Consider the following 576,716-nt stretch of genomic DNA (forward strand, 5'->3'; position numbering starts at 1 on the left):
GTGAGGTCACAACTAATAGGTACAAGATTTCTTTTTGAGGTCATGATAATACTGTAAAATCAGAAAGTGGCAAAGGTTGCACAACTCTGAATGTACTAAGGGATGAATTTTATGGTATGTAAATTATATGTCAATAAGGCTGTCATTTAAATATTTTTGTACAAATATACGTATATAAATCACCATAAAAGCACAGAAAAGAAAGACCGGAGAGAGTACTGCACTCTGAAGTCATCATATTAAAGTAGAGAAACCAGATGGGAGTTACAAGCAATAACAATTTAATCATATGAAAGAAAACCAAAGGTGTGGCCAACTAGCAACTAAATAAACATACCAAAACATCCTACCCACCCCAGTGACACAAGAGCCAAACCCATAGAAGAAAAATGTTAAGAAACTTGGAATGAAAATTTACAGACTAAGAGAACAAAAGTCATCATCAAGGTAAATCTTTTTTTAAGGTATTTAAAAAAATGTTTTTGGAAGAGAGCCCTGATTATAAAGGAAACGTTCTTTGCTTCTCACTTTAAAGATATAGCAAAAAAAAGGGGGGGAATATACTATATCAAAACATAGATAGTGCAGTGCTTGGCAAATAGATGATACAATAAATATTTGTTTAATGACTGAAAGAATATAATTCCTTTTTTTCCTGCTGAATCACCAGAAGGCATGAGTCTCAAATCCTTTAACTTAAATAAAAAGTAAATATTTAGAATTTAAAATGTATAGCTGAAGACCTCAAAAAAGAAAAAGCAAGGATGGACAGAGGTATACAGCATCTTCAAGTTTTATTTCTTTAAAATATCTAAACCAAGTATGTCAGAATTTTAAGATTAAAGTAGGATGGTGGGTTCATGAGTGTTAATTATACTATTCTCCACATATTCCGTGTGCTTTTAGATTTTCACTATATTAAAAGAACTAAAAAGCAAAAAGCACAGTACAGTAGACTGCCATAGCTATAGTTTATCTTTTCCAGGGCACTCCACTGTACGGCATTCTCCTGGTGATATAGAGCTCACTAAAATGTCCCCATTTCTTTATACTCTTTATACTTTTTAATATGACTTTGTATCTCCTCCAACAAGAGATGGTTCCCTACCCCATGAAGTTCAGCCGGCTTTGGGATTTGCTTTGGCCAAAAGAATATGGCAAAAATGACAGTGTGTGAATTCCACACCTAGACCTCAAGAGGCCTTGTTTGCTTCAGCTTGTTCTCTTGAAAGCCTTTTACCACCATGTGAGCAAGCCAACATGAGCTGACTAGAGAATGAGACTCTCTGAAGGAAAAAGACCACTTGTCCCAGTGGAAGCCACCTGGACCAGCCCATGGCCAACAACCCCTAAGTCTGTGAGAGAAGCCAGTTGCGATCAGCAGAGCTGCTCATTTGCGCCACAGCTGACTACACAGACATAATGACCCGGCCGAGACCAAAACTATTGCCCAGCTGGCCTGTAACCTCATAAGCAGTAAGAAATGCTTAATATTTCATGTTACTGAGGTTTTGTGGTGCTTTCTAACACTGCACGTGCTGGTTTGGGATCCCCTGCAATCAATCACTGCAATAGAATTAGAGGTGCATAAATGTATTAGAGAGTAACACCTGTGAAAAGAACAGGGGAGATAGAAGGACGGGACAAGGAGAAGCGTCATATCGCTATGCAGGCCTGACAAAGCCCCTGCTGGTCCAGGACAGTAATGGCTAGGCCCTTGCTCAGTCACTGGCTGAGGCCGCTTGAAAGCTGAGGCAGACACTGAGAAGCCACCAACAAGAGGCTGTCGGCTTACCACTTCTTCATATCTGGGCAGCAAGAGCGTTCTTGAAGGGCGTGGCCCCTCTCTGTGTCTGCCATTGTTCAGTCCTTGCACCCTGCAAATCCACTGCTCCATACGCATCCAGGGAGCAGCTCAGGGTAAGCTCCATCACTGTACATGGTTTTAGGGCCAGCACTAGCTGTCCTAGCCTCTCTTCTCTACTCTCTCCATTCTAAATTCCTCTTGCCCTCAGCTACCACCTCTGCTGGTCTTGGTGGCTTACCTGGTGGTATAACCCAAACTTTCATTATCAGAGTGTCTTAGCCCCCAGTAATCATGTCCTTCTCAGGCTCGGGTTGCTTCACTTCTCTGTTCACAATTACAATTGATCAAAGGAGAACCAAGAACAAAGAAGGTGACCAAGTGGCTCATCTGAGTTCTGAACGTATGCCTCCCTGTTTGCATTGTGTAGAATTAGCCTTACCTCCCATTGTTGATCAGAGTTAATTATCCGTGCCAGGATGGTCACTAGTCTCACCTGCCGATCCCTGACCACAAGGGGCTCAAAGCGCCCGGATGGCAGCCATAGTTTGTAATTCAATTGGACCCTCGCTATATCCTCTGGTGAAAGCACGGCTCTATCAACAACCAGAACCTCTAACCCTGTAGACCCCAAGAAGATCACTGGGGATGAAGGTAAGTGAGACTGCTCCTGCTTCTGCCACCTCATTTACAGATCCACATATCCTTCTGATTGGAGACACAGCACCATGAAAAGAAAAATCTTTGGTCTAATGTGTATACTGCATTCTGGAAGGTTAAGCCCCCTCTTCACAGGGGTTTTGCCTCCAACTTTGCACTTCAGCGATGGCCTCTTCCCTTATGGGAATACATATACACATACACATACATATATATATGAAACTAGAGGTAAGAAGTGTAATGTATAATAGCTTTGTAAAATAAGTACCATTGCATCCATCAAAAACAAATCCATAAAGCACGTGAGCATAAAATCCAAATCTCTCAAAGTCACATTCACGGAACAAGTGATTATTATTAGTCCCACTCTTCCAATAAAAACGAAGCCTATATTGCAAAATCAAGACCAGGGCTCTCAGGAGCCATAGCTTCAGGTTCAAAACATAATAAAATACATGGACGTGTCAAAAATGAGAGTTCATTTCCTGACAGAAGGACATTTTTATTCAAACTCTTGACACCTCTGAAACAGAGAAATGTTAGTGGTTTATGTACAGTGACCTAGAGCTTCTAATATTCTTTGGCCAAGTCAAATTTTAATCCTTTTCCTTTGCCACTTCTTTCTCTTTATTCCTGCCTACATTTTAACTTTTCAAAAATTTTCTTCTTTCCCTCCTCCCTCCTTCTTTCTTCCTGTTTGTCCATATCTCTTTCACTGTATTTCTCGTTGGCACTTTCTTTGGTTTTCTTTTCTTTTTTTTTTTTTTTAAGATTTTATTTATTTATTTGACAGAGATAGAGACAGCCAGCGAGAGAGGGAACACAAGCAGGGGGAGTGGGAGAGGAAGAAGCAGGCTCATAGCGGAGGAGCCTGATGTGGGGCTCGATCCCAGAACGCCAGGATCACGCCCTGAGCCAAAGGCAGATGCTTAACCGCTGTGCCACCCAGGCGCCCCACTTTCTTTGGTTTTCTTAACTGCCATGCGCCTCAGTTTCCTCATCTGTACAATAGGGATAATAATAGTGGCTCTCTCACAAGGGAGTTGTGAAGATGAGGAGTTAATATATTAGTTTGTTGGGGTTGCCATGATAAAGTAGCACAAACTGAGTGGCTTAAACAACAGACATTTATTGTCTCACTGTTTTGGAGTCCAGAAGTCTGAGATGAATGTGTTGGAAGGGCCATACCCTTTCTGAAGGTTCTAGAGAACGATGTGTTCCAGCCCTCTCCCCTTGCCTCAGGTAGTTCCTTGGCTTCTGACTGCATAACTCCAGTCTTCACATGGTGGTCTCCCTGTACATATCTCTGTGTCTAAATTTCCCCTTTTTATAAGGACACTAGTCTTATTGGATTAGAGGCTCACCCTACACCAGTATGACCTCATCTTAACTATATTTGCAGCTACTCTATGTCCAAACAATGTCACATTCTGAGGTAGTGGGACTTTAACACAGAAATTGGAATGCGGGAGGGACCAATTCAGCTCATAACACATATGTAAAGAACTTAGAACAGTTCCTGGCACATAAAAGGTACTACGTGAATATGTGCTATTTATTGAGTGCATACTATGTGTGGAGCACTGTGCTACATACTGAGGATGTAACATTAAGCAGACACCGGTCTATTCCTCAAGGAGCTCATAGTTTGATAAGATCCAAGGTAGAGATTATATGGGGTGACTATCATCCCAGTTTGCTCATCAATGCCTGGGAGCTGGAGGGTGGAAGGGGGTTCCTGGGACATAGGACTTTCAATGCAAACTCCCGGAAAGTTCAGGGCAAATCAGGCCAAGTTATTCACTCTGGAGGTAAGCAAGAGGTATAGGATCTAAGAGGGAAATAAGAGAGGTATAGTGGCAGGAACTGCTTGTTTCCCCCAATATCTGTTATCTCCTTGGCATTTGGTCATCACGAATAAAGACTGCATTGTTCAGTGTTCCATGACACTAGGCATGGCCATGTGACTAAATTCTTGCCAACAGGAAATGGTGTGTACAACTTCACAGAAATGTTTTAAAGGGAAGGGGCATGCCCTTCTTCACCTCTTTCTTCTATTGGCTAGAATTTGAGTATGATGGTTGAAATTGGAGCAGCCATCTTTAATCACAAGATAGAAACCAAATATTAATCTAGGAGCCTGGACCTCTGGTGATTATGGAGAAGGCATACCTATCAGACCCCATACATCTAGACTTCATTTATGTGAGAAATAAACTACCTTTTAATGCTATGATTATTTTGGGTTTTCTGTCATACAGTTAATTATATTCAATATACTACACATATTAACCTCTGTCTTAAATAGTCATGAGAGGAGCTAAGAGGGAAAGAGTTCTGCACAGAAGAAAGGCTGTATCTCATATCTGATAAAGGATTAGTATTCAAAATAAAAAAACTTTTAAAACTGAACACCCCAAAAAACAAATAATCCAATTAAAAGTGGACAGAAGACATGAATAAACATTTTTCCAAAGAAAACATACAGATGGCCAGCAGATATATGAAAAGATGCTCAACATCACTTATCATCAGGGAAATACAAATCAAAACTACAATGAGATATCACTTCACACCTCTCAGAATGGCTAAAATTAACAACACAGGAAACAACAGCTGTTGGTGAGGATGTGGAAATGAGGAACCCGCTTACACTGTTGGTGGGAATGCACACTGTTTAAGCCACTCTGGAAAACAGTAAGGAGGTTCCTCAAAAAGTTAAAAATAGAGCTACCCTACGATCCAATAATTGCACTAAGTATTTACCCAAAGGACACAAAAATACTGATTTGAAGGGACACATGCACCCCGATCTTTATAGCAGCATTATCAACAATAGCCAAATTATGAAAAGAACCCAAATGTCCATCGACTGATGAATGGATAAAGAAGAAGTGGTATATATATACAATGGAATATTACTCAGCCATCAAAAAGAATGAAATCTTGCCATTTGCAGTGACATGGGTGGAAGTAAAGAGTAGTATGCTAGGGCGCCTGGGTGGCTCAGTTGGTTAAGTGTCTGCCTTTGGCTCAGGTCATGACCCCAGGGTCCTGGGATCAAGTTCCACATTGGGCTCCCTGCTTGGTGGGGAGTCTGCTTCTCCCTCTGCCCCTCCCTCCCACTCATGCTCACTCTGTCTCAAAAATCAATAAAATCTTTTTAAAAAATAGGATGCTAAGTGAAATAAGTCACTCAGAGAAAGACAAACATCATGTGATTTCACTTGTATGTGGAATTTAAGAAACAAAACAGATGGATGTATGGGGAACAAAAGAGGCAAACCAGGAAACAGACTCTTAACTATAGAGAACAAACTGAGGGTTGCTGGATGGAAGGTGGTTTGGGGGATGGGTGAAATAGGTGATGGGATTAAGGAGGGCACTTGTAGTGATGAGCCCTGGGTGTTGTATGTAAGGGATGAATCAATAAATTCCACTCCTGAAACTAATATTACCCTGTATGTTAAGTAACTAGAATTTAAACAAAAACAAGGGGAAAAAAAGCAAAAAGGTCATATTTAAAGGCTTTAAAGCAAGAGAGTCTGGAATAACTTCAGATTTCACAAGGGTGGACTAAATAATCAGGAAAAGACCTATTATACAATACCCCTACAGTTCTTTCCCAATTCTAATGTGTGTGGGTTTTCTTACACTATCAAACAGCTCTTGGACACCACCTGGGTGTCCTATAATTCAACTCAGTTCTGTCACTATCTACTAAGGAATAGCATTGGACTAGAGGTTTCAATGACTTCTCCTCAGGTTTAATTAATTTGCTAGACTAGCAGCCATAGTTGTTATGGAATAGGTTAGATCGAACTCAGAGAAATCTTTTCCTTGCTAGATTACCAGTTTATTATAAAAGGATATAACTCAGGAACAGCCAGATGGAAGAGATGCATAGAATAGGGTATGGGGAAAGGGCATGGAGCTTACATGTCCTCTCTGATCATGTCACTCTCTCCAAATCTCCATGTGTTCATCAACCTGGAAGACCTCCAAACCCAGTCCTTTTGGGTTTTTGTGGAAGCTTCATTACAAAGGGATGATTGCTTAAATCACTGACTGTTGGCAACTGATTTAACCTCCAGCCCTTCTCCCCTCCCTGGAGGTCAGTGAAAAGACTGAAAGTTTCAGCCCTATAATCATCTGGTTGACTTTACTGGCAACCAACCTTTATCCTTTGGTGTCCTCCAAAAGACATCTCATTAACATAACAAAAGATAACTCTTCCTCTCTCTTCACAGGAAATTCCAAAGGTTTTAGGGGCTCTTTGCCAGGAGGAAGACCAAATCTATATTTATTATAAATTATAGTATCATTCCCCTAATAAAGTAAGGGAAATCTCCCAGGGCTAAAAATGAAGAAGGACCTATGACCAGAGTGTTAATAATAGCTGACACACATACAGTACTATTCTAAGTGTTTTAAATATATCTTAACTTACTTAATCCTAACAACAACCTTACTAAGTAGATACTATTTTGTTAAAAAGAAACAACAGGTCTAAAATGGAGTCACTTGTACTAAGCCCCATGCTAAGTCTTTGTGCGAACCAAGAGTTAATACCTAACCTAATTGCAGTTTCAGCCTCTCCCATGAATGTCTTAACCAGTCAGTCTGGAATTTCCTGGTCAGCACTACTGAGGCAATCTACCTGATAGACTCCTTCCATTCCCTAAAAGAAGGCGACCTTGCCTAAAATATCCACTCTTCTTCTCCTTTTGCATATAAAAGCCTCCCATCTTGTACAGGTCTGTGGAACTCCTTTCTATTTGCTAAATGGAATGCTGTCCAATTCATGAATCATTGAAATGGGTCGGTTAGATCTTTAAATTCACACAGTTGAATTTTTTTTAAACAGATTTTGTGGTGGAGATGGAATCCAAAATGAACTTCCAGTAGCATTCAGAGACAATAAGAAACAGGAATGGTACCCACAAATCCTTTTGAGTTCTGTCCGTCTCACCATTTCTAAGGGCCATGAGTAAGTTTCTCTTAGTTCTGAGTTCTGCTGTCTTTGCATCAAGCTCTGGATCTAACTGGCTTTCTGGTCACTTTCACTTTGGGAGCTGCTGGTAGTTCAGGTTGCAGTTATCATGTAATTAATGGAAACTCTTAGCCCTTGATTCTGTCCCAAGATCCAGGTGGGAACTGCTGGTGGGAGTTCACAGTTCTGCATTTATGTGGAGCCCCCCTGGTCCACAGTCCCCATTTGTTGAGGTATGCTGGTTCAATCCTTCCCCCGTTCCAACTTCCAAGGTGGGAATTGTTGTTGTTGCACATGGGGTCTTCTGTCAGCAAGAATGAATTAACATCTCTTCGTTACTGCTGATATATTAAGGTACACATGTTTGTCTTGTCTGGTGTAGATAAAGGCTATTTCTAGTGGGAATCTTGGAAGCAGCCACAAAATGGGCAGACACAAACCAAGCATTTAAAAGCTGTGAAAGTGCTTTCCACCTAATCCAAAGACTCATGCGTTAGGATAAGTTGGTTATGGTATAGGTTAGATTGACACTGGGTCATTCACAACCTTGAGAAAATTTCCATGCAATGATGTACACTGTATAACATCAAACAATTTCCAACCCAGTGCCACATCCTTATCAAGTATTATATCCAAGAGACCCAAAGGCTTAGATAGATTAAGATAGGTAGATCCTTAAACTCCAAATAATCAAGTGTGCCACTTTCCTACACACCTGGTTGTTTCATGTCTAAGAACTATACGGTCTTCAAAGCTCTAAATATCTACAAAAGTGGCAAAATCTTACTAAAAACAATACAGAATTACAATGGCCATTATGGGGAATATTCCAATTAGACAAGAGCATTAATTTAAGAAGTACAGTAGAAAGCAAGGGTTCCCAAAGTAAACGAACAGAAATACCTATTTTAAATGGTATGCAGAAGCTTCAAAACGAGTTTATGATTCCAAAATAACTTCATTAAAAGATTTGTTACAAAAGGCAAATGAAAAATTAAAGACACAAGAGGTACCTAGAACAAGATGATAAGTCTGACTGATGTGACTTCTACTGAATCCCTCTATCCTTCCTTCTCTGAGTACTCATGCTTCATTAACTCTTTGAACTGACTTCCCACTCTGAAGAGGCTATTGAACAGCTACCTTTAATAATAAAACTACTTGAGGTTATAGGAGATCCTCCTAAGATATTTTCCACTCCTTGATCAAATACCCAAGTAAGGGCCATGGTTAAAGGATTTCCTAAGCCCAGGGAGGACCCCCAAAAGTTTTCTGAAGAATTTGGAGTTATTATCCAGACCTATGACCCTGGAGTGTCAGATCTTTATCAGTTTCTGCACATGCTAGGGGAACCTGGTGGAGCCCAGAAATGGATGCAGGAAGCAGGATGGTATAACCTGAAGGATGATACCTGAGATCCAAGACATTCAACATGGTTCCCTCATGGACCAGAAAAAGCTCATAAAATAGCAACTGATCTTTAAAAGTCATTGCTAGAGTCTTCCCTGCTCACATTGATTGGTCTATTATTCAAACACAAAAACAAAGGAAGATGATGAATCTGTGGGAGACTTTATTTTTTATTTATTCATTTTTTAAAAAGATTTTATTTATTTGACAGAGAGAGAGAGAGAGAGAGAACACAAGCAGGGGGAGTGGGAGTGGGAGAAGCAGGCTCCCCGCACAGCAGGGACCCCAATGTAGAGCTCTATCCCAGGACCCTGGGATCATGACCTGAGCAGAAGGCAGATACTTTACCAACTGAGCCACCCAGGCGCCCCTGTGGCAAACTTGAAAGCTCATCTGGAAGCTCTCTTCCTGTGGTACTCCAGGTTCCATACAATACATGAGGTCACCCAATGTGCTCTAGCTGCTCTGTTCGTAGATGGGTTATCTCCTGAGATTAGTGGATTGATAAAAAAGCAGAAAGTAGGATGAGAGGTTAACAGTTTGAGTGAACCTGTGACACAGTTGAGTACTTTGAAAGGACTTTGGAACAAGACTAAAGTCCACCAAGCTACTGGCCTTACAGATAGAACTGCTCCAACACTATGCACTTAAAGTAACACTTGGACTCCCCTCCCCCGCCACTCACTGCACACATATAAGGGTCCACCATCAAAATGATGGCCTAAGGGTCAATGTTTCATTTGCAATCAACTGGGGAAAAAGTGTCTCCAAGACTCTTACACAAATTCTTCAACATCAACTCAAATGAAGTAGCTCTGTAGTCAGAAGGTGATAATCAGAAGTTGATTGAAGTTGCAACCCAAATCTTTGAGGTATTAAAAGCAACTGTCCCTACCTTATAAATCTTTACAAAATTGGAAAAACAACTTAGATTCAAGTTCTTTTATAACTAGTGAGTTTTGTACTGATTCATGGCAGTAATTCTAAAATGAAAGCTGCAAGGCCTCTGTATCTCTCTCTCTCTCTATATATATACATATATGTAAACTGTAGATGTATGGAAATTTTCTACCTCTGGATGGTATTGCCAAAATTAATTTTTATAAGAGCTGTATTTAATTGGCTTAAAGACAATTAAGTGCTTATATAAATTAAATTCTCAGAAATATAATGGAAACTAACCCAAATGAATTTCAAGTTCACATGACCTGGGAAAATATTTGGTATTAAAGCTAATTTAAGGTTTATTGATTTAATTGCAACAGATATGCCTTCAGAGTTATTAACATTAAAAATAATAGAGACACACAACTTTAATTCTACCTAGGCTACTAAAGGTCAAATGAGTTCATGTTATCTCATACAAATTTGTCAAAAAGAAAATAGCTGGGGATTATAAATGATTTTGTCTAATGTCTCATCAAATTTTTAGTAGGACAGAGTTTTTAGGTGAGCTTTTAAGACCGTTTCCCCAGATCTTTTTGGTGACTTGAAACCTTAAGTTTTTGCTAACTTATGTTAAAATGACAAGTTAAGTTAAATTCGTGGAATGTCCAGATCTTTGTGTTTATCTATTTTCGAATAAGATAAAATACCGAAACATTAATTATTGAACATAGGTTTATTCATTTTTTGCTTCCTTTTATAGAAGAACTCAAGGTATTTGCATCTATTAGTAAACATGTTCTGTGCCCTGCTGAAAAATTTACTATGAGAAACCATATGTTCCTAGAAATTACAAAAGGTATTTATAAATTTGCAAATCCAGAACATTAATGTGAAAGACAGTCCACAACTGTTTACTTCTTTATTTTTACTAGGAATAAAGTTTTTAAGGGTTAAGAATTCTAATATATGTAACTAAAACTACTAGAAATAAGGGAAGCATCTCTGCAAGGAAAGTAGGATGTGAGTTTTCAGTAAAAGAAAGTATGAGGAATGGAAATGTATTTTTATTGAGGAAAAAGAAGGTAATTTTGTTCTAAAGAGAGGCTGGAAATTTCAGAATGGGAAAGAGGAAAACAGGACAAAACTGTAGAGCGTTGATGGAAAACAGAATTTTGAGAAAGGAATTTTATATGGGTTCAAGCTGTAAAGACTGCATGAATTTGTTACAAGTATTTTAAAAATAAGCTATAATAGGGGTGCCTGGGTGGCTCAGTTGATTAAGTGTCTGCCTTCAGCTCAGGTCATGATCCCAGGGTCCTGGGATGGAGCCCCACATCGGGCTCCCTGCTCAGCAGGGAGCCTGCTTCTCTCTCTCCCTCTGCCCCTCCCTGCCACTCGTGCTCTCTCTCTCTCACTTGCTCTCTCAAATAAATAAATAAAATCTTTAAAAAAAATAAAAATAAAAAGATTTGTTCTCTCTCCTTATAAAAAGGAAGACGTTAAACTGCTTAGACATATTTACCATGTTAAATTATAGGGGAAGCATTGTCAAATAAGAAGTAATACTAAGCATTCTTTATATTGTATTTATGTAAGTCTATGGTATAAGTGTCCCAAAAATTGTATGGAACTCCTAGAAATCTGAATATGTCCTGGCAAAATGATATCAATCATAATTCCAGTTACTATTATAAAATATTGTGTCACAAAAATAAACAAATTTCATACTTAACTCCATTATAGTAAACTCTCATCAGATCTTTAATAATGGGAATTTTTAAGTCTTTTGTCAGTTACAGAGAATTATTGTTTTAGTCTGATGCTTTGCAAAGGTAGAGGTTTATCTTCAAGAAGATTCATGGAAAGGACTCTGGCAAACACAGGTTTCTGATAACTTTATGATCATAAAATTGAACTGGGAAAGAATTTCCAGAACTAATGGAAAAAACTGGACTCAAGCAGAACAAGAGTAGGTAAGATGGAACTGAGTGAACTGAGGAATATGATTATAATTTTTATGACTTCTTGTTTGAAACAGCTCTGGTTAATGTTTTGTTTTTCCAGATTTGAGGAAACGTTAAGCTATCCATGACTTACAGCAATTTGGTAAAGTGTACTATTGTAAATGAAGATGAAACATTTATTTTTTTCTCCATACCTGCTCCCTTCAGAATTCAGAAACTCCTGAGCATTCTTTTTGTGGGAAAACTGTTAGTTATTTACACAAATTCAGTAAGAATCTAAACTCCTTATAAAGGGACACGCTTGGAAACATTAGTTATATTACCAAAGTTTTGACTGGAATGTCAAATTTGAGATAGAAGTGCATAGACTTAGATATGACCAGACAGTTTTAAGGAACTAAAGTTGACTTTACAGATCCAATAAAGCCCCTTGGAAAAATAGACCTGATACCTTCCTTGCAAGGTTCCAACAAAGCAGGCTTAAAAAGTGCTCATATGGGGCCGTGGTCCTAGGAGCCTCATGGGGTGGCACTGTTACTCACAGTCAGGTAGTGGCAAAGTGCTGAGCACACAATGTGCCTTAGTAGCCACAGTGGGACCACTCCCACCATCACACCCCCTGAGCTGGTGCAGCCACCCTCACTGCCTCTCTGTTCTTCCTCACTTCTCTCACACCATGGCTGACCAGCCGATGGAAGAGCAAATTGCTGAGTTCAAGGAAACTTTCTCCCTTTTAGGCAAAGTTGGTGATGGCATCATCACAACAAAAGTACTTGGAATTGTCATGAGGTCACTGGAACAGAACCCAACAGAAGCAAAACTGCAGGATATGACCAACAAGGCAGATGCTAATGGTAATGGCACCATTGATTTCCCAGAATTTTTGACTGTGATGGCTAGAAAAATGAAAGATACAAACAATAAAGAAAAAATTCACAAGGCATTCTGAGTCTTTGACAAAAATGGCAATGGTTACATCAGCACAGTGGAACTATGTCATGTCATGACAAGCTTAGGAGAAAAACTAACAGATGAAGGAGTAGATGAAATGATCAAAGAAACAGATACTGATGGAGGTGGACAAGTCAACTATGAAGAACTTATACAGATGATGACTGCAAAATGAAGACCTATTTTCAACTCCTATTTCCCCCCTCTAGAAGAATCAAATTGAATCTTTTACTTACCTCTTACAAAAAAAAAAGTTCATTTACTCATTCTGTTTCTGTCTAGGAAAGAAAAAGTGCTTGTATGGTCAATCACTACTCTTGCTGCACTTATGTCAATGATCACAGCAAGTTCAATGCAAACAAGCTAACTTAACTGTGATTATCTCTGGAAAAAAAAGAAATGTTAGATTCTAATCCTGTTAGTTGTTTTTGAGGTTTTGATTTATACCTGCAAATTGAACTGGATCCTGAATCTTTTTTTTTTTTTTTTTTTTTTAATGTAGACTCCATGCCCAGCGTGGAGCCCAATGCGGGCCTCAAACTCACAACCCTGAGGTCAAGACCTGAGCTGAGATCAAGAGTTGGACTCTTGGGTGCCTGGGTGGCTCAGTCGTTAAGCATCTGCCTTCGGCTCACAGGGCATGATTCTGGAGTCCTGGGATTGAGGCCCGCATTGGGCTCCTCCACTGGGAGCCTGCTTCTTCCTCTCCCACTCCCCCTGCTTGTGTTCCCTCTCTCGCTGGCTGTCTCTCTCTCTCTGTCAAATAAATAAATAAAATCTTAAAAAAAAAAAGAGAGAGAGAGAGAGAGAGTCAGACTCTTAACTGATTGAGCCACCAGGTACCCCTGGATCCTAAATTCTAGTTTCCTCAGATATTTGGCTACAACTCTCCAAACTAAGATATCCAATTTTCTCTCACTCTTCTGATTTGGAATCACTAAGAACAAAGACTGCCCTTGAATTTCCTCGCAAGAGAGTATTTTAGGTCCTCCTCACTACCCAGATGGTAGCCAAACTTTAGGGACTTGGGCATACATCTCACAGCTGAAGAAGGCTCTATCTAACATTTTGTTGTGTGCAGACACTGGAGACCTTTAAATCAAATTGACTAGGAAAAGCAATAGCTCACATTGGTATAGACTGTTTGTGCCCAAGACACTGGATCAAGACTTCATATTTTAACTAAACATGAAACTCTTTCTTCTTCCCTTTTTTTCCTTTACTCTGGAACTGGCCTGGAAAGATAATGCCATCGTCTATATCTCCCAGGCCATTGCTAAGGGAGCAATCCTTCAAACTATTGGATTTGTCATCAAGAATTCTGGCCTGTCCATGATGCTACTGACTCCCTCACCCATTTCCCTGTCTCTAGTTAAGAACCCTAAACCCAGGAAAACTTGTGTCTAGGTTCTAGGCAAAAAAAGAAGAAGAAGGAGGAGGAGGAGAAGAAGAAGAAATAAGAAAGAAAGAAAGAAAGAAAGAAAGAAAGAAAGAAAGAAAGAAAGAAAGAAAGAAAGAAAGAAGAGAAGAGAAAAGGAAAAAAAGAAGAGGAAAAAAAAAAGGTGGGGGGGGGGGACACAAAGTAACCAGAATAAAACTGCCTGTGTGGTCTACAGGACCTTAAACTTTTATTGGCCTCAATAACTGTCACTTTTCCAGGCCTGACTCACAGATTCTAATGGGAATTATCAGGAGGCATTCATGATTCAGGATTGGCTTCCTTTGTCAGGGCCCTACATCCCTGGTCAATAGTGAGTACAAATGAGACTATGATCAGGAATTTCTCCTTAACTCTCGAAATATTACAGAATCTCCTGTAATATTAGTTACAGTAGTTGCCCAACAAAAATCCTTTGACTCTCTGGACAAAATTGTTTTTGCTAATAGGTTAGCCCTTGATTATCTTTTAGTTGAGCAAGGGGATGTCTGTGCTATTGCCAACATGACCTGCCACACCTGGATTAATACTTCAGGGGAAAGCTGAAACTCAGTTACATTAAGATCACTGAGCAAATCACTTGGCTTCAAAAGGTGTCTCCTTCAATGGGGTCTTTCTTTGACTTATTTGATTTTCATTGATTTGGGTCTTAGAGACCATGGCTTTGAAGTGTACTCCAGATGATGGGAATTATCCTGCTTATGATAATCATAGAAATCTCCTTGGTGCATGTACTCTCTTAAGACCTTTAAATATATGTTTGCAGCCACTAAGCAAATGATCTCCCTAAGACTGGAACATCAGAAAAGGAACAAAGAGAATGACCAACTTAAAAGTTGTGAACCAGAAGGCATGGCCTGTGAATTATCACAGTGATTCAGCCAAAACATCACAACTCATGAATACTACACACAGAATCAACATAGACTCCAAGAACTTCAGAATGATAGCTAAGAGTGGTGCTAGTGCCTTAAATTTGGAACATATCTCTCAGTTAAACTGAGAGCTGGATCAAAAGGGGTTAATTGTTAAAAAGGACAGGAAAGCCACAAATGGAGTCACTGTGCTAAGCCCCATGTCAGCAAATGAAGATTTAATGCCTAACCTACTAGGCCTCTCCCAGAAATGTAATGTTAACCAGTCAGTCTGGAATTTCCTGGTCAGGACTAGTGAGTTAATCCACCTGCTAGACCCTTTTGTCCCCTAAAGGAAGTTCACCTTACCTGAAACAATCCACTCTCTTTCCCCTTCTGCCTATAAAAGCTTTCTGTTTTGGACTGCTCCTTGGAGCTCCTTTTTATTTGTTAGACAGGATGCTGCCTGATTCATGGATCATTGAATAAAGTCAGTTCGATCTTTAAATTTACTCAGTTGAATTTTGTTTTTAACAATTTGGATTCTCATTTTACAGATAAGGAAGCTAAGTCACATAAAGGTTATAGAAGACACAAGGTACATGGTAGGAGGTACATGGATGTCAAGCCAGAATCCCAGAAAAGAGAAAACACTTGAGGAAAGGCAACTTTTGAAAAGGTAATGACTGAATATTATCCAGAATTATAAAAATCATGAATCTTCAGATTAATGAAGCACACCAAATCCCAAGTAGATCTCTAAACCAATACTAATACAAAAAATAATAGCTAACATTTATTGAGTACTTAAGAGTTAGGCCCTATTCTAAGTGAATTGTATACTTTTTTATTAATATTCACAACAACCTTACGAGATAGGCCCTGCCCTTATCCCCAGTTTGCAGATAAGAAAACTGAGACAGGTCAAGTAACCCTCCTAAGATCACAGAGCCTGCAAATGGTCGAAGCCAGGATTGCAACTCAACTATTTGATTCTGAAGAATACACTTTTCACACCAAGAAGAGAAAAAGTTTTAATATTACTTTATGCCCTACATCTTAATATTACACCTTAATGATCGTACATCTTAATAGTCTATGCTCTCACGACAAAGTGTGGTCCATGGACTAGTGGCATCAGCATTACATGACACCATGTTTAAATACAGAATATCAGCTCCGCTCTAGACCTACTGAATCAGAAGCTGCATTTTAATAAGACCCCCAGGTGATTCACATACAAAGCTTGAGAAGTACTCGTCTGTGTATTCACAAGCCCAATCCTCTTGCAATATATTAACAAAAGTGTCTAACTTTAACCCTTTGATGCAATTGCTTGTAGTTTTCTGGTATTTTACTGCAAACTCCTCCAAAGTAGAGACTGTGTCTGCCTTGACTATGACTGTGTCCTTAGTGCCTGACATCAAGCTGGGCACCTAGTACATTCCCAATCACCAGTTTGGTTAGATAAGTAAATAAATATTGGCAAAAAATGGATAGTTTTTTATGGGAACAAGAAAATATGGTATTGAAATGGCCTCTGTTTCTTTGCTTTTGTCTAAGTTACCTTTTAAAAATATACCAGATTAGTTGATATTGGTAATGATTTCAAATTGTTCTGAGTTGAAATTCAATTCTGTTTCTTCTGTTATATTAAAATCAATGCTAAACATAGTATTAAAATAATCAGGCAGAAATTAATTTTCATTTTTCCCCCCAGAAGAGTACGAATAACATTCAGCCCTTTCAGTTTAAAGTATATGACGACTTTGGGGCACCTGGGTGGCTCAGTTAAACATCTGCCTTCAGCTCAGATCATGATCCCAGGGTCCTGGGATCAAGTTCTGCATCAGGCTCCCTGCTCAGCGGGGAGTCTGCTTCTCCTTCTCCCTCTGCCCCTGCCCTCTGCTTGTGCTCTCTCTCATGCACTCTCTCTTTTGAATAAATAAATGAAATCTTTAAAAAAATAAAGTATATGGTGATTGCAAGAGTATAATAGAAATCAAAGGTAAATTTTCTCATTTCTACTTCTCAAATGAAGAAGCCATATGATGATAAAAAGAAATGCTCCCACATGTAAGCATTCCAACCATCTAGAGGAGAGAGCAGATGGGTTTTCTGTGAAGACTTGGACTCGGTCAATTTCATTTCCTGAAGTTGCTCTTCAAATTGGTGTTTATTTACAAAACACATTATGTATTGAATCTTGATTTACTGTGATTCCCTCTAATTTTGCTTTCAGAAAACAAACAGTTTTGCTTTTCTTTGCTTATGTTGCATCTCCATAGCAATTGTCAGAACTTCTCCTCAGCAACAAACCCACCACATTGACCTCAGCAAGACCAAAAATGTCTTACACAGAGCTTGTCTTATTTTGTATACTCCAAAGGGAATGTTCTGCTTCAGCAGTTCTTAGAGCTAAATATCATGAGCAAATTAGTGGGACTGACATATTTTATGAACTTCAGTATTTGGAAGCCCTTCATAGCCTGTGACCAGCCTCTACTGCCCACTGCCCCCCTCTCCACCGTCTATGCTCTATCACTCTCAACTTGTCACTGTCCCCAGTACACACTTCTCTTTAAGGTCTCTACCTTGGGATATGATGTTACTTCTGCCGGGACTATGGAGAAAGCAAGAATGTAGAAAGAACATGGGCTTTAAAGAAACTCAGATTCTTTTTTTTTTTTAAGATTTTATTTATTTATTTGAGAGAGAGAGTGAGAGAGAGAGAGCACATATGAACAGGTCAGGGCAGGTAGAGGAGAGAGAGAGGGAGAAGCAGACTCCCTCCTGAGAAGGGAGCCTGGTGAAGGGCTCGATCCCAGGACCCTGGGATCATGACCTGAGCCAAAGGCAGACACTTAACTAACTCAGCCACCCAGGAGCTCCTCAGATTCATTTTTTCATTCTGTGATTTGAGCAAGTTAATTAACTACTCTGAACTATTTATTGATTGGAAAAATAAGTGATAACAATATATAGGGGTTAGGGTTGTTTTAAGAACTAAGTGAAATAACGGTAATAATAGTTAACATTAATGACCACTGGGATGCCTGGGTGGCCCAGTCGGTTAAGCGTTTGCCTTTAGCTCAGGTCATGATCCCAGGGCTCTGGAATCGAGTCCCGCATCATGCTCCCTGCTCAGAGGGGCGTCTGCTACTCCCTCAGCCTGCTGCTCCCCCTGCTTGTGCTTGCTCTGACAAATAAACAAATAAAATCTTTAAAAAAAAACATTTAATGAGCACTTATTATGTGACATTATTGTGCCAAGTGCCTGTATTATGTGAATTAATTTTTTAAAACATTTTATTTACTTATTTGAGAGAGAGTGAGAGTGAGAGCACAAGCAGGGGCAGCTGCAGGCAGAAGGAGAAACAGGCTCCCCACAGAGCAAGAAGCCCAATGTGGGACTTGATCCCAGAACCCTGGGATCATGACCTTCGCTGAAGGTAGATGCTTAACCCACTGAGCCACCCAGGCATCCCAAAGAGATACTTTTCCATACAACGTGACATGCATAGGTATGCATAGAGGAAGCGCATCTAACCCAGCCTGGGGAGGACAAGTGGCTAGGGTGGGGCAGTCTTACTAGAGGAAGTTATGCCTGAATTGAGTCTTGAAAATAAGCAGATATTAAGCAGACAAGGAAGAGAGGAGTGTGTAAGAAGAGACCTCCAGGCATGATCAAAATACAGAGGAGTGAATACAATATTCAGGGAATTGTAAGTAGTTGAATATTGCTGCGGACAAGAGAAAATGGCTGTAGGGACCACAGGTGAAACTGGCAAAGTAGGGAGAGGTGAAATTAAAAAGAGCATTTGTGTGCAATGCTAAGGGATCCACTGAGGGGCACCAGGGATCCCCAGAAGGATGTTAAGCAACAGACCGGGTAGCCACGAGGAAGATTGAGAAGGGCCTATCTTTTAGACTCAGCTCCTTCTCCTTATCATGCCCTTAGTCCCTGTGCGGCGATGCTCCTACCACTTAGACAGTTTGTTTCCTGGAAAGGCTCTAGGTGTTGGCAGCAGGTGAAGATTTGAAAGTGAAGATTTTGACAGCCAAATGGAGATGATGTGGGGCATGAAATGGAAACAGAGAAGATGGATGTTTCCTCAGGCTGCTCATGACCCATTGAGGCTGCTTTTCTACAACACAGACGCTTTCCACTTCAATCTACTACTCATTGGCTCAATCTTCAGGATACCATCTCCAAAATCCCTGGAGAGGAAGTAATTGAAATATTTAAGGAATACCACTATCATTGGTTTTTTTCCCTCATATTTTATCAACCACCATATGTGGTTAATATAAAAACTGAGCAGCGGGGCATCGGGCTGGCTCCGTTGGAAGAGCATGAGACGCTTGATCTCAGGGTTGTGAGTTCAAACTCCACGCTGGGTGTAGAGATTACTTAAATAAATAAATAAAGACTTAAAAAAAAAAAAAAAACATAAAACCCCAACAACTGAACAGCAAGCAGAAGCCCAGATGTGTAGGAAAAAGGCGTGAAGGCATTATTAGATGATCTCAAAGATAAGCTGAACAGAATTTCTAGCCCATAGTCTGGCTTCAGCTTCCATGAAGTATATAAAAGACATTCTGGAGAAATCAGTGGACAAGGTCATGAGTGAGATCTGGGAAACATACAACTTAATAAATTGGGACCACTGGCAAGTGGCCGACGTATAGGACATCTGGCAAGACTCTCCTGGGGGTCGCGGGTGGGGCAGAAGGTTGCTCTTTATTTTTTGCTTCTAAGTCCACCAGAGCGCATTTCCAGTTCTGGAGTAGGTCAAACCAGAAAGCTTCTGTGAGGTTCAATGAGTGTCCACAGTTTCTCTGGGCTGTAGTAGGTCATAGTGGGGTGGGGGGACAGATGGGCAGAACAGAAACTCCATCAAAACATGGATAAGGCAAAGCAAATACAAAAATCAACCTGGATCAGGCTCATTCAAGTATTCCATTCTCAGATTTTAAAAAGCGGAATGAAAGCAGTTGACATCTTAATGATAACCTCTTTCAGTGCATCTTCTCTCTGGAGCTGCAGGGCTTCAGTTTGCAGTTGCTGTCATCTACATCTGGAACACAGCTGGTGCACCAGCACCTTGAGCACTCGCGTCACCTCTTTCCTTACTTGGGTATAGTTTCCTATAATCCATACCTTCTTCTTTCTTGGTGTATACTCTTTCTCTTTTTGATTTATCATGTCCTCCCTCCCTTAGCTTCTTAAGAAAATGTGCATGGAAGGTAAGGTTTTCGAGAATTTTTCTTCCTTTTCTTTTCTTTCTTTTGCAAGCACAAAGCCGTTTATTAAAGCAAAAGTACACTCTCAGGATGTGAGAGCTGGCAGGTTCCACAAGGTGGAACCAGCCCCATTATTCTTGATGGACAGTTTGGGTATAGAATTCTAAGTAGGAAATAATTTTCCTTCAGAATTTGGAGGCATTGTTCTATTGTTCTCAGAATTCAGGGTTCAGCATTGCTGTTAAGAAGCCTGAAGTCATTCTGATTCCTTCTCCTTTGTATATGGTTTTTCTGTTCAAAAGTTTAGAGAATTTTGCCTTTGTAAAAATATTGTTGGTATGTGTCTGTTGCCATTCATTGAGCTGGGTCTTTGGTGGGCCCCTTCAATCTGGCAATTTAGGTCCTTCGGTTATCTTTCACCTTAGAGGATTTCCTCCTTTGTTTGGTAATCCTAGTTTCTCCTTCATATTTAAGGGTGGGATAGCAAAAAGCTGATGAGAAGCTGGGAAAACCTACTGACCATGAATATTGCTCAAAGGTAATACGAGTAGGATCTTTGTTGGGGACTTCTACCCTCACCCCATCCCACCCCATATCACTATTTTTAAGGATTTTTTTCCCCCTTGGTCTAGTCATCTTCCTTAGAGAAGGCTTCTTCCATCTTATGCCTCTACCCTCACCCCATCCCACCCCATATCACTATTTTTAAGGATTTTTTTTCCCCCTTGGTCTAGTCATCTTCCTTAGAGAAGGCTTCTTCCATCTTATGCCTGAAAGGTAAGGCTTGACTTCCAGCGTATGAAGAATTGGGAGAGGATGTGAGCATTTAGTATGCCTACATTAATTAATTTCGGTTTTCTTACTAGAGTCTCCAGCTCGTAGAACTATGGATGAGAAGTGGTACACCTCCACTTCAGTTAGGGGAGCGGGAGAGGCTGTCACCCAGTAGAAACAGTCAGCGAGAGGATATAAAAGTGGAACTACTTCTCAAGTAGCTTCCAACCCCCAAGTGAGACAAGAATCTAAAGGGACCCTGGGAAAAACTGCTTTTTTCAGTCATTTTGTATGTTCTCTTTTTTTGCTAGGACCTACAGCTCCCCCTTACACATGCCTTATTGAACAGATAATGCATGTGCTCCTTGTAAAGGTCAAGGATTTAATGATTTCTTTGGGGTCTTCCAGCACAATAGATAGCATCTAAAGAGTGACTGTGTAGGGTCATCAGGAATGTGTTTTTGAAGACCACCGGCTCATCAAGGCCCCTGGCTCCAGGGCATAAGTGACTTATGGAGGGCACGTAAACAACACTCATCTTTGTACCTGGATTGCTGAGAAGATAGGTGAACCAAACCAGAATCCTCAATAAAAGCCCCAGGCCCCAAATAAAGAGGAGACTTCCTCTTCTTTCTTTCCCAAGTCTCCCAGATTCTCTGTCTGCATCTACATTCTCTCTATGTCTTCAATGGTTTCTTTTTTTTTTTTTTAAGATTTTTTTTTTTTTTTAATTTTTAAGTAATCTCTACACCCAGTGCAAGGCTTGAATTTACAACTCTGAGACCGAGATCATGCTCTACTGACCGAGCCAGCCAGGTGCTCTTCTCTCTGGGTCTTCAGTAAACTCTGCTGTCACCTCCTCTCTGCTCATGTTTAATTTCTACCCTGCATGAAGTCTAGGACCCTCTTGGCTGGTCCTGTGGGACCTCCTCTGGGTCCTCCAATCCAGCCAGCCTGCAGCACAACCATTTTCCTTGTTTCAGTCCTCCTACATCTTCACTCCATATCCAGAGGATTTTGCAATGCCACTAAGTTAGCATTTGGTTTTGTCAAGTCTGCCAAGCCCTTTATCACTGCTTTCTAGCTTCCAGAATTCTGTTGCTTTTGCTTCTTCTCCCTCTCTCCCCATCCTTATGAGTTTTAGTGGAGTTCTGGAAGGAGTTAGATTAGATACGTCTGTCCAATCTATCATTTCTACCTGGAATTGACTGTCAAACATTCTAAAAAACTAAGATTCATTTGTCTAACAAATATTGAGTGCCTACAATATTTTGGGCACGTTGATAAGTGCTGGAGATGAACTATGAATTTATTTTCCATCATGACGATTGACGCTCTAAGGTCATGGTTTGAGAAGAAAAGGTCCCTTTCCTTGCCCTGAAGTCAGAATTTTGTTTTATGACGATTACTCTATGCTGGGTTTACTTGGTCAACTTCATAACTGATTCTGATTTTCTTTTTTTAAGATTTATTTATTTATTTGAGAGAGAGCGAGAGAGAGAGCACGCTCATGCACAAGCAGAGGGAGCAGCAAATGGGGATGGTGGGGAAAGCATCCCAAGCAGACTCTACATGGAGCACAGAGCCCGCGGTAGGTCTCAATCCCACAACCCCAAGATCACGACCTGAGCCAAAACTAAGAGTCGGATGCTTAACCCACTGAGCCACCCAGGAATACCCTGTAACTGATTTTTATCTGAAACTACATTCTAGAATCCTTGGATCATTTCTGATGTGATCCACCCATTCCCCCTCCCCCACCCTAGCTATCAGAATTTCTGAGTGTCTATAGGTTAATTGCCCTAATGCTTAATTCCAAGACTGTATGTGATGTCAGAGCTGATTTGCCTTAAAGACCAAAGTTCATCTTGAATACTGCCTGGGCAAAGATCAGGTGCTGATTGAAGGACGGGTGTGCAGTTATTTTAACAGAATCCTTACATGCCCTCCATTGTGTCTCTGTTCCTGGTGGGAATTTATTCTAGATCTGTCTTCAAGTTTGGCAATAAGTTTGATGATTACAATGGTAGAAGGATGCTGGGAGGGAGGCATGACATTTATCGAGTGCCTACTATGCGCAGGCAGTGGCCTTGGAACTTCACATTTACTAACTCATTTAATTTAATGTTAGTCTGTAATAAATCAATGAGCATGGCACAACCCTCCCGGAACAAAGCAAATTAATGCAAACACTTGTCATTTCTTTTCAGTCTCCTCACTCAGACTTCCTACTCCTGTTCTATATTTCTGTGTTCTATTTTACAAAATCTCTTGAAATCACACATATTTACACAAATCACACTCCTATGAGGGTGTGGGTATGTTGATAACTTTTGTCCACCTCATTTTTTTATTTCCGAGAGATGAACTGAGTACATCTAGCAGCCCAGCCCAGTGCTTTGATGGCAGGTGGGACCCCCCCATGGAACAGGAAGAGGCCCCATTGGGACCAATCCCCATGAGCTCGACAGGTAGCTACTGTTTTTGCCTGACATGCCTGTGTCTACACATGAAAGATTTTATTTGAGAAACCTTTCTTTTGGTCCCCAAACTTTGTCCTGACACTGAAAGGATGCATAGCCTTGTTTGAATGGATTGTGTCATTTGATATTTCTGGCCCTGCTTACTGATCAGAGTTCAGGATGAATTGGAAAGGAAAGAAAATGATCTCTGCTTGTTACTGGTATCTTACACTGACAAGGAACTGAAAGATCTCTAGACTTCTTAATCTTGTGCCTCGAGTTAGGAAAATCACACATTTAGGACAGCTATAAGTAATAATGATATTAACAATAACACCTTATTTTTGCATAGTTCTCAGGGGTTACAAAGCATTGTTACATGTACTAGTTCCTCTAATTAGCCTTGAATTTGGTTTTCTTTAATTTATTACTGTGTAATTCATATATCACTTTGTAAATGTATTAATGACTAACACAATAAACATGTTTTATCAACCAGCAATTTCCTAATCTCAATTTAAAGGTATAGTTTTTATACCTTTATATCCCTCTTCTCACAATAATAGCACCTGAAAAAATCTGTAGAACAAGGCCTGTGGCAAACAAGCTCTTTGAACTTTAAAGGCTGTACCTTAAAACAGAATCGTAAAATCTCAGGGAGGAAAGAGAGGCTGAAGGTCAGCAGATTTAACCCCTGTCTAATCCTGTTCTACATTCAAATATCCTCCCCTGAGTGGGGAGGGCTTTGTTCTCTGCAGAAAACATTTTGCATTTCCTAGATAGAGGATTGCTTCTGGGGCGGGAGGGCAATTTACTGCGGGAGCTGGGTGAATAGGAGGCCGTGGATGCCTGGAAAAAGAGGAGAGAACGCTGAGAAATAAGAACTGCCTTGGGGGGGAAGACAGAAGACACTGACCCTCAGCAGCAGCCAAGCACAGTTGGCATTGTGCGATACACAGAGAGAAAAATGGACTTCACCCTTATGGCGTTTACCTCAGGGTGCAGGAGGAAGAGCCTTTTACATGAAGCAGTTAAATGAGGGTGTGCCAGTGAGTCACCCCTTGAACTCGGAGAAGTTGACTAATAAAATAAAGGCAAATATGATGACACTGGATGCAAATACTTCTAAGGGACCAAACAACTAGTAAGCCAGGTGCTATTCATCTAGAGCAGAACTGGAGATTTCACTCACCCAAGCAACGAATTCAGTAGCCAGTCAGAGGGGGTTGCAAGTTAAGACCCCAAAAGTAGGTCTGAGTGGGACTTGGGCTCCTAATCCCATTCTAAGGAGACACCCAAATTCAGCATGCAGAGAAGTTCCCAGTTGGGGAGAGGGCCTCACTGGGGCCTGGAAGTTCCGTAGCCAGGACTGCCCACTACCCTTTGCTGTGAGTGCGCCCTTAACATCAACCTTCTGCGTGATACTTGGTGTTGAAGGGGCATCTCCTCTGTGAAGCTCCCCTGAACATGGTCCCCCACCTTCCAGGTAGAGTTAACCACTCCTTCCTCCTGTTCCCCGAAACTAGATTTGTGTCTTGGCAGGTGTGGAGCCAAAAGACACAACCAAGCCAAAGAATGGGAAAAGGAAGGGTTTTACCTGCAGCAAGTAAAGGGGAACACCAGGGATGTTTCCCAAAACAGTGTCTCCCCAGTAGCAAAATCAGGGAAGTTTTAAGGTAAGCGTGCATATGTACTCATGAAGGGGCTTGTGCAATGGGGAATACAGCATGGAATTGGGGCAAAGGTCCTCTTAAGATGACTTAGTTCAGATCAAAGTCACCAGGGCTGGCAAGAGTCAATATCATCAAATTCAAGTAAGGGACAGGTGGGGCTAGGTAGGGAGAGATAGGTAGGGGGCCAGGGGATCAGCTCCCAGAATTCAAAATGTGGGAGATGAAAGGAAACCAAAGATAAGGGAATAAACCAGACCATCCAGTCCCAGGTGTCAGAGGTGGGGTCTTGTTATAACAGCTACTTGTGACCGTAAAAAGGAAGTAAGCCATCGAAGGGGTTATCACTAGTCCTTAGTCAATGGTACTAGCAATAGAGATGTTAAAAAGATTTAAGTTCCCTGGTTAGCTGTCTATAAAAGACCATCCCTAAAAGCCCTCAGTGGCAACCCTATCGGGACCCTTCACACTTCTGAGGGCTGTTTCTGTATCCTTGTTTAATAAACTTACATGGCTTTACTTACTCACTCTCCTTTGTCCACGAGATTCATTCTTCGACTCCGTGAGACAAGAACCTCGCATTCCCCCATCAAATTCTCTGGCCACTGTGGGTCTACTATCTGACTGCCCAAAGGGGTTTTGATCCTGCAGAGATAACTCAAGAGTGTGGAGCAAGTCAATCTCCACTTTTGAATACGACTAGTTTCTCTCCTGGCCTGATAGTGGCTGCTTATTCTTCCATTCTTTCCCAAGATGGCTGAGGGCCTAAAATGACTTTCCTTATGTCGAGAAAGCTACGTTTTTCGGGCGGTGGGGGGGAGGCTCACTCTTATCTTACGAGATCCTCCCTTGAGATATTTCATTCCTCATTCTTGAGGGGTCACGGGCAGAGGTCAGGCTTCTGTAACGGCTTCCTGCTGAGATTGGGTGTTGTGGTCTCCCTAGTTAAAGAAGTGAATTCTTCTCCGGCTGCCCAAGCTAGATAAGCTTTTATTATCCCCTGGAGTGTTCCTTAAAGATTGTTTAAAGGACAATTTGAAGTTGAATTTGTTACAGTCAGGAAGTGACAAAGTTCACCAGCGGTTTGGAGACGCAGGGGTCAAACCATGAGTACCTCCTTCCTGGTACTTCAGGGATTTAACTCGCCCTGGTTAACCGGATTTTCTGCAGAGGCGCCGGAGAGCTGACAGTAGTTCACAGCTGTAGTCTGTTTGGTCCCCTTCTTTGTTGCCCGAGACAGGTTCAGCTGCCTTTTTCACTCTGGAATGGTGGACCCGAGGCCTTACTCCCCGCAAGGTAAAGGAAGAGCGGGTGGTTAGTGAGACTAAAGGCCCGTTCCGTAAGGGCTGTGGTTGGTCGGAGGGGGTACCTGTTTTCTGTGTCTTTAGATACACCCAGGTTCCTGGTTCGTAAGGATGGCTTTCTCTTTCTGTGGGGGCTGGGAAGCTTAGGTTGGCAGGTGGCCCAGTCCAGCCACAGCTTTCCCTACCTGTATTTCATGTTCCATAGTGTTTCCTGTTTCCAGGTCGGCTTCAGGCCCCGCCCATGGGCCCCAAGTAGACGCGGATACAGAACACCCATCCCCGGGAAAGGATCCCCAGGCGCACATCATTGCAAAAGGACTGAGTTTTAACTTCCCTTTGGGGGCTGCCCTCACGCGAGTTAAAGCTATGGGCAGCAGCTTTAGCCATTTTCCTATGTTTCTCGGCATAATTTGGCCAATGTCGTTTTTATGGTCTGGTTAGTTTGCTCTGTTTTTCCTGAGGACTAGGGCCTCCAGATAGCAGTTTCTGTTTTATACCTAAGGAGCGAGCTAATGTTACCGTCACTTTGGAGGTAAAGGCTGGTCCATTGTCACTTTGAACTGTTGGGATAGCCCCAAACTTGGGTTAATACTGTGTAGAAGGGCTTTAACTAGTTCCGTTTTTGTTGTTTTTAAGATTTTATATATTTATTTGACAGAGAGAGAGTCAGCGAGAGAGGGAACACAAACGGGGGGGGGTTGGGAGAGGGAGAAGCAGGCTTCCCGCTGAGCAGGGAGCCTGATGTGGGGCTCGATCCCAGAACGCTGGCATCATGACCTGAGCCAAAGGCAGATGCTCAACGACTGAGCCACCCAGGTGCCCCCTGTTTTTTTCCGTTTTGCAATGAAAAGCTTCAGTCCAGCCGGTGAAAGTGTCAGCTTGGACCAGGAGATTTTTTTTTTTTAATATTTTATTTATTTGAGAGAGAGGGAGAGAGAGCGTGCGCATGCTCGCGAACGTGAGTAGGGGGTGGGGAGGGGTAGAGGGAGAGAATCTCCAGCAGACTCCTTGCTTAGTGCAGATCTCAACACGGGACTCGAACCCTGTGACCCACGAGATGACCTGAGCCAGAACCAAGAGTCCTATGCTCAACTGGCTGAGCCACCCCAGAGCCCCAGGGTCAGGAGATTCTTGAAGTCGTCTGATGCGAGAGGCATCACAGTAAAAATCTATTTGTCAATCCTCCCCCAGCTGGGTGCCCCCAGGTTCAACAGCCCTTCTTAGTGGTGGGGCAGAAGGCCTGGTGTTCGCTTTGTTTTTTCGGCACTATGCATAGTAGCTGATGACTTTTTCAATTAGGTGTCTTAACCTGTGTGTGCTAATTATTCACATCAGCCAGTTGCACATTGTCTCTTTTCCATCATGAGTGGAGTCATGGGTGCTCTTAACAACTGCCCATCCCAGACTTAGAGGCATCCATATTTTGCTGGCCTTATTGATCAACCAGGCTTTTGAGACTGAAGTCCTCTTGTAGCCCTTTGATCGTGTCTCTCATAGGTCCTCAGGGGAGTAGTCTGGTCTAAAACTACATGGAGAACCGAGGGAATAGTGGGAATTCTAAGGCTTCCCTCTCTCAGGCTGCACTTTTGGCAGCCGGGTCTACCAGGCTCTTGACCTTGGCCTCTTCATTTTCTCCCTTTTGGTGTCTCCGCAGTGAATCACAGCTATTTCCTTGTGTTGTGCATGACTTCTAAGAGACAGCGAATGTCTTTGCTATGTTTGATTTCTTTATTAGCAGCTGAGAGTAGACCTTACTCTTTCCAGATAGCCCCATGAGCGTGTATTACCGAGAAGGCATACTTTGAATCAAGGTATATAGTAACAGCCTTTTCTTCCCCTCGCTCTAAGGCTCGGATCAGCCTTCTGAGCTGAAACTCCTGGGGACAGGCTTTTGGCTTCTGTCTCTTAATGCAGGGAGACCACAGCATATCCAGCCTTACGTTTGCTTCTCTCCAAAATCTGCTTTCCCCACAAACCATACTCCATCAGCATTAGGTGAAAGTTCACTTTTTAGGCCTTTTCTACTGGAATATACCACATCAGTGGTTTTATTACGGTTAATGGGCAAGTGGCTCCTAGCAGGACAGCAGCAAAATGGCAGGATTCAAAGCTTGATATGACTTGATACACAGCCTGGAGTATCTAGCATTAGGGCTTGAAATTGGCTTAGTTTGCCATCTGTTAGTCAATTATGGCCCTTGGCATTCAGAATTTGTCTCACTTGATGAGGGAGGGGCCCATACTGTTACAGGGTGCCCCAGAGTACGTTTTTCGGCCCTTTTTATTAATAAGCAAGTAGCTGCCGCCCCTGCAGGTATGGTGGCCATCTAACTAGTCTGTTAGGACTCTCCTCATATGTCCCCACATTTGAGTGAGGACTCCCGAGGCTAGTCCCCGCCTCTCATGGATGGATGGATGGTTCCAGTGGTTTTGAGAGGTCAGGAGGGCCCAAAGCAGGGCACTAAGTAGTAGTACTTTTAGTTTTTAAAAGGCTTGATCATTTTGGCTGTCCCACTCAAAAGGGTCGGTTTCCAGTCCCTGCAGTTCTTCATGAAGGGGCTTTGCAATTAAACCAAAGTTGGGAATCCATATCCAGCAAAGTCCCACCATTCACAAAACAAACAAACAAACAAACAAACAAACAAACAAACAAACAAAAAACCTCCACTGCTTTTGAGTGCTGGTATATGGCTTGCTTTGTGTGCTCTGGGGGGGGGGGGGTCTCTGTCCTTCAGAGATCAAGCATCCTAAGTATCTGACCTCTGTCTTAGGTATCTGGACCTTTTTCTCTGAGACTTTATATCCCTTTTCTGCTAGACAGTTTAGAACCTCTAATGTATTTTGATCTGAGTCCTCCTCCATTGAGCGGCTATAAGAATGTCATCAACATACTGGGGGACTGTTCCCCTTTCTAAATGTAATCCTCTCAAATCTTGATTCAAAACCTCTCCAAAATAGTGGGAGAACTTTTAAACCCTTGGGGCGGAACAGTCTAGCAATATTGCTGCCTTTTTTTTTTTTTAAAGATTTTATTTATTTATTTGTCAGAGAGAGCACAAGCAGGGGGAGTGGCAGGCAGAAGGAGAAGCAGGCTTCCCAATGAGCAAGGGGCCTGATGTAGGACTCGATTCCAGGACTCTGGGATCATGACCTGAGCCGAAGGCAGGTGCTTAAACTGACTAAACCACCCAGGTGTCCCAGTACTGCTGCTTCTGATACAAGTGGGGATCTTCCCATTCAAAAGCAAATGGTTCTTTTGAGCCCTCATCTAGGGGTATAGAGAAAAAGGCATCTTTAAGGTCCAGAATGATATAAATCCTGTTTTCACTCGAGGTGAGCGAGCAGAGTATAGGGGTTTGGGACCAAGAATGGATATCCTGTGTAGCCTCATTTATTGCCATAAGACCTTGGACAAATCAATATTCCTCTGTTCCTGTTTTGTTTTGTTTTTTAATAGGTAATTTTGGGGTGTTACAGGGAGGTTGGCAGGGTCTTATCAAGCCTTGGTTTAGCAATCTATTATGAGTTCTGTTTCCTTCTTTGCCTTCAGTCTAAGGGGGTATTGTTTTACTTTTGGCCAGTAATCCATTGAATTTCTTAAAACCTTTATAGGTTGGGCATTCACAGCTCAGCCTATTTTCTCTCCTGCCTAAACTTCTGGCCTCACTTGATCAAGTACGCGGGCAGGAATAGGTTCTAGCACAGAGGGATCCTCGGTAAGGCGTGCTGGAAGTGTAGCCCCCTGTGATTTGGGCACCTTTACCCCAACTCTGCATTGGTTGGGATGCATAGTGGCTCCCAACTTGGCCAGCCTCTTTTTCCCTGACAGAGGGATCACACATTCGGGACCACACAAGGAGGGTTTTCAAGTTTTTTTGAACCTATTTCACAGGTCAGAGGCTCAAAAAATTTTCTTGTATTTCCCTTTCCTGACACCCCCTTGATATTGCATTCTCCCTTGAGGAGGGGCCCCTTTTGGGTCGTCAGCAGTGGGAATGTAGCACCAGTAACCAGCAAAAATTCAGTCGGCTCTCCCATTGTATCTAAAGTGACCCAGTGCTCCTCGGGGGCCAGAGGGATGGTGCTTTGAGGAGCCAAATGGGGAGATCCCAGGTCCTATCGATATTCTTTGTCATTCGCCAGGAATTGAAAGGAAGAGGGTTTAGCTTGGGTCTTTCCTATCTGGGGACAGTCAGGGTATCTCCTCTTCCAGTGTCCCTCCCTTTTACAGTATGCGTATTGGTTGGGCCCCAGCTTTGCTGGTGGCTTGTGTGTCCCACGTTTGGGGTAGGGAACACTCACTCATGGTGTCTTCTTATTTTCTTTTCCTGGGTCACCTGGGCTGATCTGCAGTGCCACTGCCCACAAAGCAGCCTATTTCTTCATCTTCCTGTCGTCTTTTTATTCCTCTGCCACATTCCGGTTTTTGAAGACCCCAAAGTCCGCCTCAACCAGTTGGGAGGTGGGGGTGTTAGGTCCTACTGCAGTCTTTGGAAGTTTGCAGTAAATATCTGGAGCACTCTGAGATAAGAGGTGGGTGTTCACTACCATAGCATTTCCTGGGTCCTCAGAGTCTAGGGTGGTATATTGCCTAAGGCATTCACTAACTCTTTCCAAAAAGGCAGATGGATTTTCATCCTTCCCTTGTTCTGTGTTCCTTACCGTGCCTCAGTCGACTGGCCGAGCCACTGCAGCCTTCATATCTTTGAGGAGCAGGTACTTCTAATGTTCCAGCTTTTCTCTGACCCCCAGGCAGTTGGGTCCCAGTGAGGGGCAGTGGTTGGCACTGACTGCTCAGCAGGTCTCCAAACAACACTGCCTGGCTGGGTGGCATGCTGCTTGTCTGCTTCCTGCCTAGCTTTGAGCAAGGCAGTTGCCTTCTCTTCCCCTGTAAGCAGGGTAGTTAATAGGCTTTGAATGTCTCACTAAATGGGGTTATGGTTCATTAAAATAGTGTTCATCAGGTTAACAAACCCCTCTGGGTCAGCCCTGAGTCCTTGAGTATTTTGCTTCCAACCGTACAGGTTGGAGGTAGAGAAGGATGGGTGCGTGCATAACGATCAGATTTCCTCCTGGGACCTGCCTCAAAGGGCATACGTTCTGAGTCTGATAAGAATGACCACTTCTAGGGGCGCCTGGGTGGCACAGTCATTAAGCGTCTGCCTTGGGCTCAGGGCGTGATCCCAGCGTTCTGGGATCGAGCCCTACATCAGGCTCTTCCGCTGGGAGCCTGCTTCTTCCTTTCCCACTTCCCCTGCTTGTGTTCCCTCTCTCACTGGCTGTCTCTGTCAAATAAATAAATAAAATCTTAAAAAAAAAAAAAAAAAGAATGACCACTCCTAGTACTGGTGGGGCTGAGCATTGGGAGCCCATCATTAGGTTCTCCTTTTCCTAAGTAAGATGGAGGTGGTTTAGATGGGTAGGAGAGTAAACACGGAGTGGATCCAGCAGTGACTTGGGATCTGGAGGGGATGGACTTGCAGGTGCGGCTGAGGGCTGGGAACCTGTTCCAAATCCCCAGGGCAAGGGGAGCTCTGAGGGGTCTTCAGGGGGTTCCTCCCAAACTGGGAGCATGATCTTATTCCCTGGGCTAGATAGTTGAATATACTTAAGCCCATATTTCTTCTGCAATTCCTTACTTAGGCAGAGGGCCATAAAGCATTGTACATAAGGGATCTCATCCATTTTTCTTCCTTTCTACAAAGTGGGTTTAATTGGAGTATGGTACTGTAATTTAACAAGACATTTTCTGGCCATTTTTCCTGGTCTTCTAGCTGATTGTGGCCAAGCAGTACTACAAAAGAAAACAAATTGTTTTTTCATCATTGGGGTAGACCCGAAAAGCTTCTAATGACTCAGGATGCACCTTAATGGGATACTGAGGGGATCAATGTCCGATTCCCCATATCCTTAGATCTCTGTTAAAGATTTGTCTCTAACTGCCAAGAGGTCTGCAATAAGGGTTAGTAGAGACACAAGTTTGGCTATTCTTAGCTCACTGAAAATTTGCTTCTCTAGAGAGTTGGTAAGTAAGCTCTTTGAATTGATAATTTAAAAGTGGGCATTCACGTTGCTCAAGTATACTGAACTGCCACCTCTCTACAGACAATTTCTAGACAAATAATCTCCAGAGCCTGAGATTTATCTCATTGAGACCTTCAACAATCAGGCATCCCTGATCAGCTTCCAGGACTTGGGAAGACAAGGCTGTCTTACGATCCCTCAGATTCTCCAGATGTACCAGACCGGAAAGCTGTGCAGACCCTGAGCCCTTCCTGTACCCACTTGAGATAGGGGCAGAGACCTGACGTCAATTTGTGGGGTCCTTGCCACTCACGTTTCTGAAGGGACTCTAAATGTCTGGAGTGGTGGCTGAAACCGTTCAGTGAGTCTAAGTGCACAGATCTGACAAATCAGGCTTTTAAGAGAGATTCTCTTATGACCTTCCCTGCAGGTTCCCTAACAACACAGATGAGTTCTCACAGCTGAACTCCCACTGCCACGGCCCACTGCGTTGCCCGTGGGAGCTGGAGAAACTCAAAGGGGTTAGGCAAGCGGTCTCATCTGGGTCGCCAAATTTGTTACCCAAAACTGAGTTCACCTCTTGGCAGGTGTGGAGCCAAAAGACACAACCAAGCCAAAGAATGGGAAAAGGAAGGGTTTTACCTGCAGCAAGTAAAGGAGAACACCAGGGATCTTTCCCAAAGCAGTGTCTCCCCAACAACAAAATCAGGAAAGTTTTAAGCCAGGGGTTCATATGTACTCATGAAGGGACTTGTGCATTGGGGAATACAGCATGGAATTGGGGTAAAGGTCTTCTTAAGGTGACTGTGAAGATCAAAGTCACCAGGGTGGCAAGGGTCAGCATCATCAATTCTCTGGCTCCTGTGGGCCTGGTATCTGAGTGTTCAAAGGGGTTTCAATCCTGCAGAGAGAGCTCAAGAGCGTACATCATGTCAGTCTTCACTTTTGAATATGATTGTGTTCTCTCCTGGCCTGATAGTGGTTGCCATTCTTTCCCAAGATGGCTGGGGGCCTAAAATGACTTTTCTTATGTTGAGAAAGCTGTGTCTGTCTTTGTTTATCGGGGGACCCCTAATTCTTTCTGCATACACCCATCTCCACATTATTGGTACATACCTCCCTTATGGACCAATAGTACCACACACTATTTGTAGCGCTCAGTCTACACGTCTCCCTTACCATATTGGAAGACAAGGAGCCATTCTTTGACATTTTTGTGTTCTCAGAGCCTCTGCCCAGTGGGCGGCACTCAGCGGATGCCCTGTCAATATTTGAGTGACAGAAGGAGCGAGTGAATGACTGAAGGAATGAATGACTGGATAAAGATTGAATAAATGAAAGGGTACGTGCAGACTTAATACAAGCAAAGACTTCAACAGAGTGTACCCAGGGCACAATGGCAAGAACGACCTGCGTGGAGCATGTATGGGAAAAGCCGAAAGAAAAGGGGCTAATAGAGTTAGGCCAGGTAATGGGGGACCTTGAGTGGCAAGAAACATTCATCTGTTTATTAATTTTATTCGACAAAAATGTGCTGTAAACTCTTTCGGGTAGAGTGGGTAATAGCCTAAGGGATTGCACAGTTGAGGGGGAAGGCTGCCCTCCCAAGAGCTACACTGAAAGGCAGACAGGGGAAGAGTGGTCATAACGAAGGAGCCTAGGATTTCAGGGATCAGTAAGTTACTTCTCGTTGTGCTGATGGAAAGCATCTGAGCTGGCCTTCAGGGTACGAGGACCAGCAGAAGGCAGGACGTCAGCAAGGAAGCAGAGATGGGACTATGCAGGCATGGAGGGGAAGCCAAGAATGGCTCCCCCAGGCTGAAGCAAATTGGGAGACAGACAAAAGGTGGAAGACGAAGACGTAAGGAGAGTTTGGGTGAGGTTGTGTAGGGCGTTTGTTAGGCTAAGGGGATTATAGTTGATTCCAGAGTTGCTGAGGAATGTGTGGAGACTTGCTGCTGTGTTTAGGGTAGGGCTAATTACCATGAGTACAGGGAACAGTCAGCCCAGCCCTGGATAAAAAGCCCAGGCAAATCTTTTTGACAGGCCTACCTGAGGTTTTGAAATTTTTTCACTCTATGATTAAGTGTCAAATGCTGAGATCGTTTCTGAGTTTTATACAGAAAGCTGGTTTGTACAAGCACGCCCTGAATGCCCCCCTTAATCACTATCTTGAGAATATAGAGATCCTGTCCTCCCTCTGTGTTCACATCAAGCAGGGTATGTAGAAAAAACATGTTATTCAGCATTGGAGGCCAGGGGCTCCAGGGGAGGCCAAGCCGGAGCATCTCCTTGGTAACGAAGAATGTCTGGATGGCAGGCCCTGGTCTCCTTGGAATGCGGGCCATTCAGGGAGGGAGAGGCTCCGGAGAGCTGCTGGGTTAGTTGCTACACTGTAAAAGCTCAGTGCGTGTACGTCCCAGCGCGGATGCTTTGTCCCGTCTGCCGCTCCTGGACTCCCCGTACGTAAGTTTCCCAGTAAAACTATGTCTCCCTTGCTGTCACTGCGTCATTTCTTTGGTCCCGTCAGCCACCCTTGGCTTAGAGTCTGCTGGGGTGCAGCCCCACGGTTGGTGAGCCAGCCAGGAGGCCAGAGAAACTGTGAGCACCGAGATGTCAGAAAGGGAAAAAGGGAAATCTGCGGGGGGACGTCTGAGTTGATCCTCAGCCCTTGTGTGGGGAGTGATGGCTCATGCAGGCCTCTTAAATAAGTTCCCTCGACTTAAGAAAGAGGCGTCTGAGGGACGCTTGGGTCGCTCAGTCAGTTGAGTGCCTGACTCTTGGTTTTGGTTCAGGTCATGATCTCGGGATCGCGAGATCAAGCTCCCAGTCGGCTCCGTGCTCAGCGAGGGAGTCCGCCTGAGATTCCCTGCCTCTCCGTCTCCCTCTGCCCCTCCCCCTGCTCTCCGTCTCCCTCTGCCCCTCCCCCTGCTCTCTGTCTCAAGTAAATAAATAAATAAATTCAGGGCCCTGGCTTACCGGTCAAGTACTTGGGGGTTATCTGGCCGGGTAAGACAGAAGTTGGTCCTGCGGCGGTCATTGATCAAATACAGGCATAGCCATGGCCCGCCATCCCAAAGCAGTTGCAGACTTCCCTCCGTCTCTTAGGGTATTGGCATCCTTTTATCCCTCACCAGGTTTAGTTGCTTTGGCCCTTTATGGACTGGTGAAAAAGGGAGCCCATGGGACTGGTCCTCAAAGGAAAGCAAAGATTCGAACAAGCCAAGGTAGCTGTTAAACAGATCCAAGCCTTGGGCGTTCTTATCCAGGGATAAGCGTGTGAACTGGAGGCCGCCAGTTACGGAGAAGGGTTTGGGTGGCGCTGTGGCAATTCCACAATTACGGAAAGGAGCTGAGACGTGACCTAGTGTTTTAGAACAACAGCTGTGTGTTACTTACCATGCCTTACAGCAGGTAGAAGACAGGACCACTAAAGGGATCCCGGTAACTATTCCCACTGAGTATCCCACAGCGGGATGGCTAAAGGGTACATTCCAAAAGCCCAAGTCAGGCAGTGCCCAGACCCAAGCTTTAGTCAAATGGCATGCTTACTTGGAACAACGTGTTACTAGACACACAGCCCCCTTAGTGGGAGCCGCACTCCATTCTTGGCCCCGTAACTTACATTACTGCTGAAGAACAGCCATTAACTGAGGCAACAGAGCCACCACAGCTGCCATCCTGCGTGCAGGAAGGAGACAGACCCATGCCAGAGCGTGCCTGGTATGCTGATGGCTCAGCAAGGGCCAGACCCTGCACCTGGATGGTCATTGCCATCCAACCCTCAACTGGAACTATCTGGATAGACGGGCACCGGACTCAGAGGTCAATGGGCTAAGCTCCGAGCAACATGAATGGTGCTGCTCCAGGCGCCTGACCCCATGGTTGCACGCAGATAGCTGGACAGTCTACAGAGGATTGACCATGTGGCTTCTCCAGCGGGAGGCCCAGGGCTGGATGGTGGCGGGGCAGCCACTCTGGGGCAATGGCACGTAGAAGGACATACTTTAGTGCATACAAGATATGGGCATCACTGTTTACCATGTAGACGCACACACGGCTTGCACCCCACCTGGTAAGCAACAGGCTCATGAGTTGGCCCACATCTGCCTCCTGGAAGTTTTCGCAACCTAGTTACACAAGAAGATGGGACACAGAGGACAACAGACCTTGTGGGCCACTGCTAAGAGCTGGGGCTAACTGCGGCATTACAAAGACATTGTAACCGTCTGCTAACAATGCTCAACCCGTGCCGAGGAACAACCACGACCTCTGCCAAGAGACACTGGACAGACAGCACCGGAGTGGCACCCCATTCAGAGATGGCAGACTGACTACATCGGTCCCCTGCCCCTCTCTGATGACTGCTGTTGCACTTTGATGTGTACCGACACTTACTCAGGGCCCCTGCAAGTCTACCCCAGTAAGCGTGCTGCACAAAAGGCTACCATCCTCGGTCTGGAATAGTCGTGTGCTGCCTATGGGTACCACTGACATTGACAGCGACCAAGGTTCCCACTTTACAGGACATGAAGTGCAAGAGTGGGCCAACACTCAAGACATCCACTGGCATTTCCATCTACCATACCATCCCACTGTACCTGGACCGACAGAACGCGTGAATGGACTGCTGAAACAGTTGGGACAAGAAATCCATTCACTGGCCCTTTGGACAAGCTGCCTGTTAATAGGACATTAAATGAACAGGTATATTCCAGTCAGTCCAGTGTCTGCACTCTACTCCCTCAAGGACCTTACTTCACCCTTAGAATACAAGTAGACAGCATGCAGGAGGGATGTTTTCTGCTGTAGGTAGAGGCACAAAGTAACCTTTTATTGTCCTTGCCACAAGATCCATCTACAGGGAACATATAATTAAATGGCTCTGGAAATGGCAAAGAAGTCCACGATGGTTCAGGTTTTTGGCCTGATGGGGAATAGGAATAGAACAGGACCTAATCATCACCCCATCTCTTCGTCCCACTCCACTGAAGACAATGAAGGTACACAACCCCAGGCCTCTCACCGAAGAAAAAAAAAAAAAGGACACTATCACATTTGCCTGTGGAGCATTGTTATACCCCCACTATCCTTTTCAGATTTGCCCCACTGTGTAACAGAGGGGAGGCCAGCGATTGGTTACTATACACCTGGAGCCAAATCGCAGTCGGGTGGTGTGATCCCAGAGCAACACCACCTCCTGCATTTTGTTAGATCCTGCGTGGGAAACCCATTCCCCCATTGGGCCCTGACCACGGCTTCTATACGGAATAAGACCAGCTGTTGGGTATGTAGTGAATTCCCCCATCAGTGACTGCGGGCCTCCTCTGGCAAATCTGAATTGCCAACCTTGGAACTTGGAAATGCTTCTACACTTGGTATAACACCTCCTTGCTCCTACCTAGACTGACACATGTTCCCCAGGTATCCAGGCTCCCCCTCCCAAAAGACATAAAGAGGAAACATTTCCAATTGATATGAGAGCAGATGAAAAAGACTCTGCCAATGATAATACACCATTTGGGATGGCCTGGGATAGTTAACTGCAACCCAGGTACAAACTATGGGAGTAGCGCCATCATGCATAGGGCAGGAAAACAGGACCGTAAATGCTACAGGTTATAACGTGGGGTGGATAGCCACACAACAATGCAGTCACACCATACTGATTACTGCTGACACCTGGCTAAGGAGACAGAAGGTGCCTTTCCTTCTCCATGGGAATGGCTATGGGCATGGGGTACCCATGGCTAGCTCTACTTACTCTATAACCAAACTGACCCTGCACCTGGGGGCACCTCAGTGCACCAGGCTATATACCCACCTGCTTACAGGACGAACCTATCAACTGGGATGTGGTCAGGCCCCGACATAGAACCAAAAGAACATCTTGGTGGTTGTATCCCCTCTCCATTTTCTCCCCTTTTGTGGCCACTATCAGTATAGATGACAGGTAGAGGCCCTAGCCAAACACACAGCTGCCCCCTTTAATTCTATCTGTAAGGCAGTGACCCTCCTTACTGAAGAGAGTTCCCAAATAAGACTGGTAGCTCAGCAAAATAGAGTGGCTCTTGACGTGTTAACTGCAGCACAAGGAGGGACACGTAATCTCATCAAGACAGAACGTTGTGTGTATATACTGGTTATTCCCACAACATTTCCCAAGCCAGAGCTAGTTTAAAAACATGCATTAAATGTATTGATTCCCTGACTACTGACCCTGATAATGCCCAGTTAAATCACTTGCCTTCTTTCTGGCAAAGTGTTTTCTATAGTTTCTTGGGCATTTGCGTTTTCCTATTATTTGGATGCTGTGGCTTTTACTGTTGCTGTGGGATTTGGTTGCAATGCACCTTGCCATACTGGCCCCAGGATATCTTATAGAGAATGTAGAGGCCATTCAGGGTATCCTGGAATGGAGAGTATGGTACGTGCTGGAAGGCTGGCTTGTACAAGCACACCCTGAATGGCCCCATTAACCACTATCTTGAGAATATGCACATCCCATCCTTCCTCTATGTTCCTGTCAAGTAGGATATATAGAAAAAACATGTTGTTCAGTCTTCAAGGTCAGGGACTTCAGTGGTGGGCAAACTGCAGAGTCTCCTTGGTAATGAAGAATATCTGGGGGTACCTGGCTGGCTTAGTTGGTAGAGCATGAGAATCGTGATCTCGGGGTTGTAAATTTGACTTCCACGTTAGGTGTAGAGATTACTGAAAAAATAAAAAATTAAAATTAAAGAAAGAATGTCTGGATGTCAGGCCTCGATCTCCTTGGAACACTGGTCAAACAAAGAGGGAAAAGGCTCCAGAGAGTTGCTAGGCTAGTTGCTACATGATAAAAGTTTGCTGTATGTATATCCCAGCAGCAAATGCTTTGTCTTCTCTGTTGCTCCTGGACTCCATGTGCGTAAGTTTCTCCAATAAAGCTATGTCTCACTTGCTGCCTCTGGGTCATTTCTTTGGTCTTGCTGGGCCATCATCCATCCTTGGCTTAGAGTCTGTGGGGGTGTGGCCACACAGCTGGTAACCCATTCTTCACATGCTACCCTTCATTGCACCAGATACTGTCATTATCATTGCTTAGTGTTCTGAGGCAGACCTCAGCTGAGACAGAGAACCACAAACTGGGAACATGGTAGGTTCTTCCTCTCCTAGTTATAATGTACTTGATCATGGAGTCCATGAAGTTGCTAGCAAAAGTACTATGGAAATTTTCAGTTTGAGTTAAAAGTGTCTTAAACTTTTGAAGTCTTTAGTTACTGCTGGCCATGTATGGCTGTATTCAACCAAGGGGAAAATATTTAATTTTCTACAGTGTTGGAACAAAACCCAGGTGTATTTTTTAGGATTCTATTGGTTATAAGTGACAGAATGCCAAAAGCATCTTAGTCAAGCATTAGCTTTATTGGATAGATACTGGAGTAGCTCACAGAGCTGGGGAAAAAAAGGGCAGAATAAACAAAGGATTCTGAGAAGGTGGCAGAGTGGGATAGGAAACACCAGGAATCTGTCTCCCCATCCAGAAAACAATTGTGTCAGTAAGATCTGTCTGATGTAACTATTTTGGAACTTTGGAACTCTGGAGTCTATTGAAGCCTTAGATACTTGGATGGTAAATTGTGGTCAATTTCAGCTCATTGCACACTGACAGCTAGCTACCTGTCCTCCACCTCCAGTCCCATGGCAGGCGGCTGTGCATGTGTTTTTGGAGCAGTTTGCACATGGCCTGTGGGAGCCAGGGAGGGTAAAAAGGACCTTGTCCTCCAAACATCAGTGATCTGTGCTCTAATTGCTGATGCTGCTTCTGATCTTAGAGATGTAGACAAAGAGGCAGGCAACCGGTGTTTTGGACATCCCCTCATGTTTTAAGCCCCTCTCGCTCCAACTGAAGTGACTTCTAGGGAATTTAAAGGGCTGGTGCCCTGCCCTCCTTCATTTTCCTTTTTCTTTTCTTTTTTTCTCTTTTAGGAGCTAGACGTTAAAAACTAGAACATTCAAAAACAACAACTTATGTGAGAGAAATTTGAAAGCCAATGCACACACAGGGAAGGGGCTAGGCTCAGAAAAGACCTGAGAAGACTTTAAATTTACACCTTAGGCTGATCCTTAGCACAGAGATAGCATACAACAATCAAAAAAACAGCAAACCCTGGGGAAGGAAGAGGATTTGATTTCCAGAGTTAACACATTATTAATTCATATGTCCAATTTTCAGTAACAAGAAAAAAAATCACAAGTCATACAAAGAAAGAGGAAAGTATGGCCCATTTAAAGGAAAGAAAGAAATCAACAGAAATTGTTCCTGACAAAGACCTGATGGCAGATCCATGAGACAAAGATTTCAAAACAACTGCTATAAAGATGCTCAAAGAACTAAAAAAAAAAAAAAAAAGTATAGAGAAAGTTAAGAAAAGGATGTATGAACAAAATGGATATAAAATAAAGAGATAGAAAAGCTAAAAAGAAACCAAAATGAAATTCTGTAATGGAAAAGTACAACAACTGAATAAAAAAAATGACTAGAGTCATTCAAAGGCAGATTTGAGCAGGCAGAAGAATCAGTGAACTTGAAGATAGGGCAATGGAAATTATTGTGTCTGAGGAACAGAAAGAAAAAAGATTGAGAAAAATGAATAGAGCTGAAGGGACCTGTGGGGCCCCATCAAGCAGACCAATGTACACATTATGAGACCCTCAGAAAGAGAGAGGGGGAGATCTTGAGAGAGGAAAAGGGTCAGAGAGAATATTTGAAGAAATAATAACTGAAAACTTCCCAAATTTGATGAAAGACATGAACATAAACATCTAAGCAACTCAATGAACTCCAAGATGAACTCAGAAAGACACACCAACACACATTATACCAAACTTTTCCAAGACAGAGACAAAGAAAAATCTTGAAAGCAGCAAGAAAAGTTGTTACTCACATTAAGGGATCCTCAGGTTATCAGAAGATTTCTCATTAAAAACTTTGGAGAAGGGGCACCTGGTAGCTCAGTTGTTTGAGTGGCTGGCCCTTGGTTTTGGCTCAGGTTGTGATCTCAGGGTTGTGAGATTGAAACCTGTGTCGGGCTGTGCACTCAGCGGGGAATCTGCTTGAGATTCTCTCTCCCTCTCCCTCTGGCCCCCAACTCATGTGCGTGCATGCACACATGCGTGCTCTCTCTTGCTCTCTTTCAAATTAATAAATCTTATGGAAAAAAAAGAACTTTGGAAGCTAGAAGGTAGTGAGCTAATATATTCAAAGTACTAAAAGGAAAAAATGTCAATCAAGAATCCTTTATCTGGCAAAACCATCCTTTGAAAGTGAAGGAGAAATAAAGACATTCCCCAGATAAATAAAAACTGAGGGAATTAATTACCACAAGACCTGCCCTGCAAGAAATGCTAAAGGGAGTCCTGTACGTTGAAATGAAAGGACACTAGACAGCAATATGAAGCTGTACGAAGAATTAAAGAGCTCAGGAAAGGTAAATATATGGATAATTATAAAAGCTAGCATAATTTTAACAATAGTTTTTAATTTCACTTTTGGTTTTCTATATAATTTAAGAGGTTAACAGATATAATAAAATTATTAGTCTAAAAACCAGTATTATTATAATTTTGATTTCTATTTTTTTAAAGATTTTATTTATTTATTTGACAGAGAGAGAGACAGCCAGTGAGAGAGGGAACACAAGCAGGGGAAGTGGGAGAGGAAGAAGCAGGCTCCCAGCAGAGGAGCCTGATGTGGGGCTCGATCCCATAACGCCGGGATCATGCCCTGAGCCGAAGGCAGATGCCTAACGACTGAGCCACCCAGGCGCCCCTATAATTTTGGTTTCTAACTTCATATTTCCTTTCTATATAATTGAAGAGACTATTTATTTATTTATTTATTTAAATATTTTATTTATTTGAGAGAGAGCAAGAGAGAGTGAGCACAAGTGGGGTGAGAAGCAGAGGAAGAAGCAGATTCCTTGCTGAGCAGGGAGCCTGACGTGGGGCTCAATCCCAGGACCCTGGGATCATGACCTGAGCCAAAGGCAGATGCTTAATTAACTGAGCCACCCAGGTGCCCTGAGACTAATGCATTTAAAAGAACTATTAGTTTATGTTTTAGGGCAGACAGTGTATAAAGATGTGATTTTGTGACATCAGTAGCTAAAAGAGTGGGGATAAAGCTGTAAAGGAGCAGAATTTTTTGTATGTTGTTGAAGTTAAGCTAACGGAAATTCAAATTAGAGTGTTCTAACTTTAGGGTGTTATGTAATCCTCATGGTAACCACAAAGAAAACAGCTATAGAATATACATAAAATGAAGAAAGAATTGGAATATTTTACTACAAAAAATAAACTAAGCGCAAAAGAAAAAAGTAATGTAGGAAACGAGGGACAAAGAAAACCAATAAGTTTGAAAACAAAGAGCAAAATGACATCAGTCCCTTATCAGTAATTACTTTACATGTAAATGGATTAAGTTTTCCAATCCAGACAGAGATTGAGAGATTAATGAAACATAATCAGTAAAACCAACTAACCAAACAAACATACACATGATAAACTGTATGTTATCTACAAAAGACTCACTTTAGGAGAAAATATTTGCAAATCATATATCGAATGAAGAGTTAATATCTAGAATATATAAAGAATTCCTACAACTTAACAAATATAACAAAAAATAAACAATGATTCAAAAATGGCAAAGGACTTGAATAGACGTTTCTTCAAAAAAGATATACAAATGGCCAAAAAGCACATGGAAAGATGTTCAACATCACTAGTCCTTAGGGAAATGCAAAGCAAACTACTATGAGAAACCACCTCACACCTGTTAGTTTGACTATAAAAAAAACAAGGAAATAACAGTGTTTCAAGGATGTGGAGAAATTATAATCCTTGTGCACTAATAGTTGGTGGGAATTTAAAATGGTACAACTGCTATGGAAAACAGTATGGTTGTTCCTCAAAAAATTAGGAATAGAATTGCCGTTTAATCCAGCAATTCCACTTCTGAGTATATAAGTGAACTTCTGAGTATATAAAAGAACTGAAAGCATGGTTTCAAAGAAATACTTGTATACCCATGTTCATAGCAACATTTTCCACAATAGACAAGGGTGGAAATAACCTAAGTGTCCTTCAACAGATGAATGGATAAGCAAAATGTGGTATGTACGGTCAGTGGAATATTATTCAGCCTTAAAAAGGAAGGAAAGTCTGACATATGTACAACATGGACAAACCTTGAGGACATTATGCTAAGTGAAATAAGCCAGTCACAAAAAGACAAGTACTGTCTATTTCCACTTACATGAAGTATATACAGTAGTCCAAAATCATAGAGACAGAAAGTAGAATGATGCTTGTCTGGGGCTACGAGGCAGGAAGGAATGGGGAGGTACTGTTTCATGGGTATAGAGTTTTAGTTCTACAAGATAAAGGAGTTCAGGAGGTGGATAGTAGTGATGGTAGCACAGCATTATGATGGTGTTTAATACCAGTGAATTGTACACTTAAAAGTGGTTTAGATGATAAATTATATGTTGTGTGTATTTTGCCATAATAGAAACAATTCAGGAAGAAAAAAAGGAATGAATTACTGACATGTGCTACAACATGGATGAACCTGAAAACACTTTGCCAAGTGAAATAATCCAGTCACTAAAGGACAAATATTATATGATTCCACTTACATGAAGTACTTAAGTAGTCAAATTCATAGAGACAGTAGAATAGAGGCTACCTGGGGCTAGGGGGAGAGGTGGGAATGGGGAGGTGTTTAATGGGTACAGAGTTTCAGTTGGGGAAGATGAAAAATTTCTGGAGATGGATGGTGGTGATGGTTGCACAACAGTGTGAATTAATACCATTCAACTGCACACTTAAAAATTTTATGTTACGTATGTTTTGTTCACACCACTCTCTAGGCATGAGTCCAGTAGCAGCTCCAAACTAAGAGACTTAACTTAGGTCATCTTCTGCTCCCAAATTATGGGAGAGAGGGGAGAGTCCCTGCTAGAGAATCTTATTCCTTTGAATGCCTGCCTGCTACCTCTGGTATCCTCGCAGGACAGCCCTTGCCTCGGTTGGGGAGGCAGACCTGAAAACAATTTTAAAATGATGTGAGAAAAGAGTAAAAATGTCTGGAAAAGGCAAAATCCACGTAGCCAGAGAGCAAACTGGTGGTTGCCAGGGACTGGGGGAGGAGGAATGGGCAGTGAGTGTTAATGGGGATGGGATGTCTTTTTGGAGTGAAAGACATGTTCTAAAGTTATATACTGGTGAAGGTTGTACAATCTTTTTTTTTTTTTTTTTAAGATTTATTTATTTATTTTAGAGAGCATGCATGCACACGTATGGGGAAGGGGCAAAGGCAGATGGCGGGGTGGGGGAGAGAGAATCCCCAAGCAGACTCCCTGCTGAGTGAGGAGCTCAATGCGGGGCTCAATCCCAGGACCCTGAGATTATGACCTGAGCTGAAATCAAGAGGCAGACACGCCAAACCAACTGAGCCACTCAGGTGCCCCAATTGTACAGTCTTCTGAATGTATTAAAAACCATTGAAATGTATGCTTTAAATGGGTGAATTTTATGATATCTGAATTATCTCTCAATAAAGCTATTTAAAAAAAATTAAAACTAAAATAAAAAGTAAAGCTAGAACCAAGCACAACTCTGGGTTCTTGGAGATTATAATGGGTCTCAAGGCTGCCAGGAGTCACTATTTACCCTTCTCTCCTTTACCCTGTTGGGGGGGAATATGGTTTCTGACAGCTTGAAATTCATACCCTTCCTGCGTGTTCCCCAACAGGCAAGACTGAGCTTCCTCCCCAAAGCTTCAGTAGAAAATTCTGGGTAGAGGCTTGGAATGACTGATTCATGTGTGCATCTTGGCCTATCACTGAAATGGAGTGGGTGATAGGTTGGGGATGATCAACCCAGCATGGGATACAATGATTCCCCTGGGGTCAGGGGGCCTGGGGCTATTTCCAGAAAGTGTTGAATAGCACAGGACAAAGACAACAGCTGCTAAGCAAAGGCAAAAATTTTCATGTAGATGTTCATTTGACTTTGGCTAGAACTCTGAGGATTTCCTGATGGAAGCTCCAAGAGCTTAAATATATGATTGTGTTCCACTTTAATGCTTATGAATTAACTCTATCCGTACACTACAGTGCACCTTAATTATGTCTTAATTACTTCTGGGTCACTGGCACATAGTCTAAGTCCTTCAACATGTTTAATTTAAAAGGTGTTCCTTTTTATCTCTAATATATTTTTCTTGAAAGATATCTGTTTCATGTCCTTAACTCAGAAATAGAAATTTCAGTATCTAGAGACTAGGCTTATGCTTTAAAAGCACCCACAGTAGATCTGTGTTTGTTCCCTTGGAGACGAGGTAGTGACTTGGTCATGACTCATCAGCTGCTAAAACATAGCGGTCCGATCAGTGTCTGAACTTGGAGTGGGAGCACTGGTGTCACTCCTGCTGTGACAGGGCTGAAGCAGGCGTGGGGGGAGGATTTAATTGTTCTTTTGTAAACATCCAACACTACTTAGAATTGTATCTCCAAAATTCTGATGTTGAAGTCCTTGCCTCCAGTACCTCAGATGTGACCTTATTTGGAGAGAGGGTCTTTACAGATGTAATCAAGTTAATGAGATCATTAGGTCAAATCTGGAGACGAACATTCCCACAGGGAGAGCACCATGTGAAGTCGAAGGCAGAGATCAGGGTGATGGTTCTACATGTGAAGGAACATGAAATGTTCCCAACAAACCACCAGAAACTAGGGGACAGATACAGAACGGGTTCTTCCCCACAGCCCAGAGAGAGAAGAAACTCTGCCAGCGCCTTGGTCTCAGACTTCTAGTCTCCAGGACTGCGAGACAATGAATTTGTTGTTTTAGCCATCTAGGTTGTGGTCCTTTGTTATGGTAGACCTAACGAACTAATACAGATCCTTGTAACAATGGTGTAAATTTACCCATCATCCCCAGGGTTGGAGAACACATCTTTCCCCTTGTCTCCTTGGCCTAGAAGTGTGCCTCTCTCAGCCCAGTTTAGGCTATGCATCTTTACCTCCTCCAGCCTTACCCCCCTCCTATCTCACCTTCCAATCCTAATCCCCTTTTGCTTCGCCTGTGATCCCACTATTCCCAGCCTCTCTGACATCTGTTCTGGATCCTCCCCCATTACCAACCCCCACTGTAACCCCACTGTGTCACATCCTTATAGATCAAAGTCTGATTTGGAAGTCATCCTATTCCTGGTGTGGGCTGAATGAAAGTTTTCTAACACAGTCCCAGAAAGTACTTGAAGTGTTCCTTGAAGGAGCAGTGATAGGGGGACATCCCCAAAGCCACAATGGGCGAGATTTAACCCCAAGTAAGCGAGGACTTCACATCACAGCCACTATCACCGCTTGACAAAAACCACAGTGGGCCCACCAAAGCAATCCCTCTGGGAATTTGGATAATTTACTTCTTCTCCTGGCTTTGATTTTCTTATTATGGGAGTAAACACAATGGTTAAAACATAGGACCTGAGGTCAGAAAGATCCGGGTTCTGGAGGTAGCTCTGACGTGTTCTGGTTGTGTGACCTTGGGGCAGCGCCTTAACTCCTGCACGCTTCATCTGGATAAGAGGAATACTCATTTATATATCCAGGGGTGGCTACGTGGATTAAATAAGATAATAATAATTATTGAAAGTTTTTGAAAGCTAGCACTTATATACGTGATACCATGCTACATGAACCACCTCGTTTAAAAATGCCTTCAAGAATCTAGGCATACAGTAAAAACTTCTAGTATGGCAGAATGGGAGAGGTAGGCAACCTGTGGAAACGTTTTTTTCTCTCTTATTCAGATGTTTCGAGTAAAAGCCTAGTATATCAAATATACTTGACTAAGAAGGACAAATTACAACAAATTCAAGGGTCTATTCAATTTTTTAATAGTCTAATTATGTTGTATTTTATATTTCTTGAAATAAAAATGAGTCTCTGTTGGAAATATTTCAGTTCTAATCATTTTTTTTATCTGTTGTACTTTGTAGTGGATTGTGCCTCCGTATGTACAGTGCATCAAGACCTGAATTCAAACAATCCACCCAACATTGCTCTACCTCAGTGCTTCTCAACCAGGGACAATTTTTCCCACTAGGAAACATTTGGCCATGTCTGGAGACATTTTTGGTTGTCAGATAGGACAGACTCTCACAACAGAGTATTATCAAGCCTGAAATATTGAGGTTGAGAAATCCTTCCTCCTCCCCCCACCCTCTCTCTCTCTATATATAACGTATTTTTATAAAACAAATATATAAAAAGGATTTATATATAACATATATAACAATTATATAGAGATTTTGAAATATATACATGACACGCAAATGTACAGTCATCAAAGGAACAGGGTGAAAGGAGCTGCATAGTAAAAAAGAACTTTTCCAAAGAAAATGCTGATGGGGAGGGGAGGTGGTGGGGTTGAACTGTGTGTCGGAAGAGTCTGTCCGTGGAGGCTGGAGATGCTCAGGACACCAAGCTTCTGAGCAAGTCAGCCAACTTTCCAATCCATCTGCCAAGAGCGTAGCCCAGTTCTGCCTCCGCCGAGTGACCCATCTGTGAGCCTTGGCTCCTGGAGACAAAAGTGTTGCTATCTCTTGGTAGAGCTGGGCACAAGTGCAGAGCAATGCACACTAGCATTTTTGTTAGGAGTTGGCAAGTTCACAATTAGCCCAATTGTTTCAGAAAGTGTGCGAGTGCACTATTGCTTCATGTCATTAATGTCTGCAGTGTGCTAAGAATAAAAGGATGGCTGGGGGAGGGGCACATACGTTTTAATTATTCAAATACATGCAGAATTATACAGCCTTAAAGACTCCATTTCTGAAGCTCCTTCCTGCATCGACACAATGCATTAGATTCTACCAAGTACACAGAACAACTGCCTTGCTTTGAATCAGAAATTGAAAAGAGGTCCATTAATTCTTTTGGGCTACCAGGTGATCATTTGGTCATTTCGGTTGTGGGGGGAAAAAAAGAAGAAAAAAGAAAGAAAGAAAAAGAAAAAATCAGAAACAATAAGATTGGACTGGTAAAATTCTCTTGGTCTACTCCACCATCTCTTTTTTTTTTTTTTTTTTTTTTTTTTACATTGCATCAGCTCCAAGGCTGTCTCCCATTTTAAGTCCTACAGTTTGAGCAGCCATGTTTATCAACTGCCATTATCATTGCTTTCTCCTCCTCCTCCTTCTCTTCCTCTTTCTTCTTCCTCTTCTTCTTGTTCTTGTTCTTATTTTTCTTCTTCTTTTAGCTAAAATAAATATTTGGGGCCCTGCTGTCCCAATATCAAAAGACTCACTTTGTGACAGGTTAAACTCTTACATCTCAAGGAAGGATAATAATGTCAGGCCACCAAGATGCTATTTTGTGTTGGGTTTCCAGGTCAAACAGTGAATCGAAGTGGAATGCTGCTCAGTTCTATGTGTAGTAACCAGCAAATATTTAACAAATGACTACTGGTACTCAGCATGGTGTTAGGTGCCATGAGACGTAAATATATGTTATAGATCTATAAATATAAAAGTAATTATAAATACATAAATGAGAAATAATAAGATTTTTTTACTTGAGTGGGTCAGAGGTAGTATTTATGGTTAAGGGAGTAGATCAAAAGCCTATTCTCTAGCAGCCAGTTAATAGAGTTTCAAGCTTTCAGGATTATAATCTAGTTAGGGAGATGAATTACATTGATAATAGAGAATTAACGATCGCTAAATAGTTCAGTCTTAATTATCAGTGCAGTGTAAGTTTATAAAAGGAGAAACGATTGGCTTGAGTAAATGGTTTACTCTGTAAAGCAATTAGAAATAAGATGGGATGAATAATTCATATTATAGAAAACTAGTTAAGCTAAGGAGACTGAAGTGATATCACACACACACACACACACACACACACACACACACACACTGAAACAACTCCTCTGAACAAGGGATGACAATCAGTCAAGAGCTATAATATGGGCACTGTGTCAGGTACTGGGGGCACCAAGTGCCCAGTGTCTAGTTCTTGCTTTGATGGACTCACAAAAAAGCATTTTAGGGAATTGGTTTAGTTGCAGTCCATAGGACAGGCAGGAATGAGAGTCTAGAGTCGAAGAGACCAGCTGTGGGGTGCCTGGGTGGCACAGTTTGTTGAACATCCCACTCTTCACCTCAGCACAGGTCTTGATCTTGGAGTTGTGTGTTCAGGACCCATGTTGGGCTCCACAAGCGTGCAGCCTCCTTAAAAAGACAGAGCGAGAGAGAGAGAGAGAGAGAGAAAGAGAGAGAGACCAAGTATAAGGGTGCGTAGGGAGATGACGGAGGCCTGGGCTGGTGTGGTGGTCTTCAAGAGAGCAGATAAAAATGAGTCTGGAAGGCACTAAAGTACTTGGAACCTGGAAAACAGATTTGAAACAGAGGGAAGCAACAGGGAAGGCAAGGCCATAGGAACAATGGCAGTGCCATCAACTGAAATAGGACATTTGCAAAGGCAGCCAAATTGGAATAGTGGAGATAAGAGTTTTTGAAGATATTGAAAGTGAGGTAGTGTCAGCATGTACATATCGAAATAAATAGTAGGAAGAGGGAACTATGGACTGCTGCAAGATAAGAATGAATGAATTCTACAAGAACTGAAGAGAGAGAGAGACAGAGACAGAGGGGGTGGGGACCAGAGTCTTGGGTGCGTCCTCTTCAGAGTTAGGAGTTGGAAGGGAGGAGAGAAGAACCAAAAGTAGTTGAAAAGGTCAAGAAGAATTAGGGAAATGTAGCGTCACTGACTCTAAGGGAGGAAAGAATTTGAAGGAGTGGGTTGCCAGGGTGGTTAAATGCCACCAAGAGGCCGAAGAGAATGAAAACCAAGATAAAGCCATTCATTGTATAAGACTGCACTCTGTAAAACAGGCTGTGGGTTTTTTGTTCTAAAATTAAATGAAGAGCGCCTGGGTGGCTCAGGCAGTTGAGCATCTGACTTCAGCTCAGGTCATGATCTCACGGTCCTGGGATGGAGTCCCGCATTGGGCTCCACGCTCAGTGGGGAGTTTACTTCTCCCTCTCCCTCTGTCTTTCCCCCTCTTGTGCTCTCTTTCTCTCTCAAACAAACAAAATCTTTTAAAATGTTAAATAAAAATGATCAGATATTTATTAGCTCCGAAACAAAACATACATGCGAATGAACAATTTCTAAGATTCAGTGACCCACAGGGCTGAGGTAACAGCACATTATAATCACGTAGCACTTTTGTTTTCAAAGTACCTTCAAATACATTATTTCAGCTGATCTTTTACAACATTCCTGGGATGATTATAGCTTAAAAGGAGTCAAATTTCTTGTTTTTATCATTTACTTGCTCAATTACAGTATGCATTTGTACAGCTATCAATACTTCTAACAATAAATAACTATCCAGGACTTGGCTGGCAGAAAATGAAAGATGATGAACATAATGATGACACCCAGACTAATGGTACCCGACATTTATGTGCATAAAGAGATTTCACCAATGTGATTTCATTTTGCCTTTAACAGCTCTGTGAAATAAGTCTCGTTATCTCCATTTTATTTGTGCGTGCATCTTTAAAAGACTCACAGCAGAAACAAGTACAGGCGTACTTGTCTCATTGCACTTCACTTTCCTGGGCCTCAAAGACAGTGCAGTTTTTACAAATTGAAGGTCTGCGGCAAGCCTGCATTGCACAAGTCCATTGGCATCATTTTTCTAGCTGTGTTTGCTCACTTTGTGTTTCTATGTCCCATTTGGATAATTCTTGCAATATTTCAAATGTTTTCATCAGTGTTATATTTATCATGGTGGTCGGTGATCAGCGATCTTTGATGTTACTGCTGCAAGTGTTATGAGTGCCACAAACTGCACCATGTACAGTGGTGAACTTAATAAATGTGTGTGTTCTGACTGCTCCACTGACTGGCAGTTCCCCCATCTCTCTTTCTCTCCTCGGGGCTCCCTATTCCCTGATGCAGAACAATATTGAAATTAGGCCAATTAATAATCTTACAATATGGCCTCCAAGTGTTAGGTGAAAAGGAGGAGTTGCATATCTTTCATTTTCAGTCAAAGGCTAGAAATGATTAAGCTTAGTGAGACAGGCACATCAAAAGCCGAGATAGACTGAAACTGAGGCCTCTTGTGCCAACCAGTTAGCCAAGTCATGAGTGCAAAGGAAAAGTTCTTAAAGGATGATGAAAAGTGCTACTCCAGTGAACACACGAACGATAAGAAAGTCAAACAGTTTTATTGCTGATACGGAGAAAGATGGAGTGGTCTGGATAGAAGATCAAACCAGCTACAACATTCCCTTAAGCCAAAGGCTAATCCAGAGCAAGGCCCTCAGTCTCCTCCATACTGTGAGGGCTGAGAGGTGTGGAAGCTGCAGAAAAAGATTTGGAAGCTAGCAGAGATTGAGTCATGAGGGTTAAGGGTAGAAGCCATCTCTGTAACGTCAAAGTGCAGGGTGAAGCAGCAAGCGCTGATGGAGAAGCTGCAGCGAGTTCTCCAGAAGATCCAGCTCAGATCATTCATGAAGGCGGCTACACTGAACAACAGATTTTCAACAGAGATGAAACAGACTTCTATTGGAAGAAGATGCCATCTAAGAATTGCATAGTTAGAGAGGAGAAGTCAATGTCTGGCTTCAAAGCTTCAAAGGACAGGCTGACTCCCTTGTTGGGGGCAAATGCAGCTGGTGACTTTAAGTTGAAGCCAAAGTTCATTTACCATTCCCCGGATCCTAGGACCCTTAAGCATTATGGTAAACCTATTCTGCCTCTGCTTTATAAAAGAAATAACAAAGCCTGGATGACAGCACATCTGTTTACAACATGATTTACTGAATATTTTAAGCCCACTGTTGAGCCCTACTGCTTGGAGAAGAATATTTGTTTCAAAATATTACTGGTCACTGACAAAGCGCCTGCCACCCAAGAGCTCTGATGGACAAGAGTAATGTTGTTGTCATGCCTGCAACACCACATCCATTCTGTGCCCGTGGATCAAGGAGTAATTTTGACTTTCAAGTCTCATTATTTAAGAAATACGCTGCATAAGGCTACAGCAACCATAAGTAGTAATTCCTCTGATGGATCTGAGCAAAGTAAATTGAAAAACTTTTAAAAGGATTCAGCATTCTACATACCATTAAGAACATCTGTAATTCATGGGAAGAGGTCAGAATATCAACATAAAACAGGAGTTTGGAAGAGGTTGATTCTAACCCTCACGGATGACTTTGAGGAGTTCAGGATTTCTGTGGAGGAAGTAATTGCAGATGTGGTGGGAAGAGCAAGAGAAGCAGAATTAGAAGTGGAGCCTGAAGATGGGACGGAATTGCTGTAACTCATGGTAAAACTTGAACAGATGAGTTGATTTTATGGATGAGCAAAGCAAGTGGTTTCTTGAGATGGAATCTATCCCTGGTGAACATGCTGTGAAGATTGAAACAACAAAAGATTTAGAATGTTATATAAACTTCGTTGATAAAGCAGGGGCAGGGTTTGAGAGAATTGACTCCAATTTTGAAAGAAGTCCTACTGTGGGTAAAATACTATCAAATGGCATCACGTGCTACAGACATATCATTCGTGAAAGGAAGAGTCAATCAATGTGACCAACTTCATTGTTGTCTCATTTTAAGAAATTGCCCCAGACACCCTCACCTTCAACCACCATGCTGGTCAGCAGCTATTCACATCAAGGCCGGACCCTCCCCCAGCAGAAAGATTATGACTCAATGAAAGCTCAGATGATGGTTAGCATGTTTTCAGCAGTCAAGTATTTTTAAATTAAAGGATGTACCTCAGCAGCAATGTCCACAATAGCCAAACTGTGGAAGGAGCCGAGTTGCCCTTCAACCGACGAATGGATAAAGATGTGGTTCTTATATACGATGGAATATTACTCAGCCATCAGAAAGGATGAATACCCCCCATTTGCATCGACATGGATGGGACTGGAGGGGATTATGCCAAGTAAATAAGTAGAGAAAGATAATTATCATATGGTTTCACTCATATGTGGAACATAAGGAATAGCACGGAGGATCATAGGGGAAGGGAGGGAAAACTGAAGGGGGAGAAATCAGAGAGGGAGACAAACTATGAGAGACTATGGGCTCTGGGAAACAATCTGAGGGTTTCAGAGGGGAGGGGGTGGGGGGATGGGGTAGCCAGGTGATGGGTATTAAGGAAGGCACATGTTGCAATGAGCAGTGGGTGTTATATGCAACTAATGAATCACTGAACACTAAAAAAATAAATAAAATATGTACCTCATTTTTTTAGACATTACGCTAGTGTGCACTTAATAGACTATGGTATAGTGTAAACATCACTTTGACATGTGCTGGGAAACCAAAAACTTCATTTGACTCGCTTTATTGTGATACTCACTTGATTGCAGTGGCTTGGAACGAAACACTCAATATCTCCAAAGTATGCCTGTACGTTGAACGTGGCTTACCTAGACAAAATAAGTGGGCTTTTCATGTTTAATCAACTTAAGCTCTGCTGAGAACAATGAAGGAAATCTTATCAGAGAACGAGAAAAGAAAACTATATCAGGACACATCAATTGATGTATCCTCTTTCCATAAGTAGACAAAGTATAAAGATGCTTATCTCATTTAAAAGTCTCATAAATTTCTATTAGTTAGAAATGTTTTGATTGCAAATGACAAAACTCACCTCAAAGTCATCTAGGGAAAAAGTTGTGGCAGGGGATTTATTGGCTCAGTAATCGATAAGTCCAAGGGTAGAAGTTCAGTCTTAAGGTTCAGATGTGAATGAGTCCAAATTAAATTTAAGCTGAAAAAGAGCAAATATAGAGCTTGGAGGGGCTGTGTATGCATGTACCACGTGTGTGTGTGTGTGTGTGTGTGTGTGTGTGTGTGCGCGCATGTTGAGGGTAGGGGTGGGGTGGGGTACTGGATGAAAATCAGTACCTATCTCAACTGCAAGAATTTGGAGTGGGGAAAGGGTGGTTCTCCAGAGGAAAACCAAGTGCTCAGGGTGCCTGGGTGGGTCAGTTGGTTAAGCATCTGCCTCTGCCTGGGGTCCTGATCCTGGAGTCCTGGGATGGAGCCCAGCCTCAGGCTCTCTGCCCAGCTGAAGCCTGCTTCTCCCTCTGCCTCTCCCTCCTACTTGTGCGTGCTCTCTCTAACTCTCTCTCTCTCTTTCTTTCTCTCATTCATTCTCGCTCTATCTCAAATAAATAAAATCTTTAAAGCAACAACAACAACAACAACAACGACAACGTGCTCCTAGCAGCAGAAGAATGGATATTGGGCAGGCAAAACCAGCAAATCTCTAAAATTACTTCTGTCTTCATATCGTGTTCCATAAACTCACTTGAAATTCTCACCATTATTTCTCATTGTTTAAGATTTTAAGACCTCAGGAGTTTGGTACAGATACTCTGAGGCAAAGTTTCTCAATGCTAGCTACACATGGGGGTGGCCAAAAAATGCTTTTAAAATACACACATCTGAGCCTAACCTTTCCAATGAAGTCCAACATCTCGAACTGTGTCCATGCAGCAAGTGGTTGGAAGGAATAACACACACCGGGCAAAGTTAATAGCAGTAGATATCAGTTCCTCATCCCATATCTCCCCCCCTCTTTTTTCCACCTAAGCTATCAGTGAGGACTCTTGGACAGAGTAGGCACCCCCAATATTAGTAGAATTGAATATGGTAGAACCGAATGGAGAGGATACACTGTACTATCCGCTCTCATCCTGTGAGTGCTCAAACACCCTCTAGGCCAGTAGGGGAGGAATTACTGTGCAGAGCTGGTGGGGGCTCCAGGCACCAACCAACAAGCAGTCCCGTCGTAGGGAATCAAAAGGAATCTACATTTTATGGGGAGATTGAGAAGTCAGGTTGAGAGAGGGGATTTGGGGTTTGCTAGGGATGTGTAAAGCCCAGTAAGCAAAAGGAAGCCTCCCCTATTTGGGGACTTGAGAGTAGTTCATTTCGGCTGGAGGATAATGCCTAAGGGCAGGGTGATCAGGGCTGAAGCTGGAGAAAAAAGAGCAGGGAAGGAAGTGCTAAGTTTATTTTTATTCAGGTGCTCAGGGCTCTAAAGAAGTGTTTATTACAGACCCAAATCCCACGCATTGTATCATTTGAGCTCGGGAATGTTCTAGTTGTGAGTTGAACAAAACAATTGCAGTTTTAAATTGCATTTAAAAAATCAGCTCAGAAATGAATCCAAATGGCCTCTTTAAAACCCCTACGATTTGGCGCTCCCGTGCTGCAGTGCCGCGGCTCCGCCACAGGGGTGCAGTGCAGCTCAGCGGACAGTAGGAACTGGGGGCGGACGGGTGCCTGGCCTGGGGGGCGGGGCTCCAGGGAATCCCTCCCCAAAGCAGCAAACGTGGTTCTCCCTGAACTAGGTGGAGCACACTCCACTTCTACTCCTCCTAGCTTCCTCTACCATCCGTTGCCCTCCTCCTGCCAGTAAACAAACCGCCCCCCCAAAAAAAGGACCCTTGTCATAAATAATGTGTGTAGAGCAGAAAAATATTTGTAGATTGATGGTCTGTACAGTGCTTGCGTACATGTTCCACATCTCAGTAAACAGTGGGCTTGCCTTGTAAAACGAAACAAAACGAAACAAAACTGGAAATAACCCAATGTCCAATGATCAGGGATTGACTAAATAACTTATGGTATATTCATACAAATAAATACAATGCAGCCGTTAAAAGATAGAAATTATAATGAGAAAATTTTGAGTGAAAAAAAGCAAAATCTAAACAATATATGGTGAGATCCTAGTTTTTATTTTTTAAATATTTATTTATTTATTTGAGAGAGAGAGAGAAACAAGAGAGTGCATGAGAAAGCAAGCAGGAGCGGGGCGGGGCGGGGGAGGGGGGGTGTGCACAGAGGGAAAGGAAGAAGCAGGCTCCCTGCTGAGCAGAGAGCCCTTCCTGGGGCTGGATCCCAGGACTCCAGGATCATGACCTGAGCTGAAGGCAGTGAGATCCTAGTTTTACGAAAGGGTTTATATAATATATATTAACATAGAATAAACCCCTGGAAGTTATCTGTGATCATCTCTTTATGGTAGAATTACTGTTGATTTTTATTTCTTCTTTATAGTGTTCTACATTTTACAAAATAATGAATATACTTTTATACTTGGAAGAAAACTAATGAAGGAAATTCCAAAACAAATAAGTAAATATCCATCCCACCATATAGAAAAGAATGAGCAATTTCATAACTTTATTACAATTACATGAGGCTATGGTGGCTTGTGGGACTGATTCCATGACTGCATAGGAACACCATCTTCCACTGATACAGACCAGGGACTAAGAAGCATACTCACAAGTCCTTGGAAGAACAATGAAATACAAGAACATATTAGGAATGATTATAGATAATTGTTATTTTCTTCTGAATACTTTCCTGTGTTTTCAAATTTTCTATAGAAACATGTACCGATTTTATTTAAAAATATAAAACATAAAAGCAGGTACAGACTGACTACAAAACAAAAACCAAACACAATGAAATGAATGGGAAGGGAAAAAACAAAGATTTGAACATCTTAGAGTTCCTCCTTCTTCAGTTTGAAACAGGATTTAACTTGTCAGATGTAATTTGAAGTACACATCACTTTTTCATGCTAAACATGACTATTTTGATAAATATATCTTTCTAAAGAAATTTCAAAAATTTGAAACTATAAAAACCATTTTAAAATCACAAAAGTGTTATGCATTTTTTGGTGTGAAAAATAATGGGTATCTGTAAACCGGTAGTTTCTTCACTAAGAACTGTCAATATTTTGTTATATAGTCTTTCAGATGTAGAAACATATTTTTAAATAAAGCAGGAACCTATTGTTTTGTAACATGCTAAATTCAAATAATCATATATACTATACTTTTCTCCATGTCATTAAATACATATACATGATTTTTAATGGCTGGGATACGTACTTATTTTAACATTAAGTATGTGCCATAATTTATTCAGGTGGTCTCTAATCATTAAATATCTGTTAATTTTCTACCTTTTAGCTACTAGGAATAATGATGATTTTACTATCTTTGTTCTTGGGTGCGTTTGATGGTTTTTATTTTTTTTTCGTAGAAATCGCTACAACGGAATTGTTGGGTCAAAGACTTCATGCTAGATGATACACAAAAAGGGTGCTTCAATTTGCACTCCCCTCAGTAGTATCTATTTTGAATATTATAGTGTCATAATGAGTCTTAAAATTAGGTAGGGTTAGTGATTCCAAATTTGCTTCTCTTTTTCAAGACTGTTTTGGCTATTACGGGTCTTTTGCATTTCCATGTGAATTTTAGAATCACTTGTCAGTTTCCACAAAAAAAACCCAAAACCAAAACCAAACAAAAAAGAAAATCAAAACAATGGGTTTTTTTTTTTTAAAGATTTTATTTATTTATGTGACAGAGAGACAGCCAGCGAGAGAGGGAACACAGCAGGGGGAGTGGGAGAGGAAGAAGCAGGCTCCTAGCGGAGGATCCCGATGTCGGGCTCGATCCCTTAACGCCGGGATCACGCCCTGAGCCAAAGCAGACGCTTAACGACTGCGCTAACCAGGCGCCCCAAAACAATGGGGTTTTGATTGAGATGGCACTGAATTTAGAAATCAGTTTGGGAGAACTGACAACATGATTTACTTAATTGTAAATTTATTTAAGATAGTTTTTAAAATTAATAGACTTCTTGGTGCAGTGTTAACTATACAGGAAAATTGATGGGAAAGTACAGAGAGTTCCCACATACCCTCTTCATCCCCCCATTTCCCATATTATTTACATCACTTGAGTTATTGTGGTACATTTGTTATAATCGTTGAACCAATATTTATACATTATTATTAACTAAAGTCTATAGTTTGTGGTTCAGAGGAGTCATCCTTTGTGTGGTATATTCCATGGGTTTTAACAATAATGACATTATATCCACCGTTACAGAATCATACAGATTGGTTTCATACTATTGCTTTTGTATATTGATCTTGTATCCTACAACCTTGCTAAGCTCACTTGTTCTAGTGGTTTTCGTATACATTATATTGGATTTTATACATAGACAATAATTTTGTCTGAAAATAAGAACTATTTTTACTTCTTCCTTACCAGAACTTCTAGTACAATGTTGAAAAGAAGTGTTGATCCATGCCTGGCTCCTGATCTTAGGGGGTAATGCGTTCAATCTGTCACAGTTAAGTATGATGTTAGCTGTAGATTTTTCATGGATACCCTTTATAAGGTTGAGGAAATCCCCTGGTTTGCTGAGAAAATGGATGTTAGATTTTGTCAAATGCCTTTCTGTGCCTACTCAGATGATCATGTGATTTGTCTTTTTTAGTTTAAGAGGGGTGAATTACATTGATTCATTTTCTAATGATGCTTTGTCTTCTTACACTATATACAAAATATATGCCTTAACAAACTCAAATGGATATTTTAGTAATAGTAAACAGCTATTGAATGCTTACTATGTGCTTGGCATTATTCTAAATGCTTTAAATCTATTAATTACTCATAACAACCCCAGGAAGTAGGTGCCAGTATTATCTAACTTCACAGCTGAGAATCTAAGTAGTTAAGAAATTTGCTTCAAGGTCACACAACTTAGTGTCTGGCTGAGCCAGGATTTGAACCCAGGCTGTCTGAGACTGGAACATATTTTTTTCTAACATTACACATACTCCCAGAAACAGAGACCATACCATCTTGGCTTAGTTCAGAACCGAGTATAATGGTGGTACATTCAAACATCTAACAAAGTAACACTATGGGAATGAGAGAAAAGGGTGCAGTGAAGGTGGAGTCTAATCTGCATTTGGCTTGCTTCCACCAAGCACGGAAGCCACATTTATCTAAAATACCTCAAAACACCTGTTCCAGCCATGTTCACAGGCATTTATATTTATATCACTAAAAGCATGAGCCTCCATATGAAATTTGGAAGAAGAATATGACTTCTCAACACTTTATTTTAGATTAAAAACAGGATTTGGAATCAGGTTGAGTTCTGTTCTAAGCACATGAAAAATAGATACTAAAACTTTAATGGTAGTTTTTAATCCCTCCTCCCCACTAAAACTCTTTTTTGTTCTCTTTTTATTTTTTATATTTTTTCTTCCAAATTTTAATTTAAATTCTAGTTAGTTAACATATTGGTTTCAGGAGTAGAATTTAGTGATTCATCACTTACATATAACACCCAGTGCTCATCATAACAAGTGCCCTCCTTAATAGCCATCACCCTTTTAGCCCTTCCCCCATTCACCTTCCTCCATCAGCTCTCAGTTTTTTCTCTATCTTTAAGAGTCTCTGATGGTTTGCCTCCCCTTCTCTCCTTCTCTATTTTTCACCTTCCCACATGTTCATCTATTTTGTTTCCTGAATTCCATATATGAGTGAAATCATATGGTATTTGTCTTTCTGTGACTGACTTATTTTTCTTAGTATAATACACTCTAGTTCCATCCATGTTGCTGCAAATGGCAAGATTTCATTCTTTTTGATGGCTGAGTAATATTCCAGTGTGTGTGTGTGTGTGTGTGTGTGTGTGTGTGTGTGTGTGTGTACATACCACTTCTTCTTTATCCATTCATCAGTTGATGGAAACTTGGGCTCCTTCTATATTTTGGCTATTGTTGATAATGTTGCTATATACATCAGGGTGCATGTACCCCTTCGAATCTGTATTATTATTTCCTTTGGGTAAATACCTGTTAGTGCAATTGCTGGGTGATAGGGTAGTTCTATTTTGAACTTCCATACTGTTTTCCAGAGTGGCTGCACTGGTTTGCATTCCCACCAACAGTGCAAGAGGGTTCCCCTTTCTCTACATACTCACCAACACCTGCTCTTTCTTGTGTTGTTGATTTTAGCCATTCTGACAGTTGTGAGGTGATTATCTCATTGTGTGTTTTTTTTTTTTTTTTTTAAGATTTCATTTATTTGACACAGAGAGAGACAGCCAGCGAGAGAGGGAACACAGGCAGGGGGAGTGGGAGAGGAAGAAGCAGGCTCCCAGCAGAGGAGCCTCATGCGGGGCTCGATCCCAGCACTCTGGGATCACGCCCTGAGCTGAAGGCAGATGCTTAATGACTGAGCCACCCAGCCCCCTCATTGTGGTTTTGATTTGTGTTTCCCTGATGATGAGTGATGTTGAGCATCTTTTCATGTGTCTGTTACCCATCTGTATGGCTTCTTTGGAAAAATGTCTCTTCATGCCTTCTGCCCATTTTTTAACTGGATTATTTAGTTTTTGGGTGTTGACTTAATCATTTCTTTATAGATTTTAGAGACTAGCCCTTTATCAGATATGTCATTTGCAAATATCTTCTCCCATTCGGAAGACTGCCTTTTAGTTTTGTTGATTGTTTCCTTTGCTGTGCAGAAGCTTTTTATCTTGAAGTCCCAACAGTTCATTTTTGCTTTTGTTTCCCTTGCTTCTGGCAATGTGTCTAGTAAGAAGTTGCTACAGCCGAGGTCAAAGAGGTTGCTGCCTGCATTCTCCTCCAGGATTTTGATAGTTTTCTCTCTCACATTTATGTCTTTCATCCATTTTGCATTTATTATTGTTTATGGTGCAAGAAAGTGGTCCAGTTCCATTCTTCTGCATGTGGCTGTCCAGTTTTCCCAACACCATTTGTTGAAGAGGCTGTCTATTTTCCATTGGGTATTTTTTCCTGCTTTGTTGAAGATTAGTTGACAATATAGTTGTGGATCCATTTCTGGGTTTTCTATTCTGTTTCATTTTTGTGCCAGTACCATACAGCTTTCTAATATAGCTTGAAATCTGGAATTATAATGCTTCCCACTTGGCCTATCTTTTTTAGGATTGCTTTGGCTATTTGGGGTCTTTTGTGGTCCCATACAAATTTTAGGATTTTTTTGTTCTAACTCTGTGAAAAAATTCTGGTGGTATTTTGATCGGGATTGCGTTAAATGTGTAAATTGCTTTGGGTAGTATAGACATTTTAACAATGTTTGTTCTTCCAATCCATGGGCATGGCATTTCCCCTACCCCCCTTTTCTTTGTGTCCTCTTTAATTTCTTTCGTAAGTGTTCTATAGTTTTCAGAGTATAGATCTTTTACCTCTTTGGTTAGGTTTATTCCTACATAGCTTATTGTTTTTGATGCAACTGCAAATGGGATCGATTCCTTGATTTCTTTTCCTGCTACTTTATTATTGATGTATAGAAACGCAACAGTGGGGCGCCTGGGTGGCTCAGTCGTTGAGCATCTGCCTTTGGCTCAGGGCGTGATCCCGAGGTCCAGGGATCGAGCCCCACATCAGGCTCCTCTGCTGGGAGCCTGCTTCTCCCTCTCCCGCTCCCCCTGCTTGTGTTCCCTCTCTTGCTGGCTGTCTCTCTCTCCCTGTCAAATAAATAAATAAAATCTTAAAAAAAAAAAAAAGAATACTCTAAAAAAAAGAGAAAGAAATGCAACAGATTTTCATACATTTATTTTCTATCCTGTGACTTTGCTGAATTAATATATTATTTCTAGCAATTTTTTGGTGGAGTCTTTTGGTTTTTCTACAGAGTATCATATCGTTTCCAAATAGTGAAAATTTGACTTCTTTCTTGCCAATTTAGATGCCTTTTGTTTCTTTTTGTTGTCTGATTACTGAGGCTATGACTTCCAGTGCTATGTGAAATAGTAATGGTGAGAGTGGACATCCCATGTCTTGTTTCTTGTTCCTCTCAGTTTTTCCCCATTGAGGATGATATCAGCTGTGGGTCTTTTGTATATGACTTTAATGCTTTTGAGGTATGTTCCCTCTATACCTACTTTGTTAAGGGTTTTTATCAAGAATGGATGCTGTATTTTGTCAAATGCTTTTTTCTGCATCTATTGAGAGGATCACACAGTCCTTATCCTTTCTTTTGTTAATGTGGTATATCACACTGATTGATTTGTGGATGGATACTGAACCACCCCTGCAGCCCATGAATAAATCCCACTTGATCATGGTGAATAATCCTTTTAATGTACTGCTAGATTCAATTTGCTAGTATCTTGTTGAGAATTTTTGCATACAAGTTCATCAGGGATATCAGCCTATCATTCTTTTTAGTGGCCTTTGTGTGGTTTTGGAATCAAGATAATGCTGGCCTCAAAGGATAAGTTTGGAAGTTTTCCCTCCATTTCTATTTTTAGGAGAAGTTTGAGAAGAATATATATTAACTCTTCTTTAAATGTCTGGTAGAATTCCCCTGAGAAGCCATCTTGCCCTGGACTTTTGTTTGTTGGGACATTTTTTATTACTGATCCGATTTCTTTGCTGGTTATGGGTTTGTCCAAATTTTCTATTTCTTCCTGTTTCAGTTTTGGTAGTTTGTATGTTCCTAGGGATTTGTCCATTTCTTCCAGATTGCCCAGTTTGTTGACATACAATTTTTCATAATATTCTCCTATAATTGTTTGTATTTCTGTGGTGTTGGCTGTGATCTATCTGCTTTCATTCATGGTTTTATTTATTTCAGTCCTTTCTCTTTTCTTTTTGATAAGTCTGGCTAGAGGTTTATCAATTTTGTTAATTCTTTCAAAGAACCAGCTCTTAGTTTCATTGATCTGTTCAACTGCTTTATTTTGTTTGTTTCCGTATTATTTACTTCTGCTCTAATCTTTATTATTTCCTTCTTCTGCTGGCTTTAGGCTTTATTTGCTGTTCCTTTTCTAGCTTTTAAGATGTAAGGTTAGGCTGTGTATTTGTGACTTTTCTTGCTCCTTTAGGTAGGCCTATATTGCAATATACTTCCCTCTTACGGCCTCCTTTGCTGTCTCCCAAAGGTTTTGGACTGTTGTGTTTTCATTTTCATTTGCTTCCATGTATTTTAAAATTTCTTCTTTAATTTCCGGGTTAACCCATTCATTCTTTAGTAGGATGTTCTTTAATCTCCATGTATTTGTGGTCTTCCCCAATTTTTTCTTGTGGTTGACTTCAAGTTTCATAGTGTTATGATCTGAAAATATGCATAGTATGATCTCAATCTTTTTGTACTTGTTGACGGCTGATTTGTGACCCAGTATGTAATCTATTCTGGAGAATGTTCCATGTGCACTCGAAATGAATGTGTATTACGCTGCTTTAGGATGAGATGTTCTGAATGTATCTGTTAAGTCCATCTGGTCCAGTGTGTCATTCAAAGACATTATTTCCTTGTTGATCTGCTGAGATCATCTGTTCATTGCTGTAAGTGGGGTATTAAAATTCCCAACTATTATTGTATGATTATCAATGAGTTTCTTTAATTTTGTTATTAATTGATTTATATATTTGGGTGCTTCCAAGTTGGGGGCATAAGTATTTAAAAATTGTTAGATCTTCTTGATGGATAGACCCCTTACTTATGATATAATGTCCTCTTCATCTCTTGTTAACAGTCTTTGGGTTAAAATCTAGTTTGTCTGATATAAATATGGCTACTCTGGCTTTCTTTTGGCATCCATTAGTATGATAGGAGGTTTTCCATCCCCTCACTCTCAACCTACAGGTGTCTTTAGTTCTAAAATGAATCTCTTGTAGGCAGTATATAGATGGGTCTTATTTCTTTTGTTCATTCTGATACCCTATGTCTTGATTGGAGCATTTAGTCCATTTATATTTAGAGTGATTATTGAAAGATATGGATTTAACGCCTATTAATTACCTATGAAGTTGGTGTTTCTGTTGATGTTCTCTGTTCTTTCTAGTCTTTGTTGCTTTTGGTCTTTTTTTCCCCACTCAAAGAGTCCCCTTTAATATTTCTTGCGGGGATGGTTTAGTGGTCACAAACTCCTTTAGTTTTGTTTGTACTGGAAACTCTGATCTTTCCTTCTATTCTGAATGACAGCCTCACTGGATAAAGTAGTCTTGGCTGCATATTTTTCCCATTCAGCACTTTAAATATAGCAAGCCACTGTCTTCTAGGGTGTCAAGTTTCTGTGGACAGATTTGCTGCAAACATGATCTATCTTCTTTTGTAGGTTAATGATTTTTTTCCCTTGCTGCTTTCGGGATTCTTTCCTTGTCGTTGTATATTGTGAATTTGACTATGAAGTCTTGCTGATGGCCAGCTTCTGTTGAATTTAATGGGAGTTCTCTGTGATTCTTGGATTTCGATGTTTGTTTCCTTCCACAGTTTAGGGAAGTTTTCAGCTATAATTTGCTCAAATAAACCTCTGTTCCTTTTTCTTTCTTTTCTTCTTCTGGTACATCTAGGATATGAATGTTATTATGCTTTAAGGAGTTGCTGAGTTCCCTATGTCTACATTTGTGATCCAATATCTTTCTTTCCTTTTCTTACAGTTTTGTTATTTTCCACAATTTTATCTTCTATGTCACTGATTTCTTTGTCCATCCTCATTATCATTGCATCCATTTGGTTTTGCATCTCAGTTACAGCATTTTTTATTTTGGTCTTCATAGTTTTTAGTTCTTTTACCTCTGCAGTAAGGGATTCTCTAGTGTCTTCAATGTTTTTCTCAAGCCCAGCTAGTATCATGATTATTGTTTTAAATTCTGGTTCAACTTTTACTTATATCTGTATTGATTAAATCTCTGGCCATGAATTCTTCCTGTTCTTTCTTTTGGGGTGAATTCTTCCAACTTGTCACTATTTCTGGGTCACTTGTGTATGTGTGTGTGTGTGTGTGTATGTATTAGGAAAGCCAGTTGTATTCTTGCTCCTGACAATGATGGCTATATTAAGAAGGGGTTAAAAAAAGAGAGAGAGAGAGAAGTTAGATCCTATTTCCCCTAGAATTGAAGCTTTGAAGCACTTTATGATCGATAGACTTGGTACATGTGAGCAGGGGGTTGTGCTGGTCTTCTGGGAGAAGGGCCTGTTGCTCTGATTCTCAGGTGGACTTGCCCTAGTGGAGATGTACCTACAGGGTGCAGGGGGGTGGGGCTTTGTGTAAGCAGATCCAGCCTTCACTGGGTGGTGCTATTTTGGTCTCTGAAGTCAGGCTGTGCTGATGGGGTGGGGGAATGGCATCGACTAACTCTCTTATCCCCGGAGTGGGTAGCTTGCACCCAGTGCTCTTCAGGAAGCCCTCACAGAAGAGCAAACAATCACCTCTCTTGTGTCCCCAGCTTCTGCCAGATCTCTGTCTTCACCCTTCCTGCCTCTGAGCCGTCCATCTGGCAGGCAGCACAGCATTCTTGTGTTTTATCTCAGGTGTGTGGCTGGGTCTCAAGACTCCAAATTTTAGAGTTCTTCATAGTGCGGATCTGTGCTGATCCTCTGGGGGAGGGGGTGGTCTTGTGGCACTGTGGCCAGTGCCATCTTGTCCCAGAAATTGGTTGCGCAATGATGCAGCTGGGAGTTTATGGTAAAGTTCAGCTAAAAGCTGGTACCAAAGTTTGCTGCCCTCAGCCAGGGTCTTTGTTCCTGTGCTAAGGAACAGGGCAGTATGCTGGCACTGCCAGAGGAGCCATGCTGGCACTCCCAAATGCACTCCAAGCAGGGGATCTTCTCCCTGTGCAACCCAGGGGATCCTCAGACCACACTGCCCACTCCTGGGTCTCCACCCTCCTTCCCTACCAGAACATTGCCAAGCCCACCAGGTACAAACTGGGGGATGATATGGACCTTTGGACTCTGCCCCACTGTTTATAAAAACTTGCAGTATTCAGGCCCTCTCCTCTTCCCAGTCAATGGTTTTGGGGAAAGAGTTTTTCTTGTGGAATTCCCCGTGTGCGCTTTCACTCCTTCTCTCTCTTTCTTTCTCTACTACCCCCCTCTCTGTGATTAGGGCTCCATCCCCCTTGCAGCACCAGGTTATTAGAAATGCAAAAGTTAAGGCCTACCCCAAACCTAAAGGATCATTTTAACAAAATCCCAGGTGATTTCTAAATACATTAAAGTTTAAAAAGCAGAGTGGAACCACCTGATGAGCATCATTTCCCTAGAAAACTTCCTGTATCAGGAGGTATGTACAAAAATGTTCAGTCTAGAGATGCTAAACATTTTGTAAAGCACTGTACTTCTAATTGAAAATCAGTAACTTAAAACATTTCTGAAAAGCAAAGCTGACATCCAGTGGGATATAGAGTCAAATGGTAAATGAACACAAGTCCAAAAAAATTGTTTGCGCCCCTCAAAACATTCTTGCCTATAGTCAATTACCTAGATCTCTAAGTCAATATCTTGCTTTTTTTGTTTAAACAGGCTTGTGTTGGGTATCAGGTACATGCAATGAAAAAGCTGTAGGAAGAGAGAGTCAGGCCACACTATGAAGTACAGATACTCCCAATGAGGGGTCTATAAATGGGCGACTGAAGTGCCAAGAGGTTGACCCTTTCAGCCCTTGGGGTAAACATGGAGCCTGAGATGACCAGAGACCCCAGGTGATCAACTCTGGCCTCAATCAACTTTGCTCATTCACCCTAGTGTGCTAGTGATCGTCTCTGTGTTTGCCGTGGTGAAAAAATACTGGAAATTATTGTTGGCAATTGGTTGATTGGTTTGTTTTATTTTAGACTGTAGTAAATGTACATAACATTAAATTGCCATCTTAACCCCTTTTAAATGTATAGCTCAGTAGTGTTAAGTACATTCACATTGTCATGAACCTGATGTCCAGAACTCTTTTCATCTTGCAAAATTAAACCGTAGATGAGTTCAATAACATTCTCCCATTCCCCTCCCTCCAGCTCCTGACAACCACCATTCTACTTTCTGTCTCCATGAATTTGATGACTGTAGGTACCTCATATGAGTGGACTCACACAAGAGTTGTCTTTTGTGACTGGCTTATTTCAGTTAGCATAATGTCTTTGAGATTCGTCCATATTGTAGCATGTGTCAGAACTAATACAAATTATTTTTTTAAAGGAAGGATTAAAGCTTCCCGCCTAAAAAATAAGCAGCATCCTTGTGTGAGCAGAACTTATCTGTTTGGAAGACACAGATTAAGATGAACTCTGTGCCTGATACGATGCATTTCCCAAGGGGGAAATTTACCTTGCTTGTTTTCACTGAACCCAGGAGTCTCCAAATTGATACAATAGTAAGTAATCATTTTTTTTATAAGAAACTTCAGTCTTATAGTTCTATTCCACTCAAGTAGAAATTTCCTGATAGTTTCAGTGAAAGAGCCTGCAAAAACAGCTTAACCAGAAGGCTGTCAGGTGTCCAATTTATCCTGCTCACTGGTTTCTGTATTTGATAGGACATGGTAACTGTATGAATCAAAACTGGATGACCCAAAATACAGAAGAGGGTTTGATTCAAAATTCGAGTTCCTTCGTTTGGTGCACTTTGTTTCTGACAACTTGCAACCTTACCCTTTCAAAGTTTGAATTGCATTAATTTTCACCCATTTCCCCTTTCGTCATTAAGAGAATAGACTTTTTCTCAAGTAAGTATTCACAGTTAATTCATATGTCTCTAGAACCTTACAGACAGTTACCTGTGAATATTAATGAGGTGGTCTTGAAGTGTTGGTTTGTTCATTTTTTTTCCTTGGTTGATTGGCTGGTTGGTTGGTACTGTGCTGTACAGTGGCAGGATAAGGGAATGCACTTCTTTGGAAAGGTATATTCTTCCCATTGGCTTAGTCTTTATCTTTAAGATCTTGTATGTTTATTCTTCTTCCCAGTCATATAATACATTAAAAGTATCTACCATGGATGAAAAAAGTTTTAAGAAATAGTTTGCTTAACTATTCACTAAGGTATTACCAGTTATTAGGAAAAAAAAAAAAAAAACCTAAATAGAATTCAATGCTCCAAAAGCACTTACTGTGATTCCTGCCATCAGTTTTGGAAACTTATAATTATTTTATCATTTACAAAATAATTAAACTTGATAGATTTCAGTGTGCATTAGAGCATATTTGATTCAAACCATAATAAGAGATACAGCTTTACATTTGCAGCTCTGAGTGGGTATTTTAACTTTCGTCCCTAATGTTCATTAATTACTGTAATTTTTGGTAACTTTCCTTTCATTTAAACATTTCCTAAAGTTCTGGAACTTGTAAAGGCAAGAGATTAAGAAAAAATCTTTCCCAATATAAATTTTTAAAATAGTCCTACCCAGAATCTTAATATGTAATGACTCATCATTAAGCTAGAAATTTTAACTTATTAAATATAATTGGTAAAGTTACCAAATTAAGCATTTCATGATGCTGTTTTCCCAAGTTTCATTATTCGGCTGCTTCTAAATCTTTTGTGAAAGCAGAAGTACAGTGTAAGCCCAAACTATATTTAAGCTTTTGTACAGCACAGGAAACAAGGCAGCAGAGCTGTACATCGTATAGTGTTTTCACCCAGCAAGCAATGAGGACTTATCAGGAATTCTCAAAATAATTTCCAGACATTTCTCGCTGAGCTCATTGCTGTTCAAAAATATGTAGCATCCCCCAAATGTATAGTAAGAATTTTCGGACCCCCAAGAAAGGGTCCAAAATGCCCTCAAAAATGAAAAACACAAAACTTAACAGTAGTTTTCAAGGCAGAGAAGGAGAAGGATCCCTGGAAAATGGGGAATGAGCAAGGGAAGCCCTGTGATTGCTTCAGCTTCCTGTGATGGAAGACGTTCTAGGCCATAGTGAGGAGGGAACAGAAGGCAAGCTGAGGACAGCAGAAGCTGACACCCCCCCCCCCCATGGGACCTGTGTGACATTCCTCCTGCACTCCTGGCTGCCCTAAAACTAAGGAAAGAAAAAACATCCTGCAAGAGGTGAGTTGCCCTCAGTTTACAAATGTCTTAGCAATTTACAAGAACAAAGCACTTCTATCAATAACCTAGCTTCTGGGGATCCCTGAACGGCTCAGTCAGTTAAGTGTCTGCCTTAGGCTCAGGTCATGAGCCCAGGGTCCCGGGATCCTGGGATCCTGGGATTGAGCCCCATGTCAGGCTCCTTGCTCAGTGGGAAGCCTGCTTCTCCCTCTGCCTGCCTCTCCCACCGCTTGTGTGTGTTCTCTCTTTCTCTCCGACGAATAAATATTTAAAATCTTAAAAAATAATAATAACCTAGCTTCCAGAAGGAAATGTAGATACAATTAAATGTCCTTAAAACCTGCAGCCCATTGACAAATACTTGAGGCAGGCCGACTGTAATGTTCTTCCAGGAAGCTCCCAACTATCTCCCTGTTAATGCCCTCCTAGAGGGAAAAACAACCTTAACTTGACAATGGCAAGGCCTCCAGTATCCTGTGAGTCTTCTTTAACGTATGAAAATCCTTTTGAAAACCTCCTTTTTCCTTACCTCCCCCAACCCCATAGAATATAATCAGCCATCCCTCACAACCCAGTGCAGCAGCTCTTTCTGCCCGTGGGTCCTGTCCCTGTGCTTTAATAAACCACCATTTTGCACCAAAGATGTCTCAAGAATTCTTTTTTGGTCATCAGCTCCAGACCTCACTCCACGAACCTCACCTATATTCCAAAACCCCATCAATAGGGCAGGGAGCAAGAATACAGGCAGAATTCAGTGAACTCCCTGAGCTGGGATGGAGCTGAGAGTCCAAAGTAACAAAAATGGTTAGCGTCCATAGGATGGAGTACCAGAGAAGAAAGCTGCACAGAGAGACAACGCTGGAGAGAAACAGAGTGTTCAGCAGGGTATTGATAATTGCATGTATGTGAGGAAACTTGGACACAATTATTTCAAAGGCACAAATTACCAAAGCTCACTCAAGAAGAATTAGCTCAATACCCCATATATTCATTAACAAAATTGAATATGTAAAGAACCTTCCCCAAAAGAAAACTCCAGGCCCAGATGCTTGACTTGTAAATGCTATGACACAATCAAGGAAGAAATAAACCAATTACAAACTTCCCAGAAATTTTAAGAGGAGGAAATACTTTCTGATTCATTCCATCAGGGTAGCGTTCCCCTGACACCAAAACTAGACAAACACGTTACAAGAAAACTGTAGGTCAGTATCACTCATTAGCGTAGATCCAAAAAATTCTATACAAAAGCCAACAATATATAAAAAGGCTTATACATCATGACTAAGCAGTCTTTACCCTGGGGAATGCAGAGGATACTGTTTTTCATAATAAATGTGAATTTGTCCCAGGATAAATTGTGGTGTTTCCATACAATTATACTATTCAATAGTTTAGATCAGGAGTTCTCACTTCAGTGTGCATCTGAATTACCGGAGGGTTTGTTAAACAGTGGATTGCTGGGCTCCACCCCTCTGAGTTTCTGATTGATTGGGTGAGGTGCAAAGCACTAGAATTTGCATTTCAATAAGTTCCCAAGCTCATGCTGCTGGTCCGGGACCACACTCTCAGAACCACTAGTGTGTGTGTGTGTGTGTGGGGGGGGGGGTTAAATCTTGGCACTATTGACATTCTAGACCAGAAAATTCTTTCTTTTGGGGAGCTGTCCTGTGCATTGTGGAGTGTTTAGCAACATCTCTGGCCTCTACCCACTTGATGTCAGTACCACTTCTTTCTCATTTCACATTGTGACAACCAAAAATATCTCCAGATATTGCCAAATGTCCCTTAGGGAGGCAAAATTGCCTCCTGCTGAGAACCACTGGTTTAGAAGAATGAACTATATATGAGCCAATCTTAAAAATACAGTTTATCTTTAAAATAGCAGGCTGCAAAAAAGACATACAGACAGTACCCATTAATGTAAAATTTAGAAACATGCAATGTATTTTTATAGATACAAATGTATGTACTAAAATTATAAAAAATATGGAATGGAAGGACAAGCAAAATCGTGAAAATGGTTGATGGGGAGAGAGGAAGGGCCATGAGCCTGGGGTTGGATGTTCTATCCATAATGTTGGAGTGTAGTGTTTTATTATTCAGATATTTTTAAAAATCAGGAACTCATTTGACAACCTAATCATTTTTGTGAATTGTGAGTAATAGGTATATGGAAATTTATTATACTATTCTCTGTATTTTCCCATATTTAGAGCATTTTTCCCCCAAATTAAACAGAACAAATATCTAGTAAGTAAAGGGGCCATTCACATTACCATTTGTATTACTCATGTACTGATTGGAAGTGCTGGTTTTAGGGTCAGAAAAGCTAGAGTTCAAATCTTAATCCTGCCAACGATGAGTTTATGACTTCTCCAAACCTCAGTTTTCCTATTTTTAAAGTAGAGATGATGATGGTACAATTTTTGTTATAAGCATTGGATGAAATAATGCATTTACTGTGGGAAGGCAGGTCCTGCGAGAAGTAGGATTAAAGATGCAAGGAGTACTTTTTAGATTTGCCCCTGTGAGAGATGATAGAGAAGGAGCTGGAAAGGGCAGGGGGAGCCATCAGACCACAATGCCGGTCTGACCATCAGTGAGGTAGAGAAAGAAGGCAGGTTGGCTGGAAGTGTCCTAGACTACCATGCAAGCTATGTAAGCTTGGCAAGGCCGCTGGGGAGACCTCAAGCCACTGAGTTGCCTGTCAGAGGAGTGGGGTATCCCCAGGACTGGGCTTGCCTTTGTATCTCTATCAATGCTCAGGCACAGGCTGGAAGCAGCCCAGGGGAAGCTTGGCCCGAACAGGATCTAGTTCCCAGGCCAGTAGATTGATGTGGTCGGAGGTCTGAGAGGAGCATCTGAGCTGCCACAAGTGGGTAGCATTGTACTGAGCACATGGTGAGCACTCAGTCAGTGTTGGGTGCTGTTAACAACAGGACTAGTATATGAATAACCATAATACTGTTTTGAGTTTGCCTTGTACTCAGAACATAAATGAGCACCTTTCCCACGGTTGGTTTATCCATTCATCAGGCAATAGACGTTTTGGTTCCTTCCTCTTGACTATTGTGAATAATGCTGCTATGAACATAGGTGTACAAATATCTTTTCTAGGTCCTATTTTCAATTTTGGGGGGTATATACCTGAAAGTAGAATTACTAGATCCTATGGCAATTCTATTTTTAAAATTTTAAGGAAATACCACACTGCTTTCCATAGCAGCTGCACCATTTTACATTCCCACCAACGGGATTCCAGTTATCCCATATGCTCACCAGCATTCTTTTTCTTTTTAAAAAATAATAGCCATCCTAATGAGTGTGAGGTGGTATGTCATTGTGGTTTTGATTTGCAGTTCCCTAATGATGAGTGATGTTGACCATCTTTTCATGTGCTTGCTGGCTGCTTGTGTATCTTGGGAGAAATGTTTAATCGAGACTTCTGCCCATTTCTTTTTTATTTTAAAGATTTAAAAATTTTATTTATTTATTTGAGAGAGAGCGAGTGCACGTGTAGGGGGAGAGGGAGAGGGAGAAGCAGACCGACACTGGGCTTGATCCCAGGACCCCAGGATCATGACCTGAGTCCAAGGCAGACACTTAACTAACTGAGCCACCCACGCACCCAGACCTCTGCCCATTTTTAAATTAGGTTATTTGTTTCTTTGTTGTTGGATTGTAGGAATTCTTTTTTCAATTCTGGATATTAACCCCTTATCAGATACATGATTTGCAAGTATTTCCTCCCACTCCATAGATTGTGTTCTTTGATGCACAAAAGTTTTAATTTGATGTAGTCCAATTTGTTGCCTGTGCTTTTGATGTCATATCCAAGATGTCACTGCCAAATCCACTGTCATGACGCTTTTTCCCTACGCGTTCTTTTTAAGAGTTTTATACTCAGCTCTTATGTTTAGGTCTTTGATCCATTTTGAGTTAGTTTTTGTGTAGCCACTGAGGGTTTTTGAACAAAATGGAGTGATGCAAAATGGTCATGAACTAAGGATTTAGCAACCAATAGTAATCATTGGGTGCCTCACTCACATCCTCAGGTTCTATGTCTACTTTAACCACACCGAATGTGATCCTTGATCAACTTAGGGCCTTGATCAAGTTGATCAACTTTGATCAACGATCCTCAAACTTAACTGCCCTGGAATTGCCTGGAGAGACTCTAAATACTGATATCTGGTTTCCAACCTCAGAGATTTTTGTTTAATTGGTCTGAGACACAGTGTGGGCATTCATTGGTATTTAAAACAGCTCCCTGGGTGATTCTAATATGCAACCAAGGATGCAAAGCACTGGGCTAGAGAGATTTCCACTGTTACAAAATAAGCACAGTTCACTGCATGATGATCATTGTTTATTTGCTTTACTTACTATAGTAAAAGACAGCTTGTAGGTTTAAGAAAAGGGGAAGAAACAAGCATTCCAATATCTAAAAATGTATTGCTTTCCCCAATATTTAGTGATTATTAGAGAGAATCCAACTTCAAGGACTGATACTTTTTTTAAAAAGGTTTATTTATTTGTGAGAGAGAGAGAGAGTGAGTGTATGCACAAGTCGGGGGGGGGTAGATGGAGGGGGAGAAAGACAGAACCCTCAAGCAGACTCTCTGCTGAGCAGGGAGCCTGATGCGGGGCTCAATCCCAGGACCCTGAGATCATGACCTGAGCTGAAGTCAGGAGTCAAACGCTCAAGCCCCCCAGGCATCCCAGGATGGATACATTTTTAAAGAGCTCTTAAATGGTCAACTGTCTATGCTTTTATTTTTAAGATAAAATAATGGCAATTTGATAAATAATGGCGATTATTTTATCTTAATGGCATTGTATTCTAACTCCTTGAAACACAGTCAAAAGGAAAAATACTTGCAAATGGAATATGCTGAAGAACTGTAAACAAGCCTAGAATTAAAAAATGTAACTTTATACTGCAGAACTGAATATCCAGGCTACAGACAAGGCCCTTTATTTATTTTTTCTAAAGCTCCTTAGCTTTGTAAAGTTCAGTGTTTATCAATAATATTTTCACAAATATTGTTTCTCAGAAACAATTAGAAATTGAAATTCATTGTCAAAACCTGTGGACCATGGAGAATCCTGAAGGGGATTATGGAGCAGTAGAGGATAAAGAGGAATAAGAGCTGAGTGTTTTATGTCACAGAGCTAGGTGCCGATGACTGAGATAGAGAACAGCAAACATAATATGCGTAGATCAGGAATTATTTTGATAACAGGGTGTCATACATACCCTTTTTAATGCCAGGTCTTATAGCTCTCACTTTGAAAAATCATAGAGAAGCTGCGGATGGCCAAATCCCAAGGCTACTTAAAATTAGAGGAATGTAAATTAGGTATGATGAAGAGTTGCCCTTTAAATATGTTCCCCCTGTGTTTTGTACCAGTTCTCAAACTTTACTATGCATCAGAATCACCTGACAGGACTGGTAAAGCGTACATCCTGGGGCCCTAACCCGGAAGTTCCTGATTGGTAGGTTTAGGATGGGAGGGAAGATAAAGCATTTCCGGTTCTAAGAAGTTCACAGGTGATACTGATGCTGGTGTGGGAGAGGCCAATGCACACTGGTGGAAACATTGCTCTATGCTGGGCAGAGGGATCTCCTATTAGTCCTTATTCTTGAGTTTTCAGCACATTGATCGAACCGATTTTTGTGTTCATGGAAGGACTGCTTAAAGAAATGGTTTTTCTTGAACATGGTTTCAATCTGATACCTGCTTTTATTTTTCAACTGAATAAAAAGTCCTACTGAGAAATTCCTAGGACTCACGTATTTAGAGGTGTGGCTGTGTTCTCATGGGAGGCCCCCTAATCCTTCATATGGATCCATTTGATTTATATACAATAATCCCTTTGCTAACGACAACAGTGAATTTTACAGTCCTGGCACCTCCCCAAATTTTGGATGATTAGAGTTGCAAATTCAGTGGGAATTTAGGCAGAGAGGGTGTGCTATAGTCTGAATGTGTCCCTCCAAAAGTCTTATGTTGAAACCTAACCCTTAAGGTAATGGTGTTGGAAGTGGGGCCTTTGCAAGGTGATTAGGTCATGAGGGTGGGGCCCTCATGAACGGGATCAGTGCTCTTATAAAAGACCCTGAGCAAGCTCCTTGGCCCTTCCAGCACATGAGGATGCAATGAGTGCAACCCAGAAGAAGTCCTTGGCACCTGACCTCAGACTTCTGGCCTTCAGAACCCTGAGAAATAGATTTCTGTTGTTCATAAACCACAAGTCTGTGGTATTTTGTTAAGACAGCCTGAATGGGCAAAGATAGAAGCCAATTTTATTAGGATAACCTATGGATTTCAATTATTCATGCACTTCTGTCTTATGAATAATCATGAGTTCACCGCGGCTATACTTTCCTGTTGAATTTTTCCTTTCTAAAAGTTCCACACAGCCTCTTAATTATAATCTCTCACTGCTTACTCGGAGAAAGCTCTTGAAATTGGCTGTAAGTTTCCTAGGTATCTGAGAGTTTATTGTGTTATTTTGTTAGGCTAGGACCGAAGGTAAAGCATCCAGTGTGAAATGTACATAATGGGGCATGAAGAGAACACGGTTTTTGAGAAATGTAAAACAGAAATGGCAACCATTCTTCAGACTGTAATGATAGACAAAAGAATGTAAGAACAAAAGGAATAGATGTCTTGGAAAATGCCAAGTTTTCATTTCTATTTTTAAGAAAGAGGTTTATCACTGACCAGTTAGAGCGGGTGACTCGTATGAATGAGGAGAAAAAAAATCAGATGTCATGAAAACTTGAAGAATATGTTAAAAAAAATTGGACCAATTCATATCAGGATGGGCTAAAAGCAGGGAACCTTTACAAGATATTCATGGACCTAAGAATCTTCTTCCCTCAATGAGAAAGGGCAGGGCTTTGTGACTGTCAGGTAAGAAGTGTGACAATAAAATGAGATACTCTGCACATCACACATAAAAACCCATCTTACGAGTTTATAGATTTACATAAATTCAGCCCAAGACATAAAGATAATTCCTAATGGGCATTCCTAACCTATATGAGCTCTTGCAAAGCTGTTTATTTTATTTTTACTCTTCTTCTTTTTTTTTTTTTTTGAAGATTTTACTTATTTATTTGACACAGAGAGAGAGAGACAGTGACAGAGGGAACACAAGTAGGGGGAGCAGCAGAGGAAGAGGGAAAAGAAGGCTTCCCACGGAGCAGGGAGCCTGATGCGGGGCTTGATCATGACCTGATCTGAAGGGAGACACTTAACAACTGAGCCACCCAGGCGCCCCAGTTTTTAATCTTTTTTAAAAAAAGATTTTATTTTTTTATTTTTGCGAGAGAGAGAGAAAGAGAGAGAGAGCAGGAGTTTGGGGGGGGAGGGCAGAGGAAGAAGCGGATTCCCTGCTGAGCAGGGAGCCCAACATACCACTGAATTCCAGAACCCTGGGATCATGAACGGAGCTGAAGGCAGATGCTTAACTGACTGAGCCACCCGGGTGCCCATCTTACTCCTTTTTGATTCAGCTGTTCTAGTTCCCATTCCTGGAATATAACTTTCCAGCTCTATGTCATTGTTTTTTCTTTTGTTTTCTTTTGTTTTTTGTTTTTTAAAGATTTTATTTATTTATTTGACAGAGAGGCAGCGAGAGAGGGAACACAAGCAGGGGGAGTGGGAGAGGAAGAAGCAGGCTCCCAGCAGAGGAGCCCGATGGGGGGCCCGATTCCAAAACCCTGGGATCACGCCCTGAGCTGAAGGCAGACGCTTAACGACTGAGCCACCCAGGCGCCCCACTCTATGTCATTGTTGATACTCTTCTCTTCATAGGAAATATTTTCTTTATCAATCTTGACTTATTGAAAATCTACAAAACTCCATCAAGGTTTTGACCAAATACCATTAAATTTTTTTAATTGAGGTATAATTGAGATACAACATTACATTAGTTTCAGAAGTACAGGGTAATCATTCAATGTTTGTATATATTGTGAAATAATCACTTCAATAAGTCTAGTTAACATCCATCACCATATACAGTTACCAAATTTTTTTTCTTGTCACGAGAACTTTTCAGGTCTATTCTCTTAGCAACTTTCAAAAATGCAATACGGTATTATTAACTATAGTCACCACACCATCCCCATGACTTGTTTTGTAACTGGAAGTTTGTAGCTTTTTCCCCCTTTCTCTGTATAGACGAGCTTTGGTTTGTTTAGATTTCATGTATAAGTGAGATGATAAGGTATTTATCTTTCTCTGTCTGATTTACTTCTCTTAGCATAATGCCCTCAAGGTCCATCCATGTTGTGACAAACGGCAAGAATTCCTTTTTTTTTTAATGGCTGAACAATAATTTATTGTGGGTATATACTGCATTTTGTCTATTCATTCACTGACACACACTTTGGTTGCTTCTGTATCTTTGCTATTGTAAATAATGCTGCAATGAACATGGGAGTGCAGATTATTTCTTTGCGATCCTGTTTTCATTTCCTTCAGATATATACCCAGAAGTGGAATTGCTGGATTATATAGTAGTTCAATATGTATATATAGATATATACATATATAGTGTGTGTGTATATATATATATTATTATTTTTTTAAAGTAGGCTTCATACTGGGTGTGGTACTTGAACTCACAATCCTGAGATCAAGACCAGAGCTGAAATCAAGAGTCGATGCTTCACCAACTGAGCCACCCGGGCACCCCTATTTTTAATTTTTGAAGAATCTCCATACTGTTTACTATATTGACGGAACCAATTTACATTCCCACCAATAATGCACAAGGGTTCCCTTTATTCCATTTCCACACCAACACTTGCTATTTCTTGTCTTTTTGATAATAACCATTCTAACACGTGTGAGGTAATATCTTGTGGCTTTGATTTGCATTTCTCTGATGAATGATGTTGAGCACCTTTTCATATACTATTGGCCATCTGGATGTCTTTTCAGAAAAAATGTTTATTCAGATTCTCTGTCCATTTTTTAATCAGATTTATTTATTTTATTTTTTTGCTATTGAGTTGTACGAGTTCTTTATGTATTTTGGATATCAGCCCCTTATCAGATATGATTTGCAAATATTTTCTCCCATTCAATAGGTTGCCTTTTCATTTCGTTGATGGTTTCCTTTGCTGTGGAGAAGCTTTTTAGTTTGATTTGTCCCACTTGTTTATCTTTGCTTTTGTTGCTTTTGCTTTTGGTGTCTTCCAAAAAATCATCACCAGGATGGATGTTGAGGAGCCTACTGCCCATGTTTTCTTCCAGGAGTTTTATGGTTTCAGGTCTTGCAGTCAAGTCTTTAATCCATTTTGAGTTAATTTTTGTGTATGGTGTAAGATAGTGGTCCAATTTCATTCTCTTGCATGTGGCCATCCAGTTTTCCCTGCACCATTTATTGAAGTGACTGTCATCTCCCCATTGTATATGCTTGCCTCCTTTGATGTAAGTTAATTGACCATATATACATGGGTTTATTTCTGGACTCTCCATTCCATTTCACTGACCCATGTGTCTTATTTTTTTTGCCAATATCATTCTGTTTTAATTATTATAGCTTTGTTATTTGGTTTGAAATCAGGGAGCTTGATGCCTCCAGCTTTCTTCTTTGTAAGTTTGTTTTGGTTATTTGGAGTCTTTAGTGGTTCCTTACAAATTTTAGGATTGTTTGTTCTATTTCTGCAAAACATGACATTGGTATTTTGGTAGGAATTGCATTGAATCTGTAGATTTCTTTGGGTAGTATGATCATTTTAACATTAATTCTTCCAATCCATGAGCACAGAGTATCTTTCCTTTTATTTGTGTCTTCTTCAATTTTTAAAATCTTTGTCTTATTCAGTGTATAGTTCTTTCACCTGTTTGGTTAAATTTATTCCTAGTTCTGTTATTCTTTCTAATGCAATTGTAAATGGGATTATTTTATTTATTTTTTTTGATAGTTAATTATTAGTGAGTAGAACTGCAACAAATTTTTTTATATTGAATTTTGTATCGTACAACTTCACTGAATTTGTTTGTTCTATCAGGTTTTTGGTGGAGTCTTTAGAGTTTTCTATGTATATAATACCGTGTCATCTGCAAATAGTGACAGTTTTACTTCTTCCTTTTCATTTGGATGTATTTTATTTCTTTTTGTTGCTTAATTGGTCTAGCTAGGATTCCCAATCCTATGTTTCATAAAAGTAATGGGAGTAGGCATCCTTGTCTTGTTCCTGATCTTAAAGAAAAAGCTTTCAGCTTTTCACCATTGAGTATGATATTAACTGTGGGCTTCATATACGAACTTTATTATGTTGAGATATATTCCCTTTGAACCCACTTTATTGAGAGTTTTTATCATGAGTGGATGTTGAATTTTGTCAAGTGCTTTTTCTGTATTTATTGAGACAATTATATGATTTTTGTCCTTCATTGTGTTAATGTGGTGTATCACATTAATTGATCTGTGGTTTTTGAAACAAACTTGCATCCTTGGGATAAACCCAACTTGATCATGGAGTATGATCCTTTTAATGTATTGTCGAATTTGGTCTGCTAATATTTTGTTGATGATCTTTGTATCTACGTGCATCAGGGATATCGGCTTGTGACTTTTTTGTGGCATCCTTGTTGCTTATGCTAGTCACATAAAATGAGTTTGGAGGTATTCCCTCCTCTTCTAGTTTTTTGGAAGAATTTAAGGAGGATTGGTTTTAATTCTTTAAATGTTTGAAGAAATCACCCACAAAGCTGTCTAGTTCTGGACTTTAGTTTGTTAGGAGATTTTTTTTTTTATTAGTGATTCAATCTCTTTACTAGTAATCAGTCTGTCCAGATTTTCTATTTCTTCCTGATTCATTCTTGGTAGCTTGTATGTTTCTAGAAATTTAGCTGTTTCTTGTAGGTTGTCCAATTTTTGGCACATATTGGTTTATAATCTCTTATAATCCTTTGTATTTCTGTGGTATTAGTTGTAACGTCTCTTCTTTCACTTTTGATTTTGAATCCTTATTTTTTTTTCTTGATGACTCTAGCTAAAGGTTTGTCAATTTTGTTTTTCATTTTAAAGAGCCAGCTCTTAGTTTTGTTGAATTTTTTCTATTGTCTTTTTAGTGTCTATTTCATTTATACCACTCTGATCTTTGTTATTTCCTTCCTTCTACTAACTTTGGGTTTTGTTGTTGTTCTTTTTCTAGTTCCTTGAGGTGTAAAGTTAGGTTTTTTGAATTTTTGTTGTTTCTTGGTATAGACATTTATCGCTATGAATTTTGTTTTAGAACTGCTTTTGCTGCATCCCATAAGTTTTGGTGTGCTGTATTTCTGTTGTCATTGTTTCAAAGTATTTTTTTATTTCTCTTTTGATTTCTTTGACCAATTGGTTGTTCAGTAGCATGTTGCTTGATCTCCATATATATATGCATATTTTCCTCTTTTCTTCTTGTAATTCATTTCTAGTTTCATGCCATTGCAATCAGAGGAGATGCTTGACATTATTTCAATATTCTTAAATTTGAGACTTGTTTTGTGGCCTTGCATATGATCTATCCTGGAGGATGTTCCATGTGTACTTGAGAAGAATGTGTATTCTATCACCTTTAGATGGAATGTTCTGTATCTGTCTATTAAGTCTATGTGGTCTAATGTGTCATTTAAGGTTGATATCTCCTTATTGATTTTCTGTTGGATGATCTAGTCATTGATGAAACTAGGGTGCTAAAGTTCTCTACTAATATTGAATTACTGTCTGTTGTTCCCTTTATGTGTATTTATATTTGCTTTATATATTTAGGTGCTCCTATGTCAGATGCATAAATATTTACAGAATTTATATACTTTTTTTTATTTTTAAAGATTAAAAAATTTTTTTTTTGAGAGAGAGAGAGAGAAAGAACACAAGCAGGGGGAGAGGCAGAGGGAGAGGGAGAAGCAGGCTTACCCCTGAGCTGGGAGCCTGACGAGGGGCTCCATCCCAGGACCCTGAGACCATGACCTGAGCTGAAGGCAGACACTTAACCAACTGAAACAGCCAGGGACCACCAAAATTTATATATGTTGTTTGATTAATCCCTTTATCATAATTTAATGTCCTTCTTTGCTTCTTATTACAGCCTTTGTTTTAAAGTCTGTTTTGTCTGACATTAAGTATAGCTGCCCCAGATATCTTTTGGTTTCCACTTGCATGGAATATCTTTTTCTATCCCTTCACTTTCAGTCGGTGTGTGCCCTTACATCAGAAATGAGCCTCTTAACAGGCTATATATACACGGGTCTTTTTTTTTTTTTTAAGATTTTATTTATTTATTTGAGAGAGAGAGAGACAGCCAGTGAGAGAGGGAACACAAGCAGGGGGAGTGGGAGAGGAAGAAGCAGGCTCCCAGCGGAGGAGCCTGATGTGGGGCTCGATCCCAGGACTCCAGGATCACGCCCTGAGCTGAAGGCAGACGCTTAACAACTGAGCCACCCAGGTGCCCCACAGGTTTTGTTTTTTTATTCATTCAGCCATTCTATGTCTTTGGATTGGAAAATTTAGTCCGTTTACATTTGAAGTAATTATTAAGAGGTATGTACTTATTGCCATTTTGTTACTTGTTTTTTTGGCTGTTTTGTAGTTCCTTTATTTTCTTCCTTTGTGATTTGATGATTTTCTGCAATGGTATGCTTAGATTCCTTTGTCATTATCTTTTATCTACTATAGTTTTTGCTTTGTGATTACCATGATGCTTACATATAACAACTTGGTTTCATAAATCTCTTTTAAGTTGATAACAATTTAAGTGTAGATGAATCCTAAAGGTTTACACCTACCCTATGTTTTATGTTTTTGAGGTCACATTTTATATCTTTTTATCTTATGTATCCCCTAACTAATTATTATAGATATATTTTTACTACTTTTGCCTTTTATTTTTATTTATTTTTTTAAAGATTTTATTTATTTATTTATTTATTTATTTATTTATTTATTTATTTATTTGATAGAGAGAGAGAGAGCATGAGAGTGAGAGCACACAACCAGGGAGAAGAGCAGGCAAAGGGAGAGGGAAAAGCAGACTCCCTGAGGAGGAGGGATCCTGATGCCGGGCTCCACAGCAGGACCCTTGAATCATGACCTGAGCGGAAGCCAGACGCTTAACCGACTGAGCCACCCAGGAGCCCCTACTTTTGCCATTTAACCTTCATACTAGCTTATAAGTGATGATCCATAAACTTAACAGTGCTAGATTATTCTGAATTTTACATATATTTGCCTTTACCTTTACCAGTGAGGGTTATACCTTCATATATTTTCCTTTTACTAATTAGGACCCTTTTGTTTCAGCTTAAAGAAGTCCTTTTAACATTTCTCAGGAGACCTGTCTAGTGGTGATGAATTCCTTTAGTTTTTACTGTCTGGAAAACTGTATACCCTTTAATTCTGAATGAAAACTTTGCTGGGTTGAGTATTCTTGATTGTAAGTTTTTTTTCTTTCAACTCTTTGAATATATTGTGCCACTCCCTTTCCTACAACGTTTCTGCTGAAAAATCTGCTGATAGTCGTAATGAGGTTCCCTTGTAAATAACAAGGTGTTCCTCTCTTGCTGCTTTTAAGATTCTCTCCTTGTTTTTAACATTTGACATTTTTTAAATTAAGTTTTTAATTTTAATTCCAGTATAGTTAACATAGACTGTTATATTAGTTTCAGATGTATGATATAGTGATTCAACAATCCTGTACATGACTCAATGCTCTTCATGATAAGTGTACTCTTTAATCTCCATCCCCTATTTCACTCATCCCTCCTGCCCACCACCCCTCTGGTAACCATCACTTTGTTCTCTATAGTTAAGAGAACTATTTGGTTTCTCTCTCTCTTTTTCTTCCTTTGCTTTTTTGTTTCTTTTTAAAATTCTGCATATGAGTGAAATCATATGACATTTGTCTTTCTCTGACTTATTTTACTTAGCATTGTGCTCTCTAGCTCCATCTGTGTTGTTGCAAATGGCAAGATTTCATTCTCTTTTATGGCTGAATAATATTCCATTGTATATGTGTGTGTGTGTGTGTATACACATCTTCTTTATCCATTCATCAATTGATGGCCACATGGGCTGCTTCCATAATTTGGCTATTGTAAATAATGCTTCAAAATAAACAGAAGGGTACATGTATCCCTTTGAATTAGTGTTTTTTTTTGGGGGGGTAATTATTCAGTAATGCAATTACTAGATCATAGAGTAGCTCTGTTTTTTAACTTTTTGAGGAACCTCCATACTATCTTCCACAGTGGCTGCATTAGTTTGCATTCCTACCAACAATGCAAGAGGGTTCCTTTTTTTTCCCACATCCTTGCCAACGCCTGTTGTTTCTTGTGTTGCTAATTTTAGCCATTGTAATAGGTGTGAGGTGGTATCTCCTCATGGTTTGGATTTGTATTTCCCTGATGATGAATGATGTTAAGTATCTTTTCATGTGTCTGTTAGCCATCTGGGTGTCTTCTTTGGACAAATGTCTGTTCATGTCTATTTCCCATTTCTTTTTATTTTTTTTAAGATTATTTATTTATTTTAGAGAGAGAGAGAGCGTGCACAAGCAGGGTGAGGGGGCAGAGGGAGAAGCAGACTCCCCGCCAAGCGGGGAGCCTGATGTGGGACTTGATTCCAGGACTCTGAGATCATGACCTGAGCTGAAGGCAGACATCCAACCAACTGAGGCACCCAGGTGCCACTTCTGCCCATTTCTTAACTGGATTATTTGTTTTTTGGGTGTTGAGTTGTCACAGTTCTTTATAGATTTTGGATGCTAACCCGTTATTGGATATGTCATCTGCAAATATTGAAAGTTTTACGTATTCCTTACCAATTTGGATGCTTTTTATTTCTTTTTGTTGTCTAATCACTGTGGTTAGGACTTCTACTTTGAATAAAAGTGATGAGAATGGACATCCTTGTCTTGTTCCTGACCTTAAGGGAAAAGCTCCTAGTTTTTCCCCATTAAGTATGATGTTAGCTGTGGGTTTTTCATATATGGCCTTTATTATTTTGAAGCATGTTCCCTCTAGACCATCATGAATGGATGTTATACTTTGTTGAATGATTTTCTGCATCTGTTGAAATGATCATATGGTTTTTATCCTTTCTCTTATTGGTGTGAGATATCACACTGATTGTTTTACAAATATTGAATGTATTTGTAAAATACAAATAAATCCCAGGAATAAATCCCACTTTATTGTGGTAGATGGTTTTTTAAATGTATTGTTGAACTTAGTTTGCTAGTATTTGTTGAGGATTTGTGCATCTATGTTTATCAGAGATACTGACCTGTAGTTCTCTCTCTTTCTCTCTCTCTCTCTCTTTTTTTTTTTTTGTAGTGTTTTATCTGGTTTTGGTATCAGGGTGCTATTGGCCTCATAGAATGAATTTGGAAGTTTTTTCTTTTTTCTCTTCTATTTTTTGGAATAGTTTGAGAAGAATAGTTATTACTAACTTTTCTTTCAATGTTTGGTAAAATTCACCTGTGAAGCCATCTGGTCCTGGAGTTTATTTGTTGAGAGTTTCAATTTCATTGCTGGTAATCAGTCTGTTCAAATCTTCTATTCCTTCTTCAGTTATTGTAGGTTATATGTTTCTAGGAATTCAGCCATTTCTTCCAGGTTATCTTATTTGTTGGCATGTAATTTTTCATGGTATTCTCTTACAATTGTTTGTATTTCTGTGACAGTGGTTTTTATTTCTTTCATTTGTGATTTTGTTGAATCTTTTTTTTTTTTGAGTCTGGCTAGGGTTAATCAATTTTGTTGATCTTTTCAAAGAATCGGCTCCTGGTTTTCATTAATCTGTTTTATTTTTTTAGTTTCTATATCTTTTATTTCTGCTCTAGTCTTTATTATTTCCTTCCTTCTGCTGGGTTTGAGTTTTGTTTTTCTTTGTTTAGCTCCATTATGTGAGAGGATAGGTTGTTTATTTGAGATTTTTCTTGCTTTTTGAGGTAGGCCTATGTTGCTATAAACTTCTCTCTTAGAACATCAACAAAGATGCATCTTTGCTGCATCTTAAAGATTTTGGACCATTGTGTTTTCATTTTCATCTGTTTCCATGTAATTTTTTATTTCTTCTTTGATTTTTTTTTTTTGGTTGACCCATTCATTGTTTAGTAGCATATTATTTATAACCTCCATGTATTTGTGCTCTTTCCAGAAAAGATGCATGGTATGACTTTAATCTTTTTTAATTTGTTGAGACTTATTTTGTGACCTAATATGTGATCCATGTGTACTTGAAAAGAATGTGTATTCTGCTGTTTTAGGACGGAATGTTCTGAATATATCTGTGAAGTCCATCTGGTCCAGTGTGTCATTCAAAGTCATGGTTTCCTTGTTGATTTTCTGTTTGAATAATCTGTCCGTTGATGTAAGTGGGGTGTTAAAGTCCCTACTATTATTGTATTACTATCAATTATTTTTTTATGTTTGTTATTAACTATTTTTTTTAATTTGGGTGTTCCCATGTTATGTGCATAAATATTTACAATTGTTATATCCTCTTGTTGGATTGTCCCCTTTATTATTATATAGTGTCCTTCTTTGTCTTTTGTTGTAGTCTTTGTTTTAAAGTCTATTTGTCTGATGTAAGTAGTGCAACCCCAGGATTTATTTATTTATTTATTTATTTATTTATTTATTTATTGTGTTTTTGTTTTTGTTTTTTGAGAGAGAGGGCACAAGTGTGTGTGTGTGAGTAGGACAGAGGGGTGAGGGGGAGAAATCTTAAGCAAACTCTGCACTGAGTGCAGAGCCTGATGTGAAGCTCAGTCTCACAATCCTGAGATCATGACCTGAGCCAAAATCAAGAGTTAGATGCTTAACTGACTGAGCCACCCAGGCACCTCTCCACCTTATTTTTTGGACAACCATTTGTATGATAAGTGTTTCTCCATCTCCTCACTATCAATCTGCAGGTGTCTTTAGATTTGAAATGAGTCTCTTGTAGGCAGCATATAGACAAGTCTTGTTTTTTATCTGCTTGTTACCCTATATCTTTTGATTGAAGTGTTTAGTCCATTTGCATTCAAAGTAATTATTGATAGATATGTATTTATTGCCACTGTGTTACTTGTTTTGTAGTTTTTCTCTCATCCTTGCTCTTTTTCATGAGTTGTTGGCCTTCTTTAGTAATATACTTGGATTCCTTTCTCTTTATTCTTTGCATATCTATTTTTGATTTGTTGTTACCGTTAGATTTGTGTATATACCATATTGTGGATATAGCAGTGTATCTTAAATTCATGGTTGCTTAAGTTTGAACCCATTCTTTACTCCTCCTGCCCCTTTTAGATATATGGTGTTATATTTTACATGCTTTTATTTTATGAATCCTTTGTTTGCTTTTTTTTTTTTCTACAGAGGTACTTATTTTTACTGCTTTTGTGTTCTTTACTTTTATATTCTCACTTAAGGCATTTCCTGTCCCCTCAAAGAGTCCCCCTTAGTATGTCTTGGGCTGGTTTAGTCATCATGAACTCCTTTAGTTTTTTTTGTCTGAGAAACTCTTCATCTCCCCTTCTATTCTGAATGACAGCCTTGCTGGATAGAATATTCTTGGCATCAAATTTTTCCATCCTGGATCTGGGTATCCATTTCCTTCCCCAGATTAGGGAAGTTTTCAGCTATTATTTCTTCAAGTAAATTTTCTGCCCACTTTTTTCTTGTTCTGGGATTCCTATAATACAAATGTTATTGTGCTTGCTGGAGTCACTGAGTCCCTAAGTCTATTCTCAATTTGCATAATTTGTTTTCCTTTCATTTGCTCAGCTTGGTAACTTTCCACTACTCTGTCTTCCAGGTCATTAATTCTTTCCTCTGCTTCATCTAGCCTGGTATTTATTCTATCAAGTGTCTTTTTAAATTTTATTTATTATGTTCTTCATCTGTGATTGATTCTTTTTTCCTCTTTGTTAAGTTTCTCACTGTCCTCCACTCTTAAGTCCAGTGAGTATCATAATGATCAGTACTTTAAATTCTCTATCAGGCATATTAATGTCCATTTCGCTTAGGTCTCTTGCTGTGGTTTAATCCTATTCTTTCATTTGGGACATATTTCTCTGTCTCCTCATTTTGTCTAACTCTTTGTGTCTGTTTCTGTGTGTTAGGAATGTCAGCTATGTCTTTTGCTGCTGACAGTAATGGCCTTATGAAGAAGAGATCCTGTAATACCCTGCAGTGCAGTGTCCCCTATTCCCCAGGGCCTAGTGCTTTAAGGATTGTCTCCTCTGTGTGTTGTGTGTGTTCTGCTATTGAGTCCTGGCTTTTTTTCCTTCAGTCCAGTTGTTTGCAGAGGCTTTCTTTGCCTTTTGTGGGCAGCATTTGGTCCCCAGCAGGGCTGGGGAATGATTTAACAGGATGTGCACTGGTCTGCTTGTGAAATGAAACTTGCCACCACCAATGCTGGAACTGAGGTCCCACAAAGCACACAAATTGGGAGATGAGGTGTTGATGGGGTTTGTGCTGGTCTTCTTGTGGAGCGGACCTGAAGCGCTGGGATGGAGGCAAGTGTAACTGGGAAGGGCAGATCTGCCAAAGTGTATGTGGGGTGGTTTGGTGTAAGCAAGTTAGGTAACAAGTGTCAGCACTGTGCGGGTACCTGTAGGTGGCCCTGTGTTTATGCTGGAGGTTGGGATAGGGAAATGGCATGTGCCAGCTCCTTTGGTCCTGGTGGGGTCTTTGCGTGATACCAGCTTCTCCAGGCCACACTCTGAGATGTGTTAATCACTCTCCCTCCTGTTGGCCCTGGCATTTTTCAAACTGCTGGTTCTATGCTGTATCTGCATGGGCTGTTGGGCTTTGTCTTTAAGAAGGGGGACTCAGCTTCCTAATGACCTCTGTCTCTCCCAGAGTCAAACCCATGGACTTAAAAAATTCCACGCTTCCAGTCCTGCTGGTTGTAAGAACTCATGACATTTGACCCCTCTCACTTTTAGAGCCAAATACTATGGGGATTCATCTTCTCTGTGCAAGCTCCCCAGTGTGAAAGTCTGTTTTTCTCCCTTTTCCATACCACCAGCTCCCCTCCCACTATGGACAGCCAAGGTCCATTTGGCTCCTAAACTGCATCTTCACCCTTCATCCTCTTCAGTGTGGCCTCTTCTCTATCTTTAGTCTTCAGATCATTGTCTGGATTATTTACACTGATGTGAGTGTTATCTAGTTTTATCTGTGGGATGAGGTGAGCTTCGAGCTCTCCTAGTCTGCCATCCTCGCAGCTTCTCTAACTTTTGACATTTTAGTTACAGTATGTTTTGGTGTGGATTTTTTTTTGGGTTCATCATTTTTGGAACTCTGGGATTCCTGGATCTGAATGTCTGTTTCCCTCCCTAGGTTATGGAATTTTTCATCCATTATTTTTCAGACAGGTTTTCTGCCCTATTTTGTCTCTTCTTCTTTTGAGACTTCTGTAATGCAAATGTTGTCTCATGAGTCCCCAAGCTATCTTCAGTTTTTTTCACTCTTTCTTTTTGTTGCTCTTATGGGGTGTGAGTTCCACTCTTCAAGCTCACTGTTCCTTTCTGCTCCTTCATCTAATTTGCTGTTGAATCCCTCCAGTGCATTTTCCAGTTTGGTTATTGTATTTTTCAGCTCTGTGGCTTCTTTTTGGTAGTTCTGTATTTTCTACCTTTGTTGAAGTTTTTATTATGTTAATTCATTTTTTACGTGTGTTCAGTGAGACTCTTCATGACCATTATTTTGAACTCTTTATCAAGTAAATCACTTATCTCTATTTCCTTAAGGACTGTTTTTGGAGGTTTTATCTTGTTCTTCAATTTGGAACACATTCCTCTGTATCTTCACTTTTTTTTTTTTTTTTTTTTGACTCTGTGTTGGTTTCTATGGATTAGATAAAACAGCCACCTCTCCCAGCCTTGGAGGAATGACCTTGTGTGGGAGATGAAACTTATTGTTCAACCTTGCCCCAGCTCTAGGTTGTTTCTCAAAGCTTTGTGGTTACATAAGCAGCCAATTTTATTTTTAGTGCCTCCCAGTAGTTGAGGGTATGCCAAGAATTGTCAGTTTCACAAAGGGAGAGGATCTCAATCAGCACCTAGGTTAGACCAATTGGAAGCCAGGCCTTCAGGCAGCAGCTTTTAAAGTATGCAAACATATATAGTCCCATGGGACTGCGAGCATTAAGTCCCAGTGGTTATTAGAACCAGGTGATCTAGAGGGTCCACTGGTGACAGCTACAAAAATTGGGGTACTAGAGGAGGGTACATGCTCCTTTCCAGGAGATACTGGGGAATTGGAGTGAGGCAGAAGAAGAGTGCAGATGATGCATGCCAGCCTCTATCTCCAGAGAGTACTCTAGCAGGTTCCTTGGTGTGTATTAAATTAGATGCCTATATTTCAGACCGGTGTTTAAGAGAAATAAGCATTGTTCACCTAAAGGCTGGGCTCCTCTAAATCAACTGCCTCTGCATTGGTCCCTGTGATGGGTGAGTTTGAGTGTGTGAGCTCTTTGAAAGCTGTTTCTCAGTTCTCTATAACCTTGTTGGTCTTGTGGACATGAACCCTATTGGTTTTCAAAGCTAGACATTTTGGGGGGCTTGTCACTCAGCTGCAGGTGTTGAACACTGGCATGCCCGATGTGGAGGCTACTGGGTAGCCTCAGGGAGAAGCTCCAGGTTTTGATTGCCCTCCTGATTTTGCATCTGTGTGTCAGGAGTAGCATTTGATGAGATTGTCTCAGCCACTCCTACCCACTTTAATGTGTGTTTTGCCCCCTCATTTCTCTGATATGTAGGATTTGCTCAGCTAGTTTGTGTTTTTTTGTTTTTGTTTTTTTCCCCAGAGGAAATTGTTCCATATGTAGCTGTTGATTTGGTGTACTCATGGCAGGAGGTGAGGTCAGGATCTTCCCACATTACCATCTTGAGCTAGAACTTTCAAGTACCATTCTATTAGAAGTTTCTAGGCAGCCCCAGCTAAAGGTAATTCCCTTAAAAAATATATCCTATAATCTAATCATGTTATACCTTGTCTACAGTGATTAGCATAGACGGTTTATTTTCTTTCCTGGATTACTGTGGTGAGATGGTGTTAGGTTCATTTTTATGGCTCTCTCTAGGACTAATAGCAGGTTTGGAGTTTGGTAGGTTCTTAATGTGTGCACGATATTGAAGGGAAGGAAGGAAATAAGTGTATGTGTATACACACACACCTGGAGTATTCCTTATCCTTAAGATATGTATACGTACTTACATAAATATATTTGCAGTAATGTTTCATGCATTAAACCAAAGACTTCTGGTTCTAGATAAGATAGTGAACTGAGCATGACTGCTGACTCTTTTCATGCACTACCATTCTGGAAATGCCAGAAAGGAGATATCTATAACCATCTAGAATCTAAGGAAAAGTTTTCAACCTAACGATGGACACCAACCAAAAATCTATAATAACCATCATACTTAGCAAAATTTTAGGTGCTGTATTACTTAGGATGTGTTCCCTATATGTAAAATAAACCAAAACAAAAGTGCCAGACACACAACGAATTGGCTTTTTCTCATAGCAGGGAGTCCAGAGATGGGCAGTACAGCTCTGGTACATGTCCTCACAAAGCTTCAGTGTTTAGAACCCTTCTAGCTTTCTGATCATCTTTTCACACATCAAGCTTTTCCCCCTCATCCTCTCAAGGTGACTTTTGCTTCTTAGGTAACCATGATCTAGGCAGGAAGAAGGGAGTGGAGAGAAGGGCAAAGAGATGTGGAACCTAGCCATCTGGGCTTTCTGAAAGCTCACACAGGGACACAGTCTATCATCCTATTGGCTTGACTGTTACACGACCACCTCCAGTTGCAAGGACAGCTGCACTTCTGTCTCTATAAACAAAATTGGGTTCTGGTAGAAAGGAAAAAATAGAGACTTGAAATTGGGTAGGCTGTTAGTATCATCTGCTTTATATTGTGTTTAGGTTTGAGAACAACATCATGATCTCCACTGTAAGCACTACCTTTCAAGTTAGTAGGTGATGTCTTGGCCATTGTAAAAAGATAACTATAAATGTGACTGTAACTCTGTCAGTTCTGCTAAAATCTACAAAAACGGTATCTAGTTTATTAAATCACTTGTTAAACAATACTAGGTAGCTTACTGAGCCTATGAAGTTGGCAACAGATACAAATTTGGAACTATGTAACCCAGAACTGTGCCCAGATCACACTGCAGACCTGCCGTTGTGGACACACCACTGTCGCCACTACTTGGCAGAGACATGGCAGTGCGTACCGTCAACCCTACCAAGCTGAGCACTGGGTACTTGTGCAAGAATCTCTGCCACAACCCAATTTCTGTTTTCTCTCTTTCAGAATGACTCTGCACGGTGCTTTCTTCTTTACCTCATTAATGTCCCTTTCAAAATCTCTGTTTTCTCTGTACAAGAGTCTGACAAAAGCAAGTTTCCATCCTTTATTTTGGGAGTTGGGGACTTAAAAGGAGAGAAACATTTCATAATGCCCAGGGAGGATGATTAGAGATGCTAGATAACTGGAAAGACTGATTAATACATTACAACATATTATAACATATCACTTGCAGATGTTGATAATTTATATAAATCCTCTTCAAATTCAACCAACCTTTAGAACCAAAGAGTCCCGTAAGACAACCAGATGCATGATCAATATATAAAAATAAATTTCAGGGCATCTGGATGGCTCAGTCAGTCAAGGAACAGCTTTTAGCTCAGGTCATGATCCTGGAGTCCTGGGATCGAGTCCTGCCTCAGGCTCCCTGCTCAGTGGGGAGTCTGCTTCTCCCTCTGACCCTACGGCCTCTTGTGCTTTCTCTCTCTCTCAAATAAATAAATAAAATCTTAAAAAAAATAAATTTCATACCTCCATACCAACAATGACCAATTAGAAATTTTAATAGAAAATATTTTAATTGCAATGAAACCATATGATATACAGAAATTGAGCTATTAAAAAATACAAAGTGATTATGGAAAAAATTATACGACTCCACTAAAGGATATTTTAAAAATACCTGAAAAATGAAGCAAACTATCCTGCTAATAGATGGGATGTATTAACATTTTGCAGATTTAATTCCTCAAAAATTAATGTATATATGCAGTATAATTAAAAAGAATCCCAGAAGGATTTTGGAGGTAAATCAATAAAGTGATTTTAAAATGTATTTGGTGAATATCTAACAGCAGTTTTGAAAAATAAGCCAAAGTAATTGAAACAGTGTCACAGGATCAAATCTTTAAGCCAAGAGGTCAGGGTAAAATGTCAAGAAACAGACCTGTGAATATATAGGAATTTGCTATAAAGAAATAAAATCAATAAAGAAATATTGGATTATTCAGTAAATGGTACTGAGAAAATGAGCTCACTATAAGGAGAAAAATACAATCAGATCCCTATCTTATCTAAAAATAAACTCCAAATGTATTATAAAAGATGAAATATAAAATTGAAGAAGAAAATACAGGAGAATATCAGGAAAGGAAAAGATTTTTTTAGTAAGAGTTCCAGGTTGACTCCTCCAGGAAATAGATCCTAAGACAGAGATTTGCATTTGGGGAGGCTTTTGGGGTGTGGTCTCAGGCTCACCACCTATGGAGGAGCCACGAAAGTAGGCTCCTGCTAAGTGAGAAGTTGAACCGTGGTTGCCTTCGCTTGATCCCATGGGGAACTCCAGAAGTGGGACAGTTCGTCTGATTTGGGCTGAGTGTAACCAACCTCTATTCCTTGCATACCAGTCACTGTCCCCAGGAAGTGGGCATGACCTTGGGTGAGATAGCTAGTCAGGGGCAATGCCAGAGTTTTTCACCTTTTCCTCTTGGCAATTGTGAATAATGCTGCTATGAACGTGGGTGTGTAAATATCTCTTCAAGATCCTGCCTTCAATTCTTTTGGCTCTATATGAGAAGTGGGATTGCTGGATCAGATGGTAATTATATTTTTAACTTTTTGAGGAAGTAGCTGTACCAATTTGCATTCCCACCAACAGTGCACAGGGATTCCCCTTTCTCTCCACGTCCTCACCAACACTTATTTTCTGGTGTGTGTGTGTGTGTCTTTTGTTTCGTTTTTGATAGTGGGTGTCCTAATGTGTGTGTCCTCTTGTAGTTTTGATTTGCATTTTTTAATACAACTAGTTTTTTTAAAAGTAAAATTTATTGTCTTATAATCATAAAAGCAACACATATTTATTGTAGAAAATTGGGAAAACAGAAAATTATAATGAAGAAAATATTTCTTAGAGTCCTGGTACTTCGAGATAATCCGTGTTAATGATTTAGTTTGTGTTTTTCAATCTTTTATCTGTCCGTATTTACACATGGGTTATGCTGGCCCATACTGGCCCCTTGGGTAATTCAGAAAAAGTCATCCTGTTTTCTAGGTGACTGCAGCCCTGTACCAGGGTGGGAGATTGATAAGCATCACACAGCTAGATTTCAGATCTCACTTGCCCCGAGGGCAGGCACCCTGTGCAGTGAACAAATTGTAAAACCAGATGTTGTCGTTCTGAACGTACACATGGGTTTTATTTTATATTTTTTTATGAAGCTGAGATCTTACTATGTGGTAGACTGTTTGGATAGAATGGAATTTATTTTAGTTTATTCCTATTTGATGAATTGTGTCTCAAATTTTGATATTATAAACGCTTGCTGGTATGGTAATGCTTGTACATAAATATTCACTTTTAGAATTATTTCCTTATGATAAATTCCTAAAAATTGCCTTGAAAATTACATCTGAGTGCTTATGAGGTGCACTACATTGTGCTCAGAGAGATACGTAATCCTCATCGCAAACCAGTGACATGAAGGTACTATGATTCTTTTTAGAGGGAAAACTGAGGCACAATAAGCAAGGAAGTGACTTAGTTACTCGATCCAGGTCACACGTCTGGGAAGAGGCAGAGCTGCGATTTCAACACACTTCTATCAGCTGCATCTGCTCCAGAGCCTAAGCCATTAACATGTTACAAGGGATCCACTTTAAAGGAGAAGACAGGTGGATTTGAGGGGAGTTTTTACAATAAATAAGACTCATCAGTGGAATAGACCTTGACCACTTGAAAATTTCCACAGGAGATGAGACCATTCAAAAGCAATGGCTTATTATTATTATTATTATTAATGTATTTGTTAGAAGAATTTCTTGACAGAATGATTAATATTTGAACAAGACACATATTGTTCATTTCTAAGCTCTTTTTAAGAGAAGCAACTTCAGACGATAATTTAAATTTAGATTTAATCTGACTAAAAATGATAATGCCTTTGTGCCCTTTTTAGTTTAGATTCCAAAGTATCTGGATCAATGAAGGGATCGTTTTAACATTCTCATCTCAGACTGCTCACTTCCCTATGTTGCACTTGAACTTCTGTTTTTGTTAAACAGAGGTGTTAGCCTTTGTTCATGTCCTCACAGAGATGTTAAGATGTTAAGATATAGTCCCATGAGCTCTGTGAAAGAAGAGTGTTTCCAAGTACTAATGAGATACTGCTCTTCTTTTTTTCATGTAATCACGGATTTTGATATTTTAAATATTTTTGGGGAAATATATAATGCAATTTATAATATGATTACACTTTTAAAAATATTTTATTTATTTATTAATTTGACAGAGAGCACTAGCGGGGGAGCAGCAGGCAGAGGGAGAGGGAGAAGCAGGCCCCCTGTTGAACAGTGAGTCAGATGCGGGACTCCATCTCAGAACCTTGGGATCATGACCCGAGCTGAAGGCAGACTCTTAACCGACTGATCCACCTAGGTGCCCCAAAATACAATTATGTTTTTAAGCAGGAATAAAGGAAGTAAGGAAAGAAGGGAGTCTTGTGCAGCTCTTCTTTGTTAAAGAAATCCAATATGAATGCTTAGACATACCTTATATAATAAGCTAAAGAGGGTCAGAATAAATAAGACAGATAATGAGAAATACAGTCTAGAAAAGGTTGACATTATATTACTAAAAATGCATTCACAACCATTGTACTTTCTTTCTTTCTTTTTTAGTAGGCTCCACACCCAGTGTGGAACCCATCACGGACTTGAACTCGTGACAGTGAGATGGAGACCTGAGCCAAGGTCAAGGGTCGGATCCTGAGCTGACTGAGCCACCCAGGCACCCCCAATGTGCTTATTTCTAACTTCTGCTTAATTAATCATTTTAACTTCTAAAGTAGTAGAGTTCCAGTCGATGGCTGTTTACTGGATCCATCATGTTAAAAATGCATTGCTTCAAACTAGGACTCTTTTATATATTGCCAGTGGGAGTGTAAATTGCTATAACCACCTTGGAAAACTTGGGCAGTATCCACTAGATCTCATTATATACACAGCCTATTATCCCCCAAGAGAACGTGACACTTGCTTATGGCAGAAAATGTGGAAATAGAAAAAAGAACAAAGAGAATAAAAAAGGGTCATCCTAATATAGAGATAACAAGTAACATTTTTAAGGAGAATCCTACTTTAGGGGCGCCTGGGTGGCACAGCGGTTAAGCGTCTGCCTTTGGCTCAGGGCGTGATCCCGGCGTTATGGGATCGAGCCCCACATCAGGCTCCTCCGCTATGAGCCTGCTTCTTCCTCTCCCACTCCCCCTGCTTGTGTTCCCTCTCTCGCTGGCTGTCTCTATCTCTGTCAAATAAATAAATAAAATCTTTAAAAAAAAAAAAGGAGAATCCTACTTTAATAACTGTTCTGTAGTAGGCTTATTTTATATAATAATGCGAACACTTTTTCGATTAATAGATATTCTTCAATATTTAAAAAAAGTCTGTTGTAATATTATAACATGGCTTCACCATAATATCTAGTGCTTATCATAATTCTGTCTTGTTGGACACTTAGGATATTTCTTTTCTTTTTTTTTTTTTAAAGATTTATTTATTTATTTATTTATTTATTCGACAGAGATAGAGACAGCCAGCGAGAGAGGGAACACAAGCAGGAGGAGTGGGAGAGGAAGAAGCAGGCTCATAGTGGAGGAGCCTGATGTGGGGCTCGATCCCATAACGCCGGGATCACGCCCTGAGCCGAAGGCAGATGCTTAACCACTGTGCCACCCAGGCGCCCCAGGATATTTCTTTTTAGTACATTCTTATACATAAAGTTTTAGCAAATATTTGAATACTAGAATAAATTCCTACAAGTAAAATTTCTGGTTTGAAAAGCATAAACATTTTGAATATTTAGATACACATTTCTAAAAATTACTGTAACTTCCTTCAGCCTGGTGTGATACTGTCCAACATCCAACAATATTATTTTTATAATTTTTCTAATCTTGCCAAATTTATAAATAAAAAATAATTGTTTTTCATTCTAGCTTTAACTGGTATAGTTGGACTTTAAAAATACACTGGCCATTTGTGTTTTCTTAAATTTCATTTTTTAGAATTCTCTGTTCTTTTGACTTTTTGTACTGTTACATCTCATTTAAAGTAATTTTTTTTATAAAGGAGGAACAACAAAAATTCTTTGTTTATTACATATGCTGTATTTTTTTTCTGCTTTATTACAAACTTTTCACATTTTTTAAAAAAGATTTTATTTATTTATTTGACAGAGAGAGAGGCAGCAAGAGAGGGAACACAAGCAGGGGGAGTGGGAGAGGGAGAAGCAGTCTTCCTGCTGAGTAGGGAGCCCGATGAGGGGCTCGATCCCAGGACGCTGGGATCGTGACCTGAGCCCAAGGCAGACACTTAATGACTGAGCCACCCAGGCGCCGCCAAACTTTTCATATTTCAAACTCCTTTCCCAAACTAGTAAACTCTGATACTTTAGTTTGTCTCCTTGAGGAAGTAGAACTCAGGAGAAACTATTATAACATGGATTGTATTAGACATGTTTGTTAGATTTCATTTCTTATGTTTTTTTCCTCCAATGGCCATCATGTTCTAACTTTTTTAATTGAAATAAATTGAAATAGAATATTACATTAGTTTCAGGTGTATAACATAGTGATTTGATGTTTATATATTGTGGAAATAATCACCATAATAAGTCTAGTTATCATCTATCACCATGCAAAGTTAATACAATATTATTGATTGTATTTTTCCTGCTGTACAATATTTTCCTATGTCTTATTTATTTTATAACTGGGTGTTTGTACCTCTTGTTCCCTTTCATCCATTTTGTCCCCCACCTCTATGCCCTGCTCTTCTATCAACCATCAGTCTATTCTCTGTATCCATGAGTTTGACTTTTTTTTTTTTAGATTTTATTTATTTGAGAGAGAGAGAACACAAGTGGGGAGGGACAGAGGGGAGGGAGAAAGAATCTGAAGCAGACTCTGCACTGAGCATGGAGCCCAACACCGAGCTCAGTCCCACCACTGCGAGATCATGACCTGAGCTGAAACCAAGAGCCAGAGGCTTAACCAACTGAGCCACCCAGATGCCCCTGTTTTGTTTTGTTTTGTTTTGTTTTGTTTTGTAAAATTCCACATGTAAGTGAAATCGTACGGTATTTTCATTTCTCTGACTTATTTCACATAGTATAATACTCTCACACTTCATCTATGTTGTTGCAAATGGCAATATTTCATTCTTCTTTATGGCTCAATAATATTCCATTGTTTTAATATTTTTATTTCATGTTCTTTCTTTCCTGTTTTCTTTTTCCTCTCCTTTACTTTTAGTAAGGACTTATTTCCTCTAAAACAATGACTCTGTTTCATCCCCAGAGGGCACAGTGGATACGTAAGAAATTCATACATGTAGAGAGGGAATTAACATTCTTAACTGCTTGCCACTGATCAGGTGCTGTGCTAGACACCTCACTGCATTAATTCATGTTATCCTTAAAACAACCCTAATGAAGTAGGTATTTTCTTCATTTACAAACTGAGGGAGTTGAGGATTGTTCGAATTATATGTCCTTTCCTGTCTTCCCTTTGGCCTTCTTGATTTTTACCCTCAACCTGCTTTTTTTGAAATCTTCTCCTTTGCTCAGGTAATTCCATCCTTCCAGCTGCTCAGGCCAAAAACCTCAGAGCCTTCCTTGTTTTCTTTCCTTCATACGTCACATTCAGTCTGTGAGGGGTCCCTGTCAGTTTATCTCCTCCACCCCTATCTTCCTGGTGAAAGTCACTATCCTCTTGCTCTTGGATTATTTCAGTACCCTTCTAATTGGTCTCTGTTACCCACTACTGTCTATACTCAGCCTAGCAGTCAAAGTGATCCTATGTGTCAGAAGATATCACTTTTCTACCCTAAAGCCTCCAGTGGCCCCCAGCTCTCTCAGAGTAAAAGCCTCACCCGAACTGTAACATCCTGACCTCTGCCCCGTCTTTACCTTTTCCATTCTGCCACCCTGGTCTCTTAGCTGTTCCTAGCGCACTCAGGCATATTCCTGCCTCAGGGCTTTTGTACTTGCTGTGCATTCTGCCTTGAAAGTTGCCTGTCCGGATATCTTGCTCTTTAACCACCTTCAGGCCTGAGCTCAATGTCACCTCCTCTGGAGGTGTTCCTTGATCACCTTATTTAAAAAAGCACCTGTCACACTCCTTATGCCTCCTCCCTGCCTAATTTTTCTCCCTAATGTTTCTAATCATTTGGCAGTCCACACGTTTATCATCTATCTCTCCCATCTGGAAGGTAAACTCCATGAGGGCTAGAATTTTTATGTGTTCGTTCTCCCCGGTGACCCCAACACCTAGAAGAATGCCTAGCACACCAAAAGCACTACTAACTAGCGGTTGAAGAATTGCAATCATTAGAGCAGGCCAAGGTGACCTGAACTTCTCTTTTCTACTTTTTAGCTCTCTTGTCCTTCCCCAGCTTTTACTTAAGGGACAGTTGTCTGCCCTTGCTACAGGTGAAAGGCTGGCGAATCCTGAGAGGAATCGCAGCAAGCGCAACCCTCGCTCGCTGCCGTCCAGGAACCACAGCAGGGGTGGTAGACTGCCTTAGAAGAAGTGTGAAATCAGTATCATCCCATTACCATGGTCGCAAGAGAGAATGTGAAACCAGATACACCTGATTTTGGTTCTCTCCGGATGCGATTCATTGACAATGACGGGAGGAAGATGCTTCCTCCAAAGGAGAGTTTGGTAAGGTGCCAGCAGGATGGCGCCGAGGTGGAAAATTCTCCACATCCGCCTTTGTAAGCCCTGGTGTGGCCCAACCTGCTCAGGTTTGGGCTTACCTCAAGTTTCAACCACGCCAACCACAGGGCTCTGAAAATGCCAAGAAGGCCTCTACCCAAGAATTTGATTCCTCCTCCTGGATTTAAAGTCCAGAAAGCAAAGCGTTGACTATGCTGCCCAAGCACGCAGGGGGTGTGGGAGATGGAGGAATGGGGAGGGAAGGCGGCCCTTCCCAGTTTGGCAATGGGCACAGACTCAAGCGTCTAATGAAGGGCAGCTGGCAAAGGAGGGGCCAGGCAGTCCGGAGTGGAGGTCCGGGCTCCGGGAAGGCTGTTGAGACCGGGGCAGTGCCAAAGACCAACCCTTCCTCCCACCCCAGCCCTGCCCGGGGGGGGGGGGGGGGGGCGGGGGGGTGCGAAATAGATTCTGAAACTGCTGTCCCATTTTCAGGGGAGTCCTGAGTTGGAGATGGTTCTTTTTTTGCTGTAGAGCTGTCGAAGTTAAGAAGCCCTCATTTTGGGGGGGGTGGGGTGGTTGACAGTGAACATGTGCCACGCACATATAAACTCACAAACAACTGCAACAACACTGGTTCATCTTAAAAAAAAAAAAAGCAATAGCTGCTTCCCCCCCCCACCTCTATCGCTCCCCCAAATGCTGACACATTAAATCTGCCCAGGGCAAACCTCCCCCTGCCCACTTCAGTAGAATATGCCAGTAGAGTAACAGGCGAAAGGTTCCATCGCTTGATTCAGCTCTCTTGGGGCCGTATTAGCATTTTAAAATTCAAACCTCAGGGACAAAAATAAAGGCTTCAGTGAATGAAATTGGAGTGGGGAGAGGGCGCCGCTGGCAGCCGTCAAACGCCTGGAAAGCGAGAAATCGAAAACGTCCGTGACGGGCGGAGTTGGGACTTCCTCCGCAGGACCTGAGAAACGAGCCCTCTGGCCGGTTCTTAAGTGCTGATTTATTTTCTCGTTTGGTGGGGGGTATGAGCGCGGCTGTGCGTGATGGGATGCAGTTCCGGCTAAAGACGAGCCCCCAAAGGCGGGGTGTCCTTCACACCGCCCGGGTTAAGTTTCGGTGGAAAGTTTCCCTCCGAGGCTCCTCCCCCTTCACCCTGGAAACCAGTGCCAGGCGGCCTCGCGGCGGAGCCCGAGCCCCCGCGCACCTGGCGGCTGCGCGTCCCGGGGGCCGGGGCGGAGGCGGGGCTGGCGGCGGCCGGGGCGGGCCCGGGTGCGCGCTCCCCTGGGCCGCCCGGCAGGTTGGGCCCCGCCCCGCCCCGGCTCGCCCCGCCCGCGCTCCAGAGCAGAGTTGAGAGGGGGGAGTGGTGGCGAGCCCCGGATCCGCACGGCACAGCTCAGCCACCCGGTGACGCACGGTCGAAAAGTTGCGCTCAAACCTTCTCCCTCCTCCTACTTTCTTCCTAGGGCCTGGCTGTTTGTGGAGTTGGAACCGGGCGGGGAGGAGCCGACTCCCCACACCACCCGGTGCCCGGCGAGGGTGGCGGCTCGGGGGCCCGCGTCCCCAGGACGGCGGCACAAACTTTCCCGGCTGTTCGGGGATACTTGTCCGGAGAGTCCCGCACTTGGAGGGAGGAGGAGCCGGATCCGCGGACAGGTACGTGGCATGCTGCTCTGAGCTTTGCGCTTGAGGGATTCTTTTATTTTAGGGGCTTAAGAGAGGGGGAGAGCAGACGGGTCCTTTTCCTCACATTCCCCGCCGACTGGGCTGGAGGAGCAGGTATTGGCATGGGGGTTGAGCTGGGAATATCCCGAACAAGATCGCTGCGTCCGGCCGCAGCACGGCGGGGAGGAGGTGGCTGCCGGAGCTGCGGGACCGGGCGTTACTCGGTGACTGACCCCGGGGGAGAGAGAGCCAGCTTGTTTTGACGGAGAAAGATGTCATCGGGGCTCTCTACCTCTTTCCTTAGTCCCTGAGGCCAGGGAGCGGGGGTCCTACGGGAGGAACGGGCAGAGGCGGAGAGATCTAGGGGCTCAGTTTTCCTCTCCAAGCCACCTCGCTTGAACAGGAGACGGAGGTGGTGCCACTCTGGGGTTTGCAGTGTAAGGACAGACTTGTTGGGTGGCTGTTGCTCAATTTCATAAGGTCTCTAATGAAACTGCGTTCAAGTCGTGGTGGTTGTTATTGATGGTGTGCCTCCGTGTCTGTCGGTCTCTCCCCCGCCCTGACTTCAACAAAGCTTCCTTGTTAACCCTGTTTTTGCTGGGGAATGGAACTAGCTGCCGTCCTGTTTCAAGCCCGGCCAGAGAGAGGTGTTGGTAGCAGCTGCAGTCTTGTTTGCTTGGAACTTTGGGAATCACGTGAGCTTTGTTTCACCTACCTGAATCCATCGTTCTTAACTGATCCAGCTTCCACCATTCAGTGAGTGCTGCAGCCTCCGCCCTCCAGGGACGGGGAAATATCCCGGTTGGAGGAGGGAGCCCCAAACGGGGGAGAGACAGCCCTGAGGAGTAATAGTAAGCCGCCCGATTGGGCCCACCCGCAGGCTTCTCTGGAAGGGCTCTGCTATCAAATTCATCTTATTAGGAAGTCATCTGCTCTCTGCTAATAGCCACAGCAGCCCTGATGAAATTATGTAGGTCATTGAAAAATAATTCCTGCTTAATCACCTTTATCCTGTTGATTAATGAGAGAAAAGATTTCCTCTCCTTAATGTACCATGCCTCTTGGCAGGGTCACCTGCCTGGTCTCAAGTTCACTTGTACACCTGGCACTAGACAGGCTGTTGTCCCTGCCCAAACCTAGCATACCCCAGCTGAAGTCTACATTTGGACAACATTAGTGGTCACCTCTGGACAGATATTATGCAGGAGATCCAGTCCATAAATTTTAATGCTGCATAGTTGTTGGCTTTAGATAACTTTTTAGATAATTAAAAGCTGGTTTCCTTTAGCTGCAGTTAATCCCTTTCCACAGAGCTCATAAGAATTGTGCCCCTGCTTGTCTTGAAATGCATTAAGTTTGGGGTCCCATTTTTCGTTTGTCCTGCAGCTTTAGGAACAGGATTAAATTGTGTGGGGTGGGTGAAAAGAGCAAAAGAAACCGAATCTCAGTGAACTAGATTCAGAGAAGTTTACAGTGGTCTCATAATTAAGGCCCAACTGCCCAGCTAGCTTCCTTCTTGCCTCTACACAGAGACACTATAGGTTGTATTACTTGTGATGTAGGCCTTCGAAGACTAGAAATCAAAGGACTGTTCGGAGTAATGCCTCACTGGACAGTTCTGCATGATAATATCCCAAATTTGGCTCTGAACACTCTCTACAAAGTTCACAGGAAGCCAGTAGATAATGTCTGCAAATCAGAAAGCAGACGTGCAAACAAATTATGTAGAAATAGGTACAAATTAGAAGAAACAAGAGTTGCCTGAGGAGTGACTTTTGAAATTTTGTTCTTGTATTACTTAAAATTTTGATAAGGAAGCTGCTTCTCCCTGCAAATATAAAACAGAAGTGCTTTCTCAGATCCATGCTTCGGTGCTTGATCTTTATACCGTGTACACGTTTCCTAGGGCAATACATGGGTCCACTGAAGAACTGGGCGCTCAGACTCTGGCCTTGCAACACGATTTCTGTCTACTTCACTCTCTGTCTCAGCGACTTCCAGCTCTTAGCCTTAGTAGAGGAACGGTGCTCGAGTGACCAGTAATGTCAGGGATTTCATCTAGAGGGATCTGATCTCTCAGCAACCTTCCTGTAGTGCTTCAGGACCAGCAAAGTGCTTTGACATGCACTGTATTCGTGCTTTGTGATTTAACTGTTTTGTAGGGAGTGCTGTTACATTTAGACTACATAGGAGGAAAACGGATAAGATTCAGAGAAAATAAGGAACTTTTAGGTACATACTTCTGTCAACCTTTTAAAAGGAAAAGGCTAACAAAAAGGAAAAGGTAAATAATTCAGCCTGCAAAATTGAGTTGATTCAGGAGTGGCAGAGGAATTGCAATCAGGGACCGGCAAACGATGAAGTACTGTAGGCAATTGGGGAGAACAGAGGAACAGTGCGTCCTTTTATAGAGGAAAGGAGGAAGTTGGGAGGGGTTTGTTTTGACCAAAAGTTCTTTGGAGGACAAAAGAGAGTCCTAAGTGGTGGCGGCTTGTCACTGGCTGCGGGCGAGGACAGCCTGCTGTTGCTGGGCTGAGAGGAAATCTTCCTTCTGGATTGTGCAAGCTGCGACCATGAGTGGTATGGGTGTCAGAGCCCTCCTTTTGTGGCTTCCCAAACTGCAACTTTGAGTTAGGTTTCTTTAACACATTTTCACATTTCCCTCTTCTGGTCAAGATCTTTCTTGAAGAGCATCCCTGATCAAGAATTGGGTCATCTGTTCCTTATTAGAAACACTTCTAGCCCTTGATGTGAGGAAGGACCTTTCCTGGGTGTCATGTCCCATGTCAAGGGAAGTGCCCAGATTAGAAACTGTTGAGGCCACATTTGAGTCTCAAGGGAGGGTAGAAAGGAGAGCTCTCAGGCATTTCCCATCTAAAGTCTCTATCTTGTCAAGGTTGTAAACATTGAAGATAATCTCGATGCATTGAGTCAGCATCACTTTACTGGGCACCGTTGTTTCTACAAAGGTTTGACAGGCATCAGGTATAAAGCTTAAAAATGATGATATACAATAAGATGAGAGGAGCAAAATAATGACCCCAGTTCGTGTGATAGTCCTAAACCAGGAGCCTACAGCTGAAGGTAGCTAGCCAGAGAGATCAAAGGCCCATGGATCGTCATGTGGAATTTGTTGTAGCCAATATGCTTGTTCCTTAATTTTATGTATTTATTCGGAGGAATTTATTCATGTGCATCAGGTGCTTGCTATCACATTTGTATGTCATTGGTGCGAGTGCGCGCAATAGGGATAAGTGCCCTTCCAAAAGAGGCAAATCCGGAGTCCTATATACTTCCTGGGAGTTCCTGGTGAAGGCAGAGGTGAAGGTTTAATGGGGAAGACCAATGAAAGGCTTCAGATTTATTGTGGATGTGCAGAGGCAGTTAGAAATTCGAGTAAGCATTGGCCTCCAGTCTGCCAGCGATGTAAACATTCATAGGCCCATTGCGAGGCCCCTTCTCCCCAAAGGTACAGTCAGGTGGTGCATATAGGGTTCGTGCTAGGGTTTGATTGTTAATAGTGCTGTTAATTGGGATTATTCAATTGGTCCTTTCAAGCCAAGGTTTCAGTGGTGTTTGAGGAATAATTAGGGAGAAGTCCTCTTGTTCTGTGGACTTTGTTCTCGAAGGCCACATAGAGAGGGGGTGTTCTGCTAGAGCAAGCAGACCTAAGGTAGCAGTGAGAACGGGCAACCATATGGGCGGATTAGGTACAATTAGTTGTATTGAGAGTTAGGCCAGGGGAGAGAGCAAAGCAAGGTACAGGAAACCCTGGTTGTAGAAATTTGACTTAGTGACAGATATCCAGAGAGGTGCAGGTGGAGTTCGGGGTTGCAGTGGAGATGAAGAAGGTTGCTGTGAGGAAGACTGCAGGGTCAGGACTGTATAGGCAGATCCAACAAATCTGAACATCCAGAAAGGTTTCCCTCTTTCGTGAGGAATTGGGAACTGCGAAAGAAGGCATTGTCTCTTCAGGATAGAGAAGGAGAAAATGGAGTAAGAAAAAGAAAGAGTAGGGGAGGAGGGTGAGGGACTGGGATAGGCCGGTGATGGGTATTAAGGAGGGCACATATTGGAGCACTGGGTGTTATATGCAAATAATGAATCATGGAACACTACATCAAAAACTAGGGATATACTGTATGGTGACTAACATAACATAATAAAAAATTATTATAATAAAAAAAAAGAAAGAGAAAGAACATTGGCCTGATCCCATCATCTCGGGGAAAGCTGTCTGCTTCGGCTGTTGGCTCCTTCAGTTCCTGGAAATTTTCCGTTTGAGGTCAGCCACTTGGTGTACAGGTCCAGTCAGGTTTGGGGGCTTTCTTTATATGAGACACCTGGATCCAGGAGTCTACTCCTTGCATTTGGGCTGCACAAGGATTGGACAGTAACACTTGACCAGGGCCTTTCCAGTGTGGTTGAAGAGTCTCTTTGGAGCGTCTTTTCCAATGAAGAAAATTCCCAGGTTGCAGGGTGTGGTGCTGGAGATCTTCATCTCCTGGGAATGCACTGTGAAAAGATTGCTCTACCACAGCGTGATTATTTTCAAGGGATGTAATTAGACATTTGCAATACTGAAGTGTATTTCCTTTTATTAGGTGCAGGTAAAAAGAGGTGGAATCTAGATTTATGGGGCACCCAGTAAATATCTCAAAGGGTGAGAGTTTATGAGTTCCAAAGAGGATGGATCTGAGATTTAGGAGGACCAACCACCAAGGTATTTGGAGAGTTTCCACAAATTTTGCTGGTTGAGTTTTGATGAGGTCGTTGGTTCATTTGACTCGTCCTGAGGACTGAGGATGATAAACACAGCGAAAATGCTGTAAAACTGGCCAAGCAGCACACTGACTTGCCAGAATATTTGGCCAGTAAAATGGGTTCCCTGGTTGCTATGGAGATCAGGAGGGGTTCCCTATGTATGGGTGATCTTTTCCTGTAGGATTTTAGCTCCTGAAGAGGTAGTAGTTGGTCTACCTGGAAAGGTGTTGACCCAGTGGAAAAGCATGCAAATCATTACCAAAACCTGTTTATATCCGTGAGATGGAAGTAGCTGAATAAAGTCCATTTGCCAAACCTTGAATGGTTCATTAGGCAATATAAAGTGCCCAGGAGCTGTGTAGACCGGTTTCCCAGGATTTTATTTTGGGCAGGTGGAGCAGGTTAAGTAGGCATTTTCTGAAGCCTTCTTAATATTTCCCTACCACTATTGATTCATAAACATTATCATTTTATCTATAGGTCAATGGTTTAATGCATGTACAACAGTCAAAAGTGGGAATTTTGTTTGGTAGGACCGGCTTCTTATTTGGTCCAAACCAGAGGTTTCTCGTCGTATCCTACCAACAACCATCTGACTGCCAATATTGTCTTTTGTTTCTGGTGCTGATTGTTGGGTGTCTCTAGTCAGTTTCTCCACATTATCATCTGGAGGTGAGTTCCTTTGGACCATGACAGAGGTGTGACTTTTGGACCTTTGAAGGGCAGCATATTTTGCAGAAATGTCAGCAAGGTGATTTCCTTTAACTTTCTGAGAGTCAAGCTCAGAATGCTCTGGGATCGTAGTAATAGCCAAAGCAGCAGGTGAGATGGGCATCCAATCTTTTCTGGGGGAAAAAATGGTCTGTTTTTAATTTTGTCTCTGCTGGAATTAAGGAAGCCACATTGTTGCCATGACATTTCAAAGTCGTGGGCCACTCCAAAGGTCTATCTACGGTCGGTATAAATGTTGGCAGTTTTGCCATTGGCTAGGCTACAGGCCCTCGTGTGTATAGTTTGTCCCATTGGGCTGAAGTAGCCAAAGTTAAAAGTCCCACTTTAGTTACTTCAAAAGAAGTTGATAATGCATGTTCAGCGTGATATTTACCATCTTCATTTTTCTCATAAGAACGATCAGTGAACCATGAGGAGTCACGGTTATTCAAAGGAGTTTTCTGTAAGTCATCACAGGGGGTCAGAGGGTGATCTGTTGGTATTGAACAGTCCTGGGGGGGTTTCATCAGTGAAGGAGGGGAAAAGAGTAGCAGGGCTAAGGTTATTACGGTGAATTATGACAGTGATCTAAGGGGCACTCGACAGGAGCATTTCGTAGGAAGTGAGACAACTCACTAAGGGAGGTTACGACGAGAGTTAAGAGTTCAACTGCTTGTGGCACAAAGATGGTTAAAGGGGATCCCATGACAATTTCCTCAGTGGCCTTCACAAGAAGGGCAGTAGCAGGCCTAGCTCTGAGGCATGGGGATTACCCACAGGCCAGGATCTAGTTGTTGGTTGTAATATCCTATGGGCCGGTGGTGATCCCCATGCCTTTGGGTAAGGCTCCAAGGGCACTTCCTTCTTCTTCATATACAAAAAGCAAGAAAGGGAGTTGATAATTGGGGTGTCCAAAGGCAGGTTTTTGTTTTTTAAACTTTAGGATTTAAAAACTCATCCAGTCTTTCAGATGATAGGGTCAGGTGTAGTAGTTTTTAACAAGGTGTATATGGGTTGGGCCATCGGGGACACGTTTGGGATCCGGTTGCTGCAGTAGCTTGCCAGTATAAGCAAGCTTGCAGCTGATGTTTGATTCTGGGCTTTGGGAAGTTCAGGGTGCCACAAAGCCTGTCTGGCTCTAGAGGCAGTCTTTGTTCTGAGACTAGATCTTCTGAATATCATACTTGAGTTTGTATAAATTATAATTTTTTCTTAGAGAATTGATGTCCCTTTTTGGCCAAGAGTTTTAGCAAAGGGATGCTATCTTCTTGTGAGGAGGCTTGGGAAGGGGAGCAGAGAAGTAAGTCATTCACATATTGTATTAAAGTGGAGACTCCAGGGACCTTAATATCATCTAGGTCAGTCCTTAAAGCTTTTAAGAAATACGAGCTCTCAGTGAAACCCTGGGGCATTGCTATCCAGGTGTTTTGCTGTCCTTCCCAAGTAACGGGGGAAGGTATTGACTTGTTTTATCCACTGGGGTATTAGAAAAAGCACTACATATTTTAATCAGTAAAATTTGCTCTCAGTAGGGATGGAGGCTAATAAAGTGTGGGGGTTGGGGACAACAGGTGACAACGTGGCTCAGAGGTCATGGACAAGCTTCCATTGTGGCCATTTTCTTCCTTCCCAGGCAAAATAGGAGTGTTGCGGGGACTGGTGTGAGGGATAATGAGACCCTGGGCCTTACAGTCTCTATTACTGAGTTAATGCCTTGAAGGCTCTCTTTATTTATGTGGTATTGGTTAATTCAGGGGAGAGGTTTTGGGGGATCAGTTTGAATCTTAATAGGAGATACACTGTGGATTCTGTCAATATTAGTAGAGGATTTTGACCATAAGGAGGATGGTAGCTGATCTAATAGGGACAGATAATTAATGTCATGGTATTAGCTGCAATGCTGCTAGGGATGGAGCAAATAAAAGATGATAAAGGGTCATTTGATTCACTTAGTTGGCTATTTTGGTTGCTGTTTACAAATTCTAGAATTGTTTCCCTTTTCAGGAGAAAGAAATTCCTGCACCATCTTTTTCTAAGAAATCTTGGCTCAAAAAATGAGTAGTGGTGGGGGGGACTAAGGAGAAAAGGGTGGCTCTTAAGGAGAAAAGGGTCTCTTAAAGGGTCTAAGCCAAAGGGTTAGGTGTAGAGAGAGGAATCTGTTGAGGTTTATTAGAGACCCCCACTCTCTGAACTGCTTTAGTACTTGGAGGTGGGGGCTATTTAATGGGATGAGCACTGAGAATGTAGCTCTGGTGTCAGTAAGGACAGAGAAAGATTCATTCCTAATCTGGAGAATGGTTTCTCCAAGTCAATGGAGGGGAAGGATTGGTAAAAGCCCTTAGAGTTCCTTGGAGTCTGTCATTTGGGATTAGGAGGACACTGGTAAGGATGGTTGGAAGGCTGAGGGCACCTGGAACATTTAAGTTTGTAGCAGTCTTTCTTCCAGTGTCCCGGCTTTTTGAAATAATGGTAGCGATCAGGAAGCTTTTCGTTTTGTTTAGAGGCCTCCATTTCTTGGGGTTAAAAATTAAGGATTTCCATGGTCTTTCTTTTTAGTTGAATCATCTTGGGCAGGAGAGCTGGTTTGCTAAATTAACTAAGTCTGGAGTCGACATAGGTTCCCTTTTCATCCTTGTCTTTTTAGCGGAAGAGATATATTGCGATTCAGCCCATTAATGAATGGAGTTAAAGCCTGCCCGAATGGATTTAACATCCAAAGGAAGATCAGAGTTTTCCTTAAAAAAAAAATTTCGAGCTGGCTATAGTAATCATGTGTGGGCTCATTGGACTTCTGGGTACAAGCCTGAATCTTATTCCAATTGACTGACTTTGGGAAAGTCCTAGAAATTTGCTAAATGAAGTAGTTTGGTTATTCCCTGAGCCTGAGCATGAAATTAGGCAGTGGGGTTTCTCTGTCCCCAGGTTGTAATTCTAAAGACTCTTGGGGATCATTCCACTTGGCGGTTTCATCCAGTGTTGGGCCTGGCCTTCACTGACAAGCATATGGCCTAGCTGATGTAAGTCAGAGAAGCCGGGTTGGTAAGTTTGAATGACCATATGAAATTCCTCAGCAAATCTGTGGGGATCCTTAGTTACTTTGGGAAAATCTTTGACCATGGCTTTTAGTTCCGCTTTAGTCCGGGGAACATAAGAAATTAAGTGCTTCACATTTGGTTCCTCACAGGGTCTGATTTTAAATCAGATTTTAATAGGTTTGTGGGAAGAGGTGGGGAGAGGATTGGAGAAATAGGGAAGTGGTGAGGGGATTGGAATGAGGAAAGTAGAGGATATAGAGGAGATTAGGACAGTACAGAGGGAAAGGGGAAGCTGGCATTGGAGACAAAGAGGACAGGGGAGGAGAAAAAGGCCTCAGAAGCCTTCTTGTCTTCTTTTGATTGTTAGTTCACCTCAGTTAATTTAGAAGTGGTATTTTGTAAAAAGGCAATTTTAGAATCTTGGATATGTTTAGAAGCCTCCAGGTACCAACTAAAATAGGAATCCCATTCAGTCTGTTTAATTTTAGACCTGCAGTCTTCTAATTGGCTGTGAAAAAAGCAGGTAAGGGGAGGTTGAAAGTTCCTCATAATGGCCACTGGAGATCTAAATTATCTTTGGACAAATTATATTTGGACTTGTCCAAATGCTCATGGGGGGCAGAACCATAGTTTTTGAACATAAAACCAATCAGGGTCACAGAAGGAGGACCTCTTGAGAGATTTAGAGGATTGGGATTCCATACTTCAAAACCAGAGGTTCAGGGACCCCCTGGGTGGTTCAGTCAGTTAAGTGGCCGACTCTTGGTTTTGGCTCAGGTCCTGATCTGATGGGTTGTGGGATGGAGACTGGCATCGGGCTCTGCCCTCAGTGGGGAGTCTGCTTGAAAGATTCTCTCCTCTGCTCCTCCCCCTACTCTCCCTCTCCCTCACTCTTTCTCTCTCTCAAATAAATAAATCTTAAAAACAAAATAAAACAAAACCAGAGGTTCAGGAAACAAATGAGTACTCACCAAAAAGATGATGACTTTAAGAAAACAGATCATGAGTAAAGTCAGAGAGATTAACCAAAAGAAGGGAGCTTGAATCCAAGAGGAGACATACTGAATCGAAAGGAAGAAGACAACTCATGGAGGTGGAGAGTACAAGGGGGTTGTGTGGGTTCCACACACGATTCTGGGGGTCATTAGTTTCTCAGGGATTCCTCTTCTTCAGTTCCCACTTCTGACACCATGAAATGTCAACCTTTTAAAAGAAAAAAGGTAAACTATTCAGCCAGCAAAATTGAGCTTATTTGGGAATACAGAAAAATTGCAATTTGGGACAAGCAAACTATGGTGAACCACAGGCAGGTCCAGAGAACAAAGGAGGAAAGCATCCTTTTATTTATTTTTTATTTTTTATTTTTTTTTTAAGGGGGTGGTGGGATAGAAGGGGAGAGAGAGAGAGAATCTTAAGCAGGTTCCATGCTTAGCGTGGAGCCTACTCGGGGCTTGATCTCCCAACCCTGAGATCATGACCTGAACTGAAATTAAGAGTTGGGTGCTCAACTGACTGAGACATCTAGGTACCCCCAGGGCGTCCTTTTATAGAGGAAAGGAGGAAGTTGGGAGGGGTTTTGTTTTGAGTAAAAGTTCTTTGGAGGAAAATGAGAGTTTAAAGTAGTGGTGACTTTCCATTGGCTACAGGCAAGGGCAGTTTGCCTTTGCTGGGCTGAGAGGAAGCTGTCCTTCTTCTGGACTACCCAAGCTGTGACCACGAACGGTACATGTATCAGAGCTCTCCTTTCATGGCTTCCCAACAACAATTTTGAGTTAGGTTTCCTTAACTCATTTTCATACTTTCTTCCTCAGACCCAAATCCAGGATTTCTAATACAGAGGCCAAGCTTTTAATTTTTTGCCTGCTACATTTTGTGAAGTGTTTGGATGTGAAATGAGATCTTATTTATTAACCAAAACATGACCTCATTGGGAACAGGACAGTATGTAAATATGTACACACATATATGTGTATGTAATTTTTATATTGTTTGCATCTCAACAGTGTGGCTGGGCCTAGGGACGTGGGGTAGGTGAATAAAAGCCCCAATAGGTTGAGAAAAGAACTTTTGATAATGTCTAAAATTGAAAAAGAAATCAGGAAATACTAATATAAGTGCGTGATTTACAAATGTGGAAGTAATTGCCAGAAGAAACACCTTCAAGTGTTGAAGGAGCTACTTTTGGGGAGTGGAATTCAGGAGTGGAGAGGAGCCACACAGGAGTCTACTGTTTTTGGCTATGTACCTTATGACTTTGAAGTTCCTTATGTTCTATGATGTGTGCCGGTATATAATTAAAAAAAAAAATCCTTTGGCCAGGTTAATATAAAGGTGTGTTTTCAGAATTTTAGGGCTGAAAGGACTGTAGAGATTGTTTATGCCCAGTTTTTTCATTTTGCAGGTGAGGAAATTGAGGTACGGGAGTTCAAATGTTTGTCAAGGTCCCATGACTGTGAGAACAGACCTCTCCTAGTGCAAGTTCATACCCCTCTCCAGGCAGGTGGAAAATTTCCTCATGCTTGTCATTTCTCAGTTACCTTTTTAGGCAATTCTCTTTTCCGTTTTTATCTAGTTTTTACAACGTTTGAATAGGTTATGGAACCGTGGATTCAAGAGTAGTTTTCTCTAACTCCTCATATTTCCATTATGAAGACGCTTCAAATATCTTTAGAGTCTGCAAATTCTGTACCCTTTTTGTTAATTCTGTAATAATTTTTAATTAGGACTAGAGATACTTAATGCAGCTGGTCTACAACTGTTTAGGAATCCAGTTGAATTTGATTAATACTGGAATTTGGGCTAAACTTTTATCCTGAGAAGCTGTGATGAACAGGAGATGCTCAGAGGGCTTTTCCAGTATCTATGTGTGTTGCTTAATTTTGTAGTTCTAAGAATAAGGATATAACTTTTCTAAAAGAAAGGGAGAGATGGATGTTACTTTATTTTATTTTTATTTTTAAAGATTTTATTTTATTTATTTGACAGAGAGACTGAGCACACAAGCAGGGGAAGTGGCAGACAGAGGCAGAGGGAGAAGCAGACTCCCTGCTGAGCAGGGAGTCCGCTGTGGGGCTCGATCCCAGTACCCTAAGACCATGACCTGAGCCGAAGGCAGATGCTTAAGCAACTGAGCCACCCGGGCCCCCCAGTGGATGTTATTTTAGAGCAATTATAGAAAAGTTTTGGGGCATCTGGGTGGCGCATTTGGTTGAATGTCTGACTCTTGGTTTCAGCTCAGGTCGTGATCTCAGACTCATGAGATCGAGCCCCGTGTGGGGCTCCGCACGCTGAGCTTGGAGTCTGCTTCAGATTCTCTCTCCCTCTGCCCCTCCTGCTCATGCGCTCTCTAAAATAAATAAATCTTAAAAAATTTTTTTTAACACCCTACATTTTCTCTTTATCCTAAGTTCTCCTACTTCCCCTCGAAGTATATCAGTATAAAACTTTTTCTGATTATACACATAATACATATTAACATTCAAACATATCAACATTCAAACATTATAGAAATATGTCATGTTGAAATATAAAGTGCACTGTAATCTTATATTCTGGAGAAACTGCCATATGGTTTTTCCTCAAAATTTATCTTCATATTAAAATATTATTGTGATAATCAGTACATGAGTATTACTAAACAACTTTCAACTTGGTTTTTATTTTTAGCTTAACAGATCTTAAGAGTGTTTCCATGACTGTACATACAGAGCATTCTGACTGTATAATATTACATCACAGGTTATTTAAACAGTTTCCTATTGTTGGAAATTTGGGTTGTTTCCCATTTTTCTATATTAAGAACAGTGCTTTAGAGAACATTCTTAAAGTACGCCTGAGTGTTTTTTGTAGGAAAGTTTTGTGAAAGTCAAAGACAAGAAAATATTAAATTTCTCTAATTTATACTTCCTGTAATAGGTTCCTCTATTTAAAATTATATTAGTACTTTTTTTCTTAATGTGTAAGACTGAAGATGGAAATGATCAATACGTGATCAGACACTGATGAGTCATAGTAGCAAGGGCTCTGAGCTTTTAGGTATATCTTGCCTCATTTCCTCACATTTCAGGTTCTTTTTGGTTTTAATATTTTCCCCAAGAGAAGATAGGAATTGATAACAGCTATAAAAATACCCTGCAGTTGGTGGATGAACTGCTAATTAGTTTTTATGGAGCATAGGTTTTTTTTTTTTCCCCAAACATTTTCTTAAGAACATTATTCTAGGACATGCCTTTAAGGAGTTCAGAGGATCCACTAGGTTTTGCAGACTGGAGTGAGTATCTTTTAGCTCTTCTTGTGTTGTTAAAGTTTACCTTTGTCGAAATATTGGTAATGGGTCAATTTTAAGATCTTTAGGTTTATAGAAAGTGCCAGGAATGGATTTTACTTTTCTGTGTGTGATAAATGTGAAATAAAATACTTTGGCTAAATTTCATGACTCAGGGTCATTGAAGCAGGAACATTTCAGGAATTCCTGTGGCAGAGTTTTTATTGACTATCTTAGAGAACAGGTTAATATTTTCATTGAGTCCAAGCTTTGTTCATAACCATTAAGTTAGAGGATTACGTGTCATTCCTCAAAACGAGTGTCTTCTGTTTGTTTTGTGTTCATGGAACTTGTATTTGGAGTTCATCCATTTTAGGATTTTCTTTGTAATATATCAAAATGAGTATAGAAAAAGTATATCTCTGTATATACACACATATATACACATACGTGTATTCACATGTAAGTATATAGTGATATAAGTTGTATTTTAAAAATGCCTTTAGAAGGTCTGTTAGCATGAATATTTTGTGAATCTTCAAAATGAAAATGTCTGTCCATATTTGTTCTATCAGAGGAAATGTTTCTTGATATTTTTTATGAAAAATTTTCTTAATAGAACTATTTCTTAGGACACGGAGTACTTTATAGTTTGTGTTTGCTCTTGTTTGATCTTTTCGTGGGAAGATGCAGCCTGTCTAATGTATTCTTGATTATCGTCTATTCTGTAACATGAAGTCAGTTTTTTAAGTTGAGTGTTTAAAATCTCTCCTATTTGTATATATTACAAAATGTTGACATTATGCTTATTTTAAGCAAGACGGAGTCATTTAAATGCATCTGAAAATATCAGACAACGGGACTTTTGTTGGCCGTGATGTGCTTCAGGAAACACTATTTACCTGAGTTGTATTCAACACTTAATGGTTAATGCAATTTCTTATCAGCTTGATTAAGTTTGACCGTCCCCGAATTTCCTTCTGGTACTTCTCCGCTGTGTGACTGTTTAGGACCTTGCATGTCCCATTGAAAGGCAGACCCTGGAGTTGCTGCGGGTGAATCTGCTCGTGACTTGTGTTTAGGTGTCTGCCGCCTGCTTGTGTTGCTGCCTGCCTTTTTTCCCCTTACAGTAATCCTACCTCTTGATCATGGTCTAGGGTTAGTTTGTCACTGAGGAGTGGTCATTCCTTCGCAGTGAATCACAAAATGAGTAGGTTTGATGAGGCTTCCTGACTCAAAACTGCTGTCCTCGGAGCTTGTCAGTAGAGGCACGCCTGGGGCAAACTCCCAGCTTGGCTCTCTTCCTTGCATGGATAATTTATAAATCTGCATCCTCCTGGTTGACCTTTGGGACCTTAGGCTTCTCCGGTTCCTGTTGGAGAGGTCTATATTTGGATCCAGACGTCAAATTAAACTATAGGGTGGCTCTTAAGAGTAACTCTGCATCTTCGTCACCTAGCAGAGGCCCTCAGAGCTAATAGAATTCTCTACGTGTTTATTTGTTGATTTACCTCTTAGGCCAGTTATAATACTTTTTGTCTTGTTTTTGTTTCCAGTTTTTCTCTCTCTAATCCATTTTCGTGCCGTAGTCAGTTTGATTTTATAAAGTACAGCTTTGCCCGTGTCGCTGATCGTGGTCCTTGTAGTCTACTTGCAGTGACTCAACTCAAAGTGGGATGATTCATTTTATGTGCCAATTTGACTGGGCCACGGGGTGCCCGGATATTTGGTCAAACAGTATTCTGGGTATATCTGTGAGGGCGTTTCTGGATGAGATTAACATTTGAGGTGGACTGAGTAAAATAGGTTGCCTTTGTCATCGTGGGTGGGTCTCATTCAATCTGTCGAAGACCTGAATTGAACAAAAAGACCGAGTAAGGAAGAATTCACACTCTTTGCCTGACTGTCTTCGAGCTAGGCCATCAATCTTCTCTGCCTTTAGCCTTAAACTGTGATTGTGAGACTTCTCAGCCTTCATAATTGTGTGAACCAATTCCTTGTAATAAGTATCTCTGGTGAGTGTGTGTATAAAATCTTCTATTGGTTCAGTTTCTCCAGAGAATACTGAGTGGTACGCAAGGCATCCATGTGTGATCTGGTGCCCCGTGCAGATCCTGTGCTCCGGTTGCCATGCTGGTCTGTTTTCATTCCTGAGCACGTCCTACCTCTTCTTTTTTGTCCTGCTCTGCTGGGAGTAACCCTTCCTCTTTCTAGTTATTTCAGTGATGTGCGTTCTTCAAAGCCCAGTTCAGAGCCTGTGTCCTCCATTAAGCCTTTCTTGGTTATCTTTTGCTAGCAATTTCCTGGCAGGTGAATCTCTGGACTGAAATTTTACAAACTTAGTCACTTGACACCTTGTAATGTTATCTTTTATACATTTGACCTTCTTCTAGATTATAAATTCCTTTAGGATCCGGACCAAGCTCTGTACTTCCAAATCCTCCACTGTTCTTGATGTTATCTTTCACTTAGGTGGCTGGTGAATGTTTACTTGTTTTTTTTTAAAACAAGTCTCCAAGATCTACTTAGGGAAGGAAAGGCCACTGTGGGGCGTGCATGCCAACACTCTGTCTTGAGCCCACGGAAGAAATGTGTAATTCATTTTCCCTAGGACCCAGAAGTCTTTATCAGTGCAGTGCTGCGGGGAGACTCTGCCAGGTGTTTGGGGTTGTTACCAGAAATGAAACCTATAGACCATCCTTGATCTAGAGCCAACTTTTCCTAAGAACAAAACTGAGTCCTAAAGTCCTGTTGTTAGCCCATTCCTGAGGTGCTGGTTTGCAGCTACTCTCACTGTCCTCTGCTTTGGTCTTTTGTAATTCTGTTTGCTCTGCTTCCGGCTAAGTCTTTTTATATCTTCCTCCGTAAGTATGCTATGTAGCACATTTTTGTCGATAGTTTTGAACAAGGGGGAAGGAGAAGAAATATGAAAATGAGCTATATGTTCCTTGGCAATTTGGATTTATCAAATTTTATGCAAATTTTATTCATGCAGAGTATGGTTTTTCTCATTTTTTTCCTACAGTTGGGTATAGTTTTTGAGGAACACCATTCGAAATCTGACCTCCTTCTGTTCTTTGGCTCATCTTTAAGCTCAAAATATTGGAAACCCTCCATACTGTCCATCCTCCTTAGCCTGATCTCCCGCATGTCTCTTTTAACATACTAGAATTTACTTATTTATTATGTGTATTGTTTATTGACTTTCTCCCTGAGTAAGAATATAGAGCTCCTTGAAGTACAGGGATCTTTGGCTATGTTAGTATTGTCTTTCTTTGGCCATATATCCCAAGTCATAGACCCATGCCTGACATTGAAGACGTATTTGTTGAAATGAGTGGGAGTTTGCTAATTTGGACCTCTTTGCTGCCCACCATTTCTTGCTTTGTTGTTTAGCCTTTCTCTTGTATCCTCTGAAAGGTCTCCCCTCTTTTCTTCCTGTTACTGAAGATCACTTCTGTCCAGACCAGGTTCTTTCAAAGCATACAGCTACCTATTCCTCAGATCTGTGCCTTTGTAATAGTCAGGTCATAACAGAAGGAATTTATAGTCCCTTGGCTGTTCATGGTTTACAAAGCACTTTTACATATATGATTTCATTTTCATGTATGATTACATATATGGGATATTCTTGAGTCTGTGACAGTTTTGCGTTCTTGAGGGGCTTTCACCAAGTATACAAGTTAGCAAAATCTTGTCTTACCGGGAGGTGCGTTCTTTGGTGTCTGCCCGGCATACCTTCCCTTAGCTGTGTTGTTGCAAAATTATATGGGAGGAGTGTGCCTCTTTGGTGTCTTCTGGCCTTTTAGTTTGGGACAGTCATTCTATTCCCCAGAAGAGTGCCTATGTGGTGTAAGGTCCTCAAGGCAAGTGATAAAAATGAGAAAGGGTAAAAAGAAACAGACAACCACCAACATACATTTATGGGAATCTTTTCAATGGAAGATGCTTGGCTAGATGTTGAAAGACTGTTGCCTCGAAGGTAATTTGCTAGCAAGAGCTACAGGTGCACCTGCCCAGCAGAAATTAGGAGACATAAGCATGGAGCTGAGAACGTTGGCCTGAAGGATGCAGATCACGTAGGGATGAGAAGTGGTGACTTTCAGATTCTCCACCAGTAAGTTGCCTTTACTGTCTTGGCCTCTCTGCATCCGAGCTGTGAAGATGAAAGAAACCATTTTCTTCCCAAAGGCCTTCTGTTCTTGCCTCCAAGCCATGGGAGTGCTCGATAACTATTAGCGTCTAATGATGACACAGGAATATTCCTCTGAGCAATTGGAGAGCTGTAGGCGTGTCACACATTGACAGGTGCTCACAAATCTCTTTTTGCTGTTCTGAAATATCACTGCCAGGGGAGTTGTATACAACTTGTTCTGACAGAGTGGTCTTAAATAGTCATTCCTTTTACCAATTACTTTCAGAGAAATGCCAGCATTTAGTCTACAGGCTGCCAGTAGCAATTTTGGCGAAATTGTATTATAACTTTTTCAAGATACTTATTTTCAGGTAGCTCGTTTATTTACACGTTAATATGTTAATGTTATTGTTAATGATGGAGGAAAATGCACTTTGAGGTTAGTGGAAACTCAGGGGTTAAGTGGAGGTCTGTGATCATTTATACTGTTTGGTAAGTTCAGTAGTAAGGACTTATTGTGGGAGGCAGGATGGCAGGTTAAGTCCAAATCTGGTTCGAATCCCTGCTCTGCCGTTTAGTAAATGTGTGACTTTGGAAAGTTATTTTCCTTTGATGAACCTTAGCATCCTCATCATTAAGTAGAGATAAGAATGCCAATCCCAGGGGGTTTCTGTGAGGGTTAAATAAAATAACAGCTGTGAAGTGTTCAACATGGAAGTAAAAATCAATGCATGGTAATCGTTATGTACTGAGGCTCTATTAGCACCATTCTAGGGACTGTTGGGGGTGGTCAAGAGGCGTGTAAAATATATGTCTGCAAGGTTACAAAAGATGGCAACAGATATGTAATTGACATAAAAAATCGGGACAGTAGGTAATGAAGTGTTATTTGTAAAGAAAGTACAATAAGAAACAAGGCAGAGGTCACTGTGGTCAGTCTTTAAGAATCATGGTGGGTGGGGATTGTCTCGGGATTTCTTTGTTCATAAATTATAAAAATTAAACTGTATAGAAGGGGAGTTTATTGGCTCACATGGCCAAAGTATGGGACAAGTGAGGTGAGTCTCAGGGAAGCCAAAACTGGAAACTCCTGTACCACCAAGACTCTCTGTCTCTTATCTCTCCTTCTCTCCAGGTCAGTTCCCTCCACATGGCTGGGGCATGGCTGGGGCATGGCTGGGGCATGGCTGGGGCATGGCTGCCAGCAAGCCAAAGATCACCTAGAAAAGGGGCCTGACCTTTTCCCGTAGTCCAAATCTCAGAATCCCAGGAATGGCTCTGGTTGATCTCTCTTGGGTGATGTCTTTGTCCTTATGGCCAGGGGCACAAATTATCTGGTAATTGGCAGCCCCATCTAGAAATCACATAGTTGGGGTGGGGAAGAGGAACACTTTCCTAAAAAGGACTGTGCTTTTCTCAGAAGAAAGGAGGGGTGCTGGATAGCCAGAGCAGGAGGTGTTTTTACTCCTGGAGGGGAAGAGGACAGCTTTCGTGGGTCGCAGGGAGAGAGACAGGTATGAAGAACACTAAACCAAAGGCATAGACTGTGGAATGAGAAGACAATTTGTATTAGTGAAATAGAATAAAGTAGACTCAGAATGAATGGTTTGAAGTGGTTAGTTAAGGAGTTTGGAATGATCTGATAGGGCATAAATCCTAAGAACTGACATCAAATTGACGTGTTCTATTGGATCCTGGCTTTTATGTAAAAATAGGTTTATATTGTAGGCCAAGTATTTGAATTGGTAACTTGAGAACTAAGTTGAATGCAGTTGGAAAGTTACACTCAATGAATATAGACAAAGTGGTCTTTGTAGTCAAACACTTTGTTGTGTTTGTCCTGGCACTGCCTTAAAAATGAGATGCTATCAAGCATTTATAGTACCCTTCCTGAAATAAAAGCCAGAAAGCTGTATTTCAGAGTAATCAAATAGTTTGAAAAATATTGTGTTTTTAGAAGAATTCTAGCTAATAAATGCAGAAGGAATGATACAAATAAAATATAACCATTTTGTTACCCCTAATGAAATGATGGATTAGGGAATGGTCACCAGTGACTAGGGGTCAAAGGCTGATGGCAAGCTGTATAATTGATGGATTAGGCTGATAACCCCCGAACCGACGGATCAATCTTAATGTTAACAAAAAGAGAAGTAAGTAGATACTATAGGCCTCTTAATTTGATGTGATAGGAAATATACAGAACCAGTCATGAAGTTTCTTGTTAAAAAAAACAAAAAACTTAATGTAATTCTGGTCAAACCTTTATATCTAACTACTAGTTTATAAGAAGCACAGGAAAAAGAGAGCCATGCAAAACAATACCATGGAGAGATAATCAGCTGAATCCAGAATGTAAAAGTTTCTGTAGGACAAATTACTGCTTGTTTGATTAAATAAATGACAAGAAAAACAAAGAGGGAAGAGAAACTGTCATTAGAGGACTTGAGATACATATCCATTATGTTTGGATCTTGATTTGGATAAATTAACTATGAAGTTAAAATTTATAAATAGAAAATTATGAGACAGTTTGGTCAATTTAAGCTCTGGATATTGGATAAATCAAAGGACTTTTTAAAAAGAAATAATAGCAGCGCCTAGGTGGGTCAGTTGAGTGTCCGACTCTTGATTTCCGCCTGGGTCATGATCTCGGTCCCAAGATCGTGCCAAGCCCTGCGTTGGGCTACGGGCTTAGTGTGGAGTCTGCTTGTCCCTCTCCCTCCCTCCTTGTTCTTCCCCTTGTTTGTCCATGAGTGCACACTCTCTCTCAACTAAAAAAAAAAAGAAAAAAGGAATAATAGTGGTATTATTACTTTAAAGAGTCCTCATTTCTTAAAGATGCATACTAAGTTTTTTTCAGTTTATATGGTTTGGTATTCCTATGGCCACCTTAGCAAATCACCACCTACCGGGTGGATTAAACTAGAGAAATTTATCCTCTCTAGTCATGGGGGCCAGAATTCTAAACTGAGGGTGTTGGCTGACCTGGTTCCTCTGCGATTCCGGGGGCGGCTTCCTGTGTCTTCGGGCTTCTGGTAGCTCTCCTTGGCTTGTGGCTGCACCCCTACGCATACTCTCCCATGCCCTTCTCTGTATACATCTGTGTCTGATCTCTCTCTGCCTCTTGTGAGAACACGTGATTGCATTTAGAGCCTCCTTGGGTAAATGAAGATGAATTCCTCCTTAAAGTCCTGGATTACAGTCACACCTTTTACTATGTAAGGTAGTATTCATAGCTTCTGGGGATTAGGAAGCCATCTCTCTTTGGAGGCCATTTATTCTGCTTACCCTAGATATGGTACATGAGATTCACTTTCACTTTCAGACAACCCAGTGGAGGCAAGGAGTGCAAGTGAGAGATGGTGATCAGCTGAATTAGGATTGGCCATACATTGTTAATTTTTAAGCTGAGTGATGGCAGTTCATTATACTGTTCTCTCTACTTTGTATGTGTTTGAAGATTGCCGTAAAAACAAGAAAGGTAAACTCTCAGAGCAGGATTCCTTAGTAATCAGTTACTCTCAGCATCCGGACAGTAGATCACAACCTCAGATGAACACAAACCTCAATTTTTTTCTGTTAATGAAAATTAGGTGTGAGAGTTCTAATGTCCCGGTTACCCCTGCAACTTTTCACTACCTTTTTAGACATTCCTTTGTGCTTCCCAAGAAAAATGAAGGATGAATGAAAATCTGTTTACTTGGAATCAGAAATTGTAAGATGACCCGAGGTTTAGCTAAGTCCTTTTTCTCTTCTGTACTAAAATCCCGGTGATTGTGTGAAGTGGCATGGTTGTCTGTGAAGACTCATGGGCAGAGTAATTTATTGTATTATGACGTCTTTCCCAAGCAGATGAAATTATAAAAGGGGTAGCCTTTTTATGATAGAACCTAACTTTCGCCTCGGTTTTCATGTGATCATAAAATGTCTTAGTGACCCACAGCTTGGCCTATAGAGTACATTCCCTGGCTTTGCTCTGTAGCAATTAATATTTTTCTGTGAATTACTCTTTTAGGTAGTACTACAGTGTTATAAGTCTTGAGAAATCTAGTCTATTTTATTGTTCTCTCCCACCCCATACTGAGATTTTTCATGATTGTTCCTCCTCACCCTTGTGCCAGAAAAATTTCAAATTTTATGTTTAAAAATAACCACATGACAGGCATCTGGGTGGCTCAGTCAGTTAAGTGTGTGCCTTGGGCTTGGGTCAGGATCCCAGGGTCCTGGGATTGAGTCCCTTGGGGCTTCCTGCTCAGTGGGGAGTCTGCTTCTCCCTCTCCCTCTGCCCCTCCCTCCTGCTTGTGCGCTCTCTCTCTCTCTCAAATAAATAAAGTCTTAAAAAAACAAAACCCAACCACACGATGATGTAGAGTGCAGCATTTCTCAGGGAGCTATGGTGGCATATCAAAAATACAATATTTCTCAAAACACCGCTGTCTGCTCAATTCAGCTTTAAGTGTATGTGCTATAAATGATAATGAGTTAGGATGCTGTTGTAGACTATTCAAGTTACTTTACATATACTTGAGTACCTTAATGATTTTTTTTTTAGGAAACAAAAACAAATTCACATGCAGAATTTCTGACTTCAGTCGCCAAAAGGAGCATGTTTAGCAGTGCATTTAGCCTGTAGAAGTCAGTTTATTGACATACCGTGGTTTTATATTCTTTCCTCGGTGTTTTTCATATTGAATTTGTTCCTTCCCAAGTTAAAAGCTGCATTTTAAAGGGTTGGTATAAACTCTAGTTGCAAAATCTCAGAATTAGACTGTATTTTTTTAGCTCATGGAATTAGAACTTAGCTGGTACGTTTGTTGTTGATATACGAGACTACTAAAACCCAGCTCCTTCTTTTACGTTCGTTCTGAGCTGCAGTACAAATTGGTCTGTATAAGTCAGACAAGAAAACATGTGGCCAAAATTAGACTTTTTGTGGTATATGTGTTCAGATAGTCTAGAAGGCTGACTACAGTTCGAACTTATTATATTGCTATGACGTTGTCTCCAGGCTTACAGGAAAGCTGTATTTCTTTGGAGGGTGTGGGCTGGAGGTGGCTTATTGTAGTAACATAGATATAAAAACGACTCTTGCATGTGGGTAAAGTCATTGGTGAAAGAATAGATTTAAATCCCTGCAAGCCTCTTGGGCATTCTAGTTGCTTACTGAATGGTTTATTATAAAACTTGCTGGTGATTATGAAATTTCTCAGCCATTCCGTCCTTTAAGAGTTGTAGAATCACCCAATTTATGTAGCCTGCAATAAAGGAGGAGTGGTGTATGGAAATAATCAAGATAGTGGTTTACATTTCACTTGATATGGTATCATGATAAATGTTCTGCATGTTTTAGTGTGTGCTTGTGTGCAGGGAGGAAATATCTACTCAGTAATATTCTTTGTGAAATAGATTCTCTTATTGACATAATTTTTCAGGAACCCATATTTTTACATCCAATGAGATATTTCTTAAGTTTTGTTTTTTTCTTTGCTACTTTTTCTTCTTCATTTAAAAGAAGACAAACTATGATGTAGAAAGCTGATGGAAACAGAATCCTAGCATTTGTATGATGCTTTTTGGTTTGCAAATATTTGACAAATAAGGAACCCTTAGGCAAAACCAAAGCATTATCTTTGACTAAATCACAGACAGAGAATACGATCCAATCCTTTATCGAGTTGATATCCTTGGTATCTCTCAAGTCTGTTCATTTCTTTCATCTGCGTTAACTCTACCCTCTCTTCTAGGTGATTACAGTAGTTTCTAAACTGGTCTTCCTGCTTCTACCCTGTCTACTCCTCAGTTGCTTCCTCATTCTAGTCTTGGTGATTGTGTGTATGTGTGTGTGTGTATGTATACATATGTGTATATGTGTATACATGCGTATACACATATACACACATACATCTATATGTATATATATATATTTATTTAAAACTTTATTTATTTTGAGAGAGAATGAGGGAGAGCATGTGGGGGGAGGGGTAAAGGGAGAGGGAGAGAGAGTCCTAAGCAGACTCTGTGCTGAGTGTGGAGCCTGACATGGGGCTCGATCTCTTGACCTTGAGATCAAGACTTGAGCTGAAACCAAGAGTCGGATGCTTAACTGTTGGCTCCACCCAGGTGCTCCTGGCCTTAGTGATATTTAAACAATGTGGATTTCATGGTGTCATTTTCCTTCCCACATCGTTCCTCCCATTTTAGGAGGCTTAGGGCTTCTCATTAAGGTAAAGATCCTGTGTGTGCCAGGCTCTGAAGGGTCCAGCCTGACTACCTGCCAGCCTATCCCACACCTCTCTCACCTTTCTCTCATTAGCTCCCAATACTTTAGCACCACTGTGTTTCTTTCAGTTCTTAATGTGCTCATACTCTTTTAAAAAGCCACAGAGTCTTTGCACATGCTGTTCACTACTCAGAATGCTGTTCCTCCCCACCCCTACCATCTTCATACGTCTCCCTATCAGTCGCCTTTGCTTAATTAGTTAACTCCTGTTTATTTTCAGCTCCAATCTTCTTTCCTCGGGGAAGCCTCTTTAGATGAGTTGGGTCTCATTGTTATAATGAACCTTTTTTACATCACCATGAATCTTTTTTCCCCCCATTGGACTTACTGGTTATAATTTATATGCTTATGTAAATTGTCTTTGTAAGGGCAGGCAGTGGGCCTGTTTTTGCTCACCATTATATCCCTAGGAGCACAGTACCTAGCACATATTAGGTGTACCATAAATATTTGTTGAATGAATGAAAAACATGAAAAAATGGTATCAGACATAGCTGTTTCCTAATTGATTAAGCACATTCACAGTGTCAGTACCAAAGACATTGTAAGAAGTGAAATGTGCCTCTCAAAGAGGTCATCTGGGGAGGTTGCCTGCTTACTCCGTAGCTGCTGCTGTTGGAAAAGAATTCTAGAACAATTTAAGAATTGTTTTTAGAGGGAGTTTACAAGCCAGTTAAAAACATTTACCCTTTCGATTAAAAATATCCAGCCTGATGGGGCGCCTGGGTAGTTTAGTTGGTTACGTCTGACTCTTGATTTCGGCTTAGGTCGTGATCTCAGGGTCCAGCCCCGTGTCAGGCTCTATGCTCTGCCCCTCCCACCCACTCTAGAATAAATCAATAAATCTTAAAAAAAAAAAATAGTCAGCTTTATGTTTCTAAATGTACTTAAAACTTACAGATACCAATTCTACTTTCAAAGAACCAAATTTGCCACAGTTAAAAATTTCAAAAGGATGTTGTATACATGGAGGCAGCCTTAAAAGAGCTGTTCCTGAAGTATGTTGAGCATTGGCGGGCGTTTTTGTAATCAGCGTGTAGTCTTTGAAGGGGCTAATATTCCCGTGGATGTGTGGGTTCTGCTCTGTTTCCGTTAAAATCTTTCATGAAGTCACTCTTCATGTTGAAAGGACGTTTCACATTTGCTTCTGGCCACGAGGCAGAGAGGGACGCATTTTACTTAAGTCATTCACTCATCTTTGTGCTTTTCATCCTCCACGGGGCAAAATGAGTCCTGCAAAATTTGTTTTTTACCAGAAAGGAATGTAATAGGGGATTGAGTTAACTCTTCTAAAGTGCTTTAAATGCCTTAGATGTTGAGTTCTGCGTCTTGCGAAAGTCCCTGTTAGTATGAAAGATCACAGAACTGGGACCATATTCTTCCACTGGAAAGTATCTGGGATTCTTGCCAAGTTCTATTCGAGATTATTTATTCAGTACTTCTGTTGATTTAGTCTGCAGCACTTAACCTCTCTTGTGCTAGGGATTGCCCTTTTACCTTCTGATTTTGGACAGAAGTTGTGTGTATTCCCTTTCCCTGATAGCTTAAATCAGCATTGATCTTGAGCAGAAAAAACTGAACTAAAATGAACCCACATCTGTCTATGCCGTTTAGTCTCCGGGAATGCTTGGGGATATACCGAACCGATAACTGCGGCTACAGAGGTGCGTCTTGGAGCAGGACATTTGTCACTGCTCCATTCAGGTCACCATTAGCTCTGGACTTTTCACTTGTTCACCTTTGGGAAAATGCACTCAACTCGGCACGATCTGGAAGGTTGCAGAATGGTAAGCAGCTCTGTAAGCTAACAGTTCGGTGGCAAGTTTTAGTTGCGTGGCCGGTAACAAAAGTTCTGTTGACCTTTGATTCTCAGGTGTTCTTGCTTGCTCCCAGACAACAGAGATTCGGCTTTCTTTAGCTTTTTGTTTGGTTTACTACTTGCCAATAAAGGCTCACATTTTCATACTGGTTCAATGCGGACTGTATTTACTTGTGCAAATGTATTTTTGGTGCCTCCTTATGGAAATACATCTTTTTTTTTTTTTTTTAAAGATTTTATTTATTTATTCGACAGAGATAGAGTCAGCCAGCGAGAGAGGGAACACAAGCAGGGGGAGTGGGAGAGGAAGAAGCAGTCTCATAGCAGAGGAGCCCGATGTGGGGCTCGATCCCATAACGCTGGGATCACGCCCTGAGCCGAAGGCAGATGCTTAACCGCTGTGCCACCCAGGTGCCCTGGAAATACATCTTCTGTGCTGAGCAATAATATCAAGATTTGTGGGAGAATTAGCGTTTTGGATTTGGCCTTTTAAAAAGTGGTTCCATGGTAAATATCTTTTCTGGTAGGCCACTGCTGCTTGTTCAACAAAGCTCTTCGAGAAAGACCTTTCGGTGTTGGTGCAGAAGACTCCCCCTGTTTTCTGTCTGTGAATCTCCGTGATATCTGTCTGTGACTGAGTCCTAACCTCGTACCTGAATCGTTGACATTTATCGGTGTGAGCCCTGGCCAACCACTCCCTGCCTCTCAGTGGAATTACTGTCCCTCAGAGGGATCTGAATGCCATTGACTGCATTTTGACTGGGATGTATTTACTTCAGCATTAAGCCCTTTATTATTTTTAGTTTCTGTAAATCATCCAACCTTAAGCTGGGGTCATGTCATTATGTAATGTATTTAATGGGTACAGGTCTTTTTTTAAGATTTTATTTATTTATTTGACATAGAGAGCACAAGCAGGGGGAGCAGCAGAGGGAGAGGGAGAAGCAGACTCCCTGCTGAACAGGGAGCCTGATGTGGGGCTCGATCCCAGCACCCTGGGATCATGACCTGAGCCGAAGGCAGATACTTAACCGACTGAGCCACCCAGGTGCCCCTAAATGGGTACGGTTCTTATGCTCATCACTTACCTGATTGTTTTGCTGTTTTTTATGGGGTAGGGGCATTAAGGGAAAGAGACGTGCTCTTCTGTGCAAGGTAGTGCTGTCCTGGGACATTGTGTCGCCATAGCTCCAGAAAGTCTTAGGAATGATGGCGATCTTGTGCTCAGGTCACCTGGGCTCACTGGGCGAGCACCGAAGCACCGTGAGGTCATGAAAACTTAATGGAGAATTAATACCTTGTACACGTATTCTCCTGCTATTTTACAGAATGATCTACTCAAGTTCAGACAACGTATATTAAAATATGCTAACATGAGTTAAACAATGTAAAACTGGTAAAGAAGGGGTCATAAAGGACTTAGAACTGATGGTTCATTTAGTTGTGAAGCAAACAGGCTGCCTTTCCTGACAGGTTTCCTGATCTTTCAGAGGGGAAGGCGAAGTGAGGAGAGTGGGAGAAAGTATGGAGGAAGGGTGGAGGAAAGTGAGGCAAGTGTGGAGAAAGGGTAGCTCCAAGCCGCGCAGGGCATCGGCGCCAGAGCTGGGCTGCCAACCCATACCGCTCAGCCAGCTCCGCTGGTGATTTGAACCGCCCTCAGAACTTCCTTTCTTCTGGCAGGAAGGCATCCTGTGGCATAAGAAAAAAATACAGACTCCTCTTACTGACAAGACAAGACGAAATCAGATCGAGAAGATAAATTAATAAATTACTTGGGCTTTTATTGAACCAGCAATGCAATTTAATAGAAGTTTATCAAGGGCCTAACTTGTGTAAAGCACTGTGCCAGGAGCTAGAGAGGATATCAAGATCACCGACCGTCAGAGCCTGTAAAATACATACAAAAATAACTTACACAAGACAGAATTCATTCACCCAGCAGACGTTACTCTGGCACCTGTGGTACGCCAGGACTGGGCTAGCCACTAAGAATCATGCACTCTTTATCGATCAGGCAAAGCTTTTGGTCCCCTGCTATGTGCCAGGCACTGTTCTAGATGCTGGGAACACAGGTGAGAACAAAGCAGGTGAGGTCTGTCTTCTCCCTGAGTGTACTTTCCAGTGGGAGGGGAGTAGACCATAAATAAGCAAGAAGAGACCTGCAGAGCGTGAAGATAGGGTGGTGTGCAGAGAGTAGCTGGGTGGCTGCATTAGATTGCAAAGATAAGTTTGATCCTTGGCCCGGAGGAGACAGACCTATAAACAGCCAACTACGGGATGATTCAGTGTGTGCCGTGACTGCTGTGTGAGCAAAACGCTGTGGGTGCCACCGGCTGTGAAGGCCTTGCATGTCGTCACCAGAGGGCTGAGGGGTTACTATGAGCAGTGTGCTGACAGGACCAGCGGTGTGTTGAGGGTGGTGGTGGTGGAGCAGGCTGAAGGATCGGCCAGCCAGGGAAGACGCCGATCATAGGAAGTGACCATTCCTGTGAGGAATGATGGCCCTAGCCAAGTGCCGGGGGAAGGGGAGAGGAGGAAGTGTTCCTTCTCCCTGAGACAGTGAGGGAAGGCTTCCTGAGTGAGGTGACACGTGAACTTCATCTTTACATATGCAGAGGTGAAGGGAAGGGCACTCATGGTTACATTACCGTGAACAAAAGTGGAAAGATCCAGCTTATTTAGGGAGTGGTTAGACTTAGGGGCTGGCTGGGGCATAGGCTCTGTGGGAGGGAGGGAGCTATTAGGCTTGATATCCCGGGTTGCTCAGGTAAGCAGAGGGACATAATCACAGCTTTAGGAATATTATTCTTGCAAGTAGTGTGTCAGAGCAATTGTAATTATCACTGAGTGATGATTCAGGAGGTTGATGCGATGACCTTGAGCTAACGGTGATGTGACCAGGGATGGTGGTCCCTTGGGGCTGGCTTAGGGATAGTGGGGCCATTGCACAGGTAGGAATAGTAAGGCAGACTACTGGTCAGATGTGGGAGGTTGGGGTAGAGAAGGAAAAACATTGATTTCAAGAATGTAAGGGAGGAAAAAATGAAACAAGACAAAACCAGAGAGGGAGACAAACCGTAAGAGACTCTTAATCATAGGAAACAAACTGAGGGTTGCTGGAGGGGAGGAGGGTGAGGGGATAGGGTGGCTGGGTGGTAGACACTGGGGAGGGTATGTGTTGTGGTGAGCGCTGGGTATTATAAAAGACTGATGAATCACAGACCTGTACCCCTGAAACAAATAATATATTATGTGTTAATAATAATAAAAAAAAGCATGTAAGATGACTAAGGAGATAGGATTTCTATACAAATGAGGGATGGCAGAAGGAAAATGTGTTTGAGAGACAGATTACTTAGATTAGTTTGGGATTTGTGGAGTTAATGTGCCTGTGGGACCTTGAGGGAACAGTGTCAGATAAGGAAGTGAAGATAAGATTTTAGCTCTGGGTTAGGATATGTAGATTGGGGTGATAATTAAGGAGCTCCAGTTGTAAGGATAGATGACATTGGCCTGTGACTGACTTGTTCAAAGAGAGAAAGGAGGTGAGGATGGAAACGTAGAAACACAATAATTCTGGCTGTTGATTTTTATTTTTGTTCTTGTACTTAGTGCTGATAATCTCTTAAACTACATTGTTGAATTTTAGCCCTGCACTCCCAGCTCAATCCACTGTGTTGCTTGAAAAATTGTGCTCCTGGGCAATTTTATCTGGACTCCTTTGTAGAATTCAGTTTCAATCGGGAACAACATTAAAAAAAAAAAAAAAAAAAGAACAACCCAGCTTTGGGACCCCATTTGTTGTTGGGATGATATTGGGGCATTTTTACATCCTATCTATTGGTGTCTCCTAGAGCATTTCTTTCATAGTAAGTAATAGGAAACATCTTTGCTTCCCTGGAGGAGTGCAAATATTTGTTCCTCATGGAAAATCATATAACTGGGCACGTATACCTTTTCATGTTGGCCGTCAGGAAGCACAGAATCAAATTCTCTGCTCAACTGTGGTAACTGTATAGGATCCTATGGTCTTCATTTTTAAGTTCTATTCTAATATCTCTTCTCCCTGCCATAGTCTTCATTTTTTTCTCTAATTTATAGTTTCCATTGTCATAATTTTTAGTTTTCTTAGTATGTGCGTTTTTCGTAAGTCACCTCAAATTCTTTGCGGGATGAGATGAGGGCTCGATAAATAATGCCCCTATGCTGTTTACTCTTGAATGAGATGTACTGAGAACGTTATAGATCAGTCTATAAATGCAAAGATTCATCCCATTTTAAGTTCGTATGTTCTTTGTTCTCTGTGAACGTTATCTCTCTTGATAATTTTTAGGCAAATGGTACATAACCACAGATTGCAGAATCAAATGAAATATGAAGTAACAGTGAGAGCCAAGTTCATGAGTAAATATTTGCACATTGACCCTACCCTCTCTGCCTCTTCTTCATGAGTTATTCATTCTCAGGTGTATGAATATTTGCAATAAGAATTGGAATTTTTTGTCAGTCACTCATAAATTTTAATATTTGGTCCATGTGGAATCTTGGAGTTGATGTTAATAATGGCCGAGGACTAATCACTGGAATTTGAACTAATGTGGTCTAGTAATGCTTTTATTTCTAATCAATTTATGTAAACTCTGCTGCAGAAGACTGTGTAATGTTTGTGGGTTGTTCAGTATTGGGCAGTGAATAGATCACTGGTTAGGTTACAGGAATTGACCTCTTATTGACCAATCATTCCTAGATTCTGTTGTCTAAGAAAGATCTTTTCCATTCTATGCAAGGAGACTTTCGCTTTCAGTGGCCACATCGGGAACTACACGTGCTTTTAGCAAAACTCTTGTTAAATTAAAATAGCCAAGTATAGGGACATCTATTATTATTGGATTTATTCTTCAGTAGAAATCTTCCCCTAATTTTAAACTTGAGAAAGTATTATCCTCCCCTCAAACTACTTTGTTAGTTCTTATAAAGTGGGAAGACACTGTGCTGATATAAATTTAAGTGGTACAGAAAACTTTGTAGAGCCAAATGAATATCAAATGAGATATTTTTAGGAACTTTCTTTTAAAGATCATAATTCCTGATAAATCTCACTTTTGTTCGTTTCACACTGCTGACCTACTTTCTATATATGTGAAGTATCAATTGTTGATATCAAAATATCTTTGTGATTCAACTTGTATAAGGAAAAATGAATTTAGTTATATAATACAGTGGCACTTACTTACTTAAACCCCATCTCATTCCACAAAAAAGAAATGCAGTTATTCTAAATGCGGCCATAATGCTGCAGTATCTTCTCTGAACGCCACGGGTGTGGAGTTGGCAGTCATGGTAGAGCTGAGGCCTGCTCTTCCACCTCCTGTCTGTGTTGAATTTCTTGGTTTTCATTAGAGCGTCTCAGCCCTACTCAAACTTATTATTTATTGTAAAAAAAAATAATATATGTATATATATGTATATCCTTAGCATTTTTATTACATTTAACAGAATCTTCTATCAGGAACTATAGGTTGAATTTCTTTCTGATCTCAGTATCAAAAAATAGTTGTTCTGTCTCTGTGCAGCTGGTTTATTTTTACCCTGTGGACACTGAATATTATAACCGATCATGTTTCCCGCTATGTGTTGGCTGCTGCTAAGCTTGGAGTCCCTGCCTGCCTCCTTTTCTTCTCCCTCCTCCTCAAATGTCTAGAACACCTGTCTTCTGACTCTTGATTCTACCTTATTGCCATAGTCATTGGTACACTTATCTTTTCCTACTAGTTTAAAAATTGTTCGGAGACAAGAATTCTGCTACTTTTCATTATATTCTTTCCATGGCTATACACAGGGCCTTGCACACATTTGGCTCTCAAATAATGGCTGAATTGAGCATTAGTAGGTCATTCAAAAATAGCTCCATGTTGGGCCCTCCGTGGTGATAAGGACAAGGAAAAAGAAATAGGCAGGATGCCAGGGAAGGTTTTGAAATGTGCTGAGGGTCAGAGGGATTGTATGTTTGAAAATATGGCACAATGAAATGTGATGCTCTTGAGGACGAGAGAAGAATGTTGACTACTGGAACCAACATAGGCTACTTTCCTCATTGTGTCATATCTAAATATACTGCTGTATCACAATTGGGAGCCTGGCCTCTCCCAGCTTTGCTCCAGTAAGAGAGATCAATTCTCCCCTCTCACAGAAAAAAGGTAAGGGGAGAGTTAGGAGAGGAGCACTCTAATCAGGGCGGGTTGAGAAGTTGCTTTGAGATCTGTGCGTATAAATACTGTCGTTATTATTCCTGCTGTGTAGTGCAGATTGCATCACCTCTAGAATAGTGGTAATAAAGTGGTTGTGAGCTGTAGCCAACGACCCGTGCATTCTACTATTATTCTATATGATTAAATTCCAGTATAACACAAGAATGTGGAGTGAATGATAATAGTATGGGGCACATGGTCAAAAGTCTTTTATGGGAAAGTCCATTGGAATGAAAATGAACCTAGTTAACTGGAGGCAAAAGATTGTCAACTTTAGACACATAGTTGGTAGCACTTTCTTTTATAGTTAAATATACAAAATCTATATTTGGTGTGTTGAGAAGGGGAACCTTTGTTTTTTTTTTTAACTTAAAAAGATGTTATATTTTATCAGTTATTGGTAAGCGTCATGATTCTAATAGTAAAACTGTAAATATCAGAGTCTTAGAAAAATTCTAACCAGAGAAGGAACTTTTTTCATTGTATTTTTCATTCCCTTGCTCTCCTCTGAAAACTAAACTGTAAGATTTGTTCAATAAAAACGAAAAACAAACACACAAAGAAACCCCTTGCCTTACCAGAATTTCATTTTTATCATTACTTAATTAATTTATTTTTTTCCAGAATTCCATATTTAAAAAACTGCTTACGGTCTAGAATGAGTGTCTTTGAACGAGTATGTGGTTGAAAACAAACCTCAGGGACCCTTTATTGAGTTAATAACTACCAGTTATTTAGCATGATAGTGGTATGTTATTTAGTTTCAAATTTTCTTCTAAAGCATGTTTTCTACAGATGAATCTTACTGGCATTTTTGAACTACAAATATGTTTTAATTCTGCTAGGGCCAAATGAAAACTCGAGACCCTACTTTTTAAAGTAATGATAAAGCTTATGCTCTGTGAGGCTATGCGTAAATAATTAGAAGGGGGTAGCATGGCGTTAAGGCACCGAGTCTGCCTGCCTCATTGTGTGGTTCTGTTTATTTTTCATGACAAGGAGTTAGAGGAGCTTCTGGCACGAAGTAAGTGCTATAAAGTGCTTGCTGTTTTCTATTATTGCTGTTATACGGCAAAACCATATACTTATGTAATTAGAAAAATATTTTTCATTGCTTCCGGTAAGGTTTGAAGCTCTTTTGAAGTGACCAGAAGGGCTTCTGTTGTTAAAAGTTACAAAAAAACCTGTAGAGTTCTGGAATCCCTCCTCGGCTCCCAGTCCTCTTTCTCTCCAAGGCGACTTTACCTAAACTCCGTGGGTCTCCATTTCCTCATCTGGAAGATGACAGCTCCATGGTGGTGGGTCTCTGATGTCTCTTCAAGCCCACAGCAGTTCTGTGATTCTTTGATCTTACCTTCTGTTTAAACAAGAAGCTTGAGGTTATTTATGTCCATATCCTTGATCTGGAACGGCAGAATTTTAGGAGTAGAAGGGGCTATAACCAAATAGTCCACTCTTTGGGGAACTCATCCGTTTTCTTAGCTTCAAACGATGGTGGGTTTTTTTTGTTTTTGTTTTTGTTTTTTTTTTTGGTAGATGAGTACCAATCTTTATTTTTCCTCTTATATCTTTCTTCCAAAGCAGTTTTTACATACTGTATAATGTATGTACTATGTTTGTTGTTTGTCTCTACCTTCCTGCTTGAATGTAAGCTTCACAAGGGCAGGGATCTTTGTCTTTTATTGTTCACATGTCTGGCACATCGTTAAGTGCCAGGTAGGGGCTCCGTAAATACTGTTGGGCAAATGAATGAGTCTTCAGTTGCCTAGTGGACATTCCTATTAATGGGTCACTTCTCATTCTCTTCTAAAACAACTCTCTTTCATGATTTTATTTCCAGTAGTGACACTAGTTTCATGTTACCAAGAGCAAAATCCTAAAGGAATTGGCCGCCACACCTGAGACAGAGCAAATTAGATGATTTTCAAGGGGATTCAGTCAGTCCCCGGCATCAGGGATCTTGGTACAGAAATAGTGATAGTTCATTTTCACTCAAGGTAGGTGGTCCTGAATCTTCTCAAACAGAACCTTTTGAGCCAGAACTAGAAGTTACTGCCTTACTGTCCAGGAAATTACGTAAGGTTCCCCAAACTTATGACTAAAATCACAGCTTCTGCTGGGTTCATATTCCTGATGTGCTTCCTTTGTCATGCTAGTTCTGTTGGCAATTCCTTGATGCTTCTTAACAAAGTCCCAGCTCTGCAGCCGGCATCCGGTGAAACCCCTCAGAGCTTTCAGTTCCGTCTCACAGTAGTGCCCCGGTCTGTTCTCTGCTCTGCTGAGGCTCAACCTTTCGTGTCTCCTAAAGCATTCCACTCTTTCTTTAAAGCCCTCTGTTCACACCGTGCTCTCATCCATCATGTGGTGGGTTTCCCTCCTCCTTCACCTATCCCAGTTACCTTTCTTAATCCACCAGGGAGACTTTCAGCCCTTACTTACATGAAACCATCTGTATCATGTTTTTGGGCTCCCAAATGCTGCATTATTCTTAAATATTCCATTTGCATATTTGTTGCTTTCCCCTCTTTATAATAACCTTTTTGAGGAAAGGGGCCAACAGAGTAATGAACTTGGGGGTGAGGGAATGAGTCACAAAACATAGCTAAAGCAAAACCTGCTAAGCTGTGGTGCAAAACTGACGTAACGTAAATGTATTTACTAGCTTGTGAAGAAGTTTTCCAGGGCTTTCGAAAGTGCTAAGATCAAGTTCTTTCCTTTTTTTGGGGGGGAGCATTAAATGTCCCTTTTAAAAATCAAATGATGGTGAGGGCACCTGAGTGGCTCAGTCCGTTAAATGTCCGGCTCTTGATTTCAGCTCAGGTCTCGATCTCAGGGTCGTGGGTTCAGGCCCCACGTTGGGCTCCATGCTGGGTGTGGAGCCTACTTAAAAAATCAGATGTTGGTGGTAATATTTAGTCATAGTAATGGCTTCAATGAATTACCCTTATTTTGAAAAGTAGAAAACTAGCAGTTGTATTGATGGAATATGTGAGTCTCTGTGTATGTGTGTGTCTTGTGTCTGTGTCTGTGTGTATATGTGATTTTACTGATTTCTGAGATCAGAAGGTCTGGGAAAGACAAAGTTTGGTAACTGTTCATCATGGGAGCAGACACACTCCATCCTTGCACCTTCACCTGTGGCCATCCTGTCCCTGCTCAGTTGCACAGTATTCGTTTTTCAGGGTCTCAGACATTGGCTTCAGATTTTTATGCTGTGGTTTGACTCTGGTTATCCAGGGAATGCGTGAAAGTTACCTTCCAAATACGCAAAAGGGTTCCATTCCATTTTCGCAACTTCAAGGAGTATTTTTTTCTTGTTCAATGCATCTTAATCTAGACAATGGCATTCCTTGCCCTTTCTAAGGAAATCAGCTTTATTCATGTCATCAAAAGAGGAATTTTGCATGGCTTTCTAATTTTTCAGACCAATTGAAAAACTCCGTGAGGATACAAAAGACATTAATTTGTTCATTTTCTTTCCAAATCTTGAGCCATTTGTTCTCTTGTTCCATATTGTAAGACAAGTTAACATTCTCCTCCTTTTCCCAATTGTTCTGCAGTTTCGAATTTTCATTGAATACACTGTATGTTTACTCTTGGATTTTGACATTTTAATTATTGGGAGTATTTGATCACATATAATCTTAATAATGTTCAACAGTACCACACAGCTCACATTTGTGGAGGATGCTGACAGAATGACAGGCAGTGGGAGCCAATATTGTCTTCTGCACAGATGATTGGTGAACGGAAAGGCAGGGTGTTCCCATGTTAGAGCAGACATAATGTGGTATCTCTTGGTTACTGTGCAGTTCCAGATAATAGATACCTACTGTTTTACTCAGAGTTTTATTGGTTGCAAAGAACAGCAGCCCACTCAGTTAACTTAAATACAATTTTTAAAAACCTCAAAATGTAGGATTTAACAGCCAATCTCAGTGATACCAGTGGACCCATTAGGGACTATGGCATGGGATAAAAAGTCAAGAATCATGGGCATATTGCCTCTTCTGTTGTTCTGTCTTTTTCTGCTTCTCTATTCCCTTCTCTTTTATGTGGGCCAATATATTCATACCTACTACCGCTGACATGACCTTTGGTTTTAGGCCCATGTTACAGCCTGTATTTTTCCTAAGTCAGATTCTCAAAAGGGACAATTTGATTGAACCGATGGATCGAACCGATGGATCGATTTCTCCTGGACCAGGTAGCTGTGCTGGGTTCAGTGACCTGTTGGGGTTGGGGTCTGGGAAGACTTAGTTGGATATTGTATCTCCTGCTTTGCTTCTTTGTTTCTAATCGATTATTTTCTCTTTTCTGTTGTCTTTTCGTTACACATGTTGAGAGAATTCCTCATTTTTATCTTACAGTACCTTCGCTGAATTTTTATTTTGGTAATCATATTATCAAAATTATTTAAAATGTTCTTTATTAGGGGCACCTTTATTAGGGGTGGCATCTGACTCTTGATTTCGGCTCAGGTCATGATCTCAGGGTCAGAGATTGAGGCCCGCGTTGGGCTCTGTGCTCAGTAGGGAGTCTGCTTGAGATTCTTTCCCTTGCCCTCTGCCCCCCACCTTATAATAAATAAATCTTAAAAAAAGTTCCTTATTCTCTAATCATTTTATTTTGTGTTTCGTTCTTGTTTAATGGTTATAGTATCTTCTTGGAATCTTTACGTTGAATTAAAGTGATGTCCCTTGGAAGTGCTCTTCGGTTTCCCTGAATTAACTATTTCTTTTCAGTGTCAGGTTTTTTCCCCCTAATGTTACTGATTTTCCTTGTAGGCTCGGTTGCCTTTTCATAATTAAGAATGAAAGACTGGGAGAGTTTGCTTTTATTATTTTGAAAAGATCCGTATGTCGAGTTCCTTCCCCCTACGCTGTACTGCTCCCCTAAGTAGCAATTCTGAATAGAGTTGGGGGGCGGGGGCTAAGCGGTGACCTGGCAGCTTTGCTTCTTCCAAAAATGCCCTGAGGGGGAGGATTTACTCTGAGGGACCAAAATTCACGTCGGAAGCCTTCAGGAAAGCCTCTCTCACTCCCCGCTGTCACAACTGGTTCAGTTCCTTTAAAGATGAGCCCCAGATGTTTGGTCTGCCATTACACTTGGCCATGCTACCTGGAGGCGCAGTGAGAGAGTGAGGGAGGTGTGTGGTCGTGCGAACTGTCATCGCGTCATCCCCGTATTTCCTGCTCTGTGTCATCCTCCTCGCTCTGTGATACGTGTTGTCTCTGAGCCTGGAGTCTCCCCGGGATTCTGTGGAGCAGATTGTCTCCTTGGTGGCCCCTGGGTAGCTGCTTTCCCCTCATGCTCCATCTGTCAGCACATTCCCATTTCCTGTTTTCTAGAGTTTGTTGAAATCTCTTGTACATTTGACGTTCTCTTCCAGCAGACTGTTTTTAATCTGGAATTCTTCGGTTTTGTTTTCTGAAGCTTTTGCTTCATTAGGAATTCAGGAGGGGCAGCCAGGCCGTCAACCATTTTGAAACTGAAGGCTTACCAGGTTGTCTATTCAAAAAAAAAAAATAGCATTTGGTTTTTGGCTCTTATTTTACTTTTTAAAACGAGAGATATATCATACATATGCACATACATATAAAAGAGTATATATATCCGCGTATATATGATTTAAATAAAAATAATAAAATGAATATTGGTGCTTCCCAGAGAGCTTAAGAAATGGAATGTTATACTTTTAGTACTTGGGAAACTCTTATGTGTCCTTCCTTGATTGCGTCTTCTTCATTCCCTCTGCCTTCTGTGGTAACCATTCTTTAATTTTTAGTTATTGTCTTGCTTTTTTTTTTTTTTAAAGGACTTGCCTTATGTGTGTTTATCTCTAAACAATATATTTAATTTTAGCTGCTTTTGTTCTTTGTAAAAATGGAGTCCTATAACATGTATTCTTCTGTACCTTGTCACTTTACCCAAGATTCTGTTTTTGAGACTCATCCATGTTTATTCATGAAGCTAATATTTTATTTACTGCAGTATAGAATTGCATCATAAGCATACACCATATTGGGGTGCCTGGGTGGCTCAGTCAGTTAAGTGTCCGACTCTTGGTTTCAGCTCAGATCATGATCTCAGGGTCGTGGGATCGAGCCCCAGGCTCTGCACTTAGTGGGGAGTCAGCTTGAGATTGTCTCTCTCCCTCTCTGTCTGCCCCCCAATTCCCAACTCACATGCTCTCTCTCTGTCTCTAATAAAAATAAAATCTTAATTAAATATGGTATATTCTTTTTTAAAAATCTTTTCTATTGCTGAGGGACATTTGTGTTGTTTAACTTTTTGCAATCATGAGAAAGATTGGTATGAACATAGTTCCTGTTGTATATATGCCAGAGTTTCTCTAATGTATAAGCCTAGGAATGGAATTGCCGCGTCACAGAGATTACGCATGTTTAGTTTTATTAGGTGATGATGACTGTTTGCCAGTGGTTGTATTGGGATGTGTGACATTGCCTGTGGCTCCATAACACTTGTGTAATCAGATTTAAAAAATTTTTTGCCTGTTTGGTAGGTGTGAAACCTTATTGTGTGTTTTAAAAATTGAGATGTAATTTATGTGTAGTATAATTTACATTATTATGAATTTAATTTTCATTTTCTTATTATTAATGAGGCTAAAGATATTTTTTCACATGGCTCTTACTTTCTCATGCTTTCTCTTCTATGAAAGGTTGCTATGTTTTTCCAGTGAGTCTTCTCTTATTGACTGGTGAGTGTTCCTTCTAGATCCTGGGTATATAAGTGTGTGTGTGTGTGTGTGTATCTGTGTGTCTATATATCTATAATATGTGATGAGATTTATTTTGGTAGGCAGAATCCATTGCCAGGAGGAGGAGGAAGTGCTCATGTCCAGTAGTCAGTTTTTGCCTGTATGATTATGGCATTCTCTCTTTCTCTTTCTCGTTGTGATTACTCTTGGATAAAACTGGAAAGTGAATTTTGGCACTTTAAACATTTTGGAATCCTTTTGCCTTGTCTCCTCCTGATCTGGCTGACATTCAGTGACTCAGAACGTTTTCTTTGGAGTGCACACTGTTGCCGTTGGAGGACGAAGCTGCGGATGCTGCCCGCCGACAGATGTGTTTCAACGGTGTCATACCGCAGGCTGGCCCGCGCGCGGCCGGCAGGGGATTTGGGCCGTGAATGCCCATCCAGATCTTAATGTGAGAGCTCTGGTATCTTTCTGGACTCTGTGGTTAACGCATTTCAGAAATTTTCTGAAATTTAATGGAAAATTAAGTTAGGCTTGATATAAAACGATAGCATTAATTACTACCCAGTCTTTTCTCCATTTAACAGTGTACCCTGAGGTTAGCTTAAGGGACATTTTCTCTTAAGTGGTGATATATCTATAAATAAAAACTTTATGAAATGGTGAACATGGTACGTTTTATGTGTATTTCACCATAATGTTAATTAGAAAAAAACCCCAGGCTGGAAAAAAGAACTTTTGGGAAACTTAGGGCTGTAATAAAAATGCAAGGATGATGCTGGAAAGTAATGTATCTGATATAGTGATACCACTATATGGTAACTAGCAGTACCTCTCTCTCTCTTTTTTTTAAGTTTTTACTTATTTATTTGACAGAGAGAGACAGCCAGCGAGAGAGGGAACACAGGCAGGAGGAGTGGGAGAGGAAGCAGCAGGCTCCCAGCTGAGGAGCCTGATGTGGGGCTCGCGTGGGATCATGCCCTGAGCCGAAGGCAGATGCTTAACGACTGAGCCACCCAGGCGCCCCCAGCAATACCTCTCTTACATAAGGTGCTTATTCTTTGCCATGGCTGTTCTTTTAAGAAGGTTTACTCTTTTTTTTTTTTTTTTTGAGTTTTTGTAAATTTTGGAATGAATTTTTAAGGATTGACTTTTATTTGTCTTCGTTGATAATACTAGCTATCCTTTCCCCTCTGCTGCAGGCTCGTGGGCCTTCTTTCATTTCCTATAATCGCCGTCCTTTTCCTTCCTCTGGGCCTTCCCACAGGCTGTTCTTTTCTCTAAGCCTGCTCCAGTATATCTTATTAGTATTATTTTTTAAATATGGTAATATATGCATGTTATTGGCTGAATGCCCTCTCCCCAAATTTGTATGTCAAAGTCCTAACCTTCAGTACCTCAGAATGTGACCTTATTTGGAGACAGGGTCTTTCAGAAGTAATTAAGTTAAAATGAGACCATTAGGGTGGGCCCTAATCCACTATGACTGGTGCCCTGGTAAGAAGAGGAAATTTGGACACAGACTGTCATGGAAGGAAAACCACGTGAAGATGCAGGGAGAAGATGGCCACCAACAAGCCAAGGAGAGAGGCCTCAGAAGACCCCAACCCTGCTGACACCTTGATCTTTCACTTGAAGCTTCCAGAATTGTGAGAAAATAAATTTCTGTTGTTTAAGCCACCTAGTCTGGGGAACTTGGTTATGGTAGCCCTAGCAGGCTACTGTGACACATAACATAAATTTTAGCATTTTTACCATTTAAAAATGTACAGTTCAGTGGCATTAATTACATTCATGTTGTTGTGTAACCATCACTACCACCTATTTCAGAACTTCTGTCATCTTGCAAAACTGAAACTCTATACCCCATTCTGTCTTTCCCCCATTTCCCACCATTCTATTTTCTGTCTCGATGAATTTGACCTCATATACATGAAAGCCTACAGTATTTGTTTTCTTTTGTGGCTGATTTATTTTACTTCACATAATATCGTAAGCTTCATCCAAGTTGTGGCATGTGTCAGAATTTCCTTCCTTTTAATGACGGAATATTCCAGTGTGTGTATATATATATATGTTGTATATATATATATAGTGTATATATATATGTAGTGTGTATACATAACACACACACCCACCACAGTTTGTTTACTGATTCATCCATCGATGGACATTTGGGTTGCTTCTACCTTTTGGCTATTGTGAATAATGCTGCTATGAACACTGATGTACAAATACCTCTTTAAGATCCTGCTTTCAGTTCTTTTGGGTATATATCTAGATTGCTGGGATTGCTGGATCGTATAGTAGTTCTATTAATTAATGCTTAATATTTTGAGGAAGCACCATACTGGTTTCCATAGCAGCTGCACCATTTTACATTCCCACCAGCAGTGCACAGGGGTCCACTTTCTCCCCATCCTTGTCAACGCTTGTTATTTTTGTTATTTATTTATTTATTGATTGATTGATTGATTGATTGGATAGTAGAGATGGTATTTCTGGGTATTGAGGCTTTCAGGTATAATGTAGTGCCCTTTTGATTTTGTGGTAGGAAGATAGTGATAAACTATGGCCTTTTAATTATCACTATGTTAAATAAAAAAAACTTGATTCTCCAAGGGCTGTGATGTGGCATTTATATGCCTCTTGATTCAGGCGTATCCTCTTGGAGGCTCCCCAGGAAGCATTGGAGTTATGGGTGTGCAAGACTGACAGCTATTTTTTGCCCTGTTTGGGCCAAGAACTTTGCTGCTGTAGGTAACTTTGGGGCTGCTTGTGTAAATCAGGATCAGCCATGCCAAAACGCAGGCATTTCTCACTGCAAAGACTGTGAAATAGCTCTTTTGCAGAACTGAAAAGGCTGGTAAGTCTGTTTTTCTCCCCATACCCAAACCCCAGGAAATTTTCATTTTCCTGAGTGTTTACAGCTGTGTTTGTTTAAAACACTCATCTACCTAACAATCCCAGTCCAGCAAGGAAAGTGGCGTTAGGCAAATTAGACCTCAGAAAACTCCAGCAAGGGTGGTGGTAGAACACAAGAAGGCCGAGCGATGTGCTGATGCTTCCTGAATGGCAGTTTTGAAATCACAGAAGAGTGATGTTTGACCATAAATGTTGCATTACCACTGCCTGAGAGATGAGAGTCAAAGGGGTTGAGTTGGAATATTTATAAACACATCCTTTAGCTTTAGTTTGTGTGTAAAAGTGGAAAATTTTATGTGGCTTTTATCGTTAAATTGTGAGGATTTTCCTTCACTCCGACAGCAATTCTTGGTGGCTTACAGTGGCAAAACAAAAACTATTCTTTCCCCGTGGTTTGGGTGGTTTGGGACAGACGAAGCCAGCCAGTCTCCCTGGGAGCTCAAATCCCGGGCCCATCCTGCCCCTTGCTGTCCTGATCTCCAGTCTGTATAGATGATACTTTGACTCAGCTCAGGTTACCAATTCCAAATTCACGGTGTTAAGGTTAATGGGAGCTTCCTGGTACCTAGTAAAATTAATTTTACGTATACAACTCCTATTTTTCTTTGCACATTTGTACACCCACTGGTTTGAGAATTCACAGTAAATATAATTAAAGCTATTGAAGCCCAAGAATATAAGGATGTTTCCTCTATGATTAGCCAGGCTTCAGCGTCACTGTGATAATGGCGCTTTGTCTAAGAACCCAGAAAACTCTGCCAGCGCTTCACAGCCGTTGTCAAAGCACCGCTGTCACGGGAGGCGGGCAGGTCATCCCCCAGAAGGGATCGGCCGCTCTTGCCTCTTGCTGCTTGCCGATGGAGTTCTCTGTGGAACAGTAAAGCTGGATTAGGAGTCCACAGCTAACAGCACATGGCTTTCCTTAGGCACGACACAGGAGCTGGAGTGGATTTCATTGCTCTCTTGAGCCGTGGCACCCCCGGGGCTGTTCTCTTACTTTGGGACTTCAGGGCTGACTCGGGGAAGCCACTTCTTCCTCCTGTGCTGTGCGTGTTTTCTGAAAGCCTTCCCGTCAGTCGTCCTGATCTCAGGCAGCGGGACCACATCTCCATCTTCGTCGTGACCCCTAAGACAGCGCTGCTTCTAAAGGCAAAGAAGCGGAAGGCTGGGTTTCCTTCACTGTTAGATTAATGGATTGATGAGTTATTTCGTGTATGTTTAACAAATAGCTATCAGAAGTCTGCTGTGTTGAGAGAGCCGTGTTCAACTCAGTATACTGAGGTCTAAAGAACAAATGTAAAATGTAGTTCCTATTGAAAGTAGCCTGGAGTATAAGATAGAAACGCTGAGCGCCTAGAGAACCAGCCAGCTGGCCGCAGGAAGGAACAGGGCATCGTGTGGTACAGAGCGTAAATGCTGTGGAACTGTGGGGAGGAGAGTTGGTCATGAAGCCTCTCGGAAGAGGAAATGAAGGCAAAGCAAATGAGGGCTACTGGGGGGAGAGCTGCTTTTTGCATACTGACTCTTGACTCCTTCAGGAACGTGGCCCTTTAGAAAATACATCCTGATCCTCAGTAGTAGTGAGGTGTGGTATTGTCAACATATATAAACAAACACTTTTCATCTGACAATGAAAGGAGTAATTTTTTTGTAGAGCAGAAGACTTGGAAAACACACACATACATACAAAAACACAACACCCTGTATAGTCCAGTCCTCCAGAAATAATCACTGTTAACATTGTGGAATATGGGGGCGCCTGGGTGGCTCAGTCGTTAAGCGTCTGCCTTTGGCTCAGGTTGTGATCCCGGGGTCCTGGGATCAAGCCCCGCATCAGGCTCCTTCCTCTGCTGGGAGCCTACTTCTCTGTCTCTCACTCTCCCTGCTTGTGTTCCCTCTCTCTCTGGCTGTCATTTTCTCTGTCAAATAAATAAATAAATAAAATCTTTAAAAAAAAAAAACCAGCATTGTGGAATATGCCTTCTCTTTTTTTTTCCTATGTAAATTACTTTAATTATATTTACTTTGGATTCTCAGACCAGAGGGTGTGCACATTCCATAAAGAATAAATATGAGTTGGATTCATGCAGGATCATTGTGTTTGTTATTGTGATGGTGATTTTGACTTTGTCTACCTTTTATTTTGTCGTTATTTTGAAAATTTCTTGCAAACCTTGAAAGAAGCCCATATGTTTTCATTTTAGAGTTGAGTAGCCTGGGGGTTAGGGAGTACCAACCCGTGGCACAATCAAGAATCTATGTATAACTTGACTCCCCCAGAACTTAGCTAGTAATAGCCTGCTGTTGACCAGAAGCCTTATCAGTAATATAAACATTTGATTAATACATGTTTTGTATGTTATACGCATTATACACTGTAGTCTTACAATACAATAAGCTAGAGATAAGAAAAGGTTATTAAGAAAATCATAAGAGAAAATACATTTACAGTCCTATTAAAAAATCTGTATAAATGGACCTGTGCAATTCAAACCCGTCTTGTTCAAAGGCCAGTTGTATTTTGAAACAAATGATCTTGCTTTAAATAGAATGTTTTCAATGGGTAGCCTCTTGGGAATGATAGGAGATAAGAGATTTTTTTAAATAAAGAGAATTATGGTTATTTAATTTTATATCAATAAATCTCTCATATCTTTACAGTCTTATAGTGTTTAATTTTTTTTGTGCTTTGTACCGTGTATTTTTTTCTAGAAATGATGTATGTTATTAAGAAGGTAGGTGTTACTGATTATATCTTTTCATCATTATTGGAAAATCTTTGTGGGCTAAGTTAGTAAGAAAAGAAAAATATTAAATGTCGGGCAACTTAACTTTTTGATATGTACAAAGCTATGGGTGAATTTAAGCCCTTGACTTCTGACAGGTGCATTTGGAACAAGAAATTGCATGGGTAATAGCCTTCTGCACTTAGGGAAGAGCCTGGCTTTTGATGTGTGTTTTCTGATCTGCTGGTATTATGTTTGCTCTGTCCATTTTGTTCCAGACCAGCAAAGCTAACAGTGGGATCCTGTGTTTTAGAAGAACCTCCATGTTTTGGAAGTTGTTACTGCCCCTAAAACTACAAAACAGAATTTATTCCTCTTTTCCTGCCTGTCACCTGTGTGCCTTTAGACTGATGGAGAGGTCCTCACCTTTTTGGAAATTGGTGGCTGCTTGCTATGATTTTTAAAAAGGCATTGTTTTTAGTAGAATGTCTAGCTACCCTAGGTCTGTAACATTTTTGTTTAAAAAAAAATTCCTGTGTACCTCTGAGACCTTTACTTTGGGGAGGGAGGGTTGGGTTATCACAAACTTAGGGGCCAGACAGGTGTTTAATGACAATATAAGATTCTAAGGGGGAGTGATAAGGACTGTGACAGACTGGAGAATGCTTACCTCTCCAAAGGTAATAAATAAACAAAAGCAAAATATATTGTGACATCCAGACAAAGTTCAACTGTGGCCTGAAGCTTACGATTTTATGCCAGTTATCCCTGTAGTAATAACAGTAGTAGCGTACTAATATAATGATAAACATAGCTAGCATATTTTGACAGCTTGCTCTGTGCCAGCCATTATCTCATTCTGTCTTCACAGTAAAGGTCCATGCTGTTATTATCCCCATCTTAGGGATAAAACTGAAACTAAGAGAGGTTATTTGCCCACGTCACAGAGATGGTAAGTAGCAGAGTCAAAGCCAGGTTTGCGTGGCTCTGGATTGTGGGCCTTGTGATGCTTTGGTTTTAGGCCACAAAACTTGGAATTACATTGGGTAGGAAGAAGATTGTCAGTGGTTAAGGCACTCAAAGTTAAGCTGCAGGCTTGCTTTGTGGCCTTGGAGGAAACTGGCAGGCCTGGGATAAAGGGCAGTGTTCTAGGTCCTAGAAGAAGACGAAAAAGCCAGATCCGGTCTGCTGTGGTGTGGACAGGCTCTAGAAAAGGCTTTACTAAGTGCCTGGGGAGTTGATTACCTTCCTAGGGGATAAAGTAATAGTTCTGTGAGGTGGAGAAGATGGGTGTGGGGTTGGAATGCGTGCAGCATAGAGGAGTGGAAAATCAGACGGAATGGAAGTTTGGTAGTAGCTTGTAATGTAGCTTTTGGCGGAGGAGAGTTAGGTCCACTGGGACGTTTTGTACCGTTGGCTTAACTGTGTATGAGGGACTATCTAGAGCTGTAGAATAAAGAACGAAAATGGATGGGGTCTGAGATTTAATGCAGGGTTTCTGGTTACAGTACATTTTAAAAGCAAATGAGGTTGTCGCCCCGGAGGTAGGGGAGTGGGGGTGGGGGGCGGGGACAGACTCCCTGCCAGGTGTCCTGTTCAGTTAGCTCAGCAGGGCCCCACTCACGCTTCCCCAGTGGCTTTTCTGGGGCATAGCGGATCTGTATCAGGATCACTGGCATTTCCCATGATATTTAGTAGAAAGAGAGCAATAAAGAAAGCCTTCTGACAAACCTTTGGTTGCTGAATTAACCAGCACGATCAGAATATTCGGCTGTGTACACAGCACCTTTAAACAAACAAGTCACTGACTTGTTGCCCATTGTAGCTCTCAAAGCCTCTCTGTCTAAGTGACTTTAACTCAAGGAAATGAAAAAGCAAGCCAAACTCTTTCCAACCGGCGGCATGTGAACACGAACCCTAGCAAACACAGCAGCCTCTGTGAGGGGCCTGTCTGCATACACCTCACAGAGCCCTCAAGAGAATTAAAAAGGTATATATATACACACACACAAATGAAAGGACTGTGTCGTGACTTTATTTCCTGAAACGTGTGAACATACCGCAAAAATAAATGAGAAGGTAAGATTGATCAATGGAGATTGCGTCCTGCAAACTCCCCAAGACTTTTAAATAGATACTGAATGAAGCAGGAGGAAGCAAACTTAGTCGCAAGAAACCTAATACTGCTAGGAGAAGGGGGGGGGCAGGGGTGGGGCCAAAAAGAGAGCTTGAGTGGGTCTAGGGAAGCCCTTCTGTTGAATCATGTCCCTGGTTTAAAGTGATCGCTTTCCTAGAAGCAACAAGAAAAACTGGTCCAGTTTGTTTTTAGAGTTGGACGAAAATACTCATGTAAGCAGCCTTTGCAGCCTTTCCACCTGGAATATCATTTCGGAATGTGGCCAGATCTCAAGTGATTTATGTTCAGTAAACAAGATTATCTTCAGCTTCCTATCGTGAAAGAGCAAATGGTTTGGGGTTTAGTTGCTGCTTTTCAGCCTTGTTTAATTGCTTGTTCAAGGTAACACTGCATTAATCTCCGTTATGTATCTCTAGTGTCAGGTTTAAGACAGTACTTCCTGAAGCCAGAAACCAGAACGGTGGTTGAAGCTAGAATGGCTTAAAGTATTAAGACCCTTGTTGTGGAGCTACCAAAACTAGAGCCGTTGCTTTAGGGTGGCGGTGGTGGGGTGAAGGTGAAGAAGGTGCGACATTCAGCTCTTTTCATTTTTTGTATTACAGGACAGATGCTCATAATTTTATGGACAGGTGAAGTAAAGGGAATCTCAAGTCAACCATTTTGAATGCTTGGGATTTTTCATGTTTTAAGAATTTACTTTTTCCCCTGCTATGGGAACCCATTTTTTATCGAAATTGTGCATGTCTAATGGAAAATAGCATTTCTTTTTGATGTCTGAGGATACATTCTTGTGAAAATATGTTTTTAAAAATGTATATAAAGATTTTAATGCATTTTTCAAATGTGTATAAAGATTTTAATGTATTACATTTAATTAAAATTAAAAAAAAGATTATTTATTTGAGGGGGGAAGGGGCAGAGGGAGAGGGAGAGTCCCAAGCAGACTTCACGCTGAGCACGGAGCCTGGAGCGGGGCTTGATCTCACGACCTCGAGATCTTAACCCGAGCTGAAGCCAAGAGTCAGGCGTTCAACTGACTGTGGCACCCAGGTGCCCCTTAATGTATTACATTTAAATGAAATAGTTTTTATAGGTCCCCTGTTATTCTTCTGATTATTAGGTTTAAATATTTGTGTGAGAGAGGTATAAGCACTTTAGCAAAGAAATGATCATTTTGTTCTGCAAGACAGAAAAATATATTCAGTGCGTAAAGTTGAAGAAAACGGTGTATTATATATTTCATATTTACTGTGGATAAAAATAGTTACATGTAGTTAGTAAGTTTTCTGCTATAGTAATCTCCCCCACACCTCTTCCTAAATCTTGAATTGAAGGTCTCTTCCTAAACTAGTATCTTAATATTTTGAGTTTCATACCTTGCACACAGTGCAAACCAAGCAAAAGATGAAATGTGTAGAGGTCACTCTGCCTTTCAGATTTTATCAGCTATTTTGAATCTAATTCTTAAACTGTTCATGATGCCTTGGCAGCGAGCCATGCACTTGTCATTTTCTCTCATTAGAGTTAAGTCTAGCCCTGTCAAGAGAAGGTTTACTAGTCTTTTAATTGCCTGCTTAAAATTTCTCATTTCCAACATCAGCAGAAGAATTTAAGATGGTGGTAAGTGTGGGCTGAGGTCAAACGTTCTGAGCAGATCACAAGTTCACTGCAGGAGGGACATGCAGAGAGGAATGATTTCAGGCTGTCACTGGGGAGTGACAGGTGGCTGGGGCACATTCGTGTCTAGACGAAGGGAACAGAGCTTAAATTGCGTAGTGGTATGAAAATGTATATGGTGTTTATTTGACCAGTATAAACATTTTTTGGGGGTACATTTTTGGATTGAAATGTGCCACCTATTCTTGCGGGGAGCCAGGGGCTAAGTATCAGAGGATTGGAAGGTTGACAATAAACATGAAGATGAGGTGGAATCTCTAAGGGACGAAGAGACAGGGACGTGCAGTGAGCTAAACATGAGAAGATGAAGGAGGGGAAATGAGTGAGACAGGGAGCCTGCTGAGGGAGGACAGCAGCAGAATCTACAGTATGACAAACAGAGGAAGAAAGGCTACAGGGAAGGTGAGGGGAAGAGGCTGGAGGAGAGTGCTTTGTTTCCCGGAGACAGCATTTGTTATTGCCTGGAATAAGGGAATACCTGGGCCTGTGGGAACTGGAGAGGACCAGCCTTCCCAGCACTTGTCAGCCTTTGTGGAGGCTGCTGGGGAGGCTCTGAGGTGTGGTGGGTGTGGCACCCATTCTTCCCATTGTGGGAGGACAACAGAAATGGAAAAAATGTGGAGGACTGTGTTAGTCTCCAGATCTATGTCTGGAGCCATGAGTTTGTGTGACCTTGAAGGCCGTGGAAGGCTTTAGCAGTTGGGACTACGTAATGGATTGGATAGTCTAGTTGGGTCAAATCAGAGTAGCCTGGTAGGCCCATCTCTTTTTCTGGAAGCATTTCTCGTCTGGAGCACTTTGGGAATGGGATTTCTCTGTAAAAATGTATGAGGGTAGGACTGACCGTGAAGAACTTTGGATATATGTCATTAGAATCTTTTCTTGCTTTCTCCAGTCCTCTTCTTGGGATATACCATGGGTTCATAGTGTTCCCTGACAGGCCCAATTTGTTGCACATCTGTTTCATATTCTGGATCTTGCTTGATTTTCTTCTCACCTGCCAGAACTTTGTTCACTCTGGTATCTCTGGTCTCTCACCGGAACTAATTTGGTAAAAACATTCATTCTCTTGGGTAGGGATAATGTTTGCATTCAAAAGGAAGATTCACAGTGTGTTGACTCGAAGAAACGAAGAAACGAAGAAACGGTGGCATTTTGGGTGTGCCTTTGGGTAAATACTAAGATGGTGATATCACAGTGAAGCCATTATATGCATATTTTACTCACGGGAGTTAAACGAATGCACTTGGCTGAAAGAAAAAAAAAGAGGTCAAGAAACGACAATTGAAATACAACGAGTATAAGTTCTAGGGTGAACATTAGATGAGAGACAGGAGCCTGCTGTTTTAGGGGAGATTTCATTTCCTCTCAAAGAGAGAGCAATTGGGTTTAAGCACATGGCTTGTAAAATGCCGGCCGAGGACTTCATCTGGTGTTTACCTGAAGAAGTGTAAACCTGAAAGAAGTGTTTACCTGAAGTCTTTCCTTAGAGGGCAGGAAAAACTGGTTGTCTTGGACTTAGGATTGTACAGCATAGTATTGGATTTTATGAGGAATTACAGGGAATTTTCAAGGTTAGTTTTGATTGTAATTGCTGGCTTGAGTTTGACTTTGGACTCAAACCGGGTTCTCTGTGCAATTAGGTATGACTTTACTGTATTGGTTGGCTGAGGGTAGGTCTTTCAGGGTCCCTGTGAGCTCCTTTAGATTTGGGACTGTGTAACATTCATCATTGCTAGAGGAGCTCAGAAAACATTTTTTATTGAATGAAATAATGAATGCGCAGTCCCTTTGCCTGATGCTGTCTCCCCGCCCTCACCCCCACCCTGCCGTGGTCCCTAGAACAGATACGAACGGGGACATTCTGGCTCCTTTGGTTTAGAAGAGATGAGTGTTCCTGAGTGGTTTAGATTTTCTGTTGAAATTAGTTTACAAGTTACTGACCTATTGAGACAATCCTTTCTTCCTACGTCTAGCTGCTGTCTGTCCTAGCCAAAGAAGGTAGCAAAGGGGAATTGGTTGAAAGTAGGTTGATGGTGTGTGTTTGAGATCCTTGTATCTTTGAAGATGCTCTTACTATCTTTCTTTTTAATGGTGAACCCACATCATCTGTTCCATGACAGGGCACCCTAGTCATTATAGAGTACTTTGGCTTCCCAGGAATGGATGGCTCCTCACTTAGGAGGTTCCATTTCCTCATTTGCCCCTAAGAGGTGATTTTGAACACTGGAATTATGGATGACTTACAAGTTGAAGCGTAATCAAAGGTATGTTGTCCACCTCCCCCAAACCACCATCCCCACATCCACTCGTGTCCTGTTCTGTCTTGTCAGCTGTGGTCCACCTGCGGACTGCAGTGATGAGCCTAGTACTTTATGCATAACTTGCCTGGTAGCTTACCGTGTGTGTCATGAAGAAAAGTTTTGCTAGTTTAGTAGGTGGCTTTGTTGGTAATAATCCTGAGTATGTGGCATCTTGCTCTGTGTCTCACCATGGTACTTAACTGGAAAGACCCTGGTTTCTACAAGGTGTCTGCTTGACAGGGCAAGTTTAAGTAGAGATCATTACCACTGGAGTTTGTCTGTTTTTTATATTCCATTTACAGAAGTTCACATGGCTGCCCTCAGTGAGTTTAGAAGCTCCTGTGTATGACTTCCAGACCTTCACACCAGACGCAAATGTGATCTGACTGCAACCACTCATGCCTTTGCTATTTTTAGCATTTTTGTCAGCCTTCTGGGCCAGTTTTATATTTCTATTTTTATAATGTGCCAATTAACCTTTGATTGTTGTATTTAGTAGAATTATAGAAATGGAGGGACTCTTAGAGGTAATCAAATCCAGTGTTCTTTAAACTTTTCTTTACCTCAAAGGGACCATAAAACCACTAATAAATGTAATTTATGGTAATATGTATATCATAGAAAACCTGCACTTCAAGTTCAGAGGGGGACTGAAATGGGAGGCCAGAAGCCTCTTTGATTTCTCTCCTCCCTTCCTTCCCAGCCCTTGCGGCGTATGGATATAACATCTGGGGCTCTGTGGGGCTCAGTTTGAAAACCACAGCTCTGGAGGTAATGGGTGTTTTGCTAAGTCTTCAATATTCCTAGCACCAGTGTGCCATTTATTGCTTCCTGAGGGTACAGTTTTAACACAGAACGGCTCAAAGTTCTTCCTCTGCAGAAAGTAGTGTGAATTACTTACAGACACTCACCAGTCATCGAGAAGCTTATTGTACGTCGCTCGGCCCACTCCATGTGCCCCCTTAGATAGCATGGGAAAGAAGGCGACTTTAGTGATGGAGTGGTCCTGGTTCTTCCATTTGATGACAAGTAGGACATATGCATGAGACTGTGACTGTGCTTAAAAGAGGTTGGGATGTCCTATGTGGGATAGGCTCTCACTGTGTAGATCAGTGATTCTCAAAGTGTGGTCCCCTGGACCAGCAGTGGCAGCGGCAGCCCCTATAACTTGTTAGAATGCAAATTCTTGGCCTCTGGCCCAGGCCTGCCCAATCAGAAACTTTGAAGATGGAGCCCAGAGGTTGGTATTTCACAAGGTTTCTGGGTGATTCTGCTCTAAGGGTGAAGCCTGTGAACCACTGCGGTTGAACTGTGACGGTGCCAGGGATGGCATGGGGATTTTAACACCTAGCACTCTTCTTGCTTTGCTGTGGACATTTGATGTTTTCTCCATCTTACACGAAGTCCTCAGCAACTTTACCTGCAAAACAAATACCCTAGTTCTGGTTTCCAATTAGATTACCACCCCTTGGGGCGCCTGGGTAGCGCAGTCGTTGGGCGTCTGCCTTCGGCTCAGGGCGTGATGCCGGCGTTGCGGGATCGAGTCCCACATCGGGCTCCTCGGCTGGGAGCCTGCTTCTTCCTCTCCCACTCCCCCTGCTTGTGTTCCCTCTCTCGCTGTCTGTCTGTCTGTCACATAAATAAATAAAATCTTAAAAAAAAAAAAAGATTACCACCCCTTGGTAACTTTTACGTGGAAACTTACGTGGAAGCAGCCACTAGGTGTGTGTGAACGCTATGTTGTAGGTGCTAGGAAACTTTCTTGTTTATGAAACGAAGTGATCTTCTGCTGGACCAACCAGGGCCTCATTCATTTGGATGCTACTGAGGTCACTCAGGCATCTTAGCCTCAAGTGTCCGGTGAGGGTCTGTGGGAGGATTCCCAATGCAGCACTTCAGCCTTCGCATTGCAAACCTGTTCCTTTTCTCTTGTGTCTTTCTTATGAACTAGGCAGTCATTCGAAAGCCGGCAGCTGGGGATTCCTAATGTGAGACCCAAGAACCACTCCGATAGCAGAAAAGTAAAATTTGCTTTTATGTATGGATGTGATTTTTGGTGACTAGAGGGTCTATAGCTTTCCTCAGATTCTGGAAAGGATCTGTGTACCCCCCTGCTCCCCTCCAAAAAGCTGATTAACTATTGCTTTAGCTGCTTTGGGTTAATAGTTTTAAGAAGTCGTCACAAGATTTGCAGCCATTTGAGGCGGAAGAGCTCTCAGGGGGATTGCTAATCCTAGTGTAGCCTGCCTTGTGGTCTCCTCAAGTGTTACTGTGTCCATTAAGCGGAGTTAAGACTGGTTCTTTACTTGTGCAATCACGGTCTGTCTCTGGGCGTGAGGCAGGTTGCATACTAATTCTATAGTTTCAGGTATAGTTTCTTTAAAAAGTTTGAGCCTGTGAGGTATATAGAATAGGAAGATATTATCCCCGTTTACAGTTGACCCTGAGGCTTAGAGAAAAGCATGAAGTTATCACGAGGTTTACCCGTCAGCTCCCGGCATTGGACACGCCCACTGGCTCGTGCTCCAGTTACTTCTGTTTGCTCTTGGATGATGCCTAGACTAGTCTCAAAAGCTCATTGTGGATAAAAGACTGGTTGTGTCAGTGCACCTAAAATTGTTATTCTTTCTCTAAAATAAACGGATCATGTTAAAATTGTGGATTTCTTTTTTGCTGTTCCTTATTTTTAAAGAAAAATTTTATAGATCTCCTCTCCCCACTTCACAGTCAAATGCAAGCTGTCCCCAGCCCCTCTTCTGTTTGCCTTCATAAAGATCATAGGAAAATCCCACCTGATCCTGTCTTTTTAGCATGTTGGGTCAGGAGAGGGCAAGTCTTAGGCAGCTGGTAGCGTCACCTCCTTTGCATTAGATTGTTCTCTGGGTTTCAAAGACTGGTGACCTTGTAACTCACATTACACAGCCTTAAAATTCATAAAAGTTTGCTGTGGAAGAGTAGCAAATGCAAGATAAATTGAGAAGGTTAGGGGAAAACTGTGCTAAGAGCTTCTCATAAATGAATTCTCATCCTAAAAGCACAGCGATTTCTGCAAGTGACAAATTAACTTGAGATTGCGCTTTGCATTTTTAAGTAATGTGTGGTAGGGTCATTCCATTTGTGTTTAAGCTAGAGGTCAGTGCCTCACTTTTTCCACTTGTGCTTTTTGTCTAATAGTGAAGAAAAGAGAGCTGTGTATGTGGATATTTAATTTACTTTTATTTTGTAAGTGCATTGTGTCTGTGGTTCAGTCAGTAATGAGATTCTGTGTGTTGAGGCAGGCTGGCGTGTAAAAGGTGTCTGTACCCAGGGCTTAGGGCCAGCGCATTTTCGAAAAGGAATATTTGTGCTTTGAAAACTTATAAAGATTCTTGTTCTGACTTGAATTACTCTTTCACTCCAGTAGGGTCACTGCAAAGGACATCAAGATGTCAGTAATTTCAGTTTCCTGCCACTGGGTGGGTAGAAAAGGTGTGAGTGAGTGGGGTGGTGGTTCTTTCTGTCAAAGTCAGAGTTTTGAGTATGACCATTAACTTTAAGTAGGTGACTCCCTGTTTCTATCAGGCATGTGCGTATTAATGTCATTTAGACTTTCACTTTGAGCTAGTGACTCCATATTTCTATCACAAATATGCATATTAATGTCATTTAGACCTTTTGTCATTTAATATCTGTATTGATTTTAGGGTTTATACATGTGCAATTTGTTGAACAGTAGTGTGAACACAGAGAGGAGGGTTCCTGCCTGGCATTCTTACGGTCTGTCTAGTGAGACCTGATTGATCATGGAAAGTTCTTCATTCTTCAAGTCACTGATGTCAGTAGTAGGGGTTTAGACTCGGTAATTAATACTAATATCTTTGCCCTCTGCATCTTTTTATTGAGGTTTTCATTTTCCTTCTTTGGTCTGTGGCCACATTGCATTTTTTGCTCCAGGATCTTATTTTGTTGGGCAGAGACAGTGGGCATGATGTTAGCTGATTGCCTCAGATGCTGGCTGGTGTAGACTTCACTTTTCAAAGTCGGAGTGCCAGTACTCCAAGATCACCTTTTTTACTTGAATGAGATTTGTTGGTGTCTTGACCTCAGGGGACTTTATTGGGCGCAGATGCAGAGAAGAGAGATGAGGGGCGGGTGCGAGGTTCAGGAGCTCCAGGGCCATGTTCCAAATAGGTGAACTTGACATTTCTTGGAAGAAGCAGAGTAGATTGAGATACTTCAGGATAGGAGGGAGCCTGAAGCAAAGCAGGCCTAGATCTAGATTTCCCTGGATTACCTTTTACCACAGATTCTTGTAAGAAAAACAAACCAGCCAACCCAGGCCCCTGAATCTGTGCTTCCTACAGCGGAAACTAGTATCACAGAATCTGTTTGCGTGGACATAAGGAAGGCAAATCCGTTTCAGCAGCATGTCAGTCACCTGACCCAGAAACCATGTATGACTTGATGGGTATTTTGAGGTTGTGTATTCACCTGTCTGGACAGTTAAGGAGTCTGGACATATGGAAGGTTAGGAAATAACTTGTGTGATGTTAAAAGCTTACTGTTTATTGTAAAACATATTACATTTACGTTAGAGTCCAGTGACTTAGGTTTTGACTTCAAAATAGCTTTGCCTTAGTAACAAATACTATACGATTTCACTGCTGTGGAATTTAAGAAACAAATGAGCAAAGGAAAGGAAGAGACAAAGCAAGAAAAAGACCCTTACCTACAGAGAACGCACTGATGGTTCCAGAGGGGAGGTGGGGGGATGGGTTAAGCAGGTGAGGGGGATTAAGGAGGGCACTTGTGATGAGCAGCGGTGTTGTATGGAAGTGTGCAATCACTGTATTGTACTCCGGAAACGAATACACTGTATTACAATACTGGAAATAAAATTTAGAAAACTAGCTTTGCCTTAATAATTGAAACAAGGCTTTTCCTTGCCAGTTGGCTTTTAATGTGTGTTTGAGGCCATGATCTTTTTGGTATTGTTTTCATAGAGAGAAAATGTACATAATACAAACGCCGTGAATATTTTTTGTCAAGAGAACTTAAGAAAGGTTAATTGATTCAACACTTTGTTCATTTATTTGAATTCAGTGGCTGATAGGCCAGGAGGATATAAAGCTAGGTCCTTGCCTTCAAGGAGATCACAGCCTCCTAAGGGGATGAAAACATAAACAAATATTAAGAGAGGCACGTACAAGGTGCCCTGGGGCTGTGAAGGATGTTTATTGCATTTTCCTTCCATGTTTTCTGGTAGGGATTTCATATGAAGGTTAGAATTTTGTCAGCTTTTTCATACTTCTGAATATTTTTTGCTTCTAAGACTCCAAGAAAGAAGTGTGAGTGGTGATGCCCCGTGTTGGTCTGTTTCTAAGAATTATAAAGCATGCCCTTGATATAACTTGATATAAAAGTTGATATAGAAAAGATATTGTCGAATGCTGGAGTGTAAACTGAGATTCTGCCAAGCTTATCTTTCCTGTAAGAAAACTCCAGATCTGTTTGCTTATTTAAGCCAGTCCTATATTATATATATTTCTGTCTTTATGGTATGTTTCAGCCACATCTGCTCCCCAAACGCCAAGCCAGAAAGAGTCTATTCCTGTCTTCTTTTCTTTGAAGTTTCCTGAAACTTTATATCTCTTACTCTTTTTTTTTTTTTTTTTTTGTTAACTGAAATCTCTTGCATGTTTGCAAATGGTAACAGCAGTGCCTTTTCCTTTTATACCTGTCAATGGGGGATTAAGTGGATAATACTTAACAAAGATCTCTAGAATTCTTAGAGAAAGGACTAAATAAAATGAAATAGTATTATGCAAGGTGAATAAATTATTTTCTCGTATTAAGCTGAGTTTTATTAAGGTGAATTTTTCTCAGTGCTAATCTGTCTCTCTTCTTTAATTTAACACTCTGGCTTCTCTTTTTATAGTTAATGCTTTTAGACTCCCTCACTTCCGTATTCTAAGGCATTTCTGAAGTGGCACAATTGTCATTTTTTCCTTAATTTTATAAAGTACAGTATCTTTTAAATGTTACTTTAAAAAATTCTTTCATGCCTCTTCCTTGGCCCATGAAATATAAAAATTGACTTCAGTTGACTTCACTTTCATAATTTTATTTCATTAAAATCTTGCAACATGTTGGTCAAGTGCTATCATATAATTTTCATAGCTAAATTTTAAACCTTAACCAGAGTTGTATTTTACTTCTCTCTCTGTGAATTGCTTAAAGGGCAAACTTACCTGGTTACACTTTTCAGTTTTACAGAAAGGTCCTTTTCCTCCTTTCAGTATCTGGACAGCTGAGAAAGGCAAGGGAACACTCAACAGACTGGTTGAAGAGAGGAGAAATTTGTCCAGTGCCCTGGAATTTGCTTCCTCCCTGGTGTGAAAGCTTGTTTTTGTGGCCTACAAAGTGACGTTGTGTAGAAATGTGAAGGACAGGTGTTTACTCTGGCCTTGACCAAGGTGAGAGTTCGAGGTGGGAGATTGGAGCTCCGTGTCGGAGGTGGTTTGGAATTTGACCAGTCTGCCAGTTTTGTTAGCTCTCATTGAAGCCAGGATGGAATGGAGGAGCTGTCATTTCACAACTCATAATATAGCTCTACAATCTTCTTCCTTTTGCTTGATGTATTTTAAGCAGTTGAATACATTTTCCATAAATTTTACTGCCTTCCATTTATCTTTGAATAGAAGCCAATGAGAGAAATATTTAGGAGGTTATGAGCAACAATAGAACGAACTGTTAGAAAAGTTCTTTTGTGGCATTCCCCAAGTGTGTGCTGGTGGAAAAATGATTGTAATTTGATAGGGAAATGTTGGAAGATGATTTTATTTACTATTTAGAAATACCATAAATGAGCCTTGCTTTTTAAATTCACAGGTTCAAAACATTTAGTTAGGCCTCACTAGCTCAATCTTTGCTCATTATGCTTTACATTGATGGAATTAAATGGGACACATCGTGATGTTGGATCAGCTCCACGGTTCTAAAATACAGAGTTTGATTGAATTCTGAAAAAAATTAAAGACACTGTTTAATATCAGAAATGGAGATTGGTGAGATTTTGTTTTTGGCCTGAAGTTGGTTCAAGAAAGTGTCCCAGTGATAGAAGAGGGAACGAACATGAAGAATACCTACCTGTAAATTGCCTTAAAACCAAAAAGGATTCTTAGACTTTGAAAGAGCAAGTCATTTTTCAAAGCCACGTCCTGGGTGCCTGTCCTGGCTGTAAAATGGCTAGTGTGTAGGGTGAGTGCATGTCTAGTTCTTATATCTGTTAGCACCAGTAGTAAACGCGTGTTTCATGGCGTTTACCAGTAGTAAACACATGTTTCATGAAGCATCCTCTTTGATCTTCTGGATATCCAAGGACATATGTGGGGGTGGGTCAGCGTTTTGGGATGCTTGCTGCATGAGGTTCATGGGTATTGAGAGAGGAGAGCTGCCCCAATAAAATGCCCATAATTTTCTTTTCCTCTTTTTTTAAAATTTAAATTCAGTTGATGAACATATTATTAGTTTCAGAAGTAGAGTTCATTGATTCATCAGTTGCATATAACACCCAGTGCTCATTACATCCCGGACCCTTCTTAATGTCCATCACCACCCCTGTCCCCTCCAGCAACCCTCAGTTTGTTTCCTTTGGTTAAGAGTCTCTTATGGTTTGTCTCTGTCTCTGATTTCATCTTGTTTTATTTTTCCCTCCTTCTTCTATGATCCTCTGTTTTGTTTCTTAAATTCCACATATGAGTGAAATCATATAATAATTGTTTCTCTGATCGACTTATTTCACTTAGCATAATACCTTCTAGTTCCATCCACATTGTTGCAAATGGCAAGATTTCATTTTTTTGATGGCTGAGTAATATTCCTTTGTATATTGTATATATATATACACTTCTTTATCCATTCATCTGTTGATGGACTTCTGGGCTTTTTCCATAGTTTGCCTATTGTGGACATTGCTGCTATAAACATTGGGGTGCAGGTGCCCCTTTGGGTCACCATATCTTTGGGGTAAATACCCAGTAGTGCACTTGCTGGGTTGTAGGGGAGCTCTATTTTTAAGTTTTTGAGGAACCTTCATACTGTTTTCCAGAATGGCTGTACCAGCTTTTGTTCCCACAAGCAATAGAAGAGGTTCTCCTTTCTCTGCCCATAATTTTTAAGGAATTCTCTGGAGGCCATCTTCTGATTCTTTTGCTTATCTTATACAAGGACCATCTACAGTTTTCCTCTCACTTTCAGTGGAGTCAGTAACTTGTGATTTAGTGTTCATAAGATTATATGAGCATTTTCTGTGGCCTAAAATCATCTGTCATTTATTTTAGTGGTTAGGGGTAGGGAATTGAAAGTTAGACTTGGGCTTCAGGCGCAGCTTGGCCACGGTATGATTTTAGTTACATGATCTCTCTGAGCTTTAGTTTCCTGTCTATAAAATGGGTATTCATGGGGAGCCTGGTTGGCTCAGTCCGTGGAGCTTACTACTCTTGATCTCTGGGTCATGAGTTTGGGCCCCACGTTGGGTATAGAGATTACTTAAAAAAAAAAAGGTATTCATTCATTCATGTGTTCATTCATTCGTTTGTTCAGTGGTTATTAAGTAATTTCTGTGTGTCAGGCCTGTTCTTGGTGCTGGGAAGTAAGCAGTGATCAAAGCAGATAAAACCCTGCATTTGTGGAGCTTATATTCTACAGGGAGAAATGCAATATAAATAGATAGAAATGAAATGTATTTTAGATAGAAACAATTGCACCAAGGAAAAATGAAAAATTGGGGTTGAATGACACGATTCGAAGGTGGTTTCTTTCTATGTGGGGCAGATAGGGAAGGCCCCTGTACTGAGGTGACGTGGAAGCAGAGACATAAATGGAGAGAGGAATGATACATGAAGGTATCTAGAGAGAGGGGATCTCAGGGAACAGCAAGTCTGGCAGGTGCTGCCCCAGCCCTGAGGTGAGAGCAAGCAGTGCGTGTTTGAGGAGCAGTGGGGAAGACAGCAGGAGTCCAGCGAGTGAGGGCTAGAGCAGCCATGATGGTAATACCCACCTTGTCAGGTTGCCTACAGAACTGAGTGAGAAAACACATTCAGTATGTACTTTGCACATGTTAAAAGAATAATATACCATAGCATGTGAGGATTGTTTTAGGAATGCAAGAAGGATCCAGTAGTATGACGTTCATTATCTTATTAAATGTCAGTAACAAAAATCATATTTTTATGGAAAAGCCATCTGATAAAATTCAGTATAATTTTTGATCTAAAACCCCTCAAAATAGAGTAGGAAGATATCCTTAGCGAAATAAGTTATGTCCGTCTCAAATCAAAAACCATGGGGAGAACATCCCCATGGAAGTCAGGAACGCAATAGGAATGCCCACTATTTTCAGTGTTTATTAATGGTGTTTTGGAATCACAAGTCAAGATAGTTGGACAAGAGAAAGAAAATAAAGTTATAAAGGTATAAAACCCAGAAAGGTAATAAATATTATTTATAAATGATAGGAATATATGACTAGAATAAAAACTAATTATATAGATAATATATAAATGTGTCTGGATACCAAGATAATATGTCAATATTTATAGCTTTCATATACACCAGCAATGACTAATTTGAAGATATAGTGGAAGAAAAGACCGTTAGCATTAAAAGGATAAACTACCCAAGAATAAACTTAAGAAATATATACGATGTATATGAAGGCACTTAGTGCTCCTGAGGGAAACAGAAAAGACATGAAGAGGCCTGTCCCGTTCTTGGATATAAAGGTGACAGTTCTCCTTAAATTAATGTGTGTGTTTGATGTAGTTTCAGTGAAAATTATAGCAGGATTTTTTTTTTTTTTTTTGTGGGTGTTACTAAACAAGCTTATTCTATGTTCACATGAAAAAATAAGCACGAATAGCTAGGACAGTTCTGAAAAAGACATTAAAACATATTGTAAGGTGGGGCGCCTAGGTGGCTCAGTTGGTTAAGCGTCCAACTCTTGGTCTTAGCTCAGGTCTTGATCTCAGGGTGGTGAGTTCAAGCCCCGAGAACCTACTTAAAAACAAAACAAAACAAAACACATTGTAAGTCTACAATAATTGAAACACTGGTATTATAAAATACCGTATTTAGCATATGATAAAGATGGCCTTTCAGATTAATTGGGGAAAGATGCTATGTTCAATAAATAGTAGTGGGATAAGCAGGTAGTCATCGGGGGTGAAAAAGCTATTCAGAGCAGTACCTCAAATGTTAAGCCAAAAGCTATGTAAAACAAATTAAAAAAAAAAGTTCTGGAAGACAGCATGAGAAATTTTATCATCTTTGAGTACATAGGGCCTTTCTATGTAAGACAGAAAACTGAAAAGCCATAAAGGATTGAAAACTTGATCATATTACCACCCCCCCAAAAAAAAACTAACTGAAAAAATCATGCATAAGGAAAGTCAGAGAACAAGAAAATTGGGAAAAATGTTTGCTTTTCATATCACAAAGGGGGACTAATTTTTCTAATAAAGAGCTCCTACAAATCCGTAAGAAAAAGTCCAGCCTTTCAGTAGACAAATGGACAAAGGAATCAAATAGTCTTCTCGAAGGGAAATGACAGTGGCTTCTACACATATGAGAAGATGCTTAATCCACTCATTAAAGGAGATGTGTGTGTGACAACTCTGTGGAAGTATCATTTACCACTATTAGATGGAATTATAACCTACACTGTAGAGAGTGTGAATGCAACACAGTGGCCTCTTCAGTGGGCCATTTGGCAAAAGCCTGTATCCTTTGAGTAGGAACTTCGGTTCTAAAAATTTATCCTAGATGTGAATACGTTCTCCGAGATATACTATATATTCGTGTGTACTATGAATGTATCTTACATGTACATACATATTACATGCATGAGAAAACGATTTATGTACAAGATAATTATTGTAGGAGAGTTTATAATGGTTAAAGATCGGAAACAGCCGAAATACTCATCCTTGGCACCTGCATACATTGTTACATCTGTAGGTTAGAAACCATGCAGTCATAAAAAATACCAGTGACTTTCTTTATGTATTGTTTTGCAAAAATTGCCAGTATATGTTTGGTGAAAAATGTAAGGTATAGAACAGTGTATATGTTTATTTGTGTTAAGGTGTTTTGTTTGTTTATGAATAGATGCAGCCTTTGGGGAGTGTAATTTGAATTTGAATATACCCCTACCCCTTCTCCAAAAAAATTGCATTTAGCACAATGTCTTGCGCTTATTAGCACTTAATACACATTGTTGATGGTGGTGATTTTCATTATAGTTACAGGGTTCCTTTATCTCATGAGTTGATTTTTGACAGTTGGGTCTGGAAGAGGAAGCCCATCTTGCTATAAATGTTGCCTACTGAGGGTCATACTCATGTTGTTCATCAAAAATGCTGTATGTGCTTCCTGCAGTATGTTTCTTGGAGGGTGTCAGTACAAGCTCTGCAAACCAAAGATGTCAAATAAAGTTGGGGAGTGTTGCATTACAACTAAGCAGGCTTCTTTCCTGCAGGTTTTCTTAGAGCTTAATACGCATAGCATAATATGCTTTGTGAATATTCAAGAGGGATATTTAGAATGCCATTTATTTGAATGCGGAACTTGAAACGTCAATGGTTACTACTTTTTTTTTTTCTTTAAGAAACGTCTTTTGCGTAGTTGTCACTTTAGGAAACAGCACTTCAATACTTGGATTTTGGTTTTGTTCACCTTCATTATTCATTTTAATAAACTTGTAGTTTTGATTCATTTCCAAGATGCCTGTCATCTCTCCCTGCCTGCTTTTCCTCTTCGGTGATACGCTGCAACTCACTAATTTGTTTCCAGGTTGAGACCTGCCCGAAGTCATCCAACTTACGCTGGGTTTCTGGGGTAAAGAGTCGACTCTATAAAACTAATGCAAAATCTCAGGGATTGATTGAATGGAAATTGAAAATTGAAGCTTGATTTGATTCAGCTTTTCCCAAAGCTTTAAAAGTTTTGCTGTTTGGGGAAAGGAATAAAATCAACTTAATGGGTAGAATAGTTGAGGAATTGTGAGCTTAACGTGAAGAAGGTAGCATCACTGTGGGTCAGAAGATAGGGGATCTCCACTGTCTTCACATTTTCCAGCTGGTCACTCTTCAGTAGGGCCCTTAGCCTCTTGGGTTTCATTTTAATCATTATGAAATTCAGGGATTGCGTTTAAGTGCATCTATTTTAAGGCTGTTGTTATATGCTTAATGGAATCAGTGAAGATTGTAGGACCATGTAGAATATTTTCTTCTACGTTACAGTTTCCACATGTGAATACAATCTATCTCAGGTCAGCTCTTTTGGAGAATGAAATTACTCAATAATTAGCTCATAGTCAGTTGCATGTGTTTGAATGAACTTGTTGAACTTTTTGAGACTTCTGTTTTGATTGATTGATTTAATTACCCTGCAGGAAAGCACTTGATTGTAACAGAGGTCAATTAATATAGTGCTCTGGATAAATCCACACCTCCTGTGTAAACCCCCACATCTGTTTTACTGATTATAGGGAGAAATTTATGATGTGGATATTAATTATCCTCCCCCCCGCATGTTCATTTGATGGTTTTGCTGTGCTTTTTGTGTATTCCTGTCTATTAGCAGGTTTCTGAACTCAGCACAGCAGAGGTCTAAATTCATTGAATTTATGCCATCTGGAAGTGAGGTTTAAATTTTGTTCTTTTGTTGAAATTAGGAATGTGACATAGCTGTTACACAGAAGGAGTGTGAGCCTGAATTTGATTTTATTATATGGAGGTAGGACATTTTGTTAGAAGAATCTTGCCCGAGCAGAGATTTGAGTGTGACTGAGTTGTTAACTGCCAACTACCCCCCCATCCCCCACTTTTAAGCAGGAGAAATATTTTGTTTTTAAGTGAGATGACAACCAAGAGAGTTATCAAGACCCAGTGAATTTTAAAAGAGTCCTTTCAATTTACCTGAGTTCTGTTTAACCCTGCTTTCCATGTCATTCTGTGCATTGCTGTCAAAGGACTCCGCTTCCTTTGAAGTCCCAAAGTGTTGCTGTCGGGGAATCATGATGGTAAAATGGAAGTGGTTCTTATTAAAGCCCTTACCGATACACAGCGATGCCTTATTACCTAAGTAAAAGCATATGTGTGAGTGCCTAAAAATGTTGAGTGTAAGAGGAGGATTTATGATAATGGACACTAAGATGGGAGAAGTATTTCTCATGAATTAGAGATGCCCTTTCATAATTCAGCAGTCACAGAATGAAGAAAGGCTCGAAATCACCTGAAAAGCATCTGGAAGCAATGTGTAATTCTTAAGAGGCAGTAGAAGAGCCTGTATCTCTCCAGTACATGATGATAAAACTGTTCACATGGGATTATGGAAAAAGTAGCATTCTGTTCCTTGTAAAACCTCTTGTGATTAAATGCCCGAGATTTGATAATGAATTTAACTGTGATGTCCCAGATGCTTAATAAATGATTAATTGATTAGATTGAAGAAGGCAGATTTGAAGGTACTGAAGGATTTTTTTTTTTTTTTTGAGAAAGAGAGATTGTGCTCCCCAGCCAGGGGGAGGGGCAGAGGGAGAGGGAGTGAGAGAAAATCTTAAACAGGCTTCATGCCCAGTTTGGAGCCTGACGTGGCGCTGATCTCACGACCCTGAAATCATGACCCCAGCCCCAATTAAGAGTTGGATGCTCAAGCACTGAGCCACCCATGCACCCCGAAATTTTGGTATTTTTAAACAACAAAAATTCAACTGAATAAATTTGAAGATCAAATTGGCCTTATTTCAACTGATTTATGAATTGGGCAGGATCCCATCTAGCAACAGAAAGGAGCTTCACAGAGCTATAGAAGAAGAAAGATTTTTAAAGGCAGAAAGGGGGCAGAAAAAGGAAATTATTAGCAAAAAATGCATTGTTTCAAGCAAGGTTGTCTTTCTAAGGGAGATGGAAGGGGTCTATTAGATGGATTATCTTGCTAGTGCTGTTCAGCTAATTCCATGTTGGCTGGTTAAAGGTTACATTCCTGGGGGGATGGTGGGTGGTTGAAATCCAGTTAGGTTAGGTATTGAGTCTTGGTTTGCTGACATAGGATTTAGCACAAGTGACTCCATTTTGGACCTGCTGTCTTCTTTTTAGGGATATGAAGAATTTGTTTATTTGCATGTAAAATGTTGCCTTTTATTCTTCATGTCTGTTATTCATTCTTCTTGTGCCTGGTCTCTACCATCACTGTGCCCAGTTTTAAAGGTTTAGGTCACATTGAGGTCGCCCTACCTTGACCCCCCCCCCCCATTTTTTTTTCCCTTTCATGAAACATTTGTTACAAGAAAGGGTATTACATTCTAAGCCTTTGAGGCATCTGTAGGTCAAACACACACACACACACACACACACACACACACACACTCACTCCCCCACCCACAATCTCTGACAGTGACTTCTAGGAAGCCATCTTTTAATATATTGGTCTGTTGCAGAAAAATTATTGCATTAATGAGTGGCTCATCCTTGTTACACAGAGATTTTGAAAAGATGTATTTGTTATACTAGACTCTGACTTGAATCACTCACCTTAACCCATCTAAGTTGGGGAAATAGTTTTTCTAATACCTAGAACTATATTGAAACAAATTTCATCTTATTTCTTGCTTTTGCATAAGTAGTTGTGATCATATGTAATTACAGCGTTGTACTCTGCTTTTTTTTATATGATAAATGGCATTTTCCATTTTATTATAAACTCATAAAAGTTTTTGATGGCTGACAAAATCATGTCTAAGTAAATTATGTTACGTCAAATTTACTTAACACTTTCCCAGTTATTGGGCATTTAAATGGTTTCCATGCTTTAAATTTAAGTGTGTATGTATGTGTGTGTGTGTGTGTATATATATATATATTTTTTTTCATTTTAATTCCATTATAGCTATCATACAGTGTTATATTAGTTTCAGGTATACAATGTAGTGATTCAACATGTCCATATAACACTGGCTGCTCATCAGGACAAGTGCCCTCCTTAATCCCCATTGGTGTGGTTTGAAGTGGTCGTGGGGGCACCTGGGTGGCTCAGTCGGCTGAGTGTCCGACTCTTGGTTTCCACGCAGGTCGTGATCTTGGGATCTTAGGATCAGGCCCCACGTCGACTCCAAGCTCAGCAGGGGGAATTTGCTTGGGATTCTCCCTCTCCTTGTCCCTTTGCCCCTCCCCTCGCTCTCTCTCTCTAAAATAAATGAATCAATCTTTAAAAAAAATGAAATGGTGGGGTTCATAGCCAACAGCCAAGAAAGAATTCTTTAGACATCTCTGGTGCAAAAGGTAGTTTTATTAAAGCATTGAGAGGACTTTTTGCTTATAATTTCCTTTATGAGAAAGGTAAGTGCAGTCTGAGGAGAACCCACTCGGTACACCACAAATGGTAGTGAAGGAGACGAGAGGCAAACTAGAGACTCTTAGACTGGGTTTTGTAGTTTATTAATGGTTGCAGGACATTTTTTTGTTCCTTTCTATAGATCTTGGAAGTCGTCTTCTGGGAGTTTCCAGCAGTGCCGAGTGTTGGAGAAATCTTTTCTGTCCCTTGGATACAGTGAAGAGAACAAATACAGCTCAGCAGTAGGCTACTGAAGACAGCAATCGTAGGTAATGTCTTATTACTATTGATACGAGTTTAGTAATTCCAACAACATGCTTTAAAAAAGCCTGTTTGAGCTCACACGTCCACGTCCATATTATATTGTTCAAAACAGTTTTTTTGAGAGGCTGTCCTCTACCCAAAACATCAGAATTTATTTATTTACTTTTTGCAATGGCGTCTTGATCCTCTGGTGGTATTCTCTGTGGTGGCAAATCTCAACCCTGTCGGGGTGTATTTGGGAAGTTGTCTAAACTCCTTTAGTGCTAGGGTGATGAATCTGGGGGGCTCTCATTTTGATCAACAACCAGAAGGTGCGATAATATAGTGAAAACCATTTCCTTTCTGTAATTTGTGTGTTTGAAGGCTTACAGACTGTATTGAAAGTTAATTCTAAGAAGAGGTGACTCTAGGTTTCAAACAATGGTAGTGTTGTTAAAATAAGCGATAGGGTTTGTAAGCTTACAGAGAAGCATGTGCTATTTATTTGACTATGTAAATGTTGGTATTCTTTCTTATTAAAATCAATCAATCAATCTGTCAGCATTGTAGAAAGGGCTCCTGTGCTGATGAGGTTAAACAAGATGAGATCTAAACTTCCTTATAAGGTATACCCCTGAGCCAGTGTAATTTGCATCTTACTGGTGGTGTGTTTTGCATTGTTACTCCAAGTGTTATTAGAGTGCTTGTTAAAAATACACATTAAAAATTCAAATTATTAGGTCCCTATCTAGCAAGTCAGAATCAGAATGGGAGTGGGAAGGGTTTGGGAATCTGCATTTTATGAGAGCGTTTGAAACCCCCAGTGCAGTAAGGTCATATTTCTGTCCCATCTTTGTATTTTTGTATGTAAAGGTGTTGCATCGTTATTTCCTTGATTTTTGCATTAAATAAAACAGCACAGGGATATGTTCTCAAGTAGCTTATTATTAGATCAAGTTGAGAATGTAATTGAATTAAAACTGTACTTTAACTTTATGTCTAAATTCAAAATGGATATATTTTTTTCCTTAGATGCAAATGGATAAATCTGTTTTTCACATCTAGATGCCAAACACTAACTTTTATGAAACATCTGCTCTTCAGATTTGCTAGTAAGTTGTACCTCAGGTTTCTTACTCAAACGTGGGTGGTCAAGAGGAGTGGATAAGCATTGGAGGCCCCTGGAGTCTGTGCTACACTCACTCAGCATCCAGCCCAGTGTCCCCCCCCCCCCCTTTTTAAAGATGTATAGATTTTTTATTTTACAGAGAGAGCGTGTGCACATGTGGAGGGAGCGGGGGGGGGGGCGGGGAGGAGGGGGAGATGGAGAGAGAGAATCTCAAGCACACTCCCCACTGGGCACAGAGCCCGACCCCCCCTGGGGGCTTGTTGTAGGTCTTGATCTCATGACCCCAAGAACGTGACCTGAGCCAAAATCAAGAGTTGGATGCTCAACTGATTGAACCACCCAGGGGCCCCAGCCCAGCATTTTTCAGTAAATACTGTGAGGAAAGTTTTGCTGTGTAATTTATGGTTCAAACAGAAAGAATACTGCGATTTTGTGAAGCTCTTTGAACCCCTCAAATGAAAGGGAGTATTAATGTGAAATGAAATAGTAGCCTTTGATAACAAAGTTATTTTCATTACCATGCACATTCTTTAGTAATGGTTTGTGTAAATTTATTAATTTTTGGGAATACAAGCCTTGTGTATAAAGTGTTATTTTTTAGGTATTTTCAAGTGTGCAGATTATACCTTTGCTTTAATAGATATGTACAACTATAACATTCTGTGCATGTTAATATTGAGAGATAATATACTTTATGTAAACTAAAAATGTGACTATAGATTTTTAAGTAAAGGCTATTAACTTGAGATGCTTCTTAAAATATTTATTAGTATGAAGTATTCTATTAAGTTTATACTTAAAAATGGTGTTAAATTGCACAAGGTAAAATTTACCGTTTTAACCATTTTTAAGTATATAGTTCAGTATTATCAAGTATATTCACAGTGTTGTGCAACCAGTCTCCAGAATGTTTTCATCTTGCAAAACTGAAACTGTACTGAACAACAACTCCCCATTTCCCCCTTCCCTCAGCCCCTGGCAACCATCATTCTACTTTCTGTCTCTGTGGATTTAACTGTTCTAGATCCCTCATGTATGTGGACTCCTGCAGTATCTGTCTTTTTGTTACCGGCTTGTTGCACTTAGAATTACATTTGTCCATGTTGTAGCGTGTGTCAGCATTTTCCTCACTTTTTAAGGCTGAATACTATTCCAACACATTTTCTTTATCTCATTTTGTTGATGGACTTTCGAGTTGCTTCAACTTTTTGGCTGTGGCAAATAATGCTGCCTGTACATCATAATAAATATGGTGTATAAATACGTTTGCGTTCCCGCTTTCCGTTATTTTGGCTGTGTATATCTAGAAGTGGAATTGCTGGGTCAAATGGTACTTCCATGTTTGACTTTTTGAAGCCCTGTCTCTCCTCATCTTCACCAACACTGGGTTTTTGTTGTTGTTGTTGTTGTTTTGTTTTGTTTTTTTTTTGATAGCAGCCATCCTGACGGGTATGAATGAGGTGGTATCTTGCGGTTTTGATTTTCATTTCCCTAATTATTAGCGATGTTAAAGATTTTTCATGTGCTTGTTGGCCATATGTGTACCTTTTTAGAAGAAATATTTAGTCAAGTCCTTTGTACATTTTTTAATCGGGTCATATGTCTTTTTGTTGTTAATTTGTAGTTTTTTTTTTTTTAGCATATTCTGATGTTAGCCCTTTATCATATACATGGCTCGCACCTATTTTCTCCCTTTTTGTGGGCTGCCCTTTCACTCTGTCCTTTGATGCACCGAAGTTTTAAAATTTGACATAGTTCAATATGTCTATTTTCACTTTTGTTGCCTGTGCAAATCAATGTCATGAATCTTTCCCCCTGTGTTTTCTCCTAAGAGATTTATAGTTTTAGCTGTTATTTTAGGTCTTTGATCCATTTTGAGTTAATTTTTGTAAATGGTGTAAAGTAAGGGTCCAACTTCGTTCCTTTGTGTGTGAGTATCTGGTTTCCCAACACTCCTTGTTGAAGCCAACTTTATACTTTTTTATTTTAAAGATTTTATTTATTTTAGAGAGAGAGCGAGCAGGTGAGCATGGGGGGGGGGGAGATGCAGAAGCAGACTCCCCACTGAGCAGGGAGCCCAACACGGGGCTTGATCCCAGGACCCTGAGATCATGGCCTGAGCCGAAGGCAGATGCGCCCCAGCGAAGTTTATACTTTTAAAGACAGTTTAGGTAAAGGAAAAGAAAAGCAGAAGATCATAAATGGCTGTGTTGTATCTACATAGGAATTTCCAGAAAGTCCTCTGTTTGTAATTGGGAAGGTATTTCAGAAACAAAAGGGTATTGCATAGATTTGAAGCCCACTTTATCCCAAGACTTAATAAATGTAGGTTGGCATAGAGCCTGTGTTTAAATTTTATGTTTGTTAATTGGTGGGCAGTGACTTCTTATATTTGGGCTTTCATTATGGTAAACTCTGAGTTTTGGTGTTTAGGTATGGGGGTGTGTGGTGTGTCTGTGACCTGTTAGAGTTAACTCTGGCCAATGAAGGGTCCTCTAATGTTTTAGGGAGCTTTAGTTTCAACTAAACACAAACAGAAACAAACTTTTCATGGTAACGACTAACCAGTAATGAATCCTGGGGGAAAACCTTTAGCCAGCTCAAACCATTCACCTGTCTGTGTAGCAGAAGTTATTCGGAACCTATTTTTGCCTCTTGGCTGTAAAAAGCAGTATGTGTGTTGACAGAATGATATTTACACTGGTTTTGAAAAGGTCAAAAACCAGATATTGTACCCTTAGAAGTGAGGTTATTTTTGGGAGGTGAGGAGGGTATTGGGCACCGAGTGGGAAAGATGTAAAATCAAGTATATGTGACTGGGAGGAGAGCCTGGGCAAGGGGAAACAGCTTAGGTGGGTGTAGGCATCACACGGATAACAAAAGGATCGAACCCTGAGGTGTATTACTTTCTTCGGAGGAAACGATTGCAGATACTAAAGGTAGCACAGCAAGTACCACAAATGGAAAATGGGTTTGAAAGGAGTTGGAGACGATGTGATAGAAATTGTGTCTGATGGGCCTGAGGAGATGCTGTCAGTGGAATTCATCTGGTACGGATTTTGGATGTGTTCTCAGAACGGCGAGACAAATAGCAGGCAGATCGAGGCAATTACAGATATCCTGAGCTGTTGAGAGAATTACGTATTTGAATATAGTATTTCAGGGTTAAGGCTTGTCTGCATGAGAAAAGAGTAGCAGTTAGAGTAGCGCTAGAATGCTGTCTTTCTGAGGTAATACCGGATGTCTGAGTCATGCAGGATTGGGGCGGTGAGTGAAGAATGTTTCTCTGTGGCTCCCATGGCTTTGTGTGGGACCAGTGGGAAACCATTTTCAAAAGTGGTTTTGAATAAAAAAAAAATCTTCAGGATTGGTTTGGGGCTAGATTTCCTGAGTAACTAAAACAGAAAGATACTTAAGATGACTTCTGACAGATAATCAGACCAGCTATCTGATGTTATCATTCTGAAATGTCTTCATTCTGCATGTACCTTTTCATAATTTATAGATTTTAAAATCATGATCTATCTTTACTTTCTTTTGTGGATTTGGTCTTTTTATTTATTCAACTATTTTTGTTTCTTCACATGTTCCATGACCCTTGTAATTTCATTCTAGCTTAGTTTGGATCTTCTCTGTATGTGTCTTGCAATTTACCAGAATGGCTTAGAATAAATGTATGTAATTTATGTTTGGTCATGTTTTCTATTTCATTTCAACATCATTCCTGAAACACATTGGTTTTTCTCGGTCTTTAAGGGTTCAGGGCTGCATTAAATTGATGTACACGGAGAAAAGTCTCTAATGACTCTGTTGCAGACCAGAGGTTGTCAAAGCGTGGTCCCCAGGTGAGCAGCAGCTGCCTCACCTGGACACTTGTTAGACATGTAAATTCTTGGGTTGAATCAGAAACTCTGAAGGTAAATATCTGAGAACTCAAATATTTATATTTAACAAAACCTCCTGATGATTCTGATGCATATTAAAGTTTGAGAATTGCTCTAGACGCTCTCATTAGCTATGTGCTGTTGTCCAAGCCATTCACAGTCTTAAGCCCTTGGTCCCCTGATCGGGTAAATCAAGGGTTCTCAAATATTAGTGTGCACATGAATTATCTGGTGAGCTTATTTTAAAAATTTCAGAAAGCAGTAAAATTTTTCTAACCTCATACCCTGAGGTGCTGATTCAGTAGGTCTTGGATGACCCCATGATCTGCTTTTTAGCAAGTTCTCGTATCTGCGATCTGAACCAGTGGATGTCTATGAGTTTCCTTCACTTCCTAAAGTGATATGATTTAAAATGGCTTTTTTTGGGGGGGTGTTCAGTAATTGAAAGCTTGGGGGCCAGAACTTTTTTTTTTTTTTTTTTTTTTTAAGATTTTATATATTTATTTGAGAGAGCGAGTGAGCACGGTAGCATGAACGGGGGAAGGGGCAGAGGGAAAGGGAGAAGCAGATTCCTTGCTGATCAGGGAGCCTGATGACATGAGACTCAATCCCAGGACGCTGAGATTATGACCTGAGCCAAAGGCAGATGCTTAACCCACTGAGCCACCCTGGCGCCCTCGCCAGAACTTTACTTGTGAAATGCAGTTTGGATTATTTTTCATTGAAAAATACGTTCTGACTTCTTTCCTTGAAAAATCTTACTCTTTCTTGCCTACTTAGATTACGCTATGAGATTTTTCGAGGCTTATCCTCATTGGTAAGGCAGTTTGCTCACTGAAAGAGCTTTCTCACTCCTGTAAACATGGAGATTTTATTATGTGGTTCTTCTAGGTAATTTATAAAAATAATAAATAAACTTTAAACACTGGCCATCAGGGATTACTGCATTTTATTGAGATCTTTTTGTCCCTACCCCTTATTTCTAATCTCTGAGTTTATTCCCTGTGTGTGATACATTCCCGTCATCTGACTTTTGAAGGAGTTCAGATCAAGCCTCCCTAAAATGTGCCACTTTGGCATGTGGATTACTTTGAGCTGAATTCAGTCAAGGCCCAAAAGACTCAGGAAGAGCTTTTACCTCCCCCTTGGCTGCCTAAGAGAATTTATATAGAGGGCTTGGTCTAGGAAGAGAACTATCACGGGAGATAACTACAAGGGTATGGTCTAGGTGTGGTAAGCTGGGGGGGAGGCCTGGAGATCAAGTTCCTTTCTGTGTCCTACTGTCTCTGCATGGCATGGAAAACATTTGTTTACCAAACATGAGCTCTTCCCATCTTTCTATAAATTGTCTTTCTCCCCTTCAGAGTCTAAGACTTCCAGCCCCTTCTCCTTAGCTCAGGATGGTATATAAGCCTCAATTGGCCAACTGACTGTAGGTCACATATTTTATGGGGCTTCTGAATGTATGTAATGAAATTTGTTTTTCTCCTGTTAATCGGTCTTGCATCAATTTAATTATTAGACCAGCCAAAAGGACCTAGAAGGGTAGAGGAAAAATTTCTGTTTCCCTCCAGTGCCATTCATATTTTTGTTTCTTCCATTTTTATGGTACAACCTTGTTAGAATTATTTTTTGTGAGTCTTCCTCTTGTCTCAGTGGCTGGTCCTTCTCAGTCTTTTTTCCTTTGTTCTTTGAGTATCGGTGTTCCCTAGGGACTGTGAATTCTTTCCTTTCCTCCACATCTCACTCATATGCTCTCTCCTCAGGGCCCACTTCTGCGTGCCCACCAGGCCTTGCTCAAATGTCCCCTTTATACCACCCTTTCCAGAGTAGAACCTGGCTCTCAGAACTCCCCTCTTGGCTTTAGTCCCGTACAGTCAGCTGCCTGCTCGACATCCCACGGGCAGATCAGGTTAAAATATCCAAAATGGAGCTCCTCTTTCTACGCCCTTGAAATCTGTGCCTCCTCTCATGGTCCCTGTCTTGGTGAATGGCATCACCATCAGCCTTAATGTAGCTAACAGTTATCTAGCATTTCCTACATGCCAGGCATTGTTCTAAGGACTTTCTGTAACTCTCACAAAATCCTTTGAGGTAGATTCTATTGTTATTCCCATTAAGGAATGTGGGAACCCAAGCACGGGGGCTTAAGTAGCTTCCCCAAGGTCACAGAACTGTTAATTGGTGGAGATGGAATCCCAGAGCATGTGGTCTTCATCCTTGTGCTCTGCTGCCTTCCTCTCAGTAGCCCAGCCATCTAGGATGACCCTTTGCTTCCCCCTCTTTCCCCCTGCGTGTCTGCTCAGTCCTCTGGAGCCCGCTTACAAAATCTCTCTCAGAAGCACACATCCACTTCTCTGTTTTCTGTTGTAAGTATTCTGGTCCTGGCCTCCATCATCTCTCACCCCTGCTCTCATATATTATAACCCGTGTCCTCTTTCCATCCTTTTCTTTATATTATTGCCCGAGTATTATTCTTCCTTGTAGTCATCTGGTTATGACACTCTCTGCACTCACCAGCCTAACCTCTCCATGGTCAGTCAGCTAGTGTTGGGTGAATCGTCTTCTACTCCACTTCACTGTTGAGTAAGCCCCACCAGTCCTGAGGAAAGGATGTTCCAGACATTTGATGAATCTCACTGTAGGGCAGAAAGCTGGAAAGGTGCGGGTAGTATCTGGGTGGTATCTGACATATTGAAAGTTAGAGAATAAAAGACAAATGATATCTCTGTTTTTGCCTCTCTCGGTCCTTAATTTCTCTTTATAGCAATACACGAACAATAAAAAACTCAGAGGCTCGTCTGGCACAGAAAGGGTTGGCGTCGGTAATTTGGGCAGTTCCTAGGCAGAGGGCTCTCTCCGTTTCCACTCCAGTTCTGTGCTCTAGCATAGTAGACTGTTTGCACTCCCTACAGTATGTCATGTTCCCTCTTCTTCTTCTGGGCCTTTGCATATGCCCTTCCCTTCACCTGGAATACTCTTCCCTCACTGCCTCATTTGCCTGGTTAACACTACCATTTCCATTTTCAGGTCTCAACTTAAATTTCAGATCACCTGGAAAGCCACCTCTGATGCCATTATCTTTCAATAATTTGGGTTAAATGCTTTTTATTATCTGCTCCCGTAGCATACCATTCTTTCCCTACCATGTGCCTCATCAAACTGTGCTTTAATTGTCTGTTCAGTTGCTTCTTTTAGATGGTAAGATATATTATTTATTTCTGTGTTTCCACTGCCCAGTATAGTTCTTCAGTAGATATTGATTATATGAAAGAGTAAACAAGTATTTAAATGAGCTAATTGATTTCTGCCAATTCCATCTGCATCTTACCTTTTAAAAATAACTCTAGAAGTTGATATATCAGTTAGGGTTGGGTTCACCCATAAGTAAGTACCAGAATCAATGCCTCAGACAAATTAGGGAATTATTTTTCTTCCACATAAAATAAGTCTAGCCCTAGGCTATCCAGGCTCAGTAGAGTGGTTTCTTGATTATGAGGGACCCAGGTCTGTCTGTCTTTCTGTTTCACTCTCTTGGGTGTGATCCTTGCCTCTATGTTCCCATCTGGTATCAGAAGTCTAGCCATCTCTAGGTCCTCATTCTAGGAAAGAAGAGAAAGGTCAAAATGCAAGAGGGAGCTTGCAGCAGTCTGCCTTTTGTTCCCACCCCTTGGTGAGGGGCTTTCCTGAAAGGCCTTCCACGGATTTACCCTTATACTCATTGGTCAGATGGTATCACGGTATCACCTCTGGCTGCAAGGGAAGCTAGGAGATGCAGTTTTTGCCTTAGATGTTGGCTGCTTACTATAAAATTGGGATTCTGTTAATAGGAAAGGTGGGAAGGGGTGCCTTGTGGCTCAGTGAGTTAAGCATTGGACTCTTGATTTCAGCTCAGGTCATATCTCAGGGTTGTGAGACTGAGCCCTGCGTGGGGCTCCTCACTCAGTGCAGTGCCTGCTTGTCCCTCTCCCTCCTCCTCTATCCATTCCCCTCTGCCCCTCTCCTGCGTGTGTGCACTCTGTCTCTCTCTCTCAAATAAATAAATAAGATCTTTAAAAAAATAAGGAAGGAGAGAATCAGCAGTCTTTTGGAATATTTTGTGAGGCTTAATTACAGGTATGTAAAACAAATCTAAACTAATATATTTTTTTTCGTGGGTATTTGTACTTATTGATTTGAGAGTATATACCTTCTTAAAGTCTCATTGAGATATGTCCCAATCTTCTGAACATGGGAGAAGAACATTTAAGCAAAAGATTTGGCAAGAGATATTAAGAAGTAAGGAATTTCTATCTTTAATCTCCTTCTCTTTACTTTTCTATAAATCTAAAATCTAAATTATATAAATTGGATAATTTTGATAATTTAATGATGTGAGAAAATTCTTAGGATATAATTTTAAAGGGAAAGAGCAGAAATCAAGATTAGATCCCAAGTCTTTAAATTCTTTTAAAAAATTCCAATTTTAACAGTTGTCATTTATTGCACTATAAGGATGTGCCATATATATTTAATCCTTCTCTATTATTAAACACAACTTGTTCTAATTTTTCACTATTAGAAATATTCTTTGATGAGAGACTTAGGACATTTGTAATAATTCTGTTTAGATTCCTGGTAGATTTATAGAAGAATGAACAGAAGAGATTAAAGATGTGGATCCTTTATTTGTTGATATGTGTTGCCAGTTCTTTTGCCAAATGTGTACATATACACTTACGCTTCTGATTTTGTAGAATTTATGGAATTATTAGAAAGTATAGGATAAAGACTAGGAAGATATTAAAACCTTTTTTTTTTTTAAAGATTTTATTTATTTCTTTGAGAGAGAGAGAGAGAGATAGCAAGAGGGAGAGCATGAGTGGCAGGGAGAGGCAGAAGCAGGCTCCCCACTGAGCTGGGAGCCTGACGTGGGGCTCCATCCCAAGACCCTGAGATCCTGACCTGAGTCAAAAGCAGACACTTAACCAACTGAGCTATTCAGGTGTCCAGGTATTAAAGCTTTAAAAGTAGTTTATCTCTTGTGCTTCGAGTGATTTTTATTATCTTCATTTTCTATACTTTCTTTGCAGTGACTATATATTGCTTTTATGACTTAAAAAGGAATTCAGTTGAATATAAAGAACATGCCTTCTATTTTGATGATCAGCTGCTGCTTTACTATTTGGGGTCTCAGCATCAAAGGTGAAGTTATATTTTGATGTTTTAATCAAAGAAGAGTAAACAGTGGCAGAAGTATCTTATAGACTTTGTAATTTTACATGTTAGCCATACTTTCCTAAATTTGTTTAGAGATCCTTTCTCTACTCTTCCTAATAATTTAGACCTCACATAATACAAGTGAGTAAATGGAAATAACAGGAGTTGCTGGGTCTTTTTATTTTCCCCAGTGGCTTTTGTTGTAGCTGTTAGAAACAAAAACACCCCAAAACTTAAATTCTCACATTCAGTAGCAGGATTAGAGTATAACCCGTGTGTAGTCCTAGGGTCCTTTTGAACTTGTCATCATTTCCAGGGCAATTCTATTAATATATGAGTATATATTTGTTTCTAGAGGCAAAAAATGAAGATTATGGAGCATATGGGTTCATGTAAGTGATCCTTAAGTAAGACAAGGTGTCCCAGTGACCTCTGTAGCCAGGAACAGATTAATTTAAAGGTGCCTTCCAGAATGTTAGAGGAGAGGGTGTATGAAAAACATGTTAAATATAAACCAAAGTAGTGTCAGTTAAAAAGCAACAAAAACGAACTTCTAAATCAACACTATATAGTTGGGGATTTGGGGACCTAGGGATGGGAACGTGAAGGTTAGATTATGTTTGGCCAGGAAAGGGCAGACTTGTGGGAATGTTTTTTGGGTAGTTTTCTACAGGCTGTTGAGAATGAGCATACTTTTCTAATATAAAAACATTCTGTGGACTGCTGCAAGATTTTGCCCCAATTCTGTTTTCCATCAATTGAGAATATGATATTGATAGAGTGTTATGAAGACTCTATAAGTATTATACTATCTGTATACTGTCTATATGTTTTTGAAAAGATGGTAGTTTGGCAAGTAGAGTTTGGCAAGCCATGGCCCATGGACCAAATCTGGCCTGCTGCGTGGTTTTTTTATTTTTTGTTTTTGTTTTTAAATAATCTACCTGCTGAGAATAGTTTATGGATTTTTAAATGGTTGGAAAAAAAAAAAAAAGACAGGGGGCTCCTGGGTGGCTCAGTTGGTTAAGCATCTGACTCTTGATTTCAGCTCAGGTCATAATCTCAGGGTTGTGAGATCCAGCCTCACGTGGGTCTCCATGCTGGGCATGGATCCTGCTTAAGATTCTCTCTCTGACTCTCCCTCTGCTCCCCCCAACTCATGCACACTCTTTCTCTCTAAAACACCGAAACCAAAACCAGGAATAAGTATAGAGAGCATACAGTCGAACCATGAACAACATATGGAGTTAGGGGGACAGACCTCCCTGCTTAGTAGAAAATCTGTGGGTAACTTTTGACTCTCTAAAACCTTTACTACTAATAGTTGACCAGAAGCCTTACTGATCACATAAACAGATGATTAGCACACATTTTGTATGTTCTATATATTATATACTGTGTTCTTAAAGTTAGACAAAAGAGAATGTTATTAAGAAAATCAAGGAAAATACAGTTATAGTGCCGTATTTATTGGGGAAAAAAGCACATATAAGTTGACCCATGTAGTTCAAATCTGTGTTGTTCAAGGATCAACTGTGTATGTATCCTGCAAAGCCTAAAGATTTATTTATTTATATTTACTGTAAATTTTCAACCCTTGGTCTAAAGTAGTAGTTTTCAACCAGAGGCAGTTTTGCCACCAGGGAACATTTGGCAATGTCTCAAGACATTTTTGGTGGCCACAACCGTGGGGGGGGGGGTGCAGATGCTATTGGCAGTTAGTGGGTAGAGGCCAGAGATATTGCTAAACATCCTACAATGCATGGAATGGCCCCTCAAGACGAAGAATTGACTGATCCAAAATGTGGACAAAGACACTGTCCTTGCCCAAACTTTAGTTAAGCTCCTCTGAGTCTTCTTGTTGACTGGGTCTCACCCTTGGCTCCCATCCTGTTTTTGGCCTTCCTAACTCACTTTTGGCAAGAATTCTGCTGAGCCAGTTTAGTGAAAATTCCCTTGTTCTTCATATCTGATCACCCTGGCTTGCATTCAGCAAGAATCCTGTTAGATCAGTTTAGTAAGAATCCTCCATCCTTGCTGACTTGTCTTAGTCATTTTCCGTCTGCCGACTCCCTCACTCTGCTTGTTGGTTGACAGAAATTGCCGGTAGTCTTTTCTGTATTTGGAGTTGACCCTGATTTCTCTCCTCTCTTTCTATAGTCTTGACACCTATTGTAATAGTCCTGAGTAAAATCTTCCTTACTGGTTTGACAAGTGTCAGAATATTTTCACTTTAGCAATGTCAGTAGTTTTGAGGTTTAGAAATCCTGGGCTATAGTAATGTTTGGTACATGCATGAATTCAGGGACCACCTCTGTGGAATGAATGCAGCAAGCTCCATTTCCCTTGGGGTTCCCGTTTTCTAGGGAGGAAGGACCAGCCAACACAAACACACACTTAGGGAATAGTCGTTTCAGGACTTGGAGGAGTCCGGGTGTAAAGATATATTACCACAACTACATTTCCAGGGTAGAGGAGGTTCCGTGTGGATAGGCGTGGCCATGATGTTTGGCCTTGGCTCTAGTCCCTGGGTATCCTTAAGAATGAAATAAGGTTGACTCTGTCTAGGGGTATTTCATTATTTACCTCTCTTTGTCTCCAGTATTTTTCTACACATTGGCATCTTCCTTAAAAGAGAGAACCTTGGAATCTTCAACTCAAAGTAAAATGCTAAAAGGCCAATGTAGGAACTTGTTAAAACACGTTTAGATGGTTATTAAGCAATAAATAGAAGTGATTACTGTATCTTTCCTGGCTCTCATTTAGAAGTGTGGATGAAGAGAACAAGTGTGCGCAGAAGGTCTGGAGATGCCTTTCTGTATTTTGGGGTAGAAGTTGAGAAGCTTAGAAATCTTCATTGGTGAGTGAGAGGCAAGAGAAAGTGAAAGACAAAAGCTGTAACTTGACAAGATCTTAACTATGTGTGTCCCAGGCTCCCTTTTCTTTGGCCTGCTTGTTCCCGAAGACTTGGAGCCCTGGGACCTGTTCAATCCATGTGGCGTTGCTGCCTTCTCTGGGCTGAAACCGTGGATCCTGTGGTTTACCTACTGGTCTGAGCTTCTCTCTTTCCCACATGAAGCCAATCCTGCCCAGTACAAGTCCAGCCTGCTCAACTGAACCCTTCTAGCGGATGGTTCAGATTATCTGTATCTCTCATTTTCTTTTCTTCTTCTTTTTTTTTTAAATGTTTTTTTATTATATTATGTTAGTCACCATACAGTACATCCCTGGTTTCTGATGCAAAGTTCGATGATTCATTAGTTGCGTATAACACCTAGTGCACCATGCAATACGTGCCCTCCTTACTACCCATCACCAGTCTATCCCATTTCCCCACCCCCCTCCCCTCTGAAGCCCTCAGTTTGTTTCCCAGAGTCCATAGTCTCTCATGCTTCTCATTTTCTTTAACAACCTCATTTTCCTTGACCACGTTATTGCTGACTGGGTTCTGATATATGACTTCATAAAATAAACATAGTTATAAAATGGCCACAAAGCCCTGATGCACGCTGATTAGAACCTCTCTCTGCATTTCCCCCCATTCTCCACCCGGATTCTCATCCCCCCTCCCATTTTCTTCTGGAAACCTTTCATTCTGATGATTGGAAGTCACAGAGCAGACCCTGCTCCTGTTTATAGGTCTTCCGCGGTTGTCTGGGAGAATCTTCCCTTAGAGACGTTGCGGATACTATTAGGACATTATTAGAGACTGTTTTAATGACTTGGGATTGCCCACACAGAAGATGTCCAGAAGGACATGGGGAAACTGTAACGTTTGTGCAGAGAGAGGAGGGGAGCACGTAGAGATCGCTCATTTGCAGCCTAGCGGACTTTGCGGCCCCTTTTTGTTTTCTGGGCCCCAAGAGGACCATTTTAATGTACTAGCAACTCAGTAAAAGAAGGCAACGATCAGGGAAGTAATGAGGCGGAACCTCCTAATTTACTATTTGTTATTCAAAAAATCTTTTTTTCCCCCGGACTAGATCAAGATCAGCTATTCTCTTCAAATAAAATCCGTCCATTAAAAAAATTTAATCTGCTAATCTCTCCTGAGAAATACTGTGTAATCTAAACCGAAGCATACGGATTTTGGAGCCTGCCTGCCTGGGTTCGAATCCTGCCTCTGGTCCTTGTCACCTGGGGCAAGCTACTTCACCTCTCTCTGCCTCAGTTTCCTCAGCTGTAAGACAGGGAAAATAATAGTATGCCTACCCCTCAGCTTGTTGTAAGGACCATTCAGACATATCTTGTTTAACTGTGCTTCGTTTTATTGCTCTTCACAGATAACTGTGTTATTTACAAATTGAAGGTTTGCGGCAACCCTGCCATCAAGCTAGTCTGTCCGCACCAACTTTTCCAGTGGCATCTGCTTACTTCACGTCTCTGTGCCCCATTTTGGTAATTCTCATGTCAAGCTTCTTCATTATTATATTTGTTATGATGATCTGGGATCAGCAATTATGACTCACTGGAAGCTCAGATGATGGTTAGCATTTTTTATCAAGGAAGTATTTTTAAATTAAGATGGGTACATTGATTCTTTTGGACGTAATGCTGTTGCACACTTAACAGACTACAGTATAGCGTAAACATAACTTTTATATGCACCGGGAAACCAAAAAGTTCATTTGACTCGCTTTATTGTGACATTAACTTTAATGCAGTGGTTTGGAACCGGACCCACGATATTTCGGAGGAATGCCTTTATTAGTTTATGTGTAAGGCACTTAAAACAGTGCAGACCACATTGGAAGTGCTATTGAAACCTTCGCTATTATTAGTAGTGTTTATTGTAGTCTTGGAGTTATGACCTAATCTAGTCAGATATATTTTTAGGGAATTCAGAGGCATGTGTTCAGACATTTCCAGAAAGAAAAGTCTAAGCGTTCTTCTTTGAAATACCTTAAATCAGAGAAACTTAAACAGTTGGCAGTGTTAAAGTGTATATTTTTCAAGTAAGGAACTCCCCATAGACATAGTAGTATATAGCTTTTATGTTTGAGGTATCTTTAGCTGGCCAAAGTTGCCGAGGTACTGAAAAGTCCTCCTGCTGCCCCCTGGGTATCTGGGACGGATGTTGGTTAAAATGGCACTTGGCTAAGTAAGTATCACTGTGCAAATATTGATTTTCTGAAGAGCATAGGAATGAAGATGCATAGGGAGTTTAGTTTCGGAGGGGATAGCAGAATATGTGGAATTTAAATTTGGGTTATAGTAGCAATAATATAGGCAGTAGAAACATCCAGATTTAGGGCATTGACAGAATATATTGGCCATTTATGGAAGGGGCAATTTTTCCTTCATTTTGTTCAGGAGATGTGAGTTCAGAAGATTATAGACATTTTTTATAAGTATAGTTATTTTGTTTAGATGCACAGAAACATTCACACATGAGATTTGCTTTCCTAAAACACCAAAGGAAATTCCTGAGCTTTATCTTTGCATTTTTTGGCACTAGCTTCAATTTTTTAAATATATGTTTACAACCAAGTACACACTGTGTTAATATGTGTTGTACACATATATAAAAGGATGTAATTATGGTAGAAAACAAATTTAGGGAAGAGTTATAGATTTTTTTTCCCAAATGAAAACATATCTCCTTCTCTGAAAATGGTTTTCTTTAGGCATCCCAGGAAATCTGAGCAGCATTCTGCCAGTTGTTTTTTTTTTTTTTTTTGGAGGATGAAACAGATGCTCCATTGATCCCCGATATGGTTATTTATGTGGCTGGTTTTCTACACGAAGGGAAAAAAGTTTGATTAATTACCATTAACTGTGACATATCCCGTGGGTAATGAATTTCTTTTGTGTGTGTCTGTTTTCCCCCTGTTTCGAATACGTTGGTGGCTATGTAATAGGTTCCGGTAAAGCAGGCTGCCAGCACACTTAGTGGAAAATAAATGCAGCTCTTCAGAGGCGTAGGATGGCAGTGTTGTCAAGTACTTAGCTGGTGCTGGGACATGTGGTGCCTGCCACTGTCTGTAGGACCCAAATCCTTAAGTCATTTTCCTGGGCGTTTGTTGAGGGTGTGCAGGGGCCTGTGCATGCTTGAGGTGCCTCCGGAGGCTTGGAGCTGCAGTCTGTTGCCCTGAACACCAGCGTGAATTTGAAGCCGGGCCAAGATCGGACCTATGGCTCTGATCCTGGGAACTCCTCTTGTTGACTCTTGGCGCTCGGGTTGTCGTTTTGGCCGTTCTTTAAATGAGTGCTTTCTGGTTTGAAGTAACAGTATCATTTGACGTGGTTTTGCACATTTTTTTCGCCATTCGATTTAATACCATACCGGCGATAGGCAGGTGTCAATGATGATAAAGTAAGATTCAGTGATCTCCCAGTGACATTAAATGGCATGTGACAGACTGAATCTCAGACCCAGGCCTTTTGAGCCCGGGCCTGTTGCTCATCCTTCTGTCCCACATGCTATTTTATAGATTGTTGAATTGGACTTGCTAATATTTTCTTGAACATTTTTGTATCTATGTCGGTTAGAGATGTTGGTCTGCAGTTTTCCTTTCTTGTGATGTCTTTGTCTGGTTTTTACTACTACGGTAATGCTGGCTTCATAGAATGGGTTAAGGAAGAATTCTCTACTTTTATCTTCTCTATAAGAGATTATAGAGAATTGATATACCTTCTCCCTTAAATGTTTGGTGAACCTGGTGAACCCGTCTGGGCCTGGTGTATCTGTTTTGGAAGATTATTGATTCAATTTCTTTAATGGATAGAGACCTATTCAGACGATCTATTTCTCTTTGTATGAGTTTGGTTAGATTGTGTCTTTCAAGATCTTGGTCCATTTCATCTAGGTTATCAAATCTGTGGGCCTAGTTCACAGTATTCCTTTATTATTATTAATGTTCATGGGATCAGCAGTGATGGTCCCTCTTTCATTTCTAATATTAATAATCTGTGTCCTCTTTCTTTTTTTCTTAATCTGGCTAAGAGTTCCACTGTTTTTGAGATGTTAGTAAGGAACCAGCTTTTGATTTCATTAATTTTCTCTGTTGATTTTCTGTTTTCAATTTCATAGATTTGTGCTCTAATTTTTATTATTTTTTCCTTCTGCCTACTTGGATGTAATTTGCTTTTCTTGGGGTATCTGGGTGATAATAATTTACTTTTCTTGGGGTACCTGGGCAGCTCGGTCAATTAAGGATCTGACTTCTGCTTGGGTCATGACCTCAGGATCCTGGGATGGAGCCCAACATGGCATCCTGCTCAGCGGGGAGCCTGCTTCTCCCTCTCCCTCTGCTCCTCCCCTTTGCTCATGCTGTCTCTCGCTCCCTCAAATAAATAACAAATCTTTAAAAAAATTTAATTTGCTTTTCTTTTTCTGTTTTTTTTTTAAGGTAGAGGTGTATATTACTGATTTTAGATCTTTCTTTTTTTCCCTAATATACGCATTTGATGCTATAAATTTTTCTCGAAGTACTGCTTTTGTTGCATCTCACAGATTTTGATAAGTTGGATTTTATTTTTATTTACTTTAAAGTATTTTAAAAATTTCTCTTGATATTTCTTCTTTGACTCATGTGTTATTTATTTATTTATTTATTTATTTTATTAATAATGATTTTTTATTATATTATGTTAGTCACCATACAGTACATCCCCGGTTTTCGATGTAAGGCTCGATGATTCATTAGTTGTGTATAACACCCAGTGCACCATGCAATATGTGCCCTCCTTACTACCCATCACCGGTCTATCCCATTCCCCCACCCCCCTCCCCTCTGTAGCCCTCAGTTTGTTTCTCATAGTCCATAGTCTCTCATGTTTCATTCCCCCTTCTGATTACCCCCCCTTTCTTTATCCCTTTCTTCCCCTACTGATCATCCTAGTTCTTATGTTCCATAGATGAGAGAAATCATATGATAGTTGTCTTTCTCTGCTTGACTTATTTCACTAAGCATTATCTCCTCCAGTGCCGTCCATGTTGTAGCAAATGTTGAGAACTCATTCTTTCTGATTGCTGAGTAATATTCCATTGTATATATGGACCACAACTTCTTAATCCAGTCATCTGTTGCAGGGCATCTCGGCTCCTTCCACGATTTAGCTATTGTGGACATTGCTGCTATGAACATTGGGGTGCATATGGCCCTTCTCTTCACTACGTCTGTCTCTTTGGGGTAAACACCCAGTAGTGCAATGGCTGGATCATAGGGTAGCTCAATTTTTAACTTTTTAAGGGACCTCCACACGGTTTTCCAGAGTGGCTGTACCAACTTGCATTCCCACCAACAATGTAGGAGGGATCCCCTTTCTCCACATCCTCTCCAACAATTGTTGTTTCTTGCCTTGTCTATTTTTGCCATTCTAACTGGCGTAAGGTGGTATCTCAGTGTGGTTTTGATTTGAATTTCCTTGATGGCTAATGATTTTGAACATTTTTTCATGTGTCTGTTAGCCATTTGTATGTCTTCATTGGAAAAGTGTCTGTTCATATCTTCTGCCCATTTTTTGATTTGTTTATTTGTTTCTCGTGTATTGAGTTTGAGAAGTTCTTTGTAGATCTTGGATACCAGTCCTTTATCTGTAGTGTCATTTGCAAATATATTCTCCCATTCCGTGGGCTGCCTCTTAGTTTTTCTGACTGTTTCCTTGGATGTGCAGAAACTTTTAATCTTGATGAAGTCCCATAAATTCATTTTGTCTTTTGTTTCTCTTGCCTTTGGGGATGTGTCATGAAAAAGGTTGCTTTGGCTGATGTCGTAGAGGTTGCTGCCTATGTTCTCCTCTAGAATTTTGATGGATTCCTGTCTCACATCGAGGTCTTTCATCCATTTGGAGTTTATTTTTGTGTATGGTGTGAGATAGTGGTCAAGTTTCATTCTTTTGCATGTAGCTGTCCAATTTTCCCAGCACCATTTATTGAAGAGACTGTCTTTTTCCCACCGGATGTTTTTTCCTGCTTTATCAAATATTAGTTGCCCAAAGAGCTGAGGGTCCATTTCTGGGCTCTCTATTCTGTTCCATTGGTCTATGTGTCTGTTTTTGTGCCAGTACCATGCTGTCTTTGTGATCACAGCTTTGTAGTACAGCTCGAAATCTGGCATTGTGATGCCCCCAGCTTTGTTTTTCCTTTTCAACAGTTCCTTGGAGATTCGGGGTCTTTTCTGGTTCCATACAAATTTAAGGACTATTTGTTCCAGTTCTTTGAAAAACGTTCTCGGTATTTTGATCGGGATAGCATTGAAAGTGTAGATTGCTCTGGGTAGCATGGACATTTTAACTATGTTAATTCTTCCGATCCATGAGCATGGAATATCTTTCCATCTTTTTATGTCTTCCTCAATGTCTTTTAAGAGTGATTTATAGTTTCTAGAATAAAGGTCCTTTACGTCTCTGGTTAAGTTAATTCCAAGGTAACGTATGGTTTTTGGTGCTATTGTAAATGGGATGGATTCCCTGATTTCTCTTTCTTCGTTCTCGTTATTCGTGTACAGAAATGCAACTGATTTCTGAGCATTGATTTTGTATCCCGCCACGTTACTGAATTGCTCTATAACTTCTAATAGTTTGGGAGTGGCTTCTTTTGGGTTTTCCATATAGAGTATCATGTCGTCTGCGAAGAGAGACATTTTGACTTCTTCTTTGCCGATTTGAATACCTTTGATCCCTTTTTGTTGTCTGATTGCTGTTGCAAGGACTTCTAGTACTATGTTGAATAATAGTGGCGAGAGTGGGCATCCTTGTCGTGTTCCTGATCTTAAGGGAAAGGCTTCCAGCTTTTCCCCATTGAGAATAATATTTGCAGTAGGCTTTTCATAGATGGCTTTTATGAGATTGAGAAATGTACCTTCTATTCCTACACTCTGAAGGGTTTTAATCAGGAAAGGATGCTGTATTTTGTCAAATGCTTTTTCGGCATCGATTGAGAGGATCATATGGTTCTTGAGTCTTTTCTTGTTGATATGATGTATCACGCTGATTGATTTGCGAATATTGAACCACGCTTGCATCCCAGGTATGAATCCCACTTGATCGTGGTGGATAATCCTTTTAATGAACTGTTGGATTCTATTAGCAAGTATCTTGTTGAGGATTTTGGCGTCCATATTCATTAGGGAAATCGGTCTGTAATTCTCCTTTTTGAGGGGGTCTTTGCCTGGTTTGGGGATCAAGGTAATATTGGCCTCATAGAATGAGTTTGGTAGCTTTCCTCTGTTTCTATTTTTTGAAATAGCTTTAGGAGAATAGGTATTATTTCTTCTTTGAATGTTTGGTAGAATTCCCCAGGAAAACCGTCCGGGCCTGGAGTTTTGTTATTTGGAAGGTTGTTTATCACTGACTCAATTTCTTCATAATTAATTGGCCTGTTTAAGAAATCAATTTCTTCCTTTTTCAATCTTGGTAGTTTATAGGTTTCCAGGAAGGATTCCATCTCTTCCAGATTGCTTAGTTTATTGGCATATAGCTGTTGATAAAAATTTCTAATAATCCTTCCAATTTCAATGGTGTTCGTCGTGACCTCTCCTTTTTCATTCATAATTTTAATAATCTGGGTCCTTTCTCTTTTCTTTTGGATAAGTCTTGCCAGTGGTCTGTCAATTTTATTGATTCTCTCCAAGAACCAGCTTCTAGTCCTGTTGATCTGCTCTACTGTACTTCTGGTTTCTGCTTGATTGATTTCAGCTTTAATTTTGGTCAACTGCTTCCTTGTGCGTGGATTAGGCCTGTCCCTCTGTTGCTGTTCCAGCTTCTTGAGGTGAGAATATAAAAACTGCATTTTAGATTTTTCTATTCTTTTGAGTGAGGCTTGGATGGCTATGTATTTCCCCCTTAGGACTGCCTTTGCAGTATCCCATAGGTTTTGGACTGTTGTATTTTCATTCTCATTGGTCTCCATAAATTGTTTAATTTGATTTTTGATTTCCTGGTTTATCGAGTCATTCCTGAGCAGGATGGTTCTTAGTCTCCAAGTGTTTGAGTTTCTTCCAAATTTTTCCTTGTGGTTGAGTTCCAATTTCAGAGCGTTGTGGTCTGAGAATATGCAGGGGATAATTTCAATCTTTTGGTATCGGCTGAGACCTGTTTTGTGTCCCAGAACATGGTCTATTCTTGAGAATGTTCCATGGGCATTAGAATAGAATGAGTATTCTTTGGTTCTGGGGTGTAGTGTTCTATATATATCTAAGAGGTCCAACTCGTCGAGTATGGCATTCAAAGCCTTTGATTCTTTGCTTAGTTTTTGCCAGGGTGTTCTGTCTATTTCTGAGAGTGGAGTGTTGAGGTCCCCTACTATTAATGTATTTTTATCTATATGTCTCTTTATTCTGGTTAAGAGTTGGCTTGTGTATCTTGCTGCTCCCCTGTTGGGGGCATATATATTTATAATTGTCATATCCACTTGTTGAATACTTCCTTTAAGAATAATATAGTGCCCTTCTGCATCTCTAACTATAGTCTGTAGTTTAAAATCCAATTTATCTGATATGAGAATTGCTACCCCAGCTTTCTTTTGAGGTCCATTTGCGTGAAAGATGGTACTCCATCCCCTTACTCTCAGTCTGAATGCATCTTTGGGTTCGAAATGAGTCTCTTGTAGACAGCAAATGGATGGGTCATTTCTTTTTATCCAATCTGCAACCCTGTGGCGTTTGAAACCAGAATTTAAACCATTAATGTTCAGGCTGAGTACTGAGAGATATGCTTTTAATTCTGCCATGTTGTCAGTAAAGTCTTTGTTTGTATTGGCTGTGACTTTCTGTTTTGTATCACTCTTGGGGCCTTTTTACTTTTATAGAACCCCCCGTAATACCTCCTGTAGGGCTGGTTTCGTGGTTACGAAATTGGCTAGTGACTGTCGATTCTGAAATGTCTTTATTTCTCCATCAATTCTGAATGACAGCCTTGCTGGATAAAGGATCCTTGGCTGCATGTTTTTCTCTGAAAGAGCTTTAAAAATGCTCCCCCAACCCTTTCTCTCATTCCAGGTCTGTGTAGACAGGTCTGATGTAATTCTGATGCCTTTGCCTTGGTACGTGAGAAATTTCTTTGCCCTGGCCGCTTTCAATACTGTATCCTTGGATCTCATATTTGCGAATTGCATTATGATGTGACGTGGTGTAGGTCTGTCATGGTTGAGCTTGGGAGGGGTCCTCTCTGCCTCTTGGACACGAATTTTTGTTTCCCTTGCTAGATTAGGGAAGTTTTCAGCTACAATTTGTTCAAATATCTCTTCTAGACCTCTGTTTTTCTCCACCCCCTCGGGGATGCCGATGATTCTAACATTGGATCGTTTCGTTGAGTCAGTAATCTCCCGTAGCCAACATTCGTGGGCGTGGATTTTTTTAAGACCATCTTCTATTTTTATTTTTTCCTCTATTAACCCATCCTCCAATTCACTAACCCTTTCCTCCGCTTCCGTGACCCTGGCCGTCAGAGCCTCTAGTTTTGCCTGCATTTGGCTCATAGAATTTTTAATTTCTGTCAAATTCGCTCTCATTTCCGCCCTTAGGGATTGTATATTCTCAGTAATATTTTCCTGAATACTTTTTTCAAGTCTACTCATTATCTTGACCATTGTTACTCTGAATTCCATTTCTGATAATTTGGTTACATCCATATCCGTTACTTCTGTGGCAGAGGCCACTGACTCACTGTCTTTTCTTTGCTGGGGGGGGCTTCTCCTTCTTGTCATTCTGATGAAGAGAGGTTGCGGGGTTTCCAGAGCCCAAATTATTGACTGGGTCCCAGGCCATGCCCCTTGTTTTATAGGGATCTTAGAGATGTGGGCTTCTTCTTTAAAGATTTTATTTATTTACTTATCTGAGAGAGGGAGACAGACTGTCAGCAAGAACGAAACAGAAGCAGGGGAGTGAGAGAGGAAGAAGCAGGCTCCCAGCGGAGGAGCCCGATGAGGGACTCCTTTCCGGAACGCCGGGATCACGCCCTAAGCCGAAGACAGGCGCTCAGTGACGGCGCCACCCAGGCGCCTCCGGTTGTGGGCTTCTTGATTTTTCAGCCTGCCTTCTGTGTTCTGGGGGAGGGGCCTGCCGCGCCGATACTCAGGCAACCCTGTTTGGGTAGAGTCTCCGTGTCCCCTGCGAGGGGGGATGGGAATGGGCACTCTCTGAGCCGGTATTTCCAGGCTTTTGTTCTCTGGCGGCTTTCCCTGGCGGCCGGCTATGCCTCTTCTGAGGGTCAGAGCAGCAGAGGCTGCATTGTCACAGAACAGAGGGATTGCGGCCCGTTCTCCACTGATGTTCTGGCCACTTTAACTCTGTTACTGTTGGTGCTGCTCAACCCTGCGGCGTCCCGGGATGTGCACACCAACTCGGCGTCCCTGCCCTCACTTCCAGGGCCGGTGCGTCTCTGTCCTTTGTGTTTCTAATGCCGCCAGCCACCGGCCGCCCCGCGTGCTCCCGGGTCTCCCGGTCTCAGTCTATGCCCGGTGAGCACACCTCGATTCCGGAGTTTCGTGAGAAGCCTGGTGGCGCGCGCACCCGGTTCAGGGTCTCAGTCTGCTGTTTCACGGGTGCCGACCGCGAGTCCGCCCGCTCCCCCGTGCAGGTGGCCCGCCAGCCGCCAGCCGCCCCGCGCGCGCTCCGGGAGCTCCCGGTCTCAGTCTGGATCCCGTGAGCACACCGGGATTCTGGTGTTCCGGGAGATGCCTGGTGGTGCGCGTTCACGGCTCACCGGTCTCAGTCCGCTCTCTCGCGGGTGCCCTCTGTGTGTCCGCCCGCTCCCCCGTGCAGGTGGCTGCCGCTTCCCGGCACCCAAACGCGGCGGCTCCCTCCCCCTTCCGTTTATCTTCCGATATCCGTGCACTGTTTACAGCTCCCCTCTTCGTACCTCAATACTCAGCGCTGGAGGTGTTCATTTGTAGAGATCCAGATGCGTCATCCTGCGTCTCAGGCTGATTCCGTGGTTATTTAGGCTGGTCTGGTACCTATCCAGCTCGACTCAGGGGACCGGCTGAAAAAGGGTCCCCTACTCCTCCGCCATCTTAACTCTGACTGACTCATGTGTTATTTAGAAGTGTTGGTTAATCTCATCACGTTCATGTTGTTCTTCAGCACTGTTGTGTATCTCCTAAGATACAGCTAGAGAAGATTGTGCCTGTTAAGTAAAAACTTGTACACACTGAGCTCCTAATGGTGAAGGAGGAGGTGGAAAGGGAGAAAGGAAGGAAGTAATGACCATTGAGTTACTCTTTCATTGTCTGGTTTACTTTGCTTATTTTCAAAATGGATTTGAAACTGACAATGAAACACAATACATACAATTGATCCATTAAAGGATAAAAGTATATGATAAAATGGAGAAATCAGTTAGTTATACCAGAGACTAGTCTTTTCAAGTATTAGTAATTTCCCCTAGTCTAAAGAAGGAACTGGACAGTAGGTAACTTTAGATTAAGGTTTCTGATAAGTGCTGTAATTTCAAATCATTGACTGAAAAATGAGATGATATCTTGTAAGAAAAGTTAAAGAATTTATCTTAAATAGTATTACCCAAATGGTGGGTCTACACAGAAGGGGAATGCAGTTTTATCTATAGATATGCTTCTTCCCTCCCTCTCCTCCCTTCCTTCCTCCCCTCCCTTCCTTCCTCCCTTCCTTCCTTCCTTCCTTCCTTCCTTCCTTCCTTCCTTCCTTCCTTCCTTTTTAGAGAGAGGGAGAGAGAGAGAATCTTTTTTTTTTTTAATGATTTTTTATTATATTATGTTAGTCACCATACAGTACATCCTCGGTTTCCGATGTAAGGCTCGATGATTCATTAGTTACGTATAACACCCAGTGCACCATGCAATACGTGCCCTCCTTACTACCCATCACCAGCCTATCCCATTCCCCCACCTCCCTCCCCTCTGAGGCCCTCAGTTTGTTTCTCATAGTCCATAGTCTCTCATGTTTCATTCCCCCTTCTGATTACCCCCCCTTTCTTTATCCCTTTCTTCCCCTACTGATCATCCTAGTTCTTATGTTCCATAGATGAGAGAAATCATATGATAGTTGTCTTTCTCTGCTTGACTTATTTCACTTAGCATTATCTCCTCCAGTGCCGTCCATGTTGTAGCAAATGTTGAGAACTCATTCTTTCTGATTGCTGAGTAATATTCCATTGTATATATGGACCACAACTTCTTAATCCAGTCATCTGTTGCAGGGCATCTCGGCTCCTTCCACGATTTAGCTATTGTGGACATTGCTGCTATGAACATTGGGGTGCATATGGCCCTTCTCTTCACTACGTCTGTCTCTTTGGGGTAAACACCCAGTAGTGCAATGGCTGGATCATAGGGTAGCTCAATTTTTAACTTTTTAAGGGACCTCCACACTGTTTTCCAGAGTGGCTGTACCAACTTGCATTCCCACCAACAATGTAGGAGGGATCCCCTTTATCCACATCCTCTCCAACAATTGTTGTCTCTTGCCTTGTCTATTTTTGCCATTCTAACTGGCGTAAGGTGGTATCTCAGTGTGGTTTTGATTTGAATTTCCTTGATGGCTAATGATTTTGAACATTTTTTCATGTGTCTGTTAGCCATTTGTATGTCTTCATTGGAAAAGTGTCTGTTCATATCTTCTGCCCATTTTTTGATTTGTTTATTTGTTTCTCGTGTATTGAGTTTGAGAAGTTCTTTGTAGATCTTGGATACCAGTCCTTTATCTGTAGTGTCATTTGCAAATATATTCTCCCATTCCGTGGGCTACCTCTTAGTTTTTCTGACTGTTTCCTTGGCTGTGCAGAAACTTTTAATCTTGATGAAGTCCCATAAATTCATTTTATCTTTTGTTTGAGAGAGAGAATCTTAAGCAGGCTTCATGCGCAGTGTGGAGCCTGATGTGGGACTTGATCTCATGACTCTGAAATCATGACCTGAGCTGAAATCAAGAGTCAGATACTCAACTGACTAAGCCACCCAGGTGCCTCGGTTGCTTACTTTCCATACAGACTGGTGACATGACACTCATTTTCCTATTATTTATATTCCATTATGTCCTAAAAAAAAAAGATCGAGTGTTTAATATAAACATAGGCTAAAAAGAAAGATAAAATTATGAAGGTGAAATAAGGGACCATGGTAACTTGAAGCCCACAGAGGTGTGCTTCTGTTACTGAATATGGACCACGAAGTTGCATCCGAGCGTCCTAGGCCCAGCTGGCTCAACTTAAGGGGAGCCACAGGTTAAAACATGACCTTGATTTAAGAGCAAGTGTCCCGAAGGGGCTGAGCCTCTCTGAGGTTGAAGTTGGGTCTGGGTTCGTGGGGTTTGCTGACCCGAGCTACGGGGGTTTTAGGACCTTTACCGCAGTCTTCTGCCATCAGTGTGACTTAGTGTCGTTTACTTTTTCTCATTTCTCGTTTTTTCTCCTGGTTCAAATACTTGAGAAGATCTAAGGACTCCCTGCCTACTTTGGAGATTGGTGAGAAGGTTCTATGCATGGAGCACAGTTTCCTCTAAATACCTCTAGTGCAATCATTTCGAGTCACAGTGTTTATAAAGTTTAAAAACAGACTGTTTATCCAGGAACCTTTTGGGGAGTGGAGGCCCGAGAGAAATTACTCCTGTGGACTCTTGGGAAGAGGGCACTGGGTGACAGGAAAGACAGCATTCTATGAACAACATTTTTACCACGGCTACACGCATGGTTTTCATACAGCTGATACTTGTGATGTTACTCAGTTCAAGGCAAAGACATCATGCCAGAGTACGATTCACTAGAAGTGATTCTTTCAGGAGATGAAAGCGGTGAAGTGGAAGTACGAAGTTCTGATGCTTAGGGTTGATTTAGAGACATAATTTAAGGCACAGTTAGAAGACTTTTTTCTTCTTTTTTAACTTGAGGTGAAATTCACATAACCTACAGTTTACCACTTCAAAACATATAATTCAGTGGCCTTTAGAATATTCACAGTGTTGTGTGACCACCACCTTTCTAGAATTTATAAGTTTCTGTCACTCCAGAAGACACATCGTAGCCATGATGTAATCAGTCCCCATTCCCTCTTCTCTCCATCCACTGGCTGCCACAAGTCTGCTCTCTGTGTTTGTGGATCTGCCTGTCCTGGATGTTTTGCATAAAACAAAACATATAATAAATGACCTTTTGTGCCTTGCTTCTTTCACTTGGCACAGTATTTTTGAACTGCATTCAAGTTGTAGCATGCATCAGTACTCCATTCCTTTTTATGGCTGAATAATATTCCATTGCATATACATATCCTAGTTTGTTGATCTGTTCGTATGTTCCTAGATATTTGGGGTGTTTTTCCCTTTTAGATATTGTGAATCATGCTGCTGTAAGCATTTGTGAACAAGTATTTGAGTACCTGTTTTTTAAATTCTTTTGGATTTGTACCTAAGAGTGCAATTGTTGGGTTATACGGTAATTCTGTTGAACTTTTTGAGGAACTACAAATCTTTTTTCGTATTTCCCAGTGGAATATATGAGGGTTTCTATTTTTCCACATCCTCAACAGCACTGGTTATTTTGTTATTTTTGTTTTTGTTTTTTTAAAGTTTAAATCCTTTTATTATAACCATCCTGGTAAGAGTGCAGTGGCTTCTCAGTATGGTTCCCATATGTATTTTCTTGATAACCAGTGATGTTGGACATCTTTTTCATATGCGTGTTGGCCAGGTGTATATCTACTTTGAAGAAATGTCTATTCAGGGTCCTTTACCCATTTTTGAATTGGGCTGTTTGTTTTTTTTGTTTTCAAGTTGTAAGAGTTCTTTATATTTTTTTGAATATGAAACCTTTATTCACTTCTCAACTGGATGTCCAGTTCTCGACAAAAAAAATTACAAAACATACAAAGAAACAGAAAAGTATGATCTGTTCACAGGAAGAAAAAAATTGACAGAAACCACCCATAAGGAAGCCCAGACATTAGACTTATTAGGCAAAGACTTTACATTAACTGTTTTAAACATGCTGGAAGATCAGAAAGAACCATAGACAAATATAACTAAAAGAAATCAGGAGAGTGATGTATGATCAAGTAGGGGATATCAGTATAGAGATAGGAATTATGAAAAGGAATGAAACAGATATTCTGGAGCTGAAAGTTACAATAGCTGAAATGAAAAAATCACTACAAGGATTTAGCAGGAGATTTGAACAGAAGAAAGAATCAGCAAATATGAAGATAAGGCTCTAGTCTGAGGAGCAGAAAGCAAAAAGAATGAAGAAGAATGAGCAGTGCCTAAGGGACCTATAGAACACCGTCAAGCTTAGCAACGTATGTTATTGGGAGTCGTAGAAGAAGAGAGAAAGAAAGGAGCAGAAAGATTACTTGAAGAAATCATGTCTGAAAACTTTTCAAATTTTATGAAAGATATGATTGTTTACATCCAAGAAGCTCAAAAAACTCTAAGTAGGATAGATTCAAAGAGATCCACATCTAGACACGTGATAAACTGTTGGAAGCCGAAGACAGAGAGAGAACTTGGAGAGAACTTGGTATGTGGCAAGAGAAAATTGACTTGTCACATACAAGGGATCCTCAGTAAGATGAACAGCGAGTTTCTCATCAAGACCATGGAGGCCAGAAGGCTGTGGGAGGGTATATTTTAAGTGCTAAAAGAAAAACAAAAGTGTTATCCAATAGTTCTATATTTGGCGAAACTATCCTTCAAACATGAGGGTGAAATGAAGGGATTCTCAGATAAGCAAAAGCTAAGGGAGTTTTGTTGGTAGTAGACCTACCCTGCAAAGAATGCTAAAGGGAGTCCTTGAGGCTGAAACAAAAGGCCACTAGATAGAACATGAAGTCATATGTGGAAATAAAGATCATTGGTAAAGGTAGCTATAGGTAGATATAAAACTAGTATTATTGTAATTTTCATTTTCAATCTCTTTGTCGTTCTTGTAAGATTTAATAGACAAACGTCTTAAGCAATAATTATAAACCTGTTTTAACTGGTGCACAAAGTATAAAGACGTAATTTGTGACAATCACAACATAAAGCGGGAGTACAAAGCTGGATAGGAAGGGATACAATGCATGTTATTGAAGCTAAGTTGGTATCAGTTCAAACAGGTTTGTTATAAACTTAGGATATTAACTATAATCCTAAGGTAACCACTAAGCAATCAATATAATATACCACATTAATAGAACAAAGTGAAAAAAACCCCCACATCTCAATGGATGCAGAAAGAACATTTGACAATATTCAACACTCTTTCATAACAAAAAGACACAGAAGACTAGGAGAAGGGAACTTCCTTATCATGGCAAAGGGCATTTATGAAAAATCCCCAACTAATACCATACTCAGTGGTGAAAGACTGAAGGCTTTCTCCCTGAGATCAGGAACAGGACAAGGATGACTGCTTTCATCATTATTATTCAACATTTTACTGGAAGTCCTAATCAGAGCATTCAGGCTGGGAAGAAAAATAAAAGGCATCTAAATTGGAAAGGAAGAAGTAAACTTCTATTTGCAGATGATGTAATTCTATACATAGAAAATCCCAAAGAATGCATACACGCGCACGCACACAAACTACTTGAACTAACAAAGAAATTCAGCAAAATTGCAGGGTACAAGATCAATACACAAAAAATCAGTTGTGTTTCTACACCAGCAATGAACAATTCTAAAAGGAAGTTAAGAAACCAAAAAAATAAAATATCTTGGACTAAATTTAAGGAGGTGAAAGACTGGTACACTGGAAACTATAAAATATTGCTGAAGTACATTAAGACCTAAATAAATGGAAAGACCTCCATGTTGATTGACTGGAAGACTTAATATTGTTAAAATGACAGTAGTCCCCAAAGTCATCTACAGATTCAAAGCAGTATCTATCAAAGTAGAAATGGCTTTTTCCCGCTAGAAATAGAAGAGCCAATCCTCAGATTCATATGAAATTTCAAAAGGCCTTGATTAATTAAACAATCTTGAAAACGAACAAAGTTTGAGGACTTATACTTCCTGATTTAAAGTTACTACAAAACCGTAGTAGTCAAAACTGTGGTACTGGCATCAGGATAGACATTTAGACCAATGGAGTAGAGTTGAAGATCCAGGAATAAATCCAAGCCTCTATGGCCAGTTAATTTTCAGTGAGGTTCAAAAGACCATTTATTTAATGGGGATGAGGAAAGCGAGTTGCAGAGCTTTTCCCAGTCTCTTCAAATGGCACTGAGTCAGCTGGCTAACCACACGCAAAAGCAGGGATATTAAGCTCACTCAATCTACAAAAATTAACTCAAAAGGAATAGGACTTAAACAGAAGAGTCACAACTATAAATCTACTAGAAGAAGCTGTAGGGGTAAATCTTCATGATCTTGAGTTTTGCAGTGGATTCTTAGATTTGACACCAAAAGCATGAGCAACAAAAGAAAAAATAAATTGGACTTCATAAAAATGAAAAATGTTTGTTAATCAAAGGACATTGTTGAGCAAGTGAAAGGACAACCCACAGAATGGGAGAAAATACTTGTAAGTCATGTACTTGGGAAGACACAAGTTCACAAGTTTTCTTAATTGATCTTTGCTTCACCAGATTTCATGATTTGTTCAGCTTCTCTTTTCTCTGCAAAGCCTCGTGACTGCCGCCCACAGCCTGCCGCGTTACCGTAGCAGCCAATGGCTACTAAGATAGACCTGTGCCCTTGTGCTTCCCCTAGCTGCATTTTGTGTTCACCACCAGCCAGCTGTCTGTATGTTTGTGCACGTGTGACTTAATATTGTAGCATATAAAACAAATGTGAGAGCAAAAAGATATCTCTAAGAAAACAAATATTAATGCTTTGGAAAGACTTGATGAGAATAAGTAAAAAAAAATTGCTTTTAAATTTTGAATAAGTCCAATGACTGTAAACTGTTGTGAAAAAATTGTAACAACTCCATAAGGCTTCTGCATGCAGATTACTTAGCAAGTACCTTTATTAATTTACATGAAAGAAACCCAACTGAAAAGGTGTAAATATGCATTATGGAGGTGGTTTTTATGTAAGAAACGAGGTACGTAATACCAATTGGCAGAGTCCAAAGAGACCACCTTGGTGGTCCTGGTGTAGAGATTGGTGAATGAATGTATATTCATATGTTTAAATGAAAAGAAAATAATATTTATGTAATTTTTGTGATTTTTATCAGTTAACCGACTGACAGTGAGAATTAACTGTCCAATTTGATCATTCTGGGTAAAGAGAAGTTTTTGCTCTGTTACTCCAAATATAGAGTACTGCATCTCTAAATCCATTTAACTGCAAGGAATTTTGTTATCTCTCCTAACGGATACCTCCGTGATAGATCTCAGGGCTGGTGGACTTGGCAGCTCTACAGGGTTACCAGTGAGCTGTCTATCTTTTCCACCATCTTCAATGTGTTTGCCTTTGGGTTGCCCCTTTCTAGAGTGCAAGGTGGTTGCAATATTGTCCAAAAGTAGAAAGAGTTCCAGGCATTCTTCTCTTTTCCTTAGAGGATCAGGGAAGCCTACCCCAGAAACTTCCATAGGAGACCCCCCCCCATGTTTCATTGGCCAGAAGTGGGTCACCTGCCTACCCCTAAAACAGCCCTAGCAAGGGGCGTGAGAGACCATTTTGACTGGCTTAGAATTGAACTCATCACACTTTAACCCTGAGTGAGTAGTTAACTCTGAATCAGGTGGAATCAGGGTAGATATCCAGACAAAGTTAAATTCTGCCAACAACTACAACAACAACAACAACAACAACAACAACAACAACAACAACAACAAAAGGCCAACGTGGTAGTTGCCGAGGTAATAAGCAGTAGTTACATAGGGACAGCAAATCCTTCACGTTGTGTTTCCTGAGTGTTACTTCCTACAACTAAGCTTTTGCTAAGAGCTGAGCAGCAGAGAATTCAAGGTTATTCTCTTTTTGATGAGCCCCCAGAGTTGAGCTATTCAACATTATTGGTCAAGAATATATCAGTATGCTTCTCAGTGGTCATCTGAGTGGGTGGCAGGTTGCTGTCTCTTTCAAAATGCGTAAGAAGTCTGGGAATCAGACTTGAGTAGATGACCACCTCATCTTTGCATGGAAGAGGTTAGTGGTAGACTCTACCAGCTAATGATTGTGGCTGCCCTGAATGCTTTTCTCTCATTGCCCTTTGTTCCTAACAGCCCTTTCCATTTGGAGATTTCTTTCCCACTTTATGTCATTTTGCTAAGGATAACAATCATGTTGATCCTTGTCTCCATTCCCTGCCTCCCGTTCCTCACCACAAAAGTACGCATGAACTGAGGCCTGGCCAATTAGAGATCCCCATCTCCTAGGCTGCCCCGTCTTCCAGCCTACAATGATGTGTTCAGGAAAAGGCATCTGATCTAATTGGGCAAATGGGAATTTTCCCCAGGACTTCTGGAGTTTATTTCCTGGGTCACATGGAAGGCACACTTAGAGTCAAGAGAAAGAAGCCATTAGGCAAGGAGACACAGACATAAGCAGAGACTTGATAAGGTGTGTGGTAGGTGAGTTTCTTGACAGTTCTGAGCCCTGAGTCCTGTTTTCCTCTGTTCTCAGTGCTATCCAAAATTTCTTCCTGGCTAGATAAGCTAATATGTCTTCTCTTTTGCTTAAGCAGACTTGAGATGGGTTTCTGTCACCTGTAATTTCAAACATCCTGATTAACACACTGTTTGAGGAAGAATCTGAGGACAGACTCATGCTTTTCCTTAGAATGGTCACTCTGATACCTGGCTTAATGAACCACTGAGACCCGAGTGTTGCATAGTAAAGGGCACACTGATGTGAAATCTTCCAAAGCTATATTACTGTCAGTCATGACCAGAGGGAAAAACAGTCTCAACTTGGAAATAGTTACTGGCCAATTTTAAGTACTGTAGCTTGTTCCCAATAAATGTTTTAGAATAAGTGAGTTGCAGAGCTTTTCCCTAAGAGAGATTATTCCAGTTAAATGTGGGAAGATAGAGACTTAAAACATATTTGGAGAGAAGCACTGGATTAATTTGAGAATAGTTGACCTTGAGTTACTTTTGGTGAGGCTAATTTGATATCAGATGTTGTCTGTCTTGGCTGTTCATAGTTTATAGAAACATAACCATATAAGCAGTGTAGAGAACACTCATCTTTAGTTTCTCTCTAGCTGGGATCCATGCGCCCAGGGACATTCCTGTTGTGCTGAGTTCAAAACAAATGTGAGTGGAATTCTGATGAGAGAGGATGGGAACTGAACCGATTGGAAATCTGAGGACAAAGGGTGTGAAGTTAAGATCTGCCCAAAGGCTGTCCATATTGTGGAGAAATTCTCGTGCTGTCACAGTAAAACAGGCCTCTGGAACTTAGTGTGTCCTGATACCCTTGGAAGGAAGCACTGAACTAAACGGAACCCGGAAAGAATAAGAACGCCAGAAGGATCTAGCATTTTTCTGTCTGTTGGATCGCAACAGAGGTAGACCTTGTGCTTGTTTCCTCAAAGACAAGTAAGGGACATGTACAGAGAAACAAAATGGGCACACCGTCCAATTCCAGGACAAGAATACGAAGTTAATGTAGTAAAACAAATGTTTCAGTGTGGCAGTGGCTTAAACTCTTGAACTCTATTGAAGACGTGGGCTGGCATCACTCCTGTAATTCGGCAGGAGACCGGGAAGTGACCCAATTCCAGCACTGGCTGGTGTGCACCCGGCGGAGTGTTTTTAGTCGTCCTGGCATGCTGTGGATTGACAACAAGATTATATGTTGTTCAAGGCCACTAATAATAAACAGAGTGGCCACAAACAAAAATCTTCTGAATAATTTCGGGTTTCTAAAAATGCAAAACAGTTCAGTAATCTCCTGAGCTCTGGACCATCTGCAGACCAGCATCATTTATGTAGAGCTGGATATTGGAAGAATTAGTAGTCAGACTTGAAAAAGCTTTCTTAATAAATTAGGACAGATTATGCTATACCCAAGAGACTGATGGTCTGCCAAGATTTGGTCAGTAACTTTTATTTAAAGGTGTTTTACCATATGGTTTTCTCAGAAAGCTAAAGATCAGATTCTAGCACATTTGCAGCTAATAAATCGTGTTCTTAAATGAGGCTAGGCATGGCCTGTATTTTGGGGATAGAATTCAAATGGAGTTATGGAAAATGGGGGAAAGGAATTGACCTGGGTGGTGAGTATGTGGAGAGGGTGATTTTTTGGACAGGATAATTAATAAAATATTTACTATGACTGCAAGTCTCCACTGAAGTCTTCTATGACCTTTACCAGGGAAGTATTTCCATTAAAAATAAAAAAGACCTATCTTAAAAGAGTGCTGAATTTCAAAACATAAAAAATATGAAACCAGTTTATGGGAAGAGATTCAGAACTATGGCAATAATTTCTCAAATTTATTTACACACCAACTTTGTTACCTGGGACGGAGGACAATCTTCTACAAAAGAGAAATCCAGCATGACATTCCCTTAGCATTTAAGGCAAGGATGAGACTTATGTAATCTTCAACAATAAGTACATGTTTTCAGCTGAGATTTGCTACCCAAAGTAGCACTGCTTAATTCAATGACTAGTACCACTGTCTCTATTCATATGTTGTGATAGCTATATCTAATTTTTAAAAAGAAGTCTATTAATAAGGAGTGAGATAGAAACTGGAAAATAAAAAGCAAGTTTTTAAAAAAGTTAAAACACATTATGTATTATTTTTTAGCTCAAATCTCCATTTATTAATTTATTCCAGTCAGTATTTCCATTTATTGGTATTTGATATACTATTTGATAATTATAGAGTTACCTAATGTATTTTTATTTTCATATCATTATACATTGTTCAGTGGTATGGCAGGTGATCTGAGATTCATGTCCTATTTTGTGGGAAATGCTTTCTTGGACTATTAAATCAACAAGGGGCATCTGTGATCTTTTTTCTTTTTTCTTTATTGAATCATAATTGAGATATAATATATTAGTTTCAAGTGTACATCATGGTGATTTAGTGTTTTTATACATTACAAAATGACCACCTCCATAGGTCTTGTTACCCTTGTCATTATATAAAGTTATTACAGTGTTACTGACTATATTCCCTATGTATGTGTATATGTGTATATACACACACACCCTACACACACACTTATGTCAGAATGGCTAGTATCAAAAAGACAAGAAATAAGTGTTGGTGAGGATGTGGAGAAGAGGGAACACTGGTCCACTGTTGGTGGGAGTGTAAATTGGTGCAACCACTATGGAAAACAGAGTAGAAGATCTATACATTGTCGAAAGTGGAGTATTAACGTTCCCTACTATTACTGTGTTGCTGTCTACTTCTTTTATTTCTGATATTTGCTTTATATATTTTGGTGCTCTATGTTGGGTGTATAAATAGTTATAAGGTGCGGCGTTTACAAATGAAGAACAGTCTCTTAGGAACTTAAGATCTAGGAAAGACCAAGGCAGGCATGGTGAATTAGGGAAGAAAGACCCTGGGGATCTGCCTTCGTGTGCAGTCTGGAAATGATAAGTGTGCCAAGGTCTGACTGCTGGCCAGCATTCTCTCCTTAGGTTGCTGGCTCCGCAGTTGTTAGCCTTTTGCCGTGGGGTAGATCTGGCTTATCCAGAGGTTCCTCATCAGAGCACAGGAGCTAAGACTAAGTACATGGCTGTGTGTGGCCCCAGGCTGGAGCTATAGGTCGAAGCATGGGAAGTGAGAAACAACAAGCTGCTTTCAACTTGCCCTCTCAGTGAGCAACAGTGCACCATTGGTTCACTGTCATTGGTCGAACCAAAAATTCAGTGGTGTGCTTGCATAGAAAGGCTCTCAGGATCATAGTTTGACTTATTACACAAGGCTTAGAATTAGGGACTAAACAAAATTGGTTAATTTGGAATTGGAACCCACTGCACCTGGAGCCCTATAAGGCCAGTCTCTCAGGGTTGTCTGGATCCTGGCAGAGACAGAGCGGAGCCAACAGGCGGCTGAAAGGTTAGAAAAGCCCCTTTCCCTACCAGGCAGGTCATATACTCTTCTCCTCCCCAGCCAATCTTCCCTAAAAACGTCCTATAACTTTGAAGGAGCATTCCTTTTGAAACTTCTGCCCCAGGATAAATCCAGGAAACCCTTAAAGCAATGATTTTTCCTCCAGTTGGATTTGGATGAAAATCCTCCCTGTGGTAGTATCAGACATTATTTGGGAGGGATACAAATAGCCCCGGGCGTGGAGCAACCCTTGTACAAGTAAATACTTAATAAATCCTACTTGAGGAGAGTAAATGAGATGGCAAGCAAACTCTTTCAGCCATTGGCACCACTGGAAGCATTCATTAAGCTCTTTACCTTCATGGGGCACTGAGCCAGGGATGGTACAAAATACATTGGCAGATGTGACTTCTGCCCTTGGAGACTGAGAGCACCATTTGTGGGCTTATTCTTGTGTGAAATTTACCTCGGTTGTCATTCTCAACTGACAAACAAGTAAATAGTGGTTGGGGCAGGGAGTAATGGTGGCCAACAGCATGCTAGCATCGAGGTAGACTGCATCCCAGGGCTCCTTTTTTGTTGACTCCGCTTTTCTTTCCCATTGAGCTGCTGAAAATACTTTCAAAATACTGTAATTGACACAGTTACGTTTTGTGTAGGTAGAAATACATTTAAAGAGATCCCCACCCCCCTCCCCGCCCGCCAGCCGGCTCTGGATTTACATCTCTCTCTTGACAAGCTGTGATTTGGATTGGAAATGTCAGTTTGGTCAAGCACTGATTTCTCTCTCTTTCTTTTTTTTTTTATTGTCGGGGAGGGAAAACCTTTTGGGAGGCCCAGATATTTTTCTTACAACTGAGAGTATTGAAACATGGCTGGACTTGGACAAGGTTGGGAGCTCGGAGAGGTTTGTTTTCCTCTTCTGGCCTTTTCCATTTCTGTGCTCTTGCATACCTCCTGCTTCTTTAGCTGCTTCCTTCCACAAGTTGCATGGGACCCTGCTTGTCAGCCTTTAAAAAAAATATTTATTTATGGGGCGCCTGGTCAGTCAGTTAAAGGTCTGACTCTTGGTTTCTGCTCAGGCCATGATCTTGTGGTCTTGGAATTGAGCCCCGCATTGGGCTCTGCTCTCATGGCGCAGTCTCCTTCAGATTCTCTCTCCCTCTCCCTCCCACTCACTCTCTCTCTCTCAAATAAATAAGTAAAATCTTTTTTAAAAAAATGAAAAAAATACTTATTCAAAAATAATTTTAGATTTATAGAAAAGTTGCAAAAATAATATGGAGAGTTCCCCAGTCTCTTTGAGGATATGTGTGTGTGTGTGTGTGTGTGTGTATACATTCATATGTGTGTATGTATTCATACACACATTCATATATGTGTGTATATATATTCATATGTGTGTATATATATATACATTCATATGTGTGTATATATGTGTGTATTCATATACACATTCATATGTGTGTATATATATATATATTTTTTTTTTTCTCCTTTTTTGGGAGATAAATGCTTAGGAGTAGAATGGCTTGATTTTAGTGGAGATGTATGTTTACCTTTATAAGAAACCGACAAACCTATTTCCAAAGTGGTTGTACTATTTTATAGTTCCACCAGTAATATATATGAGTTCCTGTTGTTCCCCATCTTTATGTTTGTCCGTCTGTTTTAATTTTAGTCATTTTGGTTGGTATATAGCGGCATAATGATGTTGAGCAGTTTTTCACGTGCTTATTGGCCAATTGCGTATCTTCCTTTGTGAAGTCTTTTTACATATTTTGTCCATTTAAAAAATTGGGTTGTCTTTTTATTATTTATTTGGAGTTCTTTATATATTTGGGTACCCGTCCTTTGTCAGATGTTTTGCAGATCTTTTTCTTTTTTTTTCTTTAAAGATTTTATTTATTTATTGGACAGAGAGAGACACAGCGAGAGAGGGAACACTAGCAGGGGGAGTGGGAGAGGGAGAAGCAGGCTTCCTGCTGAGCAGGGAGCCCCGTGCAGGGCTCCATCCCAGGAACCTGGGATCATGACCTGAGCCGAAGGCAGACGCTAACAACTGAGCCACCCAGGTGCCCCTGTTTTGTAGATCTTTACTCCCAGTCTGTGACTTACCTATTCATTTTCTTAACTGTGTCTTTGATGAGAATTTCTAAATTTGGACAAAGTCATATTTATTATTTGCCCTGTATTATTGCATTCTGTGACCTGAGAAACCTTTGGCCACCCTGAAGTCATGGTGATAGTCTATATTTTTCTCTAAAAGCCTTATGGTTTTAGCTTTTACACTTATATATGTATTACATTGCAAATCAGTTTATGTGAGTGATGTGAGATGTAGGGATCTAGTTGATATTTTTCCATATAGATATTCATTTATTTCAGCATCATTTGTGGAAAAGGTTTTTTGTTACCTATTGGATTGCTTTGGTACATTTGTTGAAAATCATGGCTGTATCTGTGGGACTTTCCTATTCTGTTCTCTCTCTATGCTGTTCCATTGATCTACTTTGGCTACTCTTGTCTTGTGCCATTATTAATAGTTGTATATTTCATAGGTGTCCATAATCCTATGGAATCATTTTGCTATTGTTGGACCTTTAAAAGTTTATAATTTTTGCTGTTAAAAACAATCCTGTGATACATATTATTTGTGTTGTTTAATCTTTGATTATTTAAGTTGTAAGTGGTAGAAAGAATTTATAAACAAAAATTCAGGCCAAATATGTACAAGTATAATGTTATTGTTTAGCTTTACATAGTATGTTCTAATTTTTAGTTCTGTGACAAATGAGAGTGCCTGCTATTGGTAAAAAAGGTAGAGTGAATACTGTGACTGGCAACCATGAAGTGCCTATCAACTGGGGGAAGATTCTCCGTGCTTCTAAATGTCATCGATGGATTGCTTCTATTATATTGTCAACCAAAGGTATTAGAGTAGAGAGGTATAAAGTCTAAAATTTTCAAAAGGTCTTTCTGAGAACTTACTGTTCTCCGTGGGTCCCATAATATATTGTAAACATGTATTTGCATGCATGTCAAGTGATTGAGGATGAGAGGCAGACTTTTGACCAATTGTCTAAAGGCATTCACTCAATTACGAAAATAGGACAGCAGTCATAACTCATGTCTTATATGCTGTCAGATGTGAGAGGTTATCTGTCGTAAGCTTTTTTATATGGTAATCGGCAAGACATTTAGTTGTGTAAATGATCCCCGAGGTGAATGTTTTTATTTTATGTGGGTATATAAATTAAATTATACCACTGTGTGAAGTGTTTGTAAATGCTTAGCTTCTTTACTTGGTAATTTATCCAGGAGCAATTTGTGGTGGATAGGCCACCCCAGACATCATTTTAAGTATTTGTGATGCTTTTCTTGGGGATGATAGATTTTAAGGGAAAAGCAGTTATTTTGGGTGACTAATATATTTTTCATGTTCTCAAAACTTTACTTTTCCCCCCTGTCTGGACAGTGAATTAATTGCACATCATGATCTTTTAAGAGGTTTTGATGTGTTTACAATAACAAAAATTAATATCTGTGATGGAAAGACTACTGGAAGACTGCAGTTCTCATAAATTATTAAGTTATCTCTGCAGTCTAATCAAAGTTTGATAGCTGCAGCTTGTGGCAGGCTAGGTTGTGGCAAAGCACAACGGCAGGGGACAATATGTACAACAGTATCATGGGAACTCTGTGTAAGAATGGGTTCTTTGCACTTTTGTATGTGTCTTTTAATTTGTCAGTAGATTGGAGATGTCGGCTATTTTTAATGAAATAGAAATTCTTGTCTGTATGAAGCTTTCACTATCAAACTATGGTTGATTATAAAAAATTAGAATCTTTCAGAGCTACCCCCTTTTTCTCTTTTTCTAAGGGACGACAGAAAAGAACATAGCAAAGTGAGTCAAAAAGCCATTTACCCAGGCACCTGGGTGGCTCAGTTAAGCGTCTGCCTTCAGCTCAGGTCATGATCCCAGTGTTCTGGGATCGAGTCCCGCATCGCATCGGGCTCCTTGCTCAGCAGGGTGTCTGCTTCTCCCTCTCCCTCTGCAGCTCCCCCTGCTTGTGCTCTCTTGCTCTCTCTGTCAAATAAATAAATAAATAAATAAATAATAAAAAAAATAAAAAAATAAAAAATAAATCTTTAAAAAAACCAAAAAAGCCATTTACCCTCCATTCTTGCCCCGATGTTGATTACAGCCATCAGTGCTGATCCGGTTACCAGGTCACTGTGGACACAAGGCACGGGAGCCACTCTAACCCAGCCACCATCTGAATTCTGCTCACGGAATGGTTTGAGATAGAATTGGTGGTTTCAGTTGTATTGGTTTCGAGGTTTTGAGGTATGTCCCAGAGTGAATTGCAGGAGTCCTGTACTGAACTCAATCTCTGGTTATTCTTAATGAAAGAATCTCTCTCCTTTCTCACAGAACTAGATGGATGTTCTCAGTGGTTCTCTGCTCAGGAATCTGCCCTGGGAAGTCAGTGGAGATTGAACCAGGTTGAGTGAGAGGGCGGTCACAGCTGGCTGCTGGCGGCTGCCCATTTCCTTCAGCATCCAATTTTCCAGTCCCCTGCCTATTCTCCTAATGAGAAATAAGCCAGAAAATGGGACAGAACAAAAACCAAAACCAAAACCATAGAACAAGTTTAAGATGAATTTCATCCTGTGGCACTCTAATCTTCTCATCGAATCAGCCTGCATTCAGTAACTTTTAATAACGTGTGTTTTATGCTTAAAATCGGTTTATGTGTTTTCCTTTTTTTGTCTTTATTAAGAGCTGGGAGGTTTATTTGCTTGTGTAATTCTAAAGTGGGAGCTTAAAACTAAGACCGTTGTGTTCTCCTTCCTTCCCTCTGTGCTGTGATCTCTAACATCACCACCAAGGTGTGCGTGTTTGGTTTGTGGTTTAGCTGCTGGGTGTTCGTGGTTTTCTCAAGCTGACTCTTGCTGCTAATGAACGTGATCATTTATACAGTGTCACTGTAGTATAGGCATGTTAAATAATTGATTGGGCCGTGTCAGGTAGAGAGCGGTGAATGTAGTCCCTTTGTTGCTATGGAAATACATTTGGTTAAGGAGACTGTCATTTGGACCACATGGATCTGGTGCGTGTGACATAATTGCCTGCGGTTGAGGCAGTTGGAGGGGAAAATCAACTTAAGAGGAGATGGCATTTTGAAGCAAATTAATATATATTTCAGAGAGTTCTTGGACTTACCATTGTGGAGTGACTTATTCTTTCTTATTAAAAGGCTCATTCTTAGCTAATGCATCAGCACAGAGAATGAGTCAAGTGACAGATTTGTTTACTTGCTAACATGGTGAGATCTGATCATTTATTGTGTAAAATGGTTATTGTGTGAGGTTTACATTCTTCCCTCTATTATCCCTAGGAGGGCTCCCTGTAAGTAAAATTGATGCCATATTTATTAACGATCCTGAAGGGAAAGGACAGCATATTTTTTCCTCTTTTGTTCTCCATTAAAAAAAAAAACCCTTAAGTCCTTAAAGGTAGGGCCTATATTTATATATTCTCTCAACATATATTTCTTGTGCATTCAGCTCGGTGCTCTACGGGTTTGGAAGTATAGTATGAGCAGAGCAGATGTGCTCCCTGCCCTCAGTGCTTAGATACTAGTGGACCGTGTCCACTTATCTTTGGGTCCCCCTTTAGCACTATCCTTTGCCTTGTAGAAACCATTCTCAATAGGTATTTGGTCAACTTTTGGAATACTTCCTTCCTTCTTCCTTCTCAGTTTAGTCTGTCAGTATGTATTAGTACAATTTGTCGATAAGCAGCACAAAAGTAAATGAAGGCTTAAGTGACATAAGCACATAACTTTCTATTGATCCGCGCCCTTCCTGTCTTTCATGGCTTAACTCAAGTTCTGCCTCTGCCATGATGCCAGCTAAGCTAGTAGCAATCGCTTTCTGGATATTGTACTCAGTCCATGTGACATATTTTGTCTTGTCTTCTTCTGTTATTACTTCATTTTTCTCGCGTTCTTGCCATGCCTTTTCGATGTATCGGCAGGAAAAAAGCTAACAGCCAGTGATCAAGTCCCGGCATATTTATTTTGTAGAGAAGGAACCAGGCCTATAGAAATTAGAAGATAACTAGTTAATAGAGGAATCACAACTGGTGTCCCAGTGTCCAGACTCCAGTATCTTTGGTGTTCTCTTTGCTCTTCTCTTTGCTCCTGTCTGAGTAGAAGCATCAACAGGTGCTATGCTCTCAACAAGGAGAGTCTTGCCATGGGTGATGAACAAGATTGCTGACTCTTGAGCTGACTGTGAACTTAGGTACAATGGGTTAGGGCAGTGGCTGGATAATGCAGAGCTAACGGATACACCACTGGGTGTTTTAATTGGACCTGGTGAGCAGTTGGAAGCCACTAGCGGTGGCTGAGAAGAAGCTTAATGTGAGCAAATTAACATTCAAGGGAAGGTGCAAGAGATACTTGCTGCTGTGTGTCAGTATGGTTGGGGTCAGGGAATGACGCAAGAAATGACCTTGGAAGGAAAGGGCTACCCATCTGACACATAGAAAACTGAGGCTCTTTGATTTTGAACTCAGATGCTATAATAAATATATGGTAAAAAAAAAAAAAAGAATCAAATTCTCAAATGGCATGTCAGCGCCATCTCTTTTGATCAAAGATTTTCTGATGATTTTTGATGATTATTTTATTTTTACCTCCTGAGGAATCCTTCTAATATTACTTAACCCCCATCCCATGCTCTAGCCCTAGCCCTGATTGAAATTGGGTTAAAATTAAGCGAAACCTCTGCTTGATTAAATAAAAAGGGAAATTTATCGAAAGGGTTCTGCTACCTCAAGGAACTCCGGCTCAGCCTGTGCTCAGACCAGGAACTGAGATCCTGGCTCAGCATTCCGTCCTGTTTTCTTTCTTCCTCTTACCAAACTGGCTTTCATTCCACCTAGCTCAACTGGACTGCTTTATGCCTCCTGAGTTTACGTTCCAGTTATTGAAGCAACTAGAGAAACTCATTTAGCATTTTCCAATTCTGATTTAAATTCCTGGGGGTGAGGGTATTTGATTGGCTCAGCCGGCTTTGGCAGTCTGTTCGGCAAGGGTGGGAGGCAGAGCAGCCAGGCTCCCTTGCTGCAAAATAGCCGCCAGGTCCCCACCCTTGAATTTCGCTCTTCATTACACCAGTAGTGGGGGGAGAGAGAAGAGAACCTGCTCAGATATTACCCACAAATTAAAATCCCCACTTCAAGTCGCCTAGATTCCTGAAAAGTTATTCGCCATTTGCTGCACAAACGTGTTGAATTTTTTTTGCGGCATAATGAAGAGTTAAATTTGGTCCATTTTTATCAATTTCATTATCTAAAAATAATTGCAGAACCCTCTCTTTTCCTTGAAGCGGGTTGTTTTGCGCTCACCTGTCTGTACTTTTTAAACCCTATCGGGAAATGAGGTGTTTGTTTTTTGGGGTGGAACATGGCGTGAAAGTTAAAGGTCTGCAGTGCTTTCGCATAATGTCTAGACAATTAAAATGTGAATTTTTGTGCATTAAGAAATTTTGTGCACGACAGACCACATTGTTTGGATTGTTGTTTATATCCTTCCTGGAGAGGTTTAGAAAGGAATAACCTTGAGATGCTCAGACCTCAGAAGGTTTCCTGGCTTCAGAGATTCTGATTTTATTTATAGGCTGCGAGAAAACACTCAGTGAAGTTTGTTGTGATTCACTGCTTATCACCGTGAGCTATAGCCACTCAGTGCCGGGAAGGCATTGAATCTTGTACAGTAAGAGAACAGAATAAAACCGTGTAGCTCGAAACAGAAGCCTAAGTGTTGTTATCTCAGGCATTTCTCATAACATATTGAATGGACCCAGACCAGTGGCTTTAGATCTGAATTTTTTTCTGCTTACTCCCACCCCTGTGAGAAGCGAATTCTTTGTCAAAACAGCAGCTGCTTTGGGCCCGGTACTTCTGCTGGCCGAAGGAAAAGCTTACAGGAGTGACAATTTTCAGGCTCAGCCGAGTAGTTGTCGGACGAGAAGTAAATCTAGATAAATTATGCTTTGGCTTGTTAGAGTACCCCTGACTCCCTCCCCAGGTTTGATTTATGCAGAAGTGCTCGTCTGCTGCCTCTTTTAAATATACAGCAAACACATTTTCTGTGTTCTATGCAGATTTGCGAGACGCGTGGAAGCAGGTAGCTGTGAAATGGACATCGGGGTGTGTGCCGAAACCCATTGTCCGTGCTGTTGAAATATAGAACTCACATATTTACACCAGAAACATGAAGTGGAACAAATTGGGTTGCAAGCCGGATAATAAAATAAATGATAAATGGAAAGGGACCCCAAAGGTGCTCCCGAAAAGCTGGCGTGGGATTGGAGGCCCGGCTAGGAGGAGGCGGGTGGAGGGAAAGGCTTCGCACAGTGGCTCCTGCGTGATTGATGCAGCTGGTGATTTTGACTGTCATCTTCCAAATTACGTATTTGGGAGGGGGGACCCGGGAGGCTTTGCTCTGAGGCTCTTTTTGTTGTTGTTTTGTTTTGCGAGGACTTGGATGGTCTGTTTTGTGTTTTCATTCCTTAATGAAAACTTACGGAGAAAACCAGTAGCATTATCTTTGTTTCAGTCTCAAGAAGCTTTAGAGTATAATTGTTTCTTTCCCTCAAAAGAGGCTGTACGTGGGGGCCAAGGTTTGAGGGCTTTTGTCCTTTACTTGGTTCTTCCCTTCATGGAACTTCTTAAAGATATCATATACTTATTCTCATAACAGGGGTGTCCCCTCCCCTGAGTTGTTTTCCCTGGCAGCTCGGGTCTGTAAAGGGCATCTTGAGCCTTTCTTTGCTGGATGGGTCATGGGTGCTCCTTCCTCGTCTTGTCAGTGAGGGCCTACAAGGCAGCCTGGTGAATGATTCTCTGCTCCTCGTGTGCCTGTTTCACAGGTGGGTGTAGGCTGCTGACCGGCCATATCTCTGGTTGCAAAGACCAGACAGACACACGCTCCCGTGGCTTTGGGGTCCTCGGAAAAGGAAGCAGCCAGGCTCTGGGGAGGGAAGGGCGGGGGCTGAGGAGAACTGGAGGCTGGCATCAGAAAGCTGCTTGGGTCCCCGTGAGTTCTGGGGCATCTGCTGAGGGGTTGTGGGGTGTCATTCTGGGAGCCCGCCTTCCCTGCTAACCCCGCTACTCTCCGGGTTCCTGGTCTGTCTTGGGGCCTCTCTGCTTCACTGCATGCTACCAGCTGACTTTACTTCCTAATTCAAATTTTTTTTTTTTTTGATGTAGTGTTCCATGATTCATTATTTGCATATAACACCCAGTGCACCATGCAATACATGCCCTCCTTAATACTCATCACCGGCCTATCCCAGTCCGCCACTCCCCTCCCCTCCGAAGCCCTCAGTTTGTTTCCCAGAGTCCATAGTCTCTCATGGTTCATTCCCCCTTCTGTTTACCCACCCTTCATTCTTCCCTTTCTTCTACTGATCTCCCTGCTATTTCTTATGTTCCATAAATGAGTGAAACCCTATGATAATTGTCTTTCTCTGTTTGACTTATTTCACTTAGCATAATCTCCTCCAGTCCTGTCCATGTTGCTGCAAATGCTGGGTAATCGTTCTTTCTGATAGCTGAGTAATATTCCATTGTATATATGGACCACAGCTTCTTAATCCAGTCATCTGTTGAAGGGCATCTCGGCTCCTTCCACGATTTAGCTTTTGTGGACAATGCTGCTATGAACATTGAGGTGCATATGGCCCCTCTCTTCACTACGTCTGTCTCTTTGGGGTAAATACCCAGCAGTGCAATTGCTGGGTCATAGGGTAGCTCTATTTCTGAGAGAATTGGAACAGTTGAGCTAACTAACCATCGTCTCTGGGATTCAGCCACATCCCAGGTTGATGGCCTGCCTAGGGATTAGTTGCTTTTAGATCAGGTTCCCAATCTTGGTCATGTCAGGATCTGTTCATTATGACTGGGAGGTTGATGGTGTGGGGATGTTGGGAGGGGGGTGTGTTTTAGTAAGAAAATCATTGCCCAAGGCTGCCCTCAGGTATTGATTGGGAATATTACCAATTTCCTTTAGAAGGGATTATGGGCGGGGTATATGCCTGAACGGGTTTAGAGCACACACACTTTTGCCTAATGCCCACAAGATACCAGTACGGTGGACGTTTTTATCTCGTTTTGACACTGAGGAAGCTGGGGCCAAAAGAGGTTAAGTACTTTGCTTAAAGTTATAGACGTGGTAGGTGGCAGAGCTGGGGTTTGAAAAATGCCCGATTTCTTTAACCCTACCAGGCCATGATATGTGTTTTACTTTCGAGTTCTCCAAAGGCGAGGCAAGGCCATGCCGGAACTTGACATAGTGCTGGCTCGCTCTTGTTCTGGGAAGGGCTGCGGCTGTGAGCCCTTTCCTAGTGCTTGATAGCCAGGGTAGCTTCTCTCTCTCTTTTTTTTTTTTCCATCTCAGAAAACCCAGCTTCTAAAAAAGATTGGGAGTTTTCAGTAATTGAGAAGAAATGGTTAAAACTCAGTGCTTTGAAATCAGTACCGTTATCCCTCAATTACAGCTGAGTTAGGGCTGGGGTTAGGGAGGTTCTCAAATCGAGAAGTCTTGGTCTGAGTTGAGGAATAGCAGAGGCGAATGTTAGTGGAGTAGATCCTATGGGGCCTTCTCAGTCCCCCTTCACAGGTTCTCTTTGCGATTCCTCTCCAGCACACAGATGCCAGAGACCATCCCAGCCCAGGAGCTTGGCAGCTGGCATACAGTAGGCATACAGTAGGGTTTGCTGGGTAGCTTGTGGCTCCACTACCTGGCCTCAGCTCTCAGGTAGGCTCCTTCTTGATGAATCACTTTTCCCTCCTGCTACGGCCTTACCATTTCGCTTGGTCCAGATTTTACCAGCTGTGGAAGATGAAGGCAGGTTTTCTGATACCTGTTCGGGGAACTCTGGACTTCTCTTTGGCTTCTGTAGTTGTTCAGCTTTAACTTCTGTGTTTCTAATGGTTTTTTTGTCTTAGAAACTGTACTTTGGGAAAATACAGATGTTTGCAGTTGCCAGCTCCTTCTCTTTCCTGCTCCCGTCCCCTCCTTTGATATTACCTCTTTGGTGGCTGTGTAGCGATTAAGAGCGTGGATATTGGAGCCAGGCAGATGGGGATTCAGTTCCCTGCCCTGACATTCCCCGGTTGGGTGACCTTTTGCAAGTTATTCAGTCTCTCTGAGCTTGTGGCATGTAAAAAAAAAAAAAAGCCTAACAAAAACCACTTGTGCAGTGCATGACACATGGTGATGACTCAAGAAAAGGTAGCTGCTGCTAATATTGCAATGATAATCATGATAATTGTTGCATTTTCTTCTCCGGACTGTGAGTGCTCGTTCTTCCCAAAGGGGGAGCTCTTAACTTTGAGCTGCAGCGGCATAGTAATGGACAGGAGCCTTAATGCATGGCCTTTTTGTTTATCATCTGTTGTCATACTAGGGTTTGAAGCATTTCAAGTGTTATAAAGCAAATTTTGTATGAAGATAATTACCATGTTTCTAATGTGGTTGGGAGCTGAGGTGTTTTAATTAATGATGTGCCAGCAACCCTTTCAATAAGGTGAAGTGTGATTTTTTTTTTCCTTTTTTTTTTTTTTTAAGGCCTTCATCTACTTGGTCATAATTAGGGACATTTGGAACGCTCAGGCATAATATCTGCTGATTTGTACACTTTCATTAAGCAATTAGGACTGAATGACCCAGGGACCAGACTTTCAGGGGATCAGGTTCCAATTTTTGAGGAGGAGGAAATGGTTATGCTCTCTCTCCTTCTCCCCTGCCCATTTCCCCCTGTAACCTGTACTCACATTCAGTGTTCATCTAAAACAGTGCTGCTGTATGTTTTTTTGAGGCCTTGATTTTTTATAGATCCTCTCTCCTGTATTTTCCCCTTCCTTTTGCCTTGTGAGCCAATCTGGCCAAATCCTTATGCTAGAAAATAAAATTTTCATATGGCACTGACTGTTTTTGGGGTGCCAGAGGTGATTAATAATTAATGCATGTGAAAGAGGTGAAGTTAGAGCCACGAGAATCAGGAGAAAGAGGGAAAAAACTAAAAAAACTTGAAAACTGAAGGTTTGTTGATTTCATATCTAACCATCATTTTTATAGATTGAGCTCCTTAAGAAACAAGTACCATGCTCGACTTGTTCTGTCTTGTATTCCTGTACTTGGCACTGAACCTGTTGCGGAGTAGAATTTATTAAATGATTTATTGAGAAAATGGAGGCTCACTGATATGTACGTAAACTACATTGATATCTATAGGGACAGAGCCTGGGTCAGAATGTGAATCTCCAGGACCCAGCGAGAGAGAAGTGTAAAGAACGGAATGAGGTAAAGAAGGCAAGAATGAGAAAAAAGGTCAACATAGGAACATATTAGGAATGTCTAAGAAAGTTATAAAATAGAAAATGTAAATTTCACTTGCTAGTAATTCATGTGGAGGGAACATAGAGTATGTGGCTGTGTGGCGTTGCATAATTCAATGCTGCTGTTTGATTGTTTTTCAAAAAGCAGAGGGTGAGCAGCTGCATAACAATTTTGCTGTTGTTTGGTTTATATCTTTTCTTGATTTTTGTCCGGTTATTGCTTAAACGAGGGTGACTTTTCAAGCTCCGAGACTCATCATTTTTTTTCCATTTTCCACCTTAGGTTTATAGTTGCTATGTTGAATTACTGTTAATTTCGAAACTCTTTTCCTTGCTATTAATGCAGATTATGCAATTTTGAATCCATTTTTATTTGTCAGATCCTTTATACAGCAAGGGAATCAAAGGCTGGTACGAGTATGACAGATCTCCTCATGCAGCAGGATTTTGAGTTTTCAGCCAGGACTCCAAGCATACCCCTTGCTGTGCAGGCTCCGCAAACCGGATTCTGTTCCTCTCCCCACTCCCCCGGCTGCTCCCACTGCAGACACACACAGGTGCCCCAGGCGCCTCCCGGAGTGGCAGTGCGGGGTGGCGATGAGGGTAAATGCTCCCTCAGCCCTGGGGCACTCTCAGCCCGCAGGATGGGTGTGGAGTCTCGCCTTTCACGTCCTGAAGCGAGGGCAGGATTCTAACTCTAGGATCAGGTCCAAGGGGATGTGTGTGGTGGTGACTCTCTGGGAGAGGGGTGAAGTGGGGGGATAGATATTTCAGAGCACAGATTGACCATCAGCCTACTTCATTCTTCCTTTCTCAGCTCAGGGGCATGTGGTGTGTGGTGGGTAGAGGTTTCCCTTAGAGGACAAGGTGAGGACCATCTCTCTCTCTCCTTGTTAGAAAGCATCTGTCAGTGTTTTCCCAGGTGATTGTCGCTGTGCTGACTGCCAGATAATAATTGTAGCCCCAATGAGAGTGGGGAGAGATCAGTACAAAGGAGTTACTGTGGGGCTGGAGTACATGTATGAGGGACCCAGTTTAAGAGCTGTTTTGGGTGGCATGTAGGATGTATTTCCTTTATTTTATTTTATTTTATTTTATTTTATTTTATTTTATTTTATTTATTTGACAGAGCACAAGCAGGGGGAGCAGCAGGCAGAGGGAGAGGGAGAAGGAGGCTCCCCGCTGAGCAAGGAGCCCGATGCGGGTCTTGATTCCAGGACCCAGGGATCATGACCTGAGCCAAAGGCAGATGCTTAACCGACTGAGCCACCCAGGCGCCCCGGGTTGTATTTCCTTTAGCTCACTGGAACACACATTGTGGTTTCCACTTATGGAGGCACCTAGAAAAATTAGTTTTGGAAATCTCTAAAGTACGCCCATAGACCTATTTACCAATTCATCTGTAATTACTTATTGATCGCATACCATGTGACTGGGCCTGGCCAGCCCCTGCTCAACTAGAACAGTAAAATTTGATCCAGGGTTTTTGAACTGTCATTCTGTTTGTGATTTAGGTTATCAGGGAAAGCCCATTTACCCTGAAATCGAGACAGATAGCCTCTGGGAGTTCTGAGTGGAAATTCATCTGTTTCCGCTGTCATTCGGTGAAGCTAGTGCACTCGTACCTTCGGGAGTGGATTATGCACAATCAGTGGTGATGAATGTATGAGCATTTTTAATTAGTCTTCATGCCCTCTGTCTAATGCAATCAGAAACCCTCTATCAGAGGGGAGATTTATAATCAATCATTTCATCATCTTCTGAGGTGGATATAAACCCATTTGCTTTTAGCCTGCAACTTAAAATATCTGCTTTAGAGAATTATTATTTAACCAGGCAGATATCTATAAACCAAGTATATTTTGAGCATGTACACTTAAATCTCAAATTGCAGATTGCTCTGATTAAGCGTAATTGTGTGAATTAAGGTGTCTCTAAGCCTTTGCTCTGTGCAGAGGAAGCCTAGTGTTGGAGCAGAAGTATGAGCCTGGCATCAAGGAGATGTGCGTTCCAGGCCTAGCTTTGTGAACCCCAGTTTCCTCGTCTGTAAAAGTAACAAAGGGTTGAGATAGCTGGTATTTCAGTCCTCCTTATGTCAGTTAAGGTTACGTTACTTACGATAGAACCCTAAAGTAGGGGCGCCTGGGTGGCTCAGTTGGTTAAGCATCTGCCTTCAGCTCAGGTCATGATCCCGGGGTCCTGGGATGGAGCCCCTCGTCGGGCCCTGTGCTCATCAGGGAGTCTGCTTCTCCCTCTCGCTCTGTCTCTGTGTATACACGCGCTCTCTCTCTCTCTCTCAAATAAATAAAATCTTAAAAAAAAAAGAACCATACAGTAAATAACATTTTTGGACTTTTTACTGTGTGTTGAGCACTGGGCTATTGTCCTGCATGTGACAGCAGGTATATGGAGCGTGCATCATCTCAGTTATTCCCACATCCCCTAGGAGGCAGTTGCTGTGAGAAGGCCACCTCTGTCTTAGCCTGGGAGTTCTTGGTGGAAAGACCGACCTCTCTACCTAAAGATTTGGAGATGTCAGCTATGAATCCACCATAATTTTCTAAATAAAAATTGTTGATTGAATAAAGAGTCCTACCTAGATGATCTTTTGTTTGCCTTAGAGGGTCTGACCAATTTCTGCAATTAAAGTGAAATTGACAAATTAAAAAATTTCTAATTTAACTGACAGCCACATAATTCCTCCATTTTGATTTGCTGTGAAAATGATTTTTTTTTCCCCGAAAGTGAAACTCTGGAGAATCTAAGAACAAGTTAATCTTTATTGTTGGTCAGCAGCATCAGTGAGCATATAGAAACTGGATCACTTTCATTCCCATACTAGACCAGTACGGTTCTCTGGGAGCCCACTTATATCAAAAGCCTTCAGGGGTATGTACCCTTGGAGTTGACATTTCTACTCTTGGGCTTTTCTCGGAAGGACAAAACTAACGATATGCTCAAATGTTGAGGAAAAAGAATGTCCATTGTTTATAACGCCAGCTGTCCAACCATTAGTAGATTGGTTAAATATACATATTTAATGTTAAAATACGTCATTAGGATAGCATGTATTGTTAACCAAGAAATTTACAGTTTTATTTTTTTTATTTTTATTTTTATTTTTTTTAAGATTTTATTTATTTATTTGACAGAGATAGAGACAGCCAGCGAGAGAGGGAACACAAGCAGGGGGAGTGGGAGAGGAAGAAGCAGGCTCACAGTGGAGGAGCCTGATGTGGGGCTCGATCCCATAACGCTGAGATCACGCCCTGAGCCGAAGGCAGATGCTTAACCGCTGTGCCACCCAGGCGCCCCTACACTGTTTTAAAAACAGTATGTGCTGTGTGAGCCCATCTTAGGGTAACCACATGAACTAGTGAATATGTACACATAGGTGTGAGTTTAAAGTAGTGTATGGAGCTTAAACTAGTTCTTTTTGTCTGGTTGAATGATGTTAGTTGTGGTGGTTTTTCATATCTGCATTAAAATTTTTTTCTGTAATCTGCATTGGTTTTCTGATAAAAAGGAATTAGCGAAAGCAAATAATACAAACGTCCTGAAATAGAAACCCCGGCTCAATCCAAGGGCTGGGAATTGCTTACAAACCTGAATTTGTGAGGAAATGTAATCGTTTTGGATGTGTCTAATTCTTGTCCTGAGGTAATCCAGTTGGGTTAGCTTGCCTTTATTCACATTGACAATTGAGGAGGTCTTTGAGTTCTTTGAAACAAGATTTAGAAAAATTTCACTCTGATTGCATCCCGATAGAAATCAAAAGAAACTAAAAAAGCAAAAACAAAGACAGAAACACTCTGGGGACCAGCCTTTTCTCCTTCAATAGTTAAAATTAATACCAGTGAAACTTGTTAATTGTAGAAGTTTAGAATATACAGACAGATAAACAAAACAAATAAAATTAAACATACACACAACCCCACTTTCCAGAAATAACCACTATTTACATTTTGGGTTGTGTCCTTCCTGAATTTATATTGTATATTTGTGTGTGTGTGTGTGTGTGTGTGTGTGTGTGTGTGTGTGTAGTCACACAAAGAGATGTATGTGCAGTGTTTTCTTACCAGGAGAGGACAGTCCACCAGTCCACCAGCCAGTGTAGTTTAATGAGCATGGGGACTCTGCTTTGTTGGGCATGTCAGAGGTCTGAGTGCAACAACAGTGCCTGGCCCGTAGCAGGAATTGAATAAATATTCGTGGAACAATGGCCTAGGTCTCCACTATCTTTCTGGGTCACCTGTTTTACTCCTGAAGATTATTTTGATGACTAGCTAGAATCTCATTGTTTGGACGTATCCCATTTAGTTGTTTCTAGTCTTTAAGAAAGCACTGCTGAAATAAATGCTCTTGTAACTCAGTGTTTGATATGTCATAAGTTATTCATTAAGATTAACAACCTAACGATTGAATTGTTGGATCAAAGGGTATGTGTGTGTTTCTCACTTTTGATAGCATTGACACATGTCCTCCAGAAAGGCTGTGCCATTTTACATTCCCAGTGAAAGGAACGCAGTGCTTGATTTCACCTACACACTGGGGATCATGGACCTTTTATTTAATGGACCTTTTTTTTTTCTTTTTTTGAGATAATTGTAAATTCACATGCTGTTGTAAGAGATAATGCAGGGAAACTCCTTGTACCCTTTGCCCAGTTTCCCCCAATGGAAACGGTTTGCACATCTAGAGTATAATATTAAAACCAGGATATTGACATTGCTACAATCCACAGAACTTCCCCAGTTTTATTTGTACTCATTTGTGTGTGCTTGTATTACCTTAAGTACTGTGCAAGTTCACCGTCTATGTAGGTTTGTGTGTCCGCCACCACAGGCAAGATACTGAGGGGTTCTAACACTGCAGTTGCACTTTTGCAGTCATGCCACTTCTGCCCTGCCCTCCCAGCCCCTCTCTTCCCATCCCTAACCCCTGGCAACCACTACTCTGTCCTCCATTTATAAAATGTTTTCATTTCAAAAATGTTATATAAAAGGAGTTGTACAGTATGCATCCTTTTTCATCCAGCATAATTCCCTGGAATTTACCCAAGCTGTTGCTGTTAGCAATAGTTTGCTACTTTTTACTCAGCTGAGTAATATTTCATGGTGTGGATATAGTACAGTTTGTCTAACCATGCACCTGTTGGACAGCTGGGCTGGTTCTAGTTTTTGACTATTACATATATAGCTGCTGTGAGCCTTTGTGTGTAGGGTTTTATGCAAAGGTAAGTTTCATTGCTTTGTGATAAATACCCAGTAGGTCCCTTGCTGGGTTGTATGACAGTTACATGTTACCAAAACTGTGGCTGTACCATTTACATTCCCACTAGCAGTGTATGAGTGATGCAGTTTCTCTGCATCTTCGCCAACATTTAGTGTTTGTCATTTTTTGAAATTTTAGCTTATTTTGATAGGTGTATAGTGATATGTCATTGTGGTTTTAATTTGTATTTCCCTGACAGCTAATAATGTAGAACATCTCTTCATGTGCTTGTTTGCCTCTGTATATCCTCTTTGGAGAAATGCCTGCACACAGCTTCTGCCCACTTTCTAGTTGGATTAGGTATGTTTACTGTTGAGTGTTGAGAGTTCTTGAGTATTCTAGACGCTCCGTTGGATGTGTCATTTGCAGATACATTTTTTTTTTTGCCCGTCTTTATTTTGTCTTTTCATCTTCTTCACGTAGGCTTTTAGAGCAGAAGTTTTTAAAATTTTGATGAGGTTCAATTTATCAATTTTTCCTTTTATGGATCGTGTTCTTGGTGTCAAGTCTCAGAACTCTCTGTCTAGCCGGCATGGCCTTTTGATTTGCTCCTCAGAGACCCTCTAAGATTGATCATACTTTTTCAGCTTGGGGTAACGGTGCAGGAATTGGGTTGGAATATTTTTAGCTTTATTAATAACTGGGGCTATTGTCTTTCTCTTTCTCATCTCTTTAGTTGGGAGAATATAAGGACTCCCTTTTATTTCATGCTGTCAAGAGCTTTCACAAGATGTTACAATCCTGCTTCAGAATGGGGGCACCGGAGTCTGCTCGTTCATCCTATTCTCAGTCTCTTTTGCCAGCTCTACAGTTTCTTGAATTGTAGCAAGCAGAAGAAACTCTTTATTTTTACCGTGAAGGATGGCGATGAATGTGGACATGGACATCCTTGGGGCTAGTATGGCCCCCTCCTGCCCCCCCCGCATGGCGCTTTTGCTGAGTCAGAAGCTGCAAACCTTTAGGGGTCTGTATTTTATGTATTAAGCCTCGCCTTAGGCCAAGGTGGTAGTGTGTAGTATAGGTGGGTGGTTGACAGTGAGCTCTTCAGCAAAATGGCCCAGTTTTTCATCCCCACTCTTCCCCTCACTAGCTGAGTCAGCAGAGGCATGCTGCTTAATCTCTCTTCTCCAGTTTCCTCGTTCGTAAAATGGGGATAATAAGAGTATTTACCTCGTGGGGTGTTCCAGGGATGATGTCATTACATGTAAAGTGCTCGGAGCATGGCCTGGGGAGCACTTACGGTGGCTGTTCATACTTTTATTATTATACCTCTTGCATCAGTGTCTTAAAAGTCAGTACCTTGGGTGCTTATTAAAATGCAGATTCCTGGATCTCCTCCCCTAGACCTACTGCATCAGAATCTGAAGGATTAGGGCTCTAAGGAATCTGCATTTTTGCAAGGTTCCCCCATGGTTCTTAGGAAGACTCAAGTGTTTGAACAGTTCCTCAGTCATTTCTGTTTGTCCGTGGTATGTGAATGCTCTGGTGTTTCTTGAGTAGTGTGGTTGGGTGCTGTTGCCAAGGCAATGCCTTCTCTCTGAGAGCACTCCTCATGTTACCAAGAGACAAACCAGAGTGTCTATACGGAATCAAGTTATGCTGGAGCTGTATGATATCCAGCTGATTCGGTGGCCTGCCCACTGGGGTGAGGCAGGTGTGAGACTATAGGGAATGATGGAGTCTGTGGCAGAGGGACCGTGAGTACCATGCCTGCAAATCTCCAAATGAAAATAATAGTAATAAAAAAATAAGTCAGTGGGCTGGATTCAGTATTCTGACTGCCAGTTGTAATAGTCTTGTGTAGGTATGGGGCAGCGTCTTTTGTGTGTGTGTGTTGGGGGAAGACGTGTGGTGTGGGAGATTCTGTTTGCAATCTCTGTGTCAGGTTTTTTTCTACCAGCCTGCAGTTTTTCCACCAACTTGTCTATTAAGGATTATTGTCCAGAGTAACTACTAGAAACTACACTCTGGGATAACCTTAGGCTATACTGATAGCAGTACATGCTTCCTTTCTCAAAAAGAACCACTCTCTAGCACTTCTCCCACAAGGGATGCTGAAAAAGACACAGAAGTTCCCTCCCCAAGAGACGTAACTGACATTTTCTCTAAACTAGACATAACTTTGCCTGGAGATACCCTTTTAAGCTAGAGGCTAGCTCTTGAAAACACAACTGGCTTCTTTCTTGTCCTGTAACGGGATTTTTCTTAACCTATCTCAGTGGTTCCCTGGACCTTCAGTTCTCTCTGTTCTCTCTGGAGACCACGCTGCCCACTCCCTGCTGAGTGTTCTGTCTGGCTGATGACTTGCTGGGTGTTCTTGAGGTCCAGACTTCTCCTCCCACGGCTGAGTCCTATGTGTTGTTACAGTAATTAGGTAACTTCATCAAACAACATACAAACTGATAAAATACGTGTGTGAAAATAAAGTTGTTTCTATGAAACTGAATTCTTCGTAAAGACTAAATATGGGCAAGTTGCTATAAGACATTGCTGTCAGATTGGATGGGGAAACGATTGGGACGATTGGGAAGATGTTTAAAAAATGAAAAGATTCTACACTTAAATTCACACTGAGATGTTTCTCAACTTCGAGTAGCCACACTGGAAATTATATATTATACATTATGGGCACGGTTCGTGCAAGAAAGACAACTTTGAACCTCAATCAGTACGCCTGTACTTGAAGAAAATAGCTTGCAATGTGAAAATATTGGCAAACAAATTTATTTTTTTATGGTTCTTGATAAAAGAAGGTATTTAAAATGTGTATATATGTCATTTTTAATGATTCTCTGCCTTAAATACATTTTCTCTCAATCTACCAACTATCACCTTCATTGCAGTAGAATATCTGAGTCGTTCCATCCCGTAGGGCTATATGCTAACAACACTGAGTAGCTGACTAAGTGGGGGGCAGGTTTCTTTTCAGAGAAAACAGTGCTCTAAAAGCTAAGGTCTCTATAAAAATACCTTCCAAAACAATTCTTACTGAAAACTGAAGTTTGATGCATTAATTTTTTTGCATCATAGCTCTATTTAGTTTTAGTTTTTCAGATACTTAAATATCAGTAATTATACATTTGGTAAAATCAACATTTTGTTTTCTGTTCCTGTGAAAAATTTCTCATATAAATGATGGCCGTTATTCAATACAAGATGATATAAAGTGGTTCATTTTTCAAGTCCAAGGGTATTAAAAATAGACTCTAAGCAGTAAAATTGGGTATAATAAATTATCCTTACTTCAGACATGAACTGATAAATTATTTTTATAGAAGGTCTTAGTAGTAAAAATAAGTTTAGAAAATAAAAAATAGTAATAGTCTGCTGTACGGCCGAGTCTGTTCTGCTCCCACTGTATTCTCTGAGCGTGTCCCGTGTTCCGAAGTCAGACAGGCCGCCCAGCTCCTCAGGTCACACCCAGCCGACCCAGGGCTCCAAGAGTGAGCTGCTTACAGCTTCCTGGACCAAGGGGCCTTCTAAGCAGTGATGTTGAAGGTGGAACAGGCAAGAAGACTTGGATAAACAACTACATAAATTTTTCCTCATACTGACTTGGGCCAGAGTCCAAGAGAGAGACACAGTTGAATAATACCTTTCCTGAAGAAGAAAATTTGCTTTTTGGAAATATGTCTGCCCCTCATTATAGCCGGAGAGTCCGCCTCCCCTTTTGTTCTGCACACTATTTAGGTGAAGCTAGTGTCACTTTTCTTTTCTCTGGGTTGTTCATCACTGTTCATGAGGGGTTTTTAGCACACCGAACTGGTTTTAGACCCTCTCTGGCTTTAGCAACAAGACTAGATAGAGATGATCATTTATTACCTACACATGGTAAGTGCCCAAGAAGATTTGTTGAATGAATGAATGACTTTGCCAGACTCAACAGACAGCGCTTATATTTGCTAATAATCTCCAGTGAAGACAGACATTATCATTAGGTTAATAACCCATTAAAGTCGAGAGTGGGAATGTTAATGCAGGTGGAATGTAGTAAAATTGCCTGGCCTGGCCTGGGAGTTGCACTTTGGCCCCAGCACATACATTTTTGCAGTCCTTGATGTTTCTTCCACTTTTCCACCATGCGAGCTCATTCTTTCGAGACTCCTGTCTGTGTCATCACTCTCCAGTAATATTCATTAAGCTCCTGCATGCTGAGTACTGCCGGGTTTCGTCCCTTTTAATGAGTGTGAACATTGAAGTTGAAGGATAGGCTTTTATGTGACACTGCTTTGTCCTGAAAGGGCTAGTGTGTGAGTACACATGATTTTTGGCACGCTGTTTTGCTCAGTTCAGTAAGCTAATTAGATCAATCACATATTTTTGTTGGCAAGCTCTGGCTGGCTCTTTCAAACAAGGGGTAAATCAGCTTGTCTTTGTCCTGGGAGATGTTATCAGACCTGGGCCCTTTGTCAGCATTAGCCACTAGTGTGTGCTTTATCTTGATTCTGTAAATTGCCACTTCCTTTACAGGATAGACTAATCACTTTTGTACTTGCTGCAGTACTCCTTTCCGCCCGCCCCGCCTTGCTGGTGCAGGCGACAGTGTTGCGTGGTGCTTTGTTTTGTGCTACTGTTGGATTTCTAAAAAGATGTTTTACACATAAGTAATGGCACTTAATGTTTCACCAAATGTACAGAAATCGAAAGGAAATGTTTCCAGTCTGGCCCTCTTTGAGTTGTGGGATGTGGCTTGTTTATCCCGTTGTTTTTTTTTTTCCCCCCTCCCAGCACATAATGTTTCTAAGTTCTCTTAATTTTTTCCTTCAAAGCAGTTTTTTTGATTTTCCCAGCTCTGTTTTCTCCTTGTGCTCTCACCTGGCCCAGTCCCTCATCACCACACCAGCTGTTTTGTCTATAATCTCTCTCTCTGTCAAAAGCCCCATTCCAACATACGCCATGTTTATCTACCACACTAATTTCCTTACATTACTCTTTTATCCTGTAACTAAGTGCTTTGCTCAGAAATCTTTCTCAGCTCCTAATTGCCTAATGACCCAGAGCTTTAACTCACTTGTCTGGGCTTCATTCTCCAGTTCCATGCACTCTGTCAGTGGTAGTTCCTGGACTCTTCAAAAGTCCGCCATCTGCTCAGGGTAAGCTTGTTTACTGCTCAGTGGGGGATGGTGTCATGGTTAAGAGCACGGGTTCTGGGGTCACATTAGCGTGGGATCAGATGCTGGTTCAGCCACTTACCTTGGGCACTTAATCTTGTAGGTTTCTCATCTATAAATTGGGCGTAATGATAGTCCTTCCTTCACAGAAGTGTGAGGTGTGAGTTGTGTATGTGTCTGACACGAAGTAAGAATTCAGCAAAAGGGTGAACTATTAATGCATTATGCATATGTAGTTTAAAATGCTCTTCTAATAATTATCTCGGTACTTACATAATGCTTATTATGTGTCAGACACTGCCCTAAAACTAACTGAGTTTGTTTCGTTTTCACAAGAACTCTGTGAGGAAAGAGTGGATAGCAGTCCCATTTTATAGAGGAGAAGACTGAGTCAAAGAGTTTGAGTGACTTGGCTAAACTCTCATGGTTGGTAATGGCAGGGCTGGGATTTGAATCTTGGCAATCCAGCTCTAGGGTCAGTGCTCTTAAGCACTATTCTGTAAACCTAAATTCTACTTGTGAATTTCCTCCCTCCCCACCAGCCTCTAGCGATGTCTCTCTGAACTCCTAACGCGTGTAATGGGGTAATAGGGAGAATGAGTTAGTAATTGCTTGAGTCCTCATTGTTTTGTATTCTGTAGTGCTGTACATAGACTAAAAATTCCTTTGATTATAAAGTTATTACATGTGAAAATAGAGATTTTGGAATATGGAAACATCAAAGAAGAAAATAAAATACATCCTGCTATTCACATGTTATCTGTCCTCTTATTCTTATTTATAAATAGTATACATATATACCTGACAATATAGAGCATATTTATACATTATATACAATTATGGTCATGCCATGTATATAATTTTGTGTCTTGCTTTCCTTGGTTAACATTATATGTGTTTGCCTATGTCACTAAATATTCTAAATCATCATTATCATGAGTGCAATTTAATTGTTTATGTGTTTGTGTGCAGTTGGACCTACTGTTTACATCCAGTTTTTAAATGACTAATAAACATTTCTATAATTAAGTGGGTCGTAGGTTCTGGCTTTAAAAAGGACTTCTGGTATAGAAGCAAAATTGCGTTTCAGAGATTGTACTAATTTATTACTTCACTGTCATGGGAAATGCCAGGTGTTTCGATGGCCTTGTTGACTACTTGTTCACTGTTCTTGTTGACCAATAACATTTTGATTAGTCATTGCTAATGTGATAAGTGATCGAGGGCAAAGGGTCAGGGTTCAGATTGTACCCAGCCCGAAGCACATGATGTTTCATGAGTACTTACTTGGTTGATTTTTCAGTAGAGATGTGAGAGGTTCTGTAGAATTCTAGGATTTAGGAACTGGAGGCGGGTGCACAAACCATTTAACCCATGTTCTGAAGATAAAGAAAGTGAGACGCAGGGAGGTGAAGCAACTTGTCCAAGTTCGTAGAACTGGTTAGGAGCAGAATGAGTCTTGTTTGATCTGGTTTTCAAACACATGGATTTTTCATTATGTCACACCGTTTCTCATTTACATCAATTATTCATCTCCATCTGTCCATCTGGCTTCCCAGACATAGCTGACCAAATTTGGAGGTACCGCTTAGAACAAAATAATCAGTGTTTGCAACTCTTGGGGGCTAAGGTGAGGGGACTCTGGTTAGCCTAATCAGACAGTTCAGCGTGCGCGCCATGCAAGTCCTCCTTTCCCCATGCAGACCCTCCCAGGAGCCAGTGTTCAACACTGGTAAGATGGAAGAAATGCAAGGCGATGGGGACTTGAATAATGACCTGTCCCTGATAGGCAGAGAGAAGCCTCGAACTCTGTGAGGTTGTTTAATGCTTTGTGCTTGGAAGCAGATTTCCTAGGACTGTGGGCTTTGGTGGTTCTCGCCATGTCAGAGTGGGTGGCTTTCTCTTGTGCCATGGTGTTGAGGAAGGCTATGGCGTGGAGCTAATCCATGGATGCTGACTCCATCTCACTAAACCTTGCCCTGGAACCTGGTCCTCAGAAGCATCATTGTGTTTTTGGGGCGCCTGGGTGGCACAGCGGTTAAGTGTCTGCCTTCGGCTCAGGGCGTGATCCCGGCGTTATGGGATCGAGCCCCACATCAGGCTCCTCTGCTATGAGCCTGCTTCTTCCTCTCCCACTCCCCCTGCTTGTGTTCCCTCTCTCGCTGGCTGTCTCTATTTCTGTCGAATAAATAAATAAAATCTTAAAAAAAAAAAAAGAAGCATCATTGTGTTTAACGCAGCCTTGCTCTCCAGGTTCTGAAGTGTCTAAGACCTCCCTGCTCTCACTCTCTTTGCATTTCTCTTAAGGGCACTTGGTTTCCCAGGAAGGTCTGAGTAACATGGATGAATACTTCTGTATATTGGTATTGGGAGATGAGAAGGAAATGCAGTAATTTTTGTAGTTCAGATCTTTTTTTGATGTTGTCATGATTAAGCCATAAAAAGGTTAGCAGCTTCAAGGCTGGAAATGCATGGTAAATTCATATCTCTCCTTTACTGCCAATAAGATTGACTAAAATGTCCAAGCAAGATATTTCCTCACTTTTCTTATTCTCAAAATAACCTGCCTTTATCACCCTGTCCTTAAACAAAGAGCATAGGGCATTATTAATTGGTGACAAGAACTATCTTGATGGATTAAACATTTCCTGTAAAAGTAATAAAAAAAGAAACCTGCTTTGAAAAGCTTCTGGCCTTTGGGGAAAGGTGAATGCCTAAATCCTATTTAATATGCTTTTGGATGAGAAGTTTAGAAAAGGAACTTTTAAAAGATAATTATGTCCATTTATCTCTCAGGAACATATTATGGTTTTGTTTAATCGGCATGGAAATGATAGGTAAAACTGGGCTTCAGTTTTTGGCATGACAACCCTCTTTCCCTTTCTTTTATTTATTCGTTCATTAATTCACTCAGCAGATATTTATTAAGACCTCTTATGTGACATGCATTGGGTAAGGTGTAAAAGGAGATTTTAACAGGGAGCAAGGAAGCCTGGCGAAGAAAGTCTCTTCTAAAATAGGGTTGGGAGGCCATAGGGAGGAGGAGCTTACACGAGTACTCTTTGGAGGAACGATGAACTTTTTGGACTTGTAAGCCAGCCTGCAGGCCCTCAGCCTGGATTTAACTTCCTTCTCGCCATGGCAACTGGATCATCCGCCCCTTCACTTTGAAAGAGGGTTCAGTTTAAGAAGCTTCAGTCCCTCATTTGCATGTCTACCCAACCAACCCCCATTAACCTAATTTCAATCCCTGTTTTGCAGAGAGGACCTGAATGAAAACTACACTCCTAACTTTTTGCTTTTATAACTCTGCCCCGATTTTGTCTTCCTTGGAACACGATTCGGGTAGAGACCTGAGTGTGTCCCCTGAGTTGCAGTTCTAATCACCCAAATAAATGCTTGTTTTTAAACAATTTTTAGTGAGTTCTTTCCTGGTCAACAAAGGCATTGGGGTTATAGCAGTAAACAAAATAACAGACCTTGATTTCCTGGAGTTTTATAGGCTGGTGGGGCAAAAAGTCAAGTCCTTCTGGGAAGTTTTTCTAGTGGTGGAGACATGCGCGGCGAGACCTGAAGAGTGAGAAGACCTCTTAGTCACCCAGGACTGAAGAACATACCTACTATGATTAGTTCTGGAAATGCGGGGATATGCATAGGACATGTGAAAGAAGGAGGGCCATGAACATAGGCTTCATTGCAGTCTTCATCTCAATAACAGAAACCGTTTAACCTGTTATTTTAGAGCCTAACTTCGTTTCTCTAGGTGGCCAGGTTCATGGCCAGACGGAAATGCAAAGTCTTCAGTTACAACTGCAAAGACATTCTTCACGATCCCCACCTGATCTGATTCTGCAGCTCCAGTGACTCCTGCCTTGCCACATGTTCCCTTGGTTGGAAAACTACGGGGTCATTCTTTCTCTGGATTGGCAGTTTTGATTGGCATGGATTATTTCTACCCAGAAACCAGGAGAAAAGAATTGTGACATGCTTTTGTGCCACGGTGCCATTGGTTGGCCTTGTCTTGTCCCCTGAAGTGTTGTTGTGAAGGAATACGGGCCACCAGTGGCCTCCTAGCTTGTGGAAGCCGTGGCACGTGCACCTGCAGCCGTAGTGCTGGAGATGCAGTACAGAGAAGGGCTCTCGGAACCAGGACGCACTTCTCTATCTCATGTGTAAATGGTAGCTCGAAGAGAAAAGCCGCCCTTTGGAACAGGCCACAGACTCACAGAAAGGCTAAGGCGAAAGCTCCAAGATCAGCTAATCAATGTTCTTTGAACTTTCTTAGACATTTTTTTTCCCCTAACAAAATCTTCTTTGGAAATCTCGGATATAAATCTGATAAAAGCAATGAATTGACACCTTAGAGAGTTTTAAAATTCATTATTTTTTAAATGCCTGCACACTGATTCTTCCCAAAGCTTTTGGGTTCTGGCAGGCACTTGCTGAAAAAGAGCTAATCATAATAGCTCATTTATATTAGTGCTTGCAACGAAAGAGACACTGACGAGCACTTCCTTTCAGTGTTGCATTTTCTCTCCCTAGCAGCCCTGTGACATAGATGTCGTTATGGTCATCTCTATTTTACATGCGAGGCGTTAGGTCCAGTGAGCTTCAATGCCCTGCCTAAGGTCACGTGGCTAGAAAGTGATGGGAGTTGGACTTGAACCTGGGTCTCCCTGACTAACCAGTCAATGTCCTTAATTGCTGATCTGGTGGGACCGCAGCACTAGATGTCACAGGATGTTGTCTTGATGTCCTGAGGTTACATTTGTGGTCAGTGTCAGTACCAGGATCAGGACCCAGAAATTCTCACCCCTGGTCCAGTGTTCTTCGTGCTGGACCTTTACGACAGCCGCTTTGGAGCTATCAGAGGGATATTTCCTCGATCAGGTAGTGTCCCCAGGAGAAGAGTTCCCTTAAACAAAATGTGTAGGACACCATCCTTCTTTGTACATAGCATGGGAATAGGTTTTTTTTTTTTGAAAAGGAGATGAGCGTGTGTTGGACGGGAGAATCCCCTTCCTCCTCCTGCCTTTCTTACTGTCCCTTCTGTAACCAGACAAGTCAAAAAAAACTTTGAAAAGGATTTATTTTTGAAAGAAAAAGTTCTTAGCTGGGTTAATTTATTTGTCTGGTTCTCCAGGTTGTTGGTATTTATTTTAAATGAACTCAATCACCTACTAGTCTAACCTAAAGGATACATATTTCTTAAATGGTAATGTAAGCACATAGAGTAAAAGCCACTTTTTGTGTTAATTCTTAAGATTGTTTGGGAGTCATTTAGAACTATAAAAGACTGAATATTGGAAAATATTGACTGAACTTATTGAAGGACCCTGGTACCGGTTTTATTAGTTTGCCGAGCAAAGGTTATATTCTTTCTCTGTTTGAAGGCTTGAACATTTTAAAGAATTTTTGTTGGTTAAAGAAATAGGATTTTCTTTCTTCCTAAGTGTCTCTAATAGCCATGGATATGTCCTTAGTTTCTCGTGGCTGACCGATAGCAGTGTTACATGTTGCAGGGGGTCCTGGGGTGCAGAGTCTGAGATGGGGATGTTACATGCAGGAGTTGGTTAGGGGTTGCTCTTTGAGTTGACGCCTGTGGGGAGAGGAGGAAGCAGGAACGGGCCGAGAGAACGATGATAGCCATCAAGTCTCAACAAAGGCTCGGGCGGACCCTATGGAGGGCTCCGGAGCTGTCGTGAATTGGGGCGAGGGGGTTGCACCCTCCTAGTCCAGGCACGGATGCAGCTGCCTTCAAGGAGAAGGAGTCATCTTGGGCAAAGTGGCTGTCTTCAGCAGAGGGCAATTTCTAGAGAAGGCTGACAGCCCGGAACACTCCTAGCAGCTGGGAAAATAAATCTCTCCGTCCTGGAGGGCCCGGGTGGATGTCACAGCACCCAGAACAGTGCTGTTAACTCTTGAAATGCAGTAGAAGGGGAGCAGAAGGTGGAGACAAGGTTATCAGATAATCTCTGCTCGATGATTATGGTTTTAAGGTAAATGGATAGTTGTATAAGATGCAATCTGTCAACAAATCCAGCCTTCCCCTGTGTGTGTGTGTCTGTGTGCGTGTATTAAGAAAGTTTGATGTATAACTCCATAAAAAGACTATTTTTGATATAGAAAATCTTTGGTATAGCATTTACCTAATTCATTGTGTGATTTATTCTAGTATTAAATTCCAAATCTGGCGAAGTCACAGATTTTTAAATTGCTCACACAGGCATGTGCTGTGTATTGTAATTATCTAAAGAAAAGTCTGGAACCATGCTGCATGGAAATGAGCACGGTCTATCGAAATTTTATGTAACCAGGAGCCAGATTGCAGAAGCTGATCCACAGGGGGGATTTAATGTAAGGATTAATGACCTGAATTTTTATTTAAAATATTGTATGGTTTTATAATTCATAAACAATTATACAAAACACACGTAGTTACATCGTAATTTGCTAATTTAAATTGTATACAAAAAATTTGCAGTAGATATACAACTAAATTTATGAGCCGTTCCTCGCATTGATCAGTATATGCCATATGAAAAAGCAAACACAAAAATGTTTTGAATCAGCATTTTGGGTAATGCATCTTTCGATATATCCCCTCTTTTAGAACTGAAGTGATGAGTTGGGATATGTTACATGGCTAATGTTTCCTGTTTTTTTCTTTTTAATTGGTAGAATAATCTGTATTTTTCATCTTTCTAACATACATTGGAATTACAGACCGGTTGGATCTCATTTGCATAGCTAGACCTTGTGTAACCAGGCAAATGCAACAGCATCTCTGTGGCTGACATCCCAGGTTTTCTAGGCTGTTTGAGTGATATGTTGTGATGGTAGCAATGACTGGTTGACTAGTGGTTATAGCTTCTTCAAGCCATTATTTTACTTATTACCAAACTTTTAATCTCTCTAAGAGCTGGATTTGTGGTGGGTACAAATTCCATGACACTGTTCTCTCTCTTTTTTTTTTTTTTAAGATTTTATTTATTTATTTGACGGAGAGAGACAGCCAGCCAGCGAGAGAGGGAACACAAGCAGGGGGAGTGGGAGAAGAAGCAGGCTCCTAGCGGAGGAGCCTGATGTGGGGTTCGATCCCATAACGCCGGGATCACGCCCTGAGCTGAAGGCAGACGCTTAACGACTGCGCCACCCAGGCGCCCCGACACTGTTCTCTTGACATTACGGTCAAATAAATAACGGGAGCTGTTTCATGAGGAGCCAGAGTGCCGGGAATCACGTCCTGTTTTCATCAACACGCTTCGCATTTGCTGAGGTGAATTGCTGCCCGGTGTCACTCTCAGATACATTCCTGTACAAACGTGGTCTCAGTGAAAGAGTCCTCTTGGGCGAAGCCACTCTTACTTCCTTTCCTGACTATGGCGCAGATGGACTCCCCTGCTCTGTCATCTAGTCCTCGTGCTTGTCCCGGTCCTTCTGCCTCTGCTTCCGGGGCCATTCAGTTTTCTGTAAGCTTCAGTTCCTTCAACTGCAAAATGGGTCTGACAGTCCCTACTTCACTGAGTGGTCGTGAGAATGACAGAGACAGTTTAACGTGGTGCCTGGCACGGAGTAAGTGCCCTGTAAATGGCAGCCCTTCCCACGGGCTCTGACTATTCCTTGCCCAGGCCAACCTTTCCCTGCTGTGAGTTGCTTATTCCCCAGGGCCTCAGACGGGATCTCTCTCACATGCTGTATGCTACACATCTTGGGCAGTTGGGTAAGTGCTTCTTGAATCACCCATGAATATATGAAAATGGGCTCCCTACCCTCAAGGAGACCAGAGTCTGGTTCTGCAACAGCTGTAACACAAAGTAGAAACTACGTTGCCGTGGGGAGATGGAATGAGAGCGTTAAGAAGAAAGAAATTAATAGGACAGGTTGAAGGCAGGCACTTAGTAGGTGTTCAGCATAATGTTTTTGATCCTGGCAAGCAGGGGTTTTGGGATGCTAGAATTTTTTAAAAGAAGATTTTATTTATTCATTTGAGAGAGAGAGAGAGTAAGAGAGAGAAAGAAAGGACAAGCAGGGGGAGGGGAGAGGGAAAAGGAGAGGGGAAGCAGACTCCCTGCTGAGTCTTGATCCCAGGACCCCAAGATCATGACCTGAGCCGAAGGCAAACACTTAACCAACTGAGTCACCCAGGTGCCCCGGGATGCTGGAAATTTTTGCTAAATTTTACTGGACATGTTATATTTTTGCTTTGAATTCTACCCCCCTCAACTTTTAATGACAGCTTGTTCTTTGAACTTTACATGTGACAGGGGTGGACAGAGTGCTTTTTTTTTTTTTAGCTCAAGCAGGTGGAATTAGATCTGAGAGCATCTGTTAAATGCATCTAGGTCCTTTTGACACTTTTGCAACCATTTACCCAATATATCTGCCATTATTTATACTGGTTGTGCTGTTATGCTGAGCATATGCTCATTTCATACGCTTGCTGGTAGTCAGTGTGTAGATAATTTAACCATTTTTGATTTTTAGAAATTTTCCTTGTATCGTTATTCTATTTAATGACTTTGAAAAGATTCTTTCTCTGGAGAGAGAACAGAATTAATGATTTTTTAATCACATTTTTTTGGCTAGCGTGTTCTGCTCTGTGGTTCCCCCCCCCCAATCCCATAAGCTAGATTTGGAAAGAAATCACAGGGGAATCTGTTCAGACAGTTACTTGTTTGATTCCCCCCAGAGGCACTGGCTCTTAGATCTACTAGTGTAGTTCCTCTGATCTTTTATTCTGTAAGGTGTTTGTGTCTCTGTATGATGGATGTTTCACTGACCCAAGTAAATGGAAGAAAATTTTCTCCAGCCTTTAAATGTATTGCTTTCCTTGTTCTTTCAAAAACACACTTTTCTTGGGTAAGAACATTTTAGAGGCATTTGGCATCAAATCAACAGAATTGTGGCCTTTAATGGAATTTGAAGCACTGAGAGGTGGTTTGATTGCTACGAATCCATTTTTGTTTTCTTTCTCCTTGGCTCTACCCCCCATACACAGTAAAGAAACAACTCTCCTCATCCTCCCCTTGTTTTTTGAAACAAGAGCATCTGATTTTATTGAATTTTGTACTTTGGCTTTAATTGTCACTTCCCTTTTTCCCTTGAAGGGGAGGAAAAAACTCTCAACGTGTGTTCAGAGTAAATTAAATTATGAGGAAAATAGTCCACGGAGTTTAACAAGATGAACTGCGGTTTTGGAACTGAATCTGAGCATTGCCATGATGTTGCAGATAGTCTAATCTATGATTCAGAAACATATTAGTCATTTTGATATACTGTTGATTTGACTAATTACCCTGAAGGCTGGCTGGCAGACTGAATTGCCCAAGTCACCTAGTAATTTCGATCAAATCAACGAGTAATTATAGTTTTGTGCAGGCAACAAATATAGAATACTGATTATGGTAGACTAAAGAAGATGTTATTGTGATATAATCATACAGAATACCTAATTCTAGCATTATAGCAGTCCTTACCTTTTTCATACTTCAGTGCTTAAATTCTCAGCACACGATGGAGAAAGGTTGTGGCAACTGTTTGGAGAGAATCATTTTATTCCCTCAGTAGAAACATGTGAAAGATTTTCTGGTGATAAGGTAAATAGTTATATTTTAGATGTACTTTAATTATAATAAGCATGTTTTTGGAAGCCCTCAGAACTAAATATGGTCAGATTTGAAGCTCAGAATTCTCTTAGATTTCCCACAGAAAGAACTTCGAAATGAGCAATTTGTATGGCAGAGCCTGAAGTTATTCTGACTAATTTCACTATCAGTTCATTAGATAAATACTAATATTAGCATGATCGGCCCTACCTAAAATCCAAATACTGACATTTGTGTAGTTCCCATTCTGTCATCATCCTTTTCCTCACTTTGGGGAGATCCTTCTCCAGAGTATGGTGTTTATTCCTGAATTTGTAACTGGCAATGTTTGTATGCTATTTTTGTGGGCATAAATGGAAAATATTTTAGAAACAGAGCCACGTTTACCGAATGGAAAAAAATCTGTCTTTAATTTTGCTCGAGTTGTCTCCTGGATGGTTTACCTATGTTCCTTTTCCGTGAAAGCAGGAAATACAGTTTACTTGGAATTAGTGCAGATTTGCTGTATAATTAATGTTTGTGAAGCTCCCCCAGGGGACTTATTCTGAAGAAAGCCCCTGTGTTGTGTACTAACTTCATCCACTGTATATGTACTTGGCCCCCCCCCAAAAAAAAATCAGAAAGAGAAAGAAAAGAATAATTTAAAAGTTTCAGATATTTTGAGTTTATTCTTGGGGGGGTATTGTAGATGTGTTCCTGCGATTTTCTTGCTTGGTCTTAATTTCTACCTCCCTGTCATAGTGCGAAGGTCTCAGTGTGCTGAGAATCCTTCTTGAATTTGAAGATACATGTTATTTGTGGTACAACCTGACCCCAAATGCCTGCTGCTTTGTTGGGATGCTCAGCTATTTCTCCAGCTTAATGAGAAAAAGTTTGTTGATTTCGAGCAAGTGCTTTGCTAAGGGGTGGGGTAGTCATTTTGAGTATTTGCATGTCTTGCCTTATGCGTTGACATTAGAACCTCATGTACTGCAGGTTAGTTGCAATTCCATTCCAATAGTATTGAGTCAGATCATCAATTTTTGGTAATCCTGCAGGGTTTAGAATGGAAGTGAATTATTATGCATATATATGTTAATATTATATAAAATTATTCCTCCAAAAAGAGGAACTCCTTTGCTTCCCTATCCTCTTCACCACCCCTTTGATTTTAGAACTTAATTAGCTCTAAAGTGCAGGATGCTTGGAGGGGAAAGTAGGGACTCTTGTCTACTCTTTTTGCTCATCATTTTCTACCTGAAGCCCTAACCCCAGGGAGAAATAGTGCCCATCGCAAAATTTGTCTCAGGCAAAACTGATTTCAAACACTGTCTTTGATTTTTCTTCTCTTGCTTTTGCTTTTTCTTTCTTTCCCTTCTGTACCAAAAGACATCGATACCCACATGTTAATTAAGTGGAGGAGAGTTTTAATTCAAGACGTACGGATAGCCTGAAACCATTCCAGTCTTTGCCAGTCACTCTAGAGGCACATGTAGATGAACTGAAGCAGAATGTGGGAGAGTTGCGATCTTCCCAGTTGCTTCTGGAGGCTTATAGATAAATTAATGCCTTCCTCCCCGTGAGGACAGCCTCTCTGCAGGTCTGCTCAGGGGGCTGGCAGCCGTCCAGTCAATAAGCCATCCTTGCTGCCGCGGAGGAACTGCTTCGTGTGAGTCGCTTCAGCCTTGACTTTTATTTCTTGGAAAGGCATCACAGCAAGCCTAAATTCTGGACCCCCTGAGCAGAAATTAGAGCCTCCATTACCCTTTGTTAATTGCAAATTACATATGGCTTTTCTACTGGAGTGTCTCTGAAGAGGCGCAGCTAATGATTAGTATTTACATCTGTGTGCGGAGCTAGACTTGAGTGCGTGCGCGCGCACGTGTGCGCCTCTCTGTGCTCGGGGAGAGACAGACGCAGAACGCACCTCGCGCTGAGGTCAAGCGTGGCTCTGTTCAGCGGTGAGTTCTGTCTCAGACTTCCACAGGACGGTGCGTGTGGCAAAACAGAGGCTTGGGAGTAGTGAGATCTGCGGCTCATGAGTGCAATATGTTTCAAAGAGAAAGTTTAAGAAATTTCTTTGTAAGTGCATCATGGTCTTTGGTTTTCATGGCACATATTAGTTTGAAAGATTGGGGTTTGTACATGTAGAAAAAAATCCTGTAAAAAAAAAAAGGCAGATGATTTAAAATGCTTTAGTGCACGGTGGTGAAATCGTTCAAGCACAACTTCTGTAAGCTGCGGTGCCGGAAGCTTCTCCAAATAGGAGAGATCGCCCTGGTGAGCTATATTGACTTGGACTGCTTTTGTTTTTTCTTAAAAAGAGGTCCTTAAAAAATTACTGAGAACCGTGGAGAGCCCAGGATTCCTCCAACCACATTTGGAGAAGCAGTGATCTAGACTGACAGAAATTGTGGCAGAGCGTTACCTTTCGTATTCCCTGTGCTCTGAACCCCATAAGGAAAGGTGAACTACAGAAATTTAACCCAAGAAGTATTATTGCACAATAATATTAAAGTAAACATTAGAAAAGTGGTCCTCAAGAATGTCACTCTTCTGAATTCTTTATGCTTTCTTAACGTGTCATTTTCATCCATATTTATTCCTTTGGAAGTTAACACCTCATAACTATAGATGTAGTTGTTTTCCCCTTGTGTGTTTTCTGTTGAATGTTTTTGAACATTTTGTGGTCCTTATAACTGATCCAAATAGCATATTATGTTCGGATACTCTTTAATCCCTACTCATACCCATCAGGCTATGACTCCTGCAGGGTACCTTTCCTTTCCTGCTGAGATGAAGAAGAGACTTCTAGAGCACTGTAATTGCTATACTAAGCCAGACTTGGGTACTGTTCTTTGGTTTGGGATGCTCATTGGCTTGTATTTTAAATTAAAAAAAATGTTTTTGCTAAGTAGTACAGGAACATGGTACCAAATTCAAAAAGCAAAGAAAGGTACACAGTGAAAAGAAGTCTTCCTGCCTCCCCTGTCCCCTGCCACCCCATGCCCCTTCCCTGAGGCAGCCACCTTACATACCTTCTTGGGACCTTCACAGACGGTCTGTGCATTCATAAGCATATAGAGTAACACGTTCCTTTTTTTTCTTATACAAATAGTGGCATACTGTACTTGATGTTCTGGCCATATCCCAATAGCCTTTTGATATGAGTACATTCAGAGCTGCCTTCTTTTTTTAAAAAACATTGTGACCTAGGATTCCATTATATAGAAGTGCCTGCCTTACATAACCAGGAAATTGCTGGTGGGTATTGAGGCTCTTTCCACCTGTTTACTGTCTAAACAGTGCTCCAGAGGACATCCCTGTAGAGAGGTGTTAGTGGTTAAAAGGATGTGTCTGGGTCAGATCCCAGGATATCTGTATGACCTTGATTAGACCTTGATTACCTTTCTGTGATTCAGTTTCCTTATCTGTGAAAGAAGGGAGTAGAGTTCATAGGATCGTTGAGAAGGTTTATTAGTGTAGTGTATTTCAAATACTCCTGGCACAGAGAAATGCTCAATGCGTGTCAACTCTTACTGTTCGTCGGTCTGCCATTTTGCAAGGCGAGCGTGTCTTCCTAGGATAAATGCATAGAAGTGGTTTTCATGACCCAATTTAATTTTGAAGACTGTTGCCGAATAGTTCTCCGTAGGTAGAAGCCCAGTTTATGCTCTTGCCTGAGGGGTAGGAGGTACGCCCACTTTTACTTCTCATAAGTCACCTCTTGCTGTGTGTAAATCTGGACCGTGATTGTATATTCCTGAGGCCCGAGTAGCAGTTGCTGAAGGGGGAGAGATTTCAAGTTAAAAAGTTCTTCTCCCTGAAGTTTTTCAGGGCTTCTAGAAGATCTTGCTTTTCGTTTTTATCGGTACGACATCTTATCTTGATGATAAACTGATTGTGGCAATAATAAATGTGTGAGCATGAACTACTTTAAGCCAATAGGTTTTTATTATGTACTTCTAGAATCCTTTACCTACTCATGGATGAGACGATGCAGTCTTTTAAATCTTCATACAACAGTGGTACCATTTGTTAGAGGGATTATTATATTTACGTGTAAGGAAGTCTTACATTATTTTTCTGCTCATAAAAACAAAGTGAAATTAGAACTTTATAGTCTTAGGTTATCAATCACGTAAGTGCTACAATTATTCCACTGACTTGAAGTCAAGATCCCAGTCTCGATTAGCTCAAGCACCCGTGCTTTACTCCATTTCTGTCATATGTATGGTACACAGAGGGCACCCACCTCTGTGACCCAGTGCATAGACTGGCGAAGAACAGTGCTTTGCCCTCATCAGCATAGGATCATGTTCTAGGAGCCGAGCAGGTTGTTGGTTCTGAGCCTTTGCTAACATTATAATCAACGTTAATCAGTTCGTACCTCTGACGCCTCACCTTGCAGTGGCTCGGGTAGGAGTGGAAGTGCCTAGCCAGCCATGAAGTTGGTGGGGCACCAAGGCCTAGCTGATTATTATTCAAGAGCCTGGTTACTCATGGGCTGGAACAACACCCACGGTGCTGAGACAGAACTTTTCGTTACAATTCAAGTCACAAAAGTCCCACAACTCTCGAGTCATACCTTCAGTATTGGAACTGGCTGTTCGCCTCTGTTTTGGGACTCTGCATGGTTTTACCATGAATGCATCCTCCCAGTGGAGGAGCCCAATGAGGGGCTCGATCCCAGGATGCCAGGATCATGCCCTGAGCCTAAGGCAGACGCTTAATGACTGAGCCACCCAGGCGCCCCTACCATGAATGCATCTTTAAAGTGTCTTTTAAACTTCTTTGAAGGGGGGCAATTCATTGACTCTTTTTAGAATTGGCTGAAGACTATAGCCACCTCTCTCCAGAGAAAGGATGTATAGGGAATTTATGAGATTCATGGGTATATAGGGGATGTTATTGGTACTTCACTCATTGCATTTAGCATGTCTTATGCCATGCACGGATGGTTGCAGGACGTTTTGCAAAGGAGGCTTTTCATCTTGTTATTTCAAAAGGCAATCATCACCTCACCTTGGTTATACTACAGGTTGCATATCTGAACATTTTCACCGAAAGCATTTGAAAACCTACTGGGAGGGAACTGATTTTGATTGCTACAGCTCTAAAGACAAGTACAGACTAAACAGCACAACTTTCCAAAGTACCTACTTTTCCATAGGAAATGACCAAGACATGTTGGTCAAGAACTTACACCCCTCCCCCCCGGAACATTTCTTGAGAAGAAGTTCATTAGTATGAGAAGGTTCTTAGATTTGGAGCCCTTATCCCAAATCTCTACTTTAGAATATTACCCCGTGGAAGTTGTCGGATCATCTTGTGACTGCATTTTCCTTAGTTAAATTTTAGGGCTTCGTGGCAGACATCTTGACTGAGTTGTCCCTTGATAGCTTTCAATAAAATAGTGGTATGAAAGGGGGTGCATACTACCAAGATTGTAGTGATTAATGGTCCAGTTTTCATGTTTCAACAAACCACTCCATTTGTACGAGAAACTTCTCTGTTCAGTCACCAGTGAGCTGATGTCTAAACATTTGCTATAATTTTTAAGAGCTGTAATTTTTGCATCCCAAATCCTTGCCGGTAGTCGTTTAGTTTCCCAAATAGCCTTAAAAAATTAAGTCCCCAAACAAATTTCAGGTATGAATATGAATATTATCTTTAATTTTTCTTCTCCATTTTTTCTGCTTAGCAGTCCGTTGCATGGCACTTGGGTATGACCTAGTTGGCAGCCCGTTCTTGTGAAATTAAAATGTAAAACATGGTGGAATTATTTCAAGAAATTATTGACAGTCTTCTGCAGTCTCATTACTGTTTTGAAGTATGCATTTATCAGAGCCTGAGACTATTTGGAATGTATGTATGGAGAGAATTTTCTTTGTGCACCCTCTGTGTGTTAACTGATGTCCCTACAACCTGCCGGAACAAAAGAAGATTCTGCTTTGCTGGATGATAGACAGTCATCGAGGAATGAGCCAGAGTCCAAAACTATGGCAAGTTGAGGGAGCCTCAGGACAAGGTCCGGGAGAGCCAGGGGCTATTGGATGCTTGCTTTATTTTTCACAGTCCAGCATTGCTATGTGATATGATAGCGAGAGAGAAAAGGAAACTGGGCCAGAGGATTACAGCACAGGGAGGATTTAGGTTTAATAGGATTTTATTAGGCTCTAAGTAGAGGTTGTCTGAGGTAGTTTGACCCACACTGAACCCCTCTCTCCCCACTGCTATTACTTATAATTGAGGGCACAAGTTTTCTCTCTCTTCAGGTGTTCCCAATATGTGAAGAGTCTTCACCCCTAGATGGAATTTTACATGATAAGCACATTTACAGTAATAGACATTTTATGCATTTAGTAGCGGCCAATTCAGGGCATTCCAAAGTGCGTTCTAAAACAATGAGTTCTTCGACTGGCAAGTGCTCAGGAAACAAACAAACAAATTATATTCGAGTTGGTTGATTCCTGTGCTTTGGGCTCTTTATTTTTATTTTTATTTTTTTTATTTTAATGTTTTTTTTTATTATGTTAGTCACCATACAGTACATCCCTGGTTTCTGATGTAAGGCTCGATGATTCATTAGTTGCGTATAACACCCAGTGCACCATGCAATACTTGCCCTCCTTACTACCCATCACCAGTCTATCCCATTCCCCCACCCCCCTCCCCTCTGAAGCCCTCAGTTTGTTTCTCAGAGTCCATAGTCTCTCATGCTTCATTCCCCCTTCTGATTACCCCCCCCTTCGTTATCCCTTTCTTCCCCTATCTTCCTAGTTTTTATGTTCCATAGATGAGAGAAATCATATGATAATTGTCTTTCTCTGCTTGACTTATTTCACTTAGCATTATCTCCTCCACTGCCGTCCATGTTGCTGCAAATGTTGAGAACTTGTTCTTTCTGATAGCTGAGTAATATTCCATTGTATATATGGACCACAACTTCTTAATCCAGTCATCTGTTGAAGGGCATCTCGGCTCCTTCCACGATTTAGCTGGACATTGCTGCTATGAACATTGGGGTGCATATGGCCCTTCTCTTCACTACGTCTGTCTCTTTGGGGTAAACACCCAGTAGTGCAATGGCTGGGTCATAGGGTAGCTCAATTTTTAACTTTTTTTTTTTTTTAAAGATTTTATTTATTTATTCGACAGAGATAGAGGAGAGACAGCCACCGAGAGAGGGAACACAAGCAGGGGGAGTGGGAGAGGAAGAAGCAGGCTCATAGCAGAGGAGCCTGATGTGGGGCTCGATCCCATAACGCCGGGATCACACCCTGAGCCGAAGGCAGACGCTTAACCGCTGTGCCACCCAGGCACCCCTCAATTTTTAACTTTTAAGGAACCTCCACACTGTTTTCCAGAGTGGCTGTACCAACTTGCATTCCCACCAACAATGTAGGAGGGATCCCCTTTCTCCACATCCTCTCCAACAATTGTTTCTTGCCTTGTCAATTTTTGCCATTCTAACTGGCGTAAGGTGGTATCTCAGTGTGGTTTTGATTTGAATTTCCCTGATGGCTAATGATTTTGAACATTTTTTCATGTGTCTGTTAGCCATTTGTATGTCATCATTGGAAAAGTGTCTGTTCATATCTTCTGCCCATTTTATGATTTGTTTATTTGTTCCTCGCGTATTGAGTTTGAGAAGTTCTTTGTAGATCTTGGATACCAGTCTTTTATCTGTAGCATCATTTGCAAATATATTCTCCCATTCCATGGGCTGCCTCTTAGTTTTTTTGACTGTTTCCTTGGCTGTGCAGAAGCTTTTTATCTTTTTTTTTTTTTTTTAAAGATTTTTATTTATTCGACAGAGCTAGAGACAGCCAGCGAGAGAGGGAACACAAGCAGGGGGAGTGGGAGAGGAAGAAGCAGGCTCCTAGCAGAGGAGCCTGATGTGGGGCTCGATCCCAGAACGCCGGGATCACGCCCTGAGCCGAAGGCAGACGCTCAACCGCTGTGCCACCCAGGCACCCCATAAGCTTTTTATCTTGATGAAGTCCCACAAGTTCATTTTATCTTTTGTTTCTCTTGCCTTTGGAGATGTGTCTTGGAAAAGGTTGCTGTGGCCGATGTCATAGAGGTTACTGCCTATGTTCTCCTCTAGGATTTTGATGGATTCCTGTCTCACATCAAGGTCTTTTGTCCATTTGGAGTTTATCTTTATGTATGGTGTGAGAGAGTGGTCAAGTTTCATTCTGTTGCATGTAGCTGTCTAATTTTCCCAGCACCGTTTATTAAAGAGACCGTCTTTTTTCCACAGGAAGTTTTTTCCTGCTTTATCAAAGATTAGTTGCCCAAAGAGCCGAGGGTCCATTTCTGGGTTCTCTATTCTGTTCCATTGGTGCATGTGTCTGTTTTTGTGCCAGTACCATGCTGTCTTCGTGATCACAGCTTTGTAGTACAGCTCGAAATCCGGCATTGTGATGCCCCCAGCTTTGTTTTTCCTTTTCAACAGTTCCTTGGCGATTCGGTGTCTTTTCTGGTTCCATACAAATTTAAGGGCTATTTGTTCCAGTTCTTTGAAAAATGTCATCGGTATTTTGACTGGGATAGCATTGAAAGTGTAGATTGCTCTGGGTCGCATGGACATTTTAACTATGTTAATTCTTCCGATCCATGAACATGGAATATTTTTCCATCTTTTTGTGTCTTTCAATGTCTTTCAAGAGTGATTTGTAGTTTCTAGAATATAGGTCCTTTACGTCTCTGGTTAAGTTAATTCCAAGGTAACGTATGGTTTTTGGTGCTATTGTAAATGGGATGGATTCCCTAATTTCTCTTTCTTCAGTCTCATTATTCGTGTATAGAAATGCAACTGATTTCCGAGCATCAATTTTGTATCCCGCCACATTACTGAATTCCTCTATGACTTCTCATAGTTTGGAAGTGGATTCTTTTGGGTTTTCCTTATAGAGTATCATGTCATCTGCGAAGAGAGACGTTTGACTTCTTCTTTGCCGATTTGGATGCCTTTGATCCCTTTTTGTGGTCTGATTGCTGTTGCAAGGACTTCTAGTACTATGTTGAATAATAGTGGCGAGAGTGGGCATCCTTGTCGTGTTCCTGATCTTAAGGGAAAGGCTTCCAGCTTTTCCCCATTGAAAATGATATTTGCTGTAGGCTTTTCATAGATGGTTTTTATGAGATTGAGGAATGTACCCTCTATCCCTACACTCTGAAGGGTTTTAATCAGGAAAGGATGCTGTATTTTGTCAAATGCTTTTTCTGCATCAATTGAGAGGATCATATGGTTCCTGAGTCTTTTATTGTTGATATGACGTATCATGCTGATCGATTTGCGAATGTTGCATCCCAGGGATGAATCCCACTTGGGCATGATGGATAATCCTTTTAATGTACTGTTGGATTCTATTAGCCAGGATCTTGTTGAGGATTTTGGCGTCCATATTCATTAGAGATATCAGTCTGTAATTCTCCTTTTTGATGGGTTCTTTGCCTGGTTTGGGGATCAAGGTAATATTGGCCTCATAGAATGAGTTTGGTGGCTTTCCTTCTGTTTCTATTTTTTGAAATAGCTTTAGGAGAATAGGTATTATTTCTTCTTTGAATGTTTGGTAGAATTCCCCAGGAAAACCATCCGGGCCTGGAGTTTTGTTTTTTGAAAGGTTTTTTATCACTGTTTCAATCTCTTCATAATTAATTGGCCTGTTTAAAAAATCAATTTCTTCCTGTTTCAGTCTTGGTAGTTTATAGGTTTCCAGGAAGCCCTCCATCTCTTCCAGATTGCTTAATTTATTGGCATATAGCTGTTGATAAAAGTTTCTAATAATCCTTCCAATTTCATTGGTGTTGGTTGTGACCTCTCCTTTTTCATTTATAATTTTATTAATTTGGGTCCTTTCTCTTTTCTTTTGGATAAGTCTTGGCAGTGGTCTGTCAATTTTATTGATTCTCTCAAAGAACCAGCTTCTAGTTCTGTCGATCTGCTCTACTGTACTCCTGGTTTCTAATTCATTGATTTCTGCTCTAATCTTGGTCAGCTGCTTCCTTGTGCGTGGATTAGGCCTGTCCCTCTGTTGCTGTCATTCCAGGTCTGTGTAGACCGGTCTGACGTAATTCTGATACCTTTGCCTTGGTACGTGAGAATTTCTTTGCCCTGGCCGCTTTCAATACTGTATCCTTGGATCTAATATTTGCGAATTGCATTATGATGTGACGTGGCGTAGGTTTGTCATGGTTGAGCTTGGGAGGGGTCCTCTCTGCCTCTTGCACACGTATGTTTGTTTCCCTTGCTAGATTAGGGAAATTTTCAGCTACAATTTGTTCAAATATCTCTTCTAGACCTCTGTTTTTCTCCACCGCCTCGGGGATGCCGATGATTGTGACATTGGAACGTTTCATTGAGTCAGTAATCTCCCGTAACCTACATTCCTGAGCGTGGATTTTTTTGAGTCCAGATTCTATTTTAGCTTTTTCTTCTACTAACCCATCCTCCAATTCGCTGATACGTTCTTCTGTCTCATTCACCCTGGCCGTCAGAGCCTCTAGTTTTGACTGCATTTGGCTCATAGCATTTTTAATTTCTGCCAGATTCGCTCTCATTTCCGCCCTTGGAGATTCTATATTCTCATTAACATTTTCATTAATACTTTTTTCAAGTCTACACATCATCTTGACCATTGTTACTCTGAATTCCATTTCTGATAATTTGGTTATATCCATATCTATTAGTTCTGTGGCAGAGGCCACAGACTCAATGTCTTTTATTTGCTGGGGGTGATTTCTACTTCTCGTCATTCTGATGAGGAGAGGTTGCGGGGTTGTCCAGAGCCCAAATTATTGACTGGGTCCTCGGCCGTGCCCCTTGTTTTATAGGGATCTTAGGGATGTGGGCTTCTTGATTTTTCAGCTTGCCTTCTGTGTTCTGGGGAAGGGGCCAGCCGCGCCGATATTCAGGCAACCCTGTTTGGGTAGAGTCTCCATGTCCCCTGCGAGGGGGTTGGGGATGGGCACTCTCTGAGCCGGTATTTCCAGGCTTTTGTTCTCTGGCGGCTTTCCCTGGCGGTTTGCTGTGCCTCGTCTGAGAGTCAGAGCAGCAGTGTCTGAATCTCAGCCTCTGTCTCAGAACAGAGGGATTGCGGCCCGTTCTCCACTGATGTTCTGGCCACTTTAACTCTGTGTCTGTTGGTGCTGCTCAACCCTGCAGCGTCCCAGGATGTGCGCCCCACACCAGGAGTCCCAGCCCTCACTTCCAGGGCCGGCACGTCTCTGTCCTTTGTGTTTCTAACACTGCCAGCCGCCAGCCACCCCCGTGCTCCCCGAGCTCCCGGTCTCAGTCTGGTCCAGTGAACACACCGGAGCTCCAGTTTTCAGTCTGGTTGTGTGCATTCCCCGGCTCATAGTCTCAGTCTGCTCTCTCGAGGGTGCTGGTCCTCAAGTCCGCCCACTCCCCTGTGCAGGTGGCTACCGCTTCCCGGCGCCCGAACGCAGCGGCTCCCTCCCCCTTCCATTTATCTTCTGATATCTGTGCGCGGTTACACGGCTCCCCGCTTCGTGCCTCAATACTCAACGCTGGAGATGTTCATTTGTAGAGATCCAGATGTATCTTCCTGTGTCTCACGCTGGTTCCGTGGATGTTCAGGCTGGTCTGGTACCTATCCAGCTCGACTCAGGGGACCGGCTGAAAAAGGGGTCCCCTACTCTTCCGCCATCTTAACTCCTTCCCGCCTGGCTTGCCTGTTCCGGTTGTTCCAAGAAGATGATGCTGGAGTAAGGACTGCGAACAGCCAAACCTCACATAGGCGTGTCGGTGACGGAAAGCTGCAGCTGAAAACTCCTGCTTTGGCGTCTTTAAGTGAAATGAGCTTTAATTGTTAAAAAAGAATACAGATTGAATCCATTTATAACTAGAATTCTTACAAAGATTTTTGTATAATGGCCATTCTTCTTCTTCAAAGCTTATCTTCTTACCCCTCCCCAATTAGTGTAACAGTTGGAATAAAGTACAGAAAATAATGACTTTTGAGCTGGGGGAGACCTGGGAAATAATCATGTATCCTAACTCCCCTAAGTGAGGTTCCAAACCAAGATCGCTGTTTTCCACTCAAGGTCTCACAGCTGGGTAGAGTCCTGGGGTCGTGTCCCCGTTCACAGCCCAGGTCCCCCAAGAGGCGACTTGACGTTTTCTGACTTTCACACTTGGACAACTGAACTAAAAACTCTCAGCCCTTACCCTTGGTTCTCCACTTTAAATCCACCTAATCTCTCCAACCATTTTGACAAACCAACCAGAGAAATACGAGGAGGGAAGGAAGCCTGCCATGTCTGTTCATCAAGTTTAAGAGATTGCTTCTGATTTGGCATCTGTCTGTGGAAAGACTCCACATGGCTTCTCTTTTCATCTCTAGACCTCTCCTTGCTGTGTTGTTGACCTTGCCTTTCCTCTGCTCCTGTTGCTCTACAAAATCCTTAAAAAAAAAAAAGATATATATATCTTTTTTTTTCCCTCAAATTCTCTATGTTCATCGGTTCCTTTCCATTGGGCCTGCAAATATGATCACTTTTTCCTTAATAAAAATGTTCTCTTGGCTCTGTTTCCCCTTAAGGTGACCATCATTTCTTTTCCTTAAAGAATTTTTATAATCCATTATTAGAGGATATTATATTTAAATAGATAAAAGAAGGATAGTATGAGATCATATATCGTTAAATGCCAAAATGTTTACGCTGTAATTTCAGTACGATAGTGAAAGAGGGGTATATTATAATATAGTCATTTGTAGTTTAGGGGAAAAATGTGATTTTTACACATTTATAGCTTTCCTAAGTATTATAGTTTTCAAAGGCGGATGAAATTAGATAAAGATGTCTATTTGGAAATGAGGTTGAAGGAATTTTTATGGTAGAAAGAGGTATAATCTAGATGACTAGAATCTAAGCTTTTATGATTATATAGTATATTTTATAACTGTGATATGGAAGCATATGCATGTGCTTTTTTTCATAGTTAAAAGATATGTGCTTTCTAAAAAAAGGCAAATAAGAATACATATAATTCTTATGTCAGTTATCTCCATCTCCAACAATGATTTAATAACATTTTTCTTTCCTTACTGATGAAAAATATTTTTGTATATATTATTAACGAAATACATAAATTTGACTACTCAATAGTCAGTTCTGTCTTTGCAGTATAGAATGTGTGCTGGTCTATACGTGTGTTTTGATAGCTTCTCCCAGCCCATGTCCAAAAAACTCAACCACCACATCACAAAACCACATGCAACCACTGTTGGACAGAGTCCTTTGGGTATTGTTCGGGGTTAGTAGTTCATTTGAAGAAAGAACAAAATCACTCTGAATGGTTTGCAGAGCTTTTTCTCAGGCATGAAATCTGAGTGGTGTGCATGTGGGTATTTTCTGGAAGAACAGGCTGAATATGTTGCGAGAGTGTTCTTCGGAGCAGTCCCAGCGCCCGGGATGATAGGCTAAAGAGAGCAGAGGGCAAGAATGGGGGAAACATCTAGCAATGCCATATGCACGACACAAGCACACATTCTAGTAACTGCAGCCTCTTTTACCTGCTTCTGGCTTTTTGCTAAATTTTGTCCTGCTCTGCTCTTCACTTGGGACTTTAGCTGTGCTCTGAGAGTTAAATAAAAAGATTGGAACGGAAAAATGCAAAAAGGAAGAAAGTAAAGCCTGACAACAGGCAAATGCAGAAACCTCAGAGCTCAAGGAAAGGCACCCTTCTCTGTCTCTCATAAATATGGAGCCATCTCTTTCTTATAGTTTTGTATTGCCCTGGGGACATGCTAGTGCTTTAATACTCTAACATGGGAATAAGAGAGAAAGAGAGTGGAAATATCCAGCTCTTTTGTCTCTGGGTGTATTCGGAAGTATTTTCATTTATAGAATCTTCTGGCATAGTGTTTCCTTCTTAAATGTGGCTCGCTTGACTTGCCTGTGTTTAGATTCTTCAGGCATCTGCTTCAAAAGTATGATTGGATAAGCATCATCCGAGTGAGATGCACTTTTCTCAGAGAAGATACAGCTTCCTTAAGGGAATAGGGCCAGGGATTATAGCCAGGAGAAAGGAGAATAAAAATTTCTAGAAAGAACCCTGGACTGGGAATCAAGAGACGTCCATTTCCACCCAAACTAACATGTAGTTTATGATTTTAGCTAAGATATTTATCTTGTCTGTAATACAGTCTCGCTATCTGCAAAGATGGCATGCGAAGTTCCTTTGAGAACGAACTTAACAGACCTTAGAGAGCATGTTTCTAATTTTGATTTAGAAGCAATTGGCATGTTGAATGTTCCCCTCATACGTTTGAGGACGAATCTGAGAATCCTGGAGCTGGAAGGAGTCTCAAGGAGTCTTGGACTTTTTGAACCTCTGGGATAAACCAAAACACTCTGATTTTCCTCATTATTATCGTTACATCATCTGAATAAAAGACGTTTTCACAGAAATACTATGTTTAAGACAATGAGGGAGTTGAATTAGAACTTGTTTTATTTCTTATCACTTAAAACAGGGCTGCATGCTGAAATGTTACCTCTGAGGACCAGCCTGGTAACCAAAAGTGAGGCGAAGGGGCTGGCTGTAGGATCTACTGGCTGGGGCCTCAGAGATGGGGAACACATACCCTGTGTGTGTGGGGAGGCCAGTCCTGGGTTCTAAAATACCAGATGGGCCGAGTAAAACATGCCTCTCAGTGGCAAAGAGCCATTGTTGGCAGTGGACAATGTCTTACTGAAAACAATAAATTTGGATTATTAGGAATTACATGTCGGGGAATTCACCAATTTGAATTATAAAATATAGTCAGAAGATATACACAAGCTCTTTCCCTCAGGTATGTAATTTGTGTGAGCCTTCTTCAAACAGGCCTTCCTCTTCCTACATACTTTAGTCCTCTTCCATTCTCCTAAAAAATGTTTCCTTTCCTCAGAATGATCAGTTCTAGCCAGTTTTCTGTTCTTATGTCCTCCCATTTTTTTTCAAGATGTGAATGTTGAATGGTTAGCCTCCCACCTCCAACAGAATGTTCCTTCACGATTTTCTAGTGTTTAATTTCACTCCACGCAAAGAACTTGACCTGTAAGTCTAACCTGAATGCTCACTTTAAGCCCCCTTTCTCACATTTTATTGTTTGTAGGTAGGAGGAACAGTTGACCAGTGTCTCCTCCTAATACCCTTCATATTACTCTGTTGAAAAATTGCCGTTTTTTGGGGACACTACAAGTCTGGAAATTTTGTCATGGATTTTGTTTTCCAGTGCACTAATAATTGTCGTGTAATCCCTCTACCCCGAACTCTCTCCAGTCTGTATGCTAAAAAAATAGTGTTTTGAACTGGACCCAGTCCTTCTTGTGGGTTGATCAAACTGCGGAGATATTGGCCCTATTTTTCTGCTTCTCTCGCAAGTTAGCCCCACGCAGCTGGATCAGAGTCACTGTACACTCTATGACCTCAATATCTTTTTTCTCCCTCCTGGCTCTGCGGTAGTGGGACTTCCTTCATATTTTATCCGCATAATTCAGTTTTCATTTGTAAGTGTGCTACCTTGTACTCACACCGAGTAAGCACTATCTTGTGTTTGCTGGGTCATTTCTATCTCTGATTTGTCAAGGTTACTTGGAATTCTATTATTTTTCAGAAAAGCCAGAAACCTTAACTTGGTTTGTAGCTATGAAATGACTGAGAATGCTCTCAATTCCATTATGACAGCCATTGATTAAAAAAAATTCAATCGCATTGGACCCAGGAGTCTGGGTGCTGTTTTATAAGTACCCCAAGTTACATCAGGGCATTTATTTCTGTCCCTGTTAAATAATGGCTTTCCTGTTTCTGGGTGTTTTTAAATTCCACAGACATTGGTATCATAGTTTCTTGCTCAGTTATAGAAACTAGATATGAATGATGAGACTTAGTATCTAGGGGGTTGTGGTTGATGGTAGTGAAGAAAGGAAACCTAATAATTGTTTAATTTATGTGTGTAGCTTTGGTGGCATCATTAGTTTATATTTTTAGTAGCAAGGTAAGAGTAAATAGGGGGACCTGTAGATTGGCTAGAAATGTCTGTTTTGTAGATATTTTTATTCTGTGTTGGACTTTGAGGATGTCTATGCTTTGATTTAAATTTAATGGCCAGTGTCCTATTTAATATATGAATGTAATGAGATGCATTTTTGTTATTGTCATTACAGGTTTCAGAAGATGACAGTGAAATGTGAAGAAGTTACGTTTCTTACGTGATACTTGAAAGTTAGTGATTGCTTGCCAAATTTTCCCGATAATGAAATATGACTTAGAAGCACTGATTTACGAAGGTTTATGATGTCATCGGTTACGACGGAAAACAAACTCCAGCAGGCTGTGAGCCTGCAGGGAGTTGACCCAGAAACATGCATGATTGTGTTTAAAAACCACTGGGCGCAGGTAATGTATGAGTTGCACTTTCTCTGCTGGTCTAGGTAGCTCTGGAGTTCTCTATGCCATTGAACCAAGGGTTTCCTACCTCTGTGACGGGTGACTAGGTTTCTACAAACATGGGGAGCGAGATCCTTGCAGGTAGGAAGAAAAGCAACTTTCTTTCTTTTCTTTCTTTTTTTTGCTTTCCTAGAATATGTATCTGGTTGAAAGCCATGGTTTCCGTAAAAGCAATTAGGGAACATGTATGTTCCTCAGATATTTTTGGAAGAACAGCTGTTGGCTTGAAAGGGACTTTGACATCACATTGCAATAGACTTGACCAGGATTAGACTCTCTCTTTCCCTCCCCCCTGCTGATTTCCATCTAGTCCTTATACTCTAACAGCACTAAAATACACATTTATTAAATATTTATGAAGTGCTGTGCTGAGTACTTCAAAAGCCTTTTGTCATTTACTCTTCTCCACAAGCCGGTAAGGCCATTAGGGTAAGCTTCCTCATTTTACAGATGAGGGAATGGAGGATTAGAGATGTGGAGTAACTCTCTTGAGGTTATATAGATAGTGAGTTTCTTTCTTTTTTCTTTCTTTTTTTTTTTTTTTTTAAAGATTTTATTTATTTATTTGACAGAGAGACAGCCAGCGAGAGAGGGAACACAAGCAGGGGGAGTGGGAGAGGAAGAAGCAGGCTCCTAGCGGAGGAGCCTGATGTGGGGCTCGATCCCAGAACGCCGGGATCACGCCCTAAGCCGAAGGCAGACGCTTAACCGCTGTACCACCCAGGCGCCCCAGATAGTGAGTTTTTAAGCAAGTACACAGTAGACGTTGGTCCCTCGACTTGTGTATTTGACCTCTGTGCTCCACCATTTTTCGGGCTGGTGGTCCCTGTGTAATTTAAGGAAAGAAGATGCCTGGAAGTGTCTGAATTCATTACAAAGCTGATTATAAAAGTTTTTTTTGATTGTTCAGTTTGACTTCTCTGTAACTCTGATCTGCTTGTATAGATAATTACGGGTTGAATGTTCAGAAAATTTATCAGCTCACCACTTTCCTCAGGGAGTTTACAAGTAGTAAAATAAATAAAATTGGCCTTCTTTACTACTTGTCCAACATTACACTCCCTAGGTGAGCTGGTAAGTGGCTATTTATGTGACAGTTTTTTAATGACTACCCAGTTCCTTCCTGTGGCCGGAAACAGCAGAGGGGTTAAAGCACTGAGCCTGCAAATCACAGCAATTATGGGGGACACAGTTTAGATCAAAACCAAAATCAATTCTGCTTCTGGGTCATTTACACTTTGTAGCTTCTTGTCACTAGTATAGAGCTTCCAAGACTTTGTATGCATTTCCCATTCTCTGACTTTTGGCTATTAGAATCTTAATGGGTTTGCTCGGATTTTAAGGGCACATCTGCTTTAGCAAAGGGAGGAAGGTAATTCAGGAGTTTTCCAGATAATTAGAGTAATTATCTTTGACTTTGCACTTTTATAAGTATTTTAACGTGCTGGCTCCAAAGTGGGGTTGTGAACCTTAAGGGATGTGCCCATTAGTCCATTGGGTGTGGGAAGAATATTTTAGAAGGCCTATTTTTATCTTTATCTTTTGAAAATTTCTATCTTGTGTTTATAAAGTACATAATACAGTCACATATTAGTATGTGCACATTTGTTAATGTATCTAATAATTATTTGTGCTCATGTTTTTTTAACTGGTAGGAGTGTGCAGTCAGACGTTTTAGACTGAGAATACTTTCAGCCTCAGTCATTCAATTTGGCTAAAAAGTCCATCATTCTAATATGTATTCTTGGCTCTGGGACCATTTTGTTTATTTGTGTAGAAATACTTTTCGTTGTAAGCGTTCCTGGTGGAGAATCTGTGATGTGATCCATTCAGTATTCTGCACCACTCTTCAAAGACAGGGTGTATCGTCAGCCTCTTGATTTTGTGCGGATGGGTCATTTGCCCTGTCAGATTCCATCCCGGGCAAGCTTACTCCAAAACTGTTGGTAGAGAGTCGTACTTCAGGAGTGTGTAAATACTCTTTCCCACTGGGGAAGGAGTAAGCATTGGTCCCAGAATCCTATTACCCATTTCCATATCCGATATGAATGACTTCAGCCTTATCAAACATTTTGGGTGATCTGGAGCATGGCACCCTTTGTTGAGTACAGAAAAATACTGAGTTGACGGTAAGGATAACTTTGTCAGAGGGAATGGTGTTTAGTTATCAGACACTTCCTTTTGTAAAGTGGGGACACTCTTGGTCTTATTCCTGTTTCAACCATTTCTTTAACTTGCTTATCTCTTTAGACTTGACTTTTCCTTTTAGGTAAGTCTGCAAAGTGCGAGCAGTCTCTGTCTACTTCCAGGAAAGGCTCTTGAGGGCCTTTCGGTTACCTTTGTGAATAAAAATACTGGTTGAAGAAATGCATGTGGATGTCAATACAGTTAGAGTTAAATGGAGGTTTACCAGCCCTAATTATGGATTGGTCACTGTAGGCTGCATGGGTGGGACATAGGGATGTGTCAGCCTTGGTCTGGGCTTTTAAGGAATGTATGCGTTAATTTGGATGACAAGGCAAGATACATTATTAGAAAATGAACAATAATGATTACAGGAATTAAGTCAAAGGAAGGGACTATTATGCATGAAAATGGCTTGGGAAATGGAGGAAGTGAGATTTGGCTTGCTTGACTATAGGAAAGGAAGGTTTGATGATAAAGGAAAAGAACATTTTAGAGAAGGGGTATTGGGAAGGAATGCTCGGTGCTGGCTTTTTTGGTGGTATAAAAAGAAAGGTGAGGAAGTCAGGGCAAAGCGGAGATGCAGGGCTACATGTGAGGTAAGACCTGGGACCTTCAGTTGATAGGAATAAATGATACTCACTGTTTTGGAGGTTCATACATTAGCACTTAGCCGTGGGCCGTGCAGACTTGGGGGGCACATGCTGAACAGTTGAGAAGATTGGGAAACAAACTGAAGTCTGACATTAACTCCTGTGACTCATGGGACGACAGCCCCTGGGTTCCCCTGAGGCAACCCAAGGAAACCTGTAAGGCTGGCAAGAAATGTGGCCGACTCAAAACTGAGTGACAGCATTGTATTTACTCACGTGTCCCATTAGCTGGCAAGCACAATGCTTTTTTTCTATGTTAAATTAGGGAAAATTAAGTCAACAGAAGTCTGTGGTATCCGGAGTTCTTCTGTTTGTTAGGATACTTCAGTACAAATTCAGCATAATTACCATATATTTGACAGGTTCTGTTCCGCTGTTTACTAGTAGCTTCTGTTCCAGACCTTGACTTAAAAAAGCAAACTTTGATGGAGGAGGATATCCGCTTGCCCACCTACACCTTGCAGTCTGCCAGGCACAGCTTGTTAGACAACCAGCCATCATCCAAGGCAGTCTGATTCAGGAGGCTGGCCAGCAGAGAGATCTCCAACGGCCTAGGCGTGCACTTGAGTTTCCAGATTGTTCCCTGTGTCCAGTGATCTCATGACATCCCCAGAAGGGTTCTCTAGTGGACATTCAGGAACAGTTATGTTCCTAACAGCAACCCTGCAGAATCCTATAGCCTGGACTCTGGCCTGTACTTCCCCTTACTTTCTGAGGTGCTATCTCGCACTGTGAAGTTGCCAGAGCAGTGAATCTAAACCCCAGGCCTGCCTGTGTCATTTTTTTAGTTGGACATTTCAGTGGCATCGGGGTACCTATAGGCCACGATGGCACATAGGGCCTTTATTTCACTCCTCGTCTGATTTAGTCTCCAGAAATGCAACATTGCTTGGAGTTCCTAGCCACCCCCACTCCTAGGCAGTGCCTGGCCGGCTATTTCTGGCTTCTCTGCCTTAGGCATTTCCTCCTCTTCCTGCCTGGAATATCCCTCGCCCTGGTTAAATGCCTCTCCTTCTTAAGGACTCATTTGGGACATCATTTCTTCTAGGAAACCTTCTGTGCTCTCTTTTATGTTCCCACTCTGTGCTCCGACAGCATCCTGAGTGTCCTTTCACTATTAGAACAACTGCGTCTTATTAAAATTACATGTACAGTAGCTTCTTCCCAACTTCGTTTCAAACTCCTCATGGTCAGAGACCATTTGTAGTTTACCTACATCTCTCCAGTGCCAAGAATATCGTAAGCCTATTCTAGATGTTCAATAAATTGTTGAACCGAGAGACGGGAAATATACAATTTTAGAAGAGCTAGGTGACTTAGAAAACAGCTTTGAACATACACTAATATTAAAGCATTCTATAGTTTTCTAGTAAGATCTTTGGACTTGCATTTAATGATGAGCGACTTGGTGGAGTGAGTGGTTGTTTAATTTTTCTTGTAGTCTCTAAGAACAGTTTATAGTCTAGTAGACTGCCGTTTTTATCTCTTGCCTTTGTTTCTTTGCTGCTTCTGAATGGAAGAGAGAGCAAGAAGTAAGAAGCATTGGTCCACTGGATAATAAACTGTTCAACTATATTGCCATGTGAATTAACCTGCCCACACACCAGTTTTTTGCAGTGGCAGAGCTTTACTTTGTGAAGCTTCACGCATCTTGCTCTATTCCTTCTGTCCTCTTCTTTTAAGAACTGAAGCAGTATTGGTTACATACTCAATGGTGTCTGTTCTTAGAGGTGATGGGTTAAAAATAAAATAAATTGGGGGGCACCTGGCTGGCTCAATCAGTTAAGCATCCGACTCTTGATTGATTTTGGCTCAGGTCATGATCTCCAGGTCCTGGGATCAAGCCCCACGTTGAGCTCCGCGGCTCAGCGGGGAGTCTGCTTGTCATTCTCTCCCTTTCCCTCTGCCCTTCCCTACCCTTCAAATAAAAATAAATAAATCTTAAAAAATAAAATCTAGTGGAAATGCACATTTCTGTGTACTTCTGGTTGGTCAGTAGCCCAAAGCTTCTCCTCAGCCTCCAAAAATAAGTAGTTACATAATTTTTAAGCCAAGAAAATGTCAGAGCTCAAATAGAGTAACGGTGACAGCGAATGAAGTAAAGCTAGTGGGTCTAGTACCCTTTTTCTTCTTGGTGGGGCTGGGGGTAGGAAAAACAATTAGATTAATTAAGTCAAATGTCTTCCCATAATAATGAAAAATAGATAATATGTTTTAAGTCCAGTATCTTGTGTAGAGCTCCAAGTAGCCTGATTCTATTAAAGAAATATAGAGCCCTGATACATGGAGCTGAGATGTGCATTTCAATCTGCTCCCTGTGAAACCGATTCTCTCGTTCTGTTCATCTTCATTCTTTTGGTCTGTGCCTTGTCATACATTAACTGACAGCTTTAATATAATACTTTTAATATATTTAATAGTAACTTTTAAATAAAGTCTTTGAGAGATGAAAAGTGGGGAAGTATTGGAGAATCTGATCTTCTTAATATCTTAGTCAAGCGATGTTTGTTAATATTTAAAAAATTTATAGCTCAGCTTTTCAAGGAGCTCTGAACGTTACAGTAGAAAGTAAAGCAGAACAAAAGCTGTGTTTCTTTAGAGGGGCGAGGCATTGACTTGTGCTTCTGTTGGACTTTAAAGTGTTGAACCTGTGGAAATGTCAGCAACTCACCCTCTGTATGCTAAGTGGTAAGTCTGTTTTTGCCATGGAATGGAGTATGATTACATAGATCATTACTCTTAAATCCTTTCCCTAATATGTAAATTTAAAAAAACATACCTAAGTGAAGAATTAGTTTATTATGTTATTTCATTGATTGATGCCCCTACCATGTTTCTTCGTTGCAGTGCTAGACCATCTTTGGTCCCAAGGAGGTATGGTGTTACGTATAGCTCCTGCTTTACCCCGTTTTATCCCAGACTTAGACACACCTCAGGACTTCGGGACTGGAGCTGACATGAACCAAATTGTACAAGCACATGTATATTATTAGGCTGTTACCTTAACAGAAAAAGAAATGACTTAGTAGATGTCTCTCGTGGCAGTAGGTATACAAGCAATGTGCCAGATTGAAAGACACGGCTGTTAAGTAATGATTAAGGACTGGATGGAAACTTACTTTTGTTGTAGTTATTTGGTACATTGAGTGGAATTTGGCTTAAAATCGCAGAAGCCTGCCCATCTTCCCTGTGATGGAAAATGTTGCTTAGTAACTTGGTTTTTTCCACGTTGCCACTTTAAATTAACATTCCAAAGGATTTCGAAGGATGGGTTGTGCTCTTGTGACTTTCTTGAAATAACTAGGCTCTAACCAAAGTAGCATAAGTAATCACCTCTTAATACATGCATGTATGTAAGACATAAAACAATATTAAGATGGGTCCACGCTAAGCCGACAGATAAACACTTGTGTTTACTGTGAAGAATAGTCATTTGTTAGCTGAAGGAGTGATTATGTGGCTCTTTCATTCTGAAAGCATTTGAGCTTCCTCTTTAGAAATTTGTGAATATTTGGAATTCAGGCCTATTATTACTGACTGATGGGGACCATCGTTAGAGGTAAGGATAGGAGTGGCTGATATCCTTAATGAAAGAAATATGCTATTTGTTCATCTCACTTCCCCGTAATACCCTTCCTATTTACGGTCAAATGACTTTGAAGTTAGGTTAAAACTTAGCTCTGTTGGTCAGATGATAATTTGTGTACCATCATTCACCCTATTGATTTTTTGTGTATTTGTTTCTTTTTAGAATTGTGATAATTTATGGGAGGATCTATATGTGATCCGGGCTCACGATTCACACGTATATCTACCAGCTTGTATTCGTTAAAGTTTGTGGGCCAACAGATGCCGAGCTATGATCTGTGAAACATTGACAATGCTGTGTCCCATCTTCGCTGGCTTACTTCCTGAGCTTGGGCTTTATCAGGGGCTGATTGCTTTAGTAAATGGCATTGTCAGCCTAAAGAAGTGAGCTTGTAAAGGAAATATTCACACAGTATGTTTTGCTTGCTTTCCCTCTCTTCTGTCCTTGGGCCCCTCCCGCTCCCTTCGTGGGGCTTTTTCCCCTGAACTGAGCCTCCGAGACAGAGTATATAGCCCAGAAGCCAGGGCTGGGAGACCTGGGGCAAGGTTGAGAGCCGAAGATAAGGATACTCAGGGGAGTGTGCTTGGCCTGGGGATGCCACTGGGAGCAGCACAGGACCATGGATCAGGACTTGAAGGTCAGAGTAGATCAACACGTGACCGTAGGCGGCAGGCAGAGGTCAGCACACAGGAATCTTGGCGCTTGGTGGAAGTGATGTGAGAAGACAGCAGTAAAGGACAGAATAAGGAAAAGTCCAGTCATATCAGGAATCTGTCTACAGAAATGGAGAGAACTGTGACACCATCTGGGCAGCAAACTTGGGACATCAGACGTTCTTTGGTGTTTCAGTGCAGTTGTGTTCTAGCCAAGAAGCTTCTTAGACGTTCCCCATCAGGTTAGGACCCAGGCCCTGGCTATGGGCCCCAAGAGCCCACTCGTAAAAGCAGGTCGTGGGTGTGTGTGCCGGGAAGGGAAAAGGAGGTGGCCCTGGGTGGGTCCTGACACCTGAGGAGAGAGGTAAAGGACATGTGTCCGCATAGGCATAATTAGCGCTTTGCTGAGCATTGTGGATTCCGTGACTCACAAGCCTTGGTGCAACACACCCTCTTCCAGGCAGTGAAACCACCCAGCCAGGGCGGGAAACGAGTGAGGGCTCCTAATAAGTCTGCTCCATTCCAGATGACCAACAAACCTTACATCTGTATGGGTTATTATAGGTCTGCTCTCCCGTTTCTCTGCCCAGTAACCCAGAAGGCAGTGTAGAGGCGCTTATGCTGTAAAGATGCTTCAATTCTGAAGTGGCTCCATTGTTTGCATTCTGTATAGAAACCTCAGTTCTCGCGCACCTGGGTGGCTCAGTCAGTTAAGCATCTGCCTTCGGTTCAGGTCATGATCCCGGAGTCCTGGGATTGAGCCCTGCATTGGGCTTCTTGCTCAGTGGGGAGCCTGCTTCTCCCTCCCTCTGCTCCTCCCCCTGCTTGTGCTTTCTCTCTTTGTCAAATAAGTAAATAAAATAAAAAAACAAAAAACCAAAAAAACCTCAGTTCTCTTTTTTTAAGGTTTTTCATAAAAAAAAAGTAGATCTCTTTGCAAAGGAATACAGTGGAATAAATAATATAAATGATGATTAATCTATGAGATGCATGTACTTTGTGCCCATGTAAACAGTTCTGCCGTATATTATTTACACACATTTAGATATGTAAGAAATACTTAACATGCATGCATGTAGTCTAAGTACATATACACATGTATAAATTTATATTGCTTAGGAATTTCTGAGAATTAGGAGATTTCAATTATGAATTGTTTTTAACTCAGTGTTTTGGGCCCTTTTAAAAGATATTAGTACAAGCTTACTTTGTCTATTTTTATTTTTATTTATATTATGAAATTAGATCAATCTACAGGGGAGAAAAACTCATTAACTTTAAAAACACATTTAATGTCTTTTCAGACTCACTTCTGATCATGTGTCTAATTGTCAGTATATTTAGTTTTTAACTTAAATTATTTCATATATATATTTGCATGTAGTGATTTGATTCACTTAGTGTTTATTTTTAATAGCTTTATTGTATGGTGATGTAACATTTTAACTATGATTCTTTTATTGTTGACTGGGTCAATGATATTTTAATTTTTCATTACTGAAAATATCATCGGCATGAAACTTTCTTAACAAGTTATTTTTGGATTGTTTCCTTGGGGCATTTTCCCCAAAGTGATATTACCAAGTCAAAGGGCAGGAACAATTTTATAGTTTCGGTTACATATTGCCAAATTGTTTTCCAGAAAGATTGAGCTAATTTGCCCCACCACTAACAGTGTATAAAGCACAGTTTCAATTTTAGACAGTCTGGACAGTCTGAGCACACATGAGAAGTATCGTTACATTTCTACCCCGAGGCCTACCTGTATAGATGGCTCTCATAAGTAAACTCAATATGTGGACTTGGAAATTATGGAACTGATAAAGTGTGTGGCTAATTTATTCTTCAGAATGTGGAGCCTTGAAGTTAGAGCTTTTGGGGATGGAGAACATGCGTGTTGTGGTGGAGGCCCCTTCTGGACAAGTGCAGTACTGTGGTCCCATGCCCTGAGAAGTGTCAAGGCCAGAGCAGAGGAAAAGGACAGCCAGGCCCCTGCGTTTCTGCCAGTGAGGTCGTCAGGCCTCCGAGGAGTTCTGGAGGACTTCTGGCAGGTTGGGGGGGGGAGCTGCGGAGGGGTGAATTCTGGAGTCTGGCATGCAGCAAAGGAGAGGGCATGTCCAGTGGATACACTGGGGCCACCAGTCACTGAGCCATGTCCCACCCGGGTAGCTGCTAACTGAAGGCCTTTCTCATTGGAAATGTCAACTCGGGTGTTGGAGTGATTTTTTCCTTTGTGACAGCATTATTAATTTTATAATGGAAGTTGATAGAGATGACAGATTCTGTGGAAATCTATTCCTTCTGTAAGGATACACTTGCCTGGTCTGTAAAGGCTCCTTTGCCTTGTTTCTGCCAGGGGAAAATCGTAGACCTTTTGCAGAGAGATAAATTTTTCTCATTGCTCATGCATGCTGACACAGCACTGTACCTTTGCCGCCTTCCCCAGTGACTTGCAAAAATTCTGTAACCTAAATATAGGACATGTAACAGCGCGTTACAGAACTGGGCCGGGAGGGTACTGCGAAAGACAAACGTAATCCCTGTAGCATGCAGGTCAGGAAGGAAGAAAGGAACAAACATCGAGTCATTGGTAAGGTTTTGGGTCATCTAAAAATTATGTGTATACATTTTAAAGGAAGTAAATTGAATGGATATTATCCTAGAAATTCCAGGTCATACGGTGATGTGGGAGTCGAGATAAAAAAATTCTTTTAATTTTTAGGTCGGAGGTAGAAGTAAGTCTTGATGGACAGAGAGAGGTAGGAAGCATTCAGTAGCCAGCAGTGGTAAGGGGGAGGAACACCAGGGCTGTCACGTGACCTAATTGGGGCTTTATTTATATTTTACCCTCAATTGATTTTTTTTCTTTTGGTGGTAAAACCCATCTAACAAAGATTGCCGTCTTAACCGTTCTTAACTGTACAGTTCAATGGCATTGACTACATTCACAGTGTTGTGCAGCCATCACCACTGTTTCCAAAACTTTTTTATCACCTCCAACAGAAACTTGCTATGTTAGGGATTTACTTTGTAATTGGTCATCTCAGAACTTTTTCTGGTTTAAAAAAATGCAGAGTTCACAACCTTCATTTTTTTTTTTCTTCCAGTTTCAGCATATGCCATAGGCTAGGGTTGATTCTGCTAGGTGTGTATCCCTCGTTCGTCGGTTTCCTTTCCTCCATCCTAACCTTGCATGCGTGGTGGAAGAGGGTGGCCATCCTCTTGGGAGGGGCGGGGGATGTTGTTCTGTCAAAGGCATGTGAAGAGCTGTGTCCCCCTGTTGGAACCTCCGAATCAACTCTGTTTATAGAAGAACACAGGCAGTCTTACTTATTTAATGTATTTAAATACTAAAAAGCAAATGTATATTCTTGACAGCTTAGAAAAAAATTGAGAGCTTGTCATCCCTTTGAACACAAAAATGATTATTTTTCCGTATTTCTTTTTGATCTTCCTTCATGTACATGTTTTTGACATAGTTGATAATGATGGATCTAACTATATATAAATAACTTACTTTTCATCTATTATATCACCCACAGGTTTTCAGTTTGCTCAGTGGTTTTCATAATAACAGGCTTATGAACGGATGTAGCTTAATTTTTTTAACCGTACGATCTTCTTTGACATTTAGGTTGCCTATATTTGTAACTATTATAAATGAACATCTTCAAACACATGCTTTCTGTAGTTTCACTGCTTCATTTTATTCTCGTGAGAGAGAGAGACAGTGTTCATATTTATCTTTTTTAAAAGATTTTACTTATTTATTTGAAAGAGAGAGAGCATGAGCAGGGGGAGTGGCAGAAGAGGCAGAGGGAGAAGCAGACTCCCTGCCGAGCAGGGGGCCCAGCATGGAACTCGATCCCAGGACCGAGATCATGACCTGAGCCAAAGTCAGATGCTTAACCGACTGAGCCACCCAGGCACCCTTCATATTTATCTTATTGTGGGCCATGGCTCCTACCTCTTCCATGAAGATACGGCACAATCAGTGGTGGTGTGTTTTTGTAAATATGGCAAACATGAGATGGATGATATGTTTGAATTGGTTACAGGTTGTGAAGATCTTAGAGAAGCATGACCCCTTGAAGAACACCCAGGCGAAATACGGATCCATCCCTCCAGATGAGGCCAGTGCTGTACAGAATTATGTAGAACACATGCTCTTCTTGCTGATCGAAGAGCAAGCCAAGGATGCTGCGATGGGGCCAATTCTGGAATTTGTGGTCTCTGAGAACATCATGGAGAAGCTCTTCCTTTGGAGCTTGCGGAGGGAGTTTACTGACGAGACTAAACTCGAGCAGCTCAGGATGTATGAGATGTTGGTGACTCAGTCACACCAGCCTCTGCTGCACCACAAGCCCATCCTGAAGCCCCTGATGATGTTGCTGAGCTCTTGTTCGGGAACCACCACCCCTGCTGTGGAGGGGAAGCTGGTTGTCCTGCTCAATCAGCTTTGTTCCATCCTTGCCAAAGATCCATCTATTCTGGAACTCTTCTTCCACACTAGTGAGGACCAAGGGGCCGCCAATTTCCTCATCTTCTCCCTTCTGATTCCCTTCATTCACCGAGAGGGGACAGTAGGTCAGCAGGCCCGGGATGCTTTGCTCTTCATCATGTCTCTCTCTGCCGAGAACAGCATGGTGGCCCATCATATCGTGGAGAACACCTACTTTTGTCCAGTAAGTCCCTCTTATTGGTGTGCTTTCCACCCACTCCTCTTTTCCTCTCGTGCGCTACTGGTAAATACTTTTTCTATTCCTTTCTTTTCAACAAGTTGTCCTTGGCACCTTCTAAGGAAAGAGGTTGGGAGGAAATCTTGTGAAGGGAGCAGAGGAATCTTACGTTGAGATGCTGTTTGGCTGAGCATTGTCAGCTCAAGATAAGCCAGCAGAGGAAACTAAATGTGTTACCATTTCTCGTGTCATTTCTGTTGGGTTAGGAACGATTTTAGCTTTTTTCTGCGAGCGTATCCTGAGTGATCGGTGAAACCTGCACTTTCTCTTTTCTTGCTTTTTAAGTCAATTTCCCGCCCTAGAATCATGGCGTGTGGCGAGCCTACTCAGCTGCCTTCACAAATTAATTTGTTTCTCAGCAAGATAATGACCATAATTGTAGATACAAAGCACCGGTTTAATTTTAAAAAATAAATACGTATTTACAGTTCGAGGGAGCAGGAAATGTGCTGCTCTGCACAGTTCCCTGATCACCGGAGCGGCGAGAAGGAAGTGGGAGGTCCTTGGCAGGTGTTGCTGTGCCACTGGCCCAACCACAGTCCCGGGTCCGGGAAGGAGCGGGAGTGCTCTGGGGCTCTGAAGACACTTTAGGGCTCTGATTGTTTTTTTGTGTCGGTGTTGTCTTTGGAAGGGGGTTTGAATGCCAGATTTATATCTTCTGGTTTGTCAGAGATGTCGGGCAACAGCTCTTTTTATGCACCCTGCTCACTGAACACGTCTCGTCTATTTCCATTGTTCTTTTTCCCATCACCTCGTTACACTTCTTGATGAATTCTGTTGTCTTGAGCATGCCTGATTCTGCTGGCTTAGTAAGACCATTAATGAGTGTATTGGAACAGGCCCGGCAAACTGCCGTAAGTAGATTAGATTCATTATTAACGAACGCTGTATGGGTAGTTCTTGACCAGGGGAGAGGCCAGTTAGGAACATCTGTGGGGCGTGCTTTGTCATCCCAGGGGCATGAGGTGGCCGGGGGCGGTGGGGGGCAGGTCAGCTGGCGTTTAGTATGCAGGGGCCAGGGATGCTTCCTGTCAGGTAGTTTGTGGAACAGGCTTGCACAGTGAAGAACGGACTTGCCCAAGATGCTCGTAGCAACCCTAGTGAATGATGCACTGTGTTTTGCTTTGAGGTTCCAAAGCGGTCATCTTCTTTATGCTACTAAATTCTTATTTTTACTGGTGAATATTTATTTTGGGACAAACAAATGGGTAAAAATTTTGAAAACTAGAACTTCAGTTAAGAAATTCCAGGGTCCGTGTGTCTCTTCTGGGTTCTGACGAGTAGAATTAGAAATTGTACAAAGATTGATAGTCAGATGGGAGGTAAAGAGCCGATTCCCTTCGTGTGTGCCAACGTAGTAAATCTCCCTTCCCTATTGCCTTCAATAGTGTGGTTTCTTACGGATTCTTTGTAAAGAATATGTCATGGGTAAAAATGGGAATTCTCACCTGAATCTGAGCATCTTTGGAGGTCATTGCTGTATTACTCTTCTATTTCTGCCATAACAAATTACCGAGAACTGCTGGCTTTAAACAAGACAGATTCCTTATCTTACAGTAGTATCATCTTACTGCAGCTTAGAAGTCCAGCAGGTCTCACTGGGCTAAAATCGAGATGTCGGCAGGGCCGTGCTCCTTTTTGGAGGCTCTCCTTGCCTACTCCGGCTTCTAGAGGCTTCCCGCATTCCTAGGCTCATGGCCTCTTCCTCCCCTTCCACTGTCAGCAGTATGACATCTCTCTGACTATCCCCCCGACTCTGCTCTTCTACCCCCCTCTTCCACTTTTAAGGACCCTTGTGATTACATTGGGTTTAGCTGGATCATCTGGGATAATCTCCTTATGTAACGATCAGCTGACAGGCAGCTTTAATTCCCCTTCGCCGTGTAACCTAATATATTCACAGGTTCAGGGATTAGGAGCAGGAGCAGACAGCGTGGGTGCGTGGGGAGGTGGGGGGGCATTAGTCTGCCTACCACATCTGCTAGATCCACTTCAGAGAGCTCTTGAAGAAACGGAGCCATAACACAGTAGAATCAGAATTCTTTTAGGAGTTTAATCTCACGTGTACAATGGGTGAGTTTGCTCAGGGCTGCCTTGGAGGTGCTTAGGACATCAGGGTTATATTAGGGTCTAGAAACAAGAGTGATAGGGATGAGAATGGAAGCAGGGTCTGGATAGGAACAATGCTATGGAGGCAGAAGCTTACTGAAAATAGTTCTGTGAGGGAGCAGCTATACAGAGGGCTTGTTCGAATTGTTTTGGGTAGTTTTGTTAAAGGAGCACAGGTATCAAAACAAATCACCAAAATATTTAGGTGGTTCTCCTGATCAGTGTGCAAAAGGCAATTAAAAAAAAGATACCATTTATAAAAGCAACACAATTCTAAGGTATCTTGAATAAATCTAACAAATATATGAAAGGCCTTTATAGAGAAAATTAGAAAACTTTATTGAAGGGCAAAAAAGCAACCTAAATGAATGGAAAGCTATTTAGTTTGTAAGTATCGTGTAGGTGACACTTTCCTGCAAATCACTCCATAAAGTTAATGCCATTTATGTTTTACAACTTTTTATTATGAAAAAAAGTAAAATACAGAAAACTTGGAAGACTGAAATGAGCACCACATACACACCACTTACATTCAAAATTGTTACTATTTTGTTCATTATCTATGCTTTTTGGTTGTGCTGTACTATTTGAAATGACGATCTAGGCATTTGGAATTAAGTTATAGACATCAAGTACTTTAGTATGTCTCTCCTGCAAATAAGAGCACTCTCCTGCATAACCACAGTACCATTATTACACCTAAGAAAGTTATACAGTAATTCCATAATATGACCTAATATCTAGTTTCTCAATTATGCCCCAAATGATTTTCATAGTTTTTTTTTTTTTCAAACTCGAGTCCAATACAAGGTACATTTCTGACCGTTTTATCTCTAAGTCACTATTGATCTATAACAGCCTGCCACTTTTTTCCTCCCTGACACTGACTTTTTAACGGAACAGCCATTGTTTTGTCAAATGGCCCACATACTCTGGGTTTGCTTCTAAAGCAGTTTTACTTGTCCCTATCCCCTGTATGTCCTGCAAGTTGGAAGTTAGGTCTCAGTGCTTGATTAAATTCAGGTTAAGTTTGTAAGAACACTTCACAGGCGATGTGGTACACTTCTTACTGCATTATATCAAGAAGCATGTGCTAGGCTGTCTCACTTTTGTGATGCTGCATTTGATCACTTGATTGGTTAAGGTGACGATCACTGTCTCTCTCCATGTGAAAGTAACACTTCCCCTTTGCAATTGTAAGCTGTAATTTGTGAGGTGTTACTGTGACTTAAATCAAAATCCCAATAGGGTTCTTCATGAAACATGACAAATCAATGCTAAATATCATATAAATATGTGTAAAAGACCAGGAATAACAGATAATTATGAATAATGGTAACAGTAATGTATTTGTTGAGAACTTACTGTATGCCAGATACTCTTCTTAGTGCTTTACATGTATTAAATCATCTCATCCTCACAACTGTGATATAGATAAAGAAGTTGAGGCACAGTGACATTAAGTAAATCTATAGAAGGCCACGTGGCTAGTAAGAGACAAAGTCAGAATCTGAACGTGGGCAGCCTGGCTCAAGGACCCATGTGCGTAACCACCACTTTGTACATGGGTAATAAAATATCAAGACATCCTATAATGCATGAACCATAAAGAAAAGACTGGAATTAAACAGATTGGGAGAAGATATTTGCAACACATATAGCTACAAATGGTTGGTACCCAAAGTACACAAAAATATTTGTAATGCTACCAATTAATAAGAAAATGATGAAGCAACCTATTAGAAAACTGGGCAAAGGATATGAATGGGCAGTTCCTAGAAGACGCCCAAAGCCAATAAACACACAAAAATAGGCTCATCTTCGCTAGCGTCAGGGAAAGTGCAGATTGAACCCGCAATGAGACGCCAGGTAATGCTCATCGGGGTGGCTCACTGTTGGGTATCCGATAACACCAAATGTTGTTAAGGGGGAGGAAAAACAGGAACTCTTGAGAATATAAAGTGTTAGGATAACTCAGAAAAGCTATGGCAATATTTAATAAGATGGGATACTTGCATACCACGTGACCCTGCATTTTCACTTCTAGATACCCGCTCTAGGGAAATCTGGCACGTGGATATAGGCAAAAGATATTCAATAGAATAGCGATTTGAGGAAGGCCAAAATAGAAATATATTAAGGGAAAAATAAATGAACTGGATTATTCTATATCAATGGAATATGACTCAGGATTCAAGATGAATAAGTTACATGGGTTAGCATGTCTCCATGTGTGAACACCAATAATCTAAAAACATGTTGAACAGAAAAAGTAGCAAAAGGTTTCATACAGTATGTTAGTATTATATAAATTTACACATAGTTTTAACTCACAGAATCTTAGTGTGTACTGGTTTTTTAGATACCTATGTATACAGCTAAAGTACAAAACCAAGCACAGGAAAGGCCAAAATTGTGGTTACTTTTGGGGATGAAGGAAGGAGAAGAGGTGGTAATGGGGTTGGAGTAGGGTTCAGTTCTATTTGTAATGTGCTTTTTTTGGGGAAAAATAGAGTGCTCCAAAGAAATTGTGGCAAACTACTAAAATTTGTTAAATCTCGGGGAAGGTTTTCTGTTTTGTTTTATATGTTTGTAGTGTTTCATACTTCAAAATGTAAATATAGTAGGAGCAGAATGGAGCATGTTTTCAATGTTAGGATATGCACTTATTATGTGTTATAAGCAGATGTCACTGAGTAATTGTTGCTTTTATAAAAACGTGTTTTAGGGGCATCTGGGAGGCCCAGTCAGTTAAGCACGCGACTCTTGATCTCAGCTCAGGTCTTAATCTCAGAGTCGTGAGTTCAGGCCTGTTCGTTGGGTTCCATGCTGGGTGTGGAACCTACTTGAAAACAAACAAAAACAAACAAATAAACAAAAACACATGTGTTGTTTTTTTTTTTAAAGATTTTATTTATTTATTCGACAGAGATAGAGACAGCCAGCGAGAGAGGGAACATAAGCAGGGGGAGTGGGAGAGGAAGAAGCAGGCTCATAGTGGAGGAGCCTGATGTGGGGCTCGATCCCATAACGCCGGGATCACGCCCTGAGCTGAAGGCAGACGCTTAACCGCTGTACCACCCAGGCGCCCCCAAAAACACATGTTTTAAAACACCATACAGTTCATTAAAATTGGAGGGAAGACAACATCTCCAGCTGACCTTATTTGCTAGAATGGAACACAGAGCTTCGTTGTGGTAAGATGCCCCTCAGGATAGATCCCATAATCTCATTTGTACCGTTTTCTATAATTACATCTGACAACATAATTAAAAAAAAAGAACTCTTTATGTTGAAGATAAAAGCATACTCTGTTAGTTATCCGGCTAAGGACCACAATTGACAAAAAGCTTTCTCTAATTAGTGTGGTTGTCAAAGTGTGTTAGCATCAGGTTTTGGGAAGAGTAATGACTCTTTCAGGAAACTGGACCACTTTTGGAAACAACTTCTGTTGTTGTAGTTGATAGGAAGGGCTTGTTCAGCTGCCTCTACGGTCAAGACGTGCTCTCCCAAGAAAAGGAGGAGATTGAGAATACTCTGGGGAACAATTTAGTGCCCACAAATGATTGGCAACTATATGTGACCCTATCACTTTGGATTTTTCTGGCCAAATATTGATGATTATGCCCTCGTCACTTGTTACATATTGGCAAAAGTAGAAAGCAGCCTATATGTAAACCAAGAAATGCGAATTGAAGTAAACACCCTGTAGGTGCACAGCCGCTGATGGAGAGTTATTTATCCCACACCCCAAGTTTATGAGGTTTTTTCCTTTTGGCAAGTGCATCAAATGATCCCCACCAGCTGTTTTGCCGCTAGCTTCAGACTAAAGCCATCTGCTGAAAATCTTTTCCTTTTGCTAAAATTAACCGGGTACCATTGATGTTTCAGGTTAAAGATGGACCTCCCCTGAATTGTTCAGCCCTCCGTGCATGTCCTCTTTCCTCCCTCCCCTGGAAACACTGATGGGCGTAAGCCGTGATGCCCGGCTCAGCACATGCGTTATTTTCTTTAGTTCTTGCATCAGCTCACAGGAGAAACTGAGCCCCAGAAACCTCTGTGAATGGCAGAGTTGGGTTCAAAACCCCGTAAGTCTGATGCTAAAATCCACGGTCTCAACAAGTACCGTACTCATCTGCTGTCAGAGAAGTGGTTTTAAACTGTTGTTACCCTTATGCTGTTAGATAGTGATTAGTTTTCTTTTGAGGAGACCCTTGAGAGAAGAGAAGTTGGAAATCTTGAGTTAATACTTAATGGGCTGGGACTAAATATAACGTTTAACAATTACTTCTTTTTATGGTCAGGATCAATAAAAGGGTAAAATAGTGGATAGAAATTTTATTTTATTATTTATTTATTTATTTTTAAAAATTTATTTGAGACAGAGCCCACACAAGCGGGGGGAGCGGCAGAGAGAGAGGGAGAACCAGGCTTCCCACTGAGCAAGGAGCCCAGTGCGGGACTCGATCCCAGGACCCTGATCCTGACCTAAGCTGAAGGCAGATGCTTCACTGACTGAGCCACCCAGGCGCCCCATAGACATTTTATTTTTAACTAGCTGTTGAGTGTCCTTCTATTTTGAAAATATTCAGTTAAAAATGAAATTTAAAAGTAAATAGTTTGTGCCGTCAAACTGCTGGGAAAATGATCCACAAACCTGGTATTGCCTGTCCCTTTCCCTGGTCCCTTGCCCACAGCACCCTCTGTGTCCCTCTGTGCGGCAGTGGTCTTTGCGGTTGTCGCTGTTCCTGTAGCAGCTGCTTCCTCCAGCTCACCTGCTCTGGCTTGTTCTCTGCTCTGTCCCCAGCACCAGCCGTACAGAGTGCCTGGACTACGGGTGGTGTTCTAGAAATATTTGTGGGTTGGGTGAATGAATCTGAACTCTGAGCAAAGTCTTGGAAAGGAAGATAATAAATATTTAGCAGTGAAGATTTGGAATCTTGTTCTTGAAACTACGTAACAGTCTTCTTTCTGCAGACTCTTTTCTGCCCTGTTTCTCTGCCGTTCTGACAAAGACAGCACAGGCCTCCACGAGCTCCACTTTCTGGAGGCAAGAGCTGGCGGGACTCCGTGGCTGGCTGTCCCATGGCACTGTCCCTCTGCACAGGCCGGCTTCCCCTTGCATCTCAGCCCCTTCCTTTTTTTTCCCCGAATAAATGCTCTTTTAAAAAAGTGAATATAGGTATGTGTTATTTTTAATTACTGTCAGTGATGTATGTAATTTGAAAATTAATGTTGCTGTAATTATATTGATATACCGAATAGTGATTCCCAGCTTTTTAGTCAGACAAATTAAGCCTGTCTTTCTGAATTCATCTTCAAAGCCTCAGAGTGGTTAAGGAATCAGGAGTATGCAGAATTAAAGCCTTTGTACTGCGGTTAATTTAGCATGAGTTAGCAAATGTAATTGATTTTTAAAATGTGACATCAAGATTAGATTTCCCTGCCAGGAGAACTCTCGGTCTGTGTTCTCTCTTGCCAGAGGCTCCAAATTTATAACCGGCAAGTCACTGGGGTCACATTCAAAACTAGAATTAAAATGATTTGTTTGGGTATGTTGACAAGGAGTTAAATACTTTAAACAGAGGATATTCTTCTTTGGGACCACAGATGCCTCGATTGAAAAGGAGATCAGTGCACCATCTTGTTTACTGTTCATTTCCTGTTCTTTAACATAGTATCTGGCCTGAAGGTGTTCGGTTTGTTTTGAGCAAGTGAATGAATGCATGAATAAGGGTCAGTAGCAAACACAGAAATGCATGCAATCTTTGGCTTTCTCCCGTATTGAAAAGGTTCGTCTGTTTTTCTCATGGCCCCTCCTACTCCTCTGGGGGTTTCTATTCCATACCCCCCCCCCCCCCCATGGCATCAGCCAGTTTCTCTGCACGAAGAGCTCCAGATTCTCTGTCTCCAGGCCTGTCCTCTGCTGTGGAGCTGCATGTGTTACCCATGGCAAGGGCTGCTCGTATCGGGTGCTCAGCATACCCGGCTGGACAGACCGTCCATACCCCCAGTGTGGACTAGATGAGCAAGTCAGACCAGGTGAGCCGGAGAAGATGGCCTACAAACTAATAAATGCAAGAAAGAGCCCTGCTGCACAGAGGGGCACAGAGGGTGTTGCGGGCACAGGACCAGGGAATAGGAGAGGCAACAGTGAGTTTGCAGAGAATTTGTCCAAGTTCAACTGCCTGTTGCCACACTTCTGACTTTCTGTTTCTGATGCCAAACACCGGATTATTTTGTTTCATCTCATCTGTCCGAGTCTCTCTTCCCTCCTCTGTCTAGTCTCTATGGCTTGAGGTACCACCTACATAAGGATGGCCCCAGATCTCCACCCCTGGTCCAGATCCCTCTCCTAAGCATCAGGCACACGTCTGTCTAGGGGGCTCCCCACTGCTGTGTCCCTCAAGCTCTTTTCCCTGGCCTACAAAACCCTGCGGGGTCGGACACCTGCTTACCCTGGCTGGCACTTTCTCCCTCTGCTCCTGTATTCCACTAATCCCACACTTCCCTTAGCTCCTGGAAGAGGCCATCTTTTCTTCCTCCTTGGAGCTTTTGTACATCCTCCGCGTGGAACAGTCCTCCTTCTAGACTCTTTTTGGGCTCACTCCTATGTATTCTTCAGCAGCGTGGACATCACTTCAGAGAACATTTCCTGCTCCCAACGCCCCAGGTCTGGGGTAAGGGCCTTTTGTATATCCACAGCACCGTTATTTTTTCTGTTATGTGTTCTGAGTATTTATTGCACTATTGTGATTGGTCTGTTCATCTCTTACTAGACTGTGAGATCAATGACTAGTTCGCCCTTTCTTTTCTGGGCCTGACTCAGGATTGCATGTTTCCTTGAGTGTTTCAGTCTGATTTGAGTTCCCCATAACCTTAGGGTTTACCGTGCAGCAATGCCTTTTATAGATGACTGACTCGCCTCCATTCTGTGCATCTCCTGCCCGTTCTTGGCATGGCTTCCAGTCGGGGTCTCGCAGGTGCTGTTTGGCTGATGCCACTTCCCAGTTGGGAGGCCTCTGGTACCGTGAGATTCATTGTTTTCCTTGGTCTTACACTCTGCAAGGTAAAATCAACAGGTACCCAGTGAAAAGTGTGTTTCTTTCCTACATTTCTATCTCTGTTAAAGGCATCACCATTTTCTTAAGGACCAAGCTGGACAACCTGACAGATTCGAGGTCTCATTCACCCTCTCTTACTCAGCCCCAATGCTGGAAGTTTCGTGTTAGCACTGAGGGAGGAAGTAAACCCCACGGGCTTCGGCTTCAGACTGGATCGACAGAGGCCTCGCTAGGGCACCCTCACGGACACCTCACCCGTGATGCTCGACTTCATGTCCTTCTCTCTGGTTTTATCACCGATGCTTCAGCTTAGACCCCACCTTAGCTCTGTTTGCACAGTCGTCATCACATCTGACCCACAACCCCCACTTCTTGCGGCTATAATTTGTCCAGATCAGATGAAGGTGCTAGATTTCTAGACTGTAAACATGCGTAGATTGGTCGTGACTTTTAACAAGTCTGCAGGCATCTTTATCATAAAGCGGCCGGTGGTTCTTACCTGTGAGCTCCTCCAGCTCGGGCTGCCTCCGTCGGGGGCTCCCTCCCAGGCCTTCCCTGGATTTGCACACAGCGTGTTGTACCGTCATGCGTGGTTTATGGGTCTGCCTCTCTCCCGAACGCCTTGGGGGCAGAATCCTGTTGTCTTCCTCTCTGCCTGTGTCTCCCTCACTCCCCGCACCCCCACCCAGCATATGCGTGCAGGGCACAGAAGAGATACAAGAGTATCAGCTGTGCGCCTAGGAGCCGGATCCCTCTGGTGCTGCTGTGTCCTCGGCTGGAGCTGTCCTGCCCAGTCCCGCCTGCTGAGTCCTTCCTAGCTAGCTGGTGTTTGCCATATTTGAATACCTCGCTGCTTAGAGCGCAGTCTTTGGACCAGTGGCATGGGCATATCCCCTGGCAGCTGTTGGTTGCAGGCTAATGAGAACTTTGGCAAAGGGCTTATTTGTATTTCTGAACACAGGTCCTTGCAACCGGGCTCAGTGGTCTCTACTCTTCCCTGCCTACAAAGCTTGAAGAGAAGGGCGAGGAATGGCACTGCCTTCTGAAGGACGACTGGCTCCTGCTCCCTGCTCTCGTCCAGTTCATGAACTCCCTGGAGTTTTGCAACGCCGTAATCCAGGTACTGGAGTGCCACGAAGGGGCCCTTTGTCCTGGTCCATTCAGAATCCAAGCATTGTAAAAGATTAGTTTATTAGCATTCCTTTTAAAAATGTCAATGTCTGTGGAATTATTGGTGCTTTCTTTTAAGCATCCTGAATGTCCTTGGATGAACAAAAATGTTAAGTTTACAGGTTTCGGGGAAGTTTTAATTGAGAAGAAAATGAGTGGATTTTCTTTCTCCTCCTTATAAAAAGTGTTAATTCTGTTTTGATTATCCACTTAACCATCAAAAGTAAGTTCAATGCTTGACTCATTAAATAGATATTTTTAGGCTTCTAAGTACACCAAATTATACCACTCTTACTTCAAGGTCTTCTTGGGAGTATACAAAGGAAAACACTTTATTTTGCTTAATGGTGCATACTACATAAAGAATATTGTTATCCCAATTGAATTTAGACGAAGTTTAAGCATCTTCTTAGCAGCACAAATTAAATCTGTGCTTTGAAATTGGTCTGCTTCGGGGAAAAAAAAACAACCACTGAACTCTGGTATATTGGGCTTCTTTATTAGATTTTTACCTTCAGATTTCTTGTTACTGTTTTCAATAAAAATCAGATTTTATATATATTTAAGGATGTAGGGGTTTTTCATAAAAAATGTTTTATTTCTATTCAACATACATATTACCTTCATATTGGATTTATTAAGAAATCAAATTTTCTTTATGTTGATTGTAAGGTGAAAAATGTTAGTTATCATCTGTTTATCTACCAAATAAAGAAATAGCTTCTGGAAGAAAATGCAGGTAAATTACTTTGGTTCCTATCTCGTTTTTATTGCTAAGTCAAAGGAAGTTTTATTTATATATAAGATAAATGGATTATGTCTTAAGGTTTTTTTTTCCCCTTTAATATTACAGTCTATCAACATTTCTTGCAGAAGTATGTGGAAATAAAAAAGATGAACCTATTAGTTCCTTCCCTAATGTACACACAGAGAGAGATTATCAGTAATTTAAAGATCGAGCTTTACTTCCCTAGAAATTGCTTTTCACTTTATTGTTTGATTTTATTATTTTTTTTTTAAGAAAGAGAAGTAAAGCTAACAGGCATGGTTAAAGGCAGAGAAATGATATGTTTTGTGCTATATTTTGAAATCGAGACCATATACTTTTAAGATTTTTTTGTTTGGGGGTACTACTGAAATGATTACTCACAAAAGATATTAGTAAAGGCTTATTCATGCTAAATATATTTTAAAAGTCAAATATAGGAAGTGGTGTGCTTTTGGTAATGTTTTCTCCTTTTGAACAGAATCTTATTTTTTATGAAAGGATTTTTGAAGTGCCTTCCTCCTCAATATAAATGATTGGTAAAAACTGTATCTTCAACACAAATTCATTTTGCTAGCAAAATAAATGTATTGAATTGTCCACTTTGACAGTTCTACCTTTGTTTTTAATTAGGCGCAAGTTAATTGGGACATAGATGAAGTTATGGGGCAAAATTATACTTTATAGTTTGTTAATTTTAATTTATGAGTCCCTATACATATTCAGTCTATTTATTATCTGCTTTTTTTTTTAAGTTGAAACTTAGAATTACCAATTTTAAAATCTGAAAGTCCAAGCTGTTTATACTGGAATAAACTATCTGAAAAAATTACATGGTGGCTTGAAGTCTGGATTATTCTTTGACCATGGAATAAATGGCCAGAATTTGAATTTCCTTTTTGAATTTAGGATGTTCACAGAAATGTGTGATTTTAAGAAGTCCTAAAGATGAAACTCTTTGCCTTTTTCATGACTGCCTGTTTCTCTCTTAGGTGGCTCATCCTTTGATTCGCAGTCAGCTTGTCAATTATATTTACAATGGATTCTTGGTACCAGTCTTGGCTCCTGCTCTCCACAAGGTCAGTGATTGGCTAATGTGATCTTCTTTGTTGATGGTGCAACTGATGGAAACCGAGGAAGGTGACCAGTGTAATTGACTTGATGGTGACTTCAGCCTGATTCTTCTTGTTCCATTCATATTCCACAATTTGAAAGCAGATCTTTATGATGGTGACAGCTGAAGTCTGTTGGGATCTAGTTGGTGTCGTAGCACATGGCATTGTGAATGTCGAGTAAGATAGTCTACATGAAGATTGTCAAATGACTGTGACTCTAGTGTTTACGTCAGTTCACGGGGAGTAGCTCCTTGGAACTCTCCCTTAAGCTGTCCTTGGAGGCCAGGTCTGTCCTAGAGAGTGCAGGGCTTACCGTGGTGGGAAAGGGGCCGGGGTACCACAGGTCCTGTGGATTTGCTGTCTCCTTAATAGAACATAATTTTTTAAAACAATTTTGTGACAGCAAAAATTGAAGTGAAGCAAGTTAAGGTCCCAGCAAAGGTTGGCTGTCTCATTAGCACCACTCTGGATTCCTTATGATGCTCTCATTTTATAAAATAAATCAACTGATAGCTTTTCCATTGTGAGCTGTCAAGAGACACCCGTGGACATAGAATTTTTTTTTTAAATATTTTTTTATTATATTATGTTAGTCACCATACAGTACATCCCTGGTTTTTGATGTAAAGCTTGATGATTCATTAGTTGCATATAACACCCAGTGCACCATGCAATACGTGCCCTCCTTACTACCCATCACCGGCCTATCCCATTCTCCCACCCCCCTCCCCTCTGAAGCCCTCAGTTTGTTTCTCAGAGTCCATAGTCTCTCATGCTTCATTCCCCCTTCTGATTACCCCCCCTTTCTTTATCCCTTTCTTCTCCTACCAATCTTCCTAGTTCTTATGTTCCATAGATGAGAGAAACCATATGATAATTGTCTTTCTGTGCTTGACTTATTTCACTTAGCATTATCTCCTCCAGTGCCGTCCATGTTGTAGCAAATGTTGAGAAATCGTTCTTTTTGATAGCTGAGTAATATTCCATTGTATATATGGACCACATCTTAATCTAGTCATCTGTTGAAGGGCATCTTGGCTCCTTCCATGATTTAGCTATTGTGGACAATGCTGCTATGAACATTGGGGTGCATATGGCCCTTCTCTTCACTACATCTGTCTCTTTGGGGTAAATACCCAGTAGTGCAATGGCTGGATCATAGGGTAGCTCAATTTTTAACTTTTTAAGGGACCTCCACACTGTTTTCCAGAGTGGCTGTACCAACTTGCATTCCCACCAACAATGTAGGAGGGATCGCCTTTCTCCACATCCTCTCCAACAATTGTTGTTTCTTGCCTTGTCAATTTTTGCCATTCTAACTGGCATAAGGTGGTATCTTAGTGTGGTTTTGATTTGAATTTCCCTGATGGCTAATGATTTTGAACATTTTTTCATGTGTCTGTTAGCCATTTGTATGTCATCATTGGAAAAGTGTCTGTTCATATCTTCTGCCCATTTTATGATTTGTTTATTTGTTCCTTGCATATTGAGTTTGAGAAGTTCTTTGTAGATCTTGGATACCAGTCTTTTATCTGTAGCATCATTTGCAAATATATTCTCCCATTCCGTGGACTGCCTCTTAGTTTTTTTGACTGTTTCCTTGGCTGTGCAGAAGCTTTTTATCTTGACGAAGTCCCACAAGTTCATTTTATCTTTTGTTTCTCTTGCCTTTGGAGATGTGTCATGAAAAAGGTTGCTGTGGCTGATGTCGTAGAGGTTGCTGCCTATCCTCTCCTCTAGGATTTTGATGGATTCCTGTCTCACATCAAGGTCTTTCATCCATTTGGAGTTTATCTTTATGTATGGTGTGAGAGAGTGGTCAAGTTTCATTCTTTTGCATGTAGCTGTCCAATTTTCCCAGCACCATTTATTGAAGAGACTGTCTTTTCTCCACTGGATGTTTTTTCCTGCTTTATCAAAGATTAGTTGCCCGAGAGCCAAGGGTCCATTTCTGGGTTCTCTGTTCTGTTCCATTGGTCTATGTGTCTGTTTTTGTGCCAGTACCATGCTGTCCTTGTGATCATAGCTTTGTAGTACAGCTCGAAATCCGGCATTGTGATGCCCCCAGCTTTGTTTTTCCTTTTCAACAGTTCCTTGGCGATTCGGTGTCTTTTCTGGTTCCATACAAATTTAAGGGCTATTTATTCCAGTTCTTTGAAAAAATGTCATTGGTATTTTGATTGGGATAGCATTGAAAGTGTAGATTGCTCTGGGTCGCATGGACATTTTAACTATGTTAATTCTTCCGATCCATGAACATGGAATATTTTTCCATCTTTTTGTGTCGTCTTCAATGTCTTTCAAGAGTGATTTGTAGTTTCTAGAATATAGATCCTTTATGTCTCTGGTTAAGTTAATTCCAAGGTAACGTATGATTTTTGGTGCTATTGTAAATGGGATGGGTTCCCTAATTTCTCTTTCTTCAGTCTCATTATTTGTGTATAGAAATGCAACTGATCCCTGAGCATTGATTTTGTATCCCGCCACATTACTGAATTCCTCTATGACTTCTAATAGTTTGGGAGTGGATTCTTTTGGGTTTTCCATATAGAGTATCATGTCATCTGCGAAGAGGACATTTTGACTTCTTCTTTGCTGATTTGGATACCTTTTATCCCTTTTTGTGGTCTGATTGCTGTTGCAAGGACTTCTAGTACTATGTTGAATAATAATGGCGAGAGTGGGCATCCTTGTCGTGTTCCTGATCTTAAGAGAAAGGCTTCCAGCTTTTCCCCATTGAGAATGATATTTGCTGTAGGCTTTTCATAGATGGTTTTTATGAGATTGAGGAATGTACCCTCTATCCCTACACTCTGAAGGGTTTTAATCAGGAAAGGATGCTGTATTTTGTCAAATGCTTTTTCTGCATCTATTGAGAGAATCATATGATTTTTGGCTTTTTTCTTGCTGATAAAATTTATGACACTGATAGATTTGCGAATGTTGAACCACCCTTGCATCCCGGGGATGAATCCCACTTGGTCATGATGGATAATCCTTTTAATGTACTGTTGGATTCTATTAGCCAGGATCTTGTTGAGAATTTTGGCGTCCATATTCATTAGAGAAATTGGTTTGTAATTCTCCTTTTTGATGGGTTCTTTGCCTGGTTTGGGGATCAAGGTAATATTGGCCTCATAGAATGAGTTTGGTAGCTTTCCTTCTGTTTCTATTTTTTGAAATAGCTTAGGAGAATAGGTATTATTTCTTCTTTGAATGTTTGGTAGAATTCCCCGGGAAAACCGTCCGGCCCTGGAGTTTTGTTTTTTGGAAGGTTTTTTATCACTGTTTCAATCTCTTCATAATTAATTGGCCTGTTTAAAAAATCAATTTCTTCCTGTTTCGGTCTTGATAGTTTATAGGTTTCCAGGAAGCCCTCCATCTCTTCTAGGTTGCTTAATTTATTGGCATAAAGCTGTTGATAAAAGTTTCTAATAATTGTAAGGAGTTTTTCCTCACTGAGTAAAGGGACACATAGAGTATTTAGTTCAGAGAATCTTTGTCAAGTTATTAGAGTTGCCAGCCCTCACAGGGAGATAAGAAATAATTCATCACATGTTGTTTTGATGGGATGCCCACATTTCTCCATCTGGAAGTACCATTTCCGTGGGCTCTCATTTTACAGAATCAAAGATTCCCTTATTATGGCAACTTGAAGCTGTGGTAATGGGGCTTCAAGTTTAGAACAACAGGTCTTCAAAGAAGGTGTTCATCTTGTACCATTTACTGCCTTTTGCCTGTAGTGGCAGTATTTTCCAAAACAGCGTTCTTGATCTGACAGTGTGCTTTGTGTTCCTTCTAGGTTTAAGAGGTAATCTCAGATGTGGTTTGAACATCAAAATATGCATGTTTCTAGATGATTTTAGTGGTTTACGGGCACAGAGGAACCAAGTGTTGGGAATTAAATCTGTTTTGGAAAATATAGGACATATCTTGGGAAAATGCAGACCTCGTGTTTGCTCCAGGTTGTCCTTCTGTTAGTATCTTGCTGTCCTGGAGGTGAGGTGGATGTCTTGTCTGGAAGGTCTCTAAGCTCTGCACGGAGGAATTTTCTGTGACGGGATACAGCATTGCTGCTGAAATTCTTTGGTAGCCATTATCCATATACTCCCTCACACATTTAGACTTTCTTCCTCATTTAGTTCCATGCTTTTCCTCATTGACCAGTTGATATAAAATAATTTCCCAAGTCATTATTGTAATAGTGGTAATTATAATTATTATTTGTTCAGGATATTTTACATTATTATAATTACCATACCTTAATGTTACAAATATTAATGATAACTCTTTATCCGTAATTGAAGATGAGATCCATGTCAGAGACTGTTACGAGGATCCGATGGCCACTCTGTACTACTCCTTCACAGCACTAACCACAAGTGGAATCAAATCATTAGATGGGCAATAACTTGTTTAATGGCTGTCTCCACAGTGCTTTGCCTGCTTCTTGTGGGTAAGGTTCACACCCGCTTTGTTCACTGGGGTATCTCCAGTGCCAAGGACAGAGCCTTGGACTTGGGACGCCGAATAAACAGCACACAGGTGGAATGAGGTTTGCCCAAGGGCCGTGCAGCGTGCTGGCATGTGGTGCATTCCCGGGCAGTGGTTCACAGAGATTTTTAACAGCGCTTTACATATATTAACTAATATTGCTCTTTATTATGCCTGTAATTAAAATACGAGGTGTTTTAAATCATGAAGTTAAGAATATATCTTATTGTGAAAAAAAAATGCAGTCAGTGCTGAGTATGTAAAATGCAAAGGGAACATCACCATATTAGATTTGAATTTCCAGCCCCTAATTAAAATTCCCTAACTTTTATCCATTGCAGGCAATTTCTCCCGGGGCTATTTAGAGTCTAGGGAGAATATTTCCTCCCTAATTAATTTTTCTCCTTGCTCCCCAGTCTTTGTGTGTGTGTGTTTTAATCATTTAGAATGACAATTTTTAGGAAGGAGGCAGGGCAAGGGGGAGGGTGAACAGTCTCTCCTCTGACTCTTGGCTGTCTCAGTGGTTGATGAAGCAGGGAGCCTCCTATGAGTGGTAGGACAGGGGCCCCGAGACAGATGAGGAAAGAAGTCCAGAACTGGGTGTTTCTGGAGGAGTTCCTAGTGAGAGCATCGCCTCCTATAGCCTGTGTCCTCTCCTTTGCCATGGGAAGGGATACCTGGCAGTCTCAGGTCTACTACTGTAGGGGCTCCTGTCTAGATTTTTCATATTTTGTGTCCCTTGCCCTGGTAGAGGAGCCTCATTTCGTATCTTAAATAAATTTCCATTGTGTACTCTCTCAGCTCCCAGTTTATGCATGGCATTTTAGTTACTGGCCATCCCATCACTGTAGGCAGTCTGCAGAGGTGAACTCATTCTCTCCGTCTCATAAATAATAGAAATAAATTTGTACTCAAACATATTCCTACATCACAATCAATTTTCATAAACTATTTCCATAGCATTTCCTAACCAGAGATGAAGTCATTACGAAGGGTTGTGGGTAATGAGAGGTAGGGTGTGGGTGCTTGACAAGTGAAAGTTGTCTCTGCCATCCCTCTCCCCAGTCTGTGTGCATGGTGTAGTGTTCCCTCTGTGAGTCGTTCTGCTGCGCGCCTTCTCCATCCGACGTGGTGTGACCAGTCATTCTTCTGGGTTAGCACAAAGGCGTATTTGATTTTTTGCAAAGGGCTGCACAGTTTTCTGTAGTGTGGATATACTGGTCCATAGTCCCTTATCTACAACTCAAATTCAAAAAGCTTAGAAACCACCCCCCTTTTTTTTAATAATTCATATGGCAGCACAACCTAACCTTTGCTGAACTCATTTGGTGGCAAACCCTTACCTGAGCTGTCTTGAGGCTGTTTGGTTTTGTTCCGCTTGTGTTCATATTTGTATGTTTTGTGGAAGAAATAGTAATGTGTTTGATCGTATGAGCGCTGCCTTGGACCCGCTGGGTTAGTCAAACATGGCGGATGCACACATTACTTTTCTAAACTGTGAAAAGTTTGAATTCCAAGGTATGCATGGTCTCCAGGATTTAGAATAAGAAATTAGAGGCCTGCTTTGGACATTTAGGAAAGGATCAATTTTTGGAAATACGTTTAAAATCATGCTTTGTAAAAGTCACACTAGAAAAAATGATACCATGTTAATATGGATCATTTAGGAATGAGAACTAGACATAGATGTGGGCATCACGTTGTACAAAACGGGTTATTTATGACTTTCGACAGCTCTTAAACCAGCAAGAGCTAGTTCTGTTGTCTCTGTATGTTTAATTTATTAAAGCTAAATTTTCAAGGCTGAATATTCATCGGTATGGTTGTATTAGTCTGGGTTCTCAGAGAAGCAGATGCCAACATAGGGTTAAACGTGCAAGGATTTTATTGGGGAAATGCTTGTGAGAGAGAAAATAGGGAGCAAGGTGCGGAAGGCTGGGAGTTGACAGACTGCAATGCAAATGTGACCCCAAGTGAAGAAGAGGGAGAGGTTGGTTGGGAGTGTCCTAGAGTGCTGTGCAGTCTGAGAAAATCCTCCTCTGATCTCAGGGTTCTGGGACCGGCCGAGTCGGGCTCTGTGCTCAGTGGGGAGCCTGCTTGTTCCTCTGCCCCTCCTCCTGCTTGTGCTCTCTCTCTCTCTCAAAGAAGTAAAATCTTTAAAAAAAAAAAAAAAAGTGTGGTGTTTCAGTGATTTACTGCTCTGTGATAAACTACTCCCTAACTTAGTGACCTGAAACCACCATTTTTTAAAAAAGATTTTATTTATTTATTTTACAGAGAGAGAGAGAGAGAGCACAAGAAAGGGGAGCAGCAGGCAGAGGGAGAGAGAGAAGCAGGCTCCCCACTGAGCAGGGAGCCCAATGCAGGGCTCGATCCCAGCACCCTGGGATCATGACCTGAGCCGAAGGCAGACGCTTAACCGACTGAGCCACCCAGGCGCCCCTGAAATAACCATCTATTAGTATAAAGCACAACTCTCTGGTTCAGGAATTCAGGCTGGGCACAGAGAGGTTGGCTCATCTCCGTTCTGTGATACCTGGGACCTCAGCTGGGATGAGTATAGTGGATGGGGCCTGAATCTCTTGGGGCTGACAGCATGGATGGGTCTCTCTCTCCCTCCATCGCTCCCACCTTCTCTCCCTCAGTCCATAGTCTCTTCACAGGGTTGGCTTGGGCTTTCTCTAAACGTGGCAGCCTCAGGTACTTGGGCTCTTTTTTTATTTGTTGGGGGCTCAAGAGACAGGAACTAGAAGCTGTCAGTCTGGAATCTGCAACAGTGTCACTCCTGCCATATTTTATTATTCACGGTAGCAAAGGGTCCACCCTCTTTCAAGGGGGAGGACATAGACCCCACCTCTTGACAGTTGGAGTGTCAGAGAATTTGTGGGCAGGATTTCCATGGTTACCATCCCTAGGACTGAATGTGTTTGCAAAGGGTCAGAGAGCACTCTATGGAGAGGGCCACCTGACTAGAACCAGGGTTCAGGTGTGGGTCACAACCAACCTGAGACAGTGCCTGAGAGGAGGAGGCAAGGGAAGAAATAACCGACTTCATTCTCCTCCCTTCCTCGGGTCTCCTGCTGGACTCCCTTCGGGTGAACCCAAAGGGAAACCATATGGCAAGGGAACCATGGAAGAAGGTGGCCCACATAGGTCATTTGGGGCTCAGAGCAGGGTGGAAGGGGTGGAGAGTAGACACAGAGAGGCAGATAGAGGTGATCCAGCACGCTTATTTCCTAGCGTCGGCATTTCAGTGTTAATGAGTAGGTACAGTTGGCACCTGTGGTGTGTATTCAGATGTAGTGCTTACGATGCGGTTTAAAATTTTCTAGAAACACATAAGAAAGTCCACTTTTTATAGTTGCTAGTTACCGATTCTGTGTATTGATCCTTGTTCTCTGGAACCTGAGATCGTAATTAGACTTTAATGTGACAGGCAGATATGCTAACAACATACCAGATATAAATAAACAGTGAGGAACTCTCCAAAGCGCAGGTAACAGTCACCAGGTCCGCCTTGTTATTACCCGGTTCACGCAGAAGCAGGGGGTGCGGTGGAAGGGGACGAGACCATGGATCAGAAGATCTGAGCTCTTGTCCTGGCTCCTGGATCTACTGCTCTGTGGCCCCGTGCGAAGCTCTTAGCTTCTCCGAGGCTGTTTCCTGAGCTGCGCGGTGGGGATGGTAAGGTCTTCTTCCCCCCTTACAGGGGCTGGAGATCAAACAGGAGAGCATTCTGAAGATCGTGTGCTGTTATACGCAGAAGTGCTGTCGTCGCTACTCCAGGACAGATTCTGCCTCCTCACGTGCAGTAGAAGGATAACATCATTTGTCCAGAGACCATGTAGTGAGTGTGCGCCCGATGAAAAGCTCTCCGCCAGACCCTGTGGGGAAACGAAGTTGCCTGAAAACCCTCTTATCTCCAAGGGGTTTATAATCTGGGACCCAGGACACTGACAGAGTAACCACAAGAGGGACTAAAATCAGTGCTGTACCAGAGAAGGGAGCCAGGGAGGGTGGGAGCGGGGTGTGGGGCGGACACGGAGCGTCCGACAGAGAGAGTGACCTGAGTGACCTGGGCCGAGCCTTGAAGGTGAGCAGGCGGGGAAGGACGTTCAGGGAGCGAGCGCCCGCAGCAGTCCAGGCTTGGAGGAGTGCATTTTGGTAAAAGTACATCAAGAGGGCCGTGGTGTGCACGGGGGGCGGGGAGAGTGAGGCCTGGGAGAACACCCCTAACCTGACTCCCAGGGCTCGTGAGCATTTGCACCCGTGGCGAGCAGTTTCCGTGCAGAGGAGCGTCGGGGATGAGAGGCTCAGGACCAGTGTGGGGGTGACAAAATACAGCAGCGGGTTTGGGTGGCATTATGGGAAGTGTGGAGGGGAACTATAAAGAAAACAGAAAGGAAGGGGGTTTGGGAGAAGGGAGGGGGCTGAAGAAAATAAGGATACAAGGAACAAGGATCCTAAAGAGAAGGTATTATCCCACTCACTGGCCATAAAACCCTTCCAGACTACCTGAAAGGGATGACCAGCTCTTCCCTGGCTGAACCATTAAATGCATTTCAACGCTGTTGAAAAATATTGGGATTTTAAAGAATTGCTTTATTCTATTCGAGACTTCTGACTCCCTGGTGACCTCCTTTCCCCTTTGACGGCTACTCTGCAGACCCTTCCGGTTCTCCGGTAGAGTCTGTGGGCAACATGGACTTCACTTTCCCCCTTCCTGCCCCGAATACGGGCCTCCGCGGGTCTTGGTCTTCTGCTGGTCAACCCCGCGAGCAGCTGTCAGCTCTACACAGATGGCCAGCAAATCCTCCGCCCCTGGTGGCATCTCTGGCCTGAGTGACCTGCTGAGCTCCTCAAATTTAGAATATCAAAAGCCAGACTCTTAGCTTTCACCCCAGGCTAGCTTAGCATGTCCTCTGCACTTCATGATTTCCTAGTTGCCAGGCCTACATGCCCCATTGTTCTGGAGCCTTTTCTCTTACTCTCCCCTTCTATATACTCACCTTTTTCCATCGGGTTCTTTGGTCTGATCCTTCTGTTTCTTCTCCCAACCTGGTCACTGTCTCACCCACCTTGACCAGGGTTAGGTTTTGCTTGCCTGTCTTGTTGCTACCACTTCTGTCCTCAGATTGTCTTACATGTACGGCTGGGTTAAACTTCCCAAACAGATCTTTAAAGACATCACCCTCCCTCTGAAACCTCAAATGGCTCCCTTTCCTGCTATCTCCTCCGTCTGCACCCTGGGCCATGCCCCTTGCTCCAGGCCTTCCCCCTCCTTGCTTCAGGGCCTCTCCTATACTTAGTCTCTTTCCTTTGCTGGGAATTTTCTCTCCTACTTCTTCTCTTGTCGGGTCTTACTCTCTCTTCGAGGACCAGCTGAATTCCCGTCTCCCCCCTGACCCCCCGCCCCACTCCCGTGGCTGTCCCTGACATGGTGGGTTCCAGGCATCTCTCTTTTCTAGAATTTGCAGCTTAGCGTCTCTGTCAGTCCTTCAGCTCCGAGCATATGCTCCTTTCTATTGTTTGATGTGTTCTTGGTTTTTGATTCTGTTTCCCCACCTCCATCCTGAAACCCCTAGAAGAGTCTATACCTGCAGTTCCCAAGCCGTGTGCCAGGGCTCGGCGAGATACTCTCAGTCTATGAGGGAAGGACAGTGACGTCTGTCAGATACCACGGGAATTACTGGCTTGAAATTGCTGAGTTTCAGCATCGTCTGTACATTCCTTTCAATATGATGGTGGTTTTGCAAAGCTGAGTGTTTGTTGGGTGCCTTGCGTAAAATCGAGTATCACATGACAGCGCGGAACAAGGAAGGAGGTTGGCATTGTCCAGTCTGATTCCGAGGTCGAATGTCGACCAGGAGTTAAGTCGTGAGGACTTCAGTACGTGTTACGTTGTTTGGACTCAAATACTTAATAAATGGATGGTTGTGTGTTTCGTCTGGCTTAGAGGTGCAGTGAAGAAGTTACTGATACGCTGAAAGTGCCACGGACTGAGAAAGTTCTATAGCCTCTGTGTTGTATGCTTTTCTATGCCCTTGGAGCAGGGTTTGGCAAACTGATCTGTGGGCCAGATCTGGCCTGTGGCCCGTTTTTGTATCTGAGAGTTAAGAACGGTTTTACATTTATCTGCAAATGAATGGATAAACAAAATATGGTGTAAACATACCATGGAATGCTATTGAGCCTTAGAAAGGAAGGACGTTTGATACATGCCAGCACGTACATGGGCCTTGAGGACAGTATGCTAAGTGACATAAATGAGTCACAAAAAGACAAAGGCTGTGTGAGTCTACGTATATGGAGTCCAGATGGTAGTCAGACCCATAGAGATGGAAGGTGGAACCGTGGTTGCTGGGCGAGGGGAGCAGGAGAGTTTATTGGGCATCGACTTTCAGTTTTGCAAGGTCAAAAGAGCTCCAGAGAGAGACTGCACCACACTGGGAATGTACTTAACTCTATCGAACTGCACACTTAAACAGTCAGGATGGCAAAGTTTATATTTTATGTATTTTACCGCAATTTTTTAAAAGACTTTTTTTTTTTAACCTTTTTCATAGATTGTTTTTTTTAAAAAAGGAGTATATGACAGAGACTGGATACAACTCACAAAGCCTAAAATATTTACTGTCTGTCCCTTGACAGAAGTAGTTTGCTAACCCCTGCTCTAGGGCCAGCATGGTGTCCCATGTATTTTTGAACTTGGTGATAATACTGGGCTGAGAGAGATGGCCCGGAGAGAGGGTCCTCAAGTCCCTTTCTTTGGTGCTGGCGGCGGTGGTGTTTTGAATGTGGTGATTGGACTGTGTTGTGGCAGATAGAAACGGAAGTGAGGCGGGCTGGTCGGCCTTCTCACTAGCTTGGAAGAATCTTGGTGCAGGTGTGTTGTTTAGGGCTCCTGGGCGGGCAGGAGACCGGTAGACCGTTGGCAGTAGCAGCCAAAGATGGCCTCAGTGCCTGCCCTGACCCCAGCAGGGTTAGAAAGGGGACTAGCAAGGCGTTTGGAGGGGAAAGGGTACATGAATAGCATCCTGGGCTCAGTCATATTATTTTGGTCAAAAATCTTGTGACCTAGTATGTTCTTCTGTTTTGTGGGTTCCTTGGCTCCTTTATTTGGAGACTGTTAGGAAATTGGGGCAGAAGTTTGGGGCTGTTTGTAGTCATTGGAGGCGGAGACATTGAGGGGGGAGTGTGCTGAAGGGAGAGAGGGAGGGCAGGGAAAAGTCATTAATGACACACCATCCTTTCTTGCAGGCAGCTCACAGACACTCGCAGTGATAACCTGTGACCTCAAAGAAAGCCCGTACCTTTTATTTTTATGGTGAGCAGGCTGCTGTTTTCATTCAGCAAGTTATTCCAGACAAATATGCTTGGAAAAATAGAAGCAAAATATCTACCAGAAAACCCAATTTTCCCACCATCTCTTGTGCGCTAAAGCCATGCTCGAACCATCTACCCAGGTAGAATGATTCCAGCCATTTCCTTACAGGCTTGTGCGCTGGTGTGCTCCAAGCCACCGTGGAGCCCATTTGTTTTACAACCTTGTCTTCTAAACACACACATGCATATTCATGACCTGTATCCTGTGAATTCAATAATTCATGGCTTATTGACTTAGGGTGTTGGATGGAAGTTTTCTGGGGACTGCGGAAGATGGAAATTGTGAGAGGCTGGGAGCAGCCCCACTTGTGAGTCACCCATTTGCTCTTAGTGTGTCTGTGGGTTGGGTGGGCTGGGACCCCTGTAGAGCCCAACTGGGCTCTCATTAGCGAGGGATGTTTTTGACTTTTATACTTGGTGACACTTGTGACTGAAGGTTTTAAGAGCAATTAAAAACCACCTTCAAATGATCACCACTGCTACATGTTAATGAGCTGTAATTGGGTGCTGAGTTGACGGGAGGCGCGGGCTGACCTCTTAGGTCCCGTACTGTTTTTAGTCTCCAGGGCAGAGTGGGCAGAGCAGCCTGTCACTTAGCTGTCCCTTCGCTCCATTTCTCCTGTCCACCCTTCTTCACGCATCTCTAGTCTGGGAGATGGTGGAGGGGCTTCTGGAGCGGCCGGAGCCTAGAGACCAGTGCCCTGCTCGCTCTTGTGGCCCACTTCCCGTTGCATTTCTGGATGCCCAGCACATCACTCTGCTGTCATCTGCGTCACTTCCCGATGTAAAACACGTTGAAGTTTTATGTCTGGTTCCAGTAATGCTGTAAACTTCACCGATCAGGGCATTCCTTTCAGTGGGAAATGGGAAAAAAGAAGGCATCGAAAACATGGAATTCGGATGCCCTCTTGGCCCTGGAATTTTAAGATTTTGTTTTTCAAATGTGGTGGTTCTTTGCTAAATCTGTTACAGTGTCCCTTGAGTTATGGAGCTCTGAACCAGGCCCCAGCTCTGGGGTGAACCGTATGAAAAAATGTAGTGGGATAATATTTTGGTCTCTCCATTTCATATTTCTACTTATGCATTTCAGTAATCTTTTTATTTATTTATTTAGTTTTTTATTTTATTTTTGTTTGTCAGAGAGAGAGAGAGAGAGAAAGAGTGAGCACAAGCAGGGGGAGTGGCAGGCAGAGGGAGAAGCAGACTCCCCATTGAGCAAGGGGCCCAATGCAGGGTTTGATCCTAGGATCCTGGGATCGTGACCTGAGCCGAAGGCAGATGCTTAACCAACTGAGCCACCCAGGCATCCCAGTAATTTGCTTTTTAAAACCCATTCTCTACATTATTGACCCAAGTGTCCAATCACTGAAGGCTCTAGAATATTATCCTGCCCACCGCCCCCAGCCCTGGTCTGTTGTTGTTGTTGTTGTTGTTGTTTTTTGCTGGTTGCTTATTCCTCTTCTTGTAATGATGTTGAACTATACTTATTCATATGGAACTTTGTTTCTTACCATGCCTGGAGTAAACCAGTCACTTAAAATGATTCTGTCCTCCACCATGCCGAAAGCCTACCTGTGCGCCCACCCGGCCCACAGACCGCCGGTCTGGCGTGAAGTGCAGGGGTCTCAGGGATGCCCTAGAGAAATGAGGTCACTCCTTCTAGAAGCTGCTGCTCTTGCCTCACAGCCTGAGGCAGGCTCCGGTGGTGTCAGGGCAGGGAGACAGGTATTCCCTTCGGGGCCATCTGGCAGCTGGGGAAGCCGCGCGCTGCGGATGCTTGAGCTCGGCGGGAGAGCTCGATGCACCTGCCGCCGTCGCCAGCTTCTGTCATAGCATGGTGCTCCCTGCCTGATGCTGGGGGTCCGGGTATGACTGAGGAGCTGGGGTGGCGGTGGCGGCGGCCCTCACAATCATGCTGCCTCCTCGGTCACCCTGGATTTGGGTAGGAGAGTGCCGCGGAAGCCGAGAGGCCAGATGCAGGGATCGCTGTGGTCTGTCAGTAGTGGCAGGTGAATGACGTAATTAAAAGGCCCGTCCTGTCATGGGCCTGCAGCTATGTGACACGGATCGGCAGTAGTGTTCTGGAACTTGGATTGAAGAAATCATATCAAGCAGGCCAGCTTCAGACAGCCTCAATTAATAATTGCTCTATCCAACAAGAGGCAGCCTTTAAATAGACCTGGAAGATTTTAGTGACACTCATGAGAGGCTTTGGCTTGGAAATCCTTGATTTATTAATTGAGAACTGAAGGTGAGTGTGTGCCATCTAATACAGTCAATTAATGCATTATATTTGATTCATACAATTTGGGGAAGCAATCTAGCTTAACATTTCAAAAAATGGGTCTTGAGGCCAGAGAGACCTTACTTTGAGTTCTGGCTCTTTGCTGCTTAACCAGCAGCGTGACTGGTGAGTACCTCCGTCTATGTGTATATATTACCTATGGGGAAAACAGCACCTACCTTTGTGGGCTCTTGGGAAGACTAAGTGAGGCACTGCATTTAAAGTGCTTATTGTCTCCGGCACTTGGTGCTACACACCTATCGCCTTTTAACTCCACCTGCTGGATCTCTGAAATGACACATCCCTCCCATGACACTGTGTGTTACTGGACAGGGAATCTTGTACCAGTTTTAGTCACCGGTATTTTGACGTTAGATCCTATGTTGATTGTTCCTTCACACATTTCCATCTCATAGCCACACATTTGGATTTACCCTTTCCTTCTTTCTCTCACAATGTGATGTCGATTCAGTCGTACCTAGAATTCTTTGCCTGCTTATTCTGATTCTCAGTGCTGGAGAGTCCCAAGCGTAAGTGTGCAGAGTCACCTGGGAGCTTCTTACTCTCGAAGTCCGGAGTCGCCGGATCTGACTTACTAGGTAGGGCTGATGCTTGCCCTGTTAGCCAGCAACCAGGTACTCCGTGGACCACGCTGGGTGATTGTACTGATCTCGGCCCTTCTGCTGGGACACTGGCTACTTATGCTCTTTCACTGGACGGGGATTCCAAAGACAAGGGTCCCAGTTTTAGGTGTGATCTCAGGGGGCTTCCCCTGGTTAAGGGTCCTGTTTTTTCATCCCTGGTGATCCCTGGGCTGGCAGCCTGCCAAGCCCGGTGAGCGTTAGGTGAAGAGGCAGGGAACAGTGCTTTGGGAAGCCGCGAAGCTTTCCCCAAAGAGCAAAGGCATTCAAAGGGGGATTCGGTCTATCCTGCCTCCCTCTGGTGGGAGCTGTTTTAGCCGTCAAAGCAGATAGCATAAGTCAAAATATGTACGCATCACTTCCAGACTTAGTAGTCGTAGCATCTGAAGGTGAGTAGTGCAAAGACATTGTTGAGTTCTTGTGTCTGGGTTCCAAGAATGCGTTTCTGCTCCCTAGCGTGTGTAGAGTGTTCGATTGTGAGAAGTACCTCCCATTGTTCGGGATGTTGGACACGTGCCATTATTTATACTGTGAAATTAACTCTGCTCTCCTGTGTAATACTGTGAAGATACGTGTGCAGTGATATCGGCACCACAAAAACGCCTTTCACATGGAAATGCGGTCAGCTTGGCAGTAGGGAAACTGGCCACACACTGGTGTTGTGTGTATTACAGAGTCTTATAAGGCGTCATCGTTGTACTGCCGACTGGGTCCCCCCAGATGCCCTGGTGCTGTGGGCAGAAGGGCATGTGCGTGCTCCCTGTAATGAGAGGTTACACGGCAGAGATGGGGTTGGCAGATTTTCTTCATTTCACTGTAACCGTTATTACTTTTCTTTTCACTTCCCGTATTCTAGGTTATTTTTTATTTTTTTAAAGATTTTATTTATTTATTTGACAGAGATAGAAACAGCCAGCGAGAGAGGGAACACAAGCAGGGGGAGTGGGAGAGGGAGAAGCAGGCTCATAGCAGAGGAGCCTGATGTGGGGCTCGATCCCATAACGCTGGGATCACGCCCTGAGCCGAAGGCAGACGCTTAAACGCTGTGCCACCCAGGCGCCCCTGTATTCTGGGTTATTAAGTGGAAAGATGACGCACACAGGCGTTTAGATCCATATACAAATATACTTTTCCCTTCATCAGTATATAGAAAAGCCGAAGAGAGTAGATTGTTTATCCCAGAGGTATCCCTTGTGGATCGGCTGTGGAACATAATGAAATGTCTAGTGTTTGATGTGGAAAGCCTCTGAGAATGTAGGAATAGATTATAACAGAAGCTATCGGAACAGTCACTTTTTTTTCTAAAGAGAATCTTATAATTAATATCTAAGGTCTAGCGCTAAGTTCCCAGCCTATGGAACCACTGTGTCTTTGAGTATTTTGCAGACTTGGGGGGGCCCAGGTAGGTCACGTGGTAAGCCGAGACCTAGGCATACCGTGAAGTGAATGGAAACCCAGCTCTTTCCTCTAGTTTTGTATATTCACAGAGCAAATAGTGACCTGGCAATGGGATCCACGCCCAACGCCGGCCTCTTGGAGTCCCGGGGGCATCCCTGTCTTTACAATGCTGTGTCTAACGCTGTGCCGAAACAAAAAACCAAACACTGGTCGGAGTAAACAGACGTAAAATAGAGAACAAAGAGGAAGGCCCATTTACTCATTGACATAAACTTAGGCAATGGCGGTGTTGGGGTGACTAGGTTCTTTGCGAGGGATTTAATATGGTGTGAACTTTAGAGTCAGGCTGCCAGGGTCGATACCCCAGCCCCACCACCTGCCGGCTGTGTGCCCTCGGGAGCACTTCCGACTTCCCTGACCGGTTTCCTCCTTTGTAAAAAGCGGGTGCCATAATAGTGCTTCTCTTACAGGACCTGGAGGACTAAGGGGGTTGATATTTTACAGTGTTGCCTGGCACAGAGTTAGTGGTTGGTATGTGTTAATTCTGTTATTACTTTTTAAGTCCTTGTTAGGTATTTGCTGGAGAATCATAGTTTTAGATCACCAGGTAGCTCTTTCATTAATCGGTAATTTATAAAATTTGGCATTTTCCCAGGAGGGAATAGGCAGAGAACCGTGGGCATCCAAGTATAGGAGAGAGAACTCGGAGGCTAGCCTTGGCAGAGCCCAGTTATCTGAATGTTTTCCCAGGCTAACCCTGAACTTCCTCCCATCTCCCTCCCCACAGACGGACTACTCCAGCTGTCTTGGACCATGTGCTGTATATCCAGTATGAACTGGGTTTCCACTTAATTGCCAGTGCTTATGGCTTTCCTTTCCTTGAGATACCTTTCTCTTCCATCTATACTTATCTAAATATTTCTCATCCTCCAGCGTCCCGAACACATGCCACCTCCTTCTGAAAATCTTTCTGATCAAGCCAGGCATAGGCAATCCCTCTTCACATCTTTAGAATTTTGTTGGTATCACTCACGTGGCACTTAAAGATTACCTTGTACGATCATTATGCGTTTACTGTGTCTTACCTCTCCTACCAGGTGGCAAATGTCATGAGAGTAATGACTATATGTATTTATTTTTATGTCCATTTATCGTGCAAATATTACAGCAGCATGTCTAGCACACTGCCTTGTCCATACAGGTATTTTGCTGTTTTCTGAGTAAGCGAATGTTTGGACATAGATATGGTGACTAGGTAGTGATGTGTGTGTGAAGCAAATGTGAGGGAGAGAGGGGAGAAAGGTAAGGGGAGATTACGTAGTAGGAGCTGTGGGGGGTCTCGTCGGGCTGATGAACTGATGTTTGACAGCCAGCACTCTGGGGTGGCATGGAGTGGGAACAGAGTGAGGTGCTTGAGGGGAGGGGTGTTTAGGGTCGGCCAGACATGGCTTTCGCTGAAAATGAGATACCTCTTATTTGTTGCGGAAGTCCACTATGGGAATGACCAGATTTGAGACAGATATTGGTGGAACAATGTAAAGGAAGATACGGAATTTTCTAGAAAGAAGCAGAAGGAAAATGAATAAAAAAGTATTACTCAAGCATCAGTGATGGTTCTAAGATTCATATTTAAAATGTGCTCTCCACATCTAGAATTGACATCGTCCAAAGTGGGAGAACTTTTCTTTATTGTTTTTGGCTTGAGTTGCCTAGGAGCTGCTATCATGATAAAAATATTTGGCAGCATATCATTTTCATGGGAATTTATCAAGACATTCAGCTCTCTGGATAAGCATGTGTGATATTTACATTTGTGATACATACTTTAATAGAACTAGTAGGTTTAGTTGTCCAATTTTTTTTTTTGAAGATAGCATTCTCTCAGAATTTACGAAGTTTATAACTTTGAAATGTGTTAGATTTCAGTTTTGTAGAGGAGCTCTGTGTGGAGCAAAGGTGAGGCACTCCTTTGTCTCCATGTCCTTATTTCCTGGGGGAGGTGTCAACCCAATGCTCGGCACCCAGCAGGTGTTCTAAAAATGCTTGTCAGTAAATGAATTAATAACATCTTAGTTGAAACAAATTTCACAGACTGGCTAGATTTCGTGAAGCGGATCCTTTGTGTGTGAAGTTCTTCCCAAATCTAAATAGAGAGATCGAATTGGAGATAGGAACATAGTATGTTATATACACTCACAGAATTTTAGTACTAGACACAATCCCACAGACTGTCTAGTCCCAACTCCTCATTTTTCCGATAAAGACATTGAATACCAGAGAGGTTAAGTGACTTGCTCAGGCTTACACAGCTGATTACTGGCCAAGCTTGGACCAAACCCAGAACTGCAGGTCTAGAGGCTTCAGTATCATCATCTCTTTCCATTACCTTCCTTGGAAGTAAATCTTAGTTCCATGATTCCTTCCCTGGCGTAAGTTAACTCCTGAGCTCCCAGAGCAGAATTTAGAAAAAATTCTCCTTATGCCTTTAATTGCAAAACAGATTTCTTTGAGAGCAAATCCCCTTTCTTTCAAGGCTCCCGCGTAATCAGGTGCTGCTTGGGTGCGCCCATATTAATTTTTGATGTCCTGCTTGAGTTTCTCCTCCTGGTAAGTCTGCTCTAAAAGGAGAGCTTGCACCATCTAGTGGATCCAGGAGGAGGCTCTCGGGTTTAATTTTTTGGTGGCCCTACTTTAAAAGGAAGAAAGGAATGGTATTTTTATCTGTAGATTCTCCCATGGAACCCTTTATTCATATCATGAGAGTGAGGTCGGCAGCCCAGAATGCTGTTCGGATCACTGTGTACCTCACAGTGTAAAAGCAGGACAGGCGGTTGACCATGCTTCTTCTTCCTTTTTTTTAATGGCGGAAGGAGGGTAAGGAAGAGGGTATTATATCAACCTGTTTTTTCCAACCAGTACTTGGATTCTTCTCCTCATTAATTCAAAACATTGACTCTTCTATAATGGGTCTTCCCATAATAGTTGGGAATTAGTCAAGTCCTGCTTTTATTCTTGGGAAATTCTCTAGTACTCATTTGAACAATTAACTAATTGAGTAATGTGCAGTATTCTACTATCCAGTTGGATAAGTGAAGTTTTTGGAAGCTTCCACATTACTCCTTTATTTTCTCTAATAGAAATTTTAAATCTTTTCTCCAGCTCTGCACAATAGTTACTTGGTGTGGCCGGTGGGAGAAGATGGCATAATGGCTCAGGCAGGATAATTTGATGACTGCATGGGCTGCACGGTGGGGGGGGGCGGGTGTCTCACAACTGACTCGCCCTGTGATCTGAAATGCTCCTTTACCTCCTGGGCCTGAGTTTGCTTTGGAAGGAATGTGATGCTCAGCAAAAACCAGGTTTTTTTTGGGTTGTTTGTTTTTGTTTGTGTTTATGTTTATGTTTTTGTTTCGTTTTGCTTTTACTTTTGTTACTTCCTCAGCTGAAATATCTTAAAAGGCATCTTAGCACCTGCGTAGCGTAGGCGTCCTTGGGACAGTGATCCTCACCCTGGTGCACATCAGAATCCACAAGGGAGGCCTGGCCCCACCCCTGGAGATTCTGATTTACCTGGACCAGATGGGGTGTGAACATGGCTATTTTTTTAAAAGCTCTCCAGGTCATTCTAACATAGATTCAGGGTTGAGAACCACTGCTATATGATGTCCTTGAAAATGTGAGTCATTGGATTCCAAGTCAAGTTGAACATTGGAGATCTGTGTTTGAAATCCGTTGTTCTCCTTGTACTGTATTGGGATTGTACTGAGGTCGTCACTGCATCTAAAAGACTCCATTTTAGCACCCCCAACTGGTGCTGGTGGGGTCAGTTTTGGTGTATGGTTGAGGTCTGAGGAATGGTACTTTCTGGGGTAGCCAGGAGCAGTGAGGGCCAGAAGTTAATGCTTTTGGGGGTGGCAGTTTAATGTATTAGTATAATTGTCCTAATCTTAGGCATTGTTTCTATATTGTTGGCATGTGTCCAGTGACAGTAGGAAAGTTGGTGTTTCACATTACATCTTTTTTTTTCTCTGAAGAGCATTTTCCCCTCTCTTGTTGGCTCAGTAATCAATTTCAGCTCTTTCAGTGGTTCCCAGGAGAAAGGTGCTCAGGGAGTTCTTCGGAGAAGCTGTTTCCTGGAGTGAAGTCCCGACCTGTGACTGGGAGCAGCTGGCTTCTGAGAAATATAACTGAATGAGTTGGAGGAGGGATGGAGGGGTAGAAGGGCAGGGATGGGCATAGATCCCCCAGAATGCCGTAACTCAGCTCTTACAATGGGAGATAGTGTCTTTGACCTTAATCAGCCCATAGAGTTGATCCAGCTATTCAATTTCCAAGTATTTTTGCTAGGAGTTTAGAGGGCAGGGGACAAGAATGCCAATGAATCATTAGAATTCTAATCTTGGCTTCTCCTCAAAATAGTACAAAGAACATGAAATTTGGTAGCAGGCAGACCTGGTTTCCAGAGACCCTGGTCTGTGCCGCTTACTCTGTACTCTGGGGGCAAGTTTATGAGCCTCACGTTTCTTATCTGTGAAACGAGGACCCTAACGCCTACTTTGCAAGGCCAAATTGAATGAACTCAGGTAATGTGTATGAAGCACCGTAGAGCGTGGCACAGAGCCGGGACTCTACAATTGGTAGCTATTTCTGGAAATAGTATTAATAATAGTAATAATGAATGATAATTATAAAAATAAACGATTTTTTTCCTCCTTTGGAAATGGCACCTGAGACATAAGTAACTCATGGCCTGTGTGTCCAGTTGTCCTTCGAGGGGGCTGAGAATGGGGTGGGAAGTGGTATCGGCAGAGGCTCGGGCTGGGAAAGGTGTGCTCAGAATTCTCATTCTCACCTAATCAACATGTTATCATTTAGTCTCATCACACGCTAATTCCTTAAAAATGTAGTTGCTCCCTAGAAGAGTTGATTTCACTGATCCTTCATCCTGTGTATAGCTTGCTTGTTTACCTCAGAGAGGGTAGAATGTAGATCTTTATTTAAACAGTGTGGATGGGGCTTCTGGGTGGCTCAGTCGCTTAAGCATCTGCCCTCGGCTCAGGTCATGATCCCAGGGTCCTGGGATCAAGCCCCACGTCGGGCTCCCTGTTCAGCAGGGAGCCTGCTCCCCCCACCCCCGTGCTCTCTCTCTCTCTCTCAAATAAACAAATAAAGTCTTAAAAAATAAACAGTGTGGAGGGGGTGTTAGGAGGGAAGGGGGGGATGTGTTTGTGGGGGTTACTTGAGTGTAAGTCACACCTGGTGCTGTGTGGGGGGGTGGTGTGGGCTTTAGACCATCGGGAAGCCGAAGAGAGGCGATGCCAGGATGGGGGGACCTCAGGGTGCTGAGGGCCCAAATACAGCAGCCATCAGTTTTGAATTGCTGTCCCGAGTTCCCTGTTAGGACTGCCTGTGTGATGCCGTAAGTATGTTTCGGGGCCACCTTTGTCGTTTGCCATAGGCTGGCCGTGTCTGGAGTTACAGTGCCATTTCATCTACGCACTGGCCCTGGAGTCTAGAGCGTTTACGGCAGTCAGTGGAAACTGTGTGTGCATAGCTGAAGTTATGCAGTCTCAGAAAAACCCGTCTGGTCTGATTGAGGTGTAAAGGGCTTTTTTCCGCATCTGAGTTCTGACAAGTTGAGAACTACGAGTAAGGGAGACAGAAGATCAAAATAGGTCCTTTGTTATGAATAAAAATGATGCTGGAGCATAAGGTTTATACCTGTGGGTAAGATTGCCTAATATCGGGGTGCCTGGGTGGCTCAGTCGGTGAAGCATACGACTCTTGGTTTCGGCTCAGCTTGTGATCTCAGGGACATGAGATCGAGCCCAGCCTCGGGCTCTGCTCTGGGCGTGGCGCTTGCTTGAGGTTCTCTCTTCCCCCAACTCTGCCTCTCTTGCTCCTGCTTTTTCTCTAAAATAAATAAATAGATCCTTAAAAAGCAGACAGAAGATTGCCTCGTATCGACCCCCAGGATTGGACAGACTTTCCAGATGTGCCAGAGAAGCTGTGGTGGGAGGAGCAGAGAAGAATGTGTACTTCCCGCTGGCGGTACTTCCAGAAGAAGAGAGAATGGAAGGGACAAGCTCATGAGAATGACAAGCTACTCCTCCTCTCGTGGGGGAAGCGTTTGTGAGGGGGGCAGAGAGGCCAGAAGGACTCTGCTGGGTGATCCCGCACGTGGAAGGAAACCCTCGGATCAGTTTTCTCTCTCAGGGTGACAGAAATTCAACCTTCCTAGATTCTAGAGATTGGGAAGTAGTCATTCAAATTACAAAAATACGAAGAGGGCTGGTTTAGATGGCATTGCCGTGTTGAAGAGCCCATAATGGGTGCTGTTACGGGCAGAAGATAAACCAGACTCCCTTCCTTGTTTCTGAAAAGCCCTCCTCATCTGTCCCCGTCCTGCCTGCTAACTTTCCTTCCCCTGTGGTGTTCAGTTGCAGACCTGGGGTCAGAGCAGTGCCTTCATTGTCCTCTGTTCTTAGGACCGTGTTCCTGCTGGATTACTCTTTCGATGTCCTGTCTGTGCAGAATGTATTCATCTGTTACGTCCCAGCACCATCCCCATATTGGGCTCGAGCCCTGCCCCGAGGCACACACCGATCTCTCTGGTCTCCAAACTGTCACTCGCTGGCCCCACGCAGCCTCCCGCCGGGTTGGCTGCGAAAGTTTCACCAGCCAGCTGCTGGAAGTGCCACGGGGGACGCGATGTTTCTTGCACTTGGTTTAGGTGTCTTGAGTTTACTGTACACGTGGGAAGCGCCCCGTAAGTAGGCAGTTGGTTAAATCAACGTGGCAGAAGGACGTGGCTAGCACCCTCATCAGTACATTAGAACAGGGTGATGCGTTGTTTATGCTGGGAGATGAAATTACCGAGGCAAAGAACAGAAATGAGCTCTTGTCTCATGTCACTGACATGAAATCAGAGAATCTCAGGGTTTTGGAGCTGAGAGGGTAGATCATCTGGTTCAAGGCCATCATTTCACAGCTGAGCACACTAATGCTCCTGATTTGAAAAGAAATATTCAGAGACTGTGAGCTTAATATTTGTGAGAGGAAGAGAGGATATGCAGTAGGTGGGTTTTTTCCAGCCTTAACATTAGATTATCCACAGAAGGCTTATGTGGTGGCTTTGTATTTACATTAGGGAGTCCTCTAAGTGTTGCAAAGTGCTTTCCTATTATCTTGTAGAGCCTCACCTTATGTTCTCACTAAAATCTGTGGAGGAAGGCGCTTTTCACAGAAGCTTTCACCACATCTCATCCTTGGCCTTCTGCATCGACATATGCAAATTTGCTGTGCTGGGTTACATTGCGGGTCAGGGGCTCCTGCTTGCGTTACAGTGGGAGCAGTGGTGACCCCGAAAGATTGCTTGACTTGCCCAAGGTCACCGGATTCCTAGGATTAAAATGCAGGTGTTTGACATTCCCACTGCTCTCCGGTTTCTACTACCCCCTGCTGCCTTTTGCTTCCTTAAATAATTATCTGTAGGCTTTGAGAATCCCGGCTCAGAAGGGAAGCGCATTTTCGATTCCCTTATTAGCTGAGAGAAAGAACAGCTCACACCGGTACTTACCCACCCAGAGGAGACCAAGCTCGGAGTGAGGACATCCGGGCTGAGTGCTGAGAGAGGACACTGCCCTTTGCCTGTGTGGCGTGGAGAGCAGGAGTGGATCCAGGAGGAGGACAGGCCACCCAGCCAGCTCTCAGCATCTCCTCGGTCCCAGGTGGATTTTCCCCGTGAAGATCCAATATTTGCTTTATGTTGTAGAGACCCCAAGACATCAGTGGTGATATTTAACTACCGTATAAAAATGTCAGACAAAATAGGCACAGTGTTCGGGTTTTTTCTGCCACTGTTTCTATGAAATTGTGACTATTTTAGATTTTTAATTAAAAAACATCAAACTTTAGTGTTCGCTCTTACTCATTTATTAGTTAACAGAAAAATTAACAGATAAGTGTGTGTATATATATATTTTTTAAACAGTTTTTAAACACTGAGTCTTGTCATAGTAATTAGTCACAAATTCGGTTTGGTAGGTTGCAATTAGCACTTAAAAAACAATAAAATAGAAAATATCACAGTGCGTTGTACTTAGTAATGGTAAATATTCTATATTATTATAAAATATTATTCTTATGATGGGTCCTGGTTAAGAAAATTTTGAAAAATGCTGTTCTCACGTTTGGGAGGATTATTTGGAGAATGGGCTATGAGATGGGTCTCGATGCTATATTTCAGCCTGATCATGGGCTGCCAGTGTCAGTTGGTCTTCTCTTGGTATAAAACCTTCATTATTAATTCATTCACTCAACAACTACATTTTGAACACCCAGTATATGCAAGGCGCTGTTCTAAATGCTGGCATGAGCTCGCTATAGCAATTTACTTACAAAGCAACTCATCTTATTTTCAGAGAAAACTCTATCAATTTGCAGAAGGTTTAGCTGTAGATAACAGAAAACTCCCTTAATGTGACAGAAAACTCCCTTTAGTAGTCCTTTTTTATTCCATACACCAGTTCTGTGCACACCTTACTGGCCAAGGCAGGTACAGCCATACCCAGATACAAGGGTAGGACGGAACTGTAGTTTTTTAGCTGTAGAGTTAAGGTTCATTCCCAAGGAAGAAAGGAAGACTGACTATGGCGGAGGGGGACAATTAGAAGTGCCTGCCACAAACCTTAAAGTTTCTCATATGTTAACAAAATTCTGTTTCTATGGATGGGAACCTGGAACTTTCTGTTATTCTTCTGTGGAAAAGCACAGGCTGGGCAGCTGTATGGCTGCACCTGTTGTGCACTGCACAAGTATGCCCTGCCGAGGGGGCAAAGAGGGGAGATGGAGTTGGAAGAAGAATCCAGAATGTAGGAGGACTAAACTGTATTCATTGTCTCAATAGTACACACACAGTCAGCTTTTTAGAGTCTGAATCAGTGTAAGATACTATCCAGTGTCCTCCTCTCTGACCTCTCTGTGGTACTTCATGTTACTTTTCTGCCACGGTGGGAGAGGAGAATTAGGGTTATAAATTAAGCTTGCATTTACTTTTGATGTGAAATGGGAAATTAGATTTCTTTCTTCGTTTCGAGCTTCAAAAGTGCACAAGGGAGATAATGCTGTCCCGGAAGCACCAGAATTACGGAAAGATAGGAAGGGTCCCACCCTTGTGCTGCAGAGAAGCACACGAAATCGCTTGCACAAAGCCCGCCTTATCTGAGGTATCCAGGTGGGGTCGGTCTTGGAAACCGTGGTGGAGAGGGGAAGGAGGGTCTGGTCTGAAAGTGGGTGTGCATCTTTTATTCTTTGCCTGCACCTTCCTAGGAGCACATTAAACATTTATCAGCAGCAAATGCCCTGCAAGTGTTTTTCCAAATTGTCATAAGAAAACCAAAAAGGGAAACGGAAACGAAGTTTGCCATCTGCGTGTTTTACCTTCTTGGCCTACTTTTCTCTCGCCTCACGCTAACGTTTGCCTGCTCTCCCCCAGCCCCCATTTTGATGTCTGACTCGTGCTTCAGGTGAGGTAGAGACAGAATCAGTCTGGCATGGCATGCGCCCCTGTGCGCCTTGCCCGGTGATTTTCCGGTGCCAGGTAATGAGCAGGCTGGGGAGAGCAGAGAGTACGGACCAGAAAGACTAGAATGGTTGAATTCATTTGGGCAGACATCTGTGTGTGTTCTCAGTCTTCCATTGTGCTGAAGACTTTCCATCTCGTGGAAACTAAGCTAGGAATGAAACCTGTCTTTTGTCATCAGGGCTTGCCTTTGTTATAGTCTCTGGTGTCTAGGAAAATTGGTCTGTGTACAAAACTCCAGTCCAAGTAATATCTTTAACCCAGCAGGCAGACTGGATGAGAAGGGAGGTGGCAGGCCTTCTCATTAGTGTTCTCAAATACTTCATTCTAAAGAAGCTGCCGGTAGAGACTCTGGCCCATGAACCGTTTCCCCTCTGCTGTTGGGTTTTAAAGTCAGTCTCATCAGAATTCAATAGGACTGTCTTATTAATCAGGAAGAGAAATTAGGGGGAAAGCCGAGGAAGCATTTCTTTTTTTCCCCCAATGGATCACTTTTCGAGGTTGCTGTAATTCAAGAGCGTGGCATGAGTCGGGCTCTGTATTTTCAATGAAATGTTATTCGCGATAAAGGGAAAATATCCTCTTCTTTTCATGTATTGTCAAATGAATCTAACCACCTTGCTAATGACGGCATCCCAACGTGGGCTGTAAAGACTGTGTGTTTTTATTAGTCACAGGGCTGCTGATTTCCATCTTGACACATTTATTGATTACCCTTTGAGTGCCCGCCCATGTACCAGGTGCTTTGAGAATTCACTCTGTAAGTCAGACACGGTCGTTTCTGCAGTCAGTGTGCAATCCTAAAGGGTGGGAGAATGCATTAAGAAAACGGAGAACAGAAATGGACTTAGCCCAGAAGACAGGAGGCTGAGGGTTTAACAAGAATCCCAGAATAGGAGGGACAGTCGAGTTTGGGGAGATGGCATTTTCCTATCACTCCCTCCTGGAGTGAGCATAGGGTGAGGCACACTTGAAATTACAGGGTGTGGGATCTTCCTCTACAGTTGGAAAGTCTTGAGCCGTGCTCCCAAAAGAGGTGGTGGAATGCCCTGTCCGAGTCCAGAGGAAGGGAGGGTGGGTGTCTGTGTGCCTTTCCGAGCCGGCTTCTCCAGTCCCCCTCTGACTGGCGGTGCACCGCAGGGCCCTTGCCTTCCAGAAGCGTCGCTGTGCCTGGGTGGCATCCGTTCCCATGAGGTTGTGCGGACCCCAAGAGCCGAAGCAACATGCTGAGAATAGTCCTTCCTTACACAGGACGTGCTCAGAGACTGACCAGTGATGGGGATGTGGTCTCTATGGCTGTTCACTGCAGCTGAGAAGAATCTTTCTGAAAAAAAAAAAAAAACGAGTAAATGTCTAAGGGATGGATGGAGTGATCTTGGGGAGACTCTTCAGATCTTTGCTTCTGAGCTGAAGCGCCCCAGTTTCTCTGTTAATTCTGACCTCAACCGAACTCTGAAATAGTACAGAATACAGGTCTTCTGTGATATTTGGAGTATTTCAGGAACTAAATGCTATGGGATGAGGTTCAAATGTAATGACTCATAGGCTGAATTAGACTCTAATAAGTGTAATGACACTCATTAATAAGTTCTGTTATAATGAAGTAGTAGGGTTCACTTTATGCGCACACAGCATAGAAAGGGAGGCTTTAGAAATAATTCGCTGACTGCTCCTTGGAGAGGTTTATGATTGGCAAGAGGAAGTGGATTATATTTAATGAGTGAATGAATAAATATTTAATTGATTTAATTATTATATTTAATGTATTACAGATACATTGAGGAAGGAGTAAAGGGGAGACACTGGCTTTATTTTTCCTTAAAATGTGTTGCTGATGTCATTGTGGCCATCATTTTAATGTTTTCCTTCCTCAAGTATTTTAGGAATAAGTAGCCAAACTTATTGACTTTGGATGTCACCTCCATTTACCTCCCCAGCCTGCCTGTGGCGGAGTCGGTGACAGGTGTGGCCTAGAGGTCCAGGAGCAGAAGGGAGGCGGGAGGGGCCAGGAGGGAGGGCGCCTGACTCACCCACGGCGGACTCTTTGCAGACTTGGAATAACTGAGCGTCTTCTGTGCTGAATTTTGGCTGACACAGTGGGGCTGCTCGCTGAGAACCCGGGTGTCTGTCTTCCCTTCCTTTCTCGCATGTTCTTTGTGCTTTGTGTCCTGGGAGGGAAGAAGCTGGCTGTGGAGAGCCCACCCAGCCGTTGCCCTTGGTTGCCCTCGGGAGCACATGCCTCCTGCCTGGCCACGAGCTCATCTGGCAGCAGCAAGCAGGTCTCAGCCTGTGTTTCCCGTGAAGGCCCTTTCGTGCCTGTTCCATGTGATCCAGCCTCATCGTTGCCTTCCTCCCTGCTGCTTTCAGTGGGCAGGGTTCAGCTGGGTCTCACCGTTCCTCAACCTCCAGTGAGAGCCGCTGGGGCTGAGGGCGCACAGACGACCCCGGTGAGCCGCAGCTTAGCTAGTTTTCTCCTGTACATCCAAGGAAACGCCAAGGAAAGGTGGCTTCTAACTTGGAGAGGATGCAACGGTCACCTGACCCTACTCCCTGCCACCTGCCTAAGTGACAGAAGGTAGGACCCATCTGTTCGAATGTGACTGGATGGCAAAAAAACAATTAGCAGGTGGGAAATTTGTTTTTCAGGACACACGCATAAACCTGCCATTACAGGGAGGACTCTGGTGCTAATTTAGATGCAAATGGAATTGCCCAACTAGAGCTGATTACAGAAAGGTCAGCATGTCTATATGCTCAATTTCACTCCTACGCTAGGCATTGAGTTAGTGGGCTGCTGCGACGGTGGCCGTGATGGCTGGGCTTGGGTCCGGCCTTTATTTTTGAGAGAGTTTTAAATTACAGAAGCGGAATGTGACACATGGTGTCAACTCCTCCCTGCCTATCCATCCCCTTTTTAAAGGAAAATAAGCTCTGTTTTGTCCATTTCTGGAGAAGCTTGAGATATTGATAAAAAAAAAAAAAGTGCGTGGTTGGAGCTCTTAGGCTACTAAGCTAGAAAGGAGTAGATTGGCCGTGAATTCAGTTGCTGTCCTGTTGGGACAACTGATCCCACCTGTACGTACACACACAGCTTCCAGACTCAGACCACGCTGGGTCGGAGCCTGGAGCGTGGGACCAGTGACGGGAACCAGGGGGTACGGTGATGGCAGAAAAGCTTGTGGGTTCGTTTGGTTATTGCAGGGTGCTGTAATGCTTTTCAGCACAGCCAGAAATTTATCTTATGCATTTGAGGATGTGTGTCTATATTCTTTACTGACTAGGTAACGAGGCACATGCACATGTAATATACCGCAGTACGTGTAGTTTGAACAAAACAGGCACGCAGAAGTTTCGCAGAACAGTACCTAACTCCATGCAGCGTGCCTAACATTTTTGGTTTGAATCTGGTCTGCACCATGAGTGAACCAATGCATTGATTCCATGCTCCGCTTTTAGATCTCAGACTCTAGTTTGAAAACACCAGTTTAAGGGACTGGTGAAGGCGCTGAGCGTGAAGGGGGATCCAGGTGAGGGCTAATGGAGGGTGGAGAGGTGGGTGAAGAAAGGGATTGACTGCAAAGGATCGACTCAACTGCCCTCTTTTTTTTTTTTTTTTTTTTAAGATTTTATGTATTTATTTGACAGAGAGGCGGCGAGAGAGGGAACACAAGCAGGAGGAGTGGGAGAGGGAGAAGCAGGCTTCCCGCCGAGCAGGGAGCCTGATGCAGGGCTTGATCCCAGAACTCTGGGATCATGACCTGAGCCGAAGGCAGATGCTTAACGACTGAGCTACCCAGGCGGCCCTCAACTGCACTCTTGATAGAAGTCGAATTAAGTCCCCGAGTCAGGGCTCAGGTTCCGTTCTAGAACTGGGGCTGGAAAGTAAGCACAGAAGAATGCCTCAGCAGATATATTGTATATGTTCATGCTTGTGTTTATCTTGTCAAGGATAATAATTTGTTTGTGGGCAGGAGTTTTCCTTAGGTTATTGCTGTCATTATGGTCTGCCTTTAGTGAGAATTAACATTCCTAGGCTTGAGTATCCTTACATTTTATCGTGTCTTATATGGTAGTAAGGTGGAACCTCATTTATTAATTCTACTAGTATTTCTTCCTAAATTTGTAGCTACCTGCAATTCCTTACTGAACAAGAGAAATGGCTATGGACAGCCATCTCTAAGGCAAAAGGTCTTAGGTACATTAACAACTGATTGTCCTTTGTAGTTGGACCACCAAGAGGATGCTGCTGTCCTGTTGGGCGAATACTTCCCTTCCGGGGAATGAGTAGCAGCTTCGGTTTTGCATTCCACGTGGCAGAACTGCTCTCCCCTGGTGCTTCGGGGTTAGCTTTCCAGCGATCATACTTAGGCTCTGGTCTCATCCTCGTTAAGGACGTTGCCTATTTGGGGGATTAGAGGAAGATCCTGAAAAGTAAGATAATGGGGCAGGAAAAGATTTTCTGGGATAAAAGTCTTCTGAGGGCTCCTTGCATGTGGAGGAGGGAAGAGACAGAAAGAGAAGGGAACCAGATTTTCTGGGTTTGGGTATTAGTTTGAGGTGAGGGTGGCCTCGATTTATAAAGAGGTTGCAAGTCTGATGCTTAGTAGAATTGGGTTTTTGGTATTTCTACCATGTTATGTAAATGCTGCCCCTCCAGGTGTTGTTCTTAAATCCTCTTAGCTTATAAATGACAGCTTTGATTGCTTAAAAAAAAAAAAGAATAAAATCTTTCATTTATCCAGCCTAAGAGTAGTAAACAATAGATGCTTAATGCCCTGCTTTCATGTTGGCCCGCAAAGACTGAGACTTCTATTCTAAAGGGTTTATGGCTACGCTTTTGAGCTTATTAAGGTCATGTGTAACTTAAGGGGAGAAAAGCTGATGGTGCATTATTGGTGCAAAGGCCGCTCCTGGAATTCTGCAGGACGCATCAGCTCAGCAGGGCTCAGTAAATAAGGTTGAAAATGCAATATTGCAGACACTGCATGCATGCATGGCCCATCTGAAATGACTGGTGCTGCTTGTTTTCTAGCAATCAAGATTGTTCGGGAATTAGACTTCTGCCTACATGACTTTGGATTCAGTTTCTGCTAAAGGACCCCGAGATGGTGGCAGTGGAATGGGTGTGAGCTAATGGAGCTGTGTGTTTGGTGTTGTACTGAATCGTTTCCCCTGTAGCTATAGTTGGTGACATCTGTTATTCTGTAGGTTTTTATAAAAAAAAATGTCCCCACTCTCTGGGGCCCTCAGAACAGAGGGCCAGAGAAGAGAGAAGAATTAAAAATTAAATTCAACTCTGGCAAATGTAAATCACTAGGACCTTGGAGGGTAGCATTTATTCAGTCCATGTTACTTTCAGTACCGGCTCTGCCCCAAACCGTGTACATTGCACTGGAGTAATACACAAGCCGTAGCGTGTGTCCCAGGACAGCATCAAGAGTGCCGCGAGCGTGGAGCTGGAGAAGACCAGGAAACACAAGGATAGAAGCAGTGGGTGACAGGTGCAGGGGCAGCCGTGAGAAGCACTCTTCTCAAGGTAATTTATTTGCCAAGTGGTTGAGGCTTATCTGTTTCCTTTGTTTTATTTGGGCCGGAGAGAGCCAGCCCTGTAAAGTCGGTCAGATGACACAGTGGTGTGTTGAGTGTTTTGAGGGCTCGCAGCAGGGGCGCTGAGCTGGAGGAGGGAAGAGTGTTTGCCCTCTGCCGTGTGCGTGCTCAGGCCGCTTGGGGTTCTGCTGGGGCGAGCTGTCAACCCCGAGAGGGTGTATAGGCATGCCTCGCTTAGCATAAAGAAAGGAGACAAAACTGATTTGGGCGTATCTTATCCACCTGGACTCCTCTATCTGGAACATCCCTAAAGCCCAAGAAAATTTATAAAAATAATTTAAGCCTTTCTGTACAGATGCAGCCATCTTGGAGATCTGATTTCTAAACTGACTTGTGGATTCTGGCGGCAGAAAATTACGAACAGAAGAGGCATATATTATAAAAGGAATGACCAGTCTCAGCTATGATAAAGTGACAGTTAACACTTTGAAAGGAAGGAAGAAAGAAGTGGAAACCTGGAAAAGGGAAGATGCAATCACTCAAAAAGCCTCGCCATCTGTTTCACTTTTAGCGTCAAGTGCATTAGAGTCAGGGCAGGGGAGATGGCCAAGATTTCTAGAGGATGGAGTTGGAATCTGAGATTTGGAACTGTTGCCCTGGTGATGTCCATGCCTCCCAGTTTGGCTGTTTCTCTTCTACAGACAGTAAGGCAGCAGATGACCCCTGTTCATCAAGAGGTGTTGTGTTTTGCTTTTAGGAAGACAAAGAATTGTATATGAGTTCTTAAAATAGTCCCTATCAAAATGTTTAAAATTTGAAGGCTTTAAGTACCAAATCCTCGGCACTTCGAAAAACTTGACTCTTGAGCGTTTTCTCTTCCCTGAAAGACTCTCATTCTACTGCATAGGAAATTCACACCATGTAGACAGTACTAGTTTGTTTTATAAAAAAAGGTCAGTTACTTTATAAGTGGTAAACTCCTATAGCACTTTATAAATAACACTTTATGTATGTTATTCAGCTATACAAATTTGACTTGCAACTTTCCAGAAACTTATCTAAATACTTTGTGTCTGTCCCTCTTATTTGCCACTTATGATGTTATTATTTCATTTATTAGATTCTATATATAAACCCACCTTCCTGGACAGAAAATGTGTTCTTATGTTTCTAGCTCCTTGTACATAGCAGGTCCAATAAATATTTATTGGATGACTACTAATGAAACAGTTATACTGGGCTTTCTAATTAATCCTTTACCGACCATGTAGATACTTTCCCTTATCTCTTTCCCCCTTTGTGGTTACACACTAAAATCTTTATGGTATTTGAACTGCATTTGATGATACGAGTTGTCAGAACACTTGAATTGCTCTTTTATGTCTTTGCTTTTCCCTTACTGGATTAAAGGGCGGAAGCAGCATGAGGTGTTGTGGAATGTGAATAGGTTATAGGCCTATGTGTGGCTCTGAAGCGGTTGGCGTGTCCTTGCCTTGATGGGGTCACTGCGGTGAGGCCAGGGGCCTTTGGGGAAGCACGTATCACCGCATCGAGGGGACGCTCACCTGTGCTCACTCTGTCGTTGGTCGCAGGTGACTGTGGAGGAGGTCATGACCACAACCGCGTATCTGGACCTTTTCCTGCGCAGTATCTCGGAGCCAGCCCTTCTTGAGATCTTCCTCCGTTTTATCCTCTTGCACCAGCACGAGAATGTCCACATCCTAGATACTCTCACGAGCCGAATCAACACCCCATTTCGGGTAAGGAGAGCCCCAGAGAAAGGGACTTTATAACTCAGAACAAATTTCAGGAGAGTTTGCTTTGGCAATAAAGGAAGAATATTCTTTTTTCTATTTCCCCCTTTTTTCTCATAGCTGTTATTATTATGACACCATTCTGAATTCCATTGACCAGGTTTTAAGTCCATCCTGCCTAGAAGACAGACTAGCACTTTCTCACCGGTGCAAAAAATGACTTAAGTGGTCTGATGGATTGATAAAAAGCTTACTCCCAAAAGGGCACCATGATTTTATAACATGCCTTTGGATATCTTGCCTGTTTGGCTGTTTATCTTTCCTTTTTGGAAATTAGAGATTGAAATAATTCTGGTATTTGACTGAACTTCTTAGAAAAGTATATTGTCATACCCTCAGCACTACTGGAAATGGAACCAAGGAGAATGTTTGCCCCAAAGCCAAGAGGCAAGCCAAAAGGAGCTGAGGCGTGGGGCTGAGAACTCTAGAGGGGGAGCTGGCCAGGGTATACTCAATTTTCTGTTAGCCCTGCCTTGTAAATAACCAATGTCATATTTGAAAATAACTTGGGAAAGCAGGTGCCACGCAGGGGATCGTGTGTGTGTTTGTGTGTGTGTGTGTGTGTGTGTGTGTGTGTGTGTGTGGGAGAGTTGTAGGGGCGCGTTTATGTGGATCTTTAAAAGTTGGAAATAAGAGCTTAGGCATTTTGTAGGAGGGTGATTCTGCGTAATGGCATAATTCTAGGTAGGCATAGGCTTTCTAATCAAATCCTGTAGGAGAACTAAAAGCCTTAACACACATTCTCTCTGGCGGCAGCATGTTTTTATCAAAGCTGCTAAAAAGGAGGCCATTTTATTTTGTAATTCTGATTTATTTTCCATCTGTGGGGAGCAGAGCTATCCTTCCAATATCTGAAATAGAATGTGTGTTTATTGCTTCCCAGCTCTGTGTGGTGTCCCTGGCATTATTTAGAACCCTCATCGGTTTACATTGTGAAGATGTGATGTTACAACTAGTTCTAAGGTGAGTTGCCATCTTTTGTTCTCTGTAAAAGAAAACTCCATCTATACGAACGCTGTTGTATTTTTCTTGGGGTAATGTAAGCTAAATTGGGACCATGCTTCTAAGGAAGAAAATTATCAAGGATATCAGTCTAATTTCTGTATTATTTCCCAACGTTAATTTTTGTTTTACTATTAAGAGTTTTTAGGGGGCTAAATACATTATATTATAAAATATGCTCCTGAAATAATAGGCTGTTCGGAACTTTACAGAATCTGAAAGTTCCTCTGGTCTGTGGCTGAATGTCCTTCTCCTGAAGTACATTTTTAGGGGCATGTGGTTTTGGAAACAACGTTCCCAAATATGAGATGCTCTTGATATATAATTTCTACGACTCTTGCTCTCCTAATGGCACACCTGCAGCATGCACTCTCTGACCTCTGAGTATGTTTCAATTAAATTCAGTAAATATTTAATGAGTACTTCCTGGGTACAGTTCAGAAGAGAGTAGGGCATGGGGTGGACAGATTGGAAAGGACTTATAAACAAGGCAGAAAAGGTGTGACCTCCAGAAGTACAGGTGAGAAAGCTTTCGGCAAGTGGCTGGTATTTGAGGACAGGTGTCAGGAATCAAGATGGCACTTAGGATGACACTAATTTGGTCATTAGGCAGGGGGTCTCGGGAACACTGAATCCTGCCTTGGCCCAGCTCTGCTTCTCCTTTTGGGGTCCCTGCTTTTGTAAAGGAAGAGAGGGAGAGTTGGCTGGGGTGCGTGCCTCCTACGTCCCCCTCTGGTGCTGTGGCAGCAAAAAGGAAAAAGCCAACCAGGCTTTTGTGTTACTTTTTTTTTTTGCCTGACACACCCTCCCCCTTCCTCCTCCCTTAATGGACCTTCGGACCCTTCCTTTGACCCCTCCTTGGGAATAAGGACAGAAGAAGTCTAGGGCAGAGGAAAAGGGAGGAGGCTTAGACTGCCCCTGGTCACCATTGGGGTTTTGACACAGCGTGAGCAGAATTACCGAGGAGATGGCATTCCAAGTGAATGTGACAGCATTTCCGGCATGCTAGCTGTGGAAAAGTAGGGGGATGGCGAGGTGATGGTGGGAACGGGAACACAGGCCTCACCCAGGGACACGTCAGAAATGCAGATTCTTGGCCTTCTCCCAGATGTGCCTACTCGAACTCTGGGGGTGGGTGGGGCCCAGCGAGCTGTGGTTTGACAAACTCTCCAGGGGATTCTGCTGCCCAGCTAATTTTGAGAACTACTGGTTTAAGGAAGGGTGCAGTGCAGCTAGGACATCTGCAAATGGAGTGATTAAAAAAAGCCAGGCTGGGAAAGGTGGTGGCATCGTGGCAGAGGCCTGACAGACTCGCCATTGTATGGGAGAGCATCACCTATTCACTTCCTTAGAGTAAAAAGCTTTGGGGCTTCCTAGGGGTTGAGATGAGGTCGTCAGTAACTGATCTTCAGGCACTGGCAAAGACCAAATCTAATCACGAAGACAGAGCCTCGGTAGTCTGGCTAGGACGTTTGAGATAGAACATGCCATCCTGAAAGCATTGCTTTAGCCTCCCGTCAAGTCTCTGCTGACATGACGGACGCATTAGCAAGGCCTGAACGTAATCCGTCATAGACACTTGTTAAAGCCTTTTTTTATTGCCAAAAACCAGACTTTGCCTCCACCAAGGGCGAAACCTGATTTATATTTAAATGTTAAATTCTTAACTGCTGCTGCTTCGGTGGCATTAAGCACAGCCGGCTTTGGCAGTGTCCCTGGAAGCCCACAGAGCTTCTCCCCTCTGAGCCGCCCTGCCAGATGGAGCCCGGCTGCTGGCCGCTCGGGGCCTTCCACATGGGGACCCAGCACGCCTCCCCGCTCGTCTGCTCACAAAGCGGTGCTCCGGGATCACGTTAGCTTCCTTGGAGGCCTGGGCGTGTAGCCTGCGAAGGGGAAGGACTCAGCTCCTGGTTGCGACATGTCCATGTCTGGGTCGGGGCTAGTCTTTTCCAGGGCGGGTAGGGACGAGTTCTGCATGGGCTCGTGGAAGACCTGCTCGTAGGCTCTCTGAGCCCGAGTGTCTTCCTTGCTTCTTTACTGACGATGATGGGATCATGTAATGATGATCGTGACCCTTGATTTAATACTTTATTTAATTCCACCTCGTTGCCCAGGGGAGTCCACGAGAGGAGCGAATGAGGGGACGCACTTGGGAGTCAGGCCTGTGGCGGCCTCGTTCCTGGTCTCTGTCCCCTGAACGGCGGGCTCTTTCCCCATCACATTTTAAATTATTTTAATTGTTGTAACATACACATAACAGAGAATTTACTACTGTCACCGTACCGTTCAGTGGTATTAAATACAGTCACATGGTGGTGCGGCTGTTGCTACCATCCATCTCCCTCTCCCGGCTGCCTCGCAACACGAACATCCTATACCCGTCTACACTCGCTCGCCTGGTCTCCCTCCTCCCGCCCCCGGAGGCTGCTCTTCCACCTTCTGTCTCTGTGCATTTGCCCACTCGAGGGACCTCATCTACGCGGAGTCCTGCCCTTTGGGTGCCTGAGTCATTTCACTTCGCATAGCATCTTTCTGTTGTTACCTGTGTCAGAATTTCCGTGCTTCTTAAGGCTGAATAATACTCCATTGTTTATGCCACATTTTGTTCATTTATCTGTCGATGGACCTTTTGGGTTGTTTCCACTTTCTGGCTATTGTGAACAATGCTGCTTTGAACCTCTCTTCAGCACCCTGCTCTCAGTTCTTGTGGGTGAGTTACCCAGAAGTGGGATTGCTGGATCATATGGTGATTCTGCTTTAAATTCTTTCTGTTTTCCATAATAGCGGCACCATTTCACATGCCCGCCTGCAGTGCGCCAGGGCTCCAGTTCCTCCATGTCCTTGCCAACACTTGTTATTTTCTGCCCAAGAAATGGTGTTTTAATAATCAAGCCAAAATGACAGGCAGATTTGAAGAACCAACTAGAGCTCTTAGAAATAAAAACTAATTATTACAACGAAGAGTCAAGAGTTTGGGTAAATAGCGTGTAAGACACAAATTAAGAGGGAATTAATGAATGAGGAGCTAGAGTTGAAGAAGTTACTAAATTTATAGCAGAAAGAGATAAAGAGATTAAAAATATGAGGACAAGGCTATGAGGAAGGCAGTTAATCTGATAAAATGTAACGTATCCCATTAGAGCGAGAGTGAACTGCTGGCTCGACTTGACCTATTCTGGTTTTCGAATTTCTATCTCCTAATAAGGTGTTTGGGAGACTCAGTTGTGGTGGTGTCTGTGAAAAATGTTTTGAAACACTGTAAAGTACGACACAAATTTAAGGGAGGGGAATTTCCTGGAAAATACATTTTAAGCTAATGAAAGCATTGTCTTTTCTGATTTAGAATCTGTACAAGAAGGAAGGACAGTGAAAAATCCTTATTCTTCTAGTCATTTAAACTTTATCGGAAGGGACAGAAAAAACCGGATTTTTAATCTGTCCGTTCTGTTGTTGCCACTGTGGTGGTTCGAATGTGCGTGATAGACGTGTAGATCCGAGAGGCAGCAGAGCAGTCAAGATTCTGTGACTCCATTTAATGACGTTATTTGTTAGGTGATAAATAGTAACCGTATGTCAATTTTTGTTGCAATCCAAATAGTCTTAAATATTGATATTTCAGAGTGATAATCCGTTTGTAACTGATATGTTTCTTTCAGTTAGCATAATAACAGGAAATGTAAGTTGAAATGAGGTACCCAAAAGAGAGGCTGTTTTAGTGAGCAAAAGCCAAGGAGAAGCTGTCCGCCTCCGTGGTTGGGACATACAGTAGGCCAAAGGCAGGCCGGAGATGCTGATAAGCTGGGAAGTGACAGATCACGCCATGTTCCTGGCACTTGCCAGTTTAGGCAAAACAACAACAACAAAAAACCAACAAACAAACAAAAAAAACCAAAAACTTTTTAAAAAATATTTTGTTTATTTGACACAGAGAGAGAGAGAAAGAGGAAGAGCACAAACAGAGGGAGCGGCAGGGAGCCCGATGTGGGTCTTGATCAGACCTGGGATCATGACCTGAGCCAAAGGCAGACGTTTGACTGAGCCACCCAGGCACCCACCAAAAAATTTTTTTTAAGATTTTATTTATTCATTTTGAGAGAGAGAGCGCGCGTGCGCAAGCACACACGCACGCGCACACGCACACACACGGGGGAAGGGGCAGAAGGAGAGAAAGAATCTCAGGCAAACTCCATGCTGAGAGGTGAGCCGGACATAGGGTTCGATCTCACAACCATGAGATCCTGACCTGAGCTGAAATCAAGAGTCGGAGGCTTAGCCCAATGCCCCCCCTGCCCCCCCCCCCCCGGTGCACCTAGGCAAAAATTAATTGCTTAATACCCCGAATGCCGTTTCTGAATATTCTGGTAGGGTATCCCCCCCCCCCCCCAAGTGCTGGTCCATTGTCAGGTTTTTGAATAGCATTGTCTGTTGTGTTCCGGTAGAGGATGTTTTGCTCCAAGAGAAACTGCGTGTGCATTTCAGGAACATTTCCATCTAGCATGGGAGTTAGATGTCTGGAGGAGAGTGGGGGGCAAAAAAAAGAAAAAAAAAGGCAAGCCAGCCTAGGGTAAGATGAATAGGAGAAATATGGCCAAAATGTCTTTGAAAAAACATCTTTTGAAATGTACTGACGTTGCCGTGTAGCTTTCCTCATTACCTAGGTCCTCGCCATGTCACAGAAGCACCTTCTGCGTCATTGTACTTACTTCACTGCTTTGTTTCGCTTGCGTTGCCCGTCCGTGTAGCAAGCAGTAGGCAATGTATGTGCTTCGTTATTGATCGCCTATTGCAGAAGCGATGGTGATACTTGCTTCAGTGAGTGACATCCAGGACAACAGACAGCAGGCCTGGGGTTGCTGAGGGTTGGTTGGGGAGGCCATGCAAAAAGGGAGGACAATATGGGCAGTATCATTTTTTCCTGCTGTGTTGTAGGACAGCTTTGAGTAATTTGGATCTCTAAAATTAGATAGTTATTTATTTCTGATTATTTTTACCGCTTCCGGAATTTAAACAAAACCCCCAAACAAAGTGAGTAGAAATGAATAGATGCTTGATGACAAACACCTATATTAAATTCCTGAGTGATTTTTCTGCTGTTGACAACCACTTCAATTTGATATTTGACGTGAGGGCAGCTTCTGACATTCATTCTGTTCCTAATCTTTCCCTGTAAACGTTGGGAAGACAGAAGGTCAATGCATGGTTTTGCCACTCTTCCCTCTGGGATAATCCTTCGTTACTGAGGCACACTAGAAGTCTGCTTTGAATATAAGGTGGGGTGGGGATCATCCATTTGAACTGACTGTCCATTTTCAATCTGATAGAACCTCTCCTTCAGCCTATGGAGGAATCTCCGTTTATTTGATTTACTCAGAAGAAAATTCTTAGTTTCTCCTGAAAACATGTGTTTGCAAAGTTGCAAATTCCCAATAACTCTTTATTCTAATATAATTTCAAGCTACCCACTGGTGATATTTGATAAATAGCTTTATTAGGTTTGATCCAGTGTTCCATTTTTAAAAAATACTTCAAAGAGTAGAAATCTATGTATATCAACTTAAATCATGAACTATGCTTGGTTGGAGCTGTGAATAGTCATTGAGTTCCTGCAGTATGTGAAAACATTGAAGCAGTTTATTTCTTAAATAATTAACGATCAAAATAAGACAATAAACCCCGTGTCATCTGAGTTTCCCTGGGCCTCACCAGCCTGTGAGAACAGAACAGTTCATATCAGCGAGCGCATGGTATGTTTCCTCTGACCCTCGCCCCTCATGGAAGACCTTGGTCTTAGGGAGGGGTCTTAACATGTGGTCCCCCACCGTCGTTGCCACAGCGGCGTCTGGCATGGCTTCCTCATGCGCCGAGACCCCTGTGTTTGGTGCGTCTCACTCTATCCCAGCCGGGCCCCCTCCTGAGGCTACACTGCCCACCCTTATGGCTTCAGGGCCGGAGCCGAGCTGTGAGCGGGCAGGCGGGAGAGAGCCTCTCTCCTCTGTGTCCTTCTCTGTCACCAGAGCGTCTCTGCTCACAGAGGTCCTTGTGAGAAGAGCTCCTTCCTCTTCTACCCACAGCTTCTGTTTCTTCTCCATTGGCATTCAGATAGAAGACACCAAAACCGGGCCAAGAATTAGCACAGCGCCCTCTCCCATACTGCCCTCCCCTGTTTTTCCTTTCTGTTTTTATGACCTTTGATTTCCATGCCCTCCAGCTTATGAAAGTAGATGCCACCCCCTCAGACAGGCGGGGTCTGTCTGCATCTTGGCCATAGCAGGATGAGGCTTCAGGTGTGTGGGGGTCGTGTGCCCGCGGGTGCGGGGGAGAGGAGGCTGGGACCCCCTGGCCGAGTACTGGAAGGATGGCTTGACTTTTTTTGAGAATGGAAGGGGTGAGGGACAAGGTTGTCATTTCATCCCTTGAGAGTTATTAAGACCTTTAGTGTAAAGCGCCATGAAACGAATTCAGTCTTTTTTCTCCCCTGACTCAGGCTCTAGCAGCCGGGCAGCCGTTAATGTATATGAGGGTTTTCCTCATTTGGATCAATAGGAGATGTGGGAGAGTTGTTTTCAGGCCTCGAGACATAGCCTGAAAGGTGTACTTTTATGTCTTTCACTGAATCCTTCATCATAGCTTGTTTTCATCAGTACTGCCTCTTTCTCAAGAGATAAGAACAGAAACAAACACATTCTGGTCGATTGAAGATTGCGGTTGTTCACAGAAGGGCTCCGGGTCTTTGGGAATTGGCTCCTGCACACATGGGACGCTTGGTGACGCTTGGCTCTGGTATGACGCCTCCAACCTGTTTGTTCCATCTTTGTTTAAAGAAACAGGATAGTCTTTCTCCCTGTTCAGAAAGTAAGCCATTTGAGCAAACTTTATTCTGCCAATGAAGCCCACTGATGTGCTCCGAGCGTCAGAAATGATTGCCCAGATTTTCTCGTCTCTAGGTTCATAGTGATAATAAGATATTTTTGATCACCAACTAAACGTGTTTTGTGTGAAATGGGGCCCAGTGCTCCTTGGTGAGCCCTTGGCCACTGTGATATTGTGATTTATCATAAGAAATACATATTTGGTCTACGTCCTGTGTGTGGCACAGAGCTCCTAAAACCCTCAGAATTTCCTAAGTGATGAGAGGAACAAAGATGTGTTTGTTATGTTAATGAGGCAACTCTAGGACCCAGACCTAAGGATGGAGGCTGATTGCTGGGATACCCAACCCTGTGATTAGAGGGTTTGAATTCAGTCCCACTCCCCTGACCTCCAGGGGAGGTGAGAGGGGCTGGAGGTTGTACCAATTGCCAGTGGTCAGTGATTTAATCAATCGTGTCTCTGTATTGAAGCCTCGTAAAAATTGAAAAGGATTGGTTTCAGAACCTTCCGGGTTGTTGAACACATGGCGATGTGGGGATAAAGGCACTATTGGAGAAAGCATGGAAGCTCTGAGCCCTTTCCCCACACCCTTCCCTGTGCATCTCCTCCCTCTGACTCTTCCTGAGTTCTAGCCTTCTCTAATAAACCAGGGATCCAGGAAATAAAATGTTTCTCTGAGTTCCCTGAGCCACTGCTGCATGTTAATTGATATCCAGGGAGGTTGTTGGAACCTCCAGTTTATAGCGGGTTGGTCAGAAGCACAGGTGATAACTCGGCTTGTGATTGTCATCTGAAGTGTGTGTGTGGGGGGCAGTCTGTAGGACTGAACCCTTACCCTGTGGGATCGGATGCTATCCCCAGGTAGATAAGGTCAGAGTTGAGTAGAATTGAAGGACGCCCTGTCGGTGTCTGGAGCATTGCTTGCTTGTCGGTGTGGGGAGACCCTTCCCTCTCTCCCTAACCCCCACGTTGGAACTGGTGATCAGAACACCTTTAGCCACCGTATGTTCTCATGGCCAACCATGAGAACATGAGGGGAGGTTTGCACCGTGGAGCAGGTCTTTGCCTTTGCATGCAGCGCAGTCATTCGGGACCCACGACGGGCCACCGCTTCTCGTTTTATGAAACAAAACTAGTAAACGAGGTCCTTGCGGTGGTAGCACGTTCTCGTGGGGAGGCAGCCGCCGAAGTCACCGTGACTCTAGGTGACAGTGCGCTAGTAGAGGCCGGTGAGTGTAGCGGAGGGAGGCAGCAGCTCCATCTTGGAGCAGGAAGCCCAGCGGCCTTCCCGGACAGGGGGACGCTGAAGCCGGACGTCATGGGCCGACGGGGCACTCGTGAGGCAGGGAGAGGGAAACACAGTCCGGGCGAAGCTTACCTTGGGCGCAGGCGTGGAGGCAGAGGGATGGCGGACCCCTTCAGAGAGGAGGCGGTTCGTGGAGGTTACAGCGCGAAGGACCTGACCTGCTCTGCAGAGGGGTGGTTCTGCCAGAAGAAAGAAGCCCTTGACGGGTCTGAAGCTAGGGAGTGAACCCTGGGGGCTGGTCGGAGGGATGGGTGGGGAGGGGGAGAACACGAGTCCAGCCCGGGCCGGGACTAGTCTGACGGGAGTGGGCGTCGCAGAGACCGGACGCAGCCGTGTTGTCCCTTCCAGGTACCTGATCCCTTGCAACCACATGATGCTGAGCCAGAGGTGGGCCGTGAAGGAGAGAGACTGCTACTCTGTTTCTGCGGCCAAGCTGCTCGCCCTGACCCCCGTCTGCTGCTCCAGCGGGATCACCCTGACGCTCGGCAGCCAGGAGAGGGATTATATTCTCTGGTCAAAGTGTACGCACGCGAGCTCAGGTAAAAGGAACCGGCTGGTCAGTGATCTTGAAACGAAAGGATGCTGGATGTCATTCCCCCTCGGGATACGTGTCTCTTTGGGTAGACAGGGAATAATGTCGTGTGTCCCGTTTCTTTTATGAATGCCTGGGTGGTGGTCTTCTTCCGCTCCGTCCGGAGTTATGGACACTTTGTAATCAGAGTGCATTGCAATGCCCAGTGGTCACCTGGCCAGTGTTCCCAGACCTTTATTTTCACTAGGCTTCCTGGTGGCATCCTCAGAGTACAGATACGGAAACCTGTACCAGAATGTCTTTTTAAACACAATTGGGGTGGGGGTGTGGAGATGGTTATGGCTAAGACGGGGTTAGCCTTTATTTTAATTTCCCAAAATGACTCATTTGTGGATGCTTGCCTGCCAATAGTATATCATTGTAAGACTTGAAATTTGTGACATGGCAACAGTATCTGACTCATTTGATTGACCGACTGAGGGTTGGTTTTTTTTTTTTAAATATTCTGTTTTTTTAAAAATAGGAGTTATAGTACTTGTGCTGTTTGCCAGCTACAGTTGGTCTTATACAAGTAAAATTTCAGTGGCCACCTGTATCAGCCTTGGCCCTCTGCAGGCAGCTGAAACAAGGGGCGTTAGATCATGCTTGGGGATCAGAAGGCTGTTTGAGCTCAGGGAGGTTCTGCCTGACCCATGACCACTAGTAAAGAGTCCAGCCCTGAGACTGACCCTGGTGTTTCCCGTCTGTATTCTGATATCCCCCAAACAGTATCATCCTGTCTACCCAGGGACCATCCTGTTAGATAAAGTATATTTTGTCTAAGAGCTGGGCTCCCTGACAAAGAAAATATCAGGGTGTTTGGTGTAAGTGTAATTGTTAGAAATTAAGGTTATCGTATTGCTTCTTTAAATAAAGATACAGTGTATCATGGAAATGAATAACTTTTACGTGCAGGAAAACAAGTTGTATTTTAAAGGTATTTTCCTATTAGGTAAACTAGTATGGGTATCTTCTATTTTCCTACCAATAGTCAGTTTTTAGAACCTATTGAAAATTGGTGCCTTTTTTATTTACTAAGAAAGTTGTCTGAAGAATGATTCCAGGGCTGACCTTTCTGCAGAATTCAAACTTTAAGTTAAGCAAACGATTGCCGAGTACACACAACTTTTGCCACATTCTTTCCTGGTATCACATTTAATCCTCTGAAGAAAGTACTGTTCCGTTTTATAGATGAAGAAACACACGCAGAGGAAGTGACTTGTCCAGGGTACACAGCTGATAGGCCCTCGGATCCCACATTCCACGTTCTTTCCCCTCTTCTGCTCTGAGGTGGCCTTCCAGTGGGTGGGTGTCCTAGTGGATGGATGGCTGCACAGGTGGGCGGGTAGACAAGGAATGTCATGTCCAGGTCTGGCCTGGCCTGGTAGAGATTCAGATGATGAAGAGGCAAAGATGCTTGCAAGGGTGTGGCGTCAGATGAAGTAAGCACAGAGGTTGACCTCAGACAGCATGTCCTCAGGCTGCGGCTCTGCCACTGACTAGTCGGGTGACTTTTGTCTCTGAGCCTCAATGTCTTTCTCTGTAAATGGAGAAAATGCTGTTGCTATAGAGGGCTGTTAGGAGGAGTAGTTTTTTTTTTTTTGTTTGTTTTTTTTTTTTAGATTTTATTTATTTATTTGACAGAGATAGAGACAGCCAGCAAGAGAGGGAACACAAGCAGGGGGAATGGGAGAGGAAAAAGCAGGCTCCCAGCGGAGGAGCCTGATGTGGGGCTTAATCCCAGAACGCTGGGATCACGCCCTGAGCCGAAGGCAGACGCTTAACCGCTGTGCCACCCAGGCGCCCCAGGAGGAGTAGTTTTGATAGCTCCTGGGTAGGAAGGAGCGTTACCAATTTACCTAACAATAGATGCCGTAGAAGAAATGGTGGAGTGTAGGTTTCCTCTGTCTGTGCTTCCATACTTCTCTGAGGGTAGGGGCTCTCTTCTTAGCATTCCTTCCTTTTCTTTTTTTTTTTTTTAAAAGAGTATTTATTTATTTATTTACAGCGTGAGTGTGGGGGAGGGGGAGAGAGAGAGAGAGAGAGAGAATCTCAAGCAGATGCGAACCTCGATCCCAGGACCCTGAGATCATGATGTGAGCTGAAATCAAGAGTTGGATGCTTAACTGATGGAGCCACCCGGGCTCACCCCCTTAGCGTTCCTTCTTAAAATCGAATCAGTTTTTATTATTCAGAAATCCTCTGGTCAGAAATTATTAGAACTAGAGTAGCTGGTGAGACGGCATCTTAGCCCCCGAGTGAGTTCCGTCCGTGTCCGCTACCTGTGTCCCCTCCTGTCTCGTCAGGGGGGGAGAGGGGCTCGTTCTGACTCACGTGTGCCTCCCGTGGCAGGCAGCGCGGAGCAGCCGCTGGCCGAGGCCTTCCCCCCGTCAGCCTGCATCGTGGAGTACGGCAAGGCGCTGGACATCAGTTACCTGCAGTACCTGTGGGAGGCCCACACCAACATCCTCCGCTGCATGAGGGACTGCCGGGTCTGGTCCGCCCTGTATGACGGGGACTCCCCCGACCCCGAGACATTTTTCCAGAGTCTCGCAGAGGACGGTGCTCTCGCCTCCACCTCCCCCGTGTTCCGGCTCCCGCAGCACCTCCCCAGGAAGACGGGCCCCGCGCTGGCTCCAAGAAAGGAGAAGAGCCAGACGGAGCTGGAGTGGGACGACAGCTACGACACGGGCATCTCCTCAGGGGCAGATGTGGGCTCCCCCGGGCCTTACGATGATCTGGAGAGCTCAGGCCCGCCGGCCCCCGTTGAGCCCCCCAGACACATCCAGGAGATGAAGAAGAACGCCATCCTGCTCTTCAAAGGGCCCTACATCGAGGAGTCTGACTTTCAGGACGACGTGGTGGTGTACAGGCTGTGCGCCGAGAAGGACGCCGAGGACGCCGGGAACTGCCAGGAGGGAAGCGCGAGGCCCTCCAGCCCAGCCCAGACTGAGGTTCAGGGTCCCCCCCTGAGCAACGGCCCCCTGCCCAGCCCTCAGTCAGAAACAGACTCAGAGGAGGAGCCGAATAGAGACAATTCAGACCCGTTTCAAAATGTATCCAAGGACCCAAAACAAGAAGGTGAGCCTGATGTAGCCCCAGAGTCAAGCTCCGAGTCAGCGTCTCCCGTCTCCGAGGCCAGACACAATTCCGACCCGACGGCCGTTACTCCGGGGGGTGACGATTTCATTGCCCAGTATGACCAGATCATTAAAGAACTGGATTCTGGCACCGAGGGCTTGATAGAACAGACTTTCCCCTCACCCGCTCTCTTGCATCTCCCGAATGAGCAAGAGGGGAAGGAAGAGGAGAGTGAAGGAGAAAAGGAGGAAGCGGAGGAGGGGAAGAAGGCACTGGAAGAGGAGGAGGACGACTTCGATTCCTTTATAGCAGAAGCCCCCACTGCTGATACCGTGCCATCCCCGTTCGGGGCGAGAGATGAGACTGCCTTTGCCAGTCACCACCCTGTGAGGACTCAGAGCACCCCATTCACAGGTGATGATCTTGAATTGCTTTCTGATTTCTGCTTTGTGAAAGTACGTGTATTACGACCAGAAAATGAGGTAGGGGGTGGGAAGGAGCGTTACCAATTTACCTAACAAAGGGCTCAGAGTATTTCTGTGAAGAGCAGAGAGGGGTGGTTTCATTTTCATTTTTTTTTAATATTGTTGTTCTAGCGATCTTTTGTTTCCCCCCAGCCAGAGGATACATTGCACAGCTGAGTAACTGCTTCCCTTGATCCGTGTGTGATAAAGTAATAGGACCGATGAAACCACACAAAAAATCCAGTCTCATTATTTAATAGCCTCATTTCATTTAATTACTTTTTCTCCATAGCATGTGTTTTCAGGGGAATTGAAAAAGTTATGGTTGCCCCCCCTAGAATGTACGCTCCACGAAGGCCCGGGTGTTGGATTGTTCTCTTGCTTCCCCAGCACCTGAACGGTGAACAGAGCACACAGTAGGTGCTCAGAATACCCGCTGAATAAATGTAGCTGTGTGCACACGTCAGAGACCACTGAGTTAGTTACGCCTCCGCTTGGGAGCTCATTTCAGATCATCACAAAACCTTTAGCGAAAAATAAGCAGACCAGACCCGCACAAACTGTCACTCTGCCGGAGCATGGGTGTGTCCACTGATACACCCCTAACTACAGGAGCAATCGTATGAGAGCGAGGGTGTAGGATAGGGTGTGGGGTAAGTGGATCGAGTTGAGGAATTAGGATAGAAAACATCGTTAAATATTAGCCAGGAAAATCTGAATCTGCCAGTCGTGGTGCAGAGGGAGCTGGGGGAGAGTGTTCATCAGACTCAAGGAAGGCTGGGGCGGGCGCCCTGAGCAGCGCGCAGGCAGCGAGGAGAGGTCCCGTTAGGAGCCGACATCGCAGCGGGACAGACAGGGACCTTGGAGTCAGGCCTGGGGGGGATCCTGGCTCTAGCACTTGCAGCTGTGAGCTCCTAAACCCTCCGATTGCTCCTGTGAGGATGGAATGCGGTACTGGGCGCGAGGTGTGTGTGTGTGTGTGACTGTTGCCATTACTACAGGCTGACCCTGGCCGCCTGGGCCAAGCCTTGCCCTTCTCCGCAGCCTGTGCCGAGGCTTGCCCTTCTCCGGCAGCCTGAGCCGAGGCTTGCGCTTCTCCGGCAGCCTGAGCCGAGGCTTGCCCTTCTCCGGCAGCGTGAGCCGAGGCTTGCCCTTCTCCGGCAGCGTGAGCCGAGGCTTGCGCTTCTCCGGCAGCCTGAGCCGAGGCTTGCGCTTCTCCGGCAGCCTGAGCCGAGGCTTGCCCTTCTCCGGCAGCGTGAGCCGAGGCTTGCCCTTCTCCGGCAGCGTGAGCCGAGGCTTGCGCTTCTCCGGCAGCCTGAGCCGAGGCTTGCCGTTCTCGGCAGCCTGAGCCGAGGCTTGCCCTTCTCCGGCAGCCTGAGCCGAGGCTTGCGCTTCTCCGGCAGCCTGAGCCGAGGCTTGCCCTTCTCCGGCAGCCTGAGCCGAGGCTTGCGCTTCTCCGGCAGCCTGAGCCGAGGCTTGCCCTTCTCCGGCAGCCTGAGCCGAGGCTTGCGCTTCTCCGGCAGCCTGAGCCGAGGCTTGCCCTTCTCCGGCAGCGTGAGCCGAGGCTTGCGCTTCTCTGGCAGCCTGAGCCGAGGCTTGCCCTTCTCCGGCAGTGTGAGCCGAGGCTTGCCCTTCTCCGGCAGCCTGAGCTGAGGCTTGCCCTTCTCCCGCGGCAGGGAGCAGCTTGGTGAGTCTAGACCAGGCTCCACCCAGTTGGGTCACCCGAAATGGAAGAAATCGCATTATCTTTTGGTCCCGGCCAGTAGGCTTAATGTGATTTCAAGTAGCTCTCCCACCCTCCTCCAGGATTTATTCATCTATTTACTGATGCCTGACAATTTATTTAAAGAGGGAGAAAGCTTTTAATTCCACAATTAAAAGGCTTGAGGTTCTAGTTGAGGTAACATTTCAGTGTGAATGGGTTTTAATTAAAATTCAATCAGTCAGTCAATCATAAGTAAGAAGGATTAGATAATCTCAATTTTCCCAGGTGATAGGGGGAAGGGAGGGGAGGGGAGGGAGCAGGAGGGCCCTGGCTGCCTGAAGGAGGGCAGAGAGCTCAGTGGAAGCACCAGTCACCCAGCACACCCCTCCGTTTTGCCAGGGGCCTGCCCCCTTGACTCTGACCCAGCTGGATGTCCCAGCTTCACAGCTCGCTCTCCTGGAAGTGAGGGCCGCCCAGGGCTGATGAGGGTTGTTCTTGAGAATGCCAGCTTTCTTAGAAAGGCGCCTGGTCCCTGGGAAATACCTAGATTGAGGAAACAAAGTCTAGCTTAGGGCAAGAAGTAAAAGCTAATACAACACCTTATTAAATAGTGTCCATATTTTGCATAGGTTACACATGAGAACCAACACAATGTAATGTGACTTTTTTGATACATAGAGGTAATTTTAACTAAAACTTTGCTTTTTTTCCTCCTTTGAAATTTGTACACAGCTTCAGGAAAACCTCTCTCTTCTTAACTTCGTAGTTTCCAGACTTCTGAGTGTGTTCTGTAGCACTTGGCTTAACTTCCGTCTCTCCGTGGAATCCTGATTTCCACCGAAATGAATTTGCTTCTCAGCAAAACCACAGCATTCCATTTCATTTATCTAATTAACTTTACTTGTGCATCGAGTAACATTTGATTGCTCTCCTAATACTTGGCAGGTTGTAGGCCAGATACTAAAGACAGAAAAACGAAGGAATTCCCAGACTTTCAGAGGAGACGTCAAAGAATTGTACTCACTTAGAAATGCATTATTAGTGATTGTCTGTCGTGCCCTACGGGAGCCCAGTAGGGGGAGTGGGAAAGACTTCCCGGAGGAGGGGCACAAACAGGGGACAGGAGCTGCCAGGTAAAGATGGCCCAGAAGGATCGTCCCGGGCAGAGGGGACAGCGGGCAGAAGACGAAGGAGCCTGGCCGTGCATGCGTGCGTGTGACAGAGTGCGGGTCCGTGAGGCAGTGAGGTGTTTGAGATGGGAAGCCAGAAAGCTCTGGAAGCGAGGTGGGGGCGGGGTGGGGGGTCTTTGGGCTAAGCTGAGGAGCAGCGACTGTGTGCTGCGGGCACTGAAGAACTGGGAGTGTTGCAGTTGGCAAGTGCTGTGACTGAGTCTGTGTGTGCAAGGCCAGCCTAGAGTCGTGTGCAGAGCGCACCGCAGGGGGAGAGGGTGCGGCCAGGAGAGCAGGTGGGAGACGTCTATCATGGGATCGGAATTCAAAATGCACTCATGCTTTGTTTCTGGGAACACGTCACAGGCTGTATTCACACCTGTGTGCCAAGATGTATAAACAGATGTGTTCACCGCAGTGTTGTTTACAATAGAAAAAGATCGGAAACAACCCAAATGTCCACTAGTAGGAGACTGTTTTACTAATGTCGTACCCAAAGCAACTAAATAGCTTGTGGCCTTGAGATGAAGGAGACAGCTCTCTCTGTGCAGACAGGGGACAGTCTCTAGGATAGAGTGGGAAGTGGCAAAGCAAGGGGCAGAACAGTGTGGGGAGAATGTTGTCCTTTGGTAAAAAACAAAAACAAAAACACAAAACGACAAAAACCAAAAACCAACCAGGACACACACACACACACACACACACATACACACACACACACACACACACACACACGGGTGGGGAGTCTGCCTGTCCTAGAGGAGAAGAAGGAGAAATACGCTGTCCAGCCCCGAACACACCTGTGGCTTTCTGAATTGTAGCTGAGTTTTTTCTGATTTTCAGCTGCTTATGAGTTTCCCCTAGCAACTGTTGTTGCTAAGCAGTTTTTCAAGTGCTAGACATCAACTAAGAATAAAAGAGGAATCTGAGAGGGTTTCATGTATGTTTCTCATTGCCCATGTTACAAAGTTGTAATTAATGTCATTAGTGGATTATGACAGTCGTGGCCTTGGCCTAATGCTCTGTCATGCAGGGGAGATGGCGATGCCACTCACTCTCCACCCTGGGCTGGTTGGTTGTCCCTGCCTGTGGTAGCGACGGTAGCTGGTCTGGCCTGGCTCTGCGTGCTCAGCAGCTCTCACGTGCGCGGGATGGCCCCATCGGCCAAGTACAGAGTCGGGCCATGGGAGGGCAGTCATGGGCTCACGTCAAGGACATGTGTTTACGGGAGAGTCTACCCACCTAAAGTAACTTCGTTCACCTGTCTTTGCTCCCTCTGGAGAGAAACAGATGCTGAGCCAGGGACTGCAGGGGAGTGGGGGTGGGCGTAGTGGGGTGGGGGGTGGGATGAGATAGGAAAGACTGGGCCGAGTCGAGGCAGTTGAGGGTGGCAGCCTTCTCCCTGCACGTCCGCCTGGCAAGCTCGAATTGTGTTGTGACGCCTTAAGAGTTACCAGTGACATTTCTGGGGTTTTTGCTGACGCCTCATTAAGTTGCTTTCAAAGTGGGATCCTAATCCAGTTTCTGAATGTGTTTGACAAACTCTCCCAGTTTTGTGTTCTGTGAGCAAGGCCTCTGCGAAGCCTCTCTATTCGAGGAGGTCACTGAGTGCCTGTGTTGTGCGACGTGACTGAGGAGCTCTGTCCCCATCCCAGAGTGGGGAAGTTGAGGCTAATGTGAACACACAAGGGGCTGGTGCCTTTGTTGTTGGAGGTCCCTATAGAAGCACCCTCTGTAATGCCAGCAGTGGGAGTCTTGCCATCGTCCATCACTTGCTTGCACGGGTATAAGGTTTAGGACTGGTGTTGCCTTTTCTCGTGGATGGCTTCCGTTTTCTTGTAAAGGGTTTTACTGTCTTGCCACCAGCGCTTCTGAATGAAGCATCTTGTGGTGAAGTAGGTTTTTGTTAAACTTGTATTAATGTTGGTGACATCTTCATAAGGCAGGTTTATTCATCAAGGGTGATGTGCTTTTGTTAGAAACATGCCATGGTTTCTAGGCATCATCCATAGCTCCACTGGGGGAAATACAGAATTCTCATTCATTTTGCTAATGGATGACTTTTATGGTAAACATGGAAAACATCTTCAAGTGATTTGATTAATGCCAGAGTATTTTTTTTTATTTTTACTGTCTTTAGTGAATTTCAACATAAAGCATATTAATTTTCTAGTGATCCAAATTAGTCAAAGCTGCTTTTTGCCTGATTATTTATGAACGGCTTTTGTGGTCCTGTAGATTTTCTTTCTTGAGGAACCTATGACGCATCAAATTATACTTCCCAAAAGTGAGTCAAGTTACAGCCCAGACCTCATTCACCCCTGGTTTTTCTCTTCCTCGGTTCTTCCAACCTGTGATATCTGACGAGTCAGAATCTTTCTCCTGGTGCTCACTGGCGACTGACAGTCCCTGTTTACAGTGTTGCTGTTTGGTAACATAGTTTATATGTGTCTGGTGTTGGTCACTAACACAAAGGTTTTTTTTGTTACTAAAACCTGTGCTGGTCTGTGATGTGTACACGAGGCACCCCAGTATGCCCGGTAGGCAGCTTGGTGAGGTGAGGGATACCATGGTTTTTGAGCTTTGGCAGTCCCAGGAAATGCAGCAGCAGCGTGGAGAAGTAGATCTTAATTTCTAAAATGAAATTATTGATGCTCTGACCTTTTTCAAGAGCTGTGATAATTTCCAGAGTATCAGAACTCCTCACGGAATCAAAATACCAGCTCCCACGCATGTATTTCTGCTTTCTTTGGTGGGCGGTGGTTTGTTTTGTGTTCTGGCTGGGTCAGGAGAAGGCGTGGCGCTCTTCGCCGTGGCTGTATTTGATCTGCACCTGGCAGGCCTGTGGTTTGGGAGCTGTGGCTCCAGGGGCTCCTTAGCTGTCAAGACGGGATGTGCCCGGTGCTGAGGCAGCCCTGAAGCCGCGTGCTCTTCCTGCAGGCCCATTCATCAGCGTGGTCCTGTCGAAGCTGGAGAACATGCTGGAGAACTCTCTACATGTGAATTTGCTGCTGATTGGGATCATCACTCAACTGGCCAGCTACCCCCAGCCACTCCTGCGCTCCTTTCTGCTCAACACGAACATGGTCTTCCAGCCGAGCGTCCGCTCTCTCTACCAGGTGCGTCGGCCGGGCCCACAGCCGGACCTGTTGACGCTACGGGTACTCCTGAGCAGGGCTGCTTCTCTCTTTCCCTTTGTCGTTGGGTTGTTTCTCTCATTTTCCCTCTGTTCTAATTCACTTGCTCTCCTTCCCCGTCCTGTTATGCTTGTTGTGTAGATTATTCTAGACCAATTGCAAAGCTTCATTTAGTTTGGTGTTTCGAGGGTGCCCTACCGAGCACACAGGCCGTTGAAAACAAGCAAGTGCCTCATATCCTTAAAGTTCCCGCGGCGAGGCGTGCACCTGACAGACGTATCGGTAACCGAGGCTGGAGTCCGCTGTGGAGCACTGACATCAGGAAGTGTTGTTTGTGACAGGTCCTCGCTTCGGTGAAAAACAAGATCGAGCAGTTTGCTTCTGTGGAGAGAGACTTCCCGGGGCTCCTCATCCAAGCGCAGCAGTACCTGCTCTTCCGAGTGGACATGTCCGACCTGACGCCCGAGTCGCTAACCAAAGGTAAGCCAGGGTCTCCGCTGTGTCTCTTCTCCAGCCGTTCCTCCATTTCCCCAGCCTCCTTCCTGATTGCGGTTCCCAGATGCCGTGCCGGCTCCTGGGCCTTCGGAGCATCTGAATACACTTGCGTGTTTACCCGACGGGACGAGCCTCCTCTGAGTGTTCTCACACCCACGGAAAGGTCCCCCCGTGCGCCCCCGGCCCGTTCCCAGCGGGAGGGGCTGGTAGGGCGCTCGTTTGCCTACCTGGCGGCGGTTCGGGGGAGGAGCGCTGCGTGCTGTTGCTCGGCTAGAATAAATCCCTTGGCGCATATGGGCCAGCAAGAGGCGTTATGGGCACACTCTGAACCGTAGTTTGGCCACTGCTACCCTGGGGAGGGCATCTCTTCTCTTTATTATGTTTTCAGAGACTCTCAGGCCCAAAATAAATGTGCTTGAGGGCTCTAGAAGGTAAACTATTCATTTGGACCGGGGGAAGTGAAGTTCGCGCTCAGCTTGACATTTCCGAGAGTGCCTTGTCGTCAGCTCTGGGGGTGCCAGGCTGGGGGAGGGTGGTGGTCGGTGCCGAGCAGGAGAGCCCGGATCGGTCCTGCAGGCTGGCCAGGCCTGGGGAGCACCTCCGCTTTGCCTCGTTTAAGCTCAGGCTGGATGAATTTGATGCCTCGTTGTCTTCCGAGCCATGATTTAGGCCGAGGTGAGTGCAAACTAGACCCGCCCCGTATTGTGCTGGCTTTTGCTTGTCCCTACACGGACAAGTCAGCCTTGTGGCAGGTGAACAGTGGCGAGCGGGGGGAGTGGGGGAGGCTCTGGGTCCCAGGCTAAAGGCATGTGATCAGAAACAAGATTGAGAGTGAGACACAGAAATGTAACTCGGGGCAAGTTTTAAACGTCTAAGGGAAGCTGAAAAGATGGCAGAACTCTGATGGCCTGACCTTGTCCCTGTGTAGCTGTTTGATCTTGGTCACTGGGCCTCACTGGGCCCTCCCGTTCCTTGACTTTTAAATGAAGGATTTGTTTTCCATCTCAAGTCCTTTCTGGTTGTGAAGAGCCTTCAGGGCATTGCAAGGCAGATTTTGAAAGAAAGGTGGGCCTGTGCCACTGGGAGATGAGGGGCAGGCTTTAAGATTCCACCCTTTCATGCAGGGGAGGGGCCCCCACATCTCTGTGGGAAACTGGGCTGTGGGGCCCACATGGCCTCTCCTAGCTCACGGACGGTTGGCCTGTTACCTGTGTTCCTCCTGAACCCGGAGCTTGTCACTGACCCTGGGAGAGTTAGCTTTCGTGCATAACAAACCAGTGCAGCCACTCAGTGGCTTTCAAGGATGCCATTTATGGGTGCTCATGAGTCTGTGCACATGGCGATCTGGGCGTTCTGATCGGGGGCAGGCTTGGCGGGTTTGGGCTGGGCTTGAATGTGTGTTGCCATCGGTGGGCGGCTGGATGTCTGGGATGGCCTCACTCACCTGGGTGGGAGCCGGCTGGGGTGGTGGGGATGGTGGGGGGAGGTCTGTATTTCTCATCATCCAGGAGGTTAGCCCTGGCTCGGCAACATCATGGCTGTAGGGTTGCAAGAGCGGGAGCAGGGGTGTATAAAATCTTTTGAGGCTAATTTGCTATATTCTTTTGGCCAAAGCAGATCATTGGGCCAGCCCAGGTTCAAGAACGGAGCAAACCATCTACCTCTCGGTGGGAAGAACTGTAAGACTTATGGCCATTTTTGCAATCTGTAGACAGAAGGTGCCTTGAGTCTCCTTACATGACACTTCACGCTTAGTGTTCATCTGTATTTTTCAATTTGTGAAGTGCTTCCCCAGACAATTTTATTTTCCAACAGCACTGTTTGCTATTTGAAGGTACTGTTGGCTTCATTTTCGTATAAGGCAGCTGAAATTAGAGGCTTGGAGTAGTCAGCTGGGGTCACAAAGCTCGGGTGCCTGAGAGTGGCATGCCCAGCGTGCCTGGCGTGCGGAGTGGACGGTGCAGACGCTGACCGGCTTCCCAGGCTTTCCTTACCCACACGTTCTAGGCAAGGGGGGTGGGGATCACTCACACCTGGTGCTCTGTCCTGGCTTCCGACTGTCTCATGGCAGTGGCTGCCAGGTATGTGCCCAGGGGAACTTGAACTCGTTCCCACCACATATGGTTATCAAATTAGTCAGCCAGGGTTGATGCTTTCAAAGGGCTGTGACATTCAGAGGGCTTTGACTTGTGAGAAGCTTCCCTTAGGGGAGAAGACTTTCCTTTTTTTTTTTTTTTTTTTTAAGATTTTATTTATTTATTTGACAGAGCACACAAGCAGGGGGAACAGCAGGCAGAGGCAGAGGGAAAGCGGGCTCCCCACTGAGCAGGCAGAGCCAGGGCCTGATCCCAGGACTCTGGGATCATGACCTGAGCTGAAGGCTTTCCTTTAACGGAGTTGTTCAGACTAACCTTCCAACTTCTTTCAGATTCCCAAAGTGACCCCCTCCTCTCAACTTCAAAAATCTCTAAGCTCACAGAATGAGGGACGTTTCTGTTCCCTTGCACAAGGCTGACTACCGAAGCATCGAGTGTGATGTGACTGCCTATGAATGAGTTGAATCTGGGCGCGTGATTGAGAGTCCTGGTCATGGGCCAGCTATTGGGGTTCACAGCGTTGGGTGCTGTGGACCAGGGGTGCGTGCTGAACAGATTTCTCGCCTGATATTGACATCTTGCTAGTATTCGTCTTGAGAACCCTCTGTTGCAGCTTTTCAGACCCAGGGCGACATTTTAGAAAACCACTCCCGTTGTGACATTTATTCATTCATTCCCTGCCTTTTTCTTCCGGTGCTCGTGTGTGCTTGTTGAGCCCTTTTGTGATGGGTGGAACCCGGGCGCCTGCAGCCAGAGCTGCTCTGTCCCCCGGGCCCTGCGTTCCCTTGGGCTCCTGGCGGCCCTGCTGAAAAATGAGCCTCCTCACTAATGCTTCAAACCCAAGTACAGGTCTGTGTGTGCCCTGCTCCCCAGGCCGATTTCCTGTGCCGGCTGTCACAGTGTCGTCCTTGAGACTGCTAATCTCTGGGCTCAGCCTCTTCCCCTCAAATACCTTCCAAACCACAGAGGTTGTATTTACTTGTATTTAGTTATTTTCAGAGTCCTTTCAGATCTCTGGTTCTGGGAGGGAGGTCAGGTCGGTGGTATTTCCATTTTACGGGAGAGGAAATGGAGACATTGTATGATCGGCAAGTTCCCAGGCAGGAACCATAACTCGGGTCTCCTTGAGAGCCTGGTGGCACTTTGTGACACACGGAGAGGCCACTCCCATGCTGATTACACAGCCCTCTGTAAGGGTCTCCCTGTGCACGCTCCTGCCTTCAGTAGTGAAGACAGTTTTGATTCTTGGATTCGAGTGGGTAAATGAACCTTAGTGATGACACTTTTTTAAAGTGGTGACACTTTTTTTTGAATTCATGATCAAGCTAGATAAATGAGGCACAAAAACCCTTTTTGGGGGAAAGGGAAGAGTGACTGTGAAAGAGGAAGATAGAGATGAGGCATATGAACCAGCTCCAGGGAGATGAGGTGCAGGGAAGACCTGATGTTGGCCAGTTCCTTCCCTCCTTCACTCGGCGAATGTTCATTAGCTTCTACCATGACTAAGGAAGTGTGCTGGGGCCCATGAAGGACACATCGCCTACGGGCTCAGCCCTCAGAAATCCCAGAGTCTGGGAGAGGACTGCAAACATGGGAACACAGGCTAAAGGCAATGCAGGCCTTAGTTGGTTAATAACATGGGGCGGGAGGCGAACGCAGGGAATGGCATGTGGGGCAGGAAACAGGAAGTCTCTGTGAAGTCAGTGGCCGCTGAATTGCTGACCGTGTGATGGATGGTCCATTGAGGCCCCTGTGTACTTTACACCTCTTGACTCATTGTGTTTTTTTACCTGTCCTTTGTTCGTTTATTGAGGCACGATTAACAAACAGTGTTATGTTAGTTTTAGGTGTACAGCACTGATGCAACAACTCTCTGCAGTACTCAGCGGTCCCCGTGGGAAGTGTAGTCACCATCTGTCACCACACATTATTACGGTGTGATTCACTATACTCCCTGTGCTGTACTTTTCATCTCTGTGACTTATTTATTTTATAACTAGAAGTTTGTACCTCTTAATCCCTTCATCTATTTCCCCCAGCCCCCCGCCATCTCTCCTAAGGCAACCACCAGTTTGTTCTCTGTGTTCGAGAGTCTGTTTGTCTTTCTTTGTTCATTGATTTTATTTCTTAAATTCCACATATAAGTAAAATCATATGACATTTGTCTTTTTCTGTCTGACTTATTTCACTTAGTATAATGCTCTCTAGGTTCATCCATGTTGTTACAAATGGCAAGATCTCATTCTTCTTTATGGCTAATATTCCATTATGTGTGTATGTACACACACACACACACACACACACACACACAGAGTACACCTTTATTTTTAATTTTTTTTTATTTTTTAAAGATTTTATTTGTCAGAGTGAGTGAGTGCACAAGCTGGGGGTGCAGCAGGCAGAGGGAGAAGCAGACGCCTCACTGGGCCAAGAGCCCAATGTGGGGCTCCACCCCAGGACCCTGGGATCATGACCTGAGCTGAAGGCAGACGCTTAACCGACTGAGCCCCCCAGGTGCCCTTCACACTACACCTTTATTCATTCATCCATCAGTGGACATTTAGGTGGTAACTTCTATACCTTGGCTATTGTAAATAATGCTGCAGTGAACATAGGGGTGCACATATCTTTTCAAATTAGTGTTTTTGTTTTCTTTGAATAAATACCCAAAAGTGGAATTACGGATCATTTGATATATTTTTTTTTTAATTTTTTGCGTAATGGCCATACTGTTTTCCACAGTGGCTGCGCCAGTTTGCATTCCCACCAACCGTGCACAAGGGTTCCTTTTCCTCCACATCCTCGCCAACACTTATTATTTCTTGTCTTTTTGATTCTAGCCATTCTGACAGGTGTAAAGTGGTATTTCATCGTGGTCTCATTATTTCAGGTCTTCTGCCAACATTTAATTGGATTATTTGTGTTTTTGGTGTTGAGTTGCTTATTGACTCATTTAACCCTTAAACAACTCTGTGAGCTTTTGACACACGAGGACATCAAAGTACAGAGAGGTAAAGCAACCTCCCCGATGTCACTCAGCCAGTAAGTGGCAGAGTCTGTGCTCTTCTTAACCACTGCTGATAAGATGCAGGGGTGCAGAGATGTGGGGAAAGGAATTCCACAAACAGAAGCTCGGTCTGGAATTACTGCCCACGAGTCCCACTGCTCACCGTTCCCAGGCCAGCTTCCTTTGTGAGCTTTGCTGGGCACTCTGAAGAGCTGCAGTGCGGGGGGACTGGCGTGGGGGTGCCAAGGGGGTGGTCTCCAAGGTTGGCAGTGTAAGTCAGTGATGTCAACGCTTTTGTCCTCCATTGTCGGGACGTGTTCTGTGTTTGTGCTAAAAGGTAGCAGCAGACCGATTCTCAGCCACTTTTCCAGTTCTTTGTGGCATGAACTGTGATAAACTTTAAAAGATATTTAAAACAGTAAAGGTTTTTTTTTTTTTTTAACACTGAAGACTATAGGAGTGAGATGTGGAAAGTACTATAAATGTCAAGAATTTTTAGTACTGCAGTTAAGCAACACTCTTCTCAGAGTGTTGAAAAATGGGACTGAATTCTAAAAAGCAGCCAAAATAATGAAGAACTTGAATGTAATGATTTATAAAGAGTAGTGAGACTGTTTGAGTAGGGGCAGAAGGAGGCATAAATAATTCCTATGAATATATGAAGGCTGAAGATATTTACGAATTAAGTAGTCAGGAAAGTTGAACCATTTTAATTAGTAAAACTGATTTGATATGGAAATGCAAGTCATTTGAATATGTTAACGTTTGGGCTCATCTCATCTCAGACCCGTGTTATTGAAACTGAGATGGAAACCCCTGGAAACTTTTCTTAAAGGGAGGCTTCCGAGCCACTTGCTGCCACTAGATGCCCACGGTTATGGGAAATTCCCGGTCTGGTTGGTCTTACCAGCACCCAACTTCCTCTCCATTATTTCCAGCCTTTAAAAGGCTTTTTCCATTCTAGTCTCCAAAAAAGGCCAGAGGTCCCGGCCTCAAGAAGCCGGGGTTCCTGAGGGAGCCCTCGAGGCCCGAGCTGCAGAGAGCTTGGAGTGGCTTGTTTAGCCCGGCTTGTCTCCTGCAGCTCTGCTGTGTGATCAGGGCTTGACTGGCCAAGGTAGGATGGTTGCCCCAATACCAGGACGTTGGGGAGAGCAGGTGGAGCCTCTGGACTCCCCCAAATAACATATAGTGAGTGAAGTCTTCCCTTGGTTGATGCGGTGGCATCATTTTTTCCCTTCGCCGTGTCCTGGGCATGAAGCATTCCTCATCAGCCTATTTTCTTGCCACAATTCCTGCACGAAGTTCCTTGCACAGGATTCGGGATAAAACTTCTATCACATGCCCCGTGCTGGAGGCTATCTGCTGGGCAAACGTGTGCCACAGGGTGGGTAGGATGCGTCTTCAAGGGCTGTGTCTTCAGACTTCAGTGACAGGGACTGAAGCCATGGCTAGAGAGTCCATCAGCCCCTGCCCCCAAACACACATACTTCCCTTAAGAGGGTGGGTGTGAAGGACCAGGGAACGTCACCGTGACCATTTTCTCTCCGCTTTCAGATTCCATTCAGGATGCTTCCAGGACGGGAATCGGCAAGAACCTTTTGGATGGTCCCCCAAGAGTGCTTCAGCCCTTCCTGACAAACAGAGCCAAGGTGGCTGGGGTGCCCCCAAGCCTACCCCTGCCGGTGAGGAACACCATGCTGGCCGCTGCTCTCTTCCCTGAGTTCCTGAAGGAACTGGCTGCCTTGGCCCAGGAACACTCCATTCTGTGCTACAAGATCCTGGGTGACTTTGAGGACTCCTGTTGTTAGCTTTTTTTTAAAATAGAGGTTCTTGTTTTTTAAGGTTTTAGTGTCCCGACTGAATGTTAAATGCAAAGCTGCTTACAGAAGTTTCTACTTTGATATCTCCTGACAATACTTGATTTGCGGGGAGGGCAGTTTTCTGTACACGGCCTCTCTCTCTAGCCGGGTCTTTCCCCCTTACGTAGAATGTAAGTTTTATAAGCTGGTGGCTCCTTTGGCAGGTTTCCTTTCTTCCTCAAGTTTTTCAGTTATTCTCCCATCCCTCTGAGTCACTCATCTTGCAGCTGAGATCACACGAGGCAGAAACGGGTCCAGTGGTTTCTGGAAGTACCCATGTCAGAAGGCTGATACGCTCTTCAGCACACGGGGGATGCCCATTTGCTCCGCTGCCTTCGGCATCTTGGCTCCATTTTATAAAAGGGAAGAGTAAAGATGGAGCCCCTCTTGCCTCCATCACACAAGCACATATCCTCTGTCCCTTTGCATTTGACTTCCGAGATCTGCACTCTGCCCAACGTGTTGCCTTATGGTGCAGGCAAATCCACTGGTCTCAGCTCTCTGCCTCGGAAGTCAGGTGTAGTTGTGGAGAATTTGGAATGCAGGGAAATTTTCTTGTTGCTTGAGAGCTTTCTTTAATCAGTAGATCACTACCTAAACCCTGGAAATGGCCTTATTTTAGTAAGATTTGCACAAAATGAAATATACTTATGCAAACTGTTACATTGGTTTTTAGGAGTTTGAGCTGATGAAGAAAGCAGGGTATCATATACTTCTGTATCATTATTTTTTAAGTGTTTTATGAAAGGCAAACAGATTAATTTGTGAAGCTATTTCACAGTGGGTTTTTGGGGGGTTAAGGGGAGAGTATGGAGAGGGGGGGAAAGGATAAAAGTAAACTAAATGCAACCTGTAAAAATACTGGCGATTATTTTAGATTCTGTTTGTGTTCTCTCATATGTTGCACTTTGCAGAGAAATAGGAACTGTACAGCCACTTTGGGACCTGGGATGTTAGTGCAAACAGGTCACGGGGAGCCTTGCAAAGCCAAGTGCCTGCCGGTGACTCACTGCACACAGAAATGCTGCCTGCTGAGTAATGGGGTTCATTAGAAGGCCCCAACATGATGTATTAGTGCCTCTGTGCTGCTTTGCAGCCTGCTCCAAGAGGCGTAATTATACTCAGCGCCCATCTCCTTAAGCCACCAAGAGGGGGAAACACACAAAATCACTGCGTTAAAAATGAGACCATAAACAGCTGATATTTGTGGATATTCAATTCTGCCCCCCTCTATTTTGGGCAGGTGAGAAGCACAAAACAGGGGTGGACCTCCCTGTTTGGAGGGAAATTGGAAGTCCTGGCTCTCCTGGTTTTCTTTGTGGGCAGGGCTGCTGAGCCCTGGGGGCAGGCCTGGGTGTGGCGTTCATGCCTCTGGAGTATGGGTCGGGTTTAATCAGGCGGCTCGCATAGGAGGGCAGCGGGGGACAGAGTCACATCTGCGACCCTGCAGAGCACAGGCTGCCTTTCTGCCTTGCACGGATCCTGGAACAGCTTGGTATTGAGAGAGAGCCAGCCCACGGAACGAGGACCCCAGGAGACCTGGTCTGGGCTAGGAGGCTCTCAGCAGCCAGCCTCAGTGTTTCCCAGGGCAAGCAAGAAACCAAAGATACCGACCTGTTGTCTGTTTCTGGCTTCACATCCGTCTGTCTTGAGAAATGGTTTGCCCCGCTGTGGTACAGCAGTGGGAACAGTGAGGCCCAGCAGACTGGCCTGCTCGTGGCTTCCTGGCGCTCACTTGTATTGGCAACCCCCCAGGTCTCCCCTGGAGAAGAAGGTGACTTAAGGTAGAGAAAAAGGAACAGGAAGATGGAATTTAAGCTGTAATTTATTTTTCTCTAGCTTTGTTTTGCACAAGTATTTATCATCCAGTTTGGACTTACCAGGTACGTAAAATACGAAAGTCATATCTGGAAGGTGTATCCCTTAGCTTTTTGATGTGATGTACACTTCTATCCATTATCTGCTGCTGGGGTCGATTCTTCTTCAGTCCATGTTGCTTTATTATAGACCACCACAGCCCTGTGTAGAAGGTGCCCTTTTAGCAAAGAAATTGCTTTTGTGCCGCCTAGCATTTTTTTCAAATAGGTACTGAACTAAACTTCCCTTAAAGGGGGACAGAGATGACCAGTGTCTGGGGTGGGGGGCAGGAAAATTAACTCCCAGGGTGGGGCGCTGGTAGCAAACTCACATGATAACCCTATTTGGAACTGGGAACTGGTTCATCTTTCTGAATCCAGTAGAGGCCTCCTCCAGAGTATTGTGTTTGGGGGCTTTCAAAATGAAGTTGGAAATTGCACCTGGAAATACATTATGGAGAACTGGAAGACCCCCCACGGTTGAGGGAAACAGCCAGGTGGCTTAGGTAAGGACGGTTCAGGGCATGGTGTGGACAGACTAGAGGAGAAACAGCGGAGTCCTGAAGCGATAATAGAGAAGAACAAGTGCTGAGGGGTTCTGAGGAACGAACTTTTAGGCAGATATGAAGATACTCTACAGCAGGTGGGTGATGATGGGAACTCCTTGGTGGGAAAAAATCATGGTAATGAAGCAGAATATTCCAGTCAAAGTAATAAGTGAGGCCCTTAGAAATTAATTTTTGTCATGTGTTTGGGAAAAGTCTGTAAAGATACTGGTGTGCTTTAAAATGTGGTCCCAGAGTGTGGTCACTGTTTCACACTACAGGCTCGCGCTCAGACACTGTGCTACTTGCTGGAAGACACAGTGGACACAGACCCTCTTGCCGCAGCCCTGAGGTCGGCGTCGCGGTGTCTAGCCTGATGGTCCTGGGCAGTGGAAGCAACCGATGGTTCCTGGAACCTCACATATAAATTTCAATTCATAATGCTGGATCTGAGATAAAGTTCTAGATGGAGTGAATTTTATGATTCAGAGTATATTTGAGCAATGGGATATTTAAAATTGATTTTTAGAAATGACCAAGTCAATGTTTTTAAAATTTCAAGCAAAGAAATTCCAGGTGAGTTTAGCCTAAAATACAGTTTCTTGGCGGGGGGTGGGGGAAATTACAATTTCCCAGCCATGAAATGGGGATGCTGGAATAACCAGCTAAAGAGAGGTGATTTTCGTAATCTGTAGATACTTCCTTTCCTTGGTATTTAGAGGAATCGTGAAATTGCTACCCTTTTATCTAGTGCTGTCTTGGAAAATACTTGGATGTATTGGTGGGTTGGACCTGAGGTCTCTCTCATGTGTAGGGAGGATGCATTCAGGTCTTTTTTGGGTTCTCAGGACCTTTTCCTTAACAAGTGGCTTTAATTTAGGTCAGATGTAGTTGTTGATTTCCAGTCCATGGAGACATCATGGAGCCAAGGTGTTGTCGGGAGAGCATCCTCTTAGGAACAGAATCCAGAAACAGGATACGAGAATATTTGGGTTCCATTTGGGCAGCCAGTGGTACTCAGGGTAGAAAGCTGTCTGGACGTCTCTGAATGGGCTTGGTTGCCATGGTCATGTTGAGTTGACGTGCAGCTCTGTTGCGAGGTTCGGGGTTGCAGAAGGGCTGCGTATTCTCAATCTGGATCCGTGTGCCCAGGTCGCTTTCGTGAGGGCAGTGCTGCCCGGCCGGGGTGAGGTGTGTCACGGGTGTAATGGGAAGTGGGTGCAGCACAAGCTCTGGTTCTCATTTAAGGGCAGTTCAGTTTAATGGCTAATTACCGATCCTGTATTTCCTGAAATGGCTGTCAAGCTTGCCATTTTTATGCAACAGTTTATTGCAGGACAGCTATCACTGCACATGCTACTTCAAGCCGCGGGCCCCGGCCGGGTAACGTGTGGCCTGCTGTGAAGGCCAGCCAGCTGTGCAGTGTTGGCTCTTCCCAGAAGCAGCCGTCCTCTAGGTGGCCGGGGCCACACCAGCTCTAAGTCAGTAAGAGGAGCTTCTCAGGCCCCTTCTCGCTTCAGCCCTCATTCTATAAATCACACAGCACTCATTCTCCATCAGATCGCAGCTTACAACAGAACGCTGTCGAACCCGTTTATACTCCATCCTAAATCACTTCATCGAGGAAGCATTTTAAGAAAATGGGAGTTGACTTTTTTTTTCTCCCTCTTTGAATGACCATCATAAACCTAAGGCTTTAGACAGAGCTCTCTGGAAGACTAAGAATTGTTTTCGGCATAATTTTGCCTCAGTAAATCCTCTCCACATTCAGGCATTTATTAGGCCATTCCTAGTTTTGGAGGACAGATTACCCTGGCCGCTTATTAACTGGGTAGACAGGGCTTTAGTGAAAGATTTTTGGTGAGGTTCTACAGGGAAGAGGACAGGGACAAGGTGCGGGAAGGCTTTCGTTCCTTGATGTCTGCACTTCGGATCCTAAGACAGATGATGATTTTAGCCAGGACTACCCCCTCCTATCCCACTGGGTCATTGTGGATTTTGTCCCCATCTTACGACATGTGAGTAGACCTAACTCACTGTCAGCCACACAAGTTACAAGACTGCCCCTAGGCTCGATCGGTATGCGTTGGAGGCGTAGTTCAGGCATCTTTTGGGGAGTTTGGATTTACTATGTCATTTCAGAACCTGACAAGGGTGATGGAAGCTCTCGGGCCAGATTATAAATTTCATGGAGCTGAGGCTGCAGAAGTCTGTGCTTCTGAGTGTGTCTGCTGACTTTTTATCGGGACAAGTCTGCAGAAGGCCTGTAACAAGGCCCCTTTTTGCCCTGGAGATATTTTTAAGAGGGAATTTGGTGTTGATCTTAGATAAATGATTTTTGCTAAATTGTTTGACTAAGGGAAGCAATGAGAGGATTTCAGTCAGATTCTATCCATCTCTCACTTTAGGGTCAGCCATGTTCACAAATAATCCATGAATACATTTGTCTAAGATCCGCCAGAGAAGCGTGGCAGCCGTTTTCATGCTGCTCTTGGTAATGGGTAAAGAACATGGCCTTTGAGATAGACTTAGTGTGTTTTTCCTCCAATAGTCACTACGTAGAATCCTTGAAGAGATGCAGCACATTCAATAGAAATGAAGAGACGATATCAATTGTGGGTCATTCCCATAAGCTGTGTATTGAATTAATCAACCAACTCAAAGCTCGAGGAGGGTGTGTACTTTGAAAAATCCCACAGCCTTCTTCCAGATAAGCAAGAACTACAGAAGTGTACGTGTGTAAGCTCAGCCGAGACAAGCTAAACTTGGTATAAATAACAATTAGAGTCCTTTTCCTGGGCATGTTTACTTTGAAAGACAGGAACAGAAGTTCACGTGGATGCATAAGCCTGGACAGAGGCAAGAAGCTCCTTCCTAGACGCAGATGTCCAGAATTTAAAGGCCTACTGGTTGGCAGCACCAACCTCTCACACCGAAAGGCCCCACAAAAGGCTGGCCGCTAATTTGATCAACGTTCACTAGAGTTATTCTGTGCCAGCTAGCGTGCCCAGTGTTGAGGCTGGCATTCCTAGCCTCCCACCAGAACCAACCAACCAGCTTCCTTTTCAACTAACAGAACACGTGGTTTGGGCATGACCAGGTAGAGCTGGTTCATGCCGACCTGGGGAAGAGCCAGTTTTCCAGCACGTTCCCCTCCCAGCCTATAGGTGTGTGGATTCCAATGACAGATGGCAATGGCTTTACCGAGGACACCAACTCCTACATTTTAATGAGAGTTTCATTGGAACCGCAAAGAACCAGACTGAATTCTCACTCACGCAAAGACGGATTTAAAACTGTATCTGATTGAGGCCCGTTTTTGAGCAGAGCCATACTTTGTGAATTTCTGACATCATTGTTATGCAAACATATCTTTTGAATATATAGTCAGGTTCCAAGGAAGATATCTGAGCTGTGCTTTGATTTTACTTTTTCTATTAGCAGTTGTAACAACATAACTGTCCCATTTTCAGGATTTCAGAAGTGGGCATTCAAGACCATGGGGCAACTGTCAGAGGTCAGCAGTCCTCACAAAGATCAGGTGTTCTCATGATGGCATTTTTCTCTGGAAATGATCAGTCCAGAGTACACTTTACACGGACATAACAGTTTTGGTAAACTGTCTTCATCCAGCTGCCTCCCCACCCCAATCACCCAATTAAGCAAGGCCTTGATTTAAAATGGTCTGGAGAAATCCCCCAGTGGCTTCTGTAAAGTTTGACGTCCAAGAAGCCAGCCCTTTGGTGAAAATAGAGTTTGTAAAACAAAACTCAACCCTATTCTTACAAAACAATGATCCTGCCAGAATCCACTCTCAGACTGTCTTTGCCCAATTGTAATTCAGACCTGCAATGTGAGGAGAGAGAATGGACTCTGCCTTTCTCTCTAGAAAAGAAAAAATATCTTACTTCCAGGTCCAGTAGTTTTCAGTATTGGAACAGAATGAGTAAGGACCACACGGCCTCCTGGGTGAGGGAACACCTTCTCTTAGTCACTCGTTGTTCCTGAAAGTTTTTTTTTTTTAAAAAATCTTACCTCTTCACGCTTGTCTGGAATAAACAGCACAACTGGTCTCCTTTCTGTCCCTGCGTCTTTCTCGGCTGGGTCAGAGGGATGCCTCGGTCACACTCTGAGGTAGGGAGGTCCTGAGCCACAGCCAGCAGCTTGAGCACCATTCACTGCTACACTGGCCACGGGGAAGGCCACAGGGAAGGCCACAGCAGCACCGTCTGTGGGGAGATGCTTGGACTCTCCTTAGTAGGCTAGGGAAGTCCATGTAAAGAGACTCCAAAGAGTCTGTTCTTCTGATGCCAGTTTGACATGTGCTTGTAAAAAGCAGCCTTGGCCGCTAAGTGTGGGGATTCAGAGGGAACAGAGGCACGCAGTGCATGAAGGATTGCTCCGGTGCGGGGGAAGGGACACAGCATTCCTGTCCCGAGCGCGGGGGCGAAGGCAGCCCAGCCTTCATGATGATGTTGTTAACTGTACCACAATTACTGTTAAAGGTCAAGATTCTGATGTCCTGGCTTATAATCTTATTCTTCCCAGGCAAAACAAATCAATTTAATGTTACAGCTTTTTTTCCCTTTCTTTGGCCTGGGGATGGGGTGGGGAGGGAGTTGTCAACTGCACATTCTTTGAAGTGTAAGTTAATTTTTTATGTGATATTTCAGTATATATTTTATTCATTAAATTTATTTGAAAACTTCTGTTTATGTTTTTTGTGTTTTTTTTCACAAAAAATTTTTCATTTAATTCTCAGACCTCTACCTTCCGGGATCCCTAGGGAGCTGAACGGGCAATGTCACTTTTAGTCTGCGGATGAGGGAATGCCAGTAAGACTAACACCCTCCTTCCCATCCGCACGAGGCCTCCTGAGACAAACCTGTGTTTACAGCGTGTCAATTCTGTGGTGGTTTTTAGCTCCACTCCTCTACTTTCAGGTCTAAAATACTGCATCCCAACAAATGAAAAGTTTTCTTAGAACGGTGACAGCATCTGAAACAGGTCTCAGTTAGTTCCGAATCATGAAGCACTGGAACTGTGCTATTTCACCCGCACTGCAGGTGGCACCATCTCCGGGTCACAGTCACGGCCGCTCTGCTCTCCCTCGGGCACAGAGGGACCCAGAACGGCTCATGACGACAGCTTCTTCTCCAGGATCTCCTTTATCACAGTTGGGTCTGCTCGGCTCAGAGTCGCTTTTCGGACCAACCCAATCAGTTTGTTTATAGCTCTGGAGTTTCCCCTCTTCACGTCCATTACCTTTAAAGATAGAAATTGTTTTAGAGGAGAAGATAATGACACTCATACTTAAAAATGCTAGCTTAAGGTTTATGTTTACTAAAACTTAAGTTCAGTTTCTTTTTTGTTGGCATTAGATATAAAATGAGAAAAGGAAGAAGGAGGGGGTGAGCTTCTGAGGAGGTCCCTGGGCTCCTGTCACAGGGGATGTCTGCTACTCTGCCTTTTGAGGAAGGTGGACGAGAAGAGGGCTGTGACGCACCATGAGTGGCTGCCTGTAGCGAAAGCTGGCGCACAGGCACGAGGGCACTCTCCTGGGCGCCGCAGGGACACGAGGACGCGGAGCTTCTCGGTCTTGGGGGTGAGTAACCGAAGCTGAATGATCTAGTCTAGTCAGAGGGAGGTCCCTCTCTAATCCTCCAGTGGTGGTCAGCAGGCACTGAAATGCATGGCCTTCTACCCCCCAGCTCCCTGCCAAGAAGACATGTTTATCAGAAAACAAATCCACAAAATGGCAACTCTCTGGGAGCATTTGGGTTGGGGAGTGCACTGTGGTGGGCAGGATGGGGGCAACAAGAGCAGGAGGCTCCGGATTCCTGTCAAATAGCCACGGACTGTCAGGGCCCCCCACCCTGACCTCCCGCTCTGCGGCACCCCGATGGGTAACGACATCTGTGGGTATCTGCACTCGGTGCCACAGAAGGAGTCAGAAAGGGAAAGTGTGTCTTTATCAGTCACTACAGATGAGGCAGGAAGGTGGAGATTGCCGAGACCCAGCGCAAGCTCATTTTCCGTATCGAGAGCTCTTTTCAGAGCTGTTAGTGTCCCCAGCAAGCTGACGGGTGGGTGGGTATTATTCTCAAAGAGATGCTAGCAATTTTTTACCCACTAAAAAATCTCTAGACGATATGATTGGACTTGTGGAGGGAGGGATGGTACTCACTTTAGCTTTTATATTTTGTTCTATGCTCAGAACACAAAATGACTTGGTTTTCAGCTATGCTCCTGTCAAGGATCGTCTCCATAATTTACAAATAATTTCCCTTTCTGTCTCTCTTCCCACCTCTTAAAGGCAGGGCGCTGGTGTCTGCCTACCTTTCTTCCCTTTTTGCAGTCGTGCCTGCTGGTTTGGTAGTGAGAGGTCTCCTTACAGAGCAGAGCGAGCCAGAACAGATTCAAAGTGCGTCCTGCTGGGAGGTCAGAGCTCCGATCTAGTGCGCTTGAGAAACACCCCGGTAAACCCAATTCCAGGAGATTAAACCCCAGGGGTGGACAGTCCTTATAGGAAAAGTTGTATTTTTCTAATATTAACCTAATTTCAGCTCTTGACCTTAGCTAAAAATGGATAAAACTTATCAGGGGCTTCCTGATGAAACTGGGCCAGCCCTTATTAGGAAGCGCGTCTGGGCGGCGCAGGGGAGCAGTGGAGAGGCCCTCGACCGAGTCCTCAGGCTGGCGCCGGGCCTGTGCCGGCCAGGAGGGTGGACCCCGGCCCGGCTGCACAGGAAGCCCCTCTTCACGCTGCAGGGGATAATTACCACTTGAGGATGCCCCTCCATCACGGCGTGGCAGACCCGTTCCAGTGCCTCTTCATCCTGCATCAGTTCAAGCCGCTTTTCTGAAACGATCTGCGATGGAGTCTTCCCTTTACTCCGCCACAACTCCTCGAACACCTACAGGCCCGACGAGGGGGAGGGAGACAGCGGTGAATACTTGCGCTGCTCGCCAGGGCCAGGACAAGTAGAGCTGGGGGGCAGAGCAGATTCAGTGAGCTCCCAGCTGTGCGGGCCTGGCCCACGGGGCGCCGTCTCTCCTGATGCACCCGGGGCGGAGCCGCTCGAGGGAGCACGCATGCGCACCGCGCACCTTCCCACGCGCAGCTGTCTCGCAGGACCGAGCAGAGACGCGGCCTGTGGAGCCAGCGGCTCCTTCCCGCTCGCTGACTCAGACCCCACGGCAGAGAGGGGCTGGAGGAGGTGTTCTCGAGACGATGATGACTCACAGGGCCCCTGCCGCCTGGACTCAGACAGCCAGGGGCAGCTCTGTCTCACGTCCACCAAATAAATGAATTGAGGTGATATTTTGTTGAAGGAGAGGGCGGCACAGGCTGGGGGAGGTAACCACTGCACTGAAATCAGAAGTCCAAGAAAAGTCAGCCTGCTGGGAATTATGATTGTAGGGGGCCAAGAAAGTGGCCCCATAATGAAGCTACAAAATGGAAAATAACTAAAAACATAAATCATAATCCACAGGGGCCTCTGCCATGCCGCATTTATCCCCCACTGGTGGAGCCAGGCCCAAATCTGGCTAGGATAATTAAGTTAATGGTGTATTTTTCTACTTAAAAAAAAAAATAACAGCAATAACAAATCCCCAATCTTATCAAAGTACGGGAAAAAGGAATACATTTTTAAAGAAGGCATTTCCTAGGGTAGTTTTCCTCACTCCTCTTGTTTTTCTAGCGTAAGCTGGAAGGGGGGGGGTGTGGGCTCCTCCGTTAGTCTCCTGTGGCGCCTGCTCCATCTCTGCCTGCAGTCAGTACCGAGCACGGAATGTTCCTTGTGAACATTCTGGCTGAGAACGGGCCAGCCAGGAGCCATTCCTCCCAGAAAAAGAGAGCTTGTCAATTATTAGCACATACAGCAAAACAAACGAAGGGGAAGATGCTTGGAATCTCAGTAGGGCTCAAAGTTTTCGCCGATCTGGATGGAAACAAACCACACGTATTTCTCATGGCTGTAACAGTCGGTGCCCCTTCAGCTCAGCTGTCAGAAGACCCACAGTGACTGTGGCCAAGAGAGGTCTTTGGTGGGCCCTCCTGTGAGCTACCCTGCAAAGCGCCCCTCCAGCTACACCGCACAGCCTTGGCTGCTTAGAGAAAACCTGTACCTGCTCTTAAAAAATACTGAATACATATGCCTTCAATCAGTTTTGCAACTATTTATTCAGTCAGAAAAGGGGTAAGACATTGAGGGAGAGGGCCACAAAAGCAGATAAGAACTTTCCCTGCCTTCAACAAACTTATTAATGGAGTGTCAGCAGCACAGGAATTGGAGCACAGAACAATCTGTAATGCAGATTATCCTCGGGGAGCTGCCAAAAGCAAGTCTGAAGAGTTTCTCTGACCCCTCTCCCTGATCTGTTTTTCTTCAATTGACTTAAAATTGTTAAAACACAGCTTCTAATTCTATGAGTAAATACATGTTAGGGGGACAGGATCACAATGGCAGAGTAAGAAGATCCTGAACTTGCCTCCCCCCATAGACACACCAAAACTACAACTACACATGGAACCACCCTTGCTGACAACCACCTGAGACTAGCAGAACAGCTCTTCCACAACTAAAGATCTAAAGAAAAAGCCACACTGCAATGGGCAGGAGGGGCAGAGATGTGGTCTAGTCGGGACCCACATGCCTGGTGTGGCACTCCACGAGCAGGATGGATACCACAAATGCTGAGGTCCTCCCTGAGGTTCAGGCCCCACATCGGGCACCCCTGCCCTGTGGATCTGCACTGGGAAAATGAGCCCCTATCCCCATAATGTCTACCTTTAAAAATCAGCAGGGAGAGCAGGAGGGCTACAGGAGACAGAGACTCTCTCTTCAAGGGCAGGCACACAAACTCACTCTGACACCCAGCTCAGAGGTAGCAGTTTGAAAAGTGCTTGGGCCATACATGAAGGTGATTTATTGATTAATCTTAGGGTATGTGCCAGAGGCGTGTGGATCTGTGGGAACTTTCTTGGGCAAAGGAAGCACTGGTGGGCGCCATTTCTGACACTCTCCATCTACCTTGCTAGCACTGCTCAGCCACCCAGGTGTTCCCCTGCAGACCTACCCTGACTGCTCTGGTGGGCACTCCAAGCAGTTTCTGTGCACCACAGCTGGAGTAGCTGGGACTGGCACTCCCCCAAAGTGGCTCCTGTTCTGCTGCAGTGGGTGGACCTGGCTGCGCCCCCCCACACCCAGCATGCCTACAACAGTCGCAGTCACGCACTGCTGCCAGCTGGGCTGGGGGCCAGCCCTGCTCACCATTGTGTCTGCCACACTCATGGCCAAGCACAGCAAAATAGCACATGCAATTCACAGAGGGACCACCCCGGGAGCACTCGGTCCTAGTGACCAGGAAAGGCTGTGTTTCTGGGCTCCACAGCACACCTACATAAGGTCATTCCTTCAAGACTGGGAAATGTAGCTGATCTGCTTAATACGTAGAAACAAATACAGAGAGTTAGGCAAAATGAAGGGACAGAGGACTATGTTCCAAGCAAGAGAATAAGACAAAACTTAAAAAAAAAAAAAAAAAGGACTTAACAAAATGGAGTTATGCAATCTACCTGATAAGGAGTTCTAAGTAACAGTCATAAAGATGCTTGCCAAACTTGGGAGAAGAGTGGATGAACAAAGTGAGAACTACAACAAAGAGAAAATATGAAAAAGAACCAATCAGAGCTGAAGAATACAATAACTGAAATGAAAAATACAGGAGAAGGAATCAATAGCAAGTTCACGGATGCAGAAGAATGGATCAGCATCTGGAAGACGGTAGTGGGACTCACCCAAGATGAATAGCAAAAAAGAAAAGCTAAAGAGAATCTTAAAAGCAGCAAATGGAAAGCAACTAGTTATGTACAAGGGAAACCCCATAAGACTATTAGCTGATTTTCCCACAGAAATCTTGCAGGCCAGAGGAGAATGGCATGATATATTCAAAGTGCCGAAAGGAAAAAACCTACAACCATGAATACCACCTGGCAAGATTATCATTCAGAACTGAAGGAGAGAGAGAGTTTCCCAGACAGAAAAGCTAAAGGAATTACTTACCACTAAACCAGCCTTACAAGAAACGTTACAGGGACGTTTTTAAGAGAATAAGAAAAGGCCGCAACCAGATGTAAGAAAATTGTGAAAGAAAAAGATCTCTGATAAAAGCAGACATACAGTAAAGGTAGTATGAAGGTTAAAAGACAAAAGTAGTAAAATCAACTATATCTACAAAAACTAGTTAAGGAATACACAAAATAAAAAGATTTAAAATACGACATCAAAAGCATAATGGGAAGGGGAGGAAAAATGTAGTGCTTTTAAAATGTGTTTGAACTTAAGCGACTATCGACTTAAAACAGACTGCCATATACACAGGATATTATATTATGAAGCTCATAGTAACCATAAACCAAAGACCTATAATAGACACATGCAAAATAAAGAAAAAGAAATCCAAACAGAACACTAAGAGTCTTGTGGTTTCAAACCACGAGAGCAAGAGAAGACAGGAACAGAAGAACTACAAAAACAACCAGAAAACAATGAACAAAACGGCAGTAAGTACATACCTAACAATTACTTTAAATGTAAATGAATTAAATGCTCCATTCCAAAGATATAGGGTAGCTGAAGAGATAAAAAGAACAAGACCCCAAAATGCTGCCTTACAAGAGACCCATTTCACACATAAAGACAGACACACACTGAAAGTGAAGGGATGAAAAAAAGACAGTCTATGTAAACAGAAATGAAAAGAAAGCTGGGGTACCAATAATTATATCAGACAAAATAGATTTTTTCAGACAAAGACTGTAACAAGACTAAAGGGCACTTGACATAATGATAAAGGGATCAATCCAACAAGAGGACAGAACAATTATATCTATGCACCCAATACAGGAGGACCTAAATATACAAAGCAAATATTAACATAAAGGGAGCAATTTACAGTAATACATTTGGCCCTTGAGCAACATGGAAGTGAGGGGTGCTGATCTGCTGTGTAGTCAAAAACCACATAGGCCTTCTGACTCCCGCAAAACTTAAGTACTAACAGCCTACTCTAGACCAGAAACCTGATAATGTAAACAGTTGTTTAACACCTATTTTGTAGTTATATATATATATATAATATATATATAATATATAATATACTGTGTCCTAGAAGAAAGAAAATGTTGGGGTGCCTGGGTGGCGCAGTTGTTAAGCATCTGCCTTCGGCTCAGGGCGTGATCCCGGCGTTGTGGGATTGAGCCCCACATCAGGCTCCTCCACTAGGAGCCTGCTTCTTCCTCTCCCACTCCCCCTGCTTGTGTTCCCTCTCTCGCTGGCTGTCTCTCTCTGTCAAATAAATAAAATCTTAAAAAAAAAAAAAAAAGAAAATGTTATTGAAAATCGTAAGAGAAATACATTACCGTACTTATCGATACTGTAAGTGAATGTTGTCTGTTCACAAGAATCATTCCTCAGTACCTACACATCAATATTGTCTTACACAAAATGCTGTTACATGTGTTACAACAAAAATGAAAAGACAATGTGAGAACAGTTGCATTTATTTACAAAATGAAAACTTTCTAATATATATTGAAAAAAAATACGTGTATAAATAGAACGGTGCACTTCAAACCTATATTGTTCAAGGGTCAGCTGTATAACACTAGTAGAGGACTATAACACCTCACTTACATCAGTGGACAGATCATCCGGACAGAAAATCAATAAGGAAACCGCGGTCTTAAATGACACACCAGACCAGATGGACTTAATAAACACAGAGCACGCCACCTCAAAACAGAATACTTTTTTTTTTTTTCTCAAGTCCACGTGGAACATTCTCCAGGAGAGATCACATGTTGGGCCACAAAACAGGTCTCAATAAATTTAAGAGGACTGAAATTCTATCAAGCATCTTTTCTGACCATAATGGTGTGAAACTAGGTATCGATTTCAAGAGAAAAACTGGAAAGCGCACAAACATGTGGAGGCTAAACAATGAATAAACAATGGGTCAACAAAGAAATCAAAGACAAAATTAAATAAAAATTCCTGAAACAAATGAAAATGGAAACACAGCATTCTAAAATCTATGGAATGCAGCACGAGCAAATGTTCTAAGAGGGACATTTACAGCAATACAGGCCTCCCTCAAGGAACAAGAAAAGTCTCAAACAATCTAACCTTACACCTAAAGAAACTAGAAAAAGAATAAACAATGCCCAAACTTAGTAGAAGGAAGGAAATAATAAAGATCAGAGTAGAAATAAAACAAATACACACACATGCACACGTGTGTGCGAAATCAAGAACTATCTCTTGGAAAAGATAAGGCAAATTGGCAAACTTTTAGTCAGATTCATCGAGAAAACAAGGGCTCCCAAATAAAACTAGAAATGAAAGAGAAGTTATAACTGATACCAGAGAAATACAAAAGATACTGTGAAAACTTATATGCCAACAAACTGAACTATCTAGAAATGGATAAATTCCTAGAAACATATAATCTTTCAAGACTGAATCAGGAAGAAACAGAAAGTCTGAACATACCATTTACTAATAATGAAATTGAATCAGTAATCAAAAATTTCCTAACAAATGAAAGTCCAGGCCTAGACAGCTTCATAGGTAAATTCTACCGAACACTGATTGATTGATTGATTGATTTGAGAGAGAGAGAGAGAGAGACAGAGAGACAGAGAGTACACAGAGGGAGAGAGAGAAGCAGACTCCCTGCTGAGCAAGGAACCTGATGGAGGACTCGATCCCAGGACCTTGGGATCAAAACCTGAGTTGAAGGCAGACGCTTAACCAACTGAGCCACCCAGGCGCCCTCTACCATTTAGAAAAGAGTTAATACCTATATTTCTTGAACAATTCTAAACAACTGAAGAGGAAGGAACACTTCCAAATTCACTGTACAAGACTAGCATTACCTTGATAACAAAACTGAGGACACTACAAAAAAAAAAAAATACCATAGGCCAATGTCTGTGATCAATAGATGCAAAAATCTTCAACAAAATATTAAGTTGAATTTAAAAATACATTAAAAGAATTATATGCCAGGATCAAGTAGGATTTATTCCAGGGATGCAAGGATAGTTCAACATCCACAAATGAACACGATACACTACATTAACAAAATGAGGATAAAAATCCTATGATAATCTCAAAAGATGCAGAAAAACTTTTCGACAAAACTCAAAATCCATTTATGATAAAGACTCACAACACACATTAACATAATGGAGGCCATATATGACAAGCCCACAGCCAACACACTCAACGATAAAAGCTGAAAGCTTTTCTCATAACATCAGGAACAAGACAAGGATGCCCACTCTTGCCACTATCTAATTCAACACAGTACCATAAATCCTAGCTTAGTCCTAGCAATCAGACAAGAAAAAGAAATAAAAGGTATCCAAATTGGTAGGGAGAAGTAAAACTGTCACTAATTGTAAATGACATGATACTATATAGAGAAGACCCTAAAGGCTTCACCAAAAAACTATTAGAATAAACAATTTCAGTTGCAGGATACAAAATTAATATACAGAAACTGGTTGTGTTTTATAATAATGAAATACCAGAAAGAGAATATCAAACATACCTAGGAATAAATGTTACCAAGGAGGTGAAAGACCAGTACTCTGAAAATAAGACACTGATGAAAGAAACTAAAGATGACACAAATAAATGGAATGAGATACTCCATGCTCATTGATTGGAAGAAATTATATTGTTAAAATGTTCATACTATCTAAAGCAATCTATAGATTCAGTACAATCCCTATCAAAATACCAATGTTATTTTTCATAGAATTAGAATAATCCTAAAATTTGTATGGAACCATGAAAGCCCCTGAATAGCCAAAGTAAGCTTGAGAAAGAATAATAAAGCTGGAGGTGTCATGTTCCCTGACTTCGAACTATACTAAAAAGCTATAGTAATTAAAACAGTATGATATTGGCACAAAAACAGACACATAAGTGGAACAGAATACAGAGCTCAGAAATAAACCCACACTAATATAGTCAATTAATCTAGGACAGAGGAAGCAATAAATATAATGCAGAGAAGACATCTCTTCAATAAATGGTGTTGGAAAAACTGGACAGCTACAAGCAAAAGAATGAAACTGGACCTCTTTCTTACACCATACACAAAAATGAACTCAAAATCAATTAAAGACATAGCTATAAGACCAGAAACCATAAAACTCTGAAAAGAAATAAATGGTAAAATACTGGACGCTGGTCTTAGGAATGTTATTTTGGATTTGTCTCCTCAGGCAAGGGAAATGAAAGCAAAAATAAACAAATGGGACTATATCAAACTAAAAAGCTTTTGTACAGCAAAGGACACCATCAACAAAATGAAAAGACAACCTGCTAAATGGGCGAAGATATTTGCAAGTAATGTATCTGATAGGGGATTAATATCCAAAATATATAAAGAACTCCTACAACTCAACACCAAAAAAACCCCCCTAAGTAATCTAAAAAATGGGCATAGGACCCAAATACACATTTTGCCAAAGAAGATATACAGATGGCCAATAGGCACAAGAAAAGGTGCTCAACACATCACTAATCTTAAGGGAAATGCAAATCAAAACCACAATGAGATATCACCTTCTGTCAGAATGGCTAAGAAAAAAACACCAGAAACGAATGTTGGCAAGGATGTGGGGAAAAGGTAACCCTCGCGCACTGTTGGTAGGAATGTAAACTGGTGCAGCCACTGTGGAAAACAGTGTGGAGGTTCCTCAAAAAATTAAAAATAGAACTACCATATGATCCAGTATTCCCACTTCTGGCTATTTATCCAAAGAAAATGAAAATACCTATTTGAAAAGATATATACACCCCTATGTTCACTGCAACACCATTTGTAATAGCCAAGATACAGAAGCAACTCACGTGTCTATTGATGGATGGATAAAGATGTGGTGTATATACACAAAGGAATACTACTCAGCCATAAAAGAGAATAAAATCTTGCCACTTCTGACAACACAGACAGACCTCGAGGGTATGATGCTAAATGAAAGTCAGAAATAACAATGGCAGATGAGTTCATGTATACGTAGAAATCTAAAAACAAAACAGAAACTCCTGGATATAGAGAACAAAATGGTGGTTGTGGGGGTGGGGTGGGGAATATATGAAAGGGATTAAGAGGTATAAACTTACAGTTATAAAACAAATCACAGGGATTCAAAGTACAGCACAGTATAGTCAATTATACTGTAATAACTTTGGTAACAGATGGTAATTAGAGTTATGGTGATCATTTTATAATGTATATAAATGTTGAATCACTAAGTTGTCCACCTGAAATTAATACAATGCTGTGTCAACTATACTTCACTTTAAAAAAGTCAATATATATATGTTCACCATAGAAAATAAGGAAATATAGAAATGATAAAAAGAAATCACCTATATTTCCCATTACTTCAAGATAACAAATGTCTTTTGGTGTTTTTCCTTCCCATATTTTTCTTTCTTTTGTAACACAGTTGCAATTATAACACATGGACAGTTTGTGTCACTTATTACAGACATAATTTTGTGTATTAATAAAATATCCACCAGTGTATGTATCATAACGTAATTAAATTATCCCTCTGGTAGGCATTTTGACTTTGATCAGTGTTTATTTTGTTCCTCTGCACAGTCTCCTAAAAAAAGTGCATAAAAAGTGTCCAACATTCAGGGAGAGAATGTGGAGATCTCAAGAGGGACCCAGATCTCTGGCTCAAAATGGAAATCACCTGTGAGGACTTGCTTACAAAGAGTCCATGCAGCAACTCTTCACAGGAAAACGGGGTGGGAAGCTCGGCAGACACGACGGTCCCTGCGGCCCAGGCCTGGAAGCAGGCACGCCTGGCAAACGCAGGAGGCCGCTCCTGGGCCTGCACGACTTCTCCTGGCCCGCGACAGCCACCCTGGCAGAAAGCACCGAGCGGACCTGCGCAGGCGGCCCACGGGGTCAGCCTTTGCCTGGCACCTAATTCAGTGGGAGCCGACCAGCTCAAACGCTGGCTGGATTTGCCTGAGCCAAAAGCACCAGAATAGAGCAGTGTGAGGCAGCCTGGGGATCAGCGCCAAGCCACACCATTCAGGGGGACAGGCAGGACAATGCGAGGATGGATACTTTTAACTGCAGAGAGCTGGCTGCTCCCTGAGAAAGTAGGGCGGGGGTGCAGAGGAGTGGCGCTCGAGAAACACTTCAGCAGCCTCTGGGAACACATGGGAGCCGTGTGCCTGGCGTGCTCTCTACTCCCAGTTAGAACACGTCAGCTCATTATTAACTTCCCCAATGAGACAAGTGGCCACCGCAGCCCAGCCCCAGGCCCCTGGGCCGACGCAGTAGACTCCGGTTGTCTAATCCTGTGCCTGTTTGTTTCGGACCCAGGCTGCGCACTCCTGGCTGAAGCCCAGCAGGGTGGGAGCCACCGAAGGGGCGGCCCGCCTCCAGGCCAGACTCTGCAGGGCTCCCCACCCTCTTGCAGCAAACATAATGGGCTCTGTGGTCAGCAGCCTCACGCTGCAGCATAAATCCTCAGTTCTTGTCTGTGTTTAACCGCCACCCTGGGAAGTGCTATCTAAGTGCAACTGTGTCCGGCTAGGCGTGCGGCTCCCAGGCCCTGCTCCTGCCCACCCAAGACCAACCTCCGCAACAAGGGATCCCGAGGGTAGTGCGGGCCACCTGTGGTAAACGGCCACTGAGAGCACGGGGTCAGGTGAGCTGGGAACCCCCAATCACACACTGACCAGGGAGCCAGCTCTGACACACGGGGCAGAAACTCGGCCTTCAGTTCCCTGGGGACCGAATTCACACACCCTTTCAACTACTACCCGACTGTTTCTCTAGCTAGTGCTATTTTTAAAGTATCTGGAAGGAAGGATGGAAGGAAAGCTGGCAGGCCCCTCACCTGTCCAGGCGTTTCCAGAGTCAGAGTGTGGAGGAAAGGCCTGTTCAAGGGAGAAGGCAGGGAGGGGGCCGTGACAGTTAGAGAAAAGAGGGGTCCCTTCTGCTCAAAGGCAAGTACTGTGAAAGGTCATTCTTCTACAAAGGCACAAACAACAACCCAAGCCCCCGAGAGAAGCAGGACAGAGTAAAATGTACACAGAACTGAAGCACTAAAAGGGAGAAGACATCAAATCATTTGTAACCGTTTTACTGCAGGACATATAACATTTTCTACATTAAAAGGGTTTGGTGATTTCTCTTTAAAGCAGACCCCAAAGTAGACAAGAGGAAATGGGTTAAATGGCACAGCTACATGTTAAAATTCAATTTCCATCTCTACAGAACCCCAAGCCAGCTTGGTTCCACTAGAAATGCTACCCGGGCCATCCCCAGGAGACAGTGGGTCACCCACGCCTATTTCAGGCGTGCACAAACGGGACACAGCCACATTCTGCACAACCGCCCAGCACCCAGGGCCTCCGAGTCACAAGACGCTCTGGATCCTGGGATGCTATCTGTGGGGACTGGGACTCTGATGGCCCTCTCGGTGGGGGGGCGGGGCGGTGGGGGCGGGAGATGGCGCTGTTACCCGCGACTTCAACAGGCAGCACCAGATCCCGTGATGGGAATCTAGATGATTTTGTCTACGGTTACCAGGAGGCTGCTCATGACGAGAAATCATCTCTCTTTCCGTTTCCGAAAAATAGGGGTGCTTCATGACAGCAACCTCTCAACTCCCTTGGCCCCTGGGGTGCCAAAGTGTTGAGGTTCGTAAATCTCAGAAATGCGGCCAGAACACCTGTGAGGAAGGTGCAGTGAAAGGTGTCAGGGACGAGATAATGGCTGACGACCTCAGGGAGAGAGATGGATTAATAATAAATTAGACATAAAGTGGGACAATCTTCGGAATTCAGAATGTTCTAAGGACAGGATGATTCTTTCTACCAATCTTTCATCTTTAGGAGTCAGTGACTTGGTCAACTTTTTTCCTCATTTCGTGGTCATCTAATCACTACTGGAACCTCTTCCAGTTCTGTCAGAGAGAAACACAATAAGGAGTGGCAACAGAGAATCTTTCTGCTCTGCTTGAGTGCCCTCCAGCTCACAGGGTTTCTCAAACCCAAGGCCTTCCTGGATTCTTCGGTTAAATTCCGGAAAAATTAATCGTAACATTTTTCTTTAAGAAGCGTGTAAGAGTAAGACACAAAAAGATGCTCCGTGTAGTTAGTCCGCAGGGAAATGCAAGTCAAGCCGCCAGTGAGCTATGGCTTTACACCTACTAGGATGAATATAATCAAAAAGACAGACAAGTGCTGGCGAGGACACGGAGAAACTGGAACCCTCATACGTTGCTGGCAGGAATGTTAGTGGTACAGCCAGTTTGGAAAATAGGCAGCTCCTCAAAATGTTCAATGTACAACTACCATGTGATTCAGAAATTCCATTCTTGCAGGTCTATACCCAAGAAACTTGAAAACATACACGCTCAAACCAAAACATCTGAACACAAATGTTCAAAGCAGCATGATTGTAAGAGCCAAAAACTAGAAACAACTCCAATGTCCATTTATTGATGAAGGGAGAGGCAAGATGTGGCATATTCTTACAATGGAACATTCTTTAGCCTTAAAAAGAAATGAAATACTGGCACATGCTATAACATAGATGGATTTTGAAAGTACCATGTTAAGTACAAGAAGCCAGACAAAAAAAGGCTACATAAGTCCACTTACATTCAATGTTCAGAACAGGCAGACCCACAGAGACAGAAAGTAGCTTAGTGGTAACCTAGGGCAAGGAGTTAGTGGGGAGTGACTGCTAGTGGTTTGTTTTTGATGTGATGAGAATGTTCTGGAATTAGATCGTGTTGATGGCTACACAGTTGTGTGAATATACTAAAAACCAATGAACTGTCCACTTCATAAAGAAATAAACTACAAAAAAGTACTATAACCTCTTACTTTCGAAAGTCTTTATTTCTCTAACCTCATGTCTGCCCATCCCCTCAATCTATCCTTGTAACGGCACATGTGGGTGTGGAAAGACACCTGGAATGGTATTCACCCAGCATTAATGGTACTTATTTCAAGGTGGCAGAATCTGAATATCTTTGTATTTTTCTGCATTAAATTCTTTGTAATGAACAAATACCTTTCTTTTTCCACCAGAAAATCAGTAAGTGATTTTCGTAGAAACAGAAAACAAAGTAGAAATAAAAAAAAAAAACACAAAAAAACCCCAAGGCAATAATATATAGAGGAGATTCCCTCATGTCAGCATACATTTAACACCTTTCTAATCAGACTTTTATTTTAGTTTGATTACCTCACAGCAGCCAGGATTCACCCCACTTCCTTTAAACATGCTGGAAGTTGACAGAATCCAAAGGTGTCCCTATCTATATCTGAACCAGCTATCAGCATCTTCTAGCATTTTCCATTTCTTCCCATTGAACCAATCCTATTCACTGTACGAGGTTTCCTTCCTCTCTCCCTCCTTCCTCCCTTCCTTCCCTCTTTCCCTGCTTCCCCTGGTCTGGTGGGGCAGGATGAGTGAAAAGGGGAATTTTTTTTTCCCTCTTTCATTTCAAATGCTACAATTCATCTGTTCTTACGTATACACAGAGTTTTTTCCTGCCCTCAGGCCATCTAATCTTTCTGCTACTGCTGAGCACTGTCATAAACATTTGTATTCTTCTGACATCCAAGCAACCAAAATCCTTTCCTACACGTGCCGAGGTCCCTGCAGTCGACAGCCTCACTGGGTGGCGGGTAAACAGAACCTTTATCAGTTCTATCTCCAGCTGCCCTGCACAGAGCTGGGTGGGAGCTCCAGAGTGCCTTATAATTAGCCCAAAGCAGCTGCTGTTCCGAAGCCTCACTTTGTACCTGCCACTACTGCCGACGTGTATAAATATTAAATGCAAAAGGCACCATTAGAGTCACATTAAGCTCCTGGCTGAAGCATTGATGGTTTCAATACCCAAAGTTGAGATCAGGCTGCCGCCCTGGTGTTCTTTGTCTTTCTGGGAACTTACTTGTAAGAGTTTTCTGGATTCCAGGAATCTTTCACGCACCTACGACTGTCAGGAGGAGGGCAGATGAAGCAGAGGCCACCCGTGATGCTGGTGCTGTTTTCCCCGCTTACATACACAGGGCATGTGTATACAATTGTATCTGCTGAACGACAGGCAGGGTGTCTGACCTCATCCTCCTTGCCGGAAGACTGAATTTTGGGGGGGCGATCAGGGAGAGAAGACCACTAAGCCCCTAGTACTGGCTGGGCAGCTGCGGTGGACTGGGAAGGACCAGAGGGGTTGGGATCAGTGCCGAAGCCGCCCCCCAGCCTTGGCCTTGCGGGGCGCGGGGGCCGTGCACACGCTCTGAAGCCCCCCCAGGCCGCAGTTCCGCCTTTCCCAGAAACAAACGTCTGGAAAATGTTCCAGGCAAAACCAAACAGTAACTATTCCCCCTGGTTAGGCAAAGATGAGACGCGTATTACCTACAGCGCACATGCTAGCTTTTTTTTTCCCCTTTGCTAAATGAAATGTTTCTACCTTTTCAGTATAAAAACAGCACTTACAAGCATTTAATACTTCAATTATGAAATTCACTTAGTGATGGCATTTGGCATAAAACATTTATTGGGATCGCAGAGCATTCCGAAACTTGAGGAAGCGTGGACATACCTGTTTCGCTGCTGATGAAGAGATGGCTTTTCGGTCCAGCAGGCTGAGCAGTTCCGCGAGTGCAGTAGGTGTGACAGGACTAGCAGCCCCAAAAGGAGAGAAAATCGATTTACAGTTCCCACTGTCAGCATACCCAGTTATGGTTTCTCAGAAGCAAAGCACTTGATTTCGTAGGTTTAAATAATTAAACCCACACCCAGGAATGGAAATAACATGCCAATTGGGCTCTATTTTATTTATTTATTTTGTATTTTAGGATATAACAAATTTCGGTGACTAGTGTTGTTTTTCTTTATTTTACTACTCAACAATAATGGCTGTTTGGCAGAAGTTGTAGCAACAGACAACTGCTCAGTTTAATTAGTCAAAAAAAGGAGTGGCTGCAAAATTCATGAACCATGACAAGAAAAAAAAAAAAACCAAAACAAAACAACCCAGTAATTAAATATTTTCAACTGCAAGATCAGCCTAAAAATTACTTCAAACAAAAGAGCTAACAAAGCTACTTTTCTGAGTGTTTTTATGCAAATATAAGTTCTTTGTAATTGTGAGAGCTTTTCTTTAAGGGAACTCTTGCTGACTGCCATCCATGTCCTTAACTGTCCTTACAGGCATCCGCACAGACACTGTTCTCCTCTCCAGACTCACAGAAGGGCCCAGAATCCATCATATCCATACTTTTAGGATGTGACTTATTTGTCAAGATCCCATGATAAAAAAAAAAAGGCCAAGGAGCAACCAAGCCCATAAAGTGTCATCAATTCACATTAGGGGGTAGGAGTGTGTGGGGGGTTGGCGGGAGTGCCTAGATTAGTGAAAAGACAACACCGAATTACACACTATTTCTTTAAAATATGTGATTTTGCTACTTTTAAACACATAGTAACTAGGTTAATAAAACGCTGCTTATCATTAGGGGACTAGTTTTAAATCGGAACGACATGAATAGCACATTAGTGTGAATGAAAGCTTCTGAAATGTTTAATGCCAAGTGAAAACACCTTCTGTTTACGTCTTAGTTCTCATCAATCACAATTAATTTCTTGTAAACTCTTAGATAATAAAAAGGAAACTGCCACGGAACCCCCACCCAGTTCCCATGAATTCCAAACCCAGTTAGTACAAGTTCACCAGCTCTGACTTACTGGACTCTGGTACGGTGAAGCCTCATTAGGGCTATTCATTCGAAGCAGCTGACACACGGAGGCAGACCATCATCCTTAAATACTTATTTATCCCAAAGTATGGATACAAGGTAATTCCAAGTTTGGAGACTAAGTTTGGAGACTATCTGGTGTTAAGTTGGCATCTGGAACACCTGTGAACCACCCTGATTAAATCTCAACAGGAAGGGGCACCTGGGTGGCACAGCGGTTAAGCGTCTGCCTTCGGCTCAGGGCGTGATCCCAGTGTTCTGGGATCGAGCCCCACATCAGGCTCTTCTGCTAGGAGCCTGCTTCTTCCTCTCCCACTCCCCCTGCTTGTGTTCCCTCTCTCGCTGGCTGTCTCTCTCTGTCGAATAAATAAATAAAATCTTAAAAAAAAAAAAAAGAAAAAGAAAAAGAAAAAAAAAATCTCAACAGGAAGAGGGGCAGAGAGCTGAAATAAACCGATAAACCCCTTTTCCTACCTTCCACCTTACTGACAAGTAATAAAGAATCAGGTTGTCTGAAAAACACGGGTTCCTTGGGTGCTCTACAATCCTAGAAAATACAGTGGCTAATTACAGTGTAGACAGTATGTAGAACCCATAATAAGCCCTGATGTTGAACCGGATTTCTAGAGCATGCAGAAAAGAAAAGGTCTCTTCTCCCACACGAGTTGCTATCAGGGACATGGAGATAGAGAACAGAAATAGACCACAACATAACTAAAAATACTTTGCCTTTCATCTGAGGACCTTAATTCATTAGTTAGGTCATAAAGGTACACTATAAAATATTTCCACTGACCTAACAGCACTGGGAGATTTCTCACTCACCTTTCTGTACCCACAAATGCTTGACACATAGTAATATTTGTGTCACAGAACTCTTCCCACCAACAGGGAGAGCTATCTGGTATACCGCATACATTAATTCCAGATACGCCAGGCTAACCTTGAGTGAGACAATGACAAAGATCAGTACCCGTCAGGCTGACGGCAGAAGACCCCCACTCATCAGTTAAATAAATAAACCATCAGATCGGCAACATAATAGCAGCAGAAGCCCAAGCTACTGATTTGCTGCTGTCAGATAATGCTGGCTTCTGGACAGTGAATGTGTCTCCGCTAAAGAAGAATCTGACATTGAAAGGCTTAAGCTTTGTGTGCCAGCCAACAATCCCCTGAGGCCTGCGTATGTACAGAGGGATCCTTCCCATCTGCCAACTTCCTCCAGGCCCCTAGAGCTCTTTCGGGATCACGACTCCATCCCCAGCTTGCATTCTGGGCATAGACACTCCGCCACCTCTACAACCACACTCCCCCAGCCCCCTCCCCTCATCTGCGAAATGTGCAGCCCACCTCTATCCCCACGCTCATCTCAGGCCCAAAGGCCACCTTCTCTCCTCCCGTTCTAGTGGGACACAGAAAGCTCCTGGAGGAAGACAGAGGGACCTGGACACCCCGGTGGCTCTTGCTGCTCAATAATCCTTGTGTTCATCTCGACGGGTTTCCCTGCACTCCTACTGGGTGCCCCAACCCAAGTGCCTGCTCCAGAGAGTCTCCTTCCCCCTTCCCTTCTTGGCACCTACCCTCACCTCTCACTTCATAAGGTCATCAGCTGATGCAAGACTCAGAATTTTCTGTCGTGTCCTCTTCCTCCTGGTTCCACCGAACAAACCCCTTGACTCATGCTTTTAATCCCATTACTTCCCACTCTTAGGGATCCCACTTGCATGTTTGTTTCCTCTCTCCTGGGGCTTTAATCACGCACCTTCACAAATGCTCAGACCGTCCCTATCTTGAAAATGTCTGCAAGTGATCTCGGAGTCACTTGCTTCTGCCTGGGTTCTTACCATACCTTTACCAATAAACATCCGGCATGAGGGGCTACTATCTACCCTGGTAAGCACAGCCATGTGGATACTAATCCTAGCACTCTGCAGAAGCTCTTCTCTTAAAAAAAAAAAAATCACATCTCCTTTGTGTGTTGCCAAGCATGACGGCTTTCCCTCATTCTGCTGTCCCCCAATTCTGGGCTACGTTTAAAGCCCCTTGCGAATACCCCTTCTCCTGCAACCTCTGCGTTCTCTTCCTTTTCCTTAATTGTCTCTCGTGCACTCCTAGCCTGCTAATGAGGAGTGGCCAGGGCTCTTTTCCATATGGTTTTCTGTCTCCACCTCAGGCTGGCAGACGAAGAAGGCCCATCTGTTCCCAAGACTGCTGCTGCTTCTTCAGGGCTCAGTTCTCTCTACCACTGGACTCAACGACCTCTCACCAAACGTGTTCTAAACTAGGGATCAGCAAACTTCTTCCGGGAAGTGCCAGAACACACATATTTAGGGCTCCGTGGGCCATACATGGTCTCTATCACATACTCTTTGTTTTGCTTGATGAGGTAATAACCCCTGTTCGCACATGGGGCTCCGACCCCTGCAGCCCCACTCTTGGATGCTATCGCACACGTCCCACTGCTGCACTTCTCTTCTCTCCCCGTCAGGCCCTCTTGGCTCGAAAGCCTGCCCTGGTTTGCAAGTGCTTCAGGAGCCACGGCCCATGGCTGACCTGGAAGGCTGGAGCACTTGACTGGACTGGACAACTGGACGGCGGCACCTGCCTGATTTCACTGTGAAGCGCTTGCTCAGGGTATCTGTAATTCCCATGTTCTTAACTAAATCAAACCTGTTATTAATAGCAACTTAGGAGTTAACAGAAAAACAACTTTCAAAGCAATATGCTCAAAATAATTAAAAAGTGGAGTTCAACAAGAGCTCTTCTGGTTGGACCCTTTAGACACCAGTCTTCTGACAGGTCTTTAGAGATGAATGCTAATTTGCAAAACCAGTTCTTGCCAACTTGACCTCCAGAGTGTTCCCTGCCTGGTGTCATCATACGACACTGCTCGCTCCCCAGCTACTGCCGGCCTGAGCTTTGGAGAAGTGCGCCCCAGCAGCTGAGGTTGTTCGTTAATCACTGTTTGTTCGAGGTGAGGCTGGCGTATCCAGTGCCGCTAACACTGGTTCTTTGAACTGTGGGGGAGAGAGCGGCTACAGCTTGCTTTTGGATGCTCAGTCCTTGCTCTGCATAGATTGTGTAACAGAACTGTTGCTTAGCTCCCCCTTTACCTGCTTTTGGAACAACTCCATAGAGGTGTATTTGGAACTGGTTACCCTTTGGGTTCTTAAAACTCCAGTGCTTATGAATTGTTTGGGTAAACACAGGGGCTCCAAGGTCACTCCACGAGCTCATTTACCAACCCCGGCGCCTTTAGCAGCTGCCAACGTGGTTGCTGCGCAAACCCCTAGTTTCAGACCGACACAGAAAGAAGCTGGCCTGAAAGTCAGGGGACTTGGCTATCAGTCTCAGCAGTTACACAGCCTGAGGTTTGTCACCTTACCGCTCAGGGCCTCGATGTCCTTGTCTGCTCAAGGACAGAGCTGAACCAGAAGTTATCTAAGGTCTCTGCCAGGACTAAAATTCAGCGACTCTAGGCCAACCACAGTCCAACACAGCCAATGACATGGAAAACCAGAAATTTAAAGATCAGATTTATAACTCCTCTGAAAGCTCAAACCACATCTTGGAGCCTTCCTGGCTTCTTCTGGCTGACAGGCACGTCCCTCTTCTCTGCTCCCCTGTACTGTATATAGTTCTAAAACAGAAGCACCGCTTTCTGCCTCGGAGTCCAATGCTGCCGCACGAGTCCAGTCCTCCTAGGAGATGCGAGCTCCTTGAGGGCCGGGGTGGGGGCCGCCTCCTCTAAGCACGTACCCTGCAGAGTGGCACTCTGCTGCTTGTCGGATTCACGGCTAACCTCCCCGGTGACCCTCCACATCCTCATATTCCAGGCCTGCGCCAGTCAGTCAGCGGTGCTTTCCTGCAGTCTTCCACTCTCCCCTCTCCAAGCTATGCTCCTCCTCCGTCTAAGAACGCGCAGTGCGTTGCCATTCCCACCCTTGGCTCTCTGCAGGTGTCGCCCAGACCTCTGCCTCACCAACTCCTATCCATTCCTTAAGGCTTTGGTACAGTTGTGTCTCCACCGTAAACTCTTCTGGATGGCTCCAGCCTTCCCTGAATGGCCACCACGTTCACGGTGTAAAAAGTGGAATTTCTGAAGAGTGGTCAAACCCGAAAGGACAGGAAAGAAAGACAGAAAGGGAAGAGATGTCAAAGGAGTTTAGGTGGCTGAGGGTGGCCACTGTTTTGGTACTTAACACACCAACCCGCAAAGAGAAGGGAACGAACGCCAAGGGCCTACAATGTGCCAGGCACTGTGCATTTTCCTCTCAAAAAGCCTCGGAGGCAGGTCCTGCCATTTTCGTTTCATAGTGAAGTAATGGAGGGTCCAAGAGGGGAACTCATCCATGGTCAATGCTGGTAAAGAGCCAAGTAAGGAAGTGAACTGATCCCACGTGGCCACATTACTGCACAGACACATTGCAAGAGGCTGAACATGAAGTTGGCACTGTACAGCGAGACCTTTGAGCAAACAAATTTTTGTCATCATGTATCCATGTAGGCCCCTCCTCCACTCCATGGCCATGGGATGCTGCTGAGACAATGGCACGCCTGCTGAGGGGGGCCCAGCCATCTTCCCCGGGGGTCCTAATGAACACTCTCTCCCTCACTCCCCATACTGCAATCTGCTGCTCACTCCTCCCTTCTTAAAACTTGCCTTTCCTTTGGCTTTTGTGACGTCCTGTCCTAGTTTCCCTCTTCTCTGCCATTTCTTCTCAGCTGCCTCCTTCTCTGCCCACGCTTCTAGCATCTCCAGCTTCCTCCTCAGCGATCCTGTCAGGCCATACCCTCCCTGATTCTCTTCTGTTTCAAGAGCGTCAAGTACCATCTATAAGCTGCTAAGTCCACGTCCCACCTACACTGGACTACGTACTTGCGTTCCCAGAAGTATGATGCCCGGACTCCCCTCAGGATTTTCACATGTGCTGTTCCCCATACTGGAATACTTTCACCTCTTGGATTTTGCCTGACTGACCTTACTCATCCTTCCCTCAGGCCTTAGCTTAGCTGTTACCTTCCCCTTCTCAAGAGCACCTAGCTCACTGCTTTGTAATCACCGGCTTCTAGACGGTCAGCTCCGAGAGCGGGGGCTACGTCAGCTGTGCTGACTGGTCTTCCCCGTGTTTAGCACAGCACTTTGCACAGAAGCAGAGTAGAGCATGTATCTGACTGCCTCCTGGTTAGCCCCACGAGGGGGATGTCTGTCCTACAGGCAGCCCAACTCAGCATGTCCAAAATGCAACACGGCATCATGCCCCGCCTCTTCCCTCCAAACTCATTCCTCCTCCTCTACCTCTCGCTAGACTGAAAACGCTGCCCTCCATTTCACTCCCCTGTCCGAGTAAGAACTGGAAGTTGTGCAACCTCAGTGAGGTAAGTGCTCTCCATCTACCTTGGCTCAGGCCCATGGCACTTCTCACTGGCACTCCAGCAACAGGCTCCTTGATTCTGGTCTGTTCTTCCAACCGACTCCCCCAAAGTGAAACTGGAGCGGGCTGGAGATCTAGGGCTTTGAGAGCTGCTGACAAGAGTGTATGCACGGTGGCCTCTGTGGCTTTTTCCCGAGCTTTCCTGCTTGCCCCCTTGACACTCCAGAATTTCTGGGTTTCCTGAGCCCATACACCTGCTTGCCTCTGAGTGTCCACAGGCCACTTCTTGCCTGCAATGCCCTCAGCCCTCCCATCACCTGGCAACTCCCACTAGGTCTTCGGGGCCTAGCTCTAGCATCCCCTTCTGAGGGAAGCCTCGCTCACCTTCCAGCCTCGGGTCAGGCCCCCTCTATGTTCATTCAGGGTACCCCCTGCGCCTCCAGCCTAACAGGATCCCACTGAGGTGACTGCCTGTTTTCTTCCAGGCTCATATCCCCCATCAGCTTGTATACTCCTTGTCTTACTCATCTTTAGGCCCACAGCTCCAGCACAGGACAAAGGACAGCGCAGACAAAGATTTGAACAAATAAACGAAATTTCAGATGTGAGGGAGGACAGCTTTAGAATCTGGAATTCACAGGGGGTATGTGTGCCTTGTCGGGAGATCCTGAGCGGAAAGAGGCAGAACAAAACACTGGGCTCTGCCCTACTTCAACTGCTTCTGGACAGAGTTCATCATAAAGGAAGAAAGAATCTCCAGACCCCACTCACCTCTCATTGACAGCAAGGTTCTGTTGCTTTAAAAAACCCAGAAAAATGTTGAGGACCCAACTAGTTACTTTTTTCGGCTCTGCCCTAGTTTCTTTTATCACATTTTGGAAGAACTCCAGTAGGCCAACTTCATTCTGTAAAGAAAGAAAGAAAAAAAATATATATATATTTCTCCCCAAAATGAAAGATCAGCATTCTGAAGGCAAATCTGAAACTGTCACCCTCTGCCTCCTCTGAGACATCTACCTGTACTTTCCTACACATGGAAATATCACCAGAAAATTGTAATCACTTTCAGTAAACAGCAAGTATTCGATTTCTACCAGTCACTGTGCATTTTTTTAATATAGCATTTTCTCACAGGAATGAATTCAGAGACCCTGGCTTGGTGAATCAGAGGACAATGAAATTCACTCTCCCCCAAACTCACCTGCCCTCTCACTGTCAGCCTTGCGTACCCTACAACCTTAACCCTTAAGCTGCATCCTTTATCCTTGGGCCCAGGATGTTTGGCCTTAGTTTCCTGTTTTTTCTCTTTCCAGGTCTATTCTCTGCTGGAAGTCCCAGCGATTGTGAGAATAAGGAGGGACGAAAAGAAGCAAATCAAGAAGGAACAGACGGAATATTCTACTTCTGAAAAATCAAAAGTGGATCGGAACTGTATTTATCTTCCCATCATCCCAAGACATGACAGAAATGGTTTCCAAATGTTTTCAAAGTGAGGAAGAACCCAGGTCCATGTGATCCACTTAGACCGCAGGACCGATGGAGGCAACAGTGGCTTCCAGGTGTTCTGAGCCAAGCTAGACACAGCTTAACCCTGCCTCTCCTCTTGCTCCGTGAAAATCATCATCAAGGCGACTTGAAGAAGACTCTACTGTGTCTCCCCCTCTGGACCATCAGCTCTGTGAGTCAGGGGCCATTCTGTCCGGTTCACTCCATAACTAGAGCTCAGTCAGCACTGGGCGATGGCAGCTACCTGGTAAGTATCTGTGGATGGAATCCACGCCTGCCATCACCATGTGCGTTTTTAAAAAATCACAAGGGAATGCTCCTTCTTTATCATGTCATGTTCACCTTTAAATATTAGAATTGCCCCAGTCATGCGTAAGAGTAACCCAAGGCACTCATCAAGTGCCTTAACTACTATGGCTAACTGCCAGCTCAGATCAGTCTGGCAGAACCAAAAAATCTGGCTAAGTCCATCCTTTGTTTTCCAATAAGAAAATTAAAAACATGAGCTCCTCACACACGGGAAGGTGAAGCTTCCAAATGCAGAGGGAACACATTTTTAGTAGACTTCCCCTACCTGCTGCAATTCAAATCAAATCACACTTTCCTTGAAATAGTCTCTTAAACTTTATACTGTGGGTAAGGCTCTCACCCTTGCCCTCTTCAGAAAACCTCTGTTAAGTGAAGGAACTTTCTGGAAAAATAAGATACTGGGAAGAAGCAAGCCATACTAACAAAAGTGCTCTGAAAGTTTAGCTATTGTAGATGCTGTGAAATATACACAGGCATACAATTGCTAAAGTAGAAATTCCATAATAAAAAAAAATCTACACGCCCTTTGTAACAGATAAATTCTCTGGTGACAAGCCTACTGAATAATCCCGTAATCATCTCCTGAATCTCTTTTCAAGCCAACGTTACTATTCTGCTCATGCTAAACCAGGGCAAAGGCCGCCTCGGCAGCCAATGCTTGACTGCAGATAAAGGCAAATGCAGGCAGAATGAGAGGAAGTTCTGCCCAACTTATGGAAAAGTACTCAAACTTCCACAATGGTACAGCAAACCGCTGGGGAAGTAGAAAACCGCTATCCGGCCCAAATCAGACAGGCAGAATTCCCTTTGTTCTAACCCAGACAGGCTGGCCCGCTGGTGAAAAGAGCTGTCAGAAGGAGAACTCTTTGCTTTGCCAAGGAAAGGTTTTCTAAATCCACCTAGAAATATTGCAGCTGAACTCCCAGGCTTGGCTGAGTTGCTGGGACGTGAATGAATGAATATCTATTCCTCTACCCTTGGGTGGTTTTTTTATTGGATGGATAATACGGCAAGTCAGATTTCTGTTTGTCTTTTTGTGTCAGTGCTGTGATGAAGCCTCCCCGAGCTGGAACCGTACTTCACTGGGGGATGCGTGCTTTCAGGACACAATCGCAAGCAGGCGTGCAAATCTGCGGTTGTAATGGGGTGAGCGGCCAGCAGCAGGGCTGAAGGAGGCCGCGCTGCTGACAAACCCGAGAGTGATGGATCCATACCAAGTTGCAAAACCCACTGCATTCTACGTAAGGTCCTTAGTCCTTCTAGGAGATCAGCAACTGCTACTGAGCCCCGCACGAGTCTCAGAAGTCCCTGGTGAGCATGGCACTGCAGCCATCTGGTTTTCTCAGGAAAATAGTGGCCTGGTGATTCCCGTACATAAAAACCACAGTCAGAGCAACGCAAAAAGCCACTGCATCAGGGAACCCCTAACTTCCGTCTCAAAGGCGACACGCAAGCACCCGACTCTGCCCTGACCCCTCTACGTCAGACAGAGCTGACACCGCAGCTACCCAGGGCGTCAAGTCTCCTGGCCAAATGCAACACTAATTGTTCCTTTAGCCAAAGCGAAGGCGGCGGGGACAACCGGTCCTGTCTTTCACGTGACACCAGACAGCCTTTACAGCTCTAGGACCGGGAAGCATACTTTCACATTTTAATCAAATTTCCCCGAAGCATTCAATTACACCCAGAGCCGAGGCCAGGTCAGCCTCTGAGATGCTAATGGAACTACCACCGCTAATGGATCTGTCAGCTGGCCAGTGCAGGTGTGAGGCGGACGCAGGGGTGGCCTCACCTTCGCTGCCTGCCCAGGGAAGGAACCCCCAGTCACCCTTGCCTCGGGCCCCGGAAGCAACGTCTTTTTGCATTCTACTGCTTTTTGCAAAGCGGTCTCCTACGTTCTACCTTCGGAGATGACAAAAATGTTGGAAGGCTATGCCGTTGGAATGAGAGGAGGGCTGATTTCTCAACCACCGTTCTTGTTCTAAGTCCCACACCCTCTGAACCTGATGACAGGGCAGAAATCAGCTGGACTATATTTAGAATGCGAACGAAACCTGATAGAGACAGCTGCCCAGTGGCAGACTCAGAGAAGAAAAAGCCCACAAAGTACAAGTTGAGGAACAGCTGATTATGGGGCAGGGAGTGACCTGGCAGCTAAAGGAACCCCAGATTAGCAATCTGGGGCGAGTTAAAAAGCTTGCAGGAGTAGTTCCAGAATGGGGGCTAGACATGGAGAAGAGCAGCCAGCCCTGTAGGGAGCGGCACATGGCTGCTGCTCCTGTTGATATTAATGAGAATACATTTTATTATTTTTATTTTAAAGATTTTATTTATTTACTTGAGATAGATAGTGAGAGAGAGAGAGCAGAGGGAGAAGCAGGCTCCCCACTGACCAGGGAGCCTGACTTGGGGCTCGATCCCAGGACTCTAGGATCATGACCTGAGCCAAACGCAGATGCTTACCCGACTGAGCCACTCAGGTGTCCCCATGAGAATATGTTTTACCACAACAGGTGCTAGGCACTGTTCTAAGTGGTCTCTATATTAACTCATTTAATTCTTTTTTTTTTTAAGATTTTATTTATTTATTTGAGAGAGACCATGAGAGTGGGGTGAGGGGCAGAGGGAGAAGCAGGCTCCCCACTGAGCAGGAAGCCTGATGCGGGACTCGATCCCAGGACTCTGGGTTCATGCTCTGAGCCGAAGGCAGATGCTTAACCGACTGAGCACCCCCTTTGCCCCCAACTCATTTAATTCTTAACGACAACCCTCAGTTGGTACCAGCAGAACTCTCTCTTACAGAGGAGGACACTGAGCCATTAACATGCTTGAGGTTACTCAGCTAGAAAGCAGTAGAACTGGGATTTGAACCTCTGCGGTCTGTGCTCTTAATCTCATGTTACACTGCCTCTGATGAAGAAAATACCATGTCCCTGCCTTCCTGGGGACTGAGACTGAGCACCGAGCAGTGCCAGGCACAATGCGAAGCAACTAGCTCATCAAAAGAGTGCCCTTTCCCACCACTTCCATTATTTTATTTGGTACCTGCCAGCTGTTCAAAGGTTCTTCACATATTAAAAATGTTGCAAAGGCCCTTAGCAATTAACTTAGAAATTAGGAGAAAATGGCAGGTTCTCCTTCTGCCTCTGCCAACGTACACCTATGCCACCTGGCACTCTCCGCTGTGGCGGGACACACACCTGCTCCCAGATCAGGAAGGCAGAGATACACGCCCCCCGGCCTAGGCCACACGGAGCTCCTGGGGGACAGGAGGGTGGCCATCCCTTCCGCACCCTCTCTTTACGGAAGTTATGCTGAGTATGCCTCAACCAAGACACCACCCAATTCTGAAGCACCTTCTGACCTTACAAATCCGCCATTACTGTTCACAGTCTTGGTGTCAAGCAGACTGCATCTGACTGCATTCTACCTCCTCTGGTACGGGACTTTGTGCACTGGATTATACCGAATGGGGCAGGGCATGCCTGTGGAGGGAGCGGCTGACTGTACGGTAGACCCTGCAACAGTGGCTTCAACTACGCGAGGCGCTCACATCATGACGCATCATTCTGTGGAGGTACCAATGGGAATGGCACCCGTCCGCCATGGGAGCGGCCACTGAGCATTTCTGCAAACACTGTAAGACGGCCCAGCATCTGTCAGTGGGGACTCTGTTGTTCCCTCTCTATTCCTGTGGATTTGATCACTCTTACAAAGTGAGAAGAACAGAGTGCAGACCCACCACCTTTGTGAAAAGTGGGCCTAAACATAACATTCAATGCTTGTGTTGGGATGGAAGTGGAAATTAGATAGGGAGGTCTGAGTGATGGTTCTAAGAAAAGAAAGCAGAAGTTATGGCAAGATCCAGGATGGACACATTCAGTGGGGTGGCAGCTTGGATCTATGATTTGAATGAGCCTTCGCTCTGCTTTTCGTGGAAATAAGAAATGGCTATAGAAATCTTGCAGTGAGTGAGGGGAAAAAAAGACTCATCCAGAGGAGTCTTCAGTGGGGGAAAAACTAAAGGTAGTTAATTGGTTGTGTGAGACTAGCATAGGAGACATCACTCTCACTTGAGTATGTCAGGGGAAAGCCAGAATCCTAAGCCATGATGGCCACTTTCAAGAACATGGAGATCTGGAGAAGCTTGGAATTTGACCCAGAAACACCAAGGGTATACTCTCTAGTCTGTCTCATAAAATACACACCTACAAAGGTCTACAGTCCTATTTTGGTCCTCACAGTTTCTACTCCTAGTCATGTTCCCAGTGGGCCTGGAAGCCCCTAAAATCTGAGCAAAACTCTGTTCCCAACAACTTCACTTGTGCTTTGTTCCCAGCAACGTCGGGAAGTATCCACATCTGAGTTTAACTCAGGATAATGGTTCCATACAGAGAGGATTCACACCTACACTTGGCTTAGACTCATGTGAAAATGAGCTTACATTCTCGGAGATACATGAGCTCTGGGAAGGATGGGAAGGAAACCAATCTGGCAATAAGACTTTTCTTTGGATAATCAAAAATCCAAATAATTCAGGTGACAGAAGTTGACAGCAGACCAGCATAATTAGAAAACTGTATCTTCGAGAATGGGCCACAAGCAGTATGCTGTCAAGGAATCAATTCTGATGTAACCACATTTTGATGTGCCTAAAGCCACCATCATCAAATGGGCCCAACACGGAGGGAAACTGTGCTGGTCAACAGCAGCTTTCTGGCTGCAGCTTAAAAATGGCAACGAAGCTTCAAGGCAGTGCTTCCTCATCTGCTCCAAGATCTGACTGAAACCTGAAATAATGTATTTTAATTGTCCCCAAAAGGAAATCATCCCACAAACAGGAGACCCGGCTTCGGGATGGGTGGACAGAGTCCCTGTGAATCCCGAAGGCTGGGCACTCGGGCCTTCACTCCTGCCTGCACTTTTGCTCCAATGGGAAGGTCCCTGAGGGGTCACATGAATCTGAGCCCAGAGGATCCTCATCTCTGCAAGCCCTCTGTTACTTGCATCGGAAATAAAAGAATTGCTAGTTTTTCAGGAGTAAAGTCAGAAGATGCATCTTTTATTCATCGGTTCTGGTTCTAGTGCATAGACGAACTATAAAAGTACCCGTAAGCTGGCAAGCACTGGGTGCAATTTTATAAAACGAAGAATAAACAATTTCAAAAATTACAGGGAGCTGAAATATGGTGAGCGACGATGTTGACCAAATGGATTTTCCTTCAGCAGTAGTTAGAGGGCCAGTGCTTTGCGCCTCAGTGCGTCTAAGCAGTCTAAAACCAGTCAATATAGTTTCAGATGCCTTTTAAACTATTAGCTTTGAAGTAGTATTACCTATGAGTACACAGATATTTATCATGGGAAATTATTTTATAGACAGTTCATCCAAAAAGAAAACCAAGCCATTTCAAGCTTACTAGAAACTCAAAGCAAAACTCTTGGAAAACAATCCGTTTAATAATCAACCACAGTCATGATTTTTTTTCTGCTTCTTTGTCCCTGGAGACACCTTAACCTTTTTCATGGTGTCAGAAACAAAGGATAAGGACTCAAATGGGGAATAACCAGCTGGGGAAAATGAAGTTGTTCCAATAAGGCTGTACATCTTAAGGCTGAATACAAAGACGCACAGACAGGTATGGCAGCACGGGTCACTAAACCTGGAGGGTCACGGTCTCACCGGGGCCATGCTGGATTCTTCTTAGAATTCCGCCCGGCGTGGCTCTCAGTGTGTTAGCAGCTATCTGGTGCCGGTGCTCTTCTCCCTGGCAGCTTATTCTAGGGAGACCGCTTGGCCGTATTTAGATTTTGTTAAGATTCAGTGAAGACTGCTCTGTCACTTATCTTCGGGGTAAGGGGATCATTTCCTCCCCTCTTTCAGCTAGGGGGGTAACAGCACCAGTTACCTTTGCAGAGCCCTCCTGGCTCCCAGGTGTCAGAGGTGGAATCTGAAATCAAGACTGCCTCCTAGTCAGTGTTTCAACTCACTGCCCTGCAGGGCTACTTGGGAGAAGGAAAAGCGACACGGAAAAGATAAAGCTCTTCCACCTGAAAACAGCACACGGTGCTGTGGCGAGGACAGCAGCAGGCCCTCAAGAAACACTGAATTGGGAATGCTATCCCATTCCTCCACTGGAATCTTGATGAGACAGACATCTTTCCATCTACTGAATTCATACACAGCCAGCTGCCCTGTGAGCTTGTATCTGGTGCTTCCCAAGTGCCTACTGTGTGCTGGGCTGCATGACATGAGGTGACAGGCAAAATCATCCCACAAAACCCACAAACCCCACACATTCCGCCTTCTTTTGGAGACTTTTCAATGATTCATTCAGAAGGAGCCAAGAGCCTACAGCAGCAAGTTTAAGAAACGAAATAAAGTTACTAAGGACAGTTTACATCTTTTTGTGACTTAAATTTTCTACTTGGAAAATGGACATAATTTCTGCTTTTCATTGGATTTGACGGATCTTTACTAAATTTAGGAGACAGCACTTTTTCTTTCTTTATAAGGCAGTTTGACACCTTAAAAACCAAGCAAGATGGTCAAAAGTTTTAAATGAACCAATGGACTGTGATGCTTCATGAAGCATTAGTTGGCCTGTATAAAACATCAGTGTCGGGCACCTGGGTGGCTCAGTTGGTTAAGTGTCTGCCTTCCGCTCAGGTCATGATCCCAGGGTCCTGGGATTGAGCCCCCCGTCGGGCTCCCTGCTCATCGAGGAGTCTGCTTCTGCTTCTCCCTCTCCCTTCGCCTCTGCCCCTGACTCGTGCTCTGTCTCTCAAATAAGTAAAATCTAAAAAAATAAATAAATAAATAAATAAATAAATCCAAAAAAAGCCCAAAATAAAAAAAACAACAACAAAGAAAACCACAAACAAAAACCCATTAGTATTAACAAAAGTAAAAATTCTACTTTATCAAGTGATTCAAAACAGCAATGAGCTTGAACACACCCCTGTCTGGCACTGTGGCACATTACACATGCAGGCAGCAGAGCTCAGAAATGTTAATCAAGTCTGGGCTCTGAAGTCAGTTCAGACCACTGAACCTGGCCCCCCACAGGCCTAAGTCACTTAATGTCCTACACTCCACCACAGTTTATGTTTCCTCATCTGTAAAATGGGGAGAACAACAGTATCTACCTCAGAGGGTTGTTGTAAGGCTAAATTAAGAAGTGGTCCATGCAGTGTCTGGGTGGCTCAGTTGGTTAAGTGTCCAACACTTGATCTCAGTTCAGGTCTTGATCTCAGGGTTGTGAATTCAAGCCCCCCCCGTTGGGCTCCCATACAAAAAAAAGAAAAAAGTGACCCGCTATAAACCGCAGCCATGTTCTTGTACTGCTTAAGCAAATGACTCCAATTTGCTTGCATTCTCCGAATCAGGTAAGGCAGAGTTTAGACGTCGCCCTGGGATTATCCGCTAAGAAAAATGCACACGCATATCATCTAGATCATTCTCATGATTACTCTTGGAATATACTGACTCAGAGAAGGACTTGCTATGCTATTAGAACCTCTCGTTTTTCAGGATCCTACTACCTGGATCTCAGCTTCTGCATTTCTATTCCTTAATCCTTATAAATGAGGCAGCAATCAAGGCAATTTGACATAAGATAGGGAAGCAAGGTTAACTAAATCGGTTGAAGCTTCAGGTGGGGCAAGATACTTTTTATGTGACCAGAGGGAAAAAACAGTAATACAGGTTTTCTGTTGGAAGGGAATGGTCAGGAGGGTTTAAGAGAGAATACCAGGATGTAAATTGGATTTAATGTCCCAACAAGACCAGTTCAGAACATATGAGCTGGAGAGGCCAAGCGACTTCATCTGGACAGAATACGTGGGGGTGGTTAAAGCGGCGATCCAGGTGCTTCTCACCCAGAGTTCAACGAGCCAGGTGTCACCCCGTGATTTGCTAGGGGGTCAAGAGTCGTTTCTGTATCTCACCCTTTAGAAACAAGGATGCTTTTATCAGGAATGCTGCTTCTTCCAGGACTTTCATGAGTATTGTCATAGTATCATTTGTCCGACCATTCACTGAACAAATATTCACTGAGTGCCCACTATGTGCCATACATTGTTGTAGGTGCTAAAATTATTAGAGTTCTGTAAATACCAAGCATTAATTACCAATACACAATGCGGTGCTTACCACATACTAAAATGACAAGACAGATGGAAGACTAGAGCTAAATTCTGAGGTTTTCAGTATGTGTGGGTAAGGCGTGTGTGTGATGGGGGGTATGTGCTTAGATGCTTAACGGAAGAGGCAATCCAAAAGCACAGAGCGTGGAGTCGAAGCTCTGCAAGCACACCTCCACTACTGCTATTTATTTAATGAATACTCCTGGGCACTCTTTAAACTGAAAGATGGTTCATTACTTTTGTGCATCTGCCCTTCTCAGCAATCTGTTGTGTTTCTGATGAAGGCAGGAAAAAACATGAACATATCATTTTTGGGTCTGAGTAACTCAGCTTTCAATGATTACAAAGTCGTAAAGAGCTCAGGATGTCCACTTTCAGGAAAACAATTTCTCTGAATCATTCTCTTTCCACTGCTATTAAGTTCTCCTTACACTCATCTTGGAAATTTCAAGGACTACCCCTTTAAAAAAAAAATAAAGAATCACCTAATAAATTATCTGCAAGCTATAAGAATAAGCATATTTTTAAGATATTAAAAGTCCCTTCAAAACCGGCTCAAAAATCATGTCCTCCTTAAAGTTTTTCCCTTTTGTTCCAATCAAGGTAATCACTACCTCCCTGGGCTCCCATCCCACGTTAGGCGTCTATCTCCTGCAATCTGCCCCAGGGGCTGGTTAGCTGTGTCGTGTGTGTGTGTGTGTGTGTGTGTGTGTGTGTGTGTGTGTGTGAACTCTTGGAAAGCAAAGAAACATTTTTTTTTTTTTTAAATCTTTGTCCCTGAGTACCTGCTACATAGGAGATGCAAAATAAAATAAAAGTTGTGGACTGAACAGATGAAAGACAGGTTCCCCTCAACAGGACCTTAAACTCTGACCAACTCACTGGGCACCCTCAGCAAACATTTATTCAAGGCGTCCTGTGAAGGACATGAGTGGAGCCTGGGACATGAACATGAAAATGTCGCCGCCCCAGGAGGACTTACCCCAGGAGGCAGATGCTTCCCACCATCATGTGCTCGTCGGAGGCCAAGCGTGACAGTGCTAGAGAGACACTCTCTGAAGAGAGCGTATGTTTGCAGACAGGGCCTATTCTTGAGAGGAGTTTCTGAAAGGTCTTTTCACCTCTCTTGTGAAGAAAGTTGATACACACAAAAAAACCTTTTAATGTTATATTTAGTGGACTCTTCTCTGAAATCACAGTTGTAAGCAAAGAAATGGCCAAGTAACCTGAGTTTTCTTCATTTGCTGCCTCCAAGGGCTGCTTCCATTCACCTCGTGGAAGGCCAAACGAAGACAGATAACGGACACCTTGGAGGCTCAGTCCCAGTAGGCTCCGTCCCAGTCCTTCCATCCCCTGTGTAATCGGGTAGTTATAAAATGTAGGACTGGAATTTAGCATTTAGAATTCAGTCTGGAATTTATTCATCAGACAGTGGGGAAGACGGACAGGACGAAACCTCAGCTCGGTTAAATCAACCTAGGGAAAATGCCCGAGTCCTAAGAGGCTTCAGGTTAAAGGTGTTCTGTCTGAGATGCGAACTGACTCACACAGTCGCAGATTTGGCGTTAAACACTGCTGGTGTGCCGGGCTGTGCTGAAGAACAGCGAGCGAGAGGGTGACACAGTCCTAGCCTGCAAGGGGCTGAACAAGTCACACTAAGAAATAATTAAAATCCAGCCGCGTAACCATCGCACAGTTATGACTAAGCTATGACGGCAGCCTGCAGGAGGCAGTGGTCACCACTGCCTAAAGTCTGAAAACACATCTGGGCCTGCCTAATCATCACTGGTAGGAAGAGAGGAGTTTTCACATGAGACTCTCTGGAGAGTTTTCACATTAGCTTATTTATAAAGAGAGACTCATTCATTTTACATTCACTTGCCTACCTTGTACCAGAAACGGCAGGGTTGCTGTTACTGAAGTCTATAAATATGTACATCCCAACATCCCTATCTAGTTACTATTGGTGAATTAAAATGCAAAAATCCAGAGTTTGCACAGACCCTGCTGCTCCAGAAGGTAAGTGTGGTGTGTATCCAGTCCCTGAAGCACGCAGCAGCAAAACTTTCTACTTCCTCCCTCGCAGACGAGCCGAAGACAACTGTGACAAAACCCTACCCTCACTGATGCTGCTTCACTTTAATGTTGCCATGACAAAGAAAACTGCAAAGCCCCGAGCAGCTCTGAAAAGAATGGAAAATCCCTAAGCAGGTCTCGATGGTGTCAGATTCTCTAACGGCCCCTTAAGATGCATCCTCAAGCCTCAAAGGACTGATACTTTTAGTCAGAGTTTTCAACATTTCATGCGGAATAAATGCTTTTCTTCTCCAGTTGGAGAAACAGCTGGCTGGCTTTTGAGAACCGAACTTCCTGCCAGACCCTGTCATGGTTCAATACTGCTAGACATCCAGAAACCCTATACATTGATTTTCTTTTGTCCTGCAGACACATGGGAAAACATTCATCCATAACATTTGGACTGTCTTCAAGAAGCCTCCACGGCTGCTGTGAGCAGCTGTTCCTTTCTGCCCAGAAATGACTGACAGGAGATTCTGCTTCATCTTCTGGGTTTATGAGGAGTATTCACCAAAAAGGGCAGTGAGCAAAGGTCACCACGCCTTGTTCTTCTCAGAAGCATCTGCTGCACACCCGAAGCGGTCTGCCTGCTCTACTCAGAGCTCACTGGAGAGCACTGCCCAAACTGCTGAGCTGGGTTTATCTGAGCCGCTGATCAATACCTACCAGTAAGGCGAAGCTGTGCTCCGGCAGCATCCCGTACTGTTGGACGAGCTTCTCCCGGGTCTCACTGGGGAGCTCAGGGAGCCGCTCCCGAATCCAGTCAATGTTGATCACTTGCTGTGGGTCTGCGCCAGGAGGCAGAGACGCGGTGTCATAGAGCAGCAGGGGAGGCAGGTTGGGTTCGGGCATAAACCTAGGCAGAGAGAGGAAACGGGGTCTGACTTGGAAGTATTTGGTTTAATAGGGAAAAAACCCCAATGACTGATATGGAAGTTTTGCGTTTAGATGTCATGTTACAATTCCAAATATTTTCTGGGGCGCCTGGGTGGCTCAGTGGGTTAAGCATCTGACTTTAGCTCAGGTCATGATCTTGGGGTCCTGGGATTGAGCCCTGTGTTGGGCTCCCCATTCAACAGGGAGTTTGCCTGTCCCTCTCCCTCTGCCCCTCCCCCCGCTTGTGCTTGCTCGCTCTGTCAAATAAATAAATAAAATAAAATAAAATCCAAATATTTTCTAATGTCCCATAATATCAATTCTCCGTTTTCCAGGAACGAGTCTTTGTGCAGGTGTACACTACAGGTCAAGACCACCAGACCTGCCCCTCTCCATGCTTATAAACTATGAGAAAGGAAAAAGGCACAACAAAGGGTTGATGCTACACTGTGATTTGTAATTGTGGATAAAGTATATATTCACAAAGACAGAGGCTAGGAAAAACAGGACCAAATGAGAACAATTTACTTATTAGGGAGAAAAATGACTTTTCCCCATTTAAAAATTCTATTTTTAGCACTATTCATGAAATAAATGAAAAGTCAAAGAAAAAGAAAACTTTCTTGAGAAGTGGATGAAATAAATAGATTTTGCCTAAAAAAAAAAAAAAAACGTAGAAGAGGGGAGGGAAGGATGAGTAAGTGGAGCAGCACAGGGGATTTTTAGGACAATGATACTACTCCCTGTGACACTATCATGGTAGATGTATGTCACTATACATTTGCTCAAAACCCACAGAATGTACAACATAAAGAGTGAACCCTAATGTAAACTAGGGACTTTAGTTAATAATAAAGTCTCAATTTGTAACGAATGTACCACACTCTTTGTGCCATGTTTGTGGTACGTGTGTTCAGTCCTGGGTAATAAAGGCGAATCACACAGCACTGCAGGATGTCATTAGGGGAACTGCGGTGGTGAGGCAGAGTATATGGTCTATACCAAGGAGTACGCGGGAACTCTCCACTGCACCACCGCATAGAACGTCTCTCCCTCTGCTCCATTCCAGCAGCTAACATTTTCTGTCCACTTCTACTTGTCAAAGGGCTTATGCATAAGCAGGAAAATGCAGAATAAATGGGGTGCCAAGGTGACAGATCAGACGTGCACGCAACCCATCACCTGGATGCCAAATCTGTGTGGTCAATCAGTCTGACTTCTGAGGGCAAGAGGACACCAAAAGGAGGGTTCCTGAATCCCGCCAATTAACCTGAGGGCTTGAGTCAAAGCCACTGGCAGACCTAACAGCCAAACTCCATGCTGAGTAAGGAACCAGTATAAACAGAGTGGGGGAGAGTGGGGGGGTTGGGGGGATGACACTGGAGAACAAAGAAGTTCTTGGGAAGAACAGATTGAACCCAGAAGCTCACAGTGGTGAAAACAATCTTGACTTTGACACACAGGAGAGGGGCCCCTCAGGGCAGGTTCACACTAAGGCTTTAGGAGCTTCTTTCCCACATGACAAAGCTACATTTGGTCCTCACTGACAAGAGCTGTGCTTTGCAAAGAAACCAACAACTTTGTTGCTGACAACTTCAATCTTCACAATCTGCAAAACTCAATGGGGAGAAAGACAAAAGGTTCAATTTACCTTAAGCCTATTATTATTTGCTTTATTTCTGGATCTCATATTAAGTCCAACTTGTTTAATTTTAATCAATTAAATAAGCATCACCAGAGTTGTGAAGGTAAATGCCATTGACATATGCATCTCTTTCTTTCCTTTCTTCTCAAGGATCTTCAGTGTGTTACTAAATTTGTAACTGAATGTAAGACTAAGACCATCCTAGGCCCCATCCTCAACTGCTACCCCCTTAGGTCAATTATAACAACTCTCACGCAGGGGTAAGTCAACAGTGTCTTCCAACAGTTGAATCCCATCAGATAAGACACTCTGAGGCTACCAAACCAAGAAAACGTTCTTTCTTTTAGTATATACATAAAATCGGAAGTCTAGGCTCTCCATCATGCAACAATACAAACAGAAAGTAGTTTCTAAAAACTATCCGGGTCCTTACGTTATTCTGCAAGTGGATTTGAAATTTGCCCCTAACCCCAAACACACGATGGTATTTTGACAAGAGGAATAACCACCTGTAGTCTTGTTTTCCTTCTTTGTCTCTCATCGGCATGGTGCACCTGTGATAGTTAAACAGGAAAACGTTAACCCAACACGGCATGCAGCACTACCCAGCATACGTGCAAACCCGAGTTTCCCTACCAATAAGAGACACAGGCAAAGTCAGACTCTTCGACCTTCTTTGAGAGACACTTACATGACTACATGAAAAAATATTAATGAAAGAGAAATATTTAGAATAATTTTTTTTAAAAAAGAGAAGAAATTGCTTCAATGTTTCCAGCTTCTAACCAGCTCAAACTCTAGTCTTCTGAGTTCTTTCAGTCTTCTGCTAAAAGCACAAAATCCTCAAAATTCAGAGTCAGAATATTAGAGTCAAACTTGTCAAAACAAAAAAGGATACCTCTATAACCACCCCTATGCTTTCCTTATCTCTAGCTTGAATTGGTAGAGCTTAAGTCTGACAGAATTTAAGGAAGTGAAAATTCTTGCCACGAAGTGGGTAAACTGGAAGCAACCGAAGGGCCAGACTCAGCACTTATGTCCAAGTTTGGTTCAGTTTCACCCTCTCACCAGCCCTCCAGGGTATTACATCCCTGTAGCATATGGTATTTTCCTAATTCTACTAGTGAGGAAAGCATTAGTGCAGACAAGCTAAGTACCCTTCTTCAAGGTCACACGGCCGGTCTGTGGTGAGCCCAGGGTGGAGCCCCAGCCAGCTGTGTGCAAGATGCTTGTCAATGCAAACTCACCCCAGCTTGTAGTCAAACGAGCGTGTTTCATTCAGAATTTCACGTCCATTCTCAAGTTCGTGGATTTGTCTCTCAATTTCAGAGTCTAAGAAAAACATAGTAATTTAGTATCATACTTTGATTCCTTCCATCCAATCAAGCAATAATTAGAAATCTTGCTCAATCTTTAAGTCAAAAATAATCAAGAGAGTTGTTTATCATAATTCTTCCTTTATATGCTATATTCTCTTTTCGTTGCCATCATAGGGCAATGCTGCTGGAAAAGGCCTTTTAGGAAGTTCTGCTCCCTCACTTTTGGAGCGAGCTCAGGTTCACAGTGACCCCATCCAGTTTACAGCTCTTGGCAGAAGAAGGGCTAGGACCAGTCTCTAGGCCAACTAACTCCAGATCCAGGCTGGCTGCCTGTCAAGAGTTTTTATCCAAGGGATAAGACTTAGCTTGTCTGCACTAATGCTTTCCTCACTAGTAGAGTTAGGAAAATACTACATGCTACAGGGATAGAATACCCTGGAGGGCTGGTGAGAGGTTGAAACTTATCCAGGGATCCAAGGATAAGCTTCATGGGGTTCTGGTACCTCCTGAAATTATACATAGAATGTGGGTGTGTGCATTTGTACATTTTTGGAGAGAGAGTCCAGAATTTTCATAGGGATCTCTGACCCCAAATGATTAAGAGCCACTGCTCTATGCACCCAACAAGGCAGACTGTGGTAATCAAAACATAGCCACAGTTGGTAAGCTGCTCTCTGAAAGCAGCTTTAGCCTCCCCCTTAACTCCCCACCCCAGCACGTACCACCTTCCCTCACCCAAATGCAAACTCTTTTATCTGAGCTGACAAGCAGCGGCAACACTAAAATGTTTCAGTTTTTGCTTCCCATCTCCCCTACTCCAACGCTCTCTTCGGCTGAAATCAGATGATGGCTACTAGGCATGATGTATGGAGAAAAACGGGATGGAAAAATCATGGGCTTGGAGAATGAAGCCCATCATACTAAATCTGTGGTTCTTCTGGTCCTGAGTCAGGACACAGTCAGAATTCTGTCTCGGGGTGGGGAGGGTCTCCTTCATAAATCATTAAGAATAAATCTACTTAAAATCTTGCTGCTTGTTTTTTTAGGTTACCATCACCACCTCTTGGAACAATGAACTCCAGAACACTTACTACCTACAGGGCGAAGTGGAACTTTCTTCCATTTGTTCCAAGCTTCCCTTTCACAAAACTGGGCTGTGAGGATATCCCCGACCCAAACCTTTCATGGCTTCATAGACGTGGATTGTTACTCCTTTCAAAGACAGAAGAGTCCGCGCTCTTTGGTCTGTCTACATGGGGGAACCTTCCCTTACCCCCTTTCCTTACGTAAGTTATCCCCTTAAGCCATTTTAATGTCCTTTTCCTGAAAATCTGTAGACTCAGAACATCTTCATTGAGGCTGATCATTGCAGGCTCAGGATAAGGTTTTATACAAGACTAGAGAATCTTCTCTGTATTGTTTCCAGTACTTTTCTCAACAAGACCCAGGCCTCTATTAAACATACAGCAATGCATTCAGCTGTCTTGTGCTCTGTGCCTCCTTGAAGGGATACACTTGAAACTCTATCCCTTCCCTGCATTCTCTCTTTCTCTTGAGATACCTTTGGTTTTAAAGAATATAGTCTTCTGAGATGTCTTCACAGTCAGCAACCTCTACGGGACTGCCTGGATGTTTATCCTGCTCAACTGTTCTGCTTTCGTTATTATGTATTGGTCAACACATAAATCCCCACAGCATGTACTCCAGTAAGACCCAAACTCAATTATACAGGCACATGGAATCTATTAGTAAAAACAGTAAAAGGCAGAAAAACATAGTGACTAATTAATTCAAACTAGGGCCAATCTAGAATGAATAAACATGACTTTATCAAGTTCACACTGGTCAGAAAGAAAGTGGTAAATGGAGAAACAGAGCTATAGCATTTAGCAGATCTTCCCATAAAGAGGTGGAGTCTCTTTCTCCTCCCCTTGAATGTGCTTTGAATTGAACGTGTTGGGAGAGACACTGTATGAGTTCTAGAGCTTGGACTCAAGAAGCCTTGAGGCCTCTGCCTTCATCCCCCTGGAATGCCCCACTGCAAACAAGAAGGCTAGGCAAGCAAATGAAGAAAGACGACATGGAAAGAGAAGGCTCGCAGAGCCCAGGCACCAAGGCCTGGACGTGTGAGTGAGGTCGTCTTACACATGAATGAGCTGAGGCAGGATCCAATCCGTAGAACTGCAAATGCGGAAATGGTTATCGTATAAGCCGTTAAGGTTTGGGGTGGCTTGTTACAAAGCAATAGGTAACCGATACAAAGAAGAGCACTAAATGCAAGCTGGCATTCACCTATTGCTTTGGCCAAGAACCTGGCACTGTTGAGATTCTTCACTTCAGTTCGAACACCCAAAGGCTCTCCAGGATGATGCACGGATATATTGGCATCCACTCTCAACTGGCCCTCTGGGAGGAGAGAAAAAAGCCAACTCTTTAGAAATTCTTTGAGGCAATGTAGCCTTTTTAAGCCTCTAGACAAACAATATCTAATTCCATTTGCTGTTTTTAGCCAGTTACAGCAACCCAACTTGCGAGAAGGCCTAGTTGGTCCTGAAGCACGTGGCTGGTACCCTGTCTACTTACGAGAATTACAGTTCTAAGGCATCTGAGGTGAGTATACGCGTGTGTGCATATTTGTGCACACTTGTGCACATGCGGGAGAGAGGAGAAGTTCTGGATATACCAGCTGGAGAAATCTAATTTCTTTTGTGCCAAATAAGAAAAAAAAACATTGTTAAAATGGAGAATTACTCTGCAGTTTTATCCTGAGTTTTTATTCAGAATGTCAGAGCTACGTTGGGGGAAAGGCATCAGAAATGACCATCTGAGGGGCACCTGGGTGGCTCAGTCGGTTAAGCGTCTGCCTTTGGCTCAGGTCATGATCTGGGGTCCTGGGATCGAGTCCCGCACTGGGGTTCTTGCTGAGCGGGGAGCCTGCTTCTCCCTCTGCCCGCTGCCTGTGCTCTCTCTCTCTGACAACTAAATAAAATCTTAAAAAAAAAAATTAGAAACAAGCTGAGGGTTTCAGAGGGGAGAGGGGTGGGGGGATGGGTTAGCCCGGTGATGGGTATTAAGGAGGGCACGTATTGCATGGAGCACTGGGTGTTATACGCAAACAATGAACCATGGAACACTACATCAAAAACTAATGATACTGTATGGTGACTAACATAACATAATAAAAAAAATTAGAAAAAGAAAAAGAAATGATCATTTGATAACCCCACACAGCTTTCCAATAGAATGTGGATTTACAACAGTGATTCCAGGAGATCCATGAGAGTCCTTGAGAATTTACAGCTCAAGGGCGAGAGCCAGAAACCTGGGTTTGTCCCCTCCTCCTTCCTCTGGGTACGATTATGATCTCTTCTTTCCACAAACAGGACTCTGAATCCTTCCTGATTGCTGAAAGGACTTGCCGCAGCAGACAGTGCTGTTAGGAAGGGATGAGTCTGTGGAAGGACTCAGAGGGGGCCGCCCCCATCCTGGGAGGACCTTCTCTGACCCAGAAAACCCCTTTAGATTAGGAACAATAACCCCTAAGGAGGCAGGTGGTTTGTGGAGAGGACTAAGAGGCTCTTGAGAGGAGAGAGAGGAGAAATTCTAAGACAAATAGGGAGATGAAGATAAAAAACAATCACATTTTACACCCTACAAAGTAAAGCTCAAATTCTCTATTTTCCAAGTTCATTCACGATATCTAAAACAAAACAGAAGGAGAAGACAAAATGCCGGACTTTTGTTTTCCTGGGCAGGCTTTTACATTTGAAAGGAACCTGCCGAACCTGAAGATTCGGATGGGCTGAATAAAGAGATTCATTTTCCAAGATTCCACAGCAAAAGCCTATTAAAATAAGGAAATAGGATAAATAAATTCCATGCCAAGAAACTCCATGGTCCTGGTCTCTGTTGCTTCCCACCCAAAAGCTGAGCTGTGGGGCTCGACCTCCTCCAAGCTCAAGACTGCTGGCTGCCCACTGCCTGCCCTACTGTCTCCGCGTGTTCCCTGCAGAACAAAGGATGCGCTCCCTCACTCTGTACCCCAAATGCCACCCATGCTGACCATCAGGGCAAAGGTGCTTTCAGATCAGAAAGTACTTGGTGTCTCTAGCACATACATACTCCTCAACATTTTGGACAATTTGGGCTTCCTTGACTCTCAGGAAGTCCCGACGATTCCTGACATCACTAGATTCTTAATCCAGGAAACCTGAAATCATCTTCCCTGTCTGTTTTCTTCTCCCTCTATATCCAAACTGACAACTCGATCCTGTCGGTTCTTCTCTTCCATTACCCCTCATACCTGTCACTTCCTCTCTACGTACCCCGCTACCCTTGCTGGAGGACTTGGGGCTTCAGACCAGGTTACAGAACTGCGTCCTGACTTTTAGTACAGCAACCCCCCTTGTCCAGCTAGCCACCACGTGGCTGTGAGTTTCATCCTGCTGCAGCGTGGTTTCCACCATTCTCTTTGCTTGCTCAAGTGCGGGGCCGGCTCCTACTGGATCATCTCGTCTCCTCTGCCTGGTAGCGAGGAGCCCTCATCCTGTCTTGGTTGAGATGACCCACAATTTCCCACTACTCATTCCACAAGAAAGCTTTCCTCCAGTCGGGGGAGCTTTCTGCGTCCAAGTCCCTGCCCAGTCTGCCGGCTTCTGCACGTCCTGGTCATCGGTATTACTGTCCCTTTTCTCCTTGGAGGTCCCACTTTAGTGTTACCACCTTCCTTCCTACAAACTCTCATCAATAAGCCCGTCTCCACTGGTGGCTCCTCGGAACCATGAGGACAGACACAGTCAATACCACAGAATTTAGCACACGACTACAGTCTATTCTCAATTGATCTTCTCTTTAAGACCAGAATGGAAGACTCTGGAAGGCTGTGCCCAGATTTCAAACCCTTACCATCTTCCTGCCCAAGGGTATCATTCTTTCAGCTACATCCTCTTTCCCATATCCATCATTAACCTCACTTTCTCCGCAGTACTTCCGGTAGAGACACATGCAAAGGTATCTCTCAGGAAAAACAAAAACAAACCAAAACCCCAAACCCTAGTCCCTTGAACCTCATTCTCCCTCCATTGGTTACTAAGCTACTGTCGGTCCACTTTCCCTTCTGACAAATCCTCTGGAACATGTTTTGTTTGCTTGTGGCACAGCTTGTCTCTACTATCTCACCTCCCGTTTGCTCCTAAACCCTTTTCAGCTGGGCTTCCATCCTCGCCTCTCTGAAAATGCCTCGCTCAAAGTCACCAGTGACCTCCCCGCTGTCAAATGCGATGGACGCAGGACCTGTTCTGTCTTCACCTTCCTGGACACCCCCAGCAGCATGCAACATACCAACTAATCCTTCCTTCTCCAACTATCTTCCTCTCCCAGCTGCTGTGACCTTCTGTGCTCTTGGTCTCCCTCCTACCTCCCTGGACGCTCTACTTCCATTTTGTTTGCTGGTGTTTGCTTTCCCACCAATTCAGGACCCTCTTGCACTCTCTCTGTAGGGGTATGTGGTTTTAAATACCATCGATGTGCTGGTAACTCCTCAATTTCTTTCTTCTTCTTCTTCTTTTTTTTTTTTTAAAGATTTTATTTATTCATTTGACAGAGTGAGAGAGAACACAAGCAGGGGGAGTGGGAGAGGAAGAAGCAGGCTCATAGCAGAGGAGCCTGATGTGGGGCTCGATCCCAGAACACCAGGATCACGCCCTGAGCCGAAGGCAGACGCCCAACCGCTGTGCCACCCAGGCGCCCCTCAATTTCTTTCTTCTGCTCAGACCTCTACTCTGAGCCCCACATTCACCTCCAATGTCTACTTGACAGCTCCACCTGGAGGTCTCACAGACATTTCACTTTCCAGAACTACACCCTGATTTCCCCTCCACAAAGCCCTTCTTGTGTTCACCTTCCCGGTTTCAGTCCATAGCACCACCCAGCCCCTCAAGCTTCTTTGAAGACATCCTTGACTTCTTCCGGCCCCTTGATTTCCATACCAGCCTGTTAGCAAATCCTGTTATTTCTAAAATCCTCTTTGAAACTACTCAGCTTGATCTCTCCATCTTTACTGATACCGCCCCGCCCAAAACAGCAACATCTTTTATCTGGACTATCACAAAAGCTTCCTAGCTGGTCTCTTTGCTTCTACTCTTACTCATCTGAAATCCACTTTCCACAGAGCAGCCAGAGTGGTTTTCTAAAACATTAATCAGACTATGTCATTCCCTTACTTGAAAGCCCTTCAATGACTTCCCACTGCACTTGGGATGAAATCCAAACTTCTTACCGTTATTGGTAATCTATCCCTTGCCTACTTTTTTCAGTCTTACTTGATGACATAACCCCCTGCCTGGTATGCTTTCCCTATAGTGAGTGGCCTTCTGTTACCTACGTTACCTCAGAGCATATTCTAACCTTTTTCTCACCTCAAAGACTTTGCCTTAGCTGTTCCCTGGAATGCTCACCCCTAGTTTACGCTGGCTGGGGCCTGGAATCATTCTTCAGGTCTCAAACAAATGTCACCTCCTCTGACAGGCCCTGACTCTCCAACATTATTCGTTATCATGGCATCCTATTTATTTCCTTAAAGCACGTACCACTAGAGTGATTTTATTTATTAATGTATTTGTCTCCCTCGTGGATATAAGCTCTAAGTAGCAGGAACGATAAAGTCTTTTTCACTGCTATATTCAGAATCTAGAGCTGGGTCTGGCACAGAGTAACTGTTCAATAAATTAATACCTTGTTGAACAAGCCAAAACTCTGGTATTTTCCTGAGCAATGAGTAAGCAGATTGGTTACTGTCTCACAAAAGGTTCCTGATAAGTTTTAAAGTTCTGTCTGAATAGGATTAATCTACAGCTGGAATCATCTGAAAGGCCTATTTAGCTCAAAGGAAAACTTCCAAAGTATGCTGAGCTCTGCTCAGCCAAATCTCAATTCTTGGGAAACAACTGTTTTTTTTGAACTCAGGGAACCTTGAATTGGACCTCACCTGCTTTTAAAAAATGAAACCATCTTTTAAGACTTAGAATTTTAACTTGGATAGGGAATAAAAGCATGAATTTCAGTCTCCCAGAGAAGACCATACATACTACATAAATGTCTGAGAGGAATCATTTAGTATCCTGCAGTGTTGAAAGAGGGTCCACTAGCTTGGATTCAAATATAGTATCAAACATTAACAAAAGACATTCTATCCAGTGAAGACAAAATACCTTTTAAACAAATTAAGTTAAATGGCCTCAAGTGTACAAAAGCCTTACCAGTTAGGTTTACTTCAATGCATTCTGCAACACTGAGGGAGGGCCTTCATTCACACATCACCAGAATGTTATCAAGCTCAATTTCTACCCTCCAGAAGCAGAGATTTGTAACAGCAAAACTAAAAAACTATACCACTGAGCACAGTGATATGGTGCAGTTACAGATCTTTTTTCTAAAACACATTCACACATCAGAAATATAACATCAGGACAGAAAACTGTTTCTGTAAACAGCAGGGGCCTGAGGATTTAGAGAGGTCTGTTAAGCTATCTCATTCTGAGCACTGGATGTTCTCCAGGACTTAAATAACAAGTTCTCTCTCTCTCTCTCTCTCTCTCTCTCACACACACACACACACAAATTTTATTGACCATATTTCACAAAGCTTATTTATCCAAAATGAGTGGAGATTCTGTAAAAGTAATACTATTTATTATTGCTAATAAAAGCACCAAAAATTTACTGAGTACAGGCTACTTGTTAGGCCTGTGATAAGTTTTATATACTTTATCACATCCATTCCCTATGATATAGCTTTAGACAAAGCCACTTCTAGACATCCTTTAGGCATTTCAAACTTAACAAATCCAAAATGGAATTCCAGATATTGTTGCACGATGCCATTCCTCTCCCAGTCTTCCCTGTCTCAGTACACAGGGACACCACACCCAGCCGTCCCAACTCTATCTGACCACTTGGATGATTTCTTTTCCTCTTCGTTTTCTTCCTTTCCCCTTCCACATACGATTATTTGGGGACTCAGTTTACAAATGTGGAACATGAAGCTCAGAGAAATCAAAATCCCTTGCCCAGGTTCTTACAGCGAGAAGAAGTAGGACAGGGTCGCAACCCAGGTCAACCTCAGTGTCCTTGGCACCCATGCTCTGCCATTCTTCTCTAAGTTGTCATCTATGAAGGCTGTGACACTGTTGTGGCTGTCACTAGAAAGCAGTGCGATGCAGGGCTTACAGAAAGGACTCATATCCCAGCTCAGTCCCTTCTTCTGAGCCTTGGGCAAACGAGCCAATCTCTCTGAACCTCAGCTTCTTTGTACAATAGGCATAATACCACCTATCTCCCAGGAATGCTGTAAAATTTAAATGAGTTGATAAATAATTTTTTAAAATGCTTAGTGAGGGGTGCCTGGGTGGCGCAGTCGGTTAAGTGTCTGACTCTTGATTTTGGCTCAGGTCATGATCTCAGGGTCCTGGATCCAGCCCAGCGTCGGGCTCCCTGCTCTGCGGGGAGTCTGCTTGTCTCCCTCTCCCTCTGTCTCTCCCCCACCTCTCTCTCAAATCAATCAATCTTAAAAAAAAATGCTTAGTGAACTGATGAGCACATGCTAAGTGTTCCAAATGGCAGACATCGTTACTGCAACATTTAGGATGTCTACTGCAGTACACACTCAACTCAACGGACGGCTTTGAGGGTCTCAACAGTGGCAAATGTCCACTGAGCAGGAAATGACTTCTGGAACCCAGGCTGAGCTGATCCATGCTCATTAGCAAAACTATCAGGAACTCACTCAATCACAGGCCAGAGCAATTTAAACTTTATTCCAAAAGCACCCTGGGGGGGGTCCACTGGTCCTTCGTAGGGTGGTCTTCAGTTTTCAGGCTGTGTTCTCCGATGCCCACACGGTGGTCCTATGGTGGTGGGACAGAAGGAAGAGCCAAGGGGTTGCGGCTGATAAAATGTTAACAGCACCAAAAGCTGGACCCCTGCAGCCTCCAGGCAGACCTTCCCTCCCCACAGTACTTTAGAACCACTGCAGCCACTGTGCTGCTGTGCTAGGGGCAAAGCTGTTGGATTTGTATTTAAAAGCAACAAAAAGTGTCACAACAAATGAAATTTAATGAACCCTCTCAGCTGTCACTGACTGATGAGTTCTTGCCGGTATGGTTTATCTCTTGGCAAGGCCCCAGATGGGACTATTTCTCAGCTAACAGGTGGCCTGTTTATTATTCCATAGGTTTGTTGGGAATCACAGTTATTTGGAGGAAGAATGGAATAGTAAAAACTTTTTTAAAGCAACAGAGAACCAACACTTAGTGCATAAATGGATAACCATCCAACCTGCCCATATTTAACTTATGCTCTGTGGGTCAAAAAGCAGCATAAGCCATAAATCTGAAATGGAGAGTTCTCTTACTCTACAACAGAGCCTCACTTCCACAGAGCAGTCTTGGAGGCAGCTAACCTTTATGGCACTCATACTCGTGTGGTTGTGTTTTTCCAGTCTTTAGCTTAAAGAAGATTAGCAAATAGGCAAGCTCTGTCTCCAAATTCAACTTGTACCACGGTTTCAACATTACGATTTGTGGCCTGTAACATGCCCTATGTGACAAGTGTGGCGTTACAATTTCAGAAGTCCTTTTGTAACACACAAATATACTGTGTGACATAAAAAGACTGGTAAATAGTATTATAAACCAACAGGGAGATGAGTCATCATCCTCAGTGGTATTTACTGGCGTCCACCGTGACTGCTTCATGATAATTTTATGGGTCACCCTGACAGGGTCATAAGGTGCCCAGATATTTGGTTAAACAGTACTCTGGGTGTGTCTGTAAGGGTATTTCTGGATGAGATCAACATTTGAATTGGTAGACTGAGCAAAGCAGACTGCCCTTGCCATTGTGGGCGGGCCTCATTCAGTCGGTTGAAGGCCTGAACAGAACAAAAGGTAGAGTGGGGGCAATTTGCTCTCTCTGCCTGCCGGTCTTTGAGCTAGGATAGGGGTCTTCTCCTGCCTTTGGATTCAGGCTCAGACTGGAACTTGCACCGCTGGCCCTCCTGGTTCTCAGGCCTTCAGACTTGGGGTGGGACTATACTGTCGGCTCTCCTAGCACTTGCCCTCTTGCAGCCTCCTCACTACAGATCATGGGATTCTCAGCCTCCATGATCACATCAGCCAATTCCTCGGAATAAATCTCTTTATATATAAACATACATACATACACACATAAACACACGTTCTGTTGGTTCTGTTTCTCTGGAGTATTCTAACACACCACCGTACTGAGCTATGAATTCACAACTGCCATATGCAGAATCTGTACCTTTTCTCCACTCCTGCCTTTCTCAACTCAAGGAAGGCTCTGTGAGTGGCCAGAGTTTTTTTAAAAGCCCCTGGTGCCTTAGGCTCAGGTCATGATCTCAGGCTCTCCAGCCCTGTGTCAGGCTCTCAGCAGGGAGCCTGCTTCTTCCTCTCCCTCTGTGGTTCCCCTGCTTGTGCTTTCTCTCACTCGCTCTCCTCCTCTCTGTCAAACAAATAAACAAAATCTTAAAAATAAAATAAAATAAAAGCCCCTGGGAACAGAAAATAGGGTGTAATCATGGAAGAGGCTAGCTTTCAGGTACTTAAGGGTGGGCAATGGAGTGCTAGGAAGGGGTCATAAGAACGAGCTGTTAAGACACTGAGTTTGACCAAGATTTGTAGTCTTTATATCTAATTTGCAAACACTTAAAATGTATAATTTGCTTGGTCTCAATGGTGCAAGTGTTTCTTTTGTTTGATTTCCTACTACATTGTTAATGAACTGAAGATATTATCTCAAAGTAAAGTTTTATGAAATCATAACCTTGCCTTTTACTTGATATAATTTGGCTTCAGCTGTAGCTGGATGAAAATTCTACAAAATAAGAAAGAGGCCTGAAGAAAAAGCGTCAAGTAGCAACTAAGTGCTACCTACACAGAAACTCAGAACTATTGTGTATAAATACAGTGTCTTCTGAGAAAGATGAAACCATTCAAGCACATTATTTTATTGATTCTCATTTTGGTGCAAAACATTTGGCTACAAGAAGCCAGAAGAAAACATCTAATCCTTTGACAAACAACAGGACCAAAGCAGAGTCACTTGCCCCCGCTACAGCAAACCAAAACCTCACTGCGGTTTCAGCCTCTCCCAGGAGGGCAAGCTTTATCTAGTCAACCTCCAAGTTCCTGACCAACACTAGTGAGGTAATCCGCCCCACAGACCCTCACCCTCCGCCCAAAGAAGGGTGACCTTGCCTGGAACAATCCACTCTCCGCTAGAAAACGTCCTCCATCACCCCCTTCTCTCTATAAAAGCCTACCATTTTGTATAGCTCCTTAGACCTCCTTTCTATTTGCTAGATGGGATGCTGCCTGATTCATGAATCTTTAAAGAAAGCCAGTCTGATCTTCAAATTTACTCAGCTGGATTATTTTAACGACTCCTCATCTCATATGCCTGGGCTCAGTGCCTCTGCACTGTTGTTAGGGTGTTTAGTTTTGACTGGGGGTTCACTAAAGAATCCAAGGAAAACTCTAAGGAAAAATCCCCCCAGAGGTCTAAAGGCTGACAAAACCCCGTCAACAACCCGTGTAGCTGATGCAGAGAAAAACCGTCCAGAGAGAGAAGTGGGAGTGGGAAAGAGGAGGCAGAGGAGGAGGGACATGGCGTCTGCGGCTTCTACCTGCCATATTTGCCTGGCTGGTCCCCAGGGCCTGAAGGATCAGCTGCAGCTCCCTGACGGCTGTTGCTGCCTCCTCTCCACAGGACATGTCGGGCTCCAGCACCACTTCCAGAAGGCCAACTCCTACCAAAGACAGGCAGAGTCAGCCTGGCAGAAGCTCTCCAGTCTGACTGGCAGATCTGGCTGAGGTCTCAGGGAGAACCCTGCATCACTAACGGGCTCTCTACATGGGTTCCAGCCTTCGAATTGCTTCTCTTCCCCATCACATTTTGATTTTTAACTTTGGTTCTTTCAAAGTCTGCTTGAGACATCAAGCTGCTGGGTTCGTGACTAGGTGGCTACGTTGATCACGCTTGCCGGGTGCGTTGTTCGCAAGCCCGATGGGGATCACGGTTCAGGCCGTGTTCTCTAGTCAGCTGGGCCATACCAACGCTGATATTTGATCTGGGTCCGTCAAACTCTTGGGCCCGTTTCCTCAGCTGGTTTGGGAAAACTCTAGAGGGGAAGAGAGGTGGCTGGAAGGAAAGGTGAGAGACAATCTCCAACCTACCTGCCCTGTTCAAATCGATGAGCGTCTGAGACCGCAGCTCATCATGGAGGCTTTTGCCACTGTCCTGCTCCAGCTGGATCTGCTTGATCCTCACGGTCTTGGTGATCACCTGACTCGGCTTCTTCCCCGCACAGACGCTGTACGCTAAGCTCCCATTCACAGCAATCGGGAGTCTTTGCTGGGTAATTTGGTAGCCTGCCTGCACACAACATGCATTACACAGTCACTAGGCCATAAACAGAAGCTGGAATCCAGTTGACTATTTCTTTTTATGTCACAAAACTATAGGCTTACTTAAAAACACAAAACAAAAGAGAAAAGAAAAAGGTGGGGAAAATTAGTTTATGCACTATAGCCGTAATTTAGCCTGGCCTCTTCTGGCTTCTCCCACCCCCTCCCTTATCTTCCCTGCACCTCCCCCAACCCCCAATAATGATGCACTAAACAACACGGATCCCATCTTCCCTACCAAAGTGCCATTTGGGGGAATAACAATAATCTCATTGTCAGAGGCCTCTAAGAGAAGAATTTATTGTTTCCACTTAGCTCATTAGCCTAAACCCTGCATCTGATTACTGGGCTCCTGACAGACCCTCCTTATTAGGAAGTGCTGGCTAAGCATTCTGCCATCTACTCTCAGCACGGCAGACAGCAGTTGCTAGTGCACTGAAGCTTACTTTGTTCCTGCTCTTTAAGCTAACCAATCACGCCAGCTGCCCTCCCTGCCCCGACAACTTCCCCCACTTCTCTCGCTAGAAAACGCTCTGACACTCACACTCAGCTAACAGAAGACGCAAAGTACTAAAGTACTGACGGCATGGCGCACTGGGTGTTATACGCAACTAATGACTCATCCAACTTTACATCAAAAACCAGGGATGTACTGTACGGTGACTAACATAATATAATAACAAAACATTAAAAAAAAATAAAGTACTGACGGATGCTGCGAGGACTCCCTGTCCTCCTTCTGAGGAGAGGAGGAATGACTGTCGAATGCCCACAGGCATCAACACCCAGTGAAGAGATGGCAGGGCAAGAGGGGAAACGGGAGGACAGAGATGGGCAGCTGAAGCAGCCGCAGCGCCTGTGGGGCCCCAGATACTGTGCTGAGTTCTTTACACCGCGGAATCCTCATGACAGCCCTATGAGGGAGATGCGGGGCACGGAAGCGGTTATGGTATCCACGTCAGGATTTGAACACGGACGGTCTGGCTCCAGAGTCTGTGCCTTTAGCCACCAGGCCGGCATTTTTCAAACTTCCCCTGCACGAGAATCATCTGGTAGTCTGCTCGAAACAGGCTGGCCCAACCCGCAGAGTTTCTGATTCTGCAGTTCTGGGGCAGCACCTGAGATTTCTGTTTCTTTCTTTTTTTTTTTTAATAAAGATGTTATTTATTTATTTGACAGAGAGAGACAGCCAGCGAGAGAGGGAACACAAGCAGGGGGAGTGGGAGAGGAAGAAGCAGGCTCCTAGCGGAGGAGCCCGATGTGGGACTCGATTCCAGAATGCCGGGATCACGCCCTGAGCCTAAGGCAGACGCTTAACGACTGTGCCACCCAGGCGCCCCGAGATTTCTGTTTCTAACCAGTTCCCAGGAGATGCTGATGCAAGGGACGTGGGGACCACACTTTGAGAACCACTGTGTTAGGCCAACTCATTCTCTGTGCTGAAATAGCAAGTCTCAATCTGTAAAAATTAAACTATGAATCAGGTTGCTGAACGAAATACAGGATGCTCAGTTACATCCAAATTTGAATAAACTGTTTATTCAGATAAACAACTACTTTTTTAGTATAAGTATGTTCCATGTAAGATCTGGCAACACTAATTCTGGTTATCTGAGCCACCTGGGCCAGAGAGATCACAAGGCCATTGAGAATGAAAACTCTCATTTTAGTCGCATAATGCTAAGTCTCCCACCTTCACCAAACGGATCACTCTTAAAAGACAGAAGAGGGACACCTGGGTGGCTTAGTCGGTTAAGCGTCTGCCTTCGGCTCAGGTCATGATCCCAGGGTGCTGGGACTGAGTCCCGCATTGGGTTCCCTGCTCAACGGGGAGTCTGCTTCTCCCTCTGCCTGCAGCTCCCTCTGCTTGTGCTTGCTCTCACTCTGACAAATAAATAAATAAAATTAAAAAAAAAAAAAAAAAAAAAAAGAACTGCAGCTTCATTCCCTTCATCCTACCAAGCAACAGAATTTGCTAAAGGCTGGCAGCCAGAGGGAAAAAGCGGCAGCAAACTATTGGAAAAATAACGTTCTGGCTGCATTTTTTATTTAATTCTACTTCCGCCCTCACCCTCTAAAGACCAGCTCACCCTCATCTTCAGTTCAAGGAGAATAACGTGAAGCAGAATCACCACTATCATCTTTCTAGGTCTGAAGAAAGGGTGTGCTTACTATCAGAGACTCAGATCAAATGAAGTATTATTTTGGGAAACCCACTTGACATCACAGTTTTGGTTCAGTTCAACATTATGAAACACTGACTCTGGTTCACCCTGGCCTCTCCTAAAGAAGAAACTTTATAATTTTAAGGAAAAAAACAGGTTAATATTGGGTTTAATGCCAATTTACAGCCAATTACTGTTGTTAGTCGAGGCTTCTGGTTCATGTTTCTGCTTCCTATTGTCCACTTACTTGCTCCTTGTGAGATGACAGAAATGTCCCTAGAGGGGACAGTCCTATTACTGGTAACTTCAACTTAAAAGAGCGAAGCTATCCCTCTGTCTACAGAGCTACAGTCTGCATTTACTGGTGCATCAGCACGGAGTTAGACTTGACCCCACAGGCAATTAGCACCAAACACCATGGCCGGGCTGAGCCTGAGAACACGGCTTCTGCTCCCTGTTCAATTATGAGGGAGCCAGCGGAAGCATGAGGCTAAGCAAGGAGTCAGCAATCAGGACCACTGCATCCAATCTAGTAAACATCGGGGGGCACCTGCCTTCATCAGGGCCAGGCAGAACCTCCCGCTGACACGGACAGAGCTCGGACTGGAAACAGGGGAGGAACGGCCCCCCTCCCTCGCGTCAAGCGCCCCCCAGTTCTGAGAACGTACGGAGGGCGGACCGCAGAGCATACTTACAGGGAGGTCTGCATAGAAGTAGTGCTTCCTGTCAAACAAGGACTTCTTGTTGATGCGGCAGCTCAGTGCCAGGCCTGTCATCACGGCCGCTTCTACGCACCTCCTGTTGAGAACCTGTGGAAGCACGACACACAGCTCCTCTCAGACGCAGGCTGAACAAATGCTTCTCCCACACACTGACATCCTCCCTGCATAGTCAATCTGGCCCTTCGACAGGCATTATCTCTGGTTCTCTGTGTGGGCAGCTCCAGTTCACAAGCAGACTCTTGTCTGTCTGGAAGTGGGAAAACTTTATATAAAAAAAGAAAATGCATGTGGTGCTGGGTCCCGCAGGGCGGCGATCCTATCCCCCAGTCCCTGGCATCGAAGTTAACAGGGAGGGACCCAGAAAAGCTCAGCAGAGTGGGGACGACATGCAATCCACTTAATCCCATTCCCTGTGCAAGCAGAACAAGGAGCCGGTCCTACAGAAGAGGCACGGGTTCCTAAGAGGAGGGTCCCAGGAGCAGCTCACCAAGCCACCTCGGTGAGGGTAGAAAACACCTCAGCAGAGAAAGAATGAACTTCTGGAAACTCTGGAAAAGAAAATGTTTCTGGAGAAACGGCCACTTCCTCAAGGGCTGGGAAATGTGCCCTGCCTGCCCGCCACCTCTCTTTCAGTCCCGGCCTGGTGAACTCGAGAGACGTACAGACCGAGTGTGCCCTGTAGCCTGACTCTTCCCGAGCCGCTGGTCCCTCCAGGAGCTCCTGGAGCCCAGAGGTTCCTTCTGGATTCCACCCTCACCCACTTTCAGGAGTGAATGACCAAGAAATGGCTAGCAAACTTCCCAACCCAAAAGGAGGTGAACAGCTTTTAAGAACTTTGGGGGTAGGAATGTGGGGGTCTGGAATAAGGCTGACAACTGGAGATAAGGAGAGAGCATTAAGTTCTCGAGTCAGACAGGTTCTCCTATGTGTATGTATAGCTGTGTGAGTGGAAGCCTCAGTTTGCTCATCTCTGAAGTAAGGATTTAATACCTACCTCGAGGAGTGCATAAAGTAACAGCCAGAACACCTACTGCAAAGTAAGAAATTAATAACTAGCTCATTTTCCCCACTCTGCTTCGGGGAAATTTTTGAGCATGTGTACTTGCTAATGAAACCTTCTATTCTTTATTAGAATATTTATGATGTTCTTTAGTATATTCGGTATACTCTTATTTATGTAGGGCTTTCCACAGCCGCCGTTTATTTTAGCCTCACAGCAGCCCTGTAGGGAAGGCATTGGTATTTCAAAATTTCAGGAAAAGAAAAAACTAAGATCCAGAGACACCAAGAGACTCGCCCAAATCACAGAGTTGGCAAATAGTAAAGTTGGCTCTGAAGTTCCACACACGCCCTTACCTAGTTAGTGAATGACAAACAGAATCCCCGTGGCTTAGGGACCTGCCCTCCAGGCTGGCATACAGAGCATGGCACCCCAACAAGAGCACAGCTTGCTGATCAAACAGAGACTTTGAAAACAAATCTATACAACATGTAAGAGGCATCTCTACTTCCTGCAATATACAACCCCACAAAGACACCCCAAACAGCAAATCTCCCTCTTCGTAACATCACCACATGCCTTCTCTTCAGAAATCTGATTATAAAATGGAGCTTTCTCACAGCTTCTATTTGGACTTCTTCATTCGGGGCCAAGTAATACTGTAAGCTCTGCAATAACGGTTCTCACGAAGAAATGTGTGTGTGGCAGGAGCAGGGGCGGGGGGGACAGGATGCTCTAATTACTGATGTTTTCACCTGTTCATGTTTGGTGTTTCACTGAGCAGTTGTTACCACAATACAAACATCGCCCGCAGAGAACGCTGCCAGCCCCCCGCCTGACGATTCGGGTCAAGGCACACAAGAATGTGGCGCTGGCGTCCCCGCCCGGGGCCTTGCTCCTCCCGAGCTCGGCCGCCGCGTGGGCTTGCTGTAAACAGCCTGTCTTGCTGCTCTGTACCAGTTCTGCCTTCATCACTCCCACTATTTTTCCAGCCACTGTTAGCTCTCTCGTCCCTGTCCGGTCTGCCCCTCCAGGGCCCGACCTGCTTCCTCCTTCTAGGCACGAAGAGAACCCAGGTTTGTTTTGCTTGCTGATTTCTGCACACACGTTGCTAACAAATGCCTTGCGCCTGGCCCTGCAAGGGAGTGAGGAGTGGTGAGCGATGCAGGCTCCCACTGTGCCTGCATGCACAGGAGGACACAGGCACTTGAGAAACCATCAATTTCCAAAGAATAAGAACGCAGGAAAACACATAAACATTACAGCGATATTGAATATACTTTAATCTTTTTTTGATGATTTAGAAGACCTGAAGTACTTCAGGGTCAGAATTATAAGCATCAATCATCACCACACTATAGTTGCACAGAGGGGCTAGTAAATAGAGAGTGCCAGTTAAAAGAATGCCAAGAAAAAAGAATTTATTATGATCTTAGTCAAGCTGCTTATGACAGATGGAAGTCCAGGTCAGCATGCTCGGAGGACGGGATGCAGAATTGGAAACTTCAACTTGGGCTGTCTTTATTCTGGAAAACTTCTTAAATGTTTACAAAGTACCAGATTTTAGGGATACAGAGGTAAATAGGACTCTGTCACTGGCCTCAGTGAACCTGCAGTGGAGACATGAACCTGCCAGCACCTGCAATATCCTTCTCAAGTTCACCTTCTATACTAGGAAGATCTTGCTAAAAATGCAAATCTTACAGCATTCTGTTGCTTAAAATCACTCGATAGCTCCCAATGCCCACATGACAAAGGCCAAGCTTTTACAAGATCCAGTTCCCACGTCCATCTTCAATTTTATCTCCCATCAACACGCCCCCGCCCCCGCAACATATAGTCCATCTCCTATACAAACCATGCTGACCTGTGGACTCTCCCTCTTCTCATTCCACTCAAAATCGACTGAGATGTCACCAAACCTGTGAAACTTTGCTTACTATTCTTCCTACATACCTCTCTGATCTTCTCCACACTTCCATTTGTGCTAACATTACACTGGACTGAATTTATTTACATATATTTCCACTAGACTAATTTTCATGAGGATGGGGATTATCTGTTCATCCTTGCATATCCCTGGAGCATAAAACAGAACTGAAAAGTAGCGGTGCTCAATTAATGTGCGTTGAACTCAAATGAGGATGGACGTAATGGATATCAAGGCAAGGTTTCAGAGAGGCAGTGATGTCTCAATCTCTTCTAAGGTGTACTTGCATTATCTGCTGGCCTTCAAACTTGTTTCTGGAAGCTTCCTGAAGCAAAATCAATCATGTATGATGTGATCAAAGAAGTAACTTGAAAATCCAAAGACTTTATTTGTCCCAAAGAAAGCACGTTCCAGAATTTTCTTTGCAATTAACATAAAGTGACTACAAAGGATCTCAGAGTTAGCCACAATAGCTTCCACGCAGAAGGAAAGCAATGATCCCTGGAACTCACACAGCACACCTTTCTCAATGGAGTCTTACAGGAGGCTTCACTCTACCTTCAGGAATGATCGATCATCAGCAAGTACCTATTGCACAGGAGGTGTGCTACGCACAACACATACATTTGCCATTTAACCCTCTCAGTAATCCTAGGGCAGACACAAATTACGATCTTCATTTTACAGATAACGAAGAGAATCACAGAGATTAAATAATCTGGCCAAGGTGACCCATATGATAAATGGCAGAGCCAGGAAGTCAGACCCCTGGAACTCAGGCTCTCAATAACTAACTCCACCTTAAATCTTCAAAGAATAAAGCACGTTACTGATAGCTAGCAACACGGCTACTATCTGGCCATGACTCTGGAGCAGCAACTCAGACCAAATTCGACTGCAGATAACGTAAGGCAGATATTGTTTCTAACATCTTCACAGTGTCCATACGTTTGCTGTCAGATGTTGGGTTCCTAGAGAGCAAGCACTGTGTTCTTCTCAATTTGTAAAACAATACAGTCTCCGGCATGTGAATATTGGATACTGAGTGGACCTATAGGTTTTCTCCATTACCAGGGGCTGATGTATTGACAGACTTCCGAAACCCTTAGACACAAGTACTACCTATGAAATGACTTATAAAATAAGTGAAGAGGCTCTTCTATTTTAATGAGAAGAAAATCAGAGGTAGAAGAAATGTGCATCAGACCTCCAAGGACACACTGTGCCCCAATTTGAGAAATAGTCTTACAGTTTTAGGACTTATTTAGCCTAACCAAGCAAGCATTTCCTAATCTCTGAGTACAACAGACCATCATTTAATGACGACTTCCAACACATCCTTTCCCCTCTTCCCCACCTCCAAAACATCACCAGGCTGCACACATTCTACTTCCTTAGTATATCTTGACTTTCCCCCCTTCCTCTCAATCCTCTGGTTTAATTCAGGCCTCTATTCAAACATCCTCCCCTTCAGCTGCGACTTCTGCACTAATAACCACCTGGCCAAGTTTCTCTCCCTCCATTCCAGTCCTCTACTATCTCCTTCACACCCATTCAAGAGCGACCTTTCTAAAGGATAAATCTGTCCATGCAATGTCCCTGCTTAAAACCCTTCTTCACCACTTCTCATCGCTGAAAGGATAAAGTCCAAGTGTTTGGTGGAGTCTTCTATTGTCCTTCATGATTTAGCCTCTGACTATCATTCTAGCTTCCTGTTCTTCCACTGTCCCTGACCCCACAGACCCTCATGCAAACTTGCATTTGTCATGCTTTTGTACAAACTGCTGCTTCTGCTGGTAATGCCCTTTTTCTCATCCACTTGAGCAAGACCTTAGCCCCTGACAAGGCTTGGATGTCCCACTACTACTGTGGTCTAGGTATTCCTTCTTCTCTGGTAAAGCACTGTCTCCCCAAGCAGACCCAGCTCCCTGAGGACAGTCAAGTCATTTTATCTTACTCCCCTATGCCCCACTACCTAAATGCAATACCAAGCTGATTAAACATTAATGGAGGTAATGAATAATTTAACACTCCCTTTATCAACATCCAAAGGACTATAAGCTATGAAACAAAAGCAAAATTGTTCCATAAAATATGTGTGTCCGGAAAAAGAAACCACTCTTAGTATGTAGAACAGAACAGATTTGATACAAAGACTTTATTACACAGAGGACAGAAGAGTTTGGACGCCACAGAGGGCACAGTGAGGCAATTTAGGAGATTCTCAATAGCAGGAGGCCACTGCTACCCCTTGCTGGAGGGCTGGGGGTGGGGAGAAGCAGCATTACCAAAGCCAGGGCATGGGGCACCCAGAGGACCCTGGAAACACAGTGGACCTATCTCCTGGGAGCTGGAACCAGGGACAAAACCCAGCCACTACCAGAGGGGTTGCCAGAGAGGGAAGGAGAAATACCTGTGGCTTCTTTCCTCCCACTTCTGGTCTTTCACCAGAGCCTCCCATGGGCCCAACCAGCCAGGAGCCAGAAGGCCGGGGTCACCAGGAACAGAAGCGTGCAGAGGCTCCTGTGATACTCAGCAGAGCAGAGGAACGATGAAGTGTGATATGGGGACATGCAGGCCACAACTGCACAGCAAATACATGCATCTTTATATTCACTTCTGGGACTTTTTCTTTGATAATAGCTAATTAATAAAATGATGCCACTCTCAAGTCTGTCCAATCGACATAAAATTGAAAATTCTATGGACTCCTTTTTCATATACTGGGAGCCAAAGATTATGAAATGCTACTGACTTCTAAGGAACATTTGTGATAGCTCGACTTGGGTTGGAATGAACTCTAAGCCTACATTAACCATTAGGAAAGGATTTGCTAAGCAAATCAACAAAATGAAGAGGATTCCATAACCTACTGAAGTCAATATAATATTCTCCAGAATTTCCTGGAATTCTACTAATTATAAATAAACCCATTCACTAAAGTCAGCCTCTGGGACCTAAACCAGGAAGTATTTTTGTGATGTACTTCAAAGAAATAAAACTGCCTTTCAAAACAGTCTATAATCCACACCATTTCTCTCCCCTTTCTACTTCATTCTTAACTGGTAAGCCCATGGTGCTACGATTCCCAAAGTTAGTCCAATAGCTGTCAGTACGTCCTTTAAAAATTGAGGCAACATGGCAAGCCTCGTGTACTCACTGAAAATCCAGTTAGCAATTCTTGTGGATCATTAAAGCAAAGATCATAAAGTGATGTTTTACAAAAAGCCCAAATGGCAATTATTCTGTGAAACGAATGGTACATAAGACCAATCTGATGATTAAGATATAGCGTGGTAAATGCTTTAATTTATGGAGAGAAAGTAATTAAGATTTATTAAGTAAAAATAAGGCAGTAAATGGGCCTTTATCTTACTGCTAGCCATAAATTGATCTCCAAGCATGAACCCCCTCTAATTCACATTCAAAGAAAAAGTTACTACACAAATTTTCATTATGGTAGAGAAAACTGTTGCCCCATTTCCTCACTCCCACATCCCTTCTCACCACTGAGCTCTTTTATCATCACCCAAAACAAATACAAACACTCCTGAGCTATGAAAATTAAACTTGTGAAAACTGGTCAGTTAGGTAAGATAATTTTTTTTAAAATGAAATTTTCACCCTCAAAAGTTACTAGCTTTATGCAAATATTAAATATTTATAGGGATATACCCAATAAATATATGATCTTCATGCCTAAACATGGACACTGCCTAGGGAAAAGGAGAAAGTGAATGCTATATTTTCTCTTTTGTTCAAATCCTTCTTTCACAAAGGGGAAAAAAGCTCCCATTCTCAAATGGCCACTTCACAGGAAACAATTCTCGTTTAAAAGAAGGGTATGATTTGGCAGTTTTGACCGGTTTTCAGCTCCAAGATTCCTCTTTATTCTCTTGTACCAATTCCACTCCCTACGACTGGTCAAGATCAAAAGCAAGGATATTGTGTTGGTCCAAAGTGTCAGAAGGCCCACTCTTCTCCTCTGAGATTCCATTATCCTCTTGCATCTTGCCCACCTGGCAAGGTCAGGTGGCTAGGGCCGGTGCCCATAGTCACCACCAGCTAAGGCTAGCCCAGACAAGCTGGGTCTTTAGAATTGGAGCTGTCTTTCTTGCTTTTCCACAGACCACTGGCACAGTAAGATCTGACCTTGACCTCTGGGTTGTAGCAAAAAAAGAAGGAAGAGCCTTGGCAACTCTAGGCCTGCCTCTAGCCTAGTTAAAAAGTTTCCACATGACACAGCCTGGTTTGCTTGGACTTTACTTTGGGGTTGGAGGCCAATGGCCCAGCTACTACAGTGTTCATCTGTGGAGTCTCATGCTTGGCCACTTAGCCAAGTCAGACAGGAAGGCTTAGAGTGGCTGGCAGCCAGTAAAAAGCAAGACTGGGTGTGTACATTAACTGGTCTCTGTTTCCCACAGCATTTCCAACAGTCATTAATTTGACATTACTCATTGCAATCAAACTGATCTATGAGAAACTTTTACTAATTGACAAACTGGGACAAAACTAAGTCAGAAAGACCTGAAACTAATCTCTACTACTACTAGCTGTGTAACCTTGCACAAATTACCTAACCTCTCTGTTTCCTTATCTGTTAGAAGAATAGTAATTTTGCAGGATTGTTCTGTGAATTAAATAAAATTACTCGACACATGGTAGACATTTAGAAAATACTAGTTTCAGAATGGAAGTGTTATTAAATGCAAAATGCCCATCTCAGTTGAATCTTTTATGTGCAAGCTTTTCTAGGAGGCAAGGGACTCTAATGAGAAAAGGTCTAAACAGCTCCACAGATCCATTAGTCTAGATTTACAATCCAAAGTAAGACACAACAGATGCTGAAATTATGTATTATGTCAACATAATATTTCCCCCTTAAATGATAACCAACACCTTTTGTGATAATTAGTGTGTTATCTCCAGTGCAACGGAGACCATATTTCTCAATGCCTCAGGAAGCTTACATTACTTCATTTTCTCTGTTTTACGGTGAAGCAAAATTTTCCTGGATTTTATTGTATGCTTGCCTGTGGCTGGAAAAAACTTCCATTCTCAAATGAAAGGAACTCCCTTCTAACAAGTTGAATACTGATAAATCAATTAAATGAACCAATTTTTAGCTTCATCTCACTGATGTCCACCACACATCTGTGGCTTCCTGTCTTCTAAGACAGTAGATCTGTGTGAAATGCAAAGACACTCCGTGGAGATGTATGAAGGCATGAAGCAGATACAGGAATCACGTTTCAAAAAAAAAAAAACATTGTTGTTTTCCAATAAAACTTTGAGATGGGGCCACGATCTTTAATGGAGAAAGATCTTCCCCCCTTCCACTTTAACTCTGAAATTTGTTTTTCCCTTGTTTATAACTTTTAAGAAAAATACATTGATATCAAAAAGGCTGAAACATACAAATCCATTCATTTTCGATTGCCCCCCATACGGAAACTGCCAAGTCTTTTCTAATCTATCCTAAAATTTACTCACCAGATTCTACACCTGGAGATATTCAATGGAATGACAAACTATTTCCTATTACTGAAACCTCAAGAGTAATCAGTGATTGCGGTAAGAAACATTAATTTCATGAGTGGAAAGCTCTAATGATTGAGAATAAGATCTACTTTCATCTTTGTATAAAAGATTAGCATTATGTTGAAAGATCTGACTTGCTGAGAAATCAGACAACTGGCCTGAACCAACAGAACTCTACGAAATGCTAGCTGGGTATTCACCATTGGTATGGATAGGGAATTTGGTGAACAAGGCCTGTGAACATCAAAGGCAAAGTCCTAGAGACACATACACCTGTTGCATGCATCAGTCCCAGGCATGTCCTGAGGAGTGAGCCTCTGGAAGACTGTATCAGGACATAGATTTTTAGGAAGGAAAAACTAAAGCCATCTTCCACTTGATACACCCAATAGGAGTACATCTCATTAGAGGCTTCATGGCAAGCCAGGAAATCATGGAGGTGAATGAGTCAGAGAAAAGAAAATAAAGCTACACTTTCATAGGGCAAAACATCCTATTTTCCTCAATTATGTTTGTTTCAAGAGTAGATAATAAAAGAACTGGCCTGGACTTTTCAAAGAAGGGAAGAGAAAGGGATGGAAGGGGGAGGGGAAAGGAGAAGGAAAAAGAAAGAAAATGAGGCTAAGGAGATATGACTACTAGACGCACCGTGTGATCTCTGAATGGATCCTGGACGGGGGAGAAGAAAACAAAGGATGCTACTGAGACAATTGTGGGAACATGAATACGAACCGTCTCCTAGATGCTAGTGCTGTATCAGTATCAGCTGTCCTTGCTGTGATCGTTTTACAGTGATCACAGAAGAGAACGTTTTTGTTCCTCGGAGATGGATGTGGAGATATCTGGGGATGAAGTGCCATGATGTCTGCAACCTACTCTCGAGTGACTCATCCAAAAGAAAAAACAGGCTAGGTGCAGGACGGATGTTCACTGTACTATTTTTTTAAACTTTTTCATAAGTTTGGATTTCTTCAAAATAAAAAGTCTGGGGGCGGAAGAAAGGAGTAGATAATTCTTCTGCCTGAGAGGATGGTGAGATGTTACAAGCCATAAGGGGAAGAGAGAGCCTGGTGGAGGCAGGAGCTATTTAAACGGATGCTAACTCATGAACTGTATGTGTGTATCGGAAGCTGGTATTCACCAGGGCTGAAAATCAGCTGTAGAAGAGAAAACATTCTAGATACTGTATCTCTCTAAAACGTTCCTGCGCCATGATGAAGTGGGACATATCAGGGCCTGGTGTCTCTGCTGAAGTACAGTGCAGCCCTCTTGCAATGTGAACAATCTGTTAGCAGGGAATTCTCTACTACCTACGTATGAGCATATAAATCCTGCATATGGGCCACGTGTATGTAATCTAGAATTTGAAAAGACAACCTGCTCTTTTACCTGGTAGGAAAATGATTTTCCCCCATTTATATATTTTCTGGTTGAAAATGCTTTTTGGCTTCCCCCAAACCTGTATGGGTATCTTATTTTCTGTTGATGCTTCCATTCTGTTGCTTCACTATGTAATTGTACATGAAATTTCTCAATTTGTGCGTCTCTGAAAGACATGTATGATCGAGAACTTCTTCATCTTAATTACATTCATGTTGTTGTGAAATGGGCTGCCGTAAGTTATTTCAGTGAGTGTTACACAAGTGTTTACCACCCCCGTTCCTTGCCCAACCCTACTGGCCACTAGGAAATGGAAGTATTTCTATTTTAACGATATAAAGTTTAGAATATGAGTGTCACAATGATACCAAAAAAACAGTTACATGCCACTCAGAGAGTTTATGAAGTGCTTTCACGTACATTAACTTCTCTGTGTTCATAGATGTAAATATGGAAGAGACAAAGAAAGAGGTAAATAAGATAGCTGTCTGGCTAAGTGAACACAGGTTATGAGTGAGTACAGGCATCTTAAATGTTTACAACCAGCTATAAAGGAAAAATGCCCTGTTATGTTTTGTTGGAAATGAACAATTAGCAAATACTGCACAAGGGAACGAAGGCTGGTGCTTTATGCTAAGACTGAGAACCAGGAAACTCTCCCTTCTATTTTTAACTGGGCTCCTGACCTCCCTGTGTCTTTAGGCAAGTCAGCAAGGCCCTCGGTTTCTTCTTCTGTCAGCTGGGGTTGGAGCCCCTGACCTTGCTCACTGGGGTGACCTAAGAGTTGGCAAACATCACTGCAAATTCAAGACACTACTGACAATCACATATTATTGCCTGCCTGCATCTCCTAAGAAAGCCGCAGAGCAGGACAAAGACCCTGGATTGAATGACCATGCTCCCTGCTTTTACACTTGTGAGAGAAGATTCATGCATCAAAATTGGGAACAGAATACTTGTAAGGTTCCTAGTAATGCTAATGTTTTTTGATTCCCACTTACTCTCCCTGTCCTAGCAGCTCTAGGCCTTACTATAAGGATGCAAGCAGTGGTGGAAGGCTGCAACACACGAAGGCTCGCTAGCAAGGACCCTCTGCCATGAGGAACAGAATGCTCCTCCGAGGAGCCCAGCCTGACTACAATAACTATGCCAACATCACCAAGGTGACGTTTGTCATCTCTGAGATGCCAATGGCAAAATGATTTCCAAACTTTGCCAAGATTTTAAAAAGAGCGAAGGGAAAAAAAATTCCCCAAGATGCTGCAGTGTACAGAAGAGCCGACTATTCCCCACCTCCCCCTCTCCCTCCGCCGTATTAGTACAAGGCTGAACATACGTACAGAAATGACCAAGTAAGGAAGACCCATCCTAATAGCCTCAGATGCCAAGCGTATTTACTTGTGGTTTGGAGAAAGACTTCCATAGAACTCATCCACTTCCGGACACAATGCAGACACAGTAAAACTGTCTCATGCTTTTGAGGGCAGAAGAGCGCGTTCTCCATTCTCCTGCCTCCATGTTACCATGTGGCAAGATTTTGTCCCCAAAAGAGGAGTGACTTGTTTGACTAGTGACTTTGGGAAAAGAAACCATGCACACGTGGGTTGGCCCCTCTGGCTGAACGTTTTTATTATAAGCCTCTAGTACAAATCATCGGAATGAAGCTTTCTGAGCTCTTTCTGGTCAGTATGCCCACAGAGATCATACCTTCTGGTCCACTGTGGACACCTGAAAAGTTTTCGGTAGAAACAGGCTCTTCCCCTACAAGTGAAAGGCCTACAGTTTTAGGGAGCCAGTGCAACTTAAGCAGAAAGTACTAGAAGTTATTTGGCTATATGTCAGGTTGCATTTTTCAATCAAGCTATTATTGGTAATAAAGCTGATGTGCTCATCTCCATCTGTCTGATTTCTATGTTGATTTCTCAATTGGTTCTGACTCAAAAGGAGAAGGTGGGTCTTATTTTTAGTGACCCCCTAATATCTTCCTGGAAATTCTTTTCTAATACTCATAAAACCAATCTAAAAAACCTGCACAGCATCACCAATGACTCCATAAAGCAGAAGCAGCCCACGAGGGCCAGCTGCCGTGCCGGGGCATGCATTTCCTGTGAGGGAAGAGCTTTTACATGTCTGCTGCAATTTTTTAAGTTCTGGAACTGTCCAGGGAAGAAAAATGAATGGTACCCAGCTGCATGATTTCAGGCTGCATTTTTATTATAGGCTTCTAGTATAAATCACTAGAACAAAGCCTGTATGAGCTGCCTGAATGTCGGAGACAAAAATAGCGTCACAGAACACTGTTAGGTAATTTTTTTAACTACTATATATTTATATCAACAAAAGACCCCTAGGCTTTCATACTCCCGGGCATCTTTGGTAATGTGTTTATATTTTATTTTCTACACATCCCCACCTCACTGTCTAGTATGACAGACTTTTTGGTGCAGTAGTGTACCAAATTCATTTTAAACAGTTAGTTATGTGTTCTAAGTATAGCACTATCTCCTCTGACAAGGGCTCGTTGTTACTGTGTGCAATCTCTCATCCAAGCACATATTTTGAGGGGAAAACAAACCAGCATAAGGGACCATGGAAATGGGAGGAAAGCCCTTTCCAAACACAATACTGAAGGTTTCTTCCTCAGGAACGAATCTCTGGGGGAGATGAGCATGCTGCCTAGAGATGTTCCCTCACCAGGAAAAAAGCAGATTGCAGCAGAGAAACACAGCTGGGTCAGAGAGGTGCTCTGCAGGCCTAGGAGTCGCCTGGGGAAAAGGCCAGATGATGTTCTTCAGGTTCCCCAAGGCTGGGGTGGAGGGCAAAATAAAACCTCAGTTTCCTCATGGGTCTCCCGCCATAGCTGGCTGAACCCTGCAATTCTATCACATTGCTTTTTGGAATGAGATGGCATCATCATTTCCATACAAAGGCGAAGGGAATGATTCAATAAGGATAAATTCTTTTCGGAAAATGATAACTTTTAAAGGCAATGGGTGAGTGGGTGATCAAGACGGTGGAGTAGGAGGGTCCTGAACTCATCTCCTCCCACAGACACCCCAAGGCTGCAACTACAGACAGAGCAACCCTCTCTGAGAATCATCTGAAGGCTAGCAGAACATTCTTTTACAGCGAAAGATATAAACAAAAAGCCACACTGAGAACGGTAGGAAGGGCAGAGATGTGATCTTGCTGGGCCCCCACTTCTGAATGTGGGAGCCACAAGTAGGAGGACCATCACAGGTGTGGAGACCCTCCTTGAGGAGTGAGGGGTTCAAGATCCACATCAGACATCCCCTGCCCTGGGACACTGCACTGGGAAGATGAGCTCCCATGATGTCTGGCTTTAAGAATCAGCAGAGCGTAACTCTAGGAGCTTTGAAAATGAGTGAGGCTTACCTCCAAGAGAGCCGGAGGTATGGGAAACCAAGACTCTTCTCTTAAAGGGCCTATGCACAAGCTGACTTGCTTGGGGACTGGGTACACAGGCAGAAGATGGAAAAGTACCTGGTCATATGTGAAGGAGCTTCACTGATGAGTTTTAGGGCATGTGCGATAGATAGGAATCTGTAGAAATGTTCTCCAGGAACAGAAGCACTGGCAGGAACCATCTTTCTTGCCCTCCTTCTACCTAGCTGGCCCACTGCTGGCCAGAGCCAGTTATGACACTCTACCTACCTTGCTAGCACTGTTTACCCTGCCCTTGTGTTCCCCTGTGGACCTGCCACACCCAACCTGCCAGCCTTGGCAGGTGTCCCTCCATAATGGTCCCACTCTGCCATGCCCAGTGGGCAGACTCTGCCAGGACCAGCAAATCCCCAAAGCAGCTCCCACTCCGCCACAACTGGCAAGTGGCTCAGCCAAGACTGGTGTCCCTCCCAAACTGCTCCTACCCAGCCACACCCACAGGCAGCCTCACCCAGGAACAGTGTCCCCACAAAGTAGTTCTCACCCCACCACACCTGGCAAGTGGCCTCAGCTGGGACCAGGGCCCCTCCAAAGTGGCTCTTGAGCTGGGGAGAGCAGCTCTGCCCCACCAGCATACCCACGATAGCTGGGTCTTGCAGCCAGCCATAACTAGAACTAGACTGCCCTAGAGCACGCTTGCAGTAGCCTCAGCTGGACATCTCAGCTGTGCTGGGGGCCAGCCCCACCCACCAGCGAGCCCACAGCAGTCACATCCCAGTTAAAACAGAAGGGCGCATATAGCCCACCCAGGGGACACCCTGGAGGTCCTGGCTCTGGTGACCAAGGGAGGACTGTGCTTCTGGGTCCCGCAGGATGCCTTCTACATGAGACCACTCCTTCAAGACCAGGAGATGTAGCTGATCTCCTTAATGCTCAGAAACAAACACAGAGAGTCAGGCAAAATGAAGAGACAGGGGAATATGTTCCAAACAAAAGAACAAGACAAAACTCGAAAAAGAACTCAACAAAATGAAGATAAGCAATCTACCTGATAAAGAGCTTAAAAACAATGGTCATAAAGACGCTCACCAAACTTGGGAGAAGAACAGATGACTACAGTAAAAACTACAACCAAGAGAAAGAAAATATAAAAAAGAACCAATCAGAGCTAAAGAATAAAATAACTGAAATGAAAAGTACATGAGAGAGAATCAACAGCAGATTAGAGAATGCAGAAGAACAGATCAGCGATCTGGAGACAGGTAGTAGAAACCACCCACGCTGAACAGTAAAAAGAAAAAAAAAAGGATTAAAAAAAATGAGAATTGTTTAAGATACCTACAGGACAACATCAAGTGGACTAACACTTGCAATATAGGGGTCCCAGAAGGACAGAGAGAAAGGGGCAGAAATCTTATTTAAAGAAATAATAGCTGAAAACTTCCCTCACTTGGGGGAGAAACAGATATCCAGGTCTGGGAGGCACAGAGAATGCCACACAAGATGACTCCAAAGAGGTCCTCATAATAATTAAAAGACACATAACAATGAAAATGTCAAAAATTAAAGATAAGGAGAGAGTCTTAAAAGCATCAAGAGAAAAGCAACTAATTATGTACAAGGGAGCCCCCATAAAACTATCAGCTGACTTTTCCACAGAAACTTCACAGGTCATAAGAGAGTGGCAGGATACTTTGGAAGTGTTGAAAGGAAAAACCCTACAACTTAAAATATTCTACCTGGCAAAGTCTTCATTCAGAATTGAAGGAGATAAAAGAGTTTCCCAGACAAACCAAAGTTAAAGGAGTTCATGAGCACTAGGCTAGCCTTACAAAAATTTTACAGGGAATTCTTTAAATCAAAAAGAAGAGTAAGAAAATTATGAAAGCAAAATATCTGGTAAAAACAAACATATAGTAAAGGTGGTGGATCAACCTCTTATAAAGCTGGCATGAAGGTGAAAAGATAAAAGTAGTAAAATCAAGCGTATCTACAACAATTACTTCAGGGACACACAAAACAAAAAGATGTAAAATACAAAGTCAAATGCATAAAACATGGTGGAGAGAGTAAAAATATAGTCTTTTCAGCATGTGTGTGAATTAAGTGACCACCAACTAAAAACAGACTGCTAATACATAGTTATATATGAACCTCATAATAACCACAAATCAAAAACCCATAATAGATACACAACAAATAAAGAGGAAAGAATTCAAACATAACACTAAAGAAAGTCACTACAAAGAGAAGAAGAAAGGAACAGAGGGAACCACAAAAACAAACAGAAAAACAATTAACATAAGGTAATAAGTACATACCTACCCATAATTACTTTAAATGTAAATGGACTAATGCTCCAATCAAAAGACAAGGATAACTGAATGAATTAAAAAAACAAGACTCATTTATATGTTGCCTACAAGAGAATCACTTCAGACCTAAAGAAACATACAGACTGAAAATGAAGGGATGGATAAATATATTCCATACAAATGAAAACAAAAAGAAAGCTGGGATAGTAATATTTATACCAGACAAAACAGACTTGAAAACGAAGACTGTAAGACAAAGAAGGGCATTACATAATGATAAGTGGATCAATCCAACATGAGAATATAACAATTGTAAATATATATGCACCCAACAAAAAGTGCCTACATATATAAGGCAAATATTAACAGATGTAAGGGGAACAATTGACAGTAATACAGTAATAGCAAGGGACTTTAACAACCCACTTATATCAATGGATAGATCATCCAGGCAGAAAATCCATGAAGAAACAGTGGCTTTAAACAATACATTAGATCAGACAGACTTACCAGATATACAAAGAACATTCCATCCACAAACAGAATACACATTCTTTTCAGTGCATGCGGAACATTCTCCAGGATAGAGCACATTAAGCCACAAAACAAATCTCAATCAATTTAAGAAGACTGAAATTATATCAACCACCTTTTCCAATCATAACAGTATGAAACTAGAAATCAATTGCAAGAAAAAAAAAACTGGAAAAAATGCAAACTTGTGAAGGCTAAACAACATGCTACTAAACGACCAATAGGTCAATGAAGAAATTAAAGAGGAAAACAAACAAACATCTTCAGACAAATGAAAATGGGAATACAACATTCCAAAATCTATGCAATGCAGCACAAGCAAAAGTTCTAAGAGGGATGCTTATAGCACTATAGGCCTACCTCAAGAAACCAGAAAAATATCAAATAAACAATCTAACTGCAGACCTAAGAAACCAGAAAAGAACAAACAAGGCCCTTAGTAGAAGGAAAGAAATAATAAAGATCAGAATGGAAATAGAAGAAATAGAGACTAAAAATAAAACAGCAGAAAACTTCGATCAAACTAAAAGCTGGTTCTTTGAAAAGATAAAAAAAAAAATTAATAAACCTTTAGCAAAACTTATCCAGAAAAGAAAAAAAAAAAGGACTCAAATAAAATCAGAAATGAAAGAGAGGTTACAATGTATATCACAGAAATACAAAGGATTATAACAGACTACTACAAACAATTATATGCCTACAAATTGAACAACTTATAGGAAATGGATAAATTCCTAGAAACACACAACCTTCAAAGACTGAATCAGGAAGAAACAGGACATCTGAACAGACCAATTATAAATAATGATACTGAATCAGTAATCAAAAAACTCCCAACAAACAAATTCCAGGACCAGACGGCTTCATGCGTGAACTCTACTGAACATTTAAAGAAGAGTTAACACCTATCCTTTTCAAACTATTCCACAAAGTTGAAAAGCAAGGAATGCTTCCAAATTCATTCTAAGAGTCCAGCATTACCTTAGTACCAAAACCAAAGACACTACCAAAAAAAGAAAAAAGAAAATTAAAAGACAATATCCTTCATGAACATATATTCAAAAATTCTGAAGAAAATGTTAGCAAACCAAATTCAATGACACATTTAATGGTCATACACCACAATGAAATGAGATTTACTCCAAGGATATAAGGATGGTTTAATATCTACACAAACAATCAACATGATATACCACATTAACAAAATGAAGGACAAAAATCATATGTTCATGTCAACAAATACAGAAAAAGTATTTGACAAAATTCAACATCCATTTACATTAAAAACTCACAACAAAATGGGTATAGAGGGAATGTACATCAACATAATAGAGACTATATAGGACAAACCCACAGCTAACATCATACTCAATAGTGAAAAGCTAAAAGCTTTTGCCCTAAGATCAAATACCCACTCTTGCCCACTTTTATTCAACACAGTATTGGAAGTCCTAGTCATAGCAATTGAACAAGAAAAGAAATAAAAGGCATCCAAATTGTTAAGGAAGAAGTTAAACTGTCACTATTTGCAGATACAGAATACTACATATATATGGAAGACCCTAAGACTCCACCGAAAAACTATTAGAAAACAAATTCACTTGCAGGATACTAAATTAATATAGAGAAATTGGTTGTGTTTTTATAATAATGAAATACCAGAAAGAGAATATAAGAAAACTATCCCATTTACAATTTCATAAAAAAAAAACAACATACCTAGGAATAAATGTAACCAAGGAGGTGAAAGATCTGTACTCCAAAAACTATAAGACACTGATTAAAGATGTTGAAGATGACACAAATAAATGGAAAGATACACCATGCTCATGGACTGGAAGTTAGTATTGTTAAAATGTCCATACTACCTAAAGCAATCTACAGATTCAATGCAATCCCTATCAAAATATCAACAGCATTTTTCACACAACTAGAACAAATAATCCTACTATTTGTATGGAACCACAAAGGACTCCAAATAGCCAAAGCAATCTCGAGAAAGAATAACAAAGCTGGAGGTATCATGCTCTCAGATTTCAAACTATGCTTCAAAACTGTAGTAATCTAAACAATATAGTATTGGCATAAAAATAGATTACTGGAACAGAACAAAGAGCCCAGAAATAAACCCATGCTTATATGGTGAATTGATCCATGACAAAGGAGACAATTACATACAATGGGGGGAAAGACAGTCTCTACAATAAATGGTGATGGGAAAACAGGACAACCTCATGGAAAAGGCTGAAACTGGACCACTTGTACACCATATACAAAAAGAAACTCAAATGGATTAAAGACCTAAATGTAAGACCTGTAACCATAAAACTCTTAAAAGAAAACATAAACAGTAAATTCCTGGACGTTGCTCTTAGAGATGTGTGTGTACGTATACACACACACACACACACACACACACACACACACTTGGATCTGTCTCCTCAGGCAAGGACAACAAAAGCAGAAATAAGTGCATGGGATTACATCAAACTAAAAAGCTTTTGTGTCATGAAGATAATCACCAACAAATGAAAAGGTAAGCTATTGAATGGGAGAAGATTTCCAAATGATATATCTGATAAAGGGTTAATATCTAAAATATATAAAGAACTCATACAACTCAACACCAAAAACCCCACAAACAATCCAATTAGAAAAAAGGTAGAGGACCTGAAGAGACATTTTTCCAAAGAAGAAATACAGATGACCAACAGGCACATGAAAAGATGCTCAACATCAGTAATCTTATGGGAAATGTAAATCATAACCATAATAAGGTACTACAAGATACTACCTAACAGCTGTCAGAATGGCTAATATGAAAAGAGACAAGAAATACCAAGCATTGGTGAGGATGTGGAGAAGAGAGAACCCTCACGCACTGTTGGCGGGAATGTAAGATGGTACAACCACTATGGGAAACAGTATGGCGATTCCTCAAAGAATTAAAAATAAAACTACCATTCAATCCAACAATTCCACTGCTGGGTATTTATCCGAAGAAAATGAAAACATGAATTTGAAAAGATATATACACCTCTATGTTCAATGTAGCACTACTTATGATAGCCAAGATAGGGAAGCAACCTAAGTGTCACTGATTGATGAAAGGATAAAGAAGTAGTATGTATATCCAATGGAAAATTACTCAGTCATAAAAAGGAATGAAATCTTACCATTTCTTGGATAGACCTAGAAGGTATTATGGTAGGTAAAGACAGAGAAAGACAAATGCAGTATGATTTCACTTATGTGTGGAATCTAAAAGACAAAACAAATGAATAAACAAAACAGAAAGAGTCATAGATACAGAGAACAAATTGGTGGTTGCTGGGGGGTAGGGATGGGCGAAATAGATGAAGGGGATTAAGAGACACATGAATGAGTGATGAAATGAATAAGTTATAAAATGAATAAGTTACGAGAGGTAAAGTACAGCATAGGGTATACAGTCAATAATACTGTAATAATTTTGTATGGTGACAGATGGTAATTATACTTACTGTGGTGATCATTTCATAATGTATATAAACATCAAATCGCTGTTGCACACCTGCAACTAATATTGTATATCATCTATACTTCAATTAAAAAATAAAGGCAGTGTGTGAGAATGTGCATTCTTGCACAACTAGGGGAAATTTTGAAAGAGCTCAATAACTTGATCTGTGTCTGTGACAAAAAGACAGATAATATGAGCTTGGACGTGTACAGATCTCAGCCTTACTGGTATAAAGAACTACAATCAGACAGGAGAGATATCTTGGCGGCAGAAGAAAGGAAGCCGGAAAGGGGTACACAGATGCTTTCCTGCCCCATTCTGAGTCACTCACATTCACAGCCTTGGGCACAGCACGAGCTCCATGGTCACAATCTCCATTCCCTCCTATAAGGTTTCTATCTTAGTAAAGTCTCAGCCCAGACTTGGGGTTAAAACAAAACACAAAAGTTTTCCCTAAGAATTAATCACAAGTCTACTCTCAGGCAGACTTGAGGGACAAGTTTACTAACTCTGTGGTCTAGCTGCCCCCAAGCTAAGAGATAAACATGAAAAATGGCTTAGACCTGCAGCAGCTGGCAAAAACTCTTGGGAGACACTGGCTCTCAATCCAGGGACAAGAGTCCCATTAATAAAGCCCTGTCCAACACAACTTCTTAACCCAAAGTTACAAAATACACAAGAAGATCACATAGCTAGAATTAGCAGACACACGGAAAGCATAAGACAGGCCAAGAACTTCAGGTAACAGAATTACTGAACACAGACTGTGAAATAAGTAGATTTAAAATTACTAAAACAAATAAAGAACTGAACACATAAAAAGGGAGTAAGAAACCTTCAAAAAGACAGCAGACATTTAAAGGAGAAAAACAGACTTCCATAAATGGAAGATACTCTCAGTGAAATGAAAAAGCTCAATGGCTATGTTAAAGAGCCAAGTAGACATAACAGAGAATTTGTGAGCCAGAAGAGAGTGTAGGGAAAACTTTCCTGGATGAAACATACAGCAAAGATCCTAAAAGAATGTTCCATTATAATCACTATTTGCATAGCGATACATAAAGCTGAGAGCTGCCCACAGTTAGGACTGCTCTCTTAACGGTAGATCTGGAGAAAGTCAGGCTAATTAGGTTAGGTTTCCTTTTATCCATTTCTTCTTCTGAATCAGCACACTTTTCCTCTTTCTTCTCTCCCCAGATTTAGATCTCTCACCTAGTAAATGTAATAAACAGTGCATATAATCAGTGTCAATGCTGAACAGTCAGTGCCTTTCTGTGTGTCTATCAGCATGTGGATGCACATCTATAAACATTACAGACACATGTGTCAGTAGTATTATACTTTGAAATATACACATACCTGCAACATAACAGCACCTACCAGCAACTCCAGTTATTGGTGGAACGCAGACTGGAAGCTAAGCATGAGATCTAATCTGACTGCGGCACCGAGCAACTGTGTGACTGTGGGCAAGTCACAACAGCAGTTCTCATCTATAAACTAAAAGGACTAACTTGAATAATTTCCAGGATCTCTTCCTACTCCATTCTTATATTGTTTATAACTTTAAGAAGCTAACAAGCTTCATACCACTCATGTAGTTTACATTGTAGGGCAGGTCTCTGTGCAGAACCTTGTTATTTACATTAACGAGTGATAATCAGGCTTTCTGGGCTAGAGCAGATCAGAAGTAATGATTGAAAAGTGGAAAATGAACAAAAAGGGGTTCCTTGAGTCAAATATACTGACAATAGCTTAAAAAAGGTGAGGGCTAGATGACTGTAATAACAAGGAAAAAGCCTGTCATAGGAAACCTGAAAAGAATGGCTATTTTTAGACACTTACTGTAGGATCAGATAGCTTCACACACCTCGACAGCCCTTGAAGGCACCAGTACGTGACAACACTGAGCAATAACTGATGTTGCCGATAACGTTGAGTAATCAAGAAAAAGTTGGCTTATATGTTCGATGTACCCTACGTGAAAGTGGGAAAAGTATAAAATGCATTTTAGAAAGATTCCCCTCTTGATCTCGGGGTTGTGAGTTTGAGCCCCACGTTGGGTGTAGAGATTACTAAAACAAAAACAAAACCAAAACAAAACCAAAACACTTGAAGGGGTGCCTGGGTGGCACAGTCAGTTGAGCATCCGACTCTTGGTTTTGGCTCAGGTTGTGATCTCAGGGTTGTGAGACTGAGCCCTGCGGTTCAGCATGGAGTCTGCTTAGGACTCTCCTCTCCCTCTGCCCCTCCCTCCCACATGCATGCTCCCTTTCTCAAATAAATACATCTTAGATTCCCATAAAGAGGTTAAAAAATATCAAAAGAGTTTTAGACACCTAGAACAATCTTTCATATGGATTCTTCACGTATGTGCACGTAAGTGTATGCAATTATATAGAGAAATATTTATTAAGGGTGTTTTATACATGTTGTATGCAAAGTCCTGTCAACCTGCCCAAGAAAAACCCATGAACTAGTTTTTAGAGACTTATAATCAAACACAAAAGTCCCTATGAATGGGGCGCCTGGGTGGCTCTGTCAGTTAAGCATCTGCCTTCGGCTCAGGTCATGATCTCAGCACCTAGGACCAAGTCCTGAGTTGGGCTCCCTGCTCAGCCAGGAGTCTGCTTCTCCTTCCCCCTGCTCTTGTGCTCTTGCTCCCTCTCTTTTTCTTTCTCTCTCTCTCTCCCTCTCAAATAAATAAACAAAATCTTAAAAAATCCCTAAAAACAATATACATAAAAGGATGGTCAACCAACTGTATGAAACATATATGTATTTTTTTAAAGATTTTATTTATTTATGTGACAGAGAGACAGCCAGCAAGAGAGGGAACACAGCAGGGGAGAGGGAGAGGAAGAAGCAGGCTCCCAGCCGAGGAGCCCGATGTGGGACTCGATCCCGGAACGCCGGGATCACGCCCTGAGCCGAAGGCAGACGCTTAACGACTGCGCTACCCAGGCACCCCAAAAACATATATTGATACAAAGTAGAAGTGTTATTATTAATATGGTCAGATTTCACGTGGGAAATAGTGCAGGCAAGACTGCTACAGAGGTGAGGGAGGTGAAAACAGTTGTAAAGAGGGAGGCTTTCAAGAATCCACGGAAAGGTGGGAAAAGATCCATGGCAAGGAAGGAGTCAAATGTTTCCCACATGAGGGGAGGTGAGGTCATGCTGCCTACTGACCATGTATGTCCATCATCATCATGAGTCATCTGAGTTCATGGGGGACAGCCGGTTAATGACATCAGAAGGCAAGTCTGGACCATGAGAAGAGTTTAAGAGCTGGAAGGGAAGCTTTCCACATTTGCGTGTATGAGCTCACAGGCACACTACTTTTATAGGGACAAAGGTCACAGGGCAAAACTCCTCATCCCTGGAACATCATACTTTACAAAGGAATGAAGGAAAACTATCAAAGTGACTTGGAGAGTGACTGGAAAGATTAAAGTCTGAGAATACAATGTAATTATAAGTTCTACAGATTACATTAAAGCAAATCATTGAAATGGAAAAAAAATTTAATAGAAAACTGTCACATTTTGTCTTTGTCGTCAAATAACCAAACATCATCTAGCGGGAATGGAAAGAGAGGTAAATACAGATCTGATTATAAATGTATGCATTTAAACAGTTCCCTAATGCTGTGTTCTTGAATTTTGATTTCGCTTAGAAGTTTTCAGTTACAAACAACTTCTGTAATTACATTTGGAATTAAGAGTTAGGAAAGCACTTCAGCCTAATGCTTTCTAGAACTAGTCAAGTATTTCTAAATCTATTAGGTCCTTCAAAACAAAAGTTATTACCAGTATCTGCTATGTTCAGAGAGCTAGGATACGGACAGCTAACTTTAAATAAATATGTCATAAGAAATCTAAAAATTAAGTTAATCTCAAAGTATTTTACAAAGCATTCACATTATCATTTAAGGGGCAAGATCCCTTATGGTACAATTTGCATACATGTTCAAATAGGAATCTCTAGTACAAAGCATGGTCTCTCCATTGTTTATAAGTTTCCGGGGGGCAGGCATCACATCAGATTTATTCACATCGTATTTTTCTGCCTCTTCATTCCCCTTCTTCTTGCTACTAATGGTGATACAGTTAACCCTTAAACAACACAGGTTTATACTGTGCAGGTCTACTTTTTTTTTTTTTGATACATGAAGTATTATAAATGTGTTTTCCTTATAATTTTCTTAATGTTTTCTTTTCTAGAAGCTTTATTATAAAAATACAGTATATAATACATATAAGCTACAAGCTACGTGTTAATCGACTATTTATGTTATCAGTATGGCTTCTGGTCAACAGTGGGCTATTAGTAGATACATTTTTGGGGAGTCAAAATTATATGTGGATTTTGACTATGTGCCTCTAACCCCTACGTTGTTCAAGGGTCAACTGTACATCAAAGAAAGTTTTGTAAAATGCGGTAAACAATGTTCCAGTTTTCATTCCATAGCTGTCAGAGCCAATTCCAAACATCTTTGATATTTTAAAACCTCAAATGATTTTTTAGGCCAATCCCAAGAAAAGAGGATAATATTCTTGCATACATGCATGGAAAAGAGCTTTTATAGCCCTTTCCCCAGTTCTGGAAACAATAGACATTCACAATGACTAGGGGTTCTGTGTTATGGACAGATAAGAGCTTTCAAACAAGCAAAACAAGAGCAGAGTCACTACTTTCTAATTAACCTAATTGTGGTGCAGCCTGATTATCAGAAGTAGTTATCTACCGGCCATAGCTGAGCAACCTACCAGCTGGCATCAGCAGAGGCAACAATGTCCCCCTTGCTTTCTCCTGCACAGAGACGGACACCAGGAGGGCGCAGGCATCTCAAATAATGAGAGTGAATGCGTGTGTGTGTGTGTGTGTGTGTGGCCAAGCCAAGTTTGCACATGCATAAATTTCAAACAAACTTGATGAAATCTCACCATTACTGGAAACATTAGCAAACTATGAAACAAATAGACTTGTAAATTTGACATTTTATCAAACAAATATGTTTTCTTTCCTATTTTTCTTCCCATTTCATATGTCATGTATAAAGTATTGTAAGTAGAGAAATTAGAATGACACTGATAAATTGCAAATAAATTCTAAGCAGATAACCTAAGATTCTGTCTAAATTCTATAGATATCATTTATAATTATTTAATTATAATTATGTAATAAATTAAGGAAGATTCCATACCAGAGTAAGAGGTTTTACTGGGTCAAAGTAATGAGTGAGGCTGAATCCCTGTTAATAAAAACAAAGAATACTGTCCTTAGTTCAGCTGTAATCCTGCCTATAAGAAAATGGGCTGAATGACCTTTTCAGTCTGAAGATTTATGATGGGATTTCATATAATTCTAAAACTAAAGGTAAAATAACAAGATAAAATGCCTGTGGTCCTAAGAAACATTCAGAAGGGTCATCAATCAGAACAGGGGTGGGGGGGTTGTAACCACTGGTCAAAATAGCAGCCTAGGTGATACACAGCTGGGGGTACAGACACACTGGGGGTGGGAGGTAGAAGCGGGATGAGAACACGTAGTCTATCTATACACACATTTACATAAACATATAAATTGATAAACACACACACAGCCAAGCTCAAAAGCGAGAAGGGAAATCTGAGGCCCATGGCAGTAGAGGAGCTCAAAAGCTGTCTATCACCCAAGGGTAACTGTAAGAGATGGGATGGCAAAATCGTTATGAGCGTGAACCTGGAAGCCAGACTACTGGGTTTGTATCAAGCTCCTCCACTTCCCTTCTAATTGGGATGATGATGAGAACTGCCCGACATAGTTAATACGAGATTAAAATAAGTCAACACCGGGTGGCTCAGTTGGTTAAGCATCTGCCTTCAGCTCAGGTCATGATCCCAGGGTCCGGGAATCGAGTCCTGCACTGGGATCCCTGCTCAGTGGGGAGTCTGCTCCTTCCTCTCCCTCTCCTCCTGCTGGTGCTCACTCATTCTCTCTTATGCTCACTCCTCCAAATAAGTAAAGAAAATCTTCTAAAAAATTAATAAGTCAACACATACGAAGAAAGCACTTAGAACAGTGCCTGCCACACAGCAAGCTCAGTAAACATTAGTTGATTTTACCACTATCATTATTGTTAACAGGCTCAGGAAACACCAGACATTGGTGATTTAAAGCCCCCTAGGAGTAAAAGTCAAGACTGTGAGACAACTGGGGCAGGGAGCTGGGAACCACAAAATCCTGGTCCAGTCAAAAATTCTTCTGCCACCATGGTGGGGTGCAGGAAATGTGCCATATGGAAGACCCACTCCCCGGCCCCACTTGTAGGGGGCCCAAGTCCTTCTGATCGAGGCCCAGCCCGTGGACAGTGTGAGGCCAGTAGCATCCCCGCATGCCAGGCCGGGTCTTCCCAGAGTCAGGTTGCTTGGGAATGCAGGCCAAAGCGGGTGGTAAACTTCATCTAAGGCTAAATATCGGCGTGAGACCGATAGTCAAACAAGTACCGAAAAAGAAAGTTGAAAAGAACTTTGAAGAGAGAGTTCAAGAGGGGGTGAAACTGTTAAGAGGTAAACGGGTAGGGTCCACGCAGTCCACCCCTGGAGGATTCAACCAGGCAGCTGGTGAAGCGGATCTTTCCCACGCCTGTTCCTCCCGACCCCTCCTCCCCAGGGGTGCTCCTGCGGGGGGGGGGGGGGGGCGGGGTTTATAAAATTAAAAAAAAAAAAATCTTCTGCCACCAACTGGAGGAGTTGATAGGGAGGAGGCACCCGCCTCAAGCCAAAGGTGAAAAGAGGGCCTTGAGAAATCAGAGACCCTGGCCCTGTATCTGGCTTGGGTGTGGGGCTTGAATGTTGGCACTATCCAAGCTGAGTGACAGTAACACAGAAACAGTTCATTATTAATAAAGCCCAATGGGCCCTGGTACAGGCTGCCATGAATTCGTCCCACAGAGAGACTGCCACAATCCAGGGTAGAGTCTTCAGGTGGAAAAATCATACTGAGCACTGAGCAGAATACATAAAAACAAATCCACACCTAGACATGTCCTGGCTAAAGCTATCAGAGAGAAAAATCAGATTACTTACAAAGGATGCAGACTTCTCATCAGCAGTAATAGATGCCTGAGGACAATGGAATCATGTCTTCAGCATGCTGAGGGGAATAACTGTCTGCTTAGAATTCTGTACTATCATTCAAGAGCTGGAAACGATTGGAGGCGCAGAAAAACTAAGAAGTTTTCTGGCCCACAGGCCCAGAAGGCAAGGGATATTGACTCAGGCAAGAAAGAGCTCCAAAAAGGAGAGATGTCAGAAACAGTGTTTGCAAAGAGAGGAAAAAAGCCAGACGGGAGCTTTCTCAACCTTCCATAACCCAACCTAAAAAGTCGCCTTTACTCATGGGTTGGAGGGACACATCTTCCCTGAGATTATAGAGAGAAAGCAGTCTTTCTCCCTGTGCTCTGAGGATAACTCTTGTTTTCTGAGGAACCTGACTCTATCAGTAATTTCCTCTTCTCTACGTTACTCCTTTAAAGTTAACTTTTGATTGTTTAACAATTTATTACAGGCAGGTATTTTGAAATAATTTAAAATGAAAACCAGCAGTTCCTGCTACCCTCACCCACCAGTCCTGTTCCCTGGCAGCACCTATCTTCAGATCTTTGAGCTGTCTTGTCATATTTATCTTCCTATTTTTAAGTAATATGCAGTGCCAGGGGACCTTTGGAAAATCCATCACCTGCTGGCCAAGGCTGCTGGCCACTTGCCAAGTGACAGTCCTTCCTTAATCTGGGAAAAAGACAGAGTTGATAGCTGTCCCAATGACACAGTACTCTTGTTTTAGAACACAGAACACCAAGACCTGGCCCATTCCATTCCCAAGAGATAATTTAAAGAAGTTATAAGCCAAGATATCTTGCAATATTTTTTATCTTACTCTGTCTCATAAGAATTTACCCACACTTGCTACTGTATTCCATCTCTATTCAAGAACAAAATACGCCATCCTTAAGTGCGACACCATGGAAAGGCGAGTAACGTTCAAGACCAAAAAGTCAAACTGGAAGAGAGGTAGATCACTTTACCACCAGGGAAGCAGGTACTCTACATGTGTGAACTTGGGTATGAATCATCTAGAGTGGGGAGGAGCCTACTCCTCCTCAGAGCCTGGTAAGGGTGGGAGTTATGGGTGGGGGTGCGTGGGGGGAGTACATCACTATTCGGACTTTGGGAACAAAAAAGATATTTCACCAGCAGAAGGCTGAGAAACCAGCAGAGGTAATATTTGATTACTTAATACGACCTTTACATAAAATTTTTAAAAACATCATTGAAAACCCTTTTGACTAATAATCTGTCTCTTGAGAGCTCTAAATCGTTCACTCATTGCCTTATTTTTAAAAATTAAAACAAAACAAAAACAAAACCAATCAACCAACATAGGGCCTGAAAAGGAGAAAGAGGCCTCTCCTAATCTGTGGCCAAAAATGTTCCTAGAGCACATTCTTACATTACTTTTTTCTGTCCATTATGTCGATTTAGAATGTAACTTCTGATAATGGTAGATGAGAATTTATTCTTTTATTTCCCAATATCCTAGTTATATCAGAGTTGGTTCTTCTACTATTATTAAGTAAATATGTTTCTCTGCTGAGCTGTTAAGTGTACTATGATTACATTTCCTTTCTTGTGAACATTTTGTTTTTCTGGAGCTGATGGGGCTTCATCATTTGCTTAATATTTTATTACCTACTGCTTATTATTCTCAAAGACTCCAGTGTATATGTAAAATCTGGTGTCTACACAAACATTAGATATCTGCTATTCCCACTAAACTACACTTTTTTTTTTCTTTTCTTGAAACCGCTCTGTTCTGGAGCCATCCATCCTCTTTTCCCACCAGATAACCCGGGTCCGTTGCAGAGGTGGCAATCTGGAACCTCTCCATCACTCCAGTAGGTTCTCATGATAGTGAAAGGCCCATCTTTTGAGAACCTGACTGTCTGAAAATCTTATTATTCTACTGTCACACTTAATTTATAGCGCTGGATACAGACTTCTAAATTAAAACGATTTTTTCTTCTTCCTAAGATTTTTTTGTTAAGGCACTCTTTCATTCTCTTCCAACTAATTGCAGCTTTTTAAGAAGTCCAATGACTTTCTGAATCCCAGTCCTTTGCATGTGACCTTTCTTTTCTTCTTTGTTCCGGTATCTTATCTCTATCCCTGGCATTCCTGCACTTCATGATCACATGCCCATATGTGAGACTATTTTTATCCCTTGCACTGGGTCCTTGGCAAGCCCTTCCCATTTGGAGATTCAGGTCCTTCAGTTCTGGGAAATTAATCTGTGTTGTTTGATAGCTTCCTCTCTTCCGTCTGCTGGAACTCCCATGAATCAGATGTTGTACATCCTAGCCTGAGTCTCTAATTTTCTTATTTTATCCCCTACTGTCCAATTCACTGTATGTGTGTTACACTTTCTGGAAGATTTTCTTGACTTTGTCTTCTAAATTCCCTGGATTTTTTTCTTTTCTTTTTTTTTTTTTTTGCTATCATAATTTTAATTTCTGAGAGTTTTTTATTCTGATCCTTTATTTTTAAAAATCACATTCTTAACTCGAAGAATGCAGCTACCTTCTCTTATCTGAGGACATTTATAAAAGCTTTTAATTTTTAAAGTATCCTTTTCCCCCTTGCATTATCTGTTACTTATTTCTTTCTGGTCTTTTTATTTGGGGCCCTTTTCATTATGTTGGAGAACTTCCTCAAATGTCTAGTGATTTTTGGCCATTGGTTTATATCTTGAAGTAAGGTACTAAAATTCTGATTAAAAGTTCTGTGTAAGTATCCAGGGCTTGTTGACTGATGGCCTGCATTCTAGGACAATCAGGGGCCAGACAGTTTTTTTAAATATAGAGACCACCCCTCCACCCCCAAGTGTCAGTATCTGAAGTTCTTCCCTCCAGGGACATGTAATCTCCAAACAAATTCCTGCAGGTTCCTGCTTGGCAGAGGAGAGGAAGAGGAGAGATGGCTATCCTAGGTCACTTGGGCGCTTTGAACAGGGTGGAGAAAAGCACTGGGCAGGCCCTAGACTCTACAGTGCAGACACTGTGTGATACTAGTGCCTTTTCTCTGCCTGGGGTCTCCAGGGGGAGTGTGTCACCAGTTGAATTTCTCCCCAAACTACAGATTCCTATTAGAGTGGGACAGCTGCAGAGGGTCAAGGAGAAGACCTTAAGTCTAACTGCTCCACATCCAGACTGAATTAATCCCTTGTTTCCACCTCCCCCTGGCCTTCCGCAAAACCTAAGGATCCCATATCTGGACCCTTTCTGAGGCTATGCAGGGGATGACATCTCATTTCTCACTAGTTTCTGCAGGCTTTCTGTCCCTTTATAGTTAACTCTGCTCTAAGTCAGCCCATCTCCATCTACCATCTCTCATGCACTCTGGTCTCCCATCCTCATGCAGGTTTTATAACTATCAAATTCTTTTACTATAATTTCAGTGGGGTTTCTTTGGGGTGGCGAGAGAGACAGATTAAAACGCACACATTCAAGCCTCTTTAACTGTCTTTAACTCCCCTTCTTCATTGGTTCCTCATCAGTATTTTTAAAAACTTTATTTTATAGCAGCAAGAACACTTACCATGAGATCGACCTTCTTTACACATTTTTAAGTGTATAATACCTTACTGTTGACTCTAAGTCATAGGTATTTAAGCATTCTCAAATCTCTCCAATAGTAAGGAAAACAGGACTAATAAAGACGTTCCCCTTGATTCCATGTCTCCTTTCACCTCCTGCATTCTCTCTTCCTTCATAGCCAACCTTCTTAAAACAGCTGCCCACACTCTCTCACCTCTTCTGCAACTTCCTTGTATTTCTCAGTCTACTACCACCTACCTTCTACCCCCATCACTCCACTGAAACTGTTCTTTCAAAGGATACTCCTGCTGATAAATCCAATGGCCACTTCCTGGTCCTCACCTTACTTGACCTCTCACTAAATTCAACACTACTGTAGTCCCTCGTTCTCAAAACACGCCCTTCTTAGAGGACTTTCTGACCCTGTACTCTCCTCACCTCTTCCTACCTCCTTGCAAATGGGATTATATGGTACAGTCTATACTTGCCATGCCAACCTCACCTCTTGCCATGCCGTATTCAAGTTCTATGCTACCATGCGTGGAACCTCCTGCAGTTCCTAGAGCAAGCCATGTCCTGTTTCTCCTCTGGTTTTTGTACACCCGATTCCCTTTTATTTGGCCAATTTTGCAAATGCTGTCTATCTGTTTTGGGTGGCCCTCCTATGTGCATCTCAAGCACATACCCTGTATTCTCACTACCAATATGTTCATTAAAAGGTACTACAAGTACCTGCTTACTTGTCCATGCTTCATGAGGACAAGACCCATGTTTATTTTTTATCTTATTCAAGGGTGTGTCACTAGAGCTCGTACGATGGCTAATACATGGTAGGCATCCAGTGTCAGCTGAGTGAATGAAGACACAATCGAGAGAGGGAGAATCAAATGCGTATAGAAAGACTAATCATATCTTCTCTTTAAATGGGCCAGCAGAGCACATGAATGTGATCTCCAGAAAAAGACTTACAGTATAACCTAAATTCTTCTGGCTGCCTTTTTCTATCTTCTTATCAGCGTATCCGACAAGTCGTCACCATTTTTTGCACAAAAACAACCAAATGCTGAGTCAGAATATCACAGCACCAATACACCATCTAAGAGCTTAGAGAGGGACAGCTGTCTAAATGTTTCAATACATTTACATAGGTAAATCACAGGATTTTGAAGTGCTATGGGAGTGACAATGTTTTATTCTGGTAGTTTTGGTATAATTTTGCTCACATACTAAAATACGTCTTTCTTTTTTTAAGATTTTATTTATTTATTTATTTGTCAGAAAGAGCGAGAGTGAGAGAGTGCGCACAAGCAGGGGGAGCGGCAGGCAGAGGGAGAAGCAGCCTCCCTGCTGAGCAAGGAGCCCAATGTAGGACTCGATCCCAGGACCCTGGGATCATGACCTGAGCTGAAGGCAGGCGAAAAATGACTGAGCCACCCAGGCGTCCCAAAATTGGTCTTTGAAAGACAGAAACATTTTAGAAGAAGTAGCAGATTAGCTCAAGAGAATAACCCATTAGGCTCCTTAAGTCATGAGTGTGGTAGGCTCTGAAGAGAAAAAACAAATCCCAGCTCAAGCAAAACTGGATTTCTAGACTTTGACTGTCATTTAATTAATATTAGCCAAGCTCTCAATGCTCAAATGTCCCAAACACCTTCACTGTTTTACTACTCTGCTTATCACTGGGCAAGCACCTTTGTATAGCAAGAAGTCTTTCAAAATATGTTGACATTTTAGCTGTTATGAATTGTCTTTAATATTTGACCACATTTAGCTACAACTGAAGAGCCTATTTATGGAAAACATGTCTATATGCAAATAGATCTATTTCCAAATGTGAACTACAATAAATACTTTGCTGGATACTATATTCCCAGCAGGAAAAACCTAGAAAGAACTCAGAGGTTACATGTAGTCTCTTGATAATGAACTGCCATGTGGAAAAAAAAAATGTTTTGAGCTCAGAAGGAAAAAAGGAGGTGTTGTGATGAATTGCTTTCCATTTCACTTGTCTGAAGAGATATTACTCTATTTCCACTATATCTGCATCTCTGCCCAAAAAAGAACTCATACATTTGTAATTGAAAAATTGTCTCTTTCCAAACAAAAATGATTTCTCCACAGATAGATACTCTTAAGCCAGAGGGAGGGAGGGACAGACACCCTTTTATCTGTCTTTCCCCCAGAAAGACTCAAGAGCAAATCAAAGGTAACCCTGGATAGGGTCTGCAGGGATGGGAGCCCTCCACAACAAAAGCACAAGTAAGGAGAAAGTTCCAAGATAGAGACGCTGCCTCAATATAAGCAAAGCCCTGGGTACAGCAGACATGTTGGAGGCGTTACCCATTACCTTCTACTCTGGACAGCGACTCTGAGAAAAGTAAACCGGCCTCTGCAAGCAGGCCAATGGTCAAGTCACTAGCTTTCACTTGTATTTGAAAGAGAGTACGAAGTCACCCGTGACAGCCCCTCCTCCTCCCTCCCAATCACCACCATGTGTACACATTCCCTCCAAGGATGGCCGGAAATCCCACACCCAGCTGATGCTGTATGTCCTGGGCAAACTATGATTTATTTATTACCTCAAATATTCACATTGTTCCTTCCATCCTTTTCTTCAAAGTCCGGCCAACTATATGAAATTATATGATAGCAATCCTGCTGATGAGTACACTGAACCTTGAGTTTAAGTGAAAATGAGCAGAAAAATGAATAGTTAACTCAATGCATACTGTGGTTGACTTCTTCTCTCCATTACTGACCACTTAGTTTTCAATAATCATAATCATTATTGATCTGACACTGTAATATCACGCATCATATGCTCTTTCCTGTGGCTAGACTCCTCCTCCTCCTTCATCTATCTGCCTAACTCCTCTCTGGCTTCTCAGATAGCTCAGACATCACCTCTTGCAACAAGCTTTCCAATCATACTCATACCTCAGTTTCTCACAAGAATCCTTCTCTTACAGAATTAGGTGTCCCTCCTCTGGATTCCAAAGCCATGCCTTTACCTTCACAGGCATAATCACACAGTACTCTACTTGTTTATAAGTAGACACTTAAATAAGACACTTCTCCCCACCTAGTCTTTAAACCCCTCAAAGGCAAGGATTGTCACTCATCTTCATGTTCTAGTTCATGGCACAGTGTCTGGTATTTTGTAGACATTTTAAAATGTGTGTGAAAGGAGTGAATACATGTATGAACAAATGGATGACGTTTAGACTTTGAATTACAGAGATGGGTCTTCAGAAGACATTTAGTTCATCCTACTTCACCCAAAATTCCCTAAACAAGAACTTCCTAAGAGTTGTGCCAAGGCGTGAAAGCAAGGAAATCAATATCTATGTCCAATAAAACAGAAACATTTTCTAATGAAAATATGATGAAATAAAAACCTTACCGGCAGAGTTCCAGGCAGAGATGCATCAAAAAAAGATACCAAAGAATTTGGAGGTGCTGCAAAATGGACTTGAGATCCAGAGAAGAGTTTAGAGTTGGAGGAGATCTGGGCATGAATTTCCAAACCTACCACAGCTGCCCATTTGTGTTCACTGAAGAGAAAGAAAGAATCGTTAAGAAGTAGCTGGATCCATCACCATGCATGAATTTCTATGACCCTAAACCACACATTAATTTGCTATTTGTGTTTTTAGCTTATTAAGATTTTAGATTCTTACATTTGAAAATATGTCATATTGTATCAATTACTAAATCAAAAGCAATTCATAATGAACATCTACAAGACCAGCAAAATAAAATTCGTTGACAACACGGCATAGGAAGAGTTTACCGTACAAAGAGGAAGGTGATGAAGGAAAACTATGGCATCCTGAAACAATTTAGAAAGGGCTATCAGGTGATGTCTGCTTGGCTGACTCCAGTGAAAAGCAGCATTTTCCAAATTAACTGTCCTTTATCAATTAATAACTCAGTAAATGAAAGCTTACCTTGCAAACATTTTTAGAATTAACATAAAACATTATGCTTCTACTACTAGAGAAATAATGGTAAATAGCTGTATATTTTATTTAAAGAGAGAGGGAAATTCTCCGTGAACTCATTTTATAACAATAGCTTGCAAGTAAAATGATCAGAGTGGCACAGATATAAAGATCATCACTAAAACATACCCTTCCTGGGATTTTGGGCAAATGAAAACATTAAACCATCAGATGTGGCTTTTTTGGTCCCCCAAATCACTTTCAATTTCCTAAGATATAGTTGCAGGTTTCTTTGTTTATGCTTGATTGCTATCAAATCTAAGAAGCTGTTAAATGCTATAACCTCTCCTACTCTGTTCGGTCTGTATGAACATTCCACACACAGGACTCTCCGGGTTCTTATAAGTGTGCTTATTCCTTCTGAAACCATATCCCATGGACAATGCCTATTTATATACACTCCCTCCATACTTTATTCCTATCCTGCTCTTCTCCCAAGCAATTTTCTGTATTATCTAGATTTTTTGTTTACATGGACTGAGTTTTGTTCCAATTATTTCAACACATGAACTTTTATATCTATAGTACTGTGAGAAGATTAATTCCTTTTTAAAGCTTGGAAGCACCACCGGCATTTGAGAGGAATTAAATGAAGAACTCATCAGAAATTCTGTATTCACTAAAACATCACTCAAAACTATTTTTGCAGTTTTGTTACAAGAGAGAAAAAATACTTTACATTTACAGCCAAACGATCTAATTTATGAAAGGAATAGAAGCTGAATGCTTCTGGACATTTTCCCTCTGTTGCTCCAACAGAAAAGCAAATATAATGCCAACTTAACTATCTCAAAGGCTAAAGTGATTACTGAACACGTGTCTTCTGTTTCTGTATTTAAAAAGAAACTATTTAAGTCTTATAAAGTATAAACAGCTGTTTAGAGGATATCTAACAAAATAAGCAAAGCTCTCCAATCAGAGGGAAGATCTCCTGTATTGACTGCATCCTCCTAGGTCTAGAAACACGTTCAACGTGAAACGCCTCCAGAGACAGCCGTTTTCTGAGTAATGACATTAAGCCACCACCATCCTGAGTTTGTAGGTAAAGTCTCCCTTTCCACTTTTAGAATACCGCTGTCCCATGGTAGTGCTAAAAAAATGTCAGCTACATAACATCCCGCTTTCTGGTGTCACCGACCCCACGGGTAGTGCTATTAGTAAGGTGACTGAATCCACTCTTCTGTGTGTGCAGTTTTACTTTAAAAAAAAGATCTGCGATTTTATATTCGCGAATTCCCCAAATACGCCTACCTATTTGAAGACTGTTTTATGTGTGGAGGCGAGGCTGATAGAGGGCTAGTTTTGTGCTTTCATTTAGGTTTCGGGGCTGAGAGTTACAGCCCAACGTCCCCATTAAGCCCCCCCCCCCCCCCCGCAACACACACACACACACACGTCTAGACTGAAACTGGGCTGTAGTGGCCATCAACTCCCTAGTCCCGCAGTTCCACCTCACGCTTAAATGGGCAGTAATGGTATGAAATAGTATACCCTTTCCTTGACTTCTGGGCGGTGATGAGGGGCTGCTGAGCCACGGAGCTCTGTCCCCTTTTCCTGCTGGACGTGAACCCAATCGCAGCCCCTCTTCCATGGCGAGAACCGCCGTCAATGCAGGCTAAAACCCAACGCCTTCCCAGACAGCACCAGCGAAGCATGGGCGCCGCCATTGCCCCTCCAGGATCCTGGTCAGGTGATACAGACTCTTTCTTCCGCAAAGCTCTCTGGGAAGAGTAGTTCTAAAAACGAATAAAACGCCTTAGGCGCACACCGGAAGACTACTATTCCCGGTGAGCACTGCGACTCCAAGGCTGCCGGAACCCTGGCCGGGAGGGAAGGGCAGGAGAAATAGAGGAGAGGTGGGAGGGCTTCTGGGTCCAGAATTGTGACTCCTCCTAGCGGGGAGTTGGGGAGGTTTGTGGCGGGGTCCGTGGATGAGTTTGAGCGAGAGCAGGTGGTGCCGGAGATCCAAAGCAAAGAAACCCGGCCGGGAATTTATACCTCGGTTAACCTTTCCAGCTGAACTAAATGAACTCGACATCTCTGGGAAGACTTCCGACCCTCCAAGACCACTCAGTTTTTTTCTCTGTTTACTCTGCCAGTTCACACACTAATTTGTGCATTAATGGCGCAAATATTTATTTGCTTGCCTACTATATGCCAGGCACAGTTCTTAGGCACTGACGAGTGAGCCAGACATTAACGGCCACTATTCTCGTGGGATGTAAGCATTGTTGGGAGAGGAGACATACAGAAAAGTTACAAAAATAGGATACTTTCACGTAGGTAATAAGTGCTGTATTTAAGTAGAAGTGCTTGGAGACAAACAGACCTAGATTGTACCTTCAGGTACATTTTAACTTATTTTCTTTTTTGTACTTGTTCAGTATTTGAAACACTTTTCCTTACTTGCGAAAAAGCCTTGATAGCAGATGCCATCATCCCAACGGACTTCTTTTATTTTCCTGCTTTGAAACTCAAACCCTTCTGAAACTCCCACCCATGTCTTGTATTTGAGCATACAATTTTTAATAGTCATTCAGCCGTTCTCTATTATATCACCCTATTTTACTTCTCCACATTATGCTTATGACTCTCTGATGTTTATCCTCTGTCTCCACAAGCCCCTTGAGAACGGGGAATTTGTCTTATTGAACAAAGTATTATCCCAGTACAAAGTAGGCCCCTTAAAAATATTTGTTGGATGAAGTAGTGCAGTGTAGGGAACATGTTTGACAAAGAACAGACGGACGCCCTTTGGAGTAGTAGTTGCTTAGGAGGGAGATGATGAAATAGTGTGGTGGTGGAGGCAAAGAGAAATTGACCTATATGAGATTGATTTAGGAGCTAAGACTGAAGGACTTGGTGATGGATTGAATATGATGATGATAGACTAGGTAGGGTCAGGTAACTCCTGAATTTCTGGCTTGTGCAAATGGATGGCTGGTGGAGTTATTCACTGAGATAAAGAAACTAGAAAAGAAATAGGTTTCAGGGAAACATGAATTTGGTTGCCTTGGAGACACAAAAGAGAAGTCAAGGAGGCATCATTGATGCCTAACTTTGAGTATGGAGCGCAGAAAAAGCTGCAGACTCTGTATACCTCACATTGGTAGATTTTCAATTACTGATCAATCAATAACCTATTGATTAGACAGCTGTAAACTACGATCTATTTCCATGAATACTCTTGTACAATTATGATATTTTATTTAGTTTAATCCCTCTACGGAGGCAATTTTAGTTATTCTCCTTAAAATGTCATTATTTACTTTTCCATCTTTTCTGTTTTTTCATCCACTATCATTGATCCAAATTGCTACACCAGAAGTATTTTCACATGACCAAAAATGAAAATGAGAGAAATGACAGAGCCTGCAAAGTAGAGGTAGAGATTTGTTCCAAAATTCATTGCTAATTATTGACTTTTATATCAGGTTCAGATCACTCTTGAGATTCTGTATTAGTATCTCTCCTCTGAGTTTCCATATTTTCCACCGTTACTTAAGTAAGTTTGCTCTCTCCTTCTCATTTAGCTCCTCAGGTTTTTCTGGCCCAGACTGGGGGTCAGGAGAGTTGCCTCTGATCACAGCGTGGTTCCATCTTTGGTAGGACTGCAGAGGAAAGGGGAATCCTGTATCTCAGAAGTTAGCACAGGCAGCCTTTAAGCAAAAGGAGAGGGAGATCTTTGCTACCTTACTACTGGTAATGAGCATAGTCAGGAGGCAATTCACTCCCATGAAGTGTTGGGGGTGTTTTGAAAACCACCATAAGAGAGAGCAGCATACCTAATAAAAATCCTCTTTTTTTTTTAAATTAGTTTTTTTTTTTAAGATTTTATTTATTTATTCGACAGAGATAGAGACAGCCAGCAAGAGAGAGGGAACACAAGCAGGGGGAGTGGGAGAGGAAGAAGCAGGCTCATAGCAGAAGAGCCTGATGTGGGGCTCGATCCCAGATCGCCGGGATCACGCCCTGAGCCGAAGGCAGACGCTTAACCGCTATGCCACCCAGGCACCCCTAAAAATCCTCTTTTTATGGGAAAAATGCACATCTTTCTTTAAGAAGCAGTGTTATGCAGTGATAGCATATCACTTCGAAGGCTCCTACCCTACCACTAGAGGGAGAGAAAATCCTCTGCATGTAAATGTATTTGATTCCTTTTACAAATGGAAACCTTCTAGCTTGATGGATATTACATAGCCCTTTCAAAATCCCACAAGAGCCAGTGATTCCCATCTCCCCCAAGATTATCTGTCATGTCCAGAAATGCCCATTGGTTTCCTCGTGGATGGTCTAGAGTCTAGGAAGGCACTGTTTTCCAAGCACCCCTCCTGCCTTGTGCCCTTAGCTAGTCAGGTGCTTACACCCACCCTCCTACCATGGGACCATTTCTCACCTTCTTCCTGCATGCCAGATCTGATATCTGTCAGAACTCTTACTGACAGCGCTCTAGCTGAGAGAGCTATTTTGGTCCCACCAAAAAGGTGGCTGTCACCTGGAAGACTCAGAGATTTTCATTTTCAAGAAGCTCAGAAGGTAGCAGGATGGGGTTTCCAGCAAAAACATTCTCTTAGGGAGAGTTTCTCAGCTCTTGTTTTATTCACATAATTGGCACAGTACAAATAAATTTAGAACAAGTTTTTTTAAAAAGATATGTAAGCCAGAATAGAATTTCGAGTTGTTACTTATAAATGGCAATAGTTAGCAAGTATGTCTAAAATAACATGCTTGGTTTTGTTTAGTATTCTTCAGAGAGTCTTTGAATGTCAGAGTTGGATTAGACAGACTAGCCTACGCCTTGGTTTGACTCCAAATCCCCAGGTATCTGTATAAACAGATTGATTTCTGAACACAAATCATCACCCCCACATCTAAGTTGTGTTTAATTGTGATCATTCCCTTTCTCATTCTTTCATTAGCTTGGGAAGGGGGAAATGATGTGGAAGCATGGTATTCTAGGATTTATAACTTCATCAGTAACACGGGTGCAATGTGAAAGAATGATACAAGAGGTTCTAATTTTTTAGAACCTCTTGTATCATTCTTTTTATAATGAAGTAAACAATTTTAATGGAAACATTGAAATTCCTAGTAAAATTAAAAGGAGATAGTTTCCACTCTTCCCTTTAAAAATACATCACAGCAATATATCTCAAAATCTCTTTGTATATAATTTCGAATCTTAAAATTGTGTTAACCAACCTATTCTTTGATTAACTACTTTTTCCTGTGGAAACAAAGACAGTGCTTTAAAGACATTTAGTAGACTGAAAAACAAAATGTCCCTTGATGTCTAATAGAGCTGGGTGTGGTATTTCCTTTTTTAAAATGATGTATTTATTTATTTGAGAGGCAGAGGAAAGGGCAGAGGGAGAGGATGAGAACGCCAAGCAGACTTCCTGATGAGCGCGGGGCCAGACACAGGGCTCAATTGCATGACCCCCCAAGATCATGACCTAAGCCAAAGTCAAGAGTCAGACGCTTAACAGACTGAGCCACCCAGGCGCCCCTGGATGTGGTATTTCTTAACACAGTTGTGAATTTAGTTCCTCTGTGGGTCGATTAGTTTCTATCTGTTCTATGGCTGTAATACCTAGCCTGCTGTCTTAAATTTTGTGCTATATGATAGGGAGGAAAGGTAGCTAGGTCAGTATAAATTCTCTAAAAAAAGTCCACTTAGAACGATACATATATGACAAAAATTGACAGCATCATTTTCATGTCAGAAGAATGCTGACACTAGAGGAAGTTCTGTTTTTGAAAAAGCATTCCAAAAACATAAAGTTCCTTTTCAGAAAAACCACATTTTAGGATCCAGTGAAGTGTCATCAGCAGAAGAAGAAAGACTGGGAATACGTGCCCACTGGACAATTGGGAGAACAGGACTCATTTCCTTTTATTTTCCCATTAAGTCTTGATTCTGATAAAATACTGATGTGGAGGGAACAATTGCTTTCTCTAGAAGATTGCTTTGAGGCAGAGAAACCTATAACTTTTTCTTTCTTTGCAAGGCAGGGAAATAGAACACCCTGTCCAAGTGTTGAGAGAAAGTGCCATCTGGGGAAGATGAGGCTCTCACAGGGCTGTTATGGGGCTTGCCTGACCCATAAACTGTCATCTCTCCACATCTTGCCTTCTTTCTGATCTCAAGGGATGGTTTGCTGGTTCCCCAGGCTTTTTCTTTTCTAGAAATCTGACTAATCCTAGAAGCAGAGAGGAATTGTGTGTAAGAAGCTCCCACTTCCACATATCCCCATGACTCACCCTTTACTTGAAAGAAGATACTCCTGAGTCACAAGTAGTGGGTAGTAGAACATGTTAAGCTCGGCGTCCCTGTAAGCTATGTTTAGCATGTGGTCAGATTCCTGCCATGCACTGAGAAGCTCTCTCTTTTCTGTTTTGGAATTGGGTATTTACCCTTCAAAGTTCCAGAGCTTGTACGTACACACACACACACACACACACACACACACACACACACACACGCTTCTAAGTATATCTTATTTCCAGATCATGCCCCTATAATGACCAACAACTTTTAAGTTTCAAAACAGATGATTCTTTTTTTGTATGTCAGCTGGTTCTCTTGATTTTAAGCCTAAAGATTTTAAGGAGTAAAAGTATGACGTTAAAAAACTTTTCCACCAAGACACATGAGCTTTGGTGACACTTTTCCCTCGGCTGAATGAGACCCTACTTGCTACTTGAAGGGAAGATGTATCAGACTCCACCAGGGTGGTACAGAAGAGAGCAGAAAGTCTTATCTTACACCTGCTGTCACGTAATGAGTGTCATTACCTGCGTGTATCTCAACTGGGATCTCTATATCTAGTCTGCCCTTAAACCCAGAATGGATGGGCTGCACAAAGCAATAAAGGCTGAAATCTTGTTGGTGGCAGAGACTTCGGGGCTCACCACAGTTTAATGTATGGCCATCGAGAGGAGATTTAGTGCTCCGTGAAGAGGTGCCAGATTGAATGAAAATCAGGCAGCTCAATTCAAACACATTAGCAATCAAATGATACAACTACTGAGATAAATGCAAAGAGAGAGACAGAAAAAAAAAATCCCAGTGATTCATGAATACTAATTAAAGAGGGAAAGGCCTGCATAGACATTGTTCCTGTCTCCTTGGAGTCTGAATCTAGATTCTAATTCACCAATAAGATTTGATAACTTGTCCCAACAGTGATTGCAAGTTGATGTTGATTCCACACTTAGGCTAGCTTTGCTACTAAGAGGCATCCCCCCCCTCACATGTAGTAAGAGTGAAAAGAAATGATGCTAAGAATGGGGCTGAATACCACGTCTTTCAAAAGGCAAAAGAAAGTAAGGTTATATAAAGTGCCACTCTAGCAAATAGCAAGCCTCATATTCTGTGTTGATTCTCTAATCTGTTATCTTTATTTTGGCTGCCATAGTACATTGGTACAATATCTCTGGGAAACAGTTTTGCAGTGATTCAGAGCCCATGATTTTAAAAATTTATAGAGATTTATTCAATAAATGCATTACCTTCTACTTGCCACACTGAAACTCACATAATCTGATGAAATGTTCTCACATTTTATGAGGGTCAGTTTGACATTTTACAGTCTCTCAGAGTTTAGTGTCCTTAGCAGATGTCAAAATGAAGAATCTTGAGTTTAGGAAAGAAAATAATTTGTCTTGCTTAGTTCTCTAGACCAGCAACCATTTTAGGTGCCCTGGGCCTTTCTCTTGGGATCTATGACAAGAGGACATTAGCTGCTATGTAACAACCTCCCTTATAGCAATTCTGTTTTCTAGAATAGTAGCTCACTTCCCCAAGGAAAACCAATTTTTTTTTCTGTTGGCCTACATTGTTTATTGTTTTTTTTTTTTCTAGAAACTTCAGCTAGACTTATCCTTATGCTCCTTGTGTTCTCTTTAGCCAACAGAGATCTAAGGTGTCACTTATTTCAAAGTGATAATATCCCTTTGCATTGGTTCTTTTGTGCAATGAATCCCCTGAAGTGTGCTTCTTGCTGTGTAAGTTAATAGTTGTCGTCCACGGAGTTGAAAAATAAAATTGAGTATATGTATGTCTTTTGTTGGATTTCTATGGCATCATTGATTCAAATGTTGTGTTTACTCTCTCTTCTTTCAAAAATGCTCTTATTTATTTTCAACTGTCAAAAAACAGTAAGTGTGGAAGTGATAATTTTCATTCTGTCTGAAATATAATGTGGCAGGACAGGTTGAATTATGGAAAATCAATTAGTTTCTATTACAAGAGTCATGTATCCAAGGTCCTGTTCTGTCTTTGGATATTATGGCCATTTTTTAAAAAGGTTTTATTTATTTATTTGACACAGAGAGAGAGACAGCTAGCGAGAGAGGGAACACAAGCAGGGGGAGTGGGAGAGGAAGAAGCAGGCTCCCAGCAGAGAAGCCTGATGCGGGGCTCGATCTCAGCATGCCAGGATCACGCCATGAGCCAAAGGCAGACACTTATCAACTGAGCCACCCAGGCGCCCCAGGGTACTATGGCTATTGTCTGCTCCTCTCCAAAATTATTTTTAGGAGAAAACCACCCAAAGATTGTTTTTCTAGAGCAAAAAACAGATAAGACCTAGGCATTTAATCTTTGTTAATTAAGATAGAGGCAGAAATAATCACTTCTCTTCCTATACTTTTAAGCCACATACTCTTGAAAGAGAAGTTACCATTTAGCTCAGAAGGCCTAAAATTTCCAGATGCTACGACTTCTATACCATACAATCTGTGCCTTTTGATATAAGGCTTTGAGGCATGTGGTTTCATATGCATTTCATCACATGGAGAATTCTTTCTTCTCTATGATCCTCTGATATAAAATAAATAAACAAGTTTGGTAGGACAAACATATCCAGGCCTCAAGTTTTCATTATTTCATAATGTTATTTTTTCATAGATTTACACTTGAACATGCCTTTCTATCAGGATAAAAGTTGCCCCCAAATTTCCCTTGCTTTCCTCTCATGTTTTAAGAGGACAGCTTTTGCTTCAAAGATTTATTTTGGTGTCAGATAACTTCTTCTATTACACCTGGAGAAACCAAATAGCTCTAAAAACAGGAGCACCAAAACACCAAAAATGTTGTTTAAATTATGTGCCAATGGAAAGGCAAAAGGATCCGATTGAAAGAAAACATGTGGAGTTTTCATTCCCACTATCCTACATACATTCTTGTAAATTGCCAGTGTGTGCGAAAAGTGCAAAACCCAATTCTGTCTATGAAAGATGATTAAAGATCTCGGTTATCCTCAAAAAAAAAAAAGGTAAACAACATTAATTACTGAATTCAGAATATGAATGATTCCATTTTCCCCGCTACAGAACAGGGCAGCCATACTCAGCAAAGTCTTCAATTAACATTGACTTCCACTCAAAATAAAGCACAGATGTAGAAGAATTGTTTTTATTAAAGAGTTGTTAAGCAACACGAAACTTGTAGTATGCCAAGTTCTAACTCCTGTGTTATCCAGGGCCTACAATTAATTTTTAAAAATCAAAACACTTTTAAAAATAGCCTTGTATATTGAATTTCAGCATGGTGCTGCTTTTTTGTAGAGCCATTTCTGTAAAATGCAAGTTTATTTATAGTTTGCAAGTGATTCAAAGATGTTACAATATAAAAGGAAATGATACTCTGGAGTGTTTGTTCAGGGCTGTTTGGGGCTGTCTTAGAATGTTCGACTTACACAGAGGATTGCTTTTAATCTTCTGAAGCAAAAGGAATTTCATAAATTAAAATTGTTGGCCAGATGGAATTTCCTGATTAATTTTTTAGTGTTTGGTGTTAAACATAATAATGAAAGAAAGAGTGCTGAGAGTAAACCCAATTAACATTGCATAAAATTTATTGCTCTAGATGGCTTGCCCCTTTATTTTTATGGTTTCCATCTACTGTCTTCCTGGACAACCTGACTACCTGGAAAAACCAAGCATGACCAACTTACCTCTCTCCTTCCCCTCCTTTCTTTTCTTCTTTATTCAACTTCCTTCTCCCATTTATTGTCCATGTATTCATTGAGTCCTTACAAGCCTGCAGGCATCATTCCAAGGCTCACTTTGTCCTATTCTTTATGGATCCTGGTAGAAAGAATATTTTTTTTAAAGATTTTATTTATTTATTTGACAGAGATAGAGACAGCCAGTGAGAGAGGGAACACAAGCAGGGGGAGTGGGAGAGGAAGAAGCAGGCTCCCAGCAAAGGAGACCGATGCGGGGCTCGATCCCATAACGCCGGGATCACGCCCTGAGCCGAAGGCAGACGCTTTAACCACTGTGCCACCCAGGCGCCCCAGAAAGAATATTTTTAACAGTGCCTAGTGGTAGGTCACTGCTGTTAGAATGGTGCCACTCTTGTTGTACAAGAGACTCTTAATTCCATCTGTAATCATATACACTAACTTAGAGTTTGATAAAAACTAGTCTTTGTGACATTGAAAGCAAAGGTGGACATTCAGCTTGTATTTTTTTCTTAAAGTTATTTTCAACTTTGCTGAGGTATAATTAACAACAAATTATGAGATATTTAAAGTGCGAAACATGAAGATTTGATATACACATAACTGTGAAGGGATTTCCACAATTGAGGTAATTAACACGTCTCATCACCTCACATATTTCCCTTCTTTTGCATGAGAACATGTAAGTTCTATACTCTTAGCAAACCTCAGTTATACAATACATTGTTATGTATTAGATCCTCAGATCTTACTCATCTTTTTTAAAAAACGATTTTATTTATTTGACAGAGAGAGAGGGAGGGAGAGAGAGAGAGCAAAAGCAGGGGGAGGGACAGGCAGAGGGAGAAGCAGGCTCCCTGCTGAGCAGAGAGCCCAGCAAGGGGCTCGATCCCAGGACCCTGGGGTCATGACCTGAGCCAACGGTGGATGCCCAACTGACTGAGCCACCCAGGCACTCCGGATCTTATTCATCTTATAACTGAAAGTTTGTACCCTTTTACCAACCTCTCCCAATTCCCCATCCCAAACCTTGCCCCTGCTAGTCACTTTTCTATTCTCAGTGGTATGAGTTCAACTTTTTTTTTTTTTAGGTTCCACGTATAAATGATAACCATGCAGCATTTGTTTTTCTCTGTCTGGCTTATCACACTAGCATAATGTCCTCCAGTTTCATCCATGTTGTTACAAATGGTGAGATTTTATTCATTCTTTTCTTTTTATGGTTGAATAATATTTCAGTGTGTCTGTGTGAGTATGTGTGTGTGTGTGTGTGTGTGTGTGTGTACACACATATATACATGAACCACATTTTCCTTATCCATTCATGGACACCTAGGTTGTTTCCATACCTGTCCTACTAAACTGAGATTTTCGAGTATAAGGGGACCATATTTTTCATGTTTCATGTCCTTTCAGTTCTCAGAACTATGCTAGCTGTACTGGCCACCATCTACCCACTGATTCTAGGAATTATTTCCCCTCTCCCACCCACACCATTCACACAACTACGTTAGAAATTGCCAAGCTGACCTAGATCTCCATGCCAGGGCTGGCTACATAATTTGTGGCATCCAGTGCAAAATTAACATGTAGACTCCATTATTCAAAAAATTATTAGGAATTTCTAGATGGAAACAGCAGAGCATTAAGCCAAGTTTGGGATCCTTCTAAGCACAGACCCCTGTGTCACTGCACAGGTTGCATGCGCATGAGGCTGGGCCTGTTCTCCCCCCCCCCCCCCCCCCACACACACACTCAGCTACGGTTTATTCGTCCTGGGGAAAGGGAATATCTGACCCAAATAAGTTCAATCGGAACTTATACCTGGTTTATTTGTTTGTGTGTAACAGAACTAAGAGAAGTTTGTCCTAATTGTGTAAAACCGAGGACCTATCAGAAGTCTTGTTTCCAGCCATGCGAAGAAAGCCATTGATGTGCTGAACACACATTCCTCCATTCTATCTGAGACATGTGCAGGGGAATTTTGTACATACCAAAATCCCACCTAAGGTCCAGATGGTGTCTGGACCTGCGTCCCTGCAACTTACTATCCACTAGCCTTGAGCCTGGATCATGTGACCTCTTGAGCATTGCCGAGATCTATAATTCTCTGAGTTGATAATCAGACTCTATCAGACTGACTTCATCTATAACCATAATAAGTAGAAATACAAAAAAGCTCCTGATCACTCACTTGTCTCAGTTGAGATTTGTAGAATAGCCATTTGTTTAGACCTTCAAAGTATATTGACCACTGAGATAAAACAAAAAACAAAAAACCTTTCCCTTAAGGCTGGCCATCAGCCAAGGCAATTTTTTAGCAGGGTGGTTCTGAGTGCTCCCTTAGGGGAAAATCATCTAGGTCTAAGCAAAGAAGACCTCGTACTCCAGGGAATGGCTGCCTCCACAATTTCAGTCCCTTTCTCCTTTTCCCAGTAGTACAACTCCAAAACACTAGTAAATGAGTACAGATTGGCTCCTGGCAGCCCTCCTCACTGACAGTCTTCTGGGAGCCAGTTTTAAAGAGTATCTTTAGGGACAGGGCAGTCATCTTCCAAGGACTGGGGTCTGGGCTTTGGTTTTTCTGAGTTTTTTCTATCACCGTATTAGACTCTTCAGGGAAAGAAACAATGATCAATATTAAATGAAGGCTGTAGATGAACTTTAAGTTGAACGAGTAGTTACTTCACAAACACATGCACAGAAACTTAGGGGACACTTAGCTGGGTTTACTGGGCTATCTCAACTATTTTAAAATCGAAATGTATATAGATTGAAATCTGTTCCAATGAGAAATACGTAATTTCTCAAATATCCCAGAATGTAGGGCCCTGGGTACAGAGCAGTTTGGGGCAGAATAATATTTAAGCAAGTTGTCATTCTATATGGTGACTAACATAACATAGTAAAAAATTATTATAAAAAAATAATAAAAAAATAAAAATTAAAAAAAAAGCAAGTTGTCATTCTTAGGCAGACTTTTCTGTTTATGTCACCTTTTGCAAATTTGTAGGTGAAGATGCTAGATCTCAGCATGATAAAAACTCGTATTTTTCACAGTGTCTACCAAGATCTACCCAGACATTTTTTCCCCCCAGTCATGGCTGGGTTAATATCCAGAGCCCTGCTTCTGTGCACTGCCTCAGAGGTGAGAAATTGATATGTGTCATAATGATGACTTGCTCCTACGTTAATATTTTTAGTTCTTTCGATTGAATACAATTTAGCTTTTTGTCTCTTAAGTAAAAACAGAATAAAGCTAAGGTGAAACCCGTAGGACTGGAAGTGAATGCAAGCCTGCAAAGACAATCCCTCAGGGAGGGCTCTTCTACAAATGTCCAGAAGATTATGTCCATATGTCTTTCTGGAACCTTTGCCAAGATAGTCACAGGATCAAAATTACTTCTTCATGCCCATTATGCAGTGTCACATCTTACAGAGCCAAAGGAATAAATTCCAGACATGCAGAACACACATCCCTTCAGCCTCTCTCAGGCAAGCTGTCAACTCCAGCATTAATGCACAAATCAAAAAGGGCAGCCAGAGCCTTAAGACTTTTCCTGCTAACCTAGTCCTTACTGTCCGCCTTCCAAACACAGTGGAGTGAGAAACCTACAACCAGGCCCTTGTCCTTCACACTGCACGCTCCCGTGCAGGCATTCCTAGACTGGAAAAAAATAGGGTAAGAGAGGGAGCAGAAAATAGAGGGAAAAGATTTTTGTCGGGTAGAGAAGGAGAAAGGAGTCATGTATTCGAGAGCTCTCTAGTAAAGGGCCTACCACAAAAATATTGACTGCCTGTCCTTGAACTGGCTGGAGAGCACGCTCCGAGTGCTGCTTCCCGTGTCCTCGAGCGTATTCCATTTCTCTTTCTCCCCAAGGTCTGTCCTCCATAGCCGAATGCTTCTGAATGTTTTCACTCTTAGAAACAGTATGATTGCTGTCAAACCACAGCTTAAACTTTTCAGAAAAGCTCTTGCCAGCTTTCGTTTCTGCAACCAAGATCAGCAATCTGTCATGTACAGTGGCATTTCCGACTGACCGCAGGAACTCTCCACCTGGATGTCCTGCCTGCACCTTGAAAGCAACATGCCCGTGGTCTCAGCAGCTCCCCTCTGAACGTAATGCTCCTTCTCTGCACTTTTTCCTGTTAATAAAACCCGCTCTTTCAGCCATCCTGGCTGCAAACATTGAAATTACATGTGACTCTTGCCACTCCTGTGCTGTCACATGTGTTTGGTGACTGCCCAGTTTCTGGCACGGGTGACTAGGCAGAGATGATGGCTCCTGGGAAAAGCAGCAGCTGTGGGGGAGGGGATACCCAGTACCGTTAGGGGCACCTTGAGTTTGAGATGTCAGCGAGACGTCTAAGTGGATATATGCAGGGCTGGTGGAAAACGCCAGTCTGAGAAACAAGAAGTTGAGGCTGAAAATATAAATTTGAGAGTCGTAAGAAGGTAAATGGTGGTTAGGACCATGGAAGTGATGAAGTTACCTGAGATGGGGTGTAGAGTGTGATTTCAAAGTTGTATTTATGTAGTCTAGACGGCAAGCATGAAGTTTCTGAGTCAGAAGCAGACTTATCAGAACTGCATGGGTTCCTCACATTGCACTCTCCCATTTCGGGGCAATGTAATGAAAGCCAGATGTCACCTTCCATGCTTGCAAAGGCGTTTTTACACTACGAGGAGGAACTCCAAAATGATGACTCTGGGAACCAATCACAAAGATTTTCTCATGTTTTCCTCTACATGGTTTATAGTTTTTGGTTTTATGTGTAGGTCTATAATATATTTTGAGTCAATTTTTGAGTTCAGTGTAAGGTATGGATCAAAGTCCTATTCTTTTTAAATGGATATTCAATTGTTCCAGCACCATTTGTGGAAAAGACTATAGTTTTTCTCTGAACTGCCTTTGCGCCAGTGTGAAAAAGTCCTCTGTTCAGGTATATGTGGATGTATTCCTGGATTCTCTAGTCTTTTCTATTTATTTATATGTTTATCTTTATGCCAGTACAACACTGTGCTATTATAGTTTTATAATAATAAAACTTGAAATTGGTTAGTGTCAGTTTTACAACTTTGTTCTTCTTTTCCAAAGTTGTTTTGCCTATTCTAAGTCCTTTGCATTTCCACGTAAATTTTAGAATCGCCTTGTCAATTTCTACAAAAAGCATTGCTGGAATTTTGATTGAGATTTCATTGAAGCTATAGATTAACTTGGGAGGGGGCTGACATTTACCAATATTAAGTCTTGTTTAGTTTATTTAGTTCTTTAAGTTTTCTCAACAACATTTTGTAGCTTTCAGTATATGTGTCTGGCACCATTTTGTCAGATTTACTCTTTAGTATGTTATTTTCTTGGTGCTGCTATGAATGGTATTGTTTTTAATTTAAATTTTTGTATATAGTATATAGAAACACCACTGATTTTTTGCATATTGCATTCTGTGAATTTACTAAAAAATCACTCTTTAGTTTATTGACTTTGTTGCAGATTTCATCAGATTTTCTACATGGACAATCATATTATCTGAAAATTAAATCAGTTTTACTTTTTCCTTTTAAATCCAGATGCTTATTTGTCTGTTTGTTTGTTGATTTATGCTTTATTGCGTCAGTTAGAACTTCGAGGACAAGGTTGAATAGAAGTCATGAGAATGTACACACTTGCTTTATTTTTAGGAGATAGTATGTTTTCTATATTTACGCATTAGTTACTGTTTCCAGCACTCCTTGCTCCTTTGTGTAGATACATATTTCCAACTGTTATCATTTTTCTTCTGCCTGAAGAACTACCTTTACCATTTAGGTCTGCTGTTGATGAATTATTGAAGTATTTGTATGTAAACAAAAGTCTTTATTTTGCCTTCATTATGCAATGATTTTTTTTTGAGTTCAGAATTCTAGGTTGCAGTTGTTTTTTATCCCTTTAAATATGTTTTCCTAATGTCTTCTCACTTCTATTGTTTCTGATAAGAAATCAGCTGTGATCCTTATTGCTCCTCACTAACGTACCTTTTTTTTCTCCCTCTGGGTGATTTTAAGATTTTCTCTTTATCCTGGCTTTGATCAATTTTATTTGATGTGCTTTGTTCTTGAAATTTGTTCTTGAAATCTGTGGATTTATAGGTTTTACCAGATATGGACAAATGTCAGCCATTTCAACTTCAAATATTTTTTTGTCCACTTCCTCTTTTTCCATTTCTGTCCTTCAGGAACTCCAATTTTATAATATTAGGCTTCTCAAAGATATCCCACAGCTTACTGAAGTTCTTTTTATTTTTAAAATTTTCTTTTTCTCTGTGCATTTTTATTTGGATAGTTCCTATTACTATATCTTCAAATCACTAATATTTTTTTTTTCCTTGTAATGTCTCTTCTGCTGTAAGGTCTACCCAGGGTATTTTTCTTTCCAGATGCATCTTTGGCAATGAAGCCTATGAGGGAAGGGGCGTTATTCATCGGGTGGACATCAGGGTCCTAAAGACGTTTTCCAAAATGGGTATTTGGCAATTCTTCTCTTTATGCATTTGCTGACCTTCCCCTCTTTCAATTCTAATTTTTATCCAAGGTACACATACATGGTTTAATATACAAGCTAGATGCTTAAAGTATATGTGTTAGTTAGAATTGGTTTCAGCTGCATTGAGCAGAAACCCAAATGACAATCTCTTAAATATATAAGGTTTATTCTTGTTTATTCTCTCATAGTAAAAACTGTTTAGTGCTGGATAGTCCACAGCTTGTTTGATAACTTCAGAAACATAATCTCCTTCTAGCCTTCTGCTTCTCTGTCCTCAGGCACTGTAAGCTTCAGGCTTTCACATCTGCATTCCAGGCAGCAGAAAATAATAATAATAATAATGATAATAATAAGGGAAGGATAAAAGGAATGTTATACTCAATAACTTCTGCTTACATTTCATTGGCCAGAATGAAGTCACATTGCTAATCTAGCTGCAAGAGTGATTGAGAAACATGGCATTTTACCTGGGTATACTGCTCTCCTGAATAAAATTGGGATCCTATTACCAAGGAAAAAGGGGAGAATGGTAGGCAACAACATTTCTGTCATAGTTTCTAAGAAGACCTATAATTCGCTGCGCCATCTTCCTTCTCATCCTGATTTCCACGTCTTAGAGACAACTGTTTTCAACTATTTTATCTATTTCCCCCAGCATTTACCTTCATACTCAGACAAAACAACAACATTGTGCTGCTAATTATTTTCTTGTTTTAAATACTATCTATTTAAGGGCAGTTAGTTGAGCTTCCGACTCTTGGTTTTGTCTTGGGTCATGATCTTGGGGTCATGGGGTCGCCCCCCTACACCCACACTGGGCTCTGTTCTTGGTGCGGAGTCTGATTGGGGTTCTCTCTCCCCCCTCCTCCTAACCCTCTCCCTTCTCGCACACACTCTCTCTGAAATAAAGAAATAAATCCTAAAAAAACTACTGTCTGTTTATTTTACTATGGAGAATGAGAAATTTATCTCTCTTGTACACTTATGCCTACACCACTACCGCTTCCCTTCACCCATTCTTCCAGCATAATTGTGTCATGATTTTACTCTCTCTATACTCCGTATTTATGTAGTTGGGGCCATGTTAATATGATTCGAAGCTGTGTTATGTAGTATATTATAGTTACATATCTTCTTTTTAATTTTTAATTTTCACTGAATGATTTTTTTCTTTGCTTAGTTTTGTATATTCCTAACTTATTTGTAAGCTTTTAAGTGTAAATTGCATCTCAATACAGCCAAACATATATTTGTTTATCAATTTTATCTCTGGTTTTAGAGACTTGCTCCTGGAACTCCCTGTTTCCTGTTGTTCTGATCTGGGCTGGTTGCTCCATGGTCCTGATATACTACTGTCTTCCTGAACAATCTTATTATCATCACCCTGGGGATTCCCTCCACCTCATGAATGTGTTGGGTCTCTATTTCCTCATTCCCATGCTATGTCTTCTTTCTTGGTTTAGTTCCTTATTTTGGTAAGGCACATTTTCTAGTAGTTTCTTGAGGAAGGACACCTTGACAGTAAATACTTGAGATGCATATCTGACAGCATCATTGTTCTAACTGCATACTTGATTGGTAATTTGGATGGGTTTAAAATTCCAGGTTGGAAATAATTTCCCCCAGAATTTTTTTTTTTTCAGTTAGACTTTTTAAGGCATTATTCCATTCTCATTTTCAATCTTAACATTGAGAAGTTCTATGCCATTCTGCTTCTCAATACTTTTATGTCACCTGTTTTTTTTTTTCTCTTTGGATGCTTTTTGGATCTTCTCTTTATTCCTAGTGTTCTGAAATTTCATAACAATGGCTCTTTATATGGGTCTTTTTTCATCTATTCAGCTGGGTGTTCCATTGTCTATCAATCTCAAAATTTATATCTTTCAGTTTTGGATAAAAATTTTGAATTATTTTTCTGGTAATCTCCCTCTTTTCTCTCTTCTCAGGGCTCCTACTATTCAGATGTTGGGCCTCCTAGATTGATCTTCTTCTCTCTCAATATCTTTGTTATTGTGAGTTTATTTTCTTTTAATGCATTTTCTATCATTTTTATATAATTTCAAGAAGTAATGGTAAATGCATGTGTCCAGCCCTCTGTGTTTAACTGGAACCTTCTGATTGCTTTTCAGATATTTTTATTATGGGTAGGGAGGCTCTTGTAAAAATCCATATGGTCTCTGTGAAATGATAGCCAGACTTCTTTTTGTTGGTCTGATTCTCCCACCTATCAAACTTTGCTTCAGGATGTTTACACAAAATAGAAACAAAGGCAAGTGAGTGAAAGTAGAACAGGACCAGGTGCAAACCCCTTGGGCATGTTATTCACTCTCTCTTGTAAGGTTTATTCATTTCAGAAATGAGAGACAATAATGCCCACCTTTTATAGCTCAGGGTTGTTGTGACAACCAAATGAGGGCATGTAAATGAACATTACTGGAAAGATACATAGTGGCGTATTAATGGGAAAGATTGTAGCTCTCAGAAAGGAACACAGAACCTCCTAATGAACACTCAATTAGAACTTGTTGTTACTGGTTTTGACCAGAGAAAACTAAATAGAGCAAGAATAGAAGAAACAAGAATCAGGTAAGATACTATGCAAGGTCACAGAGGAAGCTCTGGACAATGGATGGAGCAGAGGCCTTTGAAACAGACAAACAGATAGACAGACAGGGGTCATATCCTGATTTCAGAACTTATTTGGGCCATCCATAAGTGTCTTTGTTTGCAAAATAGGAAGATAATGTCTGCCTTGTAGTGTTGCTGTATGAAACAGATTTATAGGGGAAAAAATAAATGTAAAGCTTCTGGAACATAGCTGACATTTAATAAGTGGTTGCAATTATCAGTGGTTAGGGCTTTGTTCATTCTGGAGCTTTGTCTCATCTTACCATCTATGAGTGGTGTGGTTTGGGGCAAATTATTCAACATCTCTGGGCCTGTTTCCTGATCTTTAAGATAGGATAGTAATAGTAGCCACCTTATGGGGTGGGTATGAATATTGAATAGGTTAGTCAATGGAAAATGTCTAGAGCCCTGGCACATAATCACCACTCAATAAATTTTAGGTACTATTATTATTATTATTATTGTTATTGGCTACTAAACAGCAAAACAACTGTTTCAACCATACATTGAGTCATCATTTGGAATCCAAATAAAGTCACAGATGTCATTTAATTTGTGTGATAAAATAAATTTGCACATAATAAATAAATAGAGATTACTTGTCCTGGTTCCAGGTGGCTCATTATCTAAACGGCCTCCAGTCTTCGTCCTTGGTCCCAGAGGTCCTTAAGCCAGGGATGGCTCAAAGACATTCTGATGTCAGTGGTCTGGGCCAAGTCCTGATTTTTTCCTGAAAAGCAGAAGCCCTAAACTGCGAAATAAGATGAGTGATGAATTATCTCCTGAGCAGCCTTCCTTCATGGGCATCCCCGAAGAGCTTCAGACATCAGGGCCTTTCCATTTGATGCAAAACCTGAGAACTTATAGAACTTATTGAGCTCCGCCCTCTTGACTTCAAAAATTCCAATCGTAGTTACCTACCTCAATCAATGATTAGATTGACTCTACAGACGCCTTAAGCCACTCACCAGCCCTGACTTCATCCTGGCTTGCTTTTGACTCCAAGCTTGCACTGGGACTGCCAGCTCCATGCTCTGGTGTGGTTCTAAACTGTAAAGATGGCAGCATTGCCCAAGTGCTCAATGAATATTTGTTGAATGGGTAACTTATCAGTGGGGCTAATATAGTGAATATGTCTGTATTCATATCATAGCATATATATGGAGCATAAAAGTAACATGTAGCTTATATTTTTAAATTAATAGTGTTTGCTGCCCTCCCCTAGACTCATGCACTTGCCTTGCAGTGGTTTAGTGTTTGTGTCTCCTCTAAAAGACTGTGACTCTCTCAAAGGTGGGGGACTTACTTTTTCTCATCTGTAATATTTGAGGAATGGATGAATGATGAATCTATCCATTCAGCAAATATTTGTTGAGCTCTGAGCAATGATCTGGAGATACAGCAGTGCCCCAGACAGAAGAGGTCTGTGATCTCATGGAGCTTACATTTTGGAGGAGGATATAACCCATAAATGAACAAATGAACAAGCTAATTTGAGACAGTGAATGCAATAAACCCCTCATAAATTCCATCAATGCAAATTTCTTTGGTATTTTTTATAAGGAAAACGTAATGTGTAATTTGGCCCCGGGTGCCTTCTCTGAGCGTCAGATCTCTACAGAGGGTGTGAATATAGACCGCAAAGATTTATCTAAATTACTAAACTGTAATGACCTAGTCCTCCAAAATGAGAGAAGCAGCAGCATTGCTTAAGTGTTTTAGCTTGGCCTGCAATTTGCTGATCAGAGGCTAGAGGTGACGCGTCATAAAACTACACAGGCTTTTAACTGATAGGTTTACAGAAGGTTCAGGAGCAAATCTGTGCTCTGTAATTGGAAGTTTAAAGGCACAGATCTCAGGTCATTTAAATAAAAAGCTCAATATTCCTTCCACCTTCTCCCTCTTCAAAAAATGGAAGGAAACATCTCCGTCGGAGAGAATCTGATACAGGTCTGTAACTCCAAATGAAGAAAAAATTGGCAGCTACTGACAACTAAGTCCTTACACAGAGCACTTTTAAATTGTAAGTGTATATAAGAATAATCCTTTCTTTAAAACACGATTGATATATTTTGAAAATACTATGCTACACATCTGAGTGATAACAGGAGAACAAACTTCAACAGCCTGGTCCAAATTTCACCCTTTGATGTGCACAGGTAACTCTCGCCGAGATAATCATACAGAAGCCAGGGCTGTACTTGGATCTCAGAGTAATATGCGTTTTTGCAAGAGTGGAAGTTGGTCTTCGGCATGTATGTATGTGTTCTGTATCCATATGTCGTGTTTGTATGTGTGTAGCGTTTCTGTGTCTCTCTCCACTGCCAATGAAAAGTTCTGAGAACTGGGTAGAAATTAGGGCTGAAAGAATGAGTACTGACTTTCCTTTCTGTTAAATGATCTCTACTTGTGGCTTTCAGAAGAGCTTACATTTTAGGACTTTGTGTGTGTGTGTGCGCACCTGTGGAGATCCTCTTCTGATCCTCTGATTAGTTAGTAATCTGTAGGTGGCCAAAAAGTGAGACAAATAAGAAGTGGGGCCATGGAACAGAAATGTCACCAACCAGGGTACATCCCACCAGCGTATGCCTCCACCAGCATTGCTTGCTTTTCTTTCTGAGCCCTATTCTATCGACAGCTACAGAACAAGGAGTGGTTCTATAGAGCCAAGAAGTGGGCAGAAGGAAATAAGGTCTACTCCTTTTCTTCCAGTCGTATTCCTCATGTTTAAAATAAAGCTTCAAAATCTTGGAACGAAAAGCATTGACGTTTATGGGAAGGGGTGTACTTTTAAGTTTGTATTAAGATAATTCTACAACCTGATGAAGATAAATTACATATTTCATTCTAGGCATACATGAAAAAAGTTAGAATAAATTATTCTAAAGAGATTAGTCCTTAGAAAAGAGCTATTATACAACTTCTATTCTTGCCCTAATATTTTACTTAGATTTATATTCCGAATGTGATCAGAACACATTCATCCAAGCAAGATACTGCCCAAGAATTTTGGTTATTATTTACTCTCCTTGTATAATTACCCATGCATTTACAAAGGAAAGCACATGCGTACAAACAGACAGACACATGAACACATGATGACATCTCTTACAGCGCAAGCACTCTTGACAAGCTAATTTCTAGTAGGTGCCCAGTCGATTGGTTTCACAGCTTAGCTATTCATCGACAGACAGGGCGTCTGTGTTTTCCCCCATGCACTTCCAGTTTGCAGAACGGTGCCAGACTGGCACCTTGTCTTGTGACTTGATAACAGATTCCATTAATAGCGATCAGTGGTCCTAACATGCAGTCCGTCTCAGCTGGGGGGGATCTGACAATCAGTGCCAGCCTGAAGAATCGTAAGGGTTGGGGTGCCCACATGCCGGGTCATGCATAAGAAGACGACTGTGAATTCACACCCTCGGTGTGCACAGGGAAATGCAAAAGGGGAGTTTTGAAACTAAAAAGATGAAGGAAGATGATGGGTAAAGACTTCCCCGGTATCTGCCTTCTTCACTTGGTGAAATCTGAGGTGAAACAAAATCCCTGTTGTTTCACTAGGTTGGGACCAGGCCTGGCTCTGTGCTCTATTTATCCCCCCAACACATGGCGAGTTCTCAGCGATTATCATTATCATTATTAATGATGGTAATAATTGACAACATGGTAAATAACTTGAAAAGAGCTAGTTTCCTGAAGAAAAAAAAAATAAGTCACTGTAATAATGGCTCTTTTACACAGTAATAAATAGTGCATTTGTGTCTTGGTATTTTAAATTATGTCTTTGTTTGCTGAAGCTGGAGGGCATAGGGTGCAGTTTTGAAATCCGATAAATGAACAAATGAATTAGCATTAGGAAAGGGTACGTGTTAAAGCCAGCCATTTGGACTTCGGGGCCTTAATTGCATGTAAATTTTCTGCTTTGCTTCTTTCTTTCTAATCTCGCTTTATTTCTGGATTTGTAGAGCTGGCCTTACCCATAAGGGAAAGAGAATGGTGCTGAGGTTTTAGACTCTGACACATAAAATAACTCCTTCTGAAGGAAATACTCTGTAACAGAGGTAAAGCTTAAAATGCAAACATACTAAAAAGAAGGACTGAAAAGGACCCGGGAAACTCCTAGTCCACCCATTATTTCTCCTTGACTTTGATCGGTCAATAGTAGGAGAAAGAAGATAGACCTGGATAATCAGTCCATGAAAAATAGAAGGTTAATATGCTTTTTTTCCTGAAGACTTGTGGAAGATTCTTCTCAATACTCTGATTGAGAAAAATGTATGTGGTTCCTCCTACCTGTATCTTGAAACATTTTCCCCCATTTACCTGCAAGGGAAATATATTTACCTTGGTAAATAATTTCAATTAAATTGGACTTTAAAAAAAATAACATTTTCTGCTATATGAAATGATAGCTCAAGCTTTTTCACCTCTGCTCTTTCTGTGATTTACAATGACACCTAATACTGGAATAAAAACTCAAACATGATCTATGGAGCTTGAAGTGCATTTCTTTTAGAAATGGTTTGGCATGAATGTATTTGTGCAACCAAACTCATCTGTTTAAAAAGATAGCAGAGTAGATTTTACCTAGAAAACCCCTTAGAATTCCAAATACATAGTCTTTGGGGTATGGATTTATTTTTGGAGTCTGATAGAAAAAGATAGGAATCCATTTCAACTAAGAAAGCCTTTCTTGAAATATCAGCTTGGTAGATAAAGTGTCAACTTGGTGGAAATAATAATAATAAAGATGATAATATCTCATTGAGAAACAGATTGAGCAACATTTCATCCCCTTTTTTCTCCAGAGCACCAGTGGCTGACTGTACTGCATCTACAGATTATGAATTTACATTGTTCCCTGATGCCTCATTTCCTAGGGCTCCTTTACTGAAGGCTCCAAGCATCTCACACATACTTGGAGAAGCATCGTTCCGTCACCTGTCTTCAAGCTCTGTCATGGATTCCTCGTTTCCTTTACCCCTACAATTGGAAAACTTGCCAGACACTTTAAGCCTGAATTCCACCTTGGTCCATCATACGCTTGGTTTCTTCTCAGAGCCCCTGAGCAGTTTTTGAGGTTGGAGAAGGGTCTTCTCTAGGTCTTCTGCATTGTTCTGGCTGAGCTAGAAACTTCATGCAGCCACTGCCTCCAACCACTTTCGGGCCACTCCAAAAAATCAGAACATCCCACTCTGTGTGTGAGAGCTCACCGTGCTCCCCAGTACTCTGGAAATGCCCTATTGAAGCACTCCTTGCATGGGACTTGTGATACTTTCCTGGGGCTCATGTCAAGAATCACCACAAACTGGATGGTTTAACACCACAGAAACTTTGTCTTGTGTAGTGCTGGAGGCTGGAAGTCCCAAATCAAGGTGTTGGCACAGTTGGTTCCCATTGGAGGTTCTGAGGGAGAATGAGTCCCATGTCTGTCTCCTAGGTTCTGGTGGTTGCCAGCAACCCTTGGTTTTCTTTGGCTCGTGGCAGTAAAACTCCAATCTCTGTTTAATTCTTCACATGGTGTCCTCTCCAGCATGCGTGGGGGTCTGTGTGTGTGTCTTCTTTGTAAAAGGACACAGTCCTATTGGATTAGGACCCACCTTACTCCAGTTGGACCTCATCTTAACTTGTGTAGAAAAGGGAAAATAATTTTCCCTCACTGTTCTGAGTTCTTCGCTGAGATCCCTCAATAAACGACAGATTCACAAGAGAAAGACAAACAGATGTTTATTATCATATAGACCCCATGTATACATGGGAGATATCTAGAGAAAAATTAGTAACTCCATGAGATGGCTTAGAATGTAGAATTAAATACCATCTGAATAGGAAAAGGAGAGAAGACTGATGTTGGCCTTTTAAGAAGAGTAAGGTATTTTTAGGAAAGTTGAATGAGCCCTTAGAGGCATAGATGGAAGGTAGGAGAGTTTGTGACAAAGTTTGTCTGGGTATGATGTCCACTTTTTATGTCTTCTCCTGTGATGAGAGTCAATTTTCCCTGGTTCATGCAACTCCCAGGAAGGGGGTTTATGACAATTGAGTTTCTTTGGGAGGATTTGTCTTTAGGCAGATAAAGGGAATTCAGAGAAAGCCTCTCCTTACATTTGCTATTTTTCAAGTGCCTGCAGTTCAAAATAATCAATATACCAAAGTGCATATTTTGAAGGGGCATGTCTTGAATTCCTATAGTCATATTTTGGGGTGGCATATTCTGCTACCCTTCCACCTGATTACATCTGCGAAGACTTTATTTCCAAAAACCTTTCATTCTGAGGTACTGGTGGTTAAGATTTCAACCTATCTTTCTGGGGAACACAATTCAGCTTGCAACAGTATTATAATTTTTGTTTACATGACCACCTTTTCCTATTCATTGTGAGCTCTTTGAAGACAGTTCTGTGTCAGTTGCATCTATCCCAGCATCTGCTACGTTGCAGTCCTCAATAAATAATAACTGATTAATAAGTAAGCAAACTTACAGATTCACAATTACTGGGTTGGAAATTGGGGAAATGATGGTACTTGAAAGAAAAGAGCCCCTGACTCCTGCTTGGGTATCTAGAATTCATTATCCCGCAAAAGATTGCCTGCAGTGGGTACAGACACTACGGTTTTGCTTTGTAAAGCTACTTTCAATATTTCAATAAACCTGACAAAAATGGTGCATGTATCCACAAAAAGGCTGCACAGATTAACCAAAATGCCTTCTGTGCCTAATGACACTGCAGAGTTAATTTGCAGGAGCCCAGTGCCATGTTGGGTGGTCTTTTCCAGAGCCCCAAAGAGAAGGTGACAGCAAGAGCTCATATTTGCCCTTGGTATTACCTTTATCATCCTTATTTATCTACAGTAACCACCCTTCTCTGGTTAAAAGCTGGTCTGCTGACTCTCTCCTTTTCTGTTTCTCTCCATTTCCTGTTCCCCCAGGCTTTTTTTGTTGTTTTTGTTCTTAACTTCTCTGCATTATATCCTCCTCCTATTAAGCAACAAGCCTCACCAGCTTTCCCATCATGGGGGAAAGGGATAGATTCTCACCACAACAGAAGAGCTCCATGACCAACTGGCCCTTAATAAAGTGGATATTAGAGGACTTTGGAAAATCCTTTCAGTACAAATGCCTGGCTAGTAAAGCTTTTATTTTTCTGCATAATCCTACTTTGCATGTTAGAAGTGAATACCATGCTATAAGAAATTCTAATCTCCCACATGGCAGATGGACACCTTGGGTCTGCTAGTACAAAAGCAAACAGGAAAAGCTAATTAAATAATTTTCAAAATATCACTTCTAATGTACTAAGTAATTACAAGTTACTCAGTGACAAGTGCCAAAGAAGAAATCAACTGGGTGATGATATAGCAAGAGTAAGTTGGTGGGGGAGTTCACAGAGGGCTTTCCAGCCCATCAAACAGCTTTGAAAGGGGTTTAGGAGTTCAGAGTATGCCATCCCAGAATATGCACTCTGGTATAAGGATTATTTTGAGTGGAAGGCTTTAAAAAAAAAAATAGACACACACACAAAAAAGCCTCTCTGCCCTCTCCCTCTCTGCCAGGAGGGGTAAGATGATTCTGAATCACTGGAGACAGTCTTAGACTCTTCTAAATCCTAAATCCAGAGATGGCAGGTGCCAGAGGAATGTACACAACAAACCTTGCCAGACCAACTTTTATCTTCCATTATTTTCTCCATATATTTACCTTCCCACAGTTTGCCTCCTTAAAGCCTAAAGCCCTTTTCCTTTGTCTTGTCACTTCTCTACAAAATGTATTGTTCTTTTGTTCAGATGCTATATAAGCCCAAGTTCTAACCACCCCGTTGAGTTACTCATCGCTGAGTACTCCCATGTATATGTGCAGTTCACATGTCATTAAACTTCTGCTTCTTTTTCTCTTCTTAATCTGTTTCTTTTTTCAGTCTAATTTGTAGGGCTCCAGCCAATGAACTTAAGATAGATAAAGGAAAAATGTTTTTTCTCCCCTACAGGGGAGAAAAAACTTAGGGAAAGGGCCACAAAGAGATCATATTGTTCTACTCATCAAGGCATGGGCCACATTTCACCACCGTCTTTACTCTGTAAATTCACTCTGCAAATTCTGCCATTTATTTCAGATTGATAAGCATGTCTCTAAAGATTTAGTCTTGGGCAGGTCTTGTGACACTCTCAAATACCCTTATCTAGTGACACTTTTTTTTTTAATGTTTTAAGAACCTGTCATTTTCATGATGAAACATGGAGGAGGTAGGACAAACAATTAGAAGCTTTTGTGATGCTGTGGTTCTCAACCTTCACTGTTCATTAGAATCACCTATGGAGCTTTAAAAAAATGTGTAAGTAGTATAGCTGCTGTAGGAAACAGTATGAAGTTTCTCAAAAAATTAAAAATAGAATCACCATATGATCCAAAAATTCCACTGCTGGGTATTTACCCAAAGAATACAAAAACATGAATTTGAAGATATGTGCACTCCTATGTTTATTGGGGCATTATTTACAATAGCCAAAATATGGAAACAACCCAAGTGGCCATTGATAGATGAATGGATAAAGAAGGTGTGGTCTATATACACAATGGAATTACTCAGCCACAAAAAAAGAATGAATTCCTGCCTTTTGCAACAACATGGTTGGATCTGGAGGGTATAATGCTAAGTGAAATAGTCAGAGAAAGACAAAGGCCAAATGATTTCACTCATATGTAGAATTTAAGAAACAAAACAAATAAACCATTAAAAAAAGAGACAGACAAAAAAAAAATCAGACTCTTAAATATGGAGAATCAACTGGTGGTTACCAGAGGGGAGGTGAGTGGGAGGATGGGTGAAACAGATAAAGGGGGTAAAGAGTACACTTTCATGATGAGCACTCAGTAATGTATAGAATTGTTGAATCACTGTATTGTATACCTGAAACTAATAAAACACTGTACACTAATTATATTGGAATTAAAAAAATAAACAAAAGATAAAATATGTACAAGTGTCAGTATATAAGAGTTTACTATTATTACTTAAGCCTTGGTTTCTGGGACAGTATCAGGCACTGGATTCTCGAAGAGTTCCTTTTGGATTTCTGTAATTAAGTTGGGTCCATGCTACTTCTTCTTTTTTTCCCCAAGATTTTATTTATTTATTTATTTATTTATTTATTTATTTATTTAGAGAATGCACATGCAGAGGGAAGGCCAGAGGGGAGAGGGAAAAGAATTCCAAGCAGATTCTGCACTGAGCGTGGAGCCCAACATGGGGCTCAATCTCACCATCCTGAGATCATAATCTGAGCTGAAATCAAGAGTCAGATGCATAATCAACCAAGCCACCCAGGCGCCTGGGTCCATGCTACTTCTATTCGAAGTGTTGGCATTGGCTTATGCTTGAATGACATTTTTCAGCTGTGGTGCTCCGCATTTTCTCTTCTCAACACTTGGCATCACATACTATTCTTTTCTTTCTTCTTTCTTTTTTTTTTTTTTTTAAGATTTTATTTGTGTATTTTTTTAAAAGATTTTATTTATTTATTTGAGAGAGAGAGAGAACACTAAAGGGGGAGGGTCAGAGGGAGAAGCAGACTCCCTGCTGAGCAGGGAGCCCAATGTGGGACTTGATCCCAGGACCCTGGGATCATGACTTGAGCCGAAGGCAGACGCTTAACCACCTGAGCCACCCAGGCACACCTGTATCACATACTTGACTTTAGCATGAGTCTGTGCTGCCCCATTAGACAGCTGAAGGCAGCTGTGTCACAGATGCCTGAGTGAGTATTGATGCCAAGATTACATGCATAGTGTAAGTCTTATTACAGCAGAAAGGTATGGTGTCGGGCATGAGGGCTCAATTTAGGGGCACTTCTCTTTATCTTAATAGAGGGATCTGCCATCTCTGTGGTATTTGGCAACATAATGCTTATATTTCCATTTTGCCCATAAGTGATAGAATTAGAATAATACCATTAATCTTATTTTTTAAAATTCTACTGCCTGCCTTTACTCATATTCTTCAAAATTAATAGACCAGATCATTTGGCTGGTGTGGCCCATGGAAGTTTGAAGTCATGGTAACTGTGATTTAAGAATCCTTATTCATGGGTAGGGGAGAAAGAGCCCAACAAGAGCCAAGGTTAAGAAAGTACCTAGCAGAAAGCTGCAGGTGCTAAAGGATGTGGGGATTTTCTGAAGCATTGGCTCGATCATTCATTATTTTCTTCTTGTGTTTACTGGCTCAAAAAGTATTTATTAGGTGCACCTCAAGTGTTTGTGGAATGAGCAGGTAAGAAAATGATTTGTAGAAGGAGCTCCCCCTGAATGGACTTGACTTGCTCCTTGTGTCCTAGACTTCCTGACTGGTCATTTCTGTAATGAATCTGGATCAAATGCTCCTGCTCACTGATTTCTCCAACTACCTTTTCTTCCTGGCTATTACTTGAAATAGACACCATTTCTGTCTCACTCCTACATCCTCTCCACCTAAGTCTTTGGCTTGTCAATCATGACATTCACATTTATAAATCCATTTTGCAACTTTTCATCTACTAGGAAAACTTGGGATTTACTTCACTATTGTTTATAAGTGAATAACACTCTACTTTTCTGTTTGTGTCTTAATTTTTTATATACTTTCCTTTTGCTTTTTCCTGGTTTCTATTCTTTCTCCATTTTTTCCCAGATGCCATTTTCATGTCCATAGACAGATCAGAATTAAGAATGAGAACTGGTGAAAACTCGATTTAAGAGGATTGTGAAGCATGAGAGACTATGGACTCTGAGAAACAAACTGAGGGCTTCAGAGGGGAGGTGGGTGGGGGAAAGGGATAGGCTGGTGATGGAGGGCACGTATTGCATGGTGCACTGGGTGTTATACGCAAGTAATAAATCATGGAACTTTGCATCAAAAACTAGGGATGTACTGTATGGTGACTAACATAATATAATAAAAAATATTATAAGAAAAAAAATTACAGATCATATAAATAAATAAATAAATAAATAAATAAATAAATAAATGTATGTAGTCCCTGCTACCAACAATTTTACCCTAAAGAAATGCTTGTACAAATATGCAAGGGAAAACAATTACAAGAATATTTATGGGAAGGGGGCGCCTGGGTGGCTCAGTTGGTTAAGCGTCCAACTCTTGATTTCAGCTCAGGCCATGATCTCCAGGTCATGGCATCAAGCTCTGCCTGGGGCTCCATGCTCAGCAGGGAGTCTGCTTGTCCCTTTCCCTCTGCACCTCCCCACCATTCCTAATCCATCTCTCCTTCACTCCCTCTCTCAAATAAATAAGTAAATTTTAAAAATCTTTAAAAAAAAAGAGGATTGTGATAAGGATATCTATATTTGTTAAAGGCATTTTAAAATCAATTTTAGTTCCTACCATGCATTTTGCTGAGATGTAACAGAACACAATTGAAATCAACTCTGTCATTATAGGGTCCTGGTCAGCCCCCTGGCCCTGGTCTCTTTCCCCTAGATGCCCTGTTGAAGGCCATTAGTAAAGATTTGTTTAATGACAGAAAGGAAACAGAGAGACTTTTTATAACTCAAATTAGTTCAATAAAAAGATTGAAATGGAAATGGAATTTCAGAATTCTCTGTGGATCTTGTTTCTCATTTCTGCCTTTTTTCTATTAGCATTGATAATTGCAAGTTGACTATTTAATTTCAAATGTATTAATTGATATGGAATTTATTTTTCCTGAGAAATAAGTATTATTTGACTACTTACCAATTGATTTATTCAATTAATTTTTAAACTTTTGACTCATTTTTATCTTACAAGCCTGTTTTATACTTCCGAATGGTTCAAATAAATTACACCTCTAAAACTACTGGAAAGTTAGTCGTAAAGCTTAATGTAACAAAAATCTCAATTTATGGAACCCAATTTTCCAGGGATGTAGGCTTTACGAAATGAAAATGACTGTTCCAATCCATCGTGTAAAATCTGCTTTCCGCTCAAGGTGATGGTGAAGGGACCTGCATTAGTGTCTCATGCAATTCCCTTCAATGAGTTGTCCTTTAAACACCCTCCATTCCATGCATTCGTTGGGGTTTCTGTTTTGCGAGCTTGTCCATTTCATATAGTTTTCCTGGTCTCCTAGCTTCTTTCTCCCCCTCGCACCACCAGCTGGGTAGGATCACTCTTCGATTTCCTTCTCTACTCAAGTTCTCCAGCCACCACTCCCTCCCTCAGTTTCCAAGAACTGCTCCGGTTTCTGTCTGGACATGAGTCTGGTTTCTGTCTGGACATGAGTCTTTCTCTTCTAGAGTTCCCTTTTTCTTCTTTTCTAGGTTAGGCATTTGTTGATGCATTTCCTTGGTGGTCAGCATTTGTTACCCCGTGAAAATGTCAACACGTGCACATTTCTTCCCAGGTCTCCCAACATTTCCTGAGAACGGGCTGATTTCCATATTTATTGAATATTATTTTTAATGGAAGTGCCCTTGACCCTGACCTGTTCTGTAAAAAATGAAATTTTGCTTTATTTTCTCTCATTTTTCCACCGGGTCTTGAACCCAATATTTTTACAGTTGAAAGCTCTGCTTTCTAGCTTTTTCCTTTCTGACTCATACTGATGGTTTTTACTTGGGTCTTCGGTGAATTTTACCATGAAAACTAGCATAAGAAAGTGAAATCAATTAGCCAGGAGATTGCCATGAATGATGGGAATTTTTAACTATACAGTCAATGAGTTTACTTTGGGTTGTGTGTCCTAATGTGAAGGATTAAATTGTTGCTTAGAAACCTAGAATTCACCTAGTGGATGGCAGTTAGTATTTATAAATAGTTTAAAATGGTGATAAGAAGAGGGGGAAATGTCTGGGGGTGAAGTTGGAAAAAAACACTTCAGGCTTATGATTGCCCTGAAGTAAGAAGACTATTACAGACTTGAACATATGTGCAGCTTCTTCAAAGAACAACCATCGAGCCGCATCTTAGCCAGACGTTTGCAGAATGTACCAATGAAGTTTGACTATCTCTCCCCTTTCCTCACCTTCCACCACCCAGGAAAGGGGAATTTATTTATTTATTTATTTATTTATTTATTTATTTATTTATAAGATTTTATTTATTCATTCGACATAGAGAGAGGGAGAGCACAAGCAGGGGGAGCTGCAGGCAGAGGGAGAAGCAGGTTTCCCGCCGAGCAAGGAGCCCGATGCGGGACTCGATCCCAGGACCCTGAGATCACACCCTGAGCCGAAGGCAGACGCTCAACGACTGAGCCACCCATGCGCCCCAGGAGAGGGGAATTTAATAACGGTTGAGCACAACAGATTTTATTCATCCCCTGCTGATGAGATTTCAGATCTGCACCACAGTACACTATGATTTCTAACTCTCAAGAAACCAACAATGATTGTGTCTTCAATCCCTCCAGTTTCACCGGTCAAAAAGTTAAAAAAGTTTTTATGTGGTTGAAAATGGATGTCTACGTTGAATGAAAGACAAAAAAGAAAATAAGCAAGCATCACTCTGCCTAAAGTTTCCATGTGAACGTTGGCTCTCCCGCACCTGCCGCTGACGTGGCAGCCCCTGGCTTGTCCTAACCTCTCTGCCTTCCACATGGAAATTTTGGCCCAACTCTGGTTGGCCTGAACTTGATGCAAGATCAGCTCAGAGGATGAAAGACAAGTGAGTGCATTGCATGCCATTTCCTTGTTCCAAAAGTGAAATTTCTTCTTCTTCTTCTTTATTTTTTTTTTTAGATTTTATTTATTACCTGACAGAGAGAGAGCGCACAAGCAGGGGCAGAAGGAGAGAGAAGCAGACTCCCTGCTGAGCTGGATGCGGGACTTGATCCCAGGACCCTGGGATCGTGACCCAAGCTGAAGGCAGATGCTCAATCAACTGAGCCACCCAGGTGCCCCCCAAAAGTGAAATTTCTTTTAAGGAGGCTACACTGTTTCTCCTCAGCCTGAGGAGAGTTTTCCCTGAGGGTTCCTTGATAGCAATGTGTCATGGTAAAGGACAATGTCACAAACTAACGAATACCAAATATCAGGGCTGCTTGAAGAGCTGTCAGCCAACTCTAGATCCCAGGGAGTGACTTTTTAGTGCTCCTTTTCTTGAATTTAAACTGTGCATCTTTCTCCCCCTTGGCACTACACAACTTTAATGGACTTTCAATACCAATTCAATAACCTAGTGTCTCTGGCGAAAATGTACACATATATTTATCTGAAAATGGCCTTTCGTTTAGAGAACCAGTGCCTTTGGATTTAGTTGTGAGAATGGCTTTTTCTGCAGAAAGCCAGAGGCACCATTGAGGGAGAAGGGGTAGTAAGTAGGACATCTTGGGGGAACATTTTACAGGCCAGGACAGCCCCACATATCAGATGACTTGAGGTTCTGAGCAGGCTTGAGGTTAAGCAAATAAGATTATAGTGTTTGCTCAAGCTAGAGGTAGAAGGGCCCTTAAACATGAATGTTTTAGACGAGATTCTGTTTGCAACATTATATCTCTGTGGAACAGAGAGACATTTCACAGTTTCTTTTGGTGAAAACTCTAAAGTGATCTATGACAATTTAGAAAGAATGCTCATCTGAATGGTGTTCCTTGCAGATTAATGATGGTAGCAAAAAATAGTGTGCCCACATCTGTGAAGAATGAAAGGTTGTTGGAAAAATGTTTGTCATAGTGGGACTTCATCAAGATAAAAAGCTTCTGCGCAGCCAAGGCAATAGTCAAAAAACCTAAGAGGCAGCCCATGGAATGGGAGAAGATATTTGCAAATGACACTACAGATAAAGCATAATCTCCTCCAGTCCCGTCCAAGATCTATAAAGATCTATAAAGAACTTCTATAAAGAACTGTAAGGAACTATCCAAGATCTATAAAGAACTTCTCAAACTCAATACACGAGAAACAAATAATCAAATCAAAAAATGGGAAGAAGATATGAACAGACACTTTTCCACTGAAGACATACAAATGGCTAACAGACATATGAAAAAATGCTCAAAATCATTAGCCGTCGGGGAAATTCAAATCAAAACCACCTTGAGATACCACCTTACACCAGTTAGAATGGCAAAAATGGACAAGACAAGAAACAACAAATGTTGGAGAGGATGTGGTGAAAGGGGATCCTTCTTACACTGTTGGTGGGAATGCAAGTTGGTACAGCCGCTTTGGAAAACAGTGTGGAGGTCCCTTAAAAAGTTAAAAATATGATCCTATGATCCAGCAATTGCACTACTGGGTATTTACCCCAAAGAGACAGACATAGTGAAGAGAAGGGCCATATGCATCCCAATGTTCATAGCAGCTTTGTCCACAATAGTCAAATTGTGGAAGGAGCCGAGATTCCCTTCAACAGACGAATGGATAAGGAAGATGTGGTCCATATATACAATGGAATATTACTCAGCCATCAGAAAGACCGATTACCCAACATTTGCAGCATCATGGACGGGACTGGAGGAGATTATGCTAAGTGAAATAAGTCAAGCAGAGTAAGACAATTATCATATGGTTTCACTCATTTATGGAACATAAGGAATAGCAGGGAGATTGGTAGGAGAAGGAAGGGAAGAATGAAGGGGGGGTAAACAGAAGGGGGAATAAACCACGAGAGACTACGGACTCTGGGAAACAAATTGAGAGCTTCAGAGGGGAGGGGGGTGGGGGATTGGGCTAGGCCGGTGATGGGTATTAAGGAGGGTACGTATTGCATGGAGCACTGGGTGTTATATGCAAACAACGAATCATGGAACATTACATCAAAAACTAAGGATATACTCTGCTTGACTTATTTCACTTAGCATTATCTCCTCCAGTCCCGTCCATGTTGCTGCATATGTTGTGAAATCGTTCTTTTTAATGGCTGAGTAATATTCCATTGTATATATGGAGTTGGGTGTTATATGCAATTAATGAATCATGGAACATCAAAAACTAGGGATGTACTGTATGGCGACTAATATAACATAATAAAAATTATTATTAGAAAAAACTAAGGATATACTGTATGGTGACTAACATAACATAATAAAAAATTTTTAAAAATGTCATAAGTTGTTAATGAGGAGTTCACAGAATTGTTCATTCAGTTCTCCCCTTCCTTTTTTCTTTTTTAAAGATTTTATTTATTTATTTGAGAGAGAGAGAAAGAGAGAGAGAATGAGCAGGGGAGGGGCAGAGGGAGAGGGAGGAGGCGACTCCCTGCTGAGCAAGAAGCCTGAGGAGGGGCTCCATCCCCGACCCTGGGATCATGACCTGAGCCAAAGACAGATGCTTAACTGCTTAACTGACTGAGCCACCCAGGTGCTCCACCCTTTCCTTTTTCTTTAAACAAAAACAAGCCAACACCACCCCCCCACACAGGCTAGAAAAAAGACCAGAAGGAAATGCATTGAAATATTCACAGAACTAATCTAAAATGGTGGCATCCTACTTTCTTTTTAGTGCTCATACCTATATCCTAAATTTTCTATGAAGGGCATACAATAAGATTATTAAAAATTAAACGTCATTGTTTGTCTTTTCACACTGCCCCTGGCTTTGAGGGCATTAAAATAGAAAAAACCAACCAACCAACCAACCAACCAACCAACCCCCCCCCCAAAAAAAACAAAAAAAAAACAACTTCCTAAAACTCCAGGAAATTAAATGGAGCTCAGAAACACAAAGTCAGATGGGAAGCTATGGCAGGTCAGACAAACGCCGCCACCCCCCCTCCCCACGTGCCCCCCAGTATATAGAATTGCCATGACAGCTAACTGTGGTTCAGATAACAAACCAAAGAGAGAGAGAGGCTTTTATTTGAATTGTCAGCCTTAGCCTTGAGATACAGCGCAAGTGGTTTTAACAGCCAAATCACATCTTTGCGAACAATGTCACAAAGATAGAAAAGGAGCATTATATTTTTTATCTCGCAGATGTCCTGAATAAAGTACACTTGGTTCCAATTTCATCTTGATAGTGCATCACAGATCACAGTGACAGCCTTGCTGGAAAATCGCTGATACTGGGTTCAGCTTGGTTTTTTCCACTCCGGGTAGAGAGGCTCTGCATTTCCATTAGCACAGACCCGTCACTATTACTTACCATTAAAGAAGACTTCTTGGTGTTGATGGATTTCTTAGCGCAGATACTAGCATGTCCTGGCCTCTGGAGTATGCAGATGGGACAGGTGAACTCTAGCAAGGATCCCCTCTAACTAAACACACCGTGGTGTCACCTACCATCTGCCACAGCATATGCTTAAAAGACATGTCTTACAAATGAAATAGATAGTAAAACTCTGCTTTCCTAGGCCCATCTCAACTCCAGTACACAACGTTAGCTATTTTCAAAGGCATCGGGAACGGAAACAATAATGACCTTCTGTAGGTCTCTAGCCCGGGGACAGCTCATTTATTAAAAGGTCCAAGGAGCTTGGAAGATGGAACACAGCCATTCAGACAGGAATGCTGCACTCTTCCTTTCACCTGCTCGGAGCAGATCTCAGAGCGTCTAAGTGAAAGGCCCCATGGAAGGTCAAACTGTCAATAACCTGAGGATGATTCTGGAGTTGATAGGGCTGGCTCCTGTTTGGTGTGGGGGCTTTACCTTAACTTGGAACCAGCAACAACAGCAGCAGCAAAAGAGAAGAGAGTCAGAGACAGGCCCATGCCACTCCCGAGGGGAAAGCCGTGCATAAACAGGCATCCGACAGCAGACAAGAACATAGAAACAAACAAGGCCAGTCTCCACGGAGTTCACTATTGTCAGGAGCGTGAGTCAGCCTCTCTTTGCTGTTTGGTGCCCTGAGGGCCCCAGACAGACCTGGTAGGGGCAGAGCGGAAGGAGATTCATTTTTTTTTTCTTTTTTAGGATTTTATTTATTTACTTGAGAGAGAGAGAGCATAAGCAGGGGAAGCAGCAGAGGGAGAGGGAGAAGCAGACCCCCCCCCCCCGAACTCCCCCCCCCCCCCCCCCCCCCCCCGGGCTGGATAGGAGTCTGATGCAGGGCTGGATCCCAAGGTCCTGGGGTCATGACCTGAGCCGAAGGCGGACGCTTCACCGACTCAGCCACCCAGCCGCCCCGTGAGAGGAGATTCAGAACAAACCCCCCACCCTATGTGTACGGACTGGGCAGCAGAGACGTGACACTTCTGTTGACTCAGGAAACCTTTAATTCTAACACGGTTCTTCATCTTCCAAAAGAATCCACATTTCTGAACTAGCCTTCACAATTGTTATTAACGCCAGCGAGGTTTTGGTGGGTGAGTGACGTTGGAAATAACACTGCCCAGGACACAGTTGGGAGAGGGTCCTATATCCTTAAGGGGGCCGCGCTAATCTTGGGGAGTGTCCCAATCCTATTGTCTCCGTCTTATTTTATGGACCTTCAAAATATATCCAGAACCTGATCATGTCGTTATCATCCACGCGGCTCCCACCTTGGTCCGAGGGTGGTAGCCCTCCTCTCCTACTGTCAGCAGTGCTATGGCTTTTTAACTGGTCCCCGGCTCCCACTTCTGCCCTCACCTCCCATCCACTTCCCCACTCCCCAGCCCAACAGCTCTTCCAGACAAAGCAGCCAGAGTGATGCTCTGAGTGCATCGTTGGTCCTGTCACGTTACTACCCTGCTCCATGGCTGTCCTCAGTGGGAGAAAAGCCAGAGCCATGGTGGAACGTACCCCCCACTTACCTCTCTGACCTCATCCACGGCTCTCCTCTTGCTCATTCTGCTCCAGGCACATGCCATGCATGCTTCCACCTCAGGATCTTTGCACTGGCAATTTTCTCTGCTTAGAAGGCTCTCCTCCTAGATATCGGCATCCATCGAGTCTTTGCCTAAATGTCTCCTTCTTGGTGAAGCCCACCCTAATTCTATTTGGAATTGCGACTCCCTCCCCTTCCTTGGTACTTTTCCCACTTGATTTTTCTCTCTAGTACATAGCAGCGATCACCTTAAAAACAGAGAATTTATTTATTTTGCTCAGTGTGCACCACACCTCCGCCAGAATAGAAGCTTCATTAAGTCAGGGGTTTAAACATCTATTTTGTTCATACCTGTATCCTTCAGTACCTGGAATGATGTTTTACACATAGTTGGTGCTCAAAAATATTTGTGAATTGAATTTGCTCAATTTTTCTAGAAGTCTTGTGGCAGTTTTCATGTGTACAGCTTTATATATTTGAAAGGTCATGTCTGATTGGAACAAGAAAAACATTTGTAAAATCTTATACACACCATCTGGAGGCTGTTCAGCAGCCTATATATGAAATGGCTTGTAAGTGGCGGCCAAATGTCCTGTGGATAGAAATGGGCATTAAGAGAACCTGCTATGTGCTGAGGCTCCTTCACAAATGGAGTCGTAGTTCCCTGGCTGAAGACAGCGTCTCCGTCTTGTCTTTATCTCAGTTGTGTCTGATGCGTGGAAAATGCCATTTCCCCCACAATGTTCCTTTCTAACAAACCACTTTGATTACCCTAAATGGTTTTAAAATAAAATAAAATAAATATAAAAGGTAGATATGCTGCCATATCTCTCCAAGCCCATCTGTATGCTAGTTTATTTTTCATGAGGCTTGTTTCATTAGAAACTTGGACATAAATGACGAAGGCTTATTGCATTGTTTTTGGTCATGTATTGCAAATCTCTGGAGTGGGACAATAATTTTAGAGGCCTTTCAAGGATATTATCTGACACTTTCACTGATCTTGTTTACGTATATCAGTCCTATTGGCTAAAAAGCCATAATTATTCTCTTGACTTTTCTTTGGGAATTGATATTGCTATTGAAAATAACATCCCCGAAGACAGAGCAAGGTAATATTCATTTTTTTAAAAAGCTATCTTATTATGTTTACCTGTTGTTAAGTATATTTCTTATTTAGCCTGGAAGCGCTACAGCGTGGCAAAATACTGTATCTTACATAATGATTGTAGTTTAAAAATGAAAACTACTAGGTTATCTTTTCTTCTTTGCTTTGGTTTTGCTGGCTGTGTGGGTTTTGGGGCTCTATCTATAAACGTATATAAGATGAGTAACAGTAAATGAATTACGGAGGTATAATTCCATTGAGGGTTCTGGAAACAGCTTGTAGCCTCAAGAGCCAAGCTCTTAGACTGTGTGTTGGATCAGAACTGCAAGCCAGAGTTATAGCTCTGTTACTCAGGGTTTGCTTGTTGTTAATTTTATGGAGGACATAAAAGCTAATGTGAAGCGTCTGTCGCATCCTTGACCCCTTTAAGAAACCTGGATTCGTGGCAGCTGGTTACAGATAGGAGGAAGCGGCGGACCCTGAATCCTCACAGGGTATTTCAAGAGAAAGAAATGCCTTGTCCCTTGAATATCCCCTGGATGTTAAGTCCGCGGGGTGGTAAGATCGGGGTCAATTGCAATCTACTCAGTCAACACGTATCTCTTGAGCTCACACCGTTGGCAAGTCGTGTTCCAGATGCGGCGATCACAGCGGGGAACAAGTCAAGCAAGAAACCCCCCACCCTCTTGGAGCTTACTTATACTACAACCGAACAAGCAGCACATAAATTATGTTGCATGTGACAACCCATTTCCCACAAAACTGGTTAAAGAGAGATCACCGAGGGGGGGGATAAGGCCTTCAGGTAGGGGTTGTTCTTTTAAATAGAATAGATAAGAAAGACCGTGCTGATGTCACGGCACTTGAGCAGTGACCTGAAGGAGGAATGGGAGCAAGGCCCGATGCAGATCTCTGAGGAAAGAGCCTTCCGGGCTGAGAGGACAGCTTGTGCAAATGCCCTGAGATAAAGTTTTGCAGAGGGAGTGGTGATGCTAGTGTGACCAGAGCCTAATGGGGAGGAACGGGTGGTGAGGGTTACGTTTCAAGAGATCCATTCTGGCTGCTTCCCAGAAAATAGGCAATTGGGAGGCAAGGGTTTAGACGGGAGACCAGCTGGGAGGCTACCGCAGGAAGCCAGGCAGAAGATTAGAGCGGTTGGAGGGTGGTGGCAGGTGGAGGTGGTAAGATGCAGGCCACTTTAGGTTATATCTTGCAAGCAGGGCCAACAGAATTTGCTGACAGCCTGGATGCAGTGTCACCCCGCAGGCCTAGTCCCCTGGATTGGTGCCCAGGTACACAGCGATCTTTGAGAGTCCTCCTTCCTCCTGCTCTGGCTCTGACGAGGAGTCTCAGCGCTACACCACTGGTCCTACTTGGGGTTTGCTTCTTTGCTGGTTTTTGCCCTGGGCACATAGATACCATTTGTTAGGGCACGAGAACACCATTTTGCTGCCCTTTTACTTTCTGAAACTAGCTTCTCCCTGCCATTGCATAAAGTTCTTGCTAAAGGTCAGGAGTTCTCCTGGATTCAAGAACAGCAAGTGTCTCCGTCTTCCCCGCACCATCATTTCATTGTGTCTGGTGTCCTCCACCAGAGCCTAAGATTCTGAGACCAGATGTCTCTTTCCTTCAAACTCTGCTCCAAGCCTTAATTGCTTCATGGTAGACTGATGTTATAATTGTCGTATTGGCTTTTTTGTTTTCTTGATTCCAGAAAGCTAGCAGCCAGGACAAAAATGACCCCTGTCCAGCCTTCTTCATCATCCCATGGTTCCTTTCGGATTCCCGTCTTGGCTTCCAATGCCTTCGCCCACTGTTTAAATCTTTAAATCATTTAGCGTATTCTTTGGTAAACATTCTCAGGGCATTCCTTTTCATCTTCAGCCCGCGTTTGTGTAATTTCGGATTCACAGTGGCAAACCACTTGGAGAACTGTGAGTGAATAAAGCAAACACGAGATGTGAACTGGGGAGAGGTTCCCCTTGTTTCCAGTATCTTCTCGTCTCTGCCCAGCACCAGAGAACAGAACATAATAAGCCTCATTGTGCTAGTGAATACCACTGGGAAGGGTAACCCTTTACTCTGGGACTCTTCATTTTTCTTCTTGGTGTGAATTAATTAACTGGTGTGTTAATTCTTTATGCAATTCACCATATATTTCTGTTCTTCCAATGCACAAAAGAAGATTGTACTTCCTGGCCTCTTTCTGGTTGGATGGAGCAATTCTGGCCAATGACTTGAGAGTGGAAGTAATATTTATCATTTCTGAGCCAGTGCCTTCAACTACCAGGAAAAGACTCCAGAGTCTTCTTTCCCTTGGGGATGATGACTGCAATTTCTAAAGTGGTGGCCTAGGTTAACGATGGTGGCCCTGAGTGGCTGGGTCCCTGAGTGGCTCTGAGGAGCAGAGCCCCTTGGCAACCTGTTGATGACTATGAAACAGGAATGAGAAACCCTTGTTTTGGCCATTGAGATTTTAGATTTGTTTATTACTGCAGCATAACTTAGTCTATCCTGCTGGATATATTCAGGTCATTTCTCTGTGAGAGTGATCTGACAACAGGACCTCAGGCAAATGAAGCTGTGGATGGACATAAAGGACAAATGTAAGTGAGATGCCAGAATGGCCTATGCTGGTCATGGGGTTTCTAAGGGTGATGGTTCTAGAAAGAAGAACAGTGTTGCAAATGGAGGAAGTAGAAGGATGCCGAAGGCAAAATGGAGAACTACCTAGGGTTTGTCTAAGGTTGGTACTGTGGTCTGCTATGGCTTCTCCATGGTGATAGAAAAATATGTAGTGATCTCTTCCTAACACCTGGCCCATGGCCAGATGTCTTGCAGCTAGGGTCCCATTTGGTCAGAAGGGAACTTTCATTACATGGGACGACAGGAAGGCAAGGCCAGAGGTGTTGCTGTGTTGCACAACCACCAGAGAGATCGCTAACATGATCCATTTGCCCAGGTCTATCATGTTTATTCGAATGAGCCGTCATATACGGACAACGTCTGTGAGGAGGAACGTCAAGGTCAGGAGAACCCAACAAGGCCTGATGCCGTTGAAGTACCTCGACGTGTCAGAGAAATGATTTCCAGCTTCCTGTAGAGACCATTAGCTAAATTACTTTATCTGCTTCTAGGCCTTTGCCAGGATCATCATTTCTTGCTTTGAACTTTGGGGGAAGGAGGGAGAAGGAGGCGCCTTCTGCTTCCCTCCCTTCTGTGTGAAGCTTCGCGAAGGAAACTGCTGTTTAGAAGGTTGCTTTGTGTTTAATTGGCGGGAGGAGGTCTGGGAGGGCCTCGCGCTTTCTGCCTGTGTTATGATTTTGAGACAGTGTGAAGTCAATCTTAGAGCAGTTACAGCTCTCCCGAGCTGTCAGTAACTCAGAGACTTCAACTCTGATGAAAACCCACGACTAAAAAATAATTACCATAATCCAGTGACAGGCCTGAAGAGAAAGCCATAATAATACTGATAACAATGTGGCAGTTAAGAGGCTATTATATTTAGTGCCTTACTTCAGCACAGAGAAGTCTCCTCAGGGTTGCCATTGATATAACCGGTGCCTTGTTAACGGATGAGACCGGGTCTGTGCAGGCCCTGCCTCGAATAGCTAGGAGAGCTACCGTACACGTGCCTGGGGGATGAGAAGGGGAGAGGTGCAGCCAGCGATTCGTTTGCCAGAAGTTCTGCTCTGGCAGGAATAGAAGCGACGTGTTCTTTGCCCCGAACCAGCGTGTTTAAGAGACCAGCAGGGAATGGGTCTCTCAGGCGTCAGTCCAACAATCCTGGTAAATTGCCCGAACACCATTAGACACGTCCCTTGAGGCCTCTTACCTCTGTGCTCTCAAGAACACCCCATGTTGTCCCTTTGGCCACATCCTTCTGTCCCCAGATCACCCAGGACCTTTCTTTGCTACCCATCCCACCCTGACTTTGGCCTCCGTGTCATATCACACACCCTGGTCTCATTTCCCTGGGGCCTTTCTAGGTGACTCCAGCTACTCGCTAAGCTCATTTGAGCTATGCTGTGGATGCTGCTAATGGTTTAGGGTGTTAGCCTTTCTGGCTCATCTATTTGTGTCTTAACAGGGACCTTTCAGCTTGAAGTGGAAGGTGTTACTACTTCAAATTTAGGGCACACAACAAAAGGCTGGTGGGGGGCATGACATTTGGGAGCATGAATCGGTATGGGAGACACTTTGGATCACATCAGGTAAGCGGCTCTTTGCCTATGCATTTGCATTCTGGGATTCCACATCTCTTGTTCTTTAGAAGCAGCTAACATGCCACCTCTTCCGACCACCCGTCCTTTACTGAAGTCGTATGCACCGCTGGCTGGCCTTCTTTCTGTGACTGACCGTACACAGGTTCCTCGCAGTCTGCACATATTTGAGGGAGGCACAGAAACCTGTCATTTAAGCAAGACAGATAGTCAAGAGTCATAGTTCTGCACAGCCGAAGAACAGTAGTCACTCCATGATTAGGTTGGCAAGTCCCTTGGAGAAACGGTGTCGCTCTTTCAGAATAAAGATTTCAAGTCTAGGGAATCTCAGTACTTACCAACGATAGATACTAATTGAAGACTAAACTTTGGTTGTACTTAGCTTGGAAAGGACCCTGTATGTGGGTGAGTCACATATGCACGCACACACATGCACACACACAGAGCAGTCCCTAGCAGAGGGTGATTTTATGCTGAAGACAAAGGACTCTGGGAACGTTTTCGGAGGGAAATTTGACCACCGAGTGTCCAAAGTCTTAATAATGTGCATATTCTTGGACTCAGCAATTCTAAGTCGAGGAATTTAGCTGAAGATAGTAGTCAGAGAGGTTCACAAAGAATTGTGTATAAGGACACAGAGGGTATTAATCAGGGCGCTCTCTTTCTGCTGCTACAGCTGGGCCTAGCATGCCATCCATGGGGAAGGGACAGGCCTGTTTAGGGGTGGAATAGACCCAAGGGGGACCCAAAGGGGGCACAAGCTGATCCTAGGACCCTGGATTGAATATCCTGTCCCAGGAGCACTTGCTGAGCAGAGTCTCCTCCCCTGTAAAATGGAGGTAATGATAATTACTGACCTCACAGAGTGGTTGAGCGGTTTAAGGTTTAATAAATGAGCCTTTCCCTGGCTGAAGCCTGAATGTCCTGTTCGAAATCTCCCAATAGGAGAATTCATTCATTCATTCCACATTCATTTATTAATCTCTCCCTCTGGGTGTCCCCAGAATCAGAGCACTTTTAATTACAAAATATTAAGAATAATTCACAGGATAACAATGGAGGATTAATAAATGGCTATAGTATTTATACACTAATAAACAAAAAAATTAGCCATTGAAATCCCTATCTCAGGGGAATATTTAATGGCATGGCACAATGCTCACAATATATTTTTGGTTTAGAAAAGTAGGTTACAAGCGATAGAGTTTAAGTTTTGTAAAATATATACAATAAAGCTACCAAAAAAAGACTACAAGGACATAGACCTAAATGTTAACAATGGTTATCTGAGTGTGTGGATGAGTGATTTTAAATTTCTTCTTTGTATTTCAAATTGTCAATGAGAATTATTACTTTTAGAGTCAGAAAAAGGTGATTAAAGAGGATAAAACTCATTTGTTCAAAACTCCATTGCGGAAAACCTACCAAGGTATTGTACAGCATGTTGGAAGGCTTGGCAAACTATAGTGAGCCTAGCCAAGGTCGTTGGGGCAGCTTGTGAGACGAGTTCTGGTTTTGGATTCCAGCAAAACTGGGTTGGAATCCTAGTTCGGCCACTTACTAGTGGCATAGTATCTAAGCCTGAATTTTCACTTCCGGATAATGGGGACACTAAAATCCACCCTCTGGAGTTACCCTGAAAATTAATGGGGAGCATCCAAAAATAGTAGTTATTATTTTTAGTGGCCCAATGTTACAAGATGGTCCTTCCTAACCAGCCCTGCCTCATTGCCTCATCCATCTTTGTCGTCTGGGAGAGTCACACAGGCCATAGGATTTCCCCTCCCATTTATGTCCACAGCTTCTTGTTTCATATATTTTATAGGCTTTATTATTCTTTAGGTAAAGCAAGGCTAACAGCTCAGGAGATGACCAACAGGGACTCACGGATCCCAAGACGTGGGGTCTGCCATGCTATGGAGGTAGGGGACATACAGGGAGGAACAAGGGTTAGTCAAGAGACAGAGGGATCAGGGGAAAACCTGGGCAAGAGCCTTTACTGAGATTTCTATGTGAAGAAAGGCAAGGCAGGGTAAGGAGGCTTAGACTTGGCTACTTCGGATGATTTCAGTGGACTCCCTAGTGGTCTGGTACCCAGCACTGGTGATCAGGGCAGCTGGAGGGCAGCCTAGTTTATGAGAAGTCAGTAAAGAGGTAGTTGGGGTATGAGCTCTGGACTGGTTGGTTTGCATCTGAAAGATGTAGAGCTCTTTATTATCTCTAGGAATTGGCCATCCCAGGGAGGGACAGTTTCTCCAGGGTCAGCAAGGCCCCAAGATACCCAAGCACCAAAAATACAGAATAAAAACACATGATTAATACAGTTAGAGGTTGAGACAAATGAACAATTCTATCTTTTATCAGCTTTATAAGGAAAAGGGTCAGACCCGTGGCCTGTCATACTACCCTTGCTAACGTCTAGTTTGCAGAATCACGTGCTTTTTGGCTCTCTATTCCTATATAACGAACCATCCCACAACTTAGCGGCCTAAAACAACAACCACTTTACTTGCTCGTGATTCTGCAATTAGGGCTGAGTGCAACGGGGTGGTTCTTTGCTGGTTTTGCCAATGGTCACTCACATGACAACATTTAGCTGGCTATCAGCTACGGGATGGGCTCAGCTGGGATGCTGCCATGCTGGTCTCTCTCCCTCTCTCTCCCATTTTTTTTCTCTCTTCTTGAGGGCTCAGGGCCCCACCTGTTCTGAATGTTCTTTCCCGCAGAGAAGATGGACATCTTAATAGTACCTCCGGGCTCCCAATAAGGCAGAAGTAGAAGTTTCCATGATTTTTTAAGGCTTAGAACTGAAACAGGCACAGCATCACTTCTGCCACATTTGTTAAAGCAAATCCTAGACCTGGTCTAGACTGAAGGAGAGGCAAGTACACAAACACATGAATTCTAGGACATGTGTACCAGGAGGAGAGTCTCACTGGGGCCATCAGTGTAATGAACTATCGAGATAGGTGAGACAGGGCATTTGTTCCTTCAATCCTTCTAGAGATTCTGAGACCCTTGGAGAAAGAACCTTCGAGGTCATCGAGCCCAAACCAGTGAGGAAACTGTGATCCTGATGATGACTGTCTATAGAGAGGGTGTGGATGTTCTGGGCTTTCTCTTAAGCAAGTGACAAGTTAAAGAACTATACTTGCTTCATGGAGAAAAAAGGTCTTAAAAAGGTAGGGGCCAGTTTTCAATGAGCAGGCCTCAGAGAATGAGGGCAAGCTATATTTTTAGACAAACTCTACTAGGTCACTACTGAGCCAAGAGTCACTAGAATGACTTAATGAAAAGACTTCTGTCACCTCGTTTGTCCCTTAAATAGTTACTTATTCTAGTTTCTGTGTTCAGCCCTCTTTGTATTCTTCCTCGCTCATCTGACACACATCCACGAATTCTGTTATCACTTCTATTCTGATGACTCTACAATTTTTACCTATAAAAAGTACAGTCCCTTTTTTAAAAGGCTGGAAACCTATTTTTATCAGCTCACTAAGCATCTCCATGCAAATGCCCTGTGGCACCTCAAATTTAAGTGAAACTCATTATGTCCTCCACAAAATCTGCTTCTCTTCTTGTGTTCCCAAACTTAATACTACCATTCTCTTAGTTGGGCACTTTGGAGTTGTATTTGATGCCCACTCCTCATTTCCCAAGCCCAAATACCCAAATTCTGTTGCTTCTAGCTCTAAAACATAAAACAACAACAACAACAACAACAACACAGACACACACAGATGCACACAGACACCCCCACACCCCTTTGTTTTTCTCTAGTCCAGGAACGTACCATCTTTTGCTTGGGCTTCTGTAACAAAACACCACAGACTTAAATAACAGACACTGGTTTCTCACAGTTCTAGAAGCTGGGAAGCCCAAGGTGGTGGCACCAGATTTGGTTCGTGGTGAGGGCCTTCTTCCTGACTTGCAGGCGGTCACCTTCTTGCTGTGTCCTCACATGGTAGAGAGAGAGCTCTGATGTCTCTTCCTCTTCTTCTAAGGACACTAATCTCATCATCAGGGCTCTAGTCTCATCTAAACGTAATCGGCTCCCAAAGGTGCCAACTTCTAATACCACTACATTGGCGGCTGTGGAGTCAACATATGAACATGGAAGGGACACGAACATTCAGTCCACACGGGCTTTTATGAGGATGTCTACTTGGTCCCCCTCACTTTCAGTCTTTTCATACAGCTTTCAGATTTGCCTTTAAAATGCATGAAGGGCACCTCACTTCCTTGGGTAAAACTTTTGACTAGGTCCTCGTGTTATTTAGCCATGACATCTGCAGCAGGTCAGAATCAGGGCTCAGCCCTTCCATTTCAGCTTCATCTCCAATTACTCTTTCTGTCTTCCCACCCTCTCTCCTTGCTCCCCTTGCTATTCCTCTTCCCTCTGGCCCCATCTGCTTGGCAAGGCAGAAGGTGCTCATTCTTTGTGGCCCAGCTCAAATGTGATGGCTTTTATGAAGTCTCCTCTCCAGGCAGAATGAATCATTTCCTTGTCTGGGGTTTATAGGTCAGTGGTTCTTAACTCTTGTAGCTTATTTGAATCACCTGGTATATTACACACACACACACACTCTCTCTCATTCTCTCTCTCTCTCTCTCTCTCACACACACACACACACACACACACACACACACACACACACACACACACAATTTGGAATTCGCTTACATGATTATGGAGGCTGACAAGTCCCAAGATCTGCAGTTAGCAAGATGGAGGCTCAGGAGAGCCCATGGTGTAGCTGCATTGTGGAGGCCAGACTGGAGACCCAGAAAGAGCCAATGTTTCAGTTCATGTTGGAAGGTAGAGGAAAAAAAATGATGTCCCAGCATGAAGGCAGTGGGGCAGGAAGAATTCTTTCTTAATCGGGGGTGGAGGGGTTTGGGGGGGGTGAACCTTTTTGTTCTATTCAGGCCTTTACTTGGTTGGATTAGACCCACCCTCACAAAAACACCCAGAATATTGTTTGACCAAATATCTAGGTACCCTGAGATCCAGTCAAGCTGACGTATAAAATTTACCATCCTACCTTGGGAACTATTGAAATATACTAATATTGCTGGGCCTCATTCCAGAGGTCAGGGATAGAACCTGGGCACTGATATATTTTAAACTTTCTCCTGTAGGCTGGGGGGAGAACGCCAAGTAAATTTCTCATTGTCTGCCTCCTCTGATAGCCTGTGGGATCCTTGAGGGCAGGGACTGGACTTCCCATAGTTAGTTACCTCAACGCCTGCCTGCACGGTAGTTAGCACCAGATGCTGAGTTAGTGCGCCATACCTAATTGGACCAGACTCGAGCATAACTATTATGGGTTGAATTATGTCCCCCCCAAAAAAGATATGTTGAAGTCTTACTCCCCAGTACCTCAGAGTGTGACCTTATTTGGTTTGGGGTTGCTGTAGATACAGCAGTAGGGTGGGCTCCTAATCCAATACAAATGGCGTCTTTGAAGAGAAGAGGCGCGGACACAGACACACAGGGAAAACGCCATGCGCAGACAGAGGCAAAGATTGGACTGATGCGGCCACATGCCAAGGGACCGTGAAGTTTGCCAGAAAGCCAGCAGAAAGAAGCCAGGAGGAGGCATGGAAGAGTTCCCCTACAGCTTTCAGAGGCAGCACGATCTTGCCAACATCTTGACCTCCGACTTCCAGCTTCCAAAACATTGAGACAATAAATTTCTGTTTGTAACATGAAGTTTGTGGTACCTTACTATGGCAGAGCTAGGAAACCAATACAATAACCAGTTAAAGAAAAGATGCATCAGGACAACGGTCTCCTAAATTTATGGGATAGTAGAGTGGGGTAAACAAGGACCAGTCTTTCTTTCAGTACGGTTTGAGGAAGAAGTGTTTCGAGAATTAAGTTTAAGATTTGAGATCCTCCAAATTTTAGTGACCTTGTGATAGATAATTGAGTCTTTTGAATTGAACAACCTTCCAGAAAAAATCATTTGATCTGGCAACTGGTCTCATTTGACAAGCCACCCCATAGATCCATTAGAAATTTATAAGCAGGCACCCAGCTTATCAATTTATCCTTTCCCCTAGAGCTTGATCAACTTGGGATTCAGTCATCAGATGACATTTCTGGATGTGCAACACTCAGGATGAGGCGGTGGGTTTGGGTGCCCCCATCAAGGTCACTGAGAGGCACTGCCTGCTCAGCCATCTGCCCCTCACTCTTTGACGTCTCTTCAAATTAAACACCACACCCTGTGGTAAAATTGTTCTTGCTCTATAAATAGATGACTTGGCTTGAGTAGCACTGAAAACGTTACAGAGGAAGGGTGTCAGAGAGAAGAAAAAGGAAAGGCCACAGACTCAAGGACAAATTTCTGGTCGGTTGATTCCGGTCTCTGAGGAATCCCCAGAACTCCCTGTGTGAAGGAGGCACCCTGGGCCTCTCCCTCACGTTCCTTGTCTCTGTGACCTCCTGTCCCGAGAACTCACCCACCCAAGTGAGCATTCCCCGTTCCCTTGCCCGGGTTTTTCCTGCTTGAGTTTACTGTGGATGGCAAAATTGCTACGAGGTGACTTTAAGAAAAGTATACCCTTTCCGTGGCCTGGTGGCACACTTCTAATTTCAATCACATCATTACTGAATTAAAATGGAAACTGTCCACAGGCAACACATTGTTACTGACGCTTTCTGCAGCCACATCATTATAATATCATAATATAATTTTATGGCTGTTTGGCCTACGGTTTTATAGGGCTGCTACAAACCTCACTTCTGCTCCCAGAGAGGGGCCCTGAGAGCTTCCCAACTTCTCTCTCCTGTTTTCTGTACTATTTTCTCTAACTTCTCTGCCCCAGCCCTGAGGGGGCGCTCTTTCCTCCTGTGGCTGCTCCCCTCTTCGTGGGCTCCCGTCTGCTGTTACCACTCTGGTCATCAGTTCCTGAAAAAACTTCTGGAGCTATTTTTATTTACTTTTTTAATGTTTAAAAATTTTTTTAAGAGGGGGGATGGCCAGGCCAGAAGGAGAGGAAGAGAGAATCTTAAGTAGGCTCCACACCCAGCGTGGAGCCCAAAACGGGGCTCGATCTCACAACCCTAAGATCATCAAGACCTGAGCCAAAATCAAGAGTGGGATGGTTAACAGACCGGGCCATCCAGATGCCCCTGGGGCTATTTTTTAAAAATGTTCGGCCTTTGCCCATTCCCTATTGTACCCCCTACTCCTTCCTGTCCCTTATCTCCACACACACACACTCACTTCCTGCCTGTACTGCACCCCCTCTTCACCCAGGCCCTCATTATTGGCTACATGTCAGCCTTTAAACTCCTTTCTTGTGCCCCCCGGTGTCAAGACAGACCCCTGAGGCTGTGCCCAGGGACGGGGGCTCTCAGCTCCGCTGAGAGACTTGCATCCTGATTTCTGACCCTTCCATCTCTGAAAAAGCCGCCCCTCAAAGCCCCTCATGATGGTGGGCCGTGGCGTACCCTCAGTGCTTCCTCTACCAGGCAGGTGCAAAATACAGAGAACCTGGGAACCGGGATCTTCCCAGACTCCGCTTTCTCAGAAGCTGGTTTTTTCCTCTGCTCCTTTCAATAGACGATTAGGCTTCCAGGATCTGCAATGACTTTGAGGTTAACTCTGGCGTCTGCATAATATCCTGCTTGCTTATTTCTCGTTGTTTGTAGCCTCCTGGGGGTTAGCAAAGCAGGGTAGACAGGCCAGCACACAAGCAATGCACTTGATGTGGTTTGGGCTGTTCTCGCTGTCTGTAAGCCATGCCACCCCGCCTCGGATCCTTTCTGAGCTGGTACAATGTCGCTTCTCCAAGTGCGGTCTGGGGATCGGCAGCCTTGATACCACCAGGGAGCTTGCTGGAAATGCAGACTCTCGGGCCGCACCGCGGACCTACTGAATCAGAATCTCTTCTTGACAAGATCGCCAGGTGGCTGAGCCTGGGGAGCAGCACGGGGCTGTGCTGGAGGTGAGGGGCGTTCGGGGCATGCACGCAGGCGCCCCGGGGCAGTGGGAGCCAGCCGGCCCAGCACCCCTGGTGCAGCCGAAAGGACACCCTCAAGACCGTTAGCAGGCTAAGTGCGTTTAGAGGTTATCAATGTGTCAGCACAGCAACCTTTTTATGGGGATTGTTTAATTAATGTTAATTGCTCTTGGCCTATTGTGTGACTCGGGCAGGATTTACGGAAAATCACCACAATCTAAAACCCTATAAAAGAGTCATTGCTTTTAGAGGCCTTGTAACTCATGCCCAGAGACACCTTCTGAGCTTTGATCTATCACCCAGATGCATAAATCCTGCCTGCATTTGCATAAATCTCCGAGGTGGCCGGGCACTTCATTTTTAGGGGGGCAGGTGCAGCCAGGTGGAGAGCAGTGCTCCCCGTACGTTATGATCTGGGTAGCAGTTGGTGAGAATTTGCTTTATAAAGAGAAATGATTTATCCACTTTTACAACCCAATTCTGTGCTTTCATGGATTGCATAAATTTTGTTGTTGTTACCGCCTTCAGCCCAGGGGGTGTATGAAGTTGTTTCCACATCGCTATGACACCCCATCCCTCCTCCTCCTTGTGTCCCACAGGTCAGCAAGAGGAGGAGGCGGGCTTGAGATAATAGGGGAGACAGGTGATGGTCGTGAAGAGCTGCGGCCCAAACAGAGGAGAGCGCGCAGTGCCCTTCCAAAGACAACTGCCCCTGCAGACACCAGTAATAGGTTAGAAGGGAAAGGGAGGGGCGCCTGGGTGGTTCAGTTGTTGAGCGTCTGCCTTTGACTCAGGGTGTGATCCTGGGTGTTCTGGGATCGAGCCCCACATCAGGCTCCTCTGCTATGAGCCTGCTTCTTCCTCTCCCACTCCCCCTGCTTGTCTCTCTCTCACTTGTTGTCTCTGTGTCAAATAAATAAATAAAATCTTAAAAAAAAATAGAAGGGAAAGGGAATCCCTGGGCTGGAGACCAGCCTGTCTGTGCCCACCCCATGTCTAAGATCACAACCATTTGAGGAAATGAACAGGTTTGTCTTTTTAACATTAACCTTTGGCCTCCTTCGCCTCAGCCTCCATTATCCCCTCCCCCATCTTAGCCCCTTTACTCTCTTTTATTTAAAAAGGGGTATTTTGGAGTCATTCACACTCTGCTTCAATCATCATCAACAGTAATTTATTTCCCATATTTATTACCCTCCTGAGAGGAGTTGGGCTTCTGAAACTTTTACTCTTCAAACTTCCCAAAATCATTCTTCCTGGTTATTTTTTCCCTAGGTGACGCATGTCTTTCAACTTTGAAAACAATCTTATTCATGGTTCCAAAGTTTTCTGTACCCCATGCATTCCATCCCCTCCTCAAACACAGAATATCAGTGGCTAGCTCAAGACAAGACCAAATCCTACTCGTCTTCCCTGAGTTGGCCTTATTTGGGTTTATTTTTATACTTGCTATTTCCTTCCAATCTCATTAAAATCCTGTGATTACTGTAAATAGGGCAATTATCATACTGCCTATTTCACAGATGAAGAAACTAAGGTCAGGGAGCCTTTCTCAGGACACACATCGGGGCTGGAGTGAAGACCTCTGGCTCCCTGTCCGGAGCGATCGTGGCCCCCCAGGGCTGCCTCTGCAATCTCTGGCTTCCAGGCACTCTGGTGGCAAAGCACCCTGCCACTGGCCAGCCAAGTCTTCTCTGCTGTGTGATGGGGCCACCTTTGGCCACCTACTGAGCATAACACACCCTCTTGAGCTTGGTTCTGCCATCCTGTTGTGGGCACCGCCCTCCCCCCCATTTGTCAGCACCTGGGTGCTGCCTAACAGCCCTGGAGTTTCCAGAAATCCATCCGAGTTCTTCCCTGACCAGCCAGGCTCCACTTCTATGCCGGGAGTCTCAGGCTGCATAGTAATCGGTCTGGGAGAGGTGACCCATTTTTCTCTACTGGGCAGCACGTGCAATCTGTGGGCTCTCTCACTGAAATGATTCAAATTCTCTTAAATCCAGTTTCACTGTCGCTTGTCATTTGTTCCGTGCCCCAGCTTTGCATCGTCTCTGCTAATCGGGAGATCTGAATTTCTGTCATTTCACTCGCTCCGATCTGCATGTAGATGAGTTGACAGAGATTCAGTGATGCCCAGAAAAGAGAGAGAGAATGCTTCAATCACTCCCTCCCTCCCTCCCTTTTTACCGAGCCCTTACGTTGCCTGAAGCCCAGTACTGGGTACGGGGGGGACACAGAGCCTGCCCAGGCTAGATGATTCCCATCCCCTACAGCAGACAAGCCGTTGAATTCATCCCCCAGTGAAACAGAACAAAATGGACAAGAGGGGGGCCGCGCTGAACAGTAAATCCCTGCCACATCCCCCTAGAATCAAAGTCCCACAGCAGGGATGATTGTTAGTCTTTTCGGCCCATACATCCGCAGCACCTGGAAGAGTGCCTGGCCTGTGCTGATGCTTTCAGTTCGCACTGTTGGCCCCGGTTCCCTATCCTCCCTTTTCCCATCCTTGTCCTGTGACTAGGCAGCCCCTCGCGGGGAGGACAGATCTCCCTGCTGCTTTACTCTGGGCTGGGCCCTGTGGCTTGCTTTGACCAGGCCCGCAGGGGAAGTCCCATACGGCTTGTGAGTTCCAAGAGGGCCTGAAGAGCTGCCTCGCATTTCCACACTCTTGCGGCCTCTGTCACTGCCCTGAGCAGAGCATGTCTTGGCTAGCCTGTTGGCCTGAGGAGAGTGAGGGGCAGTGGTAGAAATGCGGGCTGCAGCCTGGCGGTGTAGAGCGGCCTGGGCTTGCCTCACCTCACCTATGGTGGCTCCTTCCACCTGCCCGCAGATGCCTGATGAGACAAGCCAAGATGGGCGGAAGTGCTCCAGGGAGCTCAGCCCATCCACAGACGTGTAAACTATAGTATTGGTATTTCCAGCCAAGGAGTTTTGGCAAGGTTTGTTATGCAGCGTTATTGTGAAAATAGCGAAGTGGAACATTCTCCTTGGGCTCCTGATTTCCTTCAGGGCCTGGACTTTTAAGGTATTATTTGTCCTCGTGGTTGTTTCAAGACCCAGGGGAGGTTGGCAAACTTGTCTGCAAAAGGCTCAGATAGTAGCTACTTTAGGCTTTGTGGACCCACATAGGGTCTCTGTTGCATACTCTCTCTTTCTTCCCTCCTTCTTCCTCCTCCTTCCTCCTCCCTCCCCCTTCCTCCCTCATCCCTCCTCCCTTCTTCCTTCCTCTCTCCTTCCCTCCTCCCTTCTTCCTTCCTCTCTTCCTTCCTTCCTTCCTTCCTTCCTCCCTTCCTTCCTTCCTTCCTATGCATATTTTATAGAGGGCCTCTGGCTGATGAAAGGAGCCCTGAGAATCGCTGAATCTCCATCAGTTCAACTACAGATTGCAAGGAGTGAAATGACAGAAATTCAGATCTCCAGATTAGCAGACTATGCAAAGCTGGAATGCAAAACAAATAAGAGACAGCAAAATTGGTTTTAAGAGAATGTGAATTTGAACCATTTGGACTGAGACTTTCATTTGTACTCTTGCTCTGGGCCCTTGCCTTTAATTTGGAGAATATTAGGTACTGACTTCGGGATCCCTCTAGTCATTCTTTTCAGCATTTTTCAATTTTTAAAAATTAATTTATTATTTTAAACATGGGTTCATTTAAGTGGTACAAAAGCCAAAAGGTACAAAGTGGCATAGAGTAAAAATTAAGTCAGCCACTCACTCCTGTCCATCTTGTCCTCTAATTCTCTCTAGGGAGGCAACTACTGTTCTTTGCATAGAGAAGCATATATATGTATAGTATATATATATAGTTTTCCTTTTTATCTTACTTATGTACGTATGTATTTATGTATGTGTGTGTGAGAGAGAGAGAGACAGAGAGAGAGAGAATGCATGCACATGTGCTGGGGGTGGGGAGGGACAGAGAGAGAGGGAGAGAAAGAATCCCAAGCTGTCTCCACACCCAGCATGGTAGACCGATGTGGGGCTTGATCTCATGACCCCGAGATCATGACCTGAGCCAAAATCAAGAGTCTGATGCTTAACCAACTGAGCCACCCAGGCACCCTATGGTTTTCCTTTTTAAACACAAATGTGAGGCTTTTCTATATGGGTGCCTTGGGGAGCATTCAATATCAGTACATCTAAAGCCACACCCTTCTTTTTAATGAATGCATGGCATAAATTCAAAGAATTTGGGCTTGTATTATGGAAGATATGGCAAAGCTTGAACTTCAATATTGTATGTTATTTGGTGAAAACGTCTCAAGAAATTCATCCCCAATTCACTTAAAGAGTCACCAAAGTATGGCTTGCTGGTTAAATATGGCCAGATAACCTATTTTTATATTACCCATGAGCTAAGAATGACATTTACATCTTGGGAAAAAAAATCAAAAGAAAAATGATATTTCATGTCACTTGAAATTTATATGAAATTCAAATTTTAGTGTTTATAAATAAAGTTTTATTGGAACATAGCTACCTTCAGTCATTTATGTATTGTCTGTGGTTGCTTTTGCACTACACTGGCAGATTTGAGAGGCAAAGCTTTTTTCTTTACAAAAAAGTTTATGACCCTTGGCCTAATCAGAAATATAGTTCAACACTTTGATCATTTAAACTTTGGTGACATGAGTATATGATCAATACATGTTGACCTTGTGAGAATGAGGGAATTCCCCAAAGTGTTTCATTGGGAGGAACTCCGGAATCTTTTGACTGCACTAAATCTACTGTAACTCTAAATCAGAAAGAAAACGGATTCTTTCATCTTATTTGAAATCCAAAAGCCTAGATGCATTAATTATCAAAAGTTATTTAAAATTTCAATCAAAAATCAGACTTACTAATGGATTGGAGTGAAGAAGTTCCTAACCTTTCTTGTAAGCCTGTTCTTAATTTAGAAATTAGCTGTACATTAGCAAATAAAATATGAAAGAGAGTTTGTACTAGACTTTTGGTTCTTTTCATTCTCAGAGATGAATCAGAGAGGGCAGCAACTGGCCTTTTTCAGGTCTGGAGCTGAATAGAATTTCTCAGAGACAGTGAATCCTTATTCATGTGTTATTTAGGGATGTATCATGATTAACGGTGTTTTTGCTCCTAACATTTAAAAATGAAAACATTGTCTATGTAGGAAATGGAGTCTTCCCTATTTTTTTTTTGCAACAGCAGCAATAGTAATATATATATATGTAGTTATTTGCATCCAAGGGTCTCAGAGTGATCTCTCAACTTAAATAAATACTATCAGAATCTTTTAGAAAGCCAAAGGAAAAGCAAGAATCACCACAGTCATGAGGAAATTAATGTTACAGATCACATATCTATTCTAACAATAATGAAAAAGCAACAAATTACGAAGAAAAATGTAGCCAACAAGAAATACACCTTGAAAAGAAAAAATTTCTGAGCAGCCTCACTCATCTTTGACTAGCCTTTCAGAACTAGATATAGGAGCGGGAGATGAAAATTGGGAACAGTAAGGATTATAAATAAGAGAGGAAAAAGAGTAGTATGCATTCTAGGAAGCTGTCCATCTGTGAACTTAAGAGTTGTCACCTATGAATCATTTCATCAAAACTGGAATGATCAATAATTGATGTTCTGTGAGGTTATGGAGGAGTAAACAATGTTAAGTGTACTTGCTCTTCTAAAGGAAAGGAAATGGAGGAACAGAGAGAATACTTTACCTGAGTTAGTGCTCAAAACTGAAACCATTACCAGACATTTCAAAACAGTTAACCAGCAATTCAGTTTTCTTCTTCAATGATGAATCGATAGCCGCTTCTGTTCAAAGCATCGAGGCAGGCAGAGTAGGACACAAAGATGCATAAAACAAGAGCCTCGCCTACCTGGAACCTATAATTTTGTGGAAACATAGATTCCAAACCACTAGAACACTCTTGGTCATGTCATCTGCGATGCTGGCTGAACGATCCTGAGAAAGACTTGTGGAAGTTAAGACACGAGAAGTTATTTCTGGAAACATTTTGTTTCCAGTAAATGAAAGAGAAGTGTTTCTAGCTGGGGGTCAAATGCAGAACTAAGAGCAGGGCATGTGGGTCCGGTTCTAAGTGGTTAAGGAGGTGAGCCTCTCCTGTGTTTCCAGAACTGGAGGAAGAACTATTAGAAAACGCACTGCACTCAAATGAGCCTTCTTTCTAGATGGATCAGGAGGCTGTTTTGATGGATACGGTGTGACATGTGATTTTTTTACAGCTTGATTTCTTTTAACAATCTTTAATCTAATTGGAATTTACTCTGGTGAATTGTAGATTTTTTCCCTCCAGATGACTAATGGTCTCAACACCATTTGTGGAATAACGGGTTGTCCCTCTCTCCTGCTGATGTGTGAGAATAATCAGACTCACCATTTGTTGGATATCTGTTATGTGTCAGGAGCTTTGATATGTTTTGTAATGGACTCGTGCATCTTCTAGATCACTCAGGGTCTGAAGTTCCTCTGCTTGTAAATGGTCCATCTTAGGAACCTTGACCAAGGCAAGGAGCTTGCCTTGACTCTAAGACTTGACAATGCTGAGAACTTATTTTCCGGCCTCCTCAGCACTTTGGTTGGGAGCATGGGCTCAACCAGTCAATGAATCCGCTCGGATTTCACGACTGGATCTGTTGATTGACAGTAGGTGAAGCAAACAAAGGCCACTTGACGTGTGATGCCTGCAACTCCTACTTTCCAGAAGTGATTGGGGCGGAGCTAGGACAAGGAGCCACGGGTTCAGTGGAGAGGCTGGGAGTCTTCACATGCTCTCTGTTGCCATGGATTTCTGCTGTTCTGGCTGCTGCCCCGCCTTCTTTGGTCCCTCCTTTTCCCAAGCCCGGTTCTCCAACCTTCTTGGAAATTTTGTAAGCAACACCATAGTCTTGAATAAATTCCTATTCTGCCCAAAGTAGCCCGAGTATGTCTCTGTAACTAAAAGCCTAGATCGATACATACAATGTATCATTTGGTCCCTAAATCCTCACATCTTTCAGGAGACACGTCATCACCTCCATGAGCTTTAGGTGATCCATCTTCAGTAAGAGTGTTAACTTGCTCAAAAGCACACCGTGAGACAGTGGTAGAACTGGAATTCAAATCCAGTTTGCCTTTGTCTGATTCTAAAGTTCATGACGCTCTCCACTCCATCACACAACGCCAACGTGATCATAAAATACATTACACCCTTGCACACACCTGAGTGGTTTTTTGTCCATAATTATGCTCCATTGGTCGGGTGGCATCACACTTTTCACTGCAGTTTTATATTACGTTTAAAAATCTAGTAGATGGCGAATTCTCCTTTATTCTTTTAAATCGGGTTTTCTTAACCCCCTTCTTGAATGTTTATTTTTCTCGATGAGCAATTGGACAGTTTTGTAAAGTTTTCCCAAGTCACGGAGGGGCACATTCGCAGCTTTAATTTCAGATGCTTTAATCTTAACGTCATTTTCACTTCACAGGGTTATGTGAGGTAGTCATAGCTTCCACGTGTGATGTGTGCACACACTCACAAAGATTTTTTTTTGGTTTCTGAGCTTCAGCATCTTTACACATTTTCCAGAAGCAGAAACTGCAGCAGTGTTGGCCCAAGAAGCTCTTTCACATGAAGGCTAGCCAACAAGCTGAAAGAAGATGCCGATGATAAAAGAGTAACAGCGAGGAGGAGAATAGTTTGTCACAGGCTTTATTTATTTATTTATTTTATACTGCTTCGTCCCTGCAAAAAGCAGCACAGTTCACTTTGAGTCTTTCCTTTTTTTTTTTTTTTCTCCAAGCATAATTTTGATGTTATGGGAATTCTCACCAAGTGACATCCAGCGAACACATCCCAGAATATATCTGATTTGTTTGCACACCATGTTCCTGGTGTGGATCCTAGGTAATAGAAAGGCTAAATAATGTGCATGGTCCTGGAGAATCTCTTCAGTTATGGAGTTGTTGAAGCTCCGTTAAGAACCGGTGACACTGAGAGTCCCTGCTTGGTCCAATGAACCAAGAGGGGAGTTTCCACCTCTCTAAGTGGATATGGATTTGATACATGTATATTCATCACAAGTTAATGAAAAGCCTGTGCTTTTGATCCAGGAGGACACCAGGCTCTTCCTTTCCTCTTGCAGAAAAACATTCAAGTAAAAACATCCCTGTGAGAATTTCCCATAGGAAACTCCATGCATCTGCTCAGATTAAAAAGGCATAACTTATTCATTTCCTCTAATAGAGAGGGACTTCTCTGCACACCGAGTTCTCTCCTGAAAGGCCAGTGGCTTGGTTCTGGGAATTGTGAGCTCTCGAAGATAGGACTGATGCTCTTCACGGCAGATTCTGAGGGTGTACGAATGCCGAGAGCCATGTGTACACCGTGCCATGGGACCCAGCAGCCTTTGTCGCAGGCGCAGACTTGAGAGTGTCAGGGCATTTCGGAGACTCTGCACTTTTATCCCAGATTCGGGGTTCTTCTTCGGCACCATAATTCACACAGGTATTTCTAGCCTGCCCCAGTCAGAATGGTGGATAAGATCAGAAATGGAATTCGGCTTGTAGCAAGCCAGCGAGCTCCCTTCTTCTTCTGAAATTAAATTAGGATTAGCTGTACAGTCCCTCCTATCTCCGAGAGCTGTGCTGCATAATAAGGCGGAACTGAACGCTGTCCCCAGGAAATTTATGCCACATTTGTGGCAACACTTCTGATAAAAAAAGTGGAATTGATGAGCACGGAGTTAATCATGTTGTAAATGTATATAATCTCCTGAACCACCGCCCACCGGAGTAGTCATAAACTGCGGGCGTGCGCGGAGCTACCGGGTCACGTTTTCTGCCTGGGCTTTCCATCAGCGGGACCTTGGCAACCAGGTGCACTGGCTGCTGAGGAGAGCCGGTTACGAAGTTGGATTTGCCTGGAAAAAGCCAACACCTTTCATTTGTCCTGATCTGGAACAGAGCTGTTTTTCTAGCTGAAGTTGTGGGGACAATGACTCAAAGCGAATTTTTCATCTAGGCATCATCTGAAAGGCCAGTTCTGGGCATCCGTAAAGAAAAAGCTCGCAAGTTACCAAAAAGGGACAAAATGATAGTTACTACAACGCTACCGTCCCTGAGCAGCAGTGTGTAAGCCTGCACAATCAGGTATATTAATGGTCCTTTCTCACACTTATTGCGGCAGAAAGAGAACTTGTTTTAGCTTCAGAGAATCCTGGTTTTACTATTAATTCGAGCAAATTAAAAAATGCGTATGTGATCTCCTTTCAGCTTTTTGAAGTTTCAGGACTGAGTATTTTGTAACCAGTACACATTTGGCTCCTCCGGTGATCATAAGCTCCGGTATTAATATGTGTACACGGTTCCTTAAAAATCGGCTCACAGTGCAATGCACTATTGTGTTTTGAGTGAATGCCGCATGACTACAAGTTTAAATGGTAGCTACAGAGAAAAGTCATCTGAATTTTTTAATGATGTCCCTTTTCCAGGTAAAGTGTCAGAATCATTCTTCCATTTAATTTTTCTGGAATCCAATGAAAATTTATCACCTCATTTTCCTCCTCCCTCAAGTGAACAATCAGCCACCGCGCAAGGACTAATGCGGCAGTCTGAACATTTAATTGAATAAAATCTACTTCCCTCCCCCGAAATTGAAACTTAAATCCCAAATTAAAAAAAATTGACAATCAACATTGCTTAAAATGTTATTCACCAAAGTTGGAAGTCCAAGTGACTCTAAGTTAGTTATTCCGTAAGTAAAACACATTTGGTGGCGTCACAATTATGATGGGAGCAAAAAATTGTTATAAAATGATGGTTCTCCTAGCATGGTGAGTGTTCTCTTGGGGGTCCGTCTCTCATGGGTGAAAAGAAGGTAGTCATTTCATATGAAATGTGTGTTATAATCATGAAGACGATTGTAGGTCTTAAAAAAGTTAATTTACATCCAAATGTGGACAGTTTACTAAAACAGTGCAAACTGGTCAGCCTCAGGCTATGTGATTGGTAAAAGGAAATGGAATGCCCTCATGAATCCTAGGTGCTGAAGACCGCAGAATAGTTATTGAGAGCCGTATGAAAACCTACTCTTTATTTAATTCCCCGGTGTGAGTCTTCTGAAAACTATGGAGCCCCTTAGATCTGTGTTGTGTATCAAATACAGTAGCCACTAGCAACATTTGGCTGTTTAAATTTAATTATACGAGGTTAAAATTTAGTTCCTCAGTTTGCACTTGTTCCATTTTATTTAAAAATTTTACTTATTTGAGAGAGAGCGCATGTGCGCACAAGCAAAGGGAGGGGCAGAGGGAGAAGGAGAAGCAGGACCAATTTCTCATGACTCCAAGCCCAGTGGTATTTCCAATATTTGGCCAAATTGCTTGCTCATCCTTTCAACCACCTAACACATACTTAATGATAGAATTACTGTATATTTAACAATTATTACAGGACAACAAGTAAAAACTGATACCGAGCAAATTGGTCCCTCTGCTAAGAACCTGTGCTCACAACTGGGGCTCTAAGATTAGAAGGAAGAATATAGTTCCTGACTTCATAGCATGTATAGCCTAGTGGGGGAATTAAGCATTAAATATATAATCACAGAATTGATTATCAGCCACACTTGTGATAAGTTATCAAAGAGGAAAGCCCATCTACTTTGGGAGAGGCTTCCAAATCCCAGTAAATAGCAACAACAATGATAATTAGCACAAAACTTTAGTTTCCAAAGCCTGAAAAGTTCAAATTAGTGAGATAAATCTATGATACTGTTGGCCCCCTGATTGATGAGTCCACTGTCATCTGTATGCCTGGTAAACAGAGAGATCTATTTCATTCAAGGTCATCCTGGGTTGGCATGACCAACTTCAATTTCATTCCATTCTCCTTGGGTAGAAGTATGTCGGAAACGAAGAGCTGAGATCGGCTCATTTGTCAACATTACAAAGCAGGAGCCTATCGCCGTAACTCTTCTCTCTCGCTGAAGCTTCCCAGCAGCAGCAGCTGACATATGAACCTTGCAGATGAAGATGCCACAGCCCGGCTATTTCTCTACTACACTGCTGAGGGTCAGATAGTGCGAAAATGCTTCTTCTTAGCCATGTCTTTATCATTTTTAACAGGGTCAGGCTCAAATACCCATAAAAGGGGATTGAGAGCCAATATTCTATACCATCAAATTTAAGAGGCCAGAAAAAAAAATCAAAGTCATAAACTGTTATCATTTTCAGTATTTTATTCCTTTTAACGCTTGTCTATTAGTTTCAGTAAAAGGACAACAGAATGTCCATTACACCGTAACTTGACATGCCTATTATGCCAATATGATTAGTTTTTGTAAAACACTCATGTACTGGTTAGAGTTTATAGAAAAATTGGTTTTACAGAATCAGAGAAATTAGGATTGGAAATATTCTATTAGGTCACTAGATACATCCCGCTGGACTAGTATAGAATTGATCCCTAGTTCACAGTGTATTATCTGATACATTTTTCTATCAGGCTTTGATAGGTTTATATATTTATTATAGGCTGGCAATATGTAGCACTAAAAATTATACCAATCCATCTGAGAAATAAAATTCTAGAAAAATAAGCATTTGCTGAGCACTAATTTTACTTTGGTGGATACATTTTTAATATACTAGTTTTTATAGCCTCTCATCTTATAAGAGGCAGGGTAGTAGCACCCGATCATGGGTTGGCATTACAATCAAATAGTGAATTTGCATATCTTAAGTTGCGGAAATTTCCCCAGACATAGTTTCCCATCAGATTTCTACAAAATGTGGTATGAATTTTTGATTCCCAAGAATGGCTTATTTTCCATACAGGAAATTGAGCCCTCCCTGTACCTCAAGCAAGTGCCTGCAATCAAATACCTGGCTAAGCTGACATTTTCTTCTTTGTGGGCCGTGTGGGCCGTACTCTTGGAGAGGCACTTGCAAGAGAGTAGCAAATGGAACTCTGTACTGGAGGGCCTGTGGTGGGGTGCAGCAAGCCGGTGAGCCGGTGTTCCACAAACTCCATGCCTTCTTCCTCGCAGTGACTCAGGGAAAAAGCAGAGAAGAAGAAGATGGCGTCAGCAGGTGAAGTTTACATGTAATGTGATCAGCCTGTAAACTCCGGGGGGTCTCCCAGATCAAAGGGCTGGGATGGCTTCTCTCTGCTTCAATGGGTACTCTTCAGGAATTCTCTTCTCCTTTAAGACCATCCTTGAAGTTCCTTTCCACCTGAATGCATTGTTTAAAGATGGAGAAAATGCACAATGTGGTTTTTTTCAGTTCTGCTAGGTTTTTCCTTGCCCCCTAGCTCCTTCATGGAGATAGCAAGTGGGGCATTGGATGTGGGCTAATTGGGGAGCGAGGGAGAAGGGGAATCAGGCTCTGTGTGTGGAAAAGGGCAGAGAGGAAGGCACTGAAATGTAGCATTTAGCTAAATAATGCCTAGTTCCACTTGTGGTTCACGTTCTCATGTCCTGTTCAAAAGCCCAGATGAAATTCTTGTTTGTTCGGGATGCAGCTGATGAGTATTATGTCTGGAGAGCATCCCAGAGAAGGTCTTATACATCTTTTATACACCTGCATGCTAAATGAGCAAGAACACCCAGGTGCTGAGTAAGACTTATGCATTCGCGGTAAATTATGCAAACAAGTAATTTTCCATGTCCAGAAAGTAGTGCTATCAGTGGTACAGTTTTCCTAAACTCTCCATAATTTAGAAGAATGCAACCGAACGGCAGTCAAACAGCGACAAAGCCTAATTGGTTAGCACAGTGTATCTGCTTCAACAGGTGCCAGTCACAAAGAAGCCTGCTTGCCCGCTGGGGACACTTTCATGGCCTGAGCAGAAGATGGTAAACCTGTTCCGCGGGGATTCAAAAAGGCAGGGACCTTGTCCACATTAACCCTGGGATGGCAGCAGTAAAGACAGCTTCATCCACAGGACTTACGGCGATGCCAAGACGAAGATGATGACGCAACTCTGAAGAAAGAGAGACAGAGAGCCGTGCTGTTGGGGTCAAACAGACTTGCAGTGGGGATGGAGGACTTAGCCTTGCTCCTCAGTGTGGTCCCAGGACCGGCTGAATCACCAGGACTTGAGAACTTGTCGTACTGCAGAGTCCCGGGCCCTGCCCCGGACCTACTGAGTCAGAATCCGTGTTTTAACAAAATGCCAGGTGATTTGTAAGCACATCCAAGTTTGAGAAGCATTAGCACATGCTCCCAGCTCCTTGGTGGTTTTCTACCGTCAGAGCCCGCACTAGCTGAGAAGGGACGGAGCTTTTCCAGCCCAGTGGGAAGTTGATCTCATGTTCATTTGAGCAAAAGCCAATGAATGATTATGTTCCCTTCATGAATACACATTCCTTCTTCTTCCTCTTTTTTTTTTTTTCCCGGCACCCATTATTTTCTTTTGGGAAGCATTTCTTCCTAACTGCGTGTGATTCTGCTCAGGCTGTGCAAGGAGGTCTAGGCACCTGACCAAGACTGGCCAGGAGCAATTTCTTCCTGGGGACTGCTGTGTAGATGGAAGGTCTTTATTCTTCGGAGATCAAAAGGTGCAGGGACAACATTGGCTTGGGACTGGCAAGGGTATCTTGCTACCACCTGCAGAGGGAATCTGCTTGAGAATGAAGCCAGGGAAGTCAGCAGAGCGGAAGGATGGAGGGGAGAATCGTTCGAACACTCAGTCCAGTTGTACCCAAAGCTGCTCCACCCCTTGGAGCTCTGAGTCGTGTGAGCCAATACACTCACAGTTTAAGCCGTTGTAGGTTGGTTTTCGGTCATTTGTGGCTAAAAGAGGTACTCCTGACCAACACATTCCTGAAACTGGATTACCAGTTTTTCCAACATATACCTGGCTGAGGGCATAAATTCATTGCAAAGTTCACAACCTATAAGCCAACAGCTATGTGAGCTTGTGTGAGTATGTGTGTTTAAGTATAATCTGAGTATAATTAAATGTAAAAGGTTTAAAACTTTCAGACACTCATGTGTCCTAAATACTGGTTATCTGTATAATTGCAGCAGGCTGTATTTATTGTCTAGATTTAGAGGCAATGCCTATTGAAATTAATATTCAAATTTATGCCAACAAATATGCAAATAAGCGTAGCTGTGGCGCTTTAAAAAACAAGAGGATAGGATTGCAACACTGGTGTTTCAATGGTGCTGATGCTTTGATGAGAGAAGACAAAGAGGGCCAGAATGCAGATGAGACATGTTCCCTTGCAATGCCCGATGCAAATGGGAAATCCACGGCTCTATAAACTGTTTTAAAACAGAAAACAATCTCTCAATTTTGGATAGCAGTTTAACCATTCATTAATTTACTTGGTGCAAATACCACAACTTTTCAGACATGATGCCCCCCATAAATATAATCTATGACGACAGAAGAAAATAGGTACTTTTACTCCTGCCAAATGTCAAAATTTAAATCTCTAATTGTTCCTTCCGGTTGAAACACTGAGGTCTGCCTCTCTTCTATAACCTCTTCTACGCCTTTCTTCTCGGACATGTCTTTTACTATATGCATCTAGCATAATATTACTTAGGGTGTTTGCATATGGATTTTAAAACTATCAGTTAGGATTAGGTTAAGTTATGAATAACAGAAACTTGGAAAGCAGTGGAAATTTCTGTCTTTCTGAAGCAGGACAAGTCTGGAGGTGGACAGTCCAGAGCTGGTGGAGTGTCTCCGCGGTTATTGAGGACTGAAGATTTTTTTCCAGGCTTCCAAAGCATAGCGCCCAGGATGTGACTCTAATCCTCTGTTCCACATGGCTGCTGGTGCTCTAGCCATCATATCCAGTTTCCCAGCAGCAGGATGGAGGAGAAGAGGAAGAAGGATGGACCCTCTGCCTTTTAAGGAAACTGCCTGGAAGTCCCATGAAGTCCATCCACTTGTATATCATCAATCAGAACTTAGTCTTGTGCCACACGTCACTACGAGGGAGCCTGGGAAATATGGTCTTTTAGTGGGGAGTCCTCGTGTCCAGGTAAAAATCATTACTAGGTTAATTTGAGAGAGAAGCAAAAAAAAAAAAAAAAAAAAAAAAAAGCCCTGGAAGACGACTGTCACACTCTGCTCCAGATATTAAATACATATTTGTCTATTGATTTATCATGTGCTCCCCCCACGAGAAGCTAGCTCCGGGAGGGAAAGGCTTTATTTTGTTCATGATTGTATCTTTAATGCTATTCTAGAAGTGCCTTTCCTGATTTTCTTTCATGAGTTTAGGAACCTCGGCCAACGAGAGTGCTGTGTTGAGAAAAATGCAGCAAGTCTATCCAAATTTGGTGACAAACAGTGCTGTGGTCAACCACGAACGTCTGCAGTGGCCGGTCCGCGTGGCCCAGGCTTAAGGCCTTCCCTCCAACCACTAACTTTCAACCCAAATGTTGTGCCACGTGTGGCTACTGTGAAACCAGTTTAAATCTATATGCCAGAAGGTCTTTTTTAAATTTGTCGTTTAAAATGTTTTATTCTGAGTAGAGATTTGAGTATTCTCTGCAACTTTTTTTTCCTTTCCCTTATGTGGTGTTCTCTTGTGCAGTTGTAAATTTTGCAGGTTTCCAGAGAGTTGCTAAAGGAATTATATGCAAATTCCAGGTTACACTTAGTTGGCAAATTCTAACTAGAAAGTTGCTGGGAAAGGGGATTTTGCTGCTCTTTAAAGAATAGAATGAAAAAACAGGTCACGAATTTTTTGCCGTCAGAGTAAAGTGCCAGTGGCATGTTCATTTTCTGATTCCTTGAGAAGGCAGAGGGGCCAGGACAGGTGATAAGGACTTTCCAAGTTCTACACAAATGCTAGAAAGAGAAGCTTAGGCCTTCTCTTTATTTAGCATCAACAATCTAAGCATGGGGACGAGAGGACCAGAGTTAAATTAAGCTAAATTAAAAATAGCTAAGACTATTGGGTAATGTACCAAATTGCATCTAAAAAAGTTTTTCTTTAAAAAGCTGTCACCACTGCAACCTTCTTTTTCTGCCCCACACAACACGTTTCCTCATCAGTAATGATGACAAGACAGTGACTTGATGTGGCTGGGATGCTTTCAGAAGGAGGGAATTATGCAATGCTCCACAAAGAGAAATCAGAATTTCAAGAATGTGGTTTAAAAAGCCCCCTTGATTACTGTTATTTACTTCTCCTGGGGTACAAATCCCTCCTTCTCCCTACTTTCCCACCTGCGAGTCAAAACTTACGGCCTAATTATTTTTTTTAAGATTTTATGTATTTATTTGAGAGAGAGAGCGTATGCGAGCGTGAAAGAGAGCAGGGCAGGGGAGGGGCAGGGGCAGAGGGAGACGCAGACTCTCTGCTGAGCAGGGAGCCCGACGTGGGGCTCCATCCCGGGACTCTGGCATCATGACCTGAGCCCAAGGTAGACGTTTAGAGCCACCTAGGCGACTCAAGAATTCTGCCTTATTGGAATGACTAGCTTGCTATTTAGGGTTTATTTTGTTTAGCTATTTCCATGAGAATGGCCATTTGTAAGTAACATGGAAATTCTACGTCTTAGTTTGGGTTCCCCCAAAAGCAGAGTCTAAGACTCTTGGGAGCACATATTTTATTAGGGAGATGGTCCCAGGGAGCAGGGAGACTGAGACAGGGAGGAAGAAAAGCCCATAGGTGAGTTTGTTATTGAGGTTACATTATGGGCAATAAAGGCTTGGTTTTATCCGAACCTCCAGAACAGCGAACATATGTCAGAATTGTCCCCCTGCAGGATGGCTGAGGGTAGCATGTATCCACTGGCTTCCATTCCTATGGGTCTCAACTTGCACCAGGGGCATTCACACAGTTCAGCCTCCTGCCGCTCCGGGGCTGCACTTGTGTGGGCTGGCTACCCCATGACTTCAGAAGACCTTATCCCATCCACGCCGCCCAGCAGAGAGGCCCACGGGATGGATTCTGGCAGAACAAGGTGAGTTTGTCCACTGTGGCTGTAGCTAAAGTCGGAGGTAGAGTGAGGGGGAGGGGCGTGCGTGCCAGAGCTATCTGCGAGGGTCCCTGACTGTGACCGGAACTGACTTAATGCTTAGCAGTTTGATATTTAGACTCCATGGTCATAATCAAGGCATTTGGTTGAGATTTTTTTTTTAAGATTTATTTATTTTAGAGAGAGAGAGAGAGTGCACGCAGCGGGGAGAGGCAGAGGGAGAGGAAGAGAGAGGATCTCAAGCAGGCTCCCCACTGAGCCCGGAGCCCAAAGTGGGGCTTGACCCCACGACCCTGAGATCATGACCTAAGCGGAAATCAAGCACTTAATGACTGAGCCACCCAGGCATCCCTGGTTGTGGATTTTAATTGAGGAAGTAATTTGAAATCAGCAATCACGCAAAGTTGCGCAGTGAAGACTGACGTCACAATCGCCATATCACCCATACACAGGTATACTTGAAGCCCTTGGATTTTTTTCTTTCTCTTCTTGCTGTTTAACTTTCACATTTCTCTTCTGCATGCTATGCTCTCTCCTGAAGGGTAGGATTGAGAAAACAAGGTGGTGAAAATAGGACCTGTCAAATATCATCACCTGTTAGGAACTCTTCAAAAGGTCCTCATGGAATAAGAGGCTGAGATTACTGGCTAAAATGAGAACTGGGGATTACATGTGATCTTAATTTCTCTACACTACCCAATTTCTATCTTTAATTGGGACACGATTCATAATCCTGAGTAGTAGGCCCAGGACACAGAAAAGAAAGATGTATCAGCGGCTTCTGACTGTTGGGGCTGCATTTCCCGTGTGCAGTGGGTGCAGAGATCGTGTGGCATGGTGAAAACTGCAAAGGGTTTGTGAGTGAGTCTGCACCTTGCGGCCATGAGACCATGCTGAGCCTCAGTTTCCACAGCTCTGAGATGAGGGCAATCAGCTTCCTTGTAGGGCTATTGCAAGGATTGAGCATTATTATGCAGTCTGTTTGGCCCATCAAAACTGCGTTGTTACAAATCAATTAATACACAAATGAAAAATCTTCGTTCCATTTTGTATGCCACTTAGATTTAGTTTCTCGGTAAACCTTACATTTCCCGAAACGAACTGCTTTGACTCATTTAGACTGAGCCTTTGAAGATAAAATCAGAAAATCCCTTGGGTTCATACTGAGCTAAGAATACAGGTGTCAAGAAGCAAACATTTTCCCCATTTTATCCACCCCAAGAAAAAGAAGTCGTCTCCCAGGGACCAGAGTAACAGCTCCCAGACTGCACTAAGTGGTCCCACAGCTCTCCCCATTCCTAGGGCCACTGCTCACATCCTGGATGGAAGCTGAGAGGCAGGTCCTAAGTGGGATGGACAGGGCAACCCTTGGTCGTCCCTCATCGTCCCCAGCTGTTTGGATCCATCATGGGGTCAGGATCTTGATTCAGTCTGCAGCCCACGGTAGACTTGTCCCAAGAGCAACTGGTTTTCAAATCTGGGGTACACGAAGACTTTCCAAAAGGTACGCAGGCATGCCTAGATTTAAGGGAACTCATTTCCAGGCCTCAACTTTTGTATGTACCCTTTCTAAAATTGAGTAGACGTGTTCTGAAAACAAGACTCTTCCTCTCTTCCACATTCCCTTTCACAGTCTTCCTTCTCCCGCTTTAGAGAAGCATTTATTTCCCACCCATCCCAAGTCATACTATGGTGTATTGCCCAGGAGGTAAAAACCTCAGTGCTGTCAAACAGAGGGGCACTTGGAAATACAGTCCCTTTCTCAAGGACCTTGTCAGATGTTGCCAAGAAACATTCTCTGCTCAGGGAGATCCCTGCGACTTATGATAAGGCGTGATGAAGGCAGAGTCTTATTTTAGCCATAAGGCAGGGAATGTTATTTATCGGTAGTTGGATGGTTGTCATAGAGACATGTCTCAACATGTTTATTTAAATTAATAAATGAAGTCAAATATGTTCTGGCAGAAAGTAAGTCTGCTTTGGCTGACTAGTTGGACACTATTTATATGGCAGACATTTTCCATTAATAAATGGGCGAAATGTGTATCTCCAAAGTTGCTTCAAAATATATTTAAAATGTGTGATAATACTAAAGTATTTAATAAAAAATATTATATTGGGAAAGATCTAGTGGAAGAAGCAATAATTCCCAACATTTTGTGCATGTCTCAGGTTAAACAAGGTGCCCTTAAGTGAAAGAGTAAAATGTACAAATGACAGTTATTTGCTTAATCTCGGTAGAGACTTTTCGATATACTTGTCAGCATTTCAGAAAATGGGTGGCTGACTGGGGAATACATCCTTTTGCAAGTCGGGTGGGTTTAATTCTTTGCTTTCAGTGAAATTAAAGGAAGACCTAACCAAGCTGTCAGCTCTCAGTCGTTACAAATAATTTGTAGTAATAGTAAATTTTGTTATTTTTGGTATAAGAATCAGAAAGATTTCAAAGAAATGAGCAGTACTTCTAAAACATATCTCTTTGCCTTCCCTGCATGCCTGTCGATGTATTTACGTGAGCAAGTTATCTCAGCAATTACACTGAAAACAAGAGTAAGTAGGGCTAGAATTGCTGCTGAAGCCATCTGATTCTAGCAAAAAGTAATGTTCGTTCACGGAGCATCAGCTAATTGAGAGAAGAAGCTTCATCTCTCCCACCGAAAGATATATCTTTAATAAAATTTGAGTTTTCTGTTTGATGATTATTTGTCAAGTTTTGTAAAACATGTTGATATTTTGTGACTGAAGAAGTTTATATTAGTATAAAATTCCAAGGGCAAAATAGAATGAAAATATGAGTTCAAAGAAGAAGAACAAGGAATCATGTAAAATTTGCATCTGTAAATACGATGAATAATTTAAATGTTAACTTAAAAATGTGTTGAGGGGGCGCATTAGTTTTCACATTTTATTACAGGATATTCAAGTGAAAAAAAACACACCATGGCCATTGGGGGGCAGCCTATAGTGCTCTGGGATAACGTGTTCCTTGCTGGCTTGGGGATGAGGGAGAGAGGCGAGAGGTGTGGAGCGCTGATTGGAGAGGCTGTCTGGTGACAGGTTTTGTGAGATTTTGATCTGTAGCGAGGCTTCCTTTGAATGTGACTTGAAATTCTGGATTAATATTGGAACCAGCCTAATGCCTTACCCTGAAATAGACCATTCTCGGCCATTTTAGGTCCTCTCTGGTTCAGATCTGTACCTTCTTAAAGATAACTCCCTCTTTGAAGTTATCCCCGACATCTATTTCTGTTGTGTGGGTTCCCACAGCTATCACTTTAATCAAGAGTCTGTGAAAGCATTTATTTTGTTCATTCATTCATTCCTTCATTCCAGAACCACGTGTGTGCCAGGCACTGTGTAAGGAGCTGGATGTGCCATTGTGAACAAAACAAGCATGGGTCCTAACCTCATGGCGCTATCTCAGGGGAGATCGATGAACAATAAAAGTAAATAATTATGCAAATAGATGATTAACGATCATAACAAGTACTATGAATGAAAAGAACATGGTGATTATGACAGGAAGAACAGGGAGTGCTTGGTTCTTATTGAATAAACAGGGCAAATCACTTTGAGGAGATAACAGTTACGCCGAAATCAGAAGTATGACAGCAACCTGCCATGATAAAAATGGTGAAATGGCATTCCAGTCAGTGCAAATAGCATGTGGGAAGGCCCAGAGATAGGGAGGTTGGCTCATTAGAAACACTGAAAGGAAGTCAATGTGGGCGGAGCACAGGTGCAGTGGGTGGAAACTCAAATTTTATTCTCAGTGCTGGGGAAATCCATTGAAAGACTAGTAAGTTTTTTTTTTTGTTTTTAAAGGATAATTTTGGCTGATGCCTGAAGACTGGACTGGAGTAGGCAAGATAGAAACAGGGAAATCATTTAAGAGGTGTATCAGCCAGATTAGGCAAGGCTCTGCAGTAGTAAACAATCCCTAAAGCTCTGTGGCTTAAATCAACACAATTGTATTTTTCACTCATGCCGCACATCCATTACAGGTCAGCCGGGAGGCCTCCTCCCTGTCCACTCACTCCAGAATCTGGGCGGATGAAGCAGCCACCAACTTGGAAATGGCTGGTCACAGAGCAGGAAAAAGAACACAGCAAACCAGGTACAGGTTCTTGAAACATCTGCCTCGACAAGGGACCTTCCCCTTCTACCTGTATTTTATTGTCCATATCAAGTGATAGGGTCACTCCTGATTTCAACAAAGACCGAACGTATCCCCCGCAGGAGGGGCGCCGCAGGAAAGGAAAATGAAATATCTGGTGGACAGTAACATGGCGTACTGCTGAAAGCCATTATTGTAGTCCAAACAAGACGTGACGGTGGCTTTGACTGAGGTGATGCCAGTGAAGACAGAGACAAAATTCTTAGAGTTCCTTTTTGAATGTGGTGATGGCTTGAATCTGAGGGGTGATGGCTTGAGTCTGATGGGTTTTGTCACCCTCATTAGACTGTGAACCTCAAGAGGCAAGCCATGATATCCTTCTCCATATATCCAGGACCAAACACGGAAACGTTTACTGAATGAGGGAATGGGATTCCACCCATCAAAAATGTGCCTCCCCGATATACTATGGCTTGGAATTTCCCACAAATGGGCTGAACCAGTTCCATAAAGAGGGAGAAGATTCAAAGAATGTTTTACACATAAGAGAAAGCCCGCCTTACTCATTAGATTTCCTGCAGGATTGTGAGGGACATTGATTTAAGAAATCCTCTGTGCCAGAGCACTGCTCCTTCCGTGGGAAAGATCTGACTCAGAGAGCCCGAATGTCCTGCATCGTCCTGCTCCATTCCCTCGTGGGTTTCACATTTCTTCCATCTCTTGTCAGTTTCAGATCGCTTTACACCCCAGGATAGAATGGAAGAGTGGCCATCTGCAGCGATGCCTTTGGAGAAAATAGATTTTAGATATAGCCCATAAATCCAGCATAGTGAATAACTCCCTTTAACAAAGAGAATGGCTGGTAAAGGGGGAAAAAATCCTGCAGAAGAGAAGTCGTCAAAAATGCCACAAGGAAGTCTGCCCTCCACGCTCCCGACAGCCCATAGGAGGGCACTGCTTGCCCCTGGTCCTTGGCTGTGGTGGCGCCCCAGCCCCCGTGGGATGCTGGGTGAGGAAGTGGCCAGCTATTTCTGAAACAAGCAAGGTGATTGGGGGCCCAGGGCGCAGACACAGAAAGTCGGCTTCTCTAGGATAAGGCTGATTGATTCCACCTGGTCCTCTCCACACCACCGAGCCTGTCATGGGTGTTTGGGAGGTGTTAGCTGTCTGCAGAGCTGAGGTTCAGCCTGACCACCCCAGCAACAAGGGTAAATTTCTTTCTTTCTTTTTTTTTTTTTTAAAGATTTTATTTATTTATTTGCCAGAGATAGAGACAGCCAGCGAGACAGGGAACACAAGCAGGGGGAGTGGGAGAGGAAGAAGCAGGCTCATAGCAGAGGAGCCTGATGTGGGGCTCGATCCCAGAACGCCGGGATCACGCCCTGAGCTGAAGGCAGACGCTTAACCGCTGTGCCACCCAGGCGCCCCAACAAGGGTAAATTTCTGTCTCTAGTCCATCCAAGCCGATCCCAACGGTGGAGGGCCTACCACTGAGCCAAGCACATTTCCCCCTTCTTGATGTGGTCTGTATTACACTGGGGGACCAGATTCTTCTCTCAAACCTGCTCATGGGAACCCCCTTTTGGGGCTTATTTCGGGTCTTTGCCATGTTCTTCTCCACTTAGTTCAACATCAGGGGTGGTGGGTGAGGGGATGACAGGAAGGATGGTACTTAAGTATGGTCACCATGATTCTCTGTTTCTTGACCTGGCCCTGGTCAGCAGGCTTCCCAATGGCCTGTCACCTCCCCCCCCCCCCCCCCCCCCCCCGTCCCCACTGCTGCTGGCCCTGGGTGGCTCAGAGTAGCCAGGGAGGAAGGAAAAGGGCTCCCTCCGGTTCTCGCGGAGAAGACTGTGGGAGGAGAGGGGAGGCATATGGGCTCCTGGCACAGTTGTGGGCTCAGCTTGGGAGCAGGAATAGCCTGAGGCTTCACTCCCAGGGCTTCAAGAGTCACTTTGCAAATGAACCAGTAGCAGTCAAACGCGTAAGAGAACGCTGCGGGGTGGCCCTGTGGTTTGATTTCAGATACCGCAGCTCCCAGGTAAAAATCTCCCATCTCTGGAAGCTGAAATGCCACTGTTCTTCAGTTTATTCTTCAGAGTTAGGCAGTGTCCTCCCCCCTCCCCCACAGCCACCCCCTGCCGAGTCTCTTCTAAAATGTAAATCTTCCTCAAAGGAAGAACTCCTCAAGCCATCCACACCTTCCAGTAACTGAAGGAGCTCTTGGTCAGGTGCCTGAGGCTCCGGCAGGAACTGGTGAGAATAAGAGGAGAATGGGGGCCAGAGGGAGGAGGGTCTTGAAACAACAAAGAGAGAGGAAGAGGAAGGGAGGTAGAGGGTTACCCAGGCCCTACAGTCCAGCTTTTGACAGGACAGACCTGGAACTCTGTCCAGGCCAGGCCCCTGAGGAGCTGAAAGGCATCAGCCCCAGGAGAGAGCACTGAAAGTGTTTCTTAACGAACAGCAAGCTTCAGGTATCCACTGTGCTGATGTCTTGAACCACCCAGACCCTGACCTCAGTGGGTAATTCTAGTACAGGTCCTGGTAACTGATTTTTAGCAGGAAGGGCTGGTACCTGGAGGCAGTAATACTGTCCGTCTACCTGGGAAGCCAGAGCATGGGGAAGACCCGGTAGGTGCGGCAGCAGCAAGGGCTCCAAGCTTCTAGCCCGGGCTGGTGACTCTTCTGCTTGGCAGGCCCTCACCCCAAATGCCCATTCAGGCCCCCATTTGCCACAAATCACAAGGTTCAGAGAGCCGAGAGAGCCATGTGCCTCTACAACTCAGCCTGCCTCACCCACCATCTGCTCGATCGAAGGGGCAAACCGCACACAGCCGCCCTTCGGCCAGCAACCGGTGCCTGATTCTCCCTCCTGTGCCTGTGTGGGGGAGGCAGAGGGCGCTCTTGTTGGCCCTGAGTCACATCCTAGGGCGACTGGTGTTGTCTGGTCATTCTAGGCAGGGCAAGGACAGAGTCAAGAAAGCCAGAGCCCGGCCACACCCGGCTTGCTGAGAGGCCCCAAGCTTGTTGCCAGGTACATGACCAGTTGGGTCTTCTGGTTAGTGTTATAACCCTTGAGAGATGCCCTTTGCTTTATGGAGAGGCCATTATAATGCAATGCTTTTCTGCATTCACATAAGTTCAAAGTCATCATTCTGTTGGGGAGCAAACAAACAAAAACCAAACTAAACCCATTTCTAGAACCTTCTCCTGCTTCCCATCATCAATATAACACCTTAATGATTTGTGATATATAAAAAAGGAGTGGAAATCAACTGACATGCCAATCAACAACTTCTCTCATCATCAGACCAAGGGGTGATACTTTTATGCTGTGATAGCTAGCTATACAGTCCCACAAGCCAATAAATGCACAATCCACTGCTTTCCTTCTCTCCTCCTCTCCCCACCACAGCGCCCAATGCATACTAAGTACTGAATTAATGAGTTCATCATTGGGGTCGACTCTGAACTGGGCTGACTTCTCAACAACCAGTCTCAGGAAAAGCAGGAGGGAGTTGTCTACTCACTGACCTCAGATGAACATTTGATAAAAATGTTGATTTCTTTGGTTCCTTATGAGTTATAACATGCATATAAATGAGCATGTTTTATTGGTTGGTATAGATATTAAATTCTATCTATGTAAAACATGCATTTTACTCTAAAGGAAGCTAAATTGGGCAAAAAGTGAGGTTTGGAATGCTGTTAGAACTTGTGTTCATAGCTGTCCCCAAAAAGGGGGGAGAGGTGCTTTGAATCGTAGGATCTGGAATTGCAGAGCTCGTCAAACCCACCTTCTTTCAGAGCTGAAGAGATGGAGGCTCAGAGCGGTAAAGTACCCTGTGAGTGGCTCTCCAGCATGGACGGCAGGGGCAGAACCAGAGCACAAGACTCGTGTCCTTCCAGCCAGCGTTCTGTCTCTCTGCCATGGTCCATATGATCAGCGTCTCTAAGAGCCTCCCGGGCTGGGGAATGTGACTTTTCGTTGTTCTCTTTAAAGCCTGCTGTAATGAACCGTCTGCAGTGATTACTCCTCTCTATAATTCCACATGGGGATTATAAGCCATCGTATGTTTTTCTGTAGTTGTATCATGCTGGCTTCTTATTATACTGAAATGTTTCCTTTAAATATATTAGAGTCATACGGTATTCATTTTAAACAAGGGGGAACTAGCCTCTAGGAGATGTAGTAGTTCCTAAATTAGAAGCTCAGACATTTTAAATTAGAACAAAGGCCCTAGGTAAAACTCTGAACTAGGCCAGCAAGCTTGGTGGGCACGTGAGGGAACTTACCGCAAGGCGTCAATAGATTCGCGTGTACGCTAAGAACTGATTATAGACTAAACAAATAATATTTCTTACTCGTAGATCTCCTCCAGGTCCACGAGCTTGTATTTTAAATCTTTGGGGCCACATGTGTTTTGGAAGTCAGACATTTCAGGTTTCAGAAGTCAGGTAACAGGATGTATATACCATATATTAATAACATTCCCAGTAGAGCCTGGAACAGCACCCTGTAATGAAACACCTTAGTAGTTCTGCAATTAAATGTAGGAATGTTCACTACTAATGGAATAAAAAAAGACTGTTAATAGCCTTATGTTAGTTCAGGTCAGATTTTGCCCCCAAAATGAATTTGTCATGAACATGTCAAAAAAACCCTATTTTTCATGCTTTATAAGGTTCAGGATTATGGATAAAGGATTGTAGATCTAAATTTAAATATATGAACATATTGTTCAATAAGAGGGAAGTTTATTAAATGAGTTTCAATATTTAATGTACCTTTTTGCCACCATATATTTTCTTAATCAGTGGCTAGATAGAAAGACAACTACATATATCATTCCAGAATTCACAAAATTTTAAAGACTCTTGATTATCCTTGGTGGAATCCCAATCCCAGCTTGGCCCCTGGGACCTGCTTCATGGGACCACCCTAGTGCACAGACACTCCTGAGGGGTGAGAAGACCAGCGAGGACCTACAGCTGGAGCCTGATTAGGAAAAACTCTATCCTTTCGGGCAGGGATTCCCAATCTTATTTCATAGGACGGACCCTTTTTAATTGTACAAGCTCCAGAGCTAGATTTCCGGGTTAAGATTCTCACTCTGCTACTTATCTATTGTGAGACCTCAGACAAATCATTTTGCCCCTTTGTACTTCAGCACCCTCTTCAGTTATAAAGGAGAAAGGAATAGTTCCTATCTCGTAGGAATATTATAGCGGGACACCTGGGTGGCTCAGTTGTTTAAGTGTCTGCCTTGGGCTCAGGTCATGATCCCAGGGATTGAGTCCCACATTGGGTTCCCTGTTCAGTGGGGAGCCTGCTTCTCCCTCTGCCTGCTGCTCCCCCTGCTTGTGCTCTCTCTCTCTCTGGCAAATGAATAAATAAAATCTTAAAAAATATATTGTAGGGACTAATTTAAGTAAAACTGTTAGAGGCATACCAGGCACATAGTAATCTCTCAATAAATGTTGACTATTTTTATTACTACTATCAGTATTAGTCTACATGTCTATGGTAGGCAGAATAATGCCCCCCACCCCAGGTGTCCATGCCCCAATCTCCATAACCTGTTATAGAATACACTGGAACACACCAGTGTAGATGTGATTAAGTTAAAGACCTTTAGATGAGGAGATTATCCTGGATTATCCAAGTGTTTCCAACCTAATCTCATGAATGCTTAAAACGGGAAAACTATTCCCGCTGTGGTAAGAGAAAGAGATGTGACAACAGAAGCAGAGTCACAGAGAAGCTACACTGCTGACTTTGAAGATGAGGGAACAGGCCACAAGCAAATGTGGTAGGATTGAGGATCGTTGGTCTGTAAAAGGAATGAAGTACGATGAATGCTACAATATGGATGAACCTTGAAAACATCATGGTAAGTGGAAGAAGTCCAACATAAAAGGTCACATCTTACAAGATTCCATGTATATGAAATGCCCAGAATAGGTAAATCCATAGAGACCGAGGGCAGATTGGTGGTTCCAAGGGGCTCGAATGAGGGGGGTATGCGGGATAACTGCTGAAAGGGTGTGGGGTATTCCCTTTTGAGAGACAGAGAGAGATTGATTTACTAGCACCAAACAAACTTTATGCCATAAATATCCCGAAGTGGCAGCCACAAAAAGAAACAGAATTTGCTGTTGGAGCTGAGCAGTTCCCCTAGCCCTGCATTTCCAACCCTCCCCTGACTCCATCCCTCCCTGCCCCCCCAATAACATGGGGAGGAAAGATAGCTAACTAATGAAATCCTCAGGCTTCTCATCCATAAGTTCCAGCTTCAAGAGAAATAGATTGAGAGGATGAGTAAGCAATCCCAGGAGAATTCCAGGAAAAATTCTTGAGAGAAGCCTTAGGTCTTGGCCCTGGGGATTTGTCTGAGGCAGAAAGGGCTTCTGGGTCAGTGTATTGAGCTGCAGACAGGAGCTGAAGCCCAGTGGGGCTCACTACACCCTTGGTTAAATGAACTGGGCTCCAGTTAAAAGATAGTTAGCTGCATCTCAGAAAGGAGTGAAACTGGACTCCAAGCAAGAACTCCACTCAGGCCCAACCGAACTGTCCCCCTTCCTCATTCCCAAACCTTCAAGCTATAGAAAACGGGCTTGAAAATAACACCCAGTCCTCAAACTGCACCCCAGAGTGGGGAAGGAAGCATTCTCCATACGCAGGGAGGGTGTCAAGGAAAATTCACTTATATTGTATTCTATTGAAGCAAGAGACAGTCACAATTGCCCACATTAAGCAGAAATAAGATGAAAAGAAATGGTATAGTCGTTGTAAAAATAGACTAAGGGAAATAAATGCATGTTAAAGACAGATGAAAAACCCTGTCTGGAAGAAACCAAAACCAAAATAGCAAACAGGTTCTTTGCCAGTGTATTGCCCTGTATAAGAACCTAATAAGAACACACGTGAAATAAAACAAAAGATCAGGGGCGCCTGGGTAGCTCAGTTGGCTGAGTGCCTGACTCTTGGTTTCAGCTCAGGTCATGACCTCAGGGTCCTGAGACTGAACCCCTGGAGCCCCCCCCCCCCCCCCCCCCGCTCAGGGGGGAGCCTGCTTAACTGCTTCTCTCCCTCTGCCCCACTTCCTGCTCCAGCTCTCACATGTCCTCACACTCTCTCTCAAATAAATAAATAAACCTTTAAAAAAGACCCAAAGGAACAAAATAAGATAAAACAACAAAATGAGATGAAATGGGATATTGAAGAGCTAAAGGAACAAAATAAATTTTCAAGTAATTATGAAAAATAGAAGGGTTGGAGACATAGATAAAAATCACGTTAATGACTACTGAGGACTTGAGATAATCGTAGCAAATGCGGACGAAACAATAATTGATAATAATTATGGAGCTCAAAGGCAATTAAGTGTAAGGATTTTTGATATTCCTGATAAAAACCCAATAAGAAAAACAGAAAAAATATTGAAAAACGTAACACAGGAAAAATTTCCAGAAGTGATGGAGGAAGCAAACTAGCAGTTTGAAAGATCCCTCAGGATACCAGGCAAACCTGATACGGAACGAGCAACGTTGGTCATATGATGATGAAGCTATTCAACCACCAAGAACTTTTTCAGGCATTCCGCAGAAAAAGCTAAAAGAGGAAAAAAATCAAAGGTACTTCAGACTTCTCCCCATCAACTCCCAGACGCCGGGGAACAGTATGGCAATGTCTACAGAGGAAACAAACTATGACCTAGAATATTCTCCTCCTGCCAAACTGTCACTCATGTATAAAGGCAACATGGAGAGCATGCTAACACATAACAGAGCTCAGGGAATACAGCACATACACCTTCTGGAAGAAAGCCTTTGAGGACAAAGACTCCGAAGCCAGATGGCCTGGGTTTGAATTCTGGGTTTGAATCCTGGCTTTGCCACTTACTAGCTGATGTAATTTAGGCAAGTTCCTTTTTGTACCGAGTCTCCTCCTCTGTCAAATGGGGATAATAATAGTCACTATTGGGTTGTTTGTGTGGATTCAACAAATTAATATGTAGACACTGCTTGGAATAGTGCGTGGCCCATTGTAAATGCTATATAGACACGTGCTTGCTGTAATCAATGTTGTATTTCATTGTGATGAAGAAAGCCGTTTCACCGAGAGATAAACCAAAGAACTGTAAGTACTGAATTAGTTTAAACACAAAGCTAAGATTGACCAGAACCAGCAACAACTGAGGAAAATATGGCTGCAGAACAGAATGTAAATGGATACATTTTGACTAAGCAAACAAAAGCACCAAAAAAAAAAAAAAAAAAAAGGGAGGTGATAGGAGGAAAGGGGAGAAGTACAAGTATGCTGGTCACTTACCTTTCATAGCAAAATCCTTCAATTCATACAGTCTGAAATCGAGAGGAGTGATTAGAAAGACATCTTCTTAATGATACTCGTGATCTTTTTTTTCTTACCCTTTAGAGCCATCTCTTAAGAATGAGGAAAGTTCTATGAATTTCAGCATTTTCTTTATTTATGTTCCTTTCAGTTTCTTGTGTCTTCTATTAAATTCATATAAAATCACATTTAATGTTTTATTTTTAAAAGGAATATAACACAATTCTATTCTTATGAGACCACTTTTGACAACCTATCCATCTCTCCATCCAATTATACATTTCTGTTGAGAGAAGTCTGAGTTGACCGTCGATATATATATATTTTTAAGTGCATTTTATTTTATTATTTTATTTTATTTTTTGATGTAAAGTTCGATGATTCATTAGTTGCGTATAACACCCAGTGCACCATGCAATACGTGTCCTCCTTACTACCCATCACCGGTCTATCCCATTCCCCCACCCCCCTCCCCTCTGAAGCCCTCAGTTTGTTTCTCAGAGTCCATAGTCTCTCATGCTTCATTCCCCCTTCTGATTACCCCCCCCTTTCTTTATCCCTTTCTTCTCCTACCGATCTTCCTAGTTCTTATGTTCCATAGATGAGAGAAACCATATGATAATTGTCTTTCTCTGCTTGACTTATTTCACTTAGCATCGATATGTATTAACACTGGTTATTGTTGGGTAGTGGAATTTGAATAATGCATTGTTTTTCTGGTATGTTCCTTGGATTTTTATAATATGTGTGTATAGAACCAGTAAAGGTATTATTTTAAAATGAATCAATTAAGCAACCAACTAGATCAATCAATTGGTCATTTCACAACCCTGTAAGGAATGACTCAAGCCTGTTCAAACGCATTTTATTCTTCAGAGAAGAGACTGTACGTATAATCAAAATCAACCTCTTCATATTTTGTCAACTATTTTCCGCTCTATTACTTAAGCATTAGGGAACAGTTTTGTCTTGTCAACACCCAGCTAGAAATAAAAGCTTACATGTGATGAAAAATAGTGGCTGTGGGGTGTGGAGTGATTCACAGGAGGATGATTTTCCATGTCAGGAGGAAATGATCTCCACCAAGTAAACTGGACTTTCCTATAATAGCCAGTGAGGGAGTAGGGCTTATACGAGCAACAGGAAACTATTTCTTCCCCTGCCACTCAAACAAATATGGTCATGATGCCCTCCTTTGGCTAAAGATAACCGTATGGATCTGCCAGAGAACTGCTGTAGTGCCTGGAGTGCTGTATTCATTAATTCACTGATCCTCTGAGCTGCCCCGTGTAGTGTTCGCTCTTCCTTTCCTTTCCTCTTCATTGCAGCACGACCTCTCTCTACTTACGCTTCCTTGTGATAGTTGGCCTGTCCCCTGTGGGCTAGTGAGCTCCTTGAGGGCAGAAACTGTGCTTGTTCACTACTCCACCCTCGCCCTCGTGCCTGGCACAGAGCCTGTCTCAGAGTGGGGGCTGGGTGGACTTTTGGCGACTGGATGAAGACGGAATGAATGATCCATCCCACCCACCTGGTCCCCTTTGTCATCAGGTTTATACACGCGTGAGAACACAAAGCTGGGATAAAAGAGTCTGTCTTCTCATAATAGCACGTGAGACTAAAACCTCTGAACAGAATCAGCCCCATTACCAAGATGTAGGCACGGCTCCCCTACTATCTAACCAAATGCATTTTTTTTTCTTTTTTAAAGGCAACGAAGAAACCAAAAAAGGGTCGTTTAAAGAGCAATTGTTCTGGAATCATTCTGCAAGAGACCTTATGAACCAATAGAATGATATCTGGCAAGGTCTTATTGCCTTGGTACCAAATGTACCAGCTGGGGGTCCTCTTCAGACTGTTGCACATCCTAGAAGCCCTGGGCTTCCCTCGTAATGTTATCCCAGCCAACGGGATATCCCAGGGAACAACGTAAAGGTTAATCATTTACAGAGTTACCTTGGCAAATAGCAATGGGTATGTCAGAAAAAGAAACATGTTGATTTTTAAATGTCCATTAGATGTGGACTTGGTCCTTTTAAAGAATACGGCCCTTAATTCCCACTAGGTCAGACAAAGACCCTTTTGTGTTGAGTATGTTTGCATTAACTGGATAAGGGCATCTAAACAAAAGTCCGGAGGAGAAAGTTGCTTCTTATTCCCGATGAGTAAGAGGCAAGACCTATAGCAGATGGGGTCAATGCTAAGGGTATGCGCAGAAATTGGGTACACCCAAGACCACTAGTTCCGAATGGCCTTCAGATGACATGTTCTTCCTGATATTTAGACCACAGTGCAGACTGTATTTTTTTGGTGAATGGAAATAGTGCAAAAAAGGACAGAAAGAAAGAGAACTCTACAAAATACTAAAAACGATTGTGTTTCCTGGCTCGTATCCAGACTCAAGTCAAGAGACCTATAGGCATTTTGCCTTTTGGGAAGGTATAGCCAAGTGGTACCTTTGTAACCTACTTCTAAGAAGTTTTATATCTATCACTTCGAGATGGACTCTGTCTCAGCGAGTCCTCAGTCTTTGTTCTATTATGGATAAGAATTTGCTGGGGCGCCTGGGTGGCACAGCGGTTAAGCGTCTGCCTTCGGCTCAGGGCGTGATCCCGGCGTTATGGGCTCGAGCCCCACATCAGGCTCCTCCGCTATGAGCCTGCTTCTTCCTCTCCCACTTCCCCTGCTTGTGTTCCCTCTCTCGCTGGCTGTTTCTATCTCTGTTGAATAAATAAATAAAATCTTAAAAAAAAAAAAAAAAGAATTTGCTGTTGTAGCGTGAGCCTCGCACATGGCTAAGAAAAAAAAAAAAGGTATTTCTGGTTCCAGAAAGTTTCCAAAATTTTGAGAAACCTTGACAGTTTAGGCAGACCTGGGGTAGGCTCCTGGCTATTTGGGCACCTTCCTGGGCAGGAGAGGATCTTCTCCTGGGGCTGTGAGAATGGTTATTACTCCTAGCAGCTCTAGGAGCTGGGAGAAAGGGCACATCTTCCAGCAGCTGTAAGTAAGACACTGCTCACCAGCTAACAGCACCGCTGCCCCATCTCTTGACTCCGCCTTCAAAGAACATCACTGATGGATTTGAAAACCCATTGTATATTGATCAGAATTTTTCGTGAGTTCAAGTGTGAGACTCAGCTGGAAAACTCGTTAAAAACGCAGAGTTCTGGGCTGCAGATGCCTGCGATCTGGAGTGGGGCCCCGGACTCTGTGGTTTCACACACTTGCCAGATGTCAGAGCCACGAGCGGCCCAATTGGAGAAAGTCCGCTGTAGACACTCGCTCATGTTCCCTCTGAGACAGGCATTAGTAAGACCTGTGAAAAAACTTGAAGAAGTAGGGAGTAGGAAGATCTATGGGAAGGCTGATGTATTGTGCTCTTTCAACTGCATTCACAGTAACCCTCGATGCCACTGACCTGAGATGCTACTTTGTGCTGGGCTTGGTACGGGGCCTTCACCTGCTATCTCTAATCCACACAGAAATCTGCAGGGTATTATCTCTGTTTCGCAGAAGGGGAAGCAGAAACTCAGAAATTATGAAAATTTCCTCAGGGCCTGCAAGGCCTAAGGGTTTAGAGCCAGAATACAAGGCCAGGTCCATACAACCCCAAAGCCCAAAGCTGCTCCACTCTGCTGAGCTGGCTATGGTATCAAGAGACATTCAGGAAAACAAAACAAAACAAGAACAAACAAAAAAACCAAAACCAAACCAAAACAAAACGAAACAAAAAAACCCACCCCCCAATGCTAGGCAGGACTCTCTCTTTCTTTTACTTGTACTCAGGGACCGTAGGCGTCTCGCAGGGTTAATGGCATTTACTTCAAAAGTATTTCTTGTTCTCTTTTCCCCTGTAGTGGATGTCACAGGGAGACTTACTCCTGATTTTGGTTAAGGCTACTTAGGATTCCATAAGCTTTTATCGGTGTCAAGAAAAATAAAGCCTTGGAGGGGTTTATCTAGAAAAAGCTTTAGCCTCCTTTCCAGAGGGCCTTTTCTGCACCTGCCACTGCTATTTGGCCCTGAGCATTCATGGCTGATGATGCCCCAGGCCAGGTGAAAAGCTGAAGGCTTTGCAGAGCCATCAGAGCCCCAGTCACCGAGGAGCCCTCCCCCCGCGATGCTGAGCTGTGACCCAGGCCATAGGTCCCTGATGGGTCCAGATAGGAAACCCCTGAGTGAATTGCAGAGCAAGGAAGCCATCTGTCTGCTGGCATCCTGGGGGCAATATACAATCATCTTCTTCCTTCATAAGGGAAAAGACGTCGGCTGAGTTAGGGAAAAAGCCAAGGGAGCATTCAGAGACTAGTGATAGGCATGCTCTTACTAACACGGTGCCTAGTGGGACTAGAGAGGGCAGGGGGATAAGGTTCTGGAATCTGGGAGGCCCTCCAGGGGGCAGGAGATGTGCCCAGTGAGAGCTGCAGCTGAAGAGGCCCCTGGAGACAGCCTGCAGAACATCTTCAAAGCGGCCTTTGCAGAAAGACGATGAGAATCTATAAATAGTCTTTATTTCCAAAGAGAAAATAGGTTAAAGGCGGCTGATCAGAAACATTCTTTTTTCTTCTGTTCAGTCCATCATGAGCATTTGGTCTTTGAGGACAACCATACCTGAATGTTTATCACGCTTAACGTTTGTGCCCTGCAAGCTTTCTACTCTACTGCAGGTCCCTTTTCTTTAAATTGCTGAGGCAGTAGCCAGGATGCCTTAATTCAGGTCAGTCTCACTATACCCGGTTATCAGCCCCAAATTTGACTGGATTGGCTTAGGTGGGCCAGCTTTTCGAAGAGTTAGCATCTCACCACCCGTACTTTTTCATTGGCTCTGGCTCAGATCCTCTGGTCTACCCCCAAGAAAATGTGACTTCAGTTCTGCTAATTAGTGCTTACTCTTTTTCTGCCCAGTTCCCCTCACCCCCATCATTTCCATCTCTATCCATGTTATGTTAGGACTCGCCATGTTGCCATAGAGGGACCCATTCACCCAGTGCATACTTCAGTTCATGAGGCCGAGGTGGTTGTCTCACCCAGCCAATCAGAGTCTTTTTTCTGGAAACTCAGATTTGGATCACTGTGTTTCCTCCTAGATGGAAAGATCAATAACGTGAACTTCAAGGGTTCGCTATAGGCACGTTTTCCTACCATGTGAACCAGAAAAGCAGACGAAGCAAGGTGACAGAGAGGAAGAGAGGAATGGAGGAGAAACAAAATAGAGATGGGGAAAGAATCCTGAGTGTTTAGGTGTCAAGGTTCAGTTGTTCCCATGGCTCAGCTGAATTCCTAGCTAACTTCAAACTCAGCTAGACCCGATGGGTCTCTGTAACTTGCATTCAAAAGAGGTCTCTTTATGACTCAGCTTCATTTCCTCCATGAAAATTGCCATGGTAGATTAGATTGCCCACATGGGTTTCCGGGCATTGTCTCAGACATAGCCACGTGGCTGGGCAAAGGCATGACATTTTCCTAAAATATCCTAGTTTATCTTACAACTGCTATCATAACAACAACAATCAATATTTATGAAGCACCTGTTTACAGCGTTGACTTGATTTACTGATGGCAAAACTGAGGCTTAGGGAGGTGAGGCAAGTTGTTCCAGGTAGGACAGTGAGCAGATACGTGACAGCCAGGATTCCAGAACTCTTATTTGCTCTGCTCTGTGTAGAACCAGCTTCACAGAAGGATCATCTATCCAGTGGTTTGCACACTAGCATGATGACCCTATTCACCCAGTGTCCGCTCCAGAACTGCTCAGTTAGAGATTCAGAGTGGGGACCGTAGCAAGTTATGTTTTTAAAAAGTTTTTAAAAGTTAAAATTTAAAAGAACAACACATGCATAATTATCCAACAACTATTTGCTAAGTACTCATATATCAGAAGTAGGTTTGGCTGCAATAAAAAATAACACTAATCATGCAGCTTAAATTCGAAGTTTATTTTCATCTCAGGTAAAGGAAGTCCAGAGGTAGGCAGTCTAGACCTGGTATCGAGGACTCAGATCCTGTCTGGTTCTTACAAGTGAGTTTACCTTACGGACACACCGTGGCAGTTGCGGCTCCAGCTGTCACTTTCTAGGCAGTGGAAAGGAGGACAGGCTAAGAACAAAGGGGTATGACTTCTTTAAGGAGTAAGGCTCCTTCAGTGTGTTTTCCAAGATAATTCCACCCCATGACTTCTGCTTAGACCTCTTTGACCACTTCTATTGACAAGGGAGGCTGAGGATATGGTCATAGAGCTGGGCACAGCTGCCAGACAATACAGTGACTCTGTAATAAGGAGGAAGGGGAGCAGGGATGCCAGGTGAGAAACTGGCAGCTTTAGGCACAGCCCATCATGTGCCAGGCACCATCCTAGGCTGTGGAGAGACAACAGTGGCTTGGCCGTTCTCATGGTGCTTACATTCCAAGTCGGGAGACTTGCTTACAATAAGTAAGCAAAAGATAAATATTACAATTTTAAGTAGGGATGGGTAAATGTAGTAATTTTAAATAGGGCAAAAGGGGAGGGTTTCTCTGAGCAGAGCCCTGATTGTGTGACAGGGGTGGGAAGAGTGTTCTGGGCAGAGGGAATGGCACCCATGAAGACCTTGAGAGAGGCTGATGGGTGTGCACTCTCGTGGAGGACCACTGATCCAAAACCTTTCAGAGACTCATATGGCCTCTTCACAGGAGATGAAAAATAATCTGGGTTACATTAATTGGAGGAATGATGTTAGCGACTCCCATTAGTAATGTTCTTTTTATTCACAAAGTACATTTTCTTATCAATACGGTAGGTATTGACACTGCAAGTTATTAATTAATCCCGTTGACCTAATGGTAGTAATAGAAACCTCCTGTTCCCCCAAAGTGTTGCCTGGGATATATTTTAGAAAGTTAAAATGAATTATGGAAGCACACTAAATATCATTCTAGTCTGGGGACTTCCGGTTGCATTTCAGGATTTTTCATCTGATTGATATAATTTTGGATTCTTCTCTCTCCAGAAAGGTGCTGTTTGAGATATATTTATTCTTCAAATTCAAGTCAATATGAGTTTAATGACACAATTTATGGGTATTTTAGCCTATGCCATTTCTTGGGAGGGAGTGTCTTCCCTAAGAGTACGTCCTCGCTTTTCCTATCTCTTACCTTGAGCGTGCCATCCTCGAGGTGGCAAAATTTTTATTGACCTTATCCATATCATTTATGATTTTATTGATTTCAATAAAATTTCCACTTCAACCTATGCCTTCATCTTGAAATCATAATCTTTTAGAATTTTTTCTTCTATGCCAGACCTCCCTCCCTCCACACTATGCCCTTGGTCTTTTCATTGTCCTTCTCCAGATCTCTGATGTCTTGCTTGATAAACTAGCTTTCCCTCAGTATTCACTTTATGTAACCATTACATTGAACAAGCAAGACCACGGCCTATAATCATGAACCAATGCTTTGCCTCCTGCTGTTCCTTTTAATTTGCTGTGTAGGCTTAGTTTTACTCTTGCATCCACACGAAAACTAAGGCAGGTTTTCTGGCCACCCAGGTAATACAAGATCCTCCAATCAATAATTTAAAGTCCAGTCCCATGCAACAGATAACACTTTGAACTTGGTTCAATATTAAGTTTTCTCGTCTTTCCCTGATTGTGACCTCTTACAGGTGGAAGCTGGCATCAAGGGAAAGGGGATGTAGTCTTTCTTCACCTTGTGCGTTTCCATCTCCCTTCTCCATCTTGTTAACTGTGATTTCTGACCCCTTCAGGGCAGAGCATGCGGAGGAAGAAGAAATAACAGCTGGTTAGAGAAGTTTTTCCTTACCTGGTACTATTGTGAGTCAGCGTTGCCCTCTCTGGGCCTGGGAAGCATTTAAAGTCGACTCCTGTTCTCATCTGTAGCTCATGTTTTGTTTTTGTTTTGACATTCCTATCGCTGGAGACCTCGGTACTTCACTGACACGGGCAGCACACTCTTCTCTAGCTTCTTGCGTACTCCTTCTCTGCTTCCTGGCGTTTGGCATTATCTCAGCCTTATCGCTGTTGCTATCTGTTCATCTCTCCAGGCAGCCCTCTAGGATAAGACTATGCTTCTCCGTATCTGGCTCCTGGGAAGCAGTCATACATCGTTTGCACTGACAAATTCTGTGAGAGCAGACCACCCAACACAGCCTCCCCTCCTTGGCTGCATGTTGGTAGCTGGCCAAATTTGCTCTTGGAATTTCTCAGGTGGGAGGCAGTCACAGTTGAATGTGTCCCACAACTGCAGGGCTTACACAGCATGCTCTCAGGGCGCTCATATTGAAGGCTCTTCATTAATTTTAGCACAAGGGGCTGGCATCACCATCCTACCTCCGGGGAGAGGATTGGAATCATCACACAGCTAAAGCATTCTCTGAAAATGTTCTTTTAGCCTCTACTCTCTTTCTTGACTTCTCCAATCTCTTTTATAGGTTAGAGGTGAGAGGTCAGCTCAGGGTTGAAATTGTCTTTTAGGGGCGCCTGGGTGGCGCAGTCGTTAAGCGTCTGCCTTCGGCTCAGGGCGTGATCCCAGCATTCTGGGATCGAGCCTCACATCAGGCTCCTCCTCTGGGAGCCTGCTTCTTCCTCTCCCACTCCCCCTGCTTGTGTTCCCTCTCTCTCTGGCTGTCTCTGTCAAATAAATAAATAAATAAAAATCTTAAAAAAAAAAAGAAATTGTCTTTTAATCCCCCACCTCCTTTAAAAAAAAGAAAACTTTTTTATTTAGGAATGATTATAGGTTCACAGGAAGTTGCCGAGAAATGTGTAGGAAGATCCCATGTAACCTTTACCTTCAGTGTAAGCATCTGGCATAAACATAAAGCAGTATCAAAACCAGGACATGAACACTGGTACAAGCTACAGAACTTATTCAGATTTCACGAGTTGTGTGTGTTCTCAGCTGTGTGTGTGGGGGGGGGAGTGTGCAGCTTTATGCAATTTTACCACCATGATCAAATACAGAACCATACTGTCACCACAAGCCTACCCCTTCTTAGAACATTCCTTCGCTTATCCCTACACTGGAAACCACTAGTTTGTCCTCTATAATTATGTTATCTCATGGAATCATTCAGTACGTATCTTTTTGAGCTTGTCAGTCATCTCCTTTTTACAAATCCTTAAAAAGAATAATGGTCTTACTTTGGAATGTAACATGCACTGTTTTTGTGTTTCAGTTAAAACGAAGAGTCCCATTTTAACATCCTGTTACAAATAGTTTTGTTTAGGTTTGGACATTTTTCTATTTTGTCTTTCTGATGATTCATTTTTTCATTCATTCAATACATGTTAATGAAGTCTTTGGCATCTCATTGTCTTTGGTGACATTGTCTTGTATGAGGCTTTATGTTCGAGGCAAGCAACTCCCAAGGTCTTCTTTTGGCTTAATGGATAGTTTCTAGGCTATTGCTCTACAACTTTTCATTCTTAAAGTGCTTTGACTTGAACTTACCTGCACCAAAATTCTGTACCCCTTTCTGCTTAGCCTCAACAAGTTTCTATCCCATTGACCTGCCATTTCACTTCTCAGAATGCCTTGCGGTCATCTATAACCATGAAAGTTTCACTATGCACCTAGTTCTTCAAATCTCTTTATAAAATTACTTGCCAAGATCAACCCCTCTTGATCTCTGAGAACTCTCACTTTTTTTTTTTTTTTTACAGAGAAAGGACCTTTTTTTTTTTTTTTTTTTATACCAACAACTTCTCCTATGTTGGAATTCAGTTCTTCATTCATTCCAAATAGTTCCTTAATCCTATGGTGACTCAATCATTCTTTACTTACCCACAGTAAGTTCTTGGTGTGGACTCTTGCCAAAGGCAGTTCCAAAGTCTAAAAGATGACTCTCCCCTTTCTCCATGTGCCCTCAAAAAACTCTGTTAATCAGACCCGGTTCCTCTGTATAGAACCAATACTGCCTTTGCCCCTATGGATTGTGTTGATTTGAGCTTCCCATAATTCTGTACTTTATGTGATGATTCTACCAGCATGGCTTGTATGGAAGGGAGAAACCACCAGTGGGCGATTTCCCAGGGTCCCCTCTGGAAACTCAGAATGAAGCTCACATTGGCAATCTGACTGTTCTCTATCTAACACAGCAGCTGTTGCAACAACTGGTCTCACATCACAGTCGACAGCCCATGAATCCTGCCCATGAATTCATTCGGAATTCTTAGGTGGATCACATCCCGTCTGGGTGATTTATTGATAACTGTTTTGTCAGTTAAAACTAGAACATTCTGTGCATTCACTACAATTTTATTGAATGCTTCAACCTGTCCATTTCAAGGGCACACATCTTCCGTGGTAAAGGGCAAGGCAAAACATGGATATACTCTCTCTTCTATTTCTTTTTATCATTCCTTAGTGCATTCCTTTATGCCTTTAGTTTCTTGGTTTTGCTTTTGACATTCTTTGGGGTTTCTTGCAAGGTGTTCTTTAATGGATCAGAGTATTTCAGAAATAAAAGGAATGTTAAAATGCAATTTGGTCCAGATGCCCCAGCCTAAAGATAAAAACCACATTTGAAAGAAATTATGTGACTTGATCTGACTCACTTATTAGCTTATACTTCTTTTGGTTATGCACGCTTATTTTTCGCTATTTGTGTTAATATAAAATTTTTAGTAATATGGGGTCCCTTTTGGCCTTAAAATGCTGTCCCTTGGTAAGCTTCCATGGTGCTGCAATAAGGGCATCTGAGAAATGCTGTTGCATGTCCAACCGGCAGCTGGTTAGTCTTATTCTACTATTCGGGATCCAGAGGACCCTCCCCTGACCTGCAGGACCATAAGGAGCAACCCCGTCTGCCCAACACTGCCGGGCCCAGGAGTCCCTCCCCCTGATACTTCCGATGGCTTCCGCCTGACACCCTCTAACAGCTTGCTCATTTCTCCTCAGACAAAAATTCCTGTTCCAGTGTGTTCCTTTTATAAAACGGCCTGCTTTCCCAAAGGCTGCTTTCGCAGAGCATCTCATTTTGCCATCTCTAGCGGGAGATCTGAGACATGACACACACAGGGTTTAAGTGGGATGGGATGAGATGGGAAGCCCTTTCATTTCTTTCTGGAAGGCGTGAAGCCAGCCAGCTTCTTTGGACTCACCATCTTGCTGCCTTATTTTTACAGCTAAAACGAGGCACAAATTGTCCTTCCTTTCAGCCTTCATTCTGAAGATTGCGCACACATTTAGCACTGTCAGTGTTTTCCGTTCCCGTCGGGCCCAAGCGGCCATTTCCACTCCTGTGACGTTCGCAGAGGCGTTCAGCAGCCCCCCTTCCGCTGGTGGTTCTGGAGGCTCTGGCTTCTTTTCCTGCCTCCCATCTCGTTGGTCTATGCTACTGCTGAGAATACCATGGGAATAAAAACCAAATGTGCCTTCCCTTTCCTCAAGGCTGGCCAAGTCGTGTGGACCAGAGCTTCACACAGGGGTCCCCGAGGCAGGGTCTAAGTGTTCTGCTGCTTTTGCATTCTCCTAGCTGCTGGGCACACAGCAAACCCTCAGTGAGCCTGTGCCCATCATTGGATGTGTTTGGCAGGGTCTCTCTGCCTCCACCTTGGCTCCCCAGGGTTGGTCTCTTGATCATGCAGAAGCTGGAGAGAACTTCAAACAAATGTACCGTCTTGCCGCTTCTCTGCCCAATGGCCTCCTCCTCACACACAGTGGCCACCCCGTCACACTTACCGTGTGATAGGATGAATCGCTGTCCCCATTTTCACATCCCTGCAGTGTAGTGTGAAACATATACCCTGGCACAGCCTCACCAAGATGCAGGTGTACTCTTGGTCCCTTGCTTTGACTTAGCCATGAGACGTGCTCTGGCCATGGTGTGGTAGTGGACCTGAACCCGTGCCTTTGGGTTTGCTCTCTTGTACCTCTGCCAGTGCCGGGGCAAGAACATGCCCCAGGAGCTGCTGCTGCTGCTGCTGGAGCCCAGGACCCAGAATGACCAAGTGGAGGGCTGCCCCGCCCCACCCAGGGAGAAATAGGGGCTCACTCTTGTACGCCACTCAGCCTCAGCAGCCGCCATGCTGCAAGAGCGGGTGGACGCAGAATCCAGAAGTCCTTACCAGGGCCTGCCCCATGGTCCTCAGCATCCTTTTGAACGGTGTTTTTGGACATGCTTGCCCTCATTCACTGGGTTCCAGCAGTTTTCTCCTGCTTTGGGGCTTTGCTGTCCTCTGCTTGCAAGTACTTCTTTCAAACCTTTGATTGCATCTGTGGTAGTGATGAGTGTGGTGAGGCAGGGGAAGGGGTAGTTAGTCTTGGCAGGTGCCACAGGAGGCTGTTTTAGAGAGTGTGTCCCTAGCAGGGGACATTTGAGCAGAGAACCAAAGAAGGTGAGGGAGCCAGCCATGCACACATCTGTCAGGCAAACAGTGTTTTCTATGTAATTTGACTTCCTCCTGCTTTAGGGACTTCATACAACTCTTCTCTTCATCCAGAAAGTTCTTTCTTCCCTCCTCATCTTACCCACACCCTTGTTCTTCTTCCTTGAGACCACATCCTTTCCAGACTCCCCAGTTTTGTAGGAGGAGGCTGGTGTCTGCTATGGCAGATGGCCCAGCATTCTTGTGGCAACCTAGCAGACTTCCAGGTGTTTGTTGGGGAGCACCATCTTGAGTTTATAGCCACCTAGTAATAAGAAATTAGAACAACTTATGAGAAAAAAACCAATATTTAGATAGACTTTTAAAAAATGTATTCAGCAACGAAAGCAACAAACCCCAAGTGGGACCATATCAAACTAAACGCTTCTGCACGGCAAGAAAAGCCATCAACAAAATGAAAAGGCAACCTACTGAATGGAAGAATATATTTACAAATACGTATATGTATATCCAATAAGGGGTTAATATCCAAAATATGTAAAGAACTCACAACTCAATAGCAAAATATAATCTGATTAGAACTGGGCAGAGGATCTGATAGACATTTTTCCAAAGAAGACTCCAGATGGCCAACAGACACATGAAAAGATGCTCAACCTCACTCATCATCAGGGAAATGCAGATCAAATCCACAATGAGATATCACCTCACACCTGTCAGGATGGCTAGTATCAGAACGACAAGAGATAAGTGTCGGTAAGTCTGTGGAGAAAAGGGAACCCTTGGGTACCGCTGAGGGGAGTGTAAATTGGAAATGGTATGGAGTTTCCTCACAAAATGAAAAATAGAACCACCAAAGGATCCAGCAATTCTACTTTTGGGTATTTATCTGAAGAAAACAAAACACTAACTTGAAAAGATACCTGCATCCCCATGTTCATAGCAACAATTGACAATAGCCAAGATACGCAAACAACCTAAGCGTCTATCAACAGACAAACGGATAAAAAGAATATTATGTATATACACACGCATAACGTAATATTATCCATCCATGAAAAAAATGAAATCTTGCCACGTACAACAACATGGGTGAAACTTGAAGGCATTATGCTAAGTGAAATAAGTCAGAGAAAAACAAGTACTGGATGATCTCACTTGTACGTGGAATCTAAAAATAAAATCCCCAAAGCAAGCTCATAGATACAGAGAACAGATTGGTGATTGTTGGGGGTTGGGGGTGAAGGGAGTCAAGAGGTTCAAACTTCCAGTTACAAGATAAATAAGTCATGGGGACGTAATGTACAATATGGCGACTATAGTTAATAATACGGTATTGCATATTTGAAAGAGAGTAAATCTTAAAAGTTCTCATCGCAAGAAAAAAGTCTTTATATGTGGTGATGGATATTAATGAGACATACTGTGGTGTTTTGCAAATACAAATACAGATACAAATATCAAATCATTACGCTGTGCACCTGAAACTAATATCATGTTGTATGTTGATTTTACATCAATAAAAAAAGAAACAAGTAAAAACAAACAAACGAAAGTATTCAATCTGCTATTCTTCAGCTATTTTGAACACTGCTTCTGGATCCAGCTAGGCTGGTAGGGAGCTGGCTACATGGGTGTCACATCAGCCTCCCAACACAGGCTTAGAGTTGAATAGTGCTTTATTGCGATACCACGGGCCCGTGGTGAAAGTTCATATGCCACACAGCCCAGTGACATATGGGGTGGCCAAAAGCCTGCCTACACAAAGGGTAATCTGAGGACCAGCTGAATGCTGCGTCGACATCATGGGGGAACGTGTTAGACGTTCGGAGTCTCAGGCTCCACCAGACCATCTGAGTGGGTTCCTCCCGTGATCTGTGTGCCCCTCAAAGTCTGAGAAGAACTGATCGATTGCTTCTTTCTGACATCACTCAGCATCCTCCTTATTAGGGATAAGCAGGTAATTGCCTGTTTAGTAAGTCCAAGACAAATTGTTCTTCCGAGCATTTTGTTTGCTTTCTTGCTCTTGCAGACATTGTGAACTATGTACATAGTTTCTTTTCCCCAGTTGGCTGCTAAATCTTTATCTTCTCACTGCCTACTCTGGTGACTCATACGGAGTTGAAGAGAAGTATTTGATGCATAAATGAAGTAATCCACTCCCTGAATCACTAGCAATAAAAGACCTTCAAAGGCCTATGATGGAGTGACACGCTTGCTTCAGTGGCATCAAGGTAGTGGAGAAATCAAGCAGGGGCTATGGCCAGCCACCAGGCTTGGGAACATGGGCCCTCCCGCAGAACATGCCAACCACGGAAGAGGAAAGATGGCTTCCGTTCTTGATGGCTAGGAAGAAGCCCACACTCTCCTGTGGTTGCTTCTCGCGCAACGGAAAGCTCTGCTCCTTGTCCGTTGGCTCCTGTCAACTCCCCCTCTCACGTCCGGCTTGTCAGCTGGATAATGAGGATTTCCAGCCGTGGCACGAGGGGCAGGCCAAATGGAGCTGCCCTGCCCTGCAGGTAGGGCTGTGGCCGCGTAGCCCTTCCTCCTTCACCGCACAAGGGCTTTTGGACTGCTGGGCACGGGAACTTCTCTCACCACTTTCGGGGAGGGAGAATGTGCCAGGTGCAAACTCCCCTCCCAAACCAAAGCCTCTCTTGGAATCCCCACATTTTTACTCTTCGGAGCTGGGGCGGGAGAGGAAAGGTAGCTGAGAGGCTGGGTCTCTGTGTGGGTCTGCTTGCTGTGAGGCAAGAGGGCGGTAACAGGTCATCTCTCCCTCCCCTGTTTCCAGATGTCAGCACCTCTCTGAGAAGGCGTGCGGCCTTCTACCCTGCCCTGGGGGAACGTCAGGTGGCTCGGAGAAAGGTGTGTTTGGCAGAACTGTGCCAGGCTTCTCCTGTCCTATAAAGGCTGGTGCCTGTCAAGGGCCAGCGAAGTTGCTTACCTGTCTACCGGGTGTCTTGGGCCAGATGCAGACAAACCTGCAGGAACGAGAATTCACAAATGTGTGTATGTATGTGCACACATACGTATATCTGTTTGCTATCTGCTTGTGTGTGTATATGTATGTATGTATTTGTATATGTATAGCTATTCCCCCTCACCTGGGAACTCAACTCTGTTTGAGAGCCCGTGTATGTGTTATTACACAGCAAAATGCAGCTTTTGAGTGATTTTTATATCAGAAAGTAGGAAAGTCACTGAGTTTGGGCCTGCTATAATTTGGAAAGTGGTCCTCCATCTAAATATGGCCCTGGTGGTTACACAGCAGATGCAGACAACCTAGCATCTTCCAGGCCTTAGCGGTCAGTGGTAAACACAGACAAACACAGACGTATACTTCCGCACGCCCCATCAAGAGCACTAGCCGCCGCCTGGAGGGGTCCGCTTGCATCTGGAAACCACTCCTTGCCGTCGTCCTCTACCCCAGAGCAGGCGATGGGGTTCTGGAGTCCTATAGCAGACCGAAGCACAAGTTGCAATTTGGGTCACTGGTGAAGTCTGTGCAAAATAGGATCTAGTTTTCCTTGTCAAGGGGTAGTTACCCTGGGACAATTTTTGGCTGCTCTGCCCCTTCATCCATAATGAGCTACTCCCCAGTTTCCTTCCTCAGAGGCGGCTGCAAATTTGGAGCGCACAGATGTACGCACACATCGTAGATCACTTTTGCCAAAGCACATAACCTTATGCTTATTTGAGTTAAATTTCATATGCCTTCAGGTTGTGCAATCCTCCAAAGTGTTCAAATGCATCCGGAGTTTCTTGCAAACCTCCTTAGTTTTTATTAGCCAAAACCAGCTAGAGCCAGTTGAAATCTCTGGGAAGAGATTAAGCGGCGATTATGGGACAATTGCTCCTGTAATCTTTGACCAGGCAGCGGACACGGGATGGCCAGGGGGCAAGGCAAGAGACCACTCCTATCTGCTTGTGCCTTTCCTGATCTCCTGGCCCTGGAGAGAAGCCAGGGAGCCTGTCGTGGTGTTTGCTCCCACGAGTGGAACATGTAGATGTCTGTGCTTCCACGGGCCCCGGGGGGGGGGGCATGGAGGCCCCCCTTGCTGGAAGCGTGGGGGAGGTGTGTTACATAAGGGCCTTCTGTCTGAGTGAGATGGTTTTTGGGGAGAGAAGAGGGAGCAGAAGAAGAGCTGGCAGGAAGTGAGCCAGCGAGGAGCCGCCGCCTGCTCAGATATGTAAAAATACCAGTAATGTTTAATCAAGGGAAGGAGGGAGAAGAGGAGTGTGGCTCCAAGGACTTACCCAAAGAGGCCAAGTGGTCAGCTTTGCTGAACCTGAACACTGGGAGTGAGGCTGGGCAAGGATGGAGGCGGCTGGCCTCAACACCCAGGAGAAAGAAGGCAGCGAGCAGCCCAAACGGACTGGGGCAGGGACTCAAGGAGCTGTTTGCAAAAACCAGATCTCTGAGCTTGGCAGGTGCCCGGCTCTTCTGTGTGGGCAGTGTCTGAGCGGATCCCAGAGTGTTTCAATGAGCTAATCTAGTCGGCTTCAAGCTGTTCCACAGACGGTGGGTGTGAACCCAAAATCATCTCAGAAGTTCAGCTTTATGCTGTTTCTTTTCAGAAAAAGCATTGAAAAAGCACACATCCCCAAAGACCCCTTTTCCTTCGGACCCACTACCTGGGTGGGTATTGGGGTGACTGCAAAACCCAGGGCTGGTCAGGCCGGGAGAGGCCAGTTGCAGGCTCCTCCTCCCTTGTGTCGGGCTTCCTTGGAAGAGCCTTCTGCTTTCTGACTCAAGGATACGCACCATTTTTCTGTTGCATATTTATTTATTTATTTTTAATATTTTATTTATTTATTTGAGAGAGAGCATGAGCAGAGGGAGAGGGAGAAGCAGGCTCCCCACCAAGCAGGGAGCCCGATGCGGGACTCGATGCCAGGGCCCTGGGATCATGACCTGAGCCGAAGGCAGACGCTGAACCACCTGAGCCACCCAGGTGCCCCATTTCCACTGCATCTTTAAAAACAGGCCAGCCGCACACAACTCCTGCCTCAGGACAGCTCTTTCCTCCTTGTTAGTTGTTTGTTTGCAGGCTGGGTTCTTCAACTCCATCTGCCTCCGCAGCCCAGGTACAGAACCTGGACCTTGACAGGATTAGGTACCAACGGAAGAAAGTGACCACGCCCACTTCAGCTGCCTTGCTAGGGAACTGTCCCCCAGGGCCACTCTCCACCACACTGGGGGCTTGCTTCCTAGTCCTTGTGGCTGTGGGGGAGACCTACCATTAAGAAGAAGAAACAAAGACTATCAGTGGTTGGTGGGGGTGTGTGGGGGGTGTCAAATGCTATGGCCTGGGTTAACCTGGGCTCACACAGCCGGGTGAGAAAGTGGTTCCAGGAGAGAGTCCCAGGCCAAAAGCCCAACTTGCTTCATGGGTTCCTCCCTCCCTTCCTTCTTTCCTTCCTTCTTTCCTTCCTTTTTTCCTTCCTTCCTTCCTCTCTCCCTCCCTCCCTCTTTCTTTCTTTCTTTCTTTCTTTCTTTCTTTCTTTCTTTCTTTCTTTCTTTCTTTCTTTCTTCTTTTCTATGCTGAGTGGTTACGTTAGTTTGCTAGGGCTGTGGTAGGAAAGCACCACAAATTGGGTGGCTTAAACAACAAGAATTTATTTTCTGGGGCGCCTGGGTGGCTCAGTCGTTGGGCGTCTGCCTTCGGCTCAGGGCGTGATCCCGGCGTTATGGGATCGAGCCCCACATCAGGCTCCTCTGCTATGAGCCTGCTTCTTCCTCTCCCACTCCCCCGCCTTATGTTCCCTCTCTCGCTGGCTGTCTAAATAAATCTTTAAAAAAAATTATTTTCTCAAAGTTCTAGAGGCTAGAAGTTCGAGATTGAGTGTCGGCAGGGTTGGTTCCTTCCGAGGGCTGTGTTCCAGGCCGCTCTCCTTGCTGGTAGGAGGCCCTCTTCTCCTAGTTGTCTACACAGCATCTTTCCTCCATGTGTGTCTGTGTTCAATTATTCTCTACCTATGAAGACACGAGTGATTGGATTAGGGCCTACCCTCATGACCTCAATGAATCTTAATTTCCCTTTAAAGACTCTTATCTCCAAATACTGTTATAGTCTGAGGTGCACATGAATTTTTGAGGGGATACTATACTGCCCATAGCAATGTTCAAAAAAGGTTTTCTTACCTAAGTCTAGTTATGAGGAACATCCATTTCGAGAAGCAAATCTCACAGCTCAGGATAGTCCTGAAGGACAAGGTCTGACTCCTTGTCCTCTACTAGTTAAATGTGGGTTGAGCCAGAATCAGATTTCATTTTCTCCAGTGACTGTGAAGAGAGGCAGAGGCTGGTTAATGGCCTCAGGCCTTGCCAGATTCCTGACCAAACCACCAGCGATATCCCAGGGTATGGCGGAAATTCCTAGCATGCGAGCTGCCCGGGGCCTTGGTGTCCTGGTGCCAGCCTGAGCAAACCTGGCATACATAGGGCACCCGAGTCATGCTGGGAGCCGACCAGGTTCTCATTCAGGCTCAATACAGGGGACTATGCTTTAGGTCACTAGTCAAGGAAACAGCATCATTTTCCAATTTTGCACAGAGCCACAGATGGACATGGATCACGCATTCAACATTAGGGAGGGGTTCTGGACTCATAACCTGGATTCGGCCCCAAGGCCTAGGTCATGGGAAGGGAATGATTCTGGAACCCCTGTGACTCAGGCACCTGGCACCGTGGGCTGGTCTTAGAAAATGATAATGACTATGGCCTGAGGGAAGGAATGCTCGAGGCCATGCCCTCCAGGTGCAGGCAGTTCGGCTGCGGGTGATGACCCCTTCCTCCTCCCCCTCCTCTGGCGGGACACAGAGAAGGCCTCGGAGTGGGGTCGCATCTGCGTGGGGTTGCTAGTGCTCCAGTGAGACTCTCAGCAGTACCCAAACTTCACCTCACCGCAGGACCTGGGGACTGACCCTGGTCCATGGTGGCAGCATGCAGCCTTGACAGGGTGTCTGAGCGCCTGGCGGGTGACAGCAGGGAAAGGCAAGGGGAGCTGATTGATGAGGCTGTGCAGTGCTCCCTTGGGGCCCTTGAGAGGGAGGATCCGGGAAGAGACAGATCTCATAGCATACCTCATTAGGTAGGGACTTCGGCCAGCTTAATTTGGAATTAAAAAGGAAGTGTGGCTTTATTTTGAAATGGCAGCTGGGGTGGTGTGAAAGATACAGATTGCAGACATAAGGAGGAACGAGAGGTTGACAGGGACAGGTACAGACGGGGGCAGGCATAGAGGACAGCGTGTGTGAAGCGGGGAAGAGTGACTCTAGTGGCCGTATTTGAGGAGCCTCTAGCACAAACCTAATTTTAATTATGAACAATAAGACATTCCCGTATCACTTCATAGTCCATCAGGTTTTCCCAGTTTCTCTCATATCTTCACAACAACTCTACGAAGTAGTCACCTTTCATATTATTTCATCGCATATTAACATTTCACAATAGAGGAAACTGAGGTTTACAGATGTCAAGTATCAGGCCAGGTTCTAAGAGCCAACAGCGGGAGGCTTGGGATTCTAACCAGGGTTTCTACCTTCAGAATTTGAATTCTTTTTTTTTTTTTTAAAGATTTTATTTATTTATTTTAGAGAGACAGAGAGAGAAAGGGGGGGAAGGAGCAGAGGGAGAGGAAGAGAGAGAATCTCAAGCATCATTCCTGATGAGCGCGGAGCCCGATGAAGGTCATGACCTGAGCGGAAATCGAGAGTTGGACACTTAACCGACTGAGCCACCCAGGCACCCCTAGACCTTGAATTCTTGACCCCAGTGTGCTATGAGGCTCCTGGCGTTTTTGTGCCAAGGGACAGGAGAGTAGTCTAGCCTGGCGGGGATGAGTGTTTTGTCCCTGACATTTGTTCGGAATTGCCAGTTGCATGACGGTAAAACAAAGAAGACCAACTTTTAGTTGGTTCTATCATTCTTTGTAAAAGCCCTACAGGTAGTTTACCCCCTTAATTGCGTGCAACCGGGGCAATCCTCTCCCTTCACCTTCCTTGGGTATCCCACGGCAATGACCCTTTCTGTTGGGCTCCAGGCTGCCCAGGGCAAGGCTTTAATACAAGGGCTTTAACAACACGTTTCCAGCCAGCATCTGCTCAGAACCGTGAGGAGAAACAATAGGGAGCCTGCAGTGGGTTTCAGGAAGGAAGTAGGACCTTTTCAGACATTATTTCGCACCGGGGGGGGGGGGGGGTTGTTGAGCCCTGGAGAGTCCCGTGTTCCCTCTTCTAGGAACAGAACCCTAGCCAGCGGTGAGGGGATCCTGGCCCTGCCGTGGCTCAGGCCAGATACCCTTCACAGAGACGCCGAAGCTTCAGACTCCTCCTGGAGACAGCATGGCAGGGAGAGCCGAGGTGGAGATGTCACGTAGGCGGCAAGATTGACAGGCGCACACTTGAGGGCCGTCAACCAGAATTTTCACCTGCATTTGATATAGAGAAGAAATAGACACCTATGGTCTGAAATTGGCATTTTCTGCGTGCTTGATTAAAAACCGACAGCATTTTCCTAAGCGAAGGTACAATTTTTGTGATAACCTTCCTCCCATGCTCCTTGAAAAGACCATCTTCAAGCGAGATCATTAGTCAGGGAGCTATGCATATGTGTGTGTGTTTACCCAGGTGCCACGGGAAGAGGTGCAAAATCTTTTCATTCCTTGACTTCCAAGGCGAGTTCTATTAGGAGGAACAGCTGGAGTCTGATATTCCAGTCAGATGTCGTACAAGCAAGTTCTTGGTGCTCAGCTGGACTTTGCTCGGATTTGGAGCTGGATGGTCTGCACACAGAGGAAGTGTGGAGGTTACAGACTAGGGCTCGGCTTATCTGAGTCTCCTCTATGGCCATTCCCTTGGGGACACTGGTCCAGAGCACGGACCATCATGCCGCAGTCAAAATTACCCTTCTTGACCACCCAACTACTTAAGGAGCAGTTTAATTTCTCCTGATGTGGGAATATCTTTTTGTTTTTGAGAAAAAAATGACAAAATCAGTGCCTGTTCCTGTAAACGCAAAGTCAAACAATACAGAAATAACTAGACTAAGCAATGAGAATTCCCCCTTAACCCCTGCTTCCTGTAATCTTACTCCCTTCCCCATCCATGACCACTTAGTTGGGGATAAAGCCATCCTGACCTTTTTCATACACCATCGCATACATCTTTTATATACAGACATGATTAGCATGCGTATGCACGTATGTGTATATTAATAGGATCTTGCTATACCATCTACGTTTTGCAGTGACTTGCTTCTTCCAAAGGAGGGTTTTCCCTGTCAGGACATACAGATCTATCTTATTCTCATAATCATTGCACACTATTTGATCGTTCTCCTAAATGGACAGTTAAAGTATGGGACTGTCATACCAAAGAAGCCCATGTTCCTTTCCCTCTTTTATGGATCCCAATCGTTTAAAATTCTCAAAAGGGCTAGATTTGCAGCCCCTGCCCTCCAGCAATTTGAGGAAGGCAGAAAACTACTCCTGGCTCTTCTCTAGCTGCTCCCCATCACTGCTTCCCTGAAGCCTAGACATTTTAATCTTTATGTCTTCCTCCTTTGTGTTTTCATTCTTTACCCCTAGGATCTTCTTGTAAAAATGCAGAGATGCTGGGAGCAGAGAGGGTGGGGCTCAACCCTTGTAAGACTTCCTATGCCATGAAGACGAGAGGGCTTCGCAAAGCCTAGAGACAATTCACGTCCCTGGTGTCGCTGTTAGTCTCCTATAACATCTCATAAATCATTTTGTCCCGGGTCGTGCCACATCTGTACCTAACCTTCGTGGGAACACATGTACAGGCTCTTTTCTCTAGGAGCCAGAAGAGACCTGGAAGGATGAGGAGGATGGAGCGTTTGGGTTGAAGGAGCACTGAAACGGGGTGGGGAGGAAAGGGAGGGAAGGAGGGAGACTGGGGCCTCTGATAGCTCCCATTATCCAGCTCCAGCGTCGCCTGGGGCTGACCCTGCCATCAGCCAACACGTTTGCCTGCTGACTGGGCTCAAAAGTTAAAATTGGGTTCCTGTGGATGCTGGCCAATGACTTCCTTGCCATGGGAGCGGTTCCTTTTTGCTGTGTTTGCAAGATGTGAATTCACGCTTTTTTAATATCAGTAACACACAGTAAAGAGCCTAATCCAATTTACAAAGAAATAGGATCAGACAAAGCTTGAAAATACAATGTGCCTTTATGGTTCTAAGATGTTGCTGTGGGAGAGGAAACGCTCTCCGTCACCATCATGCTTCCTGTTCAGGATCGTGGCTCAGGAGTGACAGGCACAGGAGGGACAGGGTTGTGGAGGGCTGAGAGTTTTAGAGGTGACTTTGGAGTTTTTATTCCTGTGATGTGATGCAAGAAAATTGGGATATACTTACCCAGCAAAGTGTCATATTAATGTGCTATTACCCACATATGGGAATGAAGCTCCTGACCCCCTCTTAGGAAAGAATCTGTTTTTGAAGTTGTTCGTGTACAAAGTATGCTGATCCACCAGCACTGCCTTCTGGGCCCTCTGTGAGCAGTGACATTCACTACAGATGTGACCCAGGCTACAGGTACCATTTGCCTGGCCTGTGCAAATGGCTTGGCTCAGAGTCATGCTGGGCTTGGTTTGTGGGCAGGAATTGATAAGGAGGAAAGACTGGGAGTGGATGGGTCCCTGTCTCATGAAACTGCCACAGAGAAAAAGCCTATGGTCTATGTATTTATGTGCAAGGGGCAGCAGCTCCAGATTTGCTTTCATACCCTGATAGACTAAACTGGTGAGTGGGTGGGCAGAAGCATCCAGAAAGCTAGAATCCTGATTGTCAGGCAGGTAGCAGGGAAGTCTGGGCCCCCTAGTATTACGGGGGTTCCCATTAGGCTCCAGGGCACAGGTCTATACACAGTTTGTGATTATCAGTTATGCGCCAGACTTGATGGTAGGCTCAACAATGAATAAAACTGCCCATTCCCCCATCTTGAGGAACTTACAAGATGATGTCCACATAATCTGCTGAGGTTGCTACAAGGAGAGGTATTCCACCCGGGGTGGGAACTGAGGGAAGACTTTCTGTAGAAAGTGAGCCGAAGTGGGGGGGATGAGTTAACTGGGGTTATATGTTTTAAATGGTGGGGAGGAGAGTCTAGGCGGAGGGAAGAGTGAGAACATAAAAGACATGCAGGAATAGCATGGCTTATTCCATGTGACTAGAGTTGCAAGAAATAAGACTGGAGAAGTAGGGAGGGGCCAGGCCATGGAAAGGTGAATAGGCCCTCGCAAGGAGCTGGGACTCTAATTAGTAGGTAAGGGGACCCTTTCAAAGGTTTTAAACAAAACAGAGACACAGCTTAACATGCACGAGGTGTCTGGAAAATGGAATGATTCTTGGAGCCAGGAGACCAGTTAGGCATCTGGGACAATAAGCCAAGGGAAATACAAGGAGGTCTTGACCATGCATGGAATCCGATTGGGAGAAGGTGGGGAGAAAAGCTCAGGGACGCAAGCTGGAGAGTTGGGAAAAGGGGTTTAGTAAAGGCTGGGCAGCTCGTCAGGACCCCCATCTAAAGGAGACAGGGATTCCAAGAACAGGCCAGGGAGAAGTTGGGAGTTGGGAAAAAAGGAGACAGTCAGGGAGAGTCCAGCTCTGTAAACACGTGGGTGGTTGGGGCTACGCTGGGTATAACAGAATCCTAACTCAGGGCAGTGTAACATATCCCAGAACCTACCTTCTGATGGGGTCGGGGTCACGATGTGCATAGAGGAGGTGAGTGGAGGAAGACCCGCAGGGTGGAGGTCTTTATTTACTGATGCAGGAGGGGATGGAGACGGCAGTAACTGGCCCAGTCTGAACCCACCGGGACCTCCCCACCTGGACACCCAGTGGTGGTGTGTGTGCAACAGGCCAGGTGTTTGGAGCTAAGCAAACTTGAGTTCCAGTCTTTTCTCAGGCACTTCCTGGCAATTTGAGCAACTTCCTTAACTTCCCAGAATGCCAGTTTTCCTATCTGTAACATAGAGCTGATAGTACTCACCTCACCTGTTTTTTTTTTTTATTTTAAGATTTTATTCACTTATTTGACAGTGAGAGAGCTCAAGCAGGGAGAGCGGCAGGTAGAGGGAGAGGGAGAAGCAGGCTACCTGCTGAGCAAAGAGCCCAACATGGGGGTTGATCCCAGGACCCTGGGATCATGACCTGAGCTGAAGGCAGACACTTAATCAACTGAGCCACCCAGGAACCCCAACACCTGGTTTTTATAAGGAGTAGTTAAATAACGGACGCCTGGGTGGCTCAGTCAGTTGAGGTCAGTTGACCTTCTGCTCAGGTCCATAATCCTGGTGTCCTGAGATTGAGCCCTGCATTAGGCTCTCTGCTCAGTGGGAGTCTGCTTCTCACTCTCCCTCTCTGCTCTCCCTCTCTCTCTCTCAAATAAATAAATAAATAAAATCTTTTTTAAAAAAGGAGTAGTTAGTGAATGTTGTCTATAAAGTGATTGGCAGGAGTAGTTTCACTCGCTGTGTCCCTAATACTATGCCAGCACGTGGAGAGCCAATTAAGAACATGACAGATAAGTCCTCACTGTTCTGGAACTTCCATATTCAACCCTTCACCAGTCAGTAATGCTCAGTTTTCTTAGTTCTCTCCCAGTCAATGCATAATTTGGAGTGACTACTGCCATGGGCAAAGTGCCTTGCTCAGTCTCCTTGGAGTAAGTCACCAGCACACTAGTTCCCACATCCGGATTCCACCAGCAGCATCCAGGGAGCCTTTCCGGGGAGCAGATTCCAGAGCCTCGTCACTTGCATGCTGGATTAGAGCTTCCAGGGTGTCCTCATTCATGGGAAGCTCCCAAGGCCACCTGATGACGGTCTAGGCTTGGCAATCAACACCCCAGTTCCTACAGTGAAGAGGGTAACCCAGGGCTTAGGATATCTACTTTATGGCGGGATAGAGACCAGACTGGGCCAATGTCAAGAATTGAGAAGAACAACAGAAAATCTGCTAACTGTGCTTTTGGGTGTACCTGTTTCCTTGAAGGAAATTTTATGGTTATTTAATTAAAACATTGCATTTTGATCAAAGGTGTTGCTTTGACTTCTCGAGTATGAAATACAAGACTTGTGAGAGTCAACATCTTGTTAAATGCAAGCAATTTACTAAGGGCCCTAAACAAGACAAAATATAGTAAATAATAAGATTTAGAAATTAAGTGTAAATGTCTGTGGAGAAACTAATTATTCCTCTTGTTATGAACATTAACCCACATTCGGTTTTAAGCCTGTGTTATTCTAATGACGCTCACCATTAGCCACTTCTGACTAAAGAAAAGAATGGCAGGGGGAGGGGGGAGTCCCCTCATCAGTGCACACTGGGACTGGCGCTGTACTGTCTGTCACCCCTTGATTGGCATTTCTGATGCCTCAAGTCCGCTCTGTGTGGAAGGGAGAGAACCAAGAGCTGCTCTATGGGAGGGTGAAATGTTTTGCATTTAAAATGGAGTTGGAGGGCTGGGATAGCTCTCTGAGACACTTACAGAAAACAGAGGTTCCCTCTCAGATAGAGGAATTGAAGGAGAGAAACAGAGGCGCTGAAGGCGGTTAGCATCCTGCTCTAGACATGGGTGTAAGGAATGGTGCGTTGCAACCATTCCCAGACAGGCCCAGGGAGAGATGAGCACAAAATTTTTAGGATCCTGTTAGTTCTTTATTCATTCATTCCACTCCTTCAGTCAATGTGGAGTGAACACCTACTGTGTACCAGGCACTGTTCTGGGCCCTTGGGATATATCAGTGACAAAACCAGACAAAGGTCCTTGTTTGTAGGGAGATTTCATTCTAGAGGAGAGAGTCAGACAATAAATCACAATGAATGGGTAAGCCAGATGATGCATTAGGAGATTATAGTGAGAAAAGCAGGAGTAGGGTGAGTGGGATTGAAGTGTAGGGTGGGGGCAGGCTGTGGAATTCAGAAAGGTAGGGAGGGAGGCCTCAGAGAGAAGGTGACATGCACCCAGGGGACTTCTGAGACAGGGGTAGCCTGGGCACAGGTGTGAAGCAAGGAGTGTGCTGAGAAGCAGCAAAGAGACCTGTGTGGCCAGAGCCAAGAGAAGGAGGGAGAGAGTGAGGGATAACATCAGAGAGAGACACAGACCAGACCACCTCAGACCTGGTGGACTGTTTGGAGACTTTGTTTTTACCCTGAGTGAACTGGGGAGCCATGGCAGTGTCTGGAGCACAGCGTGGCATGTCCAACGTAGGTTTTAGATTGACCTGTGGCTGTGGTGGGGCATGGGGTCCTATGGCAGGAATCCAGGAAATGCAGAAGTGAAGGGAGGTTAGCAGCTCAGGCCAGGTGGCGGCCATGGCGAAGGTGAGCTTCCGGGTGAGTTGTGGAGGCTGGCTCGTCAGGATTTCCCGGTGGACTGCAGGCAGGGTGTGAGGGGAAGGATAAAACAGAGCTGGGAAGTCGGAATGAGGGCAAAGAGAACCTAATATAAACCCAGTGCCCTCACAATCTAACATTCGGTCACACAGGAGGACGTCGGGGGTTCGGAGGGTGCACTGAGGTCACTCTGGATAATTCAAGGGGGCATCAGGGTGCTGTGGGAGGAGTCTGGGCTTCTGTGGCAGGCAGCCTTGGGTTCTAAATGCATTTGCTTCCTTTGTAATTTTGAGGAAGTGGTTTGATCTCCCAGAACCTCAGTTTCTTTACCTGTAATATGGGGTGATTGTGTAATACTCCTCCTCCTGTAGGGTTTGCGAAGATCAAATGAGATAATGCATGTAAAATCCTGGGCAGCCAGATCTGGAAACGTCAGCTGTTCCCTCTCCGTCCCCTGAGAGGCTGGATAAATAATCCAGACCCTGAGCTGGTGGTGGGAATGAGGAGAGGGCAGAGAAGCTGTTTCTGGGGCAGCCCCCATTGTGGAGATCTTCACCTCCAAGAGCTGTTCACCATCTCCCCCCTGAGACAATGGGACAGCGTGGGGGGGGGGTCTGAGGATTCTGGCTGGAGGCCACGTTTCTGTCTGGCAGCTGTGACCTTCTGTTGGTGGACCGCAGCCAGATGGGTCTAATGAGTGATTTAAAAAAAATGCAGCTTGGAGGTCTGTAGCCATGGCAGAACAGGACCTTGTTTCTGTGGGAGCAGGGACCCTCAGGGGGCGGAGGTGACCCTGCTGCTGGTCTCATGGTATAAAGGGCAGGGAGCCCGTGCACCGAGCTCTTAGACCCGGCAAGACCAGTGGCTCCCAGGGATCAGGGACGGGCCAGAGTTCCACCCCAGCTCACGTATTTCTGTGGGGGACCCTCTGCACTCCTCCCTCGCTGCTTTGGAACTAACAGAACAGTGAGAGCAACTTGAACGCATCCAGTCTGTCATGCTTTCCAACCATCTTCAGGTCTGGCCTGGCTCATCCCACCCTCCTGACTTTCTTATCTCCCTTCTGTCTTGGTCTGCTCGGGCTGCCATCACCAGATACCACGGACCGGGGGCTTCAACAACAGGCATTTCTTTTCTCACAGTCTGGAGGCTGGAAGTCCAAGGTCAAGGTGTTTGGCAGATTGTGGTCATCCAGCTGTGCACGTGCACCCGGTGTCTCTTCGCCTTCTTAATATAAGAGTGCCGGCCATATTGGGTTAGGGTCCTCACCTAATGGCCTCATTTTGACTTAAGTACCACTTAACTCCACATAGGGATACATTCTGAAGTACCGGGGTTGGGGCTTTAACATGTGAATTTTAGGGGGACAAAAGTCAGCCCATGACACTCTCTCTCTAGCTCCTGGGATTTTTTTTTTTTTTTTGCCGTGGTGTGGACTGGGCTCTAGGCTTCTCGAATGTTCCCAGTTTCTGTCTCTGTCATCCACTTCTCTGCTTGTGTTGCAATCCTGCCTTAGAGAAAAATGGATCTAAGAGCTAAAGAGGGATTTGTCTGAAGCCCTGGAACCTGGCTTCTCGGCCTTTCTGGATGTCACGGTGCAGCACCGTGCCTTAAAGCATCCCGGCAGTGATGCCCGTTCCTGCAGCTCTGAGGCACCTGAGCCAGGCCCTGCTTGGGGAAACTTTCTCCCATTTGTCCTCCAGAGCCCTGTCATGTGTCAATCGTAAGTTTCAATATCTAAATTCAAATTTTACATATGTTGGACTCCTCCTAGCTTCCACATATAGTAACCATTGTAAGCAATTCAATTATGATTTAATTTAGGAAGGGTGATGGGATTTGGACCTGCAAACTTTAAAAGGGTAAGCCATGCTATGATTCTAAAACGTCTTCTACGCTTCTAGTGAAATACACACTAGGAAACAAGACACCGACATTTAGATTTTTTATTGTCAATGTGGTGGATGTGTTTGCTGGGATCGTTCAGATGGCAGTGGGTGGTTCATCGTTAGTCATAAGGGCTGGCTGTAAGAATTCATGAGGAAACGGGGAGGACAGAAACTTCACATGGCCCCAAGGACGCTTAGGAAGAGCCTACAACCCCCGCCCCGTGAGTACATTCCAGAGCTCCCCCCGCACCCCTGGGCAGCAGGCAGGCTCCGGCTCCAGAGCGCCACCTCTGAGGTACTCAGTTACCTCTCTGCTTTCGAAAGCTCAGCAGCTTCTGTAGGAAACGGAGCCTCCCATTGCATATTCTGAATTCACACTCCTTGAGAGAAGGCGTGATGGGTTCAGCCCTATTTGGCCAGTTTTTCCCACCAGGCCACCTTGTAAGCCCTAGCCAGCCCCGAGAGCAGGGACCTGCTCTAGGCAGCTGCATGATGGTGGGATCATACAGTGCTCTGAGGAATTTTCTGCAAGGGGGCAGGATGACTGGCTTGTCCGGTGCAATTTACCGTAGTAACCTGGTGGCCGAGGACTGTGGGTAGAGCGCCCTAGTGGACGTCAGAAGCTCATTGGCTCATGTCTGCCGTGGGCTTTTTATGTGATGTGCCTTAGTTTTTTTACCTACAAATAGAGGAGTGGGTGGAAATGTCCTACCTTGACTTAAGGAGCTATGCAATGATGAGGTAGAAAGAGAGAAAAGCAGCAGGTATTCTATAATTGTGGAACAGCCTGGGTATTAGAAACCCAGCCAATAGACCTAATCAATTCAGCAGAAGACATCATTAGCACTTGGCTACAGGGCTACCAGTGAGAAAACAAGCTGGTGGTTTTTATTATATTATATATGAACTGCTGATGTTCTTCCTGCTGGTAAGAGCGTGTGCTGGAGTTGTTCGAAATTACTTTGTCAAGCCTGGCTCTTTTGGGGGATAGAAGGAAACATAGAGCTGGGGGCATTCTCTGCTGTGAATAACCATAAAATCCACCTTGAAAAGCCGTGCAAAGTTGCAACAGAGATAAGGTGGCTGGGAATTGGCTTTGGCTTGCTCAAAAAAAAAAAAAAAAAATAGAGAAGGGGATTCTGTTCTGAGAGGCTGAGTGGCGGAAACATCTCTTCAGGAAGGCGAGAACCATTCCCAACAGGTTCTGCTCCAGGTGATGTCGCAGCCAGGCAGGCGGAAGATGAGGGGGTGCCCGGATGCACTCCAAAGTGCTTCTTCCTGCCGGGGCCAAGAGAACGGAAAGGGTCTGATGCAGAAGTGAGGTTGGCGAGCATGTCCCAAGTGGCCAAAATGACCAAAGCACAAGGGCTATGATGAGCTTGATTGTTTCAAGGACACCAGAAGCATGGTATGTGGGGGGTCAAAGGCAGAATTCAGTCTCTAGGGGAGAAAATTGATGGGAACAATGGCAGGCATGAAGACCTTAGATATATAGTCTTAGAAGAGCCTCCCAAATGGTCCATCTCAGGACCTAGGGTGTTCACTCTGGGGGGCTTGGAGGAATTCAGGTCGTGTCTATGATCAGGGAGTTGGGCTCTGGCTGCCGGGGACTGGGAGGAGCGGGGCCAGCTGTCCTAGCTAGACCCTGGGACTTGGCTTGAGTGTGAGCCTAGGTCCTGGCCCCCACTTTGGTGATTCACGAAAAGTCATGACCAGTTCAAGGTTTGATCTTCTTCCCTGGAACACAGAGTTAACAACGGAGAGCTCCTTGGGGAAGGAGATGGGGGTCCAATCCACCACCAGGGAGAGAAAGAGTGTTAGGAGAAGGACTGGAAGTCTGTGGGTGGCTTGGACATCATTGGCCCAAAGGTCCCCCGATGTGGCCATTGGCCTAGGGCACCCAGAAGCTGTAAAGTGAATAAGCAGTCAGTTCTTTAGCCCCAAATTAAAAAAACAGAGCCAAAAGGAGCAGCATTAAGTTGTACAAAAGAGGCAGAGCCTGGGAAATGTTTTCTTTTCTTCCTTTGTCACTCCCTTTTCAAACATCTGTCCCTTTATCAATACAGAAGTCTCTGGGGGCCTGTCACATCTGGCAGAGCGGGCTCCCTGACCAAGATTGTCAGTCGCAAACCCGGGACGGCACTGGGGGTGCTATCTATCACTCAAGGCTTTCCAGGAAGATCCTATTCAGAAGCCTGGCTCTTAACAGGCAAGGAACAATGTTAATAAAAGTTCTTTTTACTTGAAAGGGCACAGGGAAAAAAAAAAAAAAAACCAATAAAGCTGAGCCTAGGTTTTTTAAAAAAAGGTTGATAAAACTGACAAAAAATAAAGCAGTAGTTTATCGTGGTTCTAAAGGAAAGACGAGGGTTTTCCTTTCTCTTTTTTAAAAGCAGAATTAATTAATCCACCACCAGCAGCTTGCACTCGGAATGGAATGTTAGCTCTGACTCTGGGGGTGGGTAAGTCCTCTGGACCCTAGATAAGCTTTCATCAGAGCAGCAGTGTTTAAAATAGCGAATTTAAATTCGTCTACTAGACAAATAGGGCAGCAGAAGCAGAGAAGAAAGCAAAATGACAAGAGCGCTGTTAAGAAATTCTTGAGAGAAGAAGAAATACAATTCCTTAAGCTTTGCTTAGGGGTAAGATGATAATAATATTAGAACAGCTGTAGTGGTATCGATGACCCCGGTTCAGTCTCTTTCTTCTGCCTTTCTCACATCCTCACAGCTAAATCCATCTATCTACACCCCCAGGTTCGGACCTATTTTACTTCCGGAGCAAGCATAACAGAGGAGGCTGTCCCTTCCCACTCTCCAAATAGTGGGGCCCAGGGATCAGCCAGGACACCTGCTGCTGCCCCTCCCAGGTCCCTTCACTGCAGCCAGAGCCAAAGCCAAACTCCCCAAGTGCAGGCCTGAGTCCCTCTGAACCCCCCAGGGCGATATGTCCCTTGCGCCCCCGGGACAGACCGCTTGGGAGGCTCTTGATTTCCTATCTATCCTTACTCTTCTAAGGATAGCTTAGAAGCTTCCATCCTTCTGGTCGGTTTCCTCCCCTGGGAACTGAATTCTGCCCTTGACCCCCAGAGTAGAGTCCTGTCAAACGTGGGCAGATTCTGTGCAAGTGGAACCACAGCCTGACTAAGCATTGGATTGGCATCTGAATTTCTGCTGCTATGGGTGTCTCCTGTTCGGACGCCCAGGAGAGCCTGGAGTTCACGCCATCTTGGATGCTTGCTCTGTCCACCTTCCATACTCTTGCTTGTCCGGGCGTGGCTTTCTCTCGGGCCTTCTCACCCTGAGTTGTTGAGGGGGTAGCATGCCTTTTATCTGGCCTGCTCAACCGGCAACCTGGAGCAGAGCCATGGAATGGTGTGGAAGATCTGCGTGGAAGAGATTGGCTACTTTGCGAACACAATGGAGACCATACAATGTGTGCAGATACGTCTAGACCTCAGGTTTAGGTAGATTTGGGATTAAACTCATTCACTAATGTATTCATTCACTAAAAAAAAATTATCGAGAGCTTATTAGGTATCAGGCCTTATGCTGGGTGCCCAGGATATAGTAGTAAACACAAAAATACTTGCCCTTAAGAAAGTTATGATCCAGGAGGGAAGATGGGCAAGAAACAAGGTTAAGTGAGAAAAATATATATAAGTGCTATGGAGAGAAATAAAGCAGGAAAGAGGTCAGGCAAGATGGGGTAACTGTTGTGATTTTGGATAGAGTTAGCGATGTCCTCATTGTATGACATTGAATAAAGACCTAAGGGATGTTAAAGAGTGAGCCATGCCATGTGGGTCCCTGGAAGAGAGCATTCTAGGCAAAAAAGAACAGCCAACACCAAGGCCCTGAGGTAGGAGTATGCCTGGTGTGTCTAGGAAGCCGATGGGCTGAGGGGAGATTAAGTAGGGAGGTCATTCAAGCCTGCAGGCCTGGGAAATGAGTGTCTTAGCCTGGGCTGCTGTAACAAAATGTTGCAGATGGGTGGCTTAAAAAAAAAGTCATTTATTTCTTACATTTCTACAGCTGGCAATCCAAGATCAGAGCGTCAGCATGGTCAAGTTTTGGAGAGGGCCTCTTCTGGCCTTGCAGATGGCTACCTTCCTGCTGAGTCCACATAGGGCAAAGAGAGGGAGCTCTGTGTGTCTCCTTCCTATAAGGACACGAAGGCCATCACGGGGGTTCTCCCCTCATGAGCTTATCTCCAACAAATCAACCTCCCGGAGGCCCACCTTCTAATATCATCACATTGCAGTGAGGGTTTCGACATATGAGTTTGGGGCTGGGGGGTGGGGACCCAGTTCCCAACTCTCCACAGCAGGGAGCTACTGGAAGGTTTTCAATGTGAAGAAGATTAATTGTGAAGTATTTCACCCTTCATTAAATCAACAACTACCCGTCTCAGTTTCTTCCAAACTCCGCCCTGAACACTCTCCACAGAAGCTCCTCGGGTAATGGGAGTGAGCTTTGCTTAAGAAAATTCGGGACTCCTCCAGGTGCTGCTTTGGTACTTCATGAAAATCTTTGTTTTCTCCATTCAGCAGAGAAAATGCTTTTTAGCTCATAAAGTTCAATGATGTCAGCTTTCAAGTTTTCCTTTGGTCCTCCGTCTGTGGATGTAAAAAAGGCGGCAGTGGGCCACATGAAAGGATGTTTGGTCACCCCTCTGACTACAGATTAGACCGAGAAGCTCTGGCTTCAGACAGTGTTAATCTTAACCTAGGCTGGATTTATTCGGCTGCCTGGCATCTGAGATCGCAGACAAGCGCATTTTCCACTCTAGTTTTGCCGTATTAAGCCTCACAGGGAAAATTTCTAAAGATTCAGAAAAGAAACGTTCCAAACTGTAAACCACATAAGCCTTTCTCTCCAGCCTTGTTTTTTTTTTTTTTTTCCTTTGCTACAATAATGAAACCATCTTCAATGACTAACTGATTCATCTGGAAGCCCGATCACTGAACTGATTTATCTTCACTTTTTAAAAAGCAAGACGAGCTATTTGTTCAGAACAAGAAACTGCACCGCGATGACTCAGTATAATACACCCAGAGGGCAACAGTCACATGCAATCCAGCCAGCACTGGGTGGTAGAGGCCAGACTGAGGGGAGGGGAGCCTTGCGCTCTGGCCCGGGGCGGGGCAGGCACAGATGAGACCGCACTGAACACGGTCCTGTGGTCCCCGCCCGAGGATTCCCGGAGGATTCTGGCGCGGCCCCTGGTGCGTGCACCTCAGTGGGACTCGGTGGCCCGAATTTGCCCCCGCGGATGTCTGTGCGGCCAGCAGCCGGGGCTGAGTCAGCGGCAGCTCTGCCCCGTCCCAAGGCTCTCTCGCCTGGGGCCGACGTTCCCTCACTCAACACAAATCTGTTGTGCATTTGCGTGACCGCGTTGCTCTAGGCACCCGGGCCACAGTAAGAAATTAAACAACGTTCCCGCATGCGTGGAGCTTACATTCTAGTAGGGCTAACACACAACACACGAGTTTGGATCTGGGCCAAGAGTTCCAGGGTGGTTGTGGATCAGAGGGGACAGCAAGACCTCTCTCCTGACCCGCCTCCTGAGGACTGAGCCGCCCTGGGCTAGGCTCCAGGGTTCCCGGGAACCACGACGGGTCAGCCAGGCCCGGCCTGCGCCACAGCTCCTTCCGTGGTCTCCAAATGGATTTGCCTCCGTGAGGAAGTCCTCCGGCCACGGACGCTTTGTAGAACCAGTCCCTGCCCGTTGTAGTTAGGCAGAGCCGAAAATGCGGTTCACTTGTGGAATTCAGGCTAAAAGCAGCCCAAATTACGATGGTGGTTGAAGAATAACAGCGCCAGGTAGAAGGCTGGTTTGTCCCCAGCAGAAGAGGATGAGGGAGGGAGGCTGGAGATGTAGGCTCGAGATGATAGAAAGGCTCCCCGAGAATCTGTTGTTTTAGTCCCCAGAGCTGCACCGGGCACTTAACGCACGTAGCCCCGGGCCGGCCGAGCTCCGTAGCCCGTCCGCAGTAAACAAACAGGAGCGTGCGGGAGAACATAAGCTGGGCATTTGTCATGGATTCTCGTCGCTCCCTGGGTCATGACTTACTACCCCAAATCTGTTGGAGGGATAGAAACAGTGACTCGAAGCCCAGCAACGATTTCAAACCCATTGGCTGGACTTGATTCTAGCCATGCAGTTTCCTTCTGATGGAGGGGGTGTGTGATGCCTCTGTGGCTATAAATATTTGTGAGAAAAATAATGGGCTTGGAGGTCTGACTAGTATGTTAACCTGGAAGTGCTCTGGCGGGGCAGGTGAGGAGACATGCGTTGTGGGGAGCAGAGGGGAGGGCCAGGGCTAGTGGCAAAACCACACAAAGGATAACAGGGTAGGTAGGGAGCCAAGGGGGATTTTCTGGTCACACCAGAATTTCGTCGAAAACCTAAGACTGGGAATAAAAGGCTCCAAATCAGGGACAGCACCAATGGTTGTGACCAGAAGCAGCCATGCCACCAGGATCACCCACCAGGGAGTATAGGAGGAGCACGTGGACGGGGTGGGGAAGTGCAGTGTTTGTGAGAGGAAGCGAGGGACTCCCTGAATGTTCCCTTCTGAGGCTTGGGCTGGCCAAACTCCACTTTGTCGAGTTGTTTGTAAATGTTGGGATTCCACTACTGGGGTGTGGGGAAAGAGGCAGGAGGGGGGAGGCTGGGCTGGCAGGAAGGCCAGGCAGATAGGGGAGCAAGGGCATTCGCTGTGGTTTCTGGTCTCTGAGAAGGGCTGAAGGTACACCCCACACATGCCAGTAGACTCTGGACACGGGAGTGCTAGAAGGTCAATGAGCTTCAGAGTTATCAATCTGCAAGAACACAATGGGTAGCAGAGGAATGCTGGAAGGTCACAAGCTGGTGGTGCGCTGGAAAATGTGGCAAATCTTGTAAGGAATCCTGTGACAGACCGTTGTTTGTCTACTTGACAGCCACTCGCATATTTTTCCTTGCTAAGAGAACCCCGTTGCTTTTCGAGAAAGCAATATGTCTGGCTAAGAATGACATTGCCCAGTTTCTCTTACAGCTCAGGTTGTTCAAGCAAAAGAGGTCTGGCTAAGGAGTGGAAGCCTGCTGGAGATTTCTAGGAAGGTTCTGCTTTTCTGTTACAGGCAAGATCCTCTCTTCCTTTTGTTCTTTTCCTCTTTCTCATTTTTGGAACTTGGATGTGATGGCTGGAGCTCCAGCAGTTATTTTGTGAGAATGAGGATGAGGTTCATACTGTAAGGACAGCAGACTTAAGTCACTGACAGCATTGAGGAACCATTTTTGCTAGCCTCAGATTATCTACTTTTAGATTTCTTATTACCCTTTTCTTACTTAAGCCGCTACTATTTACGTTTTCTGCTACCCATAACAGCATTTTATTCCTTATTATACAGACCACCACTGTCCAAGACAATAGCTATTACTTATCTATATTAAGCCAGGGCTATGTCTCCTCCATGGCAGCAGCATAAGGAGAAATTACTGCCCACCTTGTTCCTTGGTCTTGCCCCAACACTAAAGAGAAAGGGGAAGAGTGTGAGTTCAGCTACTTTTCCCTGCCACCAGACTGCCTATCAATAAGCCTCTAGAGATACAAGTCCAGTCCATGTGACAGTGTGTAGAGTGAGCTTTTCATCCATTCTTAAAAACTGAAAGTGACTTTTAATAACCAGAAGTAATCAGCAAGTTTTGGAATCAGGTTGAAATATTGTTAAGGGAACTACTGTCCAGTGAGTAAAAGAGGTTTGACTTGGTATATTTGGAGACAGTTTGGAAAAATTAAATTGATTTCATTTCTGTCCCCACATAGAGTTAAAACATCTCAAATACACTGTTTACAAAATAAATCTGCTTAATTTTGATTGCCTTAAATCCACACCACATCTCTATGTACTGATATGGAAAAATTTCCAAGATAGGTTATAAATGCAACACACACACATATGTATAGGTGGAGGAGGGAGAGAGGGCTAAAGGCACAAAATAGTGTATATAATAAGCTACCTTTTGGACAGTAAAAAGAAACAGACAAGGATTTATACTTGTACTTACATAAAGAACCCTGGAAGCATATGGAGGGTCACAGGGTGGGTGAGAGTGGAGCGGGAGTAAGTTTTCTTAGAATATACATCTTTGTTTAAATTTGGTTCTTGACTCATGTGAATGCATTACCTATTAAAAATTTTAAATTAAAAATGCTAGTGCCACAGAGTATGCCATTTTCTCATAGAAAGACATTTAGAAGGTCGGCAGATGACTGAACTAAGAGACTCCAAAACTCTCCCTTCCATGCACTTCAAATAACAAAATCAATGTGTTTGCTGCATTTTTATACAAGCGGCTTTTCACCCGCTCCCAAACCCTTGTTTTATAAGACTGGTTGGTTGTGGTGAGCTGTGGGTTAGTGGCAACATCAGGAACCAAATAAAGGAAATTTAGCTTTTGTTTGAGGGGGAAAAAAACCTGGTTTGTGATTTCAATTAGAAGAAATCACTAATATATATTACTGTATATAATTTATTATCATGTATTATTCTAGTAATTATGTTAATTAATAGAATATGTTATATTAATAGTCTGTTGTGTAGTAACTCAATATGTAATATAGTATATTCACATATTATATATTATACATATTATATATTATTGCATATAATTTTATATTGACTTATTTTTTCAAATTTCTTGTGATCAGAGTTCTGTACCTAAGACAAATTTCTGCAACTAAGAGAAATTTTCCTGCAGAAATATTACCCTAGTGAGAAATCTAACTTTTTTTTTTTTTAATTTTTTATTTAAGGCAAAGCTTGGCAGACTATGGCCCGTGGGCCAATCTGGCTGGCTGCCTAATTTTTAAGACCCGTGAGCTAAGAATTAGGTTTTTACGTTTTTGAATGGGTACACTTTATATGGTTATATAAATGCCCACATAATATACTCGCTTTTGCCTCTTGGCCTGCAAAGACTAAGTTGTGTACTATCTAACTCTTGGAGAAAACCTTTGTCGACTCTAGATTTAAAAGTTTTTGAGACTCATTTTCCAGATTCTGCTCTAAAGTGTGTAGCCACAACTGAGAACAACCTCTGGCCAAATACCTCCCAACAAAATCATAAAGGCCACTTAGTAACGAGGCAAGGCTAGTCATGACATGTAGTTTTCACTTGGTGGGGCAGCATTAGGCATCACACACGCACGCACACACACATCCCATATTAGAAATGGGAAAATACTGTTCTTAGTTGGATTTTCTATTGCACGAACTCTCCATTTGATATTCAAAGCTTGAAGCAACAAGATATAGTTGGGCCTCGTTCCCGCTGCTGGACACAGGGGGCCTAGCACGCGTAGCTCGGTATGTCCCTGGCCCATGAATGTGGCTCTTAAATACAGAAAAGGTGACCCAGGTCAGCCCATTGCAATGTGGTTCTGCGGCTTTAAAGAGACCTCTGTATTGTATGTGCATCTAAGTAACTGGAACTTGGACTCCTCACATCTTTTTTAGCAATGGCATTGTAACAGCATGGACCCATCCATCATCATGTCACCCTTATGGAAATGGTTTCCAGTGGTCAACTTGTCAGAGTTAATTAGTCTTCTGACGTATGAATAGTCAGAAGCAAAGAGACTTGGAGAGTCGGGCTTTTAGATACCTTTAGCAGTGAACTCTCCAGGTATCTGATCTTCCCTGCCTTTTAATTAGAGCCCTTTCATCTACAAGGGAGTGTTCTTCTGGCTAGAGGTACGGCTGGCCTGGGTCTGCCTTCTGTTCTGGGTTCTGAGGCTCATGCATAGCAACCATAGGCAAGCCAGCGAGTCTCTGAACCCTTAAATATGTGAAATCCAGGAGGTTCTGGTGTGGGATGTGGATAGTTGATGACTGTTGAAGTGCAGCTACCGTTGAAGTTTTAGTGTGAAAAGTAGTGTACCAGCTCCCCTGCTCGGAGACCCCCAAACTTAGTATTTTAAGAAAGAAAAGCAACCGTTTGTTTAGCTCAAGATTCTATAAGTCATCAATTTAGTCTGGGTTCAGTGAACCCACCGTCTGTTGTGTGTTTGTGTGCTGGTGTTTGTGTGTTGGGCGGGCTGGGCTCTCTCACACGTCTTGGGGCTCGGCCGGGACAACAGAACTACTTATCTCTGCTCCACGTAGTTTCTTATTCACCAGCAGGCTAGCTCGGGCTCTTCCCGTGGCAGGGGCAGGGGCTCTAAAGAGCTAGTGGATGCCTCTTGAAGGTTTGGGACTGGCAAATTTCCTTCCATCACATTCTCATGGCCAAAGCAAGTCACAAGGCAAATGACGAGGACGGCCCAGATCCGAGGTGTAGGGAAATAGACTACCTCTTGATGGAAGCAGCTTCAAAGTCACATCCCAGGGACATGGATGCAGGAAGAGGAAGCGTCGTGGCCATTTTTTGCAACCTACCACTGGGAGCGAAGGCAGAAGGAACACATGCAAGGCGTCCGGCAGCCCGGAGCAGGTGGGGTGGGAAGAGGTCATTACCGTGAAGTTTGGAGGCTACACCTGTAAGTGAGAGACTGGGATCATGCCACTCTGGTTGTCCCTGGGCCTTCTTTCTGATGGAAGAGCACGAGGGAGTATCCAAGGAGAAGGTGGATGGGTAAATGTGTGAGCAGGGCCCATCTGGATTTGGGGTTAATTGAGAAAATAAAAAAAAGAGGGTATTTTCCCATCTACCTTGGGAAGCCTTGAGTGAATACAGGCCCTGAGTTTGGTAGCCTAGTGGAGAAGGAACTTTTGCACAGAGGTAAGGAACCCCCTCAGCAAGGAGCAGTGTGGTTTGATGCCACGAGCACAGCCTTATGGGGCAGACACAGCTAACTCATTGCACTTTCACACCTTCCTAACTGCGCGACTGGGGGCAAATCCCCCAGCTTCTTCAAGGCTCGGTTTCCTCATCTGTCAAACGAGGATAACAATCTACCCCACGGAGGCATGTAGGGACAATGAAAGGAGATAACACTTGTAAAATGTCTAAGGCAATGCCTGGCATAAAATCGCCCTCTGTTTGTGTTCACTCTTATTATCCTTCCGACCTTTGTGGCTGCTGATGCTTCACAGATGTTCCACGATTCTACATTTGCAGTCCTACCCACATGGATGAGCTCTGCTCCTGGTGTTTTACACCAGCAGTGTTCTGTGGATGTCCCACTGTCGTCTCCAACTCAACATGCATATCAAAGCATGTCAAAGCAAAACAAATCTGAGGCACCTGGGTGGCTCAGTTGGTTAAGCGTCCAACTCTTGGTTTCGGCTCAGGTCATGATCTCAGTGTTGTGAGATTGAGCCCTGCATCAGGCTCTGTGCTCAGTGCAGAGCCTGTTTGAGTCTCTCTCTTCCTCTCCTTCTCTCCCTGCCCCTTCCCCTGCTCGGGTGCTCTCTCTCTCTCTTTAAAATCAGTAAATAAATATATTTTTTTAAGATTTTATTTATTTATTTGAGATAGAATGAGAGAGAGAGAGAGAGTGTGTGTGTGTGCACACAAGCAGAGGGAGCAGCAGGCAGAGGCAGAGGGAGAAGCAGACTCCTTACTGAGCAGGGAGCCTGATGTGGGGCTCGATCGCAGGACCCTGGGATCATGACCTGAGCCAAAGGCAGGTGCTTAACCGACTGAGCCACCCAGGCACCCCTAAAATAAGTAAATAAATCTTAAAAAAATAATAATAATAAAGGTAAACAAATCTGTCCCTTCAAGCCAGTCTCCTTTCCCAACCCTTCATATATGTTTTTTCAGACCCACCAGTTAGCCACCTGGATTTGTCCCTGTGAGGCTTATCTTTGACTCCGATATTTCCTTTGGCCTCTTACCCAGTTATTAAAAGATGCTCAATGCCTTTCATTCTTGTCCTTCCTTTTCCATTTCGTCTATAAACTGCAGAATCTGACTTCTTCTCTTGGTGCTTTGAACGCTGCTGTAGAGTGCCTGTAAGATTCCCTGCCTCCAGGCTCTCTACACATTATTCCATTCTGCACAGTGTTGTAAAATTAATCTTCCAAAAGACAACCCTTTTCCCCAAATCATCAGTGGTGCCTCACTACTTATAAGATGACATGCAAATGCTGAGCTTGGCACTCAAAGGCCTCCACAACTTGACCCGAGTTCCCATGACTAGATTTATCCTCCAAGAGTCCAGGAAAATTCATCTTGCAATGTAATTATTTGCATACCTATCTTGTTCCTAGTAAAAGTGTACGTCTCTTGAACGAGAGTCAGTAAACCATGGCCCACAGGCTAATTCCATATTGCCAACAAAGCCTAAAATCTTTATTTGTGCAGAGTTGACTGTCCCCTGCTCTCTAGGATAGAAGTGTGTCTTAGACTACTTTGTCCTACAGGATTTCAATGAACGCTTATGGAATGATGTTTCATATACTGAGCCCTAAACACTCCTGTCCTTTTTTGTTCTTGTAAATTTTTTTCCATATAAAGGGCCTTCCCCTCGTTTGCCTACCAAGATAAAACTTTCCAATCATCTATGATCCACCTCACATTCTCTGGGAGTGTGGTGACCGATGACTGCTGCTGAATTCTGAATTCCGGTAACACTAACCCACTCGTTTGACACTTCATCTGCTTCTATTCGTTCCTTGCACCACAGAGGGTCACAAACTGGACTGATGCCCAGCCCCCACCCCTGGCTGTCTATCTTCTCTGCTTCAGAACTCAGCAGGTGTTACCTGGTCCAGGAAGCTTTCCCTGACCTCCTTCCTCCTCCCTTCTCTGTGCTTCCATAGCCCCTGAACTTTCCCTCCTGGCACTTTGTGTATTGTAACTGTTGCTTCACTTCTCGGATTCTCCAGCTGTGCTGTGAGCTCCTTGGGGGGTATGGCCAGTGTCTTATCCATTGATGTATTCTCAGTACCTGGCATGGTGCCTGGCCCATAGAAATTCTCAATTAGTATTCCGGAATAAATGGTCTCTCAATCAATGGTTGTCGATTGATTACATAGCTGATTAAAATATCTGGTCCTATCCCCTCATGGTCTCCTATTTTCACGTGTCAGTTCTCTTGCTGTTCTGGTTTGTACGGTCATTTCTCTTAGTTTGTATCTTTGGATATCAGTGCATAACTAGCAAGTTTTATATGTGTGAGGTGATCAGGCCAAAACCGGGGTCCCTTTGAAAGAAACTGAGTTCAGAGATCCCCAGGTCTTTGGTGAGAATGATAAGGGCCTTTCTTTGGATCCAACCTTGTCTTGCACTGTGGGCTCCTGAAACCAACAGCCGCTCTTTCTCTATATGAATTAAGCATTCCAAGGACAGCCTGCCTGCTGGAAAAAAGATCCATGACCAAATTACAGCAGAGTCATAGCCAGCTTTTCGAACCCAGCCCAAGCCTGCTTACAGCTCCACGTTCACCTAGCATAAAATCACACCAAATGTTTGGACTTGGAAACCATTTGCCAAATGTTGGGATAATATAACAAAACACACACAGTATCAGAAACGGAAAATGGCATCCTGGAAACGGTTAGCCCACTACAAATGAGAAGCAGGGACCTCATTCAGCAGACATTTTCTGGCCCCCTCGTGCATTTCCCCCAGAGCCGTGGGCCTGCCTGGGCTCGGCTCATCCCCCTCTGAACATGTCATACTGCCATCCCATTCTGCCTTGCTGGCCATGATCGGTTTTTTAAATGCAGACAAATTAGAGACAGGTTGTAAATTGATCAGCCGCATCAGCCCGGATCTTGCAGTAAAACGGGTGCATAATAACCAAGTTCCTCTTCTCTGTGCTGGTGGCTTCCGTGGAAGCCCTCCCCCATGGCCTGAGAGTGGAAGTGAAGCACAGAAACTCACCCGATCAGACAGAGAACAGACACTTGGCATTTAAAAAATGCCTTTTAAATGTCTAGATCCATGGCATAGTACCCTGTAGCCTTTCCAAAATCTGCTAGACACGCCACGAATGCGGTTGCCTAACAAAGCCAGCCCTGGAAAACCCTTCGCTGTTCCCCGGGTGCGAAAGGCGGCAACCTGGACATCTCAGGAGAAAAATGTCCCCACTTGCTTCAGGAAATACCTGTTTCTGCAGGAGCCATGGGACAAGACGAGCAAGCAGAATGTTTTGGTCAGTCACGTGTGACAGGTCGCGCAGTTTGACCACTAAGACAATGTGCAAGGTGCAACACTTAGGGCACAAAAGGTTACGGCACAGGTCTGTTCGGAACAACACACAAAAGTCACTCACTTTCTCAAATGAGTGTAAGGATCGCACGTTCCGTGGAAATAGGCACTTTCATAGAGAACCAGATAGCCCGAAGACAGTCCCCGAGTCTTTCCTCAACAGCCACGCGTCCCTACACACTGCAGGGACCAAGCAAAGCAAGAGATCCATCTGGTATTAGCTGGGGCTTCAGCCCCAAAGTCCAGAGGAGTGAGATTGCGAGGCACGTGGCACGTGGACCGAAAGGAGGCTGAAAAGTTTCCCTTTGCTATTCCTCCCCAAAGTTTGTACATGAGTCTTACTATCACCTCTCGTGAGGAAGGGTCAATCGGGAGCCCACAAGCCATTGACAAGAGTCAGAGAAAAAAAGAGAACATGCCCCAATAACTCGAATAAAGATGGTCTCTCGGGTGGCCTCAAGACAGCAGACCCCTGCGTCTTCCCAGCAGCTGTAGGCCTGCCTTGCCCCACCGGCTGGGGACAGCGAAAGAGCTGAAGCCAGCTAGCCCCTAAGGCCTCAGCAGCACCCTTGACCTTGGGCAGAGGGTAGAAGCCAGACAAGGTCCTTGTTTGCATCTGGGGGAAAAGGTGGGCGGGGGTGGGGTGGAGAGGCGCCTTGCTCTGCTGTCAGCTGCCAGTGGGGACTATTCAGTAAATAAAACCGAGAGAATAAACAGTATGGTAACAGCCGCAGCCGGGAAGCCGAGTTCGAGTGTTTCTGAGGTTCTCTGGTGGGCCGAGGTGCTGCCCCGCCCAGAGGAAGCCCCGAAGGCGAGGCCTGGGGCTTCAGTCATCCCAGATGGGGGAGGATGGCTGCAAGGGGGCCTGAAGGATGCATTCTGGGCGAGTCCCAGGCCGCTGGCCCTGCTCAGAATGGTCCTTTCCATCTCTGGCTTCAAAAGAGGGATCAGCCTGGATCCCCGATGTGGGGCGCCACTGAGAAAGAGCTGGGAGAATCTGCCTGAGGACCCCACTGCCGTCCCCTCTGAGCTTGTCTCCTTGAGCAGTACTGTTCGGAAAGGTTCCATCATTCGACTTTGAGAGCCTAGGCCTTGCTTGCTTTGGGAACACTTGGGCTTCCTCCTGCTGTTTCCGTCCCCAGATCTCCCTTTATTTCCCAGGGCAGTACCTTCAGGCTTCTCAGAACGCAGTTTCCTGGGCCCCAAGCTTTCCTGGGAATCCTGTCCCAAAGCTTCCCGCTCATGCATTTGGAGACTTGGCATTTCGAGGGCCTCCTCCGCCAAAAAAGAGGAGAAAGCGGCGGCTTTCAGCGCCCATCGTGTGTGCAGCCGGCCACTGTCCAGGCTGAGGGCGCGGCAGAGCCAGAGCGACCCTCAGAACGGCCGGCCCCGCGAGAGGGCGGACGGGGAGGAGCCTACCTCCCTCCGCTGCCGGGGCCTTCAGGAGGAGGCCCTAGCCCTGCTCTTCCTGTAATTGAGCGGTGATTCCGAGATGGCCACCTGGGGATGATGGTTCTTTCCATCCACATGGTGTTTCACAGTCTTTTTTTTTTTTTTTTAATTTTATTTATTTATTTGAAAGAGAGAGAGAGAGAGAGAGAGCGCACAAGCAGGGGGAGCAGTAGACAGAGGGAGAGGGAGAAGCAGTCTTCCCACTGAGCAGGGAGTCTGATGTGGGACTCGATGCCAGGACCCTGGGATTACGACCTGAGCCAAAGGCAGATGCTCAACCTTCTGAGCCCCCCAGGCGTCCCTGGTGTTTCACAGTCGTAAGAGCATTTTGTTTCTACTCACCTAAACTGAATGCACACACTTAAGGCACAGGGTGAAAATCAGGCAGGGGGAATCATGAAACGTTGCTCCTTCTGTTTCAGTTGGAACTTCCAGCCAGAATTTGCCACGTTCTCATCCAAGCTACTGCTGATCTCTCTGTTAACATAGTTTGAATCTGATTCCAGTGCACCCTTTTGTCCATACGGCTAACTTCCTTCCATGCTGTTTGCCCCGTGCAGCTGTCCCCTTGCTCCCTGCGTCCATCTTCTATGCTACTACTAATTCCCGTTCCACAACCATTGATTTCACCCAAATTCGATGCATACTCCTCTTTAGTTTCTCTCTCTTCCTGCTCCTCCCTGCTTACCTCTTTTCCTTTTCTTTCCTTCCCTCCCCTCCCTTGCCTCCATTCTGGATGGTATCTGTTGTCCCTCAGCATTGCCCGTCATGTCTGTTCTCTCCCTTGTTATCTCAGAGTCTGGCAGCCTGGAGACTATACAACCAGACTCCCTGGCTGCCAGGAGAGAAGCTCTCAGAGAGATATGGAAGGCAGAAAGGAGACTCTTTCTTCTCTGTCAGGGAGCGGTAGGGCAGGTATGCGGGCTCTAGCAGATACGAGTTTCTGCGTGGACTCCATGTTCTCCTGTCAGTCACAACTTCAGGGCCATGGGCAGCTATGAAATCAGTGGCAGTTTCTGGCAGTTTCTGGAGGTTCCTGACCCTGGGATGTAAGTAGCAACTTGATGATCTCTGGAGCATGGCTGTAGTAGTGTAACCTGAAAGCTAGTGGCAGCTTCCCTAAATAACCTTCTTTTTGCACAGTCAACAATTTTGCTCACACTTCATGTTCTCCCTGCTCGAAATACCTCTTTCTGCTGGAAATACCTACAGCAGGGATTCTCAGAGTCGTCCTTGACCAGTGGCACCACCATCACCCAAGAACCTGTTAAAACCCAGACCCAGACACACTGAATCCAAAACTTTGGGGTTGGCACCAAGCACTCTGTTTCGACAAGCCCTTCAAGTGATTCTGACGCTCACCCAAGTCTGAGAGCCACTGACCTTTTGGGATGTTTATTTTCCTATCAAAACCCACGACTGTAGACACACACCTTCTCAATGTGCATTGCTTTTTCATAATTATAAAATACTGGATTTATTATAGAAAGTTTGGGGAAAAAAATTTGGAAAGATACAAAAAGTGTGACAAAGAGAAAAAAAACTAGAAAATTCCACTCTTGAGAGTTAACTATTATTAACCTCTTGGTTTATTTTTTTCTACTCATCTATGTATGCACATTTCTGTGTGCAGTTATATAGCTGGTTTGTTTTGTAGCTGCTTTTTTTTCATATACCATTATCTGAGGAGCATTTCTCTGTGCCATTAAATATGCTTATTTAAAGCCTACTTAGTGTTCCATGTTATGGGAACACCATAATTAATTAGCCATTCTGCTATTATAGAGTCTTTATGTTGTTTCTGGGCTTGGCTATTTGAAATGAATGCTACACCGGACATTTTTAGATAAAATCTTGTCCCATTGCTGGTTGTCTCATTGGCATGAAAGGATAAATTAGGATATAGATGAGGAGAGATTCAGGCAAGGCAGGGCTGGGTCCTTCCCAGAGCAATGGCTCCTCGTATGTGAAGATAACGTAGAGACCTTATGGAAATTGCCAGTTAGGTAGGAAGTCAAGGTTGGAAAGAAGAGAGGAATTTAAGAAAGTTGTTTACCATTTCTGAGTTTGAAAGACAGTTGTGAGAGCAGAGGTATTTCGGAAGGAAGTAGAAGCAAAATGAAGGAACGTGAAAGATTATTTTTTTGATGGTCTAACAGTCCACTCCAAAAGGCAGTATGTGCTTGCTGTTTATGAGGTTACAAGGACTTATCCAAACTCGTTTCCCGTCCTGATCTAAGACATGAGCCTGGCGAGGCTGGGTGCATTCTGCTTTGGGAATGTCCATTGATGCTGGATGGACTGAGGTCTTCCTGAGAAGTCCAGGCTGGTGTCTGGGCACGTTATAAGTGTTCCAGTGATGCTAGTTGATTGAATACAGATGAAAATATAAATAGGCAGATAGAATATTCCTAAAATCCCAGACAGATATAATATCATCTCAAATGTCACAAGATTTAATTTATAAAATTAAGTTAAAATAAAAAATCTCTATAAAATTCCAACGGATCTGTTTCCCAACATGCATGGAATAAATAGAAATCCTGCCTCCTTTTTGTGCTCTTGTCAGTCGGTCTCCAAAGATTTATTGGAGATCTACCACATTCCTGATGTTATTATTGTACAAGAAATAAGACAAAGTCCTCCTTTCCTTCAAGGAGCTTATGTTTTATTTTTTGAAGACATACAATAAATATTCAAACAAATCAATAGTGCCACGAGAGAATTAAAAAAAGTGTAGCCTGATACTCAATGACCAGGATGGTGAGAGCTATCACTCCTTTTGTCAGTTCATCATTCCGGCTAGAACAATAGAGTCTCAGTGGGGGAGGTAGTTGTTCTGTCTGAAATTCCTTTGCAAACTGATGGACCAGGAACCTCACCACAGCTTTCACTCAGGCCCTACAATGGGTGTGACAGGTTTGGATAGAGCCATAGCTTTTATGCCCTAGGAGGCTTCACGTGTTAGTGCCCCAGTCCTCGTGATGTGGTGTCGTGGCCAGTACTTGCCATGACTTGGTTAGGGATGAAACAATATAGTCAATATATAAGTAATCAATAAATTCGAGAACAGCATGCGTAAGAACACCTTGCTGTAGGGGTCAATAGGTTCTTCTCTCATGCTCCTTCTGGTCAGTTGGCAGGGGCTGTTTAGTCTTGAGAAGAACTCTTCAGTGAGAATTCCAAGTTCAGAAGGAAGTAGAAGTAAGATAAAGCAAAATGAGTGATCACTACTTTGATACTCTAGGAATCTAACGATATAGTATGTTTTGAGGTCAAGCCATGCTTGTGGTTTGAGGACACAAGGACTTAGCCCAACCTGTTTTTCTATCTTATCCAAGACATAAACCAATGAGAAAGGGTGCCGTGATTGATTGGTGATGTCTGCCGTGAGCCCGGTGTAACTATGGGGGTCCAGCCGCCTGCTCTAGTTCTATCTGTGATGGTGCTGGCCATCTCCAAAGGAGACATAACGTTACGATCACTGCACCAGGCTTAGGAAATGAAATATTATGAGAAAATGTCTGAAATATGGTATGGCCCTGTAGTGGAGGGTAAAGCCTTATGGTTTATGGAGACAGCATGGAGTATTAGAAAAACCCGTGAACTTCTTGGTGGCGTAATCCTTAGAGTCTAGGTGATTGGAACACTTACAAACTGCATGAACTTGAGAAGGTCAACTTCTTCTGCTAAGCATCAGTTTCTTTATATATATACACACCACACACATGTATAATGATAATCATATATATAATTCAGCCTAATAATCCCCATTCTTCCTACTTCACAGAGATTTGATGAGGACCAAAGGAGCTCATGCATGGGAGAGCACTGTTTTAAGTGCTAGGCAAGAAGGAGCAATCATAGGAGATTGTTGGTTACGGTAGAAGCTGCTTCTTTCCTTCCCTACCGTATTCCATTATTTTTTTCAACTAGGTGGCCATTTATGCACCAGAAAGAGCGGTTACATTTCTAGGCTGCACGCTTCTCTTAGTGAAATGATTTAAAGCCGTGTGTAAATAGCACATAAATTTATTATGACTTGGGTCCAAACTGGGGATGTGTCTATATACACACACACAGAATCACCTCTCAGCATCTAACAGTGAAAAATATTGCAGCCTCGTAAAAAACAAAGCCACTTCTTCCCAACTCCTGACGGCTAAAATGTCCTCAGAATAAATGGGTAAGCTTCGCTCTGCACACCTGTGCAATGGAGTTTTTACGAATCAGACAAATCTCGAGTCTCCCAGGTAACGTCAGACCTGAGAGTAATGCGCGCTCCCGGGATCTCGGCCTGACTGCTTCCTGGTGATTTACCCCGGTGGCTCTCCAGGCACAACGGTGTGGGGTCTCACTTTAGTCCCTCCAAAGAAACAAACAAACAAAAAGTTAGCCCTGAGACCAAGTTAATCAAAAAGTTTTTAATAGAATACTTGAAGGACCCGAGGCAAGCGCTTGGAAACATAAGCAGGTGGCACAAATCATTTTTAGCCTTGTTAGAGAATACAGAGCAATCTGCTTCAGGAGATTATTTCCCGAGTAATTAATCTGCATGTTGCCACCCGGACATTTATTCATATGGGGGCATGGAATCCCATCTGTAAGGCCAGTTGTTAGAATCGGTGAGAAAAGACTTCTTTCTTTATTTATTAGAAGAGAGAGAGAAAATGGAGAGAGCCCTGAGGTTCTATTTCAGGGTGAAGCAAATCAAATCCTCCTCTAGGCGTTAGAGTTTGAAAGAGGCCAAATGGCTGATGCAGAAGGCAAGGGAGTGTGTGTGTGTGTGTGTGTGTGTGTGTGTGTGTGTGTGTTGTGGCAACATCTCATTGGCTAGTATCTTCATGAAGCTACTCTCTAAGTGTGAAGTGAGATGTTGGGAAGCGTCGATGTCTTGGGCCAATCAGGCAGTGCTGCGCTCGTCCACACAGTGCCTTGTGAGAACGAGAAACGGGCACCCCTTGCTCGAGACATCTTACTTCCATCTGCTGGGAAATCATCATAGTACAGCAGCGTCTGTTAGAACAAGATACTTGACTGACCTGCCAGAAAATGGTCAGAATAAAAATGCAAATCAACAGTGTCTTTGATGCTAAGTCTACCTCTTTAGATGTGTTGCTCTTACGTATCACTTGACCTAAACAATCGTGCGTGCAGACCCACCACTGATGCCCCAGTTAGCAGATTACTGGGGAAAAGCCCAAGTACTGGGCTGCTAGGTGAATAAATGCTCGTACGGAACCAGCTTATAGCACACACTAGAATAATTTCGATGTGGTTTAAATGGCTCAAATTAAGAAATAGCAATACAAATGTTACTATATTTTTGCATCGAAAGGGATTTTTTAAAGCATAATTTAAAAAATTACTAAGGGAAGTAAATAGGTGACTCATAAAAGTTTAAAACTTCAGTAAGTATGTAAATCAAATCACTATCAATCAAATTTAAAACAGACAATTGAGAAAAAATATCTTCCACCAATACGACAAAGAGTTAATATTCCTAATAAGCTTATATACCTCGATTAGGAAAAATGAGACCTCAAATCATAGAAAAAATTTGTGAATTACAGAAAAGGCAATAAAATACCTAGTATAATCTTTAGCTTTATTAGAGATCAATGAAGTAAACATTAAAACATCCATTAAATACTCCCTTTCACTTATAAAATTAGAAAAATGTAAAAACAAATCAAGTCAAGGCTAGCACAGGCATGTTATGAGAGTGTAAATGTGTCTAGCCTTTCTGCATGGTCATATGGCATCATGTATGGAGAATCTTTGAAGCAATAATGCCCCCACTACAGCTCCATACACAGGAGATCACCGGAAATGTGGAAATGTGAACGTAAGACAAAGGTTATGAAGATAAATTCATGTAGTAATGTACTTTGTGACCCTTAGGAGTCATACCAAAAGAAAAATTTATGTCTTGGGGGAAAAGCCCCTAAAAATGTCAATTGAAAAAATGGTTTATGGTACTGTATTCTTTGGGAATTCTCGAAGTTGGGCTTGGTGGATGGGCTTCAAAATCATCTGAAACTTTCGGTGCCTATGCATTTGTTTCTGGGGCAAGTTTTCGTGGTTTGCACCACGTGCTTCAAGAGATCCATGATCCAAAGGAGACAAGAAGCTCTAGCAGAGCGAAACCAAGCCAAAGCCCCTGACTCTTGGCATGAACACCTCTCCTGTCCCCTCACCCCTGCTAGGGCCTGAAACACGCCAAGCACCGTGCCGGCAGCTACAGACACACTGATGAGCAAACACTGACATTGTCTCTGCTGTCAGGCAGCTCTGTCTAGCTGGGAACAAGGATGTTAACAAAATAATCATATAAATACCTGTATGATGACAAAATAGATAAGTGCCTTGAAGCAAAATGCCAGGGTGCTAGGGCACTTCTTGAATGAGATGACGAATGTGTATCTAGTGGTTAAAATAGGTGCGTGTGTAACCGATGTCTAACAGGATGGGGATTTCACAAATGACTACTACCGGCAAGATGGAGAGACAGAGTAAGGTAGCAGAACTTTCTTTGTAAAGTGATCTTAGTATCCGACCCTGAGACCCAGCTTCCCCCCAGCAGACGAGGCCACACAGACACGTGAGGGGAAATGAGCCCAGTCTTGTGACTTTCATTCAAATTCAGTCTCACCCCACATAGCACTGTCCACGGTCAGGGTTAAGACCATGGAGGCGCAGTCGCCTGCCCTGACTCTTCGTGGGTGGCTCCCAGGTGGCCCATGGAGGCTTCCTCCTTCCCTCCTCCAGGCAACCTATTGAAACTGGGATGTCCATGCATCCTCCCTGCTAGTATCTGGGCCTCTTGCTGGAGCCTGAAAAGCTGATTTATCCTTTCCATGCTGCTTTGAAGTTGGGACTCGTTATGTCCAAGTGCAGCCGGCTGCTGTCCTTCTGGCTTGCCCCACGCCAGTCACGTGGGCCGGCCGGCCGTGCTTCCCCTCCCAGCCCGCAGCCAGGAGATGGCTTGTCAGAGCGTCTTCTCTCCGATGCTCGGGACCAGCTTCCTGGGCCTGTGACCCAAGCAGTTGCCAGGGCTCTGTGCTCAGGAGCGGCCCCGCTTGCTGTAAAGCTTTGCTGTCACTGTCTTGAGATTCTTAATCATTTTATCTCTAACGTGTGTTTTGTCAGTAATATATGTAGGTGAGCAGAGGAGAGATGCTCAATTGGCGTGTCCACCATCTCTTCCTGCCCCGTTCTCGTATATTGTTCGTGATGCCCGATGACACAGCGTTCATGCGGATCCCAGTGTGTGAGTGGTGGTGAGGGAGACAGAACAAGCGTGCGTAAGCGTGCAGCCTCTGTGAGTCGGTGGGGCCCTGATATCCCTGAGCAGTCACACTCCCCCATTTGAGCCAGAACATCATTGCATAGAGAAAGAAGGAAGGCAATTGTGTACCAAACAGAGACAGCCAAGGAACCCTATCCTATTCCTTTTCCCCCATCATATTCTTTCTTGTCATGTTCCTTTCCAGTAATGACCACCACTCAGTTCAAACTGATGATACAGAAGAAAAGAGAAAGAAGAGCAGCTCATGGTTTCTTTCTCCTCCAGTCCTTCCTTACCCATTGGAAGCCAAAGGTAAAGAGTGTCAGTAAAAGGTGCATGTATTAAGAAGAGAAATAAAATGTGTCGAGTTAGTTTTGTGCTGTGTTGCCACTGTTCTGGAAAGAACAAAATGCGAAATACAAGCCATGAAATACGAGTTGTGTAATTTCAGTGACTCTGCTTACGGGTCAAATGCTCTTAAATTTGCATTCAAAACTGGCATTGCACACTATGAAGTAGACTGGTAAGATTCCAGCTAATAATTTAAAGTTGTAATTTTTCTTTACTTAGAGCCACATTAAATAGCACATAAAAAACTCCATGACCAGCGGAGGGAGAGGTAGCGCTTTTTTCCCCCTGCTGTTTGCACAAGGGGCTTACATTTTCCCTTTGTACTGGGCTGAAGGTTATGTAGCTGGCCTTGCTGATACTTTGAACTTGTAGAGGGATGATTCTTAGAATTCCTTCCCAGCTCTCCTCACCCCCAGACGAAGTGCAAGGGGCTGGCATGGGGACAAAAGTGACACACTGCTTTGTGTACGTTATTTGCTTTTTCCCCTAAAACTCAAATCCTTTCCCTTAAACTCAAGTTTTCGCAGCCCTTGGTTCTAGCTCCTTCAAGGGCAAAATGGGAGGAGCCAGTTTCAGGGGTCTCTGCGCTCTCCTGGGAAAACCGCTGTGGCCTCGCGCTGGGAGCGGTGGCTTCTGAACTTGGTGATTAAGAGTCTGGCTCTTAGGTTTTAGGCCTGCCCTGTCTCCGGAGCTACTCATTACATTTTCCACTTAGCTGGAGCTTCTGGGAGAAAAGGACAGGCAAGGGACAAGGAGAATCCGGGGGGGAGTGTAGGGACATGGTCCACTGGGGTTCAGCGTCCCTTCAGGTGTGGACAGCAGGCTCTTCAGAAGCACCTGCTGTGTGGGGCATGGCCTCCTCCTTGTGGACAGCCTGGACAGTGGGCAGGGAAGCACACTGGACAGGAGGAAGGAAGCAAAGGGGCTTGTGGGGAGGGAGCATCACTAAAGCGCAGAGACAGGAATCCCCACAGTGGGGACTTACAGGCCTCTACCCCACAAAGCTCAGGCTTCAGCATTCTTTCTAGGAATAATTCGCTACTGAGTCACTTTTTAATTTTAGGCAATTGGCATATCTTTATTTTTGAAAAAAGATAAAATATCCTTGTGGAAGGGAGACCCCAGAGAATGGCTGTGCTCGGGGTGGCTGACGGATTTCCGTATAATGTGGTTTAATGCAGCAAGGCAACTGATGGACTTATGGTCAGCTGAGTTTTTTCTTTGTTGGGGGGTGGTGGTCTGAGAGCTTTAGACTTGGGGTACTTCAGAATGTTAGCCAGGGCCCTAAGGCAAAGGTGTTACCCTGGGAGACCATCCCCAAGAGACCAGCTGTGGTAGGATGTGGGGTTTCAACTCTCCAGTTTCACCTTTCAGGCCCAGGAGGGAGCCCCTACAGTTCACCAAACAAGAGCTGAATTGTCCTCTGTAAAAAAGGTGCATCTCTTGAGAGAGAAAAAGCTCTAGCACGAGCGGTTGGAAGGCTAACCAAAGCAGGCAGGGCTAACTTTCTGTGAGGAGGGGCTCCTTTTCATTTTCTAGAATCTGAGAATCCTGAGATGACAGTGGAAGGGCAAGCCTTCTCTTCTGAGGGGTGGGAGGGAGAAGTAAAGAGCCAATGTAGTGGAAGCCCTTTTCCCTGGGAATCCTGGCTAACCAGGGAGAAGGACAGTCAGAACAACAGCCCCACCTGTGACTGACAGAAAGTTTCCTGATGCCCCCGGGCTTAAAGGGCAGAGAAAAGATGGAATTGCAGATATTCTATAAAAAACCAAAATTCATCCTCAGGGTAGTAAAATAGATACCAAGGGCAGAATGTCTTTCTACAAAAGGTTGGCCAAGATGGCGCCTCAGTGTCTCCATGGCCAGGGACAGGTCAGGGTAGTGAATGCTGAGAGAGACTTTCTGGGTTCTGGGAGAGAAGGGCTCCACTGTTGGCTGTCACGTCCGCTCCTCTTATTTTTTCCTTCCTCTCTCTGTTCTGATCTACCACTACTTCTGTTTCTGTTTCTCCTCTTAACTGGTTTTTCTACCCTTGTAGAGGCAGTCATAGGAGGCTTACAGCAGGTGAGAACAAGGCAAGAGATAAGAAAGAAAGCGAGGCGGCAGGTAATCAGGGGATGCTGTTATGGAGCCAGAGGTCAGAGCACTTGGAGGTCAGTGTCTCTGGTATGAGGGATTGTATCTCTGTGAGAGGTATAAACACATAGGGTAATTTCCGAAATCCTTTTCTCTGCTACAGTACACAGCAAGGAGGCGGTTGCAACAATTTTTTTGATTTGGTTGAAAACAAACAAATGAACAAATTCCCAGGGAAGAAAATAATTTCACCTATTGTTGTTTTGTTTTTGCTTACCCTTTGCATAGATTTCTGCTTCCATTCTCTACCCTGTGTTCTTTCTTGGAGTGTAGGTCAGGGGTCAAAAATTAGGCTTGGGAGGCAAGGTAGTAGGTAGTAAGTAGCATAAAGAAAGAGAACGAAATATCCGATGAAGCAAATTTAACAAGAGAATTAAAAACAAAACTATGAACGATAATACTTCTAACTATTGATTCTGAATCTGTTACATTCGAGTGCGTTCTATACATCATCTCGTTTAACCTCTCAATGACTCTCTTGAAAACTGTGGTGGAGACAGACCACGTCAGGGGTCAGAAGGACAAGTCAATAGGTGCCTAAAAGTGGAAGAAAAGGAGAAATCAAAGAGAAATGTGGGAACACAAGACACGTGGAAGAAAAATTAAATACATGCACTCCTCCCCTTTCTGTACCCGTAACGGGCATGTTAATCAATCACTACGTCTCAGATGTAACTTGAATTTTCTTCTCAACACAATACTTGAGGCAGCCATGACCAGTTAGTAGGAGTGGGCACTCTATTTAAAATTTATTTGCCTGGTGCAGCCACTCGGGAAAATAGTACTGAGGTTCCACAAAAAGTTAAAAATAGAACGACTATGACCCAGCAGTTGCACTTCTAGGTACCTATCCGAAGGACACCAAAATAGTGATTGGAAAAGGCACCTGCACCCCAGTGTTTATAGCAGCAATGCCCACAATAGCCAAACTATGGGAAGAGCCCAGCCGTCCATCGACATATGAATGGATAGAGAAGATGTGGTATATATACACAATGGAATACTACTCAGCCATTAAAAGAATGAAATCCTGCCATTTGCAATGATGTGGATGGAACTAGAGGGTATTACGCTAAGTGAAATAAGTCAGTCAGAGAAAGACAATTACCATATGATCTCACTCATCTGTGGAAATTAAGAAACAAAACAGATGAACATAGGGGAAGGGAAAGGAAAGATAAAATAAGATGAAAACAGAGAGGAAGACAAACCATAAGAGAATCTTTTTTTTTTAAAAGATTTTATTTGTTTATTTGACAGAGAGAGAGAGAGACAGCCAGCGAGAGAGGGAACACAAGTGGGGGAGAGGGAGGGGAAGAAGAAGGCTCCCAGTGGAGGAGCCTGATGCAGGGCTCGATCCCAGAACTCTGGGATCACACCCTGAGCTGAAGGCAGACACTTAACGACTGAGCCACCCAGGGGCCCCCAAACCATAAGAGACTCTTAATTATAGGGAACAAACTGAGGGTTGCTGGAGTGGAAGTGGGTGGGTGGGGGATAGGCATTAAGGAGGGCACTTAATGTAATGAGCACTGGGTGTTATACACAATTGATGAATCACTAAATTCTACCCCCGAAACTGATAATACACTATGTGTTAACTAAATTGAATTTAAATAAAAATTTAAAAAATAATAAATTATATTTGCTATGTTTCCTTGGTGTTGTAAGAAAATCAGATGAACATTCCACACAGGGAATGGCCATGAGATGCCAGGTGCTTCAGAAGGCCTATCTGGAAAACACTGAGGGTTTGTCCTGAAGGACTCTGTTGGTGCCTGTACTGAGAATACTGTCTGTTGTGATGATAGAAGAATCCATACTGTAAGGAGTTAAGAAGGTGATGGAAGGAGAAGTAGAGGCTGAGGGTATAGGTCATGTGTTCTGAGAGTCTGTTGGAAGTTCTCTGATGGGAGAAAGGTCCAGTAACTGGGAGGAACACTTAGAAAACTTTAATATTATGAATATGAACAAAAGAACACAAAAGTAGGAAAATACCCGACTTTCACCCTTTCCTCATTAAAAATAACAGATGAACAATGGTCTCCAAATGTCATACACACCAGGTAATTAGCTTCCGCTGCACTGATTGGCTCCACGACATCCATCAGCCAGACTTCCCTCTACTAATGTGGGACGTGTGTTCCAAAGGCTCGTTCCTCATTGTCTCAATGGCCACTTGTGCATTTTCAGAACTGATCTCACTGTGAGTAATTGCCAAGCGTGGGCTTGCTTAGTAATTCCAGTTCCAGCACCGTTCCTCTTGACCTGACCATGATGTCCCCACAGACTCCGCCTTGGCTCCTGCAGAGCTCAGTTTCCATGAAGATCCCCAAATTGCCACACCACCTCCTCACTGTGTTCCATCCCACTGGTGAATAACAAGTGACCTGCCACCCACCCGAGGCACGTTTTCAAGAATAGCAACCCCACAAAATATTTCCACTAAAAGCTCACCAAACTAATCCCATCTGAGTACACCTCGAGCCAGACCTTCCTTTCTCTCACGGTGCCACCTGCCCCTGCGAGTGGCAGTTCCTTTGGCCGCGTCACTCGCCCACTCTGCTCCACTTCGTAGCTGGGGCAAGCCTCCGCATCAGCTGGCCACGGACAGGTGAGGGGGGCAGCAAGGTTAACGTCCGGTCAACGTGGATGACGTTTTCCTTGCGTCCTATCTGGTAGGAGTTACCACAGTTTTCCTGCCCAGGTTCTGTGTTGAGTAACAAAGGTCACAGCGTATTGACCCACTTCAATCTGCTTTTACACACGTTATTTCTAATCCTTGTAACAGTTTGGCAGGGGAGAGGCTTGGGGTAGACGTTGAGGAGGGGCTGCTCAGGTCGTGCTGCCCAGCTGAGGGAGTGTAGTCAGCAAACAGCCTCCGGCTGTTGGCTCCTTTGGGGTCTCCTTCCGCTGTAGGAAGCGGCCTCACGGGAGGTTATGGCCTCCCCCGGGCGGTCTGCATCTAGGGGCTGAGTGAGGGGAGTCTCTAGGACCCAGCCATTACAGCCCAGTGTGAGGCATTCTGTCAGACAATACTCAGGCTCCAGAGCGCCTGAGGAGGCTTCGTTCAGGCTGCACCAAAGCTCAACTTCTCCCTCGGCCCCATTCTGCCTCCTCCCCTTTCCCTTCACAGGTGCGGATCGTCCATAAACACCTTGCACCTCAAATTCTACCTCAGCCTTGCTTCTAATCCTGTTTCCTAGTCTATAAAATGGGCAAAAGCACCTTTTTTAATTGGTTATGATGTTTTTTTATAGGGATTAAATAAGATAATACATACTTTGTATTTGAGTGCTTCGTACAATGTCTGGCACGTAGAGCGTGCTCAATAAATGTTGCCTGGGACGGTATTGCCTGAGTCACATGGCTAGGAAGCGTTAGATCTAGGATTTCAACCCATCCACCTATTCCTGGAGCTCAGCCACAAAGTTGGTTTGGAACTCTCCCACGAGACTCCATTTGCTGCTTTGGTTCATGCTTATTTGCCGTATTTGTAGTATCTTTGCCTTCTAGACACCCAAGGTCTTGGAACAGGAATGATGTATTCACCCCCAACTCCCAAGGCCTAGCGGGGGCTTACAGGGGAGAGGTGCTTGACTGTTGCTCAAATGGTTGTGTGACCGACTAAATCTCCAATTATTTATTTTAAAGATTTTATTTATTTGAGAGAGAGTGAGAGCGAGAGTGAGAGAGAGCACGCACAAGTGGGGAGGAGCGTCCGAGGGAGAGGGAGAAGCAGACTCCCTGCTCAGCAGAGAGCCTGAGGAGGGGCTCAATCCCGGGACTCTGGATCATAAGCTGAGCCGAAGGCAGACACTTAACTGACTGAGCCACCCAGGTGCCCCTGAATCTCCAATTATTCTAAAACTCCATTGGGGCCTAAAAAAATTAGATCATTTCAGATGGCCAGGTTTTACTCAGAGTTTCTGACTTTTGCATCTTCTCTTTGCCTGTTGATGGGAATTCTTAACCTAAGTAACCTAAATAACAACCTGACCAGGTGAAGGAGGCAACCATGTTGGAGCAAGACGCAGGGGGCTGAGTGAGAGCTGGAGCTGGAAACACAACCATGGGCCGTCCTGTGCACAGCCCAGACCTTCCAGCAGCGTGGGTGGAGCAGAGGGTGCCGGACTGGCCCTGCAGCTGCGCTGGGCATGGGCCCCTTGCTCTGGGGGAGGGGTATGAAGAAAACTTCCCTATCCTAGCAACTTCTACCTAGCAAAAGAGGCTTCCAGATGGGTTTTCTCACTCGTGTTTATGAGCCAAGTACGTGGATGTAAGACTAAGGGGATTTGTCCAAATTCTGAAAAATTGGATCATAATGGTTTCTACAGAATAGACTCTGGCAGAAAATCTGAGAAAGCCTTTCTTAGGAGAAAGTAACATGAGCTTATCATGCGAAAGTCAGCTTTGGTGAGCCAATCTTCTGATCTTCCTGAGAGCCGTCTTGGCCACAAGAGGAAGACAGGAACTCACTATCAGGTGGCCTTGGTCCAAATTTTGAGAAATTGTATTTTTCCTTTCGTTTACTTCCTCTACTCCTTTTCATTTATGATGGAGATCTTAAACAGGAGAACTTCTTAATGCCTTAGTCCCTTCCAGCAGAGTTAAATCCTTTAAGAGGAAACAAGGGAGGGCAATGCGGAACCTAAAGATTTTAACGGCGGTTAGATAAGGTGATACCTTCCTACGCCAGCAATTACCTACACTGTGGATTAAAAGTAGGTTCTGCTCGTTATTTCTCTGCCTTGCCATCTATCACGGGCTGTGCAAGGGTGAGATACTGCATGTTTAGGGAAAGGTATTACTATAATCTTGGCTCTCTTGGACCAAAGTACATCACATAATTTGGTGATGTAGTTTATAGGAAACACAATAGGAAAAATTACTACACTACTGAGGAATGGAGAAAAAATTATTTTCAAATAAGGCTTAAAGTAAGATGGAGCGAATGGCAAGGGCTCCCTGCATAATTAGAGTGCTCCTCAGCGAGGCGGGGGGTGAGGTATAGTTGCCACTTGGTCTTGGGTCCACTGCCTTCCTTTTATTAAAAAAAAAAGTATGTTTCTCCCAGATTATAAAATACTACTGGCTATGGTTGATAATTTGTAAAACAGAAAATTGTAGAGATGAAAATAAAAGCCCTCCGGAAAAATGTTTACTCCCTTGAGTCAGCCCCTCTTGACATTTTAGAATGTTCCCTAGTGGCTTTTAGAAATTGTATACACCTTGTTTATTTTTTTTTTCTGGAAAGGCTTTGATTTAAGAGGGTGTCCGTGTTAATATGTGAATAATAGTAAATATTATATGTACCACCTTTTGATTCTTGGGCTGACTCTAACACTGGCACATAGACTGATCCCTCCAGGCATGGGCAATACTAATGATTATACATTAGTTTGCATTTTTATGGTGGTTGTCTTTAGCACAAGTGTTGAAATCTCTTCTAATAGTTCACATGAAGATTTTCTACATAGAAAAGCACTTTATTTGTGAATAATGACAATGTTGTTTTCTCCTTTTTAATCCATTTATCTCTGATTTCCATTTTTTATTTTATTTTTTATTTTTAAAAAAGATTTTATATATTTATTTGACAGAGAGAGAGAGAACATAAGCAGGGGGAGAGGAAGAGGGAGAAGCAGGCTCCCCACTGAGCAGGGAGCCCAGTGCGGGGCTTGATCCCAGGACCCTCGGATCACGACCTGAGCTGAAGGCAGACACTTAACCAACTAAGTCACACAGGTGCCCCACTGATTTCTGTTTTTTTAAATCTTACTCTATTGGATAAGACCTCTTGTAGGACAATGCTGAACTTGGGATAAAGGACGAAATATCTTGTAAAGCTTCTAATGATTCAAAGGTATAAAATTAGTGTCATTTATAATAATTGTATATTTCAAATATATTTTTAATATAATTATTATTCATAATAGTAACTGTACACCAACTACAAATGGAAAATACTTTCCTTAGCCTGATGAAGAGCATCTACCAAAAACCTACTAAAAATACCCTCCTTTTGAAAAATAGTGCCCATGTCTACAAGGATAAATGCATGTCATATTGTTGAAGGTGGCCTAGAAATCAAAAGGTAATCAATGTTAATATTATCCAGATAAAAAATGGGCTTTTTCTCTAAATAGAGGCCTTTCTGGAAAAAACTAACCTATATTTACATAATTTCTAAAGGCCATGAGGGAACATTCTAAAATATCAAGAATGGTTGACTTAAGATACTGGACAAAAGCAAAACCTTTTGTAGGATAAAGATAAATGTTACATAATTACGGGGGAAAGGTCACTAGGAAGATAAAGCATATTTAAAAACAATCTGATAATTTGTCTTTTAATGAGCGAATTTAATATGTTTATATTTATTTTGAATATTTGCGTATTTGGAAGTACGTGTATGTTCTATTTCTACTCTTTTAGTTGTCACACTTGAACTTTTAGCTTGTGTACTTGATTTAAGAAAGCAAACATCCACATGTCTACCCTCCTTGACACAATACAAGGATCTTAGAGTGCTTTAATCCTGCTGACTGTCACCTATCAGCCATGTCATTATCTAATATTTGGTTTGGTTTGTTTTTAAACTACTTAAAATTAGTCATTTTTATTATGCATAATTTTGGTTCTGTTTTTCTATAGTTTCTACAGATGACGCTTTTTAGACTTCTCTGTGCATTTACTGATTTATTCACTCAGCAATGCTTTATGAGTTCTACTCCTATTTTCTAAGTTCACTTTATTTCTAACTAAATAACTTTCTTCAGTATTCCTTTCAACAAGGGCTTGTGAGTGATAAACTCTTTCTGTCTTTGTTTTGCCCTCATTTTAAGTAGACGTTTCTCTAGATAGACAATTCTTTGTTGACAATTGTATTTCCTGAATATTTTGAGGACGTCATTGCACTGTATTTGGTCTCTATTTTTGCTAATGAGATATCAGTCTATTTCTTGTAACTTTTTTAGATAAATCTTTTCTATTCTTTAAATTCTTAAAATTTCTGCGTTAGTTTTCGTCTATTTTCTGTACTACATTCAAAATGACTTCCTCATATTTGTTTTTCAGTTTACTAATTCTCTTTTTAACTGATTCTAATCTCCAGCTTTATTGGGTTCTCACATTCACTGGCTAGATTTTTGATATTACAGTCTTTAATTCTTCTAGTATGTGGTTATTCTTTATTTTATCTGGTAATTTAAGACATATCTCTAATTTCTCCAAGATTGTGCTGTTCTTGCTCTAGGTGGGATGTAGTCTTCTATTCATCAAATATGCTTTGAATGCTGACGTCATATACACACCTTCACTGGCTTTTGTTTTTTGTGGCAATCTGCTCAGGATAGTGTCTTCACAGACTGGATTTTACATATGATTTTTCTAAGTTTCACCAATCTGAGACTAATTTTTCATTAGTTTTTCAGCCCAGGATTACCACCTGATACGTAAAATACATTTGGACATTACATCTTTATGTGTAAAAGGCTTGAGAGGCTTTTGGAGTCTCCCTCCTTCCCATCAAGGGAAGAGACAAGTTTCATTGGTGTTTTTCTGGGCCAATGGAGTCAATTCCCACCATTCATGGAGGAAGAATTCTGGTTTGATCCAGAGATTTCAGTTCTAACCCCTTCCCTTGTCTAGTCTCAGAGCTCTATCTTCTGTCCCAACATGGGTGCAGAAGCCCTAGCTCTTAGCTGCCAGGGCATGTATCTGGATCTGATGTTCTCCTGAACTTCCATCGTATGGTTTCAAGCAATCACACCTCTGGCTCTCAATCCCTGTTTTACTTATGGCACCTGGGATTTCATTTCTTTTTTTTTTTTTTTTTTTAAGATTTTATTTGTTTGACAGAGAGAGACACAGCGAGAGAGGAAGCACAAGCAGGGGGAGCGGGAGAGGGAGAAGCAGGCTTCCCGCTGAGCAGGGAGCCTGATGCGGGGCTCGATCCCAGGACCCTGGGATCATGACCTGAGCCGAAGGCAGACACTAGACGACAGAGTCACTCAGGTGCCCTGGGATTTCATTTCACCCTTTACTCCTTTACTCCCTCCCTCCCTTTCTCTCTTCCTTTCATTTTAATATCTCAGCTATGTATTTAAAGTTATTGAAAAATTAATCTAACATTTATTTTTTTAAGGTAGATGGGGCCTGTATTAGTATAGTCTACTGTTTTGTTGGAAACTGAATACCCACACTCAATTTTGCTTGCTGTTTCCTTAAAGCTAAAATTAAAAGCAAATATTTTTTTTCATTTTATCACAAACTATTTATAAGCATAATTTTTATAAGCATAATTTTAAATTGCAGTATATTTAATTTTATACATATACCATAATTTATTCAATTATTCCCTTAACACCTATATTTCTTCACATTTTGAAATTAACTATTAATAATGCTGGGGTTGACATGGAGTGTAAATACTTTTTCCATATTTTGGGCTATTTTAATGTATTTATTTATTGCCCTGTTTCCTTCCATGAAGAAATTAGGTAGTTAAAAATTTACATATAATACAAAAATATTAATTGAGTCAGGAGGAAGGGATATTTTAAAACAAGGTATAGGAACAAGCCACGTTACCTTTTCTTTTAATTAAACCATAAACCTAAGATGACTAGAGGCCTAAGGGGAGAAGGAAACATGGTTAAATATGTGTTTCACATTGTCCATAAACCAAAATCAAATGAGGTGCTCAGGAAAAGCACATTTCCCCCTAACATTGTTAGGAGTGATGAAGAGAGCCTTAGCGTAAGGCTGCCGTGTAATTTGGTAACAGTGGTTCTAAGAGGCTCAAAACAATGTGTTGCATTTATCCGGCTTCTTGGAAGTCTGGCTTCATCCATGGAACACAGTCAGAATATCTAGCACAGCAGGGGCGCCTGGGTGGCTCAGTCGTTGGGCGTCTGCCTTCGGCTCAGGGCGTGATCCCGGCGTTATGGGATCGAGCCCCACATCAGGCTCCTCCGCTATGAGCCTGCTTCTTCCTCTCCCACTCCCCCTGCTTGTGTTCCCTCTCTCACTGGCTGTCTCTATCTCTGTCGAATAAATAAATAAAATCTTAAAAAAAAAAAAAATCTAGCGCAGCAAACTTCACCTGGGCACCCTGACACTTCCGAACTCGTCTGGCAGGTTGGCCTGTTGGATTTGGGCACACGGAGATTGGAGGCTGTCGTCATTAGGCTTGTCGTTCGGAGAATGTTTGTTTTGCGAGACAGCCACTCACTCAGCGCCAGGAGGGGCTCTTGCTAGCACCTGGCTGGTAACCGCCACGGGCCGCTGGTTCGGGTGGGAGCTGAGTGGCCTGATCGTAACAGGGACGGCTTCTTTCTTCCTCCTCTCTTTCTAGATTTGAACAGGAAGCACAGAGCTCCGGCTGCCACCCGCAGCCCGATGCCCCCAGGAGCCGGCCTCGGGATGTGCCTGAGACGACAGCGCGGAGCGACAGAGAGAAGTGGGTTGTTGGTGATACTGTTCATTGACGATTGCGTCGTGCCTGGTATCTGCTCACTTCTAGATTTCAGCTATTTTTAGACATTTTCTTGCAGCTGGAAGCAGCTTGAGTCAGGGTTTTGTTGCTCATACCAGAGAAGCATTCGAAGTGATACAGAGATACGTGACTGTCGTCAAGGACCCCATGACCAAAAAGGTGTAAAAATCGCGGAGCTATTGAAATGAGTGGTAATCATAACAGCCGTCACATAGACAATTTAGCACGCTACTGCTTTCATTTATCTTGCCTGTGCTCGGTGAGACTGGCATCACCATCATCACGCCCATTTTACAGAAATAGAAACTCACTCATGAGAGCTAAGTAAGTTGGCTAAGGTCGCTCAGCTGGTGAACCCAAGCGGCTTGGTTCCAAGGCCTGGACACGTAATTGCTGGACTGGACTGCGTCTCGGGAAAGGGCATGGACCTTCTAGGTAAACAACATTTCTCCCAACCTGGGCTTTGTGTAAAAATTGGACACCACAGAGGCCTTGGTATTGATCGTTGGCAAGAATCTGGAAGACAGCTACTCTCTGTTGCCAAGTGGTTGGCACATACCCAACTTTGATAGTCGGTGGTCCAGGGAGGGTGGTATAATGGTTAAGAGCAGGAACTGTTATTCAGATAACACGAGTTGAATCCTGGCTTTGCAGCTTCCTGGCTTTGTGATCTAACCTCTAGGAGCCTCATTTCCCTCAACTATAAAACATGGCTTGCAAGGTTTCATAAGGATTAAATAAGACGGTGTGCAGAGAGTAAGGTCTTCTTACTGAAAGACCGCAGTTGAGAATGGATGGCCTCCGGCCTTTGTATGCTGGTGTGGCAGGGGGGCATGGTGCCTGGTTTGGAGAATAGATTAAAAATAGAGGCTCCGTGAAGATGAGGTACTTAGCATAGGCAAATTCACAGAGACAGAAAGTAGAATAGAGGTTACTGGGAGCAGGGAGGGGGAAGTAGGGAGTCATTGTTTACCTTTTTTAAGGATTTTATTTATTTAATTAAATTAATTATTCATTCATTCATTCATTCATTCATTTATTTGAGAGAGAGAGAGCACGAGCTCTCTATTTATTTGAGAGAAAGAGAAGGAGCAGGGGAAGGAGCAGAGGTGGAGCGAGAAGGAGGAGGGGAAAGAATCTCCGTGCGCGGAGCCCCATGAGGGGATCCATCTCACAGCTCTGAGATGATGACATGAGCGAAAACCAAGAGTCGGACGCTTAACTAGCTGTGCCACCCGGGCACCCTGGGACTTATAGGTACAGAGTTTCTGTTTGGTAGATATTGGTGATGGTTATGCAGCACTGTGAATGTACTTAGTGCCACTGAATTGTACACGTTAAGATGGCTAAAGTGGGGCGCCTGGGTGGCTCAGTTAGTTGATCGTCTGCCTTGGGCTCAGGTCATGATCCTGGGGTCCCGGGATCAAGCCCCACATGGGGCTCCCTGCTCGGCCGGGAGTCTGCTTCTCCCTCTCTTTCTGCTCTCTCTCTTGCTCTCTCTCTCAAATAAATAAATAAATAAATAAATAAATAAAATCTTTTAAAAAATGACTAAACTGGTAAATTTTATATTATGTGTGTTTTAGCACAATAAAAAAAATGTGGAAAACGAAGCAGGAGCCTGTGATAGCGTTGGTTAAAGAACAGCGGGGATGATGACAACTGGTTATGACCATTGTGAGCAGAAACTCTGGTATAAAAATTTAAAACCCGTAAAAATAATGAGATTACACTTTTAGAGCACTTTTTGTACATAATATCTATTTGATCATAATCATTAGTTGCAAAATAAACAAGTCAAAGGAATCTGAGGTAGGAAGAGTATCAAAAGGTCATTTTTTCACTGTCGTTTGGTTTGGAGAAAGTATGCTTTAACTCTGCTGTGCGCTTGTCCGAGGTAGAAGGTTATGACCTGCATGTATTATCAAGAGACACAAAGCTCCCAATGTTGAGTACCCTTTATAGACAGAGAGAAAGCTTTCCCCAAAGGCCCCACTCACTTCCCATGGTCCTTACTGCACACACTGTTAAGCTTCAGCCTTAAAACTAAAATTGTCTTAATTTACAAGAAAAAGAAAAAAAGCATATCACTTCTTGTGAACTAAAAGAAGTTTAGGTCTAAACTTTTAAAAGAAAGTGCATCTTTATAATAACAATAAAATCCTCCCAATCAAGCTTTCAAGAGGCAGACTGCCTCCCTATCTTTGCCTGGGGCCCATAACTATCCTTAGCTAGTCTTTCTCTGACAGATAAAGAGCTGCTATATCCGTTCTTATTGCTCCATTTTCAACTTTATTCAGAGAAGGGGGGAGAGGGAGCCCTGGACGGGAATAAAGAATGAGTGTTTCAGACTGGCAAAGGCAAGAGGAAGCTGGTGTCAATGACTTGAAGCACGGATGTTTCCAGGAAAGGAAATGCAGGCTCCACGGCCCTCTGATGTGTTCGGGGCT

General features: G+C 43.0%; 2 protein-coding genes and 1 pseudogene across 11 annotated transcripts; 2 read left to right on the top strand and 1 right to left on the bottom strand.

Annotated features, from left to right (window-relative positions):
- Positions 1-12,395: 12,395 nt before the first annotated feature.
- Positions 12,396-12,845, top strand: LOC113255489 (calmodulin-1-like; annotated as a pseudogene).
- Positions 12,846-100,549: 87,704 nt separating this feature from the next.
- On the top strand, positions 100,550-342,301 carry FHIP1A (FHF complex subunit HOOK interacting protein 1A). 9 transcript variants are annotated; one of them, XM_057310119.1, is made up of 15 exons: positions 100,588-100,907; positions 166,185-166,311; positions 167,318-167,397; positions 180,781-180,895; positions 250,958-251,189; positions 262,378-263,004; positions 273,193-273,351; positions 275,160-275,246; positions 308,208-308,375; positions 309,313-309,392; positions 317,956-318,146; positions 320,531-321,673; positions 327,538-327,716; positions 328,076-328,214; positions 334,887-342,301. In XM_057310119.1, the coding sequence occupies exons 5-15, from the start codon at positions 251,085-251,087 to the stop codon at positions 335,138-335,140; spliced, it is 3,132 nt and encodes a 1,043-aa protein (XP_057166102.1). In that variant the 5' UTR covers positions 100,588-100,907; positions 166,185-166,311; positions 167,318-167,397; positions 180,781-180,895; positions 250,958-251,084; the 3' UTR covers positions 335,141-342,301. The 9 variants fall into 9 exon arrangements, with proteins under 9 accessions (XP_026355254.2, XP_057166102.1, XP_026355253.2 ...); XM_026499468.4 differs by lacking the exon at positions 180,781-180,895; XM_044384360.3 differs by lacking the exon at positions 180,781-180,895 and having other exon boundaries at positions 166,185-166,307.
- On the bottom strand, positions 342,246-432,023 carry GATB (glutamyl-tRNA amidotransferase subunit B). Of its 2 annotated transcripts, XM_026499474.4 has the most exons (13): positions 431,799-432,023; positions 429,707-429,857; positions 396,031-396,144; positions 392,940-393,138; positions 392,390-392,512; positions 382,978-383,091; positions 380,614-380,698; positions 379,876-379,920; positions 377,512-377,701; positions 365,581-365,714; positions 358,279-358,357; positions 344,375-344,509; positions 342,246-342,857 (listed from the first exon to the last, which is right to left on the bottom strand). In XM_026499474.4, exons 1-13 carry the CDS (start codon positions 431,972-431,974, stop codon positions 342,729-342,731), a joined length of 1,674 nt encoding a protein of 557 aa, XP_026355259.2. In that variant the 5' UTR covers positions 431,975-432,023; the 3' UTR covers positions 342,246-342,728. The 2 variants fall into 2 exon arrangements, with proteins under 2 accessions (XP_026355259.2, XP_044240300.2); XM_044384365.3 differs by lacking the exon at positions 392,390-392,512 and having other exon boundaries at positions 431,799-432,005.
- Positions 432,024-576,716: the final 144,693 nt, after the last annotated feature.

This window comes from Ursus arctos, unplaced genomic scaffold (genome assembly GCF_023065955.2).
Source record: "Ursus arctos isolate Adak ecotype North America unplaced genomic scaffold, UrsArc2.0 scaffold_11, whole genome shotgun sequence".
Taxonomy (NCBI): domain Eukaryota; kingdom Metazoa; phylum Chordata; class Mammalia; order Carnivora; family Ursidae; genus Ursus; species Ursus arctos.

What these genes read in the sequence shown, in the direction of transcription:
- FHIP1A (XM_026499469.4), top strand. Translation starts at nt 251,085, where the DNA reads ATGATGTCATCGGTTACGACGGAAAACAAACTCCAGCAGGCTGTGAGC. An exon ending in GTGTACGCACGCGAGCTCAG is followed by an intron (nt 318,147 to 320,530) that starts GTAAAAGGAACC and finishes CTCCCGTGGCAG; the next exon opens with GCAGCGCGGAGCAGCCGCTG. An exon ending in TCAGAGCACCCCATTCACAG is followed by an intron (nt 321,674 to 327,537) that starts GTGATGATCTTG and finishes CTCTTCCTGCAG; the next exon opens with GCCCATTCATCAGCGTGGTC.
- GATB (XM_026499474.4), bottom strand. Translation starts at nt 431,974, where the DNA reads ATGGCGGCGCCCATGCTTCGCTGGTGCTGTCTGGGAAGGCGTTGGGTT. An exon ending in GTTCTTGGCCAAAGCAATAG is followed by an intron (nt 380,699 to 382,977) that starts GTGAATGCCAGC and finishes TGTTTTTCTTAG; the next exon opens with ACTCTGAAATTGAGAGACAA. An exon ending in AACCTTGCTGTCAATGAGAG is followed by an intron (nt 358,358 to 365,580) that starts GTGAGTGGGGTC and finishes TGGGGCTGCTAG; the next exon opens with TCCTGTCACACCTACTGCAC.